General features: G+C 38.3%; 2 protein-coding genes across 9 annotated transcripts; one reads left to right on the forward strand and one right to left on the reverse strand.

The window, feature by feature from the left end:
* The first annotated feature begins 10,004 nt into the window (after positions 1 to 10,004).
* TENM3 (teneurin transmembrane protein 3) lies at positions 10,005 to 423,825 on the forward strand. 8 transcript variants are annotated; one of them, XM_082282288.1, is made up of 33 exons: positions 10,005 to 10,087; positions 47,272 to 47,345; positions 56,707 to 56,756; positions 105,267 to 105,569; positions 120,298 to 120,576; positions 249,886 to 250,095; positions 285,929 to 286,166; positions 306,151 to 306,389; positions 328,188 to 328,310; positions 332,052 to 332,266; positions 338,749 to 338,959; positions 339,486 to 339,587; positions 339,733 to 339,927; positions 341,272 to 341,472; positions 344,416 to 344,601; positions 357,816 to 357,842; positions 360,348 to 360,494; positions 368,013 to 368,229; positions 369,296 to 369,415; positions 369,817 to 370,078; positions 376,797 to 377,064; positions 377,609 to 377,752; positions 381,393 to 381,642; positions 382,070 to 382,090; positions 387,301 to 387,533; positions 388,095 to 388,249; positions 389,097 to 389,971; positions 406,782 to 406,957; positions 407,639 to 407,874; positions 413,374 to 413,670; positions 414,867 to 416,478; positions 418,356 to 418,486; positions 422,237 to 423,825. In XM_082282288.1, exons 4-33 carry the CDS (start codon positions 105,338 to 105,340, stop codon positions 422,990 to 422,992), a joined length of 8,358 nt encoding a protein of 2,785 aa, XP_082138414.1. In that variant the 5' UTR covers positions 10,005 to 10,087; positions 47,272 to 47,345; positions 56,707 to 56,756; positions 105,267 to 105,337; the 3' UTR covers positions 422,993 to 423,825. The 8 variants fall into 8 exon arrangements, with proteins under 8 accessions (XP_082138414.1, XP_082138416.1, XP_082138417.1 ...); XM_082282290.1 differs by lacking the exon at positions 382,070 to 382,090; XM_082282291.1 differs by lacking the exon at positions 357,816 to 357,842.
* A 37,956-nt stretch (positions 423,826 to 461,781) lies between these two features.
* DCTD (dCMP deaminase) lies at positions 461,782 to 481,078 on the reverse strand. Its single transcript, XM_082281779.1, has 6 exons — positions 480,918 to 481,078; positions 476,825 to 476,936; positions 475,335 to 475,470; positions 466,330 to 466,446; positions 465,037 to 465,133; positions 461,782 to 463,097 (listed from the first exon to the last, which is right to left on the reverse strand). The coding sequence occupies exons 1-6, from the start codon at positions 480,950 to 480,952 to the stop codon at positions 463,019 to 463,021; spliced, it is 576 nt and encodes a 191-aa protein (XP_082137905.1). The 5' UTR covers positions 480,953 to 481,078; the 3' UTR covers positions 461,782 to 463,018.
* Between the last annotated feature and the right edge of the window lie 28,540 nt (positions 481,079 to 509,618).

Raw genomic sequence — 509,618 nt, forward strand, 5'->3', positions numbered from 1 at the left:
TAGGACTATCTCTGGGAGCATCTCTAGGGACTGAGGTTTTCTCCTTTCCCGTTTGGAGCAAAAGTCCTCATCTGGTCCATCTCTCCCTGTCCAAACTTCTCATGAAATTACAGCTGCGTCAGCATCTGCCTATCTCGGCGCAGGTGCTTTTGCTCACGAGTTGAACACTCCACCCCCCATATCTTCATGAAATTACAACAGGATACTCGGATATATCATAGCTTCACAACAGACTTTCAGCTTTAAGCATCTCCTCTCTCTCTTCCCTCAGGTTTTCAGCTCTTCACAGCACTAAAAGGGTTAATCTCACCCCAGCCTTGCAGCTGTGTGGTTTATTGCTGTTGGTCATCCGACCTCTGCCGGACAGCGGTGCCGCTTTGTTGAAATCTTGGCCGCAGTGGGGGGGGGAATGGGGAGGGTCCGAGCCTCTCTGGCTGCCCACAGCCCTGCTGGGGGGGTCATCCTGGAGCCGTGGCCTGGCCCGGCCTGGCCCGAGCAGGGGCCGGCCCCACTGGGCTCCGCACGGGGCCCGCAGCCACCTGTGCCAGCAGCGGAAACGAGAGAGAGCTTGGGGGGCAGTTTGTCTATTCGTAAGTGTGGATCACAGAGGCGGTCACAACTTTAAGTGGCTTAAAGAATTGTCCATATTCAAACTGGCCAGCTGATAGGTTCTGTCAGGTCATGGAGAAGCAGTAAGCAGAACATCACTTCCGAGACTCAGCTTGCTAACCTATGACAGAGGGACTACAAAAGTCCAAATTTATATCAGTCTCAAAACTGTAGCCACTGTTGGTGGTTCTCTAATGCTGAGGTGAAATATGTAAAAGAGTGCAGAGTCCCACTCAAACTGTGATGTTTCTGCATGTGCATATGGAAGTCACATTCTGAATATGAGATGAATATCATAGAATCCAAGTTTATGTCACTTTAAGTGGCTAAAGTCAGTTCTGTTCTGAACTGCTGTTTGAGGTCAGAAATTATATTGTAGCCAGTTTGTGTGTGTGCGTGTGTAATTATCACTGAAGACCTTTGGAGTTTCCATATTTGGTTTCTAGTTCTTTAAGAATTCTCTATATTCAATTCCATTTATTTCAGTTTTTAAAACAAACAAACAAAACAAAACTGTATTTTTAATGTATCATGAACTTCTCTCAAGCCATAAAAATAAACACACTTGAACAAAAAAAAATTTGGAAATCCAGAATAAGGATAATGTGTACATCCTGAAATCGCGTGAATGTAAAAAATTGAGTTCTGGTCTAGCAGAGTTGGTACAAGGATATCAATATTAGCATCTGTGGTAAAGTTTCTGATTGCTCTGTCTATATTTATCAATGCTTTTCTGTGTCACTTCCTTCGTTTTCCTAAATGGAGCTCTCTCTTGAGAGGATTGGCTTTCTGCATTATATTTCTTGTAACTTTTTAAAAGGTAAGGCTGATAGGCTGTGATGCCGTTAACATGCCATATTAACAGCACTCCTGGTTATAGCTGCCATAATATCACTGGTCTGGCAACAGAGGGAAGGATTAAAACAAGATCTCTACCTAGTAAACTAGGAGTTACCATACTCTTCCATCTTCATACCTGGTACCTAGACAGGACTGTGGTTCTAGATCTGACCTGCCCTTATCCGTGCCCTCGCTCCACAAAATTGTAGGTAAGAAGGAACCATGAAACCTGGAGGAAGGGGAGCTTACAATTTGCTTTCTGACTAATACTTCTCCTCTTCCTAAGTTCCTCCATCAGCTTGCCCTGCTTTTCATGAACAGAAAGGAGACCCCGTAGTTGTTAACAGCCTGTGGGGCTCCACAGGTGGTTATACCAACATATGTAGCATAATACCATATCAATAGAGGAAATCAGCATTTTCAGCCCATGCTCTTTTCTTTCCCACAAGAATCTTGGTTTGAATGCCTAGGGGAAGAACCCATTTCAGAAACAACAAATAATTTTTAAAAGAAAAAATCTTTCAATAAGAAGTTACATTCCATTGGCATGGAAACATATAATAAACCCTACAAACAGGGTTCAAATAGGATGTAATGCTGATGAACACAGATCCAAACCCAAGTGTACTTGCATAAATTAATCCTTAATAATAATACACCATTTATATTGCCATAAATGAGATGTTCTGAGAATATATGCGAAGTAACTATGTAAGAAAAGAAAACCACATTTATTTTCTGTGATTAGCTGATATGGTTGGAAAAAGGACACAAGCTTTCAGCTACAGAGTTCCTTGATCAGAATCCTCTATATGTTAGGAAAGTGTTTCCATTAAAAAGATAACACTTGGCAGGGAAAATGAATATATATATTTATATTTTTTAATTTTGTAATTAAGCACTGAAACATCCAAAGCTTCTGTGACATCAAGGGGAAAAAAAGAGCTCTATCTTTAAGCTGAAAAGACCCAGAAAGTTGTGAACTGGACTGGTTTTTTTAATAGTATAAAGTTCCATAGGGTCTGTGTGTACACAGAGAGGTTGTAGCCCCATGGTAAATGTGTGATGTGCCTGTGTAAGGCTCAATAATCCAGCTCTTCTGAGGCAGCCCCTGTGATTCCAAACCTCTGAGCCACTTCAAAGAACTTCTGTTTTAAAAAGTATCAAAGACATGCTGGGGGAAAAAAAATGATCCTGTGAATAGAGGACAGTACCTGTCCAGTGGTCCTAAAGAAAAGTAACTGGCATTGTATAGAGCAGGCAATATTTAGGCCACAACAAGTACTCCGTTTAGCATTTGCAGTCCCATGACATACCAAGGCCTTTGTACTATTAGAAAAAGAAAGGGAGAATTCCCTCTGCCAGATAAAAGCAGTGCTTGTTTCTGGTGCTGAACATCCACACTGCTATTCAGGAAACAAGAAGACCTCTTCCCAATAACCTAGAAAACACAACACGAAAGTATGTTTACTCTTTTGAACAAGTATTAGCAAAAAAACCCCAAAATTTTTAAAAAAAGACATTATTTTTAGTTTTGAGGGGTTTTGTGTTGTGGAAGAGGTATGCATGAGCCCTTTACAAGCAGAAGAATACCAAGCATAGTTTAACAAGTAGAGTAACATGTAATAGTCCAAATACAATAGATGTTGTAACAGCACTCACTTGAAGCGATCTGCCCACCTTCATCATGACTTTAATGTTTTGTGTATATCAATAAAACTAATGAGCCAGAATATTGTGTGCTTTCCTTTCTGGAAGACAAGGCACCAGCGTGAGTTTTTAATATACGTACATGTTTTTTATAAACAACACATACATTAGTGAAGATATTTCAGGACCTTGTGGTGCAGCCTTTCTGAGATAGGGCAAAATTATTAGACTTCAAATTTCCATTTGTAGGAAAGTCCTGTAAACACCTTCAGCTACTATTTATTTTTAGGCTGCTACAATTATGCCATATATGATTTGATTATTAGGGTTAGCAGGACCATGGCTAATGGAATCAGTACCATGGCTACAGCAAGCTTTGTGAATTCTCCCTGCCAGTTTTCTGCATAACTACACTTGTGTCACTCACACAGCACAGGGGTACTCTAACAATTAATTGTAAACCAGAGGGAAACTTTTAATGGACCTCTTCTTGAGATCTCCTGTTAAAAAAAAGAAAAGTTCCCATGAGTGAAGTATAAGTTAGCTTTTCCAGGGGGGAAAAAAGGAATGAATTATATTTCTCTTCTTGTCCTTTAAATGAATAGCATAGTTTGGGTGAAATTATCAGGCAATTGCATGCCTTTTATGCAGATAATGCTATTTGATGAAAGCGGTGTTTTGATCTGCTGAGGATAATACAGATCCAGGGTTGGATTCATTGGTAAGAGTAAAGCTGTCTTCTGTGATAACTTCATCTCAGCATGAGGTCAGACGGGGAAAACTGGGATGGGGGATTAAAAAATGACACAGTCGGAGCAGTATTCAGTTCCCTGCTGTGCTCCTGGCTGCACACTATAGCTTATGTTTCTGATCTGTTATGGTATTGTCTGCTTTTCTCTCCCAGAGCAGAAAGAGATTGCTTAAAACTTTTCTTTTTTCAGCTAGAGGGATTAGTTCAGTGCAGCTTTTTTAATTAAAGAAACTGTATCTTTTTCAATGTAATTTAAGGCTGTACAAGAAGGCCATCAGCATTCATAACTTAGCACTATTACCTGTAACAAAGCCTAGCCATTTATTTCCCATTCAGAAGAAGAAATCACTAGTAAGATTTTTGAGGGTTAAAATTTGATAATTTGCCCTATGGTTGAAAGAATCATAGTTAACCATTGTCTCCTAAGAGTTTTCTGTGAAGGAACTTCAGACAGTTTTGCTGTTAGTTTATATGGGCTTTCTTAATTAAATCTCTGTGACATCAGATTGGTGGTTAAAAAATATTCTGATGTGTGGAAATAGATCTGAGCGTATTTTTTTCACGAAAAAAATGAATACAAAAATACTCTCAAATATTAAAATGGCATCTACAGAAAATGATGCTGTAACATCAGCTACATCTCTTTCAGAACAATATTTCCAGTCTACAGGCTTTCTAAATATGTAATTAGTACCTTCATTAATTAGTAATAATATGCAAATAACGGACACATGTTCATGATATCTAAAATGCTCAGTGTGTATGTGTGGCTGTAGATGTAGATGTGTGTTTATGCATATGTGTGCATGTATGTCTGTATTCATATAGGCACATATAGATTTAAATATAGAAAGATAGACATACATGCAGTTACATACATTTTTCAGCTCAGAGAGTTGAATTTACAGCACAATTTAAACAAGGTTATTAGCTAAAACCTTCAAATGTTTCAAATAAGGCCCATATGGTGATCACTTTACAAAGCATACAGGGACTGTGCTTAGGTTGCAACATACACATTTCCAACTAAATTCCATGCCAGATCAATTAGAAACAGTTCTCCTGAGCAGACAGGAACAAACACAGATTGTTACCACTCCACTGCCTGAACTCTTGTCTTCTAGGAATGAAAGCAGTCATCTTGAATACAACATATTTTACTACTAACAGCCTAAGATTTTTTTTAAACTAGTAGTATTTTAATAAAATCTCTGTTTAGGCACATCAGAGCAGTTAACATCCAAATTATCACAATAAAATAGCAGATTGCTATTAGAGCTTTTGGTTAGAGAGGTGTTTTTCCCAGACCGCATTTGTTAGTGATGTCTTCTGCTAGGAGGAGTACATGGCACAGGAGAAGAAAAAAAAGGAAAGAACCAGACTACAGAAGAACACTTTTGGTTGCTTTTTTTCTCACGCAGTGTGCTTATCTTTTCTTTAAATCATCTTTTCTTCCTAAATTTGAACAATTTTCTGGTGGAATTTCTTATTATTTTTTAAAATATGTCTTTCAGCTAGAAAGCTATAAAAGAAAACAAAAATGTTAATTATGACTATGAAGCTTAGTTAAAACAAGGCCTCTTTCTTCTTGTAAAAATCATAAATTCTGAATAAATGTGACTTAATTATATAAACTTCTGTATGTATATATAAGATCTGTATATTGACTTCTGAATTGCTATAAATATTCTGAATTCCTCCTGTTAAAGGAAAATACAGATAGTTATCCCCAGCTACAGTTGCTGGGAAAGTGTTATACCAGCAAACACAAATCTTATCTTTTTCATGGTCTTGGGTACTACCTCACACAATGATGGTGGTAGCAGCGCTTTGTGATGGCTCCTGCTTATGAGTACAAGGTGATTACAATGATTATGTGCCTGGATTTAAGGCCATAAGTTTAGCTCAGGCAATAGTTCCTAATGCGGTGTTAACACAATATGAAAGGCATTTTTGTATTCCAAATCGTATGCAAACTCCTTCAGGTTCTTTCCTAGGGACCCAATGAAGAGGGTCAGCAGTTTTGTGCAGCTGAAGTGCATCATTTTCACCAGAGGTCAGCTTCCCATATAGCTTTGTTTTATGCAGTGGAACACAAACTAATGTAGTGGAAAAGCATGACCCCCATTTAAAGGTTGATTTGTATGATAATCAGTACATTTAGTGACTTCAAAATGAACGTGTGTAAGGCCCTATCTTGCTTTAATTAAGGTAATTAAGACATATTTCCCTCTGCAGACAGCTATTTAATTTTATGGCTTTGTCAGTGATCAGATTAGAATATTTGTTTTACAATTTTACCACAACTCGGTACTCGGGGAAAAAGTGCCTCTCGATCCCGCTGCTGGCGGTGAGACGGGCGAGACGGCGCAGCCCTTCCCGCGGAGAGAGCGAGCCCAGCGCAGCGCAGCGTGTCCGCAGCCGCTCCACTCCGTCACTCTGCGCCCCCGCGCACTGGGGCTCCCCGCTGCCGCCGGGGCGGCGCGGGCGGCCCCTTCTTCCCAAAGTTTCCCCGTTCCCACAGAGGAGCGGTGCGGTTCTCTCCGGCGCTTAGGGAAGAGCGTGGTCACGGCCGGCTCGTCACCTTCTGACCCGGCCCCGCCGCGGTCCGCGCTCGGCGCAGCGCGGGGGCTGCGCGGGCTCCGCCGTCCCGCCCGGGCAGCCGGGGAGAGAAGCGAGGCGGCTCCGCCGACAGCTCGAAAGCGGCCGCTCGAGCGGCTGCGAGCTCGGTCCCTTCGCGGGGCTTGCACAGGAGCAGGAGCCGCGGAGCTGGCCGCGCGGACAACTAATGGGAATAGTTGTTGCCACGTTATGACCAACCACCTAGACTGAGTCAAAAGGAGGTTTTTGGGGTTGTTTTTTTTTGTTTGTTTTGGTTTTTTGTTTTTTTTTTTTAAATTAGGGTTGTGATTATGAAGTGTCCTGACGCAGGGCAATGCTGCTAGTTGTTTCCATTACGTAGAGGCAATCCCTACCTAGCTGCATTAAAGCGCATCTTGACTCTTACCCCGAAGGAAAATGGATGGTTAGAAACAATTTCTTCCTTCATGAGCTGTAGATCCAGGACCGCTGACAATGCAGAGATTTTGAGATCCGTATTTTTCAGACGTGCGAGTATCCTGAAGAGCGTGGATTCCTGGAACCAGAAAGTGCCGCTAAGTCTGGCAGAGACCGAGTTACCGTTCAAGTACGGAAGGACACGTTAAGAACAATTTAAGAAGTTTGCAAAGAACGTGACAATGTCTTGAATGTATGTTGTCTTTTGGAGTCACTGGTAGATTAGTGCAGGAGCCGGAATGTCTCACATCAGCGGACGTCCTGCTCTTTTCTCTCAGTAACACCTACTGTCCAAAAAGATTTACAGATAGTCTCATCTGAAAAGAAAAAAAAAAAAAAAAGTATCTCTAAGTCGATAAGGAATGCATACCCTTTTGTTCTTTCTCTACTAAAATAGTGAGCTTACTGGAAATCCAAGAGAGTAAGGAATGGCTACAGTGTGATTTTAGAGAGTTTAGTCACATTTAATAGTTGACATTGGGAAGATAGTTTCCTATAAAGCTCTAACTCAAATGTGCCTGCACACTTTTCAAATCAACTTAAACTCTGAAGACTGAAATTTAATTAAAGTTTGGTAAGCCGGGTAGTGCTGCTTCAGTGATGTCCAAGTTAAGAGCACCAAAATAACTTACTCTGAACTTCAAATGTTTATCAATAAGTAGTTGACATTTGTTGTCTATCCAGTGGGCTTTGCACAAGGAAGGCACGTTATCGTTCTACTTATAATAAAGCAGCATCTTAACTCAGTGTATTTGAGGGCAGTAAAAAGTTGAAGTTAATACTAGATGAATGGATTTAGTAAAGGTATTGCAAATGGATGAAGCAGCAGTGCAAAAATATAGGGCTTTGAATTTGCATTTGCAAAACATAACTTTAAATATTGTGTTGGAGGACTGTAAGCCAAAAGAAAAAAAAAATGTAACTAGAATCCTGAGTCTACAAGATTTGCTTTTAGTTTAGTAGAGATGCTATATGCAACAACAATTACAGCATTTGGTGTAAGTTCAGGGTTAAGATTATTCCTGTGTCCCTAGCTATATGCGTTTTGTAACAATGAATTTTGTGCAATTCACATTTTCACACTTCGAGTGCTTTCTTATAAGGACTAAACCCTTTGTAGGATATTTTGTTTGAAAGATAAGGTCATGAAGATTCCAGTTCTTCTTGTATTGTCTGTGCACTTACCTGCACAGAACTGTCTCTAGAGAGGTCTCTATGACTCCTACTTTCTCAAATGAAATGCCACCACTTCAGAACCACCCACAAAGTCAGTACGGAGTATTCATTTCAGTTCCATTGGTTTAGTTGTTGTATCTTTAAAATACTTTTGCAAACTTGTATTTAAAAGTAGTTCCTTTTATTACAACTTTTCTGGGGATGAAGGCACGTCATTGCCATTATAAAATATCTTATTTCTTTCTTTTTGTATGCCCAGTATTATGAATTACACATTTACTGTACACTTAAAAGGGCTTGAAACATTTGTGGTTTTCTATTGCACTTGCTGCACGGTGCTGTGTGATGTTGGCTCTGTGTGTGTGGTACCTGCTGTAATTCCCACATGCTGACCTCAGCACTGCGGAATCAGTTTTCATACCCAGGAACCTTGTCTCTCGGGTCGAGCCCAGCAAACTACAAATGCAAAGAAAAACACAGGGGTAAAACACAGGCATGAGAGAAAACTGCCTGACTGATCATAGACAGCCCCTTCGCAATGCCCGTTGGTTACATCTGCAGTAACGTTTCCATGATTAGGAGGCATTTCCAGTTATTTCAGGACAGAGGAATATAGGGATTTTCCTTAGGAGCGTTCAAGATAACACAGTAGTGTATCTTTCATTACAGAGTCAGAGATGTGGTGGATAAAGTTTGGAAAATCAAAGTACTGCAGCGGGTAGCCAGCTAAACGTTCAAAGCTGCTCATCTGTCTAACTTCTCCGAGTGTTTCGCATCTCCTGTGTGAAACGCCTTTGAGTTTAAAAGGGAAGGATAAAGGCGTAAAAACAGAGCGATCCTATAGGTAGGTAGGTAACATCTCAGTGTGTAAAAAGTTACAGCTACTACTTTAAGCCGAGAGGTTGATGAGGAGTCAGGGAGAAAAATAAGCAGAAGCGCCTTTGTACGCGACGGAGAAATGGCTTTAAAAGCAGATGTTTAAGCTGTAATCAGGTCACTCGGCACCCGGCTCCCGCCCAACTCCGAAAATTGCCGGGGTGCGGCGGAAAGACTGGGCGGGGGGGCTGCGGGCTCCCGTGCGAGGGGCGGGCTGCCGGGCCCGGGAGCCCCGCCGGCACCCTCCGGCCTTGCCGGGCGGCCCCGCCGCGCCGCGCCGCGCCCGGGCTGTCGGCAGTGCCGAGGAGCCTCGGGCTGCCCGCGGCGCCGGCTCTGCTTGGCCAGGCGCGGTGCGGTACTGCGGGGAGCCGCGGATTATTTCCCAAAATTCTTTCCCTCCCCTGATAAAAATAAATAGGTCCCCGCAGAAAACAAAATGCAGCGGAGGGATGCTTCATGCCCTGCCGGGTGGAGGGAACGCGCAGCGGAGCCGTGTAAGTTCATTAGTGTTTGCAATCAGGAGCACGCAGACACCCTCATCAGGGCAGACAGCGGCCAAGAGCCATTCATCAGCCTGAAGTGCCGCTCGCGGATGACCCCTAAATCACCGCCGGAGTCGTGGATGCGCTGATTAGGCTCAGCGTGGGAGTCGCGCCACGGCACTCTACGCGAGCGGCGGGGACGGGGGGGGGGCAGCAGGCTGAGGGTCCGCAGCCCAGGGGGTCGGGTCCCAGCCCGGGGAAGCACCGGGGCCCTCGGTCGGCTCCCCCACGCTACGGCGAAAGTAGGTGCTGGCGGCGTCGGCTCCTCCCCGCGCTCCTCCCCCGCCCGGCACGTCGCTGTGCGCGCACCTTCGCCCTCCCCTCCTGCAAGAAGAGGGGCCAAACTCCCTGCCCGCCCGGCGGGGGAGGAGGCGGGGAAAGTGAGCTCCGCGGGGCGCGTAAGCTCCCGCTGCGCGGGGCGCGGGCAGCAACTCGTGGCCCTTCCCCCGCCCGGCCCCCGGCCCTCCCCTCGCTCCCGCCCGCCCTCCGCTCCCGCCCGCCCGGCCTGACAAAGTGCCGGCGTGCGCCGCTCTCCCCCGCGCTGCTGCCAGGGCGCGGAGGCGGCGAGGCTCGCGGCGTGCCCGCGGTAAGTGGCGCGCTGCGCTCCGCGCCCGCGGCTGTCTGGCTGGCAGTGGGGAGCCGGGGCCGCTGCTCTCCGCCCGGACGAGGGTGGGGGAGCGGGCAAGCGGCCGGTGCGGGGGTTGGCGGAGGTTTCTGCGGCCCTCCGTCCCTCCCTTCCCCAGCACCCCCACGGGGGCACCGTTGGCGGCGGGACCTTCGTCGGGCGGTGGGCGGGAGTCGCGGGGCGCCCCGGGGCGCGTGGCTGCGGTCGGAGCGCGGCCCCAGGTAGGGCTATGCGGGCGCGGGGGAGCTAGAGGAAGGGGCCGGGGAGGCAACTTAATGTGGAAACTCCGCCGTGCCGGGCGGAAAACTGAGCGTGGGGGGGAGGGGGACTGGGTCTGCCAGCAGCGCCGCACGTCCTCGGCGGGCCCACGGCTGCGCCCCACGCTGCGGAGGGGAGCGGGGTCTGGGGCTGCTGGTGTGCGCGCTCCCGGGAGGGCTGAGCGCGCTCCCGGCGGCGCGGGGCGGCGGTGGGACTGGGCACCACAGCAGTTTCGGTGCTTTCCCAAGTCGGCATCCTCACTTTCGGAAGATAAACGGAAGTGTCCGTACTCCTGTCCGGTGAGCTTAGTGGCGCGGGCGGAGGCGCGAAAGGTCGTCCGAGCAAGTTTATGGTGGGTTTGGAACTCGGTGTTTGTTACCTCGGTTGTGCGGGCGCGGGGCGCTCCTGCGGGGTCCGGTATCCTCGAGCAGCGCGTTTGTCAAGCGGCGGCGGGCAGTGACAGGTTGCCGGGTGGTCTGTGCTCCGGAGCTGCTACCGGGGCTGTACCTGCCCCCTGCTAAAGGAGGGGGTTTCTGAGGCTCGCATCTGTAATGGTCTAGTCAGTAAACTGTAGTGAAAATCGTGTTAGTGTGCAGCGAAAACACATGGCGACCAAAGAAATTGTATGTCACCATGGTTTGGGGAGTGAAAGGGGTGGTCTCCCTCGTGAAATTGCAAACATTTCTGGTGTGTTTGCAATTTCTGGTGTCTGGTGCGGCTTTTCTTCACGTGTATGTAGGTAACAGATCTGCTGTTCTATGGGCTTTAAAGTTTTATGTTATGAAGTTGCTTTTAAGCAAAGTAACATAAAAAGAGAACATACCCAAACTCCCATCTTAATGTGCTCACAGACTGTTAGAAGTTTTTTAATAGGAGCAGTTTCTGTAAGGTATCATGTAGATGTAGGCTCCTTTAAATATTTAGATTTAAAATGTTTTTATAAGAAAACCTTAGCAGTCTTATTTCTCTACTTTCTAAATATCATGCGTCTCTTGCGCTAAGCCTTAGTTCAATGCTTGTTTGACTGTTACCCCTGCATTTTATATATACTTCCTCAGGCAGAGTATTTTGCTTCATACCACTGAAGAGTTATAATAATATTCTGTGGATGCTCATGTCCTAAAATTCAGTTTAGTAAAGAGTATAATGAAATATAAATATTGCTCATCTATGGTCTTACAGAAAAGTTATTGGTAAAACACTTGAAGACACTCTCTGAAAAATACCACTGCTCTTCCCTTCTAAAATAATCCAAGTGCTAGTCAGAATTATTATTGCGCTCACATCTAGGAGATTAATTTAATATTGTATGCAGGGAAAAATTTTCATTCGTTGTACTTTTTTGTAATATAAGAATAGTTAGGAAGAAGGGGCCCTATGTAAGTATGAATATACATGAAAAATATATCACTTAAATTTTGGAAAAATATAACTGGTTGAGAAAAAGAATATTACTTTACAATTCTGAAGCTTTGCTGTTATGAACTTGCTGGGTTATTTTCAATGGTGTAGTAAATCAGCGGAGGGGAAAGAAAAGCCAACAGTACAGAAGTATTAGATGCATACATCTGATTAAAAATGGAAAGGGGTTCATATGAGTGAACACTGAGATAAAAGATGCTGTTTGAGATAAGAAATACTTGACCCCATTGTGATTCTTTTGTTGAATATTTTTTGAGGAAAAACAACCCAAAATAACACTCACAATCCAGTTAGCAGGTTAAGACTGGTACTTCAGTCAAAACTCTTAGAGCTGGGAATAATTATTCTCTGTTCAAATGAAAAAAAGAGAAAAAAAAGGATTTATTAATAGAAACTAGATTTAAAGTTACAAATGAGCACACAGTGGCTTTTAGTAAGTATCTATTCTATAGAAGCCCCATAAAATATTAGAAAATGAAATAATAATCAACCTGAAAGTATTTTTTGTAATCTCCTAGCCTCAACAATTAACAGATTATAGGCTCGGCTCAGTAAGATACCCAGTACCTTTATCTTCAGTTAAAATCAGTGAGTGTTATGCCGACTGATGCCCCTGTAGATTGATGCAAAAACTCCCACTAACTTCCATCAGTTTTAGGTTAGGCCCAATAAAAGCAAAGAGTGCGCAGCAGCTTGGAGGATCAGGTGCTGTTTGTGAAGGGGCATTGTGCTATATGGACTTAAAAGACCAGAGATGCTAAGGCTTCAGGTCAGAACTGCTCTTATTTTAATAGTGATACTGCACTTAATGCTGCATATCTATTATAGAAAACTCATCTCTCAGTCAGTGTACAAGAGAACCTATAAAATTCTTATAGAGCAAATTTATTATAGAGAAATCTTAAAAAATTCTTTCAAAATGTTGTGCAAGTAAGTTGCGCTTGTGTAAGATTTTAGAGGCTGATTTGAACTATATTGATACTACACATTAGAGATTGTTAATAAGATTATTATCTCTATATAATATTATTTTCTTTTAAGAATAGCTTTACTGTAGAATCTGTTCAGTTAAATGAATATATGTAAACTCATTAGGTTTACTGTTTTAGTAAATGTAGCAATTATGTGACTCTCTCACCTGCAAGTTTGTGCAGCATCAAGTGCACAAAATATTACCAGAAATAGTTCTAGTGTGTTTACTAGAAAATCTTTGGTTTGATGAAATAAATTTTTTACCCTGGGCTAACTAGTTAAATAAGTTCTTTCAGGATACCTGCATGCGATTCTTCTTCGACTGAAGAGTGTCTTAAAATAAATGCTTTATCTTTCTAATAGAGTAGTAGTATTTGCAAAGAGTTTTAGCCTGTAGTAAAACATTTCAGGGTCCCGCAGTTAGGGTTGAGGCACGCTGTCAAGTGAGCAATTAAAAGAAAGCCCTAAACATTTAATTTTTTGGAGGGAACAGAGGCTTGAAAGAAGTTACCATTGTAAAAATGTGCCACTTTAACAGCCTTTCCTTAGTTCTAAAACTGATTAATTGCTGTGTCTTATAAAACCTGATTTATTTCATACTTTTTTCATACCAAGCATTACCATTATGAAGCTCTCCTTATAAGTGAGATTAATGTTTCTGAGCAAAGAAGTGGTTTGGAGGGCTGCATTCATTTTGAGTGCTATTCTAATCAATTTTAGATACAGCATTTCACAATGTATCAGTCTGCATCTGAACCTGCCTTATTATGTAGAATTAACTTGTTAGTGATTGATAGGAAGCCTGCTCCATCTCCAGGGGTGATTTGTTTGAAAACAAGTGTTACAGGTTCCAGGAGTTTGAGTGCAGGGTCAGGCAACTCAGGTGCCCATTCCGTGGCCTGACTGAAGTTTGACAGAGAAGTTAGAAAAAATGCTGTGCTGGGGTGTTTTTTTTGTTTGTTTGTTTTTTGTTTTTTTTTTAAAGCTAAAACCCTCACAAACTCCAAAAATCCTAAAACCAAAACACTACACTTTTATTAAATGGTGTTCCTTACTGTGGTATTGGCCTTCACAGACAGTGTGAAGTGACAAGTATGAGGCACAGACACTGTCTTTGTGCATCACTACGTATTGTTACAATGCTTGTCTCCTGGATTATTTCGAGGAATAGCTTTAGTGTTTGAAATTAAAACTCAGAAGGCTAGTTTCAGATGACAAGGTGCACACCTACTGGATATTGCCTGCATAGTTATTGAAAGATGTGCCAATGCTATTTTTACCCTTTTAAAAGAAGGAAGGATAGTACTTGTTTCAATAGCTACTGAAATATTTGCACATTCTGTCTGTACACCTTTTGGTCTCAGCTTCACCACTGTTTTGATTCTTAACCAATAGGCTATGATCACACACTATTGCTGAGTGTGATGCATGAACATTTAAAGTCCAGAAAAAAAGGATTTCTCAATAGTGAGAGGAAAAATAAGTTAAAAAAGGCCAAATATAAAAAATGTATGTGAGAAACCTCTGAAAATAATAAACAGTTCTAAGAAGATGTAGGTATGTGCATCTATTATGAGGATAGTAATTTAAATCTAAATTATAGTTTCTTGCAAGATGTGCTAATTGCATTCACTACATTTTTAAAGTTTGTATATTGGACTAATTACATCAGTCTTTTAGTTCAAGTGTGCATGTAAACAATAAGAGAATATTGCAACTGGAGCATTGCATAAAAATATTTCTCATCTAATGCAGATCAGAAGTAATAAAATTACAAAATGTTTGTGAATACCAGGCTCTGAGTGCTCCTCACCTCTTCCTTCAGTCTGGCTTTATGGAACAAACATTATTTGTACAGGTTCATTTTAATATTGCAACTGAAATATCTGCTAGTGAACAAATAGGAAGGGAATAATATCTTAAACGTATAATAAAATGGAGAGTACAACACAAACTCTATCTCTGCCTTCTTAGATGGAAGTCTCTCCACGTGTTCTATATTTCCACCTTATGGACTATTTACTGTTGTTTTAAAATGCATTTTGTGCAAAGCTGATGCTTGGATGACACAAGGTTGTAAAGTAGTTTAAGTCTGGAACTGTTTTGTGCTGATATATGCTGTGAGTCTTGTGAAGAAGTGGGCGTGCTTTTTTAATTTAGACTGAAATCCAATGTATAAGTTCAAGCCTAGGTGACCTAATTATTTTAAATTTTGCAACTTCAGTCTGTAACAGATTGAGGTTGTTGATACTTGATGTGTATGTTTGTGTCTACAAAAAACGTTAATTGCAAACATTACTGCCTAGAAATATGGAAAGCAAAACAGTAAACTAGAAACTGCAAAGTGCTGTACTAAATTCAGCACTGATTAATGTATTCTGCAAATCCACTGAAATCAGGAAATTACCTGGATTGTAAACTGAATGGGAGGCTGTAGTAAAACTTTGTGTTTAAATCTCTTAATATCTGAAACGTGTGTTAAAAGTTATGGTAACAACTTTGGTTCACTTTTACAGTAGGATTTCATAAATGCAAATGCAATTTTCACATATAAAAGAAAACAACTTTTCAACTTGAGAAAAGACATGTTAAATTATTTTTGTTTACTTTCCTGGCTTTTATATTTTTAACACACTGGTTGTAAATCTTTAAAATGAGAATCTTAACATGCGCTAGCTATGGACTATAATTACATGATAATAGTGTGGTAATAGTCTCTGTGTCTCTTTACTGTCCCCCAACACACCCCCATTCCATCTCTGGCAAAATGCTGGAATGATTGCAGAAATTTTTACTGCAAAACAGGTTTGCCAACTTGGTTTACTCTCTCAAGTGATTTATTTTAAAAGAAAGAAGAATATATTTTATAATGATGGCCTAAAATCTGTAGTCTATAAACCTTTAAATTTCATAAATTAAGATTTACATCTGCATTTTTGCATCTGAATTACAGAAGTGTGAAATTGCAGTTTGCAAAAATCTTGAGATATTATGACTTCAATTTTTCCTGTAACAGCATAGAAAAACAATCAGAAAAGCAGCAGTTATTATCATAAAAGCTGTGTTGGTGTGGAACTTGCAATGTGTTGTGTTGAAGTCAGTTGTGCTGGTGGTGTTATTTTGCAACATTGTATTCAATTTCTAATAGTATTGACAGCAGTTAAGCCAACATACAAAGGAACTAATGTGTCTTATTTCCTTACTTGAGTCTTGACAATTTTTAGTGTCTTAAGAAAACTCCTATCAGCGGTAAAATTGGTAAAATACAGATTTAAAACATTTTTCTTGGCAGGAATTGAATAGAAAGTTGCATGTGAGAATTTTTAGAGGAGGGGGAAAGAAATTAATCAGCACATGATTTACTATAATACAGCAATAGATTCCTAAATCATAGAAGTCCTTGATACACTTTGACTGGATCATGGAGGAGGGTGACTATGTAGTGGTTGAAGAAATCATCATTGCTAATAAGTGTTACTTTAGATTAGCAAATGAAAGACTGCACAGTCCTTCAAAGGCCTCATCCATTCTCATTATAATCCTTTGAACATTTGTCTGACCTTTCTAAAGAAATTCTACAGAAACTTTATGCTTAGGGTTCTACATAAATAAACTGACCAGCACTTGTCTCAAGAAGTTTGTAATCTAATGACAGGAGCAATAATACATCTTTTTAACACAAATATATCAAATGTTACTTGCCACAGCAAATTGTTAATTTATTTTAAAATTTTGTGATGTAATACTTGGGACTAATGAGTGTAGAGCAGCTTTATAAAAGCAAATAGTACCACAATTCTCTAACAAAAATCTAAAACCAAATTGTATTGCTAATATTTTTCCTCTCAGCTTTGTTATGGTTTATTGCTATAGAAAGCTGGGGTAGGTGGAGTAGTTTTTGTTTCTAAGGCTGAGGGTGTGAATGCTTGTGTAGCTAGGACATGCCCAGAGTAGTTCTAGTCACCTCAGTGAAGACATTGTCACTTACCTTCTGGATGACGATATGTAGGGCTATGCTCATGAAACACTTTCAATTTAGATTTCACTTACCTCTTCTTCTTTTTTTTTCTTTTTTTACCAGCAGTTTACTTCTTTCCTTTTATAAAATACATGGCCTATTTGAATAGGCTTTGGTGCCTCTTAAAAGTATCATGGCTCAGATGGGCTTTTTCCATTAAAAGAAAAAACTTCTCATTCTGTTAATAAACTTGGTAAAGCAGAAAATAATTCATTTTATTAAATCAGTTTTTCTAAGAAAGACATTCTTTATTCATGCTACTGAATATGTACAAGTATTTGATGTCTCCCTACTCCTCTTAAGAGAGACTCTTGATTTCAGTGTCAAAAGGTTGAGTGGCAGCATCCAAGCCTATGCAACTGGAACTGAGGAAAGATAGGATATTCCAACAAATCAGCTGGTTGAAATCTTGGTTGCAAGTTGTGATCGTTTGTGTATTGCTTTAGCAACAAAGGCAGAGTCACTGGAAATATTAACATTTAGGCAGCAGTTACTAAACTACCACTTGTTCACCATTGTTCCCATGCTGGAAGGCAGAAATGTTGCATTTTTAAAGTAATGAAGGAACTGGAGAAATGCTGGGCCTTTGCAAATGATTGAGCTTAATCCAGACAATGAATAGGTATTTGAGAGTGCTGAGGAGTTCTAGGTTGCACTTGGTATATCAGACTGCTAACATTAAATATTAAGTCTTCAAATTTGCTTTCCCTTCATCTATAACTAGTTAGAAATTTAAATTTTAGGCAGAAAAGGGCCCTTTAGTATTGTATAGGTGGTAAGAAGTATTCTTTTTCATATCTTGCTTTGCTGGTAAAATGCACACACGCTCACACATTTTGAATTGTCTAATCTTCAATATTATTAATTTGGTTTTGATGTAAATTGATGGCAGATGAATGAAAATCTTTCCTGGCAGATTTTTAAAAATACAGATGTGTATCTGTGTGTGCATGTATCTTGACCATTCAATACTGATTCAGTAAACCTACAGTATAAAATTACAGGAGGATTTGTCCATTTCCCTCACTTGTCTGAGTATTGCAGAAGTTTGTGATTTCAGCGGAGGCCAGTATGTTGGGAGGTGTCAAAAAAACTTAGGATCTGAAGTCCACACTCTCAGTGAGTGCTGGGAGCGAAAGTGCTCATCACCTATCAAGTTTTTCAGTCATTTGTGTATTAATAGAATATGAAAAAAGACCCACCTAGTAATCCAATCTATCTTAAACGTATGGTAAGTCAGAAATACAACTATGAATGACTGCTCTACAGGAAACCTGGAAGTAATAAGTGATTAGAAAAGCTGGGGTTTTATTTTCTTTCTTGAGTGAAGAGTATCTTCACTCAAGAAAATGAAATATCAACTTTTACTTGGCATGAAATAGTTATAATTACATGTAGAAATGTTTTAAGTGGCTTAAAAATGCATAGCTGCTTTTATTATTCTTTTGATAATTTTATGTTAATTGTGGACTGATACAGGGTTAATGATATAAAATGTTAGCACTTTTAATGATATGTTTAAGAACAGTGCAGACATTAAATTCAGTAAACTGAATATGTGGGCCTCATAAATAAATGCTGAATTATAATACAAAGCACTCCATGACCAAATTAATTAGTATGTTTAATCTAGTGAATTCCAGCTAGGCTGCATACAATATGGACATGTATTTAATTTCTAAATTTAATATTAGCTGCATAAGTCAACTCTCACTTAATCAGTGCAGATCAGTAATAGAAATGTAATATAGCTGGTCTTTTACATAAGCTTTTCTTTTAAAAAAAGATGTTTTAACATTGTTTGAGATTTTAAACCTTGTAATTAAAGAAAGTATGTGAGTGGGAATGTTCCCTGTGTTCTCCCCCTAATTTGTCGTCATCAGGAGGTAGAATTCCTGAGGTCCAAAATAAAATATTCATTCAGTCAAAATGGCGATGCTCATTAAAATTCATTCAAGGATCTAGGGCAGAATATTTTGTATTTGCTTATTTGATACAAAATTTTCTTTTGGTTGCTTTGCTGTGATCATTATTATATCAGATTTTATTTATTTGGGAAGAGTTAAAATGCCAGTAGCATAATCTTGATTTTTCATTTGAAAGCTTTACTTTTCAAAGAAAGTGGAAAATAAAACACTATTTAATTTTTTTAATAACCTGTGCGTACTTCAGGTTTTTGTTCTTTAAATTGCAAGTATTAGACTTCTGTCACGTGAGCTATAGGGCATACAGATTTTCTTGAACTCATCTTCTGAATTCTTAAATGTGAGTTTAGGATAGAAATAAGAAATTGGGTAGTACGGAGTCCAGTTCTGAAAATCTCTAAATGATCTGTTCAGTTGGTAGTTTGAGGGACTTCAATGAGATTGTGTAGTGAATAGGCATTGTCCCTGTGATCAGTGGTCTATAGGCTTAGGCGCATTGCTTTCAGAGGAGAGTCTGAGAATAATCAGCATGTGTTTTCTTCTTTTTTTTTTTTCTTGATATGGGATTACACACTCTGCCTGTAACCTTTGATACAAATCTACCTTTGCTTTGTGTTCTTTTTTTAATTATTACTTGACTAGAAATGAGTTGATGAGCTGCTCAGTTTTTATGGAGAGCCCATAAAGCACAGAGTGGCTGACTGCACTCTGGTGCTCAGTCAAACCTTATTGTTAAATGTATTTAGGATGGTTTCCACCCCCATTCCCAGCATTTTGAACAAGCAAATCCAATAACTGTTTATTTGCTGCACCACACAAAGGAGTGCACTTGTCCAAAACGGGGCACAGTGAGGTTACCCCTGTGCTGCCATGTTAAACACAGCGCTGTCACTTTCCCACGTGCTGGGGCACCATCCTCTATGTGGCTTAATTCTTAAAGACCATCCTTATGGCATTTTGATCTGTACTGATTCGTGGGACTCCCAAACAATTCCTGGGCATGGTTTAGTAGTTAAGACTGGAGATGTGTTTGTTCTGGGGACCGTTCCTATTTAAGCACTTTTCTTCCAGCTTCCTGACTTAGAGGTTAAGACTTGTTACTAGCAGAGACCTGATTTAATTAGACCTGCTTTAAGCACGATTTTGGACAAGATGACCTCCAGAAGTCCTTTCCAACCGTAATTATTCTGCAATTCCAACCCTTTTGGTTGCACTCCTTGCTGTCCTTCTTGAGGGTGTTGAATTTACTAGTTGGGTGTCACACCTGAATTCAGTGTTGCCAACAGTTATTCTATTGGCTACACTTCCAAAAATAATTGTTTGATAGGCTCAGAATTAAAATCATTGTACTTGTGTTTTAATCAATTTTAATGAACAAATGTTAGTATTTTATAACCTGTTATAGGAGTAAGTTTTTTTCCACCCTTCTTCTGTAAGATTGTTCCTATTAACTTATCAGGAGGATTTGTGGGAGTGGACAAGCATAAAGAGGACTCTCCGTGTTAGAATCATCGTTAGGTGCACTAGACGCTTGATACAATTAATTTAAATATTATGTAAAAACTAGCTTCGTTTTAGTGTACACACCTGCTAATTATTACATACTGCCAACCTGACAAAATTTAAGTTTACTGCTTTATAATAAGTGCACAATAGCTAGCTGTTTATGGGCAACATCCTACATGGAAACCAGATTAACAGCTGTTTTGTTAAGGTTTTTATTGTGAGACTGGATTAAAAATATTAATCAATTTATGATGAGAATCACACATCTGTAGGGATTTTTTTAAACTTTTCTTTTCATGTGGTTTGTTAAAAAATGGACAAGAGTAACAAGCTACGATGCTAGTTTTTCTAACATTAATGAAAAAATAATAAAAAGAAGTCCACTAATTCATCACTTTTTGTCTGTGAAGAGGCTTTGCTTACATCTAGCCTGAGTGAAAGCTACATCACCAGATATCACATTGAACTGTCGTAAACCTCCTCACAATCTCTAGATTAGACGTTGAAGCATTTACTGACTGTGGGATTGAACAACAGTTATGTACCTGAACTGGCAGCCATGTGAGCTGTAGTTCCGTGAGCCCAAGTGGTTGAATGAAACCAAAAGGAGGTGCCTTATGAAGCCCTTCTTTGCAGTGCTTCAGTTTCATACCCACTCCATGGAGGAAAATAAAAAACAACCTTTAAGTGATCTTGCCTGCCTGAGATTTGGCACCCAAATGAACTATCTTTGCGAAGGTCTTTAAGGCATGTCATGACCTTCTCTCCATTGCTTTGAAAGCCGGACACTTTCTGCAGTAGCTCTGCTTTGAGATGCCTGAAGCGTAGTCTCAGTTTAGTGATTTAAGCTAAACAGACGGGATTTCATACATGCTGCCTCAACCAAAACTGCATCAGCAACTATGAAAGCATGTAAAAAGAGTGTGAAAACGAAGGGTTTCTTTGACTGGAACTGAAGTAATTATTTTCCAGTTTGCTTTATTTTTTAATATTATAACTGAAATCACATTAGAGATATTTCGAAACTGTTGTTTCATCGATAATTTGTAGGTTGAATATTGTCCCTAGGTTAAGATAGGACCTTGACTTCTACATTAACATACAGGAACTGCACATTAGAAACAAATGTTGCTTCAAATATGTAGACGGTTTAATGTTTTTAATATGAATTGCATTGATATGGTTTCAGGGGAAAAAACTTTTTAAATTATTTGCTTATAAACAGATAAGCACTGTATCTACTGGTATTTTGAATATTTTTGTTAAATGCAATTCAAACAATTTAAAATTAGACAATATGCAAAACTTGGGTTAACTGCATTTAACTATTAAAACAGCTCTAGCTCACTGATATTTTCAAAAATGTAAGTAGACAGTGGATGTGGACTTTCTTGCCCTTCATAATGTTACCAATAGATTTCATTTTATTTCATATCCTATGAATCAAAAGTGTTAGGGTTTCTAAAAGCTTGGTCTTATTAGTTCATCCTGCTCTCCTGTGCCATTCACATGACTGCTTCGCTCAGCCCTGTTACATTTCTCCCTGATGGCTGAAAATGACTGTTAAATACCAATTTCGACTTGCAGAAGATGGGTTATACGATTTTTGTGTGACAAGCACAGGAGCTGCTTGTTCTTTTGTCTCCTCTGTGGTGGTTCATAACTGCCTTAAAAAACAGTACGGTGGGGTTTGATTAACGTTTTAAGTTTTTATAAGCTGTCAGTGCATCCTTTAGAAATAAAAAATTGCCATCTTTCATCCTGTCCTCTTTTGCCCTCTCCCTTGTTGTAAGCTCAGCTGTTTGCTTGTCTGTATACTGAACTCAGAGCAGCAGTACAGTTAAAAGATTTTGAATGGTTACTTTTCAATTTTTATCATTTTCTTTTATTTTTTGCCAGGTTGGTAGTAGCACTGGCACAGTTTAACAGACAACCACAGCATAGTGGTAGGTGTAGGGCAGGAATATAAGGAGGATAGCATTTTCAGTTTGTTATTTTAAAAAAGGGAGTAGCACACCAGCTACATTTTCCTTACTTATTAAATTAGAAACACCTACAGGAGAAAAGTAGGTCCTAGAAATGTGTCTGCAACATATGTTTTTCCCTTTCTGCGAATTGCTCTGTTTCGTGCTCAGCATGACAGCAGAAAACTTTTGGGACTAAGCTAACCAAGAGAAACCATAAATAAAAGAGGAAATTGAAATACAAGACTGCCTCTTTTCTACCCCCCTGCCAATAACTGTACGTGCATTGAAATAGTAGTACCACATGGTTGCTTGGTGGGGTTATTTTTCCCCATATATACCATTTTATAAGAGGAAAAGCAATGATACTGAGTCCAGAGGAGGGCCACCAGAATGATTAGAGGGATGGGCCACCTTTCCTATGAGGAAAGGCTGAGAGAATTGGGAATGTTCCCTGAGCCAGGGAAAGAGAAGGCTTTGGGGTGACCTAATTGCCACCTTCCAGTGCCTGAAGGGATCTTGCAAGACAGTTGAGGAGAGGGACTTTTTACAAGAGTATGTAGTGACAGGACTAGTGGGAATGGCTTCAAACTGAAAGAGAGTAGGTTTAGACTGGACGATAGGAAGAAATTTTTTACTGTGGTGGCGAGGCACTGGAACAGGTTGCCTAGGGAAGTTGTGGATGCCCCATCCCTGGAAGTGTTTAGGGCTAGTCTGGATGATGCAGCTCTGAACAACCAGGTCTAGCGGAAGGTGTCCCTGTCAAAGACAAGTGGGTTGGAACTAGAAGTTCTGTAAGCTTCCTTCCCACCCAAGCCATTCTATGATTCTATGCTTCCCTTGCTCTGTATTCCAATTGCATTAATTCTCCAGCAGCAGAAGAGATGTCACAACAATTGCCACTTGTTTACAGAAGTTATAACGGGGCTGTTTTCTTTAGCCCATGTACTTTTGTATTTGAATTTTTTGAAATACCAGATATTGTCAGTAATGTCAGTGCTATCAATGCCTGTGTTGGTGGTTTGTGCCTTTTTCAAGGGAAGACTAACCTGGAATTGATTGCTTTGTCTGAGAAACAAACCTGCAAGAGAGGAGATGCAGCTATTTATATGGTTTTTCCCTTTGCCCACCTATTCCTCTTTCCAGACATGGATATATAAGGGATCATAGGGGTTTTCACACTTTAACCCTTCCCTTTAGTACCAGCTGATGTGACAGCAGGTAATTCTGCATTCTGTGATGGAGTTATGGTTGTGCCTTGCGCAGCCTTGCTGCGTTTTGAGGCAGCACAATTCAGTTCCTGTTTTTTCCTGGAGAAGGTCATCATCACTTAGCTATAGGTTATGATGCTGATGCTTTTATTTTTCCTGTTGGGGCTGTTCTGTTACCCATGAACAACTTAAAGATTCATTGGATCAGAAGAGGGCAAAGAAGGGGGGATATGTCATTGCAGCCTGATGCTTAGGGCATGCATCTGAGAATAGGAAAACTTACAGCTTCTTTTAATCTGCCAGAAGTGTCCTTTTCCTTCATTCCTGGTGCTGACACGAGTGTTGGTATGCCTTTGGGCTGAGCCAGAATTTTTCTGTCTTAAAGAGACACATAGATACATATATGTATATTTATACACATAAATATTTTTTTCCCCTGAAGTTAATATTCCTTTTCCTTTTTTCGAGTTACTCTTTGCTAGCTCCATTTGCCAAGTGTCTCTTGGTGCCACAGTACAGTTGCTAGTGCTGGCACACAAGAGGAAGGAATCAGTAGCTGAAGCTGGGAATAAGAAATTGCTAAGAGGGCTGGAAATGCACTTTTAAAAGAGATAAGTTGGTATTAAAGCATGTATCTACAACATGAATGCATAGATACTAAAAAAACTAGGATGGAAAAACATGACCACTTTCTGCTTATAACAGTTGTTACCACTTTCCTATCCCCAGTCTGAAGCCAAAGGCATGTGTGCCTTTTTGGGTTAGACTTTTGTTTTTCTCTGGAGATACAATTGCCAATTTGGCCTTTGGGTCAGTTCGTGGTCTGCACAGGACTAGTTTTGTACATGCAAAAGGGAGAAATATAAAATGTAAATAATGCAGCAAACAGTTCTGAAATTATATATAATAGATTAAAAAATTCTTTATTTCTCATGCTGTAAGTGGCACTGTGTTTTTGATGTAATTCAGCAGATTATTCCTGTTTGCATGAGTACCTGAGCCTGCCCTCTAATCACTTGCATGCTTGTCCCCCCAGTAAGAACAGAACAACTGCTGTCAGTACAGGTTGAAACACAACTGACACTCCAAATCTTTTTCAGTTTTCATGAGTAAAAGTTACCAGTGGAGTTTATTATGTGTCATAAAACCTGTGGAGTTTACCCTTATTTTACAGACCTGAGCACTGAGGCAATGAAAGACAATTTGCTTGTAGGACCACAAGAACTTAAGAACAGGGCCCTCATATAACCTAACTACTCCTTAGGTGGTATGGATGATGGTTCATGTTCTTTATAGGCTTATTTTTGGCTTGCCCTTAATTTTGACTAGGTGCATTAATTTGTCTTAGAGTTTTCTGGAAGCATATTCTTCTGTATAAAATGAAGGTAGCGTGTCAAGCTGTGGTTTTGAGTTACCCATCCTCAAATATGGCCATGCTTCAAAGGGGAAGACATTCTCACTCCATTCCTTTTGTTTGAAAATCGTCACTATTGTTGCTTCCTAGTTGCAGTGTGATTAAATTTTTTTGCAAAACTTTGCTGGCTATATACGAAGAAACAAGGTGCTGACTAACCATGTTTTTAATATTTTTAGGTGACAGTCTCAGCAGCTCACGTTTTAATACTATCAATTTCTTACTGCTGCCATCAGTGAAAACAGTGATTGTTCTAAAGTGTCCATGGTAGCACAGGCATGGCCTTAAATTAGTCTGAAAAATATTCCCATGATGGTGTACAGTGTGCCTTGTGAATGCAGATTTGCCACTTTTTTTCCTTAGCTGCATCTTACCCTTTAAAGCTATGAATCAAAGACGAAGAAGTCATTGAGGAGAAATGTTTTATATCTAGACACTCATGCTCATGTCCTTTAACTTGGGTAATAGAAGTGTGTTGTTTTGGTGTTACAGAACTGTTATTAGGTAATTGACTTCACAGATTTGTATAGATCACAGTTAAAATGAGTAGAAAATTATCTTACTCCATTCTCTCAAGAGTATAAAAATATGCATTAACAGCAATATGACGATGTTTTACCAAATCCTATAGTCTGGTAAAGACCTTATATGACTTGGGTTACCTTTCTGGATCACAAGCTTCCTTCTATATGTATAGTTGCTAATTAAGAGAATTTTGACATTTTCTCAGAGGTGAGAAAGAAGTAATCAAAAGGTAAAGATACTGACAATATTTGGAGCTTGACCATGCTTCTCTGTAAGGGAGCATTGAAAGAAAATATGGTGACATAGAACAGTGTGTTCTACCCATGAACCAGTCCAAGTTACTTTTTCAAAAGAAGACTAAACAATAATAAATCTGGCATTTTTCTGTTTCTTCTCATGAACCCAGGATAAGAGGTGTTCTAGTCTGGTGCATATTGTTGAGACCTAATGTGTTTTTACCCTTACCAGTTTGCACACCGGAGTAGTTAATGTTAACTTGGTTTCAAACAGTGTGAGCACAGCTGTGCTGGATTGAAGGAGGCTGGATGGAGGTGGCTGAACTCCTGGTTGAATGAGTGGTTCTCCCCTGGAGCAGGAGGAAGATTGTCTGCAGTGCTCAGCCTCTTCAAGTCTGTATTCTGCATCTGTTGAAAAGTCTGGGGGTGGAGGATGCAGCTCACCAGACAGGATTATTATTCCAAAAGGGGGTAAACATCTTTAGAGAATTCCCAATCAGGTGATGTTTTCATTGTATGTTTAGAAAGTCCTCAGATGACAACGGAGATGAAAAGGGCATACTCATTCAGTATGTAAAACACTTAGACTCCAAAGTCTCCTGTGCTTTGTGAGATAAAGGACAGTTTACTTGAAAAGAGAGAATGTTTCATCCATCACCCTTCCTCTGATTCAGTTATGCAATGTCCTTGGATCAACTTGGAAAGTAAGGTTAGGGAAGTAGGATTCTTTTTAAGCTGTCTTTAAAAAGAGAATCATTTGCCCATAGTGAACTGTGAATCATGAACTGCATCTTTGCCTGTTGCTTGGTCCGCGGGTTGTTGTTCAGAAGGCACTGGAATGAATGCATTGTCCTCCAGAAAAGAAAACATCGAATTTCTGTTCTAAGAGATGTCCTTTCCTTTACTGTCAGCTCATCATTAGCAATTTGTGGACTGAGATGGCTGGCTTTGATTTGACCGTAAGGATGGCGAGATTATTTTCTGGCTCTTCCAGTTTAACTTTTGTAGGCTACTCTGACTCAGTGTCAGTTTGATTTAAATCTTTATTATTTTCTCCACTTTTTAGTGTCAATTTTAGCAGCTTTCTCATCTCCACATGCCCCTCTTATTTTGAAGTGGTGTACAAAACATCTGTCTGACTAGAGGGTTTTTTAGTGTTTAGCATTACCGAAATACTTAATGTAATACTTTTTTCCCTTGAAAACACATGATACCTAGTGATCCCGTTTAGCTGTTGTTGTTATTTCTTGTTGTAGCCTTTGCCTAGAAAGACTTTGCCTAGAGGGGCTTTGTGCTCTGCACAATGAACTTCCAAGGGCCGGAGTTCCTCACTGCTATTGAACAAGGAGTGGGTGTGTTCAGGAGAGAGATTAAAGCTTGCTCAGTTGCTGTGGGGTTAACAAATGCAGTGGGCAGGAGGAGAAGTCATACAATTCTGGTACTGATGCCAAGCAATTATATTGGATGGCTTTACAGACTTACTTTACCAGATTTGCGATTTGAGATAATTGAATCTGCTAACATCCATGTGAATCATAATGATGCAGCTCAGTCCCCATGATGTTAGTGAAACCATAAGATTTCCTCCTGAGGTGAGGACTCGGTGTTTGGCTAGATGACCCGGTAAAGCAAAAGTCTGAATGTGAGACTCTGTGCCAACTGAAATTGACGTTGCATAGGTATGTAAGTACTGGGGTGTCAGTGTAGGATACTGTGTCCTTCCTAAGCAGTGCAGACATTTTAGTTAAGCTGTCTCGTGTGAAGGTAAGCTCGTGCCTGTGAGGTCTGTGTCATGGCAGCAAGTGTGCTTGGAGTAATATGTCTTCAAAAGCTGACCTAGTCTGAATAGCGATCCGAGAGTGACCTTGCAATTGTGCATCTGCTCTAACTTTGATACAAGGGTCATTTTATTTGTTGTTTTCTTTGTAAATCAGGTTGCCTGTGCCTTCTGCAGAGTCTACATTTTTTTGTTTCAAAATACTTTGTGCAAACGTCGTTTTTTACCTTAGATTGCAGAAATACATGAGATATAGGGTTATACTGGATTTGAAAAGAAACAAAGCTTGTCTTTGTAATTCATCAGCCTATTATTTTTAGAGTATTATGTCACTAAAAAAATGTTTTACTTATTCATGTAGCATGCAACTAAGTATGTAAACATTTACAAGGAAAAGGAATAATTTTACAGATACCTGTTCCACCATTTTGCTCTTGTTTCTTCCTCCAAACTGTTACTGTGCATCACAGTTGGGGTGTGATGTGTCAGATGTGCAAAAACCCCTAAAATTTCAAGTAAGATCAGGGGTTTTTTTATCATGGTGATTATACTGTATATAGTGTTTTGCCATAGGACAACTTTCTCCCAATGGCAGGGCACTGAACAGCTTGCGTCTGTGGGAAAGTGGTAGCAAAATTGATGGAACAGTCTGTTCCTGCCGATGTTCATTTCAATGCCCCAGAACACGGCTTTCAGTGTCTCTGCTGCCAAAGCATACCCTAAATTGATGGGACAAAAGGAACAACCTGGATCTTCCATGTGTTAAAGTGAGGAAGTGAAATCTTAAATCTCATTTAGGTTTGGAATTAAGTGGATTGGCAATGCCTGTGGAGTTCAAATGGGGAAAAAGATGAGTCTCTTACTCCTCCCTATCATGCAGCTCTCTGAAAGGGGTTGGAAGTACTTAGTGGAGGATAGAAGCAGACAAACAGGAGAGCTTTTCTTGCAGTAGCCAAAACTGAGTTGAAAATGAAGGGAAAAGGGGAAGACATGAAAGTCTAATGAAAAAATATTTTGAATTTAAAATGTACCTCAGCAAATATTTAAGAGAAAAAAATGCTATGTTGTCTGCAAGGGGGAAATATCTCTGGTATTACTTCAAGCTCTCCATGCGATCTGCTGAAATGCTGAACTCTCTGGGACAGCCCTAATTTATCATCTCATTCTTTTGCAAGAGTTCACAAAATTTCCAATAAGGTACCAGAAATCATGTTGCTCGTATGCAGTTTTTTCTTCTGCTTTCCATTTTTTTCTACAGAAATAGGACCTCCCTCTGCTCCCATTGAAGCTGGAGAGAAGCTTCCCATTGGTGTGGACAATTCAGGATCCAGCACTTTTTATAAAGGAGGTTCTCTTAAACTAGTGTAGGCAAGGAAATTGCAACATTACTTACAAATGTACTCTCCTTCTCACCTTAGCGTGAAAATGCCATGAAATGCGAGGGTCAGGAATGTGTATAGAACAGGGCTTTGAGACTGTTATATGTGCTCAGTGAGCATGAAGTGTGTACAGTGTGTGTAGTTTCCTTCCTGGCTTTATCAGAATGCTTAGAGCTTTTCCTGTTGGTCATAAGCTGTTGCTCCATTCATCAGTCCTGTAACAAGAAAACTGAAGTCTGCAGCTTTGCAGTTGATTGCTGGCCTTTGACCTATCTGACTTACGTGAAGACATCAGCACAGTTTTGATTTCAGTCTTGTACGTGGAGCATTCAGTCATATCAAGGACCCTTCCCAAGGAAGACTGTTCAGAAGTAGACACTTGGATTTACTCAGGTGATACATCATTTGTATAATTTGGTTTTACATAAACACACACAAAACTGGAACATAAAAGTTTCTTTTATTTTTTCTGATTGTAGAATTGCATGACATTATTTAAAAATATTTTAAGAAATTAATAAAAACTAAATTATCTAAAAAAATTTTTTGTAGCTAGAGAGTAAGCTTAATATGTCCCACAAACCATGCGGTATTTAAAAATACCAGTATACTTAAATTCCAGCCTTCCCCCCAGCATTTCTCCAGAGAAAGGCCAAATACATTATCTTTGACTTCTTTTGTTTATCAGTGAACTAATAAGATATTCCTATTGTAGCCCTGGTCTCAGATGTACCTTACACTGTGTCTTGCTAATAGAGCAGTTTGTTCCATCGGGGGTTAAGAATATTTAATCCTTTAACGCTGACATGTACAACACACAGCCATGTCAGCTACAGCTGTTTCCAAACATCAGTAACAAAATTATAGGTGGTTTTGAAGCTTCTGTGTTGGAAATGAATACATTTGAGGATTCAACTTGCTGACAGTGTTTATGTAATTTAATCTTGCCATCTGGAAGAAAGTAAACATTTTTTAGGAAATTGAAGTTAAGGTAGCAAGCCCCTTGTGGTTTCTGACTGTTGCAAATAAGTTAAGTTGTACCAAGTTGATGAAAATCTTCAATAGGGAGGGGATCATGGTTATATTTAAAAGATTGTTATGCAACTGCATTGATGCATAAAATTGTTTCAGAATATCTGCTTTATTAACTTCGCTGCTTATTCAATAGTAAGCTGCCTTTCTCCTGCTCAGACAAAACCAGCATGTTTTTCAGTGAAATGTGATAAAACATGAGAAGCATATGCATATGCAGAATGCATAGGTGTAACTGAAGCACTTACGTGATTGCTTTTCTTCTCATATTTTTATGTTGTGTTTTTTTTCCCTATTCCTTGTTGTTTGTTTTTTTTTTATTCTATATTATGTTTTGCTTTTCAAATATTTACTCTCTTTTCTTTATTTGTGTGCTTTATTATTACTTTTAATTATTTGAATAGTTTTTCAAGGTTTTTGCTTGGTTTTCTAAAGAAACAGTTTATACACAGTCATGCCATATGTGTACCAGTGCCACTGTGATAATTCTGAACAGGTTAGTCACTTTCAAATAAACTGAGAGTCAGAAGAAGATTCCAAAGAGTTTCAATAATGTGCGAGTCCAGGTGGCTTGGTGGAGAGGAGGAACAGTGTCCTACAGCATGAGCTGTGTGGAGAGAGAAGGAAAGACTAGAGCTATCTTTGCAAACCAGTGTTAATTATGTTGTTCATAAAATTGCTTAAATGCTAGCCCATTCCCTTCACTATCCCCTTCTGTTTTCTGTTTGAGCAGTCTGATGAGATGTTTTACATGATGGGGGGACGGCAAGATACTTTTATAAAAGATATTTATGGTGGGAAGCTGATTTAAGATATGCATGATTTGAAGGGGTGGACAGTTTCAGCCATTTTACACATGGAACACATGACGGTTTAGTTTGCCTTTAGGTTTTGAACCTTTAAGATCATCTTTATCTTTTTGAAGGATATTTGCTGCTTTGTAAGTATTATTCTTTAATGAAATCTTTATGTTAAGAACATCTCTGAATTGTGCAGCATTTGTTGAAAATTACAGGGTTTTGTGAGAAGACCAACAAGCACCTGAGCCAATGGTATGGTGTTAGTACCCTTGGCTCCTAAGGGGAGAAGGGCAGGAAAAAATTAGCAGAGGTGTGGACTCAGCAGAAACAGCTTGGTAGTAGTAACAAGAGAACAACAGTTTTCAACATTCTGGAAAGGGTCAGTAAAACCAAAGGAAAGCTGTAGTCTGTTCCTGCTTAACTTTGCTGTCTGGTGGTTTCAGCTGGTTCTTTCAACCTCTGTTTTCTCTGCTCTTTGAGATTATATTCACCCTTCCTTCTTGATGTCTACATCCTCTTTCTTTGCTCTGTTCTGGTAAAGCACTGATTATTTACTTAGGCTTGTACAAGCATGGTAATGTTCTGCTGAAGTTTAAAATACTGTTGCCAAATAGTAGCTGGTCAAATAATGGGATTTTAAACTGAAATATTTAGCTTCATATTCAGTGGAAGCTGCCTGTCAGCATTTTTATAGGTCTGAATAGGCTTTTTAAAAAGATCTAGCTCTAAGCCTTGATAATTGAACTTAAGCTCATAAGTTACTTATCTACCCCTGAAATTTAAACCTGATCCATGTTGTAAAACTGCAATGAAGAACTACATGAAAATGAAATAGGATGTTAATGGAGAATTTCTCATTTAGAATTGCTTCTTAGCAATATAAACAACAATTTTAGGAATGTTGATCTGATTTTTATTGTCTTGTATATGAATGTCTTTATTAAGTGAGCTATTTGGTGTCCAAATCATGCCACATTCCAACTTTGTCAGTGTGATCTAGGAGTTCTACTGGAAATAAATACACAGACTGGTGAGTTCGTAAACATTTATAGCTGTGCCCTGTGTTAAGTAAGGACTATGCTTTATTTTCATGCAATAAAATTTAATTAGTTGTAAGTCAGGTTTTGCTTTAGTTGTAATTAGTTTAGCATATAATTATTTTGTCTAATAGCAATCTGAAATCTGCAAGCATTTTGGTCTTATTCCAAGTTAAAAAAAAGAAACCCTCTTAGAAGTATTCAATCAGTAACTGTAATAGAATCTTATCAGTCAACCATATTACAGACTGTGTAAATCTTTAGGAAACTGAAGCAGTGTTTTCACTGATGCTTGTTATATATTGCATTGAGAAGATACATTAAAATGTTTTATGTTGGACTTGGGACTTCTATATGATTTGGAAAAAATCAGTGATCTCTGTTTTCTTGGTGAGCTTAGTATTTGCTGGTTTGATTTTTAGCTTTTTAGAATTTTTATTTTAAAGTTAATTTGAAAGGTCTAGCTTTTGTAAGATATAAATGGGAACTGTTTGTGTGAAAATAGTAGTACTTCAGTTTTAACAAATGCTTATATAGTAAATCTTGTAATTTAAACACAAATGTTACTGCCTATTAAAGAGTATTATAATGATTCATGAGTATTTTTGAGTAATATCTTGTGCCTTCTATCTTTTGGATGTGGCTGGCTGCCATTTCTAAAGAAGTTGCCATGCCAAGGAATCTTCTGTCAGTTCTTCCTATGGATTTCCTTATGGGAACAGCATTAAAGCAAGAGATAAATGCAGAGTTTGGCATGTTATTAGCTGCAGTGGAGTGATGGGGAGCAGAGCTTCTGTTCTCACTGCCAGTCTAACCAGCTTATTTTTTGCTAGCAGTGGTTTACAATCTTGCTTGCTAGTAATGTTGTTCTAAATGAAATTTCACCTATATTATTAATTTTAAGGTTCTTCTATGTTTCCTCCATGAAAGGGCTCATCTTGTTTTCTGCTCATCATTTCATCAGCATATAGGTCAGGAAATTATGACTAATCAGAGCATAGAGAATGGCACTTTTTAAGGAATTGAACAGTCAACAGCCTTTTACTTGATGGATATTTGTCTTTTTGAAATTCTGTGGTCTGATTGGGAGGGATAAATGACTTCACAACTAGAAAAGAGGTACTCAAACATTTACATCTAAAAAGGAATATGTACTTTAGCCAAGGAAGAAATTGCCCCATCTTTAAGGAATAGGATTTTCAGTTACTTCTCTGCTTTTCCAATTACCTGCCCTATAAAACTCAAAAAATGCAGATATTTCTGTTAAATTTAGCAGGCATATCATGTGAGTTAACTTGTCACTTTCCCTTCCAGGGTTTCTATTTTACAGCAATGATTAGGGTACAGTGCTTAATTCTGTTTCAGGGGGGGTTTTCAGAACAATTGTACTCATATTATGTGACATATTTCTAAAGTATCTTACAAGAACAAGGAGGTATTTGTTGTAGTATTATTACATGCATAATGGCGTGTGTATAAATACTTATGTGTGCAGGTATCATGTAATTATAGAGCTCAGTACTAAATGTGTAAGTGTGAATATGTGCCTAATACAGAATTAAAAGCTTAAAACATAGAACACAGTTGTGTAGCAACTTGAAAATATTTTATTTGCACATGCCCACTTGTTAAATAGCACTATACTGGGGCCTCAGTGAAAGGCTGTTGTAAGCTCTAATAACAGTAAGTTAATCTCTAGGCTAAGAGTATGGAAAATACAACTTTTCTTGGTGGTTTCCCTTTTTTTCCCTTCACATATGAAACTAATCTAAAAATATTTGAGTTATCAAAACAAAAGGGAAAATAATCTTCCTGATAATAAAGTGGCGTATATAAGTATTTACTTTTTGCTTCTAGTCTACTTTAAACCTTGTTTTAAAACAGCACTCTTTAGGCATCAATGGGTTGAAGTTAATTTGCAACCCAAATGTAATAATAAAAACAAGTCAAATATATTCCCATTATCACTCAAGATGTTGCAGTTAGAAGATGGATACAGAAACGGCAAAAAATATCCAGCTGCTCTACATCAAAAACTAGTCCAAGTGCAAATAAATACTTGGAAGTGTTTTGTCTTTAAATTGAAAGGACTCCTAAAATAAAAAGCGATTCAATTCAGTGTGACAAATGAAGTATGAATTCCATTTTGCAATAAGTAATAGGGAGGGTTTTATTTTTGTTCCTTTAACTGTGTTTCACCCAGACATATGAATATTGTATTTAGTACTAAACAGTTTCAGAAGATGAAAGTTGCCAATTGTTGGAGCCTGTGTGCATTTTCTAGGCCGCAGCCACTGAGCTGACAAGGAAAGCAGAAATGTGAAAATCTAGAATAATAGAAGGCATTCACATCTCATAAAGCTGAATTTCAGCTGGGTGCTTTAAATAAGAAAAGGGCAAATATGAGGGGAAGTATCTCTTTCCCAACTCAGAGACAGTCTCAGAGGGTCTTTCAGCCACTTAGGGCACTCCCTTTAGGGTTTTTATTCACTGCAGATATGCACACACACATAGGGAAAAAAAAAAGAAAAGAAAAAAATTGTGACTTTTTCATTTGCTAAACAGTGACAAACTGTACTTTAGACTCAGTATGATCCTTATATTTTATGTAGTTTAAGCATCCTGTACAGACAAGAAATTATTAAATATCTACCTTAAAGAATCAGAATATACCTATCTTTACTTTCATTTGTGTTGGGGTAGCTGTGAGCAGCACCATGGCAAATAAAATGGCTGTTTAGCTGGGTGTAGTGTAGTAGAGATCAAGAGCAAAATAATGGGAAAAATCCTTAATTTTTTAAGTAGGTTTTCTAGAGCAAAGATCTAGTGATTTTATTTCCTTTTGTCCTATCCTTTGAGGATCCTGGCCTACTGTGTAATTAATTACAGAGCAAGAAGTATTAGGTTGATTTATATGGGATCCCTGTTGGGTAAGGAAAATAGACATTTTCTACTTGGTGACTTGCTCATATGTATGGGTTGGGTTTGGGACATGCATTTTTGTTGTTCCTTTCAGTTTATAATAAATTGGAAAATGTTTCAAGGTCTGTTAAAACTTGCATGAGATTAGGAGATTATAGGAATATGTTAAGTCTCATGGACTCATAGTAGAAAATTAGGTGCACTTCTGGAGGACAATGGACAGAAAAAGCAGAAGAGCAGGTTAAGTAACTTGCTAGAGGAAGAAGGAATGGGCACCAGGTGGCACCCTTTTCCCATAGCAAACTAGGAGTTGATGGATGGCGATGCATCAGACCGTCCTGATAGGTTTCCAAAAGCTCTGTTTCAATGACATCTCCTCACAGTAGCTTCTCACTTATCCTTCCTTTGGTTTTAGAGTCATTGGCTTTGGGTCAGCAGTTTGGGAGGCAGCAGATGCTGTGATGGATGCGGAGCTGCCAGGGTGCTGGATGGCTTGTTGGTCACGAGCTGACACGTATGGCCACTGGCTGCTTCCCCAGAGCTGCCAGGGGGCAGAACCCAGCAGGCAAGCAAATGTCTGCATCAGATGGAGATTGTGTAGGAAGCTAAGTGAGAGGATAACAGCACAAGGATTGGGATAAAAGGGGAGTTAGGAATTTATCAAAAAGGGGTAGATAACTGAAAACCAATTCCATGGAAGGGAAGTAACATGGAGAAGCATATAGGTAGGGAGACTATATAATAAATTTGAGACAAAGAAAATCGTGGAAAGAAGAAAAGGCGAATGTTCTGTCTGCTCCTACTTATTGAGTTTCAAGAAAAGCACCTAAAAACTCCATTACAAAGAAAACAAATAGTCAAAAGGGAAGAAAAAAAAAAAATGGAACTGATTTTCTCTTGAATTCTTTTTTTATGGACAGTTTCTGGAGAACCTACTTTAGGCTGTAGTGTGGGAAGACAGAAGAGACAGTTGATGAAACAGAGTATTGGATAGCTGATTATATTGATGGTTTTTCATTTGCCCAGTCTAGCTTAAACCCCTGGTTGTTCATGATTATAGAGCAGTAGCTTTTCCATCTGATAGCCAAGTTTGTGCTCCTCAGATTTGCATCTCCCCAATTTGAATGGCACAGTTGCTTTTGACACTTTTCCAGAGAGACTGTAAATGTTGAAGCTGCCAAGGCAAAATGCATTCTGAACCTATAGTTAAAAACATCTTGTTTCCGGGTAGTACTTCTTGCTGAATCCTGAAGCATGTAATGTGAATTGCTTTGGAAAGCATTTTGTATCCTTAAGATAGAAAAGCATATTTCAGCATCTGATAACTATAAAGAAACTTTCAAGGCTGCTGACCCAGATGCTTTAAAATAGGCTTGAATTTAGTTAAATTTTATTTCAGGCTGCTTTTACTGACCTTCGCTCCCCCACTCCCCTTGCATATTCCCTCGGTGGTCTTTCAAAAGCCAGGTGTCTGGGATTGTCTCCAGCCTACTCTGAAAGCACCCCAGGCCTTGGATTAATACATGAGGGCTGCCTTTTATTTAAGTCCATCCATTTACATAATGCCTGCTCAGTCAAACCCACTTGCAATGTACAGCCAAGTTGAACCAAAACCTCAGCAGGTCAGTAGTGCACGGTCCTGGATTTTACTGAATCCAAGTGTTGCGCCTTCTTGCAATGAAAACTGAAGAATATTTCAAAGGTGTTTTGGATTTCTGATTCACAGAAGGATGTTGTAGACATCTTTGATCTTTGTGTAAAAGAACTAAAGAAAGAACAGTATTTTAAAAATGTGTTCATGCTTAAAGGGTGTGAGTATAGATCTAATATCAGGGTGAAAATTTCATTGTGTATGCATGGCATGACAGTGCATTGTTAGAATTAAAAATACTTCCTTTAACACATAGAACCGACTTCCCTGGACTGCATCAATGTCATTCTGTTATACCAAGTTCTCACTCTGAAAGCATTGTCAATAAATGAAAACACTTTGAGTCTCATTTTCTAAATGTAGTTCAGAACTGCTGATATCAAAATCCAAACAAATAAATTTCTTGTTATCTTTTTCAAGCATATAAAACTATGGATTTTGTGTGTGTGTGGTTGGTTGGTTTGGCCTTTTCTGATGATTCCAACTGTCAACTTTTACAACTTGACATTGTTTTTTACTAGAGTCCTCAATACTGTTGAAAGTGGGTCACAGGACCTGGCTCAATTAGGAGTGAAAGGAACAGCACAAAAATAGTGAGACCTGCTTAGACTGTGTGTTCAAAATAGTCACATTGCTGAATTTGTCAACAGAAGGTAGTATTAGTGATTGTTTCAGCAAGAGGTGAAAGTTCTCCTCCCTGATTAGCACTTGAGCAGTGAGTAAACAAAGTACTGACTTTTATGAAAATAAGAATGATCAGGTAAAAGAGACACATTTTAGAATACCTTTTTTATCACAAGTTTCTTTGAATAGTATAACTTAGTATGAATATATTAGAACAGCATTATTTTTCCGATATTCCTCTCTGCTACTTTTTGGGGTTTTTTGCATGAAAACACAGTGTTTGCATCATCAATTGACTCCAGCACTTAGATGTATATTATTTTTGGTACTTACAAAATACATCACTGCTTGATTCCCCTAATGAGCAAATAGTTGTTCCCTGTACTTTGTGTAAGTAATTCACATATTTATATATTTCTTTAGACTGGAGTACTGTATTAATAAACTGTTGATATGAGATTATTCTTGGTCTTTGTGTACCGTGCTATTGTGGGTAGTCCTTCAGTGACTTAAAAAATCATAGTGACTGCTTTTATTACCATTTCTAAATTTTCCTGTTGATAAAGGGTCTCTGACATGCAGTTCTTAATTTTATAGATATTTCAATCATGTGCACGCAAAAATCACAGTTTTCTGTTGCTGTCTTTTGACCTTGTGTTATCTTTTTCACCTTGTAAGTTATGGGGTCTTTCCATGAAATTCAGAAACTTTTGCCATATTTTCTTTAGAATTCCAAGATTTTGTTTGTGCCTGGCACATATGAATTAAGCAGATACTCATTAGGAATATCTCAAGAACACTATAGTATTTATTCTACAGATTTTTTTATCTAAATTTTATTGTAAAGTGTGAAATGCATAAGCAGTGGAATTATACTGAAAATTTTCAGAAAGAAGGGAACATAGAAATTATTAGAATTACCAGCTAATTGGGTCCAATATGGGGAAGATAATTGTGTGAAATTCAGTGCCAGATTGGGTCTTGTTTCTCTATTACAGTAAATAGTTAGGCTAAGAAGAAAAACTTCAAATCTTAAGATAGATTATGAAAAGAGATGAATGTTTCTAAATACACAAGTGTGAAGTTTGTAAACATTAAAAGTGATACTTAAAAGGTTGCATAATAGTGACAAGGAAATAACAGAAATAAAAATAAGTTGTGGATTGGAATAAAAATTCAGTGTATATTGTGAAATAGAAATATTTATTAGGGGAATTGCTATGACAGGACATCATGCTGCTCAGTGATTTATGGTTCAGCATGGTGTAGAGTGGAAAGCATAGAGGATATTGGAGTCCTTGATGGTGTTCTGTAGATTTGTTTTTTTTCTTGTTTAAGCGCACCAAATATATCTCAAAGTATTATCTCAAAGATAAATACTAAAGAAATTTCTGTGTGCTTTGCTAGATTTTAAAGTTAATGAAAGGGAAGAGCCCTTCAAGAAGGAACTGCCTTCTCTCTAAAATGTCTGTCAATACCAAAAATGTCTGAATGACAGAATAAAGGTTTGACATCTTAATATTTTCATTATAGTTAGCAAGCAAGGAGCAAGCAACAACCTTTTTAAGAGCAAGTGTCGAATTTATCATGTAGGTCTAGACTTGATGGTGATGCACCTCGTGTGTCCAAGGCAGGAGGGATGTGTTGCCTTTCAAAGCACACCAATTGGCTCACACTTCAGTGCTGGTTATATCACAGTACTTTTGGTAGTCAGGGGCCCAGTGTGTCCAAATAATTCCCCTTTGCCAGTGGCTTCTGAAAAGAGGTGTCTAGAGCTATTGGCATGGACTGTGGTGGAAGTTTTCCAGTGCATGATGGTGATGGCTTTTACACCAGCTTTGGCCAGCATCTTCAGCCGAAATGGTCTATGACGTTTCCATTATCTTCTGTAAACATGGAGGTGCCTTTTCACTGCCACCTGCCAATCACAGTGTCACCATCTGTCATGACAATTAGTATAAGAGGTGCAGTGTTTTATGTACTACGGTGACACTTTACTCTTCCTATCATTTCTGCTGTTTTCCTTCCCTGAATACGCTGGTTGAAGCTTATCTGACACATTTTGGTTTGCAAACCTCTGAAAAATCCCCAATTACAAGTAGCTGATAGTGTGTTAATGGAAGGTGAGTACTGAGAACATGGTCAGTGCGATATCAGAAAACTTAGAGAGTAACTGACAAAAAAAAAAGTTTTAATACTCTTGGAAATTTAGTTGTGCAACCATATTTTGCTGGTACTGAAACACATCAGGCCTAGTTTCAAAATGAACTTTAAAGAGATACGCTTTTTCATTTTATTTCACAACTGTGTATTTTAGTTAAAAGTAAAAATTTATGAGTTCAATTAGTTGAAAATAACTATCATAGAGTGTTGGGAGAAAGCTTGAGCTTGTGAAGATGAGCCTGAGGTAAAAGGACTTGGACAAAAGTTTGGTCATTTTAAACATATTGATCAGAGAGAAAATGATAAGCCATTTTGACTACAGGTGAAAAGGAGGGAAATGTAGTAATAAATGGGTCATATGTGTTTGAGGAGAAGGGGAGGCTTTCATTGCTCATCTGGCACAGATTCCTAGATACCTTTAGCCTGATTTCATGAAGTGGGAAAGTCTTCAGTCAGAACCTCAGGAGAAAGACAGTTGTGACTCAAAAAAAAAAAAAAAGTGTTTGACCAAGTGTTTTGTGATTTGAGTTTAGCTGAAAGAAACATATTTAACAGAAATCAGGCTTTCTCTGTAAATATTTGGGATTTGACAGAAATATCTTACAGCTCAGAAAGTAATTTCTTTTGTTTATTGTTGCTTGATTATCTGGCATGTGAAGTTTAAGAGACTATTTTGTTGTTGTTGTTTTTATAAATAATGCAATATAAATAATAAAGGCAGGGGGCGTTAAAATATTCGATTTTCTGGAGTTTCTTTTCTTCTGTGGAGGGAGGTTTCACGGTTTGGTTTTTTGGTTGTTTTCTTTCTTTCTTTCTTTCTTTTTTTTTTCCCTAGAGGTTATCATTAATATTGGGAATTGCTAAACAGTTTTAAGTGTGAGTCCTGTAAAGCTGGATCCCCAATTTAACCACTTGAAAGGACATAAATGCATTATAAGCAGGAAGCTTATATATAAAACTGACAACAGCCAATTAGGACTGCAGTACAAAAATGGTCCAATTTAAAGGGCTGAAATGTGCACAAATGAAGTGTACAACTTTACACATTTTAAGTGGTTGTGTTTCAATCTGTAAAACAAATTTTATTTCCATAGTAGGAATTCTTGATAAAAGGTGGGGTTTGTGATGTATTGGATTTAAATTTGTAACATTTAAAATGTTCAGTATTGACTTCTTATCTGTCAAAAAAAAAAGTGTTTAAATAAAATTTATTGTAGCATGTTGCAGTTTTGGTGATATAAAAATTGCTTAGCAGACTGTGTAACAATATTTAATTCTTCTTTTGTGCTGCACAGAACTCAGTAATTACAAGAGGGGCTTTTTTCATATATATTAATAAGGCATGAAAACTTCCTTCCCCCACCCTTTTTTTAATCTTTGAGTCATACTGTCAGTTTTGACATTTTCTTAAGCCGGCCTATGGAGGAGATTTGTGTCGTGTTTTGAATAAAACAGGAAGGTCTTAGAGATGATTGGGAACTGAAAGAGTGCCAGTCTGTATCAAGAGCAGACTCAACAATGTGACCGTGGAAAAAAATTGAATTTATATTATCCTGAGAATAGGTATTTTGAGATGAAGGAAACATATGTAACTTTCTAATTGAGAAATCCTAGAAGTAGCCAAGCTCAAGGAGGTTGGGTTGTTATTGTTTTTCTTGGCTGGTGTTGACACTCTGTAGCAAGTACCGTGGAATGGGTGAAGCTGAAAGCCATGGGTCCCAAGTAGAAACTTGAGTACCATCTGTTTCTTGGAGGAGAAAATAAAAGAAATGGATATTTCAAGGCAGAATGTATGAGCCTGACACTGAAAAAAAATCATCACACTGACAACAGACTGCAAATTTTAAATACCAATGAAACAGTGATACAATATTGTAAGAGAGTGGAAAACTGCCTTCAAGAAGTAGACTTTTAAAATTCAAAATTGGGTAGCTATGTTCAATGTTCTGTTGAAACAACTGGGTTATTTTCTGTTCTTGTTTTGCATGGGCTAAGTTGAGGGATAGTGATGATCTCAGATTAAAAACTGAATCTAATGCATGACACACAAAGGAAAAAATAGCTGGATTTTTCTCTCTGCTGCGCAGGTCTGGGTCTTATTTTACTTTAAAATATATTTTCAGTTGTAGTGAAAGTACGTGTTGGATATCAACCCCTTACAGTTGAAAAGATTTTAATAGCTAGTAGGAGGAATGTACTTAATATCCCCTGTTTCAGCCTTTGGTCCTTTAAAATTGCAGCCATGCCTTGACAACAAAGATCAGCTATTAAACAAGATTTGTGCAGGAGGAGGTGGGAGGATGCAAGAAGTGACAAGATAAAGTATCTAGTGAGTGAAAAAGTAATGTGAGGTCTTTGGTTTGGAAAAGAGAGTGTTGAGTGATACGGGCATAGTGCTTAGCTTTACCTTTTTACTGTTTACCTTTGCTAGGCAAGTCTTTTAAAGAACTTTTTGAAGAGACTAAAATTCTTTGTGATAGGTTTTTTGGTGTGTGGGTGTGTTGGTTTGTTTTTGGTATTTTTTTAGGGGGACCGGGGGTGAAATTGTTTCTGTGTGTACGGGTATATTTTTCTGGGGGTCAAAGAGGTGCCTTTATCATATTCCTTCAAAGCTGTTTTAGAAAAAACTGCCTTATTTTCATTATCTGGAGAATTCCTTACTTTATACAAATAATACCATTATTCATAGTATTTTTTTATGCTATGAAAGAGCCCTCTTACACCATCTCAGGATTTTCTGTCAGTGCTTAATTTTGGTGTATTTAGCACTGCTGTACATTAAGACACTTCTGCTCTGGTTTCTATATCCAGAATTTCACAATGCTAATGATCACGTGTGGTTACAGGTAACTGAGGTGGGTGTGCGGCTTAGACTGTGGAATAGCTGGCTATAAGAGCTTTTTATCAGTTTCCAGTTCTTAAACTCTTCTGTTCACTACTCTTTTTGATTTTTTTTTTTTTTCTTTCTTATTGGAAAGCTGTGTATCTGAATTGACTAACATCTCAACAGCGCTTTTGTACCGAAGATTAGCCAATTGTGTGGAATAAAGCAGACTGCTGTGTGCCCTTTCTTTTTGTTATCCTTTATGTATTCTGTAAAAGCCTACTTTCATTTCTTTCATGAAAATGAATACTAAAAGGTTTAAAAATGAAACCAGAGTGCATGCCACAATGATTTGTTTAATTCAGTGGCATTGTTTAAATGGTTACTTGAGCCAAGTGGTTACTTGAGCCACATACCGTGTTCATATTTATGTATGTGCGTATGTATACATGTGTGTAGTCATTTTCAGCTGTTAATTGGAGGTAATAAAGTTTAAATTGATGGTACAGCAGAATAAACAGCACAGTTCACCAGCACTTTCGTTTTTGACCAGAAAGTGTTTTACATCCCTGCAGTGATTCACTGTAGAGGCCATATCATGAACCTGACCAGAGCTACTGAGTCACGCAGATGGTTCTGACCTTCAGAACACAAGGTCAGAGCTTGAGTGAAGTCTCAGATAGCAAAAATACCTTCATTTTTACTGAGACAACAAAGACCTCTTAGCCATTGCTGGGTAGTTAATGTTTACTGAGTGGTCTCCCAAAGACAAAGTACTTCTTGGTTACAAATCCATTATTGCTCTTCCCCATGGTCTGACAGCCCTATACCCTTCAAAAGGAGAAGAGCAGTGAAATATGTCACCTGCTGTAAGTGTCCAGTTGTCTTCTCTGACCAAGTAAGTGAAAAAAATGATGATGTGGAAGATCTTAGAGCAAAATCCTTCCCTTTCAGAAAATTTCTTGTTTCTGTTTACTGAATCGATCTGTGAGGGAAACATGTGCTGTGTGTACAATTTACAGTGCAATATCAAATTGTCCAGAAGAAAATACTATTGGCCTATGGCAAATGCACAAAAATATTCTGTATGGCTTATTTTTTAAGAGCAGCAATGTTTCCAGTATGTACTGCTGCAAGAAAACAGATTTCATCAGGAGTTAAGAATCTGTCTGAGCTGTAAACCCTAAGATAATTAGAATAATTAGTCTCTAGCCTAACATGTTGCTACTATGTAGTTAATGTGAGGTAGTCATGTTTCTTTGGTAAGGAGATGATTTAAAAATAAAATGGGTCAGTTAAATGGGGACACTATAGAAAAACTCAGGGTATGGAATTCCAAATATAAAGATATCAAAGAGCCAAGAGAATGAACCAGCTGTTCAAAAACATTCTAAAATGCTTTAAAAGAAAAAATTACTCATAAGAAAAAAGTCAAGAATAGAATCTTGATGATGCAAATAAGTATTGTTTCCAATTTTAAATTGTTTTCATGATGATATAAGCATGCCCCAAGATGTACTGGGCAGCTTGTTTATTCTGTACTTTTACTGAGCTGGTAACAGATGTTAGGCCTTTCAGGTAGAGATGGGTGATGTTAGATTGATGTAAAACCAATTCTATTTAAGTCTTCTGTGCTTTGAAAAGCAGAGTACACAACTTTAGGATACTGTATTTCTTGCATCTTGTACATTCTTGGTTTTGACGTGTGTGGAAAGGAATATTAAATATCAGCTTGTTCAGTGTTTACTGGTTATTTGGGTAAAGTTACGCATGTTTCACCTGGAGTCAATATTAATATTACAAATCAAACAGTTAATTAGCATTTAAAGATATTACATTTTCTCTGTAGAATACAGTAAAGGTATTGTAATTATGGACTTTGATTCTTTTCATGCCTGCTGCTGAGTTTATGAAAATATCCTTTCATGTGGATTTTTCCAATTATGAAATAGGAATCGTCCCAGTCCTGGTCAAGTGCTCTGATGCTTGTGGAAGATAAATCTGTTTTTTGTGTGTGTTCAGAATTCCTTCAGGAGAATGTATTTACAATGACAATTTTTAAAAATTTTTGCTTAGATGCTCTTTATTTTGCTCCTTTGTATACAAATTTAAGGCTAAAATGGGGCTCATGTCAGCATAATATCTGATCAGCAGAATGGCCTCTGCTGAATAATAGTATGAGGTATACAGCACAATTCCATAAATTGAATAGGAATTAGTAGTTTGCTATTTTGAATGTAGTTTATGTAGCTTCATACTTAACATCTCAGTCCTTGAAATTAGGAATTTGTCTTTTGGTTGCTTCTTATTGATGCTTTATTTTAGTAAAAGGAAATACAAATAACATTTGTATTTGATCCCAGTCAGTATTAACCTTCTAAAACAACACACTAAGCTTAAACCAGCTTCCAATAAGTATGTCCATGTTAGGTAACTACTTTTAGACTTCTCCTTTTGATGCACTGTGAGAACAGGTGTATTGAAGGAAAAGAAATTACATGCCCTAGAGATGAAAAAGAAGCACTTATAGGAAAAAATGAGATTACAAATTACAAATAGTAGTGTAAGAAATTAAAAAATGTTGATATGGGACGGAAAAACTATAGCCATGCTTAAACCATTATTTTTATCTGTAAGGGAAAAGGTTTAATTGATAAACAAAACGCTCAAAAAAACCAAACTGAAAAACCCCCACACCTGTCTCTCCCCCTACAAAAAACCCTGCAAAAACCAAAACACCCAAGCAAACAAAAAAAACCCCAAACCCCAAGCTTTACATGCTCTCACATGGCCTCCCAGAAATCAGTTGCTGAAAACATAGATCAGGAGAACTAAGAAATATCCTTGTTTTTATTGCTTAGTAATGTAGAGTAACCAGTATCCAAGTTGAGGAGTAGGTTTTGGAATTCTTAGGTAGAAAAATCTAGTAGTTTCTATCATAGTAATTGATTTGGGCTACTGCTCTTGTATACATTGAGTCTTTAAGCTGTATAGAGCTGTCTGATAAGGAGCTGTAGCTCTAAGCTAGAGATGTGAGTAGATCAACTATGTGGTTTTATGTTTGTGGCAGTAAATGATACAGTAAGACTAATAGAGAAGACCCAAGGTTTGGGTGTTTTCTGGTAGAAGAAGAATAAACAGTGATAAGTTGCAAATCAGAGAATATGATATCCACTAAAAAAAGTCATTTTCAGGCTCCTGACAGAACTATTTTATCTGAAGGGTTCTTGGGATGTGAGGATCATTCTGGGTTGCAAGCAAATCTTTTTGCTCATTTAGTAACTGTTTTTAGATTTTGAAAAACAATAAAATAAGAACAATCTGTTTGATTCCTTAAAATGCTGATAAAGTTGTAAAATGGAAAGAGAAATGGGAAAAGTTAATATCTCTGTTAGCTGAAATATCTTCTAATATAATTGAATTTTTGCTAAATGTCCTAGTGCGTTGTATTTTGTGCCAAGTGTTGAAATGTGTTCCTTAGGACAGCTACCATCATAGGGTCTCTTGACTGGTTTAACTATATAGTTAGGAGAAAAATAATTAAAGAAAAGCTGGCATTTGCATATGTAGTTTATACAGCATGGAAACTACCTGAACTTTCTAAAGGTAGTGATAAGATTACTTTTTTCCCTGCTAGTTTGTCTTAATTTGCTTCCTTCTTTTTAATATGTGTAGCTGACAAAAACAGAACGTGCCATTTTGCTCAAGAAAATGCACTAAAATTTTAGTTAGGCCTTTATGAAGCATGGTACTTGTCTTATGTAAATGATGTCAATTCAGATGAGGATGGCACTAATCAATGCTATGTGGGCTGCATGGCATTTAACAAACAGAAGAGCTTCGTTAATGCATCATTAGCAAAAATGGTTTTTTTCATCCTTTGTAACTGAGTGTGCACATGCAAGCCATGTGTTTGCTGTTGTGGACTGTAGGTTTCCTTTTTCAGTCTTGCCAAGTTACAAATACTACCAGTACCCTGTGTTCTATGATAAATGGCTTGGGCACCAGCATTCAAAAGTCTCTCAGATAGGCTAAACTATATTAATGTCCTAGCAGCAGTATGTTCTTATGGATCTCTGTGTACAAAGTATCCCACACAGGTACTTGCAGCAAGTGTTTAATCCAAAGCAGTGTCAGGTGTGCTTCTGAAGGGGTCTGCAGGTGAATGTGCTGTACTACTTGTCTATCCAAACAGCATAAACATGGAAAAATCGACTGCAAGTGCAGAATGGGAGAAAGTAATTGCCCACTGTAATGCTCATGAATCAAGAGATAGTTTATGTTAATGATTCCTGTACTGGAGATGAGTAGACTTTTGTTTTGAAAGGTTGCTGGAATGGAAGTTGCTGGAATACTGAGTTGTTTCCTTCTTCATGAACAGGTGTGGACTGACAGGTTCAATTTTGTGGAAAGAAAAATTTGTCATGTTAGTGCTAAATTTAAGGTATTGTCTCCTAGATGTTTCTTTTGCTCTGCCTTTGTAGTCTAGATTAACAGTGGAAATATATCGATAGAAAATCTACCAGGGAATAAAGCTTTGCAGCAGAACTACCTGCTACATAGAGATTCATACAGGAGGAAAAAAAAAATTAAATTTTTCACGGGGGTACCTAAAATATGGAAACGTTCTCTGGGGTGGTATTTAATAACACCTTAAAATTTGAGAAAGCAATCAATCTGTTTTTTTACTAGCTTGGAAATGTCCTGTAGAATGGGACAGAACAAAAATTGTTTCTTTTCTAATACGTAAAAATTAAATGATAAATAATTGTTATATCACCAAAAAAATAGCATATCTCAGGTGTCCTGGAGCCTGTTACCTCTCTGTGTTAGTATCAGAAAATTCCAAAATTTCTTATTTCTGCTATGTGCCACTTATTAATTTTCATTCATATCATGAAGGCTGCCATATTCTTCAGGCTACTTGCTCTGGCACGAGTACAGTGAGCCTAAATGCAGAGCTTGTATGACTAGAAAAAGAATTAGTAATAAATTATTCTCTGATTGTATATGAATAATTATTTAGGTGTGGAGGGACCTCCAGAGGTTTCCTCATCCATCTCCTTGATCAGCTCCAAGCAGGCCTGGTTAGATCGGGTTGCTCAGTGCTGTGTCCAGCTGAGTCTTGAATCCCTGCAGGATGAAGACCCCATGACCTCTCCCTATGAGCGTCCTGTGTGGGTGTTTGCCCATGCCTGTGGTAAATATTTACTGGTTTTGGATGAACAAGCAAGTAGGAACAGACTTTTTCATCTTTCTGTCCAGTGGCCCCTTTTCCTGTTTTCCTGAACTAGAGTATAAACCAAAGAAGCTGCTTCCATACTGCAGCTCTGGCTGGACTGCTTGCCTCTCCTCATAGAGAAGAACATATCTTACACTTACATACTTTAAAAAAATATGTAGTCTGATTGTAATTTTTTGTTAGTGAGAAAGAGCACGCTTCTGATTGATTCTGCTTCAATAATTGGCTTTCCATTTTTCATAGGAGTCTATTGCAAGGTGAAAGAGAGTCTGTGAGACATTGGCAACAATCAGGCAACTATTTCTTTGACTTTAGAGGTAAGCTGTCATTAAGTGTGTTGTTTGGTATAGTATTGGAAGGGGAGTGAAAGGAAACTAGAAAAATAAGAATAGTGTTTATACATTACCATGTATAAAACAGTTTGCCCGTTTCTGCGGATGTCTGTAACCAATAATATTTGTGCTTATCCTTTACCAGTGTTACCTTTTACCCTTCATCCATTGGAGTGCAGAACTTCCTACTTCCCCACATCTAATTGGCAAATATTTTAAATAGGTGTGTTTCTTCCCTCTCACACTGGCAGCAGAAAAAGTACTTTAACTATTTGTTCAGTTATTTAACCACAATGATAGTGGATTCTATAGGAGTGTATATCTAGGAATCTAGTTTTTGGTAGAGGCAAGGTCAATCACGCTTTTCACCAGGGCAGTATTTCCCTGAAGTTCTCACAGTGAAAAAACTTTATCAACTGAAGATGGGGTTTGTCTGCTTTCAAAATACTGGAGTGCCAGCCCCTATACCCCAGTTTTAAAAACTGGGCACTCATCAGTTGTATAAGGGTGGTAGTAACTCTCCCCTTATTGGGGAAGGTAGGGGCTTACCAAGAGAATGAACTATTGATTTTATTTTTTAAAATCTAAATTACCTAAATTTATATTATTATAGAAATTAAGAAATATGCTGACATATAAATTTTGGTAAGACTTCTTTTCAGAGAAAGAACTGCATAATATGTTACTGCACTGTGGAATGCTGCAATTTACTGGGCTAAGGATATATCAAAAGGTTAATCGTGTGTTCTCTTTTTCTGAGGCAGCTTTTCCTAGGCATAGTTGTTTTTAAGCTTTTCAGTCCGATTTCTGTCAACTAGATTTCTACAATGGACAGCCCAAAGGAGCATAAACAAGAGCTTCTGTTGTGGAACACAGTTCCTTTTTATTTTAAAGTGACTATTAACCCTTTTTAAAACTTTCTTTTGATGTGACCAGACAAAGAGAGACTCATATAGCCCTTTGGGATTTGCCTGCAGTGAACCTTCTTCAAAAATCATGACCTTGGTTGTCCAAGTGACAAGGCTCTCAAGTTGTTTAAAGTAGATTTAAATGAGCAGAAAGCACGGTGTCAAATATGTGTTGCTGTAGATGTAGTGTGACAGTACTTTGTACTAGTTGAAGCACATATGAGTGCATCAACCACACAGGTTGCTGACAGGATGGAAACCAAAACTACCAGCATACAGCGAGACAGATACACCAACTTCTCTTATCTGAACATGCAAGCATTTAATACATAAAAATGAATACAGGTTATGCTTTCTTTTGTCTGGGGTTAGGAATAATGACAGTCTTTCTTGGTAACAAGGACATTCTTTGTAATGCAGATGTATGTGTACCTTTGCCTTTACAGTCATAACAACTTCTTGTCAAATGAACCAAAAAGTCCCAAGCGAAACTTTCCCATCATGATAGAACAAGAACTCAGTAACTTGTTATTCAAAACCCTGAGATAGAATGCATTTCTGTCTTCAGAAATTGGGTTCTATATGCATTTCCCTGGGAAAAAATGTACTCCAGTGATTGTTTCAATGTATGCACTGGGTTATAAAGGGAATTTCAGTGATACTGTACGTATCAGCTGCACATGAGCAGTTTGTGGTTTGAAGAGGGAACCTGGGATGGAGAGATCCAACCTTCTGTATCCAATTTTACCCTGCGGAATATGGCATTAAACAATCCTATTGTGTGTTTAAAATTCCAAGTTTTCTGTTGGAACACTAGACCATATGGTTTATTTGGAGAAGTTTATGGGTAGTTCATCTTTGTTTACTCATTTTCTTCTTTATACATCAGATAATGTGAGGAAATGTAATGTATCAAAGGTAAACCTTGAAGTTCAGCATGGTGTTAAACTATCCCTTATGTCTTAATTATTTTATTAGAATATAAAAGTTGTGTCTCTTTGATTTAGCTGCACATTTGAACTAAAGTTAGATTGAGCTGATGTATAAATATCAGGTAATTGTGAAATATTTAATTAGAAAAGGGTATGGATCTTGTTTCACAAGAACTAGTTGAAGAATTGAACACCGCAGGAGAGATATTATTCCTTTTAATGTGTGAACTAGACTTGGGGTATATTTTCTGACATCAGCCAGTCTTTTTGATTTTTATAGAAAATCCTGGTGGCAGTGTGGTTTTTGTTTTTTTGGGTTTTTTTTGTTTTTTTTTCTTTCCTCTGTAGCCTACAGTTATTTACTTGTCTTATCTTATACATTTATTTTATACAATGGTTTACAAATGGAAAATTTTCTTAGGATATATATTTAGGATATAGTATAGCTAACCTGTAGAAGTGCTTAAGTTATTCAAATATACAAATGTATGTGCTGTGTGAAATAGACTAGAAGGCTGTGTATCACTAGTTATTTATACAGCTTTTAGCATTCCTGTGTGTTGCAATTTATTTAGATCCATGTTTTGAGCATGTTGCATTGTTTCCTGTTTCTGAGACTTAGTGGAACAGCCTCACAAAGAAATGCTATTTGATGATAAGATTGCAAAGTAGGAATGAATGAGCAGAAGAGGAGTATGCCAGGGCTGTAATAATGTTTGTAACATTCATTAAACTGTTTGTTAAGTAATATATTCGGTCAGACGAGTGTTTCCCAGCTTCTACATAGCCTATTATGTGTTCTAGTAAATTAAAACTAGGAAACCTTTGTTGGAGTTATAGTGCTCAAACTGACATCTAATTCCCCCAGACAATAGGTACAAGCCTGCAAGCCTCTCTAATTCTTTCCAGTCTTTACATTTATTGATTCTTTTGTAAACGTGTTTCATCCAATCTATTACAAACAGCACTGGTTAGAAGTGTGAAGTTTACCACGTCTGACCTAAGGCACATTAAAAACAGCAGCCATCTGCCATACAGTCAGGCATCCCAGATTTACTTCCAGTCAGAAGAAAATTTGGACCTTTAGCGGCTCAGCTGGTTTGGTTCCTGCTTTGCTTAGAGGGACTGACATGTTAATTCTTTGATCTGTCTGGTTTGGAACTGAATTTAGTTCAGCTATCATTTGTATTCTAGGTTATGTTTTATTACTTGAGCTGGCTTATATAAGTAGTTTATTTTGATTCAAGACTTCATTTTCCCTAGTCTTGAGTAATGTTTTGCATATACAGATGTAAGTTTCTTACTGCAAAGTATGGATTTACTTCATTTTTTTTCTTAACATGTCAGGTTTTCTGCATCTCTTATTATTAAAAGTTACCAAATAGTCCATTCATAATCTCTGAATGAATAGAAAGAATAGTAAATTTTAGTGAAATGAGCACAATACATTTTTATCTTCATCTTATATTGTAAAACATATGTAATAAATAATTGATAGTAAACAAACACATCTTATTTTTCCTACCATATTCATCACCAGTTTCAAAGCTTTGAAGTTCAGTAAATAATTTATGATAGTTGTTAGTGTAAGGAAATCTGACTGTAGTCCTGATCCTGCTTGGTTTTTGTCCTTGTTTTCAAGCATATCTTTGGTAGCCATACTGAATGATAAAGAATGTATGAATAACTGATGGGATTCATTAAACAGATGAAAATTAAATCAGCTATTTTTAATTAAAAAAAAAATCCTCTTAGACATACATAATAAAAATTTTGTGTATCTTAAAAATTTTTGGTTTTTTAAAATTTGGTATGAATTGCTTAAGACAATGAAGAAGTGAATGTTTTTAAGACAGAGTGGAACATGTTTTCAGCCTGCTTTTGTTCTCAGAACTTCAATCAGGGTGTCTTTTAGCCTGGTTAAATATCTTGCTGAGATCTGCTATATTTGCTGAGAATGTAACAAAAGGTGTCAGAGTACAAAAACAAAGAAGTGCAAGTTTTTGGCCTTTACTGAAATGTTCCATAGAATACATGTTTTAATTCCTTTGTTTTCCCTTGTTTGCATGGGAAACCCAAAGATTTTGGAGAGGTTTTTAAGCAATGAAGAGATTTTTTTTCCCAGGTCATTCAGGGTCATCAGGATGGCTTTTATTTGTGTCCTTATACTAGTTCTTAAATACTCCAGTAATGTATTGTGAGTCTTCACATATATTCTGACTTATATAAAACTTTAAATAAAGCAGGAAAAAAAAAAACATGACTTCAGGCAGAGATGTAAAAATTCTGTGTAATTCTGTAGCTTTCTGGTGTACTCATTTATGGCATCTCCAGTTTAACCCTCAAAATAGAGTGAGATCAGAACATAGCAAAGTGGTTTGAATGCATCCTCATTTTGGCTGCAAAAAGTAATGGAGTGTAAAACCTCTCGTGTAGTTTTCCCAAACCGGGCGGGAAACTGTAGTACCTGAGAATTTCTGGTTTGATTTTTTTGTTTATTTTTGGGGGTTTTTTGTTTGGTTTGTTTTTGGGTTTTTTAAAACATTGTCTGCATATAAATGCAGATGCGTGATAGTACTTATGCCCAAGGCGACAGGACTGCGTAAGAATCTCTGGCCATTCTAGCTCCTCTGGGCAGGCTGCAACCTGCAGTGCTTGTCTTGCTGTGTAGTTGTGTGTATGTGAAGCCCCAGGTCTTTGTTTCTGACACGGGTGGTCTAGGCAGCACGGGATATTAATGGGTTCTGTGTTGTACAGCTGTAATTACAATGAGGCATCTCAGCAAAGCCTTCAAGAATATTTTCAATGCAGGGCTGAACATATAAGGCACTAACATGGGGAGGCTGTTATTCCATGGTATAGGGTCTTCTGGGTCTGAGGTTTAGGCTGGTTTGTGAGGCTTTCTACTTACAGGTGATTTATAGGTATCATGAGCCAGATGTTGTGAAAGTTACCAAGAATAGCAAGGACTTGTTATTGCCTTTCAGAAATTTATTGTCTCTCAAGATTTCCTGTACACCACTGTTATTTCCCTTGAAATCAGTATGGGACCTGCAAGACCACATTAAGCTATTATTGTCATTAGTTCACTAATTTTTCTGGTGTGGCAGATGACAGAAGAGGAATGTTTTGGGAAGTTTCTGACTTTGACCGATATGGTGATAATTTCACTTGGCAAAGGCACATTACTACTTTGTCCCTATTGAGTAATAAAAGCCTTCTCCAGAAAACGAATTTGTTAGATGATTTCAGGGGGAAAAAAAAGGCCACCGTCTTTTATAATTAAAAGAGTTAGCCTAAATATAGATGTTACCATTGACTGCTTAGTGTTGTTTGACAGTGGCAAATTGTTTCCTTTAGGGATCTGTAAATGATGTGATGAGCAAATATTCAGTCTTCACTTGGTAGCTTTAGCTGTTTCTTGAAAAGTACTTTTGTTTGGTTTTGTTCTAAAAGCTCTTCTTTTTCTTCCCTCTCCATGGCTTTTGTCATGCTTTTTTTTGTCTATTTTTAAGTGCTACCCTGCAAAACCAGTGACAAACAGTTGATAAAGCTAGTGATGAACACCCATATTCTTTTGGAAGCTTTAAAATTGTTAAAAGATTATCAGCAAATAACATTACAAGAAACGTGACTACAGTGTGATCTCACGCACATTAATTTTTCAGTGCAAGAAGAACCTGTATACTCGCCTAAAGCATTTCTGGCTTCATAGATCACCTTGAAGGATTGGGGCTTGCTCTTTGTAAGGAACATGGTTTGCAACAATACATCACCTTTGTTTCTTTGCTCCTAGAGAGAATGTGCTGACAGCAGGGCTATGATAGAACAGGCCACATCCACCACTGACTTTTTGCTTTCAGTGTCACCTTGGGACATCATGTCTGGTTTACGAGTACTGATAATTTCGTAACGGTGTTTTAGTACTTAGCTTTTTTTGTTGTCTTGTGCAGCCTACTGGCTCTTCAGAGGCTAAGTTCGTGTGTTGCACAAAGTGGGTGCAAAAATACTGTAGAAGAGGGAAAATCTCAGTTATTTTCAAGCTGCCTTTTTTTTTTTTTGTAGTCAGGCTTTGTGTACACTTAAAAATTGTGCAAGTTTTTATTAAATTGTAATCTGGTTTTGAAAACATCTGGATTTCTTGGCAAGGAAGATGAAGCAGAAAAGGTGGAGAAAAGGCTGACTTCAAGGGTAAAATGAACCTCAGCTAAGGGAAGCAGGTTAGCAGTTCTGTGTGCACTGCCAATGTTCAAGATAGGATACTGTTCACACACAGCTCAGTTAGCTGCAGAACAAAGGAACAGCTTACATAACTCTCAGTACAGAGGGATCCAGTAGTAATTTTCATGACCCCACATGAATTCACAAATTCAATGCTTGGTTCTCCTTATTGAAAATCTTCGAGGTTAAATTAATAAAACAAAGTTGTGTAGCTGTCAGTGAATGCCTTCGTGAACTAAATGTTCCTTTTTAGGTCACTAGAATCGCCAGTTAAACTATCAAAAGCAGTGTGCTTTAATTAAAATAATTCTTTTCTGTGCAAATCTATTTGAAGAAATAAGTAATTCATGGTAGAAGATATAAAAATTGGAATCTGACAAATGTGTACTTGTACATAACCTTCCTATAAGTCCTGAACTCTGTCTTGAATGTGTATTAGTTGCTAAATCAAGTCAGATATCTGAGGTGCGAACTGGAGAGCTGATAGCAAATATTCATAGTGGAAGCTGATAACAGCCTTAATTAAGCTGATGCTATCTTTCCATGATAAATTTAGAACTTCTCCATAAGACATCTGACTTAATGCTCCATTTGCATCCAGGAGTGTTTGTTTTAGATCAAACACTGTCTCTGTTAAGAAATCTGCAGATGTCTCTTTGACAGGCCTAGCTAGAGAGACCTATCTGTCTTTCACAGAAGAGCCTGGGAGTTTTGTTTCTCCTGTGTTGCAAGGTAGTGAAGGAGATGTACATTGACCTAAAGCTGACCTTCCAACATTTAGGTTTTTCAAGGTTGACATACCCTGAGAAATACTTATTTTTTTAATGACTAATGCGTTCTCATAGCAATTCTTGAACCCAGAATTCCTTAATCTTTTAGTTACTGTACTTGCTTAATTCCAAGGAACTTTCTTGAAAACTTTGGCTAAAATGATAATTTTAGAATAATTCTAGAAGCTTTGGTGGGCACAGTCCAAGGCAGCTCTATTCATGTATTGTTAACTGCAATTAAACTGAAAGGTTCTAAGATAACAATCATGTGGTGAATTTTTTGAGTAGCAAGTTAGTATTATGTCACCAGATTGTTGACATTGATTCAATCACCAATGGATTCCAATCACCAGATGGATTTATTGTCTCTGCCTATTTTGCTTTCAGGAGTTGTACACATTGTAAATGTGTCCCTTAATCATCAATGGGGAGAGACTGCCTGAGACACTTTTTATTTTAAGTATTTTCAGGGAATAATAACTTGATTTGAAAGTTAAGTCATGTACTAGAATTTTTTGATCAAAAAATAAAATGCGACATTTTTTCCTGCCTGGAAATTCTGTCATTGTTTCTGAACCAGACATTTTAACAGGATTCTTCTTTATAGTTAGAAGACTTAATGGGAGAGTCCAGTGCTATTCCCTCACAGAGAGTGAATAAGCACTATTCATAAATGGTAATTCTTATAGTTGTCTAAACTTAAAATAAAATGGATCATTAAGTTGACGTAAATTATGAAAGTCATCTGCATGTTTGGCTAAAAGTCCAGTATCCATGTATTTTGTGTGAAAACAAACACAAAACAGAGAAACAGTTGTTTCACCAGAACCTGAGAAGTGGTGTGAGAAAAAGGAGCGCTGTGTGAGAGGTGTAGAGGCTCTGATGCATATGAGCACTTAGAACAGGCAAAAGAAGTCAAGTGTGTTCTGCTGTATTCCTGCTGCCTGTACTTGTATGTGCTAACATTTTTTTCCTAGCTCTTTCCTGCTTTTCACTTTTTTTTTTTTTTCTTTTAACATTGTATGCCTCTGGATGAATTTTTAGGATTTTTTTTTTAAGAGGACCTTGAAATTTAATTTCAACTTAATTATTTTTCTGTGTGTGTGCACATGTGCATGTTTGCTGCACTGTGACACTGCTAATTCAGCAGTGTTTTGTAACTTCTGAGGTGTTAGGATTTCTTGGTGTGTCATACCTTGGGGGCAGGAAGCAGAAACTGGTAAGAAATAGGAGCCAATGTACATAACTGTGATGTGCTTAAAATTACAAAAGTTGCTCCTTGGGCAATTGGCAGTTGTGAGAAACTGATGGGTAAATATAATACTGGTAGTTTTCTTATCTATCAGTTATGAAGACAGTGGCCAGTTGAGTGGAGTTTGTACCTGGAATGATAAATTTTTGCAATTACATCTCTGGATAGTTAGTATGGTTAGATCTATCTATATGTATTTATAGTTTTATATATACATATAGCTATACTGATAGTTAGGTAGCATGTGTAGTAAATTAACTAATAATCTGTCACAAAAGTAGCTGAAAAATACTTTTCCAAAAAACTAAGAAGCTAGTGTTTACTCTTCTCCAGTCTATAATTGTTCTGTTGTATTTGTCTGCTTGTAATCAGATTAGTTGTATTTTATGGAAATTGAAACTAAAATTGTAGATGTTTGTGGAGGGATATGTTACTCTGCTGAGGTACTAGGAATGTTTCTGGACAAAATAAATATTCTGTGTGAGTAGTTCTGCATATCAGCAGGTGTAGGAGCATCAAACAGGAAGGTGCAGATCCAGAACTCGAGGGGTTACATTATCTGTAGAGATTCTCTGCTTTGTGATTAGAAAGGTGACATATGTAAGAAACTCCTACAGATGAGTGGATATCAGTTTTGCTTTGTTGCCTCACTCCCTTCAGTTTACATACTGCCCTCTTTGCTGCAGTGTTTGCAAAACACTTCACTGTAGTAGCTGTGTTTCCAAAGTGCTGCTGAGTACAGAAGCAGATGGCAGCTCAGTCGTTTATTCATCTTGCACTATTTATTTCTATTATTTTTCTGGAAGCAAGTTAATTGATGTTAAGCTGTGGCTTCCTATCTCCTGCTTTTCCTGCTTGCTCACTTTCTCTTTTATTTTTAAAGGGGAGAAGATAGAAATCATGTCTGGTTTCTGCTGGTGCTTTTTCTTTTGTCTTTCTAGTCATGAATATTTCAGTGTTGTAATGAGGCATCTTTGAAAAGTTGTGGAAGATGACATACCAAAAGACTAAAAATTAACTAAGACAAATTAATTTCTTCTGTTTCTAGGAGCACACATGTCAAGATGATGATAAGAGTATGTCTGAAATACAAATTAGGATTGAAGTTTTGTGTGGGTTTTTTGGGGGTGTAGGAAGACAACACCAGTCTAACTTCCTTCCATTTTGTGTGGAAGTAGGCAGTACAGGTTTGGACAGTGTGGGTTTTTAAAGACTTCTGGTTACTTCTCCTGTGAAATAAACAGCTACTTTCCTCTCCAGCAGAAACGGTACCAGGTGGATTTGGCACTGCTTGGAGAACTCTGCTTACAAAGGTAACTACCAAAAATTTATTGCCTACACAGGAGGTTGTATCAAGTTAGGTCTTGTATGGTGACATCCAACTCCACTCCATCCAACCTCCACCAGGAGGTTTTGGGATTTTTTTATTTGTTTGTTTTTTCATGAGATCATGGAAAAAAAGGTAAGGTTTTTTTGTACTTAGTTGTCAGTCCTTTAAAATATGGTTAGAATGAAATAATTTTAACAAAATCAGATGGCATTCAGTCTGTTAAAAGAGAAGATTTTGCTCTTCAGAAAACACTTACTTATTTGAAGTACATCATTCTATATGGACACATTTAATTGGATATATTTAAATTACTGCTGATGGGCCAGAGGAATAAACAAAAATAAATAAATCCAGGGGGGTGAGCATGCACTGACCACGAATGTCATTTCAGTAAAGAAAAATACGTAAGGTTAGAGTAGATCCAATTGCCTTAGAGCTGAGGGAGGGGAGTTAAAAAAATGTAAGCAACCCGAAGGCTGAGCTGAAGTTTTAGTTGCAAGATCTATAAGCTAATCAGTACTGCTAAGATTTCAGCTAGAATCGTGTGTCCTCTGTTGGAGGACTCTACTTTCTTTAAGGAATAGTATGATCACACAAGAGCTGTGTGGATAGACTTAATTTATAGGGGTTGTTAAGTGTGGAGAAGATGGTGGGGTAGAGAGGTCATTAAAATGGCTTCCTGTCCTCACCTCTCAGTTTGCATGATGGTCCTTCCCCTCATACAAGTCTGTGGAAAAGGTAGAGTGAGTGGGAGAGCCAGGAAACAGTGTTGATTCATCAGTTTAAATCCCTGCAATCTTCTGGTTATATCTGATTTCAGCTAGCACACTGCCTTACATTTGTGCTTCCTGCTGTTTGGAATGCCTAGCTGGTGGTGTTACAGAGGAAGGCAAAGATGACAATTAGCTGAGCTGTTACTCATAAGTCTGCATGGTGCTCCAGTTCCCAGATAGACACAGTAATCTGGGGTAAGGAGTACACATTTTGTGGAAGGTGACTGCGTATTTCATTTGGATATTTCAAACAGTGTGAATTTCACCATGGGTTTATGTGAATGAGACTTCATTTTATTACTTTTTTCACTGTCTTCAAACCCAAATGCTGGTCTGGAAGAATGAAAGGTCACAATCCTGGACCAATTGCCCACAGCACAGTAAACGGTGAGGAAGAGAGTGGTACTACGCGACTTGTGTGTGCCTCTGGGAAACCGAGATTCTTTCTCGGATCTGGTACGCAAAGAACTGCAAATGCCAGAATAATATTACTCATAAATTGCCCTACATTAATTTCTATTCCAATTCTGTGTCACTCATGTAAGTGAAAAATCTTGGAAATACGTTTGCTAAATCATGTGGTAAATGGTCTTGTTGATGACTGCAGAGTTGCTCTGGGGTTGGAGCTATTAAGCACTTATTATGGGAATCCAACAGGGCAAATTAAGAGAAACCTCTGTGTGTGCTTGTTATTTTAGGACTTTTATGCTTTCTTCTGAGAGACCTCATGTAGGACCCCATGACCTAAAAAGATTTGATGTCTTTTAGTCAGAGGTTAAGTTCTGAAATCTCAGTTACTGACCTATCAACAATGGAAATAATCACCTCCAAGGGAGGGTTTAGTGTTGTTATTCTTTAATGCTAAATAGCTGAATATTGCTGTTAATAATACATGTAAAGTAGCTTTTTAGCCTTCTGCTTAGTTGTATGTGGTATTTTCACTTATAGCTGAGTCTTTTTATATTTGTAAATTGGGAGGGATATTTTATGTTTCATTGTAAGTAACTGCCAAGTGGGTTTCTTATTTGTTTGTAGCACCATTGTAAGCATTTCCTTAAATTGGGATTGCTCAGATGCGATGGCTGTAACTTAAATCTATACGAGTGTTCCTTAGAAATACTATTCCAAGTGCACAAAATCAGTGTGCCTGGCAGAATTTGCCATTATATTAAGTTCTATCATAGAAGAACGAATGCATGGTAATTTTTTGCAGTTTTTAACTGTTACCTTTCAAGGTTTTGAATGTGCAATCAATTTAAAACAAGTATTGCTGCTGTTTATAATGCTGGCTGGATACCTCCCCAGATGCAGGTTTTTAGAGATTTAACAATTTTTAATGCCAGTATATAAATGTATGCTTTTACATAAACTTCAAATTTCACTTTGGAACAGGTGAATCATCTTTCTCACTATTTCTTTTTCTAACTTCACTCAGCTTTCTCTGGAATATTAGCTATCTGAAAAACTGTCATAGTCTTCTAATGCCATTTTTGCCAGGATCGTAAGCATTTTCAGTAATGTTTGTGAGCAGCGTTACTGACAGATCTTGAGTTCCAGCTGAATCAGTTAAGTCTTTTGATGGTATAGTTATTTTGCCAGCCATCACTCTTGTAACAGTGGAACTCCCCTTTGAGGAAAAAAAGAGGTCATTCATCTTTTGTAAGATTCATACATGAGTTTTATCACTATAGTAATAAAATTCACTGCTTGGTTGGTAACCACTGGAAAATGTAACCACACTTAGACACGTTGCCATATGCACAGTTCGGTAGCTATTAGAATAAGCATACGATAATACATATAAAAATAAAGAGGGAATGTGTGTTTTGGATTAATTGAGGGGTGTTGGACAGTTTGAACAAAACCATAAAAATACCTGAAAAAATATTCTGTCCTTCCTGCTTTATCTCAGGTTTCTTTGGTAAGATTGATAAGCTTTTTCTTTTTACTTATTATATGCATTTACAGCTAATATTCTAGGACCCTACGTTGTCTTTAAATAGCATTTTCCCACCATCCTTGTCAGTTTGTTTATAAGGCTCTGTTATCTGCAACTTGCATAGACAGTGCTTAGATGGCTTCTCTGTAAACTATATTCTAACCGTGTATATTCACCAGTATTCACTTCCTCTTTCATTTTCATCTCTATGTTTTTGTTGAAATATTATTGAAAGTATCCAAAATTATTTTTATCTATGGTTACTGAATGATTTAATAATTACAGCATGTGGTATAGGGACTGACTGAATGCATTGCCATTAAGGAATGATTTTCATTCAGTGGTATTTTGGGAAGTTTCTAACACTGTGAATTAATATGTTGGGCTGGGACCTCTGGTAACTTTGCTTTGGAGCATCTGCTTCCATTGCTACTGTGAATAATTTGTCATCAAGCACAGGGGAGAGGTGTAGGGGTCAGGCAGCGGTACTGCCTTACCTGCAGCTGCTAACCTGCCCAGATCTGTCTGCTACGCAAGCCACAAAATCCTCATGGCTTGCAAATCACACTGCCTGTAAAGCCTGACAGTGCAGACAGATTAAGAGAATAACTGAAGTCTAAAAAAGGTGGGTTCAGGACATGTCAGGTTTTTTTCCATGGTGCCAAGTACTTTCAGTTTACATTTAAGGAAAAAGGTGCATAGCATTTTGGAGGAGGCATGCAGCAGCATGCAAGGATGCCTGGTAATAGCAGTATAGAACTTTCCACTCCAGAGGACTCCTGAAAGGAATTTTGGACTTGTGCTTGCAAAGGCAGCAATAGAAAGGGTGAGGGAATGGGCTGGAGCAGAAACAATTCCCTTTGTTGTGTGAGTACATAAAAAGTACTTTTTTAATGAAGATTGTTAACAAATCCATTGTTGTTGATGTATCACATTGAGCTTCTGTTAGACTCATCTTTAAAAAAAAAATAAAGGTAGTTGAACACATGCATTCAGTGTGCATTGAATGCTAAAGCAAATACAAGTCATTGACTGCTTTTCTTAATGAAGAAAGTGGTGGTGGTGGGAAGTGTAACAGACATTGCTTTTAATGAAATTAAGGTTGCACATAGTCCCAAGAATGCTAATATCTCTAGGTGATACCCATCTCCTTAGTTCCAAGATTTCTATTATTTTAAGAGCTATAGATATCTAAAGAGAAACAGTCAAATTAATTTTGTACACGTTCATTTTTAACAGTTTGTTTTCCATCTGTTTCCCTCTTGGATAGAAGCTGATTTATCGGGAACCTGTTATCCTTATAAGTGGATTTTCTACTAAGGTTTTTAAAGCATCCCTGAGATCCTACTAAGTAATGAAAAAAGGAAAAAGCTTTTAGTCCTGCAGACTACAGCTGTAGAGTATTTCAGAGTATTGTGTAACAAACCACTGCAAGCTACTCTATACAAATGAGGAAACTGGATAAAATACCATATGGTGCTGCACAGTACTTCAAAGAATTATTTCAATATTTTGAATGGGCTGAAATATCACTTGCAGATTTATTCAGTCTAATTGGGACTTCACAGTTGTACTGTTGTAAAGGAGAATATCTGTGCAAGCGAAGTTGTGGGCAGGGGAGGTGGAATCAGACTATAGTACAATATAAACTAGATGAGAATTAACTTTTCCTAAAATGCATAACAAACATGATCATCTAGCATGCTGTTAGCAGCAGCACAGTAGGTTTTATGGTGCTTTTGTAATTTGGATACTCTGATTTGGAGTCTAATTGGATTCCTGGGCAACACTGAATGTCTTACATTCTTAAGTTGTGTAAAGACCATTCAAAATAATGGGATTGACATTAACCTTTTAAAGTTTCCTTTTAAAAAATCGATTTGAAAAGATTTAAAAAATAAGCTGCAGTAGAATTAGAGATTTCAGGAAAAACTCTACTCTTGTGTCTTAGACTATAGGCATTCATTCTGATTGGCTCTGTAATGGATAAAATAAATTTGTCGGGTTTTTTTTCCCTGACTTCCAATTACAAGTGCAAACCAAGGGGTTAAAAACCTTCCAATTCAAATTGGAAGGAACAGCTGCCTTGATATTCAGCCAAAAAATTGTCATTTAGGAAGTCAATAAATACTTACAGAAAAACTTAAAATCAGGGGGGCACAGTATATTAAATGGTTTAGTGTTTCAGGGAGAAGATGCTGATATAGATGCACTGAGTACTTCTACTTTGCAAAAAAAAAAAAAAAGGTGTATTTGGCTTTTATTTAAACTATAACTCACATTTATGAGGTTGGTGTTCTGTTGTTGTTGAAGCAGAAGGCAGAGGTGCACTGTTTTCATGTGTCCTTGCTGGTGGTTATATAAAGCAAATCCAGGCTGTTTCAGAAATCTGCGCAGAGCAAATATTAACCTTAAGCTGCTCTTATTTCCTCCAGTATTGTTACTTCTTTCTGAAACAGTGCACCTTGCAGTCATTAAAATATCAGTGCAAAGGAGAAATTCTGTGGACATGGCAAAGGGGATGGACAGAAGAAGTAGTGACTTTGATTTAAATTGCTACAAAATTTCATTAACTTCATTAGACTCTGGTGTAGTTGTAATTCTCATCAGTGTGTGGCTGAAAGGATGCTGTGATGTGTCAGGTAATCTGATGTCTTTTGCATATTGATTCTGTTTGATGCCAGGCTGTGGAAAATGTACAAATGTTGGGCTGAAAACACCACAGGAAATAAAACCCACAAGTGATGGGGTGCAAAACTCACCTGGCATAGGCCTAATAATGATGTTAATGTTTGTCTTTTTAAAAATGATTATTAAAAGGAGCATCATTTGCAAAAGAATAGCTGCTGGCTAGACTGATTTTTCACATTTGAACTCAGAAGCAGTTAATAATCTTTTAAGAGGTTTAGAGGACATTTGTGATTCTGATCTAAAGGTCATCATACCAAGTGAACTAAGAATGGAAGCAGTATTTCCCAAATCACTGGGGAATACCTGGAGAAAGGAGAAATATGTTCAATGTGGTCTCAAGGGAGATGAGAAATTCCCTTAGGACAAGAAAAAAATATGTTAAGAGAAGCTTGGATATGCAGAGGAGCTTAGGCTTGAGCATTTTGTTTTTGCTAGTGAGGAAACTGAGGCAGGGAAATGAGTGTACCTTTACAGTTTTGTTTGCACGTGCATATGTTTTTTTTAACGTTATCTGAAGTTAAAACCCAGACTGGAATCAGTATGTTTTGGTGCTATCCTTTTCACTCATTTTCCTCATGGGATAACTGATTAATCTATAATGCCTTCAAGTTTTTGAGCCCTGTGAAGCATTGCACACACAGTGAAAAGGATTTTGTGAGGTTAGGCTCTTACTGGGAGGCTTAATCATCTTTACTGCAATGCCTAATTTAAGGGAAGAACGGGGACGTTTGCCGGTGCTGCCAAGGCGGGGGACTGTGCCAAAGTCTCTTCAGAGCCTTAAGCTCCTGGGACCTGCAGCCCTTTCTTGTTAACACTGTCAAAACAGTGCATTTCTATTACTTCACTGGAAGATATTCCATCTGACTTTTGACCAGTAATCACCTTTTCAGGATAATATATAACTTTTTTTGTGTGTGTTTGTTTGTTTTGTTTGGGAAACTCATAATTCAAGTCATAAATGTATATTTTGTAATTCTATCAGCTCTTGTTAGTGCCTCGTCAAGGGGTTCTCCACTGTGTGGTAAGGTATATTGGGGAATAATTGCAGTTGTTTTAACAATCTGGTCCAGCCCCTTGCTCAAAGCAGGGCTTCCTTCAAAGTGGAGTCAGGTGGTTGAGGGTGTTGTTAAGTCAAGCTCAGAAAATCCCCAAGGATGAAGATTTCACAGCATCTCTTGGAAGGCAGCTCCAGCCTTTAACCATTCTCATTATGAAGCTGTGGGAAAGGGTTTGCAGTGTATTTTGCAGATATTGGATTCTGATACTGACTTGGGTGTCTCATTTTTTTCTTCTGGGTAAGATGCAGATTAATTGAACATACCAAGCCTGTTTGTTTTTGATCTAGAGCTTTTAACTGATGCCATCTAAGATTGCTGAATTGCTTTTAAATCAGTGTTGAGATTTTACTTGTTGGCATCGGTTTTGATATATTGGAGCTTCCAGGGAGTGTTTTGTAACTCATGAGATGTTTAGTTCTGTTACCTTGTAACACAGTTTACATACATTTACTTTTTGTTTCTTCAATGTGTAATGGGAGTCCTCATTCTCGGCTAATGCTGAGACATGGAGTTTGCGTCTATCTGTCTTTTCCACCTATCTCTGTAAAGTGCAATTATTTTTAGCTGGCTTCAGAAAAAAATGTGTTGTAATGTGTGCCTCAAGCTGCATAGCTTGAGAATTGTAATATTCCCAAGAGAATATAGACTCTGTAGAATATAGGGTCTGAAAGTAGCTGATAATCTAGTTAAAACATGAAATTGCTGTTATGTGTGTTCTTGAAGGGAAAATAAAAGTGGGAAGGTGTAGGGTTTTTCTCATGTAACCCTCTAGCTAATCAGGGGCTTCTAAAATTATGTAGGTGATTGAAGATAAAGTTATCCAAAAGGTTTTATCACTTTTTATGTCTCTGAAAATTATTTTTCTTTCTGTATGAATGCTACTATCTTTTGAAGAAAGGGACTCAACTGCAGTGCTAATGAAGTGTAAAGAGCTAAAGCTGTCACTGCTGCAAATGGTATTTGCAGGAACGAGAAGTTAGTTTACTTGATACCTCATAGCAAATGTCTTCGAAAGTCTAAGGCACTGTCAGTGTGAATTACAATGAAAGCGTTGAGAGAGGAGGTGTTTATGTAGTCTGTCTGGTATGTCTTTTCCAAAATATATCTAGGTATGTACTTTGGGAACATATTTTTAAAGCAAAACCTGTGGGTTTGGTATGCTTCTCTTCCCTGACTTAGGGGAACTTGCAACTGGTGAATGATGCTGGTCATTCCAAACATGTGTCAGAAAAACCCATCCATGTATTGTGCTCTGGAAGTTTTGACCACTTGACTGAGAAACTGTTATAAAAATATTGTAAGAACTATTCTAACATTACTGTTACTAATTTTATATCTTTTTAGAGAAAATTTTGTAGTGTATTTTTCTAAGACTTTTTTTTAAGATCCCTTCATACCTGAAGTAGAAATTAAGTCTTCTCTGTAATATAAACCTAGAGGTTGGAATGGATAGTGATGTAATGAAATATTACAGCACTTCTCTTCACCTAAGGTTAACTTGGTAGGTCACTGGATCACCATTGCAAGGGACAGAGCAAATAACATCTACGTACCTGGTACACTTATATTTTTATGTTGCTCTCTGATCCTGTTAAAAGCCACTTGAACTCAAAGGGCTTGAACTGAATTGCAAAGCATGGACCTTGCCTTAGAAAATGGGAGCACAGCCCCTATTCTGAGTTTCAGTAACAATCTCTTGCCAAGAGACAAGGGTTAAGGCCCTATTTCTATTAGGTAGGAATCAGGCATTTGGACTCTTGAGAATCCCTGGATACACCCTTCTGATATTTGCAGGACTCTATGTGTTTGTAATAATCCCACTGCCAGTCTTCTATTGATTTTTATTTTTTTTGTCAAGTACATAAGTGTATATCTGTTCATACATAGTGTTAAAGGTAGATCTAGTACATGAGCGACTCCAACCAGCTAGATGAGTCCAGGCTGAGAAAGGTGCGGTATGTGTTGTTAACAAAAACAGTTGAGATTTTTAAGATCTAGCTGTATGAAAAAATTTTCCTTTAGATAGTCATAGTAAGTACACTATTATCTAAACTTTTACTAAATACTTAATTGAATCTGAAATGCTGAATAGCAATACTTTTTCTTGATAATATAGTATTATTTGCATCTTAAAATATATGCATTAGAAATGCAAGTAAATCCTCAATTTATGTATAATTTTGGTTTTATAATGATGCTTCCTAAAAATATGAAAGGTGAGCTGATCTTTGGACACAAGGCTTTTCAATAGTCATCTTCCTTATTTAGTCATCTAAAGCTAGGGAAGATACTTTATTGCTGTGTTGCGCAGTCATTTTTTTTATCTGTTCTTAAAATGCTGCCTAGTCATTTGTTGTAGAGGTAAAATATTGTTTGGCCGTTTATTATGGAGAGTCAAAATGTTGGCTGCAATGGAAGAAATTGAACTCTACTTGGATTATTAACTTCCTCCCCAACTGATGTCTCAAGTGAGAGAATTGTCACTTAAAAATAGTGGGCTGCTTTAGCAATATCTGCTTGTCATGAACTCATAGCCATAATAGAATTGCATATAATGGATAACATCGTAAATTTGGGTGGGGAATTAATAGCGATAATTTACTTTCTGGTTATGCTGCCTTTTCCTTCTTAGAAAATACGCGTACTTTGATATTTATTGCAGATACACATTCTCAAGTGGCAATTAAGTTATGTTTTCTTTTTGCGTGTAAAAGTAATACATTTACTGAAGATTCACTTGGCAGTGTGGGAGGGAGAAAGCAGAGTTCTAGCTACATTTCCTTCATATTACCCCATCTTCTTGCTCTTCAGCCATGGCATTGAAGACTTGCCCTACAGTTTGTTGCTGTGACTTCGCAGCTCCAGCCCTGCGTGGTGGCTGAGCTCTGTTCAAGTTCCATCTCTTTCCATCTCTTTAGTCAAGTACCTGTCTCCTTGTCTTCAAAATATGTTATGGTTTAACAGTACAGTAAATCAATTGCTGGAGTACTCCATACCCCAGTACAAGACCCAAATACAATTCTGAGTCAATAGTAATTCGCTCCTCTGGGTTTGTTTTTTTACTTCCCATAAGCAGTTTTGTGTTGATTTGCATGTCACCTATCCATGCCATTCTATCCATACCATTCTGACTTAGTGCAGGACTGGGTTGTCTTGCCTGCACTTGCCTAAGCTCAGTCTGGCTAGTTTGGCTGGTGTAGCAATCATTTTTGTTGAGGTAAAGTTTGTACCATTAGATGATAGAGTAGTGCTCCTCTCTGCTGCTGCTGCTGTTTAGAGAATTGCTGCCTTGTTGGCCTAGTAAACATGTTTAGTTTGAGTGCTGACAGTTTATCGTGTCAACCATTGATGGGGTAAATTTCCCTCTGTATTAATGCAGAAGGAAAATGGCCAAGCAAGCATTTTTCTGCATTATTTTTACAGCCACCAGCAAAGGCTACAAACTGAGCCTTTTGGGTTTGATTCTGTGGAGTTGCTGTTGGAAATTCTGAAGTGATGAGAAGTTATGAATTCTAAAACCAGATACCCAGATAGACTAAGTAAGAAGTATTGTAAAGAATTTTTTAAAAAATCGTTTTCTTAAAAAGCATAGAATTGGTGATGGCAAACTGTTTTATGACTTTACTGTACACCATGTGGTTAATGTAAGTCAGTCAACATCCCTGGTTGAATGTATTCATTGTATGTCCTTCTCTTGGGACATTCCCCCTTCCTCATGTATTATAAGGGTGACAGAGGCATGTGGCTTTAGTGTTTAGGGAAAGAGCCTGTTTTAAATTTTTGCAGAGGAAATTTGAATTGAGATAGTCCAGAAGGTTTGGTTTGTTGTTGGGGTGTTAGGTTTTTTGGTTTGTTTGTGGTTTTTTGTTTCATTTTTGTTTTGTCATTTTCCCCCTGTTGCCCTTCCCCCCCACTTTATCTCTTTGTGCCTGTGTCTAACTGAAAAATATTGTGCAATCATTTACTGAAGTCTTCAGTTTCTGAGAATCACTAAATTCCCTTCTTTGTGTCATATACTATATGGTGTAATTACAGAATTGACCCAGAAAAAAATGAAAATGCCTTTGCTTTTGGAGACTTTCTCTCAATTTTCAGTCACTGATGTAAATATAGTGGCATTAGTGGGCAAGTTGAATAGAGTTATAGGATCCCTCCTAAGAAATGAAACCTCTCTCAGACTAAAACCCACCTTAATATCACTATCTCATTTCTGTTATTCGTGTATACTTTTTTATGAGAGCACTAATTTTCAAATTTTATTAGTACTATATATAATAAATTTAGGTAATAAAATCAAATACAATAGATGCAAAAAGTTTAGGAAGTGAACAAATAAGAGAGTGATGCTTGCAGATACAATCTTGCTACTGTTTACCTGTGGTATCAGTCATGGACTCCGTAGCAAACATGTAATTAAAGATTGCATCAAAATGCGTGAAACTAAAAAACCATTTCTCAGTTTATGTATTAATACTTAGCTGTAAATGGGAAATCTCACTTGCCATCATACACATTTCATTCCATAATTTTTTAACGGTCACCTTGCAGCATGGATAGTGTAGTTTCTAAGTGTGGGTTTTGAACTCTTAATTCCTCTCCATTGCAACAGAGTCTGCCCTACAAACTGCAGGAATATTTAACAAACGCCTGGAAGAGGATGACAAGTTTAGATTTAGGAGACAGATGTGTTTGAGAGATCTGGTTCAGTCTGCTCCTTATTTTAGTAGTTTGGGTGACCTTTGTTACTTAAAGGGCTCCAAAACTGGATTGGCAGCACCATACACCAGACTGAGTGGTGGTTGCCTCAAAGAAAATCCTGACTGCTGCAGGGATTCAGGTGTTTACCCAAGAAGCAAAGAACGTTGTTGTTTCCAGTAGTGTGGACTTCATATTTGTGTTTTAAAGAGCATAATCTCTCTCCTGTCCCTGTGGCTGTGTTATTACACTGTTAATTGATTTGGGATGCTGGACCATATCTTTAAGGTGTACTGATAATGTTTGTGGAATATGGCAGAATTTTACTGACCAAGACATAAAAGAAAATCAAGATTTCTGACAGGTTATAAGGAACTTGGTCCTGAAGCAGCTGATCTGAAGAAAAGAAATACTTCTGTAGCTTTAGAGACATATTAATTCAGAATTTCAAAGTCAATCATAGGACAATCGTAGGACCTATCTTTAAAAAGTTACCATTTTAATTTTAATTTACTATGACACCTGGTAGGCCACCAACACCCCAGGTATTCCCCTGGTACACTGTTCAACTTTGTTCTGTCACTGCAGGAGCCGATTCTAACCCTCAAGTTGGCAGAGGATCACCTTTGGGAACAAATGGGAGTCATGTACAGCTGAAATAATGGCTTCTGTGTCACTTACACTATTACCTTTGGTTTTGACATTTAGCTGGCGGGAAGAAGAATCTGCTTAAGTACAGTCTTCCCTGCCATAAGATATTTGGTTTTCTGCCATAAATTAAAAGTAGTTAATAAGGAATAGGTATCCTAGCTGTAGACAACTGGACCTCCTGTTGTTATTGGTCTGATGGGGTAATAATTCTGGCAAGTTCTGTGAGCTAGTAAAAATAGTGAACGTCCCTTTATGTGAAGGCTTTTCAGTTTATTGAGAAATTTCTAGGAATACCATCAAGTTCCATTGTTTAAACATATTTTAGTAGTACATATCATTGAAAAATTTTTCAGTAGGATGTTTTAGTTTCCCTGAACAATTTCTTATTAATTTGTTTGCTTTCTAATGGAGAGTTTTGGTTGGAAATCTGTGAAAAAAACCACTGTTCCTCTGACTTAAATGTTTTAGATTAAAACTGTTTCCACTATACCTTTTAAAAGATGTAATTTGAGAAAACTGTACCTTTTCGAGGGCTCTTCCTCATGGAAATATTTGTAGAGATAAGTATCAAGGGTAAATAGAATATGGTGCAGAAAAAAATAATCTTAGAACTGAGAATTCCATTCTTTTTTGGCAGCATCTAAGCCAGCCTGACCAAGAGCAGTGACTCTCACAGCCATTGCTGTTAAACTGTTCGGGTCCTTGACAGCTGGATCGTTTACTGACCCTTCTCTTCATGTGATTTCTTCTGGGATCAGATACAGCACTGCCATGCTGAGTATTTCCCAAATGCAGGAGGACCGAACCAGAGACAGACTTATCTTAGACTGACGACTAGATTGATGGTAAGCAGTGCAGAAGGTTCAAGCCTCATGCTAGCATAAAATCATTTGACAGATAGAAATATTTGCTTATAAATTGAAAGAGTAGGTAATAATAGTGTTTTTTATGATTACATTACATGATATTTTGTGATTACACAGACTAATAGCTAGCAGATGGCAGAGTATACATTTTACTTGTTTACCAAGTTGATGGATGGCAGTGATTGAAAAACATTTTTTTCCTTGTTGCATTACTCTAAAAGCTTGTAGTGGAAAGGCAATTTACAATATGAGTCAACAATAATTTGTATCTGCTCTGGATTTTGGGGGGCATCAGTTATTCTATTTGTTTTATTTGACTTCTCTCAATGATATTTTCTTCTTAGGGGAATGGGAAAAAAATGAAATCTACTTTGAAAACCATCTTTAAAGGATGCATGTACGCTTAGTCTACATATACAAATAGTATCTATTTGTATGAAGAAAAAATGGTGGGAGGTTTTCTCCACTGTTCTATTTCAATGTTTATCGTATTACTTGGACATTTTGATGAAGAGAGATATGCTCTGTCTTTTGTTTAGGCACCTCAGCACAAATCTACGTTGCTATATTGCATGCTACCAAGAGAGTTAAAACTATCCAGTCACAATAATAATGGCAGTGGTTTTCATCCCATTTGTTTAATTGGTATTGACTTACTCAGATTATCTATGTGTATGTTTTGGATGTATCTGCTCTTCAAGGGTTGTTTGGTTGGTTTTCTTTCTTAGGTGCAATGACTTGGGAATACTCCATAGCCATGAAGTTGTTTCATGAGTAGTAGACCTAAAACCTGAATTTCTTTCTTGGTTCATTTCCTATGTATTTTAGTCCCCACTGTTGGGTGCCCTAGCTCCCTGCCATGTTCCTCAAGTGTGCCATTCATTTTAGTCTCTCTCAATGGTTTTTGGGTGTATTAGGAATGTCATGCTTGTGGTTTCAACAAATAGAATCTGAATTTTGATTATTAGTAGTTTACCTTTTCTTTGAGGGAAAAGGGGCAAAGCTGCGATTGCTCTTCCCCCAAGAGTCAGTGTTTGGTCCTATTTTTCTGTAAGGTTTCTAACTTCTGTAAAATTCATATCTGAGACATCTAGTATCTTGCAAAATTTGATAGAACTTGGACAACATGGTTCAAATTTTATGATTTGTGTTTAGTCATCTCATAATAACATTATTTTTCTGGAAAAATTGAGCTAAAACACTCAGATGGAGCCAGAATGTCATTTCTGCTTAAAGAATCCAATAAGACCATGGATTTTTTTCCCCTTAGTAAAAGAGGAAGGGAAATCATTGCAAGAATTACTGTGACTGGACACGATAAAACATAACTTGAGATATTCTTTTCAGATAAGAAAACTTTTGCCTTTCAGCCAGAGGACACTTCATAATGTATATGCCTATTTGTAATAGAAATATTGAGTCTATTTAAAACTGTCCCTTGAATTCCCTTTATGAATTACACACATGATAAGACCTGAAAATACATTTTTAGTAGTATCTTCAGTTTTATATCAATTGTGGATATATCCACCAGGCCTCTGTAATTCTACCTTACAACTACTGTCTCTCAAAGGGTTTTCATTACTCCAAACTGCTAGTGGCCTTTCAATAGGGAGAAAGCCTATGATATTGCCTTATTTTTTGTAATGTGGGGGAAAAAAAAATACATATTCAGATAGTTGCTGGCAGGTTTAGTAAGCTTGTTTTTCATAGTCTCTATTCCCAAGGTAAACTTTTTCCTGGGCAGTAATTGATCCATTTTTCATTTCCTTCATCTTCTGCTTTTCACCACTGCATTCAGATTTGTGTGGCAAATATATATGTACATATGTGTCAACAATTACTGTCTTGTTCAGCTTCCCTACCCTTGACTGAATTTTTATTTTGCATTTTCCACAAGATCCAAGTTTCAGACCGGTATGATAATATGACATTTTCCAGCTTGTATCAGCAGAGATGAAATGCCTTTGGTAATGATGCCTCTGGTTGCAAGGAGGAGAATGAGAAATAAACGGTAGAAATGTAGCTACCAAGACTCCAAATTGATTTTTATATGGAAACCTGAATTATGTACCTGAAAGTCACTGGTAAATGCTTGAGGTTCACCAGTACAGGAGAAGAGCAGTAGAAAAGAAAGAGCAATGCTTAAATTTGTATGGTGCTCTTGCTGGGAGAAGATGAGTACTTCAGCAAAATTGACTGTTGCATCAGAAACAGTTTCTGAGTCTGGATTCACTGTGTAATGCTTGCTGGATTCAGATGATGAAGCCAGGTTGTGAGGTGAGGATCATGGTTTCATGAACCCTGTTGGAGTCCCTGCCTGTGCCCACACCTGCCTTGCCTGAGCGCTAGACAGGCTGAATGCAGATGCAGGCAGGGGAGTGGATCCACCTTAAAACTGACTTGGTGAAAGTGAGTCTTTAACTCAGATGAGCCTTGGTAACAAGGACACCTCAGACTTTGGGATGGGACAAGGGGCAGGGGGACACAGACCTGGCCAGAAGCAGGAGAGCACAGGGTTGCTGCTCCTGTGTAGTTTCATGAAAACTAGTCTTAATCCGATTAGAGAGATACAGATGCACCTTTCTGGTTTAGAAGATGACAGTGATTAGCATGCAGGTGCTGTTAATGTGCAAATCCCAGAGTTTTGCCAGGGTTATAGATGATAAAGTAAGGGATAGGTCCTAATTAAGGAATATATAAAATGGACAATTGACTTCAGTTGTCTTTGCTCAGATTTTTGTTGGCAACATTGATTCTTATTCATGCATGTAGTCTGTGTAAGGACAACCACAGCAGTTTTGGGCAGGTCATTGAATTGGTGGGGTTTATTTTGTTTTGCGTAAAAAAAACCTAAAACCTGTTGTAGCTCTTTAGCAATTAAAAAAATATATATTTACTGCCTGGCATATGACAGTGTTTGGGTGCCTGATTAAATTTAAAAGAAATAATTTACAAATAGCTTAATGTTACAAATTTTGGAATAGAAATTATTCATTGTATTCTGTTTCTTAGTCAAAAAGCCCTAGGCTCAATACCTGCTGAGGTTGAGACAAGGCTTTGAGATCTTATGTACAAAAGTTTGAGGGAAAACAAAAACAAAACAAGAGGAAAAGTAGTTCATATCTCCAGGAGAGATATTTTTAGTAATGAAAAGACTTCGTTCTTTTGAACGTTGTGCTTTTTTAGTCACTTTTCAAAATTAGGCACTGCTGTTTGCAATAGATTTTAGTGGAATTTTCATATTGCATGCAGAAGAGACAGAATATAGGAAGCAGTGTAGGTATATTAATTTATTACATCAAATCACTTTAAAGTATTCAAATTGTACAAATAAGATTCAGCCCTGTACTTTTAAAAAAAAAAGTGATTAGAAGATTCTACTGCTGTAGATGCACAAGAGTATCTAGAAATAATGAAGGGAGGAAAAAATTGTTTCCCTTCTGTATGTGCTGTTTGTTGTGCCCAGTCCCCTCTCCCCTTGCCAAATGACACTGATTTGCTTATATGTTTTGGTTAGGATCCCAGGCTTGATATGGTTCATCTTCTAGATGCTCTTGTTTGTTAGACAGGAGCAGACATCTTGCTCAAAGTCACAAGAGGCAAATTCTGTTTCAGGAGGCTAAATATAATATTTTTTGTCTCCACTTAGTTCCCTCTTTACCCTGTGAAAACCTTGTTTGGAAAATTGAGTAGTATCCATTTGTGCTTTTAGTTTTTGCGAGAAAAAATTTCTTATACTGAAAAGTAGGGTATTGTTCTGGATGCCATCCCTATACATAAAGCATTCACTGACATATCTTCTGTATTTCCAGTCTATCCTTTACAGGCAAGATCACACTTCTTCCATTTACTTAAGAATAAATATTAATTTAAGAAAAGCACTCTTTCTCCACATACATGCACTCACAAATGATTGACTGTATTTGTTTAGATCAGTTGCACTGTCTTGGGGAAGCTAGAGGGAGAATTGGAAATGCATCTACTGTATCTCTTGTGTAAATTAGTTTTTTGATCGTTTTGATAGAAGATAATTGCTTAAACATGACAGTTAATTTGTGTTGTGTTCCAGTGTCGAAGCTTCAGAGAAAGTGTTACAGCATGTACAGCTGACTTTACTTTAAATTTTCTTTACTTTATACCAGAGGCATTTTTATCTCAGCTAGAAGTACAGTACTTATTTTTTGCAGTATGCTAGTACAGCAGTCTGTGCAAGGAATAGAATCTTGGTTTTAATCTTACTTTAGCATGACCGTGTCTTTGCTATAAAATACTACAGAATTGGAAAATTGTAGTATTTAATGCCTGACCTTCAGTATGTAGGGTCTCAAAATCCTAGCAGAAGTCAGTTTTTCCAAGCAATGAAAAGTACACTTAAATCTGTTTGTTATCAATAGCCTATAGGAAGGTTAGGTTAAAAGGCTTACTTTTAACACCTCTTTATCGTATATATTTTTGTTATAGTACATGGATAATTAGAAACAAATAAATTTTTGCTTCATAATAAAGCCCCTAGTATTCTATCCTCAGACAATAAACAGGCATTGGCTTTTGATGAAATAGTAAATGAGTGAATAATCATATTTACAATTCTGGCTATGAAAGAAGAAATCCAGGTGTTCACTATTAGTCTGTCCAAGTGAGTTCACAAATTCTGGTGTCTGACATAAATTGAAGTGAAGCAATTGAATTGTAACATAATGCTGTGTCATTACACCTCAGTCTTAAATTGTGCTTGTACTCAGAGTCATTTGAATAAACTTGGAAATGTCCATGGAATTGATGCTGTGTTATTAATGAGGAAGTAACAAATCACTGTATGTTTGATCACACTACGGTGTTGCAGAAGAAACAAAACAGAAAAGAAAGTATCTGAAAGGAACAAAACAAGCAAGGAGCTTCTGAGTGCTGGTTTGTTATAGAGGCTCTGTCTCCCTGCCTTGGCATGTCCTGCTAGACCAGGAATGCTTGTGGCATTTCATAAGAGCAAAAATCTGAGAGATGATAATGTGGCCGTTTCACAGAAATGCTGATGACCAGACACTGACTTACAAGGAACACTTTCACTGCTGCTGTTAGGAGAAACATAGCCAGCCTTAATGGCTCTTAAGGCCTGAAGCAATTGCATGGAGAGCAAGTGTAAGGAGAAGTGCTAGGCTTGAGAAAGCACTGATACATTATGCCCCTTGTTTAATGTTCATCAGTTTGGATTTCTGATTTATGCCATCATCTATAACGCAGTCAGCGTCTGTGACGGGGCAGGCTGTGCTGCTTAACCTGGCTTGGGTTCCTGGCAGTTCAGGGTTCTTGGTAGTTCATCGTCCTGGGGGAAGGCTGGTGGCTCTTCCTCCTCTCCCGTCCACAGTGAGCATGCAGTCAGCAGGACACACTGAGGAGGAGCAGAGCACTTCAGCATTTGGAGAACAAGCATTACTTAACTTGCTGTGCATATCTTCAAATTGTTGCACTTGTGAACGAAAGCCTCAGCATTGCGTATAATGGTATTTTATAGTATCATAAAAAGAAAGTTTAATCTTGATTTGTTTGCTACTGTGGCAGAGTTACTGAAGCACCACCTCTGCTTCTTTTCGTGAAGAAATTTATTCTATTGTAGGTTTTGATTCCTGGCCTGAATGTTCCTTGCAAATGTCCGAGAGGCGCTGTATATTAAAATATACCCTTATTCCTCTTGGTACCATACCATGATAAATATGAGTAAAAGATCTTTAAAGGTACGCATACATCTTCCCAAGAGACAGATTTTTGCAAATCTGTCTCCATTTACTCTCATTAGTATTAAATCAGTACAATTGATAACAAATGTCAGACTGTAATGTTTCTGGTGAAGCAGGCCATCTGCCTGTTTCGTAATATGAACATTTATGCTCACAATCAGTATACTTCAACAACTGGCCTGGAAATGCCAGGTAGTAATGTCTGTTACTTGAGGTCTCTGAATGCATTATGTATATTGGAACCATAATTAGTTTCATGCTTCTGGCAAATGTAGTTATTAAAGCAGATATCTTTCTGTGGATTGCTTGCCTCCATTGACAGTACCATCCTCCTCTTGGTCTCTGTTTTATTTCTCTGTGATTGATTGTTTGTTTCTTATTAATGTATTTATTTTTCAAGCTGGTTTCCTCTCTTTGAATAACTGGAATTTTTGAAGGCTGACTACCAACTAAAGTAATGCGATATTCAAATAGAATTGTCTTGCCATCAATTTACCACTTTGTTTTGACGGAAAGTTTTTGATTAAAAACAAACACTAAACAAACTAAAATTACAAATATCTGTGAAATTCCTCAATTAAAGCTTTCAGGACTGAAGAATAACTTGCTTTTATTCTGCAGGGTGCAATGGAAAGTGAAAGAGGACTTGTATTTCAGATGACTGTTTAGTTGTCCTTCCTATGTTGATGCACGTGCTTTTACTGGGAAGGGTGGATGATAATGGGCTTTGGTCTCTTTGGCTTTCCATAAATCTGGATTCTTTATGTCAGCAGTTGAAATCCATGTTTGCAGTCAGATATTGCCAGTTCTTGGTTCACGTTGCCACTCCATACGTTGCATGTTGTGAGTGGAGTGAAGCCCCCATGTAAGGGAGGGCTGGGCTGAGAATGTTCCTGTGCACTTTGGGTCCTGCAGCATAGATGGCATGCTGCAACCACAGAAGCTGCTGTGGAGGAAGCAGGAAGGGGTTTAGCACCAGGTCATTATGCTGTTATGCAAGTCAGCTGCCCAGAAAACAGGGAATGCCCATCTGGACAGTCCATTTAATTAGTAGCATGGCTTTATGAAAATCACTGGCAGATATCTCTGCTGTTCCTAGTTTTTCTCAAGCCTTTTTCATGGAAGAAGAGACTCTTTGATGTCTTTGACTATGGAAACTATTGAGATTCAATACAAAATAGGAAGATTGGTTTTTTTGTTTGTTTTTTTTTTTTTAAGATCCACATTACTTTGTCTGAAAGGAAACTGGAAAATTGTGGTATATTGATAGCAAAGCTCTGTATGCTATGCAGACATTTTTTCAGCAAGAAACACTGTAATTAAAATCAGTGAAAAGATGTTAGATGCATACTTTATTCTGTTTTACAGTAACCTTTTCAATTTGAGTATGAAACAGTTGTTAACATTATGCACTTATAAGGGATAGAGAAGATTTGCTGAGTTATTGCTTCTGATACATAAACTGATCCCTGTATTTACTAAATTTCTTTCTCCATTGTGATTTGAGAATGAAAGATAAGATAATTGAAATATTCTTTTGTTTCTCAAGATCAGCTGACTTGAAATAATATTTGATAAAAAGGAACTTTTGGATTTTGTCATTGTGCTGCTGGTTTTCAAACACTGGCAAAGCTACTTTCCTACTTGTGGCATATGACACAATCTGTGTTTTTAACAAACTTCCCCCTTTTGCTGGTTTATTCAGTGTTTTCAGAGCAATATGTTACATTCCCAGCTTTCATGTTTGGCTTGGAAACCTGCACTGTTGAAAACCTGAAAATAAGCAACATGCATTCATTCATCTTTTTTTTAATCTAGTACAGCAAGATTGTTCTTAGAGTATTGTCTCTTAGCAGCTACATATCTAACTTGTAGGTACATATATAGTGTATATTCTTGAACGTTTATTTATGTGTTGGGTTTTTGCCTGCTAAGTACTTAGCACGTGTTTGTTGTTACCAGCTGAGGCAGGATTAGAAATCTGTCCTGTAAAATATTTGTATTTCTGATCTATCCACTGAGTCTTGGTCTGACAATGCAGCAGAGATGTCTTGTGTACTGAACATAAGCAACTTTTAGATGCTTCAAAGCATCGAGATTTTTAAGCAGGGGAGTTTAGACAGTGAGAAAAATCAATTGAAAAAAAACTTTGCTTGAGATTACTGTAGCGTTTGATGCCATGATTCTAAGCAGAAGGTCTGGTAACGCGTATATAGAGTTACAATCCTACAATAAAATCAGAGCTTGCAAGTTCTGCCAAGGCTCTTAGTAAGTAAATACTCAGCAGAATCTGTCACTTCATGTTGAAGAATGTAAGAGGCAGCAGTCATGCAAAATTGCAGAGGTTTTAAAGCTATAGAACTTCTTCAATTGAATTAAAATGCTTTAAATCACAATATATCATATGCATATCCTTATAGAATACTTAAATGTAGTAATATTGGGATGTTATGTGCTCTGTATCGGTGTGCATGTGATGCATTGTTGTGATTTAAAACATTTAGATCTTCATTTATTTTTTTATCTTCTTAGGTTTTTAAATTATTATTTCAGTTCTCCTGATCTCAGTAATAAAAGGCAGCTTCTGATATCTTATTTTGTTGGCAGTTTTTTGGAAGGCAAAGTTTTGGCCAAAGGATGCAGGAGTTTTCAGGTTTACAGGACTGCTTCTTAAGATGGCCTCTGCTTAATTCATGTTAAGAACCGCAAGACTGGCAAGGACTCTCCCATTTTCATCTCTGACCTGTGTATAGGACATACCAAACACACATAGGCCATAAGTGGACGTCACATGAGTCTGTTTTCCAGGCAGTAAAGCACCCCCTAATATTCAATTAATATCCACATTAAAAGAAAAATCTACAGTAAACAAACAAACAAGCAAAACAAACCCACCAAAAATTTTTTTACCAACATTTGCTGTTAGTTAAGTCTTCTTTCTTAACAAAACAGGTAGTATTTTCTTGCTGTTTTAAGTAGGTTTGAACAAGTTGGTAGTCATTCTGTTTTCTCATAAAATATTTTTTGCTTTATGTGATTTTATTATATATACTTCTTAACCATTAAGTATTTCCTGTGATTAAAACTTAGTTTCTTCAGATATTATGCATATTCTTTCAAATCTTTAGTTTGAGAGAAGCAGGGAGATGATCTAGAAACTGTCCAGGTTCTGAAAAGAACCCTAGGCATAGACTGAGTTGCTAGTTAGTCAGATGCTTACAGAGTCTTCAGTTTTAGTTTATTCATGAAATATGCAGCACCAGATGTAGCTGATACCGGCTGAAAAGTGATGTTCTTGCCTAACAATTTTTATCTAGTTAGGTAATTTAAATAAATGGGTAAATGTACCCAATACCTGGAGTGAGCTAGTCTGCCTGCTGCTTTGCTTTGTAAGAGTTGGCTTAGATTGTTCAGTTAATAAAAGTTTAAATGTCATATCTCTAGAAGGCCCAATATAAAATTCCTTCAGCTAAGGAACATTTTTGTCATGAATTGTTTGGTAGTAAAAAGAGAAGATAGTCAGTGTTAGACTTTGCTCATAGTGTTTTCCATAATACTTGTTAAGAAATTACATTTGAGATTGACCTAACTCAGGATAATGATGACTGCTCTGAGAAATTATGTACAGTCACTGTGCAGGTATTATTTCTTTCATTTTCTTCTCCTTATATAACTGCTGTATTTCTACAAATCTCTCATCCAACTACCTGCCCTATCCTTTTATTGTTGACATTTTTCTACATGTCTCTTAAAAGAAGGTGTGTATTTGTTCATTTCTTATGTGACAAGACCCTTGCTCTCTCGAGTCCCTCTCACAAGGGTCACTTCTTGGCCATTTGCTCTTACTTATACACAGGGTCTAAATTATGCTGCTGACTGACAGTTCTGTGCTTGTGATTTTCAGCTGTGCATATTCCTTGACACCTTTAATGACTCTTCTCTGTTCTTTTTGCCTGCTGGTGCTGTCTTTCCCTCTAAATGCTTCACATGAATGTGTTTCTCCTGGGGACAAATCAACTGTTCTTCTTGTAGAGTTGCTATTTAGACTTTCCATGAATAACCTTGGTAGCATGTTTGATCCTGAACTTCTCAACTGATACTTTTCCTCTACCTGCAAATGTCATTTACTATATATAACATTGGCATTTTTTTTAGTACCCTGTGGTCTGAACTTCCCGTCTTGACAGTTTTGTTTCTCTCCATCCCTTCTTTGTCTGTATTTGCAGTGTATGAAAGAAGCATTCATTCTTTTTCTGACTGTTCTATATCTTGGCTGGATTCCAGTTAATTTCAGGGATCAATATGTAACCATTCTCTCTTACTCATAATCTGAATATGCTGTTGCATATATTTTGCTTTCAGTGTTTTCATTTTAGCACAGATCTTGGTTATGTCAAGTGCATTTTAATAGGAGCTCTTGTGTCATACATACTGCTTAAAAATAATTTTTAGGCTGTTTTCTTGCAGCTTCCTATATCATCTTATTTTGGTGAATAATTTTCTTAAAACTTAATTTTGAAGTTGTTTGTGGTTGTTTCATTTGTTAAAGTGTAAGTACAGTTTCTGTGACTCATACGTGACATTTTTTATAGTCCTTCAGCATTTGGATCTTGCAGTAGAGTGGGAGCTGCCAGCTAGCACCACAAGCAGGGTGCAAGAGACAAGGGAGCAACTCCCGAGCTGTGGTGTCATGTGAAACCCATAGAGCTGAGCAGCAACAACAGCTCTAGCTCTGAACTTGAGTCTCACCTATATTGACACTGTATCAGCTGTCACATCTGTGAGCTTTTATAATGTTCCTACCGTCAAATTCCAGCCAAAGAAGGTGTGGGGTTTTTTCTAAGTGTCAAGGGTTGAGGCATTTTGGATACAGGCAAATTGTTCATTAGTGTGTTGTTGCTGGCTACAGCTGCAGAACTTGAAAAGAGGTGATCAGTTATGCAAAGGTCAGACCCTGTTTGGAGGCTTGTGTTTGTTTCAGTCAAAATGTTTAAGCTTCAAATGTGAACTAAGGCAAACCAGTTCCTTCCAAAATGGTGTTTACGTGTCGTGACAAATTCACTTAGACGTCACTGACTGACCAGAGAGCAGCTCTGAAAGCTATTATGTTTTGAAGTTAATTCTGTCTAAACCTTTATGAAGTGTTAGCAAGTTTTCAAGTACTAGTGACAAATTTTATCCAGAAGCCTTTGAGAGATATTAAAGTCTCTTACTTTGTTTGAAAGTTTGAAATTTTCAGTTTTGTTGGAACATCTTTCCGCTTTAATGTTTTGTCTGTCATATACAGTATTTCAATATTTTATGAATGTGTAGAGATCTGGATGGGTTTTTTCTCCTTAGTAGCCACAGTGGAGGCAGACAGTTATTAGAAGTTATTTTTGGGATTAGTCTTCTAACTTGCAGAATGAATGTTCTCCTTTTAAACAGAAAAGTAGTTTAAGCATCCTTAACCCTGCAAGGCTCTGACAATAATTTCTTTATCATTTAGATATAAAGGCAAGAGTGATAAGTTATCCTTAAGAGCTGTCCTGGAATAGAAGTTGGGGATCAAAAGTTTCTGTTATAATAAGAGTATGAAATTGTGATATGTCTGTCAGCGTAGGCATACAGTTATTATTTTCATTATGCTTACCTTAATAGTAACTTCTTTTGAAATAAAATTTTAGGTTTGATGTATGACTAAGATTAAGTTAGTTTGTATTGTAATCTGGAATACTGGTTTATGTTGACTTTACATTTTGGGGTAAGGGGAAAAAAATTGATTTTATTCTGTTCTTACTGTTGGTCTAGAATGGGATATTGTACATGTGAATACTGGCCTAGAGGAAGTGGATGGTGGTTAGCTGAACCTCCCTTATTCTTTTCTGGAAATTCATTTCTGTTGCTCAGTAATGGCCCTTTTTTGTTTCTGAATTAGGGGGTTTTTTTCTCCCCTTTGCTGAGTTTCTGGCTTGTTCTTGTTCTTTTCTCTCCTTATTCTTCCTTCTTGCTGTTTCCCTAAGACAGTTGTTTTGACAGTCAAGGTAGGCCATCATACACATCAAGGTAGCCCCCTCTCACTGTGGGGCTTCCATACAGTGATAGATGCTCAGCTTCCCTGGCTACTTGCATTGCTCTTACTCAGTGTCTGCTCTGTCCTTGGGAGCACATTCTCCCTCCTCCTGGTTTGTAAGTGGCATTTTGTAGGTGGCAGGCTTGCAGCTACCAGGCTTTGCTCCTTGCCATCACTTTGTCATCAATAGTGTAAGCATCTTCTCAGCTCGAGAGAAGCTGCTGTTGTCCTTCATTTTCTACTCCACGGCTGAGAGCTTTTCCTCCAGCCAGCAGCTGTGTGTGCTGCATGTATTTCCATCTGCTGGAAGATGCTGTCACAGACAGGATCACTGGAGAAGTGTTCAGCAGCTGTGCTCAGAAAAATGCTCTGGCTTTGGCAGGTGTTACTTGGAGCGCTCCTGGCTAAAGACACCTCAATATTTTTCGCATCCACAAAGTTAGAGGTGCTAAATGACTGTGACATGTTGGTGGTGGCTGATGTGGCTGGCATCCACACCTGGGCATCTGGGATCTGCAAGTAAGCAAGAGGAATAAACCTTCTCCAGTTTGGACAAGAGGATGTTGGTAATCTTAGCGTTCTTGTGCCTTCCTGTGACCAGGATCAATGACTATCAAACACTTTGTGTTGATATTGAGAAGATAACTAGATTTAAAGAAATATATATATTTTCGTGGAAAGTGTAAAACTTTTAGTAAAGGGAAAGGATCTTAGATGATATTTTTATTTCCTGGTTATGCTATTAGACATCCATAAGCAGTTTTTGTTTTTCTTTGTTCTCACTTGCCACCGCACTGGGTTTAAGTCTTCATGCAAGAGACACACAGACTCCTCAGTGAGCTGCATGCAGAATATATATACATAGCAGTATTTCTAGTATGTAACATTTCTAGTGTATTTATTAACAAACACCAGCAAAATACTTTTATTAAAGTAATGGAGCAATCTTTAAGCTTGGGGAAATTAAAAAAATAAATATGCAGTGTTTCTCACCTAGTCCCTTGTGGCACCCTTTGCCTGAAAGCCATGGTAATGCAAGTGTGTTGCTAGATTGTTCATACAAAATAGACATCTCTGAGTAAGTGTTGCTTCAGATGTGTGTTCTTCTGAATATTCATGAAGTGAAGAAACTAGAACTGACACTTTTAATGCTGGGAAAATTCTACTTGCCCCCCCCCCCCAAATCAAAGAAATACTCATTTCAAAGGGACAGAACATATATATTTCTCTTAAACCATAGTCTTTTGTTTGTCCATTTCAATGACATTTCTCTTTGAAACATATTTAGGCAGGTGAAATGAGATAGGCTAGTCCTCTACCATTTGTTTATCTTGTACTGAATTTTTCTTTTAAGCTTCAAGATTTGTTCTTTAAACTCTTTAACCTCAAGATGCACTATGCAGAATATTGTTAAATAGATTAAATCCAAATGCAAATAGATTTTTGCAATTGTTTAATTTTTGATTTAATTTTCTTTTAATGTATGCAGTCTTTCTATTAGTAGTAAAAATAATACAATGCTGGAAAAAATACTGGAACTAGGATAGATGTGGAGACAATATATCTGAGTAGAAAGATAACATTGCTGCAAACAGTTCACAACACAGTTTTCTATCTTAGAAGTAGGCATTAATACAGTGAATTCATCAAAATATCTTAATTAGAGCTACAGTTATGATTGGCTCTTTTAAGCTAGGTATTAATAAGAACCCAGCACTTAGAAATTGAATTTTTTTTTTTTAATCTTACACCATTTTCAAAATTAGGATTGATTTGGTCTGCCAACACATGACCTTTACAAATCACAAAACTACTTTATCACTTGATTGTATTTCTGAGGAAAATCTACGTAGATAACACAGCTTCCATTTGTTATTATCTCAGAATCAATACATGTCTTGTAAAATTCTCTGCTTTACAGAAGTTGCTGTAAATAAAAATGTTTAATATGAAAGTGATTTCTTTAGAACAATATTTGTGAACATAAGATTTGATAAATATACAATATTTGAAACAAAAAATTAGATTTGAAGAGTCAGCTATTATAAAGAAGTTAAAAGCAGTAGATTTTAGTTTGTAAGTGTGGAGATAGAAATATTTTTTCAGTGGATATGATGCCTATTTTTATTTTGTATGTCTCAAATAATGAGCAGTACACAATTGTAAACCGGCAACAATTGTTAGATAAATATGAGTGTTAGATAAATATGCTTTCAAAGCTAAACAAAATACTTTCTGCAGGTGAATAATCTTCGTTTACCTACAGGTTTTCAAATTTTCTTCAGTTATATCCTAGTCTTCATTAATTTTCCTGACTTTATATAGAAACATTAGTGGTTTGTAACTATTATGAATAATTTTAATAGAATATTTAACCATGTTCTTTCTTTTATATTTACTGGTGTGTAAGAGAACAGAACCAAACTAAATAACTTGTCACCACCAAAAGAGACCCTTCCCTGAGCTGTGCCATTTCTCTTACTCCTAACACCATGTCTGGTATTCAGCATGGAGAAATGCTTCAGCTCAGTGACCCACTGTGAAACCTATGTGAGTTGAGGAGCTTGCAAAAAATATGTTTATAATCTCCTTACAATAAGGTCAAGTTAATGAAATTTTCCATTTTTCAACTGTTTTTTTTCCCAACCACCAGCTCGCTGCTTGCATATCTTGGAACTCTCCATAGGACAGAATCTTATTCTAAGTGGACATGTGAAACTGGTTTTTTTTCCCCCCAACATATATTGCTTCTGTGGACTCATGAAAGACAAACCCAGCAAAATCAGTTGGCTGATTCTCTCTCTCATACCAATGTACAGCTGCTGGGTAAAGCACTACAAATGTGTGGGTTGGGTAGAGGGGAAATGGGGACCACATTTGGCAGTGGCCTCTTGGTAGTTTGAGTTCAGAACTGCTGTAGCTTGTGCTACTATAAAAGCATAAGAACAAAGGTACTGCTTAGGCCAAGCATTCAGCTAATTTACTATCCTGCTTCCTTCTGTACTCAAATGTGAAAAGGTATGAAGAAATCGCTATTTCTTGAGTTGTAGCATACAGTGAATAGTTACATCTTCAGTCTCAGGTTGGTGTTTTCCAGCACAACTCTGTGGGACCTTTCTCCATAGAGAAAACATTGATTTGTACCCTATTTGGCTATCATCTGTCTGTTGGTTTCTCTCTGAGAATATTTCTTAGATTTTTAGAGCCTATCTTTGAAGAAACTTTATCAAATGTCTCCTTTGTCATGTTCCTTTTACTTCTGTAAAAAAAAGTTCTAGAAATTTGAAAGATCTAGAAGAGAGAGAACGTGTAAAACCGGAAGTTTGACTGTTCTCCACTGCATCAGTGGAGTATTATATGTATTTCTTGCATGTGTGTGGATAAAAAAAGCATACTTTTACCATTTCTTGACTACTACTGCTAATTTTTAAAAATCTGAATTTGATCATTGTAATTCAAGGAGCTACAGAGCTACTTTGGAGTCTTAGATCTGAACATCTTGTCTCTAAGGACTTCTGTCTGATAGAAGTCTCCAGAACATTAGTCTCAAATGTTATCATGTTTTTGGGTCAATGGAAAAAAAATATCCTTCCATGGGATGAATTCAGATTTTCCCATTAGTTGGTCTCTATGCTTGTGCTTTATTGTATTTACATTCTTATGGCTTCCTAATATTTGCAAATAGTTTTCAGTTTGGAGGGGTTAGAAGATAATTAGGCATGAAAAAATTCCTGCACCTCCTTTCAATTATGTTATTGTTCCTGTTTGGGGTTTTTTTTTTTTTTTTTTAAGGAATCTTGCTCTGTGTAAGGAGGAAGTAGATTTTTCTAAGGGTAATATTATTATCTGAGAAGATCTTTGTAAAATATTTGTGAGATAAACATTGTAAAATATTTGTAGTTTTGCTGATCACAGCATTCTGAATGAAGGAATAAAGTTTTACATTTTTTAAGTTACTCAGAATACTCAGGGCCGGGTAACTGGTCTGGTCTTCAACTTTATTTTCAACAAGCCGGTAGAAAACCTTAAAAGTCACCTCTTTCCCCCAAGATGAGACACGGTAGCTGTACCCTCTTCTCAGATTCTGATCAAAATGGGATCATTCAGATCATTTGCCTTGCAGGGAAAGGGAAGGTTTGGAGGTCAGTAATGAGAAGGCATGCATTTCTGTAAACTGAGCAAGCTTTATACAGGAAGTAGTGAGGGATATTGAATTCAGCAACCCTTACACAGAAGACAGCTTCTCAACAAATCCATTCTGTTCTGTGTCTGCAATGTATGCCTGAAACCTTTATGCTTTTTACCTGAATTAAATTCAGTAGTTAGTAGTGAAACCTGGAGAGTTCATGGAGTAGGAAGAGCTGTAGAAAGAGAGAGTGCTTGCAGCCCCTTTGCTGTGAGCTTGGCTTTGGGGCTTCTGGGTTGTAGCAAACCTTGACCTATGCTTTCCTTGACCTTGCTATGGAGGAAGGGAGGGAAACTCTCTGCTTCCTCCAGCAGCTGCTGCTGGCTCCTGCTGGGAGAAAAATCAGTGAAGATGGTATATAAATTGGTAAAGATTCCAAGAGAAAGGCTTCTTTTGGCACATAAAGGTAAATTTTTATGTATTTAAATAGTTTATGTTGCCCAAGAGAGTGCTTCAAGTCATACTTTACATGTTGCATCTTTTAGTGAAGGTTGTGATTTGTGATTGTTCTCTCTGTTTGAAACATGGGTTTCAAAGCACTGTGCACCAGTGGAGCTTCACTGACAAGTATTTTTTATGCGAAATAAGCTTGCTATTATGTGTTCTTTATGCAGTTTGTAATAGAACTTCTTAAAAAAAAAATTGCCATAAATCCTAATCTGTGTTGTCTACTAGGTTTGCTTTGTTGTCATGAATAAGTGTATTTGGAAAACTCTGGAGAAACACTTTATGAACCTGAGCACCTAGATATGAAATTACTAAGGGGGTTGGGCATATTCCTACAATCCTCTTCAAGACTTTTTTTTGCAGAGAACGCACAGTTGCGTGTGGATTGTAAATTATTATAGGAGACAATTAAAATGAAAGAAACAGCTATGGTAATTATAGATAGTTTCCATACAGTATGTTACAAACAGTGGGTTTTTTTAATACTCATCACAAATTCTGAGATTCTGACTAATCACTCTAAGGTTAGTTGTCAAAGCTTATTTAAAATTGGAATACTGGAATGTAAATCATTCAACAAGAAAAACAAATTTTTCATAGTGATAGGCTAACTCACGTGTGTGACCTTGAAAAATGTATGTGTAATTTTGTTCCAGACATTAGACCCTTCAAAGTAGTAAGATTAAGCATATATGTAAGTGTTAGCAGGTTTAGTGGCATATGGCTGTGTACACACTCCAAAAAATCCATTTGTTATCATTTTTTATTTAATGCTTGTTTTCCTCTGAGTCTGGACCATAGTGCCCTCTTCCTCCCTCCTCCACCCTCCAATAAAAATTAATGAACAGTGTTTTTTACTGCTATCAGTAATGTTTAATGATCTTAGGAGAAAGAGGCAAGCAATTAATTTGTGGAAATTCTTCTGGTTTTCAACACACAATTCACAGTAGGAACATATTAGGAGGGGACAATGGGAATCTCATAAATAACAAATACTAATATATTTTTAAGACTTTATGTTGATAATGCATTCACAGAACTTACAAACTTTAAAGCAAGTAAAAATGCAAATCTTTCATGTAGGTATTCTCCATCATTCATCAGTGTTTTCATGTTACTTTCAAACTAAGGAGTGAACCTTAAACTGAGATGCTTTAATTGGTTTGATTTGTTACAGACCATTGTGTATATTTCCTAGATGCTTCTTGCAATCAGGCAATAATTTAAATACAAAAAACTAAAAAATATATTGCAATTTTTAGTGTCTTACATGAATGTTTCTGTTGTACGCCCTGGCTGTGTTTTAACAACAATTTAGATATATTTAATTGATTTTTGTTCTTAGTATAATTTGCATTGGTACTTGCTGTGAAGCATATAACACAATAAATGAAATGTACATGGCCATCATTATACCAGATGGTATTTCTTGTTTACAGCTGATGATAAATTATTAGCTCTCCATTTTTGTTTGCTTTCCCTTTCAGTATGGTAGGCCTCGAATATTACTGCTGGTAAGCAATTCCAGCAAAAAAATCCATGTTCATGAGCACTGGTCATCTGTGTTCATCACAGCAGCTCAGAGGACAGGGTTCTGAACTGGACAGTAAAACCTAATGGTATAAATTAATTTGCATTAATTGCCTTGAATGAAATGTCTCTTTTGTTCCGCTGCTCAATTTTCTTTTACTCTTTACCAGCAGAAGTGTAAGAAACCCAAACTTTTGACTCCCTTTCCAACATCGAAAATCATCAGCAATTTTACAGAGCACAGTGATATTATTGGTTGTTATTGCCTTGAGACAAAACATTGGAATAAGAGAGTTATTTCAATTTCTTAGTGAAAATTCTTGGTCTAAATGGGAGTTGCTGTGCCTATTGATCAGTTGAATATAGTCTGTATTGAGCTCTATATCACGCTTTTTATTGTCTCTAGTTTATAAAAGCTAAATAGCTGCAGTAATTTGCTGAACTTGTGGTATAAATTTCTAGATATGTCTCCCGTATGCTGGTTGTCTGTCTTTGTCACGGCCTTTGGGGAGGTATTTTGTCCTGAAGAGTCAGGCTGGCTTCTGAGGCTGAAGTATTTGTTGAAGATGAGAAGCAACAGCCTCAAGTCTCAAGCTGTGCTGGGGGGAGGGAGTGTTTAGATTGGTTATTAGGACAAATTTCTTTACCAAAAGGGTTGTCAAGAACTGGAAGAGGCTGCTCAGGGGAGAGGTTGTCACCATCCCTGGACATATTTAAGAGTGTAGATACGGCACTTGGGGACACGTTTTTATTGTGGACTTGACAGTAGTTTAGCTATTGGACTCAATGATCTTAGAGGTTTTCTCCAACCTAAATGATTCTATGATTCTATGGATCGTGTGGCTAAGGAGAGCCTGTGGCTGCCTTTCATGAACAGCAGCTCATCTTATTCGCATTTGCAACTGAAGTAGCTGCTCTGTTAATTGGTAGGAGAGCAGCCCAGCAGTCCCCAGTATTCCCTCTGTATGTGGAATGTACAGGCAGCATAACCTGTCTGAAGGGGAAAAAAAAGTCCTTTTCTTAAAATTGCTATATCATTTAGAATAAATGGTATGTAAATTCTACCAAAAGAACAGAACAGGTACTTGAATTGCTCTCTTTAGCAGACAAAAAAGAATATCTTGTTTTCCTGGAGTTGTGCAAAGGAGCTTGCATGTTTATTAGAACCTTTTAGTACCTGACATAATCCAAAACTACACATGGTAGTAAAGTAATCTTTTTTTGAGAGATGCTGAGATGATCATGCAAAAATGATCAAGAACTTCACTATGAGTGTGGATTACCCAGTTTTGCACAAGATGTGCAATGGGGGATAGCAGACATGCAGCATTTGAAAGGTGGGAAGTTTATAACCACTTTTGACTCTTTGGCATGCTTCTGATAGTCTGTATAGGCTTGGGATATATAGGGAGATTTTAAATTAGAAACAGACGCTTTGTCCTGCTGTCAAAATGACAAATATCTATTTGTGGTATTTTCTCTCAAGAAAGTACTAAAGCAAAAATTTATAAGTGCAAACACAGGGGTTTCTTTGTTGGTTTTTAATTTTTGTGAAATTGATAATTTTTAGCCATGTTTAGGGAGGTGGTTCTGAGAGAAGGACACTTGGGACAAAGGTTACTGTCATCAGGATAGAGTGCTGTTCTTCGTTCTGCTGAAGCCTGAGAGAGGAGTTCATTGATCTCAATAATGAAGACATTGCAAAGTCCTTCAGCAAAACCGGGAGACTAACTCTGACATTGTGATGTATCTGAAGTTGTTTGGTGAGGAAGAAGCAAATGGGCGAAAGAGGTCAGGTAACAAACCACAACCTGCTAGACCTTATTTGAACACTAAGGATTGGGGAGAGGTTTAGTTTTTTCCCTGCAGAGAGGGTTCGGGGTTTTTATAGGTTTTACTTTTTATTTAAGAGGGAGAGGGTCATAATCTTTCATTTGCCTTTAGGTGGTCATCTTCCTTGACAATTGAGTTGATTTCAGCCAGAGGAAGAAAAGAATTAAATAGATGGGTAAAAATGCTTACCGTCAAAGAATACTCTAGCTTTTCTCATGGTTAAACACAAACTTGTGGGTCAGTGCATGTGGATGCTTTCAATACAATATCAGAGTTTTAACTCATCTTCTTTGAAAGATGAAGTATTCAGTATAATACAAATCCTTTACATCTGTATTTAAGATAAGCTTGTTCGAAAAAAAAAAAAAGTTATTTTAGTGAAGGGAGGAGAAGTTTCAAGTAAACAGTAATTAATCCCTTAAATACTATGTTGCATGAGTCTGTCTTGCTCTGACAGATATAATTTTCAAATATTGTATGTGTGTATATTGACAGCCTTCCATGTCCTTGTTAATCACAAGATTAAAGAGGAAATAGCACTGAATTTACAGCCGTTTCAAAAAAGGCTTGGAGCAGTGTGTTCTTAAGTGTTAGTCTTCAGGAAACAGGTGATTACACTGTTCATATTTATGTTTAAGGAACGTTTATCAAGTACCACTGCTTCTGTGCATCAGTACCTGATTGCCCAGTTACAATACGTATGCTGGCATCTGTCTATTTTATAATTAAGCATTGGGCCCACTGTACATTGAGTGTCTGAAATAGCTCCTGCAAATGTGAGTGCTGGTACTGTGTGCATAACTGCTGAAACTTGTCAGTCCTTTGTGCTCCTATTATTTCTGGAGTCTAACCTAAACAGACTAACTGCTGCAAGAAGCTGTCAGGATGCATGTCAAACACTAGGTGTGTCATGTGATCACACCAGTGCTGGGATAGATAAGTCAGTGGTTGGAAGAGGAAAAATAGTGACCTTTTTCTCTCAACATTGTCTTTACACTGAAAGGAACAGATGAGTTTCTGAATTATTCACAGTACTGGAAGCTTAAAATCATTAGCAATGGTGGCAGCAGCAGACTATCGAGACAGGGGCTGAGCATTTTGTTAAAATGCCTGATTCTGAAGCTCATCAAAGGATTCATTTCACAAAACAGTCTCTGGGAATTTGGGTATTTTAGATCTGTGGGAGCAAGGGCAGCTTCTTCCAAAGAATCGAGAAAGAGAATCTTTATTTCAACACAGATCCTTATAAAATTAAGAAGAAAAGGTTAATATTAATCACAGGTCTTAAGCAGTAATGGAAAAAAGAATGTCTGTGAAAAGAGTTTGCTGTTTCAGTGGGTAATCCCAATGAGTTGATTAGTGTTAGTAATAAAGCAGACCTTTTAACCCCTAATGTAAGTACTAGATAAATTACCTATTTATAATACACCTATTTATAAATTACCTATTTATCTAAACAAATAAATTAATGTCTATAATAGCAAAATGAACTTGAAACGAAGATAGTAAGACCATCTTGGTTATAACTGATACATGGTGGAAGGTAAGGCTTTTCTTGCTGTCATGAATAGTTTTGCCTACTTAAAATACAGACTGCTTATAGTTTCCTCGAAATTGTTGGCTTCCAATGGTAGTCTTTAAAATTCTTTTGTTTCAGCAGGTCACATTTAATACCATATTCTCTAAAGTTTCTTTTCCTTTTAAAATTCTGAAATCTGTTGATGTTTGTTATTATAAATCTGGAAAGTAGGAACTTGGATACAGTGTGTAATCATTCTGCCATGGTTTAGCATGTCATTAGTGTCCTATGACAAACACTCATCAGTTGGATACTATTGTCCAAATGAGAGCTTGTGTGGCTGCATCCATTAGCATTGTTACTCTCTGCTGTGTGTTACCAAAGACAAAGGTTTTGCATTTAGAAAAAGCAGGGGAAAAGCAGTGCAAAGCGACTGGAGAGTTAATGTCTACAGCTTTCAGGAAACCCAGTTTTTTAAAATATTCCAAAGCTTTTACAGTTCTCTCTTTGCTTTTAAAAACTGTTCCTTGCAGATGGGAAGGTGCGCTTTGTAGACACATTCTGAATCTTCTTCACTTAAAAGGACACATGCCATAGATAATGAACTAAGATTTTCCTAGTGGTCCAGTTAATGTTTTAAGTGTTACACTCCATAGAATGCCAAAAAGCATATAAGCATCTCTAATAATACACTTAATATTGTTAAATGGAACTTCCAAGTGCCTGCCATTTTTGGTGTTAATTGTTCCTCTGGGTTGTGAGGGTGGAAATAAAATGGCAGGTGGGGAGGTGTTTCTATGAAGTCACCAGCATTCTGTGCCTTCCAGTGTGGAGAGCACAGTGTTCACAGTGGGTCTGGCATCTTACTTGATCTTGGTCTACATAGGGCTGTTTTTATATGCTATGTTGAAGCCTGCTTTATTTGCATCAGTCCAATTTAAGGGGTGCTTCAAAGCCTTCCCCAGCCTCAGGTGACACAAAGGGTTCTCCCTGTCACCCAGTGACTACCACAGGGTGTCAGACATTCCCTCTGTGTTTTTGGGGTCAGGCCAGGCAATAATTGCTCAGCCACCTGGCAACTGTTAAAACCAGACAGGTGAAGACAAGCCCAGACAGCTCTTGAGACCCTGTGCTGTCCAGTCAGTGTGAAGCCTCTGGCCTTTCACCAGCATTGACAAGAATCCTATTTACTATCCTACTTCATATATAGAAATAAAATTAGATTACAGCTTTCTGAAATCATGAGCATCTGTCTTGTATTTTCTGTCTGAGGGAACTGTGTCAGTCAACAATACCAAATGCACTCTAAACAGACTGACTGAAATCATAGCTGTAGGTCAGAAACTTATTAAAATCTGGCTAAAAAGGTCTCTTTTTTTTTTTTTTTTTTTGTTTTTTTTTTTTGTTTGTTTGTTTGTTTTGTTTTTTTAGCGCTAAAGCAGAGAAGATACAAGTAATAAGCTAATGCTGTACTGCCTGTTTTCTCAAAACCTTATCAGACCCTTCCGTTGTGAGGCTCTCCCAACCTCACAACCATCCTGTGCACTGCACCAAGGCCCAGATTCAGCAGGAGAGGGGTGGGATTATCCTGGGGATGCTCAGGCCCATTAGGCTGCAGAGCGCCCAAACACAGGGTTGGTCATCTTGAATGAGTGTTTGAAGGAGAGCATCTAGAAGGGGGAGAGAAGGGATGGCTCTTACAGTTGCTATTGTTCTTCATTTTGCTTTTTAAAAAGAACAGCTTTTCTTGCTTATTTGATTTATTTTAAGTAAGTTTTAAACTGAATTTCTTATGAACATCTGCCAAATCCTGTTTGCCTCTTCATCAGCCCGTAGGGAGAACATAGACTCCCTCAAAAGATTCCCAAGTCTTTTTTTTTCTGTGGTTGCATGAAGACCCAGATTCTAGAATTTTATCACCAGGATTCTGGCAAATGGTACTTTGTGACTCTGAACTATGTTTCGTTTGATGAAGCCAACCTGCTTCATGATTTATGTATAAGGCATTCAGAAATTCAATTGAATTCAGAAATTGAGACTGACAGACTACTTTCTAAGGAAACTATTATTGTGTCCTGTCTCAAGCATGGAACAGACTGAAGTGGTCTGTGCAAGCATTCAGGACTGATCTCCTGGTGAGGTAAGGTACTACTTCATTAGTTTCTTATACTGTAGCTATTTACTGAATCACTGTGGCACGATCTCTAGTTTAACAATTCTGCAGGACAGTGAGTGCTCTTAAATGTCATATACCAGCCCATAGTGGTTTTGCTGTTCATGCCATGTTTTTGTGAAAGTAAATTCATGCTTTAAATAGGAGATGGAAGATGCAGACTCACACCAATGTTTTTGACTTGCTGATAATATTTCTCAGGCTGCAGCCCCTGATAAATCTGGCACCTGTGCCAAAAGCTACTAATTTCTCCCTTAGGTATAGAGAAACATAGCCCTGAGAGAATAACAGGTAAGGAATACAGAACAATAAATAGTTATTAACATTTCACTATTTTTAGTGATGCTGGTTTTGTTTCCATAATAAATTTCATTTAAGTTTACAAAATAGATAAAAGGAATTTGGAGGCAATTAATTTTATGCTTTTCTAGCTTCAAAGTCCAAAACCAGCATAGAATTTGTCTCCTCAATGGTATTTTGCACATTTTACTAGTGGCTTTGTAAACTAAATTTAAAAACTTCTACCTATGATTTTCTTGATGGGGAACATCTCTTGTTATTCTTCAGGGGAGGCAGAAGAGAGACTACTGAAAAACTTACATAGGTATAAGAATATTCCTGCCTTGTCCCTTCCTCCAATACTCCCTGGTGGTCTTGGTTTGGTCACTTTTACCATAAGTTTGTGAAGAGACAAGTCATCAGCATCTAGGTGCTTTGGAATATACAGTTGCTGAAGGCAAATGGGAGTTAGTTAAGTTACATACATTTCCCAAGCTGTCTTGACTTAGGTTAGCTAAATAGTGGGTTTTGTTACTTTAGATTTAGGAGAAGAATACTACTACTACTATTCTCCCCATAGCATGTCTTTCATTGGTGGTTTTTAGTCATATATATATAACATCTATTTTTATATATACATATATGTGCACCTATACATTTCACTAGCTTTGTAATGTTCAGTAAAGCTTTTTAAGTGTTAAGAAAGTAAGAGCTGCAAATGGTTAAAGATCTGATGGGTATTTGTCTAATCATTCCACAGAGCTATAAAATGTCCCTTTACCTTTCCAATCTCTCTTTTACCATCTTTGCTCTAGTCTCCGTCAGTATACTTCAAACTCTGTACAAGTCTTTCTTTCTCTGTTACACCTGTGGTCTTTTTTCTGGGTTTTGTTTGCACTGCTTGTTGAATGTGTGTAAGAATTCTTAGATTTCATATACTTCTATTCAGTTATTTGGAGACCCAAACTGACAAAAAGGAATATTAAGATTTCCTTTATCTCTCCTGTTCCCCCATATGAAAGATAAACTCTCCCAATACCAGCAAATAACCTATGTTAAATCTTTTTCTTTCTGAAGCCTGCTTTTTGGAAGCCTCAATTAACTTACACACAAAAATCGTATTATTAATCCTACCCAGCAGCTCTGTGCAGCACTACCAGGCAGTCTGGGTATGAATCGAAGGTGTGGAGTAGCACATTCATTGTTACCAGCTGAATGAGCCCTCCCCAGAAGATGAGTATGTCCAGAAATGATAGCTGAGCAGTCTGAACCCCTTCAGTCACCCTGCTGGGTGTGCTCATTCACCTGGGTGCGTTAAGAGCCTGTGATATTAATCAGAATGGCTCCAGTCTCAGAGCTTATCTTTATCAGTGGTTTTGAGAGTGCACTCTTCTGTCAGTGTCGCTGCATCTGCACAATAGATTTTGCTAGCTTAAGCTATGACTTCTAGTAAATTCAACTGTGCTCCCAGAACTTTTCAGTACAGACCAGATCTCTTAGTACTGAGCATTTTTAAGTGTGTTCTTGAGCTGTGCAAATACACAGACAAGATTTTGATGCCATCAAGTTCAGGTACAGGTATAAGGGGTTTCCTTCTTTTTCTAATGCCTGCATTTCTTCAGTCCTGGCCCACCCCTCAGGATCAATTTTTTTCTAAAGGTTTTCTAAATGCTTCTGGACATAGCTAATGTAGTTAAAGAACTTTACCTTAGATTTCCTACTATTCTAGACTTCTTTACTTTAGGAGGGACATGAGCCCCTCTACTTGATTGTGTAGGTCAAGAAATTTCTAGACCCTACTTTGTTATGCATCTCATGCCCTCTTTCTGTTCCCACAAAACTATCTCAAGTATCTAGACAATTCAACAAAAAGTTAATGCTTGGAAGTGCCTATACTGGAACTGATGGTTTTGCCCTTAAATATAGAGTAAGAAAATCCCAAATAGTTTTGTATTAGGTATAAGGCCATGCAAAAACCGAATGTTTCACTCTCTGTATCATATTAAAAAGGAATTAGAAATATTCGAAACAGGATAGAAATTAAACTACCTGCTCATCCACCCATGTAATCCATATGGACTTGTCTGCACATCTTGACTGTTACCGTGGGAAAGATTCTCTTCTTCTTCTTCTGCTTGTGCCTTCTGTGTCCTGTAAATGAGGGGAAGCCTCCAGTATTCCCGGCTTTGTCTTGCACCTCTGCTTGCTAAACTTACTTGATAAGAAAAACATATTGTTTAGTTCTGGTGTGACTGAGCTGTGGATCTGCTCTACAAACTCATATTGGATCTAAAAGGATTTCGTTGATAATTGGGAAATATTTTCATTATTTGGTTACAGTTAATTGTCCATGTGTTTGGAGACCAGATTTTCATTTATGTTCTTAACAATAGAAATAGCCCATCCTTTGAAGGTCACCTTCAGATCTGTTGCTGAAGTAAATTGTTACTTTAATTAGAAGGATTTTTAGTCAATGAGTGTACTGAGAAATTGAGTATTATATGAAGTGGTAATTTAAAGGATTTAAAGAAGCAACTTCCTACAAAAGCATAATATGAAGCTGCTCAATACTTCCTGTAGAAGCTTGTGCTTATTTTGCAAAACTGGAATCATTTGGCAATGAACCGTATTTTAAAGTTGAGACTTGGTTCTCTGCTGTGTGAGTGCCAGGTGCTGTCACTGGGCTCTCCAGCAGCAAGTCAGCTGCATCCCCACAGTTGAAATTTGGCAGCATGTGGAAGCATAGCCAGGTGCCTTACCTACAGGTAACACACACCAGGGGAAGAGGAGGGGCAGCAGGACATAGTTCTTTGTCCTACTTCCCCAGCTTCCTGAGGGAGGCTTTGAATTATTAAGGGTTAATTGTTCTTTAAGTAGTTACAAGAGAGGATCTTGGTTGGTAGTCAGGTAGGGTCATGCCAGAACAGGCTGTGTGGACACTTTCAGAGAGCAGTGTGCTCCTTTGAACACAATTGCTAATTACTGTGGGAAATTTTGTGTCTCACATAGTTAGCCAAAGAACTTATTTTAAAAATGCATTATTCTTTTGTTTGCCCTAATCAAAGTCTTAGTTCTGTTGAAACTGGAGACAAAACCTGGGAGGTAAGAGTGGAATGGGGTGATTACAGGACAAAAAGTTTTTGTATGACCTTTAAGGTAAGGCTAAAAATCTGATGCAATGAAAGGGATGCTTTGAAAGAGAGTTAGAACAGGGATTACAAAAAGGAAGTGATCCAGCAGGGCAAACAACCTCCAGCCTTTACTGTCTGCTGATGTTGGATTGTGCTGAAGAAGAGACAATTAGAGGTTGTGACAAGAGGACACAGCTTGTGCAGAGAGGGAAGCAGGAACCTGGGGAGTATAGAGGAACACATGACAGCTGATACCATCTGAATAGATGGGATAGTTAAATACAGTAGTAGGGATTGCTAATGAAACATAAGTTAAACAGTGCTTTGCAACATCTTACGGTGGCATTTGTAAATAATTTTTCACACTACTGTGTTAGGAATAGTAAGTGAATGTTGTGACAGTATGAATATAGAGTACTCATTTCTTTGGGGATTTTTCATCATGTTTGGTACTTTTCTTGTTTGTATCTTTGTGGTTTTGATTCGTTGCTATTTGAGAAAGTGGGGGGGGCAAGGGGATAACTTTGAACAAAACAGAGTTCTTGAGCATTAAAACAGTTGTGAATATGCCTTAAAAATCTTACTAGTCATTCTTTACAGGGATGAGTCACTAAATAATTCTCCAGGTTACCAGGCTGCAGCAGTATCCTAATTATAATGTGGCTGGGACTGAAAAATCTGGTTACCTGTCAGATCAAGGAAAAGAAAAATCTTGTGAATATCTCGTGTTTATGTGGAATTTCAGTTTTCACTATGAGAAGCTGTACTTGGGAACCAAAGCTGATGTTGCATGTGTATCCTATGTCATACAACTACAGCAATAGCTTCAGCACCTACACTTAGCTATTTTTTTTCTTCCCTCTCCCGTGTGTCCTTGATGACATCCTTGTTACAGTTTCCTCAGGTCCTCCTTTCATTTCCAGACACCTTCACAGTAAAATTTTCAGCTCAGCCTTGTGACTGTATGCCCAGCTCTTGCATGTCACATATAATATACTTCATTTCCCTTATAGTGGCTTGAGAGATGTATTGTTTTTGAAACCTCACTACTGTCAAATTGTTTGAAATTAACTCTGAGTTGTTGAAGGGGGAGTTGTGTGATCGACAGCCCTTTCAGATGGTGAAGCTGACATACTGATAGCTTTGTTCTCCAAACAGAAATGCAGAAATGACTGTGCTGTGCTCACTGCTTGGGGACTAAGGGACAGTAGCACCTTAGCTGATGTCCATGGTTTGTTACATGTTGTTCTTGTGTCAGATTCTCCATCCCACTTGTTTTAGTTTTAAAAATCCCTACATTTCTGTAGCTTTGTTCCACAACAAAAGAGGACTATGTGGAAGAGCTCTGAGCAGGTGCAAAAGTAGATTTGGGATATTCAAGAAGGAATTATACTTGCATAGGTTAGGATACCATTAAGATAGGTTGAGTAAGAACACAGTGACGGAAAAAGAGTGTAAAAGATGAGAAGGGAAGGAGATGATGGCATAAAGGATGAATTTCAAGTTTAAAGGAGTAGAGGGAAGTACTTAGGCCTTTTTAGTTGCTGCTGAGTAATGAATTGCCCGGTGCTGACTCTGAGTTTATTACTTTGTGCTGAAGTAAATGAGTCACAAAGGTCTTACCTTCTGAAGTTTTCTTTGTTCTCTTCCTCCACTTATTTTTTCTCTTAAACTCTTTTCTCTTGCTAGGTTTGCTGTGTCGCTTGTCTTCCCCGGTGTTGCCGTAATGAGTGCTACTGATTGCTTCTCTCTCTACTTTGTATTCTGAGCTCGTTTTGGTATTCATTTTTTCTTCATACTGCAGCATTTCTGCTCTCTTAACTTCTTTCCCTCTGTCTTTTCATCACATATTCTCACCCTCCTTTTTACTAAAGGAGCACACCATATTATTATACTCTTGGTCTTCATGTTCCCTTTCTCACTTAGCTCTTCCAGCCCTTTGAAGTAAAACACATTTTATACGAATTCCCTGAATTAGAGGTAGTTGCTTCTGCTCAAGATCAGAGTTCATGACAGTTCCTGCAAACCATTCCTCCAAAGGAGGAGCAGAAACTGTCAGTGTAACCCTTTACCGAGCTCCTCTGAAGGGTCCGTTCCAGTGGGTGTGGGATCTCAGCAAGTTACAGGTTTTCTGCAGGACCTGCTTGGTGACTTAAAAACCAGCACAGCCCCAGGCTGCATGTGTGTGTGGCCAGCTTGGGGTTATTTTCAGTTTTGCCTTCAGCAGGTTTGTAGCCTTGCTGTGGAAGGGCTTCCAGCACACAGGAATAGCTGCAGCTCCATCTCAAATGCTGCAGTATGGTTCTCGTACCCTCCCAGGAAAATGCAATCCAGAGAAGTGCTCCCTTGACTCCCATCATTACAGAAGGTGCATTATCTCTTTCTGCCCATATGAGGGAAAGCATGAGGTGTTCTTTCCCTCAGCTCCCAAGGATTTCAATTGTAAGTAATGGCACCAATATTGTTATACAAACATCAGCCTCTCTGATTGACCAGGATGCTGCAGAACTCTTTATCTTGCTGATTTTCCTGACTCTTATTGCACGAAAACTTCTGTAATGAACATAGAGGACATTTATTTGTTGTTTATTCTGTCTCTAATGTAGTTAAGATTTTTAGATAGACTATGTAAAGTAACTTTTATATTAACATTACATCCTGTAGTGATGGTAGATATGAGTGTTCTGTTCCCCTGACTGATGCAGAAAAATACAAAATATTTTTTACTTGTCTTCTTGTTACTCTTTTTTTGTGTGTGTTTTTGTTAGGATTTTTTTGCTGGGATATCTTGTTCATTTGCTTTTAATTTGATTTTAAAATGTCGGGTTGGTGACTTTAGGAGGCTTCTTTTAAATTTTAGTTTGTGAACTCTGTCTGACAGGCCATCTGTTTCTCACTCCCCCTTAAGAAGGCTGACTTGGGATGCATTCTCCCTAGTCTCTATGCGGGAATACAGACTTTTTATATTAAGAAGTGAGTTTCTAGATATGATGACCTGAAATGTCCATGTATTAAGAGTCATCAGTTTGACTAATGGCACACCATGGCTACAGATCATCCTAAGCACCTCTTCAAAGTGTCATTTTTCCAGCTCAGTTGATTTCTGACATATCTCACTTTATCAGCCACTGAAGTGGAAATTTCATCACTCTTTTATGCTTTTTGAGTTTTTCTTAGTATTTGTTTGTAATAGGTTTTATGGGTGATTAGTTGTGAGAATTGTGAAGGGTTTTTTTGTGGACAGAGGATTTTCTTAATTTTTGCATATTGTACAATATTGTACAATATTGCATATAAGCTTTTCAATCTAGTTGTTAACATGTGTAAGTTGAATTTTGCTTTGTTCTTGCTATTATTCTTGCTTTGTTCTTCTGCTATTAAGAGGCTATTAAATACTATACCTAGTACAATTTGTAACTAATGCAATATTTACATTCATTTAATCTGGTCAACAATTACAGAGACAAAGGAAATTATTATTAAATTAAGGTAATGGCACTTGCAGACATGTATCTATTGAACAGCACTACTTAGATGCTATTTGCAGCAGCTGTTGTCAATGCTGAGAGTAGGCAGTGTCTCAGCTCACAGCCTGTAAAATCCTCTGCTCTTATTCCAGACAGAAGTTCAAGCCTGCTTCTTCTCCCAAAAATCTTAGGGTTCTTGTACTGCTTGTGTTTATGTGGAATCATGAAAGGAGGTTTGGTCCCCATCTCAGCAAGTGTTCAGACTGTGCTTTTACCTAGGAGTCAATGTGGAAGGATCAGTGACTCTTAATTTGCAATAATGGTAATTAATAACAAAAATAACAGTAATCCAATAATAATGTAGGTCTCTGCAGCTGGGAATCCTATGATTCTTTGGAATGCCTAAGTTTTTAGATTTAGATGTGTGGAGGGAAGTTTGTGATACGTAATGTAAGTTCCTTGCCTGTCTCAGTTCTGCTGGCCTCGGGGAGGGGAGAAGGGCTCTGCTCCAACAGCATGTTGCCTTCCTTGCTGCTGCTCCTTGAGACTGAGGAGAGATCTTGTTTGTGCTTCCTTATAACAGTATTTCAAACTCTCTTACTGTTCCTCTGTAACAAGGAAATGTACAAATTTTATCCTTCCATTTTTGGATTTTTTCCATTCCAGCTTTGTATATATTAATGACTCTCGTTATTCTTAGAACTACTTCCAGTTTTGCTTTGTATGTTTGGAGATGTCTAAAATAGACATAGATGTTTAAAGGGACTATAATACACACTATAGTAGATCCATAAATCAATCCAAGCAGTGATGTCATCTTTTCTATACAATTATCTTGTCATTTTGGCAACAAACATATTTTATTTCTTACCTGTTTACTATTTCATGCCTCTATAGATTTTTAGGTATCAAAGAACATAAAATACTGAAGTATATTTAGACTTCTTAGGCACCTTGGTGTTCCTTGAATCAGGTTTAATGCTGGGAGAAGTTTCTCTGAGTGAGAGATGGGGATGTAGTGCTGTGTTCCTTAGGCACGATTGCCATCCTGCTGCCAAACTGTAACAACCCTTTGAGGAACTCAGAACTCGAGGTGCTGAATGAAATACAGTAATTTTCCATAACACTAAATGCCTGCAGGCATGCTGAAGTTGTACTTGAGTGTTTTGGATAACACTGTAGCATGACCTTAATGCCTTCTTTATGTCTTGCCAATTAAAATATGCCTGTAGTATTTTTCTACATTGCAGTGTAGAACTTAAGTATCAAGGTATTTTTTATTGTAGAAAAGTGAAGTAACTGTGATTTTTTTGGTTTTTTTTTTTTTTTTTTTTTCATTTTCACTATACTGCCTTTATTTCATGTTGCAATGGATAATTAAGAGGAACTGATAAAAGGCTGTCCTGGGAAATTTCAAATGCAATGTAAAACTTCTAACAGACACCAGTCAGCTTTGTCTGTGTCTGGGACATCAGTCACTGAAGCTCCTGTGGTAGCTTTGACACTTGTGTGTGAATGTGCCTTGTGCTCAGTTTTAGTGTTTACACTTGGGGTCTCTACAACACTTAGAGTAAAAGAAAGAATTTTGATCATTTATTTGTTTTAATTATTAATTGTACATAACTTATCAGACTTGGTAATTAAATATAGTGCTAAAATGTGTTAATGATGTCAGAGGTATACAATGTAGCCTGACATATAAGGGAATGAGCTCTTTGATCCCAATGACCTGGTCAGAACAAGAATTGTTTCTCTGGTTCTCCTTCTTTCCTTCTAAATTAAGTTGAAATATTTAAGTATTAATTTTAAAATGGACATCTTCTCTTTCTGGTTTCAAGCTGTTTTTAAAATTTGGAGTGACACTAGGAAAGTAGGGTCTGAGTCTGCAATCAGCTAAGGCATGTACAGAAATGGGCTGAGCATGACTGTATAAGAGCTGTCATGTCAGCCTGGTGATTAGCGAACACCCTCCTGTGTAATTCAGCCAGGAGCCCCTGACATTGGAGCGATCCCTGAAAAGGTCATGGAAGATCCCAATGCTCAGTGACACAGATGAGCATCCTCAGGTTTTATACTTTTAAAAGTATTAGACAGAAACTTGAAGTAGTGGCATGCACCAGTGAAATCTTTTTTTATTTTCTGCAGTCCATGCAGGCCATTTTACGTCAGCATTGCAATCCAACATGTAGCAGTATTCAGAACGGATGAACTGACATCCTTTTGTGAGTCTGTTAGTAGTTCAATAGCTTTGTAAATATTGCTCTATAAAAATTACTTCATTTGGCTGGAGTGAAGCAACCTGATAGACCATAAATATGGACATATGGGCAATAATTCCTTGCAGATGAAGGCAAGTGTTTTTATAATACATCAAAAAATAAACTTAATTTTCTTTGGTTTACAAATTTAATCTGATTTTGAAAATTTGTTGCTGTGCATTCGGCTATCCCGCCAAAACCCTGAGATGCAGTTTTAATGTTAGAGGAAACAGAAGAAAAGAAGGAAATATGTTCAAATTTGTGCAGCAGTGATTCATTTAAATCTGTGAAGATTTGAGCGGGAAATCTTGTTAATATTTTAGCTACAGTGATCTTTAAAAGAAAGGGGATGAGCAGTTGTGGTAAATGACAGTTTGGATTTTTTATTTAAATAATTTTCTCAATAACTGAAAATATTTCAGTTGGGGGGGTGAGGGCTGTTTTCTAGGGAAAAAGAAGGGGTGATTCATAATGGGACAATCTAAGATCTAGTAAAGCCATCTGCAAGTCTTCTTTTGTTTGACTTGTCACTGCTGACTTACCCTACTTAAACATTAATACTGGTATTTATTTCTGTGTTCTGCAAATATGTTTGTGTTCTCCCTTTCTGCTTGTTGTCTGATCACGGTAAAGAAAATTTATTTGTAGACAGATCTTTAAGATAGCTTTTATTCTGTCTTCTTTTAGATATGTGTATTACTGATGAAATAATTTCAAAGACACAAGCCTGAGGATGTTAAGTGTTTCCTAAGACTTGCTGAGAGATACTATTAATTTTTAAAGTTAAAGGCTACTGAAAGTAAGCAGGTGTTTTGTATAATGCCAGATTCAAACAGATCATGTTCTTAAAACCTAAAAGATTTGTTTTGTTGTTCATTTTGTTTTGTTTCTTTCAAAAATGCCCACAAATAATCCAGTAGCCCTCATTATTCTGGAGGGTAATCACTGCTGGAGTATCTCCATAATGCAGTGCCGTTAAACAGCTTGTATTTTTTTAACCTTTTCATTCTTTGCCTGGAGAGGCAATAGATAACCCAGAGAACTGCTTTTTGAAGTTTTATTGAATTCATTGACTTCCGTGGGAAGCAGATCAGTACTTCTTCGTGCTACAACATAGATTAAATCTTTGAGGATTTTAGCTTGGTATAGTAACAAAGTGTTGTGCAAATAAGAGTTTGGTTTGTTGGTTTGCCTTCTGTTGTGCTTTTTTTTAGTTTTTATTTTTGTTTTTTTTTTCTTAACATTACAAGGGATTTTGGAAACTTGGATAAAAATAAAAATTATTTCTTCTTTTATGGTGAATAGTGTATGTCAGTTTTCCCATGGTGCAATTTAGAGACACTAGGAATCAGTGGTCCTTTAATGTCTTGACGTGCTTAGATGAAAGGGGAGATAGACTTTACACTGCAAAATAATTCCCATGTGTATTTGTAAATAATTATTTTTAAAATAACAATCCAGTTTAGTGTTAATAAAACACAGAGTTTATAATATGTCTAGAAAATTGATTTTGCCTGGAAAGTACTTGCATTCATTAGTCAGTCAAATGTTTTAAAATCTGAGTGTTTCATGTAAGTTAAAAAGATGTGCTACCTGTGCATGCAAACATCTAAACAGTCATTAATTTAATAAACTGTTCTGTTATAAAACTTTTTTTTTGATCATGTAAAAATTTCAGTTAACCACTCTAAAATTTGAAAATATAAAAGTAGAAGAGTATTTGCTTAAATGGAAGGCTTTGGAGCTTTATCTTCAAGTCTAAACCGGGCTTCATATAGGCCGGGAAATGTAAAAGCCTTTCTGGAAAATTTCAAAACAGAATGATAAAGGACTGGCCCTCATTCACAAACTTGAATAATGGTTCTGTAGTAAATTAAATACTCTCTAAAATCTTTTAAGGAGTGACAACTAATTAGTTTGATATTAAGTGTTTAAATAAGTGAAGATTTATAAAGCAACCTTGTTTTTGCTGAAAAGAGTGCAAGTGAAGTTTGCTGTTGCATTGTGATATGTGTTGTAAACTGTCATTTTACATCACAAAGGGCTTGACTGATAGTATTCAGCAAAATAATCCGTTGTTTAGTTTTTCTTGGTTTTGTTTTTTTACAGTTAAGTGCTCCAAATTGAGGGGAGCACTGAGGAGAAGGTTCTCACTGGGACAAAGGAGGGAACCAAGTATATGCAGTGTTAACCGAGAAATATAAAGGCCTCAGTTAACAGTTGCTGTTGCAAAATACTGAAACCATCTGAACTGTTCTTCATTTAGATGCATTGTCAGCTGTTTAAAGATACAAATTATATTCTTTATTTCATTTTAGTGCTTCTCTTTAAAAAACAAAACCAAAACATACAGACTTTCTTTCTGTCAGAAATACAGATATTTTGGTTAAGGGTGCAGGACCCAAGAAATGAAATTGAGATGTCTTGTTTTGAAAACAGAGAAGTCTTGTTCTGAAATTGGAATGAAATGTTAAAGAGAAATAAAGAGTAATAGAAATACAATTCTTACTGTAATATTCCTTAAAAACTTGAGGGGAAAAAAAAGCTATTTCTGATTGACATTTACAAATCAAATATTTTCTTGCTTTCTAGCACAGCCTACATAGAATATACTGGCTTTGATAAACCTTCCTGCACATCACCTGTGTCGTTTTTGTAGCTTGCTTTGAAATTGTGTGTACATGTTCTCTGATGAGAATAATTTTCTTAGAATAGAAATTACAATAAAAGTTTATATAAGTCTAAAACTATTAAAAAAATATAAAACCCTAAACCTTAAAACCACAAGTTTTCAACAAGCAGAAGGAAGCCAGATTTGTCATTAAATCATGCAGGCTTCTCAGAAAAAGAAAAAAGCAGCTTACCTACAGACAGACCTTAGACAACTAACATATTCCTAAAGCTGAAAAACTACTATTTCTCCGATCTGTTCTCTGCTTCAATCACACACTGCTTTTGATCTTCTAATCTGTTGTATAAAAATGGGTAGTATTGTGTTGATGTTTTTCACAAGTATTTTTTTGCTAATGTTTTAGATCAGGGTAGCCTGTGCATGGAACTCTGGGAGGTCTTGTAGATGTGCACAGATGTGCTTCTCACCCATTGCTGAGCAGATCTTTCTTTCTTTCTTTTTGTTCCAGACAGGGAGCAATTACAGCAATTAGAGATCATTGTAACACATCAGTGGTTGTCTTTCTAATTTTGTTATAGGTGAATGTAAGCTGAATGTAGAGAAGACTTCCAAATAAGCTGGACTGATGTGCACAGAGAAGGAATGAAGTATGGATGTGAAGGAACGTAGGCCTTATTGCTCCCTGACAAAGAGCAGACGGGACAAGGAACGTCGCTATACAAATTCTTCTGCAGAAAATGAGGAGTGCAGAGTGCCTACTCAGAAGTCTTACAGCTCCAGTGAAACCTTGAAAGCTTTTGATCATGATTCCTCTAGGTTGCTGTATGGAAACCGGGTAAAAGATTTGGTCCACAGAGAAGCAGATGAGTATACCAGACAAGGTAGGCAAGATGTTTGAACTCAGAGTGTATAATTCATTAGTTCTAAGGCATCCTTGCTGCAGGAAGAATATGTTATTAAACTAGTTTCATCGGTTTTGGTAATACTCTACACACTTAGTACACTTCCCTTGTATCTCCCTAAATGTTTTACAAAGATGGGGAAGCATTGTGTACCATCTTTGGAATAGATAATATATGGTGCACAGGAAGTAAATGGCCTGTATTGGGCAATGGGTCAGTGACAATATTGCAGAGTTGAGTGTGAAGCATTCAGGCCTTACAATTTAAAAACTAGACCCCCAGTTATTCAGCTCATTAATAGGTCGCCCAATTCCAGTTTGCCATTCCAGTATATCTAAAATGTAAATAGTTTAAAAATTAAAAATAAATACAGGTGTTCCAAGAAGGCCAAGCCCTAGGAATAGGTTTGTGGAAACATAGTATATGGACGAGCATACAAATAATGCACTAGCTCAGTGCTTTTATATTTTAGCTTACAAAGGCAGTAACAGAGCACTGTGGAGTGCTCTGTAGAGGTAAATTAGTTCACAGTTTGTGCATTTGGGTGTGTTGGATGGTTTTTTTAGTGGTTATCCCTGATATTTAACCAGATGGTAACAGGCTGCCAAAAGTCACTGTTGAATTTTTGAGTTCAGGACTGGAGTGACATGAGAAGTCTAAATATCCATCAAGATGCTCAGAACTTGACTGAATATGGTCCTCTTGCACCTTGATGTAGCTGACTGTGCTTGAGAGAGGGCTTGGACTAGATGATCTCAAGAGGTTCCCTTGGATCTCAAAGATTCTGAGAGATTGGACTCAGCTCCAATTAGGGTTCAGCACTTATGCATCAATTTTGGATTCAAAACTGTAGTGTCTGGAATTGATACTTCTATGTTTCCACAACTAAGCTATTTAAGGTAAGGAGGAAAAAAATGTTATGAAATGTGTAGAATACTTCAGCCCAGCTACCTAAAAGGATAAAGCTAGGCCAAGAGCTGTGTGAACCTATGACTCAGTCTTCTGTTTTTATCTCCTCTTTTATGCGGAAACAAAAGTAGATTTAGAAAGCTTCCTCTTGGTGAAAAAGTCCCTAGTTTTAATTTTAGAATATCTTAATTATTTTCTCCATTGATGTTTTTCTCTGTTCCATTTAGAATAACTTTACATTAAAATTAGAGCTGGGCAGATGGTGTTGACTTCTTTGCCTACTAATGTTTGCAAGGGAAATAAAAATATTTCTCTTATGCTCGTGTAACTGAGGCTTGCTGCTACTCTATTCTGCTGTTTATTTTTGGTTTCTGTGATGTGTTGAAACTTCAGGTTATCGCTATTTTCTAGTTTTTAAGCCATTAGTCACCTTGACATTACTTTAATGAGGTAAAATCAAGAGGAAGTTTTCTAAGACCTGTCCTGTAGGCACTTTCTTAGTACTAGTGATGAAACTATGTCAGAACAGGCACCATTTCTTTAATGAATTCATAAACTACTGCCTGACTAGAATATTATTCTTTTTTAAATAGCAATAACAAACTGAAGAAGTTATGTGGTCTGGCATGTCACATATGATGGTGCACTGTGGCTTCATTTTTATTCCTTTTCACTTTCTTCAGAAAAGCACACAGTATTTAGCTAATACATATTGCCCAATATGCAATAAATTACGTGTCTTCAGGCCTAAAAGTCTAGAATGGATAATGCCCTCTTCACCTTTCAGTGGTCTCAGCACTGTCTTCTGTGCCCATTTAATTTTCCTCATTGTCCTTTCAATTCTTTTTGTATGGCTTATTGCCTTCCTGTAGTGCATACTGGTTTGGCCCCTTTAGGGACTACCTGCAGGTTTGATAGGGTCAGGTAATAAAGGGCTTGTTTTAGGTAGTGTATTCCTTTGATTCATCCTTGACTGAGAATTTACAGCTTCTGACATTGGAGGTATTTTGTGGAAAAGGTCCTCAAGGTCATATCAAAGGTTTTTAAATAATATATAAAAGACGCTTCCCTGTGGGTTATTTTTTTCCCCATCTGCCTAGAAATAGTGTGAGATATGTGGCTTTGACAGTATAATTGACAGCCTCCTAATTCAACAGGAAATTATTCTGTAAATAAAAAAGGCAACCTTTAATAAATACCTTTAATTGGGGAGGAATTTTAAAAATTAATCATGACCAGTGTTTCAGTTTCTGCCCTGACTGTAAAATAATGATGGGAAATTTCCACTGCCAGCTGGAAAGGTACTGGGGCAGTTATGCAAGATTCTCAAGTCTCTCAAATGTGGAGGAATTAAAATCATAAAATCATAGGCTCTTCTGAGTTGGAAGACACCCATCAAGATCACTGAGTTCAACTTATGTCCTTGTGGAGGACACCCCAGGTGTCACACTGTGTGCCTGAGATCATTCTCTTAATGCTTTTTGAGCTCTGTCAGGCTTGGTGCTGCGACCACTTCCCTGGGGAGCCTGTTCCAGTGTCCAACCACCCTCTGGGTGAAAAACCTTTTCCTGATACCCAACCTAAACCTCCCCTGGCACAGCATCAGGCTGTTCCTTTGGGTCCTGTCACTGGTCACCACAGAAGAGATCAGCCTGGCCTTCCTCTTGCCTCACGAGGAAGTTGTAACTGCAATGAGGTCTCCCCTCAGTCTCCTCTTTTCCAGGCTGAACAGACCAAATGGCTTGAGCTGCTCCTTATAAGGCTTCCCCTCAAGGCCCTTCACCATCCCTGTTGCCCTCCTCGGACACTCTCCAACAGTTTAATGTCTTTCTTACACTGTGGTGCCCAAAACTGCCCCCAGCACTCGAGGTGAGGGCAGAGCAGAGCGGGACAATCCCCTCCATTGCCCAGCTGGCGATGCTGTGCCTGATGCAGGACACAGTTGGCCCTCCTGGCTCCAGGGCACTGCTGACTCACATTTAAAATGTCAATATATTTTTTATGCTTGATATTTTAAGGTAAATCCCTGGGAAGCTTTCCACTAGTGAATCAGGACTTTCCCATCTCTTCTTCCTGAGTTGTTTCAGTACACGTTTTTGTGCTTCCTTTTTCCCAAAATCCAGTGGTAGGAATTCAGAAAGGAATACTGCTGTTGGAGATAGGTGTGCTTTATTTAGTGGTAACTTAATTCCATGAAATCTTTTCTTGTGGAGAGGGGATTCTCCAATTGTCTGTTCCAGTCTCATGATATTTTTCCTCATGAGTTGAATTTCCGTTGCTTGAGATTAATTACATAAATAGAAATATGAGCCCAAAAATATATATGTTTGTCATTATAATTCTCAAAACAGCATTTAAAACATATTGTAAAGTATTTGAACATGAAATTATTATGTAACTGGGGACTATCTTGTTACTTTTGAAACCAAACTGGCAAGAGTAGAAGAGCAAGTAAGCTTTTTTAGGAAATTGGAACTACATCTAGGCAACATGCTTTCAGTTAGCATCCATCTGAGAGAAGACCTAGTGCAGTCTCCTCTTTTTCTCAAGCTCCTTCACCTGTTGCAAAACTGGTTTTGTTTTAAAAATTTTAGATGATGATTATTTAGCCACTTTTTTTTACAACTTTTAAATTAGTTATTTATTTTCTCTTTGTTTATAAACCTCCCAGGAGAGTAATGTAAGTGGAGGCCATGAGCTTTTTTTTTCTTAAAAGTAGTTTTAAGAGAGATACTCAATTTTGTATTACATCTTTGAGAAGATACCTAATCTCATGTTTGACAATGGCTGAAGCTCCATGAAAGACTATTTATTTTAAAGGTGTGATGATATGACAGTCACTTGTTTATGTGTTAGGGAAGAAGATGGCACCTGTTTTCTTACACTTTGAAGTATCCAGCTATATAGAGCAGCCTGATTTAAATGTGCTTCTCTAATTGAATTCAGCAACCTAAGTTCTTGAAAATTCGACAGGGGCCATTGGTGAGGGGTTGTAACCAGATGATTTTTAAGGTCCTTTCCAACCCAAACCATCCTGTGACTGATTCTATGACTGTGTATTGCATTATGCCCAACTCTCTTGCTCAATTCAGGATTAAAGCCAACAGTACGAAGCTGAATTTCTCTGTTGTCCAGAGAAATGTTCCTGTGCTTAGAAAATTTATATCACTTCCTGTGTGAAGTGATATTAAGTGTACAGGAGACTGCTATGCAAAAATATCTGAAAGTGTGGCATGACTATGGTGTGGAAGGATGGTAGTGTGGATACAAAAATGCTGCTAGCAAGGATTTTTCTTGCTATTTTCTAAGTCCGTGAGAGACTTTTCTCTCTCACAGAAGCAGTAGCAGAGTTATGTAAGCAATGAAACACCTGCAGCCTTGAGAAGTCTTGTTTATAGTATAGTAGAAAAATATTTTGACAATGGATGTTTTAGGATTTTAGCCAATCACCCCCAAGGGGTGGCTGATCTTTGTCCAATTAGACTATGAAGAAAAAAGTCTATAAAAGAGTTTGTAAAAGAATTAAATAAATCAATCTTGCTGCACAATTCCTGCCTGCTGGGTCTTCTCTCCTCCTCCCTATGGCTGCGGGACACGGTAATATACCCTAGGGCATATTTTTTTTAATATGGTAGAAATACAGAAAGTAAGCAGTATTTTTAAAATTGCATTTGGAAAAAAAATTGAAGTAATATTTTAACAATATTGATATAATTTAAAAGAGATAATGAATCAAACCTGGACTCAAAAGAATTGAAAAACTTCGTAGTAGTTTAGTAAAAAAAATGCAGATATGCAAAAACTCTGTTTTATTTACTATCGGATACATCTTAAAGGGAAGAGAGGAATATTAAATACCTCTCAAGTAGTCATTGTTCCATTTCAAAGAATTTTGTAATTGCAGAACAGCGTAGTGGTCCTACAGAGAGATCCATGTATCATGTCAGTGAGATTTTGCACAGGAACAAAGGCTGACCACGAGCACGGGTGGCAGAATGCAGTGCAGGTTTGTGCGTGTTCATCTTTTCTTACAAAATAGTCACAGCACTGTTTGCAAATTGTGTAAATTGAAAAATAGTAGGACACCTTTTTATATTAGAAGACCCAAGGAGGTAGTGCAGGTTTTGTTAGATTTTTACTTTTTTGAAGTGTGAGTCAAATATAATTTAGACTGAAGGTAAAGATATTTGGTCTTTTTAGATGGCAGTGAGAACAACTTCATTGTGTTTATCAATCAGAACAGTTCACTGTCAGCCAAGTCTCAAGATCAATTTATTTTCATTCTATTCCTTTCAGTTTTGCAGGAGAAATTATTCCTATGCACAATTTTGTACCTTTACTCTTCTGGAATACTTAAGTACCTAAATTAGATTAAATGTCTAACTCCTTGAGGTGCTAGAAGAGAAGTTGGATGTACCAAATAAATAAAGAAAAAGAATCCTTTTCCTTCACAGTATGCTGGATGGCTCATACCAGGGTGCTAAAAAATAATGCCATGTGCAGTATGTTAGTGTGTGAATATATCGCAGCTATTGTTCAGGTGCTATTCCCATGAAAATTAGATTTAGGTGCTAGAAAAATATCACCATTCAGCGAAAAAGGGACCTGAAACAGTGATATATATGCTTTGACAATTTTATTTTATTATATAAGATATTAAACACTGTCAAGGATACATTTTTAAGACCTTAGAAACCAGTACCTTAATTGCAACTACTGCCCTAATGTAATATGACTCCAAAGTCTATTGCTTTAAATACTAGCTGCCCAAAATGAGTTACTTGGATAGCAAAATGTTTAATCTTTTTAGTCACTATAAATGTCAGCTGTAGAATGAAAGGATTTAAGTGGTCATGTTTTTAAACCTAAAGCTTAGGTACTTTTACCTGTCCGAAGCAGTGGAAGGATAGATACCTAAGAACGTTTTTGACTTTCCTCTATCTGGGCTTTATTGATGAGCTCTATTTTACCTATTGAGTAGGCAAGTGCTTCTCAATAGAACTGAATCAGCTTGCTTTGCAGGGTTTTTATATGAAGATATGAAATAATTAATTAATGACTTTGTGATCTCCCAATGAGCAAATTAATTACCATTCAGTGACATGGCAAGCGCTGTCTCTCAAAATACAAGGCAGATATTAGAATCAGTGTTTTATGTTTCCTGGCTGTAGTGCAAGATGTGTCCTGATTGTCATCATGACAGATCCTTTTTTGTTATGCTAAAACATGGCCACCTGCAGTGTCTGCCTGATTTCAGTGGGTAACTTCTGTAAGCAGCGTACAGTGCCAGTGTGTTCCGGATGATTTTGTGGCCTTGAGCTATGCACATAACCTTCTGCCAGAGGTGTTCTTTTCTTTTTTACCTTGTGTAATACAGGAATAATAACACCTACCTACCTCACAGGCATTTTGGGAAGATTAATTAGTTTATGTTTGCAAAATGCTTTGAAGATGAAAAGTACTGTAAGTGCTAAGTAGTATTATAATCTCTCATTGCTATACTAGTAACTTCTTAAAGCAACAATAAGAAGTTAATTGGTTTTCAGGTTCCAGGTGATAAGGATCTGTTGACTTAAAGTTATTCTATTAGCTGCAAAGTGGCACGAAGAAAAACATTTCACTTTTATTTGATTAGGAGTATATTTAGCTCACACTCAGTGATATGCACACATGCTCTAAGGTATTCATCTAGGTGAAATTGGCCCCTTGTGGGTCGTGGCCTGTAGATGAGCTACAGATCTAGAGACAAAGGGTAATTGTGATTCTCCAGGGAGAAATCAGCCTTGGTTATATTGGCAGTAGACTGCTTGTTCAGGCAGTTCTACACAGCCACTACAAGTCCATAGAGTAGAAACCTTGTCTTCAACAAGTCCAGTTGCAAAACAGGAGAGTTAAGTTCTTGATCATAATGATTAAGCATTTATAAGATGACCAAGAGGCCTTCACAAGGATTTTCAACCTTATGGAAAGGAAGATACTTTAGAGGGTCTGTAACTGCTCTTATATATCTTTCCATAGCTCATATACTGAGATCTATGTGCTGCTTCTGTCTGTAATAAAAACTAAACAGTGGACTGGGGAGATGAATGGATCCCATGGATGGCTATGAAAGATGACTTCAGTATGTTAACATCTACGGAGAGGATAAAGCTAGAAAAGTGTGCAGTCAGAGATGGGGTGAGGGGAGGAATGAAAGAGGCTGAAGAGTCCTGTCTGTCCTGTCTGTTGATTTAGTGTTTAGGGCTGAGAGCCAGGGCTGGAGGCCAAGCTGTGAGTGATTGCTTATTCCATCACTGGCAAATAAATGCATAAAGTGAAGCAGAGATGTAAAATGGGAGTAATTTCTCAGAAAGTTCCTTGATGCTTTCTGAAATTAGTTTGCAAAGTGTGAACTTACGGGCTTGAGAGCCAGTACTCAGTGTTACTGAGCTTATTAAAGCCAAAAGAGGAAATGGTAGAGCCAAGGGAACACATTTGCTTCAGGCTTTGTTTTTCTGCCTTTTTTTTTTTGTAGTGCCATAAATACTTGTGAGTGGTAAATCTTTTCATGTCTTCCGTATAATGGACGTTTTGCTAGAACTTCTAAATTAAAGCATTGCTACACTACATTTATTATGGGGTTTACAGAGTGGAAAGCCTTTTGGGGGATCGTGATGGGCAGTGTGAGTGATAGAGGGAATAAGAGGTTTTCATTTCTGCAGAATTTTTTGGGTCCATATTCTGTGTTGATGCTTGCGTGTAGCTACAGCGATGGTCTGAGCACCTCATTCTGTCCATGCATTGAGGAGTCAATTCCCATACACATGGAATACTTCCGTACGAAGTTCCACAACCTGAAATGTATAAACAGCTTGGAATAGGCACGTTGGGTTTTTATTTTGTACCAGTTCATAGCCTGTAGAACTAATCAAATTTTCTACTATGCTGAGAGACATATCCCTCTGGGTCCATCTGCTCACTTTCCCTCATGGGAAGGCATAAATAATAATAGAGTTTTCTCACCTCCTTGTGTGGAGGAATAGCTGTAAAGCTGAGCTCCAATTTGCGTGCATGTCTTCATTCTGCCTCCTTCCTCCTCACCTTCCTTCCCCATTTCAAGCTGTATGTCATGTCTTTAGCACTGTACTGACTTTAATGTGGCAGTTCAGATCTGTCTTCGTAGGCTTTTTGCAGACTGGATATCAATCATCTCAACATTGCTTACCCTTGGGTCATATTTTCTTCACATCTATCAACTTTAGGCTTTTTGTAATTCTTATTTTGTAATAAATGGGTGCTCGAACGTTGATGTTTTGGTCCCAGGATCCAATGATTAAGACAGAGGCCTAAAATGTCTATACTGTCATTCTGCTCATGATCAAGACATTGTGTTCTTTGCTGTTCACAGAGATGTATGTCTTTTCTAAATCCACAAATCCTTTTTTTTACCTGTCTTGAAGCCCATGATTGGGACAGCTGTGCTGGTTTCTCTTAATTTAGTTTATATTTTATATAATCATAATCATAAAATGATTTTAATATAAAATCCCCCAAATTGGAACCATAATGTTTAAATTATTAATTCATTTACTGGAGCACGTTTGCTTCACAGCTTTGAATTGTGCAATTGTGAAATTATCTTCAGCTGGCTTTAATCTTTCTCTGTGGTAACTTCAGAAGGGCTTGATAAACAGCCCTTTATCCTTATAATGGTTTAAGAAGTGCTGCTTATATTCTAGTCTCAGGATTAGGACTGTAGATCCCCTGCCATCTCAAGCCTAACAGGGAATAAAATTATGAGTTTCTCATAAAGTACAGGAGAGACTGCATGTTTGAACCATAATGTGGAAGACCAGTGACAAGAAGATGACTGTTTCATTCACATAAATTCTTCCCTATATCTGAAAACAAAAACTTTCCTAAGCTATCTTTTCCATCAGTCTCCTTGTGATTTTATAGTAATAAAAATACATATCAAGTTTGAAATACTTTATTTCTCACAAATATGCAAATATATATGTGTGATTCTTTTACTTTTTGTTCCAAAGAATTAACTTGGGTTTTGAGTCTTGCATAAAGATCTTCTATCAAGAGTAGCACAGTAAGTAGAGCTCAGAGAACTCGCAGTATTTGGCACTAACCTTTGTCAGAAGTCATGAAGCCCATGACTTACGTCCCCACATGCTTTTAAAAGTCCATAAGGAATGTGAGAACTGTTTGATTAATGTTTGCTGAGAATAACGAGCATTTGAAAATTATATGCACACTTGATGAAATTTAATATATTTCGATGCTCTTTGTTATTATGTAGTTTACTGGATATATTAGAGAAGCAGCTGTCTTTCATATGAACCTTACAACTCCTCTCTAAATCAGATAATGACAAGAAAAGGAGGTTAAGATGGAAAAGTGAATAGAGCGGAAAGGTCAAGAAAAAGAGATTAAAAGGTGACAAGGAAGATGGTTGTGATGAGTGAAAAGAAAAACACAGGAATTAAAAACAGGAGGAAAATGTGATACAGTGGATTAGGATGGTTTAAATTTCACATAATTTTCACATAAGCAAAAGAGAAAATCAGGCTGAAGTAATAACAACAAAACACTACACCAAATCAGAAAGAAAATGTTAACATAGATAAAGCTCATTACTTGTCAGTTTTCACTGTAATTTCTCGCATCCTAGTGAACAGAAATCTGCACGTACAGCTTGAAAATTCCATTTTACTAAATATATTGTGAAGTTTGTGTGACAGAATGGATGTATCACATCTATTAGTCATTCTCTCTTTTGTGTAATTGCATTCTATCCACCTAGCATTCTGATTTCTGGAGACAGTGTTTGTACACTTCTTGTCAGAGTTTTCTAGAGCATCCAAGGTATCTGTTTTGCTGTTTTTAAAAAAATCTTTACCCTTTCATTTTCAGCAAATTTGTTGTACATTAATTTCCATGTTCTTCCTCTCAAGATCTTTCTTTACAAAGGACCTGATTGTAAGTTTGAGCTCTGCATAAAAAGCTTCCATAGGAAAAATGTATCCTCTATATAGCATCTAAGTATGAAATAAAAAGGAAGTAAGTACTTGCTATCAGAGTAGCAGAAAACAGTATGGTCCTTGCAGGAACACTTTGATACCAGTGCTGCTTATACAATAAGCCAGTATAATAAATGTTCTGTTATTGAGGACGTATCTGTATGCAGTAATCTGCAGACAGAAAATAAAAACTAGGGAAAATGTGCTTGCTCTTTGAACTTCACAAATGTGTTCTAGGCAGCTAGAAGAAGGTAAAATACCAAGGAGGAATAGGTTAGAAAGGGGACTGACAAGTAATGAAGGATGCAGAGACAGCAGATATGACATGAAACATTATCAAGAGCCAAACTGAACAGAATTTTTAGTATGAACTTGGATATGTTTAGGACCTCTGTCTTTTTGGTACCGTGTCCGTCCTGTTAGGACAAAACCAAAGTCAGCAAAGGCACTCACACTATAATTCATCTGGTTTAAAAGCTAGGGGAGATGGGTGTATTTTTATGCTAACTAGGCAGGTGCTTTGGAGGCTTTTCAGATTTTTTTTTTCTATAGTCTATTGTTGCTGAAACCTGACTTGTCAATTTATCAGTGGTTAATGAATAGTAAGGACAGTGCTGATGACTGGAGATGCTGACAAATTTTCTTTTTGGAAACTTTTGTTCGTTCCTTCTGTTTGATTCTTTCACCTTTTCATGGTTTTTAAGATAATATCTTTGTGTTTATATTTAGTATAGATCCAACTTAAAGCAGACACTGACAACTGAAGAACCATGGGACCTTTTCTTTTGTTTAGTAGTCCTCTTCAGAAACCCATTTCCACAGATAACAGTTCCAACTTGAAGCTTAACTTATTATGGAGGTCATTGAAGGACTTCCCCAAATTAAGCCAGGGAAACAAACATAGCACAAGTGCAGTAAGTCTCCATTTAATTCCAGCTTTTAACTTACAGCTTTATAAATAACTACACCAATTTCTGTGTACATCAAACTTTCTTATAGCAGTATTTGATTAAACTTTAAAAAAAGCACATTTCTAAACAATGTAACCTGCATGATTCTGGCAGAGAAATATATATATAGGCACATTATCTTTTAAGAATAATAATTCTGCTATAGACATATATGTATTGAAAGTATGTTGGTGTCCTTTTTTGTATAACTGATGTAGTTAAGGAGCTGCACCAATCCTGCATGGATTGTTGCTTACAGAGAAAGTTGCAACATAACACGTAGGCATGTATGGTCACTGTTGGCAAATGCTGTGTTTTTAGCAGTGATTGCTGCATGAGCTTTTGAAAGTTATTTTAGAGTTATTCATTAATTAGTTTTGCTCTTGTCTCCACAAACAGAGGGTGTTAGCAGTCCTTACAATACCTATAAATTGATATTCCTAGCCAGCAGAAATACAGCATGTAATAATTGAGAGGTAGTAAACAGCATTATTGACAGTTTTTAAAACTTCACTTCATGACATATCATCCCAAATAGTCCAAAACACCCAAAGGTATTTCCAGAACAAGTGTCCTTGAAATGTTGTGTCTCATTTTTTTCTACTTTTCACTTCATACGTTTTTGAAAGGAAAGGGAAAAAACCCATGAAGCATTATGCTGCCTATCTGTTTATTCTGTATCTCCATTTTCTTCTCAGGAATTGGTTCATTACAGTGGCCAAGCTGCTTTTAAATCTTCATGAACTCTTGAGACACTTAGTGTCACTGGGAGAAATTCCAAATGGTAAAGTGCAAGAAACCAATGAGTAAATCACTCACATGCAAGTCATTCTGGAAAGATTAATTAGAAACTCTGTGAACACAAGAAGAACATCCTCAGTTCATGCTCTTTTTTCTCACTGATCTACAACCTCCTTTTCAGCTTTTAATTTGATTTCATAATGTTGTTCACTATCAGGTAAAAGCTCCCATCTAGTCTGCTACCCTCTAGGTCTGCATCCCAGCTGTATTCAGCTTCCCCTGGATCCTGGAAGATTTCCTGGTTTTATTGTTCAGAAACCTTAAGATGATGTAACATTTTTCTATCACATATGTATGATTTCCTTTGGGATTTGGATTTTTAAATTTCTACACAAATAAACATTTTATTTTTCCATGTCAACATTTCAGTTTGGGTTTTGTGGGTTGTTTGGGGTTTGTTTTGTTTTGTTTTTTCATTTGTGTAGGCAACTTACATGGACTACAATCCTCTTAGTCAAGCTCTTAGGAAGGCTTTGGGTCGGAAGATTATGTAGCCTGATGATTCTAAAGCTGTTACAACATTTCTGGGCTATGATGTAAAACTTCTCAGTACAGTGAAAAGCTCTAATATATTGAATGGAATAAGGGAGCAATATTCAAACCTGCCCCCCATTCCTGTTTTGGTTGCACAATGCCATTTTGTGGGGGTTTTTACCATTCACAAGAGGGGGGAAAAAGAAGACGATATTTTACATGAAGGTAGGCTGTTGTAAACTTCAACTAAAAAAATCAATTTATTGATGGTAGGTGGTATGTTAGGCCTGAGACCAAGTCCCCTGGGAAGCTCATGGAAGATGTTCTGGAATGCCTCAGGTAGTTTCTCTCAAGTGCTTATGACGAAGAAAGAAGCGTGTATGTAACAGTCTTTTCAAATTGCCGTGCCTGCACAGATGGGTCTGAGTGCAAAGGGTGTTTTTGCAGTGGGGGGAGCACAGGGTTGTGTGGAGCAGGGTTGCTGGAGGAGCTGCAGGGTGTGATGCTCTCCCACTGCTGAGCTGGTCTGATTGTGGCTCAGGAGGCAGCAGCTGTGTCTGTCTGCATCCTTCCTCACCTTCACATCTCAGCAGCATGAGGTTGTGGGGACCATAGGTATAACACCTTGTAGCATTGAAGTCAACAGCAGTTTTGTTACTGACTCAAATAACCTTGTATTTGGTCATAATACCTCTTTCCTTTCCATTTTGCTTCTCAAAACTCTCTTTTTAGAATAAATAAGATGCTGCATGTGCAACTGTGTATACACCTTAACTACTCCATGTGTGTGTAGAGACACCTGTACACATACACATGTGCACAGAGACTTCGTCTGTGTTTGTATCTGGCTTTAGGCAACTGTTTGACAATGTAGATTCACATACTAATGTACCAGGGGCATAAACCAGTGTTCTAAACTGTCACCCTTAGCATATATCTACAAAAATGTAAAATAATTTAAGTATTGTAGACACTTCACCGCTTTCAGCTCTGACCCTATTACCACTGGGCGGTTTGTTTGGCCTGTTTCCTTCGCTGATTACTTTCAGCTCTCATAAAACCTGGATATTCATGTGGCATGACAGCTTTAAAACATGACAAGATACTATCAGTGTGTGCATGGTAATCCCCTTTCTTATACCCTTGACACTGTTCAGACATAGGCATAGATATGCTTACTCCTTTGTATTTACCTCCCCAGCTATATTTTCATTCAAATGTCTATTCACAGCCGCATAATAAGTAGTTTGATTTGTACCTAATTGTAGTAACTGATTTTCATTATTTATGAAAGTCATTGTCAGAATTCATTTATGGTTCTGACTGTGAAGAAACTTGTAGGAACAGCTTCAGGTGACTGCAGCAATAAAATAATTAACCAGATACTTTAAAAAAGTTGATGACCAGTGCATTAACTCTTAATATTTCAGGAATTATTTGCACTTCTGTGTTCATACTTCTGCAATTCTATTACTTTTTTGTGCATAGAATTCTGTTCTTGACGTATTATAAGCTTTAATTATCCTGCTAGTGTGTTTTTATGTTAAATGACTAATTATGGAGAAATTAGGATGCCTGTCAGATTCAAAAATTGAGTGTGTGTCCTAATTTGTTCTCAGAGCTATGAAATAATTGTGGGCTAGGGTGGAAAAGTATTATGGATATAGGTATGCAAAGGAGCTTGCCAAGTGTCTGTATATCATAAAATGTCTTAAATCTACAGACATAAAAGTAGGATGAAGACACAGCCATTAAAAAGGCAGTCATTTTTGAGTATCGCATAATTTAGACACTCTAAGTTATTGAAGTGTCACAAGTTTATTGCACCTAATTTATTAATACAATCATTTGGGATTCACTTATGTCTCTTGCTCTGCCCCAAAACAGGCTAAAAGTCTGTTAAAATGCACAGACTCTGCTTCAGCAGTGAAAGTGTAAAATGCTCCTCAAAATGCAGTGACATGAAAAATAACAATTTTACTGTAGTACTTGCAGGTAACAGGTGGCCATGTTTCTGATTATTTGTATTTATGTATTAAAATAAGGCAGAGAAAGGAAATAAAAACCAGGTGAGCTTTGTTCCTGTTTAGCTTTCCCATTGCCACATTAGGTGACATTTTTATGGGGAAAAATAGCCTCTTGCTTTGACCTCTAATGAGGACAAACAAAAAACCCTCCCCAAAACCAACCAACCAACCAAAAATCCTGACAAATACATTGTGTTTTTATGCTTTGAAAAATATTTTTTTTTTTAATGAAAAGTTTAAAATTTATTTTTAATCCTTTCATGTACTGAATTGGCTTTTGTTTGTTAACAGGTTCTGTTTTGTTTATTTGCTACCCAGGTTCTCTTTTGATGTGTTAAAGCAGTTGACAAAATACTGCTGAGGAGAGCTGGAGACAAAAGAATCCACTTGATTGTAATACAGGTGGAATTTTGACAAAACACCTTATGTGGTATCTGAGACAATTATACACATGAAGAGTTTTTACTTTTAACTTCTTTAAAATAAAATAATTAAAAATTTCTCACCTTTTGTTATCTTTTTTTCCCCTAATCAGGACAGAATTTTACCCTAAGGCAGTTAGGAGTTTGTGAACCAGCAGCTCGTCGAGGACTGGCATTTTGTGCGGAAATGGGGCTCCCCCACAGAGGTTACTCTATCAGTGCAGGGTCAGATGCTGATACTGAAAATGAAGGAGTGATGTCTCCAGAGCATGCCATGAGACTTTGGGGCAGGGGGGTCAAATCAGGGCGCAGTTCCTGTCTGTCGAGCCGTTCCAACTCAGCCCTCACTCTGACTGATACCGAACATGAAAACAAGTCCGACAGTGAAAATGGTAAGTTCTTATGCATATGCCCATATATAAATTAATGTTTATTTGCTGTTTTGGCTGACACTCAGTAATTTTAAATCATTAAAGGAATGGCCTTGAATTATTTACCTTCTTTCTTTTTTTTTTTTCCCTCTCCCCAGAAAAGTCAATATTCAGTATCAGTCCTAACTAATGCAGCCTTTGGATGTGGTGCTTTAGTTGTAATTTTGTAACAGTTTAATCACAAAAAAAAAATTAGTTCTGTATTATCGCTAGCCATATCACCTGTTACCCTCTGGGGAACAGCTAAGTAGTGATAAAGTTGTTCCCCAGACTAGCTAGAATTCAGAAGTTTCATTGTAAACTGTTCTTCAACACATCTTAGAGAAGTTGCAGAGTCTTAGAATGGATGAATGAACTCAAAGAATAGCTTATTAAGAGGGCTCATGTGATTGAAAAAGAAATTTGATTGTGCTTATACTTCTTAGCTGATGAGAGCAATTGGAATTGAGGTGAAGAGGGACATGTGGCCTTTGATGTGCCTGGGGGACTGGATTACTGTGCAATTAAAATCTGCAACAAAAATCTTAACAGCAGCTTTGTAGGATGTGGGGTATGACCATTGTATATTAAGTCTTAGAGTTTAAATGAAAATAGGTTAATACAATTGAATGATTAATTTTTAAAGCTTTTCAAAATTTTTTACCTCCTCTTGAGGTTATGAACAGAATCTAATGTGGTGTTAAATGCTAACTGTACCAGTCTTAACTTTTTATTTGCAGAAGATTTTCAGCTTTGCTAGAATTAATACAATTGTTCTATTAACTTCATGACTTTCTATGTGAAAAATTCAAAAGAGGAATAAAGAAAAATGAGTAACAATGAAAATTAGTGATGGCTATTGCCTGCATGTCTACATGTCATTTTATTAATTTATTAAACCTGTCCGCTCGGCTGTACAAAAATTAGAGCAATTTTATTGCTGTCCTCCGGCAATGACTGTAACACGTGGTGGGAAACAGCTATGTAGGTATGTATGCATGGTAATCCTTAAAAAATGAGTGCACTTTCATTTTAAACTACAAGCAATAAAGCTTAGTCCTTCCTATTTATTATTTTAACTTCAGTTTGAGAAAACAAACCCAAAGCTATAATTTATTGTTATTTGTACTTGTTTTTCTTCTGGTGGCTGTTTCTACCAGAAGATACCTGTGCAAAACCACTGTCTCAAATGGGACCGTCCTTTTGTGTTGGACTTAATGCTACATGGTACCTGAGCAGACAGCTCTCAGTGTTTACAGGTGTCTTGTGTCATGCTTGGAAAATTTGTTTTGAGTCAGAGGCACGTTCTGAAAGAAGACAGAAGTACTTGCCTACCACCTTTTGGCAGTGGAGTTTCTGTGAGATAATGCTTGATATTTCAGCTGCAGAGCAATCTAGAATAAGTTGTTGAGCAGTCCCGTGATTTTGCAAGGTCTATGGTGAAACAAATTCTCTTGACCCTTTTGTAAAACCTTTGGTTATTGATCTTGAAAATACATATTTATATATACATGCATGCACACACACGCCCACGATCTGTAGAAAGTCATATCTTTACATTACTGAAGAGGTGACTGCTTCAGAGGTACCATAGGTTTGGTGTACTTTTCAATGGGTTTTACATTTACAATTTTTTTAAAAAGAAATTATCTGATTAAAATATGCCAAAACTTCCTCCAATCATCTGAAAGTTAGAATGTTTTGTTTTTATGTGTGTGAGAAGACTGAATATGTTAAAAAATACATTATTCTGCAGTGGTTAAAATTATGCAAGGAATGTCTGGTGTTTGATACAACTTCGATGAAGAGTTTAGCCATTAAAAAGGATTACAGTTGATTTATTTGTTAATAGGGAGGCCAGCAGTCCAGCTTAAGAATGTACTGGGACTGCTGTGAAGCTAATGAAATTTTGATGGCTTGAGAGTTCCCTAGGGTTATGAAACATCTATAACTTGGACCATGTCATGGGTCACCGTTTCAGTGGAGATGTTAAAATGGTGAAAAGCTTAATCTTCTTTGGTATTTTTTCTCTGAATTTTTGTTTCCACTGAACGTGTAAGACTTGGCTGAGAAATTATTTTATACATATCGTTGGAACTCAGAAGATTTAATGCTCATAGTAGAATAGAAAATATAATTTAAAGCCAGGGAAACCGTATTGCCCTGGCAGGCGCAGGTGCTCTAATCAAAGGACTAAACTGCAGGTGAAAGTTTTGTTAATTTATGGCCTAAACTTAGCAGCTGTGCCAGTCTGCTGTTAAAATCTGACAAATCTGTTAAGGCTTTGAAACCAAAGTGAGAGTTACAGCAAGTCTGCTGTATTGGATCCCCCTCTGCTGTGTGTGAAAAATTCCTGACTGAATTTTGATGGCATTGCTTTACAGGTAAATGCATTTCAATGCAGTGTGTTTACCTTTAAGGTAAAAAAGCTGCAACTGGTTATGATGAGCAAAACTCAACACCACCAGATCGTACTTTCCTCACGTAAAGGCCTCAGTGTTTCAGTGATCCCAGCATTCACCCAGTAAAACTACTCACTGTTTAAATAGTCCTTTGCCATAATCAGACCTTGGACTTGTCAAGATGATGAGAACTTTGACTTATCCTACAGGTTTATGATCTCAGGATTAACAATTTGGTGAATGTACTTGGGGTTTTCTTTCTTGCTGATTAGACAGGAAGAGAAGCTCAGCATCAAAATAGCATTTCCTTTCCTTCCTTGTAATTGTTAGGTATTTGCTCTTCTGAAATAGTTGTGGATTGCATATCCCTCAGGAAGGCAAAACTTGCAATTCTGCTGCATAATTACAGTGAGCAAGAAGAAATACTTTGTTGAAAATTCTTATCTTTTATTTGTCAAGGTCTTAATAGTACGTTTCTAAGATCCTAAAAAAGTGACTTAAATTTTTAAATAATCTTGGAAGATGTAGAAGTTTCTTTAAACAAATAACATTGCAAATTATCAAGTTGCAAAATTTTAAAAATGAGAACATACTGTGCCAGCAGATAATTTTTTTTTTAAAGCAACAGAACATATATCAAACATAAGGTTAATAGATGTATTCTCACATCAAAGGTTATTTTAGGATATTGCTCAGTAAATAATTCTGAAGAGAAATTATTTACTTTGATTTCATTCAAGTTCCATGTATGACTCTTGGCATCATATTCTGAGAGATTTGTCATGTCAGCCTCCCTGAAGGAGGACCTGCATCTGTTATTCTGGGCAACCAACCAGTGTCACATACAGTATAATGTATCAGTTGGAGCACACTGAGCATGCACATGCTTTTTCAGGCTTTCTTCTCCATTCTCATTGCAAGTTATTTCATAAATGCTGCATCGAGAAATTTATGTTGGTAATTGTTCTAGGAGCTGTTGCTTTGAAATACAAGCAGCGGGTCTCTTACACGCTTGCCAGTAACTTTATGTTGCTAAGCTTTTCTAAGATTACTAAAGCTTGTCTTTTAAACTGGATAAATATTGCAGCAGAGTATGATCTACAAGTTGTAGTTAGACTTCAAATGGCCCATTTGCTTAAAGGGTCAATATATTTTTAAGGTATCTTAGAATACACTTATATATTTAAATTATTTTTTAAACCCATGAAACTGCAATCCCTGACTTAATGAGACATCAGAAGGTTAATAAGCAAAACATGAAAGGTAATTGAGCAAGTTATTCCAGAAGTGCAGCACCTTATTATTTATTTATTTGTCCATGTAAAATTATATAGCTGGTTTTGTGTGCGTTTTTTGTGTGCTGGCCTGAAAGGCTCTGGCAATGATTCTGATTGAAAAGTCACTCATTTAAGACTTGGGTCAAGTTCATGTCACCTTCTACCTGGGCACGCAGAAAGTAGTTCTATTGGCACTAGAATGTGGGGATTTCTTTTTTTGTTTAGTGAAAGTTTTGCACTGATGGGTTTTTGTTAGAAAGCCAGAGATCAGGATGTAGCAAAATAAAAAGAATAAAGGGAGAGAGAGAGTCAAGTTCGTGGCCTCAGGCAGTCATTCTGAATTGGTTAGATAAATGGTTTGAAACTTGGACCAATTTTTCATGGATACAGAAAAGTAGATATTGCTGGTAGAGCGTTTATTGCTGAGGGTTTGCTGTAAGGAGAAAATATCACTTTATCAGCTGTGTGGCTACCTACTTGCTTCCTCTCCAACTTCAGACAGTTTCTGAAGATAGCATTCTTGTGAACCTAATACTCTCTTGTCCTTCCAGAATGATGAATTTACTGGCATTCAGATCTCTGAAACCCAAGAAATACTTTGGTAAGATACTTGTCAAGACATTTTAATCTGTTGTGTCTAACCCAGTTCATCTATAACATATAATTGAACTCTGCATTAATAAATAATGCACATAATTCAGGAAGTAGTGTTACATGTTTTCACCTATTTAACATCTTTCTTTATGCTAAGGCACAAAACTTGATTTAAATGAACCCTATTGAATAGTAGCTGCACCTGCTAGCCAAATGCTGAGCCTGCTGATCAAAACCAGCCACATAGCTGGTGAATTAATCCTCATCTTACTGCTACACCACCAATTACAATTTCCTCACTCTTTCCCACAGATTTCCATCTAGCAATTGTCTTCTTCTCATTAAGTATGCCAAAATGTCCTAAATCTTGTTTTGCTGCCAAAAAAAATCATGACCAGGAAATCAATCTGTTTTATTTTTGACAGAAGTCAGCTCTGAAATAATATTTAATATTTTACAGGCATACAAATTTTTCTTTGGTTACGGAGACATGGAACAGAAATCCATAAACAAAAGTAATTATCTGGTGTTCTGAAATATTATCAGTTTTCTATAGTTACACCAGTTTTCAGATTCTATTGCGATAGTAGTCCTGTGGATATATTTCAATTAATAATCTAATTGTTAATGCAACTGAAAATCATGTTCATAATTCCTTTGGCTAGTGGTAGCCAAAGAGGCAACAGTTGGGATGACCTTTTTCCAGTAACTTTGTGGGATCTACTGGGTTTCATGGATTTGAGTGTCACTGAACTTGCTGTTGAAGAAGGGCATGAGATTCCAAAGGACCATCTTAATTACGCTTTCATGATGGGAATCTGGTATAGACCATCAGGCCAGAGGATGAGGCTCTTTGTTAACACTTGGACAAATTTTCTGATGTGCAGGAACTATAGGTTTAGCAACAGCTGACAGCAATAAAATTAGAATTGGTTTTTCCTTGCAGATCCCAATCAAAGCAGAAAATTTCAGAGAATTCATTCTTGGCTCTTAAGCTTATAAATCTTTCTAATGTTAAGGAATGGTGAAAGAGGTGTTTAAAGACCAACTGTCATATTTCAGGGTTTCTCAAAATATCTGAATTTTAAGGAAAAAAGCCAAAACATGCAGAAAAAGGAAGGAAGGTCAAATTTCTGAGGAAGAGCTTACAAAGATGCTTCAGGAGGACCCTGGGGAGGCGCAGGCGTACGAATAAAATTGAGACACAATCAGTAAAAAAGTAGAGTTGTACGGAAACATGAATACTAAGAAAAAGGAGAAGACGGAGTTGATTTATTACTTAGCAGTGAAAGAAGACTATATTGCTGATATGTTTTCTTCTTGTTGGTTTTCAGCATTTGCTACCTGAGTAACTGATCACAGAGTTAATATTTATACTTTTAAATAAAGAATTAGAGGTTGCTTAGATAAGTAAATTTTGTCCTGCATGTATAGAGTGTCTACAGCCCCTGGGCTTTTTATGATTCATGAGTGAGAAATCATTGATGATGGATATGGTTTTGGAAGGTAAAAACAAACAGGACAACTTCAGAAGGGAAAAAGAGAAAGGAGGAGGAACCTTTCTAATAAGTTATGCAGGAAACACCGTAGGAAAAAAACTGTTTATGCTTTATAACAAGTGAGACATTCTACATCATCTTGTGCAACTGTTCTGGTGCCTAGCCAACTTCATTGTGAATTTTTTCCCCTAAACAGAGTTTCCCTTGCTGGAGTTGGGACCATTGCATTGGGTAGTGGAAGACCAAAGTTAGATTTCCACCTTTTGCCTTTCTGGCTCACTGAGCTTCTCCTCAATTTGTATGCTTCAGCACTCCAATCATCATGGGCAGTCTTCACTGAATTCATTCCAATTTGTCAGTGTTGTACTGGCAAGATGCAAACAGAATACTGTCATCGAGATGTGGCCTTCAAATGCTGAATAAAAGGGACTAATCACTTCCCAGGGTATGCTGGCTCCATTCTTCTGAATGCAGCCCAGTATGTGGTTAGGCTTATTGTTGAAAGGGCACACTGCTGAACTTGTCCACATTGGCTCCCCAGGTCCTTTACTACAAAGCTGCTTTCCAGTGGGCTCCCAGCTAGTACTGTTAGATGTGGTTACTCTGCCTTTGGAATTCATGAGGCTTTTTCGGCCAATTCTTAGAGCCTGTTGAGATCGCTTCAAAAGGCAATCCTGCCCTGCAGTATGCTGATCAGTCTTTCCAGCTTGGTGTCATCCACAAACTTGCTAAGGGCACATTCCATCTTATTCATTCTCAAGATGTTAAATGTAGTACAGACATGAAACAACATCATCCCAACATCATCTCCTGACGAATGCCATTACTGTTGAGCAACAGTTGCTCTTTGCACTAAAAAACACTAATCTTACAGCCCCTTCATACAACCAGTTTTCTACAAAATGTTCCTTGCATTTTGTAGAAAATGCAGCTCAACCATTCAGTCCATCTCTCTCCAGCTTGGCTAGCAGGATACTATGGGAAACTGCATTGGAAACCTTGCTGAAGTCAAGGAAAGCACTCTCTGCTGCTTTCCCTTTGTCTGCTGTGACAATTAGCAGTCAGGTTGTTTAGTTATGATTTGCCTTTGGTAAATACATGTTAGCTGTTCTCATTCACTTTCTTTTCCTGGAGACCTATCCCGGCATATGAAGGATACTTCCAGCAATATTTGTTCCATCATCTTCCCTGGGAGCCTGGGATGAGGCTGACTGTCTCTGCTTCCTCATATATTCCTTGCCCACCTTGAAGATGACATGACCTTTTGTATTCTAGTCATCAGGAGCTTCCCCCCATTACCATTACATTCCAAGGAGTCAGACAGTGGCCTTCCAAAGACTTTGGATGGCTCTGCCAGCACTAGTGGATGCTGCAAGTCTGGGCCCCTGAACTTGTGTATGTCCAGCTTGCAAAACGATGCTCAGCAGCCCATGTCTCCTCTGCAGTGCAAGGGCTTCTCAACCAGCACTGAGCTTTGGCTTCCCCATCCCTGATCCTGCATGTCTGGGAAACATTTCTGTTTCCTCCTGGGTAGGCATCACCTCAAGGTCACACTGGTTATTGGGCAGTGGTGTTTGCTGTAGTATGTGGGGGTTTCTTCCACGAATGTATAATGTGTCTTTGTATACATATATACTGCTGCTGAAATAATCCTGCTGCTGCATTCAGTGCAGTGCTAAGACAGGAGTGGTGTGTCTCCATGACTGCTTTGGGACTACACTCTGAGACAAATGCCAGCCATTTGGAGGCCTAGAGAAAGGTTAACAAGCATGATCAGAAGTTTGAATTACATGACACTAGAAGAGACTGGGAGAGCTCAGCCTGCTGCACCCAGTGTGTTCTCTCTAGATACTGCTGCTGTTACAAAGGCCACAAATGGCAAATAGGACCAGAGGCAAGCGGTGCGAATAGCAAAAAGTACACGTTAGCTCAGCCAATGGCATTCCAAGAGTAACTCAGTGAAAGATTCCTGGGGACCGTGCGGATATTTAATCATCTGACGTGATTTCCAAAACAAGTTTTAAGTGCTGGTGTAGTTGCTGTCGGTCCTTGAGGAACAGGGTGCACAACAGAAATTCTTCGCTTCCTTTCCGGTTTTGTTTTTTGAGAGTCAAGTGTCTTATTCAACCCAAAAATTAGTCAGCAAGGAAGCATGTTGAGAAAATTAAGGCTATAAAAATGTTGCTCTGCAATTTAATATTGAATTTTTATATTGGTTTTCTCTTCTAATTGGAAATGGTTAACTTTTCATAGACTTTTTTCTCCTCATTTTAGGTTTGGTATAAAAATATTGCTCTTCAGTTGCCCTAAGCAATTGGGGTTCTTCTGGATGTACTTGTGCAAGGATTTAAATGTGAGGTTGCTGTAAGAGTGCAGTATGCTTTGCACATCTGTGAACTGATGATCTTTGCTGTTTTGATTTGGAATGGTTTTGATGTCCTTGAAAAATTATGGTGGTAGCAGTAAATTGTTTTAATTAATGAATTAGAGAGTAACGAATTTGCTGAATCAGGCTTATCGACGTAATTATTACTGGAATAAAAAGGAGGAAAAAAAATCTGTCAAAGCTGTAAGATTATTTGGTTATCATTAGAAAGCAAGTTTCTCAGCTACTACTTTCCTAGTGTCCTGCATAGGTATGTCGATACTGGGGTAGGGGGTGTATATACATGCATATATTTATATATTGGTCAGCTAAAACCAAATGAATGGCAGAGATATAGTCTAAATAGTAGTTACTCAATATAAAAAGTAGGATTATTAATATTCAGTGGTTTTAAAGGTGTTTTTTAAGCTTAATCTAATTTAGATTTGTAATAAGATTTTAATTGCATTTCCTTGTCTAATTATGTCATATTGAGAAATAATCTAATAATTATTTCAACTTTAAAGTAAATATAAGCTGTGCAATTGCAAGAGTATCAATAACAATTACAGGTGACAGTCTTTGTATGCTGGTCAAATAACAGCTGGAGAAAATTTGTCAAGATGATTTTTTTTTTTACAAAGTGCTGCAAAGGCTTTTGGAATAGACAGTTCTTTAATTCTTATTAAAGCCATGTAAAACTTACTTTGATGTTTTTTGGATAAAGCTTTTTTTTCTCTGATTCAGATGAGAATTCAATGTAAAATTAAGTTTCAAGCCAGATTTGAAAATTAATTCCTTTTACAATTATTAATATGTGGATTGAACTGATCAGAACTTTTTTGGGTCTTTATAATATACTGCCTGATATGTTGGTAAAATTTAAGGGGTTTTTTCTTGATTTAAGGTAAGAAGAGGATGAAGTCTCAAATCTCAGGAAAAGAAATGTTTGTTAAGAAGCTGTGGGTTTCATTTTTATTCCACACTCTTCCCCTCATTCAGTATACCATTTTCTTCCTAAATTCTATCAGGTTTGTGTTCAGCTATCTATTGTTTTCATCTGTATGTTGTACAGAAGAAGAAATGTGGTTTTAGCTCACTGAAACCAGGAATAATAATTGTTGGGGGGATTTTTATTCCACCTTAAAAACCTTTCAGTGGAAAGGTCTTTGATACCTGCTGTGACCATTGTAGTTTAGTCCAGGTTTCTGTATAGTACATGGAAATCTGCGAAATTCTTCTCAATATCTTCCTTCAGTTTTTGTTTCTTTTTTCTTTTTTTAGATTTTACAGTTATGAACTCACAGCATCAAGTTAGGAAAAGTGAACAATGTAAATTAATTATAGATTAAATTACAAATATGCAAATATTTAGTAGGTGTGTATATCTCATATCCGCTGTAATAACATACATAATAGATAATAGTTTTCTTGGTTTGAAGATTCTGTGCAGCCGCTATGCCAGATCTGTACTGCTGCTGGCGAATCTCTCCCTGGGCTGCTGTGGCTGCTGACTTGGTACATCTGAGACAAAATGTGAGCAATTCCATCAGTAGTGCAGCAAATATTTCTATTCACAATAGAAAAAGAAGCTACTGACCTGGGAAGCCCTGGTTCTGGATTGTCAGGCCACAACAGAGTAAAGACCAACCACAGGCTGTTTTTCTAGTTGGCTATTTAATGGTTGCTTTTTGTCCTCATGGTGAAATAGTTTCATAAGTGTGTGTATATAGCCACATATATGCATACATAATCATCCTCACAATGCCTTTTCATTCAGGTTCTTGTCATACACATTGTCTTCTTATAGAGTAAACATACAGGGCTGAGGACCAGTTGTTTCTTCTTCAAACAACCTAGAAACTTTGAAGCATTTTCACAATGAATACATGTGCAATTGTGAGCATGGGCAAGGGAAACTTATTCTGGTGTTACATATCTGCTGCTGAATTACTGTATGCTGGAGAGATTGATTTTCCTCCCTCCCCCCCGTCGCTGGGGTTTTATTAATGTAATATTTCTGTAAACTACTTTAAAGTTACAAATAAATTGCTTTGGGTAAGTGCTGATGACTAATGCTATGGAGTCTCAGCCTGCACCTGTGGCAGACAGTCTAAAGAATTTGGGTTGTTTTGTTTGTCTACAAAACTTGACTTTCTTTTCACAGTGGTTTCACTGAACTGTATTGGTCACCTGTGCAGGTTGAAGAAAAATAGCAAAAGTGAGAAGTCTAAGATACTTTGAGGCAAAATTTAGTTCTTTGAGAAGGTTTCATAATTGTCTTTTCTTCCTGCTGTTGAAGATGAATATTGAATTTATCAAGATAGTTTATAATCTTTGAAGTTCTTTTGAATATTCAAAGTTCACAAGATAACTGGGTCAAAATGACTTTGAAAGAAAATGGCCTTGGTTAAATAGATAGTATCCAGTCTCCTTCCATGTAGATTTAACTAGAATTGTTCAAGCTGCTAAGTTCTTCATTGCATGATTGCTGTATGCTCTAAAAGGAGATTTATTTAAAATTGCTTAAAAGCTGCACTCAGTGGGGAATTCTGCTGCTCGTTCCCTTAACTACTTTAGCTGCAGAGAACATATGACGTCTTTTTCATTAACTGTCTTTGCTGCTTGTTTGCTTTCAGTAGAGTTCTTGGAGATTGTTATATTGTTTTGTAAATTCAATATTGCTGGATCCTGGCTGCTTATGGCAATTGAGATGAGATTAGATGCTTTTGTTAACAGGCCCCAGACTTTAAATTTATAGGGACTAGGCACCATCTGTTCTCAATTAAAGGTCCTGAGCTCTGAAATTAATTCCTTCCATTGGTCCATTAGACTCAGTCTTTTGACCTGAAGTCATGATAAGGTTATATTAGCCTCTTGGGTCTTGGAAAAGTGAGGAGTTCACACAGGGGCAGTGCTGAATATTCCTTTTAGTCCTTGTATCAGTGTAGTTAGAGGACAGAAAGCAATAATTGTTTTTCCGTTTTACAGGTAGAGTGAGATTTTTCTAAAAGCGCCCTGGAGATTTAGAGCTCACATCCTCATGAGTTGTAATAGGACTTGTGCTTCTAAATCACAGAAGTGCTATTGAAAATCTTTCCCAGAAAAATCAAATTAATATAGAGAATGTTGACTAAATTCACAGGAAGACTTGATATAGAAGTGGGCCGAGTGTAAAAGTCCATTGTTCCAGGCTTACATTTGCTTATTAGATTAGCTGTGTTGTGCTTCAGCTGTCTTTCATTGATTCCTTCTGCAGCTGCAAAAGGATGCGGGATCTTACCAGAAGTCCCTGCCCTAGAATTATTCAGCAAGTGCATTTGCTGAATTTATATCTGTCCTGTGGTGTGTAGAAGTTGCAGAGAAGAAATAGATGGATGGACAAATGGGTTCACATTTTTGTGGTTCTAACTCTCCCCTCTTTCGCATTTGCTTTCTATATTCTACTGAAAATTTAGGTTTTCTCTGTCAAAATACGGCAGGAGAATACTGTGGAGTGGAAAGAACCTGTAGCTATGAGATTCTTAGTTTCAAAGGAAAAGCTCCAAGGTATCAAATAGCTGTGCTGGTTGTTTAAATTTACTGGCAGTTCCTATACACATGAAAATGTATTTTAAAGGTTTCAGGATCTGGTAGTTCCTGAACAGACTTTGGTTTTATTTATACAGTGCTAGTAATACTCTAGAATGCAATTTGTAAGAGTTTTTGAGACTGAAGGCTCTTTAGTGTCCTGTAAGTATTTCTGTCTTACCCCAAAATGCAAGTTATTAGAATGTTTTGGGATCTGCTGGCCAGCAGGCCATGAGTAGAAATCAGCAGAGAGAGTTCATGTGCCTGTTTTTATTCCTATGCAACAATCCCCATGACATAAAAAATGCAGCAGTGTTTGACTTCATACAGGGAGCAAACAAAGTCAAAGTGGTTGCCTTCTCGGTGGGAAAGGAATGACTTGTGGCTAACCCACCTAAGTGTTGCTTGCTGGCAACCTGTCAGCCAGAGGTTAAACCCAGGAATTCAGGTTGTTTATTACTTCTCAGTATTTTCCTTGAGTTCACCTAACTCCTTGTCCATAAATTTCTTATTCACTGGGCGGTGAGGATACTCCCAGTGCTGCAGAGGTTTATACTTTCAAGGCTGACTGCAGTGCCATTTCCTTGTGCCATCTTCATGCTGCCAAGGCAGCTTTATGTAGTTGTGTCATGCCTCTGTTGTTTTTTAGGTTGCCAGAAGATGGGTTGCTGAGCCCTGTAACTACTGGCAGAACAATACTGAAACACTTTTTCATGTCCACAGGGAAAAGCACTCTTCTTACTGTTCTAGCAGTTGCAATGCTTATTTCCAGCAAGGCCATATCTCAAGCAGACCACAACCTGTTGCCTTTAAAAGGTGGGTTTTACCACAATCTAGGTGTAGGCATGTAACAGCTTTTTAATTGGGTTCATAAACAGCTAGGTAAAAATAATTCTTTTGTCTGCTGCTGCAGTTAGGAGTTCATAAAGATTGGTCGCTTGAAAGTTAGGTATTTTTCAACATTACTTAAACTGGAATAATGTTGGAGTCCCCATGATACAAGACATTATTTGTCAAGTGTGGCTTAGATGGCTCTGTGACATGTATATAGATTTCAAAATTCATTTTCAGTTGTTAGAAATGCCCAGATCCATATTTGAAAATATAAGTGAGTTCTTACCTTTTTCCCACATGTAACATATCATATAAAACTATAATGGAACTTACCCAGAAAACACTGGTGTCCACTTTGCAAACATTAATAACATTCTCCTTATTCAGAGACTCATCTTTGCACTTCTGGGATTTAGGGAACACATTTAAACTACTATAACAATATTGAAAATATGGCAACAGAGTCTGAGTACTTTTAGTTAGCAATTTGCTTTAAAAAAAAGTTCATTTCTTATTTTCTTACAAATTCTTTGTTCTTTGCAGCATCAAATGCATTGATTTTTATAAAAAAAGTTAATCAGCTTACCTTCATTCAGAATGGATTTCTGTTCCTCTGATCAGCTTTACACAATTGAATTTTTCATCCTCTTTTCTGAGGTATTTCAATGTTATGAAAAAAGCATTAAAGAGAATTCTGATAAATTATTCCTTTAAAAAAGATCCTACTGCAATGTACTTTCGTTGAAGCTGGAGAGTTAATTGAACTGAGAGATATCTCTTTTGTTTTCAATGATAAAGGTATCTATGCTTGGTAAATACAAGAGACAATGTCTCATGGGGAGCTGGTTCCCTACTGACTCTGGTTACCCCAGGATTTACAATATGAATTTGAAGTAACCATTTAGGTGATGTGGTAGTTTTGATTATTTGAAAATCCAGTTATCTTTGTGATTTTGAAGTAGAGTAAGTACACTACAAAGTATGGGAAGAAATATTTTCCGGTCATATAAACAAATAACAAAAGGGCTTTTATTTTTTAATGTTTTTTATCATGCTGTCTGATTTTGCTTTTATGGAGCAATGGTGGTTCTTCCCAGAACCTGTAAAAAAGCCAGACAGTGTAATATGTTTTTATGCAAAATGTTTGATTATGCTGTTTTGTCTTAAGAAACAAACAAAAAATAAAAAAAAACACAAAACAACAAAAAAAGCCCAATCCCTCCCTTCCCAAAAACCCACAACCTTTTTTCCAGTATGTTTCTACTTTATTTTTCCTTGTTAAATCAAGCTGACCTAATCTTTTATGAGTTGTTTTTGCATCTGTATTACCTCAGGCTGTGCTCTCATCAGACTTTACAAGCTAAGTAGACTTGAGTTTCAGATAGTCTGTGGAAATAATCAAAGAAAATGTACCATACTCCTGGATGTGATGATAATGGCTCATTATGTCCATTAAATTTTGTCCTGAATCGGTGCCGAGTATTCTGCTGCGAGTTCAAGTTAGACCCGTTAGACTCTGTGTGCTGATCACTTGTAATTACTAAAGCACAACTGTTAGCTCAGCTAAACTCTAGTTCTAGTGTCTTTCATTCTGCTTATCAATTTCTTCTGAACTTTACATGTGGGAAGCCTTCAAAGCATTTGCTTTGAAGTAAGAGACACTTCAATGAAATCTTGATTTGGTCACTAATTTGCTGTATCTGCATTTGCACTCTGCTTAATTTTTCTGGTTTTGTTTTCCTATTTATAAATGAGCATCATACTGTTTATTTTGTATCAAATTTACTAACTCTGCCTTTTTTAACTTCTTGAACTTAATAAGTTGAAACAGTTGGGAATATCTTTTGTATATGTGTGTGTGTGTGTGCCTAAATAAATATATATAAAATCAAGATACATTTCCAGTAACTTTACAAAGGGCCTAACGTGCATAAATTTAGAAGTGTTTCTGAAATCTGCAGTTAATCTCTCTAAATTTGATGATTAAAGATACCAAGGTGGATGCAAAAACCTAGCCAATTTCTGGTAATTTCAGATGAGATGCACAAATTGTAAGCATTTTAAGATGCTTGTGTGTACACATTCTGAATAAATGCAAATGTTTTCCTGTGTTCCTAAAGTGTTATGTCTATTGCTACTGCTAATTGCTGTTACTGGAAATGTGGTTTTTATCTGCTTGTACTGGAGTAAAAAAGCAGAGATTGTGTTTCTGCCCTTTCTCCTGTTACATGCCACCTCCCATTATAGCAAAGTACAGCTGAGCTGGTATTCTTGTACAGGCTTTGGCTAAATTGCTGTGAACTTCCTGAATTGATTCTTTTGATTTTTGATTATATCAGTACTCTTAGATCAAGTACTGACATTTTTCATACTCCCCTACAATACCATTTTTACGTTTTCTCTTATCTCTTGTTCAGGGCTCTTCAACCTGAGGCTTCAAATTTTATCGATTCAGTAACAGATTAATTTTCTTTTTTTTTGGAAAATGGGCACAAGTGTCTCCATCTCCTGTTTTGGAGAGCTGCACATACTGCCATGCTCAGTCTGCTTGATGTGTTCTTATAGGATGCACAAAGCATGAGGGAGAGGAGGCAAAATCAACTTTCTGGAACTATCTGAACTGGTCTCATCACATCTAAATGAAGCAGTGGCCTTTCCTCCACTCTTCTCCCGTTCCACCAAAAGCATGGGAACAGTTTGTTATCACGTAGACAAGCCAGATTCCATTCTTGCCCAAAACGGAAGTGCCACATTATAGTCAACCACTGATTCTTGGAAATGCAGGCAGATGCTTGCACTTTCAGAATCACAGGTGGGTATCAGGAAGAAGCACACTCAGCCTTGCAGGGATGCTGGATGGAGATTTACTCCTTTCCTGCAGTGGAATAAGGTAGAGGAAAAGCCTCCGCATTCCGCTGGTGACCGAAGGTCCAACATGGCTTGCTTCCTACCAGCCATGTAGTACTGGGACAGCTGAAGCAGCTGCTGGCACTGGAACACTTGCCATTACGTGTGCTGGTCAGGTGTATCATTGCATCTTATTCATGTTTGCTCTCTCTCCCCAGATGAGTTGGTCTGTCGTAGAGTAAGGAAATGTCTGCCCTAAATTTGATAGTTGAAACTGAGGAGAGCAAAGCCAGGGTTAACAGTACAGGTAGCAGCCCTGTCTGGTCAGAGCATTGCCTTTCTCTGCTCTGCTCTCTGCTCTGACACCACACTAAACATGTCTGCTGTGCTGTATTTTCTCTCCAGTACCTTCCCAGGACCTCCTCAGAGTCGGCTGTAGCCAGAAGTGGCCTCGTTTGTTTTGCAGCTGTAGATGATGACACAGCAGAATTCAAGAGAAAATGCATGTGTTCATAGTATTTCCTCATTCTGAAATGTAGGATGACTTTAGCCTGTCACGTGTCTACATTTGAAGAGAGTCAATAAATTCATACATTTCTTATCAGCCCTTCTCATTTTGGTGCTTCCATTCTTCACACTCCTCTGGTGCACAGCTTTTTAACTTGCAAGGCTCACTTCTGCAAGAAGTATTCCATTTGCAATTTCACTGCATGGCCTGTAACACAGGACACAGGAATAAAAGGATTTTCCAGACAGCTAAGCATTACAATATATCAGTTGTGGAAGTGTGCTCGAGGAGGGACCAAATCCTTATGCAGATTGACATTGCCAGAATTCATGTAAAGCATGCAGCATCAACCAGGATCTCATGAAAGCTGTAACAGCTCATACTGTTCTAGATTATAGACTTGGCTGGAGCCATCACCAATCAGGACTGGGAGAGGAAAAAAAAATGCAGTCCTGTGAATATGGATAGCGGAAGATGTGAAATCATGCATGCATAGGTATTGCAGCTTTCAAGACTTCACTCCTAACATCTGCAGGTTTGGCTGGAGTTTGTATACTGCCTTTCCAGGTACCACCTGAACAGACAGATATTATGGATCAGACTGATTTAATGGAGCAAGATGCAGCTTGGTGGCTTGATGCCATGAACATGTGGAGATTGTGGTTTTTTCCTGGCTGTGACTATTCACATCAAATGCACTAGGCAGGCTGAGTAACTTGCAGATACAAAGGGAGTGATATTGGGGTGAAAGCAAATTACCTAGTCTTTCTTCTAGGTTTTGAACTTTTTCAGACTGTCCCACGAAGAGTTCTGCATCTCATTTTTACGCCTTACTTCAGAGAAAAACAACACACTATCAAGCTGAAAGGATGTGACATTGATTCATTTCGTCTTTGCTAGGAAGGAGTCTGCCTCAAAGGAGATCTTACCATATAAACTCTATTTCCATGGGTTCCGTATTTTCACAGTAGTTAAATGATGACAGGTGTGGCTGTTGAAGGGATTTTTGTGGGCAGTGTGAAGGATTCATTTACCACTGAACACCAAATTCATAATTTCTTCTTTCTGCGTTATTTCCTAATTGTCATAGGAGTGTCCAAGCTTAGCTGGACAAGGCTGCAGGGTTCTTGTTCCAGAAAATTTCAAATACCAGAGGTGTCATCAGTTACCTCCTGTGCAATTGTCTGTTGTATTTGGGGCATATTCTTCAGAACCAAGGTTCTGTCCGGTCCAGTCATTTGCGCTTACCTTGAATGTCAGTGGCTTGAGCACCACCATGAGTTACTGTGCCTTGCGGATTCAGGGAATCCCTTTTCAGAAATCATGAGACCTCTTCCCTAAAGTGGATGGATTTTCCATGTGAGATTTGAAATGTTTGGATCCAAACAGAGTTTCTGCAACACAGAACCTAGCCAGGCAGGAGCTAGTTTCACATCTTCAGTATCTGATAATGAAACTCTGACACTAGGATTCCTTACAAATCTCTCTCAAACAAAATTGGAGACAGCTAACCGTGGAATACTGTGCATGTGCTTAGTACTTTTTTCCTAGAGTTTGCATTTTCTAAGTAACATATACAACTAAATTAAATGTGAGGACAATGGACTTTTTTATTCCACTTCAGGTCTTACTGCTTTCCCTGGCAAAATGCAATTAAAATCAGTAAGCATATAGATAGATTTGAAATACATCAGTTTAAAGCCTTTGTGCTGAAGAACTTGCAGCTAGAAGTCTTTAAAGTAGGCAATAGACTATTAAAAGTCTAAACAAACTGCTGACTAAATTCATTCAGAAACTAAATTATTCAACAGTATCCAATACACATTGTCATAGCATGAATTTATAACTACCTACTCTTCTTGGGAGCATTTTGTGTAATTGCTATAGCTTGAATAGTAGGAACTAGATTATTCAATCACTTCAAACTGATCTGCAGTATCTGCAGAAATTGGATATGCATGCCTTCATGTTCCTGGCTTTTCTCAGGCGGAAAGTGAGTATTCTTATATGTAAATGTGAATATATGCAGAAAACTATTCAATTCTTTAGCCTATGTGACTTTCATGATGTTTGCATGATAGCATACTTCATAGAAACACAAACACGAATTCTAAAATCTGGAGAATTCCTGAAGGGTATTTAAAAATTAGTATCTATACCTTGTTCTATTCAAAGACCTGTGATAGGGTTATTTTGTCTTTTTGAACATTATTCACGTATCATACTACCGTATTTAAGGAATTTTAGTTGAAAAGCTTTATAGAAAGCATTTTGATATGTCTGGATATATTAAAAACTCAATATTGAAGAATGCATGTAGCAGTAAAAAAGTTAGCAAAGCACTCCCCCGTGCTGTGATTAATTTATATATTATCAAGGTCTTTATTATGAATGCAGTTCCTAATGTAGGCCTGTAATAAACAGAGTGTAATTGAATTTTCAATATTTTGCCACCAGGGAGTGATTTTCTTACAAGACCTCTGCTCCATCTTCTGGCTAATTGTCAGCAGTTACTCAGTATTACTGCATTAATGTCACCAAACAGTGAAAACAGAAGTTACCTGCTTCCATTACATGAAAGGAAGTGTGATTCCAACCCTTGCCTATTTACTGATTTTAATTGGTGTTCCATTATCAATTGCACCTTTATTAACATCACAAACTTTTTTGAAATTACAGCCTTGGAGGCAAACCAACCTTCTCATAAATTTGTCTTCATATAACATTTAAATCAATTTAAGTATTCCACGTAGTAAAAGCAGAAGCAGCCACAGCATCACGATTGGACTCTTACGATCTTAAAGGTCTTTTCCAACCTAAATGATTCAATGATGAGGATTTTCAGACACACTAGTCAGAACAGCCTTTTATGTAACACGAGTGAATGTTTTGTTTTGTGTCTTAGCAAATGGAGTGATAAATTTGGGAATTTTCAAATGCACATTGCCTTTCACTTCCATTACACGTTGTGTTACACTGCAAATATAGGAACAGCAAAATTACAGACTGTTGCATATGCAGAGGAAGGGTGATCAACTTAAGAGCCAAGGGCTAAGGTTTTTTGGAGATGTGGGTTCCACTCCTCGTCAGTATTTTCGTGAACGTCTTTGAATGTTTGGAGTAGTTTTATTAACTTTTGCTAGCAGTGCCAGGCTAGGAGGAGCCACAAACACTTGGCTGGAAGGGAATAGCATTACAATCTTCACATACTGGGCTTGTGAGCATAAAACTGTAGTTAATAAACTCCAATAAGAGAAAGTACAGGTGCAATTTTAAAGTAGCAATAATTAATTCATACCTTCAGGATGGGAGAACCATTTGACTGGCAAATGTTCTTTAGGAAAGGAACCAAGTACTGCAAGGGACTGTTCATAGGCTGTGAATCCACACAGTAATCATTTTGTGAAGGAAAAGAAAAAAAATCTGTTGGGATGCAAGCCTGAGTGTCATATGAAATAATCATAAAGCAATTCCCTCTGCATCTCTCAGCACTTGTAAGGCCTAACCTAGAGTGCCACTGGGATTCACAAGCCAATAAAGTTTTGGACCCAAGACATTAGAAAAGAAATAGAATAAGCTTAAATCAAAAGTGCAGAGTATTTCCTCTGAAGAAACAATGGCCTAAATGCTGGACTTTTTCTAAAGAAAGGAAATTGGTGGAAAGATCTTGTGCTTTTCCTGGAACCTACAAGGCTAATGGTAAGGGGCAGGGAACAACATTGTGGGTCATTTTGTCAGCAGGTCAAGAAATAATGTGCTAATTGTTGCAAGAGAGATGTTGCTTGGGCATTAGGGTAGCTAAGCACTGTTTGAGATGTCTTGGGAAGACTGTGAAATCTATCTCCCAGAGGTTTTCAGACCAGGTTAGTGTTTTATTAAGAATGGATAATCCTTCTCACTGTCTTGTTCATTCCTGTCAATCTTACCCCTACAGATTTCTATAAACAATGTGTAAAAAAAAAAAGTCACATTTTGAAAGCTGACAAAAGTAAAATGTCTAGCATATTTCACCTGTCTTGGTAAGCTGCTCTTAAAATAGTGTTTAATAACAATGTATATCTGTTATTTTTAATACTTTTGCAAGCTGGACTGTTGAGACTTGTTGTGATAATTTTTTTATTTTCTCAAACACCTGCTGGTTTGAGAATTTGCCAGGTTGCTTGGCATCCAAGTGCTGTATTTCAGATTCCAGCCCAAACTTCTATATTAACATGAGAAAAAAATAATCCCAGACCAGCAAATCTTTTTTTTTTTTACAGGATTCTACTGTCAAATATACAAATGCTGCTACGTGTATTTGCACTGTAGCAAATGAGCATCAGTGTACAGTTAGGTAAAATCAGTAACTTTCCTCCCACTTCCTTCCTTGCAGGGAGAAACACAAACAAAAGTGAAGGCAGAGAACGTGCTAGAGCAGGAATTGCTACCTATACTACAATCATGCTGTCTTCACCCCAATACAATCTCTTTCCAGTGCTTTTTCAAGCCAACCACTACTCAGAAATACTGTACTGAGGCAGGAGCAATGAGATGAGTGCTGAGAAAACAGGGCATGAACAAAGGAAGAGAGAGAATTAATTGGAAATGCTGCTGAGTGGTTTGGACCATTGACAAAATGGGGGCTGATATTTGTGCTTGAAGATGTGAATGGATTCAAAACTGGGGCAGGAGTAGTTTTAAGCACGCACAGTCCTTGAGAAAAGGAAGAAACTCAGGCATGTTTGTAAGATGAGAAAGCTGACAATTCTCTTTCTGATTAAGAATTGGAATACTAACTTTGCATGCAATTAATCAACAATATTATATGATGCTATAGTTGTTAGTCATGTATAAAAAATTAACTTACATAAGACATGAACTCAGACTCAGTAGCTGGATCATAGCTGTAATATCCTTAAAAATGTGTCCAAGGTAATTTTGAAGATCGGAATTAAGGTGCAGAGGCCACAATCTATCTCCTTGTCACCCATTAAGAATTACGTGCACTTTGTTATTCAATATAATCAACATAATTGTAGAACATGCACCTTATATTCTACGTACCATATTGTAATTGTACCTGAGCTCTTCTTCCAGCATAAAGAATCTGCATGGTTTTGATTCTTTCATGTTACTATGCAATAGTATAGAATATATGCCCTGAAAAGACATTATAATAACTCTATAGCATTCATATGCCTCCTGGAAACCTTACAAAAACTTCAAAGTGAGGAAATGCCTTCATTTCCCCGTGGTCTCTTTTGGCATGAGCACTAGGACTCTGCTTTTATCAGACCTGTCAGGTCTCATGATTTCAGGGGGAGACTGATTCCCTCAGAAAGGTTTCTCTGCCATTGCTTTTGTATCCCATGTACAGGAAAATAGTGCTGGAACATCTTGTGGCTCTGTAGTGCCTTGGCTGATGCCTACCTTTGATGGATAGGATCCTTTAACAATCTTACAGCAAGTGGAAAGCCCTTGAAATGGTGTGATCCTCTACTTTGGCCTTGCATTGCCATTCCTCTCCCCTTCTTATGTTACTGTAAGAGTAACATGTAAGAGCTGGCATGTTTCATGAGTTTCATCTTTTAGATTGCTGTAGCTTTATAAATCGTCTTCCCAAATTTCCATAGTGACAAACAGAGCTTTTCTGTTTCATACCTTTTATCTGTGAGTTTTGAAGCGTTTCTAATTTTTTTTTTTTAATGTGTCACAATTCATCAGCATTTCTACAAAGCAGGTGATGTATGGCCCTTCTTCAGATGCATAGCAGAAATGTAAATTCTGGTTTACTAATTGGGCCAGGTGTTTGTCATAGGAAAAGCAAGTATATATGAAGTTAAAAGTATTGTATTTTTCAGCTACGGAGGTAAGGATTTCTTGTCAAGTGGTACAGAGACAGGTGGAAAGCACATGTGAAAATAAATGTGAAGATTTTAGTATGTGGTTCCGAGATGAAATGTGCTGGCTGTAGAAGAATGGGGAGTGATCTATTTCAGTTGAGATCTATCCACTTAACACCCCCCCAAAAAAAAAAATCAGTAAAAATCACTTCAATGTTTTGAGGTACATTGCTACAGCTCCTCAGCAGCAGGATGGTTTTGGTACCTAGGAGGTAGACAATAATTGGACTGAAAATTGGACAGTGAGGTCATTTATGATGACAACACATAAAGTGAGAATTACTGCTTTGGTTGTAAGTGTACAGTATAGTTTTTGAGGCAGATGTAAATTGCAAGAAAAATTTGCAAGTGGTCAGAGGCTTAAAGTGGCTCTTGTTTTGCCAGCCTGGTTCAGTTCCATGAATGGGGGAAATGCAATGTCAAATCTGCTGGGAGTTTCTGGAAATTCTCAAACTGTAATTATATCCTTGAAACGAATTTGCATAGCTCCAGTTGAAATAATAAGGACATGCAAATACCAGTTTGAGATTTAGATATGTGCTGTGTTTTTTGCTTTTCAGGTGGATAATGAGTCTCTTTTGGCCCATAGGGTGAGAATACCATGATATATAACACAGAGCAGACAAGATCAAACTAGGAGTGAGGTACAGGCAGGGGGGATAGCTGAGCTCCTCAGGGCCAGTGCTTTATAATTTAGGTCTAGCGTGCATAAGGGACTTGAAGAAACCCCAGCTAAGAACTCAAAATGTAAAGTTCAGCAGTTAAATGAATACATTTTTTTTCCCAATATCACTTAAAGCTGCTACAAATTTAGCCCACAATGTGTACTTGGTTTCAGCTTCTGAAACAGAAAGTGTATCTCAAAAACTGTCAGTAAAATGTGTAAAAAACAATTCTGTAACAAATAATCTTGCCTGTTAAAAGGATAAACTGCTCTTTACTTGTCATTTTGAGGCTGGAAGAGGTATATTGAGAAAATACAGTATATTGAGAAATTACATCTATCTGTTTCCATATATTGTTCCAAATAAATATACAAATAGATCTTGTGCATTTCTTGATTGCTTTAAGAAATAGTGCTATTAAAGCAGTAGTGAAGCTGCCTTGAAAATAAAAGCAGCACTGACTGTTTTCTCTGTCTCCTTTATTCTTTCTCTTGAGGAATACGTTAGTGTAAGTGTAGTCTGTGTTTTCTTTGGTTTTAAGGTTTAAGATGTTGTCAGTAAAGATAATGTGTGTTTGATACCACTTGCAGTTTTTTCCATTGCTTTTTCCCACTCTTTTTAAATACTATCTCATTCTCTCACAGCATCCCTGAGTTGTACTGCTTTTCTAGGTCCCTGAGATCTTGTCTATATTAGCACAGTACCTCTGATAGGTGTTTTTGTTTAATATACTTAACTAATGCTTTCCAAATGCATTGAAGCAGATGGATGTATTCTGTTTGACATAAAGGTTCAGTATAGGTGGGATTTGTGTCCCTGCTGTTCTCTGTCAAGTCTGTGTTCTTCAGCAGGTCTTGTTAGAAGATGCCACCCCTCCCCCGACCCTTTTTTTTTTAAATTAATTTTTATCTTTTCTGTAAGTATGCAATGAACTGGAGTCTTAATGTGCTCCATCTCTACCACAAAAAATAGACTAACGATTTTTTGGTCCTTAGATTTATGTGAACTGGTGTGGGGGTTTATTCCTTGTAGCTATTGCTATATTGTTTTGTGTTACTTCATAAAAGAAAATCAGTGATTTCTTTGATGACACATCCAGAAGTATTTCACAAGCATAAATTCTCCATGTGTTAATGTCAATCTTATTTGGCAAAATTAGCTCAGGAAGGATTTGTCTGAATGGAGTCTACGCATTCATAATCAATGGAGAGGAACTTTAGAATGTGGATCAAGTACTTTGGGGCAGATGTAGATGCCAAGGCTGATTTTAGGTGAAATGTTTCTAACTCTGTGTGTGTCGTTGACTGTAGAGGAAGCATTAAAAAGCATTATACCTGATTTTGGTTATGTGCCTGGACTACCAGGATCTTAAGTCAGTTTAGAAGAAACACGCTTTTTTTGTTTTATTTTCCTAGTGTAAACTGTCCTCTTTTCCTTATATGGACAAAAAGTTCCTCCACAGTTTGGTTGGGAAAATGTGATGTTCAGAAATTACACTAGAGGAGTTGAATAAATCTGTTGTTAAGATAGTGTAGCAAAACCAAAGAAATCAACCACAACCCTTCTCCCTTACAGCAACCACCACTGACAACAAAACAGAGAAAGCTGTGGAGCAAAGAAAAAGTTAAAGGTACTGATACTGAAGGGAGCATGTATATTTTGCAGCAAAAATATTATTGAGGTGTAGTTGTTCCAAAGACTGAAAATAGCAAAAAATGAACAAAAATCATAGTGTCCAATATAACTCTTCTTATACTTGGTTATTTCCTAAATAATGAGAATAGTGTGTGTATTTGCCTTTTTTTCCTAGTTCACAGTACATATTGTAGGGGCCACAGATACTGTGCATGGCACAGAACATGGTAATAATACAGACACTGTGCTGTAGTCAAATGTGTGTGGGTTTTCTCCCCTCCATGAACAGTCTAGATTATAGTATTGTGTGCTATTTTAAAGCTTAGAAATTTGGTGATTTCTTCAGCATTCAGGGATGTAGAGCTAAAACATATTTATGTGACTTTGCTATCATTTTTAGTGTACTGGTAGTATTTTTTTTTCCTGACAAAATTTCATATTGTGTTCACATGTACTGTAATTCGGGCAGGGATTACTTCAAAGAAAGCCTTTAGCTTGAACTCTTAAAACTTGTAGTGGTTTGAAGGTGTGGTCTACTGTCTTTCATATGCTATTTGTAATGTAGACAGCCCTCCAAATAGAATTAAATGTAGTTTTATGAGTGATAGAATTGTTGTAGTGTTCTGTAAAAAATGGGAGACCAATATAGAACTTTAACATCTGTGTAGAAAAGTTATTAAATAAATATAAATTGACTTGGTTTCTACCACCTGTGATATGTAAGGTACTAAACATTGTTGGAAATGTTATTGCAGCCATTTCCTTATAAGCGGGTGATTTGGGGCTGGACATGGATCTTCACCTACACAAGTACATGTGCTGGTGCTGCTGCACCTTCAGCATGTGACATGCTTCTTTCTGCTCTGGTAGTAATTGCTAAGCAATAGAAATTTGGAACCCTGTGCATCATGTCCGAGCTAAGAAAGAACAGTTTGGGGGAAGTGCTAGACTTGCTTTAGTTTGGTGGGGTTTTTGTGGCTGTGGTGTGGCCAATGACTTTTCAGGTCTTTAGTTTTGAGTGAGTTCTCTCTGAAATGCCAGTATTATAATCAATAATTTTTTTCCCATCACGTAACGTTAGGCATCCAATAGGCAAGAGTCAGGTCTGTTGCAAATACAATGTTATTTGATTTTCACTCATTCTGCTTTAAAGTATGTTTCTAGCTTATTTACCTTTTTTTGCCATTTCTTCCCATGTCTTTTCACAAATATATCCTTCTTTCCATGTCATACACATAGCTTTTATTTTGGTCTGTTCCTAATAAAAAAATTTTCTGTATCAAGATAATAAAAAGAATCATGGTTTTTTATCATGTTCCTCATGATAGTAGCCATCAAACCCAGGCTATTGTTCCTTTAATAAAATAGGAGAATGGGTTTGGTTGCTCTACTAATAAAAGAGTTAAGAAAATGCTTCCACAGGCAATGCAAATTTGATTTTTAAAACAAGCCAACAACCCAAATAAGTTTCTAGGTTTTCACTTGTCACTGAAAAATCACTGACTGCTATAATTTTAAATTAGTCACTTTAGCAACTAATACCTGATGTGCTGAAGTGTGAAAATATGAAATTCAAAGAAAAAACAAATATGTATGCATATGTTAGTTCAGCAGAAAGAGTACCAGCATAGTGCATGTGTATCATTAGGAACAAATCACAAACATCAAGGTATTTCTGCAGATGCAGGGAGCTGTAGTTAATTTTCTATCAGAAGGTGACTGTTTAAAGGTCATTTCCCAAAGCATAAGTCAGATTCTTTGGGGATGTATCCTTTAGCTTCATCTAATGTTTCATTGACTGCATAAGCATTAAACTCGGTGAGAATGACAGGCTGTAGTAAGTGGATCCCAGGTGGGCCTTGGGATCTGCAGAGGCAGCTGTTCCCCAGCTCCGATAACTCTTTCAGATTTGCAGATCTTTTTGCATCTGACGTGGCATTCCAGGCCTTTGTACTGCCCAGTGCTGATGTTTTAAAGGAGACTGGCTTAATAATTTATTAACTGCTACATTTCCTGTGGGCTTTATCTGTGTGATGCTGTTGAGTCACTGATACGTGTAAATAATAGAAATTAACAGAAGCATGTTTTTTAAGAAAGCCAAAGCTTTTAAGCTTCTTTTTTTTCTCTTTTTTTTCCTTCTTTTTTTCTCCAAGGAATCCTCTGAGTATTTATTGTTGGTTTTTCTTTCGTAACCAGGTAAAAAGTTCCACATTTTAGTTCTGAGCTGAAACATGTTTTGAGCATGTTAACATCATGCCCTCCTCAAAATAATGATAATTAATAGTATAATGACATGATATTTTCCTGTTTATACACATTTTAAGCTACTGATATTGTTTCAACTTACTACCAGTATCAGTCTTTTTTAATGTCTATCTCAGCTTGTAGTGTGTGCATGTGTCAGTTCTTTCCCTTCAAATTCATGAAAGATATTATTGTGCCTTTGTAATATGTTAGTATAGGTTTTTGAAAGTTTTTAAATTTCCCAAAGGCCAACTGCTCCACAAATCTAGAAAAATATGATGAAGAAACTGTAGTACTTCTTCAGCATTTCTTGGCTAAGAGAAATAAAACTTTGTCTTCTGGTTCCCTGAATAAATACAGTAAAAAGTGCATAGAAATGCTGCATTTTGATACTTGCTTCTTTATTCCCTCCATGTCCACTTCTGGAAAATCAAAGCATAATGCAGTCTTATACATGCATACAGATTTATATCTATTTAAATATCAGTCCATATCTTCTGTTCCATATTTAAGACTTATGACACAGAATTACAGAATATTTACTATTACTATTTTCAGTAGTACTACTTTCACAAGCTGGAGTAGTGCAGTAGTGAATTTGGATCTTTGCGATATTTACTGGTCAGATACAAAACCAGTATAGTGCTGTATTTTAAAAAAACCTAATATATTTGTTTAGATATGTAACATAAAGACACCCCAAAACTAGAGGCATGAGGGCCTGCCTTTAAATAGAGTTTCATGTCATTCTTTATCCATATGTTTAAAAAAAAATTACAACCTGGAAAGTTTTATTATGCTCAGCGCCTCCTCTCTTCTCTTCTGTCAGGACTCCACTTAAACTTTGTGGAGGCACCAACAGGTATTGGGAAGCAATGTGACAATCCTTCTACAGAAGAAGTGAAATAAATGGGCTTTTTAGGTTTGTGAAAATCAGTCGAGCAATATCTGTACAGCTGAAAATATGTGGTAGTGTGGTAGAATAAATGTGGTAGAAGTTAATCCTGATATGACTGAGTTTTCCAACTCCAGCTGGTGCAGTCACTCTCTTGCTCTGTGTCCCTAAGTTAGGCAACAATGCTGTGCAGATTTTCACATGTTTTGATACTGCTTTTATTTCTGTGAAATCACCAATGCTCCATTATTAAAAAAAGCTGAGGTAATGATTTTGGGGCACTCGCAGACTTTATGCTGGTTTGAGAATCAGGATATGATAGTATGAATTATTTTTCATCTGTTCAGCAGCAGTCAGGCTCCATGGAGGCTGAGAGCACTGTGAAAGCTTTTCATATCTGAAAAATGGTAGACCAAACCTGATAAGTATCACCATTGAGCAGAACTGGTTCCTCACATAAAAAATGATATATCCTTTTCTGTAGGTAAGGCAAGCAAACAAGTCCTGCTGGTGAGACGTGTTCAAGATTCCCCTGAATAGGCTTAGGCTTTCTGGTGGAGGTTTGATGTGTAGCTCCAGTGTGAAAAGGGGCTCTGTGGAAATGACTGTTTCTGACTCAACTGCAGGGAGCTTTATATGAGCTTACAGTTCAGATTAGTAATGGAAGTGCTGATTTATAAATCCTTTTGTCTTGCGAAGTTAACACAGCTTTGGATTACTGAATTGTGTATTGGTCTGCCCTGGTCTTGCTTATAAATTAACAAAATTAGGTAGCTTTAAGTAAATATTTAAACTCCTCTCTTCATTGCTTTCCCAAAGGTGTTCTCAGTGGTGTTGCACTGATGCAGCTGAGACTGAATTCACCAGAAAGAACAGATCTGATTTACATCCAGGAGGAATTTATAGCACTGGCAGATATAAGAGAGAGATTTTATTCTTTGTAAAGGCAACAAATCCAGCATTAAAAATAATGAAGAACAATTAATAAAAAGTTTAAATACGCATCTTCAAAATAAAATAATTTAATCTATTTTTTTTAAACTCACATTAAATCTCTTTGGGTTTCCACAGTTTCTAAAATTATAATTGGCTTTACAAACATCCAAATGAAAAAACAAAACTGTAAAAGAGATCATTACTCATTAATGTATTTTTTCTTTGTGTTCAAAACTTAACAAACTTTTTTTCTTTGTGACTGAAATTTACGAGCCAGCATTTTTAAAATAGATTTTTAGCACTGTTGGAACAAACATCACTTTAGAGGAGATTCCCCCTACAGGCATGTGTCTCATACTACCTATCCCCAAAGCCAAATAGAAACGTGGTAGCACAGTTAAGGAACTCAATCTTTTGTGAACTTGAAGTAATTTTTAACTTGAGGTAAATATTTGGTTTGAGCCTCATAAAGAAAGCAACAGTTAATAATTTTTTTGTATTTGAATTAAATGAATAATTTTAATGCATATTAAAATGGAAAACTGGACATGTACAGTAGAGAGTGAACTATAAGAGAAACTGCTGGCTGATCACAGATTAGCTTGCCCAGGTAATTCTTGGACAGACAAAAATAAAAGGATGGAAATAGCGAATGACTGCTCCTGAACGTAGATACATTCAGCAGGGTGGGGGGGGGGGAACAACATAAAAAAGGACAGTACTTTACTTTGACTGAAGTTATTCTTTGCTTCAGTAGCTTTGCTACTTTAAAAGTACTGTCCTAATAAACAGAAAGTATATATGATATGTATTTTGTGAGCGTTGTAAATTAATCTCACCTTATTCAGTAGACTTTCACTAATTTAGTTGACTTTAGATCATGTTCCTATCTTGATGTTGCTTAACTGTGCCCCTTAGAGAGCTGATATTATGGAAAAATTTTATAGAAATAGAATATACATTTCTTTAAGAAACTAATTTTTTCTCCAGTTTGTTGTATCACTTACAGATTAGTAGTACAAATAACAAAGCACTTGTGCATTCATTAAGAGTTAGCTTTAACAAGCTAGGATGTTACACCTGGATACATCTACATATACCACTCTCATTGTCTCTTGTGGGAGTGATCAATATACACTGAATAACATAATTTGGTCCCTTCTTATTTATGTTGCAGTAACACAATACTGTAAACCAAATAAGTTGTTTTGTCATTTTTAATAACATTCTGTTTTTATTTAGGCATGCTTAATTCTGTTCATTTCTGACTCACTGATCTGTAACTGGGCAGAAATGAAATACATTCATGAAAAAGAAATAAAGTTTTCATCTTAATCAGTCAAGTGCAGCCACCACTGGACCACTCAGCTTACCTATTCTACTACCACATCAGTTTTAGATAAAAAATTTAATTAGTTCAATGCACAGGAATTAGTATGAGAGAAAAAATAGTATTGTAAGATCACAAATTTAGAAGCACTGATTAAGATATATTTTTTGCAGGTATTTAGAAATTATTTCAGTTAATCTACAAAGACAGAGAGGATGGGATACCTGCAGTAAAGTCCAAACACCAGACTTTTTATGACTAGTTTAATGTTAAGAGATCTTAGAATATTTCCTTGATGAGACTGGTTGGAATTTGTATCTTACACATGCTGATAAATACTACTGACACCTTATAAATAAAGAGCAATAGTCTCAGTCAAGAAAAGCATTGTCCCTAAGTAGGGATGCTAATTTACAAAGTCCAATTAGATACCATGTAATAAATGGACAGAAAATTGTCCTTGAAGTCAAGCCATGGCTCTGTTTTCCCTTGAGATTTGGGAGATTTGCTCTAGCAGGTAAATTGGTGATATTCATTGTCAACTGTACTCTGTGTGTCTCCCACCACGCTGCCATGCACTGTTTGCTAGTTTATGAGTTTAGCTGGCACTACCACATCAACCTTAGCACATACCTTCGAAAATTCTTTAGTTGTGACAGAGGGCATGAGCAAAAGATTGGGGTGGTCTCTGAGGTCTTAAAGGCCCTCAGCTCCATCAGTCTTGGTATCACTATGTGCTTACTATATTGATTTTTTTTCTTTTGCAAGGAAAAAAATACATTTATTTTGAAAAATAAATTGTAAAATAATCTCTTAGCAAGTCTTAAAAGTGCATCAATCTGATGAGTTTTTTGGGCTGACCAGCTTTTCAGAGTATTTTATTTGAGTTTTGTTGATTAGCAAAAGCTTTATTTCTAGTCACCTTGCCACTGTTGTTTAGAAATGTTGTTTTAAAAATGGAATTGATTTTTTATTAAGAAGCCTTTACTTTCAGCTACAGATAAGCCAAATTGACACAGAATATTCTTAAAGCATATGCAGCGGATTGTCTGAATTGCTAAGCTGTCTTCTCAGGTACTTTGCTAATGTGGCATTGATCAATCTAGAGATCCCAAACTGTAGAGAAGTGATAGGAGTATTGGCCACAGGATGCACTACAAGCCAGAAAGATAAATTGTTTGGGTTGTCTTTTTGCAAGTTTAAGGTCACAATTCATTCATCTTGTTACTTTTCTGTATCCCTTTAGTGGCTTCAATTGCAGGATTAAATATTGAATGGTGGCAGATCATTCAATATATGGCTCTTCTACTTTGGCATTAGAAGGCTTTTCATGCTTAAAATGGAACATTGTGCACACAGAATGCCAAAGGTAGTCGTGCTGATGATCTGTTCTGTAAGATTAATCCCACAACAACGTTATCAGGCAATTCTTAACACATTGATTTATTCCTGATATGACACTTCTGAAACAAATGGATAAATGCTTGGCATATACTCAGCATCCTAGGAGGGAGAATGTGGAATTGAACCCTCTACAGAAAAGATCCATGTTTAAAATTAACCCCTTAAAAGCTTGGTCAGGAAGGTGTTTAGGCTGAAATTCATGGCAACTCATGCAAAGCGGGTATGTAGGAAACAGGAACAAGGTAACAGAGAGGATTCTTCCCCAGAGACCAGATCATAGTCTGCAGATTTGTCACACACCTTATGTACAGTAATAGTTGTGCCTTTCTACGTTTCAAGTAGAGAAATGCTTCATGTTTCATGTTTTAGTGCCTCTGGCTTCCCTCAGAAAGGCTCTTCTCTGCCCCCCTGCAGGGCTCTGCTCCGAATCCCCCCGGAAGGTGCAAGATCCCTTGCAGACCTTTGCCACACAGCTCTCCTCTTACAGTTGGTGAACAAGGGCAGGCTTTGCAAGGCTTTTCTTTAGTTTTTTGCACTGGTGAAAGGAGTGAGAGAATTTTGCCTCCAATATTTGTCACCTGTACAAACTGCATAAACACCTTGTGTGCTTTCAAAGAATAATACATATGGAATGTGAAAAGCAGCACAGCTGTTGAAGGTAGGTGCATTTGCAGGTTTTCCACCTAGTATTATGACTGTAGTAAAAACCAGCTAAAGAGAGTTCTATTGATTCAAGCTTTAAAGCTGTTTTTTGTAAGGTTTCAAAATTGGCATTGTATATTGTATGTTATGGGTTTTTTTGTTAAATGTCTGCAAGTTGAGAGAGCCCCTGGATTTCAAAAGCACATGGTAACTTCAGCAGGTGAGAAGTATCTTCAGAGGTGAAAATGTAGTTTTGCTTTTTCAAATTATATCTAATAATTAAATATGTATTACGTATGAGTTTGGACAAAAGTGAGATCCAGTTTCAGTCCTGCATCTGACTTGTGGACACTGTCATTGGGTGGAATCAAAAGCCTCTGGTTAGGTGCCTGCACTTCCTAACAGTGTATCAATATACTGCCTGTACAGATGTCTTACACTGATATTCACAAAAGGCTGAGCCATCAGCATCACTCATGTAGCCGAGAAGGTGCTGCAGCAGTAATATCCAGGAAGGAACTTGTACCCAGGGCTGTAAGGTGACACCTGAACATTTACATTCATAATAAAGGGCTTTTTCCTTTGGATCTGAGTGCTCCAAGCATATCTACGCTTCCTTGCAAAATTAGAGGGAAGTGCCCTCTCTGATTATGTCTTTTATCATCCCTCAAAAATTACCACAGGTGATTGACACATAGATACATATATCTAATACATGTATGTATTAAACCCCTCTATTTCCAAAATTATTTGAACCCAGGTATCTCATTTCACAAAGAACTTTTGAGACTCCTGGAGTCCCAGTACTTCTGGAAGTCATCCAGGTATGATATGGATATGGAGAAGTCTGCTACAAGTGCCACATGTGACTAAAACTTTGTTAGGCAAGAAAGAGCAGTTTTAATAAAGAAGGCTGACAGAGACCCGCCCAAAGATGTCCAGTGTGGTAGTCAGCCAGAGCACATTTCTTGGAAGTCAGAGATATATTTTTTAAACACTTTCATAATCAAATTCTCACAAAGCACCATTTTAGTGCCACGTAAGCGGTATAAGAAGGATCCTGTCGTTCACTTCTTTATGATTCAGTCTGTGTGTGTCCAAAAGTGAAGCACACCCCTGGTGCACTTTTCAAAACATAAGTTTGCCGTGTTAAATGGATGAGCTTAGTGATACTGACTAGAGATGTTAGGACAAAATTGTTCCTGAGGTTTATTCAGCCATCAATGTGGGTTGTGGTTTTAAGTATGAAAAACATACACTAGGCCAGTTTGGGTTCTTAGATGAGTGTTTTTTACCATGCTGAATTTATATAAATATTAAGATGCATGAATTCTGCTTGTCTGTCTGCCAAAACTTCATCTGGATATGGTTAATAGAATCTATAGCTACTGTTCATGTGCTAATGTCTGCCAGTATTCAGGCTAGCTAACAAGACTATTGCTTTCTTTGCAGTTTCTTCATGTAAGTGATCCTTTAAACTGACCATCTTAATACATTTGGATTTTAAATATCTGTTGAAATGAATTACTTGAATCAGAAGTTGAAGCTTTTCAATATTCAACTTTTTTTTAATGCCATTAAATGTTTCTGTTGTATGTAGCACTTTTTACAGTTTGTTTTAATCTGGCAACTTGTTTATTCCTAGTGCCAGTATAATAAGAAGCTTACTTAGCAATGGTTTTTACTGGAAAATAGTGTGTAGGAAATGCTCTACAGCTGGCCATATGTATGTTTGAAAATGTAACATCTGTGTGAATAGTGGTCTTAGTTACAAAAAACTGGCATCCTGATTCCTTGAATTTGGTGACAAGTAAGTGTTTATATTCAAAGATTTGTTACAAGAATCACAAATGATATTGACCATACAATTAAAAATATACATATATTATTTGGATGGTTTTTTTCTTTAGCCAAAATCCTTGCTTGTACTGAAAGGACATTTTAATGAATTTGGCTGCTGTTCACATTGTAATACCATCAAAGTCAAAATGCAATATGACCAAAAGGTCCTTTTTGTGCATCAAGCATCTGTTCCAGTATTTGTGCTGTAGATTCATTTTTCATACTATCCACCTATGATAATGCAAGATTCTTTTTGATCTCACAGAGAATTAGACATAAGAATTATCTGCAGTAATGTAGTAATGTGGTAATTCAGATTCTAAAGCAAAATTTCTCCTTGGTGTTTGAAATACTTTTTTTGGAATATCTTCTGTTACAATTACATTCCATACGAGGACATTCTTAGATAGCTACATGTGCTCCCTAGGGGCTTGCTTACCTCTAACATAGATTGCAGATAAATTGCTGCATAGGTGTCATGGTGTAGACACCACAAATTTTAATGAAATTCTCTTTTTTTAAATTGGTATAAATGTTTCTCCTGGGCTCGAAGATGAAATAGTAAAGATGAGAAAAACAGCATGTTACATTCTTAAATCTACAGGATGATAAACTCACCAATTACTTGAAAAGTTGGCTGGAATGGTTTTCCTTATTTTAAAAAAAATAAATGTTGATTTTTCTGCTTATAAAGAGATTCAATATGCTCATTTCTTTTTTCTCAATTTTTTTTGGCACTGTAAAATTAATAACTTCATTATCACATACTCACTGGCCTTATATTTTGTTGTTTCATTTTTGCCTGTTAGATTGGCATAAAACTCAAGGTGCAATTTTGGAGGTGAAAAGCATCACTGGCCTGGAGATTTTGACTTCTGATATATGTGAATATGTGAACCAGCATTCCTCTCTTGATAAGCAATATATGTGACCCATGACGGGCAGCTTGCTGTTTAGGTGGAGGAAAATATTACAGCTAGAGCATGCAGGCTTCTGCTCCACTGGACTTGGAATAGATTAGTAAAATACTCTCTGAGCTTGAAGGGCTTTACTTTTGGTTTTCTTTCCCCATGATGGATAATAGATAAACTCATATGCAAGTTTATTGCAAGATTCCTTTGAGACCCCTAGCTTTTTATGAATGGAAAGGTCATTTATAAATGTTCAACTTCATTGTATTTTATTATTTTTCCCATAGGACAAGATCAGTGTGTTTTCTGTAAGAGACTGCAATCAGATTTTACAACCACACAGATTTAATGTTGTACATATTACTTGTGTTCAATGACTGAAGACTCTGTAATGAAAAATACTTTTGATTTCAGCCCATGGAGGTCTCCTTTATTCATACCTTACAGTCTTCAAACCAGAACACAGACTTATACAAGGCCAGGAGCCTTCAATTCCAAGTTGTTGATGCAGGGTCAATCTTTGCCTTGACTATGGTTTTCTGTAAACTTTCTAAAAAACTTCGGTACAGTTTTCTCTGAAACATCTGATATTTCTTTGTCACAGTGGCCTTGAGGTCCACTATTGGTAGATCTCTGTTTGAACCATGGGGTGGTCATATTGATGCTTGGTTTGGTCACTTAATTATACTTCATATTTGTATTTGCTGAATCTTACTCCTTTGGGCATAACACATCTTTTACTCACTATAATGTCTAGTTTGTTGTCATCTATTTTGAAAACATTAATGTTAAGTAGAAAAATCTTTACCCAGGAAAAGTCAAGGAGTTGAATGTGTAGGGCAACAGGCTGAATTCATTATTGCAACATAAAATGTCAGTCAGTAAATTTGAGAGTTAAAGCCATAAAAACAGCTCTGTGATCTGATAGATTCAGCATCAGGCTGAAATCCTTCATGCATTTTTTCTCTGGTTTAAAGCTCTCAAGGCAACTTGGATTTTTTTTTTTTAGTAAGGCTTGATAGCAAACTCCATCCCTGTATTTGCATTATCACTATTTCCAGAACCCCCACTCTCCATCTCTCACCAGAAGAAACACCATTTCCAACTGCAAAGTTCTTGATAGGCATTTAAAGGAGCATCGTTAAAGTTTAGAAGCAGTTTCCCAAAATCTTGGGAAAAGCATGGGAGTAGGATGAGTTCCTCATCGTGGAGTATTTTGCATATGGGAGGGGAAGAAATTTTTCCATATTCCAAACCAGACAATTGATGAGAACCTCAGCTATATCTGAGAAAGCTTCTAAAAGGTTTGTGTGGAACATGTTCTCCAGCATGCAGATGTGTCAATGACAAGTTCCATGTTTTGCATTTTTTTACATAAAAGAGAACAGCTAGAATACTTTCAAGGTCCAAGGTGCAGGACTGTATTCTTACCTCAAGGGAACATTAAACTCAGAGTAGGAAGGAGAATATGAAGTGTCTCACTTCGCACACATCAATGTGGGAGTAATGTGCAGTTCAAACTCATGGTATTTCCTCTTAAAAGGCTTAGGACAGATAGTTTCTCTTAAACTAATAGATGTTTTTGTCAGTAGTAGTAGTAGTGTACAGCTGTGTGAAGTACCAACTTCTCTGTGAAGCATTCAGGGGCCTATGTGGCTTTGGATTTGTAGATTCAGCTCAGTGTGTAGTGTTGGACACAGATGTTGGATAGCTCTATCATATTAGTATTTAAGTGGCGCATAGGTAGGACTCGTAGGTAGGACCATAAGCATCGAATTGGTGTTTTGACTATATATGAATTGCACCATACTAGTGCGTTCAGCCTGCACAAGACCACATTTTTGGAAACTGTTTAACACAATCTATTGGCCAAAGAGAAGTGAGCCTGCTCACTTCACTGTTTTCACAGTGGGGTCTGTTATTTCACACGGTAGTACAGTGGTTCCGAGTTCATTTGTTAGTGTTCTGAGACAAGTTGATTTATTACCCTGAAGGGAGAGCATTATGGGCCTGTAGCATATTTAATAGGTTCAGAAACATCACCTTATCATGTACAAAATCTAGTAGTTCTTTTCTCTGAGAGGTGTCTCCAATTTTTGTGTCAAAGTTTTGTAAATGGTGGGGGTAGATGAGGTTCTTGTAAGTACTCATGAAAGATTATTTTGATAAGACATTCTGAAGCTAAATGATTTTGAGGCATAGCTTTTGGGTAGTATTGGCAATGAGAGTACAATGAAATCAAGGCAATTGTCAGTTGGCAAGAAAATTGTGGTGTTCAAGAAACTGTCACAAGTGACAATACTTGATAGGGACAAAATGAACTGTTTTCCTTCCTCCTATGCACTTTCCATAGTTTGTGGTCATCTAGAAATAGACTAGTTTATATTTCCCTTCAAATGCCTGAACTCCACCTCGCTCATAGACACATGCCAGTACTGTTTTTTCCTACTGAGTATCTTCAGTAGGCAGGATATGTAACAGTTTTTTTGGAGAGTCCAGAGAATAACTGTCCATATTCCCCTGAAAATAACATGGTGCACTTTCTGAATAAGGACAGCTGGCATTCATGAGAAGGTGCAGAATAAGATATATGTATATACATGCATGTATTGTGTGCCTGTTTGAAGAAATCCATGGTTCTTCTAGTTTGCAGTTCATGTCTCCTGTCTTGTTAGAATCCTCAATTGTCAATATGGGCAGTGGGTTATTATATTGCAAATGTGTAAGTTTGTTGTTCTCTCTGGTATTTGTTCATGTTGTTGCACAGAGATGAATATGGGAGCAAAAGAGAAACGACATTGTGTGTCACAGCTTAGTTTGCACATTAGTTACTATCAGATTTCTTCCCCTCTTTTACTCTCTCTTTCCCTTCCTACATACAAGTGAAATTTAAGTTTGTTGTCTGGGGAGTTTGGTGGGGAAGTGAAGTTTACCATGGAGCAACTTTACATATGAACCAGCCTGGATGTTCGTGAAAGTTCAGCCATGTAGTGACCATGTAAACTCTGTCCGAAGCTGGTTCACTGCCTTCTGTGTGTTGTTCATCAGTGTGCTGTAATAAGACAATGTTACGCAGGGCTCCCCCTTAACACTCCCTCACACTAGATAAGGTCTGGTTTAGCTCTGGTTTTACAATTCTCTTTTCTGAAAGTCAAGTTGTAATAAAACCAGCCAAGGCTTTCTCATGTGGTTCAGCTGCTTCTACAATGTACCCCTCAGGACTGCTGATTCCACTCGGCAGTCTGCAGTTTTCAATTACTGGCCACAGATGACTTTTAAGAGACCTGGCAAAGCTAACCAAGAAAATTGAGCCTGGCAAGATTAAATTTGCTCTATAGGAATCTTCATCTTCACAGGAAAATTCTTAAAGGCTCTGAAGAAAAAAAAAGGAAAAAAATTATTTAAAAGGCTGAAAACTACACATACCTCCTCTAAAAGTGATTTTTATATCATGATAGTTAAAAATAATCATCTGGTCTCTAGCCACCAGAATACACCAACCTTTGGAAGGTGGAAGAAGAGATTCTTTAGTATGTTATTAGAGTTACACTTATCACAGTTACATAGGTTTCTTCATTCTATATGAATTCATGTCAGCTGAATTCATATTCACTAGATGTTAGCTTGTTCTAAAATTGAATAGCACATTGGTGCATCTGGTGTCTTAAGGTGAGACATTGTGTATCTGAAACATGCTTTGTATCCCTTTTCCTTTCCCAGTTACGGGTTTCTCATTTTTAAAATGATGAATATAAGAACTGCTTCTTTTATCTCCAAACAGTTGTATAGCTATTGTGCATGTGGTATCAAGTTTGTGGAGTGTATCCTTTGGATGCTTCTGAACTAATGACGTAGACAAATTTTACATTTTTCCATTAGTTGTTTCCACAATTTGTCTCTGAGCTATTATTGCAAAATACAATAATGTATTTTGACAGCAAGGCTGCAGGAAGTGCAGCTTGCAGCTTGTAGCTGAGTTGTAGTATTTTGCGCTAGCAGTCTAGAAAATTACATTCCCAGAAATCAGCAAGTGTAGTGAGAATGCAATTTGCCTACCTATAGAAAGCTCTGCAGTTGTTTTTTTCAACAGCTGGCAGCCTGCAGGCCTGAATCATTATGTCCTCTTCCCTTCCTTTGTCCCCCAGGCTGACCTGCCTTGCTTGGAAAGCCTCACTCGGTAACACCCAGTGTTCCTACCTGCTTGTTCACTGGTTCCACCAGCATTAGCCACCAAAGACTCTGCTCTACCATACTGCTGATTATACCATTTATATTTATGGCTGAATTTAACTGAGGGAACTATAACTTGAACTTGAGATACCTCAGACACACCTGCTTATAACTCCTGAAATATCTGAAGTGGTCATTGCAAGACTGTATAATACAAAGTACCAAGAGAGACCTCTGTGAAGTCCTGAATCATGATCCAAATAGCAGACCCCTTCACAGCAGTTTAAATACAGGTTGTTGTAAATATAAAATCAGGTCATATAGAATTACATTAAAAATGTTTTTCCTAGGCTGTGTGAATACAGTCTTTATTAAGTTAAACGAAATATTATTTGATATAAAAGAACTATAGGTTTTCTTTTAAATAATGTGTTCAACTATCAGGAACAGTAGATGCTTATATATCATATAGAGTAATATCTTTATTGACCCTCCAGTTAGTGTCCTAACTAATTGGCTTTTTGTACATTCATATTCCTGTACTTGAAGTTTAATATTTAAACTGTTTAACATGCTAATAAATTACTAGAGGACCAGACCCTGCTACAGGTTTTTATCATGTAATTTCATAGACCTATCTGCACCTAGATAATCTTTTTCTCTTGTGAATGCTATCAAATTGTCTATATTTGAAGTGCTTGTAGGTCGTTAAAGGCACAGATTTCCAGTGAAGGTCTATATTGGTTAGATCTCTTTACTGGTTGATAATTCTGGCAATTTTATTTTTACGTGGCATAGTCCTCTAGTCCATCAGGGCAGATGATGCATGAACTAGGGCATAAGGTGAAGATTTTTTGTTGCTCTTCTAGAAATTAAGGTCTCCAAACTCCAGGTTTTGTGTATTTCTTAGCTCTGACATAGCTCATGATTTGCTAAGTTACCCATTAATGAACCTCAGGAGAGTTGGACACTGTACTGCTGTGTTAGAAACCCTCCATCATCTACTCCATGGTGAACTCAGCCTGCTGGAAAAGTTAGGGACCCGAGGCAGGAATAAGTCTGAATATCATCAAGTATTTAAGGCAGTGTAATTCCCTCATTAGCACCAGCACTCCAAAGGTTGTTTTAGATGGATATAAGCTCTGCGATATCTGGTGATCCTTGCTCAGAGAAGCTTCTTCCTATTGGCAGCACAGAGATCCTGATTCAAAGAGAGAGTGGAGATATATAAGGGATTGGGCCAAGAAATTATATTTTGGGTGGATTGGTTTTCCCTGGTGCTCCTCCTCCATGTTGTGCCAACACAAGGGACATGATGTGGGTGGATGCTGGTGTGGGGACTTGGAGGAAGCTGCAGGAGTGGTGTGGGCTTGGGAAGCAAGAGGTCAGATAATGCGACATGGGGGAAGGAAACAAGGGTCATACATGAAGTAGGAACAATAGGTACAGTGGAATGGCAGAAGCAGGGCTTTCTTCCCCTTTAAAATGGTTTGTGCTTTTGAAAAACCTGGACATTAGACTTGAGCTAACATGATATTCCTTTCTCCTTTTCTAATTCAACTTTCTGACCCCCAGGAACAGCAGAAAAAAACATCTTGACATCTTGAGTTGTTTTATGTTTTTGAAGGATGACACAAGAAGTCAGGAAAAATGTGCTTTAATGTTTTGATTTCAAATTTAGTGATTTAGTTAGCCAGACTTACTTTTGAAACTGAAAAGGATTGCTGTTTCACAACTTGGTACCATTATTCCTTTCCAAATATTATAAGGCTTGAATTCCAGGCCTAAACTTAGCAAAGTGTTCTTCTTTACAAGAGCTCATCATATTTTTCAGGCAGCAAGTTGATGTGGAAGCATTTATGTGACTTCCTCCTCAATGAGCCCATTATATCTGTCTTTGACCGTGGATTTGCTCTGTTAATATGTCATAGACAGAGCAAGCGGGTTAGTAATCAGAAGGTCAAAGGTGACTTGGTGAAATGGAACTACATAAGCCAGACTTAATGCAAAAAGACAAAGAAAAGCAGGGAAGAGACAAAGGAGAGAAAACAGTAACAGCTTTTTTCTGTGATCTGTGAAGTGCGGGTGAGGATAAGCCTGCACATTCCCTGCCTTTTTTGGTCCAATTTGCCCTATTTCGGCATACCTGAAACATACCTATTCCAGCATGGATTATTTTTCTAGCTTTCTATCTAAGATAAAATATTTCCTTAAGTCTGATTTTTGTGTTCTTCACTATGTTATTTGTAAAAGTAAAGGTAGCAGTGTTTCAGAGAAAGCTGTGCAGAGACAGAGCGTGTTTTACAAGGCTCAGGCAGCTTGTGCAGAGCCTGGCTGATGGATCTGTGTGTTCCACGGGAACACTGCAGTCATGCCACTTTGAGTGCAGAAGTCTGCCTGCATTAGCCAGGAGCTTCACCCAGACTAATAGACCTTGTCAAGAGGTACAGCACAGTGCTAACATGCTTTGATGTTTTGCAGCTCAGAGGTACTTGCATACTTGCCAGGTCAGGTATTTCAGCATCTGTATGAAGACACCCATCCTTAGATGTGCACAGTTTGAAAGATGTTTATATAATAAATGGAAGGAAGGCATGTTCCCATTTTACAACAGTAGCACATTCTCCAAAGTAAGTAAGTTTTTTGTTAAGCACATTTGTTGTTAAATCTGGTCTCGTTTTGAAAACAAAGAGTAATCAAGAAATTCAAGAATAAAGATGCGAGTTTCAGATTCTTATTATATTTTAATTACCATAGTTACTTGCGTATTGGTTATATAGTAATTACTGTTAATTTCCCACTGATTTTACCGAGAAATGAGATTTGTTTTCCATATAGGAACTTAATAAAACCCAGCCTATTAATAGTCAGATAGAATGAAAAACATCCTTACCCTTTTTATCATGTAATAAAACATTATTAAATTAGCACCCATGTAACAAGTGTCTATAATATTTTTTCAGTCATTAAAATCATTACTAGTGAATAATGCATTGTGAAAAAGCATTGTAAAACAATCTGGAGCCTTTCAACTAATTTCTTTCATGTCATTTCATTCAATTTAAACCAGTTTGACATTGTCCAAGTTAACAAGTTACTCTTTTCTGTTCAGCACCTGCTGGTGGCAACCCGTAAATCAGCATCTCATCCAGAAGCATGAAAGACCTCATTAAATCTATTTTTGTGTGAGTTAACAGATCTCCAAATTAACCCTTCTTTAAAAATAAAATATAATAAGATAGTAAAGGTCAGCCTTTTTGTACAACAAAGTTTGCTGACCACAGAGATTTTCAAGCCTGATAGCACATTTGACTGCATGGTTGTCTCATCATTTTGGCAGTGATCTGTTTGATGCCAGTGAGGAATGCTAAGACTATCTGCTGAAATGTGTTAACATGTACATTTTGTATTTTTTTAAAGTAGGGAGAGGTGAAAGAGAAAATGTCTTTTTTTTCTCAACAGAAGTAAATCATTGATGTCAAATGACTATTGCTAACAATTTGTGGGGAGAATTGCTCATCTCTCTATTCTCTTGCCAACTCTTCGAAATGCAATACAATCTTGCATTCTACATTTGATTTATTGTGTTATTCTCTTTATTTCACTAATAGATAAATACAAATAAATATATTTTGACACAATAGTTGTAGAAGGACTACATAAGAAAGCCATGCCTTACTTGAACATGGACTGTTAACAGTTTAAGGAAGCAAAAAATAAGCCCATATATGCTGAGAGGTGTAATAATATTCAGGTATGTCTGAAGATGAAGGGAAAATTTATTTTAAGCACATTACCTTTTGAGTATAGGGTATAGAAGCTAATGTACTTACAACAAATATAATTCACCTACATTATACATAGACGACAAATGACAAACATTTCCAAAATTGCAAAAAGGAATGTCTATAAATAAAAACACTTCAGTAACATCAAATAAAGGTAGAAGAAAAAAAGACAATAAACCATTAAGAAGAAAAATGAGTATGCTAAGAATACAAATAGCATTTTAGTAGCAACATTATTTCAACAGTATATTCTATACTTCTTAGTTTGTGTGTGTCTTATAGAGAACTACAATCTGATTATAAAATATGTCAAGTAACAGTGCAGACTGCCAGTTTTTGTAGTAAGGTGCATGACAATTTATGACATTGGTTAAAATTGGTTAAAATTACTGTTTCACTGAACAAACTTCATTTTTTCCTGTCATTTTTATTTCAGTTTACACAATTTAAATAACAAATAATATGTTTCCATTGAAAGAGTGTGTTGTATGGCCAAGCTGAGTTTTTCCACCTTTTTATCACTACCTAACAGAACATGTTAGCATCAGTTTAAGTGTTTGGGGTTGGTTCTGAAATCATGTTCAATGTTGAACTTGATCCAGTATCTATGACATAAAATCACTCCAGGGGACAATATGACTCCCGAAGAACCTACCTATAATACCCAATAGGAAGAAAAAATTATATATTGTCATGGGGACTAACTGTTCTGTATGGCTTATGCTGACAGTACTAAAATGACTCACACATTCAGAAAAAATCATAGATATCTAAAATATTGATGCAATAAATTCTTTATTAAACATATATTGAGGGCTAAAAAATAAGAAAGAAATCACAGATTAGTGTTGGCTTAGATGAGTGAACAGATTAATTTATTACTCGTACATAGAGGAAAATGAAAACCAGGAAATATTCTCTGTGTGAAAAACTGTAATGTAAAATCTCTCTTGGTAAATTAAAAATGCACTTTACAAGCTCAAAATAATATCAAATCTAAAACTGAAATGATTCTTTCACATTTGTGTTGAAAACTGCCTTAGATAGGAAACAAAAAGCCCTGTTAAATAAATCAGTTTGAGAGGATGTGTATTGAAAAACAGCTGAAGGAAAGCATAATTTGATGATAATTAGTATGTATCAGCTAAGAAATTCAGAACACTGAAAAAGCAGAAGGAAAAATTAGGGAGAAAGCCATGACCACGAAGTTTGGTGGGTTTTTTTCTTTCTGTTTTTTTCTTTCCTTTAATGGGGCAGATGTTTGGCGTTTTGTTGAGGCTGTTAAAATGAAATTGAATGAATCCCAACAGTGTTAACCAAACCTAGACAAAATCAGAATTCCTCAGAGTAAGGCAGAAAATGCTGGGGTATTCAGCATTTAGATGGAGGAAAAGGTGGCGAATGTTAGATCATATGATAAAATATTTACTTTTTCCATGGAAATATTAAATTGCAGCTATTAGTACTGGATGTTTTCAAGTGCTCTAGACAGATAACTTCATTCAGGAGTGCAGAACTATGTAGGGAAACAAAAGGTAGACATAAAGCAGAGCAGTTAAGCCTGCAAACATCGATGCCAATCTATAGTAAAGTTCCATTAAGAATATTAAAAGAACTCTCTCAAAGGCTCTTGCGTTTGTTAATGTTGACTTCTATGCAGTTCTCTAACACTGGCAAACTTTTAAAGAAATTAAACTAAGATAGTGTTGTTCCCTATGCTTTATAAATACTGACTATTTATAATATTACAAGGCTGACTTTCTTTCTGGCAAGATAAGTGACTAAGTGATGTAGAAATCATTCATGTAAATTTTAATGTCAACATTTTACATTCAGTGGCATTTTAGCATCAAGACTATTAACCACTGAAACCGTCCTGTGGTTTTATGAAAGATTTCCAAGTGCCAGAAATTTTAATCATTGTCTTTTCTCCTAAAATGAAATTAAACCAGAAGTGTAACTAGTGGTAGCTCTGTGGCCAGTGTTATTCGTGCTTGCAGTGGGATCTTTGAGTCTGACTTCCATTTGTAGCATGCAAGACCATGAACCTGCCAAGGTTTATGCCATGTTACAATTGAATGCTTTATTTAAAAATCATTATGAAGAAAGATACTAGGAAACTTCTTCTATAATGTCTATTTTATTTCCAGCAGCTGTCTGTAGGCTGTTCTTTTAGAGCCACAGTTAGGAATAATTGATAAAGAACCTTTTAAGGTAGTAAGGAATGTGATACTTCAGACCATCTGCAAAATGGTGGCCTTACAGGAAAAATGAAATTAATAAAAGGAGCTCTAGGTACTCACTATATTAATCTTTTTTTCTCTCTCTATGATCTTCTTTCTTTAACCTGTAATAGAGCTCTAACCTTTAAATGTTCTCTGAGTTGAACAATTTTTCATGATACAGCTGTCTCAGGATTGTTTTAGTTCAGTTTAATATATCTTTTGATTCACTGTTGGGTTTTGGTTTTTTGGAGTTATTTATGGGTTAACTCCTTTGCCAGACAAGGGTTAATTAATCATAATTTCAATAATTACCTAATTATTCCAGGTGAGTAAATGAATAAGACCCCATTAGAAACAACTCTTAACACTACTGGTTTTTTTCCAACAAATAGCTGTTTGATGTTACTTTTCCGTACCCCTTCTCTCAATAAAGTATAAACATACCAAATCTCTGATTGAAAAGATTTTTACAAAAAGCTGAATTGCATATTGATGTTTTCTTGATCTATTGATGCAACAATTTTCCCTCCACAATATCCAATCCAATATCCATATGCATTGAAAGGGGATGATCCCATCCCACTTGACTCCAGACAAAGGCAGGGGCCATTTCTTCAGCAGACTTAGCACTTAATTGCACAGGCACAGAGGTTGTCAGTTCCGTGGATGATCCAGGAGTGATGGTCGATGGCAGTGGAGGCTGTGCTGGTGCTGCCTTGATCCTGAGTCTTGCTATGTGGTGGCTGTTACTTCTTTGTACTGGGACAGGCTTTCATCCACACTCTTAATGATCTAGCTGAGGCCATTGAGCCTGCAGAGTATTATTCCCTGATCCTCTCCCCACCCCCTCTACCCCCAGATTCTTTGGATAGTTTCCCAAAGATTTAGTGGCTTGAACTTGCTCCCTGCAGAGTCAGACAAACAGCACGGCTGACAAAACACAGGAGGCAGGTTTTGGAGGTGGACAAATCTGCAGCAGCACTAAATATTTAAATGTCAACTTTAATGGAACTGTATCCTAACTCTGAAAGACATTACTTTACATCACCAGCCAGCTGAACCAACTCATCCTGCAGCTGCACAGGCTGGTCTAACAAAAGGGATGGGAGGGAGACAGGAAGGCCTGGGACCTCCCCTTTTGGCATCTTTAGACTGCCATAACTGTAATACAAAAATGATTAAGGTTTACTGAAGACTTGGAAGTGTCTGATTTAGTTTTACATAATCTAATTTGTGCTTGCATGTACTTTCTCATTGCACTTTGTATTTGCATGACAAAATTAGTTGTGAAGCAGAGAAAGAAGGAAATTAATTCAAAACCAAAATTTAAAAGTGCAAATAGGATGTTCCATAAATAATTAACCAGTCAAAATATAAATATAAATGTAAATTTATTTTGGATCCTGATAGTGTCCCCAAGACCCCTGTACTCCCTTTTCTAGCACACCAAGCTCATTGTACATTGGTACCTTCTTATTTGACATCCCTTTTCTAGGGAAATGGACAAGGCATAACAGGAATTCTCTCTCTGTTCACTCATTTGTTCCACCTTTATTTTCCCAGGCTCCAAAAACTGGGTCTCAAGTTAGAGAGAACTATTTTGGCCTGGTGCTTGGATCAAGCAGGAAAGGGTCATTAAACAGGAGGGAGCAGGGCTATTATGTCAATATTTGTTCTATTTGTTCTGAGTGTCTTTGCCTCTTTCCTTTATTAATTCTCATTTGTGTCTGTTTAACTGTGGTTCAGCTATCTCAGGACGACACCTTTCTTCCCACAAGCTTTCTTAGCACTGCTGATGTCCAGGTAGGCTCCCAGCTGAGTGGCTTGCTGCCAAACAATCCAGATATTTTCACATGTGTGAGCAACGCATGGGACTTCACCAGCTTTGTTCATTGAAATGTGCAGGAGTTGATCTACTTTGGGTAAATCTGATGGTGTCAGGACAGATCCAAGGAAAAGCAGCTCATTCTGTTACCTTGTTTATTCTGGGTGTGGTTATAATTTTCAAGCCATGGAAAGAGTGACTGCAGTCTAGCTTACAAGCCATGTCTGGTTTGAAGTATCTTTTTGACCAGATTTTCTGGTTTTTCTTTTTTTAATTAAAGAAAGGAACCTTTTATTAGGGAAGGTGAAGAAAATAAAATCATTGTAAATTATGGTTTTAACTTCCTATCAAGCCTTTAATACTTAGCTTTTAATACTTAAATGTGTAGCTTTCCAGATTACTACTTCCCTGTTCTGGCAGATACGGGAACACCCATTTTGGAAGTGAGATAGCTGTATGTTAGTCATCCCATCTACACTGATGAATTATGAGTCAATGCTGCGTCATCTAAAAGCAGCCGCAGGATTTGTGAGATTAATAAAAGTTGCTTTGTTTTCTTCATTGTTCATCACAAGTTTGAGTAAGGAGGGAGCACATGGTGGTAATTGTACTTTCAGCCTCAGGTTTAGAAATTAATGGTCAATATTATGTTAAAATGAGAAGGTTACTTTACGACTGAGAACAAATAGAGTATCAAAAATAAACTTGTTCTCCTGTAAGCTCTGTTCAAACAATTTTACTGGTGACTTTGTGAAACTTGCTGGGATGTGCACTGAGTCCTGTACCTAGAAGATAATAGTCACTTACCCTCTGGAGTCCTAGTGAAGAAATAATGCTAAAATTATTTCTTCTCTGCTAGTTTTGTCAAGCCACAATAATTACCTATATTTCACCTGACAGCATTCTTGCCTTTTCTTTAAGTTTTGACACCATGACAGGTTTTATAGTTAGAAAACTCAATGCTCTAGCTCTGTTTCTGAGAATTAAATGTTTTCATTTATCTTAAGTCTAAAATTCAAAATTAATAGAAACAAAATCAGTAACTTCAAAATTAGTAACATAAAATATGATTCAGCAAGTGAAGAATTTTTGTCTCCAGTCCATAACAAAGTAACAAATTCATTAATAAAAATACTGCTGCAATATAACCTCTCCTCTTATGTTTTCAAACTTAAATATTTTTGCTTTACACATTTCGTTTTCTGTGAAAGTGTTGAAGTGATGTACAGTCATTATTTATACAACTGTTAATATCACTGGTGTAAGGGTTTCACACTGGTAAGACCCTGCCAGTTGGTTCAGGCACCATACAAAGGCTTTGGGGGAACTTGGATTCTCCTTATCTTCTCATAGAGCATTTAGGAAGGAATAGCGAAATCTGAGCTCATCCTCTGGGTTAGGCAGTCAGCTCCTGTGGCATATCCAGCATAACTGCATCCTCTTGCATTTTCCTCTGGATCCCATATTCACCTACCTCTGCCTGAGCCACTATACCACAAAAGTGTTTCTGCCCTTGCTGTGAGCTCATATCAGGAGGCCCTATCATGCACATTTTTTCATGTGAAAGGACTTTCTTGCTGGTACTGAATTGCATCAAGAGGTTTCCCATGATAGAAAGGGATGATGTAATTCACTGAGGAAAGGAATTGCAACAGTCTCAAAGCAAGCAGAGTTCCATTTTTACTTGGTTATGTAAGGGTACTCCTGGGCTCTGGAAATAAATATATATTTTTCTGTGTGTATGTATATATATACATTTAGGTGTCTATTTGTAGCTAAATGAAACTTTGAAGGAGCAGTAGTCTTTGCAGCTACACACTGTATTTGTATAGTTATATTTGGCTGTGAGCTTTCTCAGTACTGTGAAGTAAGAATTTTTCTCAAATGATGTGCACCTGTATGTGCTTGTAAACTAGTAGAGCTGAGATAATTTATGCTGCCTGTCACTTTGCTGGTTTTATCAGTTAATCACTCTTTGTCATTAGTTCTCTACATATGCCACTCTATATGGTCTTTTTTCCCCCGTTTCCCATATTATTCACAGGAAATGTAGATTTAACCCATTAAAGAAGAGTACTTTTACTCCTTTATAGAGAGAAATAAAATGAACATTCACATTATTACAGTCCATACGCTCCATTAAAATTAAACTTTTCACTGGCAATTTGGCAAAACACAAGGAAAGAGGTGTAGATGAATCCTGTCAGTTTATCTGCATGTAGGCTGCTGGTTCACAACTAGATTTATTTTGCTTTATTTTGCAGTTCTAGCCACAAACACAGTAGCTTTGTTAATGCACCATATCTTTTAAAAAAACCCAAAGCCTGCCAAATCAGTTTTTGTTTCTCAGATCACTTGAGCAACCCATGAATGTGTAAAAGAAAGTATGTAGGTAAACAAATAAAGAATATTGGTATCAGTATGACTGACCTCTTTATCTTCTTTTCCTTTCTTTTGCATGTACAGTATTTTGTTTGAAAAGATACTTAAAGAAGAAATGGTAATTTGAGGATGAGAAGCAATGATTCAGGATGCAGGGCTGTGTCTCAAGCAGAGACTATTTGAAATAATTTCCATCAAGGGAGATCCCACCTCTTAGCTTTTTTTTTTTTTTTTTAACATCCACACAGAAGCAGCTTGGACCCACTGACTCTTGTCCTTTCACCATGCACCCTTATGAAGAGAGTACCTCCATCCTCCCTCTAAACTCTTTTTAGGTACCAGGAGACTATTAATAGGTCCCTATGAGTCTTCTCTATATTGCCCAAATCTCTTCTTCAAACTTCTCTTCATGTGGCAAGTTCTCCAATATTTAAATCATCCTGGTGGCTCTTCACCAGACTTTCTCCAGTTTGAACTGGAGGGACCAAATTGTTGATATTTGTCTACAATCATGACCTTGAAAATATTTGAAGAGAGCAATGTACATGAATTTGTGAAAGCTGTCATTTTAGTGCTGTACTCTGTGTGTTATCATATATATGGTCTAAACTTGTTTGATGTAGTCTTAAGAGAGTGTATTAATTATGTCTAAAGACATCTATGTTTTGTTGCAATGTTTACTAGCATTAAAGCATTTCAGTTATATATGTCCATACAGGTACTTTATATGGTATGAATATTAGGGTCTGGAGGAGTGGAAGACATAGATGATTTTTTTTTTTTAACAAAATTAAAGGGAAAAAATATTCATTTGCTTTTTTATGTTTCCCACAATGCAAAACTGCTATTGCACCAACAAGTGCTGAACAGTGAGTGGTGGCTTTAAATAATCAACACAAAATTGAATGTATTTTGAGGCACGAACACAGCATCAGTAGGGCTGTGTACTGGAGTTGAACTAAAATCCTAGAAGGAATAGAAAAGATGTTTTTCAAGAAAATGCAACGATCAAAATTGTGCTATTGTCTTAAGACAACAACTGACAGGATTTGTATTTTTTTATATATCCTAAACTCTGATGTTCTCTGACTCACATTAACCTCTTTCACAAGGATCACAAATCTTCAGAGAATCTCCTATATCTATGTAATTTACTCTCTGTCAAACATATAAAACAAATCTCAGTAATACTTTCTGTAAGGAGAGGAAAGGAAATCTCTGTCATAGCTGGCCCTGGCAGTTTGATTGTCCAGATGAGACAGATGTGAAAATCCATGTTTCAACACTCATAACCATAGTTAGACTGACTCTTGGTTAAATGCATTAGCTCACAGAGTCTGTTTTTTGTGGGGTTAGTTTCAGCTTTTTTTTTTTTGAGGGGGGGTGGACTTACCCTGTCACAAGATTATTAATAGTATGTGTCTAGATTAGATTAAATAATCCAGGGTAAAATTAAACATTAATTAATCAGAGTAAGATTAATTGTTTCATTTTAGCTCCCTTTTAAAAATAAAATCAGCAGAAATCCTGGGCAGCCAAATATTGTTGCTCTTACTTCTTTTTTGCTATTGTGCCAGGCTTCACTTTGTGGCATATCCTACTTCAGTTATAGTTCTAGCTCTCCCCTGTATCTTCGTATTTCTTGGTTTGTAATTCAGATCTTTGCTTCTGAGTACTTCATTTTTAACTTCTGTGTTCTTACATGATGTTAGAAATATTTCTGGTTGATGATCAATGGTGCAGGTAGACATTTTATCTGTCTTCTTGCCTATGAGCTTATTTTTGTCCTTTTTGCTATACAAGAACATGTCTATCTTTTCCTTAAAATGTAATTATTTTAACAATATGTTCATGCATGGTTTTGAATCTCACTCTGTTGGTATTACAGAGTAGAATTTGACAGCTGGGTAAGTCCTATTTAAGAGCATATTTTGCTAAGAACTATTTCCTGCAAAGAAAAACAGAAAATATATAAAGTTCAATTTAAACCAAAAAACTGGAAAAGAACAACACCGGCTTTCTTAACCTTCCTTTCCAATACACAATAAAAACCTAGGAAAAGTAATTTGGTATTACATCCTTACCTTCATTCCAGATGGCTGCATTTTTCTTTGCATTTTCTCTGTATTAGGAGGAAACCTGTGTTTAGATTGTGACTGGTTTTGGTAGTGGAGTAAGATGTAGAGTCTCTCAGCACCATGAGGAGCCAGGTTAACTGCCTCCATCAGCGAGTCTGACCTGTGTAGAATCCAGCCTTTAATCTCAGCCCTACTTACACCACTTGGTTACAGTATCACCAGACCAATTATAGCAACATCCAGGCTTATCAGAAGTCTTGGCAGAACAGCAGCCACAGCTATTCACTTACCCTTGATGTTTCAGTAGCTTAAATTTGAAAATTCTGAAGTCAACCTCATTACTGCTGCTGCTGTTACTGTAGCTGGGCTGTGAACAAATGTAATTTTAGTGTCTGACTGATGCTGTCACTCTGGCATCTTACACACGAGCAGGAATTTTATTATATAGAAATTTAATGTCTGCCGTATCTTACAGGGTGATTGTGTAGAACACAATGCTTCCTAAAGAAGAAAAATAAGAGACTTAGGGCAAAGACTTCTAAAAAGTTGTTAACTCTGAGAGGACAGACTTTTAAAAGCCAGTGCAGAGTGCCAAACGCTTGTAATGAAAAGTTTTGGCTGAAATACTGGGATATATAGATAATATAGTCTCAGAAATTTTGCCAAGGAAACTGCAGTCAGAAATGTAGGAAACTGTCCAAGATTAGGCCTCAGACATGCTGCATTCATTACCAGCAGCTGTGCATGTATGAAGTGTTTCTTTATACCACAGAACCCAAGCCACTGTGGCCTGTCACTGTCATTTTTATAGCAATTTGCTGACTTTTTTAGAAACAGGAAAACATTTAGCTAAAACAGAAGTTGAAATGACTGACAGAAGAAAATTTAAGGGAATTTTAATAGCTACTGAGTGTGTACCTTAGAACTCTGCTGAAAGGCACATATATTTAAGACTTTATGTAATAAAACTCACTAAGAAAACAAAATTATGCTAGTAATAGTTTAATGTTTATTGTAAGTCACAGATGGATACCTTAAGATATCCCTTAAAAAGCAGAAAGGTGAATGTGATATAGCAGTGGTATTTATTATTTTTAGCATTAGGATTTACAGTTATTGACATTTTCTTTTAAGATAAATTCAAATATGCCTCCATTAGGGGGAGTTACACCTTCATCACTAAGTGCTTCAGATTTTCAGACACTATTTTGTATGATAGATTTTCTGTTGGATAGTTTTGTTAGCTTTTAAAATACTCTGTTGCTACCACTACCCCATCTTCCTCTGTAGTGGGACACGTTTTTAACTTGTTTAATCAGCATGCAAAAATTTGCAGCAAAGCAGAAGGTCCAACTTTATCAACTTCTGAATGCTTCAGGGGGGGAAAAAAGCTATTACAATAGTAAGAATATCTCTATTAATTGGAGGATTTTCCAGAATGAAATATAGATGATAGGATTTAGAAAACCTGAAGCAAAATTCTCTCTCTCAAGCAGTTTTTCCTCTGCCCATCTTTTTTTTTTTTTTCCATCTGTGAAACAGCTTCTGCCTCAGGGTAGTTCAGGAAATCTATCAGTGTCGGGTGTGTTTACTTTAGTACAGGAGGGTTTTTAAACAGCAATGTGACCCTTGTGCTGGATGTTAGTATGAGTGTTCGCAAAAAAGGCAAAGAATACTGATGGACTTCAGTTGATAAATTCTTGTGCCAGGCTTTAGAGTATAATAGTTTTAGATGAGGTATTGAAATCATGGAGTTACATGCCTAAGCACTCTCCATCTAGCTGTCCTGTGCAACGTGGATAGCAACAAATCCCTTTCTTTATACTGAGAACTAAAAACCACAACCAGTTGGATTCTTTCTGGAGTAAGTCCACTGTGCATTTCCCCTGCAATCACAGCAAGTGCCACTGTGCCTCTGCATAGCCCTTGGAGTATTTTTTCCAGTGTCTGTGGTCCAGCTGCAGGAAGCACTGGCTCCTGGAAATTTCAGAAGAATTTCTGGGAGGCCTCATAAGTAGAAAAAGGGATTTCCGACACCAGGATTCTGGTATACCACATTTGAGGGCCTGTCTCAAAATGACTTCCAGTATCAGTGCTCTGCTCTTCAGCACAGAGCTCTACTGGAGACTTTATCACCCCTGCAAAGTTATCGCCAAGGCAGGTGGACAAGATGAGAAAGGGCAATTCAAAGGAGGAATGAACTCATGGCAGCCGTTCCTGAAGTGCATTTTTCAACAATCACTGTCTTTGCCTAGATAAATGACTGAGTAGTGTAGGTATATATCGCCCCTGTTGTAGAAAAATGTATTTGGGTCTCTGGGTGGTGGACACAAAGATGTGAGAACAACATATCTACAGAAAGTGAATTGAGACATTAAATGTGGACTAGAGGTCTTTCTTGTAATAAAATTAACATTTTTTGCTAGATTTTCCATCCAATTTTAAGAATAAGCTCTTTTCTGTAGTTTCTACACTTTTGACCTCACCAGCCAAATACTGAGCAAATGCAGTGAGATCAGTATTTGAACTCTCAGGAAGCACAAGTATCCCCAGCAAACTGGAAGGAGGGAAGAGTAATCCCAAAGTAAGGGAACATCCAGATTCCTGAGAAAGGGCTGACGATGCTTCCTGCAGTATAATAGATAGCAGGGAGAAGCAAAGGCGAGTGTATGTGGGGAAATACTTCAGGAAACACTGCTGTAGAAAGAAACATGAACACTGAGGCACTGGTTATGCTCTATCTGCCCAGTCACCAATAGTAAGGATAGGTTTTATAAATTCAATTATCTTCAGGACTTTTGCAATAAAAGTTGCATTTTTTACTGAATATTGCCCTTATCTTTGAATCCTTCTCCAGCAGGTTTGGCTCTGACCTTCTCAGATTTTTGGCCTCAAAATTGATTCAGTTACGTTGGCATTATCAGTGCTAAATGCAGCTCCAGTCTTCCATGTAGTTTTTCATTTAGGGTTACACTTTGCATGCTTTGCTCTTAAGGGTCAGCATCTGGTGGGTGGGAAAAGTGGGGATGGGAGGGGGAGGGGGTCTCTTTCCTGTGATTTGCACTGATTCATCAGGAGTCCAAAAACCTGTGTCATCCCATTATCTTTTGTAGGCCCTCTGTATATACATACTATATTTAGTTTCTTGATTTTCTTTGAGAAATACCTTTTAGGCTGAATATTCTACCACTTGCTCATGTTTTAATGGCTCTTGTATGTGAGAGAATTTAGCTGGACTTTGAGTTTCTTCTCTTGGCAAATTACACTAAAGCTTGCAAATCTGGCAGTGCTTGTGGGAAGGTCTTTAGTGAAATGCAGTTAGCGAAATCATTTAGATGATGGAATTAGGAAATGATAGTGATAAAGTTGGCTGCTGTGAAAATAGTAACTGACTGATAGAGCCAAACTATGATTTCTGAAGCTGTTTAACACACATGGATCCATGGCGGTCTGACATCTATGCAGAGGCGTGCCAAGCAAATCAATAGAGTATGAGGAAGAAAGTGGGGAGAAAGACTTTTGAGACTATTGCATGTGAAAATTTGTATGTAATATACTGTGTTCTGGAAACTTGTGCAATGGTTAGCCTTGCTTGAAGAAAGTCAAGCCCAAGTGAAGCTTGTAAGACCTGTGGTACAGCCTCATGCTCCATGTGTCAGCACAAAATATAAAGTAAAAAATATTTTCTTCTCCTTTCCTCTCTGTAAGTAAATGATAACTTTAAATTCTTGGAAGTGTCTACACCCTGTTTCTGAATATGCAACACCTGCTGGTATAGAGTAAAGTTATTTCACTAGCAGTTTGGCATGTTGGCAAATATGAGATGTGTTGGGTCGAATGTAGAAAATGATCACCTTCTCTCTAGGACAACCAATATCCAACAAATCACTTCAAGGTGTTCCATAAATGCAATTCTAGACGCCCTGCAGCACTTAGTCTTGTGCCTAACAACCCACCTATCACCAGGCATGCATCCTCTGCCTGAACGTGTACCGTGGGAAGGTTTGTTTATGTACACAGTTCTGAGTGGACTCAAAGTGTATATAAACCCTATTTTTTTTTTCTTTCAAGGAAATGTAATAAAGTGTCTACTTAACAGCAGCCCAAAGTGGGGTTTTTTATATATATAAAACCAATTTAATATTTTGGAAAGTATTAATTTTATTTTACATGTATGATTTATGTAACTATTTTGTATATAGACCACTTGCAGGGATATGGCTCACACCAGGTGTCAGAGGAGTGTGAAATAATTTTTATGCCACATTTCCAAGGCAATAAATGTCATATAAGCATACAGAAGTGCAGATAGAGTACTTTTAGATGAACATTCTCAAACTGTATGTAAGAAATCTGTTTGACAGACTTACCCAAAGGATGACACTTTTTTCTGATCTTGCCAAACCAGCAACTGTGTAAAAAGAAAATTTGCTCTGGTGGTTGGGTTTTTTCCCCAAAGAGTTATGATGTAAAGGGAGCGAGGAGAAACTGTAACTAGGAGAAAATAAATGGTTACTTTCTACTGAGCAAAAAAGAATTTTCCAAATGTCATAATTTTAGCAATTGCTAAATGACATAGCAAGTTTTCAGTCATCCTTCCCATAATAAAAAGACAAAATAGAAGATGGATGGCAGCAGCTGAACCCACAGTCCCAGCCACATAGCTTGTGTCATGAACAGTATAATGCTTATTCCAAGAAATATGTGAAATATTTTTTTGTGAGAATCACACGGATATTGATTTTTTTGTGTGTGTGCTGCTGTTTTTAAAATATCTTTTTAAAGATATAATTTCAGAGAAGTACCTTGAACCTCTTTTTTTCTTTTTCTTTTTTTCCTTTTTCTTCATATGATCAGAATACAAGTTAAAATTTTCTAGAGGTATGAAATTCCAGATTTATCATTAAGAATAGAGTGTTTTTTCTTAAAACTTATTATCTTATACTGATAGGATTGCTCTACTGGTGGTCTTTACCAATTCTAAGAGATTCACAATGGGGTAGTTTGTTCACAAAAGCCAATTCTTTTTGACAGACCTCTATACAAAATTATTTTACTCTAAATGGATTGTTTCCAACAGCCTATACATACCTTGTTTGTTATGAGATGTCTTGTATTTCATGAGTTTACATACCAAACTGACCTCTTTTTTCTTAGTTACATTGTTATGTTATTTTCATTTGCAGTAAATATCTTCCTCTTTTTCTTTCTGAAAAAAAAGTGTAAATTTTTAATTAAAAAAATAATCCAGTAATCCAGAGGGATTTAGAGCTGTGGACCTAAGTATTAAATGTAAATCAAAACTTAGTCAGTTGGAAGCTGCTTGTTATGAAGATTAGACACTCAGTCTCCCGTTCAGTGCATTAGCTGTGGAAGCAACTGCTTCTTTGCCTTCCTCTACAGATGAGAGCAGTGAGTAGCAGCTGCTGATAGAGGTTTCTGAGAAAAATGGGAAAATGGTGTGATAAATTGAGGGAGGAAGGGATGCAACTCTGTATTAAGATCTTTCCTTTCAGGGTTCTGATGATGTGTTGAAGTGAGTCTCGCAAATACAAACATCTTTCAGATTCATAGTTCAGTTTAAAGAGAGATGCAAGGTTCAGATTACCGCTGGATTTTTCTTTCGTGAAGGGTTTAAACTTTTTCCAAAACTACTACTGCCTTTACCTCAAGAATTAGGTTAAATGACCTGAAAACATTAGAGCATTTTTTTAATCACTTCATCACATTACTGTTATTCATAGAGCAGTTCTTCTGAAACAAAGAAGAACCTTTTTTTTTTTTTTGAGGGGGGCATATTTCTTTCAAAGGGCTCCTTGATACATCATCTAATCCCCCAGAACTTTCATGAAAATTTCTTTCTGCTCTTCCTCACTTAGCTGTACTATAAGATAAGGAAAGCATGTATGCTTTGTCTTTCCAAGAACTGTGTTAATCATGTCTTTGATATTTCAGATTTTGGAGATTGAGGTGTTCCATCTGTAAATCTGTATTTTCCCATACCTTTATATATGACCAATTAGTGTAGAGTAGGATGATTCTAATCAGGGCAGTGTACTGTTAGGGAGCAAAAATGTAGGTACTGATAAAAATATTTTGCATTTTTTACTTGACCTTGCACTGCATTGAGCTTGCTGGGAAATTTGTCAAGGAACAGAGGAACATTATTCACTTCAATATAGGAATCTACAGCGCTCAAAAATCACAGTACAGATGTACACTGGGTAGTTTTGGGTTGCTTCTTAGGAAAAAAACCCCACACGTTACCCACTTAAATTCAAGAAATGTGTCATAATTTAATTCTTTTTTTGAAAGGACTATATTTTTGCTATAACTCTTGCCCTACCCCACTTACATCTACTTGCTTACAATTTCCACTTCTATTTTTAGGAAAATACTTTTCTGAAACTGCAAAATTCTCAATACAGTCTTGGAAGGGGTTATAAAAGCTAGAGTTACACTTTATCTATGTAAATGAAAATGGAAAAAAGTTCATTGTTTTCAGATTTGAATCTAAAATGGAAAAAAAAGTTTATTATTTTCAGATTTGAACACTGAATCTGTGAGCTCATTATGGTCTTAGTCTGTTCTCATTTAAATCAGCATCATTACTGCATGAAAAATGGCTCATCTTAATCCTCACTTGTGAGAAAAAACTAGTCAATGTAGCATATTATTTAAATGCTTAAGAACTACAAGATGTTCTCCATTAAATACATTTGGCACATGTGCTTTCTCATGGGAACACATTAGACTGCTAATCCTGTTGATATCAGATAGTATTCCTAAGACTTTAATTTCTGGACATGAATTTGCCCTTTTTTTAAAAAATACATTTCTAGCAGGAACTGGAAAGCTACATTATAACTATTTTGCTTGATCAAGCCTGTTTTGTAAAATAGACATGAGAATATATGTTGCTGTTGTAAATGACACCCTATCTGACAAAAATCTATCTCTTAGGCAATGTTTAAATTTCATAACTGATTTTTGTAGGGTTGTAAGAAAAACAGGTTTCCAAAGTGATACACTGATGCTGTGCAATTTTGGCTTCTAGGTGGATACTCCGTTTTTACTTCTTTGTACCACAGACAACCCTATCTCTTTAAAGTATACCTAACAGCTCAGTAGAAGTGGTTGTACTAATTAACTATTTATGATAGGATGTCTTAACAGGGTACTTAGGCTACTACTATTCAAATAGGTGAATGAGTATTTGGCTAAAAAGGTGTTTGTTCCCTATTAATAAAAGTCACCAATCATCATGAATGTTGATAAATAGCTAAAATGATTAATTTGATGAGGAGAAGAAAGGCTCAGTGATTAGGGTAAGCCCCAGAGGACTATCTGAGGCATCACATTTTCCCTCTCCTATGATACTACTTTTACGGTGTTGACACGTCAGCTTTGTGCCTTCATTTTCCATGTGAAAAACAGGCATAAAAAAGTTTTCTGCTTTGACATGAAGGCACTCAGAGAAGGTAACAGTAAGGACTGAAGAGTTATGGGCTGCAAGGAGCACAGCTACTCCTACCTGGGCCACTCTGGTCTAATGACTACCCAGAGTCACCTCCAATAGAACCCCTTAAGTCCTTTCCAGCCAGCAGCTATGAGTGATGGAATTATTAATATGTCAGTTCTCTGTGTTAATACCTGTCTTTATTAGAGAGTGAATATGTTTGTTACTACCTTTAAATTCCTGAATATCTGATGAAATTCAAATGCAAATATCAAAATTAATCATTGCGGCTAAGCTGCAACAGGCCTCCCTCCTCAGACAAATGCAAACCAGCCAGTTTAAAAGCTGAAATACAGCCCTGCCTCCAGAAACTAACCACATCCACAATTCTCCTGTTTTCGTGCACTCTGGAAAAATATGAACTATGCAACATGCTATGAAGGCCATAAAATTTGAGCTCTTCTGGATCAGGGAAGAGGAATCAGTCCAAAAGCTTTGAGTTCCCTCAAAGAACATCCTGTTGGCAGTTCCTCACCCTTTTATACCAGCAAGGCCCCTAGTTCACTTGTTTTCACTGATCTAAATTGTGGCAATATGACAGAGAGAGTGTGAGAGTGAAAGAGAAATTCTTTCACATATGTCAAGGCCAGCTGTGTGGTACCTTTCAGTTCTTCAAAAGAAAGGTAAGTTTTTAGGTGACCCTGGCAGTGACCTGAAAAGGCCACCATGACTTGAGTTTGGCAGGGGATGAGTGTTTGTTGCCCATGAAATGCAGCTTCCAGAAAGGAGAGTAGAAGTGGCTACAGTAGTGATAAATGTACCTGCAGATAGCTGCATGGATTAACATGGCTCTAAATTATTCCACATTAAGAAAAAGGACTATAATGAGTTATTAATAAAGAAAGACTGAAGATGGGTTCAAATTCAATGGTTAATGCTCTGCATAATTTACTGCAATAATCCTTCTGACCAAATAATTTTTTTTAAAGTACATCTCCCTTTTCCTGTGAGTGAAACACATATGTTATTCTTCCCCCCAGCCCCTGCACCTACCCCCAAGGTTTTGTTTGATCTTTCTGTGTACTGTTTGGCCACAAGCTATGTTGGCATAAAGTGTGATATCTGTGCTGGAGTTTGGTTCAACCCCCATTTGTCTACTCCATAGGAACATTTTCCTAAGCAAACATTTATGTTTGAGATGTCTTTAGTGTTGCACCTAATAGATTTCATAAATCATTTGTGCTGGCATTAATGGGACAGTGGAATCTCAGCACAGGGGGCATCATGGCAAAGGAAAATTCCATTGCAGCTGGCTGAAAATGGAGAGAAGTGGATGCACTGCAGTGACATCCAGGTCCTATTTTTTGATAGGGTGCAGTCTTCATTCACTGAATGTACACTGATACACATTTGTAGAAAAATGGCACATAATGTATAGGTGTGGATTGTTTTCTTTTGAAAATAGGGATTATCTAAATATGTCTTTCCTTCCACAGCATCTGGCTCTTGGAGGACCCAATATCCTGCTTCCTTCACAGGTCCATGGCAGTCTTCTGTAAAGGGGGTGCAATTACAGGCGTTATCTAAGGGCAGAAATTCAAATGTGCTCTAAAGCTTTGCACAAGCTGACTCCAAGCATCCAGTTCTCCTTCCTCCTCCTTCTAAGATCTGTAAGGATATATTCCTGAATTAACTAATTACTTAGTAGATTTTTCAATGGCAGAAAGTGCTTATCTATAGGTACTCCATTCAAGCAGTTTGGAAAATCGTATTTCTGTGATCTAATACCCCATTTATTGCAACTAGACCTTGTGAATGCTGAGATGCTGAGAATATGAATGTTGCTGTGGAATTGCTAGAAATTTACTTCCTTAAACCAACTATATTAGTTCATGACTTCATCTCCCAGCTCTTTCTTGGCTGGTCTTGTAGCTTTCACTGATAGGAGTCTGTCCAGAATCTGAAGTGCAAAAAGCTTCCGAATTTTATGAAATTGCCCCTAAACCCGAGCAGTTTGTCAGTGGTGACTATATTAAAGTTTCTCCTTTGTGCTAAGTCAAAGCACACGTAGTCTGTTGCATATCTGACTTGAAGAGCTTCAGGTCAAGATGTAGTAATTAGTGCTATTACTTTGGAATTTTTTCAGGATTTTTCCCCACTGCCAGCCATGACTGCCCTCATCAGGACCTGGCTACTCAGACCATTGTTGTCCCCCATTTCACAGAATTCTACTATTTCAATCTGTATAGTCTTTGTTTCTCTAGGAAGTTGCAAATGAGCACTAATTGTGTGAGCTTTTTTATTATTTCTTATGAATAATACATCTGAAATATGTGTTTTTATTGCAACCTTCTACATAACAGTGTCGAAAACATATTCTGGAATGGGATTATTTTCCCTGGAAGTATTGTATAATCATTAACAATATCTTGATCTGATTTTTTGGCAAAATGTGGCTTCTGGGCAGCTGCTGTGATGACTTGGCCTGTGTCAGCAATAGATCTTGTAATAGGGTGAGAGAGAGTTAAATTAGTTGTTTTTAGCAAAGGTCCAAGGTGAAAAGAAAACCATAATAAAAGTTTTGTAAAAATTCCTACATATCACTGTATTTTCTAAGCCAGCTCAGAAGGGTCTTTGTGCAGCGGTGTTAAGAATGAAGTTGGAGATATCATTCCCACAGACATTTTAAGAGTTCCATGTCCCAAAAGGGAGTAATTGAAAAAAAAAAAAAAAAAATTAAAAATCTGGTTCTTTATTACTAAAGACAGAGGCACTAACTTCAGTTTGATTGCCAGCCAAAAATAGGCTTTTCTGTTTCAAATGAGTACATCAGTATCTGCGTATTTTGTAGGTATCTAGTTCTTCCTGCTCTCTCTACAGTATTTCAGAAATTAATGGTGAGTCATGTGAATGCTGTATTTTGTATCTATTATTTGATAGCTTTATCTGACAGCTATGATGCATCCAGTCGGATCAAGCTGCAACTCCAAAGGCTTCACGAGCAGAGAACTTGATCACAGATTTCCAAATGTTTTGAATTAAGCAGAGTGTATTATATTCCTGCCTCTATAGACACGAAGCAGAACCGTCTCCTACGGTGGTGAATGGAGGGGGAGGTGTTTCTGTTTCAATTAAAGCCCAGGTGGTGCGTGATGAGGGGGCCGGTGTCACATCTGCGCGCTCACAGCTGCGCTCTGGTCCCGGCCCGGCCCGTCTGCTCAGCGGCGCTCCTCCTCGGGCACCGGCCGCGGCCAGACGCGAGCCCGCCTTCCGCAAAGCCCGACCGGAGCTGCTTTCCGTCACTGCCTCCCGGCTGCGGCGGCTTGCGCGGGAGGGAGCAGGCAGGTACTCTACGCTGATATACCAACTACCTTGCGCGGCAGGGAGTTATTCTGTGTCTCGGGAAATCCCCGCTTTGCGGTGGATGCCCGCGGGCCGTACGAAGAGCGCGGCGGCAGCGGCTCCGTGCTCTCCGGGAAGGCTCCTTCTGCCCTTCCCCGGAGCTCCGGGCCGTACGCGCTTGCGGCCGCTCCGCGAAGCCGCCGCCGCGGCCCCGAGAGGGTTAGGTGGAGCCGGGCTCGGCCCCCGCCGCTCGCCGGGACGGCGCGGAGCTGCCGCCGCGGGCTGCGGCGCGGCCGGGCCGGGGCGAGCGGCGCTGGGCGCAGACGGGGCTGGCGGCGGAGCGGTGGGCGCGGGGCGGGGCGCGGGCGGGGCGCGGGCCGGGGGCGGCGCCGCCGCCGCCTCATTCCGCGGCTCGGGCAGCGCTGCGAGAAGCCGCGGGCGGCCCGTACTGCCCGCCGTGCCAGCCGAGTGTGCCTAAGCCGGGAGGTAACCCTCGCGTCCTGTGTCTGGCCGTGCTGCTGAAAGAGCCCGACCCGGTGTCTGGCTGGGATGCGGTAGGAGAGATTCGCGAAATCGGCGATGTAAGAAATGAGAAGTTTTTGCATAATTTGCATTTGAGGTATCGCATCTCGCTGCGGAGCGAAGCCTTCGAGCTCCATCGCCCGACTCTGTTACGCTCGGGTAATGGGAGAAGTATAAAGTGCTTCTGATTATCGTGCTTCCTGGGGGCTGCGATTCCTGCTGCACTGGGTGGGCTGTGGTGGAAGAGATTGTGCTCGTTCAAAAGTCTAGAAAGAAAAACGTAACTTTACAATAGTGAAAATTATGCAAATAAAAGTATTGGGTGGGAAATCAGCCCAGATTCATTTCTAAAGAAGTGTAAAATCCTTCATTTAAGCTTAGTGTAATCTTTGACATTTATGTGGGCACCTGAAAAAAAACAGCCCTAAAGCAGAGCTTTGGTATGGAAGTACAGTGCTGCTGCGAGCAGACACATTTCTGTCTGCTTCTCATTTAAAGTGCCAGCTCCTTCTTTTTTGTATACCTAATACATGATACGCATGGAATATACAGCTGTGTCACAAAGTCATTCTGATTCTTAAAGCTTAATGTAACCAAATTCATTGCCTAAAGATGGTGTAGTTGAAAATTTGATCCTTTTTCACTGAAGTGGAAATACTTTCAGTAATTGAAAGCAGATTCATGTCTGGAGTTGTAGAAGCCAAGGTTTTCATTTTTAAAATAAACCTTTTGTTCTTCAGCTTTAAATATTTCAGTGAGCCATCCGGAGACCTCTGTTAATTGCTAGAGTAGACTTTAAGGAAGGATTGGGGAAAAAAAAAAACTGAGAAAGGTATGTCAGCAATTAAATTTACTTATAATGTCTGTATTCCGGTGCATGAACATACCATTGCAGCTTTTGTGCACACTACATTTTAGTTTTCTTGTTCATCCATGTGAATCTGAATTTGAACTACCCATCTGTCTGTGGAGTGTTTTATTTTAAACTATCGTCACTTATTTTCACCTTACTTAGCCCATTTGGCGTTGTTTTGGGGGTTTTTTTTAACAGTTTATTAAACAAAACAATCTGAACTTTGAAGATTTGAGGAAATACTGATCTGCTCCAGTAAACAAACCTGACACTTTGTAGTGATAGCTGCCCTTTGTTAACTTTGTGTCTATTTTCTGGCTGATCCTGTGGAAAGCTTTCAAAACCCTTGCCTTCTAGTATTTTAGCAATGGGGAAAGAAACTTAGGATGTGAACTACCAAACTTCCAGACAAAGACTGAGCTGCTCTGGAGCTGTTTGTTAGCAGCTTTAAAGGTAGAGAACAATGGAGGGAGAGGAAGGGAAGTACCTTCTCTCCCCTAAGATCTCTGATCCACAGAGTAAATTCACTGAAAATGTGTAGAAAAGTTACTGAAGATGGCAAGAGTCCCCTATCCATTGGAAAGCGTGTTAATTTCTTAATAAGACACAAGGATCTAATTGCCTGATGTTAAGTATAGCCTATCATTAAGATAAGAATGTGTAATTTGCATAATGGCACTAAATAGGCCGGGTTTACTCCCATGAACTTCTAGCACACAGCTGGTGTAGTGCACTTTTCCTTCTTTCAAAAGGTAAATCTTCTAATGTATCCTCAGTAAGTTCAGGTGGAAGTATTTGTGTAAAACCCAGGAAGGGGAAAGTGCTCAAACAAGAACAGAAAGAAATCTAGTTTACCGTTTTTTTCATCCATCAGATTGGGGTTCAAAACTGTCACAGTCCAGTAACTACAAATGAGATGTTACAAAGTTTTTTGATTAATCACTCTGCAATCCTGTGTGGAGAGTGGCCTCATATTTCACAGTGTAAGAATTTTTTTCTTTCAAGGAGTTATAAAAGGGTGTGTTACAATTTAGCAAGAAACCTACAGCACTAGTACCTTTAAAAAACATTTAATGTTTAGATGGCTTTGGCTTGTCGTTTTTACTTTCTGACCTTTCTGTAGCAGAATTGAGAACACAAGAAGTTATAAGTTCCATGCAGTATGGGGTATATTTTTTTCCATTTGAAGAAAAGCAGTTGGTGCGGTACCTGTCTAGAAAAATTGATAATTGATGCAATAAAAAAAATATAAAATGCCATTTCAGATGTGTGTACATTCTAAAGGTCCACAATAAGAATGCTGCCATACACCCCTCAGCTTTGAACTCTGATTTTTTAAGCTACAGATAGCAAGTTAGAGGCTGAACATTGAAATTATCTTTTCTAATAATGGCAAATTTTAGTACTGAAGAGTTTATCCTTTGGCTGGGAAGATACAGAAATATCTGTACATATCAGTGTTTGATGCAAAGGGACCCAGCTTAAGGAATTTGTCTTGCGCTGTAGTCTTTCATTTCTAATGTGCATCTGTGAAGATTTAACATGACTTTTCAAATTACCAAAACGGTCTGATAAGCAATTGTGAGATCAGACACTATAACTTTTCTTCCTATAACTTGTATTGCTTCCCAATTCACTTGTTGAACTAAATAAGGAAAAATATAAGGTCGTAATATATGCACTTTGTACAACATAGACATTTGAGCGATGGTATCAGAAAATAGGACTACACTGTGTTGTTGTCCAAAACAAGAAAAGACATTAGCTTTCCTATCCTTTCTGCATGTGTTCAAAGATCTTATTGCTGGTTACATTCATTCTGAATACTTCTATAGGCATCGTTCTGTGTGGGTTTGAAGGACTTTCTCCAGAGGTAGTTAGAGATTTATGCTTTTCAGAACAGCAAGAGGGCTTTTGTATATTCAGTGATGTATGGAGGATGATGCTGTGAGCTGGTGACCTCACTAATGGTTTGAAGATGTATATATCTTTTCAGGTTTGAAGACTTTTATACAAAACAAGAAATCAGGATGAAATAAAGCAACTGTACTAAAAAAAATGTTTCTGTAGTTTTCCAGCTAAGTTAACCTTTTTAAATGGTAGGAACAAGTGGAAAAAATGGCACTTGTGTTCCTTTAAAAAACGTCACCCATGTTAGAAACTCTGAACAGAATAGGTAGGTGGCTGAAATACTCTGAATGAGTAGAAAATAGTCATGCATCTTCTTTGTCTAAGATTGAGGAATTCAAAGTGCAATTATACACGAAAACTTCAGGACTCACTCACGGTAACAACAAGGTGTGTAGTCATCTTTTGAGATTGACTAAGGCCACCATTTATCCAAACTTGAAATGAAATAACTGTTTTTTGTAAACTGCTATAAAGTAGACTGTTTTTGAAGCAAGTCCTTTAGATGTAAGAAAAATGTAGAGTTCTAGTATCTGGAAACAGTATATCATTCTAGCTCAGAACGGAAGACTTATTTATGGCTTGTTATATACAGCAGAAAGGACTTTGCATAGCTTTGGTATATGAATCATTGCAAACTTCTTGGTTTTGATACTGTAATCACTTATTTTTGTATTTAATACATGAAGGTACCTTTACAGGAGGTTTAACTTCTGGTGTATTCAGAATTCAGGAGTTGACTCTGCATTAAGAAGTGTTACAGCAAAAGATTAAGCCAAATACCTGAACATGTTGAAATTTGCAACAGAAAAATGTTTTCTAGATGTAGTTTTTTCTGAAAAAACTACATCTACAACTCAAAGTAATGGTGGCCTGACAAAATGGCAGAGGTGGACTTGCTGTAATTTCTGAAGGACTGCATTATGATAAAACTGATTAAATACATGTGACAGGGTTTCTGTGTACTTTATTTTCTGTGGCAAAGGAAGAGCAACTTTTGCAGTAGCAATGAGCTAACATATCTAGGATCACATCAACAGTGAGTTATGAGTTTTTATCTTTCTGATAAAACTTGCTGTTTTGCTGCTTTTTCACTTTTGAAGGGGATTCAGACCTATACAGCAATATTTCTGAGGTGATTAAAAGAAAAACAGATTTAGAAGAAAAAAAATTAATCTAAAATAAGATCTCTTGCATCTCTGCATAACTAACATCCAACTGCTTTACCAGGTATTTTATTCTTCTTTTTCTGTTTCAGTTGTTATTAGTCCAAGAGCTATTGACATGGGGCTTTTTTTTCTTGGTATCAAGAAGAATTAGTGTCCTGGAGAGCTATTTGAAATGCAAGAGTAAATTTTAATCAAAACTTAAAAAAAAAAAGGGCAACTGCTATTTATATAAAGATATTATTTGGTTGGTTTTCATAATGGTATAAATCATAAAAAAGCATTACCTTAAGCTTCCAAATTGTCAGAACTGCCAAACTAATTTTTAAACTGCTTTAATTTTCACCTCCAGTATAGTTGCTGACCACACACAAAGGAAAAAAAAGGAATGAAAATGGTTTTTTATAGCAGCTTTTGGTTTAGTCATATAGACCTGCTTTTTCATAAAACATTATTATACCTTTGTATGAAATATAACCAATTTCAAATCTGCAGAAATTTCAGAGTTGTTAACTTTTTGCAGGACATTTTTTCTCCTAAGTCAGAAACTGCATTAAAGAAAGGACTGTTGTCCAGGGAGTTGTAAAGAGTAGCCTGGAAAGCCTCTCATGTTCTTTCTTTTAAATAGAACAGAATTGCCTTATGTAGCAAAGTTAACTTTGTTAACCTTTTATAATTATTTAACCATTATTTCATTTTACCCCCTGCTTAAACATTGTACATTAATGCAATAGACACCTGGCTGTGCTCTTAAAAGTTTATTTGTCTTTCAATTCCTGTGATAGTAGGGGGCAGTATATCTCCTTAATTATCTTTGTTCAGGGAAATGTTGAAAGGCCAGGGTAGTTAAACAAGGCCATTTGGATTTGCAGTAAGGTCGAAGTCAGATGCAAGGAAAGTGGTTAAATGCATTATCATCTTATTGAGCACATCATCAGTAAAGTGACCTTGATGGAGGTGGAAAAAGCCATTTGGCTATTTTATGACAGCCACCTCTCTGCTGGCATTATCCCTGCCAGAGTGTGCTTCAAATAGCTGTGTCACAGTCTTCTCTTGTTGCTTTGAAATCTGATTTTTCTTAATTACAGATAACGAGTTAGAGGCTGAACAATGAAATGAACTGTTCTAATAATGGCAAATTCTAGTACTGAAGAGTTTATCCTTTGGCTTGGGAGATCTAGAAATATCTCTAAATTGACTATTAAGGTGACCTTTATGTTAATTATTATATACCTGTCTTTAAGGATTTCATTGATAATCATTTGTTTTAATTCATTACTGCTTTTAAAACTGGTTTTTAAGTTACTATGAGGACAGACAAGCCAACTTCCAGCCTTAGCAGCATGGATGTCATTTGTTTAAATGTGTGTGTTTTTTATGTTTTTTTAAAGATACTCGAACCCTGGGAGGCCTGTGACTAAGCTGGAAACAAATCATTTAGAAAATAGATAATTAATGGTTAAATTTCTATCTTACTTGTGTTTTGTAATGGTAGTCAGTATTTATGTCTTAAAAGCTTTAAAGTATAATTCTAGCTATTGCATACTAATATAAGTATTTAATCAAATACTCTCAACTGTCCATCTTCCCCCTTCCTTTTTACCTATTTTTTCTCATTCAAGAAAGATTTCTTTAATTTGTGTAAAACTACATTGATTTCAAATAAACAGGGTAATTTTCAATTTTTGGCTTTTGAAATAGCTTAGTGCTATTTTTTTTCCTTTTATAGTGCTCCCTGTCTAGGCACTGGCATAATTGTTAAGTGAATTTCAAAACAAATGTACAAAATACAAGGAAAGACAATAACAGGAAAACTGGATCCAAATTTGACCACCTGAAGGTATAGGTTAATTGACTGAGACTCACAGCCGAGTATTAAAAATTATTGGAGACTAGAGGGAATGATTTATAAGAAAGATGGAAAGAAAGAAGAAAACTATGTAGCACACAGTCACATGGAAGGACCACCTGTAACATTTTTAAAGACCTTGTGGACTCAGATGATGTATCTAAATGCAGTAACGTGAGTTAAGGACCAAAAAAATGAGCTGCATATCAAGAGGCATTTTGTAACACTAACATCCTGGAGGTGATGAAAAATAGCACAGTTCACAGATGTTCCATTTTTTGAAGAACAAGTATTACTTGTTTTGTAGTGTGTTGAGTGGCTGTTACACATTTTGTTCCTAAGCTTTGATTATATGTTGCCATTTTGAAGGGAGATGATTTTAACTTCCACTTTGCAACCTATGAGCTCCTTTTCTTCAACACATAGGTGATCTCCTAAGAAGAGAGCAAGGTTCTTCTTCCCATCATCACCTTGGTCTTTGAAGCTGGAAAGCGTTTCATAGTTGTCTCCTCACCAGTTCCACAGCAGTAAGAAAGCACGTTGCCCTCGCATTTGTGGTATTTTTCTGGGACATGTTACTTCAAACAGTTAAGATTTTAAAGTTGCCAGTTGCCAGCAGTGTTTTGGTGTGGTCTTTAGCGCAGGGTTGTAGAGTCAGAGTGTGTACTCAATGTGAAGCATCATTGTCCAGATGGAGAGAGAATCTCCCCTTTCACTCATGCCAAGTTCCTCATGTTCCTGACAGACTTGGCTATTGACCTGCTTGCCTATATGATAGAAGTGCCTTTTGCCTAAAGAATTTTCTTACATTTTTCTTTCTGTTTAATTATTCTTGCTTCCTCCTCAGCTCTCTGTTTTACTTGTCAATCATGTTCTGCCATGAAGCAGGAGGATTTATCTGTATGTGTATGTTTCCATATGCCCAACCAGAAGACAAACTTTTTGAAGGCAGACACATAGAGTTTGAAAATGTAATTCTGTCAAACTGTCTTTTTCATCAGATGACTTCAGGAAGGCTGCCACACAGATAGGCCTATCCATTGTCTTGTAATGATACTGAATCTTAGGATCTCTCCTACCAAGCAAGAGACAAGCAGTAAGCTGATGGATCTTGAGCTGAAGAGGATCTCACTGTCCCTTGACAAGTGTGCTGAAAGCACTGACAATATTGAAGTCTTTTTTGTAGACTGGAAGTACCTCAAAGAACTTTTCTTTTCCAACCCTGTCTTCCTTTTCTTTTGCCCCTCCATTGACAACTTTGGTTTATGGAGCTGAGCATGTATTTTCTTTCCAGGAGAGTTTCTTTTCAGCAGCTGTCCTTTCTCCAAAGGGTAGAGTAAGGTTCATAACATTAAATGGGTATCTTCAGAGAATTTCAGACAGTCTTACTCTGCAAACCCTGCTACTTCTCATTTGTGTGAGAACGCGGTGTTTACCATCCTCTTTCCCCTGAGGTCAAGGAATCTTAAACAGACTTTTCTGTCAGTGGGTTCCTCTCTGGATGCAAACCCTTCTCCCCTGGTGATTTTTCTATCAGTGGCATTTGGATAGTATTTTGAGTTACTCCTCAGCAGTTCTGCAAGCTTTTCACAAAAGAGACCTGTGTGTTATTTATCAATTCTCTTTTCTTGTTTCTGCCCTCCAGCTTTTACATTACCCCCTCATCCTAGTCTTTTCTACCTAATCCTAATTTACTGCTGATTAGAGCCATGGCAGCAGAACCAGTTACTTGAGGTGAAAAAAGAGGAATAAAAATAAAAGCCTACATCAGACAAAGTTATGTTTTTGCCTTTGAGGCAATTGGTTTTGCTTGCAGTGATTTTGGTGACACCAGGCACAGCTGAACATTCTTCATTCCACTTGTATATTGTCTGCTTTTGTTTCCTGTAGTGCAACTGTGCCTCATAAAATAATGGGTAACAAATTGTTCACTCTGTTTGGTTTCGCTTTGCAGTATACAGCAGAGCTTGTGCTAGAATCTGTTCTTTGTTTTATTTTTTCCCCTGTCTTTTTGTGTGTATTTTTTATGTGTGTGGAGTTTCCATGTGTATTCTTGAGCCAAATGTGGTCAGTATGCAATAGAGTATATGGGGATCTTTACTAAGAAATACAAAAATGTACTGAGTCCTATAACAAACTGAATTACCATCGTTCCATGCAACTAGGTTTATTTTGTATAGTCTCTATAGAAATTAAAACCTTTATTAACATAATTTGTAGACTGAGCTGTGTTAGTCTGAAACAGCATATGCATGCATGTGTATAGTTTGAATTTTAGCCAAGGGAAGGAGTCCCCTACACTCAGCTGGCTGATGTTCTACTTGTGTTTGTGGCTGTAATGCAGCACCTCTTTAATATTCTACCTGAGCGTTGAAATGGAACAGGCCATGGATGTTGATAAATCCAGAAGCCTGGCAATGCAGTAATACTTGAGAAGTATTGGAAAGCATCAGCTCTGCTTGCCTGCTGAGAGCTGCCTGCAGCTCTGGGTGGTATGCTGCAGCCTAGCACCTTATAGCCATGAGGTGTTCCTTCCTTTCTTGGGTTTCCCAAATTCTGTGACATGGTGGAAGAGGGCAATGAAAGGGAAAGAAGAAACCAGCCACGTGCCTTTTTTTTTTAACTGTAGAGAGCAAAATTAGATTGTAGAGAAGGAGAGACACATGCATAGTCTTTGTATCACTAGCAAAGGGAGCAAGCCAAGGTCATTTTCTGTTAACAGTGCAAGTATCACTGATGTACACACATGCCTCACCAACAGCCTGAGGACCTCATTCATTCAACCTCCTGTGAGCAGTCCGTGGTTCATACCCTTCTTTGAACTGTGTGGCTGTTATCTGGGAGAGCACTGGTTGTTAGAGCCAAAAATTAATGCAGGAAGAATGCTATCAATTACAAGTTATTGATGATTTTGTGCCAGTGTTTGCCCTCAAGCTTGCACTAAACTGCTCCTGTTGAGTTAGTGCAGATATAAGCATTGAGCCTGAGGCTCATGGTAAGGGTAAGAGGGAAAGAGTAAAACAAAGGACACACCTGTGGCTCTAAACAAATTTGTGTTTGACAGAAGCCATTAACACTTACAGCATAACATGGCAAACTTAACAGGAAATTCACCCAGTATGTCTGTCTCAGAATATTTTTTGCACTACCATTCTAGTTAGGTCTGTATTTCTTCTTTTTTCTTCTCTGGTGGTTTCTGTATGGGCCTGTCGGGCCAGGGCAGATGGGAACCCTTTAAAAAGGGATCTTGACAGACCTGAAGGCTCTCTTCTTAAAAGATGGTAGTTACCTCCACTTCACTAATTCTTGATTCCACAGATTCACTTCCTGTGCTAGGAACATTCAAATTATGCTTTTGCTTCCAAGGTTTTCTTGTCATATAGCTCTTAATTTAAGATAATGAGATTTTTTTTTAATTGCTTTAAAAAAAAAGTAAGAGAAAACCACGCAAGAATATGAAATGTCAGCTCCCATTCAGCACTCAGCCTAGTCGAGAGGCTGCATGCATAACTACCTTGCATGTACCTGTTCTTGCCAGATTTGTCGCTCCTTTATGAGTGAAATCTGCTTGAAAAATGTTGAGCTTTGCCTCATTTTCATATACATTTGCACATTTTTTTGAGACAAGTAACAATACTGTAACTCATGTTAGTGGTCACACTTCATTCAAGTGGGATGACTAAGTAACAAGCCATGTTTTGATGTGTTTTCTGTGGGATGTAAATGTATGCAATACAGCTTTTTAGTTCATAGAAGTAAGTTCTTCCCTTATGCACTCAACATCCTAAAAGTCATAAACCTTTGTACCATGATACTCGTATTGCTGCAATCGGATTCTAAGTTGTTTGAAAAGCGTGTAAGTAGTCCCTTCTGGCTACCCATATGAAGAGCCTAAAGAAATGCGCTCAACTCTGTTGTAAGTCAATTATAACTCACACTAAATGTCTCTCTCTGGCGTAGGAATGACCTAGCTAGCTTATGTTTTTGGATGGAAGTACATCTCCTTTTATAAAGTCACTGCTGCTTGTTTAAAGAAAATGATTAGCACTGAAGCATGGAAGCCAGATTTTTGTAAAGTAGTGGACTCTGCCAGCTGATCTGTTAATCAGTAGGCTGTGGCTCTCCCTTTCATTCAAATGCTGACTGGTATTCTAGAGAAAGACCTTCTGCCTTTGCCTTTCATAGTTCTGGATAGCTCTTTTCCACCTCAGTAGGATTAAAATGAAGCAGAAAGAAAGTATTTGTTTATGTTTCACAGACCAACAGGTAATAGGCAATTCACTGTTTCTGTGACAGTGTCATGCTATGAGGTGGCACCATGTCTTTTCATTGAGGCAGATGTGTGTGCACTTGCATTTGTGTTAATGTGCCTTCTGTCCAGACAGGCTGGTGTTTTCAAAAGAAACTTTTGTGGTAAAAGTTTCATGTACTTAGCAGAAGAGGGGTTATCTTATTGGTCTGATCATCTGTGAAAATGTAACAGTAGGGTTTTTTATATAGATACACAAATTAACAATAATAATGTACGCTTTTCTCTGAAATACCCGAGTTTTGCAAGTATCTGTGATGCAGTTAGTAAAGCAGATTTTATTAAGTTGCTTTGCTCTTCCACATGATCAAACTTCTTTCCTTTATATGCAGTGTAAGTTGATGTGCCAATGCAGGGAAACAGTATAACCTTGTCAAAGAAGAACATAAGATTAATCTGTAATAAAATGTAAAGAAAATTTTAGAATTTTTAGTGTTGATGGTATATACACATGGTACAGTGTTCATGGTATCAGTGTAATTACACATCTGTCATATAACCAAACCAGGATCAAATCCATTTATATATATGATATGTATGACAATTGCATATCTTTATTTTTCTGATATTTTATTATTGTACTTTCCTGAGTCATGCCAGAAAGATGACAATGATAAGGTGTTACTGTTAGCTACTTGTAACTTCAGACACCCATACTTAAATATCTGCTATTGGGTATCTACTAACAGCAAACCTGAACATAATCTACATACAGCCTCATAAAATAGGAGTTCTTGGGTCATTCAGACTACACCTAGAGTTCCAGTGAGCTTAATGAACTCACTTTTGGATACAAAAAGTAATAGACATTATTAGAACATGTTATGTGTGTTCATAATTCGGGGGGGGTGTTACGAATTATTTGATCTATGTAATAAGACTTGTCATAATACTCGTGTATTAAGTGGCAGCTAAAGCTCCCTGTGCACCCTGAATTAAATTAAAAAGCCTGTTGGGGGTCACAGATGGGATCTGAAGTCTGAATCTTTGGAGTTTCTAGATCCTATTGCAAAATAGGGATTATTGCCTCCCAGAATTGTTTCAAGATTATTTCAAGATAATTTCAAGGTATGCTGTCTCCTTGAGAGCCATCCCTGTTGCATTCGCGTGTCTGCAAAGATACACCTCGGTGTTCCTAGTTTCACATAGCAGCACAGAGCTACCTAAGAAGGCACAGGGCCAACATAATTCTGGTACAGTTTGTATTGGAAACCACTAATCCAGGCTGTTAGACCAAGGCATGGCTTATTGAAATAAAATATTATTAATAAATTGAAATATTATCAACATTTATCAAAATATCTTGGACTTCCAAGGAAGAAATCCAAAGCTTTTAATTTCCCCCACCTCTTCAGAGGAAATTTGTATGCAAGCTGACTAATGCACTGAATTTCAGACAGATATGAATTAAAACCACTAGGTTATGAATGCCTGAGAAACGGAGTGCATAGTGGAAATGACAGATCCAGCACAGGAATGCTATAATAACTTAATATTATAAATGCAGTTTAATCAGAAATAAGCACCTTCATGTTTCAGAAGGAGATTATGACTAGACACATTGCTTCTGTAGACGAATTCCCTGCTATGTGGCAGCTGCAGCAGTAGCGGGTCTTTACATGCCCACAAGAGCAAATCAGTTCCTGAAGAGGTAGTGCATTTGAAACTAGCAATCAGGTTTTTTTATTTTTTATATCTTTATTACAAGCATCTGTAAAGTTTGAAGTGCTGTTTGCTTGAGTAGAGTTCTCTGGAACAGGTGTCTAGTGTGTGTCAAATGTGTCTGATACCGTGCTTGGCCCTTCTCGGTTGGGAACACTTAAAATCATATGGTAACAAAATGTTTATTTATTTATTTTAGGGGTTATGGTGATGTCAAATGCAGGTACCTTTCAGATGGTCAGTATTTGAGAACTGTTATCCTTTTCATTCTATGAAAGCCTTGAGAAAGAGGGAAAAAAACATTTACTGAGAGGCTTGTTAGTGCATTTCAGAGGTATCCTCTTCTGTCTTCCACACTTTGTAACTGATCACAAGCACACAATATGGGGTGGGGTTTTTTTTTTGCTGTCATGAAACACTCTTGAAGAAAGGATTTAGAAAGCAGGTTTTCAGGAAGCAAGGTAATGGGAGTATTTTAAACTCCTTCATTCACATGAAGGAAAAGGGTGTTTCAAGTTGTTACTTGCATTGTATTGTGTGAATAATAAAATACTATGAACACTATTAGGCAACTGACTACAAGATAGTTTTATTGGATAGCAATAGATCACAAGTCTGGTTGCATTTCAAATCACAAATAGGTACAATGTTTATGACAATAAATACATCGAAAACAGTAGTCTGGCTATCCTTTAGACAGTACTGAACAGTTTAATCCCAAGAGATTTAGAAATACAAATATGATGGGATATGCCTCATAGGGAACATACCTCCTGTATTTCCTACTAAAATTTAAATGTAATTTGAGTAGTAGCTTTCCTACTTGTCTCTGACTGATGTTAAAACTTGTATCTTACATGTTAAGATGTTAAAACTCATCTCTAGCCAATAAAATAAATAATCTCTGATAATACGAATGGAAAATGGGTAATACATTTATGTTCATTAGTAATGAACAGAATTTAAATGTGTAGATCTCTAAGGACCAGAAATATGTTTTTCTTTCAGCATTTCTAAAAGGCTTTGCGTAATGCCAAAATTCCTGCAAGAATCGGTATAAAAAATCAGCTAATCAGAAAGTCAGACTAGTCAACTGAAATATTTTGACTAGACAATATTTTTCTTCATGCTGTAGAGCTCTTTGTGGAATTATAGGCACTGGATCCTTGAATATATCATAAAACAATCTTAAAATTGTTGAAGAATCTGTGGTTTAGTAGCCTGTGTACATTTACATCAATACTGCAAAATTAAGTGTTTGCTACTATGTGGAATAACAGAGTTTTGATTACAAACTTAGAGATGATAAATACCAAGAACATGTGAAAACTCTGACACCTTTTCAACCTGTAAAACCTCCTCACTGGCTACTGCAGATAGATTTTCATAATGAAACAGTGGATCATTTCTTCTAACAAGTTACGAGGTTAGAACTATTCCACAAAACATGTTAAGAATACAATGGAAAAAACCCACAAGCTTCTCTCACTTGTGGTAGACCAAGGCTGTGACAGGAACACAAGTTATGGGCTTACTTTTTCCAAAATATTTGCAGGAGAGATGTAGGTGTAGTGGCAAGCCCTGCGCCCTGTTCACAGTGCTAGAAGCGTCTGTTATTTCAGGGAAATAATTTTGGCTGCTGTTGTTTTAACTGAGTTCTGCTGCTGATACACTTATATCTGTGGTAGAACATTTACTGGCATAAATGTTTGTTTAGAAATGTCATTAGGGTTTTTTTTTCCATTTCTATTATGAAAACTGGTCTACCAGCATATGCATGTTCATCAATCTCTTACGGTTTTTATAACAAATAGTAATCTCTTAGGCGTAAATATGTTGTCAGCTGTTTCACATTATTCTTTTCCCTGGGAACTCCATATTGGCATTTTTAACCAAGGAAAAACCTAATCAGCTACACTAAGAAAATACTGACAGTAGCCACATGCAGAGACATTGTCAAACCAAAGAGGTATTACCCCGTCTTCCTTACATGTATTGAGCTTGATATAGGGGTGCTCCACTGGCTTAAAACAGGTGCTTGCAGAGAGCACCTGAGCTTTTGCATGTTACATTTTCTCCTGCATGCACTATCCCAGTTATGTCCAGCCCTGAAAGTCTTATCTCCACTATATTGGCAGTTCAAACTAAGCTTTGTCCCTAAGGCTTTTTAGTCCAAAAAACCCTCCTCCGAGCTAAATCCTGGTTTAACTCTGATTCAGCTGGCTTCCTGAGGTAAGGTGGAGGGTTGTAGCACATGGAGGGTGAGGAAGAGGAAGGTTGAAGTTTGTGTTGCTGTGCTGTAATAAGGGTACAGTATCTGGATTTACAAGTTTATCTAATGGTGATCCATGGACACTGTGTTGCTGCTTTGTGTTGTGCATGCTGTTTCTCAGGGTGGCTGGTGTTGCTGACAGACTCGTGTTTTAGATGTATTTGGTGTAGGCATTACTTGCCTCTATTATGAAAACATTTTCTGGCAGGATTTGTCTGTGTTTGATTTCTTTAAATCATTGTTTAAGAAAAAAAAAAACCCAAACAAATCAAAACCAAGACAAATCGAAGTAGCTGGAACAAGGTGCTGTTTTAGAGATTGTATAATTATTTATAGCACAGGGAGCTGGCCTGTATTTGTGTGAAAATTGTTAAAACATGTTTAAAATGAGAAGAAAATAGCAATATATTTTGAAGTTAAAACCTCTTCCATGCATGTGGTTTACACTGAGTATGTTAATGTGCTATGCATTCATTAATTTAATACAAAAACACCATCTGTATAACAAAGATCAAAATAACTTCTGTATTTTCTTCATATTGAACCAAGTAGTTTCCAGATACCACACAGCAGGAAGAGCAAACACTTGACACCACTTTCCCCCACCTCTGGGGTACCATTTTCTTTTGTATTTTCTCCTTAATGGTGTCTTACTGGGCAGGGTGACTTTTCACTAAGGGGAAGCTGATTGTGTCTTTCTGAGCTGTGCTGAACTCCCTGATTGCATTTCATTAACTGTGTTATCCATTCTTACCAGTGTGGACGGGGATAAACCCTCAAGAGAAGAGGTGCAGCCCAGCATACTTCGTGCTGGAAGCTCACTTGAAATGCCCTCATAGCGGGGTGCTATTTTCCACATAACTTGTTCTGAAGTCTTCCTAATTTTCCTATCCCTTCTTGTTCATATCTGCTCTGATTTGTTAATTCCTTATTTTTTTTTCCCATGGACTTGGTTGGTTGGTGTGTTGTGTTCTTTCGTTCCTCACTGCAGACCTGGGCTCCTTTTTGGTGCTGCTTTACCATTTCACTGGAGCCAGCAGTGCTTTTGGATTTGGCTCATCTGTGACTGCACTGAACCACTTAGTTCTGATTTAGACTAGAAATATACACTAAAAAAAAAATCTAGAAATGTATTTTTGAGCTAGCCATATTTTTGAAGTAATCTATGCTGGTTTAAAGGGAGAAAGATGTGGGGCACCTCGAGTTTTAGGGAGATGTGAGCAGCAATGTCTCCTCTCCTCTAGCCTGCCTCTTCATTTCTTTCTTTCTTAGTTGATATTCGCTTTTTTGTTAATTTGGTTGAACCTTCGTGAAAACTTGACGGACAGGCTCAATTCATTTTCAGAAAACTCCCTCAAACTGCATTTCAGTTCAATGCCCTGCTAGAAAACAGACTATGGGACTGCAGAACTCCATGGTCAACCCTGTCTTGGGTGCATTGCATGTGAGCAGACAGCCTAAACATGGCTTCTTCTCTCTGTCATATGAGAATTCTACATACTGGCTTCAGCAAGAGCAGGACTGGTTGCAGGATTAACTTTAAAGAAGTTTCTCACTACTTAATCCACAGTAGCTGCTGATAGGATGTTTGGTGCATCTCCTTTCACCATTACTGCACTTCTGCTCAGACCTGGCTTTTCCTAATCCAGAGTCAATATTGGTGTGGACAGCAAGGTTGGAAAACATCAATTTAGAAAATGAAAGGTAGCTTACTTGCTATCTTGAGGAACCAGGACCTTGGCACTTCTCACTGGAACTTACATATTTATTCTTTGCATTTTCAAGTTGATGTGAGAGGAAGGATCAAATCCTTTTCGAATTTCAGATAATTACTAAGTAACTTATTCTAAGATTAAATTTGCATTCTTACAGGAAAGCTATGAACCTTGCAATATTTCAATTAGTAATACTTTTTGACTTCAAAATGCTTTTGGATTGCCTGTGACCACATCTAAAGAGATACTGTGGACGTTGTGACTAATGAGAACTGCATGTTAGCATTGTAACCAGCTAGCTTTGCATTTCTTAAACAAAAGAAAGGAGTTCTTGCAGAAAGTCTGTATCTATTAAAAGCAATAATCATAAATGATTGGCATATATCTGAGCAGTTACAATTTTGGTATCTCAGTTCTAGAACTACTCTGTTATTACTTCCTTTTTTGCTTCAAAACCTGACTTAGAGCATAGACTGACTGGCATAAAATAAAATAATGGGGCTTGTTTCCAAATGAAGGTGGGTGATGTGCTATAAGATGAAGATAACTAACTGAATTTTGCTTGCTCCCCAAATAACTGCAGTGCTGCATAGATCTGAACAAAAACCTCATAATTCCAGTATATTTGCGGTTATTTTTTTTAAGGTGGCTTTCGTTTAGTTTCTAGACTGCTAGTTACTCATTTGTAACTGCTTTTCTAGCTTGTTATCCTCTGCTTCTAGCTGCTCTGCAGACATGCAAGGCTACCCAAGGCTTTACACTTCCTGGGCACTGCCCTGTTACTCTGTCCTGATAGTTGGTAACATTAGGTAGGAATTAAGGTCCCTGCTTATGTCAAATTTTAACAAAGACCCTTCTTACACTGGCAGTGTAAGAAAAGCAAACCATAGGGTGTGGTACTAGTACAGGTAAGTTCATCACTAACCCAAATTTGCAGGGGCACAATTTTTGCAAGTGGAATGAGATTTTGTCATGGATTCAAATCCTTTCCGTTACACAGAAGTTCCCAATATGACTGTAATAAACAGGATTTTCAGTGATTGTACTCAGGGACAGAAGAGGATAAAAAAGGGAAGTTGTTCCTGCCACTGGAACCCTAAATCATGGGGGAGAGTCATCCTCTAAGACTGCAGCCAATCTTGAGCTAACAGTTCACTGCTGCAAAAAAACATAATACTGAAGGAAACTGAATTGGGGGGGGGGGGCCGCTGGGGTGGGCAGTGGTGAGGAAAGGGCATCATTTTCTGTTGGGTTAGGAAGTCAAATCAGTTCCCCATGCAGATAGATGGGTAATAAAGGGCAGAGAGGGGGAGGTGGGAACAGCTTGCTAGAGCAGGTGGAAGGTAGGGTGGGGTGACCCCTTTTTGTTGGGAGGCATTCTGAATAGCTCAGCCTTAAACTATAACTTCAGCCTTTGTAGCATTGATGTCAAATACCTGTGATCTTTTAAAAACCTGCATCCTGTTTTGCATCTTTTTTAGCATTCAGCTGAAGGCATTGGTGGTGGCAGACTGGCTTGAGATTCTGCAGAGAGGTCTCCTGTTCTTAAAGGCGTTTTCCTCGCACTTGGAATATATGTAGGGCACAGATGTATTAGTTAAGCTGTTGATTGGTGATTGCAGTATCAGTGAAAGTGAAGGTTTCAGTGCTGACTTGTAGTTTGTTTGCCATTTATTTACCTTTTTGGGATACCCAGTGGGATATGAGAGTGAACTTGTCCTGCTCTCATTTGAGCCCCAGTATGCTTATTTTGCACATTTGTGCTATTGCTGTGAAGAAAAAAATCACTACAATAGTCTGTAAATGTGAGCAGCTGTAGTGGCTTTCTCCACAGAAGAATGGAGGATTCTATCCCAGACATCCTGTGAGTTTGCTCTGTATCTTGCTGCAACTGTGCCCTGGCAGCACAGGAGCACCGTCTTGCCTGAAAACCATGCTGCAGTACAGTCTGGGCTTCAGCTGGTCCTCTCCCCAAAGCCCTGCTGCTCAATCTCATTGCCCTCTTGCTCTCAGAGACTATTTACTCCTTAAAAATACCTCTCAAACAGCTGCACAAGGTGCATGCAGGCAAGCACTTTTTAGTGATACGGCTCCTTTAATAGCTAGTCTTTAGAGCAGAGTGAGATGAGCTGAGCTCCTTGATTTTCAGAGCTGAATGTTTGCTCAGTTCTCTGTAGCATACACCCCTAAGGAAAATGACAGTCTGCAATCACTTTGGCAGAGCTAGATGCCATGTAGGTGTCATGCAGTATCCACTGTTGGTTACTCACAGGTTAGAGATGATGAGGAAGTATTTTGAAAGAATGAGAATTTAAAGGCCTGAACTTCATTCTGGAAAAAAAACCGACAAACCAAACACAAAATGCTTTGCTCTCAATGTATGAGTCTCTTTGCTGTTGGGCTCTCAACTTAAGTGCTATGGTGATTTTATAATCTCTTGAACAAAACTAGGGAATGATGGGCAAAACTGGACAGTGAAGCAACAAAGAAATCATTGCTCAATTTGAAAAAAAAAAAAAAAAATTAACAAGCAGAAAGGTTCATGTTGAGTCATCCCAGCTCTCTCCTAGTGCTTCATTTTGTGTGAGTTTGCAAAGAAGATGGAGAAATGCCAAAATTCAGGGAGGAGATCCCATGTAATCCTGTAGTGTGCCAGAGAGGAAAGGCTGGCAGAAGGATTACACGTGTTCCTGATGTGTTCATTTATGGTAACGCAGCTTTGTTATTTGCCAACCAAATGGATACTTAAAAGAGGAGATTAATAGTGGAGAACATCAGATCAAACTTGCCATGGCTGTTTGAAATGTGGTTTATCTGACAAATGGTATTTCTGTAAGGTCATTCTGCATTTTAGTTGTTTTCCTGCAGGCTCCTGCTAGTTGATTGGAAGCTTTTCTTGAGAGGTCAGGTTTGTTCTGTGGTTTTGTTAAGAGTGAGAGCTGTTAGATGTGGCATGAGGCTGTACAGCCTTTTTGGGCAACAAATCCGTGCAAAAAGGCCTCGTGTTATCAGTGTCACAGAGATATGCTTTTGATGTGTGCACCTGCATCCCTGGGGGCAGGGACAGCACATGGCCTGTGGGCACTGAGCCTGTGCTGGTGCTGGGTCTGCAACTTGCTTGAGTTTTGAATGAGTGCATGAATGTCCCCATCTTCAAGTCCAGTCTGTTTCAAAACAGACAATGCCCAAAGAAGCAAATTTATTCAGGTATCATTTAGCTTCAACTATTTAATTGATTTTACTGACAGTAAAGGAGGAGTAGTGTGATATGTCAGCAAACAAACTAATTTTTGTTTTGAGAATGTATTATTAATAATATTAAGGCATTGAAATACCTGATGTGGATTCTTCTTCTGCAAACAGAAAGAGTATCTTTGGTGCAATATTTGCATTTCATAAGCTTTGCTGAGATTCATATCAAGTGTAGAGAATATGATAAACTGTTTTGCAGAATTTAATAGGAGATAAACACCAATTTTAGTGCATGAAGAGGTGCCTGTTTAGTGATAAAGCTAAGATTACTATCAGCAGATAAAATTTTCCACAATACTCTTTGTTTCCCAATATTACTATAAAGTGCTGTCAAAAAATGAACTTAAAATGTAACTTGATTCAATTGGGGTAGGGAAATTAAGAAACAAGAAAAAAACGTATTTTTTAAATCATTTTATTCTTTGTTTAATTTGTTTTTACTGTTTGTTTGTAGTGAATCATCCACTCTGTTTCTCAGTAGAACAGTGCAACTTCATGTGTAAAAGTTAATTCTTAGTAAAACAGGACATATTTGTAAAGAGAGTAGATAATCCAGATAAACTGCAGGTTCACAGTAGCCTGCTTTTTACTTAATCTTTTCTTAGAGCAGATTAGGAAACCAGGCTAAATCAAACAAGCCTTCATTTCTGAGGCTTCATTCCACGCCAACACCGAGCATGACAAATGCTGGTTGCCTTTTCATGGGGTGAAGGTTGCCAGATCCACCAACTCTTCTCAGACCCTTTTGCTGGTGTACAGGGAGTTTTTGGCAAGGCAGTATTTCAGAAATGCTCCCACATCCACAACACGAAGCATTTAGAAAGTGCCAATGCCCCTTTGGATTTCTACATGATAATTTTTGGTGCCTTTTGTGTTGTAACCAAATCTAACATTTATCTGAGGAGAAATCTCACAAATTTCCTGTCATATTTTACTGTGCTGTAGGTGGTTTCACTGCTGGTTCTTAGCAGCTTTGCAGAAGCAGATGTTGCCCTCCATTTTGAGAGGAATGCACCATCTCCCCAAAATGGCAGCTCTGGAATGGATCACTGGCCATGTTGTCAAGCCACATTAAAAAGAAAAAAAAAAAAAAAAAAAAAAAAGGCGCGGGGGGGGCAGAGGCCATATTGTACAGAAGGTGGAAGACCTCACCAGACAAACATTTCTTTAAGGCCTTTCCCTGTCAGAAAAATCTTAAATTTTCTTGCCAGCACTTGGGATCGCCCAGGCAGTGTCCATAACCACCTCAAGTCTGAGTGCTCTCAAAAGGCTTTGAATATTTCCTGTTGTCAGTAGGAAATGTCTGTGTACAGCACTAGTGCCTCCATGGGCCATGTTTTTGTTGTATGCCAAGTGCTGCTGCTGCGGCCCCAAATGGTGGTGAAGAGTGCAAATCTCGGGCCCCACAGGTGCTCAGCAGTGCAGGCTCATGAGGATCGTTTTGACACATAACCTTCACTATTTCACACATTCTGAAATTATTTTAGCTTTTAACCATGTTAAAATGTTCATCTGGTTGAGTTCAGCACTTTATGAAGTTAAATCTCCTAAAGCCCTCTGTCGTGACATAAATCCGCGGAGGGAAAATGTGTGTCAGCAGGTGTCGTCCTGCAGTGTTTGGTGAAGGCCCTTTTGCACGACTAGAGTGTTTAATACCCAGGTAAAGTAAACTGAGTAATATAGGGAACTCTAGTCTTGTTGCTATTAAGTGCCCTAATTGTAGCATGGTTAACAGTCAAAAAATTTAGTAGTCCTTTATGAAGGACTTGTAGGTGCAGTGGCAGAAGGGGATGACTGAAAGATGGACTTATTTTGGGAAACCTAATTATAACTGCATCATTTTACTTTTCTGTTATTGTTGCCCAATTTTGTCGTGCTCCTAGTGTTGCTATTAATGTCTTCCCAAATGTCAAATTCAGACTGCTGATGGTGATCATCTCATGTCATATTGCTAAATATATACACGCTGTTGAGAATGACTGATGTAAATGTTATGCCAGACCTTCTACATATGCATATTAGAAGACTTTTTATGCTAAATACCTGCTATCAAATACATACTTAACTATTTCTTTAAGTAGTATATGAAACAAATTGAAACTTTTTTTTTAGGAGTCGTCATGCTATTGTATTATTTTAAATGATCTGTGATAGGAAAGATCTCACTTCTGAATGGTTGTGACACTAAATGATGCTAAGTAAGAAATTCCAAATGTATCTTTACTTTGAACTGAAAGCTAATTTCCTTAGAAATGTTTCTCTGAGAGATCTGGATGCATGTGACTACCACCTAGCAGTCAAATGAAGAAAACCAAAAAACGCCTCAGGGACATTCTTAGTAAAACTTTCTAATATATTAAAAAAAAAAAAAAGCCTTGTTCCTTCTAGTCTGGTAAATTCAATACAGCTTCAATTATTAATGTTAAATAACTCTTGATTTCTTTTTTCTGAGTCATTTTGGAAATGAAAAGTCACGTTAATTGACTGTATGTGAATGAACACTTACTGTGTGCAGCATAAGTTGTGTTGTTCAGTTTACTAGTTCTTGGAAGCACCTTGTGCCAAGTTTTCCTCTGATATATATTGAATTTCATGTGTTCAAGCTATTTGAAGTGTACAATATTTGTAATTTGGATTGAAACATCAATTACATGCTGTTGGAGCTGCTCTTTAAATGCTTTTCTTTGTAAGAACCTGTAGCTTCACTTGTAAATAAGATTGCAAACATAACTGAAAAAAGAGTTAGTATCTTGTTGCTACTGAAAATGGTTGCAAATGACTGTGGAGATTACGTACCAAGGGAATAAGATTTCACCTTTATGATGGTTTTGTGATGTTTCCAGTGTTCTTTGATATCTGCCATTATGCTATTTTCATGGTTCAAAAGCAAGGTCTTGAAATTTTAGAATTATAAATGTATTTATTATATTCCCCACACCTGCAAAAAAAAGGTCTGAATTCTAACACATGCATACATAATTGTGGGATTTCAAAGTGCCTGTATCCTGTTAGAACAGCAAACCTTTGGATATCAATTTTGAAGAAATGAGGGATGCCATTTGTTTTTATTAAGCTGGGATTTGAATGCTTGGAGAAAGTATTGGGGGAGGCATTTCTTGTGGAAATGGAAGTAATATTCCTCATTTGTGATGTTGAAAATGTTATTTTTGCCATAGTTACATTCTTTATTTATAAACTTAGGAATATGTGCCTAAACCAAATATGCTTCTTTTCTATTTCTACTTATAACTTTGGCTTTTTATTATTAATTTAATTTTCAGGGTGTTTTCTGTGTAAGACCAAAACCAGAATTGAATATATGGCTCTCTAAATGTGCCATTGTTTCTTTGTGATGGAAAGGGCAGTGTATTGATTACAGAATACTGAGGCATTGAAAACTCTTTGTTCTATTGTCGAGTCATAAGGGAAATTAGTGAGTGATGTTTTTCAGTCAAGGAACTTCGTAATAAAGTTAAAATTAACTATTTTATCTGACCACAAACAAATAAGAAGACAAGAATAAAAGAATAAGCTTGCAATTCAGCCATCTCCTCCCTTTTTCTTAATTCAATGAACATCTTTCCATCTTTTGTGCAGCTTTCCACTCTTTCTGTTTGGTTAGTCGCATATTCCAAATACCAAATCTTGTAAAAGTGTCCTAGAAGAGGCTTGCAATTTCTATGAAAGGTTAAGGTTTTAGCTGGTCGATCTAAATTTGCCAGTATACGTATATGATTTTAGATGTAATGTAGAATAAGTGAGATGATGCAACAGAAGTTTCTGGGTGTAGACCTGTCTTATATCCTGGCCAACGCTCTTCACCACAGGAAATTTTAGTTATTTTTGTATTTTTCAGCATCGAACCTTGAGGCATTTTGTACTATTTCTCTAATTATGCTTATGAAATGACATTTGGGGAACCCTTAGGGACTATTGGGAAGTCATTTTCCTAAAGGTTGCTGTTCAGAATAGGATGTGGGAATAATTAGTTCTTTCATGGTGGGTTGTGTTTGTTTACAAGGAAATTGTATCCTACATTTAGTAAGATAAAGCCAGTGCACTCTTTTTCATGCAGTAATTGTTGTCTTCTGCTATAAAATTACTTCAAGACAAAAAAAAAAAATTTAAAATTAATTCAGTACAGTCTATTTCAACTTAGGCTTAAAATTTTAGTGCATTTTCTGTTCATGGTGAACATGATCATTCTTAAGTGTGTTTGAGATTAAGGACGGCTTTATGAACTCAGCATTAAAATTGTTGATCCTCATTTCAATGTCCTGTGTTTCAGCATAAGCATGAGGATGTTTTTGTTATGAGGAGTTCTTGCAAGAAGTCCATATGCTGAAGAAGGACAAGCTAGCGTGGAGAAACTGGCAAATAAAGAGAGATGCAATTAGCAGAAAAAGAAAGAAAATTTTCTGAAGTGATATATATCCAGCAATACTAGAAAAAAGGGAGGAAATTACAGTATATATAGGAAAAATGTGTAGACTGGAGAACAAAGTAAGCATAGCATTTCTCTGGAGAAAGTTGTCTAAGTCCTAAATTTTTTTAATAGTAGACTGCACACAGCACTGAGAAATAACATGTATAAAAGTGAGGAGAAGAAGGGGGTAATTTAGTGTCTTTCTACCTCTAACTTAGAGCCGTAGCCTCTATGTGAGATTCAGTTCCACATGGAAGCTGTGCCAGAGATTCAAGTGCAGTATGTGCTTCACCATGTCCTGAACTGTGAATCAGAAGCAGCTAAGCACATGATGACCCTCTCTTACTTTGAGTAGATCAATTTAGGACATTCAATAACTTCCTTACAGTGATTCAATATAAAAATTTTAGTTACAAGTGGGGAGGATTGGACCTAATGGTAAGAAAGACAGTGCACGCATGAAACTTATGAGAACCCTTTCACTGGAGCATGTGGTGCAGTTGAGTATAAACATAATTTTCCTTTTTAATTTTTTTCAGTTGTCTAGTGCCAATGCAGACCTTGTCAAGCCTGCATTTTTTTGAAGTGTGAAATACAGTCAGTGGCAGCTGCCACATACAACAGGTCAGGTGCCAAGAGGCCCCTCTCCATGCAGGTTGGCTCTACAGGCATGAGTGTCTGAAAATCCAGTCTTTCATCTTTCTGAGCATTCTCTCCCTTGCCAAGATTACACCTATGATAGCCCCACTGAGATATTTGTTGCTGTTCTTGATATTGTTAATATTAAATATTAAAATTAGGTATAAAATTAATATTTTAGTAGTCACACAAGTCTCCACACATCTTTAGAGCATCTTTGTACTAAGCACTTTTCAACCATGTAGAGGCACAGCCCTGTCCTGAAGAGCTTGTAATATAAAACAAAGGATATATGAAAAATGGGGAAGGCTGACTCAATCACATACCTCTAAAATATATTTTGATTTTACATTATGAGTAAAACACCAAATGTTCATATTTTCTCTTCAGCCAAGTTGTTGGTTGGCTGATTTGGAAGGAGAAACTGCTAGTAGGTATGGATTTGGGTTTGATTGCCCTTCCCATATAACTTAAGCATATTTCTGTAATTTATAAAAGCTTATCATTTCTCTTCTAAATTTAAAAAAATAATAATTTCAGATGCAATACTCAAAAATATTAAAGAGAATGAAATTTATAAGTCATGTTCCTGGCTGTCCATCTCTTGTGTTTTACCATCTAAAGAGTATCCCAGTGCTACAAATACACCTTTTGTAGCTAAAGTTTACTGACTTTAGTCAAATTGGCAACAGTGCAAATTGATTCCAGATTGAGGATCCAAATTTATTGTAATTGTTTGAAAACAGATGCTGATTCAAATTACTCCATTTAACAGCTAGAATTAAAATGCCACTGTCTGGTGGTAAAGCACTGATTTGGATGACTTTGAGTGTGGAGTAAACTGCTTCAAGGGGAGACTCTGCTGTGCCATTTGTGGCTGTGCTGCACAGGAGAGGCAGTGGGGCAAAGGCACAAGGAAGAGGCCATTGCAACAGGATGGCCCTGCAACCTGGCTTGTTTTGGTCAGTGGGGCCTTGGGGAGCCCCATCCAAGGGGAGGCTCTGTCTGTCAGGGTAGATAGACAGAAGCTGGGCCATGTTTGTTAGAAGTTGCACTGATCAGGAATAAAATTTATTTAGATAAGATATCTGAGGCTAGCCTGTTTTTTATAGTATTGTCTGTGCAGAAGCAGTTCTGGGAAGAGAAATTCTTTATTTGTAATGACTTGTGAAGATTATTATGGTCCCTAATACGCAAATCCTCACAATGCACTCTGATGATCAAGGATCTCTGTCATGAAAGAACTGCTGAATTCAGTCATACAAAATATACACCCAGCAGAAATACACACCAACACCAGTAAGTATCATAGACTGGTGGGACATGGGCCTTGGAAGGAAAGCAGAGACTGGCTTTCATTAGGATTTCTCCTACTTCTGAAGGAGTACCTCAATGTACAAAGATGGGGAGAACTTCCTGCGTGGGCATCTGGCAAAGCTGCTGCATAGAGGTGGGTATATGATTCACTTCCGCATTTTAGCTCTAGTTGACTTTGTTATCTAGCCCACATACTCTGGTGTCTGCTTCTGTGCGTGTGTGGCTTTGAAGGTTTTGTGTTTCTGTGTCTCCTTGCTTGGGATTCCTTAAAGAACTTCCCCCACTCCATTAGAAAGTGAGTCAATCTGCTCCATAAAATTAAGAAGAATACAGCTTGTTTCCTTTTGCATTTTTATGACAGTATCAAAAGTTCCTGACCAGTTTCCCTGGCTTGCTGGCAGGTATGTCTGGTTTGTATTGCACTTCAGCTTCTGTTCTTCATCAGAAAGGGACCCAGTCCATCCATGCTTCTGGCATTTCTGTGTGCTCCCTTTAGTGTCACGTGCATTTTCTCCCACTAACCTTAACCTCTCATATCAGTGCTGTAAAAGTTGATAATTTCTTTAAGTGTTTCTACTTTTTGGGAAACCTAAGTATGCAAAGCAGTATTTTAAGTAATGTGTCTTATTCTAGCTACTACGTATTTTCCACATATTAGTATTTCAGATGTTGTCTGGTTTTGAATGGTTTTAGTTTTTCTAATGTTTGGTTTTTTTAAATTAAAATAGACGTCTCCTTCTAAATATAGCAACTGCATAGAGACATCATTTTTTGCATGAAAATATTGTCAACATTTTGTATTCTGTGCTTGGGGATAGTCTCTTACTTCATGAGAACACTATTTAATGTTTAACTACTTTGTTTATTTGGGGCTTCAAAGCATTACATGTTTTATAATCTAGTTGTTTATGGTAACATGAGACTGTGACATTTTTATGATGTTTTACATCGACTTATATACATACCTTATTGCAAAACTTAGTTTTGTGGTCTCGGTTTTTACTGCCCCAGTCCTTCAAATAAATCACTAAGGAAATAAGGTTTAAATAGGACTGCCATGTTTTCAAATTGATGTCTTCTCAAAACAGAAGAGTCATGGCCACTCTGTCCAGTGAAGCAGCATGCTTAGCCACACTAGCTCATCATGGTGTCACTCTTCTTCCACGCTTCTTTGCTTTAGTTTCCATGACTGGCCATCATCACTTTATTCATTCTTAAGAATGTACATGGTCCAACCTCTCTGTCTCTTTTCATGACTCCTGTTACTGTAGTGTTACAGAATTCCGTGTGTAACACTATAGTAACAGGAGTGTTTCCATGTATTCTGCTCATCTCCAGGTCAACTAGTGTTACTGAACTCTGTAGAGTATAGCAGAGCTCATTGGAAGCCCATCACACCATTGTAGCTATTGAGACACGTGTTGATTTGCCCCAAAAGTATTTGCATCTCTTGTTGGCACTCCTTTCATTTCCTCCATGGTGGAGTCTTCCTCCAGCCCCTTTCACGCTCCTGTCAGTCGGTGAACTTTGTATTTTTTATTATCTTGAACAGAGAGCTATAAAACAATTCAAGAGAACTTTTTGCTCTTGACAATCACTCAGTCACTAGTGCCCTAAGGGTTATCTTCTTGGAGCTTTTGTTTCCCTTTTCAGAGTTAATCAGAGACATAAAGACTATTTTGCCTTGAGACCTACAACCACTGAAAAGCAACAAAGGATCAGCACAAATCACTAAACTTTGTATTGCATACAAGACTTGGTCATCTCATTAAGTGTTTATCTATGCTCTCTTTTTTTTCTGCACCTTTCATGTTTCTCTGAAGGGACAGGGTACCTTATCACCACATCCGCCTGTCCTTATGCCTCTTTGTGAAGTACCAGTACGAAGCTCAATCTTTTTTTAGTGAGCCAGACATAGAAAAATGCCTTTTAGTTTATGCATTTTTCAGTTTTGCAGGAAAATCTTATGGCTGTGGGCTCTTAAGTTCTGTTTGTCTAAGTTTGGCAAACCTTTGTGGTACCTGAATCCTTTGAGTTTTGTTTCTGGTGTTTCAGTTTGGGATTTTTTTGTTTAACTCTTTGGTTTGATTAAGGGGTTTTGTTTGGGGGGATTTTTTGTTGTTAACCTTCTAGTTTGCATCATTAATATGGTTTAAACATGTACATAATGAGGTATTTCCCTTTTGCAGTCTTATTTCTTTTCTGAATAAAGTATTTCAATCTTGAGAAATTGATACCTGGTTTTGTATTGGTCTGTGCATCTACTGCATGCAGGTTCCTGTACTCTTCACATTTTGTTCTTGGTGTTGAGCACCATGGCAGCCTTGACCGTTGCCAGTGAGTGCATTGCTCTTCTGCCATCTGGGTCACTGGGTGTTTTAAAAGTACTAAACTTCAGTGTATCCCAAAGAGTACTTTCTGACCCAAATGGAGAAATGAAAGTACAAGTCTTGGAACTTTCCTGCAAAAAGGAGCTAAATTTGTCTACCAGCAAGATCTATATGAACTGAAGATTTTTTTTTTTAACTTGTCCCCATAGGGTGAAATATTTGGATTATGTTTTCTGTATTATTTAGCTTTTAAGGGTCAGTGTAAAGCTCTGCTCTGTTTTTCTGTGTTACTGTGCATTGGAACTTCTGGCTTTTCACAAGCTATTCTTATATGTATTTGTGGACTTTTCTAGTTTTGTTTTAGAAAGCTTATAAAAATTTTTAGAGGATGTGTATGCAGAGCTCAGTATACAACCACAGCATTTTATGATGCCGACTCCAAAACAACGAAGCCTTTTCATGCTTCGGTTTCTTTGGTTTTGTTGAGAGGATTGCTGGCTGCTCACTTCTGTACGTTGATGTGAACATTTGTATTTCGATAATATTCTGTCCCAGGTCTGGTATTCATTCCCTGCTACAAGTCTTGCCCAGCATTCCTTTTATCCTGTATGATTGAAAGTGTATTTCACTTTGTGGTTTACTCAGTATGGCTGTTGAACCTCTCTGCTAAGCTACAAATACAAAATTTTGATCATATTTTTATCAAACATCTCTGTGTTTCAAGCTACTATTTTGATGCATAGTAACTATTAAGTAATTTGCTGCCCTTAAAATCTCCATAACATTGCTACTAGCATTAACTTTTCATTCTGTTTTCTTAAGTTTGGCCAAAATTTGATTATTTCTGTACTCAGAAGAAGACATTTTCTTGTGTATGACTGATCATTTGACCTCTTTTTTAAAAAATTATTTTCTATTTGAATGAATTTAATTTATTTTGATGACTGATACTCTGCTTTGTGTAAATTCAGTGAGTGGCTTATCTCAGAAATTCACAGTAAAATGCAAGTAGGTGAGATGATTTCTCTGAGTAAGCTAAAATAAGTTGAATAGAGGAATATCCTTGTCAAAGAAACCTGAGAGAAAATTTTTTATCTGAAATTGTGAAAGACAGTTTCAGATGTCAGCTATTTTGAAGAAAATAAAAAGTTGAGGCCAGAAAATAATGAAAACAAACATCAGCAGTTGTTATCATAAAACCTTGTATGTGATTCTGCTTTTTGCCTTTCCTCTCGTGTGCTGGAATGTTGACACTGGACATAATACAAAAACTTTACAGGAGTTTTACCAGAACCTTTACCAATGCTGAAAATTTGTTTCCAGAGTTGTTGTCTAGATCTGCAGTAGTGCTCAAGTCATTAAATTCCCTAATCTGGTGGCAGGTGGGTGAAATTAAATTAACAGGACTTCAAAATATGCTTAAACTTAAGGCTATGAGTGAATTAGGTCCTGTGTTCTGGGCACAGCAGACTTGAATGGCTCTTTTGAAGGAATCCTACCCTAGACGGCTCAGCAACTTCATGCTCATTAAAAGTAAGAATCATAACTTGACCTTTGGCAATAGAGTCTGTATGTGTTTGACTGTGTTTGGATGAGGCAAATAAATGCAGTGCTTTAGATGCTGGTGCAATTCATATGGAGTAATGAAAGAAAAACTTGTTTCCTTCTACGTAAAGACATTTTCCCTCCCACTGTTGCTACTACACATTCAAGGGCACTGACGTAGAAAAGAGTGGCATTACCAGAGTCAGCAGGACCTTAGGGACCATTGTTACTTAAACTAGTGCAACAGAAACATGCTCTGAACAAAGTAAGAGGGCAGCAGTCTGGAAACTTCTTGTAGCTGCCCCTTTCTCAGCCGCACAGTCACTAGTGGCAAGTGTCACCGACACGACTTGGTGGCAGCCTTTACAGTGCTGGATGGCTGCAGGCAGCTCTAATTATGTGTCGAAGTCTGCTGGTAGCACAGCAGGTAGTGTCCCATAACAGTGCCGCTCAACTTCACAATTTGCTTCCTGCTCAGAGGTGAGAAGGGCTATTGAACAAGAGCTGTAGGATTATTGGAGGTGTTAAGAGGAGCTGCTGCCTAGAGGGATGACTGTTTTATAAAGGTGTTTTCTTTTGAAAGCACATTTTAGCAACCATTTCCGTATTAGCTTCACAAAATATTTGAAGCTGTATCTGCTTTTCAGGTAGAAAATGTCTATAAAGTAATTTCAAGATATTTACCAAACCTTTGTGGGTTTTCCCTATTCTTTCTTTGTCTTCTTTTCATCTTCCAAATTGCATTTTCTGGGAATTAAATAATAATGGGCCTGTTTTGTCAAAACTCCTTAGCCACTGCAGTATTACAGCCCAAAGAGAGTGTGGGAGTCTTCTAGCAGTACATTGAACTTCTGGTCTGATAATTCTCAGGAACGAAAATATTATTTCAGTTGCTAAAATCCCAGCTGCCATATTTTCAGGTAATTACTGAGAAGAAATTATCTTACTATATGGGAAATGGTGACTGAATGTACCCTAATTTTCAAGTATGAGTAAGTTTAGAGAATGCCTCATATAATATGGATATCTGCTGCTCTTATATAATCCTTAGGTTTGTGTAACAGTCTTTGTGATGTTATTTCATCTCCCTCATCAATTTGTGAGAAAATTTGGGAGCTTTTCTTCTGTTTGAATGTAAAATTGAGTTTTCACAGTTATTTTCTTCCCCTTTTTTTCTGCCTTTTTCTATTCTGTTGTATGTATACAGTCATTACAGAAACAGAATTTATGGTCTTTTGTAGTGTCTCTACACCATGTTGTGCATAATGCCATGAACAAAGTAACAAAAAGATGGTGGTTTTAGGAAAGAGTCACACTAAAAATTACTGCAGACATTAAATAGTAACATTGCATGTGCCTCTAATCTTGACAGATACTTGGTCATAATTGTAGCCTGTCTGCAAAGATTTTGTATCTCATATTTAAGAAATAAAACATGGAATAATAGTGCATGTGAAATTCTTTTGTTTGTTTTAACACTGGTAATACTTGTTAACATGAACTCTGGTGCTTACCAGTTTCTAAATATTTTTTAATTCTGATGAAGATTACCCATATATTAATTTTTATATTCTTGCAAAAATGAAAAAATAAAATACATTAGTTCTGATTTTGGCATGGGGCATTACTCAGATCTAGGTTACTTTGCTGACTCGTTTGCAGATGGCTTCTGACTTTAGGTGTCCTGTTTGGTTTTCCATCTTCCCAAAGGCTTAGGCAAGCAGCCCCAACCTTTAGTTTCTCTCCTGTCACTGACAGTGCTCTCTGTAGCATGGCAGGGGCATGCTCTGTCTTACTGTCATTTTAAGGTCCTACAGATTTTGCATCTAGCGCTGTCTTAAGTGTCACAGCTTTTACTAGGAGGAAAAGGATTTCCCTTAATAATTTAAAAGGGTCGTGTTTCCTCTCCTGGTGTTGATTTGAATGAACAGGGAATTGTGCTGAACTGTGTCATTGACAGTGAAGGCTGCAGTCAGACAAGCCCTGCTGGCAGCGGCACAGCCACGTAAGAGGTTTCTGCTGCCAGCTGCTTGTCCAAGGCTTCCTCTGTGCGTGCCAGCTAAGTGCCCAGGTAGCTGCTCCCTAACCTGGGCTGTCCAAACAGTCCCTCATGCATTTCCGATAACAAAGCCTTTTTAGCCTGTGATTTTGACATTGGGGGTTAGGAAATGAGTGTGTTCTTGTGATGTTTAGGGGTGTTGTCCCCCACCTCTGCCGACTCCCTGGGTATTGAGCAGCTGGAAGCAGTAACCTCTTCACCCCACTCAGATGCATCCAGGGCAATGCATCTGCCAATGGCCTCAGGCAGTTAGAGCTTTCTTATGACTTGAGAGCCTCAAGAGATTTTGGTCAGTCTCATTTGTGGGTAGCAAATGGCCTGGAGATGCAATATATTCAGTAAGAGTAAGATAAAGATAACGCTAAGGTATTCAGTAGCAGAATTCAGGAAGCTCTTGCAGTTTTGCTGGTGAAAACTTGGACCTCTGTGAATTCTCATGCACGTAAGGTAGGGGGTTTTTGCACTGAGGTGCAGAAATTCCCATTGTAAGCATATGCAAGTTTTTATAGCTCTCACCTGAATCGCAGTCCTACCTGGTGTATAAGCAGGTGACTTAAGTGATGTAACTGTGTGCCTGAAGTACTTCTTGGCAGGCTATGCTACGGCTCATTTTCCCCTTCTTCATTACAATTTGAAGTGTGTTACATGCTTATCAGGCAACAGAAATAATCTGCGTAACTATTCTGAATAGCACTAAAGAAAAAACAGCTTTAATGTTTCAGGAAGAATACTTCCATTCCAAATCAGGACAAAAAAAAAAATCCTCAAAATTTTCATTATTGGCAATAAAAAAAACCCTCAAAAAACTAGTTTCACTGTAGTTCCTTAGAAACATTTCCCAAAGATAATTTTGAAATTTAAACTCTATGAAATAACTTCTAATGCTGATTAGATTACATTTGGATTTGATATATTTTAAGCAAAAAGGAGCATTTCTGAGATATTTCAAACTGATGACAGGAATGCTTTGGAGTTCACAGCTTTGCAGCACCTCCAGAAAGCTTTGTAAGTGAAGTGATTCCTCCAAAGATAAGGAGCTCTTCAGGATAGCATTCAAGACTTTTAAATCCCTTCTGGAAACAGGGTTTTGATGCAAAACCCAAGACAGGAGTATTGCAATGCCATTCGTTTAATATAGGGGCATTTCAAAATACACACTGCCTAAAGCTGCAGATTTACAAAACACTGTTTCAGAATATGTGATGTTGAGTTGATTGGCACAGAAATGGATCTGTACTCAGAAACCAAAAAGGCATATTTACTGTTGTTGCATAACTGAGACTTGATAATTGGGTTTTTTCCCTTCACTTTGCGCCCCCATTTTTTTTATTACTGTGATTTATAAGTGCTCTAAGTACAGTAATATAAAATTATAGTAAATACAGCTAAAGTAAAATGTCTGTTCTTAAAGTAGGCAACATAGTTTTAGCATCACTTCTCTCATCTTTATTTTGGGCTGTAACAAAGCAAAAAGCAGTCCCTTCTTACCTGGCTGTTGCAGATCACCTTTAACAAGGTGATTTTACGTGAGAGGTGCACACTTGCTTCTTACCTTCAGAAACTAGGACTGAATGCTGAGGTGAAAAGGAAGATTCTTATCCATTCATTTCATATATTTGTCAGAGTGTCTCCCTTCGTAATGCTTAGATGAGTGTTTAGAGAGGTCACACTACACTGAGTTTCAAAGGTTGAAACAAAATTTATGTTGGTGTGTGTTTGCATCCATGTAGAGAATCATTTTTGATGTTTTGGGGGAGAATTACAAGTAGGAGCATAACACTGCATGATTTCTTTTTGTGTACCAGAATGCACATGTTTTTAAAAAAACAGCTTTTTTCATACATTTCTATATAACACATCAGAATATTTATCTGAATTCTGTTTTACTGAAAGAAGAAGAGGAAAAGGGAAAAGAGAAAAAGGCATTTCTGCTAAAGCTGCTCTCTGAAGGGAGGGTATTGCTGCAATTTCATATTCAAGCATTAAGCAGTGCCTATCAGTGTTTGTTTAGTTCTACTGAGCCTACAGTAACAGTCACCTTATTTTAGCCAGTATTGCCTTATGGTATGGCAGCAGGCCACTAGCTTCTTGTGGCTTCAGGGAACAGTCTTAGTGTAGCAGCATCCACCAGGATTGCTGTGCACCTGAGCTGCAGGAGCCAGTGTCAGACTGAGCCGTGGCTGAAACTTTTTTTTCCCCACTTGCAGAATATTGGTCAATATTAAAAATAATGATTTACAGGTAAGTAAATGTAAAGTATGTTATTTTTTTCTAAAGTTATAGGCTTCATGCTTTATTTTAATACCCAGGTTTTTTTGTTGACGATGTAAAAGAGGAATTTGTTCTTCAGTTTAACAAGACACATCTGTCTCTTTTCCATTTAAGGCTGTAGGCAGAGCTGATCAAGCTAACCTGAACCTTTGTTTTCAGTTTTAACAACTTGGCCACACCCATCTTCACATTTGTGTTGTTGGAGTTGGTGTGGTAACTACATGGTATTAAAAAGGTGAAAAGGAAGCAGGTCTATCTAGACCTGTCTCTGCTTTTCTAATTGAACAGAGCCCCTGTCTATATGCCTTATTGCTTCTGGGATTTTAATAACAATGAAATAGTTCGGTTTAACAGCATTTTTCTCATGCATACAATTTCTGTGAATTAAAATTATTCTTCAGTCTTTAGGCTGTACTTATTCACCAGAGAAAGTAAAGCAAGCAGTGAACTTGACAGCAAAGCCTATCCTGTCAGAATGAAGGGTTACAGACCGAGGGAACAGATTTAAATCCTCAATAATTACCACTGCTTTCAAAATAAAAAAATCCTTTAAATTCACTATACCTACTCACAAGAGCAGTGTTCAGAAATTTTCCCTGGTGCTGCAAATGGTTTGCTAGTCCTTGCAAATCCAGATCTTCAGCAAATGGCTTGAGGAAGTAAGTGGAGAATTCATAATGCTGAGCTTTAAAACAGGCAGGGATGGTGGGTTTGGGGGAGGGACAGGAGGATTTTTCTTTTGAGTTGAAATTTTCATTTTATTTTTTCAAAATACACTGACAAAGAGAAAGAAAAGAAATACAGATAATACATTTGCAAATGGCTACAGCCTTGTGTAACCCACTGAATTAAATGGAGTTCCCTACAGGCACAGAGATCTGGCCACATGGAAAGAGGTGGGATTGACTCATAGTTAAAAGATTTAGAACAATTTTTTTTTTTCCTTTTACATTTTTGTTCACTGTTTTTTTTTTTCATTTTCTTTGTGCTCACACCCACATCTCCCAGGGTTCCTTTTTCCTCTTTCTAAAGTAGCATGCACTGTTACCCAGTCTTGTGACCAAAGCTACAGTTACCTTGTTAGAAGGAGATAATCTTTGTGAGCACAAACCATATCTTTGAGCCTGTAAGCAAAGGTGAAGCAGGTAGGCTCACATATGAAAACAGAAATTATACTAATGATTTCTGAGAGCAATATAGTTTTCCTCTGATTATCCAGTATTTTGTATTCTGATTGTTGTGTTAAGAAATTTTATTAGAAGTTGAACAGCTGACTGGAATATGGGATGTACTTATATATAAAACAGGATCTCAGATCTGTCTGCAGAACAGAAGAAGAATTGCTCTGCTTATGACTGAGGCAGTATTGCTTTTGAGGTTCTTTATTTCCATTCTTTTTTCTAGATTTATGCCTGGCTTTTATAGTTTGGAAAGCTATTTTTTCTTTCCAGCTGCATTTTTTAAAAGAATAATTTGTTAAAGCCTTGAAGAACTTGTGTTCTAGACATTTACAGTCCATTCAACACAAACCAACATAAAATATTTTCTGACTACACTCTACCTAAGATGGTAAATCCAAACTAATGAGACCTTGAAAGTAAACTGCTCTGTTCTGGCTTGCTGGACTAAAGGAGATGAATGAGCAGAACCAGGCAGGCTTTGTAGCCTGCTGAAGAAAAAGAAAGTAATCCACTTTTTTCAAGCCTTATCGTCTTGTCTGGTTGTATGGTAAACCAGGCTTGCTGAAGGGCTCATGCTTCCTTTGCTTTCTCAAGTGGATAGGTATCTGGCAAATAAATGTGTGGCTTAAAAGAACTAATGCTCCATTGATGATATTAATGAAGCAAAAAAAAAAAAAAAAATTATAGCTAATCTTATCAAATATACCAACTTCCAGAAGCATAATTAAAATTTAGAAATTAGCTACAAGCATAGTGCTTAAGTACTATACTGTTTCAGTTTGGTTTCTTTTGGTATTTTAATGGATATCTGTTTCTCCCTCAACATTTTGCCAATTTGACAGTATGATCAAGTAGTGTAGGAATATGCAGGGCCAGACTCAGATTTTTTTCTGAGCATAGTCCTAGTATAATAGTTTGTAAACTATAAATAGTACAGTAAACTGTAAATAGTTTGTATACTATACTAGTCTTTTCTTCCCAGCACATCACAGACATGTTTTTTTCAAACAAGAGGTTTGTGTTTCAAATTTGTATTTTAATTTAAATGCAGTAAGATGGAATGTCTTGGAGAGAGCAGAAACATTTTATCTTTCTCTGATTGTGAAGGGGGAAAAGGAAAGCTTATTATTTAGTCAGACGTATTTTTAGCAGGCTTCCATAATTGGCATGAGACCCTCAATCTAAGTACTTGTTTTATAATGGAGATGAGCTGATCCTTTCATGTTCACTTGTTAGCTGGAACACAATTTCAGCTCACACAAAGCTTTGATACCCTCTCCTTTAGGGGCTAGTGCCTTAAACAAGGTCTAAGTCTCTAATATTATCAATTCTTTTAAGAAATTACATGCTTATTTATTGTAATAATTGCACTACACTACATAATTCCACTATTCTGGCTTGAATTCTAAAATTAATTTTATTTCTCTGTTTTAGTGTAGAATCACTAATTCAGATAGTTTAACTTGTAAATCTTGATACATGTCTACCTTGCTGCTGCTTCTCCACACATTGCTGCTTTGAGTAGATCCAATTAATCCACTAAGAATTTGGTGTAGAGGTACCCAAGCTACTGCCCAAATCCAAAGTAATTCATCCGTATGAGCCCACTCCAGTGCCTTAGCAGCCTGTGCTCAGTACTGCAGTGAGGTAGCTAAACTGATTCCAAGATGCAAAGCATTGCTTGCACATTTGGCATTGTGACAAATTGTAGAAATACACTGGCTCCCTCAAACAGCCTTTTTTTTTTTTTTTTCTTTTTACTCTTGGTGCCACAGCCCTGTGTAACATAGAAACGATCAAAGAGAGTTCAGACAACTGTTGCCTATTGAGAACATTCAACTCCATTTTAATATTTAATTCAAGAGCATGTAAATATGAAAAGCTTCACAGTTGTGGTCCAAAATAACTGGTTTTTATTGAGAATCTGGGCTGTACTCTGCCAAAATAAACTTAATATGTATTTATATTCTAAAAGATTAATCTTGTAAACGAGAAGTTGCACGGGAGAGTGTCGTTTTTTGATGCCTGGGTGAAATAAGTGAAGCCCATAGCTGTGTATTCATTGTGCATTCCTAGTAAGAAGCTCCATATTCACTGTCAGACTTAATTAATACGGTTTGAGAAGTGTCTTACAGGTTAGTTTTGAATCAGTGTTCACCTGTCAGCTACTACAGTTCTCTCCTGCTTGCTTCTCAACCTTTTAATCAAAACCAGCTCAGGCAGAGTAATCAGATACTATTGTGAGTGGTAGTGACTCAGGAAACCCTCCCAAACTTTAAGCCTTCTCAGCTGCTTCAGCAAAGAGAAAGTGAAACATCTGCACCTCCCTTGGGTCTCTCTGGGACCTTGGAGAAAGAGGCTATTGGCCTTCAAAACAACAATGAATAAAACATAAGCACTGGGAGTTACTAGTGCATAGGGCTTTCTGGTTTTGTGGGGGCTTTTTGCTTGTTTGGGGCAGGTTTTTTTGGAATAAAATGTCACCAAATTTCACTGCAGTTCTCTGTGCAGAGTGGCACCTTGTTTCTTGCTGAACTGCCCCTATTGCTTTGCGCCACTGCTTCTACCTAGGTATGTGGTTGATAACTGGACAGTTGTGTGTCCAACTTTAGTAAATACTGTCAGTAGCATTTTTCCAGGCTTTATGTTTCTTAATGTCCTCCACAAGGCTTTTTTTCTCAGCTTCTCTGCCCAGTGGGAGACTGACCAAAATAACTGTTCTGAACCAGATGATGTTTGCTGCCTTTTCTGATAGCTAAGAATTCTTAAGTGGCAAACCTCCCTCTTTGCTTTGAGATTTGATATTGTAGTCATCTCATTTTGGTTTTTTTTAATTTAGGTTTTCAATTAGAGGAAAAAAGTTATAGTACAGATCATAGGATAAAAATACTTTTAGCCAGATTTGTGGGCTTTAATCTAAAGCAATGCAGCAGAAATAATAAAAGATTAAATAGGCGTAAACTTTAATGTCAGATTTAGTAGTCATTAAGATCTTTCAGGTATTCTGTAATCATTTATTCAGTTCTTGGTTCGTTAAAAAAATGTAGTTGTTTAATTTGCAATTGCAATGGAACTTAAGCATTATTTTGTTAGTTGCAAAACTTCAATGTCCTGTGTGTCAGAAGTGCCATTAAGCATTTTCAAATACAACCTTTTTTACAAAGCACAGTCATTCTTGTATTTAAAAGTTCTTTTTCACAAATGAAAAGTGCTACTAAAACACCTGCATCAAAAACACAGTACAAGCTATGGATTTCTGTCTGCTTGAGAGCAGACTCCCACTTTCCCTCACTCCCGCAAACCCTGGCATGACACAGTGATATGTCAATTATGATTTTTTTTTTTTCTGAGGATTTTGCAAATGACCTTTTTGTGAAAATATCAAGGTGAACTTACTGAGGAGTGATGTAACTATTCATATTACTCTAGTTTTGATTAATGTCTTGACAAAACATCTTTACCAGGAGTTCCTCTGGGTTTCTCTTGTGTTGTATTCTCTAGCTGTTGAAGGGTAAATAAGTTAACTGAATATTCAACGTAATCAGCTGGGTGTTCTATTCAGGTAATCATTCGATCAGTACAGTTGCATAGGTATTTTGGAAGATGTTGTCTTTGCCATGACAGAATGTACAGTAAAGAAATGATCATACAATGGTTTTTTGAGCTGATGCACAGAAGGAGTTTTTATCAAGTACAGACATTTCCTAGTACATCATTTAGAAATCCAGGGTACGTCTTGAGTGCTCTGATCTGAAATATGAGACCTGAATTCAGAGCTAAAATAGCTGGGCTTTCAAGGCTTAAATAACTAATTCAGTTTTAGTGCCGTGATTTAATAGGTTTTCATAATGTATTGATCTGAACATTAAGTTGTACCCACACACACACAAATCCTTTTCTTCCATGTTTAAAGTAAATTTTAATGAGGAAGAGCTAGGAAAGGGGCAGCAGAGTTGTGTAGATTCTAGCACTTTGCGTTTAAAAGCAACTTCTCAGACAGGTAATCCACAGAAGGTAGAACATGCCCATACATTTGGTACTAAAAAAGCCCAGTGTGTTTTCAGGGTCTGATGCAGCCACAGTGTCTTGGAGATGGATATAGTCACACAACTGCCAAAAAACCCCAACTTTGAGTGAAACATTGTGTTTGATTTCAGTATGTCTCTTGGAATTTTTGTAAACTTTAGGAATCCTAATTTTTGAGTGCCATAATTTCAAATTTCTGTATGGTTTTCAGTTTGTTCTTCAAAGGAACATATACATGGAATGATCCATGTATATACATATATGAGTATTCTTATTGATTTATGTGGTTACAAATATAAAATATTCATACCTTAATAGAAACCAAAAACAGTCTTTATTGAGTTAAGTTGTGAATGTGGACACCAGGCTGCAGAAATGATTGATGGTTTTCTTACCACATGTAATAGCCTAACAGGGTTTCACAAAACCTTTGTTCACACACTTAAAAATTCCCAGAGCATTTCCTTCAAGTAAAGAGCAGATAGTATAATCTTAAACTGCTGCTTCAGAGACATTGTCCTAAATGTTGCTTCAAAAAATAGGTATGGGACTTAAGGACTTTTTAAAAAATTTTATTTTTATAAATAAGCACTGTAGATTACAGTTGTATATAGACTGATACATGTTGTGTTCAATTTTGTTGGGGCTTTTTTAACAAACTTTCCAACACAGACATTGGAAGTAAGGTTAATTATAAAATACAATTCTATTATATTTTTTTGTTCCTGTCTGGCCATTACCTGCAAGTATATTGAGAAGCAGTCAGTCAGATTTCACCATTTATTTTTATAACCTCCTAAGCCTGCACTGCTGCCTTTTCCTGTTAAGGTCCCTGCTAGTTGCCACTATTGCTTCCTTGCCCTCTAGTTTACTGGAGTGAACTCTGCACCTCGGCCATGATATTGTGCATCCCCTCTGATGTGCCCCCTTTAGCTGCATTGTAGTGTTGTTCAGGAGGGAAACCCTTAGAACACAAATCCCATGGCCACTGGGTTCTTGGCAGCAGCTGCTCCACCCAGCAGATCTGCTGCTTTTGGCAAGCTTTGCTTTACAGTGTGTCATGTAGCCATGGCCTCTGAGCCCTGTGTCCCTGGTGGGGGACCTGCTTTCCTACTACACCAAGGTGCTTCTCTGCTCCTCCACACATTTGTGATCCTGGGAAGAAGAGTTTGAGAGGGGACAGTTTAAACTGGGTACCAGTAATTCATGTCCTTCGTTGGAGAGGTGTATTCATGTTGTATGCTGTGATCACTGTAATTGAGGAATATACTGCTATTTTGTTGTGGATAGCACCCTCCTGGTATTTCTTCCCTACCCCTCCTTTTTCTCTGGCTTGCTTATCCTCAGGAGTGGAATAATTCATGGTCAATGTACTTACTCCTGTATCACCCCAGCAATTTACTACAACTTGTCTGTTCCTTGTTCCCCTTTGATTGGCCTCTCCATGTAGTCATATAGCACATAACACAAAGATGGATTGTATGGCATTCTCTGCTGGGGAAAATCAACACATAGAGCAGGCTCACTGCCAAGATGCTCATAATTAAACTGTTGCTATGGACAGGATTACATCAATGTTTCTATCAATCATTTGCTACTTGGATTTTTTTTTTTAGGGTTTTTATCTTCCTTTTACTTAGTTTTCAGTTGAAGTGTTGCAGCAGATAAAGGGAGATATAAATAAAAATAATTATTGAAGACATGGGGAAAGAAAAAACCAATTATATCATTCAGAGTTTGTGTTTGAAGCCAATACCTTTGTGAGGTATTTGCAGTATTTATGCTATTAGAAACGGCCAGATGCAGCCACTTCCATTCAGTGGTCATCATACTGTTGTGACCTAAGAGTCATGGAAAACTGCCATGATGTCACAACAGTCTGTAGGGCCAGAGTGTTACAAGTTTACCTTAAAATGTTGCAAATTCACTAAAACAGCAGCTGTAATAGAAAAACAGCAGCAAAGCAGTTAAACCTTGCATTTTTCTTCTGTCCCCCATTCCTTCTGATTCATGTGCAGTAAGTTGTGAGATGGACTAATGACAGAATAGTGTGAAGTACACTGATGGATGGGAACAGAGTTTGCTTGCTTGTGCTTCATCTGCTACTGTATCATTGCTGCTGTTATCCCCTATGACAATGATCTTCAGCAATAATTCCCTTTGGTAGCACTCAAAGTGTTTGGTGTTAGAGCTAACTAGTGTGCAGTGCATTAAATGTGGAGAGGTGCAGGATTGCAGCCAAAATAAGGTAGTCTGAGTGGTAACAAACGATATCGAGTGCAGCTGAGATCACTGTAAAGAGATAAACAGTGTGGTGTGACAAAATTGTCTCCCAGTTGACAAAATGATCTATATTTTATAGATTGCCTTAAAAATTGAAGGATGGAGTCAATTATAGCCAATTATGATGCTACATTTACTGGAGTAGTTTTTTTATCCTTTGGGGAGAAATAAGGAAACGTTCAAGTCGGTCAGAAAAAGCTTTTGCATTTGCTTCCCTGTTTTATCTGAGCAGAGTTTTTTCCCATTTCTTCAGGTGAAAACTGTATGAAAGCTGGGACTAAATTATCTTTAGGAAAAAGGTTTGTTTTTGTTTTTTTTTTTTTTTTTTTAGTTATTTTCATTTCTTCATGTTGCACAAAAAATTATTATAGATAATATGGCAAATAGAACAAGAAAATCAAACATCAGCTCCCCCCAGTTATGTTTGGGTTTACTCTAAATGAATTGTAAAGGCAGCCTGGTCATGGCAAAGCCTGCTTAGTGCATGGTGACATGTTGAATTTGACTTGTTTCTTTCCCAAAAAGGAGCTTTAATGTCATTGAAGAGATACCAAGTAAATACTGCATATTTTCGTCTTCAGTCTGTTAAAGTGAAAATAAAGGAGTGAGACCGTGAAATGGTTTGCTGTGACCCACAGTTACTTTTTAGTGAATAGATGTAAAATGGGATACAAAAGCAGTGTATTGAAGATGGACAGACAGACATGCACGTCCTTAAGAGATCTGAGAGATCGCCTGAGTGGCTGAGAGGCAAGCATTTATTTAATGGCATTTATTCTGTCATTTAGATTATCTCCCACCACTGTTTGGATTCCCAAGAAGCGTATCTGGGAGCTGTGCAACCCATCTATCTTGTGCTGTAGTACTGACCGTGAGGAGTAGTTTCCCTTCCCTAGCGAAGCATGTTCATGGTAATTAGTAGAAGATTCGGGTATATAGGTAAAGGTGTACTGAGAGATGAAAGCCAGCAATAAGCAAGTGTTTGAGTAATGTTTCAAAATATTACCCTCCTCCTGTGTTGAGGATTTTATTCACCCGCCAACTTCAGAGGGTGACCTAGGACGTGTGCCAATGACAAAAGCTACTTGTAACAATTCAGATCATGCTTTCTGCTTTATGAAATGGGATTGTAAAAATCCTCTCAAAAATGACATCTGAAATAGCATTAAAATACAATTTCCCTTTGATAAGGTTTTAAGGCACTCATATGAAAAGTGACACTACTTTGAGTAGCTCTATGTCAGCATTATGCAATGTGTTGCACATAAGTGACATTATCCATTAGGGGTGTGAGGGTCACTTATTTTTCTCATGAAATCATTAAATACCTTTATTGATTTCTGTTCAATCAGCTGCATTCTGCTCAAATACAGCGATCTCTAGACATGCTAATAGAGCCGTTCCTAATAATGTTTATAAGCCATAGTTTTAATGACAGACATTGCACTCAAAATAAATTATCATGCCTAAGTAAAACACAAAGGAGATTAGGGAAGCAATAATATTGTGCTGTTTGCAAATTACCTGAGCCTACTTTATTGCAAAAAAAGATGATTTTGTGACACAGATATTCTAAAATCATTAATTAACCATTGTCAGTACATTCTTTGCTTTTTCTAATTGTACAAAATTATTTTTTATATGTTTGGACTGCTTCTGTTGCATGATGATAAAGCATTTTTTAAAAATCAAATTCAACCCCAGAAACCCTGTCATAGTTAATATAAAATTTGTAGTACTAGTTTTTATGCTGAAGGCTGTTTAAAATTTGGGTCATAATAAATGCTGTACTCCAGGATGGCATGTACTTACTGTATTACTAGATTATTTTGTCATGTGAAGCAATGTGAGAGTATGAAAAGCTAGTAGATCAAATACAAGTAAGAGTACCTTTCTTCATTTTTTTCATGATGGCACTGATCTCTGAGGGAGGAAGTACGTAAGACTCAATTAAATTTAACAGGTGCGTTTTAGTGCTGTATGAATGGATGCATACTAGACAAAGGAAAAAAGAGAGTAATTTTCTGTCCTCTCTACTTGGATTCCATCCTAATGACTTTATCTTGACAGTTAGCTTAAGCTTGTTTCCTTTCCTTGCAGAAAACTTCCCCCGTATTTTCTATATGATGAAAAACTTGTGATAGTACTGTTAATTTTTGCAGTTATCTGCTACTGTAGTTGTTGCTTTTTACCACACCTCTTCTACCTTTTTTTTCCTTTGGGTGCAAACAGTTCCTCAGAGTAAATTGCCAGCTTTACCCTGAGCATAGCAAAAGCAGACTGGTACATTTGTCTCTGCAGCTAAAACGTGAAGTTTTTGCTTCCAAGCAGTGAATCACATCCTGCTGCGGAATTACTGTTTGGATTTTTGAGTTTCTTCACTAGGAGCCTTAAGGGACTCTGACAGGTCTTGTCGAATAGTGTTGGTCATCCTTGTCTCAGACAGTAAATGGTGCCAAGTACTGGCAAGTTTATTGCATTGTGTCTGGAGAAGCTGTTGTTCACTCAGCGTTTTCTTCGTAGGACGCCTGCTTGATTTCATTGAAGGAAACCTGAGCAAGGCTGTGTTATTAATGAATTATGACAAGCCTTTTGCCTGTCAGGCAGAGAGGTTCCTGCTATCTCCTTTTAAGACAAAAACATAATGGAAGATGCTCAGCTGGGCAAGCTCTCTGATGATACTCCTTAAGTGCTCATCCCAGGCTGATGCGAATACGCAGAGAGCCGTAAAGCTGCAAGTGGCAGCGTTTAATACCATCTCCCTCATAATGCCTGAATAATTTTCCGGAGAGCGATCGTCGCAGCTGCTGTGAACGTGGTTGTTTATTTTTCACCTTGTCCTGGCGGATTGCTGACCGAGCTAATCTGCTGCACGCGCGGGGCTGGCGGCGGGGGTGACACGGCGACGTTTCCTTGCTCACAGCTCCAGCGCTCTCCCGAGCGTGGCAGGATCGGCAGCCGGAGCCCGAGACAGGCTCCCGGAGCCCAGCACAGTTCCGTGGGCTGGCTCCCGAGGCCGCTCTGCGAGGGGAGCTGAGCAATGCTGGCGAAGGATGGGAAGGAGGCAGTGAGGGAGCCGGCTCATGTTTTTCTTAATGGATGTTTGTGAGCAGGAAGGAGATGGCGCGGGCTGTCGGGGTGAGTTATGGAGCGCGTTCTGCGATCTCCCTCCGGTCGGGCGGCTCATTATGTTAAACAGTGCAGCTTTTAAAGCGCCGTAGCTCTCCTTTATGTGCCTTGGCCTTCATTTGCTGAAATGCTTCAAGTTCACAGTGCTCAAGTAATTTTGGAAGCGGGATGTAATTACAAAGGTTTCTTATGCTTACCAACAGCTTTTTTGAACCAGTGTAATTATCATTACTTGTGGATACTGTAAATTGAATATCCCCTCCCTAATTACATTAAACTCAAGGGTTGGCTGCTTAAGCAGCCAAATAAGAAAAGTTCACCTGTTACTATAAATAGCAAAATTGTTCTCTTAGTTCTGCTGACCTTTAAAGCAAAGTGCTTTTCACAATGTTGTCAGGTGTACATTATAAAGATAGCTTGTAATTAGACCTGTAATGAGGAAATCTGTTAGAATGGCTTTCTGAAAACTTAATTTATTCTGTGTTTTCTAAGTGCATGACAGAATTAAAGTTTCAGGGTGCTTTAGGACTTTTAAAGGGCTGGCTGCTGTTTTGCAGCTCACCTGTTCTGATGGTGATTTGCAGCTGCCCAGTGCTACTGCCACTGCTCACAGGCAACAGCTGTAGCTGCAGCAACTTAGCCTTGCCCTTTGAAAACAACATGGGGTCAACAGAATGATTTATCTAGTGATCCAGGGATTTCTGTGATTAATTAACGTCTCTTCTCTCACTTCAAGAGACAGATAATGACTTAATTTGTAGTGGGCAGTGGAATAGAGAGAGAAAAAAGTGTTGGTTGCTAGATTTTGGTTTTCTTCAGTTAACTAAAGTAACTGTAGTCTTACTGAAATGTTGTCTCATCTGCTAGATGGACACAGAGCTTGAGTTAGTGAGTTCATGTGCCTGCCTTGTGTTCAGTTGACATCCTGTCACAGCTTCACCAATTCTATGTCTTGTCTTAAGAATACTGAGGGCATTTCTGTAACAAGTTTGATTGACTCTCATTTACTTTTAGTGACTGAAATTTTTACTGCATTGCTACCAGCTAATATTTATTGCTTTCTTCATTCTACTTTAATTAAAATCATACTTTTTATTCCTTTAGAAGATTTTTTGTTAGTTGACATAACTTATATTTCCAGAGCACATCCTGCTGAGTGTCCTTCATGATGTGTCTTTAAAACATGCTTGGACAGCATAAATTGAAAAGTGTCTTTGAAAAAGAAACTTCAATTGCTTCAACAGTAGAAAATTACAGCTGTAGGAAAAGAATAAAAAAAAAATCTTTATTTCATAGTGTAACACTGTAGCGTTTGAATGGAAATAATTACTAAGGGATTTTTAATGAAATGTAGGGCTAAAACAAAGGCAAAAAATAATTTGCAGCTTAGTCTGTTTTAAATGTGTTATTAGTTCATCTGCAGCAACTCTAAGCTAACAGTTTAAACTAATCAAATACCCTGCATAGTTGTATTTCTTGTTGAAAAATACTCATGTTCATATTTGATACATTTATGAGTTTAAAATTAAGGAATAATTAACTCTCACAATTCTGGTTTTTCTTCCAATGTATTCTCTCTCTTTCTGTATTTATTCTATTACATGATAGGCAAAGCTACTGTTAAGGTTGGTTATAAATTGTGGTGATAGTATAATTTCTCTTATACGCAAGAGTGGGAACATGTGAAGTACATAGTATTTTATGCAAGTAAATAGAGGGTACACTACAGGTAGCCACTACTGATAGACAGAATTTGTATCTGATGTGTAGCAATCCAAATGAAAACCAGAACATTCTCATGGCTTGTGAAAATACAAAGATACAAGTAATATCAGTCTATTAGCATACAGACAAACCCTTTCTCATAAAAGCAAGAAGTAGATGTTGTAGTAGACCTGTGTAGAGATTAGCCAGAAATTTGAAGGCCTAGACTTAATTTAGTTGTTCCCTGTTACAGAACCTCAGTAGGTAAAAGTGTTTTTCTGCTGTCAAGTACCAAAAGACTGGTTCCAGTAGCATCTTGAGCAGGCTATCTGATTGGGTAGAAAATGAGGAAAAGAGAGCAGAGGGTAACACAAGACTTTGAAGATTTTTGCTTTAAATTGTTTTTACTTACCCGTTTGTGGGCGCTTGTACTTACCCTTAAGGCTTAAAACCTTGTCGCTTCAAGATGACATGGGAAAATGATTTTTAGCTGGCTGTATACTGCTGTATTAAAGGCAAATCTTCAAACTTGGCCTTTCCCAGGGATTTCAAGTACTGGGTAAAGCTTGCAATAGCTAAGCTTTTGAGGTATAGTAATGCCTTATGATAGAGCTCATTGGTTGTATGTGTGTAATTTGTCAACGTCTGTGTTTGAATGGTTTATCAGCAAGTATGTTAGAAGACCCTGTCTCCTTGAATTTTGGATACAGTCTCAGAGAACTCTTGTGCCTCTGAGATGCAGATGGTGTTAAAACTGCTGTCTTTGTCCCCCTAATTACAGGTCACTCTTCTGTTCTAAGCTGCTTTTTGTTTTGCTCCAATCTTTGTAAAAGTAAACACAAAATACTCAGTGATTAAGCATGTCCCCAGAACATATCACTGGAAGAAGAGACAGTGTATGAACTGAGTGACATTACAAAGTGGCATAATTGTGTTCTCTGCTTTGCTTCCTGTTCAGCTCCGAACAATACCTAATATTTGGGCTGCTTTCTTTTGGCAGCTGAGCACTGAGCTGACATTTTGATGGCACTATTTATTGTAACCTCAAGGTCTCACTCCTGAGCGATAATGTTCAGCTCAGAGCCCATCACTGTACATGTGAAGTTAAGGTTATATTTTCCCATGTGCATCACTCTACACTTATCCACACTGAATTTAATTTACCATTCCATTGTCTAGTCACTCAATTTCATAAGGTCCTGAGATTCTTCACCACTTGCCCTCATCCTTGCTGCCATGAATAAATTGGTATCATCTGCAAACTTGGTTGCTTCAGTGCTCAGCTACCTTTCCAGGTCAATTACAGGTATGGGAAAAGGAGCAGATCCCTGTGGTATTCCACTGGTAGGCTTCCTCCACTATGCAGGTTTGACCATTTACCCCTAATTTCTTGTTATGTCTTTTAACCAGTCATGTTGCTGTGCAGAGACCTCTGTTTTGCCATGGGTGCTTAGTTTCTTTAAAAGCCTTTGGTGAAGTACTTGTTAAAAGCTTTTTTGAAATTGATTGACTGGATCACTGGTTTCACATGTTTGTTTGAGGTATTCAAAGAATTGGGTTAATTTTGTAAGACTTCACTTAATGAAAACTGAAATTTGATTCTTCTTAGACCCCACTTAGGGCCCACTTATATCTTTTTGCTATTATAGTTTCTATTAACTTCACTGGCACATAGATGTCACATTTGCAGGTTGCCATTCCCCTGGAGCATCTTTGGAACCTGTATTAGAATTTGGCAGCACATTAGCCACATTGGAGACCTCAAGTAGCAAGGCACTGTGGAGAGGGATGATCATTAGTAATTCAGCTCTTCTCCCTTTTCAGTTTGCACTCTCAGGTGAATGCTGTGCCAGCCATTTGTTACTTCATTCATAGAAAAAATTGGGGTTTTTTTCCCCCATACTTCTGTAACACCCACCATAACAGAGTTCCTTGTTCCTAATAACATAATAATAATAATTTTAATAATAAATTAAAACCAGATCAGTTGTTAAAATCTGGATTTAAAAAATGCAAGTCTTCTGCTACTATTTGCAAGTAACGTACTATTATGTTTTACTTTGCTTTTGTATATTTTCATTTTCCTTACTGGTGTTTGAGAGAATAATGCAAACAGTTGAAGAAAGGGCAAGATTTCATTTACAGAGAATAAGATTTTTTAAATCCTGAAAATTTATAGAGTTGTTACTTCAGTTATATAAATCTGAGATGTTATTTGAAAACCATGGTCCTCTAGAAAGGAAGCAGCATTTTTAATTTGGCAATTTCTTTTTATTAGAAACACATGTGGCCTCTATCAGTAATTATCAATATTAAATTACATTAGACAAATTTTAGCTCATGGATAATAAATGTGTGACAGCACCATGTGTTGTTTCTGAGTGAAGCTTTTGTCATATTTCATTTTGGGGGAATATTCACTTGACATTCCTCATTACACAGCTCCCATTCAAAGCTGAATAAAAAAAAGATGACTGAAGCATACTTTTGGGGTCACAACCTACCATTTCTTTGGACAAAGCTGTGTCAGTGTTTGTCTTATATATTCAGATTTTAGGGATTTGGAAATGGGTTTTAGTCACAGTAGGCTTAAATTTCAAATCCATCAAGTTTCTGAGCTCTTTTAACTCTCTTAAGTGGGGTTCTCACTCTGCAAGGCAGAAGAATACTGCAGGTGAAATCCTTGACAGCAGGTTCTTTTGCTTCTTGAAGCAAAGAGCAGTAAAGCTTCTCGTGTATCTGTGGAAGCATAGCCATAATTTTACTGCAAAGCTCTGCTGAGGAAAGCTGCACTTAGTCCGTGGAGGCAGAGCAAGAGATTGTTCCTGTGTTTTTATCTTATGGAAATGGGCTTTGTGGTCCTTTGTAGAGTCCCATGTGATAGGAAAACTGGCAGCTGTGATCCTCCAACTTCACTCTGCTCTGTGTTTCACATCCTGCGTGTCCTCAGTGGGAGAAATGACTGATTCCCTTTTTCTTCTGCCATGGCTGTTCAGGGGCATGAGGTCTGATTTATCACAGACACACCACTCAAGCTGATACTCCCATTATGCTTGTGTTGGAGGAATGAGAAAAGAGTACCATTGTAACTGGGATTACAGCATTTTTCCAGTTATGCTTAAAGACTCTGACAATTATAGGAAGAAACAGTTTTTGTATTGGCATGTTCTCTTTTTGTCAAGGTGAAAGTAGGTGAGGTGAAGAGAGAAAAAAATGGGACAAAAATCACTAGGTAATGAGGTAAAATGAATTACAAATAATACATGGAACTAATATGATGGGCATTTAATTTAAACAGTTTGGCATGCGAAGATTAAATGAAAATTTACCTGTAGAACTGAGAACTGTGTATATAGGACTTACATAGAACTGCTTGATAGTGATTTTGTTACCCTTCTTTCACTTTTGTAAATTACTGTGGACAGACCAGAAAACTGAAGTACCATCATAATTCCTCACTAGCACAAGGAAATACAGTGTAAAAGAATTGCCAAGTTCTAGTCCAACCCTACTTTTTTTTTAATGATAAGTACATGCACTTTACAGAATTGCAGGCTTCAGGAAGACTTCCCCACATCTCTCCCCACTGTATTCACAATGTCTAGAGAAATCCTCCATTTTTGCCTTCTGAAAGATCTCTTTGGCAAGGTATCTTGGGAGTATCAGAAACAGGGCAAGGAACAAGTTGGATATCAGCACTCCGATTTGCTTGGATGTTGGCCAGATCCTGCTGTCAGATTTTGTATTGAGGGAAAAAAAAAACCCTCACAGGTCTGAATGGAAAAAAAACTTTGAGGCCTTTCATCTTAGGTTGTGCTTTCAGGCCAAATCACCTGCCAGGATTACAGAGACATATTACACCCATGTTAAATTTAGTTCATTACAGGGATCTTGAGCATTGGTCTCCTAAGGACTAACATCTATATAAAAATAATGTGAAAAAGTGTAGGAGAGAAACAAGAGTTTAACAAGGATTTTTAAAGTTTGCTTCAAACAAAATAGATACGGAAAAAGACACAAAGTACTTTATAAAAAAAAAAAATCAACAGAAAAGTGGAAGTTTAAGTATGGATGATGAGGCATTATGTACAAGATGGTCTGGTCTTTGGGAGATTTCTGAGGATGTGCCAGGGACAGGCATGAGCTGTAGATTTGTGCATCCCAGCTACTCATGACAGCTGATTTAGTACTAACATTGCCTTCTTTGTACATAGCATGTCCAGCATAAGACTGTATATACCCATACATACTTTTTCACACCTGCATGGAGTTCTCTATGATAACAATGTTGATCTTCAGATCTGGTACCCAGCTTGATATTTTCTGGCCACAAACTGGCCATTTGTACTTCCTTTCTAAGTATGTAATACCAATGACTATAGCAGTAATAATGACTCATTGTGTGTGGAAGTGCTGTTGTAGTTTCTGTAGGGAATAAGAGACCTCAAGATAAACAACAAAGCTTGGTCTATTTTCAGACCTCCTATGGAGAGAGCAGCTACAGAATGCACAGATAAGCTGGGAATGACCATAAAATGATTTCAGCAGGTAACTTAAAATCCAGATAATTTATGAAGGGAATTTGTTCTGAGTGTTCTTTCAGGGCTTTAGGGAGGCACAGTCATAGCCTGTGATAGGAAGATTTGCAGCCCAGTGGCTAATTCAGTCAGTTGTCTGCTGCCCTTCAAGGCCTGGCTGAAGTTTTTTGATGATTGGTCTCCTTTCCTCAAGCTCCCACTTCTTCAGTGCACAGCAACAGGCCAGCCTAGCTCACAGCCAGCACGCTTTCTGCTCCAGAAAGGCTTTTGGTGAGGAGGGTAATCAAGGCCAAGTTGTGTGAATTGTTCTTCAGTCGTAGTCTGCTTCCAGCTGTCCTCTTTCTTGGCAGCAAGGGAGCAGGCAGGGATTGTGTTGGGCACAAACCCAGAGGTAATGCACATGCAGAACAGTCATTGTGTGTGGGTTTTGTATATCCAGCTTTTCTGGATCCACCCTACTTGGCTGGATCTTTACAGCCTGCAGACAGTGCTGTTCCTGCTGTGGTGTGGAGCTGAACCCTACTGTGGTAGCTGACGTGGCTTGATGGGTTTGTTGCCAAATGTACCATCATTTCACTGGTGACACTGAGAATAATTTCTGAATTTCACTGGTGTAGGCACTGTCTCATTAAAATGTAGGCTGGAGGAACAACTAGCAGATTCCTCCTTTTTGCATGTTTATTTTAGGTCTTAATAGACTTAAGTATTTCAGGACTCTGTAGTAAAATAAATGCCTGAGGGAGTCTGAAATGTTCACACATAACTAGGGCTGGCAGGAGAACAAGAATTCAGTGTCATGAAAAATTTAGCAGGCTTGGCATTTGTCTTGATGAGGAACTAAACACAGTTCTTCAGAGATTTTAATGAAAAAAAAGAGGGAGAACAAGTTGCTCTGCTATTAGCTGCAGGCTCATTAGCTGGGGCACTCGCCTGGAAGGTAGGAGACCCAGACTTAATCCTCTGGCCTGAATCAAGCAAAACATTCAAGTGTCTTTTCTCTGGTTAGCTGCTGTCTCTGCCGGTTTGTCTCCCTTACATGGCCCAAAAGTTGGAGATACCATCTGAGATGCCCCTTCAGTAGTAGGTGGGAATAAAGGTAGTTCTGGGTGCCTTCTTGTGTTGAAGAGTCTGCAGTTTGTGTTGGTGAGTGTTTGTGGGACAGTCCATAAGAACTGCGCAACTGTCTCTACTTAGACCGTTGTTTTTAAAATATGTCTTGAGTTTGCTTTCATGAAAAGTAAGCAATGACATTACCAGTATTACCTGTGTCTTCATGTTACTCCATGTCCCAAAGTGCTGTAATTAATTTCTAAGTTTATTTTAGTATACTAGTGGTTTACATTAAATGGCATAACTCATTAACTAGTGCTACAATCAACACACCAACGTGTTCTTGTCTTGATGATTTTTTAGTGGAATTTTAGTGGACTAAATTAATGAATATTTAACAGAAAAGGTGTCTGAAGCTTTTTAATTGTGATGTGAGCTAAAATAAAAAGAGTGTACATTAACTAAATAAAAGACTAAGGAAAGGTAAGAGGGAAGAAGGTAGAGGCAGAGATTTCCTTGGTTGTAAAAGGGAAGGCCAAGACACTGGGAAGCCTTGTCTCTAGGAGGTCACAGATGTAGGTGGCACTGCCTTGACTTCATATATATTGTGCAGTTCTCAGGGGTTCGTTGCCTGCCGGCTTCGCAGCTTTCAGTTCATAACCTTTGCAGGGGATAGGAGGCATGCAAGATAAAAATAAAGTATTTTGCAAAGCAAACGGGAGAGAGAACATGCATTTCTGCCCTCGGACTGGGAACGTGGTAGGAGATGCCTGCAGTAAGAAGATAATTTGGTGCACTCTGTCCAGTAACTTTACATTCAACTCGCATGACAGCCCCTCCTTCAAAGGCTGGTTTTTTGTTTTGTTTTTATGGATAACATCAATGAAGACTATTTTGAGCTGGGGGTGGGAGGGGAAGAGCTGAATGCATTTTAATCCAATAGAGTCCATGAAAAGAGACTGTAACCATAAAAACGTCAAATAAAGCACTTGTGTATTATTGTTTATAATGAATTGTTTTCTGCTTTTTCTGCTAATCAGGCATTTTCATAAATGCATCTTCCTTCCAAATGGATATGTTGTTATTCCCATGGAGCAGCTGCAGTAACATATCGTATTGCATGTTAGGATTTTTTCTTTCAAATGGAATGATGTATGAGTAATTTATGCCTAAAACACAGTAAAACTTATTATGCTGTCGTTCATACCACATCTTCTGAAATAAATAGATCCAAAAAGACACTTGCAGTGAAAGTTGGATTCCTGAGAGTTTATATAGGCTGATGAATGTTATGGGCTGATGCATCATTTTTATTCAGAAGAAATTTGTGTATGGTTCTTAATATCACTGCCTGCTCACCTCAGCACACATAATCTTAACATCAGTGTGGCAGAGGGCTTTATATGAAACTGCATTGATTAACAGCCTCCTTTAGTCACAGGATCTGACTTTGAAGTATCCTGTTATTTGTTTTCTGCTTGTGCATGTAAAGATTCTGACCAAGAATTGACTTTGCAGACTGTGACTGCTTCAGAAACATGTAATGAATGGTAACTGCCTCAGAAAACATATAATGAATGAGTATTTGGACCACTACTATACCTCAAAGATAAATAACAAATACAAAGAAAACACCAAAAAAAGGCATCTCAGATAACTGAGCAAGAGAGCTATGACTATTCCTTTGTCTTTATCTCTTCATGTAGAAACCATGACATTTTAAGTGTAGGAGGCTAATTCAAGTTCTGTGTAGTAAAAACAACTGCATCAGAACACTGCATGTGTGTTAGGCATTAACATGCCAAAGGACAAAATTAATGAAATGTGGGTAAACCTGATTTCAATTCTGGGTTTCTTTTTTCTCCATGCTTATCAATTGCATTTTATAAGGTCTGATCCTTTCAGAATGAGCATCTTTTAAGTGTTCCTGCTTAATCTCTTCCTTATGTAGTGCTGCATTATTAAGCATCATATAAAATAAGTTATTTTGTGTTGATATGAATGCAGACCAAGTCAAGCCATTAGCTGGCTTTTGCAGGGGCATTACATCTTTTTATAACAGAGGCACTGTGTGAATACAAATGTAATCTTGGCCAAGAACCTGTTAAAAAGTGTCTTTTTCAGAGGGAAAAAAAGCTTAGTCAAGTAAGAAATTTGTTAATGTCTTTTCTTATCAGTAAGTACTTTGGTAGATGTTTTGGCAGTAGAGATTCATGAAGGTTGATGGGAGGGAGTGGATAGTCTTAAAAAGCACATGTCATAAAGTATATGGGGAATTTTAGTTTTACAGGACAGGGCTTCCAGACCAATTCCTCTAAATGCTTTCTGTGTAGTAACTGGTTTTTATCTGGCAGCTTTTACTGGTACTGAGCGAGGCATCTTGAAAATAGACTACTTCAACATTAATAATTTTTCAGGAACTCAGAGACTTGTACAGCTTCTACTGGCAATCCAACTGTTTAGCTGACGAGCAGTTGTTTCAGAGTTTGCAAAGCACTCAGACAACAATTTCTTTTCATCCCTTTTCAAAGAGATGGATAACCTCTGCCTGCTGGCAGATATGGATGGCCCAGCTGGTGTGTCCCCTGTCCCTGGACCACGGCCCAAGGATTCTGGAAGCAGCTTGGTAAAGAGGGTTTGTTACCCTTGGCTCCAGTCAGGCGTAAACAAGTATTTTGTCTATGTTGGAATTTCTCTTATATGTATTTTGGCCCAATCTTTTGGGCTTTTCTATTTTCTTTGAGATAAAACCTCTTCATAGTAACTAGAGTGGTTTACTTTACTTCAGTTTTTACTATTCTGAAGTGGTCAAGTTGGCAAAGAAATAAAGATTATGGTATTACTGCTGGATTTTATAGCTAGTATTTCATGAAACTTTATTAGAACCCCCTTTTGTTCATTAGCTCCTAACTTTATGAAAAGCACTTTTGGACTGAAATTTTCTGTGTTTAGTCTGAGGCCAAAGGTATTTTTTTTACCTCCATTCAGCATTTTCTGACCTACCTAAGCTAATGTGAGTGGCTTGTATATTTTTTTAAGAACTGTTAAGTCTGTATTCTTTTGAACTTGAATGGATAACCCTATTTAAAATTTATGGGTTTGAATTGTACATATTACTAGAGCACTTGTCCAGTCCTGCTAAGTGTAAACACAGATAAAATGTTAAAAAATTTAAAGCTTTCAAATAAAGGGTTTATATAACTAGTCAAAATATATTCTATTTCAGATAGCAATAATTTCTTACAGTGGAAGAGTGATGAAAAATATGCAACTTTGCAGCACTCCGAAAAAATTTTCTCATCAGCTAATACATTATTGCTTGTATATTCGGGCAAAAATAAGGGACTTTGTGGGTTTTTTTATTTCATGCTGAATTTCCAGAGACACCTAAATAAAGAGTCCAGCTTTCTCTCAGTTCTCAGTACGCTATAATTTTTATTGTTCTTGGTTTTGGAAATAAATCCTCAATGAGATTAGGCTTTGTCAAAAATCTGGCCCCAAAATGCTACTTCTGGCCCATTTCAACACTGCTGCTGTAGCGGCTTTGGTAGCAAGCTGACTTCAGTGATCATGCAGTGGGTTTTCATTTAAGCTTTCCAGCTTCTTGCCTGTGGTAGTCTATTTGTTTCTAAAGTAGAAACATTTTCTCCACATGGGCAAAACTGATAAGTTCTCTTCCAGCAGAGAAATAAATTACATGCTAGATGTAATGAGACATCAATGTCCAGTAAATGTCCTGTTGCTTGTGCAAGTGGTACTGTGTGAGATAACAGTCCATAATTTTCTGGTAATTCTCTAATTCCTCCCCTCCCCAAAATTCCTTTGTTAAGGAGTTACATTTAATGTAGCAGGAAAAAGCCCTAACAAGAAACAAAACTTGAAAGTGCTGCAGGAAGGGAAGGGCTTTTGAAAATGAAGCAACAAGGAACTAACAAAAATATCCATTTCAGTGGTGTTACCTTCAGGCCCTTCAAGACTTCACTGCTGGTTATGTAAGTTTGATGTTTCATTGGCAGGACTGCTTTCTGCTTTCTCATTGCTAAATCTGCGCTTCTGTAGGCATGGCGTGATTCTTTAGTGTTATGGGAAATTTTATTGGTTTGCTTCAGTTTACTGGGAGAGGGCAGGGAGCAGCAGCGTGATGTTTTAGTGCACATGGAAGGCTCTGGCAGTAGTGCTGCTCATTCTGATGGCTGCTCAACATCGTGCTGGTCCCGGCAGAGCCGTGCTGGGAGGCACACGGAGCTTGTGGGGCAGCATGTGCCGGTGTCTGGGGCAGCTTGCAATCAGAAGCTGGTGAAGATGGAAACAGTCATTGTATCCTTCCTTCATCTCCTTCTCTTCCTCTTCTTTTGCAGTGCTGCAGCCCTGGTCTTTTGAAATAGCTATGATCCAAAAAATGCAGCTCACAGGGATATAAATAACCACACTAAAAGAACTAATTGGTTAGAGCATGGTGCTAACAACACCAAGGTCACGGGTTTGATCCCCATATGGGCCATTTACTTGAGACAGACTTGGTGATCCTTGTCAGTTCCTTCCAACCCAGAATAGTCTGTGATTCTTGTGGATTATAAGAAATAAGATTTTTTTGTAAGCAAGGTTTATAGAACACTTTTTCAGCAGTTTGTTGCTCTTTGTTCACATCTATCAAAATCTCTTTAAATTGCTATGTTTCCTTCTGAGAAAACAAGTCATATTCTGTGGTCTGCAAGCATAAGCAACTCGATGTCATTAAGCGCTTTTCTGGATGCTTGTTTTCAAAGATGTTGTTCCCTTTATGGCAGACTGCAAGGCAGTGGCCACACTGGTAGCAAAAGTAGGCAAAACTGGTATCCCTGTCATTGCTTAGACTGCTTTTCCCATATAGGACCCAGGAGAATTACGAAAACCAAATTTAGTTAATTAGTATTTGGTTTCATTCCTCTTTAGACTGCTTCTTACAGGGGTGGGAGGAATGAGGGTGGGAAATTACCTGATTCTAAAAACCGAGTGATTTGTGAATCATTCTCAGAAGGTTTATTTCCTCTTTAAGAAGCCTCTCTCCCACTCCCTTCCAAAAAAACTTTCAAGTTCTCTTGTGCTCCTCAAGATGTATTTCCTGTCCTATTCCAAAGAAGACATTTTCTGCCCACCCTAATTTAGCCAAAAGCAACTGTGGAAATACAAAGTGCATCGACTACCACTGAGTCATGTTGGAAGAATGATAAACCAGAGTGACATGGCTCAATCCATTTCACCTCTAATAATAAAAAGTCATGGATAGCAAGAACAAAGAAGCATTTCTTCAAAGGTTACTTTTATAGGTGATTACTCTTTATGAATTGCCATCTGAAAGAGTATCAGCATCCAGAAAAATTACAGTCTTTTACAAAGGTCAGGATTGAGAGTGGAAACTTGGTAAACACTTCAGCGTCATTGCTGAGTGAATATAAGACAGACTGAGAGCGGTTATCCTTCCTACATTGATTGTAGTATATGCCAGCTGCTCCATTTTTGATGCTTGATTCCATTTCTGGAAATGCAGGGGGGAAAAAAAAAAACCTGGTGGGTTTTTTCCCTGTTTTTAGCTTGTGTCTGTGGTGTGTTTATAGTTTGGGTTTTCTGAACATGAAAATCCTGGCAGGTTTTTCTGAAGGGCTGGTTTCTTTCTTACAGCACTGTGTGATGCTTAGTTTGTTTTGCGTGCGAATTGATGAATAGGGAGTAGAGGGAATGACTGGCTGTACATTCCCGCTACCCAAGAGATCTCTCCTGCCCTTTCCCCTCCCCCATGGTAGTGGTCAGTGAAGCAGCAGGCCCAGGGAGATGTGCACAGCCATGTAGGGCTCTGACTGAGGCAGCAGTGATTGGCCATGCACGGGTGCCTTTTTGCATTGCACAGGTGCACAGCTGTGCATGTGTGCCTGCACGTAGAGCAGCCATGCGCCTCTGCAACTTGGCTGCGCTTGAGCAGGCACCAACTGCTGTGGGAGGAAAGGGCCAGGTCTGTGGCCAAGTTACAGAGGACCCACGTGGGGGACCCCAGGAGCTCCCCTCCATGCACAGTCAAGTGCTACGCACCCTTGGAGACCTTCTGGCTGTGATGCTCAAGCTACTGTGTGCTGGCTGCCAGGGCTTGCAAGTTGGTTGCAGGTGGTACTTGGCTGGGCCAAAACTGCGAGTGTGCAACTTGTACAGCTGGGTCGGTGGTTGGGTTGGTGTCTCCTTGTCCTGGCTGTGCTGTATGAGACTCCCATCACAAGGCAGAGGAGTCTGAATCCCAGCAGATGCTCTAAATGGAGAGGTGACATTTTCATGTGAGAACTTCTACATCTCAAGTGAAGATAGGAGTTAATCAGAATATTTTGCAATCTGGCGTTGATTTCAGCTTGCTTCTGTCCAAAACTGCACCCCCACCCCCCAAAAAAAGAGGAATGTTTTTCTAAAAATACAGAGACCTATCACTTAAAATGCTTTTCTGAGTAGAATGGAGATTTTTCACTCTTCTGGAAATAGCTCTCTGTTCCCTTCCAGTATTTTGCATGCCCAGTTTTAATTAATATTGAGGGAAATAAACGGGAAGATTCAGTTGAGTTGAGCAGAATAGCTCCTAAAAAATAAAACGTGGATGGTAGAGATGCTTGATGTTTTAGTTCAGCTTATGGACTTTCTGCCTAGGTGAGTGGACCTTTGCCCTGCACCTGGCTCTGAATTTATAAGGTGATTCCTTTTGAAAATAAGGATAGTAAAAGAATTTTTAAAAAAAGAAGTAAGAGCTATGCACTTCGGTTAGGATGCTCTGTCAGTTAAGGCTCAGAGTCTGCAATTTCACTACAGACAAAACTCCCATTTAAAGCAAAGATGAGCACTGCCTGAACTCAGGATTGAAGAAGGAGCTATTGTGGTCATGCAGTCTGACCCCTGTAAGAACGGGGGACCCCTTTTCATTTAACAATCTGCTTAGCAGCAGCTGTTAACTTTTTGAAACAACCAAAATGCTTCAAAACATAAAGTGTTTGCTTCAGAAATGTGTGTCAGTCCTAAGGCATAACCATTTTTCTTAAGAAATATTTCTCTTTTTTAGAAGATAATTACCAGTTTTATATTACAGACTCTGGTTATTATACTACACTTACAAGAGGGAAAAAAAACAAATTACAATATTTCAGGCCAGTATTTCTCTTGCTTTCTAATGGATTACTTTTGTTTTTCAAAGCAATGTCCTTTGATTATAGTCTTGCAAAGTTTTACCTTTCACAGTCTGCAGAAGTAGTTGCAACCTCGTGAGTTAGAATACATGTCAACATAATACAGGTTTTGTTTAGAAGTACTAACTTTTTGAGAAAATCTAGGAAAAGTAGATGTCATTTGTGTTTAAAGTTTGCATCTGACATGAAGGCACAGTTCATCAGAAGGATTTGAAACTTCAAAAGTACACCTCCCAATTTATGGATAAAAGGGTCATTATCCATTATACTTACAAAAGCAAAACACAGACAAATGGAGAATCCACAGTAGATCACAAGCATAATTTCTATTCATTTAAAAGCATTTATTTTTAAAAGAGTCCTTGGCATGTAGTTTCTTTTCACTGCAGTGTTTTCCACTATAGATGAATTTATACAGTCTTATTTTTATATATGTATATATTTGGAAGACTGTCTATGCATGTATTTCCTTGGGGAGATCTTCACAGTAGCTACAGTGGTCGACTGTGGTATAAGTAGATAAAGAGAACTGTGTTGGCTATAAATAATTGTTCTTTGTGTGCTATGCAACAGCACTTTTTGGTACTTCCATTTGCATGTAGAGTATTAATTAAGAGATAACTGTCACTGCAGGTTGGCTGCAGAAGGCTGCAGGATCCAGCAGAGAGATAAATGCCAATGCCAAGTCATACAGGTTGGAGAGCATACTGGAAGACCATAATGAAAAATTAGTTTAAAATTAAAACTCACTTATTACTAACTTATTGTGTTATATGCAGAGATGAAGAGGTCCAAAATACAGTCATTAAGGGTTGTACATACCAGGTGGGGGGGTTGGGTTTTTTTAGGGGCTTTTTTGGGTCAATCTACATGTGATACACTGGAAATTGAAATTTTGGGATGCAATCAGTAAACTTGTTAGGAGGGTATAGGTGCCCTTTTTAACAAGAGTGTGTACAGCTTTCAGCGCACTGGGAAGTCCTAGAACAGATTGCAAAAAGTCATCTCATCTTGATTCAGAAGGCTTCTAAGTGTCCTTCATGTTTGAAAGTGTTCTGGTTTCTAATTAATTTAGCCAGTAGACGTGTTATTTCTGACCTTCAAAAATCACTGCCTGTCTCATCCAAGTTTTAAAAGATCCTTAAACTGTTTTATTAAAAAAAAACCCAAACAAAAATGAAAACAAAAACCCAGCAACCTGCCTTGTTGTAACCAGCAAAGTACAAAGTAGAGAGATATATAGCTATTCTTAGTCATCCATTATATGTATAACATGTTTTTCCACAGTATGGGGTATGGGTTTTGGTTTATATGCCTTAATAGTGCCATTTAATCTAACATCGAATCTTCATTTCTGTGAACTCACCAGCAAAAATCCCATTAATTTCAGTAAAGAGGTATCTCTTTGCAGTTTGTAATATAATACCATCTTCTTACTGACATTGAAGTCAGTAAGAATCTCTTTACCACTTCAAAATAAGACTCTTTCTGGGTGTTTGAGATGCAGATAGAGGAATTTTTTGCTTCAGTCTCAGTGACAAGGGCTGCCAACACTGTGAAAAGAAAAACACACTACTCTGCCATAGCTAAACAGCCTAAACAGAGCTGTCTACTGTTGTATTGCTTTAAGCAGCCATCAGAAGTTGTATGTAAGTTAGATATAGGATTTATGCAACCTGATTGAGATTAAAATAATGGCCCTTCAAATTTTTACAGTGAAATTACTTTTTCAAAGTACGTAACTTGCAAATGCAATTTACAATGGAAGTAAATTGATAATGCCAGGATTTTAGGGACAATCTAGATATATGAACAAGATTTCTGCATTAAAGAAATTCGTTTAAACACTGAAAACTACACATTTTTAAGGTCATGTTTCAGCTCAGGGAAGTTTTCGTTGCTTCATGAATTATAGTCAGAAAAATCTGATTTATAATCAGAATAGAAAATAAACAAGGTTTTTTCTTCTTAGAGTCATTGCCAGAAAAATCTTTCTGCTTTAAGAGTTTGAATCTGGTGGGAAGATTTTATAAGTGCATGTGTTTTAGGACTCCTCAGAAACTCTGGGTTATCTATTTCAGCCTGCCCACCCTGAAAGAGCAGGAGATCATCACTACTGCTTCTCTCTCATCCCACTTTTCTCCTAAATACCATGTTCCAATGATGCCTTTTCCTGGTCTTAAAATCAAGAATCAAACATGGTTAGAAGGGAAAATGGGGTTTTACCTCAGTATTTATTTTAAGGATCCTTAGGTGCACATGTCCAGGTCAAATGCACTGAAACGCACAGCGCAATGCCCACCCCCAAAAGATCTGGTACATCATTGTAGGTCTTACTAATTAGCATATCTATCAAAGATTCCCCAATGAGAGGCTTGAGTTAGCCCCTCTCCCCAGGGAACCTTCCCCCTGGATGGTTCTATCTTAGTTTACAAAATGTGTGCTGGAGAGGGCCTTGGTGTCTGGGGCTTTCTGATCCCTAACTGCGAGGCTTCTAAGATGTTTAGTCTCCTAGCTTAACAGAATAAGTCTAAGAATGTGAGCTAAAAAACACTAATACAAAAAGCTGTAAAAAGGTATATAAAAGGGGTATAAAAGAAAAGGCAAAAAATCACCAAAAGTGTCTAATACTGTTTTCTCTAAAATACATCTAGTGGAGATGCAGTTGATCCAGGCACCCATTGTTGTTGTTGAAGCAAAGTGCTTCTCCAGCATGTGATAACCTATAAAGGATGAAAGCTGAGCAGTTGTTGGCTTTATTCTTCGTAATACCATGTAAATAAGCTTAGATGCTGCAAATTGCTATGTTTGTTTGTTTGTTTGTTTTGGGGTTTTTTGAGGTTTTTTTAGGGGAAGGCAACTTGTACATAACTGTAAACTGTGAGTTGTGTCCAGGTAGAAGTGCCTGAGGCTCTGGGGTTGAAGGCACAGCTCTGCCCTGCTGTGCCCTACTCTGCCCTCAGTCCTTCCCACACTCTGCAGCAGCCCCACTCTGCTTCCCTGCTCTCATACCAGTGGTGTAAGCCATCATCAATTGACAGAGGCACAGCCTTAGACTTACTTAAGCCTTAATATACTGAAATACAGAAATTCTTATGCATTACTACCAGTCCATTGTTGCAGTCTTCCCCACTGTTTATTTGCTATCTTTTTATGGGTTGCACTTACCATACTTGTCCCTTTGAGCTTTTCCATATGTGACATCAGTTCTGCTTCCAGCTTTTAATTTGTGCCATCTTTTAGATGAGTGCTGATCATAGTGGAGAACACTGCATTTTTTTTTTTAACATAATTACCTTGTACATATCTATTTAATGTGTCCATTATTAGCTCAGGTGTATTTCTTTCTTTAATGTTCTCCTTAAAACCAATTTTCTTTGTGTTTTGCTTTCTTTGGGGACTCATATCCTTAGCAAATGTATTCACCTCTTCACATATTGCAATATTGAATCTGTTCTTACTGGAGTTTGCCTATATTTTGCATTTTCATGTAAGATAATTTTTTTTGAAGTACATAAAGATCATTTGGAGTCATATCTTTTCAGTTATGAAAATAACAACAAATTAAAGTGTGTTTTTCCTCATAATTGACCTAAAACATGAGATTTAAATACTCTTAAGTCCAGTATATCTCCTTTGAAAAACAGCTTCCTGTTGAATCAAGTGCACATATAAAAACAAGGACTTTTGCTTTTTTAAAATACAGGCAAGAAAGTCAAAGCAGAACAACAGAATGTTTTGCTAGGTGGATATCAAAAGAAGCAGAATGGGGAGAAAATCAAAGGTTGTATTTTTGTGGGTTTTCTTAGTATGAAATATTCTTAGTGCTGTATGCCTCTAAGCTGTATGGAAAAAGTGTTGTAATCAATCTAATTGGCTTTTGTCATACTTAATGATTTTTATGATTTATAAATGCATTCATTAAGACTTCAGTAAGAGATATTGCAAAATATATTTAAATTCCTTTCATTCTATGTAAAAAAAAGTATTGGAAAGGAATATGCACATTATTTACAATTCCTCTAGAAAGTGTGTTAAGTATTTTTTTTTTATGTGTAGCTTATTCTATAAATGGCAGTATAGATAGCTCTCTCTCTTTTCACTTGGAATCAAAGGGGAGCTCACTGCAAAAATTTGCCAGTGCTGGATGAAGTTGTACAGAAATACGTGTCCCAGCTGGTTGGCCTAGGGTTCTTCTGAAAAATTGGCTTATAATGTAGCTGGCTCCATTTTCTCTGCAGACCTTGTAACTTTGTGATGAGAAAGCAACAAAAGGAGGGCTGAGAAGAATAGCCATCCTTTATTGGATGAAGGGGGAAAATACAGTGACGAAGGATGAGGAAGACTCTGAGCTAACTTAATGCCTTCTTTGCCTCAGTCTTTAATAGTAAGACCACTTGTCCTCAAGGTCCCCAGCCCCCCTGAGCTGGAAGACAGGGATAGGGAGCAGAACGAAGCCCCTGTAATCCAAGAAGAAATAGCCAGTGACCTGCTGTGCAACTTGAACACCCACAAGTCTTTGAGGATCAACCCAAGGGTACTGAGGGAGCTGGCAGAAGAGCTCACCAAGTCACTTTCAATCATTTACCAGCAGCCATGGTTAAGCATGGATGTCCCAGGGAACTGGAAGTTGGCAAATGTGATGCTCATCTACAGGAAGGGCCAGAAGGAGGATCCAGGGAACTGCACACCTGTCAGCCTGACCTCAGTGCTGGGGAAGGTCATGGAGCAGATCATCTTGAGTGCCATCATGCAACATGTATGGGACAAACACAGGATCAGGCCCAGCCAGCACAGGTTTACAAAAGGCAGGTCCTGCTTGACCAACCTGGTCTTCCTTCTGTGACAAAGTGACTCACTTAGTGGATGAAGGAAAGGCAGTGGATGTTGTCTACCAAGACTTTAGTAAAGTTTTTGATACTTTCTCCCACAACATTCTCCTGGAGAAACTGGTTTCCCATGGTGTGGACAGTTGTATTCTTTGTTGGTATAAAACCTGTCTGGGTGGCCAGGACCAGAGAGTGGTGGTGAATGGAATTGTGTCCAGCTGGTGGCTGTTCAGTAGTTGAGTTTCCCAGGGCTCAGTACTGGGGCTAGTCCTGTTTGAATTTTTTATCAATGATGTGGAGGAGATTGAGTGTGCCCTCAGTCAGGTCACAGACAACACCAAGCTGGGGAGGAATGTTGGTCTGCTGGGGGGTAGAAGGTTCCACAGAGGCATCTGCACAAGCTGGATCAATGGTCTGAGGCAAATTGTCTGAGGCTTAACAAGGCCAAGTACTGGGTCCTGTACTTGGATCACAGTTCCATGCAATGCTACCGGCTGGGAGAAGAGTGGGTGGAAAGCTGTCTGGCAGAAAAGGACCTGGAGGTGCTGGTCAACAGCTGGCTGAACATGAGCTAGCAGTGTGTCAGGAAGGTCTAGCTTGAATATTAGGAAAAATTTCTTCGCTGAGAGAATGATCAAAACTTGGAACGGGCTGTACAGGGAAGTGGTTGAGACTGTGTTCCTGGAGGTGTTTAACAGATATGTGGATGTGGCACTTAGGGACATGGTTTAGTGGTGGACTTGGCAATGCTGAGTTAAAGGTTGGACTCAATGATCTTAAAGTTCTTTTCCAACGTAAATGATTCTATGATTGTAAGACCTGCCTGCCAGAATTAGGTTTATTTATAAAAAGTTGCATAATTTCCTGGTGGTGTTACAGCCCTAATCAAGTGATTTTTGCAGTAGCAGAGATCTATCCCTGCTGAGTGTAGTAGTGGGAGCTTTGCTAATATCCTCGCACTTCCACCTCACACCTGACACATGGTGTTTTCTGAGCTGAGAAATTCAGTAGGCCAGGGCACCCAAGTGATGCATGTTCTGGATGGCTACTCATCAGTGCAGTGCAGTGTCAACTAGCCATGTAGCACTGAGACAATTAATAGATTTGAATAAATGAGGGAATTTACAAAACAATTAAGGAACTTTGGCCATGACACACTTTCAGGCAACATGGTATTTTGTGTGATTATGATTTGTGCAATCAAGGCTCTGTTATGCCTGAAAGTTATCGAGTGTAAATTGAGAAGAAGCATTTTGAAGAATGTTGCGTATAAAGTTTAAAGATACTACTAAGATGCTGATTTGCTTCAGACAGTACATATGCATATGTATGTATATATATATATATATATGCATATACATCTGGAACGCATTACTGTAGCTCTCCTCTCTAGTAAGAGAGGTCCAAAGTAAGTAAAGCAAATTGTTCCAAGATTAAAAAATATATTACAAAAAACCCTGCTTTTTTTTTTTTATTGGAACTATTCAAAAAATGAAATATAATGGCTACCTAAATCAATTTGAGTATATAATAAACAATCTATTAAATATTCCATCAAGAAATAACCAAAAATTCAGGTTACTGAAGCAAGCAATGTGAAAAATCAAGGTGTAGCAAGAAAATTTGTTGGCATTTTATCTTGAACTAGAAAATGTGCCCACTCCCTACTTCTAAATTCACAAGTTGAGCCCTGTAAAATGTTGGTCCCCCATCCTTGTTATTTCCCTGATAATAAACCTTGGGTTTTACACAGAAGTTACCTGACTAATAGTAAGTGCTCACTTTCCTTCCAGGACCAAGCCTGCATCTTAAATTATAATAATATGTGTTGTGCTGTTCACTACAAGAAGAGGTAAATGATATGTGAAAGTATTAAGTAAATAGGTTGTGGTGAGGCTGTCATAGGTTTCTTCCCAGGGAAGCCAATTGGTTAGGCTTAGCAACATGTTTTAGAGATATTTAAAATACTATTATGGGATAAACTGAATATGAAAGAAAAATAATAATAATTAGCATGAGTCTAGCAGTGTACAAGGGAGGGATGGTAATTCAAGCTACTGGTGCCAGTATGATTTATTGTGTTAAACTTAACATTGAGAAGTGCAGCACTTCTCCAACATAACTATACAACTAAGTGCCATAAAACCAAGTCATTACATTAACGCTGTCTGCATCATTAATTGTTGTCTTCCCTGATGGGGGAGACATTGAGATTTTTGCCAGGAGAAAAAAGGAGGCGAATGGGACTTCATGGTTCTCAGTCTCCAGATAGGTGTTTATTAATTCTTATCTAAGGAGTACAAGCCACTGGCATGGCTTAGACATAGCACAGAGCAGAGAATGCAGCAAGAGGACAACTTACCAAGATCTCACAGCCTTTTTAAAGGTAAATTACCCAATGAAGGCTTAAAATGCAAGATATTTTCACTTTTTTGCCAATGTCCAACAAGTTCCTAAATCACGTAGACAGGAACTACGGAATTCTTTATCCAATCATCCCAAACTACTATTGCTGCAAAATATGGAGTTAGTGAAGAAGGAGAAAGAAGCTTTTAACTATAACTTATCCTCCATTTTGAGGTTTTCTACTTCTATCTATTTACTATGCAAATAGACCTAAAAAACTCTAGATTTTTCACCCTGTGATAATCTCACATAGTATTCTATCACCTAATTCACACCATTGCAGATTCAAATTCTTCCCAGAGGCTAGGCAAACTTTCCCATGGACAAAGGTCAAAAACAGTACTGTCCAGGGGGGTAAAACCTTTCAAAACAGGCAGAGAAATATTCTCTGCATTCTGGGTTCCCACATTACGTGATGAAAAAAAGCCCCTTTTCCTCTAAGTTAAATTCAGATTTATAGTTTTGAATGATAACCATGCAGGTTAATCTAATTTTGTTTTTAACATTAATTATGTAATAAAGCTTCTTCATATTCTGGTACATTCCCCACCTACAGGCCACGTAACGCTTTATTCAAAAGTAATCCAACAGTCTTACTCTGAGTAAGATCTGTGCTCACTAAAGACTATGAAGAACCCATATATTCACAGGGTGGATTAGGTAACTCTCTCTGCTGCATTCTGGCCTAATTATTGTTCCATTGAAAGACTAAATGCATTGTTGTGGTCTGTTGTAAGGCTTTATTTAAATCTGTCTTCCTCCATGATGACTTTAAGATACTTTCAAGATGCAGAAATGGGATGTGGTCATTGTGTATGCATGTTTTAAAACAACTTGTGCAGATGAACACAAGTTTGACAGGTGAAACATTTTGATAGGTTTTAAATAGCATATGTGTCTGAGAAACACTGCTGAAAACTAAAAGTTCTGTCAGAGTAACTCCTGTGGTAGAAATTTACAACGGTGAGTTTCCCTGTATGTGTGAGCTTGGAAAACTGGTCCTGTTTGTCTGTGTGCCTGCATATCTGTATTATTTTCTTTCATTAGTAGATTTTAGACAGGAGTGTCCCACTGAAAGAAGCAATCTTGAAAGAAGCACTGTTCATTGATATATCAAGTCATGGCATTGTGTTATGGATTCTAAAGCACTTAAATCAGTTTATTTCAGGCAATTGTCATATTTTCTTTGTCCATCTTCTTTGCTTGTTTGAAGTAGATTATTTGCCTTTTGGTGGTACAAGAAATAAATTATTTGGTTTTCATATGATATCTTGACCCATATTTTAAATTCTTTTTATTTTTTTTATAGGTCCTCCCATGCCATCCTCCTCATCTAGTCCATCAGTTACTGAACATTTACACTCCCCTCCTCCATCACCCAATCTCCATGACAACCAGAGGTGGTTATTAAGTAATAATGCCAGCCAGCCAGTTCAGGACTCTGATACAGATGAGGACTATACTGCCGGCTCATTTCTAGTACAAACCGGTGCTAATCCAGTATCTGTCCCAGGTCATGGTAAGAAGAGGACACTTTGTCCATAGTTTAAATACCCTTTTATTTTCCATCCTCTTAAGAAATTGTCTAATAAAACTTAAATATATCAAAATGACTCTGTATTTTAAACTGGTTTTTCCTTAAATGCTGTAAGTTGGTTTGGGTTTTTTTTTTTACTGTAAGATAAGCAACAGTAGAAAATAACTGCTAATATATAAAAGCTCATTGTAGTAATTTAACAGGCAATGCTTATGTGAAGCAATAGATATTAATGGTTTATTATGAAATGTAATTTTTAGCAAGTGACTAACCTTTAGTTGTACTTTTTAAAGGGTAGGCTGAAGTTGGTTAAACTGTCATGATATTTAGCTTCAGAATAATGTAAAAGTTGTCTTTTACAACCTCATCAAGTTCAGCAGGTTCCAGCCATTCCTTTCATTTCCTGAGGGAAGGAGAGCAGGATTTTTGTTACTGGATAGGGCACTTGAGACTGAGGAAAAAGCTCTAAAGGAGGAGAGCTGTGTGATGACAGGAGGCAGTGGTTGGCTTCTGAGATGTACGTTTCCATGTTTCTCTTCCTTCCAACCAGTATCAGTAAGCAAAAGGAGTGACATACTTGAAACACCAGTGTCTGCTTAAACATCATGCCCAAAGAAACCCCTTTTTTTTCCTTTTTTCTTTTCGGTTTTTTTTTGAGATGAGAAAATATATTAGCCATGGGTTTACATTTTTGTTGTATGAGATGACTGAACAGATGTTCTTGGTGTAGGCAGACTGGAAGAATAATTTTTTTAATTCACAGCCCTGCTCAGGTAGATCAGCAAATCTTGAAACAAGCCACTTCACATTCTAAGAATGATTTCTGTCTTTTGATTGTTAAAATTTCACCTACAGATGAACCACTAGAGGGAGTTTGGAGAAGTATTTTTCTTCAGATTGCACATCAGCTGGTTGGACAGAATTATTTTGCCAAGCAAAACACTAACTTTGAGCTTCTCTTCCTAACTTTGAGTGTAATTTTGGTTTTTTGTCTAAAAGGCCAGTCTACTAAGAGCAGTCGTGTATGTGAATTTGACACATTTGGATTAAGATCTTTAAAATTAATAACGATAACTTTATTACTGCATGTTTAACTTGCTCAATATTTAATCTGTAAGGAACTCAAAAAAGTGGTCATGCACTGTCATAATCAGGGCATGTTACATTTCTTTTATGTCTAGGAATATGAAATCTGTTAGAAAATATATGCATTATCCAAAAGGTAGCCTGATTTAGTTCAATAAGTCGATATATTTAGATTACTATATCCTCCAACCCTTCATCTATAAATGAAAAATGCAAAAGCAAGACAAAACTGATAAAAATTTTGAATAGTTGGGATGATCTGCTTGCATCTCTTAGCCTCTTAGGAAGCGAGGAGGTCTTCATCATTCCTCTAGGTTTTAGTATTTTTGCTGCGACTGAAATTTTGAACAGTTGCTTTGCAGTGAGTTTACCAACCTTCAGGAATGTTCATTAATCTGTTTCATCTCAGACTAGCTAAATTAATTTCTCTGAACCCATGTCAAGTCTTGGTCTTTTAGCAGAACAACGTAAGAGGTGCTTTGATTGCAAGTAGGACAGGACTTAGCACCATGGTATATGTTGAGACGGTTGTTCTTTGTAAGACTTTTGCTAAGCAGGAGGAAAACCCAGCATATTCTGCAAGTATGTGTTCATTTTCCTTTTCCTTCTCTCTGCCCACTGTTCTCCCCTGTCTCCTTTATCTGTAGATGTCTGATATTCACCCTTCAGTGTACATATGTAGTAGAAGTGTTTGCCGTTCCTGCTGTCAAATGATCTTTCTCTCCGCAAGATTAGACTTGTTTTTAGAAATGCTTCAATTTGCTAACCATGTATACTGTATATATAGTGATCACCATAATTTAAGTCAGGCTTGTTGGTTTTCTGCTGGATAAGGAGAAGATCAGAGGTGTTCGGGTAGTGGACTTCCATTTCCACAATCAGCTGCAGGATCAGCGTTTGTGTTACTGCAGGAAAGATTTCTTTCACTCAGCACATACATGACTATTGCTTGGATTATCTGTCTGATTTGCTTATGGTTGGCTTCTTATATCATATGCTGATGGCTTGTTGATGGGGAAAAAGTATGTTCTTTGTAAAACACAGGAAAGCAGAATTTCGTAAGTTAGCTACAACTTTCTTCTACTTGATGATATACACTGCTGTGTAGCATTGCATTCTAGTACGTGGATCTCTCCAAATCTACCCTATCAAGTAAATATCATTTAATTGGGGCCTTTAGTATGCTATTATTTGATTATTGCATTTTCTTTAGCTAAAATGGTAGTAATGCAGCATGTGTAGCCCTTTCACAGAGAGAAGGGGTTTTTTTCACCAGTTTTTTTTTTTCTCTTGCATCTTCACATAAACTTTCAATGCTATCTAATCTTAATGGGTTCAAAGTAAATCCAGTGCCATATTCCAGATGACTTTGTCCAGTGTTTATGTTGGCAGAGGGTGAGGGATCACTGTTGAAGCATTCAGGGATAAAAAAGGTGCTGACTGAAAACAATTATATTATTGAACTGCTTTCAGTTATATTGACTTTATTTGAATAGCAAGTTGAATTAACATCTCCTTAGTCTATTCAAACATCAGATTGTTTTCCTTTAGAATGAGTTCATTTGATCAATGTAGTTTATTTAATCAGCTCACTCAAAATTTAAAGGATCTAAATATGTGTGTAGAATTATATTTATTTAAGATGTTGGGTTTGATTAGCTTGTTTTGTTAACCAATGGGAGTTAGCTTCCTTTTTTGGAATTACCTAAAAGAGAAAAGAGAACTAGTGAAATGACTTATCAAATCCTTACCACATGAGAAGCTAAGGTCTTCATGGAGGTATTACTAGTAGCTTTAAAAATTCAGCTCAAGTGAGGACTATTGTGAACAGTTTAATAGGAATCATTTAATTTATCTTAAGAGCAGTGTGTTACTAAGTCATGAAATTCAGGAGGAGATAAATTTTAGGACCATCAGTCATAACTCTTCTTTTACATAGCATCTCTGATTAATTCTACTTCTTCTTCAGGGTACAGCTCAGTATATGGACTGTTCCAGCAGTCAGCCTGTTTACCTACTGATATTAAAACCATTTATTTGCTATGGTTTTTGTTTTTAGAAAGAGCAGCAAAATGGTTTCTAAGAAATGGGGACATCTGAATACATATGCAGGAATTAAACACTTGCTTAAGTGAGAGGGAGAGTAGTGTGAAGTAGGAGCTGAGAGGAAAGGATTCTTGAATGTGATTGAGGTGGAGGGTTTCCTTATGTCATTAAGTCTGCTTATAAACAATAGAAGTAATATAATATCTGTATTCAAGCATCTTAATAAGTTTCTTAATCCTCTTCCATGAAAAGTTATAGATTAATCAGAATTTAGAGGGGAATTTATCGAAATTAGTAGCAGATTTTCTTTTAACACAGAATTTAATATAATGAGAAATACAGTGCTAAATTTTTAGTTTAAGCAGAGAGTATGAAGACAAGATATAGTTAATATTTAATGCTTACTACTGACAATGAAATTGAAGTGTCTGAGTTAGAAACTCAGGTTTGAGGATTTTTGACACCTAAATTGGAAATATTCTGGGACAACCATAAAATGAAAAATAGAGAAGGATGTATTTCACAGCAGCATTCATATAGTGCATTTGAACATCAAGGTTCTCATGTTTCTTAATAACAGTTTGTGATGATAGTTTATCTAATGGGAAGATCTGAAAAAATTCAATATAATATAAACTGGTTTTCAGTTGTCCTTGATCAAGGATCTGCCAGGTAATGCACAATAAACAAGATTTTGCTCCAGCCACGTGGGAATTGCAGATTGATGGGCTTTTCAGTTCAAAATGGCTAAGCCTTCCTACAAATTTGGAAATCTAGAGCACAACTCTGAATTTAAACTTGTGAAAGAGAAAAAATAATGTAATAAAGCTGGTTGAATGAAAACATATTCGAACTCTCTGCATTAGGAGGTCTCATTGTAGAACATGTCACTCTACAGACACCAAATGTGCTGTGGCATAATTCTCCTATAAATTAAAGACTTTAGTTCATGATGACTCATTAGAATTTGATGGGAGAGCTTATACAAATGTATCTGCCATACAGAAAGTATTGTTTTTATTATCCCACAATGTCAAGCTGAGGTCAGAACCTTCTGCTTTTGTACAAGTACCTGAGAGAATAGGTACCCAGTGCTCAAGCCTGGCACCAGTAAAGACTGTATATAACACATGTACAGAGCATAGGTGTGAATTTTATTAGGTGTTTGTTAGGGGTTTTTTACTCTTCAGATTTTCCCTCCATCTCTCATGTTTTATTTTTCTGCACAGATACCACAATTCATGTATAACCAGCATAACTAAACAATCTGCCTTACTTCCGCCTTTTTCTTTTCACCAAAAGCAAAATGAAATGGAAATGTGATTGGAAGTACACACAGGGATTTGTGTTATAAGTTAGTGGAAGATGCAAGTGACTTTTAAGGCGTCTTTTCTTCCCTTGCAGCTCCTGTGAGGGTGGGAAGAGGAAACTGGGATTTCCCCCTTCATACCCAACTGGCTTGTGAGAAGGTTGGAAATAACCTATGAATATTGAAAAGGCCCCTGGCAAATTAAGTCTTAGTTGATGTGGAAGTACCTTGTGTGGCTTTCTGGTAGTCCTGCTTTAGTGCCTACTAAACACTTCCCAGTCCTTATTCCATCTCTGCTTTGCCACAGTTATTCCACAAAGGAAACTGCGTGTGCTGGTGAACTAGAACTTGGCGGCCAGGCTGTCACCCTCCGTGTAATTTCACAGGAGTTATTTTGATTTCATAGGATATCTTTAGTTGGAAGGGACCCACAAGGATCATCGAACCCAACTCTTGAGTGAATGGCCCACACAGGGATTGAACCCACAATGTTGGCATTATTAGCACCATGCTCTAACAAACTGCATTTTAATAGTTTGGATTATTGGGGAACAAAAGGAGGGGAAGGGGGCATGGGGGAGTGTTCTAGGACACAAGGAAACAAACATGAGGTCATGAGATTGAATGCTTAAAAGCTGTTTGGGCTGTTTTCAGTGAAATTTACTTTTTCTTTTCATCATTCTCAGAACTGGCAGTTATCTGGAATCTCTGAGGGTATCCACATGCCTTATTTTCATTGTTGTCTTACACATTGTTTAATGAGATTTTTATCTCAAATCTCATAATTCATGATAAATTAAGTTTTGTCATTGTTGTATCAGTACACACAATTTGTCCTGAGGTCTGGCACTGGCCCTCAGACATGTTACTTGAAAAATTAACTCAGACCTGTTTGTTTTGAAATAGTCTGTGATAATAAATTAGGACTAATAGTACAAACTAGAAGGAGTTGTATTGAAGAGCATCGTGGGGATATGCTATAATCTTGGTTTTATTTAACATCCTCATTAGTTATATGGATGAAGGAGTAAAAATGGCACTGAAAATTTACCAATGATGCTAAATAGGAAGTGTTCTGAGTGCCAAATAGAGACAAAATGTTAATAGAAGAGGGCAAGGAAAGACCATTAATTGTACAGCCAAAAACTAATAAAATGAAATTAGAACTGAAAAATATAAGCTGGTCTGAGATGCGGAGTATTCAGGAAAAATCTAAGGAGAAATGGTGATAGAGAGTTTTAATTAGGCATAAATCTGCAACATGGTCTGACTCACGAGTTACAGTTTGAGCTGGTTATGCAAATATCTCAGCAAAGAGGAATTCCTAGACATACCATCAATGGAATATAAATTTGGAATTCAGGCATCTTACTGCTCTTTATTTTACTGTTCAGATATATTTGTATGAAAACAATTACGAGGTTAGAGGTATTACTATATGGGAATAGGTAAGAGATGAAACTTTGACTCAATATGTGGGTTAAGCAATAATTAATTGCTGGCAAAGGGAAGCTAATAACCAAAGATAGAATGGAACATGTTGCATGCAGTGTAGAGATACAATTAAAAGTAATAGGATGAAAATAAGGAAAGGGAAGATTAGGCACATTATCAGGAAAAACTGTTTAACAGTGAACTACATTAAGATATCCAAGTCTGTCCCAAGAAAGTGACAGAAGCTCTGTCACTTTGTAACATGAAATTAAAATAAATAGAAATGTAAGTCTTACTGGTGAGAACAAACCTACATTCAATTAGGAGAAGGTGGACTGAGATAACCTCCTGGAGCTTTTCTAGTAATACTTGTGTGCATTTCGAATCAGAGATATGTGAGTATGTAGTTTATGACAGAGATTTTTGTACTAAGCTATGGCTAAGTGTGTTATGCTGGCAGCCTGCATGTTGAAATGCATTGCCTGTTTAAATGTAACAGAAAATGACTTGTCCTGTAGCCCAGACTTCACACTGAAGTTGTCCAGACCTTCCACAATACATCATTTGCAAAACAGCCGCTTTCCCTTCCCACATGCTGGACCATTTTATATCCTGTAAAATTACAAAATAAGATTCCCAGCTCTCAGTGAAAACTGCCAATGTCTTCTGGGCATGTACATACTCATGTAAATATTTTGTAAGCAAAAATGTTGGATACCCACAAATTCACAAAGCCCATGATGCTGAATAGAGGTATTTGACAAGCTTTCTGTAAATACAGAATAAGTTCGTGTTATAAAAATACATGCTGACTTTTTTTCTCAGGCCAGAGACAGTTCTGTTTCAGCCAGTGTGTAGCAGTGCTTGCAGCCTTCCTCAGTAGCTACAGAAGCACGTAAATCTCTTATGGTCCAAAGTCAGACATTGCAGGAAGGCAAATATCTTTCAGGTACTACAGATCAACAGATTTATCTGTTCCACTTCCTTGGGGCAAATGTAGTTGCTTTAAAAACTTGAAAATTGTGTCTTGAATGCTAGCCAGTTTATTTTTTATCTCTTTTTGATATTTGATTTCAATTTCATGAATCCATCTTTTTACCGTCTTTCATTGGTTTTTAAGCCAAACTTCTGTCAACATTGTTCTCTTAATGTACAAAAATGTACATTTGTTCAGTTTAATTAAGCATTCAGTCTGTTTGCCAAGAGCAAATTACAGTTCCCCAATCTCACCCTCACCCCTCCAAAATCAAATTTTGCTAAGTGGTGGGCAATTACTTCTCATATCTGATTGTTGTAAGTCATGTTTTGCTCCTAAGGGATTTTTGTAGTTTTCAATCTCTGTTACTTAATAGAAGAGCCAAGACCCAATTATTTCTCCTCAGACTGTGGCCTTTGTAGCCTCCAAAGAACAGTCTCCCCCACACCTCCTGTATCATTAGCTGCAAAATATCTTTCCAGAGATGATTTTGGCCTTTTCACAAATCAAAGGATTCAGAGTGACAAATTATCCATCTTATACTCGAATGCATGCCAGATGGGACAACCTGCCAACTGTGTATCATAGTGTGGATATGATCTGATGTAGAGACATTTTCTCCACTCCTCCTTCCCCATCAAAAATCATATTCAAAAAAATCATGCCGTTTAAGAAAATCTGTGAAGATAAATTCATTCTGAAATACAGTGAAACATAAAAGTAGAATATCATTTTATTGAAGGAAGAATGCTGTACCCAAATGTCAGCTCACTTGAAGTGAACTAATGTGTACTTGGCATGATAGATGAACCTAAGAGTCAAAAATACATCCCTCCCTCTTGCCAGTGCTTGCACACACATAGTTTCCTTTGACTGCTTGATTACAGAACAGACATTCCTAATTGCAAGATAAGGAGCTTGAATTTAAATTGTCACAGTTTAATGGAAGAATACTGAAGTAGCAGTCAGGAACGAGGATGTACTGCTCTTGTGTAGAGAGTAGGCTGTAGGAAATTTATTGTAGAAATTAATCTGTAATACAGAAGGTAAGAGGAGAAGGAAACAGTCACATAGAGAGTTTATTTTCATCATAAATTACAAAGCTGAGGACTTTGCCCAGGTACTGCTTATGCTGACTTCCAGAGGAGCAAATGTTATGCAAGCACTAAGCAAATAACTTGTATGAGATCAGGAGCAGATGCAAGTGTGTCACATCATCACATCAAGCTCTTTTATTTTGATTTTTCATTCTTTTATTTTGGGGAAAGGTCTAATATTTTTAACTCTGTACTGCAATGCAAAATCTTTTTTTAAAAGCCTTTTTTTAGAAAGGGAGGGCTCAAGATCCTACACATGTTCCTATGTGCTCATCACTTGGTAGCAACAGTCTGAATTTACAGTTTTACAAGCCTTTTGTATCAGCTCTAATTCTCACTGAGCCTTGATGGATTTGTGAATACAAAAGTTCTTCCAGAAACATAAAATGAGTTGGAGGTTGTGAGGTTTTAATAAAATCTTGATATTTAAAATATTTTTAATTTTTTAATACATAGTTTATTCTATAGTTCCAATGATTTCTACAGATACTGTGCTTCTGAGGAATTGCTATTGGATTAAATGGAAGTTGCCAGTGGGGGGTTAATACAGAAATCAGGTCATTGTAATGCAACTGCAACATATGTTTTATTCTATAGTGTTGAAAAGTTCCTGTAGTGAAAAAAAATAGATCATTTGATGAAAATAAATTAAAATTTAAATTTTTCTTCTCATTGCCTTTTGGTTTCCATTTGCACTCTGTTGTGAGTGGCTGTACGTTGGAGGATCATCTTTCAGTGCTTTGAACATGTTGCTTGCTGAAAGTAAACAGGACTCTTGCAAATTCTGCTGGCAGATGCTTGTTGCAGTCTTTCATAGGGGAAATGCTAAGGATTTTGTGCTTGAGTCACTAAGCAAAAAAGAATAATGTGCATTGGAGAACTGTGAGAACAGCTTATTTCAAAGTTGCGTACAAAAGGCTAAACATTTGTCACCTTTAACATCCTTTATCTTTTTAAATATTATCAATAGTTTTGATAGCTTAAGGACTGTGCTTAAACCATGTTTTTTCTGCTCTTCTCTCTCATACACAAAAGAATTCTCCATTTAGTATCTTTGTGTGTCTGACGAAGCATTGACATGAATGTATTTGTCACTAACCCATTTGGAGTACACAGGAGTAGTAACCCTGCTTTTTAAGGATGCAGAGATCTGACTAGAAGGCACATCAGCCTTCCTTTCTCATGCAAGGCCAAGGATTCCTATTGTCAGATGCAGTGGGCATGAAAGCAGCAATTTTACAGCACAAAAACTCCAATAACATTTACTGCGGTTGGCTGAGATTGCAATGCACACAGGCACTGCTCAGTCTTGGTTGCTTAAGCACCAGCTTCCCTTGGCTTTTTGCCAGCCTGCACGCTCCAAAGAGACAAGTCCTTTAAGGCGAAAGAGTTTTCCTTGTAACTTGCTGTGGGGTAAACAGACCATTCAGGCATAGTTTATTGCATTACATACTTGACTATGCATACTGGAATGCAGCAAAGTAATTGGTAGAATTATTTTAATTGTTAGAATTCATAGGTACGAGATATGGTCTCTGAGCCGGGGGTGGGGGGGGGGGGGGAAGAAAAAAGTAAAGATGTTTCTGTCTACTAAGTTGCTGATCATTTATTACAAAAGACTAAAAATACTCTCTCCATGGGAATTCTGTGTGTTTACACTAGTATGCCTGCTACAGTTACAGAAAACAGAATTAATTTGCCTCTTTATTGGTATTCTTCTCTTGAAGATAAATCCCATAACAGTTAGCAGCAAGATGCAGTGTCAAAGAACAGTTCTGTTTATGTAACGGGATACTTTGTTGTCATTAAAAAAAACCCAAACAAAACAAAGTCCTCAATTTGAAAATACTGTAATTGCAGGATACTTGCAAATTAAAAGGAATTCAGTTACTGTAGATTTTGCCATCAGTCCACCTCATCTTTGTGTTGAAAGGTACTCTGTTTTGCAGTGATCAGCAGTAAGCTTATCCCATTGTTGCCATAACCTGGAGACTCCACATGAAATAGTCTCTTAAATATTACTTTGTATGCATTTCTTGAAGCTTCAATTTAACACTGCAGTAGCTATTCAAACAACATACAATGGAATTTATTTGTAATAAAGCATGTATATCTGAATATACAGGAGGCTGACTTGGCTGTCAGCTGCTGCTGGCTGAGTCTTTTGGTTCATTCAGAAAGGTTCAAAGCAGAGTAAAGCTTCCCCTTGATTTTGTTGCTTGTAGCTGGTGTAAGGGGGCTTGTTTTTCTGCTCATTCTGAAATGCAAAGACCACAAGGGGTTTTTGTTGAATGCTCCCTTCTCAGTAGCATCCTACAGTGTGTTCAGGAAAGCTTTAAAATACTGTCTGTGGCATTTCTTGAGTCTCTGGGTTACTTTCTGGTAGCTTGTCCTCTGGTGAGTGGTGAGAAGGCGAGGATAGAGGTGACCTTGCACCCCTATCTCTGTGTACACCAGCTTCGAAATTGCTTCAGAAAGTAAGTGAAGCACTTCTAATGAATTGCGCTTTTGGTTCTTTGAATCTGCACAGCGTCTCCATCAGGTTTTTACAGCTGGACTCTTCCTGTAATTGCTACTGGGGTGAGATGCACAACATGGGGTTTTGAAGCTAAGTACTTACATTGTTTTACTGGCCAAAAATACATAACATAGAGGGAGCGACAGACTTCATGAAATTCACACTTATATATCTTCATGTTCTTCACCCCTTTCTGACATGCTGCTGATTTGCCAGCAGGCACTCTAGATGGGGATTAAAGAAATGGAAAAGCTGAAAGATACAGTTTCTTAAAGCAGCCGTATATTAGTAAAGAATTTGTTTGTTATGAATGTGTGATACTTGTCCAAAGATCTGTTTCTTTTTATTGGTACTGAAAAATTGGAAAGAAGCACTTCATCGTTTTAATCTTGATGACATCAGAATATAGAGTAATGCTCAGAAAAAAAGTATCCACCATTAGAAACAATAATTGATGCCTCATAATTTTCAATTTCCAAGTGCTTTAGATCTTAATGTGCCTTCAGGTATGCAGGATTTTTAGCATATTTACCCATCTAATTAAAAAATAATAGGTCTTTTTCAAGTCTTCTTTGTGCATTTTTCAAGCGATACAGTATGAAGTGTTACTTACTCCTTGTAATGTACGGTTCTCAAAATTTCAAAATTCCCTGCAGTATTTTTCTCAGATGTCCTTCCTGATCTATTTCCTCAAGGCCTTTAATCGGTGGTGTGTAATGTGGAATGTTTTTCTCTTTGTTTATAGTTTTGTATGAATAACTCAAAATAATTGGCATCAGAATGCACCACAGCATCATGTATGGATCTCTTCCTCGCTCAAGTTGAATTATTTCTTATTTTAGTCTACTCTCCTATTTAAAAGTCTTTGTTGTCTCTCCTAATTGTAGTGAATTCTGGCTGTTGTATACCTAAGCCAGTAAATAGGAAGGCAGAGGTGGAGGATGGATTAGATATTTTTTTAAACTCCTTTCTAGCTTCCAGAAAGCCCTCCAGAATAAACTGCTTTGCAAGCCTTCTGGACTGGAGGCCCTGAGGGACATTCCTAGGCAGGGTGGAGGAATCAGCCAGTGTACTTGCATTGTTTTGAGCCTGAAAGGGAAATTCATCCTTCCCCTATTAGAGATTTATACTGTTAGCTAGATATTTAAAATTCCTAGTTTTCTAGAGAAAGACCAGCAGAATAGCAACCAAGTAAAACAGTACAGCCTGCCCACAATCATCTAGTTGCTTCATCATTAGTAATACTCAGATCAACATTTCTGTTAAATAAATTTTTCTGGAAGTTCTTTCAAAACAGTCTTGAGCTTTGGGTGCAGCTTTGCTTCATTATATTATAATAACTTTCTATGATCATGGCCACAACAGACCAGGTTTTTTTCCCCTTTGCGTATATAAAATTGCTTGAGAGACAGTTAAAATTCAAACTAGTAAAGAATGAAATACACTTAGGCATTTAAACCACGTATCTCTAAAAGCAAGTACCCTGTAGTACCAGTTTTGTGTTAGGGAAGTTGGGGAAGCATCTATATCCTTCATGCATGCTTTAGCAATGTTGATGTTCTTGTATGGTGTGCTGGCCCAGATTTAATCTGTTCTGTCATATCTTAGGAGCAGACAGTGACTATAAATTTTGCACCTGGAATCTTAAGCTACCACATATTTATGTATTTTTGAGTGATGGATAGGATTCTGCTTCTACAAAAAGTTCAAGAAATTTGAAGGCAGAAAGAAAATCAAGAGAATGATTGTTCGGGGCGGTTCTGTGTATTGTTAGTAGTATATAATTTTTCTGTGACACTAATCCTGAAATAATCAAATGTGAATACTAAATAAGCTATAAACAATGCACTAACCTTTCATCTTAGTGATGATGATTAGTGACTCTCAGCTTGCACAAGTGTAAATAATGTCGTATATCCTGGCAGAATTAAGTTGTCGTTAATATTTGCATATGTTTCTGTTTCCTGTTACTGCACTCCCATGATTACAACAGAACTGAAAATGTATTTAAAGAAATGTGAAAAGCATATTCCTGTGGTTACAAAGACTTGAACAATTCAGTAGCATTTGCAGACAGCCTTTGGGAAAACCTCCTAAGAGATATTGAAGTACAGGAACCTCGAGATGCAGTGCTCTTTCACTGCTGCATCAGTGCTGCTGTTTGATTCTTTTGGAGATGTTGAGTAGCAAAGGAAAAAAATAATAGCAGATGCAGTATTTCCACCACTCAAAAACATGCTCTGTAACATAAGTACCAGACAGCTCCTTTGCCATGATTTCTGCCTCCAAGTGCAAAGCTCTGTTGCTTTGTGGGTTAACAGCCCTAAAATGGTGTGCTGTTTCCATTACACTGGCTGACTCTCAGAAGGGAAGGAGGTTACCCCTTGCCGTAACTGTCTGTTAATAGTGACCATGAGATACGAGCGAAGCCAAGTGGTGATGCAGCAAAGCCTCTGATTTGAGCACATTAGAAAACTAGATCCCTTTTTCTTGATGTATTTGCTGTTTGCCCTGGTAGGAATAAAGGTTTCCATTGCTGCTGTGGAATATCAGTAGGAAACTGAGTAAGGGAGACTGCTCATCTGCACCCCGTATCAATTTCTGATGTTGTTCAGAGGTCTTACTGAGGAGCAGGCATGAATCCCCCATTCCACTAGAAGCATATGCAGCTGATTAGGGGACAATTTTTTCTAACATCACACATCATTTTGGGGAAAAAAGGCAGGGAGATGTTCTTTTCAGGCTCTTTCTGAGCCAAACTGCTGGTAGCCACCTTGAGGCAAAGCAGGAAAGAAATGAGTGTAGATGAGAAAGTAGAGATCGTCATGGACTCCTCTGCCCTTAACTTCATCCTTCATGACTCATCTGTTTAATGCTCCTTAAGCAGTCAAAAGTGCTGAGGAATGCCATATAGTCAAATCTACAATACAACAGATGCAAACAGGCACGAGCCTTTTACTCCCTGAAGTGACCTGTATGCATGGATGTGATTTTTTTTTTTTTTTTTTGCCTTTTCCTTTTCATTCTTTGGAGAGGTTGGGTATTGGATTTTTTTCCTCTTGTTCCATCTTAGTTTTAATCCTTCTTATTCTTTAAGTGTGCTCTTTTAATTTCCTCCTTTCCCTCTTTTTGCCCTTCTTCTTTGAAAGCATCTTTTTCTTATTGATTGTCATTTAACCTTTATTAGACCATACCATGCCACTCCATCCTAGTTACTACTTTCTCTTTTATCCTTTTTTTTCCTCTTTTTTAATGGACTCTTTTCATATCATTCTCGCCTTGTTCAGGCTTCCTACATCCCCTTCCTCATTCCCTTTGTTGTTCTCTCCATGGGACAGGTATATCTCATGAAAAGGTGCTTTGTTCAGAATGTATCTGCCTTGGGGCAGCTGTTTAATGAAAAAATCAGCTTTCCATCCCATGCTTCTATCCCTCTGAAGCCCGACGCAATAAATGCCAATTACAGTTCTACATAATTAAAATAACCATGTCATATTTCTTTTTTAATATTAGTGTCTTCACATTAAAGGAATGGAATGCTATGCAACGTGTATGTTTTTTGAAACAAAAAAATAACAATTTTGCTTCTAATCCATATTTACAACACTTGTTATCTAAAATTTTCTTTAACCCTTCTTTTCTGTTCTGAGAATAGTCCAGCCATCTGTAGAAGGGTCAGCAAAAACACAAACATGAATACTTAGAAGTGTAGTTCCTTTATAATTGGGGATGAAAACTAACATCCTGCCTGCTTCTGATCCTTCTTATCCTGTTGTGGCAGGAAAGCTATTAGAAGAGATGAAAATTGATCAAAAAAAACCACGTGGTCTTTTCTCTTGATGACTGCTTTGGCTGTTGGGAGAATTTGCAGCTGCAGAGAGGCCGGAAGATAGAGGAAAAGTGTCAATCTCATGTGGTTTTAAGAGGGCAGGATAATCTTAACCTTTTGGGTGCTAGGCTACTTGTCTGCCCCAGGGAACTGAGATGTTCCTGAATACCTTAATAGCCTTACAAGAGGATTAAAAACAGAAATGAAGGAGACATTGGTACTGGTAATGGTACTAATTTGCCCAAATGTGACCATTTCTGCTATAGAGCAGCTGTTTTCAGACTTCTTGGTTAGATGTTCCCACTTGACCTGAAATGTCAGAGTCTTTAATGTGTGAATTTGAGATGAAGTGGCTCTTTACAGTCACTATGTGAAAGTTAACATCTGGATTTGTGCTTTTCTCTGACCATTTTCTCCATCTTTTTTATTTCTACTTTATAGTTTTGTATGCCTGCTGTTAACACACAATATTGTGCAAATGGCTATGTTTTACTAGCTGAAGCTAACAATTGGTGCAGAAGCAAATCTGTTCTAGAAATAAAGATCTTACTCCCCCCAAATGTTGATAATATTATTAGATTATATTTTAAAATCCATATATTTAACAGACAAATGTCAAGTTTGGAATTCCAAATTTCTCTGAAGACATTAATAAATGCATTACTGAAAGCAGTATTAGAACTGTGTTCTCTATAGTGTTTCATGCTCACTTCATCCCATTAGAGAAAGTATTTTTGTTCAAGAGGCGAGAGGCAGTCAGCAAGCAGGACTTAAGCAGCAGTGCTGTGTATAAGAATGCTTTTTGCATAAGTGGAAGGATCATAATACTAGAGTGGCATCAGGATATGACTTCAGTGACAGTGACATGGTTGTGTCTGCATGTGAGATGAATGATTAACTGTTGGACAAAGGATAAAAGAGTTTAAAAGTGCTGGAAAAAAACCACGCAGCATTTTACCTACAGTATGGAAGCTTTTACCAAAAAAAAAAAAAAAAAAAAAACCAAACCTGTCTGGACACGCGCCACTGCCTTGGTGACTCTCACATCACACACGAGCGAGATCACACCTGAGGGTGCTTTCCACCCTGAAGGAATGTGTGTCCTCAGAGAAAGCTCGGTAGTTAGTTTCGTCCAGCAATTAATTCAGAAGTTACCCCCCAGCACCCCAGCTGGCTGTCCAGCAGCGTCCGAGGGGCCTGGCGTGCCTGGCCGCCCCGGGCGCGCGGTGCCCTCGGCCGCACACCCTGCAGAGCAGCCCTCCGCCGGTGCTGCTGCTTTCCAGAGGGCTCCGCGGTCACGGGGGATGAGCTGCTGTTGTCATGCCGAGTGGATGAACGTCTGCGGCATGGATAAGCAATCCAGGGTCTCTTCCAATGCTCTAGTTGTGTGGTTGGGACCAGTGTAGTTTAAAGGAAAGAAAATACGGGTAGTAAAGTTCTGAGGCACCCTGCATGAATGATGGTCAATGGGGAAAAACACTCCAAACAACAACAAAAAAATCCAGAATTGCTCTTTGAAGAAAATTTCACCAACAAGATAGCTACTGCTTTTATGTCCTAGGACAGAAGTTCCTCTTGGGTGCCACTGTCTTTCCCTTGTCAGTCTTTTTTCTCAATGTTGTTTTAAACATCTTTCACCATCCTTTCTTCAGTTATTTTATCCTTCTTTTGTATGCTAGTAGAAACATCTTTGACATGTCTGGGCGCTTGTGTCTGCATATTTGCCATTGTGCTTTGTTTTTTTCCTTTCCCAGATGTTTGCATTTTTAAGGGATTTCTTTGCATAGAGGTATTATTTCTCTTTTTTTTTTTTTTTTAAAGGAAGGAGGGGGATACCAAAATTGTTTTTCTTAAGGCACAAGGAAATTAGCTTATAATTTTTTTAATCTGCTGTCATATTTTAGAAACTTACAAGAATTTTACCTGTGATTATATTATCTGTTTATCAGTCCAGTAATTTCTCCATCATATTTCTCAACCACATGTTCGTACATTCAGCATGTCATTATTACATGAATGGTGCAATAAAATACTGTGCAACAGAACAAAGTGAATTACCCAGGGTATATTAAAATTTACAATGAATCACATAAAAAACTGTGGGGAAAAAAAAAGAAAAAAACCCAGAATGGGTTTCACATTATTATAATCCCTCAAATCTGCATGGCCCTTTAATTTTTTTTTAGTTACATATATTTTATTCTGTAGTTTTCTTATTCACTATATGGAAAGCAGACACTGACTCTACAGAAGTAACTACCTTGTAAAGGAAAGACTTTACAAGAATGTAATTTCTGTTCGTTAATACAACATTTTGAACTGATTAATGAGACCAATATAATTTTGTATCTCAGAACTAATAGCTTGAGTTATTTTTTCCAAAATTGTTCATATTTTATTGGCTGTTTATTTTCTATTACATTGCTTTTGAGATTTATGGAAAGTACTTGTAATTATCATGTCCTTCATTTGATGCAATGAATATATTTTACTGGACAGCTTTATGCATTCAGTGTTACATTTTTTGTTTTGCAGCTGAAGACAAATTTCCTAATTGCTCTTGTGCGTGTAGTTGTTTTGAGGTCTTTTTCTAAGCTGCTGTGATTTTTGCATTTACATGTTAGTCTATGATTTTACAAGTTAAAAGTCTCAAGCAAACTCTCATTAGCTACTCTTGTAGCTTTGAAACTTGACATTGCACCATATAGTTTAAATTGAATTTTAAATAAAATTCCAGTCAAAATCCAGTAGTTGTTAGTACAGAAACAAAATGTTTGTGGAAACTTTTCCAAACTGTTAATTGAAATTTCCGTACTGCTAAGAGCAAAAGCAAGAAATGAATACTTTTCTGCCTGGGGCTTTTGTGGTCATATACCATAGAGATAGGAGCTGTATACAAATTTAACTTTGTCTTTTATAGACAGCACTTTGTGTTTAGTCTGAACCCAATGATTTTAAAACTTCATTGGAGAAATCATTTTTCTCTTGCAAGTAATAAACATGCCACATCCTTAAAAGACAAAGTGTGAGACATAGCTGTAATTGCTCAGTTTTGGTGCCAAGAATAAGTGGTTTGAAGAAAGCTTAGCACCCTTATCCCTAGGGAGATGTAAATTATCACAGGCAACACCATACACAGTAACTTCTCACTTTTGTGCTAGTAGACAAGTAAGAACATGTCACAAGTATAAAAGATATTCCTAAAGTAATAAAATGTATTTCTGACATGTATTTATATTTTTCTTAACAGTAAGTTTGTATTATATGCACAAATACCTAGAATATGGTGTAAAATATTCATATTCCAAGAGCTGTAACAGTGCTGCCAGTACCAAACACAATATGATTTATTCTTTATTCTCTAAGAGCAGATGTGTTTCCTAGAGCTGTGCTCCTCACAGTGTTCCTATGTGAATACAAAAAGAATTGGGGGTGAAGAGGAATCTTATTACTGTAGTAGTAGTGGTGAGACTGAACCTAGTAAGTACTTTTCTTGAATGTTCTTTCTTGATGTTTATTTTTCAAATAAGATTTTATTTGCTCAGTAATGATTCTTGTGTGTGAGTTTCCACCAAAAAAAAGGTAAGTAAATACAGTAGAGGAATGGTGGATATGGTTAAGCCCAGGCCTTAATGAAATGACCTAATTGATAGACACTGAGGATACTTTAAACAGGGACAAACCCATCTGCATAGAAACTAGTCTGCTTTTCTCTCTTGTTCTGTGTGCACAAACTGGAAAACTCAAAGTGCATCTCTGTTTAGTGAAAGTTGTTCGATGTAGAAGGGACACGTACCAACTAGTGTTGACTTCTGTGGCTTAAGTACCAGTAGCCAGAATTACTCTGGTTTTATCAGGAGGAAGAAACTGTTACAAAGCATTTTAAAACTACTGGTATTAGAAAAAGCCTCCACCATTAAACAAACTACTGAGCACTAGCTCTAGGGGGAGTAAATCTTTGCCTATGTTCAGCAAAGATTTGTACCAAGTACAATGCAGTTTGGAGTATCTGGAGAGTTTATCATGTCGGAAGAGTTCACACATCCTGTTGTACACAAACCTGATGAATTGACCAGCTGGGACTATGAAAACTGACATGAGATTAGCTGTACATGTAACTGTTATAGAAAATGGCCTGGCATGAGCAGCAGCACATCAGCCATCAAATTTCTTTCTTGGGATTTACTAAAGAAAAGGTAGTATAATCTCTCACTTCAGTATATGAGTCATTTATTTTGATGGCCCAAACAATTTTCATCTGTATTCTCATAGTGTGAGGAATATTCAGTAGTGCCTCCATGGCCTACATTTGGGTGAGGATTGAATATAAACAGTCAGAAAGCAGGAGTCATGCCTCTGGCAGATGTGATGTTTTTCTGCAATTTAATGTTTTGGAGACATGATAAATAATAATCAAATGGCATTTACTTAAAGAAGCCACAAAGCTCCTACTAGAAAGAAACAATGAACAAGATTTATGTCAGGTCTCCGAACTTGAATGAGGCATGGGCCCAGGGGCGCTGCAAGTACCTTCATTTTATGTACTTTCCTGCTAGTCTGACTCACCCCCCAGGTTATTGTCAGACCTAGTCAAAACCAGGATGTGTTCATCCATGTGGTTGTCTGCTGGCCAAGGGTAGACCTTTGCATGCCAGCAACCTCAGCCAGCTGCCTTCTAGAAAAAATATATCCATTTTGATTCATGGGATGAGGATGTAAGTTTCTTGTATCTAGACTTCTAAGATATTAAGGTCTGGCTGGTAGCTGCATGTCATGGTTTAACCCCAACCAGCAATTAAACATCACATGGCCACTTGTTTTCTCCCCTGCCCTAACAGGAAAAGGGAGAAAACTTGTGGATTGAGACAAGAGCAGTTTAAGAGTTGAATTAAAATATAGTAAGAAAAAATAAATTGTAATGGAAAGGAAAACAACAAAGATAAAGAAAGATAAAGATAAGTAAAGCCCATGAAAGACAAGTGATGCAAATGAAAAGAATTTTTGCTCATCACCAACCAACTGTCCCTGAGCAGTGGCTTCCCAGCCAACCTTGCCTCTAGTTTATATGCTGAGCATGACACCCTATTTATAGAACATCCTTTTGACCAGTTTGGATCAGCTGTCCTGGCTGTGTGCCCTCCCAGCTTCTTGTGCATCCCCAGCCTCCTCACTGGCAGGATTGAGCGAGGAGCAGAAAAGGCCTTGCCTCTGTAAGCACTGCTTAGTAATAATTAAAACGTCACTGAGTTATCAACACTGTTTCTGGCACAAATCCAAAGCATAGTCCCATACCAGCTACTGTGAAGAAAACTATCTCTACCCCAGCCAAAACCAACAGACTCTCAACTTCTTACTCCATTTAAGTCATGTTCAGGTCTCACAAATTTCAATACATCCTCATTAACCATGATCCCCATTAATCATCATATAATCATATAACCAGTGTTAAGGGGTTGGAGTGGACCTTAAAGGTCATCTAGTCCCAATTCCCCTGCTATGGGCAGGAATACCTGCCACTAGACCAGGTTGCTCAAGGCCTTATCCAACTTGGCTTCAAACACTGCTAGGGTTGGGGCATCCACAAACTCCCACAGCAATCTGTTCTGGTGTTTCACCCTCACAATAATATTCTTCCTAAATTTCTTCCTAATATCTAACCTAAATTTCTCCTCTTTTAATTTGTACCCATTACTCCTTGTTCTGTCACTACAGTTCCCGATGAAGAGGCCTTCTCTGGCTTCCCTTTAGGCCTCCTTCAGATACTGGTAGGCTGCTATGAGGTCTCCACACAACCTTCTCTTCTCCAGGCTGAACAGCCCCAACTTTCTCAGCCTGCCTTCAGTGCTCCAGTCCTCTTATCAACCTCATGGCCCTCCTCTGGACTTGCTCCAACAGTTCCACATCCTTCTTATGTTGGGGACACCATAACTGTACACAGCACTCCAAGTGCGATCTCACCAGAGCAGAGGGAGAGAATCACCTCCTTCAACCTGCTGGCCACACTGCTTTTGATGCAGCCCAGGGATTGCTTGGCTTTCTGGGCTGCAAGTGTACATTTGCTGGGTCTTGTTGAGTTTTTCATCAACTGCCAAGTCCTTCTCCACAGGGCTGTTCTCAACCCAACCTGTAGCTGTGCCTGAGATTGCCGCAGCCGAGGTGTAGGACCTTTGATACAATATAGAGATATCATTCCTTTAGTCTATCAACCACCCCTGTGAAGTGTCTGTAAAAAGTCCATAAATATCCACGAATGTCCACTGAGTTCATTTAGTCCATGACTTGGTGCTCCATCTGTTCTAGTGGTCACTCAGGACAGGAGAGGCCATGTGCTGCATGGAGCTGTTGGGCACCAAAGGCAACTCAGGTCTAGTCACTGCTGCATTGCAACTGCTTCTTTTAAGGCTTCTCCTCCATTGGCTTAGATAGTTAATACTATATTAATGCCTAAAAATACAACTCATCATGGGTTACAACAGTTTAGAGGTATATACATTTCCATCTTCACCCCTGGACCCTTTGGGCCAGTTTATAGGGTTTAACATTGCAGTGAACTCCTTCCCCTGCTCCTAGCCCAGCCAGCAACCAGGGATTCCAGATATAGCAATTCCCATAACATGCAACTTAAATCATCATTCAGTTTTCCCAGAGTGGTACATGATAGGGGATGTGATATACCCCCTCAATGCCATGTGTCTATGAAATGTTTTGGAAATGAGTCCTGTTTTCTGGTTCAGTTCTTTCAGGGGTGCTGTGTGACCATAAAACCTGCTTTTCAAGGCCCAGGATAGTATTCCAACTAGTGGCGTGGGTCACACAGTATGTTTACAACCATCCAGGGTCACTTCCACCATTATAAGCACATGGTGAAACAGGTTCATGGTAGTGTGATATCATCAATCTGCCAGGCTTCCCCATATTATTTCAGCCTTCACCCTCTATTCCAAAAAGGCTTTAGCTGCTTTACTAGTTTGATTATGGTACATGTTTGACATTCTTGGATAACCTGTGCAATGGCATCTGTACTTAAGTTCAACCCCTCGGCCACAAGCCCATTTATCTGTTGCATCCCTTCCTAAATGTCCTGTTGGATCATCAGCCCATCAAACTATAAAAACAGCCCACCCTTGTGTTTCCAGTCCATCTCCATCTGAGCCACTTCAATTCTAGCAGCTTGGTCACCTGTTCATTCTTTCAGTGTTCTTCCCTGCCCCGACTCAGGTTTGTGAGCATCTTGTGAGGTACTTTTACAATCACATTCTATACCCGAGCAACCAATATCTTGCCATAATTCAGCAGCCCAGAGGGGTGTATCTCTCCACTTGGCCTGTTTCCATTGCTGTAGCCACCTCCACAGAGAGTTTGCCATCATCCCTGAGTCAGTACAGAGATAAAGGACTGGCCACTTTTCTTGTTCAGCAATGCCTAAAGCCAGCTTCACTTCAAGTCACTTCTGCAAACTGATTTGGTTCACTTTTGTGTTTTGTCGTGTAGGACTCCACACAGTCAAAACCAGCATACTGTGGGTATTTTGAAGATAAATTATTCTTTGTCTGTTTCAGAAGTTCTGTACAGCTAGAAAAGGTTCTGAATATAAACCACTGACCATGAAAACTCTTGAGATTTTCCATTTGTCTCTAAAGAAGTGTGTATGATACATGTAATGTGCCATGAAAAGGTCTGTACTTACCAAAATTCAATAGATCTTCACCCAGATTTTACTGAGAGCTATAAAATATTTTGGAATCCATGCTTGAAGTTTGTGATGTTATGGAAGAATATTGCAATGCAAGCATCTTATTTTGTAACTGTTGTAGCAACTCAAAAATAGCTCTTAGTTTCTGTTCAGTATTTCAGTGGTATTCAAGAGATTTGAAAAGTCTTGAGGAGGCTATCTACAAAGTCAGGTTTTTACTTCTAAACATTTTCAAAAATTAAAAGAGCAATTTGATTCAATGATTATTATTAAATGGTAACAACTAAAAGAGGAAAACTTGGAACTGAAACATACCTATTTAAAAATAAATATTCACACATACAGGGCTCTACTCTGTTTTCATTGCCAGTTTAGGCTACACAATTAATCAGTGCTTCTGTTATCTTGATAATCTGTCTGCTTGCTGTTGTAAATGACTTGCACTTGCTGGTGAAGTTGCTGACAGCTATTTAGGCTTTCAGCTTTCAGGAATGCTTCTAATTGTACATGTTTGTGGCTTCTAAAAGCATTTGCTTCTGTGAAAATTTTTGCAGCTAATGTACCTCGAAGTCTTCCTGTTTGTTTGTATTTCATTTCTTTGGAGTTGTATTTCCAAAGTGTGAATCCTTAATAGATTTAATTCACCTGAGATTATAAAGCAACCCAGTATTTTCCTGAAAAATGTTACCTTGTCTGTGAGATTGGTTTATCTTTGTGGAAGACAAGACATTCTCCTGTGATGCCACTTGTAAGCTGTGAAACCTTGCACCTTGGGTAAGGATGTGCACATGAAATTTTCACACTTAAACCTGTATGGAGCTAGGAAGTTGGGCTGCACACAGTTCTGTAGGGAGCAGGTGGGATGGGTTACATGTGCTTCTTTACCCACAGGTGGTGGAAACCTGACCTGTATCAGAAAGAAATCTGGTATTCTGAGTATCCCCTCCTATTCCACAATCTGGCAGCAGTGTGGAGTCACCCCTCAGCAGAACACACAGCCTACCCTTCCTCCACTTCTCTGCAAACACGTTTGTCTGAGCACTTCTCATTGTAAATTTGGTCTGAGAGCAGAAGACCTTTACTCATAGAACCTCTTCCATTCCAAGAGCAGAAGAGAGCTGTTGGGCACATAATTGATCCCTGCAGCCCTCTGTGCCTTGGCAGGTATTGTTAACCAGTTTCAGCAGCAAGACAACTGGACAAAGGTTCTCTCTTGCTTGTGATCGTGCCGCTGGCTGTGCCAGGAATAAAAACAGAGATTTCCTGACATGCTCTGCTGCGATCTTACCATGAAACAATTCTTCGTCCTGAAATGCTTGGTTTTAGCCCCCAGTGGTAGTTACAAAAGCATGTTAAATACCAGACTTCTCAGCTTGAGACCATCTGTTTCCCTTGCAATCATGTACCACCCCCACACACGGGTTCCTTGTCACCAGTGCTGCAGTTTCAGTGGAAGACAAAAAGAAAGATATTTTCCTTTATGATAGTTTAGCCAGAAGATGGACCCAGGAAACATGTTCAGGTGGAGGGGGTGTGATTATGCTAGAAATAGAGAGGTGTTTCCCCACAAGTGGAAGGCAGCAGGCTTTCAGGGAGTGAAGTCATTCAGATCTCTGCTGGCTCTGTGCCTGTGTAAAATCTTGTCCCCCTTGACTGGGGCATAGCTTGCTTCATAAATCAGCAGTGTTACATGGTGAGCAAGCTGTCTTCGCAAGTGCTCTCCTAGCATACCTAGAAATGCTTTTGCCGAATTTGTTACTGGTGAAATGACAGCTGTTAGGTATAAAGGGAGTTTACACACTTCCTGTACATCAAGTAATTTGAAATGCAAATTCTGCATATGTGGAAATTAGGTTACTATTAGGAGGTTTCAGATCAATCTTTTTTTAAGAACTAAATAATATGTGGAATCTATAATTCTGCCAGAAGGATGTAAAACTGTAATTAATCATTTTTTTAGCCTTTGCTTATCCCAGAAGAAACAGCAACGTCTCTTTTGCTGCTGCAGTTGCTTGGAAGTCAGGAGCGTCATGGAATGAATTCAGCTTGCATTTGCTAATGGTAGATGAGAGATTTCATCACATTTCACTGCACCGTGGAGATGATATTTTTTGTGCTTATTTGTGAATTTTTGCCATTGTTTCAAAAACTTTATTTTCAAAAAAATACTTCAGCTCTGCTCTTTTGGGATCTTTTTTGTGTATACTATCTAGTTGGCTATTTAAATCGAAGCGGGTAGCAGTGAGCTGTGATTTCTCTACTTCTTATTCGTTCTGTGAATGTCTGTCTGAGAACTACAGCAGTGTTATTAAAAGGAACAGCTTAATATGACATGAATCAGCCATGTTTTTTTAAGGAGCTTGGTTCAGGCAAGAAGCCGTAAAGTTTAGCTGGAAACTGATGTGGAAGATCATCTGCTAGAAACAGCTTTGTAGCAGCAACACAACTAGGACACTGAAAATACATACAGGAAAGACAAAACCTACAGTCATTTATGAAAATATATAGAGAATTTAAGTGTAAGAAAAACTAATTTTCTCATTTTTCTATGTTTTATAAATTCTTTTAAAATTATGAACTTTCACCCTTAACTTTTTGTTTCATATTGAACAGAATTGTTTATTATCATTAATTACAACAGTCTGTTTAAACTGTTCAGCGTAGTACTGTCCTTCACAGCATTTGCAAAATAAATAGTGAACACATACAAATGTCTAATAAAATCACTCTCCATGTCCACTTGCACCTCTGGATTTATAGATTTTCTTAAAATGCTGTGCTAGGTAGGGGAGAGTTTTATTGATAAGTTACATGAACTGAGGCAGTCAGGTTGAAAGGTAGTTTTTGTTTCAACTCTTAGCAATTCAAAATTGAGGTTTGATTTGAGGGTTAATGATTCAATCTTCCTTCTGAAAAGGGAAGCAGCTGTACTGGAAACCCAGAATACCTTTTAAGAAATCTTTTGCAATGGATTTGTTCTTTTGATTGATACCTAACTAGATTTGATTGTCATTAGAATAGAATAATATCTTACTAAAATCAAGAGTGGTTTTGTTGGTTTTTTTTTCATAGAGAGGAAGAGCAAAATTCTAATTCACATGTAAGCCTAAAAAGCTTATTTAAAGTCATTAGAGAACAATAGTTCTTCAGTTTGCTCTTGTGGAGGCCTCCCCCTATTATGCATTTCTCTTCCTTGACACAGCTGAGAGAAAAAGTATTTAAAAGCTATTTTGGAAGCTTGGTTCCCTATTCTTTTCCTGTCTTTCATAATCTGCATATTTCTTATACTTGATAAGAGATCAATTAATTGATTTGGAGACAAAAATTCATATGGTGACCTACTGCTTTTCTTCTCTCTTGCTGTACGGCCCAAGCTGCAGTCTGTAAGAATTTTTGCCTTAACTCTAGAGGCCAGGATTAAATTGCTTTTTTAAAAGTCAAGCCAGAGTGAGCCTCTCACTTCTGTGTTTTCCATAAAACTTTGATTATTATGATTTTCCAATGAAATTGTATATGATTTCTCATTTTTCTCAGAACTTTTCTCTCATCTCTTCACTTTCGTGAGGTCTCCTCTGTGTATTATTCACTCAACCTCTTTTCTGTGCAATTCTACCATTTTTTCCCACATGGTTTTCTTTTCATGTCACTGCCCCTGTTCCATTTTCATTTCCTCCAAAGTAAAACATGAATCCCTCTTATCTGAGTTCTTTCAAATCTGATGAAACAAACTCACCTGGTTTTGCTTAGAAGTTTTATATTGTGTTTTCCCATTCCTAGCTTATCTTTCAAAGATTTTATTAGTGTGGCCTTGTGTGTACAGACAAGGTTGAGTTTGCAGAAATTGGTAAAGAATTTAATTGCTTATTATAAACTAATTTTAGGGGCCTTTCAAACTGCTTTTGGATTTGTAAATTTGCAAAATGTTGAAGGGGTGGCATTAACTATTGCAAGTCCATGACAAAAACTTCAGTTGACTTATTTATTGCAGAATTTTTCCTCTGGCTCTTGAAGTTGAGGAAAACTAGGGGTTTGCTCCTTCTTCATGAATGTCAGCCATATGTCAGTAAAAGTCAGGTTTAGTAGTACAAGGGCCTTTAGATGCTCTTTTATTTATTGGGCAGAAAGTTTTTGCAGCACTGGTTGTGTCATCTGTAAGCACTACATAATCATGACTTGTGAGTGTAATTTTTCAGGTTAAAGGTTTTAAGAGTTTAGGTTTTCTTAACCTGTACAGTAGTGACTATGCCTCTAAAATAAATAGCATTGGTAAATTGTTTTTCTTGGAAGTGGTAAGAAATAAAATCAGAAGATAAACTTACACATAGCTCACTCTGGATTAATGGTTTTGGATAAGAACCAGAATTATCTAACACTTGAAAATGCTAAGAAATCTATTAAGTCATACATCAGACTTTGCAATGCAAACTGCATTGAACTCCAGTTAAGCATGCGGTACGGGACGACTACACATATTAGCACACAGTCTTTGTGACTGAATCGTAGAACTTATTCTGCTTACAGCTGAAGCATGGCTCTTCTTTTTGACATTACTTATAAATCACAATTTTTGCAGTCAAAATTAAGTGTCTGTCTGTATTCAGAATAAGCATAAGGTGCAGGGTGAGCAAAGCGGGAAATGGCATACTCTGCATCATTTTACCTGTGTTTTACAGGCAGGTTTTGGCTATGTACTCAAAGGTTTTTCAAATTGATTCCAGTCCCCTGTCACCATTTTGGAAAGCTGAATTTTTTCTCCCCGTACAAAGTCTTTCAGCTGGACTTCATGTCTTGTTTTATTTCATTTCAAAACCTGAATTCTCTGATTAAAGAGGTAGCCTTCAATTTGTTAACTGAAAACATGTTTCTCCACTGATTGCCATCAGTTAGCAGCAAAGAAGATTGTGTGAAGCTAAGAACAATTGCATAACTTTCTCACTTCTGACTCTAAATAAGGATGAAAGATGATTTAATTTATGAAGATGCAGGAAAGGTGTATTCTGAATGGAAAAAACTATGGCTAAGTGAAGCCTGTGGTCTTGGTGATCCCCCTCCTCACAGGCTATTGCTCTAGGAGACTGCTATGCCCCAGTGGGGAAAAAAACCCTGAGCCCACAGTCATGCAAAACATCTGAACTCCACTGTGGAGAAGCCAGGCCAGGAGCACACCACTGAAGGCTGCATTATTATATTTTGAATCTCTGGATAATATAAGCTGAGTGTCATTTTTGTATCTCAAGTGAGCAAGCTTTTCTCATTTTTCACAGTGTGATACCAACTTTTCCCAGTTTGATCTCCAGGTAAATTGTTGGAAATAAGTCAATGACATTTTACCAGTGGAGGATTTTGTTTGGTTTTACAAACCTCAGGTCCTAAAAAGAGAATATAAGTAATGTCTATTCGTATTGCTGCTAACTACTGTGTGGGTTAGGCTGGGGTGGAAGGAGATGGCATTCCTGTAATACAACAGCAGGATTGGAAGTACACTATTGCTTCTCGTTTATCCTGTGTGCATAGTTGCCATCATGGGTTTTATATTCTCCGTTTTATTTCATTTTCTTGTGGAGCAAAATCCTAAGCATGTTACCCCAGCAGGTTAAATTTCAATTTACTTTAGCAGTGTTTCTGTGTTTTTCTTTTTTCATCTTTCTTCTTAAATCCTTCTGGGGATAAAGAGGCCACTATTAGGAAGGTTGTTTGCTGAACTAGTTCCACTACAGCTTTTTTCACTGAAGCTGAAATATTTATCTCGGGTTCGGCTTTCATAAGGTGATTAAGCTTCCACAATTCAGTTGAAAACTGGCAAAGTCCAGTTTACTTTGTTACTTTAAATGTCTGCCTTACGGATGGTAACATCAGTGGTTTTCCTTGAGCCGGGTGTATTTGTTCTCCAGATCTGAGTTCTTTCGCCCCACATGTTTTTGTAACTACCTTTTGTTAGCCCCTATACAAGTACCAGATAAGAAGACATTATCACTGTATGGTATTTAACTTAAACAGGTTTTGCCTGCCATAATGTTGACTGTGTGTTACATATGAATTGAAGGGGTTAATGGAGTGGTTGCAGGCTGGAGGTGTTTATGTTGGAATGCCTTGAGAATCGATTCCAGCTAATGGAAAAAATGCTTTAAAAGTGAGCTGGTTCCGTTCCCACAGTGAGCAACAGAGAGTGGAAACAACATTTAATAAACCTTTAAGAAGTAAATCCTGTGATTTTTCCTTTCACCACCATCTGTGGAAGAAATGCCCACTTTCTTCTCAATGGGCAGTATTTCTTCCTGCAGTGTATTTGCCTAACTTTGTTAGGCATCAAGAGAAAGTTCTTTATGTCTTTCAACAAAAAAATACTTGAAAAATATGTTCTGCTCATGTGTCATCTAAGGCCTAAGTTTTATTGTCTTTGCAGATTTCTGCTTAAATGGCAAGTTGACCAAAAATAGCCAACCCTAAGATTCCTTCTCAGCTGCCCCTAACTATTTGGTTTCCAGTAAATTGAAGAAATTTTGACTATGTGTATCTTGTTTTACAAATATGGATGCTGCAAATTGAGATCTTTGTTGTACTTGGATTAGAGGGGAATGTTGCAGCTTCTGTTTTACCTGTGTGCCATCTTTATTTTAAATATTAGAGCACTTAGAAGATTTGGCAAATGTAACATTTTACTTGTGAAACTTATGAATACATTATTACATTTTTTGTTGTTGGGAGGGTTTTTATACTATAGAGTTCTCGTGCAAAGTGGAGGGGCTTACAGTAATATTTTTGCTTTGCTAATTAAGATGATTATATACAGATTTAAATTAAGGAAGAGTTTTGTTCTATTCGTAAACCTTGCTGAAAAATCCAAGGTTTATTTTCCATTGAGAATTGGCATGATTTTAAATGCAAGGCATATTTGTTGTGAACCATGAACAGTCTTTATGAAACCTGAAGAAGATTTGTGAAAACAGCCTGTAATAAAAATCACACATGCTTCATAAAACACTACTTGATAGATATCACTTGCACCATTAAGAACTAAACGACAAAGGATGTAATTTCAGTTCTGGCATACAATATTAATCGAAAGACTTTAAAGCATCTTGCTGATGGGAACTGTGACAACATGACATTGAAGAATTACAAACTGGTGACATCTATCTTAATCAGATTTTCAAAGTAAATGCCATAAAATAGAAAGTTATGTTATCTATCTTCAGAGGGTCACATATCATACAGGGTATAGCTTTTCAGCTTGTTTATACTAAAAATATCAGGGACAAAAAGATGTGCCTTTCAAGCAAGTTTAAAGTTCAGTTCACATACTTTACAAAGTTTTTGTGAATAGACTAGTAACTGGTGCTTTCTATTTCTGCAGTAAGGTTCTAAAACATTAGGGAGAGCTGAATTACAAAACATCTGAGAATGCACAGATATTATCACTATGAAGCTGTTCAGGGGAAATACTATGCTCAGTGGATGTGAAACAGCCAAAGTTACAAGTGTAGCTTTAACTGGAAGTATAAAGCTCCTGTGGATAACACAACTGAAAGACATTGGTAAAAGTATTTTTTCTTCAGTTCCTAAAGCTTGCAGTTATTTTGCATGACTTGTTTCTTTGTCTTCCTGTGTATATTAAAGAACAGTGTCCTTATAGGGTGTAGGAAATTATCAGCACGTACTTTGTAGTACACAAAATTTTAAATTTTAAACACCAATGTTGCATGTTAGGGACTACCCTACTGCCCTCCAGGTAGCTCCAGCTATTTCTCTCCTCTCGTCATCTGGTCTTAGACAGACACCACATGTGAACCATGGGATCATTTTGCATTTCTCCACAATCAAATAAGTCATTCTTCCCATTCAGAGCAGAAGTGTTTATTTCTCTTTAAAAAGTAAAGTCATGCTGAGATCTAAAGGAAAATGTGTAATATAAATAACAAAATTAAGGTTTTCTTTATTATTTCTGCCAAACTTAGGATCATAAACAAGGCAATCATAAGCAAGGCAGTGCAATCTTTCAGAGCTTATCCTGCATTAAATTCACTGGGAGTTTCTCACTCCCAGGTAGCTTGACAGATTGTCAGACCCTACAGGCATTGCACTGATGAGGAGACAAGCATTGTCCCACTTTGATCAAGCTACTTGTTTGCCTTTTGCCCATTTTATATTATAATAGTATACACACACACACAAGGTGCATGTCTGGATCAAAGTGTCCTTGTCACTTCTCCTTATGCTTGTCACCGTGTATATAGCACTGGAGCACAGAGTGCTTCAAGGGGAAGTCAGCAGCAGTGGCTTCAGGTTAATTCTGTTTCCATCTCTATGTCCATTAATTGTAAACCACACAGAAAAGGATGGGCAAGCTGACAACAAAGCAGAGTGAAAGGACTCTCCTCTGGTGGTAGGCAGTGTGTCACTGCATTCCCTGGGCTGAGCATGTGGTTTGGATCCTTAAAGCAGTTGGCAGAGCAGAGCCAATTTGGATGTGAATAAGACTAAGCAAATAGTTGGGATTAGCCACAAAAAAAGTACATACAGCAACTTGTCTTGAATTACCCCTATGGCTTGTAGTAAACGATCAGAAAGGAAGCTTTGAGCCTTGCACACCCTGGCAGAAAAAACTGAACTGAAGCAGTGGTTCATTCAAAGGACAGATGTGCCTAATTACAAATGAACGCTTAAATACTCCCTTTTTTTCTGAACACATAACCTTTTTACATTTTCATTAATTAAATGTGGCTTCTCATGGAAGGTGCTCCCAGCTGGAGTGATCAGTTTTACTGCCCACAGAATCCCTGAAGCCATGGCCGTAGCAGTACAGGTAGCCTGTCTTACCCTCTGTAAGCAGGTAGTTTAAAAAAGAGTTCCTCTGGGAGCTCTAGGACTAATTAAGTCATAATACCCACTCTCTTCAATTTGCAGGGACTTCTGATGTAAATCCCACTTCTGCTTACAGTTCTTTTGGAGATATGGCCATGTGTCAGTTAGGTAAAATTTCAAGTCCATTGAAGGGTTTTGTTGAGGAAATCAAACCAGTTCTTAGAGAAATTACTTTTTACTGCTAGCAGTCAGGGGCTAGCAGACCAGGGACCAGTGACCTGCAAACAAAAGGTTGTATTTTTTACCAATTTTCTAAAACATTCAGTCTACTCCAGATCCTTACTTCTAGTATGTATTATGGATATTTTCTTTACCATGGCAGAGACTCTTCTAAGAGAATAGAAAGGGAGCAGCCTGACCAGAAAGAGTTAAGAGTCTCTCAGACATAGATATTGAATAACTCTTTTTTTCACATTTGAAATGTTTATGTCATAATGGAAGACTTTGCTTTTGTGTTTGTCATGGAAACTCCAAGTTCACGTTAATTATACACTGTTTAAAAGCCTAATCCTTATCAAATGGAAATCACCTCTTTTTCTTAGATGAGTAGCTAGCTGACAGGTCTCAATGATCTATCTGTTATAGAAAATATGAAACAAATTACTTTTTTTCATGGATACTTGGTCTGCTTTTCTGCCTCTGTATTAACCCCTCTCCCCCACATGGCTGTAGGTATCATAAATGTCTCTCCTTCATATGCTGTTCAAATTCTGTAACAATTAAATGATAAAATTAATTAAATGTAAATTACTTTTTGAAAAATAAAAGAGGAAAAGGTTTTGTGAAAAGCTACAGAGCTGCATATAATTTACCTCTGCAATTGAAATGGCTGCTTTGCTTCACTGTGGTTCCCTAGGGTAAATAACAATTTAAATATGTTTTGCAAAAATCATGTAACTGTAGTAAGACAGCTTTCTACAAAATTTCTTGTGACTTTTCCGAGTTCAGTACATATGTTCACACACACAATTATTGATGCTGACTTACTCAACAACTGCCTCAAAAATATGGAGTTTATTTGTTGCACCTGAAGAACTTTGACAGGCTGGTTGATGGGCCAGGTTACATTTGCTTCTTGCTGCAGAAATCTTCTCTTTAAGATGAATGGGATTGCTCTACAGTCATTAAGGTCTAGACTGAACAAGAACATTATAATTTAAACTTAACACTTTTAGACATAAGCCTACCTGTACCCATATCTGCTTATTTTTGGTGTAAATTAGACATTCCCATTTTGATTAAATCAATTAAGATAGCATTTAAAATCCAGTTTAAAGCAAAGCAACTGTACCTTTCTGGAATAATTTTTATGTATTTCAACCCAATTGCACTTTATCAGATTTGAATGCTTTTTCTTCTAATAAGTGGTTTGCTGTGAGAGATCTGGCCAAGTCCCAGGGCTGCTGTCTTTTCAATAACCAAGGGAAGAAGTATTTCCCTCCAGGACTCCCATTTTCCAACACACTGGTTGATAGGGAGGAAAGAGGAGTTACAGAGTCTCGACACCAGACATTGTGGCACATGCAGGGCTATTATTACAGGGAGTAGTGTCCAGTGCTGCAGAGTTTATGAAGTACGTATCGTGTCATGAAACTCCCAATGTCCTTATAAACTCCTTAAGTAGGAAAAGCAAAAAAAAACTGGAACTATTCTGGCAGTAATGCTGATTTCTCAGGACAGCTGTGTGAATCACCTAACATATATGCCTCAGTTTCCCTGCTTCTGCAGTGAGAATATTTTCAGTGTCACAGGGATGTTGAGAGGCTTTTACTCCCTAAGACTGATATCTTTGTGAACACCACAGTAATACTGAAAGCTGTTCTGTAGCTCTTCACTCCTTAAAAGAGTGAGAAGGGGAATCTGGCTCCAGCTTAAGAGCAGTATTCAAAACATGACTATTGTGATGATTATCTCTTCCTCACAAATCAGTGGTGCAACATTAAGGGTTTTGTTAGAAATTGTGCAGCAATCAGAAGAACTGTGTATTGGGGAAATCTGGCCAGTTGAAGAAAAGATCCAAAGAGCAGTCCTGAGTGATCTCTCGTTCAGAATGACAGTGTAAGACTGAGGAAATTTAGAGGAATATAGATTTTACCTCTGTTGATTTATAGAAAATCTAACCTTGTTAAATGCAATTCTACCTGTAGCTTTTGCACAATTAGAAAATAAATAAATCATTCCACATTTTTCAGGCATTTTTGATTTTGAGGAAGCTGTAGATCCCCTGCCAATTGAAGCCCCCCTCAGACACTAGAAATTGTCACTTGACAGCATCCTATGGAGAGAGAAAGTGGGATTGGAAGACAAGTGATCTTTGCTAAATTGCACTTGCTGTGGCCTTCTAGCTCCCTTCTAGCCTCTCTTAATTTCTTTGATATGTTCCTCTGTATCTTCAGTGTCAGTAATGTTTATATGTTATATAGCAGAAGGGCCTTTTGGTTCATAGTAAATTTATAGGGGAATAATCTAAATTCTCAATAGCTGGCCTATGGTCTGAGTAACACAACTTCACTCTTCCAGCACATTATCTGGGTAATTATTGGATCTGTGCATTTATTTGGGGAGTACATAAATATCCTTTATAGAACCTTCGCTATCCGTATTCCTCACTGGTAGTAGAGTGTGTGGGAAGGTCTGACACCTACCTGAGACAAGCCTGGCACTCACACCCATCTTTGTGCAAGAGAACAACGATGATTAATCCTTTACTTTGTCTTTAGCAGAGAATGGTGCAAGACCTTTAGTACTAAAATGATAGACTAAAAGATTGATTTTCAGCAGAGATTGTAAGTGAGAAGAGAAATTAATGAACAAGAGGGATGTCAGGATAATATTTTAGCTGGTAGGAGCTTCAGTGGAGGAGGGTTTTGCACTGATCATGGCAAAACTGTCCCAAAAGGCTAGGCGGGTAGGAGAGTCAAAAAGGGGAATAAAAAAGAAAATTCAGATCCTAAGAACGATTTTAATTAATCTATCTGATTAAAAATAAATTAATGTGAATTTCTTCATCCCACCTGCCATTTTCCTGTAATTTTTGTAATTAATTAGTGTAATTAATAATTTATACAGATATATTTGCATATACACATGTGTAAATACTTACACAGACACATGTGCACATATATAATTTTTTATACACACATGCACCTATATATTACAAAATATAAGGCCACAATTAATTTTGCACCAGCTGATAAATAGCTTGTAATCTAAATCAGATAAAATTTTAAGTAGATATGGGGAAAATTCTTTGCTCTAGCGTTGGTCTGTTAACTTTTCCTTTAGCTGGCTTGTTGAAATGTGGCTTAAAGCCCTTGATAGTGATTGTAATCATATGCAGTGACAGCCTTTGTGTCAGTGTTGGTGAAGATAAAGCTGATCAGTTCCTACCTGGATGGGAATTTTTCATTAATATATTAGGGATTTGGTGTTGAAAATCTTACTGGCAGTATAAATGCTGTCATTCTTTTAATGAGAGATTCAGCATTGCTGTTGTTTGTGACAAAAGTCATGTTGACCACACAAAAATCACTGGAAAGGAGAATGTGGTTCTCAGAAAGGAAATTATTCCAAAGACTTGTTTTTCCTATTTAAGTCTACTTCTTAACATTTTTGTATTGTCTTATGTTCACGACCTGGGAAATTGCTCACAGTTAAGTTAATTTTATAGTAGTCACCTGTAAGTTATTGGAAACGTCTGTTTCAACATAAATACTTTTCCTGTGTTCTCTGTACCGGTGTTTTATTATTGAGTTTGAAACAATTTGCAGTTATAACCAGTTCCAAAAGGGAATTGCTTATGGAAATCAAACAACTAATTTAAAAACTACCTGAAAGCTTTTGCACTGCAAGAAAAGTGCATGCCCTGTATCTTCTGCTCTGCTTAACACTTGCATTTATATTATGAAGTATGTTCTGCTACATTAGTTTAGGAAACATATTGCAATGTGAATTACATAATTGTTAAGTGTTACATGTTTAAGTGTCATCATTCACTGCTAAATTGTGGTAAATTAAGTGTCAAGGTTTCTTTAATTTTGTGTGCATTGTGTTGTAAAAGGTTTGTCTTCAATTTATGACTTATTTGCCCTAATTTTACAGAAGAGATTGTTAAAACCTAACATTGATGGAGGTATTTGTTTGCAGGTTTTGCTGTTTTGAGGTTTTGGGTTTAAGCTTCATGGGCGTTGTGTGCTTTGGTTAAGTCAGAAAATATTTCCTTTTGTTTTGATGGCCTGACTCTCTTATCACCTGTGACTTCCTCCAAGCTGTAGTTATATTGCATGGTGTGAAATTGGAAAATCTGTTCTGTGTGTGTTCTAATGGATGTGACGGTCATTAAGTATATGAGTCTTCTGACGTTGTAATCAGATGTGAATCAGTCTGTTAAATATCCATGAAGCAACATCTGCTTCACAGAGTGACCTTCTGCTAAAGAATACTTAGCATCTATTAGGAGATCATAGTGCAGATCTGCCTTATTTGAAATGCACTAAACTAGAGTAGTCTACTGCTGTTTAGCAACTAGCTTGTAATAATTTATTGCAGTTAAATAAAGCTTAAAAAACTCCATTAAATAATTACAGGGATTATATGCATTTTGAAAACCTTTGTGTTCTACTGAAATTACCCATTTAATTTCAGGGTTGGTTTGTTAAAAAAAGCTGAAGTCTAAAGGCACATTAGGGGATCTGTCAGATGCTATTTTCTGTAGGTGTTAATAAAACCAGATTAAAAAAAAAACCTGAAATTAAAACCAAAAGCAATTTTACCATCTGTTGTATATTAATTAGAACTTGGTGTATCAAGGGTAAACTTGCTCTTACAGAATGTCACTGAATGTCTGCTAATAGAATAATATGCAAATATATTAGATGATAGGATTAAATTGAGTTTCTCGTTCTGCTTTGGTTGTAGTAAATGCCAAGATGTTGTATAACGAACTTTAATTTTCTTTCTTCTTAGAACAACCTCCAAATAACCAAGGCCAGTCGACCCTGCAGCCTTTGCCACCTTCTCACAAGCAACATTCAGCACAGCATCACCCATCCATCACCTCACTTAACAGAAACTCACTGACAAATAGGAGGAATCAGAGTCCGGCCCCGCCGGCTGCTTTGCCCGCCGAGCTGCAAACCACACCTGAGTCAGTCCAGCTGCAGGACAGCTGGGTGCTTGGCAGTAATGCGCCACTGGAAAGCAGGTAATTACTTAGGTACTACTACAGACTCTGGCAATTCTAAAGAAAACATTTAGCTTAATGAAAGTTGACCCGCAGCTAATACTTCCCCTCATTCAGCAAGCAAAACTGAAAAGTTTTCAGTCCTAAAAAATATGTCCTCACTCTAAAATCTGCAATGACAATCTTCTCCCTTACAGTCCTATTCCAAAGTAATGAGTATATTAATTTTTCCAGACAAGCATTTTCCTTCCTGTTCATAATCTGTGAATTTTGCCTGTTTGAAGAAATTTCTTGCCTTGCTTGCTAGATATGTTATGTGTCAAATATATACTGTCATACAGATCAAATGTTAAATAACTTTCAGTAATAGTTTCAACTCTTATACTTGGTACCTTTAAAGAAATACTTATGTGAAACTAGGTGTTTTTAAAGGTGCCTAGGATTTGGTGAGACAAAAGAACTCAGTTCTGGTGATAAATGATAAATTTGTCCTTGATAACTGGTTCTAGGAAAGAAGCAGCTAATATGAAGGGTGACACTAGCTTTTTTAGATGCAGAATGATCTATAAAAAGAATTGATAGGACTTACTGGCACAGAGCTGAATTTACCTACAGTGATTAATTAGTACTCATGTAACATTCAATCAGCACTATTTTTTTATTAAAGAAAGCCATAATATTCCAATTTAGTTATTAAACTGAGCATTTATTACTATAGTGAAGTTGGCAGTAATTCTCAAAAATGTTTATGAAATCCCTTTGGTTTAGTCTTTGAATCCCTTTAAATTATGTTTTATAGATAGCGAAGATGATTTTGACTAATTTAAAAGATACATGACCTTAAGATTCTCTTTTAAGTAGTTTTTATCACCACAGATGTTTCAGGCAGCTCCTCTGTAAGACAGTTGGAATGGCTGTTCCTTTTCTTAGTTTTCTTGGACTCTCCTGTGTTGTTTATGAGACATAAGCACTGTGGAACAGCATTCCACTGAAGAGATTTCATCATCATATTCAAACAATCTAGTACATTAAGAAAGAATTTTCGTATAGAACAAAAAAATTTGTAGTGGGAAAAAGGTGTTTAATGTTTTCCTGATGCTAGTTAATCTCAGGTAGATGGGTAAGGTCTTTGATGTTTGCTTCTATTGACATATATATTTTTATTGTGTTTAAAAGGTGTAGGACTACTTGAATGAGAATGCCACTTCCAACCTTAAGTATTTTTTGTAAAGTCTTTTCATCTTTTAAATATTCCTGATGGAAACCTAAGAGTGTTTTGAGTGTTCAAGTTTTGAACACTTGCGAATGAGTTTAAATGTAAAAATTTCATGTAAAAACTGACACAGCCCTACTACTGTGGTTTTTCTAATAGTCTTACTTGGTTGGAACTCTGAAGGTGAAGTACCCATCTTATTTGTCATTGATTTTTCCCTTTTGGTTAAGGTTCCCTACTGAGTGTGATTTTCAGGCTCAGTTTCAACTATATTAACAACTTTGTGATAGGTCTCTTTCTTCATCCTTTTCTTGGACTAAAAGAAAGTTTATTTCCTCTTTAGCAATATTCTAGCTTATGCTTATTGTTGGGGGTTTTTTCCTTCTCTTTTTTTTTTATCTGACTTAGATGACAGCCATTTAGAGGTAGAGAATGTGAATGTCAGCATATATACACAATTATCTTTCTAGCTCTATAGGCTCATACTGATGATGGGTGACATAAAAATGACATACAGTTTGCTGTCATGTATAGGTGAGCAGTGAATTGGCTGGGTATGTGTATGTGCATGTAGGAGACAGGGATGTATTTGCAAAGCCTGGAGGAGGTTTTAGTCCCTATCACTGCAGTAGTAGTGAAAGTGACTTCAAAATATGTATTTCATAATATTGGATTCAGTTGTGTATTTACTAGAACATACTGCAGTTTGGCTCTGTGCAAAGTACTATTAATGAGAATTAATGCATTTGTGTGAAGCATTGCTGTTAGTGGCTAAGTAGATGAACTGTGAGGTAACAGATCAGTGATGTCCAACAGAAAGGCCAATTTACATTTTTTTTAAATATAAAAAGACTCTTTGCTTAAATGTTTATGAGCACCTAAAACTGTAACTTGAATGAATTGAATTATGTGAGTGCTTCTTGCATCTTTGATGCCATCTTTAAATGACAATAAGGTTACCAAGCAGAGGCAGAAATTGTCTTCCCTCTATTTGGGCTCAGTAAAATCTACATTAACAAAAAAAGCAAGACAGTAAGAGAATATTTCCTGCAGGTTTCCTGCAGACTGCAGGACCCGTCATTGCACATTTAATGATCTTTACTATTTGACTGGTCCCTAGCCTGCTGTAAGTTAGGTTTATTTGTAGAGCCAATAGATCTGCTGGAGGAACCGGCACTAGAGAATAGTATGAACTTTGGAAGAAATCAAAAGCTTTCCATTTTGTTCCTTGAGTTACTGGTTGGACAGCCAAAGTCATGCAAATAAATGACTATGAGTCAGGTCATATTCAGTCAATATGATAAAAGGTGATTTAGTAATTAAATATTAGTAGGTTTTTTATTATCATTGAACTTTAAGTTTTTATTCACCTACTAGTTTTAGTAATGATTTCTTGAGCACCAGTATCAGTAGTTACATTCTCATGACTTAGTTTTAGTAGAATCTAAATTACTGATATTTAAAAATACATAGTAAATTACTTCTTTAAATGCTCTCTCTGTTAAATATTTGAATGTGCAGAATTTTTCTAATGCACAATCAATTATGAATGTTAGAGATGGACAGAGGAAAAGTATGTTAGAACTCATAAATGTGTAGATAAAAATAAGCTGGTAGCATCTCTTAGTGCATTTCCTGGGAAGTATTTCATTAATTTTAAGTATTGAATGTAAAAGATCAATTTGTTGGGAAGGGGAAATTTACATATTCCAGTCAAGGAATAAATCTCTGAGAATATTATATAATCTTATCCAGAATCTGTGCTAATGTGCCAGTGAATCAAAGAAGAGCTTTGCTTTTTCTTACTAGATTTGGTGCATAAAATACCTCATTTCAAAGATGGCTGCATTTTGTATGATGGACTGTGAATTTTTTATAGAAACTAGCCAAGAAACTAACATGCTTTTCATAGTTTATACAGATACTACTTAGTCTTCTTTTACCACTTAGTCTTAAAAGTAGAGTGGTAGGTACATTACTGTATTCAGATACTTACCTACTTATTTGGCCAAGAAAAAAGAAGGAATTGGCTGAAGAAATACTTGATGGCTGGAAAATATTTTAGCATTTTGAAGGATTTAATTAAAATACTGGAATATCTCAGAAATAGTATAGACAGTTCCTGGAATGTGTTACTTCAAACCTGTTTTGTAAACTTGATTCAAAATTCATTTTAGAATGTGAAGATTTTAGAAACTCCTAAAGTGTGATGAACATACCCATATTTCTTTATTGGGGTAGATTGCCAATGATCCAATTGCCTTCAGTATTGATTAAGGTGTGGAAAGGGTGTTGATAGTTTCCAGGGAAGTTTTAAATAAATTTGTGTAGAGGCTGATTGATTGTCTGCAAAAGCACAGTGTTGCTAGAGGTTAAAGTCTGCTCAAACCAGCTATTTTACACATTCTACCCACTAAAACAGTGCCTGGTTTAATCAAATTCAAAATTGTTCTGTTCTGTAAGTCTTCCAGGTTTTCACACATGGACTTGATTAGACATGTTACTTCTGTTGAGAAGGTGCATGGTACATAATAAAGGCACAAACTGGGGATGGAGTTCAAGTCCTGCTCTTCTGAAGACCCTGTTTATCACTGTAGGTGTGTCACGTTGCTGATCTGCAAATTCAAGAAACAGGACTCTGTTTAGATTGCTGACAGCATGAATGCATTTGAAAAATTGACATGCCATAATTATGGGATCATTATATAAACACATTAGGAATTAAGTATTGTTTTCAAAGACTAAAGTCAAAAAGTTCTGTTTTCTTCTGACATTCTCTTACTGTCGGGTTCTCACTGAGCATCTGTTTGAATCCTAAAACACCAAGCCCATATGCTTTTATAAGCTTCCTTTGATGTCTGTAGTGTCTTGCTTTAGATTTTTGCTTGATCCCTCCGGCATCTTTCCTGGTCAAATATCCCTTGCTGTCACCATAAGTACTTGGAATTTGATCATGCTGTGTATTTTGTCCCTTGGCTCTTAGGCAAGCACCAGTAGTCCAGAATTCAGTAGCATTTGCACAGTATTCCTTGAGTTTATCATTCCTGTTTTTAGAGGTACACAGTCACTGAAATAAGAATGGACCCAAGTATTTTATGTTATCATTCCCTGCAAATATGCAGTTCTAAATAAAATAATAGTGGCTTACTTCGTTTGGCCTCGTCATTTCCTCACTATTCCCTGAGAGAACCAGAGTCTGTGATGCTTCCTTTGCCTCTCCTGCTGCTGCACATTGTCATTTGCAGAACATGAGATCCCCATTCGCTCTGGTAGCCAGCCCTCTGTGTATTTTGCTGGCTGGCTGGCTGTGCCAGATAGCCAGCAAGAGGCTGTCTTTTAATAGTCTCAGTTCACTTTTATTACTTCATCTCTGATCCAGTCTCATCAAGTAAACAACATCCCCCACTATGCACTGTTCAGTCCTTAAGCCTGTCTTGCCACAGGCAGCAGTGAGGAATTTTATTCAAGGACTTGCACATAAATAAGGGGTCACCAGAGGGTAACGGTCACCTCATGGTAGCCTTATAACACTGTGTCTTCAGGCTGCAATCCAGCATGTTGTTCAGAAGACTTCATGGAAGGCAGATAAATCCCACATTCAGTTTTGCACAGAGTTACACAACAGAATTAGTATAATTCTTTTTTGTGGGATCATCCCATTCTTTAATTTGAAATTGCACCTCTAATTTCATCTTTTTGTATCTTTATGTATAGAGAATTAGAAAGTCAAGCAGTCCTTGCAAATGGTCATGACAACCTTATAGAGATGGATGTGTTTTCTCCAACATATCACGATAGCAGTTATGGGTATGTGACTCTTAAGTGTTTGCATGATGCTAACTGTTGACACAGAAGACAAAGTGTGATTTGAAAAAAAATTATTGTGATAGGAAAACATCTGGAACAAACTTACTCAGCCTTACATCTGATTTTTTAAAAATTAGTCTAAATAATGTCATACTGACTCATAGTAGATACAAAATGGAAACTCTGACTGCCAAATCTTGCTTGCTTTAAGACATTAAGAATGCAATGGACATCGTATTAATTCTCTATGGCCCAAGTCTGCAGGCCATTGCAAACTATTTGCATGATTACACATTTGCGAGATCTGATTCTTAGTTTGTGACTTATTTACTACTTAGCCAATATTTTTTACAAATATTATGACATTATTAATATAGCATAAAGGAAGACCAATCAAAGAAGTTAAGAAGAGTTACATACCTAGTCCATAATATTTTTACCAGCTAGTTGGAGATCGCAACTGCTGGTAAGTAACTGTAAATAGAGATTTCCATATAAATTACTATTTCAATTTACAATGTAGAACTGTTCCATATCTACTTAACTTTGTCAATAATCTGTGTCTAATTTTGGAGCTATGTTTTGGCATTCTTATGCCAAATCAATATAATTAGTTTCTGGTGCATAGACACACAAAAAAAGAAAAAAAAACCCTGACAAAGCAGTACCATTTCTGAACTGTTGATCATAAATTTACCCTTTTTTGTTTGCTTGTTTATACTCCACTAAAAGTCAAATTTTTATGTCCAAATTCTGTTTTGCTAATGGTAACTCCTAACTTTATAAAAGGGACAATGTGCTATTTGATTAAATGAGATCTGCAGTTGCCCAGTAATTAATCTGTAATATATATTGACACAGTACATTGATTTGCTTCTCCCAAAAACTCCTAAGCTTTCACTTAGCCACAAATTAAAATCAACAGCAGGAAGAGAATGGTATGTTAAATTCAATTAGTCAGCCATTATCAGCAAACTCAAAGATATTGCAGATATTTGCCAGAAGATCCCAATATATTTTCTTCAAAGTAAAAATGTAAGCATATAGTATTAAAACAGAACAAAGCCAAATACTATTGTTCCATGTAGAACAATTACGATACAATACTGGTTCAGATGCATAAATGCTGAGGTAGTGTTAATAGAACCATGCCTGGTTTATGCTTTGTATGTTTGTAATGGAATCACCAAATGTAAGTATTTTAGCAAATGGACTATGAAATTCCTGTTTGCTGATACTAATTCAGGTAACAATACAATGAAATTTATCTTGTCTGTAATCCCTTCATTTTATCCCAAAATTATGCTAGCAGGGATCATCTCCTAGTGTGAAAGTTGTCCAGAGATAATAATACATCAGTTCTGAAGCATAATAGATTTGGGACTACAACATGCTATCAGCATGAAGATTCAGTTTATCAATGTCACTAACATACTGTGTCACAGCTAGAATCATTATATATTTGTTTCTTTGTTTTCATGTCATGCATGTATTACATTATGATATACTATTTCTTCATTTGTATGGCTTACAGAGAGAATATTAATCCAATGAATTTGACAATTTTAGTGTTAAGAATGATTATAGAAATAGACATTTTACATAGAAATTCTAATGATTCATAGGCCTAGACCTAAAGAATAGTTGTTTATAGCTTCAAGAGATGTATTCACAGTGCATTCATTATCATAAAACAGCTGGAAATCTGTATTTTAGTGATATGTATTGTTGGCTTTATTCTCTTCTCTAATGTATAAACATATATTAGTGTACCTGTTGACAAATCAGCTTAGTTTGAAGTAAGAAGTCTTTTTTCCTTTTACCTAACGTGATAGTCCTATTCCACAAGTTACTTAGGTGTCAAAATCTGAAAATATGTAAGATTCACGATCAGTGAATGACTGTATTTGTATTACTTATTGATAAAGCTTGCTAGTATTTTCTATTTCTATATTTTTCTATATTCTGTATTTTCTGTTTTCTATTGTCCCCTCATTTTCTGAAAATTTCGTATTTTTTCCAGGGTTGGGGTTTGAAAACTTCCTGTTGTATTTAAGTACGAATTCTTTGCAAGGAAGTTGATTGGGGATTTTTGTCATCTGTTGGGGACAAAGTTCAGGAGAGCTAAGTTTAGGGCATGCTGTATTAAACTTAGTAGTGGTAGAGGAGAAAACTGAAAAAGGCTGAGTACAAAAGGAGTAGGAGTGGGTAGATGGATTAGTCCACAAGAAGGAACGAAGACTTGTTGGTTAAGCAAGGTGGGACATAGATAAAATGCTAGAGAACTAGAGGCTGAATATCTAGGATGAAAACCGAGATAATTTATTGTCCTTTACTGCTTGTGATTATTTGTGAAATCCTTTTGAATTGCATGCACCTCATCACCTATAGGACTGACTCAACATGGTGAGAAACCTTGGCTGCTGGCATATGCTCTACTAATGACAGAAGCCAGAAATAATCAATTATTTTCTATCTGTGATGGCCTATGCAGATAAGAAAGCTTTCAATATGATTTCTAAAGTTTCTCCAAACTTTCTTAAATAAAATCACAAGTTAACACTTTAGGAAAAAAATTATCATCAACATCATAAATCTAGCACAGAAAACTTGCAAAATTAAAAGCTAACTTCTTTCTACAGTTCCTTGGCTGCAGCTGAGCTTACCATCCCAATAAGTGCAGGTCAAGTTGAACCAGAAGGGAATTTTAACAGATTCTGGAGATTCTTTCTGTCGCATTCAAACAGGTGAGGAAACAATACCAAATGTCATGGCAAAACAAAGACCTGGATAACTGTATAATGCCTGCATTCAGCATCTGTGATAATGCTGATTGATCAAAGAGAAGTTCAGCTGCAAAAAGTTATGTGTAGAAATGAGAACCATGAAAGATAAAGCATCACCCTCCTCTGAGCATAAGATGTAATCCTCTGCCTTGAATCCATGAATGGTGGTCTCTCAGTTCTATGAAACTTGGCATGTTGCATATGAGAGACAATGCAAGCATAGTATTCAAGTTTTCAGCAAGGAACAAGGGCTGGAAAATAGGAATGACTGTTGCATCACGTGTGTGCACAGTCGCCAAGTTGGCCACAGTCGCTGTAGCTCAGAGGTTGTGACAGTGCTGTTGCTGTAGTGACAGACTGTGGCTGTGTGAGTGACTGCTTATACTGTAGAAGTGGCAGCACAGAGTTCATCACGACTTACCATAGACTCCAAATTGTGAGAGAAACACTGCTATGGACATCAGTAAGTGAGCTAAGGTTCACACATCCATTATGATGGAATCTTCAGCCTGCTTGCAGCTTCAGGCAGAATCAGATGCTATCAGTCACTGGCAGAATAATACTTCCCTTCTTTAAATTCCTTCTGGTTTTATTTTCTTTTAAAATGTCCAGTAGCTCAGTCAGTCCAGACAAAATTTCAGCCTTTGTTCCAAATTCTGAGTTAATCCTTGGGTACATAATGCAGCTCTGGGTCTCTCTTAAAGTGTATTTCTTTTTGAAATACTCTCCATGTGTCTTTTGAGACATTTAAAGCAATTGTTCTCTTTCAACTTTATGAAGAAGCAAGGGTAGTAAAAAGATTGGAGGAGTAGTTGTGCTCTACATTTCTTTGATTTTCTCCCTGGAAACTGTAACTTACTAAATATTTAAGATAGGAACTGGCTACGGTTAGAATGTCTTATCTCAGAGACAACTTTTCCTGTCTCTGTCTTGTTAGGGGTATGATTCCAGAAGAGCAGAGAAGATAAGGAATTGTAATATAAATCCTTACTGCTCACATAAGCATTTCAGGTCCTCACTGCAAAATTCAGATGCTTTCCTCTGGTCTCCCTTCCTCTGGAGAGATGAGAACTGCAATAGCAGGAATATTGTATCAGAAATACTGAATTCAGTATCAGAAAGTGCAATAAAGGGCTGCCAAGTTCACTCCCAACTGCTGCCTCCTTCAGAAGTGAACATCACCAACAATATCAAGAGCCAAGTCACTTACTGTAACCTAGGTGGAAGTCTGTGTAAGTACTAGTCCTCTGAGAGACCCAGAGGAAGCCTGTAAGGCAACAGAGCTACTTGATATTTTTTCAGTGATACATTGATCTAGTTTCACTCTCATCTGGAAAGTGAGTAATGGTACTGTTCTGCAATGAACAGTATGAGTAACTGCAGTTGAGCCAGGTTTCCTTCCTTGTTCACCCAGCACAAGGCATTATTTGCATTGGACTCCCTTGTTCATTTCTGCAAAGTGTGGCTTAGCATTGTTTGTTCTCCTTGTTCATCTTCACAGAGTGCAGCATAGCAGAGAGGAGCACGAAGGAGCAGGCTTGGGAGAGCCATCTGATAATTCTGGTCATTTTGATCATAGATATGCAGAAATGAACTCCTCCTTCTCTGGGATCTAGAACTAGCAGCCTGAATCTGAATTTGGAGAAACAAATACTAGGATAACAGGTGCCCTCTGCATCCTGTAGCACTGTCTTCTTTCTTGTACTGCCAGGAAGGTGGAGGTGATGCAGAGGAAGATTAAAACACCAAAGGAGAGGAAGTTCGGGGCTTTTGTCAGCATTCAGTCCTTCAAGTCATCATGTCCTGGTGACTTTCACAGCAGACTGGGGCACTGTCTTGTCTGAATTGCTCTTTGAAGCTTCAGCTGCAAGTTGCTATGCCTGACTTCTCCATTCCTTTCTCTAGCAGCCAGCAGATCTGTAGCCTGCAAGGGCCAGATGTGAAAAAACACACAAGCAGTAAAGAAGACACTTTAGCCCTAGAAGAACTTTTGTTCTTTCTTGAATTTCAGTGTTCAATTTTCAAAGAAGGCGGGTCCTTGGTGTAAACCCAGCAAATTCAAGCAAGTGTTACCATATGTAAAGTGCTTTTCTGAAACATTTCAATAATCTGGTAGAAGAGGCTTGTCTCCATTTCCCACAGATGTTTCCTCTGTTTTTGCATATGGATAATAGCTGCCTTCTCCTTCTTTCTTTCCTCCAAACTTTGATCATCATTTCATCTGATGTGATCTTGGAGCTTTTTCCAGGATTGTGATAGCATTAATACTGACCCCAAGGAAGGGGAAATTCACTTTTATCTCTTCCTAAGCAATTTTTTAATTGCAATTCTGCCCAGAAAATAAACTAAGACAAATTCACAGCATAACACAATTTCTGTGCTGGCTTGGAGTTATGTTAAGTGCAGCCATATGGTTCTGTGGAAGTCAGTCATAAGCTTGTGCTAAGGGCAAACACCACCAGCTACGTGGTTTCATCTCAGAAGAATATTAAAAGAAGTTGAAGACAGGCATAAAGTGTTCACAGAGAAACAAAAATTCAATTCCTGCTAGAGCCTGCTGGGAAAGCTTATCTCATGCATCAGTGAACCAGAGTTCAAATGAAACCTAGCCAGTAATTTCTGTTATCTTTTACATCTTTCGTATAATGTCAGTCGGCAGAGATTAATCTTTTCTTTCTATTTGTTTCCTCAGCTCAGTGCAAGGAATTGTATTTATTGATGTGGTCTATCCATTAGTGAATCGGGCAGAGCTCGCTAATGTCAAGTGGCAGGTGAGGGTCATGGTCTCTCTCAGAGACCCCAGTTCAATCCAGCATGAATAGGGTCTGTCAGCAGAGAGAGGGCACACCAGTCAGTAGGTGCAGTACTATGATTGATCGTGATCTTGGACCACTGTCTTTTACACGTTTAATGGTTTTCTCCTCGTTCTGACAGTTAATGTATCTTGTAGGGGTTTTTGAACAAACAAAAAAGCATGATAACCCATTCCCAGGAGGGAAAAATTCAGCTAGTTTTCATTAAGGAAAGTCAGGGAGAGACAAATACAAAATCTTAAATGAGAGAAGTTGGAGCAAACTAAAATAGCTGCAGCTGGATGTATCCCTTATCTCCTTAACTTTCTTAAGATTAATTGATCTCTTTGAATGGAAATGGCAAGTAAAATGCTATGTCTTTACACAGAGATAGACACGCACTATCCCTGCATGTGTCTGTGATGATGTATTTGAGGTTGAGCTCCCAAACCTTCGAAGTCTGTTCTGTCTGAAAGTCTATTCTGCCCATTTGAAACATCAGAAAAATAAAAATATAAAGTTGCAGTTACCCTTATGTCTCATTTGCTTACACTGGCCTCATGATGCAGCCAAACTTTTGTAGAAGGTTTTTGAAAAGCCAAATTATTGATTGCTTCTGTCGCCAAATAGGTGCATTATGAATTGGGACCATTTGAGGGGCAAAATCCAGTGGTTTATTTTTGGTTCAGGCGAGCAATCATCACAGTTGTGTTCATGACAAAACAGAATAGTTAACAGTTTTTATGCCTAGGAATTCAGCAATACCATTATATTAAACATCAAACCCATCAATAGGAGTACTATTGAATTCCAAGCAGAGGAGTTGAGTCTCCTGAAGTATTTATGCCACCAAAACACAAATTCACTAAAATTTACATTTCTCTCAACTTGCATTCACTCAAAGTGGATTTGATAGTTTTTCTCCACCTCTGGAGCCTTAGGAGAAAGCAATTGATGTGTTTCTAATTCTAAGTGTCTAAGGTGTAGATTACATCTTGTGCCTTGCAGTGAATCCAGGCTGAAAGACTGAGGACCTTAGCAGAATGCATAAGACATTTTACCCGGGCTTGCTTAAAAATGTGTTAATTCATGTAATAATGTCCACAGATTCAACACCTTCAAGGCAAGTAGATAATTTTTAATAGAGTTAGACACTGGCAGATTTGAGTTGGTTTGGGGAGGAAGATTAACCTATGCTCCACTATGTAAAAATTGGTGTGCTCATTTCATAAAATATTTAATTTTTGATTACAGAAAACAGAATGGCATTGCCTTAGCTGGAAGAGTCCAGTAAAGTACAGTGATCTTTTGAGTCTACAGTGGTCTCCTGTGCTGGTGATTGCTATTGTGTCCAGGGTTTTTCTCAAATTGCCAGGGCAAGAGATGAGTCAAATAAAACAAATTCGTGGACTTTTTGCTTACATGAAAGAAATTTTTAGAGCATCCCAGATATATCTAAATATATGGGGATATTTTGATACCTAGAGGTAAAAGAAACAAATGCAAAAAATGTTAGGGATAGTTTTTCTTTCCTCTTTCACCTCTCCTCAGGTCACTTTCTATTCTGTCAACTTCCAAATGTCAGTTTTGATTTATTCTGCACTGAAACAACAGGTATCTGAAAATAGCTTTCCTCATCTCCACAGTTGCCTTTGCCTGACCCATAAAAAGCCTAAGTTTTGCTTTTTTGCTTGAGGCAATTAGTTCTTAATGCTTTTGTGTGTTTTACCCTAAAAATATAGTGATTCAAACAGTAGTATTATAAAAATTTGTCTTTGTGTTCTGCGGGGCAAACAGTACATACTCATTATACAACAACAAGGGAATAATCAGTTGAATTTAAATTTAAATTGGTAGAAGAAAATATATTTTGATATATTGCATGTTTAGCCTACAGAACAAAATGCCACAAGACATCAGTGAGAGCATGAGTTTTGGACTGGTTAGAGAATGTGCAAGCTGTTAGTGAGTAAGTAGACTGGAAGGCATTCATTCCTTCCCTTTGTACTGGCCACTTTCAGACAGGGTGTTGTTGCTGATGGTCTGCTCTACTGCAGTAATTCCTGTTTCTGCTTATTTGGTTACAGTTTTACACAGCTTTTGTAAATGTTCTCTATCAAATAAGTTATCTCTTTCTCCACCATTTTTGGAATAAACTAACTTTCTCACTCTTCTGCATATGCTTTCAGGAATCCTACCCCGTACACTGGTTTTTAGACAGACACCTCCATCAGAAGTACAGGCCAGAGATCATTTCTGACATTGGATGCCTTTTGTAGTGCAGTCTTCTGAGTGTTAGAGCTGTTCTTCCCCAGTTGTCTTCCAGTGTAATGATCTGAAGAGCCATGTATCACTGACTGGATCATCATGGAACAGGCCAAACATTGCATTTAGGACAGTATAGGAGACCGTGCTGGAAGAAAACCTATTCTGCAGTAGCACTAGGACATTTTTTACTGATCACAGTGGAATCTCTCTTTTCAGGAACATGACCAAATGAATAGATTTATTCTGTATCATATTTTTCAGGTGCCGTTAGTGTACAATGATACACAAAAGGATTCAGGGCTTTTAAACACATATTTTCTGAATACAGTTTTATTCTGGATCAGTGGTATTTTAGCTCTTAAGATGAGGAGTGTTTATTTGCTGTATATGCATAAGGCCTAGCAATATTGACCTTTATTCTATGATAGCAGTTGTCAACTAAATAGTAATGCACAAAATATCAATAGCTGCCATTTAATCTCACTGGCAGGGTGATAAAATATGATGCATATTCTGATGTATTTTGAGATGTTCAGTAGAATTTTGCTGGGCCTTATTCACAATTCCGTATTTAGTACAAATTTTGTAAAAGTCCTGTGTGACTTTTAATACAGTGTGACATACTTGCCATGTGATTCAGCACTCTGTTGGCAGGGTGCTGAAAAAAAGCAGGGTGCTGCCAAAAAAGTTATTTGAAATTATAAGGTAGGCTTTTTTACATCTTCCAAGTATTGCAAAGTATTCTATATATATCTGATACCCAAAATTAGTGAAATTATTCTTTAGCAAGGTGAAGCAATTTCAGAATAAGCTAAAAAAAAGTCATGTATCTAATGTAAAAATTGCATTAGGAATGTTGAAATTACGCAATTACTCTATTTGGATTGAGACCAGTCTATTTATAAATTAATGTGTAACATTCCTTTTTGCTTGGTGATAGTTTATATAGTACTTCTGGCTGTCTGGAGTCTAGGGCCTTCCAGACGTGTTTATGTAATATTGCATTCATTGATGCATAGTATCCATTTTCTTCTAAACTGTGGTCAAAAGTTCTTGTCATAGATCCTTGCATAAAGAAAGTTATTCTAAATCACTTTTCTGTTGCTGGACACCTGGCTGTCTAATATCAAAAGTATTTGGGCTTCTGGGCTGAGTCTCACTGTCCTTGAATATTTTGATAGTCTATCTCCATTTCTATGAAGACACAGTTTTCAGTTAACTTAATCTTTCTGCCAAACTCATGGATGGCTTTTATCACTTCTTTTCCCTCTTCTGTTTTCCTGTTTACTGGATTTGGTAGAGAATGCTTCGATTTTCCACAGAGGAAGTGGCAGCACAAAGAAAATGTGATTTGCTGTGAATTCTCTCCCCCCGCCAGTGTGAGAAGGAAGAAACCATCTGCATGTCAGCCAGTACACACCACCACTTGGTGCTCAAAGAGTACTGAGTTAAATTAAAAGCATGATTATTTTACTTTTATTCACATGCCTCTGTTTTCTGAGTGGACGTCTTTGAGGTTTTTGATGCTGTATTTCTGTCTTTTCTTGTAAGGGCAAAAGCTTAATTAAAATGCCTTCCATTTGTGAAATAAGGGTATTTCCCAGCTGTCTTTGCATCCAAGGATTAGTTTATGGCATAACTTTGTATTTTGCTCCCAGTCTGTAGTTTAGATTTGTTAGGTACTAAATACTTCCCACCTAAAATGTTACAATTAGCTGCACTTTTTAATATCAACATCTATTGAATAGGTTGGCAGAAGTGTATATTGAATAAATGTAAAAGTAGAATATTATTTGCTTAAAAAGTTGAACTGAATTATTTAATAATACAGAACTGGCTTGTCTTGTAAAATATTAGCATGATTCACTGGATTTTTGTACGCCATAGCTTAATAAAATATTTAAAGTGCTGCTTACGTGAAGATCTAGCAAGTGCATGTTATGTGATCAATTTTGAAGGGAAGATACACTATTGCAGATGGAATAAGCATGAAACATAGTGTAATTTCCCGTAAGTCAGTGCCCGGTCAAGTAGTGCAAACGGTATAGGCTTTGGAAATCAGCTATTTGAGTTCCATAGTTTGAAAATACAAGGTAGATAGATATATAGATAATTAAGATCATTTGTGGATGGATTATATTTCAAGAGCATAAGAATTTCAGCATTATCTGGAAGCAGCCTGGATTTGTTGTCAGATACCATATCCTTCTAAGAGTCTCATAGGAACAGTTTGGCATGGCTCAGTGAGGCAGACAAGATGTGCAAGTCTGATAGCATTACACTTTAAATACTTATCACTCGGAGTTAATGTAGCAGGAGAGTCTCTGACAACTTTGTTAGTAACTCCACTCATTAGAAATAGAGAGATCCAAACAAATTTTCTTAACCCACATGAAGATGCCAGACTGACTTTTCTGTCATTATTTTTCCCTCAGCATTCAGCCAGACAGTGCAACCACTCTGGTGTTGTATTCATGGGATTCAAAGCAAAGGAGAATAGCTTAAAGTGAGGAGCTGTGCCATGTGCTGCCTAAGACAACACATTCCTGAATTCCTACTGTTGAATTCCCACAGCATTCTTCTGGAGAAACTGGCTGATCAAGGCACAGACAGGTGCACTCTTCCCTGGGTAGAAAACTGGCTAAATGGCTGGCCCCAGAGGGTGGTGAATGGAGTTACATCCAGCTGGTGGCCAGTCATGAGTGGTGTTCCCAATGGCTCAGTATTGGGACCAGTCCTGCTTAATTTCACAGAATCACGGAATAAGCTGAGTTGGAAGGGACCCACAAAGATCATCGAGTTCAATTCCCGGCCCTGCACAGGACCATCCCCAAGAGTCACACCACGTGCCCAAAAGTGTTGTCCAAACACTTGCTGGACTCTGTCAGGTTTGGTGCTGTGACCACTTCCCTGGGGAGCCTGCTCCAGTGCCCAACCACCCTCTGGGTGAAGAATCTTTTCCTAATATGCAACCTAAGCCTCCCCTGACACCTCAGGCCATTCCCTCAGGTCCTGTCACTGGTCACCACAGAGAGAGCAGTGCCTGCCCCTCCTCTTTCCCTCATGAGGAAATTGTAACTGCAATGAGGTCTCCCCTCAGTTTCCTCTTCTCCAGACTGAACAGACCAGGTGACCTCAGTCACTCCTCATACGGCTTCCCCTCAAGGCCCTTCACCATCCTCATGGCCCTCCCTTGGAAGCTCTGTAATAGCTTTATATCCTTATATTGTTGTGCCCAAAACTGCACACAATATTCAAGGTGAGGCCACAGCAGTGCAGAGCAGAATAATCACCTCCCTTGCCCAGATGGTGATGCTTTGTCTGTTACCAACAATCTTTACCAGTGATTTATTAATGAGGAGATTGAGTGCACCCTCAGCAAGTTCACAGAGACAGCAAGCTGGATGGGAGTGTTGATCTGCTGGAGGGTAGAAGGTTCCACAGAAGGAACACAGGCTGGATCAATGGGCCAAGGCCAATTGTATAAGGCTAAATAAGGCCAAGTGCTGAGTCCTGCACTTGGGTCACAAAAACCTCCTGTAGCACTACAGGCTGGGGGCAGAGTGGCTGGAAAGCTGTCTTGCAGAAAAGTCCTAGAAGTGCTGGTTCACAGCAGCTGAACATGATTCAGCAGTGTTCCCAGGTGGCCAAGAAGGCTTCCTGGCCTGTATGAGTAATAGTGTAGCAACAGGACCAGGGAAGGATCTTCCCTCTGTACTTGGCACTGGTGAGGCCACACCTCGAGTGCTGTGTCCAGTTCTGGGCCCCTCACTACAAGAAAGACATTGAGGGGCTGGAGCAGGTCCAGAGAAGGGCAACGAATCCGGTGAAGGGTCTGGAGCACAAGTCCTGTGAGGAGTGGCTGAGGGAGCTGAGGTTGTTTAGCCTGGAGAAAAGGAGGCTCAGGGGGGTGTTACCATTCTCTGCAACCACCTGAAAGGAGGTTGTAGCCAGGTGGGGGTTGGTCTCTTCTCACACATCACAAGCCATAGGACAAAAAGAAATGTCTTCAAGTTGCATTGGGGGAAGTTTAGGTTTGATGTTGCTGCCTGTTCTGAGCTTCCCTTCCCCCTCCCCAAGACACTTGCCTCTGCCATGTGCTCTGAACCCCTTTGTTCCAAGCGCAGGCAAAACCAAATGTAACTCAAACTCTTTAGCAGTGTCTGATTGGCCGGTCACCCCGGGTCCGCCCCCCAGTCCTCCCCTTTCCCCTTCTCCAGATAAAAGAAAGGACCAAGGGGGGATCTGCCCTTTTTGGCTTTGCAACCCTTTCTGCGAACATCTTGTCGTCTGTTTCTATTTGAAAGCTTCTAATTGCGGAAATTAGGCAAACCAAAAGCTATATTTCTCCCTCTTTGCTTCTGCTGGTAGTATCAGATTTGCAGCTAATCCATTTGCCACTTTCAGAGCTCCTGAAATGCTGGATTGCCCGTGCTATCTTTCTAGGCTGCCCGAGGCTAAGGCATTGAACTACGAGCCTAGCCGGTAAAAAGCTGTAAGTATATCTCCTCAGTTGGCTATTAGGAAAAACTTCCTTGAAAGGGTTGTCAAGCATCAGAACAGTCTGCCCAGTGAAGTGGTTGAGTCATAATCCCTCCAGGTATTTAAAAAATGTGTAGATGTGGCATTTAGGGACATGGTGTAGTGGTGAACTTGGCAGTGCTGAGTTAACAGTTGAACTCAATGATCTTAGGGGTCATTTCCGACCTACATTTTTCGAAGATTCACTTATAAAAGTTACAATTTTCTTTCATTACCTTGATAGCTGAGGTGGACTGTCACAGTTATGACAGTTCACACCATTGCTGTCATCTCTTGAGATTATCTATGGGATTAACTCCTGAAAGGCTTTGAGAATATGGAATACAGTCTCTAGTAGTCTGTGGTCTACCAAAGCCAAGATCAGTTCTCACTTTCTCAGAGAAAAAAAAGGAAAATATCAGTGGCAGAGTGTTCTATTGCACTGTTTTGTTAAAGCTTGAGTTCTATTCAAGTGCTCGTATAATGCCAATTTCCACTTTTAGTCTGTTGAGTCTAACAGCAAGAGAAGGAGGATATGAAAATTGCAGGTTGGTCAGGCAGCTTCTTATTTTTAACATGGAAGCTGGTGTATAGGAGGAGTGTTATTGTATCTACTGTATGGCTTTCCTTCTGTCCCCTAAAACAGTACACATTGCACATGGAATGGGGAACAGCTACCTTTGTATTTGGCATTTTCTTGGGATCTGTGTAGACACTGTTTGTGAAATACACCTGGACAGAGCTTTTACCGTATGTAGGCAGGAATAAAAGAGAATAAAGGTCAAGTGAATAAGACACTTTATCAGGACTTAATGAATTTACATGATCCTGTGAATGTGTACAAAGTAATGCTGTTGTAAAGTGTAAACATTTTTACATATGGCTAGTTATTATTTTAGTGTTTGCTACATTGAAAATGTCAGAACTTTTAATGAAGTACCTTCTTAGACAGGATTTAAGCCACTGGGACTTTGTCTTTTGAGATTGTTTGGTTATACTCTGAGCTCAGAAGCCAGAAAAATTTGGGATGTGCTGTTGTGCATCAGTAGATCTAGTGCATATCCTTCTGTTGTTGCTGCCAAGTTTAATTTGTTCAGAATGAAGTAACCTAGGTAAAATATTTCATGGAATCATGTTTGTAATGCAAGTATTTTCAAGTAGAAGGCCTGTGCCAAGATGTTCTAATTCATCTGTTAACCTCCCATAGCAAAGTCACCTGTAAACAACAAACCTTGTTTATCAACTGCTGGTATTTTTCTCAGGCAGCAGTGGGGCAAATTAATTTCTAGTGTCTCTACAGTGTAAATTGGTCCATTACTATGCAAGAATCCAAGCATGTGTCCCAGAGAATCAAAGCCCCATCAGCTAAGAAGCAGCTCACAGTGCCACATGGTGTAACTAGAAGGGCTTTTCCCATGCACAGCCAGCTCAGCTGGTGCTAGATCCTCTGAGCCGTGCTGTATAAGTGACAGGCAGTAGGCAAATACAGCGTAGGCGTGCACTTACCTTCAGGAGGAGCTGGGTATCCGCAATTCATGAGTGTCTCATAGCTATGGCAAAACCCAAACACCTTTCTGGTTCTATTTAGCTGAGCGGTTGGTAACTTCGAAGTCTCCACAGTAAGCTTCACCATTTTTAGATGTAATGTATTCATTTTGCACAGCTTAATTAAGTAAGGGCAAGCCATATGCTACAAAGTTGCCAACTTAACAAATCGGTGGGAAACCCCTGGTGCAAAGACCTTCCTTTGAATGAGGTTTTGTTGTTCATAGAGTTGGGTACGTGCATCTGGAGAAAAACTCCGGGTAGAATATGCCATGCTTAGAGGCTCTTTCAAAGTAATTATGATTGCATGAACTGAAATTAAAGGATTCTACCATAGAGAAGCTCAGGGAGTAATATTTCCTTCAGAAATTTTAATTGAAAAAGTAAACTGGTAACTGCTAACTCAGTGTGTCTTAACTGTGACTTTGCTTTTCTTATCTGTTGCTGGTTTTTGGTCTTCTTAGTAAATATATTTCTTTAGAGTACTTCTCCTATGCTGTAACTAGCTGCTGTATCCATAATCAGATCTTTTTATGGGAAGATTTTGTGCAAGTAGATGTGAATTAGTGAACTCTGAGTACTTAAGACACACCCAAAAAAAAATTTTAACTGACTGTTTTTGGAAAAGTTGCCAAAAGATTATAACTGAGAGATTGCTGTTTTCCTTGTACTTAACCTAGGAAAGCTGTGATAAGTAGTGTGGGCTGCAGTCACATTATTGACTTTCTAATGGAGTTCTCTGCAGTCTGTTGCAGAAGCCAACACAAATAAACAGCAGCAGAAAGCCTGTCCCTACTTGTTGGATAAACTATGAGAGACTTCCTCCCTGCTACACTGTATTTTGAGTAGTTCTGTTTCCTGATACCAGTGTATTAATGTTTGGGGGGCTTTGGTCTTTAGTTAGTGTCTTTTTATGTGTGAGCGTCATGACAAGTTATTGCTTCTATGACCCTTTGTAGATTGGATGTCGTTAGCTATTTGAAAAATAGGCAACATCAAACAAAAGAGTTATGATTGCCTGTGCTCCAGCTTTATTTACTTTTATACTTTACCGTATGCTCTTTCTTTCACAGGCATTTCCTATTCAAAACAGGAACAGGGACCACACCGCTGTTCAGTACTGCAACACCAGGGTACACAATGGCATCCGGCTCTGTTTATTCCCCTCCTACTCGGCCACTACCTAGGAACACTCTATCCAGAAGTGCTTTTAAATTCAAGAAGTCTTCGAAGTACTGTAGCTGGAAATGTACTGCACTCTGTGCTGTAGGGGTCTCAGTGCTGCTGGCAATACTGCTGTCCTACTTTATAGGTGAGTTCCATTTTTTATAACTGTCACTATGAACAGTGGTGTCTGGTGGATTGCACGTGGACTGTGACATACTAACCTTTAAATAGCGAAGTCTTTGGTAACAGTAAAAGCCACAAGGATTTAATGGAAAATCACAATTGTTTAGAGAAATCAGAAAATTTGAATATTTTGCAAGCATTCTGTAGCTCATGCAGTGAATTAACTTCAAAGAAGTATTTGAACTACAATTAAATTATGTGGGGTCAAGTTCTTATGAAAGTATGTGTAAAATATAGGCTGTAAAAACTCCATTATGTGAATATAACTTGCAGCGTATCTTTGGAGCTATCATTTTGCAGAAATACAATCTTTAGGAATGCTAACTATCACATATTTCATCATTACATACATGTATGTTTGTGTGTAAAGCTGGAGTAAAAGTCTAATACAGATGTTTGATTGTGAAATAGGGAAAATAATTGTCCAAAAGGACAACATGCAGTGAAGATGTAGACTTCTTCCTCTCTTGTGGGTTGCTTATTTTTAATTATTGTCACTTTTCTCTATTTGTTTGTTAAATTCCATTTCCCAAATTTTATTTTAGAAGATTTCCTTCGTTTCTTAATCTTTTTAATAATTTTCATAAATGTTCACTATAAATATTATATAATTTGAGTTTTAGGCAGTTAATAGGAGCAGTTCTTGGCTATGACAAAATGTGTCCTTGACTTTAATAAAGGAACAGAACAGGATCATTTTGCACTCCTAACTTCCTCTGCATCTTTGTCCAGATTACAGGTTTTTTTCCTCTCTGAGTCCGTAAATGGTCTTCAAAGACTTTCTTTTAACTGATTTATTAATTAGAAGTTTAGGTCACTACAGTTATGGAAATAAAAGTGTAATGGTCTGGTTACTGGCTGCACACAAGTTTATAGTCTTAAGGAGTCGAGGAAAGAAAATAGAAAGAAGAGAGTCAATCTCTCTTTCCTGCCCTCTTTTTAAAATCAGTGTTAATTTATAATAGAGCCTTGAAGGCCTTATGATCCTTAAATCCTCATTGTCGTCATTCAAACAAGCTTGTTGCATTTCAATGCAAGATGCAGCATAAGCTGTATAGAGCCTTTGAAGTAGTTCTTACTGAGCTGAAACTCCTGTGAACAATGCAAGAAACTGGGTTGCTGAGTAGCTGGAGAAATTCCCCTCTGACCCAGCAAAGCTGAGCCCCCTGAGCACCCTTTCCACCTCAGCTGCCAGACCCAAAGAGCAAAAGACATCTATGCAAATGTAGGCCTGGCTGCTGCTTCAGCCTCCTTCAATCATTGGATTTGTGGTTATTTTGTGTCAATGTGCAAGGAATTTAAAGGTGTGGTTTAAAGTTAAATTTTGACACTGGATTTTTTTTTTTAAATGGGATTGAAATAATCCCACTTACAAAACACATTAATTGTGCTCAGTCTCTGTGGTATTGCCTCATAAATCATCAGAAGTAAACATCTGCTACTAAATAAATGCATAAATACAAAAGAAAGAATTCAGGATGAAGTATCACTGTCAGGAGCTGGGAAAAACAGCCATACATATAGTAAAACACTGGAGACCTGATTGTGAGCTGAGCTCTACACTTTGCTAGCCCCAAAGAGCCAGATTACTTATGAATCTGAGGGGCACAGGAAGATAGCTGTACCAGATTATTTCTCCCATAGGCACATTAAGAAATATAAGCATGTCTAATGCACCTCTATTCCTGTATTCAGGAAAAAGAACCAAGCTTTCCAGTGAGCAAGAGCTGAAAGCTCCACACATCATTTATTCACATACCCTGTATATAAAAAAAAATTAACTGTACAACATTTCATTTCATGGGTGCACGCCAGCTCACATCCTTGCTGAAATAAACAATGCACAATGGCCTTCCTCTGCCCACAGTCAATAGGGAGCTCAATGCCTACTGGTGATATTACACATCTTTCAGCTAACTCAGCAATCTAAATGTAAAATTCAGCACTCAGAGATGCTCTCTAGGGAACTTTGTGTCCATAAAATCACGAATGGATTGCACTCATTCATATATGTGGTTTTCCCATCTCTGCAGATGTAATATCAAAAATATTCTCCATTTAATAGGCCATCCAAGTATAAATCAGTACAAATCGTTAATGTAAGATGGAAACACTCCTTCATCTTAGTTAACCATTTCATAGAATGGTTTGGGTTGAAACAGACCTTTAAGATCATCTAGTTCCAAACCCCCTGCCATGGACAGGGACACCTTGTGCTGTACCAGATTGCTCAAAGCACCATCCAACCTGACCTTGAATACATCCAGGGATGGGGCATCCACAACTTCTCTGGGCAACCTGTTCCGTTGTCTAACCACCTCACAGCAAAGAGTTTCTTCCTAATATCTAATCTAAACCTGTCCTATTGCAGTTAAAGCCATTCTCCTTTCTCCTGTCTTTGTGAGAAGTCCCTTTCCACATCTCTTTCAGGTCCCCTTTAGATAATAGAAAGCTGCTCTAAGGTCTCCCCAGAGCCTTCTGTTCTTCAGGCTGAACAACCCCAACTCACTTTTAGTCTGTCATCAGAGGAGACATGTTTCATAACATAGGTGTGAATGGGAAATGACTGAGTGGGAAACTGGTTGTAACATAAAAAGGGAAGGCTTGCAGTATTGTGTGACCTCTAGCACCCTGTGACATGCTTCCAGTACAGTGGTCTGGCATCTGCTGAAGTTTACAGCAGCTGAGGTGGCATGTCACGTTTGTGTAGCCAGTTAGAGACATATTTTGAACAGAGATATGTTGCCACAAGTGTGAAAATGCTACCACCTTGTAGCATGAAAGAAGGAATTCAGTATGAAGTATCACTGTCAAGAGCTGGGAAATCACCTGTTATACAGCATGATTGCTGCAAAATATGCCAGTACACGTTGATAAGGAGCATAGGGAGGCTGATGTCCATTGTGTGACTGTGGCAGCTGCAGACTGAAGGGCCAATTGACCGTTCCTCCAGTGAGTGGTGGTGTAACCAGGCCCGTCTCAGAACTGCAGAGATGAACATGTCATGCCCAGGCTTATTTTAGTTACAGTGAGTATGGGGTAGAGAAAGTGACTTGAGATCCTGCTGCCTCTGCTCAGGCGACATAAGGCAGAAGAGACAGTTTGCTAGACTTCATGTCTGCCTTTGCAGAGCTGCTCAGTCAATTACTGCTCCGTCAATTAGCCCAGCCAGAGGAAGAAGCTGCATCAAGAGTCTGGTGTGTCTTGCACTTCTTCCATCACTCTGACAGGAAAGACTCCTACATTTACAAAGTCTGCAAAGATGAGGTGAGAGCAGGGAGTGTCAGCATGGGTAGAGACCAGAGCAAACACTACACTCTAAAGCCACTTAATGCAGTCTTGGGGATCACAAGGAGTTGGAAATGTTATTTCAGTATAAAGGAAAGTCTTCCCATGCCAAACTTGCATTTCTAGCCCTCGTGGTCTCTCTCAACCATTCTGCAATGTACAAAATATTTAAGCTTACTATTGCTGTCAATTAGACCTGCTAATTGTAAGAGAAAATAGAAGCAAGTTGTGGAAAATGTTGGTCCTTTGTTTAGACGCTTCATCCACTGTTAAATGGTTGAGAAAGAATTAAAGCAACAGAAACATGGAAGTGGTGAACCAAAAGATAGTGCAGCAACATATAGAAGACAGGAATTAAAAACAGCTCTAGTTTAATGTAAAGGATTCAATGAAAAACTCCCTGAAATAATGGATTATAAAATGGGGAGTAAAGAATTTAAACTGCTTCATTTTGGGATCAAGTTTACACTGGAATTTCTTTAAGCTTCTCATTTGCTTAACTTCTGTCTGTAATCAGATTTGCAACCAAGGAAAGAAGCAACGTTTTTTCCAACATGAAGATTTTAGGATCTTTTTCCCTGTTTGGAAGACTCGGAAGAACATTATTAAATATAAGCCATTAAAGAGTAAGAAGTGTGAAGTTCCCTTTGTTTGACCTCTTTCTATATACAAATTAACAGCTTTAACCAACTTGGTACAGAGAGATCACGTGTGAGCCAGAAAGAGAGTCCCGTTTTACAATGTGGAGGCAACATAGAACTTTTTCCTTTGTTTCCCCATGGCTTACGGCCTCCTTTGGCATCCATCTCTTGCAGTGAATGAATGAATAAAAGGAAAGTTCTGTAGAGCACCTCCTAGGTCAAAAATGAGCACTAAGTCAAAGTTTCATATGTAACCACCATCCTTCAATTCCACGTTTTGGGATCTTTCTTGTCCACTTGGGTTTTCCTAAGGGAAGGAGCTTGTTGTTCTTGGATGTGATTTTTTCCTGACAGAAAAATCCACTGTGTAATTATAGAGAACTAACCAGTCAGAAGGAGTTGTTTCCAATATGTTGTTACATATCACAGACTCTGACCAGCTGTATTAACAAACTGATTTGTACTGTACTAATTATTTCTGCTGTAATGTGGATTCAGCAATTAATGGATGAAATTAATGAGAATTTGGGGACCTCAGAGCCCCTCTTCCTTCCCCAGGAGTTGCTCTGGCAATTGATTCTCCATTGCCGATGGCACTGTCTTGACATTGTCTAAATCAATACAAGAATTTACTGCCATTTTCACTGTACATGGTACTGAAGAGGGGAGCAGCTTTCCTCAGTATTGCTGGAATTGCACGATACCAGATTCAGTCAGCTAAGCATGAAGAGTTGTACACTGAAAAATTGCATGCGTCTCTCATGAACTTTGCCTTATGTCTGCTAAATAAGTTTCTATGAACATAAAACATCATTTGAATGCACAGTAGGACCTGAGCTATTCAGTCAGGCCTTTCCTGTCCTGACTGCTTCACAACAACCTGTCATACTTTCAAGTCATTGAGCACTTTACTCCTTGCGTAACATGGGATTGATCATTTTGTTAGCCTTATCTCGGCAGTCAGTGGTCAGAACAAGAATATACACCAGCCAGCTATTCTTGGTGATAAAACAAGTATTTACATGTCAGTGATAACAGAAGGGCATCTCTTCTGTAGGAGGAATAGAAAAACAAAAACAAAAAAAGGAAAAAAGGAATTTTATTTCACTAAAAAGGCCACATGACTATTTTTGTCACTATTGCCTTTATCATTTTTTTATCACCGCTTTCTTTATCTATCAGTACTTTTTTGCTACTTAAGTAAATCCATTTTGGATAGAAAAGAAAGCTAACATTTAGACTTTACTGATGAAATGTCTTTTGGGAAAACATGTATTTTAGTTGATATTTTGTTCTATGGGAAACAGTAGAAAAACTTGGGTTCTGCTATGACACAGATGACCATACGATTGTAATGCAAATTTCAAAGGAAATGTGAATGGAAAAGATACCAGGCTAGAAAACCATGTTTGATAATTACAGATTTTTAATAATTCCTACACTGTATAAAAACAGCTACATTGTGCTTATTCTGCAATTATTATAATATACGCTCATGCTTTTTGTCATTTGAAAAATGTTACTGTTTTATCATCATCCCAAGATATTAAAAAGAAGTTGAACATTATATGCTGGTATATTTCTAATAATGCACAACCATCTTCAGAGTTATCTCAGAAACTTCTCGAGAATAAGAACAGAGCAACTTAAGGGGTTTTAAGGTAGAAAGAGAAGAAGGAAGTGTCCGGGGAAAATAGCAAACAAGTTTCATTATTAGAGGAGACTGACACATCAGAAGTATGCAAAGTGTGAAAGATAGTGTGTAACTATCTGCAGGTGAGTTTTAAGTAATTGTTAAAAATTATTGTCTGTTTCTGTAGACTGAGGTTAGCTTTCTATGTCTTCTGTGCTATTTCTGAGTTTGTTATCTGTGATTCTCCCATATGACCGCTGCTGGCATGCACATCTCTTCCCAGATTGCAGAGGATGAGATGCCCTTCCTTTTGAGTTCAGGCACGGAAGTCATAGTAGGGCAGAACCACTCTCCCCAAAAGTAATGGATTTAGAGCCATGACAATTACAGAACTGAATTTTGTGACTAAAACAATGACTAAATACACCTGTAACCAAAATAATCTATTTTACTTTATCAATAAAGAACATTTTAATATTTCTTTTTGATTGCAATGCCAAGTTAACATTATTCTGCTGTTTGTAAAGCACAGTTACTGCCAGGAATAAGGAAAACAACTTAGTTAATAATGCCATTTAAATGAAATTTTTATTACAATACCCAGCATAGGTATTGTAATTAACAGGCATGAGGGAGAATATGGTTTAATTGCCATTAATCACCTTTACTTTCCTTATGTGTTTATGGATACTGTTTTTCTCTTTGACATGCATTTAATTTTGAGTATTGTAATGCTGTTGTCACTGAGAGTTTCATCAAGAACTTTTGGCTTTCTTCATTCTCTTCCCATTTCTGTCTGTTTCACTCAGCTTTGCTGGGACCTTAGCTATGTCTGGAGCTTTACTGAGGTGTGTGGGTTGGAAATATGTTCCCTGTCTACAGATATGTGGCAGATTTTTACAGTTAGCCAGGTTTATGCTCTCAGCCCATTTCTTTTTCCAACAAATTAAAGCCATGAGGTAAACTAATATATTTATATATCTGATTCTTTTTAAAAAAATTCTGATTTTCCTTTTGATCTGTTGTCATCATTTGAAGGAAGTGCTCTGAGATTTTACAGTTTACCAAATCTACATATCACAATGTATTCAAACTACTATGCAAAAATCTACAGCAGGGAAACTTCTTTTATGTAAATCTTTCTGAGAAAGCATGCCAGCTATCTGAGCATGGCTCCTTAGCGTTGTCTGATTGCACCACGCACTTTGCAGAACCACATTGCTGTTCTCATATTCTTGCTCATATTCTCACATATTCTTGTGAGCAAGATCCAGCCTATATCTGGATTTGTGAAGACAGCCAGTGTCTCCAGCACTGCAGAAAGTACATCACTTCTTGCAAAGTGCAGACTGACTAGTCATTTTAACAATCCCTGGGGTTTTTAGGGAAGGTTTTGTTTGTCTCTAGTGCATTTGGAGGCAGCAGCAATGCTCCTTGTCGTCCTTTTTTTTCAAAATTAAAGCTTGGTGGGATTTGGAAGTGGCTACCTCTCAAATCAAGAAGCTGTGGATTAGGTACATAGTGATGTCTCTCTTCTGTCTGGAATGGACGTTTCCAGATCTCTCTTAGCTCCGAGTGTCAGGGGCAGCCAGAACCTGCCTCTAATGGCACTGCCATGTGTAGGGCTCTGCCTTCCCAGTACATGTGGCTCTGCTCTGTGCCTGACAAAATCTGCCTGCCTGTTGTTTTAGACAGCAGTGCCACATGTGCTCTCTCCTGCCAGAAGAGCAGGTATGTAGTTTAACTAGAAGGCAGGCCAGAGGATGTGTAGTCGCTGGGCAACTGGGCCTTCAGTGTATATAGTCAGGTACCCGATGAATGTAGTACAGCACAATTGTTTAGCAGCTAGAAAACCACCTCTTGATATTTCTGAAGGATTTTAACTCCTGAATGGACCTTAGAATAGCCCTTGAAGTCTGAAGTACCAAGATCCTACTTCCATTTCAGCACTTAAAAATCTTTAAAAACAGAATCATAAAAGCCAGTTAATTGATAAATGTAGCCCGTGCCTTGCTAATATTGGTTCAGGCAACTCCTTTCACTCATTCCTGGCATGTGCTTGGTAAATGGCAGTATTCATATACAAATGTGACTTTCCACATTGTTTTTTTGCTTTAACATGAGGCTTAATATTACAGCTAGTACTTCCATGACTTCATGCGTTACAGAGGTTTTCAGCTCTGTCTAACATGAGATCAAATTATTTTCCTTGGTATCCCAAAGCTATGAGTTTTAGATATCTGTATGAGTTTCATATAATGTTTGTAGCATTGGTGATGAGCTCATTTGGCTTCCTTAGAGTGGAAATATTTTGTAAATAATAATGTGATTTCTTATGTTCACCACATTCTTTCTTTCCAGACTGGGAGACAGAGATAGAATGACTAGTCCAAAAATGAAGTTGTTGTGCTTCACCACCTTATTGGGCTGAAAATGTTTTTAACATCTTTTTTGAAATAGTACAAAATCTAAACATATTGAACATCTATGTCTTGAAGCATAAACATGAAATACACTTGTTTGTCTTTTGCAAGAATACCATTGTGGGTAATGCCTTTGGCTGATGTTTTTAAAGCAAAGATCTTGTTGCTGTGTTCCAGATTAAGTGCAAAGCATAATATTACTGTTTCAAGAGTGCAGGGTGTTAATACTTGATTGGTGTTGTGGATGTCACTTGCTATTATTGTTAGTGGCACGAGAATAAAACGTTCATTGAGAAAGATAATCCTCACACAAAAGGATGTAGGAACATGTAATTGACAATCAGGAGGTTAAAAGAGACTTGACAAGATTTCAAGGGATTAAAGAAGTTAATCTGTCAAGGCACATACCCACCTCTGCTCCAAAGGCTTGTATTCTAATTAAGATTTATCACAAGGGTTTTGGCAATAGTCCTGTCACCCTTCCACTTTTGCCCAGTGGAGAAAATTGAAACGCAGTAATTCTGGCAATAGAAGAGGTGTAGTAATAATCTGCAAGATGACATGATGATGTCATTGCCCATAAATCCCACACATCATATCGTGATGCAGTATGATGTTTTTTTAAAATCTGGATGCTGCTTTCAGAAAAACTGAAATCTCTTGCAAGCATGTTTTGTGGAGATGTGTGTCCTGCAGTCCTCCTATAGTCTTCTGATAGACTCCTAAATATTAGCAATTTTTCAGACTAATGAGATACTCAGTTAAAATGCACCATTTTTTGATAAATAGCAAGCTTAGAGTAGTTTAAGAGATGTTCTTTGTCTTTTATCAGTCCAGGTAAACATGTAGTCTATTTTAGTAGTCGGTAAACGTGTGTAATACTTCAAATGACTGCTTATGTTTAAGAGATTTTGCAAAGCAGATATTAAATTGCTTGGGTGATTACTCAAGTTGTAGTGGACATAGGATTAGTCTTCTCTTCTTTGCTGGTAGTTTAAATTAATTTCTGACTCATGCCTGTGATGAAAGAAGCCAGCTCTTAGAGATCTGCTGTTTGCTCTGATATTTGAATTACAGTACAGGTATTAAAGCTGGTAGTTTTGTGTATAAAATGCATCTTTTCTGTAAACTGCAATCTTTTCTTCGTTCTTTTCTGTGAAGAGAACTGCTTGTTCTCTTTTAGAATGCTTTAAAAAAATTCATGCTGTTAAAAATGTCTGACTTAGATGAGATTTTGGTAAACCTCTCCATACACATGCACTATAGAATGAAAAGGTCAAGTACATGTGTCCAACCTTACTTTAAGCAATACTATTTGATATTACATTTATGACTAAGATCACAAGAACACATGGGTTTTATATGGGTATAATTACCCCACTGCAGTGATTAATTATGGATGAAAGTTAGATGTCCTCTGAAGTAGACAGGAAATTGATGACATTTCAGACAACTCCATTCACAAAAAAAAAACCCCAGGCCCACTGTCTGTTAGGAATTGTCACCTATAACAGCATTTGTAGTTTTATAGTCCAGGAAAAAGAAACATGCTGCAACTGTTTAGATGACGTTGACATTTGCATTTCAAAAGCTTCCTTTTCCTCAATAATAAAACCAATCAAACAAAACCAGAGTGGTTTTGACAAAATTTGATAAAATTGGACGACACAAATGCATCTCTTTTACTAGTTCTGTAGAAGCAGTAATATAATAGATATATAAATGAATATCAGCCATTTGGAAAATGAGCTAGTTCCAGAAACCTTTACATATAGAAAATAGGTATGTTTCCCGTGAGATTTTTAATTTAAAAATACTTCTAAGTTACCCTTATTATGGTACAGGAAGAGTAGTATTTTTATTTCAATAATACTCATTGAAAACTAAAACAATATCCAGCTGTGCAGAGTTAACGTACTGCTAACCACTGATTTCATGAGGTGTTAACACAATAACTGGGTACAGTAAGTTTTACCTTCACTTGCGAAAGCTCCAGGCTTATCTGTTGTTTTGCCTTCTCTTTTATCTTTGAGATGTCAAGTCTCACACCACTTTTTATTGAGGCATTTTTGCTGGACAGTGGGTCCTCATTTGACTCACTCCAAATCTTTTCACACTGCTAAGGAAAAGTTATTTATGTTTTCAAGTTATTTCCCAGGTTTTTGTTATTTCCCCAGCTACTTTTTTCCTGTCTCCTGTTAGTACTCTCAAGTAGAGGTAGTGAAATTGAGGTATCCACATTTGAAAAGAAGAGATGCAATCCCCACTGTTATTTCAATTCAGCTGTAGCCAAAAGTAGAGGATAATTTTAAAATACATTCTTATTACTGATCCAATGTCTTTTCACACAGTAAAAGGAGTGGTTGGTTTTCTTTATCAATTTTATCAGTGACCGTTGCTTTAGAACTGAGACTGGCTATTCGTAATAATCACCTGTAAGATTTTACCGTTCCATGTTGCAGCTGATTTAGCTTTAAAGGGGGAAAACAAATCAATGTGAAACTGTAATCCTAACTTGTTTTTTCCAAGGCTTAAATAACTGATACAAAATACAAAGTGGTTTACAAACTGACTTGCAAGCAATTCACTAGCTTCACAAACAATTAACAATAAGTTTGTCTTTATGTCATGGTTTCCTTTCATAAATCATATATGGTAAATTATTTTTTCTGTTGATAGTATTTTTCCTGTACCTTTCGTATAACTTTGCTTACAGGAATAGTTCCATAAAAAACACATTTCACTTCAGTGGAGGAACATGGTATGTTATTCCAATGCACATAAAACATATTAATGACTAAATAATAAAGGATGCCCTATCTAATATCCAGTCCCTAGAGTGGTGGTGATGCTTCAGTAAGAGGTGACTGTGATCACTGAGCTGTTGTAAACCTTGGGATTTTGAACCAAGGGTTTGCACAAGATTATTTGCTTATGCAGATAGCTAATGACTTAGAAGTTTACACTGGAGACTTTTAGGTAAGGAAGAGTTGTGTAGAAAGGCTCCCTTGAAGGTGAACTCAGCATGTCCATTCTGTTTTTAAACATGGATTCAAATGGAAATTCTGTGGGCTTGCAAGTTGATCTGCATGTAGTGGTTGGTTTATGCATCTACATAATTGCACGGTTCAGGTAGGTGAATGGTAATTATCATGGATAGGTCTAAATCACCATGAAGAAGTTTTGTGAAGAGGTTATAGGTTATTTTCTTTCAGCCTCAATCATGTACCTTTGATCTACAAGTGGACTGCTGTAATTGTGATATCATGAAGCCTAAAAACAGCAAAGGATTAGAAAACCTATATATTGACTTGCACATTCAATCAACTTGCATATGATCTCAGCAGGAAATTCAAAACAAAAGCTAATTTATGGAAAAATATGGAGTTCTAATCACAGTTTAGCTCCATGGGGTTCCAAATAACACACTACAATCTCTACATGCAGATGCTTTCATCTTACATTTCAGATTTGGTGACATTCCAAAAGTTCTTATCAAGCCTTATTATCATCTTTTATTAAAGCTTATTACATTTATCCTTATTGCATGTTTGCTGTAATATTCTGTTATTCTTAATATGGAATAAAAACGCTTTGATCTTTTTTAGCCAGTCATGAGATGGAAATATGCAACACAAGTGTTTCACTACATAGTATAAACTCCCAGCTCAGTGTGTCCTTTGAACATTGCATTAATTGGCCCCTGTTTCTTTTTCCTTTGGTTCATAAGTCTTTTCATCAGACTGCACTTTTCTGTGCCATCAACATGCAAATGGGCTATGCATGATCATATAGTGCCACTTAATTATATCTCTCAAGAGATTTGTGGTGGTTTTGTTGGGTTTGGGCTTGGGGTGGTTGATTTCTTTGTAATAAATAAGGCTTTTGAACTATAAAAATGGTTGGATCATTTCATCACTGCTCTTACCTAAGAAAGTTGTTTCCGATTAATTTTGAGACATTACGTTGTCATTGCTTTTCTTAACACTTCTGTTTTATGAGGGCTGTGATTTAAAGGACAAAGCAAGACTTCTGTTGGACTTGTGGAAAAAAAAACCCTAAAATTGTTTTAAAAAACTTGAGCCTCAGCTTTTTTACAGAAAGCAAGTTTCAGGAAGAAAAAGAAAGAGTTCTAGAACGAGAAGCAATAATATAAATCCCTGAAGGAATACAGAAAAGTTATTAGCCTATAGTCTTAACCTGGTCTTGAAACGTGTAAATCAGGGAAATTTTCTTCTCCCCCACAATATTTAAAATCATTGATTATGACTTTATTAGATAGAAACCCAAAATTTACAGAATGTTTTTCCTGCCCTTGTATGAACAAAACAACCCTTGCCTCAAAAGAGTCAGCAATCCAGTATGCACTTCCCCATCATTTCTGTAGCTGTAATTTTTTACCATATTTTTGGACTGAACAACATTAGCTGGGGGAAAAAAAAAAAAAAAAAAAAAAAAAAAAAAAAAAAAAAAAAGCTATGTTGAGGAGAAAGCCCAGGATAATACTAAAGACTACTTAGGTATAGTGGAGACTTACAAAATGGGGTAGGTTTGCTGTTCATCACAATAAATGGGCAAATCTGAAACAAGACATAACAGATACATCTTATTTAAATAAGAGGCTACTGAATTATTATCTTTGTTTCTGTTTTAAGAAATCTGAATTCTCCCTTAAGCTTTGAATGTGCCTCGTGTAATGCAGTTGACAGAATCAGACCACTGTTGCATTAAAGTCCCTGGCTTGACAACTGAAATGAGACATCTAGCCATGCAAGTTTTCAGAGGAATAAATGTTCCATCTTGGGGTGAATATAAGTAAAAAATATTTACACCAAGACTACCACACATCTTTCTTAACAGTTCAAATGCAACAGTACTTTAAAGTGTCATGTAATCAGCTTTGATTAGCAGTCAAGGAGAGTAAGTTTATCCATAGTAGGTAGCTGATATACCTTTGTTGCTGTATTTTTTCTAGGCAAATATTTTTGATGTTTTGCAAATGCTTTGTTAAAAGATTCCAAGAGAAAAAAAGGAATAGACTAGAAAGGTTGGAATTTTTTTGCAGATGAAACAGTAAAATCAATGGACCTATTCAACTCTTTAGGATAAAAGGGAAAATATCACAGTTTTTCTGTTACTATATTGATCTTGATAGATATTACTAGGTTTTTCATATAGCACTATACTAAAATGTTTTACATTCAGTGCATATGTTCCGCAACTTTATATGATGCTGCTGGTGACTAATCTTTTGAAGGTGCTCAAAAACATGCACTTTAAAGTCATTATAAATTTGAAAATAACAGGATTTGTATTGATTTGAGAAAAACAGTAATAAATAAAGAACTTGTCTTTGTAACTTTTAATTCACTTTATTTAACATTTTAATTAACTATTTTTAATTCACTATTTGATCTGCAGCAACATCCAAGGTATCCTATTATCTTAGAAAAAAGCAAATGAATGCAAATCACTGACAGTTCATTTGCACATCTTCTGGTCCACTTCAGGTCCTTCAGAATAAAATAGGTTTAGATTCTAATTATGGCTGCATGAAAAATATATGGAAGATAATTTTAAAAACCACTTCAATGTTCAAATACTTCATTTTAAAATGTATTGCCAACAGGGAGATGAACTAGAAGATAATCCTTCAACAAGGTTGAGCAATAATTGCAATTTGCTTAGTTTAAATTATAATCTTTTTGCATTTCTTTAAATATAGATTATGTTCACTTTTCCTTATGTGCAAGTGTGCATAAAGGTTTTTCTATTAATTCTAAGGAAGCAATTTTTAAAATCATGGTTTGAAAATACCAGCACCCAGAAACATGTAGCAGTGGCAGTCCTGGAGCATGAGTTCAATAACTTAGCAAGAAGCTCATCTTCAAGCACAGCTTCATGAATAATAAGCCTTGATTACCATTCCTTGTAAAACACATGGAAGAAGGGAAGGAGTGTCGCCAACATTCAGTTCCTCTTGCCAACTTCCCCTACAGTGTTGAGTTCTTTATGTTTAAAACATACGCCATAGGCCTTATCTCCAGAGGTTTTGGGGAGATGCTTGCTCTTTAGAGATAGCCAGTGTTTTTTCTATCTGCTGTCTAGTGTTAATTTTTCTGTCGTTATTCTAAGAAAAGCTGGAGGAATACTGAAAGTCCATTTGCCAATTCAGGCAACTCTGTTTCTTTTTCTTTCTACTTAAAAGAATCCTCTTACCTGTGAATTCTTGTTCTCCTGTAATGCCCTGTGTCACCTTTAGAATTCTTTCCTGCAAGAAACAAGTTGGCAGATTCAGAATGGAAGGTCTTGAATTGCTGGCACTTCTGACTGGTACTTCAGGGGATTACCTCTTCAATTACTGTAGGACTGCTTCTGTGAATAAAGCCTCTGCTTGTATGTGTATGGTTTTGTCTATGTGTCCTTATGATCTGCATCTGTGATTCTTTCACCTGCACAGCTCACAGGGTGTTTGCTATGCCCTTTGTGTTTCATATGAGCATATTTGTCACTTACAGAACTTTGGAAGAAGTTGTGGTTGATCCTGGTGAGTTAAGATAGAGACAATCTTGAATTTTGACCAGAACAATAAATAAGTTTCTATGGCTTTTACTGTATATTGCTACCCTTTCCTATGAAGGAAAAAAAAAATTCTGATAGTCATAAACCCCCACATTGTGTATATATTCACATCTGATCTGATCTTTGTTTTCTGTTCAGAGCTACCCTGGACACTGGATCATGCTAACACCTGTCTATTTCCTTTATGAACTAGCTGTCCTATCCTCATAGCATTCAAGTGTATGAGAAGGGGGGAAAAATTCAGACAAGTCCAGTTCTTGCTAAATAGAACAACAGCTACATGAATTGGTTATCTGTTACAACTCCTTTTTGTGCCTCTCATAATTTTGGCAGAAGAGAACTTTGAGATATTGAGCAAGGTGGCAAATGCAGCAGGTATGCAGTTGAATGCAGCAGGTAGTTGTCAGCCCTGTCAGTTCTAGTTCTGTCCCTTAGTTAAATAAATTATCCATCTTTGACCACCTACTAATAAAGGACTGATTTTTTTATGGATGCAAGAAAATTTTGGAGAGGGTTTTGAAGTGATAATATAGTGTATTTGCTAAAGAGCAAGTTCCTTGTAAAGGTAATGCATAAAGCACCGAATTACTAGCTTGAGAAAGGAGCATGCACAAGAAATGGGCAACTTCTTCCTGAACATTATTGCAAAATGTTTGACACAGTGTAAACTAGTGGTGGTTTTTTTTCAAGTGTTTGCTGTGAATTGTACTCTTAGTTGCTATTTTAATTATTGAGTGGACATGGAAGGCTTTTTAGACTGATTAAAACCAAAATAACTAGACTTCAGTTACACAGTGGAAGGCAAGATCAACCAAGCTTGAAAAAGCAGTTTAAGATGGTTCAGAAACCCTTCAGTGAGCTATGCAGTGATAGACAGCAAGATTACCCAATAGCCTGCAACAAATGATAGCATTTTTCTGTTAGCATTAAAGCTACTGTTGGTACAAATGCACTCCTTTAATTTGAGCTCTGAATTTTTTAATATCCCAGTCCATTTGGCGGGGGAAGGGGGGAGGTGGGGGGAAAAAGGGAGGGCAAGAGCCCAACTGTTAATTGGTTACTGCTTTTATGTTTGGGATTTTTTCTGGTGAATTTAGCCATATTCACCAGCACCAAACACACACAGAGACCCTGGTACTCTGTTCATGCCAAGAGCAGCCCATATCCAAGAGAGCTTTCTCATCTCTGATGCCTCTTCTTTCCACTCTGTTAGAGGGAATGCACTCCTCACTATTTGGACTATCACCACACTCTGAAGGCTGGCCATGTGGATAATTTTTCCAGTAGCAGTACAAATGCCTCCTTGAACAACTCAGTCCAAAGGTAAATGCTAGCATAGCTTCAGCAAATGAGGAGCTTTTGGTAGCTAGAGATGCTAAAGAATTTGCAGAATAGATATAGGGACTGGAACAGTCGAATAGGTAGACGATCCTAGAATCATAGGTTAAAGATGGTAGGTCTTCCCATAAATTAAATTTACATTGAAATTAATTAAAATTAGGTTAATTTTTTAATTTGAGTTTTTAAAAATATTAACTATTTAATCATAGGTTAAATTGTTAAAGATGGAAAAGAGCTTAAAAATCATCAAGTCAAACTGTCAACCTAGCACCACCACCATGTTCATCATTAAACCATGTCCTGAAGAGCCCTATCCACAGGGCTTTTTAAACACTTCCAGGAATGGTGACTTCACTACTTTCCTGGGCAATCTGTTCCAATGTTTTACAACCCTTGCCATGGAAACATTTTTTCCTAATACCTAACCTAAACCTCCCCTGGCATAATTTGAGGCCATTTCCTCTTGGCCTGTTACTTGTTACATGGGAGAAGAGATTGACACTCACTTTACTACAACCTGCTTTCAGGTAGTTGTAGAGAGCATGAAGGTCTCCCTGAACCTCATTTTCTCTGGACTAAGCAACCCCAGCTTCATCAGTTGCTCCTCAAAAAACCTGTGCTCCAGACCCTTTACCAGCTTCATTGCCCTTCCCTAAACATGCTTCAGTACCTCAGTGTCTTTCTTGTAGCGAAAAGAGCTGGACACAGCTTTTGATGTGTGGCCTCACCAGTGCCAAGTATGCAGGGCAATCCCTGCCCTGCTTCTGCTGGCCACACTATTTCTAATACAGGCCAGGATGCCATTGGCTTACTTGGCCACCTGGGCACACTGCTGGATCATGTTCAGCTACTGTCAGACAGCACTTCCAGGTCCTTTTCAGCTGGACATTTTTCCAGCTACTTCTCCCCCAACCTGTAGTGCTGCATGGGGTTGTTGTGACAAAAGTGCAGAACTCAGCACTTAGCCTTGTTGAACCTCATACAATTGGTTTTGTCCCACTGATCCCGCTTATCCAGATCCCTCTGCAGAGCTGTCCTACTCTCCAACAAATCAACATTCCTGCCCAGCTTGGTGTCATCTGTGAACTTGCTGAGGGTGCATCTCATGCCTTTGTCTAGGTTGTCAGTAGAGATTTTAAACAGCGTTGGCTCCAATACTGAGCTGTGGGAAACACCACTCATGACTAACCACCAGCTGGATGCAGTTCTGTTCACTGCCATTCTCTGGGCCTGCCTATCCTGTCAATTTTTATACCAGCAAAGAACACAACTGTCCACACCATGAGAAACCAGTTTCTCCAGGAGAATGTTGTGGGAGAAGGTATCAAGAACTTTACTAAGTCTCGGTAGACAACATCCACTGCCTTTCCTTCATCCACTAAGTGAGTCACTTTGTCATAGAAGGAAGACCAGGTTGGTCAAGCAGGACCTGCCTTTTGTAAACCCGTGCTGGCTGGGCCTGATCCTGTGTTTGTCCCATACATGTTGCATGATGGCACTCAAGATGATCTGTTCCATGACCTTCCCCAGCACTGAGGTCAGGCTGACAGGTGTGCAGTTCCCTGGATCCTCCTTCTGGCCCTTCCTGTAGATGAGCATCACATTTGCCAACTTCCAGTTCCCTGGGACATCCATGCTTAACCATGGCTGCTGGTAAATGATTGAAAGTGACTTGGTGAGCTCTTCTGCCAGCTCCCTCAATACTTGGGTGAACAGGTATGTGCCTAAATTGCACAGCAGGTCACTGAAAATTCCCTTCCAGATTATGTGGGCTTCATTCTGCTCCCTGTCTCTGTCTTCCAGCTCTAGGGGCTGGATACCTCCATGACAACTGGTCTTGTTATTAACAACTGAGGCAACGAAGGCATTAAGTACCTCAGGCTTTTCCTCATCTTTTGTCACTGTTTAGCCAAGGAAGGATGGAGGGTTTTGGCCCTCCTTTTCTTTCTGACATGTTTGTAAAATCATTGGTGGTCTTTTATAGCAATGGCCAGATTAAGCTCTATATGGGCTTTGGTCCTTCTAATTTTCTCCCCTCATGACTTCACAACACCTTGTAGTCCTGAGCTGTGAATGCCCTTTTCCAGGGGCAATAAACTCTCCCTTTCTCCCTGAGTTCCATTCAAAGCTCTCTGTTCATCCAGGATCATCTTCTTCCTCACCAGCTCACCTTTCAGCACATGGGGATGGTCTGCTCCTGTGCTTTTAAGATTTCCTTCTTTAATCCACATCCAGACTTCCTAAACTCCTTTTTCCCAGATATCATCATCTGTTTTCCTGCTTAAAAAGCCATCTTGTTCCACAATGGAAGCAATCATCCCAGTCTTGATACAAGTAAAAGGAGGCTTTTGTTAGGGTTTGTGGGCAAATTTGGAATTGTGACAACCCATCTTTTCTCCCAGCCCCTGAGAATTCATCTCTGCTTGCAGCTGTGGATTATTTGGATGGAGTTGTTGTGATCCGTGACCACAGCCATCACAATCTGCCTGCCTTCTGGTTAGAGGCATCTGGCATTCTCACACAAGTCCTTGCTGCTGTCAAAGTTATGCCAGTATTGAAAGAAAGTCATTCCCGTGTTGGTATCCCCGTAGACTTGGCAGAGTCAGAACTAGTGACTCTGGGATGGGTCTCTTGGCTTCATTGGCATTGTCTAACACCAAATAAATTCCAAATTGATTGGGAATAAACCAGACCTGACAGGCAATATCTAACCCAAAAATCAAGAAACTTTTATGTTAGATTTAAGACAAAAATAGCAGCAGGAAATAATGAAGTGCATTTTTCTTCAAATGTTGTTGCTTTAATTTTTGTTTTATATATCAAATTCTTTATAAAAAGAAGTAAACCTACTATTTCTCTGAATACAGTAGAAACAGAGAAGGGGATTGGTCTCTTACATCCCCATCCCAAAGCCGGAAGAAGGCCTTCATCTTTTTCTAGATCAAAGGAAATCAGACAAACATATACACCTCTGCAGTCTCTTTGCCTCATTCTCCCTTTGGAAATTCAGAACTAGTTCATACCATTTGACTTGAAGGTCTCAGACATCCCACTGAGGTACCAGTACCAGGTGCTGCTAAACAGATTCATAATAGCATCAAGAATTTTTATCAGGTGCCTCAATTTCCTTATAAAACTGATAAGGACATAAAGTTAGCTTTTATTCTGATGGCCAGCTGAGAGAAGACAAATTTTGACTGACAGAATAGTGCCTAAGTTTGTCTTAATCAGTCAATTTACATATGTTCCTAAAGTTTGTCATCTCTAAAGAAATTCTGCCTTGTAATTTGATACTTTAGCAACAAGCCTGTTTCTTTTATGTTGTTTTCATGTTTGTTGTGAAAGGAGAATTCTCTAAATTCCGTAGCACTAGCTCAGAGAGATTATGTAGTTGAATTGTTTAGTGTATTAGTACACACTGTAAGTTTTGTCATTGGAATTGTCTAGCAACAGTTTTTGTCTGCTTAAAAAATATTCCTACATTCACAATCTGTGGAACAGCTGCATTTATCCATCTGTTCATTTTCATTAAACATTATGTATTGAACTTGTTTCTAGTTCATTGTCAAAGCTGAGAGAGGAGTAGTGTATTTGAGGGATACAGCTAAGCTCCCTGTCTTTGACAGTAAACTACAGTGGGACTCCCATCAGTATAAACACAAAGAAAAGGTAGTTGTCACTTACATTGTAGTAATTGTGGTTATATTGATGTAATCAGTATAGATCCCACAGTCCTTGCCTTTGAAGACTTCAAATTCCAGCTGTTTTGAATTACCAGGGAATGGCTAGAAGGTTGTGTTGGAGCTTCCCCTTCTGATCTCCCAGTGCATGAAGAGGCACAGGGCATGTACACAGCACCAGCAGATGTTAGTGGTGTTCTAAGCTCCTGTGTTTCTAGAGTTACAAAATGAATGTCACTTTCTCTTTTTTTTTTTCTCCAGAAGAGCTAATAAAAGGGATAAGAAGACAGCAAAGTTAAGAGAGGTGATTGAGATCTCCAGACTTGAAAACAAGAAATGTACTGGGTTTAAATCATAAAATATTTAGCTATTTGCAGTCTTTCATTGCTGCCAGTGAAGTGAACAAGTATAACAAATAGTAGAGTTTGACCCTAGGGATTTTACTGAAATATATTAAAACAGGTACACTTGTTGGGTGATTAATACATAAATAAGGATTTCAACTGAGGGAGGGTCAAAATAATAATGGCTAATTCTAATCGTGTGCCCAAGATGGTGGTGGTCAGATTTATGGTTTAACAAGAGTTGAGAGGAGAAAAAAGAAAGATGTTTCTAGGGTCAAGAAACATTCTACATTATCAGGCTTTGACAGGCAATTTAAGGTCTTGGAAAGAAGAGTAATAGTAGAGTCAGAGACTTGGAACAAAGAGAATTTGTCATCTGTAGTGAGGATTTCAGTCTTTGAAGTATTCAGTAACAGGTCTTTAGTTGCATTCTGGTTTTTTGTTTTGTTCAGGGTAAGGGGGAGGCTTTAAGGCAAAGACCTGGCAGACAATGACTTAATTTGGCAGTTTTTGTTGCCTGGCTAACTAAACTTCCATTGATGCCTGTTCATCTTAAGTAAGGGTTGCCATGGTCAATACAGAGAGATTTAAAGATCAGAGATGAAACCAAATGGGATGAAGAATTTTTTGTCATTTGCATAGAGGGAATGAATAAATTAGTAACGTTGACTCTAGCAGTAATCTGCTTCAGAGAGAGAGAAGGAGCAGAAGCAACAAAGTACAGTGAATTATCTTCCTTTTATTTTGCACTAATAGTTAAAATACATGATTACAGGTATTTTTTCCCAGTGTATTTTTATTCCCTAGTAGCACTGAAAGACTATTTTAGCTGCTTTGCAGATAAGCGTTGTCATGGAATGAGCAAATCCATGTTACACCAAGCACAAAGTTGAGTAATTAAAATGAATTTTGGTGGCATTATAGAGACATTGGAACAGAAGAAAATAATCCACAGACAGCATGAAATTGCATATGTTTTGAGTATCACAGTACAGCACTAAGGTGGGGGGCTTTTTCCATATTTTTGCTCTAAAGGTTTAGACACAGGGTTCATTCCTTAATCCCTGGTGATCAAGGTTCCCTAAATTCCCCTTAATACCATGGAAGGTTGACTCTGCCTCATAATTAACTTAGCTAAACTCTTTAGCATGGTATCACCTTTCAAATGAATGTGGTTGTGGGGAATTAAGTAATTCAGAAACCTAGCTTATGTATTACCATTATCAGAGCAAAGTGTCCCAGTGTCTCTGGCTCTGTTCATGGCCTTGGCCTCGTTTTGTAGACTAGCATGGGGAGTGGGCACGTAACAGGAGGCTGTGCAGGGTGTTGTTGACAGCATGAAGTGCTCATGTCTTAGGTTAGCCCTGCAACACCCACAGCACCCTCCTTCCTCTCCTGTATTTTTTCTTTTCCCTTTCTGGCTAATCCGGATGGATCCATCTGCTGGGAAAATCATTTATTTTAGTAGGTCATTTAGGAGTTCACTTAAATGATTTGTCTCTTCAAAAGCATCAAAAATGAAATAAAGAGGAAAGAACATAAATACTGCCCATCCTTTTGAACATTGATTTGGGACTGGTAAAAGACTCAAAATGAGACTGGTGAGCTTTCTGTCAATTGTGTTCACTGAAAGCACTGTATCATTAAAGGACAGTGGTAGTAATTGCTTAGTGCCATGCTGAACTATTAGTCTGCCAATGCTTGCTTATGTAATTTAATTTTTTTAATGTATGAGTTGCTATTCCACTGCAAAGCATGGGAAGTCATTATTTGTGCAATTTGTCATTGTGGTTAAAAGCATCAAATAACCTCTATCCTCTACCACCAGCAATGCATCTGTTTGGCCTCAACTGGCAGTTGCAGCAAACTGAAAATGATACATTTGAGAATGGAAAAGTGAATTCTGATACTGTGCCAACACATCCTGTAACAGTTCCTGCTGGAGACAATGGTAGGTGAAATGGGCACCATTTTTTTTCCTTCCTTTGGAACATTTCCTTCCTTTGTGTCTTACATACACCAACCTTTAAGTTTTCCTGCAAAACTCTCTGCATAATGCAAGTACAGAGCATTTGTAAGCAGTAGTAATTTTAAATAGGTAAACAGGAACCCAGGGTTTCTCCTGCCTAGCATGCGAAGGGGCCTATGGATCCTGAGCAATGATGCTGATCTTACTAGGAAAGCTTGCTGTCAACCAAAATTGCTCACAGGAATTTACATGTGCTATTTGATGAGCATAGGAAAGCTCTCATCATATCCAGAGAAGAAGAACCTCTGCTTACTCTGAAATATGTGATAATATATTTTGTTGTTGTTGTGGGCCTCCCAGAGGTAGCAGGATGGTGCTGGGGCTGGCTCGGACCACCCTGCCTTAGGGGCCTCGTGTTGAAGAAATGTCCACAACAAAGCCAGGGGCCCAAGGAGTCAGGACATACTGTTTCTTAAGGGGGACCTGATACCAAGGTTCAATCTTTGGGACTTTAAGCAAGCTCTCAGTAGTTTTTGGATGGAAGATTACATCTGTGTGTCCTGTCATAATTGCTTTTTCTGAAGTTTTTGCTCTGGAAGAGGCACTTCAGGAATATTTTGCATATTTTTGAAGCTTCTCTCTTAGCTGTGCTTAGAAGGCAGCTCATGATCAAGGAGCTTCATGTGGCATGAGGACCTCACTATGGAATACCTTGGGTTTTTCTGTACAGAGATTGATGTTTTCTTCTATTTTTTTTTTTCTTTTTTTATTTCTCTCTGAAATTTAATAGGTCAGGTCTAATATGTACATTTGTTTTATCGAAGCCTCTAGCATATAATGTTGAGTCTGAATCATCCAACCAATATATAAAGTAAGAAAAAAAAATTTCTTAATTTCATTATAAGAGCTTTTAAAATACAAACCACATAAAGGGATTATTTTTTATCGACCTTTTTCGATGTTGCCCTTTAAGATTCTCAAAACATTTAAGAGCTTGTGCACTTTTGGCTAACAGAGGCTTCAAAATCAATAGGTTTTGAATGGAAAACTTGATTTAAATGGTTGATGAGTGCAGTGTTTGCTTCATTACACAAAAATCCATTTTCCCATTCACAAGGTACATCTGACCTCCTTACCACTGAGAAGGAGGAAGCCTCTGCCAGCAATTGACATCTTGAAAATTTTTTCAAGTTATCACAGCTCCAAGTCATAGAAAAGTTGTAGCTCAGTTCACTCCTTATGTCATCTTTGTAAGCCTATGAAACTTCTCCAGTAGGACATTTTCTTCTTCCATTTCCTTTACCCTCCTGCCTTTTTCTTGTACTTAGATAGTCATTATTGCTTCCTGTGCTCTTCTTACTTTTTTTGAATGAAGAGGAAAAAGCTACTCTATGGTTAATGAATATTGATGCTGCAGTGATAGCTCATCATCCCATTGTCTTCTGCGTTCAATAGCCAATATACTTTCTTGTATAAAATATATTGGTATTTTTCTAAATATTTTATAAATACTTACTGGGGTTTTTCCCTTGATAATTTTTTTATTTTTTTAACAAACTGAAACCTGTTATACACTGCCTCAAAAATAACAGGAAATAACAAGGATATCAAATCCATTTTTCCTTCCTTATGTCCCTAAATACTGTTTGAGAGAACAGGGTTAATTCCACCCACTGTTAAAATGCTGTCCTCTGCAGAATATGGTAAGTGGTCATTTATCAGCATACATCAATATTAAACAACAGACAGACCAGAGAGTACACATTTTAAACCACAAGAGAAGGACCAGTTAGGCAGAAGGGAAAGTGTGACGAGTAGATGTGAAATGTGAGGAGCAGGGGCCCTGTGCTTTCACACTAGTTACTGAAAACTCTAAGGGAGAATCGATGAAGCCTTGATTTGGATACTTTGACAGCTGAACAACTTTCAGTACCACCCCTCTCATGTCCCTTGGTAATATCATGATACTCTGATTTGGATTTGAGAAATTTCAACCACCCTCACAGTAAATGTGAATGAACATGACATTTCACATTTTGATTTAAAGCTGTGTGTAAGAACTGTTACTGTTTAGAAAGTGGAAAGGAAATGATGACACTATGAAGATTTTTTTAATGCTCATTGAGAAACAACAGGGAACAGAGAATAATTAACGCCCTAGCCTTAGCATGGCAAACAGCTACTGACAGTTTTGGGAGAGGTGTTGGGGTGCTAAAGGGGCATGTGGCTACAAAGTAAAACTATCTTTTCTTCGGTGAACAACATGGGAGTCCATAAGAGTATTATCTGCTAAGTGTTGAACCCCAGAAACAAGCATTCCTGGCAAGGTGGTTAATGTGTTTGATAAATGCCACTTTCCCAAGCTGTCTCGCTCATCTTTTCAGTAGTACAAGGCAGTTATTTTTCATTTGAAATGTAGAAATAGGGGAAGCTGCAGATCAATACAGCAAACAAGTGTTTATTGTTTAGTGATTACCAGTCATCAGTGTGTGAATTTATTCAACACAATATGCTTAAATTTGAAGAAAGAGGTAAAAAACAAATGCTTAAATAAACTGAAATAGTGACTACAGATCCATCTTCTAGAATAACACACTAATATTATGAAAGGTTAAGTCCAAATTTAGAAAAGCATTAGACTCATCCTGAAAAGTGTTTAAAAAATGGTTTCTTCAAGATCAGATATTTCACTGTCTCTTCTCAACAGCACTCTGATCAATGTGATAATCCTGTGAGACATTTTCAGTGACCACAATGCCATTGTGACACAGCTCTGATGATGGCACAAGTTCCCACTCAAGGCCTCTCAGCGACGCTTCTGTACCTGTTTAATTCAGCAGCAGTCTCGGTTCATCTTGGATGCGCAAAAAGTGGCGAGGATCAATCTGTGACCTCACTTGGCATTTCAGATTTTAATCTATTTTTTTTACAGTCTAAATGTTTGCAAAAAGGTTGTGTCAGTTTGTTCCATCAAATGATGAATAATGTAGAATTTGAACATAAAAGACAAGGCAGAATTGTCAGTTCTCCAGAAAACTTGTATGCAAACAAGTGAGCATCACATGAACATACTTACCACATTCAGATGGATTTAGTTCCATTTATATAATAGACTAGCTGATGAAAAAAATGTAAATTGGTAAAAACACAGCAAATTCCAAGACTGTAATGACAGTTCCATTTTTCTTCATATTGCTTCACTCAAGCCTCACCCTCATGTACCAGCTGCTTAAATACAGCATTGCTTGCTTACACAAAACCAGAATCAGGTAACCAGAGCTGTAGCTTTTGTTAGTCTTGAATAAATGCTCTGATATTTAATGTAGAAAAGATTATATTAGTTCTCTTGACTATTTGTGTTTATGTATCTATTACTGCATGCTGCATTTTGCTTCTTTTTTTTTTTTCTTGATGTGAGACTTTATTCTGAGAAACACCTATTAAAATGCTAGCAAAAAAATAATAGTAGTTTAATGTAGATTCTAAACTGTTTCCATAATGCTCCTCCTTAGGGATGCTACAGCATTTTTAGTTTTTAAGTATTTGTGGTATCTTTCCCTTTTTATTTCCAAATCATTGAATTCCTGGGATCTTCTATTCAAAAAGATTGGCAGGTAACATTTTTCTGAGGTGATTCTAAATATTTGAAGATACATATGAAGGATGTTTGAAAGCCAGAAAGGAACACTAATTTTTGATCTCATTATTATTCTAACCCACCAGGAAAATTAGGAGGATTTGCACAAGAAAACAACACTATAGATTCTGGAGAACTTGATATAGGCCGAAGAGCGATACAAGAAGTGCCCCCTGGGATTTTTTGGAGATCACAACTCTTCATTGATCAGCCACAATTTCTAAAATTCAATATATCCCTTCAGAAAGATGCATTGATTGGAGTATATGGTCGAAAAGGCTTACCACCTTCACACACTCAGGTGAGAACTGCTTGCATTAAAAGTAGGACACATTATTGAAAACCATGATCTTGTATCTTTTGTATCTTTTTCTCTCTCAGGATTACATTCTTTTCCATTTTGCTGATTTTTATTTTTTTCTATTTATACTTTATTGGTCTCATGTGATGACCAGAACATTTGTAATACTCGGTTTGTTGGGATCTAGAATGGGGGTAGAGGGTATTCTTATTTATGATCTGTTCTAATCAATGATGATGCTTCAGACATGGAGTTGTTTCATGCAGAATTTATAGGTACTTTTATTCCTCTGTGGTATATGAACATATCTTTAAGAACCTAAGCCAACTAATGGAGCATCTTATGGCCACACATAAGGTATAGTTGAGAGTTCCTGCAAACAGCACATTAACCAAATTTCCAAACAAGACAGGCAAATGCTGCCATATTTGCAGCTTGGTGTCTCACTAAATAAATACATAAAAGTAAAAATATATAATATGTGTCTACAAAGATCCAGTGAACTGGGGTTGTAAAAGTGACAGTCTTCACTAGGCATCTGGTGTCTCAAGACTTTGTTCTTAAGTGTCTCAGAGGATTTATTCTGTTCCACCCCTCAGAAGGTTTCTAATGACACCTTTTATTGCATATAGTCACACTGCCTAGTAACAAAAATACCACTTTTTATCCATAGTTAGAGAATAGTTAAAGTATAAAAGAATGAACAGTCTTCTGGATTGGCAGGAGCAACAGAGAATCAGTGCCTGAGATGGTATTTTAGCATCAATTGTATTCATGTTTTATTTAAAGATATAAGACCCTCCAACACTGGATTTCTTTCAGTACAATATTTGTCCAAGTGCTGGTTCAGATCCATTTTTCCACCTGAATAGGTATTTTAGTTCATTTTCTTCTACCCCATTTGGAGAAACATCTTAGTGATTTTTGAGTGTATGGATTTACCATGAACACAAATCTAAGTATAGCAACCTAATGTTATAATTGTATCAAAGCTTGATTGATTACATCTGATACACAGTTATAACAGCAAATCCATAGCTGCAAAATTCATATTTTTTAATTCAGTCCTTTTTTTAAAAAAAATTTGATTTTAATGCTACTGCACTATTTAAATTATTTTGGTTTTGGTTTTTTTAATTTTTTAAAAGGCATAACTTTTGAAATATGTACAATATAGAAATAGATCTAATTATTACACCTATTCAACAGTCACAAACCACAGAGGAAGGGTCAGCAAAGCAGCTGAAGTCATGGAATGTTACATTAACTTTATTTTGTAGTTTAGTTTCCATTAAAGTAGAAACACTTTACTGAATGCAGAAAGTGCACTCATGTTTACTTAAAAATTTGATCTTCATAATAATGATTAAATGGATTTTCTTCAGACCTTCACGTATGAACACCCACCCTCAGGCTGACAACAACCACAAGAAATTCTAGCATAAAGAAAATTGATTCAGAAAGTTATCAGCCATTGGAAATAGGGGCTTGGAATACAAATGCCATCTCAATGATAACAATAATAACAGGAGTTAGGGGAATACATGTGTGGCAAGAATGAATAAAAGTGAAGAAGCTGATCCGGACTATGCATTTATATGAGAAGTTATGCAAGTAAGTACATCTATTAAAAAAATGATCTTTACTTGATTCCTTATCCTGTTGAAAGGTTGAAATAGGAGTGCCCTTTACCCAAAAACACAGAGACTACTAAATCTGTTTCCTGTCATCTGTGTTACACAGACTCTGAGTTCTTATTGATGTTTAAGTATGATACAAGAGAAAGAATCATATGTGAGTCCTGCTACTGTATCTTCTATAGTTTCTGTGACATTTTGGACATACTGTTTCCAGGATATAGGTCAAGTTCTCTTGTCCTATTTTTGCCTGGTATATAATTAGAGTATTGTTTACAAACCATTGACTGACACTTGATACATTGAAAAATTAGGCATGCTTACTTATCAGTGCCCTAGTGAACTTATAAGGCTGTTAAAGCTTCCCAAGGGTACAGGTTTATCAGAATGCTTATATGGCCTTGAACCCAATGATGTCCAGTTTAAGTGCCTGACATAAAGCATGTATGTAATCTCCCAAAAATGCAGTTTCAGCAAGTGGTTGGGGTTTTATTTGCGACCATGCTCCTTCATGTGGGGAGAAAAAAATGGAGTAAGATACACCTCAGTGGTTTAGGCCTTTCTCCAACGAAGTCCTAACACAGGACTTCGATGCAGACACAACTCGTCCTGGTAAAATACATATTTAACTGAAATAGCTTATGTAAACAAAATAAGGTATTTTGGCAAAAAGACATCTAATGAAATAGAACACTGAGGGGATTACAAGCTTAAGTCCATTTATTGCTTTCTTATTTCCCCTAACTCTTATGGCTTATACTGACAAAAGTACCTAACTGGAAGCTGGGCATAGGTAACAGGGACAGACTAACAGCTGATGTTGGGCTTCACTGCATCCTTCCATTAGACAAGGCAGCTCACTCATGTAGCTCCAAGTGTCACAGGAACATAGCAGACAAACAAATGAATATCCACGCTGAATTTGATCAAAGGCCTGTCTAGCGTTCTGTCTGTGATAGGGGCCATGAGCAGATATGGAGAGATTATTTAATAAAGCAGCATGATAGTACCATCACTGTTCTTCCCACAATATGCTTTTGGCCTCCAGAGTTTTAAGGCTGAAGGACTTTGCTGAGTCAAAGATGCTGTCTTTGTATTTTACAACCTTTGATAGATTTTTTTTCCAGTGAATTTGCATAGTCACCTTTGAACCTATGGAAGCTTTTAGCATCTGTGGCATTTGCAGCAAGGCTTAACTACACATCTCACACTGTACTCTTCAGTGTGTTTTGAGACAGCCTCCCAGTAGCCTTTGTTTCACACACTGCTGGTAGCGTTTTAGAAGAGGCAGGGCAGAATTTCTCATGAATTTCTACTCCATGCCACCCTTGATTCACGGATATCTAGTGTTATCAGTGAGTTGTATATTTTCCAGTCTGTTTTGTCATTCTTTTTATGATAGCTTTTTCAGTCCTTTGATCATCCTTTTCTGAATGTTCTCCAGTGTTAATGCAGCCTTTTCAAGGTGTGGAGACCAGAACAGCACAGAACATAAGAGGTGTTTAACTATGAGGGTTTCATTCAATGCATTAATGATGTCTGCATGTCTGCTTCTTTTTTTTTTTTTTTTTTTTTGAGCTCATATTTCCATAATCTGTCTACCATAGCTCAAAGATCTCATCCCATAATGACAAAAATTGGCTCAGAGCCCATCTCTGGATGTGTCAAGCTAGGGTTGCTTCATGAGGGCTTTTAAAGTAGGCTTTCACTCATACATATCACTTCATGTCTGTGTCTCTTGAATGCTATCTGCCCTTATCTTCTAGTCACAGAGTGACAAGTGCTAATAACAAAATTTATGCAAATGAGCAACTGCTTCTTGTTTCTCAAACGTCAGTATTTGAATTTTCAGATCTCACGTTAAATAATAGAGAACTCATTACTTCCTGCACTCTGCCAGCATTTGTAAAGTTGCCTTGTCACCTGTCCTCCTCCAATATTTTTGCTCATATGCCTGTGGTACCCTACATGTGTAACCACACACCACATTCTTTAGCTCCCTCCTTATAGCTTCGGTATTCCCATCAATGTCTGCCTTCTCTCCTCTCTCACCTTTTACTGTAATGGAAAACATGCCTTTCACATTTGCCACCTTTTTCTCCACTTCTCTCCTGTACCCTTTGCCTGTTTATCCACCTCTTTTTTGCATCCAGTTAAAACCTGACAGCAAGTAAGAGGAACCTGTAGTCAATATCTGTTCCTAACTGTACAGCCTCTGGTGCCAATTATCCTATCATTGCAGGGGACATAATAAAAGTATGATAGAAATAATTTCGGGAGAGTTCTCAAGAAGTCTTAGTTTACACCCTTGTAACAGGATGAATTGTATATAAACTAATCCTATCAATTGCTTAGATTTCTATCATTAAGCAGTAACAGAATGCAGAAAATATAAGTCTTGTTTTGTCCCATAATCCAAAATAATAGGGATATAACATGTAGGAAATGGTTTGATGTATCATATTCAGGACAGAATTTTTGGTTGCCTTGGTGTATTCTCTTTAGGTGCCAAAATTAGTCTCAAGCACAGCTACTATTTGTGTGTCACAGACTGATCTGAGATACATAGTTCTCTCTTTCCGGGGAATCATAAATAAATCAACCAGAAATAATTGACGGTGGCTGTCCATTCAAAACCCAATCAATGCAAGCCTGAAAGTCTTTGTGACACTTTCTAAAAATGTCAGTTCCATTGCAGCCAGAGAATCAATATGTTTATTTAAAGAGACTTTTAAGCATAAAATGAGACTTTGGTTTAAAGCAAAACTGTATGGAATGGTAGGGCAAATCATCACATTTAGACTCAATGTAAAGGAAATTAATTTATCCTCATAGGAGGAAAATAAAATTGGTATGGTTTTGCTTATGAAGATAATTGTTTTTCCAGTCTGTTTTTGTTACCATGTCCTAAATATAAAAAAGCAGCCTTTAAAAGGGTTAAGATCAATTATTGTTTTTTGCTGGGGGACAGAACGAACAGTAAATTCCCTTCTGTATGGCTTTTTAAAAGTAGTCTAGAATGGTGTTCTGATAACAGCATATGTCCTTATTACATTACAAATACAAAATTGTGAATTGTACCGTGCTTGTCAGCCATTAGTGGCCAATCAAGTGGTGTAGCCACTTGTTCCTGTATCAAAAATACAGTTTTAATCTGAAATTGTCCTTCTACAAAAGTGGTCTCTTGCCATATACAAATTACAAAGTCACTATTAATGTCTGTAAATGACCTGTTAAAACTGAGAGCTCCCTGAGCCTTCCCTTTTTTAAAGTATTAGTGAAAACCACCAGAGAGGCAGGAGTAAAAAAAAGCTAGAATTGTTTTTCTCTCTCTCACAAAATAAGATAAATATTTAATTCTCTGACAAATGGGAGTGTTGAGTAGTTTTGAATAATTGCTCTCCCAAAATGATCACATTCGTTTTCATGTGGTGCAGCACATACAAAGCTGCCGAGGCACCGGCGTCTGTGCAGCCCCATCACATTATGTTCTATTCTGCTCGTTCAGACGTAGCTGGAAAAGTGTCTCGGGTGTTGATAGAGTCATATTAACAGTGCATTTCCTTCACATCCTGGCTGGTGGCGAGATGATTCTGATTACCAGGGAGGAGCAGCCTTACAATATCAGTGAATTTTTGGCCTGCAATTTCAAGAAGAGAACATAAGTACTTAAACCATTGCTCCAGGACAAAGGCTATCATGTTTTCTTTTGTCCCAGGAGCAGTTTCTGAAGGTCACAAGTCAGGGTGTAAAACCACTGATTCTCTGGTCCTGGGAACTGTTCTTATCCCAGCTCAGGTGAATCAGTGGTTTCACATGCTGGCCTTTACTTTAGTAGGCCCTGGATGTAATTTCATTTGAGAGAAGTCTTCAGCATGTGGGAATATTGAAGGTTTATGTATTACAGTTCATACGATAAACGTGTCACAGTAAAAGTGAAGCTCTGAACAGTCTTAGCAGGAAAAGCAGAGACTCTCTACAACAAGCAAGAATGCTCTTCAATTTTCCTACCTGTTTAATTTTGCTCTATACATGTTGATCTATACATGTTCAACATGCAGAGGACAGTTTTCAAGCCATGAGAACAGACTCCAGATAATGTGAAATCAGTGCAGGGCCTGGAGCAGTTTTAGCCCTCCAGATGCCATTAACCCTAGTTAAGGTGCATAAACATGCATAGCATGCATAAAATCTCATGTTGTGAGTTTGGTTGTTTTATCAGCTGAGATGATGCTACATTTTCCCAAGCCCTATGATAGTTGTTAAAAATACAATATGTGCTGTCCATTGACCTGAGGTACCATGGGGTTTGGTCAGTTTGTCATTTTTGATAGTTGCAATGTTTTCTACTTTCCATCTCCTGTTTTGAGCTTCTGTGATGGGAAGTAAAGCTCTTGCTCTCCTTCCTCCAGAATTCCAGACTACAAAAGGGGGATTGAGCAGTTAATCCTTCATTTGAAACTAAATGAAGAAAAGTAGATTATTGGTATTGGATATTATTTTTATTAGCCCATATGTATATAACACAGTTTGAAAGCTAGCTCCCACCTGTAATTCAGGTGCCAGTCATGACTGCAGACTCATTTCAACCTGCTGTTTTCTTCCCCCAGTGTATGCAATGAGTTCATTGGCCACTTTCCACTGGAAAAGTCATTCTAAGCATGAGAACTAGCTGGTAGTTTTGTTTGAATGCTTAGCAAGGAGCAAAGAAGCAAGCAAGGATTGGTTTCAGCTCCTGCTTCCCTGCTCCAAAAGGAAACTCTTGGTCTAAATATAAGCATACTGTCAGGGTGGTGCCATGGTCACCCCATGACTCATCAAGCTCCCATCTGTTCTTCGTTGCAGTATGACTTTGTGGAGCTCCTGGATGGCAGCCGGCTGATTGCAAGGGAGCAACGCAACCTGCTGGAGTCAGAGCGAGCAGGACGGCAGGCGAGGTCTGTCAGTCTCCACGAGGCAGGTTTTATCCAGTATTTGGATTCTGGCATCTGGCACCTGGCCTTTTATAATGATGGGAAAAATGCAGAGCAGGTGTCTTTTAATACCATAATTATAGGTAAGCATAATCTTTAAAGCTCTTACCAAACACTAGCTTCGGGTCAGGTTTTTTAGGAATACATGGATAGGTTTCCATAGTTAAATGACCTGACTTTATTTTTTTCCAGGCTTTCAATTTATAGTGTTTCTCTTGCTGCTCAGAATAAAACACAGAGTATATATTTTAATTTCTTCATCTAAGGCATAAGGGTTTTAATTTCTTAGTCTAAGGCATAAGGGATGTACCTTCTAGTGAAACAGTGCTTGAAAGGACACTGTTTTGAAGTATTTATTAAATGGCACAGGGCTAAAGTATGGAGCTCATATAGTTTTACCCTTATAATTTTAGCCTTTTTTGTTGGAATATAATGTCCTAAGATACTGGGGACATCAGCAGTAGAAAATCACAGCTATTCATGCTCTTCAAACAAAACAAATGTAAACACTTCTCAGAGCGAGAACACGCTATCAGTTAGTAGTGGTTCAAATGATAGGTACTTCATGCAGTGGGCACCTGTGAATTATCCTTCTCTTTTTCCTTTTAGAGTCTGTGGTGGAATGCCCCCGAAATTGCCATGGTAATGGTGAATGTGTTTCTGGATCCTGCCACTGTTTTCCTGGGTTTCTGGGCCCCGATTGTTCAAGAGGTAAATCATCCCAATGCTTTTCTCAAGTCAGTTTAAGCAAACTTGAAGACAAATACATCAGAAAAGCAACATCTTGGATGTTCTTCTTTATAAAGCTTTGGTGAAGATCTTTATTTTGATTGTTGTGCTGTGTTCTGTCTCACAGCAGCCTGCCCGGTGCTGTGCAGTGGCAATGGGCAGTACTCCAAAGGACGCTGCCTGTGTTACAGTGGCTGGAAGGGCACCGAGTGTGACGTGCCTACGAGTCAGTGCATCGATCCCCAGTGTGGGGGACGGGGCATTTGCATCATGGGCTCTTGTGCCTGCAACTCTGGGTACAAAGGAGAAAACTGTGAAGAAGGTAAATGCATAAATACTTACTCCAGCACCAGCTGTTGTTGGTCGGGTTAACAGCTGGCACATCCAGCTCTGTGAATTTTTCTAGATCTTATGCACTAACCCTGTCTCTTCAAAAATCATTTTAGAATACTACAAATCAAGTTTTGGAATCACTAGTATCACTGAATTCTATAGAATTATTGTACTCTATGTATTCTCAAGTAAGCAGTTGGAAAATTCAAAGTAATGTGCATGTAATGTTTTTGGTTGCCAGCATACTTGGGTTTTGTCTGGCTGAAGTCAGCTAAAAAGAAAGCACATAAAACACATATGTAGGAATTCTTACTGAATTTCCCCAGTACAGAGCAAATCATTAATTTACTACATTTGTTAGTCGTCTTTTCCACAGACCAGATTGTGGAAAATGCTGATTCCAATGCATCAGAGGGAAAAATGATGCATCATTCTTTTATTCCAGAGATGTGCATAATAATATTCATTCTGGTGTACTGCAAAATGTGGTTCATTTTCCATTCTATTTTTTTAGGGAGTAAAAACTGCTATTTTCTTCCTCAATCAAATTGATTTTATTGATCTCCACATACAAAGTAATGCAATTAAGTCTCTGGAATTAAATTTTCAGACCATTGACCCTACAAGTGTAACATTTTATTGAGTCAAATTGCTAAATTAAATCTCATCATCTAAAGCACAAGTGAATTAAGACAGATAGACAGTATGTCACTCGTTCATTTCTAGAACAAGCTGAGGGTCCTGTATAGCTGTCAAAACTATACAGCAGTGGATTGGATCAGTTACACCAGGGAATAGTGATGCAGAGAATGCAGCACTTGTTACACTATGATTAGGCAGAGTCAAGATTGGTTGCCCAAGACCCAAAGCCAATCTTGCTGTAATTCAGAAAAATAACCAAACTTTGAAAGATTCTCCATTAACTCAGTGGTAATCTGTGGTTGTCTAGGTGTCAGTTATGTGCATGCACAAATTTCACAGTATCAGAAAGTGATGTGAAAGGGAGGTGTTTTTAAAAGGAAAATTGCAGCTATGCAAGAAGTGATGACAAAGAGTGATTTACATTGTAGCCAGAGAAGGGAGGCACAAAATATCTTAGTCCACTCTGTCTTTTCCTCATTCATTGCAATGAAAGGAACGTGGACTTCTCAGCTTCATCTTACTAATGTTTACTTTCAAGATGAGTGCAGTGCTGCCTATTTCATAAGGTCTTGAAATGTGAATTAAGCCCAAATATGCTGTTAGCACTTTTGGGTTGATGACTCATCACTATAGGTTGATGACTGTTGTTAGGATTGACAGGTTTAAGCTGATCTTTCTCGTCTCCCTGCAGCGGATTGCTTGGATCCAGCCTGCTCCAGCCACGGTGTGTGCATCCACGGCGAGTGCCACTGCAACCCGGGCTGGGGTGGCAACAACTGTGAAATCCTGAAGACAATGTGCTCTGACCAGTGCTCTGGTCATGGCACCTACCTTCAAGAGAGTGGTAGCTGCACCTGCGACCCCAACTGGACAGGCCCAGATTGCTCCAATGGTAAGAGTTAAAACCACTGGCATTTTATAAAATGTTGATGTCTTGAATAGCAGCATTTTAATGGCATTATTGTGTTAGGACGTGACCTGCTGAGCTGATTGATGTCTTTGAGTTGACTTCAGCATGAACTGTAAATTGATTCAAAGGTTCAAAACAATTGATGAGTTTGAAGGATTTGAAAATCAATACATTTGTTTGTGTCTTTTAGCTGCCTTCATCGGGTAACTTCAGGTATTTCACATGCAAGTTCTGAATGTTCTTTGCGTGATATGTGGATGTTTTTCTAATACATCTATTTAGAAACTTAAAACTACACTAGTGAAACCAGGGATGATCACATTTTAAGAATCTCTCCAGCTAATCTGAGGTATTTTTCTTGAAAAACAGATAGCATTCAAGTTTGAAGGCAAAGGGAATGCAAGAATGAATCTTAAACAGCTTTTGAGGCAGGGTGCAGGCTGCCAGGGTAGAAGGAGTTGATAGGAGTGAAGAAGCAGAGGAATTTCATGAAATATGGAACTGAACTTATTAAAACCATAGTCTGAGCTTAGAAACAAAAGAAGAAAACTAGAGGTACTATCAGAAAGACCAGAATCTAAATATTTATAAAGTATGACAGCAGCTTTTTGACAAATATGAGTTTTTAGAATATTGTTTGGTAGCCACATATCAAAAAAGAAATCCTGTTTAACTGTGAGACGTGTATTTGTCTAAAGCAGTTCATCTAAGAACTCAGACGTTTTGTTAATGAAAACTGAACACATGGGCTAGCTGGGTTTATGCCAGCTTATGAATAAATATAACATTTTCATGAGGAACCGTCTTTTTAAAACAAATGTACTTCCTGACCAGGATCTGTGATTCTCCATAATGGCTTATGCATACGAGAGTGATAGAGTTCCAAACATGCAAGAAAAAGTGACAAAGAGAAGAAAATGTTGTCTCCTGTGAAATTTGTTTAGAAGAAAAAATCTTTTCTGACCATTTCTAACACTAAAAATGCCTATTTATGTTAGACCCTGTCTAGTTCTCAGGCAAAACATGGATCCCCTGTTTACTGACACATTGTCCTCTACGCTTTTTTTGATGACCGGTTATGCTCCACCTTTTACTTATGTTTCATGGAATGATTTGTCATTAAAATAACATAAAATGTTTCTGATCTCAAATATCTCAAGTGTGTCAGACTCACAAAGGAGCTTTGTAAAAATGTGCACAGATTATTTGCTGAAGCTGTGCAACATGACCTTCAGAAGAGTGCACTAAAAAAGTAAATCTTACCCATAAACATGTTGTTAAGCTGCTGGATGAAGAAAAGAATGAGTTATTTCCATCAGAGAGTTTTATAGGTTTGAAATCAGCAGAGCTTTCCTCTATCTTCATCAGCAGTTTGTCCGTTAATTAGCCCTTCAATTCCACTTCAATTAAATTAACTCTAATTAATAAATTCATTACAAAGATTGACGCACCTTGCTCAAAGCTAGTGTGCTAAAAGCTGATAAACACCTTCACCCTAATGAAAAATTGATTAGATTGAAGAGAAATAAACCTTTCTTTCTCGGAGCTGCAGTGACGTTTTGTGACTCTGAAGTTAATCAAACCATCTTGCATCTTTTAATCAAAAATCTAATTCAAAGTAGATATAAAATGCTATATAGTTGGTGGGGGGGAAGGGAGGGGAAATTACAGCTGTCTTTCTCCATAAAGGTTTTGGGTTGTTTCTTACGGGAAATGTCACAGCTCCTTGACGCTGTGTTTAATGTTCCACAGCACTTTGAGACAGCAGGGAAGAAAAACACTGTTGATCGGGAAACTGGAAACCTTTCTTGCACTGAATGCAAGTTTCTTTTGCTGTTAAAAATAATTTTGATCTTTTATTACTAAACTACTTGCTGTTTTTCACACAAAAACAGAAACTAAATATAGCACTTCTATGAACCAATACATGGCCACAGCCAGCTGTATGCTAAGGAACTAAACAAGTCCCTCAGGCTGTATTGTATCTCTTTGTTTTTCTGTTTTCTGCTTAGCAGAAGTAAAGTTTGCTGGAGTCTGACTAAATGAACCAAAACTGTAAATGCAAAATCTGGCAGTGTAAATTATCATCTTGTATTAGCTGGGACTTAATATGCGTTGTTTGGCCTCTGACTACCTTTGGCTGTTAACATATTTTTCAATTATTCTATCAGATACAAGATCCTGTTACTATATGTAAATGACAAGTTAAATTGCTGTATGTTGTTTTATTTTTTTAACAAAGTATTATTGAAACCAGACTGTTTCAATATTGAAATCAGCTGTCACTGATACAAATTTACTGAAAGTAAAAGAGAATGATCTTTTACACTTTACAGATGTGTCAGTGTGTCAGCATAGTGCTAATTTGTCTCACTAAGGCTGATTCTTTATAATGAAAAAATGTGTCAGAAATGGCACATTTTAACTTTGAAAGAAAACAGTGAGAAGAGTATGGAAGGGAAACCTTGCTAAAAGGAACGTCGTCATATTAGATTTTGACTCAAAACAGACAATGATCTAGGTATGTGTTACACTTAGTCACTATGAGTACCGTGTAAGTTCTGGTAGGTCTAAGTGCCATATAATCTAAGATACAAAGAGTTACTCTTAAGAAATATGCGAGCACAAAAAACCTGCTTGAAAATTACTGCGAGCTAGCGAAAGAGCTGTGGACACTTAAACATCACCAAAGTCTGCCGACTAAAAGAGCATTAGCAAAGAGATAAAGCTCGGTGCTTTCTGCTCTTTTGAATCTTACATGGAAATGTCTTTCACAGTAAATTCCTTTGATTTAACTTTCAAAGATTTTGCCTTTCTTATTCTTCACATGTCGAATTAAAATGTAGTGCTTCTAATTAAAGCATTCCCTCTCTCTCCCCTGTGCTTCCTGCCTCCTTCTCTGCCCCCGTCTCGTCTGAAATGCAGAAATCTGTTCGGTGGACTGTGGCACGCACGGCGTGTGCATGGGCGGCACGTGTCGCTGCGAGGAAGGCTGGACGGGCGCAGCCTGCAACCAGCGGGCCTGCCACCCCCGCTGCGCCGAGCACGGCACCTGTAAGGACGGCAAGTGTGAATGTAGCCAGGGATGGAACGGAGAGCACTGTACCATTGGTAGGCTGCCTATGCTTTACCCTGTCTTGGCTGCAAAATTCAAACAGCCAGCGCTGCTGGCCACAGCTGAATAAGAAGTGTATTGCTTTGAAGGATGTTTCTTCAAACAGAATATTTGCATGTGTCAGTCTGTGGAAAAGCGTTGATGTTTTAAGAAAGGAAATGGTTATATAATGGCTCATCAGTTCCTCATACCTAGTTTGCCATGAAAAGAAGGTAGAAGAATTTCCTTTTCAGTCTTTTCCCTTTAACTGCCTTTCACTCAGGAGGAGGTTACTTTGGTTTGAACTGTAAATATACTATTTGATTTGTGCTTTTCTATTTTTATGTGATAGCTTTATGTCTTTTGCAAATGAAGCTTCCTATTGTTTTTCTTTCTTTTTTTCTCTTTTAAGGAGAAGAAGCTCTAAAAAGTGACTTGCCTACATAAAAATGTCACTTCCACCATGTAATAAATGTGATCTAACTGCCCAAAATTATCTTCTTGTCAACATAATGTTCTATTGTAGAATGCTGTCAAATTTCTTACATGTTAATAATGTAACAGTAGTTTAATGCAACTGATTGAGAAGAAGCCATCCTTATTACAGCTTCTGTGTTTCTGTAACCAAGCTAGTTCTAGTGCCTGAAAACCTTTGGAAGTTACTATACCTTTCTCAGTGGAGCTTTTCTTACCCAGTCCATATGTCCCATATACAGCAGGATATCCTTCTCCACTGCACAGGCTTTGACAGTGAGCTAGCATGAGAAATTATGCGTGTAAATAGGAGGGCTAAGAAAAAGTGGAGCTGTAGTGCTAAGAAATTCCCTTCCACACTAATTTCCCTTTGTGCAAGGTGCTGCATGTCTGTAACAGTGGAGTAGAGTCCTATCCAAACAATTTTTATCTCAGCATAACCACACAGAGAAACTTCTGCATGACAACAGGTAGGAAGCACAGGCAAAGGAACTGGCAATGGTCTGCATGTAAGAGATGACTAGTTTGCACTTTGGTGAGTGGAGAGCATTGCATGAAGCTCTTTAAAGGCTGTGAAAGGAGTGACAACATGACTGAAGTATTTATGGGGCACATCTCCCAAGTACAAGAAGCATCATGTCTAAACACTTTGAGGTGGATCGAATTAGCAATGAAAGAGGTAGCCACAGGTCAGACAAAGGCAAGCATAACACTGAGTGCTGAGGAAATCATGAGTAATCCAAAAAATAAAAAAAAAGTCCAATAAGCAAAAAAACCCCACATAGTTCTGTTTGGATAGATGGAAGAGAGATGGTTAAAAGAGGTGATGTAGCTGAAGCAACAATATAGGACAGTAAGTCTAACTGCAGTGGAGCTGATGGATGTGAATGTAGCATGATTTGCTTTTGCCACAAGCTAAAAAGAGGCTGGAGAATTTTAACTTTCATGGAAGTTTTGGAAGGGCTCTAACTCTGAATGTGTTGGCATAACTGAGACATGAGTATCTAGAAAACAGAAAACCCAGGCTGTGTTCCCGGATAGTTTACAGCCCTGACTGGGGGGCAGGTGGTGATGCTGTACTTGGTGGTTGCAAGAAGCAGTGCTAAGAGCTTTGAAGGCAAGGAAAATAAGAGCCTGTTGCAGCTGTATTAATTAATACCCACATCATTGCACCGGGAAGATGAGGCAAGGTTTTCTTTTTTAGAAGGAAGTCAGGTGTGAAAGTAGTAAGATTGACTCAAGAATTAGTTTTTATAGCAATCACAATTGATTTTTTAAATTTGGTTGGTTGGTTGGTTTTGGGTTTTTGTTATTTACTAATGAAATTGTTCAAACATACAAGGGAAAGGTAATCAAGGTGCATCTACAGAATCCTAGGGAGAATCTATAGGGTTAACGTTTTTGAGGAGCTTCCAGAAAACATGCTGACAAAGAGAGTAGAGGGGTGGGGAGAGAACTGCTTTCTGAACAATAAAAGAAAGTAAATATTTAGAAGTAGGATAAAGCCTTTCCCTTGACTGCTTTAACTTGACAACGAGCAATTACTCAGCAGATCACTCTGCTGTTGGTCTCACTGACCTTGGCAGCATTTCAAGGGTTGTAGTTATATACGGATGAACTGCTCTTGAACAATTTTTCCAACATATTAGGCACAAACAAGTTTTTCCTTAGCACTGGGCAGGCAGGGCTGTCTTCCCACCTGTTTATTCTTTAAATGGGTGTTTACTTTGTGGCTGCTGCTGTAAAGATAGTTCGATTTGTTTATATTGCCCTTACAGCCTCCAAGGCAAGTAACGAGGCACAGGCTTTAGGCTGCTGTTAAATTTAGTTTTTTAGAGCTGTTTTCTTCAGGAGTCCCACGTTACAGAGAAGTCATGTCGTTTTACTGCTCATTTTCAACAGTATTTCAATTTAGTGGGGGGAAAATTGCTGCCTCCTTAGCTTGGCAGATGAAGAGTCAATTTCTTTTCTCTCATCTACCCTACAGTAGGTAGTAGCTCTTTCTGAGCAATAAATTTCAAAACACAAGGGACTTCAGAATATATCTCTATTCAAACCAGTTTTTTATTGTCACCTTCCATTTGTAACCCAGGCATTTTATGCTACTTACAACTCTCTACTTAGTAGCAGAATATTTGCATAATTCGTGTTATGTGTATGAACGACTCCTACTCACTCTCCCTTTATATGTCTGAAAATAAACAATTGCACCCTTCTTATTTCTAAAAGTCCTTAACCATTTAGCTGCGGTACTGTGAAGTATTTTAGAAATGCAGATGTGTTTCTTTGTTGCAGCTATTAGCTGGAAGCTATATGAAGTGCAACAGCCAAAATTAACATCTTCTTTGGGAAAGGAATGCTCCAAAGAAATTGTAAACCTTAAGGGCAATTCACTTTACTCACTTTTTGGGAAAGGAATAGCCTTCCAGACCTTTGGCTGGATGTACAAAATGGGGCAGATGTGTCTACACTACTCACAGAGGCCCTAACTGGAATATATACTGAATCATCTGAATCCATAGCTCATTTGATCAAAGAGTTTTTGGTATTTTTGTGAAGCATGAATACCATTCAAAATGGTAAAAAATGTTTTGCACCCCAGCTAACAATTTTGATGTATTTTTAAATGCTAACTATCTGTCCAGTCTCATTTTCAGTTAGCCCACTGTTTGTATTGTAAGTTGACATGTGTTAAAACATAGAATGAAGGAACAAACCAAACCTGTCTCCTTAATTAAAGCAAGGTAGTCCTTAGTTTTATTTCTCTCTAATATCATCAAGATTGCTTCTTGAGTTATGCTGATTTTTACATATACTTCAAAATATTTGAATGGAATTTAGTCAGAGGAAATTCTAATTATTCTAAACTGCCGGATACCTATTTCATTGTCGGTGGTTTTTTTACTTCAATACTTCAGGTTGTTGGGAAGAAAAATTGTAGGTGATTGCAAAGGTTTGCTTTTTTTTGTTCAGAAAAAATTTAGACATCTGCTTATCTGGGTTAAACATCGGGGTTTCCCTAAGGCTGAAGATGACAAGACTGGATTGGAGAAATTATATACATATATGTTTTATATACCTTGATATTTGATAGAGAGTAGACTAAATAAAGTGGGGAGGGGGGAAGTCTATTTTTTTGAAGCAATGTGTATAGTAAGGTGGACAGGATTGTTTTGACTAATGCAGTAAACCTGATGTGTATTGCTGATATCCACTGTTCTGTTATGGGTCTTTGGCACAGGGTAGTGCCACTTCAATAGCACACCTGATGTCAGCACACTTGTGAGCCACTGCCTTTGCTGTGAATGCATACTTCCACATATTTATATCAAAGATATTCAGCAGATAAGTACATGCTCAGCATTTTGATGAATGAATCTAATAGGAATTAGCAAAACTCAAAACTTGGTGCTAGCGTTCAGGATCTTAGAGGTTTGAACTAAACATAGGCAGTGTATGTTTCAAATACTAAACAACTTAAGGCACCTAAGTTGCTTACTGTCTCTTCCCTCTGGTGAACTGTAGTCGTAAAATCATAGGATCATGGAATAGTTTGGGTTGGAAGGGACCTTTAGAGGTCAACCCCCACTGCAGTAAGCAGCAACATCTTCAGCTAGATTTGGTTGCTCAGAGCCTCATCCAGCCTGGCCTTGAATATTTCCAGGGCATTCACCACCTCTCTGGGCAACTTGTTCCGGTGTTTCACTACCCTCACTGAACAAAACTTCTTCCGTAAGTCTTGAATCTACCCTCTTTTAGTTTATTACCCCTTGTTCTGTCACAACAGGCTCTGCTAAAATGTTTTAATGTAATGTTATACAATTTCCTTTAACCCCATGAGAACAAGTTAAATCAACAGTTCACTGCAGAGCTGTGGAAAATCACCTGTCAATTGTTTATTTGGTCTGGAAGTGACATTCACGAGTCTGAGGTGAACATCCATATATTATTTTTTGAAGCTCAACCTGCATCTCGATGGGATACAAGACCACAGATGCACAGCTGGTGCCCAGGTGATAGCCTGGATGAAAATTTGCTCTGTAATTAAGTTTTCATAACACAGTTGTGCTAAAGTATGGGGTTTTTTTCCTTTCTGTCCTGGCTTGCAATGAGTTCAGTGACCCTCTCCTGTCTGAGTAGTTGTTTTGTGAGATTGGAACAGATACTATTTCAGAAAGTCTATCATTTTTTGTGATATTACTGTCATATACCATGAGTATATTAGGTAACTGTCATAGGAAGCCCATAAATATGAATACTTTTCCAGCTGCTTTTCCATTAAACTCTGTTAGCTGAATGAAATTAGTAAATAATTATGTTGGTGGGGAAGCTGCTGTATCGATGTGCTGTGTAACAACTCACTTTTACAATGCAGCTTAATTTTTTCTATAGACTAAATTTGTTTTAGCATAATCTAAATTGCAAATTTGCCAATTTGCATTAAAACTATGCCTTCTTGTTCAGAATTGTCAACACCTCTTTTTAAAAAGTCTTTAACATTAAGCATGGGTGGGTAAGACCATCTGTTTATAAAGCTTGCCTGCAGCTCCATTACTTAACACAAGACAGGTTACAGCTGTTTAATTGTTATCATGTTGAACGATTATCTTTCAATCCAAAATTAATATTTGTATATGTATGCATGGAAAGCACATCATTAAACATAAATGAGCTAAATGTGGATTAATGTGATTAAGCATTCACATTAATCCCTCAGGAGGGCTAAAGTTAGCATCATGGTACTTCCATGCTACTTTTGAGTGCTGCATGAGGCTGCTTTACCTGGTATGCAGAACTGAAAATCAAAGCCAGTGGTGGTTTACTGGGAAGTGTGCAGCTTATGTTTATATTCCAGTGAAGACCAGAATCTGATTTATTTTCTAAGAATTTCCCCTAAAATTTAGTTGGGAAAAAAAATAACAAGGAACAGCAAATTATTTATTTTAACCTTTTTCTTCACATGAAAAGACAGTAGCATGACATTCAAATCAGTCAAACCAAAAAAATAAATTTTCCTCAGCAAGAGATTTCTAGTTTCATCTATTTTAGCCAGAAAAATGGGAATGTCATCTGGTTTAGATATTTAGAATGATGAAGAAAATGAGTCTAGAGCACTTTCCCATAAGTGGGTTTCTGTTAGCACAGGCTATTCTGGTGACTGATTAAAATGGTTTTCTGGCTAGGGACAAACATGGAGGCATCAGTGTGCTGGTTTTCCATGTGACCACAGTCAGATCAGCATAAGCACAGAAGTACAGCAAGTGTAGAGGGATGCTAAGACAGAATCTCCTCCAATACGTTCTATGGCCTGCACCTGTTCCCTTCAGCACGTGTTTAGCTTAGGGCTCCTTCTCTTACAGATTTCAAATATGACTGCAGGGAAATGACACCTTATCTCTCTATAAGATCAGAGAGCAAGTAAAGACAAATGTGTTCCTTCAGTTAATTAAACGAAGTGCTGATAGAAAACTTGATATGGCTATATATCATTCCACTGTACATTTTTGACACAGAGTAAGTCATGGACTCGTTTGATCGGTCTTCTCTACATTTGCACGTTAGTGGGAGAGCAGCACAGATGACCAGTATTATGATGCCCACTGTCATTTCAGTGCTGATGCTAATTGCCAAGCATGGCTTACTTTTCTCAGAAGTTTAAATTACTGACAATATTCACATTTCAGAGTAGTTTAATGTGTCACATATTTGATGTACCTTAGTACATGCACAGGAATTTTCCATAAATTTTAAGGGGTTTTTTTTAAATTTAGAATTTAGATTCTTTTTAAATTCTTGTCCCTCAAATTGTAATAATTACTCCTGTATGAATATATTCTGTAATTATCAAAATTCCTAAATTTATGTTTTTCTTTAGTTATGGGTTCATGGAATTATACCTGAATGCAAGTTTCATCTTAAAAATAAGATTCTATCTGAATGAAGGTATGACCTTTGACATTCAAATAGTTTTTATCAGATAAAATCAAATATTCAAAAATAATTATATCCAATATCGATTAGTTTACCACAGTATTGTGAGTGAAACTCTAGTTTCAAAACACCTGACTGCTTTGCAGTTGGGATTTCACAACAATATTTATACCTATACCCTCAATACAAAAAGCCAACAAAGAAGAGGTGATGACATTTTGGCACCCAGAAGACTGATAACCACAGTTTAACTAGATTTCATGAAATTTAGAACAAATTTGGCTTTTATCTTCCCTATGCCTAAAGGGCACGTTATTAGTTTGCCAGGCCAAGCTTTGAATATGCAAAATATCTGTACATGTGGTAACCATAAAAATACTCAATTGCCAGGTGAATTTAAGATAAAGCATGCATTTTTGGAACTGTGAAAAAAAGGGAGTTATTGGTCAGGCCTTAACACATTTCAAGACCAAGTATCTCAAATACAAATTAACTGCTAGCATACTTTAAATTGCTAATTGGTTAATTTGCATTTAAATGAGGACCACATGTGAAGTTCAAGTTAGGCACATTTTCAGAAAGCAGCAGAATCCTCTGAGATGTGAAGAATTTTAAAGTGTGTTGCAAAGCTTCTTTGAGCTGAAGTGGCCAGAGAGTAAGTGCTTTTGTACGTCATATACTTGTATGCTGGTCAGACCACATTCCATAAATACTGTCAGTCAGGGAGAAAGATGGAAACCATAATGCTTCCCACCCTGATCCATGCCCTGATGTGTTTTCAAGTCAAATTTATCTTTCCGTTCTTAATGTAAGTGTCAGGTTTTTATCTGTATCTGAGGCAGGTCTTCACAAGTTTGTTGCTTCAAATGGGCATTTGAACATCTTCAGCCTGTACATGTGAGATAGTTTTAACTCTTTAATGGTGTATACCCTTCCTTCAAAATCCTCTTCCAGTTAAATAGATGTTAAGTGGGGAACAACACTGCTCATGATCTTACCAGCAGTCCCAAATTTCCTATGTCTATTACATCCTTAATAGTAACCGAACCTTTTATTCTAATATATATGTGGCTTTCCAGTAATAATGATTAGAAATCTTACTTTACAGTAAAATTGGGATGGTCTCCAGAACAAAAAATCTAAAGGATAATGGGCTTGTGTGCCTTTGTATATAAATCCCATAAATTATTGCTGCAAAGAACGGTTGCAATTTTGGCAAGGGATAAATTGCAGTGAAGTCAGGTCTCTCTGCAGATATTTAAAATGCATAAATTATTAAGAAGGTATGAGTTCAGGGTGATGACTGTGTTTTGGCCTGTGTAAGGAGGAAAAGAAATAAAATTGTGTGAAACTATAATTCCATCCATGTGCTCTCCTTTACAAGAAGGGCAAAATGGGAATTTAGGAGTAAAAAAGTATCAAAAGGGAAGAGCGTTTGTAATCCTCCTCTATTGGCAGCAATGCTCTGAACATATGGTATGTCTAAGACAAGGTTCTTACAAACTCAGAGAATGGATGACGACCATGAGCTGCTTACAGTGGAAGAACATGTGCTTTCAGTACTGTTCAGTGATGAATAGAAAGAATTGCATTTGCAAATGATACCAAAGCCTGCTGCCCCCAAGCACTTTGGAAGATAGGACAAGAATTTAAAATTACTTTGACAAATAGCACATTCTATGCAGAAAAATAGGGTACAATTCAACAAATGCTGGATTCTGTGCTTAAGAATAATCGGCTGCAGAAATCCAAGATAGGAGCAGTTTGCCAGGCAGAAAAAACTGTAGGAGATGCTGAATTTGACATGAGTGAACCTTTCTCAAGACAGGCTAAAGAGTAGCTTTAAAATTTTATGAATTTTGGACTTCTGCAAGTTTTTTTGGTAGCTCCTCAGAATTTGCATATGGATGCATGATTTTCTTAGTCATTCTTTGGGTGGGAAAGCAGTTGCCTAAAGGAATCAATATGCTATTCCCTAAGTCTGCTGTAGGTAGGATAAGAAATGCTGGATTTAAATATTACAAGGGTTATTTGGGGTTTTATGTTCAAAAGGTAGTTTAATTGTCGAAACAGTTAAGCTGTGACTGGATGGAAATGAGAGGAAATAAGGATGATCTTCTAGCCACATCAGGAGGAGTAAGCCACTGTGAACTGAGTCTTGAATAGATTAGAGAAGTCAGACCAGAACTGTCAACTCTGAGTTTTGTACCAGTTCCCCCAAAACAAGCACCAAAACTTGTTTACAAACTGCATTCTCCCTAAAGCTTGCAATAAGTTTTCTCTTCTGCTGGCAAGTGCCTGTGAAACCACTGATAAAGTGTATGCCTCATCCCCTGCTACTACTTGGCTGCACAGGGAGTACAAAGTAATGTTCGTAAAAAGAGACTGGTGCACAGGGTGATCTGGTTAAGGATGATTTTGAAGAACTGGATTCCACCCTTGATTCTACCATGTATTTTCTGTTAGTTGTTCACAAATGCAGACTTTAAAGAAGTGCTCTCTGACTGTTCTTAACTTTCTGGGAACAAGACTTGCACATTTGTGAGTTGCTAAAATGTTGGTTCGTGTATGAAATACTATGTAATTCTAAGTATTCCAGAAAATCACGTCATAGATGCTTGTAGCCAAGTGAATGGAGACTCCTCACTCTGATCTTTCTTTGCTTTAGTTACTGGTAAAATGAGGTAAGAATGTATTCTCTTCATACCAGTGGTATGAAGATACTGTGCTAAATAATTGTGACTTAGGGAGGCAGGTGATAGGAAAGTTTGCAAGAGAGCTGTTGCTTCTTTGTTTAGGTTAGCATAGTGTACCTGCTACTAGGGTATCAGCTGTTTGTTGTTTGTGAGAGAATGCGTGCTGAATGAGGACCGTGAACTCTGCACATTCACAAGGGAAGAAAACTTCCATAGGTAGCCATAAACCCATCACTGCCTAAATTTTGGATGCTTGACATGGCCACTGTCATGGTATTCTTCTAATGTGTTAAGGGGTTTTTTGTCATGTGGATTGTAAACAAAATTTTATACAAATACTAAAAATTAATGCAAAAAAGTGAAGATATTAAAACTTTCTACCTCTAAACAAACAGATAAATGTGTGGGAAGCTGAAGGGAGACAGTGTGGTAACAACATAGCATAGTTTGCTTCCGGTCAGCTTTTATTCCAAGAAAAACATGCCATCTCCCTGTATGACACTTGGTGCAAGGTTATGTGAGAATGCAGATGTGACTGATGCAAGTTATGTCATTCACATGTTCCTGTAGAAGATGGGTATCTGAGAGCATGAAGTTTGTGTGAGCAGCAGAGGTACTTAGGCAGTCATTCACCAGGAAATGGGAACTGCGATAAGGAGTTCGGGGAGACAAGGAGATGAAGCAAAGCAGAGCTTGCTCCGAGAGGAGTAGAACAGTGTTCTTCCTTGTTGCTGCTACTGAAGGAATCTTCATCATCTCTTTTTTCTTTTCTTCCCCCCTTTGGTTCTTTTCTTCCCCTATTTTGGTTCTCTTTTCTGTTTCTAATTTCTCCTGTTTTCTTTTAGAGGGAGAGGCTGTAATCCAGTAAGGAAGGGAGAAAGCTAATTGTGTTGGTGGAGAGGAGGGTTTCAAGGTGTCAAAAGTAAAAAACCTTAAAAAAACCCTAGTTTTTTGTTCAGGCTGACCTAGATCAATGTGGCTTTGGTCACATTCATTTGTGGTTTTGCCTCATGTCTGGTGGTGCTATGAGGTTAAATCTGCTCTTACAGCAAAGTAATTCATGACTTGTGGAGCTGTTGAGTTGACACTGTAACAGGACAATATATACATTACAGAACCATGGGGCATGTTACACTCTAGTGTACAGATTACAAAGATTATGACGGGTGAAGATGTCTGATGGAGGATAATGATTTAAACTAATAGAGATATAAATTCGCTATACAGCATTTAGAAGCATGTCACCATTGTAATCCCATATGACAGAATAATCAGAATAAAGCAGTGTTACAAGTACCAATTAGGGAACATTAAATCAATGGGTATGTGACTCATGCCGATTTAAACGGGAGCTGATTGGAATAAATGGATTTAATATGTACTTTTATTCTTAGGGTATTCTGTCATACCTGGAGGAAGCAGGAAAGACACTGACTTACATCTCTGATAGGAAACTAATGGGAGGCATTAAATCCAAAAAAAAAAAAAAAAGTCAGGGTTCCGAGTGGTTAAGAACTATGCTGTGTTAAATGTGAATTTGCCTGACTGTTACCGGTTCTTTGTAAAATCAGTTATCTGCCACATATTTATATAAATACCCACACAGATTGATCATTTGTATTTTATGCTGTATGAATTTTGAATGCCACTTAGAGCTCCTTGGACTTCTGAGTAGCCTAGAAAATGTACAAATCTTATATCTTCAGTTTTGTTTTTCTTTTTTTCATTTGGACTTATATGACGTCCCTCTACTCCTGGAAATAATAGTAAGATTTTAAATGGCACAGTGTTAAACTCTGCACAAATACCCTTGTACATATATTGCCTGGTCTGTAATTAGACTTTTTAAGGGCGTAAAATAACATATATGTGCCAGATGTGTAAATATCTTGCCAAGATGCTCCATCCTACTGAAGTGCTCCAAATCCCGCCTGGAATTCTCTATACAGAGGGGAAAAGGGCTTGTGTTTCGCATTTCCACACAGGTTCATTCCTCTTTCAGTTCCAGTGCCATGAAGATAAGGAAGACAGCATGGCTAGTTAAACTTCACTGCAAAGTTATACAGTTTTTGGTCATTCATTTTCTGCTTTATGATTTTTCCACAATGCTGCGTATTAGCCACAATAGTTTCTAACATTGTCCTTAATGTCAACTGACCGTGAGTAAAAGGATGCTGGAAGGTAGAACTTGTTTTCTGAGCATTATGGTTTTGTCGTTTGGAATTGACTTCTTATGGGACTGCTGGATACAAAAAAAATCTTAAAGAGCATTTTCTTAATCTATCTTGTATTTCAGGGTGGTTGTTTTGGTTGTTGTTGTTTTGTTGTTGGTTGGTTTCGGATTTTTTTTAATGAAGATTGGATCTGCAAATAAATAATATCTGGGGGCCTGGGATTGCAGGGACTGTTTTCAGTTGCCTAGGAGGTTTTTTTAATATTCCCTTACCTATCCTTACACTTGTAGAGGCATTTAATGTTTTATTGGTGGACAGATGCATTCCCCAGACAGACCTGATTGCTTTCATTTTATGAAATAAAGCTTGATTTTTCCGCCACACATACTACAGCATGGTTTAAGCTGTGTAGGGACAAGGGGAATTACACTGGATGAGTAAGAGAAGAATTTGATCCACTCTGAAATGTAGCTGTATCACTTTTCTTTTTGTTTGTGGTTAATGTGAAAAGCTACCTAGTTTGTTGCTGCTGCTCTAAATGTTCTGTATTGATGTTTTCATCTTACTTTGTCTTGCATCAACGTTACCATTATAGGGAAAAAAAAAAAAAAAAAGGCTGTGTAGTGGACACCAGACACTTTCTTCAAGAAAAAGGGACTAGAAAGTTTCCCCCTCTTAGTTGTAGCAGTGACACTGCCTCCTAATATGTACCTTACCACCTCCCTCCTTGGACTCAAGAGCAGCTTTTTTTGGTTCATCCAAACTGGAGGAAAGGCTATAGCTGGAAATGCCTGTTACTCATCCAACGGGATCCTAGCAAGTGACAGAGAACTTGCCAGACAGGGGCCATCATCCCTCAGGGATTTAGGAAGGTCAAATTTCAAAAGAAAGAGAGCCTGTGAAGGCTGTGTTGAGAGACCTTGTCCACAGCAAAACCAGGGGATTGTATCCAACGTTCCTGGCTCAGCTTGTCCTGTCCCACTGCTATGGTCTGTAGAATCCCATCACCTTGGGCGTGGGTGGCTGGCTTTGGTAGCCTGTGATGGACCTGGTGGCTTTGCTATATGGCATTAACCCCTTTCACACAACTGCAGTTGATGTCTGTTTCCTGGAAGGAAGGAGGGAATATGTTACCCATCTGTGCTGTGTCTCATGTATTAAAAGTAGGCCCTGCTGCTTGAAATCCATCTTATGCTCTGTATGTCATTCATCCATCTGCCTCCTCAAATCTTTTGTGAAATGTTAAGTGTCATAACTTACGAAAAAAAAGTCTGCTATCCTTGTATATACCGTGTTATTTATTTTTATACATCTAAAGCCTAAGTTTAATTTTCACCTGCTTTTCAAAATGAAATGGATCATCACGCTACTCACCTCACTACACCCTCTTCCACCCCATATTTACAATACAGCTTATTTTGCATACTTGGTTTGTGTGCTCAGAAGAGTAACTGCGACTGAATTGAGGCAGAAGAAAAAAATCCTCCTAAAAATCCTGTTAATCCAAGATAGTGTGCTGTTTATGATGTCAGAGTCATGAGTGACATGTAAACCAAAAATCTTCCTGCATGGTTAGTGTTTTAAAGCTCATAAGCTAAGGAATTGCTCTTACGTTGTGTTGAAAATTGAATTTTTTAACTAGCTTTGATTGTATTTTTGTTATATATAAAAATCAAAGCATGTGAAGAGAAGTCAGAATAAAATGTAGTTTCAGAAAGGTAGCATCTCTTTTGCTTGTGCAGACCTACTTTCTAAAACAGTTTCATTGATTCATGATGATGTTTGCTGGAAAGAGAAATTCTTGCATTTTAAAAGCTCTGAAATACATTTTCATTTTGTAATGTAAGACCTCTCAGGTGCACCTGCTTGATTTGCATGTGAATTCTGAACAGTTCTTGTTTCATGTGACACTTCTGAAATGTCTGTCTGTTTTTTTTTTTCTTTTTAATTCTCAAGCTCACTATTTGGATAAGATAGTGAAAGGTACTGTATATTTGCTCTTTGACATGCCTATATCTACATGTTTGGGTTTTTTTAATATTAATATATAGTTAAGAACATCCTAGTCTGGGCAAAAGAATCTTCTCTTACATACATTCCATGGATTATATAAATAACTCATACGGCTTTCAACTCATCTCAAAATTTTGCTTCTGTTACATGGTAACACTTTATCAGTAATTATACATTTATATACAAACTGTATACATGTATTAGATTTAATCTGAACCAATAACTGAAGATAGTATTCATTTGCTGTTTGGAACGGGGGTTTTTTGTTAGTTTTGTCATTGGACCTCTATGTACAAAACCCTAAATATTAAGACAACAAAGCAAAGTGGTACTCTTGTCATAGAACAAGTGTCATTAGTTCTAAAGAACAGATTAATTATAGAGATGTGTGTGTTTATCAGTCAGATCAATAGAATTCCCGAGGCTTTTAAGCTTTTGATTATCTGAATGTAGAAAATCTATAGGAAATTATGACTTGTATCCTGTATGAGTCTAGAAAAATCTTTTATGGTCTTTGCAACATTTTCAATTAAGAGGTTCAAGGATGCAAAACCCTACCATGAAACAGCAAAGATTCTTGTATCTTCAGTTATGGTGAAAAATTGATTTAGAAAAATGTTTAAAATATTCCTACCCCTCTTTCCCCAAATATCTTTCTCTATTCCTTGTGGTTTTTTCATTGGAATATGGCAATATTGATGGCAATATCCAGGCTTTCACACAATAAGTCTTGAGTGTACCCAGTCGACTCCTAAATTGCTCTGTCAGTATTGCAATTATATATGTAAGTCTTCCGTAAGTCAAATAGAAGCAATATTAAGGAAAAAATCTACCTCAGTACATTAACAAATACTATTAGCAGCTGCAGTCTGAAAGTATAAAAGTAGCAAGACTAATTTCAGCCTGACATGATGGCACTATATCCATAACTGTAGCATCCCCATCCTTCCTCACAAGAGGTTTTCCAGGTTTTCCTGATTCTCTTCTAAGAGTGATTTGACAAGAGTTAAGCACCCTTTATAACTTTTTTTTCTGGGAATGTTTGTAATTTGGAGCTGCAGGGTTAAAAGAACTCAGTAAATTAAAAACTCTTTAGAAGGACAAAAACAACTTACTTCTGAAAACCTGCTCTAAGCTTAACCAAAATGGATCAGTAGGTCAGTTCACAAAGATAGGTGTTCTAAAAAGTGAAAAACTGTTCACCCAGTTACTTAGGGGTTTGGATGAATGTTTACAGAAAATTGGTGTGTCCAGAAATATCTGATTTGTAGCCACCTTCTCATAAGATATTTAGTGCCATATCTGTACTTGCTTCTGTCAGTGTCTTATCATAATCATAGATAAGGAACACCGAAATCTACTTATTTATAGCGTTGTCATCCTCATACAGATCATGTTGGCTGCATGCCAGATTTCATCACTAGGAAGTGACAGATACTGTTTTTTTTAATGCAATGTTAGACTGAAAACAATTATCGATTTTGGATATATTAAATTATGTTAATTGTTTCCCAAATTTTCCCTCCTTGGCCATAAAAGCAGACAAGATAGGATATAAAGGTAACAGCACAAAAGCCTTAGGGAGATTGTCACAAAAAATCACTCTCTGCTATCTGTCTTGAAGCACGTCACTACCGTGTTTTTGTTCAGTCTATCAATGTTTATTGTGGTCCTTATGGTATTTCATTTTGTCCGTCCTAAGTAATCAAATACGCACAGCTATTACATTAAGTTGGAAATCCTGTTGGTCCTGTCCCATCCGTATGCAGCCTGAATCCTAATGTTTGTTAGAATAGATGCTAAGCTGCTTCACTATTTCCTGGGCTTTGCTTATTCTGTGAAAAGGAATGTATTTTTGGCATAAAGTATAGTCATTAAAACTGACCTATACTTTGTGCAATTATTTAACACACTGTAATTTCACATGAATACACGGCAACTCTGAGACCAGATAAAGTTAACCTTCTCTTTTATTACTTGCCTAAAATCATACCCATTTTCCTACTTAAGAATTTGGAGGGATTTATTCATAATAACAGGGAGTTTAAACATTTGTTCCAGTAAGTAATCAGTACTGCATAGAGCAAATAATGATCTATTCTATGAGCACAGAAAAATGTATCATTTTACACAGCTGTGTTTGCACTATGCACTCATCTCTTGTTACTTTGAAAAAAAAAATTAAAAAAAACAAACTTAATTTTGTCTGGCCTGCAGGTATTTAGAGGATTGGTGCATTTATTTCCTGCCTGTACAGGTAAGTGGTGTCTCAAGTGTCAGGCCAATCAAAGATGCCACTTTGTTAAGAATTACGTTCCCCAGGTAATGTTGCTGTTCCACTCCATGTGCAATTACAGTCTTTGTGCTGTTCTTAAGGCCTGTTCCCAATAAGTGTCCCTTGTTTGTATATTTTTTTCTTTTTATATTATTACAATATTTAAATCACTTGTGATTTCTCTTTGTCTGTTTCAACAGAGGGCTGCCCTGGATTGTGCAACAGCAATGGGAGATGCACACTGGACCAAAATGGCTGGCACTGTGTCTGCCAGCCAGGATGGAGGGGAGCAGGTTGTGACGTAGCCATGGAAACCCTCTGCACTGACAGTAAGGACAATGAAGGAGGTAAGAGACACCAACTGGATCTTTACCTCTGGGGAGAACATGTTGAGGAATGGAGATTTTTCAGTCAGGTGATTAAATACTGCCATGAGAACCATACACACGTTTTACTCGCTCTTACGCCTGTAAGAATATGCCATGGTCTTCAGTGCTTCTTAATGGCGTGTCAGCAAAGCCTTACAAGCTGCATATGACAGACAGGTGGGATGTGTACTTAGATAAAGATGGGTGTCACCTTAGTTTCTCAGCAGTGTTCTTTTATACTGGAAAAAAACATAGTTTCAACCCAGTGAACTGTTGTAGAGGGGAAAAAAAGGAAGGAGTTCAAAACTTTCAGTGACCTCACAAGGAAGTCGTCCCAAGAAAACAGGCCGAACTAGGAGTTTACAGTTTGAACTATGATGCAATTGCTGGAAACAATTGGTTGCCCAGCCTACAGAGATCTTATCTCTCCATAGCCCATGAATGCTCAGGTAACTGACAGGATGCTCTCAGAAGTCTTTTTTTTTTTTCCAGCTTACTTTTCCACAGTCTGTCATTCAGGTGACAGGTGACAGTCTGCAGCGAGATGCAGGCAGGACTGCTAACTTAAGGAATCAATCTACAATTATTGTTGTAGTCTAGGGAAGCTAGAGGGGCTGTAACTCAGCATGACTCCAGAATCACATAAAAAAAACCCCACAAAAACAAGATTAAATGTGAATGCAGTCAAATATTGGATCAGCATAATGCTTTTATTGTCTGTCTTTCTTCCCCTTCTCTCATCAATTCTTTTTGCTTAACACCTTCAGATTCAGAGAAGAGATAAAAACTCCATTAGGGCCTCTGGATGATGATAAAGTCATCTGGGACTTTGTCTTTCCATTTTAGACTGCATGTGCCTCTGCAACTGCTGATTTCCTCTCATATCCCTACTGCAGCTGGGATCTTAGACATCACAAACTATAAATAACAGCGGCATTTACTTCCTGAGGAAAATAAATAACACGTGTAAAACTGTGCTCCTGTACACATCATTTGGCTTGTCATCCTTCTACATTACATATTATATATTTTGAGGCAGTTTTCCATACTTAGGGGCCTAAACAGTCTGACCCAGATTCCACACAGAGATGTGCTTGTTTGAGGAATTAAGTTCAGGTGGGACAAGGAATTACAAGATAAGGAAAAAAGAGAAACCTGCAAACATGAAGAGAGACAAAGCAAGATGGAGGAGAAACTAGGTGGAAGCATAAAGAACTTGGAGAAAAACACAGACTGTGTAGGGAACAGAACAGGAGAAGACATTGAAAGCCCAATAATAGACTAAAACAGGTTCAGTAAATGTTAGAGATCATATAAGGATGTGACATATGAGAGCAAGAGTCAGGAGCAGGTAATGGATTGGTAGGAGGAAGAAGAACAAGGTGAACAGGGATGCATGTAAATGGAACAAGAGAAAAGAAGTTGCTCCTTCAGACCAAAAACAATAATAGCTTTTTGTGGGGAAAAGGAACAAGGAATTGGAGCAGAACAGTCTAACAGGATGACTTAAAGAAGAAAGAACTATTTGGGGGAAAAATAGCTAATGCTGGTGTTTTGTTGCATTTTTCTCTCTCTCATTTTCTTTTTTCATTATTGCCTTTATGGACATCATTGTGCAGCTGTGCATGAGGAAGGGGTTGGCCAAGCCCTTGTTTTGCCATGATTGACCTGTGTTGTGCAATTTGTCAATGGCATTTCTCTTAATTCATATGCTTCAGTACAGAGCATATTCACTTCCGGTTTTGACTGTGGCTGAGGAGAAGGGTTAAAATTTAACAATTAAATCAAATTAAAAATGGAAGTATACCTAACAAAACTGGGGAAAGAAAGTCTCCTTTGTAAGCTACCTGGAAAGATAAGAAGTATTTCTTCCCTTTCCTGCAATCAACCCACTTACCTCCAAGCAAGGCATTAAAATTTCAGACAGCTACAGGGACTGACATAAGTATTCTTCTGCTGTATTTGTTTATTGTGGGAGATTAGGTTATCTGAGCACTTGTGCTGAATTCATTGTATGACTGTGGGTAGTGTGATCTACATCTCATTAGGCTCAGTGGTTATATAATTTATCTCAGTTATTGTCTATTTGATATGCTGTGGTTAGTGTTTATGCTTTATCCTACACTGGGTAGAATATATTTCATATATTAATATGAGCAGAGTTCATTAATAAAAGTGTCTGCTGTTCCTTTGATTCTTAGCTCTTTCTGGGACTGATTATTCAAATTCTGTGAACATGAGCATCCAAAGGATCTCAATGGGAATATTCTCCATAGGAAATTCTAATGGCATCAAGGCATACCTGAGTATTTTCCCTTCTAGATACTATTGGTATATGATGGGATGATTATTACTTATCTTCCTTTTAATACAGATTTTTTTCAGAGTCTTGGAAATAATTTCCATTCTTGTTAAGGCTCGCTCTTTATTTTCCCCTGTATTTGACTGGATTTTTCCTTACATTTTAGCAGCCCACAAGGAAAGTGTGTGCAACAAGCAGATCTTAGCCTGAATTAAACTCCTAATGACTTTGTGAGGAGAGGGAAGTCAGAGCTGTGTGTGGGTGGAATAAGCCTAACTTCTTGGGGAAAAAATGTGTCACTATTATACTTTACCAAAGTGGGCCATGCTTTGTTATCAGTGTAGGAATAATAAGAAACAGGAAAAGTCACTGTTTACTCTTTAGTTTAGACAATTGAACAAATTCCTTAGTTAAGTTTGCTTTTTATTAGCTCCTATCCAGTTATTTAGAGTAGTTAAAAATTTCCACGAGCAAGATTTAAGGGATCATTAATATTCTTTTTTTGCTGAAACAAAAATAAACACTGTGATAAAGCAAAGCATACTTAGCACTACTGTATTTTTTAGTTACTTGCATAGTCTAGGACAGCCTGTTCCTGGCAAACATTGTCACAGGATAGCACAAATTCAGCCTAAAGATTGCCTAAACTGGGGCCTCTTCTCTGATAGTGGCTAATAGCAATTGCTTAGCAAAACATTATAATAGGGTAGATGTGAATTTATATTTTCTTTTGTGTGTTAACAGACTGCTAATTAAAGTAAGAAATTACTGCCACTGAATGTTTTGAATGCCAGAAGAGTTGCTAAGTGCAAAGATAATCCAAGCTAAGGAAGTCTCAGGAAGTATCTACTTGAACTAGGAGTGATACAGTGGCATACTCATGTTCTCTGGTTTGTGCTCCAACACTTCCCATTATTCTTCAGCTTTTTGTTTGCATCTATGGCTGCTGGTGAATGCTGGGTTCATATATCCATGGGACTTATCCACAGTGGCTCCAAGATTTCTTTCTGGAGTGAGAACTCATTTGGAGCCCCACATTCTATATTTTAGGCTTCTTCACTCAACAGTAGTGCAGAATTTCAGTACACTATAGGTATGCTTGTAAAGATACTGCAATAGTAACATTGAGCGAGGTCCTTGCACACTGTTTAGGAATAAATAAAGGGCTGTTTGTGCTTTTGTGGCTTTTCTGACCAGCTGTTCCTACAAGCAGTCATTTTGATGTCTGTGATTGAGTCCACTCATTGTAGTCTGTTGCAAAATTGCGGTATGTGAGGATAACTGAGGTTTGTTTTTACAGTTTTCTTTCCTTTCCTGTCTCCTGCCTTAGTCTGCCTGTCACCAAAATTGTCCTGGTGGGATGGCCAGATCAAGAATGTGATTTATGTAGGTCCTTGGCCACCACATCCCCTTGACACTGGCAGATCTTTTGCCTAGGACTTACTTTGTACCTCTCTTTTTCTTCCTACAGCAAACAGTGCCGCTGATACATCCTACTTTTTAGACATGCATTGTGGGGATCCTCTGTCTTGACTGCTCTCATTTAATCACAGAATCATAGAATGGGTTGGGTTGAAAGTGACCTTAAAGATCATCTAGTTCCAACCCCCCTGCCATGAACAGAGACACTTCCCACTACACCAGGTTGCTCAAAACACCATCCAACCTGGTGTTAAATACATCCAGGGATGGGCAATCCACAACTTCTTTGGGCAGCCTGTTCCAGTGCCTCACCTGCCTCACAGTAAACAATTTCTTCCTTATATCTAATCTAAACCTGCCCTCTTTCAGTTTAAAGCCATTTGTTCTTGTTCCATCACCATCTGCCCTTGTCAGCAGTCCCTCTCCAGGTCTTGCAGGCCCTCTTCTGGTACTTGTAGGATGCTACAAGGTCTCTTTGGAGCCTTCTCTTCCTCAGGCTGAACAACCCCAACTTGCTCAGCCTATCATCATAGGAGAGGTGTTCCAGCCCCCAATCATCTTTCGTGGCCTCCTCTGCACTCACTTTAGCAGGTCCATGTCCTTACACTGGGGGCCCCAGAACTGGATGCAGAACTCCAGCTGGGGTCTCACAAGAGCACAGTTTTGATGGTTTTATGAATCTCTCCAAATAAGCAATTTTATCAACAGTCCATGCCCCATTGCAATTCAGTGCATTTTGCAACAAAGGTAAAAATAACATTTGTCAAGATTTTTACAGGTAGACTTTAGCTTTTGAGGAAGAAAACAGTAAAGTATTCATGACGTCTTTTGTATATAGAACCACTTACATCTAGAACAAGAAAACATAAATAGCCTTCTGAGACTGATAGTGACTGTCCAGCTGCCTGTAGGAGTTTCTATTTCCTTTATAATTTCACTGTCATATTTGAGTGATATAACTGACAAGGCACTGTTGAGCTAAGTCTCATATTTTTCAGGCTAAACAAAATTCATCAATAAATTTGCACAGCCATTTCAGAGAAGAAATTTTACTCTGCTTCACACAGTGCAATAGAGTACTTGACTTAGTGGTACTAGATAGCTCTAGCCACATAAGTACAGAGAAAGAATGAAAAATGTTTTCTCAAGTTATAAAGAGCCAGATTCATAACCATCCGTCACTCGGCTGGGCAAGTTACTGATAAACTCCACAGGAAAATAACAAACAGCATATCCCTGTATCTTGGCTGGTGAAAATGAGATTCTTTCTCTGATTGATGTTGGTGGAGAGGCTTGTAAAAATGCATTTCCAGCTGATTAGTTCAGAAGGTGTCAATCTCATGCAGTTTTATGACCTGCAGTCTATACTCCAGATGTACATTTGCTTTTTATAAGCTAACAAAGATGAATGGAGAAATCTGAGCATTTCTTTGGCAACTGCACCAGATATTGCATGGGAGACCATACAGATATATAAAACCCCAAAACTGTTCTTTTAACCATAAGTACCCCTAGCTTTGACACTGATCCGGGCTTCTGGAGTTAAAAGCAACAAGGGAGGTCAGTACTTCAGCTAGGAAAAGGTTTCATATTTTACAAGAATGAGACTAGAAAGTTGCAAGAGTCACAGCCTCTCTGAGGTTGGAAAGGCCTCTGGAAATCATCTAGTCCCATCCCCTGCTCAGAGCCAGATTAGCTAGAGCAGGTTGCTCAGGTATGTGCCCAGTTGGGTTTTGAATATCTCCAAGGATGAAGACTCCACAAATTTCCTGGGCAACTTACTGCAATATCCAACCACTTTTACAGTAAAAAATGTTTTTTTGCTGTTCAGACCAAATTTCCTGTGTTTCAGTCTGTGCCCATTGCCTCTTTCCTCTTGCTGGGCACCACTGGAAGGTGGACTTTTTTACACCCTCCCATCAGGTATCTGTACACATTGATGAGATCCCCCCCGAGCTTTCTCCAGGCTCAGCAGTATCAATGCTTTCAGCCTTTCCATGCAGGAGAGCTGTGTCAAGCCCTTAACAGTCTCCACAGCCCTTCACTGAGCTTTCTCTAGTTCAGTGTTCCATGTCTAGACAATGTTCCACGTCTCATGCACCAGCAAGCCCAGCCTGCACACAGAGCTATGTGTGCAGGTGTGGCCTCACCAGTGCTGAGCAGAGGGGAATGATCACCCTGCCTGACCTGCTGGCACCACTCCTAACGCAGCCCAGGATGGCATTGGCACCTTCTTTCCTGCAAGGGCATGTTGCTGGCTCATGTTAATTTTGTGTCCACCAGGACTCCCAAGGTCTTCTCCACAAAGCTATGTTATGGTGCAGGAGGTTGTTCCTCCCCAGGTGCAGGACTTTCTTATTGTGGAACTGCATGTGGTTCCTGTCAGCCCATTTTTCCAGCCTGTCGGTGTCTACCTGAATGCCAATCTGACATATCCGCATCCCAGGAAAAATCAATGTTCTTTCTTGTCTCTTTAAAAAGTTTAAACTTTTATATGCTTAATGATGCCTTTTTCATCCCTTCTATTTTCCCTGAACTGATTTCAAAGTCAGCCAAGTTAAATAAGAATTTTAGATGTGGGAAAGAACAGAAATCCCACTCCTTTACTATTTTGCCAGTCCTCTAACTGATCCACATAGCACAGCAATACTTAGAAGAATACCTTTAGAAGACCTCTGTTTACTTACACTCTTTCAACATATGATTGAACAAAAATGGATGATATTTTTCCCTTCAGAAAGAAGTTTTACTCTAAAGACAGATTCTTTTGTGAGACAAGCAGTCATGGGTTTCCTCCGAGTGCTGCATTGGTATATTTTTCAGTTCAGTGCTCCAAGCAAGCTCCCTCTGCAATCTAAATGGAATAATAAAATGTTTTAGCTATTTCAGTCTTGCTGTTCTTTTGGGGAAACAATTATCAGCTCTGTGATACCAGATTACATTCATCTAGAAATTTTCTGTAGCTGACATTTCCAGGCTCATTTTCCTTATGACTTTACTTACAGCAAATTAGTAGTTATCAATTTGATCTTGATTTTAATCTTTCATCAAATTAGATTTCCAGTGATGTGACAGATCTAATGTTCCACATATGGGAATATTTCAGCACACAAGCATAAAAGCACCCATGTGTTTAAATCTTGTTTATGCTGGCCAGCATTTCCCATCAGCTTATTCAGAATAAAATCTAAATGTTAAATACAGTTTTTGTTCTCTCATACATTTTCATGTAGAAAACTTGTGGAAATTGCCTTTGCCACTAGCAACAAAACCTTTCTGTCAAGGTGTAAAGGATTCCACCTTGATACATGTTGTGAAATATTTAAAGCTACTTGCAGCATAGATATGCTAAAAAAACTTGAGGAAAACAGCAGAGTAGGAGTTACTTGTTTCTTTCCTCTAGCAAGCCAAATAACCTCCCATAAAAGCTAATTAGGCCCACCTAAAATGTTTAATATTTATAAGTTAACAGTGTATGCAGAGCCTGAGCGCCTTCATTTTCTGGTTTGTTCAACATGTTTTTAGAAAAGTGTGGAATAAATGGGTTCATTTTTACATGATACTGAGTATATTCAGCTTGCATGGATTTACATGGGAGTTTAAGAACTCAGTGGAAACAAACTTTCTTTAATTGAAAGTGAATTCATTAAAATCTTAATTATGAGTATTCTTTCATACTACATAATTTTTTTAATCTCCCTGCTGGCTGGCTCGTTCCAATGCACAGGGGCAGGAGGAAGAGTTTGTTCATTTGTGTGACTTTCTGTCAACAGATGGGCTAGTTGACTGTATGGATCCTGACTGCTGTTTGCAGAGTTCTTGCCAAAACCAGCCTTACTGTCGTGGACTGCCTGATCCCCAAGATATCATCAGCCAAAGCCAACAGTCGCCGTCTCAGCAAGCTGCCAAAGCGTTTTATGAGCGGATCAGTTTCCTCATCGGAGCAGACAGCACCCACGTCATACCTGGGGAAAGCCCTTTTAATAAGAGGTGAGCGTGACTCATCTGTACTCATGAGCACAAGAGAAACTGGAGAGTGTGAGATTCGTATGAGGAGAAGATCCTCTATGACTGCAAATTTTGTGGTGTAGATTTTGAGCAACAACCTTTTCTCTTAATATATCAAATTGCTTGTTTTGTCTCATTTCCTGCAAAATTCAATTTACCAGTGCCACTAGGTTACAGAAGGTCCTTGCCATGCTTAGTGTCTGTATTCCAACAGGGCACTTCATTAATGATTAAATAAATCTTTATTTAACCAGTTGATTTGGGCTAGCACAGTTGGAAATATATCAAAGCAATGAAAACACTTCAGAAGGAAAAGCAAAGCTGCACTTTTTAAACTGAGCTCACTAAATAATATAAATTATGAATTAATGTAATAGAACTGTTAAGTGCACGACAGTATAATTGCATAAACTATTTGACTGGTGCTCTATGAAGCAGTAATGGCCTGAAAATAAGCCAGTAACAGGAAGCAGGTGTCTGGGATCTCACTGAGTGAAAGAAGATGATTTACACTATAACTACTGCGTTTGCAGTAATTTAACAGCATTAATGTGTTTGGGCACAGCAGTTGATTAAAAGTTGTTGCACCAATGTTCCTTATTGCTCTTTTAAATTTTGTACTTCACAGTCCCTGCAGTTTTACAGATTGCTTTGATACTAATTGAAAAGTACATTTTTCTTTAAGAGTCTGCCAGAAGTATGACTTATAGTGAGAACATCTAGAGTTTATAAGTTCTTAAAATTCTTCAGTTAATTTCTGGTCTTAGTAACTCAGTACAGACAAAATAAACCAAAGTAAAATCAACAATACTGAAACAAAATTATTATCTGCAGATTTTGAGGCATTTGTTTATATAGTGTAAATTATGTGAACTTGTAAAAGGGTTAGAGGCTGAGGAATGTTTGTTAAATGATAGTTGATAGCATGTGGAGAGGGGTGGGTGGGTGAGGGTGGATGTGTGTGTCTGTGTTCACTCACTAGCTTTTATTCATGCAAAAAGAACAAAAAACCCCAAACTTGTAACTTGATCCTGCATCTTTTTTGTAGTCTTGCATCTGTCATAAGAGGCCAAGTATTAACTGCTGATGGAACACCACTCATTGGAGTCAATGTTTCCTTTCTACACTATCCAGAGTATGGATATACAATCACTCGCCAGGACGGAATGTAAGTTCCTTTTGAAGCGCTTGTAAGTCATAAAGACGCAAAGGTGTTACTGAAGAGCTGCTTGTAAAACTGAGATAATAATAAAATAATGGGGAAAAAAGACATTAGCAAAGTGATTGACTAAGGTTGTACTTCGTGCATTCTTAAAATGTAAAACGTGCTGATTATTATATACTTCAGAAGCAGAAAGGCTTGCTTAATTTAAACGCAGCATCCCAAACTCTCTGTTCTCTCTGTGCAGTATAATGTAATATAATTTAATTGATTTCTCCGTTTTTCCCAGTAGAGCCATTCTGCATTCAGAGCAGTTCAATGGAATGAAGAATCAATCAGTAAAATAGAGGCTGTGGATGGCTTTGGGAATTTGCTGACTAGCTAGCCCTCTTGGGGTTTTTTCCTAGGTTTGACTTGGTAGCGAATGGTGGTGCCTCTCTGACACTGGTGTTTGAGCGATCACCATTCCTGACACAGTACCACACAGTATGGATTCCCTGGAATGTCTTTTATGTCATGGATACCCTTGTCATGAAGAAGGAAGAGAATGACATTCCTAGTTGTGATCTAAGCGGATTTGTAAGGCCAAACCCTGTTATCGTGTCATCGCCTTTATCCACCTTCTTTAGAATTTCTCCTGAAGATAGTCCTATCATCCCAGAGACACAGGTAAGGTGTGCTTCAAATAAACACAATTTTATCCCAGGCTAGTGTTCAGCAACCAGAATGAAAACAGTGCACTGCGGTTCAAAAATTTGCAACGTGATTATCTTCAGACCAATTTATTTATTTTATGGGATGATTTTTAAAATTTCACCTGAAAAAGAAAAGTAGTAAAGCTGCATGTACACCAGTGTCTGGCTTTACAATTGTTTGCATCACTTAATTTACAGAATGTCTTTAGCATTCAAGCACTATAAAAAGGCCCATAAAAAGGACACACTATAGTACATCAGCCTTTTAGGATTGCCCTCTTGTTAGAAGTGACCTCAGAGACTGAAAACGAAAGGTGTTTTTCCACTGTGTCCTAAAGACACACACAGTTTGAAGTATCTGTTTAGTCCTGATAAATAGCATAACACACAGATTTTCATAAACTGAAAGAACTCTCTACAACACTGAGGACAGTGCTCGTGGTCTAAGCAACTTCTTCAGAACTTGTAATACTGAAGTAAGACTTAACATCCAAACCTTGATTTAAATGGAAAAAACTATGGATGAAGTGGGTTTTTTTTTTAATTTTTCTGGATGAAGTGGGGTTTTTTTTAAATTTTTCCAAGATAGGTGTATTAGATTCCTCCATCTCAAATAATAATCACTAATACAATGATTAGTCTCTCCGTTCTTGAAGCATTTCAGTTGCATTTTAAGAAGCAATACGTCTCGGTGTTAATTTTTGAATTTTTCCTAGTGAAACAGTTCTCCTTCTGCCTCCCTCTTTCTCTTTCTCTTTCTCTTTCTCTTTCTCTTTCTCTTTCTCTTTCTCTTTCTCTTTCTCTTTCTCTTTCTCTTTCTCTTTCTCTTTCCCCTACCTTCACAATGTCATAATTACATAGAGCACTCTTTTTCACATTCACCAAGAAATGTCCTCGCCTCTTCAAGGGAAACCCGGAAAATGTATTCAAATGTTTTCATGCAGAGCTCTTAAGAAAAGAGCTAAATCATTAAGCAATTCATGGAAGGAGCAGGTTTAAAGGAAAGATGTAAGAAAATTACAACTGAAAACTCATACAAATCTAGACTGTGCTAGGAAATTGTTGCTTTTATCCTCACTATCACTTCTGTGCCTTTGATAGCTGCAAGTCAATTAAAAGAAAGTATTTGCAAAACAGAGTCCACTGAAAAACAGCTTTGATTTACTTGTTTTGGCAACAGATGATAGATTCAGTTCCTGAAATGACGGAAAATGGCTTAGATAGATATAAATCAAGAAAAAAGTTACAATAGAAGAATGTCAGAAAATACAAATTTTAAAAAAACACTTGTAGTGTCGAGGTAAACAAGTTATTTCATGAGCAATGGGACTAAGACTGGATTCCTACTAATTCCCACCCACTGCTGTAATTCCATCTGTCTGTTGCATCAAGTCCTTCCCCATAGACTACATTCAGCCTTTTCTTCTTTCTTACAGGAGTCCCAAATTGACTACTTCTTCCCTACCAGAACCCTTTTTTTAACAAACCTAAAAGAACTGAATTATCTTTGGAGATTTCTACTGTTACTTAAAATGTGGTTGAAATTGTCTACCAGGTTCAGAATTTGTGAGGTGGGAGGTCTGATAGGCAGGACTGTTGGGTCAAGTTGTTTCTCCCTAGGAAACCAGCTGGAAGGAGAGATACTCTCAGTGGGTCTTAGGGAGTTGGTGCTGATGGGTGATTTATGATGAGGGAAAATGTTACTCTCATTGTATGTGCAAAAATCCAGTTCAGTACTGTGTAAAAAAACATGAAGCAGTATTTTCTTCTATATTCCTTGCTTATCCCACACATAAATTTCCCACACGTAATTTTCTGCTTCAGCAAGTGGGAGCTGCACAGCTGTGACTGGCACGTACCCCTTCGGGTCAGGTTCCCCTCAGAAATGCATAATGCTCAGCAATCTGTCACCCAAGAAAATCGCTCCTCTCTATAAAAGATGGGCAGAACCAGGTCCTATTCAAAACTGTAAGTTCAGCTCCAGAGGAACTGCTGTTGTTCTTTTCATATAAAAAGGGGCAATGCCAGTTTAAAGGCTGTGAGACTGGAGGAAGGCACAGAGAAAGAAGTCATTCCCTGTGTTCTTGCAGTCAGTGTTAGCCACCCTGTTTGTGTGCTGTGACAGCACTCACTACCACGTACTGCAGGAGAAAATGGTGTGCTGCTGTAATCATCATCCCTTGAAGTGCTTCATCATCCCTTGGAGATAATGTTTCCAAGAGTGTACTTAGTGGCTTATGAATCCCAAATTGATCAGAGGGGGAATTAAAGTCTGCGCCAAAGGAGCAGCATGAAAGAAAACTGAGAAAAAAAAGGCAAGCAAGGGGAAAGAACAAACACAGTGGGTAAAGAGGTGATCACAGACCCAATAGATCATTACTCAAGAGGGTTGATAATAACATGTTAACTAAATTTGGACTGCTTAGGCATGATTTTATCTACTATTAATTGCAAGTTACCATGCTTTGCCTAGACTTAACTAGCTGAAATTAATCAGTGTGGAAGGAGACAATAAACTGCATGTGGATGAGGGAGATCAGGTTAAGCTGTAGCTGCTTTTATGTATTAGGTAATATTGTTGCTCTCTTTTTCCTAATTATTTCCTAAAATGTCTGTTTGCCATGTGGCCTGGCAGAAACCCACATAAGTCACAGTGAGCACTTCTGAAACTTGAGTATTTGAGGGTTTCCCTCTTCTAAACTTCTATTAGCCACTCTTACATGTGCTTGCAGGATGCCTTCTGCAGATTCTGAGCAGCTTGTTTCCATCACCTCAAGTGTATGAGAGAATGAAAACTGGATGTTTTCCTTCAAATTATATATTCAAGGTTCCTCTCCTCAGACTCACTCTCACTACTGGCAGTAGTGTGGCAGAAGTTGGCAAAATTTATTTACCCAGAGGAATTCAGGACAAAATATGAGCCTCAATGACTTAATAATTATTGGTAATTTCAGGGTGGATAGATTTTCAGCAAAGAAATTAACCTATTTTAACATTTAAACTAACAATATAATAGGATATCTAGATATCCCAGTATTCAATGCATGCTGCATCCTAGTTTCACCGCGCTAAAATCTTCAGAATTTCACATTCATACTGAGAAAAAAATGGAGATTATTTTTAGAACCAAATATCTCCATTTATGCATCCTTCTTTTCCAGCACAATTTTATGGTTTTCTTCTCTTGTGCATTCTGTTTGAGACATTGTACATACCTTTATCTTTATTCTGTTACAGACACGTTATTGTATTTCTACATGTGTCTGGCTTTCTCCTACCCCTCTTCTCTGTGGCACCTCAACCATGTTTTAAGTCTAGAAAAACCAAGTATTTTTCCCTTTTTAATTCTCCTTGATTTAAATACTAATTTACAAGCCTCAAAAGAGCCTCAATTGTAGAGGAAAGCTTTTTTTTTTTTTTAGTTTTTTTTTTAGGTTTTTTTTTTAGCTTGGGTTGGTGGTTTGGTTTTTTGGTTTTTTTTTGGAAAGAAAAACATTTTTTCTCTCTTGAAATGAGCAATCTCAGCTTCTACTTAAAGTATAATTTTGGTTTTCCTTAATCTCAGCCTTTATGTAATAGCAGCAGTTGCCAGTATCTAAAAATGCCATCTTTACCCCTCTCAAACCTAGATCCTGTTACATTTTAATGCATCAGCTCAGCTGTTACTTCTCAGCAAACACCCTTTTTCTGACACTAGGACTAAAGTTTGCACTCATTTGTGAAATTTGTCCTCAAATCCTCTACTGAATTTGCTCAATTTGCCAAAAAAAAAAAAAATCACAGCAATGCAGCAGGCATTTCTCCCCCTAACTGAATTACTTTTTCAGTGTTCTGAATACCATCAGAGCATGTCAGTTGAATGATACCATATTTTGGAGCAGGAAAGCATCCTAGAGCCTGGACAGCTTTAGTTCTGCTGACCATGAGAGATGAGGTGCCTTGCACAATTTATGTGACTCAGACACCAGCTTGAACTTTCAGGACAACAAGGTCTGTGAAGACTGAGGTGACCCTTATCTCAGTCCCCTAGGTTAAATACTTCATAGCTGTCCTTAAGAGAAGCTTGATCATCCATAAGTAAAATATCAGCCATTAGAATTTGGTGGTTGAGCTCAGTCCCCTTAGGGTATCAGCCTTTCTGAAGGTAGTTTGATACTCAGTCTGGAAAAGGTAAAGTGCAGACAGTTTGGTTGTGTTGGTGATTCCTGATGTGACTTTTATACCCAGTGACTTTCCCAATTGCTTTACAATTGATGTGTTGTCATGGCTCCCATAGGAGCTCTCTGCTGTGCGTGATGATTTACCTTTTTGGATGAACATTAAACTGTTTAATTCTCTTTGTAATGCTTGATTCTGGGAGAGAGATTGAGTTGCATAACCTTACCTATACATTTCTGAATTTCTCAAGAAAATAAATTACTACAGAGCATATTTTATGGAAAAAAAGGAAGTTTTAAGTCAGATTTCCAGGAGGCATTTGAGGCTTCTGCAGAAACTAATAATAGGGGTTTAACTTTTGTTTTAAACCTTGCTGAGAACTGCATGAGTGTCCTAGTTTCTAATTTGATAGTAATCCAAATACACAGTGGAATTTCTTGAAAATTGAAACTTCAAGGTGTCCTCTTTATTGCCTGTTATCTTAGCCAAGAGTCCTGGAAGACCACCTATGTGTTTAACACTGCTCTTCCACAGTTGCAGTTGTAAAAGAAGCAATGGTCATAACAGGAGACCACTGAAGTCCATTAAATTGTGTCCTATTACAAGCACATTACTTCTTTTTCTCCTCTTGCTTACAGAGACCTCCATCTGTTAGACTAGTTTTAATGTGCAGTATATGAGAATCCTGCTGATGTCTTGAGAAGGAATTTGTCTTTTGTTCCTGGGTGGTTTGTGCTTTTCCTTCAAAGTCTCAGAAAAGGAATGTGTTCACAACCACTTACCTCTCTAGAGAGAGGTGGTTTTGTTCATGTAGAAAAGATTTGCCTGTTCTCTGGATTAGATACTGTCTGTATATTGAGCTGAGGGAAAGCAGACTAGATTTACAAAGAGAAATGAGGCCACTCTCACCTCCTTCAAGGTGACTACTTGTCATTTCTTCTCGGTGATGCCAGGTTCTTGGTGAGGAACAAAGAAATATTCAAAGAATAAGAATTAAGAATTTAAAAATTGTAATTTCATTTGTCTTGTATCTTCCAATTCCTACTTTATTTCCTATAGTTCTGTTATAGTCTTACTGGAGAACAACAGTTTTATGTCTCCATCTATCAGATGTAAATAACTATAATGCCAGACAATGAGTCAAAATAGTATTTCTGATTTTTTGTTACTGTTATTGGGAAGGAGGCAGATATAATTAATACTGTATAAATCTTTCTTTAGAGCCAACAAAATGCTAATATAGAGGATGTAGCACTTGTTGCCCTCCTTGAGTATCAACCACATTATTTGACCCTATTCAACACAGTCAATTTTTTAGAAGCAGTGTCCAAGGATTTCTCTTGCATAGAGAGCTAGCAGCACTTCTTTAGTAGCCAGGTTTTGATCCCACTAAAGTCTTAAGCCTAATATTTGTGACAATGCTTTTCCTGAAGTGTGCTTTCCATTAATACTAAATAGTGTTTGGTCTTCAGACTTCGGGATCAGGAGACAGAAAAGTAAAATAAACCTTTCTAAGTTTACTTCGCAAGAGTGTTCCTGTAACACCGCTAAGGTTCTGGGCTTGTGCTTCAGCATCCTTTGCAACCTTTGCACTCTCCACCAAAGAAACACTGTCTTTACATATGTGTCTAGGTACATTTTTCTTCTTCTTTTGTTTGTTTCAATAAACCAGGATACTTGGTAGCTGTTCACTCAAAGTGCTGGCTGCAGTGTTTATGTTCTGACTGAGGCATAGAACAATATATGCTCTCTTTATCCACATTACACAGAAACATTTTGCATCCATCCATCACCCACAAAAGCTCCGCAGCTCAGAGGAAATGACAAGGTAGAGGAGGGGAGGAACCTTTTAAAAATAAAATTGACTCATTCCACCTCTCTGAAATGTGAAAGTGATAAGCTGATATCTGAGTAGTGAATATTGATCAGAAAATATGGAAAAACTTTCCCTGAGGCATCCTACTTATCTGTCTTCAAAATAAATGGAAGAATGCTCTAGTTTAGAGTATTTATAATCCACTGGTAATGCAAATAATAAAATACCTGAAAGTTCTTCCTGCTCCTACAGGAGCAATTAGGCATCCCAACCCAAATGTCAAGCTTTGCTCTCCTTAGAGGCTCTACTGCCTTTATCATACATGCCTTTATTAATTGGGACATGGGTGGCAGCATAATAAGGGGTAATTTTCACTTAGATGAAAGATGCTTTTTTGCCTTTTCAGGAAAAATCAGTTGGGAATGTTTTCTCATGCTTCCTTTCCGTCCCATAAAAATAAAGGAGATAATTTTGAAACGCTTGAGCAGAAAGTACCAACTAAGCAGCTTCAGTATAATGAAGAATTTAGACTTGACTTTTTAGAAAAAGTGTGAAATGTTGTTATTTATGGGGTTTTTTAACCATGAAGGCCAAATATAGATGATATTTCCTAATGGATTGTCATGTAATATGTCAGGCAGCCTTTTATGATAGCTGCACTGTTTTGTTTAATTTCCAAATCATTTAAATACTGTATTTTTCTCTTAACAATGCATAGGTACTTCATGAAGAAACAACAATACCAGGAACTGATTTGAAGTTATCATACTTGAGCTCCAGGGCTGCAGGATATAAGTCTGTACTGAAGATTACTATGACCCAATCTGTTATACCATTTAATTTAATGAAGGTTCATCTTATGGTGGCAGTGGTGGGAAGACTTTTCCAAAAATGGTTCCCTGCATCCCCAAATCTAGCATACACCTTCATATGGGATAAAACTGATGCATACAATCAGAGGGTCTACGGATTATCTGAAGCTGTTGGTATGTGTTACGGAGGATTTTTGCACTCTAGTGTTGTCTTGAACATACAGAAGCACATCTCAAATGCTTGTATCCATTGAGTTGAAAATGGTTTGCAGAATAAAATAATATCAGTGGATATTAAAACATACTAAAAAATACTAATCTAAGCTTTGAATTATGAGAAAAAATTTCTTCAAAAGGAAAAAGAAAGCACTTTTCATTCACATGAAAAGTGATGGTTTCGACTTCTATTCCTTCCCATGAAGTAGCTCTCAGCCTAATAATACATTTAGTCTGCACCTCTGTGTACTTTAAGTAAAGCACAATAGCAGTCTGACTTACATCACAAAATGGCTGTCTTAATTCACTTACTCTAATTAACTAAAAATATTTTAATAACCCAAGATTCTGGTCAGTATTTTCAACATGCCTAAGAAGCCATAGGAATTTTCATGTGTCCTAGGAGAGCAAAAGATTGTATGTATCTCAAGGAAATCACATTCTTTAAACTCTTCTTCAGAACAAGATCCTGCACTTAACAGGACATGTGCTGTTTTTTCAGTGTCTGTAGGTTACGAGTATGAGTCCTGCCTGGATCTAACTCTTTGGGAAAAGCGGACTGCCATTTTGCAGGGTTATGAACTGGATGCCTCCAACATGGGTGGTTGGACATTGGATAAGCATCATGTATTGGATGTTCAGAATGGTAAGGAGTTCATTTCCTTCTTGATAGTTCTACTGCTCCACTGGCCTGCACTTCAGGTCTTTCATTCAAACATTTTGACTGTTTGCTCTGTTATTTTTGAAAGAGGAAATTATAGAACATTTTGCATATAGTCAATGCGTTGAGCTTCCCTGGGTCTCCAGGAAAGTGGTCATATCACCAAGCCAGTCTGAGTTGGCAGGAAGTGTTAGGACAATGCTCTCTTGGGGTTGTCCTGTGCAGGGCCAAGAGTTGGACTCAATAACCCTGTGGGTGCCTTCCACCTCAGGATATTCTGTGTTTCTATGATTTACATCGAACGTCATGCTTCTTCATCCTATAAATTCATAGCATGAATAAATTCATCAGACAGTCTGTGTTGGATATGCTGTGGTGCATTGACTCTGACTGGACACCAAAGCCACCCACTCACTCCACAGCTGGACAGGGGAGAGAAAACAGACCAAAAGGCTCATGGGTTGAGATCAGGAAAGAGACAGCTCACTCAGCAGTCACTGTCATAGGCAAAACAGAATTGACTTAGGAAAATTAGTTTAATTTATTACCAGTCAAATCACAGTAGTGTGAAAACCAGATCTTAAAAGCAACTTCCCCCCACCCCTCCCTTCTTTCCAGGCTTTTTTATTGTCAAGTCTCCACCTTCTTCCTGCCAGTGGTGCAGGGACACAGGGAGTGGGGGCTGTGGTCAGTTCATCACACGCTGCCTCTGCCGCTCCTTCCTCCTCAGGGGAAGGACTCCTCACACTCTTCCCTGCTCCAGCATGGGCTCCCTCCCCACAGAACACAGTCTGTCTCCATGAACTTCTCCAATGTGAGTCCTTCCCGTGGGCTGCAGTTCTTCACAACTGCTCCAGTGTGGGTCTGCTCTGTGGAGTGCAGTATTTCAGAACAGATGGCTCCAGTGTGAATCCCCTGTGGGGTCACGAGTCCTGGCAGCAAACCTGCTTCAGCATGGATTCCTCTCTCCACGTGTCCAGAGGCTCTGCCAAGAGCCTGCTCCAAAGTGAGCTTCCCACAGGATCACAGCCTCCTCTGAGCATCCCCTTGCTCTGGTTTGGGTCCTCCAGGTGGATATGTGCTCCACCATGGACCCCCATGGGCTGCAGGGACACAGTTGCCTCACCATGGTCTTCTCCCATGGGCTGCAGGGGAATCTCACCTCTGGTACCTGCAGCACCTCTTCCCTCTCCTTCTGCAGACCTTGCTGTCTGCAGAGCTGTTGGTGGCTCATATTCTCACTCCTCTCTGGCTGCAATTTGCTGTTGCACAGTAACTTTGGCATCAAAGTATATTTGTCCAGCATGCTACTCAGCAACTGTTTGCAGAGTGCCATGCTAAGGAAACCTCAGCTCAACACTGAACAGGAAGGAATTTGGAAAAACTTGGCTGGAAGCATGTAGGAAAGATGAAATAAATAGTCACATGGGTTAAAGTAGCAGCCGGTAGCACTGGATTTTCATGCAACAGAGGAATCCTGAGTAATTATCGGGAAGATTGTCACTTCTGCAGTACCTGATGTCCCATGAAGGTCTCCCCTAGTACACAAGCTTATTATCTGTGACACGGTAGTCGACACCTAAAGCATTGATTCTGACTGGTAAGGAAACAAGGTAACCAAATCAAGGGAAAAGGTGTTATTGTACCTAGTTTAAAATTAAAAAAAAAAAAACAACCTGTGCAAATTATTGTAAAGTAATCCATCTAAAAATGTAAAGAGCTACAATTATAAATATATATGTAAGATTGATTCTGTTCGCTAGGTAAATTGTTGGTGGCTTTGAATTATGTTTAAGAGTACATTTGACAAGTAATGACTTTTCAAAGTGTCATGTGTCTAATTGAATAAACCAAGTGGAGAGTTGTAATGACAAGGTGGATGAGATGCATAAATCTATTCAGAAGAGAGTGCAGACAGTGTTTGTACAGAAATCCAAACTACTGCAGTAAATAGTCTAATGTACATCTTTTAGTCTGTGATAACAGGAGAAATGTGAAGGACCAATTTTTCAAGGTAATGACAGAATCAGGTGCAATAGTGCACTGTGCTGACTTCTAGAATTCCTCTGATGAAAATTGTAGAACTCAGCTATTTCTGGCAAAATTATAGTGCCATGATTGTCATAAATGATGTAATCATAGGAGAGGGGATTTCGTATACTGTTAATGCATTCTGGCTTTAACTATTCATGAAAAATACATTCTTCCTCTTTTGATTTAGATTACTTATTTAGATTACTTGCCATTAGGTTTCCATAAACCATTTTCATATTTTCCAATTTTATTCTGTGTATTGGTTTTACATTTATAATCTTCTGCAGTTTATAACATTAAAAGCAGTGAAGACACCTCAAACATTTAAAGAGGAAAGAAAAGTATTTTTTCTCATACCTTTCAGTACAAATCATGCACTTTGGGAGTGAGGAGGGAAAGAGAAATACATCTTAAATTTCTTCTAAACTTCTCAAAAGATTACTGTATCCCTCAGCTCCAAACTGCATGAAGCTCTGGGCATCCAATCAATAAAACCCAGATCTCTGCATAGGACAAAGAGACTTTTGGTTTACATGGATTATACCACGGAAAGACACATTGTGACTTATAAGTAGAACTGTAATAGCTGACCACGTGTAGAGGACACCTTAATGGATTCATCATGAGATTGAACAATGAGGGTCCTGGCAACACTTTAGCATACTTGGGTTTTTTTCCCCCCGCAAGACTGAAGATTTAACATAAAGCATCCATTTTTCCTCTCAGATTTCCTACATAGGCTATAAAGAAGAAAAATACTGCTGGCACATTGCTTTGTCTTCACAAAATTATTGTTTCTTTCATGCCTCAAAGCAGAATTAAGTTTTAGAGGCAGGTTGGCCTGGCACCACATTTTTTTTGTTGTTTTGACATTTTTAATAACTGCCTATAACTGCAGACATGGTATGGAGGCAGACTTTGTTGCCAGTGGAACACTTTTGTTGTGAGCTGAGTAAAGAATCTTTTATAATGTAAAACTGAGGCAATCTACAACTTTTTGAAGTGGCTCTTTAATTAATATTTACAATTTGCAACAGTAATCCACTTCAGATTACATTTGACATAATACTTATAATTATTTATACTAGGACTTTAGGAATACAATTTTCAAATATATTCTTTTACTTTTTTTATAAAGCACATTAGAATTTCAGTCCTTTCTGGGCTATTTCAGAACTGTAAAGATGTAGGAATACAGACCTTCCTTTCATCCACATGCTTTACATTTCCTTCAACATGACAATTTTTATTCTGGATTATAACTATAAAAATCATTAGCATTTAAAAATAACAACTGAAAATATTTTGGGGTTTTAAGAGCTACAATATTTAGTGTTTCTATTAAATTTTGTGGACAAGATAATCTAATGTTTGCATGTTTATGACCTAAATATAACTATAGATGTTTTAATAAAATTGTTATTTTTAATGAGAAAAATAAGGTGGTGAAACAATTAAAATTCATTAAACTTACACTAACCAGCTAAAAAAATATTTAGAATACTTTTGCATCATTTTATGTATGTACATTCAGAGTTCTTACAAACATTATTGGGTTTGTGGTTTATTTTTTTTGTGTATTATCTACCAGGAATCCTCTACAAGGGGAATGGTGAAAATCAATTTATATCCCAGCAACCCCCAGTTGTTAGCAGCATTATGGGCAACGGGAGACGACGCAGCATCTCCTGTCCAAGTTGTAATGGTCAAGCTGATGGTAATAAATTACTGGCTCCAGTTGCCTTAGCTTGTGGGATAGATGGCAGTCTGTACGTGGGGGATTTCAACTACGTTCGGCGGATATTCCCATCTGGAAATGTAACTAGTGTTCTGGAGCTAAGGTATGTTTTTTTCTCATGCTGGAATTTTGGAGTTATGAATTACTGTGGCAAATTAAAGTATTGAATAGATTTAGATTTCTTACATCGTGTAAGTTTGAGTTTGCGAATGCTTTTGGGAACAAAAAAAAAAGTTGTCAAAAGATTTTAAAACATTTGAAGAAGTATTTCAAACTAAAGAGAAAACATTTTACCTTCATAAAATATTTTAACTATGCTTATCTAAATGTGAGATTTTAATCTACCCAAAGTAATAATTCTGCACATTTTAAGAGTTAATGTTCTTGGTCAGCGTAAATGGACAAGGGACAATCATTCACCACTTCACTAATGATAGATGTAAATGTTGCCTTCTTCTCATCTTTTAACATCCTTTCTGAATGTTTGTCTAATAATGTTTTTCTGTTCTTTTTTACTTGCTCCCATCAAGAAATAAAGATTTTAGACATAGGTAAGCATTCCTTAAAGAAGATTTATATTTTTCTAACTGTTCTTCTTTCTTTTTTAACAAATGAATGCTTATAATGGAGAAGTCATTTCTGAGATGTATTACTAGAAAAGAGGAGTATTTTTCAAAAATAATGAGTTCATATGTTTTAGTTATGTCAGCTGTCAGGCTGTATCGTCCTTTCCGATGAGTTCCTCTTTTCTCATCACTCTCTGTCCACAGTCAGGCTTCTTGTTATGCTTGTGTGTGCCCTCCTTTGCTGTTCCCTCATCTCTGCTCACTCCTTGCTGGCAGCACTTTTGCTGATCCTATCAAAACTCACTCATTAATCACATACACCAAATACTATGAGAATGGCATATGAAAATATCAAGGGAGTTCATTTCACTAGCCTTTTGATGTTGAATATTTTCAGGCTCTCATTTAACAGATTTGTCCCTTTAAAGGTGAACTTCTTTTAATAATGGAATTTGAAATAACAATAACACAACTCCAGGAGGTAAGATTTTAAAATACACCAAGACTCACAAGATTGGTCATATAAACAAGAGTAATCAGAGGATTGTAGCACAACATTCATCCATCCTGGCATCGCTATAATAATGACAAGAACAGAAGAGAAGGTGGATGCTTAGAATTTCTTTGCCACAGCAGCTGGTGCTGATAAGGAGAAAAAAACAGCCATGCTAAAATCTCGTTGGAGACATGAAACCCTGCAAACCTTAGTGGAAGAACTGCTAAGTATACAGTTTAGCAGGTCCACTGGTCCCTTTCTCTCCTTTTTGCTGCCCATCATTTTCCTTCCTTGTTTTTAAACAAATCCCAGAGTCACATCTCTGTTGTCCTTGTTTTTTAAATTCACTTTTCTTTGGACATACTTTTGTGTGAGGAAGGGTTTTATGTTTTCAAAAGTATGTTTCAGATATGTTAGGCAAAAAATTCCATGAAGAAATAAGGTGCTTGCATCAGTGCTAATGATTAGAATTGGTTTTATGGGTTTCTTTCCAGGGATGACTCAGAGGCAGTCTCTTCTGTTTGGTGGGTTTAGGGTTTCACTATTGCAATTAGTTTGTATTCGCTCCACCACTCGTAAAAGAATTATATCCCTTGTGGTATCACAAACTTGTGATTGCAACCAGATAGGACATTGTCTTGGCAAATATATAGAATGTGGAATAATACTTAAAATGGGGATGTGGAATGTACAAATGGGATTGAAGAGTGGATGCATACTGAGGTCTGTTTTGCTGTGATTTAATAGCACCACCCTCTCCTGCCTCTGGCAGAACTGTGGTCACAGCCTCAACTGCAGCGTTTCAGAAACTGGATCCCTGTGTGTAAGAAAAGTTGGTGAGGGAGAATACTGAAGCTTTTCTGCTTTATTCATGCCTAAACATGCAGAAGCTCCAGGTAGCAAAATTGCAATCATACCACACAAATTAGTGTAACAGCATGGGCCCATACAGCAGCTGTGAAGTGGGGGTTCCTCCTGAGGCAGGAGGAGACATAGAGGACTGTGGAGAACTGGCTCTGCAGGAGCAGTTGAGGAGGCAGTAGGCAGGAGGTGTGGAGCCCACTGTGCAGCCCGACACGATTTATTACAAGTCTGAGTTTTCCCTCGCATCATACAACATTTTCCTGGTGTCCACTCTCAGCCTTGGAGGTTTGCTGATGAGAGACTTCCTAAGCCAAGAGTGGGATCTTTATGGTTAATATCCCCTGGCAGCTTTTTGTTCTATTAATTTAGCTGCCTTTTATTTAAGATGTGTAAACTTTTAGGATCCACCAAATCCTCTTGCCATGGGCTCTCCAGCTAAGGACACACTGTGAGACCAAATATCTTCTTTTGTCTGCGTAAATTCGTGCAGGGTCCTGTGAAATGCTGCAGAGGGAAGCACATCTGTCTGGCCTGTAAGAGGAGAAGGGAGCAAATGTCCAGTTTCACTGGCAAGCCTTTCAGACTGCTGAGGATATTTCTACTTAAACTGCAGTTTGGCAAACAGCCCTCAACAGACCACTTTGCATTACATAATTGCTATGTATTAGAAGAAAATGCACTAAAATATGCATTCCCCAAGTAAAGCTACTGAATGAGGCTAAATACTAGTTCAGATCTGTTACCTATTCAAGAATTCACCTTTCCTGGCCTATAAACACAGTGCTTCAGCACAGAGTGTGATGTGTCTCCTACCTCAAGAAGCCTGTACTCTAATTTGAGAGAGAATGCAGATTAAATTTCTCCTCTCATGTACCAGTGACCTCACATTTCTTCAATCTCAAAGCTGAAATGATGTCTTTATACACTGCTGCCTGTGGGTGATTAATGCTGATAGGCATTCATGGAAGAAGTCATTTTTAGAAGGACTTTGAAGACAGGGAGGTAATTTGTAGGCTGTGGCACTGTCCCAAGTCTGTAGAGAGCCAGAAAAAAAAGTTTAGCAAAACATAAAAACAGCTTTGAGGAGATATATGGTTTAGAGGGCACATAGTGAAGGCAAGAGAGACAGGGACTGAAACAGGAGGAGTATTTTCAAAAAAACCTGTACATGGAGAGCAGTGCAGGTGATCTGACAGCTGAAGAATTAAAAGATCGGCCTAAGCAAGATAAAAGCAAAGGGAAATAGATTGTTACAGCTCTGTGCACATGTGTACACGCTTTAAATTCAAAGGACTTATTATTATTTGGCATAGACAGAACAAGTTAATTTTTAGTCATTTGTCTTTACAGGAGCCAGTGTTGGTACGTAACTCCGTGTTTTGCAGGCTACTGACAGTGATTAGGCAATACTGAATGAGTCAATAAGTCACAGGCTGGGGATTTCATTTCTTTGCATTTGTTGTTTTGGTAGAAGCTTAATTCCATTTCAGGCTACAATGAAATAGCATAAACTCTGGAGCTTTCCAGCTGCTGGCTGCTTATCCCTGTACAATTTTTGAGATCTGCATAGTGCTCATGGATGTTTTCTGGCTAGAAAACAAATGTAGTTTTCACTTGACAGTTATTCAGTTCCTCAAATTGTGCCTTTCTCCCATAAATTATTGGGGGTTTCTATTGGCTAAAGCCGCCTCAGCTATTTAACCTTCACCTGAAAAGAAATGCTGAGGTTAAGCCTGTAGTATCAGCTCAGAAAGGAGCCATTAGATATCAAAATAAGGCAAGTTGGAGAGTTTCTATTGATTCAATAGCAAAATTCTATGCACTCCCAAACTTGGGGGGATTTTTTAATAAAAGGAGAAAATACATTTAAATTATCATGTGTATTTTTTTGGTTTGATAAGGATCCATAGCTTACCATGAGAATTCATCCCAATTTCTTTTTTGTGGGAATTAATTAGAACATACATTTTCATATTTATGAAGAAAAGAGCTTTAAAACTTTTTAGAAATAAATAATTGTGTTAGGCATAAATTACTTACTTTTTGATTTGATGACTTCTTATTCCAATGGCTGAAAAATATGATTGAGGCAGTGTTAGATGGGTTGAAGAGAGGTACTTTAATTTAGATTTCAGTAGTATAAGAAAGAACGTTATTTTAAATTACAATGAAATAAAATTTAATTGCACATTTCACATCTTGCAATGTGTTTATATTTGAAGTGTCTGCAAAGTTTCTTAAAGACCAAAGTAATCATGTAAATGGGTATAATTTAATTTGCAGTCTGTGGAGGTATAAATAATTCGTACACTACATAGTGATCATATTAAATGATCGCTGCATAAATTAAGGATTTGAAAATACCTTCCAACTACTTAGCACATTGGCAATAATAGATTTGTAACAGACAGAAATTTAAAGTAAGCCTACATTTGATTGTTTTCAGACATGCTGTACAACAGTGCAATAGCAGAGCTTTTTAAGAGGTGCTAATCACTGCGTATTTGATTTCACTAGTCTGTTTCACTTGGTTTCATTCGTTCTGGACCAACATGTTAAAAGTCTTAAAACCAAATAAAATCCTATTTATGCAACACATTTTTTTTCTGTGTTTTTGTAACTGGATAGCTATAAAAATCTGTTCCTGCTAAAAGACATAATTTGTTCACAAGTTGTTCCTGTTGGTCTCTTGTTGCATTTTCCAAGTGGCAGTACATAAAAATGTGTTACATTAGCACAGTTATGTATTTACAAAACGTGAAGTATAGCATTCTGTGAACAGATGTTTGGCTACCACCAGACTGGTAGATCTGTTTAAGCAGTGCTTTTGCAAACATCAGAAGTGACTGTTCTGACACTCTGCTTCAGTCCATGAGGGGAGCATCTGAAATTACCTCATGTATTTACATGACCTTATTTCAGCTCTTCATGCCATAAATTAGGTCAGGAATCCCAACTGCAGTGGGTTAAGTTTCTACATCATAATATATCAACACAAAAGGTAATCTCCAGGGCTGTTTTTTTTACCAGCAGGGAAGAAAAGACAGTAATTCTCAATTATGTGGCACCAGTGGAGAGGCAAAATGTATGTTTCTGGGAAAATGGTTAGCAATATATATTTTCACTGTAATAAAGACTGTGCTGGCATAGTTAGCGGTTTTGTGCCAATGTGTACAGTTATTTGAATTATGACTCTGACTTATGAAGAATGAAAAAGCTTTTCTTGGTCTCTGGTGGAAGAGATGACATTTCCTAATGTGTTAAATCATGCGTATCACACATTTGAAAGCAGTGGATTAAACAAATACTTATGAATTATGTCTTATCTCTTGCCTGTGAACTCATCATTCAAGCTCTGCCTTATCTGTTTATGAATTAACCCCAGCAGCCTTATATAAATTATAATAAAACAGATAGGATAATAGCAACAAAGTGTAAGTGAGGGCTGGGCTCCTGATGCAAAATTTGGGACTAGATCAAGGTTCCCAGAACTCTTGGAAGATTTTAAACTCCAGTATTTTGATTTGGCCTATCAGAGAGACATTTGCAGTCTCTAATGACACAGCATTCAACTGGCCTGAGAGCATCAAAGGCAAAATGGACCTTCTTTCCCCAAAGGATTAATCTAGATTAGGCTGGCTGTGACACAGATGAGAAATGTGGACCAAAACCATCTTGGGGCCATGACCTATCCTACCTATGCATGGAGCATCACCATTGACTTTAACTCTTTCTGCATTACTGCACACTGCATAGGAACTAAACCATTCTCTCCTTGATCCAATGTTAGGTGCAATTAACTAGAGCATATGCAATGTGTAATTCCATTTTACAGCAACAACCCAGCTCACAGATACTACCTCGCAACTGACCCCGTGACGGGAGATTTGTATGTTTCTGACACGAACACACGCAGGATTTATCGGCCCAAGTCGCTCACTGGTGCAAAAGACCTGACCAAAAATGCTGAGGTAATAGGAGGAACAGGGGAGCAGTGCCTGCCGTTCGATGAGGCAAGGTGTGGTGATGGAGGCAAGGCTGTGGAGGCAACTCTCATGAGCCCTAAAGGTAAAAAGAGTTCTCCCTCTGTAACTTTCAAAATAATACAAAAGTTCAGAGCTGGGGGCATGATCGTGTTTAATTACTGAATTCAATAGTTGGCTCAAAAATTGGGGATTTGAGTGATTTTTTCCAAGTAGAAAATCTATCGAGGAAGAGAACTACAGGGGACTGATTTTTTTGAAATCAATTAGGGTTGATTTTTTAGGAAGTATTTGGCTTGAGTGGTTATTGAGCGTTTTTAAACGCTCATTTAGATTATGTGTTTGGCAGGCAGCAGTGAAGATCTAAAATGAGCATTGCTTTTGGTTCCACTTATCCCATGTTTAAGGTTAACTTAAAAGCTAGTCCCTTCCCAACACACAAAAGCAAATGAACAGTAAATGCAATCAACAGTAGTAGATTTCATGATGAATACTGGTTTGTTATACAAGATACATTAACAAGCTGTATTACTACCTACTGCCTGCAATTTCCACTAGATACATGCTACCTATACCCTTAGTTATGGATAATATATTCACTGCTAGTACAGCAAAAAACCCTTAATTTTTATTTGCTTCACTGAAGGAATAGCAATAGACAAGAATGGGTTAATCTACTTTGTTGATGGGACCATGATCAGAAAAGTGGATCAGAATGGAATAATATCAACTTTGCTTGGCTCCAACGACCTCACCTCAGCACGACCTCTAACCTGTGATACCAGCATGCACATCAGCCAGGTACTTTTCAGTTGCTGCTAATTTGGAAAGCTGAGCTGGGGATAGAAATTGAAATGCAGCTTTCGTGCCCCTTAAAATAAAACTGGGTGGAGTGTGTGATGGACATTTAACAGCAGGTTTGGGGGAGAAAGCAACCTGTTCCAAGGGTGTGAATTGCACTGTATTCTCTTAGCTATAAATGCTGCTGTTTTCAATTCTTCTGCCCATAAAGTTCAGTTTGGTTTAGGACAGCAAAACTATCAGCAGGATACATTAAGCCTGGTAGTAAATACTGGGAGAATGGCATATCTGTTAGAACTATCTTGGCACGTTGATGTTTTCTGAATTGCTGACATCCTTAGCCTACTAGAGTGAATGAAAGGATTTACACAGAACCCTTGTATTTTTCTATTTGTCTTAAAAAGCTTGTGTAGGTAAGAAGGGACATGTCAGTAGTGGAGTGTTCAAAAAATGGAGTACTGTGTTTCATGATCTGGGAGGTAGTATGTTATTTTTGCTGCTACAAGAATAAAAGATTAATACTGTTGACAAGGATTTAGACATTGTCTCTGTAGTTATTTATGCATTTGTGATACAGAAAAGTATTGCATTTATTGGAGGGGAAACTCAGCCTGTATTACAGTTTCAATGCAACTGGTTTTCTTTTCAATAAAATGGATGCCAAATATTGCTCCCCCTTCCTCCCTGAAAAGCTTTAGTTTGCTGCTTGTATTAAAGCAAGTTCTTCAGTCATGATTGCTTACAGCAGATGGAACATATCCTTACAGCATTGTCCAAAACTGAAGGTTAATTAATACATTTAATCTTCACTGGTTAACTGTTTAACAAAACACTTCTCTTTGTTTAGGTTCGCCTGGAATGGCCTACAGACTTAGCTATCAACCCAATGGATAACTCCATTTATGTTTTGGATAACAATGTGGTTCTGCAGATCACTGAAAACCGTCAGGTTCGCATTGCTGCAGGGAGGCCGATGCACTGCCAGGTTCCAGGGGTGGAGTACACGGTGGGCAAACACGCTGTCCAGACCACGCTGGAGTCAGCCACTGCCATCGCCGTGTCCTACAGTGGGGTACTTTACATTACAGAAACTGATGAAAAGAAGATTAATAGGATAAGACAAGTCACAACTGATGGAGAGATCTCTTTAGTTGCTGGAATACCCTCAGAGTGTGATTGCAAAAATGATGTTAACTGTGACTGTTACCAAAATGGAGATGGCTATGCTAAAGATGCCAAACTTAATGCTCCTTCCTCCTTAGCTGTGTCTCCAGATGGCACCCTGTATATTGCTGATCTGGGAAACATTAGGATACGGGCTGTGTCAAAGAACAAACCCTTAATGAATTCAATGAACTTCTATGAAGTTGCTTCTCCAACTGACCAAGAGCTTTATATCTTTGATGTCAACGGTACTCACCAGTACACTGTGAGTTTAGTCACCGGAGACTACCTGTACAATTTTAGCTACAGTAATGACAATGATATTACTGCGGTAACGGACAGCAATGGGAATACTCTTCGGATCAGGCGGGATCCCAACCGGATGCCAGTAAGAGTGGTCTCTCCTGATAACCAAGTCATCTGGCTGACCATAGGCACTAATGGATGTTTGAAAAGCATGACTGCACAAGGGCAGGAGCTGGTCTTATTTACCTACCACGGCAACAGTGGACTTCTGGCAACTAAAAGCGATGAGACTGGATGGACCACTTTTTTTGAGTAAGTACATAAAATAAAGTCAGATGCCTTATAGTTTTATTGAGTTCTACAGGACCATTTGAAATATTTCTGGATGAAGTAACTGTAAAGTTGACCCTTGATAACAAAAAGCACAGAAAGATACTTTTAATTTCCCATGCTGTCTTCCTCTGTCTGACTTGTCTGACTTCTTCTGAACACTAGGTCTGAATAATTTTGAATTCATTATTTTGAACTTCAGTTTTATATATTGAAATAATAGTGAGACAACATTTCACTCTTGTCAAGAAATTTGTAACTCAGACAAGCGTGGTTTTGTAGATTTGCATCAAAAACTAGATTTTCATCCCACTTGCTCATTAGATTGACATTGTTCTGCTGCAAATACTGACAAGAAATCTGTCTTTGCTGCTCAATTTTTTCTTTTTTTTTCTTTTTTTCTTTTTTTAAGTAAAAGCATTTCTGCATGGTCTTTTACCCAAAAATAACATCTGGGTGGGTAGTAAAAGGTTGTGTTTCACTGAGTGGCAAGTATGCAGGAAGGATCTCCTGGACAGCACAGCAGGATTTCACACAGGTGGACCCAGGTGGAGGAAGCTGAGAAAAGAAATGTGGGCCATGGGGGGAAGTGTCGTTCCTGTAGGAATAAACTGAAAACACAGAAACCACCAGCACCATGTCATTTACAGGTGCAAGCACAACAGCAAGAAGTATTACTGAAACAGTAGGACTTGTAATTTTACTAACCTCAGAAAAAATCTTTTCAGTGAATTGCTTTAGCCTGTGTTACACTTATTAAGTCATCAATGCCTGTTCATAACAGACAGATCAGCAAAGCGATTTACAGAATCCTCAAGTATATTGACTAAAGGAAGATCATGACAATTTATAGATAAACTAGTAGAACGAGAGAATTGGCATACAGGTTTTATAGGCCACATCATCTCCAAATCATCTGAAATGCCAACTGATATGCTACGCAAAACATACCAAAAATGCAGCTTAAAACAGAAACCATTATTTCAAAAAAGATCAATGTAGAATGAACACAGGGTTTTTTTCAGTTGTCTCTGCCAGCCGGAAAAATATGTGTATTTTTAACTCACATTTTAACTTTCATCACATGAAAGACATGATGAGGTTGGGTAAACAGGTGTCTATGAAGGAGTGGAAGATACAGTGTTAGTATGATAAGTAAAACTGTTAAGAGGGCCTCTAGCTGAGCTATTCGAGTTTACAAAGGGCATCATGAAAATCCAGTAAGTCCCTCTTCTTTTCTTTCCCCCTCTTCTTTTCTCGTATCTTTATGATGAAATGCAGTAGCAACTGCTGCCAAGGTCAGGGCCTAAAAAAAAACTTTCCCTTTAACACACATGATAAAGAAAATAAAGTGCCAGTGTCAGGCAGTGGCAGCAAAGCCAAACATCTGTGTTCTGAGATAACTTCATATTTCTGTCAGTGTACATTTGGCTGAGGCAGTGTGCAGGAGGACTCTGAGCACCTGTATGTACTCTCCAGCCTTTACAGATGCCCATCAGAGACACAAGAGCAGCAGGTGCTGCTTCACTGCATATTGTGTCCTGAAGTGGAGACAGGGCTAGAAATGCTGATCCCTAACAAAGACAGCAGGTGGGATGGTACTGCTGCCAGTTTTAAGGTATTCTTACAATAATCTGTAAATTGGCAGGGCTTTGGTAGCGGGCACCTTCCCAAAGTATTAGCACACATCTGTAATATTTAATTGTGCTTTGGTGCATCCGCTGTGTATCTTTTTAGGTCCTGCCAAGAGGACACAGAAGCACAGCAAGGGTACACAGAGAAATGAAAAAGTGTTCAGTTGGGAGGGCAAATGTTCTCTTTCTCATGAGTTAGCCCTGTCCTGTATGCTGAGAGACCAGAGCACAGCTGCAGGTGGGCTGGGAATAGCCATCCCTTTCCACAGAGAGTAAATTCAGTGTTTAACTGTGACAAACAGAGCCACTTGTTTCCAATAGGCAAGTTGGGCAAGACAGTCAGTTTGGGGGACAGTGAAGGCCCGTACAGAAATTAAGGCATCTGCTGGGTACAGCAGGCACTCTAAACCATGCTGGCATCCATACTGGCTAATTGAGGACCTGGAGTTTTAATCAGGGCAGTCATTTCCCACCATGTTGTCTGTAGTTTTTGTGTAGCCTACTGTGGTGTACCACAGTAGCTGGTGGCTCCTGAATGTATCTTAATGGCGTGTGCATGATCGCAAAGAAGTGGATATTATATTCACTGTTCAGTGGGTGATAGGTCTATATTTTTCATCATAGGGAGAATTTAGGGAACTGTGTGTCATGAAGTACATAGCTATTTCCTGAGACTGTAAATAGCCATCTTTCACACCTGATCTGCTCTCATGCAGACTTTCTGGTCTGAGTTAGGGTATGTCCAGCTGGCTTACAGAAAACCCAAAGGGCAGGCTATTCCCCTCAGTAAGTATTAGTATTATTTCCAAGCTGCTGTTTATGCACTTCTTAAACAATTACCTCCGACCAATGTCTCATTAGAATTCCCAAGCTGAAGTAATTATGGAAAAAAGCTAGGCAATTTCACTCTCCCCAAATTTGCAAGTGTATGAGGCTTTTGCAGAAGCAAAGATATTTATCTCCTCCCTGTAGCCATGGTGAAGCAGTAATCTGTTTAATTGCAACAAGGAAGATTCAGATTAGACTAAATTTAGAGGAACTTCACGGTGAAGATTTTGGAGCCCTGGAGCAGACAACAATGATAGTGACCCCTTGCCGTTCATAGACTGTCTTTAAAAACAGATCAGACATCTTTCAGGGCCAATGCAGGAAGAACAGATCCTGCCCTGGGGTAGAGGTTGGACTGTGTGACCTCTCAAGGTCCCTTACAGTAATGTTTTCTATGATGCTTTGTACAAGTTAATACCAAAAATAAAACATTGTACTGGTTATGTAAAGCTACATGGAATAAGGGGGGGAGGGGAGAAGGCACTGTGTTTTTCTTGCCAAAACAGCGCTCTTAAAAACATCCATCAGTCATCATAGCTGCTTGCTTCTTTTGAACATAAAATCCCTATGCACCAAATCTATATCTGTATATTTCCCTTTTGAAGAAAAAAATAGTTGTGAACACAACTCTTTTGCCATTTTTTATTCAAAGATCAAGTATTATTGTGACTTTTTGGTGCTGATGATTTGTAACATTAAATCTGATGATGCTGGGTTTTGAGAGGTTTCTGCTACTATTGCCAAATAGATGGAAACCATGAATTATCACAGAAGAGTTTGTGTGGGGGTGACATGATGTACAAGTGTGTATCTCTGTCAGCTTCTGCATATCCATGTTTGTAGGTGGTATGGGCTAAAACCTTTTCAGGTGAAGTGTTTTCCGTTGAAAAAAATGAAGCCTTGTTAAAATGGAAAGGTTTCCCTCAAACATCAAGTGAGGAATAAGAAATTATGAAAAGAAATCATTCTGACTTCCTTGTTCTATTTTAGCTATAGCAAAATATTTCAACTTCATTTCTGGATGCTTTTTTTTTTTAATATCACAGTTTATTTATGTATTTTATTATACTCTATTATTCAAATTCACAAAATATTTTGAGAAAAGGATAGAACTTATATTCTGTGGTAAATTTAGACTTTTTTCCCCACTCACAGTTAAAACTGTTCAACTGTTTGAATGTCCAATGGACTAGAAGTGCCTTTTTGCCAACTAGCTTTGAGTATCACCGGGTTGTTTCACCTTTTGGTTGTCACACATCTGTTTAAATGGCTGAAGATACATGGAGGAAAAATACTGTGGGTTTAGTAATAAAAAGTTCAGCCTTTGGAGCAACTCAGGAATAGCTTTTTTTAACTATTCTCCTGTGCCAATCTGGTTGTATAAGTGGAGCATGGATCCAAAGAACTTATATAATTTCAGCTGAGTTCTCAGTGGTTTGAGAGCAGGTTTATGAAAATGATTCAATCTTTCTTTCTTTCTTCCTTTTTCAGAACTTTTCAGTGCAAATGGGAAATATTTGCAAAAACACTGCATCCCAAAAATTGGCAATCACTGCTCTGGCACATACTAAACCATTTGGTCTTGTTTCTTTTCATGGCTTTTTTCCACAGTTTAAATCACACTAATATCAGATCCAAAAGAAATTTACTTTTTTATTTATTTTACCCTGGACACTAATTAATCTATAATTTATTTTATTTAGTCTCCTCTTTCCCTGAAGAAGGAAAGGACTAATACACAAGAAATATTTTTTTACATTCTTTTTGGTTTTTACAGTGAAATTGTATGTACTAGTTTGAATTACTTAGGATATCATATAATCTGTTTTCTTTGTTTACAGACTTCATGGATTTTTAGTATTTTTATGACAAAATGGATTTATAAATTTATATTTTTTCAAGGGTTATAGTGTGCTGATCAAAACTGACACCTTATATTTAAAGAATGTATACTTTTGTAAAGCACTGTTACTCAAATTCATAGTAACTGTTACCTGTTTACAGAAGTCCAAAAACTTACTGAATAAAAGTGGTATTAACAGAGCATTTACAAAAATGATTGAAAATGCATGCATACTAAAAAACCAATGGAGCCATATGAAGCTAAAAGTTGCCCAGATTAGGTTTTATAATGAAATTATAATATTAAACAAGGTATAAAAGTAATCAGCCTAATCAAATTCTCTTACAAAATTGCGAGATATCTGAGCTGGAAAATATTAAATATAACTGCATATTATGTATGCATAATATGAACATTTAAATCGATAAATCTTAAAAGTTAAACTAATTATCTGCATATTAGCATTTTGGAAGTGACACTTCCTAGCTAGCCTATATGACATTATTTCTGTGCAGCAGTTTCCATTCTGAGTTTACATACAGATAGCTATGCCAAGTGCACAAAAAGAGCATTTTCTCTGGACCTAAGTTTTTGAAGTATCAGAAGCAAAAACCTAAAAAGCCTTGCAGGTGTCCCTGTGTAATCGGCCAGCCCCCAGGCTGCAATCCCGGGTCTCCATGAAAGCCCTGGAATTCCAGCAGTTGCCAGCGAGGCAGCTGTGCCAGCCTGTGGCTGCTCTGTGCTCCTTAGGTAGCTTGAGGAACTGGCAGAGGCTGCGGTGCGAGGGACAATCCCTCCAGGACCAGCAGCCAGCAGCCTTGGCTGCCCGGGCAGAGCGAGCTGCTGGGGCAGAGCTGCAGTCCGTGTGCGCTGGGAGCACTCGGCACCGTGCCCATCCCTCACGGGCACGGAGTCCTGCCCGACAGCTGCTTTGGAACAAATCGTGCTCAGCCCGGTGTTGGGCATCTGGGCTCTGTCCCTCTGCTCTCACAGCCCAGGTGCTTCTGCAGGCTCCTCTGTAAAAAGACAGCTGTTCCTTCACCACACAAGCTCTCCTGGAAGGTTCAGGCTGCATGTGCTCTCCTTAGACATTAAGTAATCCCAGTGGCCACTGTTCCTTATCTCTTTTCAGCTTTCTCTCATTTTTCTTCCTCTTCTCTTAGAAGCAGTATCAGCAGCCAGAGGTCTGATCCAGACTAAGACGGCTCCTCCTCTCTGGAAATCCACTGCCTTTCTTCCATGACTCTATTTTGCTCTCCAGACCGCCTGTTATGTTTCCTTACTTTATTACCTTGTATCTTGCTACTTCCCACATCTCCCATTATTTCCCTAAGGTGTGTTTGAGTTCCCTGCTTTTTCCTTTCCCAGCGGTGAATTTCTTCACAATCCCCTCTCGTATCTCTTGACAGTCCATCCAATGTTTCCTCTGATACTTCATGCCCTGAACTCATCCGTCTTCTCCTTCCCCTCCTCTCTCCCACTCAAGTCCTTGTCTTCAAGGCAGTGCAACAGGAAGCACAGAGAGTGACATTAGCAGGCACAGCTCTTACAAGTTTACTTTGCTCCCACAGTTAAATTAACGAGTTTTCCAGCTATTCTGGAAAGGTGGTGAAATCATGCAGAATGTGAAATCCTTACAGTAATTTATGGACTCTGGAGAATTGCTAGCAAAAAATCTATTTTCACTGTGTGCTGCAGAGTTTGCATATTATGCTTTTATTTGCAATGCATTCAGTGCTGTGGTTTCCCTAAAACTCTGTGATACAGAGTCAGCTATTGCCTCTGGCTTGGACTTGTTTAGTTTCCCCAAGTACCAGGCACATCATCTGTAACTGTCAACAGCTGGCAACAGAGAATAGATTATGTTTTGCAGTTTTTCTTCTGCTTCATCTTAATACATTGCTTGTGGAGTCTGACTTGGAAATACTGAGATTTGGCTATGGAAAATTTTATGGAACTTATGCTGAAAAGCAAGTATTTAATTTGATCAGAGGAAAATTATAGCCTAATAGTAGTGTCAATTCACTTGCACTTTTACTGTATATTAAGAGGTTCAAAATCCAGTTTTCATAATATATATTTCTGTACCGTTTCCTGTAACATTTGTTGGGGGTTTTTTTCCTGTAACATTTGTGTTTCTATTTGTGCTGATTTTTCTATCCCATTTTATGTTTCATAGTATGAATATCTAAAAATGCCTAGTCTTCTTTTTTTTTGCAGTTTTTTTTCATTCTAATTTGATTCTAGTTTCTTACTAATACCGTAACTTTATACAAAATTGTAATCTGGATTTTTTTATCACTACTAAACAACATTATCTGAGTGTTCTTGGTATCATAGTGCTTTTTAGGTATTTTTATCCTTTTACTATCAACAACCTTTGGTGCCTTCTGCTTTTACTGCCACTGCTTCTTGCTGCATCGGTATAAAATGTAGTGGCTATAAAATAATTACCCATATTCATTCAAGCACTTTTGTTTAGCCAGTTGTCATATTCTTGCATTGACTTTTGTGGAATCATATGAGCCCTTGATTGCAAACTGTGATTTACAAGTGCAGTGTCTTTAACCTTCCCATGCTATATATACTCAAGCAACAAAAGACATATTCTCTTCATTCTTAATTGTTTCTGAACTATCTTTTTGGGAATATTTTTGAGATATCCAGTCCTTGCATAAGTGCTTCTGTATCCACTTTGCCTGGCACAACACAGCATGCTACACATACATTTCTCTCTTAAAGCGTATTTGCTTCTCCTCCTCTCAACATGACACAAATTGAAGATCTAGTAGCCATAACCCTCTCTCACATCTTCGTGTAGACCCATGGAAGCAAGGCTGGCCAAAAGGCAGTTAAAACTCTTCCTCTCTATTCAAACAACCTAAGTAGACCCTCTACCCAAAGAGGACTTGTAGGGAAAAATATCAAGCTGACATATTTAATTTGGGGTTTTTTTAACTTTGCACTGAGTACATCAACACTACACAAGTATGTAACCCTGTTTCATGCAACATGCAGTTTCTGAGAGGAACTTCGTGAAGGCTGTGCTTGGTGACAGGACTTACCATGTTTCTTCTTAAGATAAATCATTCAATACATTTTTTAAATGTCTATCTTCAACTTTAAAGAATAGAGGTTATGTCTCACACTTTTCTAAACTGGAACTGTAACTCAGCTTTACAGTAGATATCATACTACATGTTATCTTATTTAGTCTTGTAAGACTTGTGCTAACATTGGAGCACAAATTTGCTGTTTCAAACTCACCCTGCTTAATAAAAAAACAGCCATGTTAAAAATAATCCATTAATATATAACATTAGATACCAATGTGAAATTTTTTAGAGAACTGCAGTGTGTCCTGTAATTGCCCTGATAGCAGTAGTATGTCTCATCTAGTAGACATTTACCCATTTCTTCATTATTCAATGTTACTGTTTCTTCTCCTAAGTAATAAAAGCACACCTGAGAAGCCATTGAATAGGTAAGCTCATCCTCCTTCACACTCACTTCACAGGGAACCTGGTGTGGTGAGGGTGGAAAGACAACTCAGGATCCCATGTGAAAAGGCTATTCTCTGTTTTCAGTCATGCTGTATTCAAACATATTTTCAAGCCCCATCAAGAGATTTGGTCTTTCTTGATGTCCCCAGTGAGACCAGACTGATCAGCTCTCTAGGAAGCCTACAAGGCACATGCAGTTTAAAGTCTTACCTTTGGAGTCCCCTCCAAAGAAGAGCAAGTTACTTCTGAAGCCTGCAAGTGTGACTTGTGCTCCGAAGGAAAAAGGTTGTTACTCTAAATTAACCACAGAACCTGAATCTAGCAATTATTGCTTACTGCCTTAGTATTCTGCTGTCCTAAAAGAAAAAAAAATACATGCATATAATTTTGTTTTCCTGTTACTAAATTTGCTTTTCAAACATAATGTAATTTAGTAAGTTGATTTGTCCACTTTTTGTGACCCTGTAAAAACAGCTTCATGGAGTTTTTACCTTTCAAGATAAAAATAAAATTAAATTAAATTAAATCCCCACACTACCACCAAATAGGAATTAAGGGGGAAAAAGTAACATTACAGCTTATTCTGTGAGCAAAATCTCTGCCCAAACAGACCAGCCTTACGTCCTTTTTTCACTAAAGGCCTGTACACTCAGCTCTGACAGTGTAAGCAGACCTTACAGCAAGGAACAATCTGTCACACAAAGTATATATACACCAACATTTCTTTTATTTAAAAGGCCATACTCTGGTATTTATATCAACAAGACACACGGTTTATTTGTGCAATAATAGATGAGCTAAGAAGTTGGGGAAGGTGACACACAGACAAGGCAGCAGCCCTGAGGAGCCCTGAGGTTAAAGACGCTGTGCGCAGGAAGCTGCCCACTGGCACACCCTGGCAATCCAGAATCCCTCCTGTGTGCACCCCACAGGGCTCATGGGCAGTGAATTCCCATTACAGGGAAGTTGAAAAGTGAGGGATGAGTGTTGAGGTCTTGTAGATAACAGCCTAGCTACTGTAATTTTGTCTCATCTTCATAAGAACAAGCCCCCTTGAATTGCTCCTGAATTGGCTGCACTCAGTTCAGGAGAGTGTGAGCTGTTGAGGCACACCCCCAGCACTGCAAAGCTGCTCCATCCCCAAAAATGCCTCTCATGTAAGCCACACTGCCTCCGTCCCGCTGCTCCCAGTGCACCCCTTCCCCAGGCACAGACACTGGAGTTGTTCTTCCTGCTCTTCAGAAAGCACTGTCATCATTAACACTGTTCATTTGTGCAAGTTCATGTGCACGTAGGGAGCATGTCAGATATGTGAGGTGTGGGAGAGTCCTTGGTTTTGTGGCTCCACATGGCAGGTGTTTGCTGCAGCAATCAGCACAGCATGGAGGACTGCAGTACCATACAGCAGTGAGTGAGAAGTTTGGCAGTATTCTGGCAAAAAGTAAAGCATCCCCAGCATGCTAAATTCATGTGTTGCTTCTTTCTCTGCAAAGCACTGCGCCCCCAAAATACCTGGCTCCAAATACCTGGAAGTCATTTTGGATTGGGCTGTGAAGGTGGTCAATTCTTACATAGCATAAGCACTGAACTCAAGCTTATTTATCTGGTTGTGCAATGAAGTGGAAAATGAGCATCAAAACCTTCTCCGTATGGAAGTGAATGAGCTGTCATGGGAAGAGGTGTTGATTCATTTCTTTGAGCTCCCTTTCCAACAGACACATTTCCTGCAGTGATTCTCGTTTAGAGTGTGCCTGTTGTTTTGCAGATGAGTTATGGCTGTCAAGAGAGGCCTATTTAAGTGAATTGTTCATGTCTAGCATGCTGAATGCCAGTTTACAAAAAAAAAGACTGAAAACTGTCCTTTTAACATTTTGACAAAATAGACACACCAAAAAAAAAGCCGCAAGAGCTGCAGTTATAACAGGGTAAGGTGAAAGGAGAAATTGTCAATCACTTTCCAGCTGAGGAAATCTCTTCATTAAACCTGGATGGAAAAATTCATCCTGACCATGTTGCTAAGATAAAAGACCATTACCTGAATTATTTAACCAGCTGTGCAAACAGTTGCATAAGACTTCCCCAGATGAAAACAAGGTAAAGACCCTTTCCCCATGGAAAAGCCACCAGATAAAGGAACAGGAAAAGCTTGAGTTGTCTGACGGTTGGACAGGACAGAGAAATGTGGCTGATACTAATACTTTTAATGACCTTCTAACTTCTGTGGTTTTGTGAGTTTGCATTTTCTGCCCAAATTCCATTAAAAAACAAGTAGGCATATAAATTTCTTTCCAGAATTGGGATTCTGGCTGTAGTTTAATTTAGCTCTTCTCTAGAATCACTCCTGGATCTATTTTCCTGTTTATCCACTTTTTTCTCAGAGCTAGGCTCAACAGAAGGGAAAAGAAAAATAAAAAAAGGGAAAGGCGAAAGGAAAAAGGAAAAAGGAGAGGGAGAGAGGAAAGGAATAAAGTGGAAAAGAAAGGGAAAAGAAAGGAAGTGGCGGGTTTTTTTCATATATTTAGAATTCTGTAAGACTGGAAAAAAATATTTGGAGGCGTTTTTAGCCACTGGGAGCTGGCAGAAGGGGGTTCTACCCCTCACGTGCTGACACAAAGAAGCCCGGAGCTGAACAATAAAACTCCTCTGGAAGGCGACACTCAGTGCCCAACACACAATGAAAAAGGGGCAGAGCTCCTCACCCAAAAGGGGCTGTATCTTCCTGTCGCTGTTAAGCAGGAACGCAGGCGAAGGCAAAGAAGTAAAGAGAGGGGACTCTCCATATATGTTCCACGCAGGTTTATTCCCATGAAAAGACAGGGACGAAGAGGACAATTGGTCGGAGGGTCCAGGGATCTTATACTGGGTACAGAATAGGTGGGGAAAGGGATCTCAGCCAATGGGATAGGGACAAGCAGGTGGGATTGACAGGAAGGGAACCAATGGGAACAACACATAGGAGGGACTCAGGGAAGGGTCCAATGGGGCGTCGAGGAACAAAGAACTTTGTAGAAGTAATACATATTAAAGAAGGGAAATGAATATACATAACTTCATACATAAAACAAGAAGACAAAATATTAACCAATCAGGGGAAAACATGCAAAAGACAGAACAAGGGAATCAGGGGTTCTCACCATGACTGAAAGTTACATGCTAAACTTGGGTTGCTGACCACCACAGCTGGGTGTCTGAGTTCTTCTCAGGACAAAGAGTAGCTGCAGCCACCTGCACCGCTACAAATACTGATTTTTTTTTCCATAAAATCATAGAATATGAGTTGGAAGGGACTCACAAGGATCATCAATATCCAGCTCGTGGCCTTGGCCTGGGCCCTGCAACAGAACAGCTCCAAGAGTCCCACCATGTGCCCAAGAGCATTGTCAGAACACTTCTTGAATTCTGTCAGGCTGGTGCTGTGACCATTTCCCCAGGGAGCCTGTTCCAGTGCCTGACCACCCTCTGGGTGAAGAACCTTCTCCAACATAAACCATATCCAACATAAACCTCCTCTGACAGAGTTTCATGCCATTCCCTCAGGTCCTGTCACTGGGCACCACAGAGAAGAGATCAGTGCCCTACCCTGCACTTTCCCTCACGAGGATGTTGAAGACTACAGTGAGGTCTCCCCTCAGTCTCCTCTTTTCCAGGCTGAACAGACCAAGTGACCTTGGATGCTCTGCTTTACATCCTTCTTACACTGTGGTGCCCAAAACTGCCCCCAGCACTTGAGGTGAGGCTGCCCCAGTGCAGAGCAGAGTGGGACAATCCCCTCCCTTGCCCAGCTGGCAATGCTGTGTCTGATGCACCCCAAGGATAGAGTTGACCTTCCTGGCTGCATTTTTCTTCATGCTTAACAATATTCCAGTTAAGAAAAAAAGATAAATGCTATCACTTTTTAGAAAATAAAATTTTAAAAATCCACTTGTCATAATTTACAAGCTACTAATATATACCAAATTGTTATTTGCCTTCTTCTTGTTGAGCAAAACAAAATATTAGGAATACATACTGCCATATTCTTTATTGATTGGTGTTTTTCTAAAAAAAAAATTGTTATATCTCCAGAAGGGTCATAGTTTAATATTTCAGGTTTCCCTGAAATATAATTGTACTGTGAATTCACAAGCAAGATGCTAAACCTTTTAAGATACAAATACAAGTATACTGTGTGGAAATGAAGGAATAAATGCAGGTTATAAATGAGTAGTTATGGATCCACTGAAGTGTCTATTTCAGACTAAATAAGAAGTGAAAAAAAAAAAAAAGAAATCATTTCTGCCCATGCATCTGTAGATTATTTTCACCTTTTTCATTCTTAGCAGGCTCATTCAGTCCCTCTTCAGACATATAAAAAGCGAAAATGCGTATCAAAATGAAAGTAATGTAGAAATGGAGTAAAGGAAAAAAATAGCACATTTCATTATGTTCAAGTTGAAAGTTTTCTTTCTTTCAACAACCCACATAATGGTTAAAGGTGGCCAGAACTAGAGCTTCCATTAAGTTGCCATGCCCAATTTTAAACCAGTGGGGGACAGAAGAGCTCCCTATGGGTGATGAAATGATAATAAAAGTGATGGTATATAAACTGTGGGCTTCTTTCCTTTTGATCGGCAAGATAACCATTTTGATACTGGTTGAGCATGCAATGAAAGTGCTACTGGAGTGGCTTTTCTTTACTGTAGTTTTCCAAATCTGAATTCACTATTTGGGAGGGACTAAACCTGCAGTGTGCTACGGAGGCTGAATACAAGTGAAAGAATGTATCTGGAAACCAAAATACTTTCATGTTAAAGACCACAGTCCTCTATGTAAATGTAGCTTAAATGGCCTCAACAAGCCAAGAGAGACACTTCATTGCCAGGTTAGGACAGATTTTTCAGCATGTTGTCAACGTGGTATGCACCTAAAACAACAACGTGTTGCACTCCTGAATGTCAACCTTGAACCTTCTGTTCTCACCTGCCAAGAAGCAGCGCTCTGGTATAAAATGCTTCCCATTAATAGTTTGAAACAAGTAGGGTAATGTTCCATAAATTTTTTAGCCACTCTTGGTAATTTGAGATGCATAGAGGAAATACCTGATGTGAGTTGACTGAAAGTGTAACAGTACTTTTCTTTCTACTGTCAAAATTTTACATGTCTATATTATGAAATGCATTCATGCTTCATTTCTCTATTACAGTATCCCAACTAATAGTATAATCTGTAACCAGTCTTAAATAGTTAATATGCATTTGGGACCGTATGTCTTGTTATCTGAAATGTGCTGGAACTGGTGTGCCTTGCTCTTCAACCTGATGTTTACAACAGCAAAAAAGAAAAAAAAAAAAAATCACAGAATTTATTTTGTTAAGGGATTGTGCTGCAGAGGTCTGTGGAAAAACAGTTATCAGTCATAACTTAGCAATTGGCTTTAGGTGCAGCCTTTACTATACACTTTATTTCTACAGCTCCCTATTCTACATTGAAATAGCTTCTGATATAAAACATTAATAATGCTCTGCAAGTTGGGGTCGAGCTAAATGTGCTACGGACTAAGATAAAATGCACTTGAGAAACAAGTCAAAAATAAAGAAAGTAGGACATTTCCATCTGTGGCAAGGCTTACCAGGAAGTTATTACTGCAAAGTGAAGTGTCCTACATAGCCTAGAACAGAAAATGGTCTGGGAAGGCATGTAATTAAAACTGAAGGAGATGAACAATGGAAGAGAGACTTCCAGCAGGTGAAGAGCAAAAGGTCAAGAATCTGGGAAGCTGATAATCATTATCTCTGAGAAATTCTCACTGCAGAAGTGGAAAACTATCTGGCAGTGGCAGCTCATCCTAAAGAAGAAAAAGAATTTGATCTAAGGGGAACTTCAGCTACCAGTGGTGGCAGCTGTCCCCACTGCTGCCTTCATAGTTATTGACCAAATATGAAGATTGTTACGTTAATGCGAACAGAAATGAGCTGAGGGGATTAATGCACACAAGGTCACATCCAGGGAGCAAGTTTCTGGTTTAGAGTTTTGAAAAGTTTATGTGAAACTCACTCTTGAGGAATTGAAGAGGTTGGTTGAACGGCTTTGCTGTGGAGCCTGGAAAAGGAGAAAGATCAGAGGGCTCCATGGTAACACGTGTGCCTGAGCTTGTGTTTGGATGAAAAGATCAAAGAGGCTGTGAAATGCCAAATATAGGCGCTCGCCCTCTAGACTTCAGATCTTGTTCCTTTTAGGGCAATTTCAATATTAGAACACTAGGCAGATAAAAAGAAATCTCTCAGTCTAAAACTGACAATCTTGGATGAATAAATTCACCTTGGCAGCAGAATGCAAGGATATTTGAATGTAATAAGAAAAATGGCTGCAGAATGCCCAAAGGTATGAGTGATGTTGCTATGCTGTGCATTGATAAGGCTTTGATTGTGGGCAAGAAGATAGCAAGTATAAAGTAAGTTTAGTATTTGATGTACAGTGAACAAAATGAAGGACACACATTGCAATCTGTGATAAAATGGAGTATGTAGTGAATTGTAGAAAGGCCTATTTCCCCTTTTTCTTTTTGTTCCTGGCTATAAAAGTATGAGAAATCCTATTCTTACCTTTCACATCTCAGTCACATTTTCTTCTTGCACTAGGATGCCTGAACCAAGCAATCATGGCTTTTAAGATTCTTTCAGCTTTACAGTCATGTTTTTAAGAACATGAATGTGTAGCATGATTTCTTGCTGGTCTTTGAACTCTCCCCCACTGTAATAATATTAACTGCTTATCTCAGGCTCATGATGTGCTTTCCCATATTTGTGAAAGACGGGACCAGTTCAAGAACTGTAGGCACAGTTGAAAAGTAATAATGTGGAAGCAAGAATGCATAAAAGAAGGATAGCACAGTTCAGTGCTGCATACTGCACTGAAGCCACACACTGCACTGAATACTACTAAATGCGTAGCATTTTCCGACTCAGGTGGTATACTGAGAAATAATTAGTTTCTCACAGATACTGTGATTTAAAGGGAAAAAAGTTCTTAAAGGGAAATCTTATCTTTTGTGCCTTTAGTAAGCATTGTTTGGAATAAAGACCAGTACTTGGCTACTGGAATCAAAGGACAGAAGTAATTCCCAACAAAGTAATTTGATACCATTTTCAAACATAAAGCAGAAAATAGAAAAGGACACTAATTGGACAATATATGCTCCCCAGGGAATTGCAAAGGGAAGCTGTGCATGAAAATAAAATAAGGTCTTGGAACTGAGGAATGAGACTGAGGTCATGAATAGGCTAGCAGTCACATTCATGCACAAGGAACTTCAGTATGTTTTGGTCTCCCGCATAAATGGAGTATCTCAGCTTGCCGAGTCCAGTATGTGAAAAAGAACCCCAATTAGGGACAGAAACACACTGGAAGAAACCCCATTATCTTGAAATGTACTTAATTCAAAAAATAAGTTTCCCCACTTGACTTCCCTGGCTTGCAGTATGGTTTCTGATTTTTAAACATTCTTTTCTCTTGCCTGTTGCTAAGTGAAAGTCTTACACAAACAAGGGAAATCAACTGTGCTAAAAGGAGGGAAATAACCGTATGCAAAAAGCTGTCAAATCTACAGAGTAAGATTTGTAACTGGAAGAAAAGTTTTCTTAACTTAATCTTTTCAGTTACAGCAATGCTGTGCAGTACTCATGCTGTTCAGAGAAAGTTAGTGTGTTGTGGGTTACAGCTGTTAGGATTAACTCACTCAATTTAAGAAAGTTTCTGTAGCCTGAGTGATACACTTGGGGCTTTGTAGGGGCTTTTTTTGGTTTTGCTTTTCTTTTCCAGTAGGAGCAATTTTGATGATAATTATCAGCATGAAATGTCCAGCACATTGTGAGGACCTGCAGGGTCATGTTCTAGTTACTTTAAGAGACTAAGGCAGGCGTTCTTCAGCTTCTAACTACATGGTCACAGGAGAGGAATGGCAAACTCCTGAGAGCAAACAGGTCATACATGGGCATGGAATCATCCTTCGAGTGCTTTTTTCTCTGTTGCAGCTACAGACAGGCTATACTTCAAAACAAGGAGCTTCAGCAGAACACCTAGGCTGACAAATCAAGACTGTAGTACTGGAAGAGCTAATCTTAAAGACAAGTTTTATGACCACAAGCTCACACTGTGCTTTACCTCTCTCTATATACTGTGACCAAAATCCGTTTGGATGTGAGCATGGTCTCTGGTCATGTACCAACAGGGTATACCTAACAGCATAAGAGAAGACACGGTTTAGATGTCATAGATCTACTTCAATTACAGAAATTCTATCTACCTATTCATATTAAGTGGATATATAGCTGTTGGTTTAAATAAATGTCAGTTGACACAGAAGAAAAAATCTCATGGTTTGTGTCACAATTCTCAAACTATGATCCGCAGGCAGTTAACAAGTTAGAGATGCTAGCTGTTCTGGTTTCCAGCTACAAGCAGCTTAAGTAGATTAAATATTACCCCAGATTCTGTCTCATAGTACTCATAGTAATACGAGGGACAATAAGCACTCAGGAGGACAGGTGTTCTGCATAATCATTGAATAGGAAAGGCCCAAAAGACACTCTTATTAAGATACCCTTTTTTCAAAAATTTTGAGGATTCCTACTCAATAAAAGTAAAATCTAGTCCAGTAATAGGGAGTGAGTACAGAATGCTACAGAATTTAGCACCAAAAAATATGCTTCCTTTGAAATGGTGAATTAGATGTGCAGCAGGATCTGGTCACACTTCAAAGAATAATATGCAGAGCTGAAGATCCATCTGTTTGCTCTTGCTATCACCATTGAGGCTGCTGTAGTTAAGCAGCTTTTGAGTACTTCAAAGCATGTTTGAAGTCTTTGCTATGCCTATCCCATGCACACATAAAAAAGAAAAAATGCCTTAACAATATGAGTAGCTGGTATTTTTGTTCATTTTACTTGTAAGTGAAAACAATTTGTTTCTGCTATGTATCATTTCTGGACGGTCTGGTTTTTTTTTAGCTACGATAGCGAGGGCCGTCTAACAAACGTTACATTCCCAACTGGAGTCGTCACTAACCTTCATGGGGAAATGGAAAGGGCCATTACAGTGGACATTGAGTCATCCAGCAGAGAGGAAGATGTCAGCATCACTTCCAACTTATCATCCATTGATTCTTTCTATACCATGGTTCAAGGTACTGTAAACAAAAGATTTCTCAGCAGATACCAGCCTGAAAATTGTTTTCTTGTGGTACAAGCAGCAAATAGAAGTGAAACTTTAGGGGCACAGTGTTTGGAGGAACGGGTGATACATTCACATTTTTGTACCTATATAGAAACAACTGTTCAAGGAAAGCAGTACTTGTGACAAACGTGGAATTAAGTAAGTTTTCTAACCAAATAGCTTTTGTGAGCAGCTGTGGGAAGTAAAATACTTACTTTGTATTAGAAAGGAATCTTGGCAAGAAGAGATGGATTGAAAAGGAAATAGGTACAAAAATAGTATGAAGTGATATTTTAGCTTAAAAATAGCATGTAATACCCCAGCAACCACATCCTTGCAAAAGTGAGTAGTCATATGCTTAGGATTAGGCCAAAAATGCCTAATGAAACAGCAGGTGTTTTGTGGCAGTCCAAAAGATCTACTGTGAGGATGAGACTTTCTTAAGTGTTTAAGTAACTTTGATGATGGGTCCTAAAGGCATTTTTGGTCCTATGGGATACATTTATTCTTAACAATCTCACCCTGGCTCTTTATTACCATTGAGTCAGTTATGTGAAGTCAAGATGCACATATTGCATAAATATGTGTCCAGTACAAAGGCAGAGTCTTAACCCGTGTAGGTAACCTGTAATTCTCTTCTTGGCCTTTTCAGATCAGTTAAGAAATAGCTACCAGATTGGTTATGACGGCTCACTGAGAATCCTATACGCCAGCGGCCTGGACTCACACTACCAGACAGAACCGCACGTCTTGGCTGGCACTGCCAACCCAACCATGGCAAAGAGAAACATGACCCTCCCAGGGGAGAACGGGCAGAACCTGGTGGAGTGGCGATTCCGGAAAGAGCAAGCCCAAGGAAAAGTCAATGTCTTTGGCCGAAAGCTTAGGGTAAGCACAAGCATATCTACTGCGTTCTCATAAAGGAATGAGGAAATGTAAAGATATTCCTGTAGGTATTGCCATCCAACAACCACAGCATATTTATTGCAGACAAGTTGACTGTAGATCTGGAAGTACTTGTTTTTATTACTTCATTTATTGGCTGTTTTATTTATTAATTACTCTTTTCTGTGTCTCGTGGTTTAACCCCAGGCGGCAGCAGCCCCACACAGCTGCTCACTCACTCCCCCACCAGCAGGATTGGGGATAATTGGAAAAGTAAAGTCCAGAGAACTCATGGGTTGAGATAAAGGCAGTTTAACAGGGAAAGCAAAAGCCACTCACACAAAAAGAAGTGGAACAAGGAATTAATTCACTGCTTCCCATGGGCAGGCAGGTGTTCAGCCATCTCCAGGAGAGCAGTGCCCCATCACACATAACAGTGACTTGGGCAGATCCCCCAGTTTACACACTGAGCATGATCCCATATGGTCTGGAATATCCCTTTGGTCAGCTGGGGTCACCTGTCCTGGCTGTGTCTCCTCCGAGCCTCCCATGCAGCCCCAGTCTCCTCACCAGTGTGGCAGTACAAAAAGCAGAAATGGCCTTGGCTCTGTGTAAGCCCTGCCCAGCAGTAACAAAAACATCTCTGTGTTATCAACCCTGTGTTCAGCACAAATCCAAAACATAGCCCTGTACTAGCTTCTGTGAAGAAAGTTAACTTTATCCCAGCTGAAATCAGCACACTGTGGAATTTAAGCTGTTGGGTTTAGCCTGGAATGGTTTAAAAGAATAATTTTCTGCTTTCCTTCACTGTTTTTCTTTCTGGTACTGAATTCATGCAACCGATTCAGGATCCTGGTTTTTTTCTACCATAAGTTAGCACGATCCCTGGATTTTATTTCTTTTTTTTTTAATTTTAAATTAAAATTGTACTATGACTTACTTCTGTGGTAGAAAGAGTTTAACTGTGTGTGCATGTGTATGGCATATTCCTCCAACATATGTCTTTACCATTTTGTTGGCATTTCTTCTTCCTATATAGTGAGTGAAATACAAGTAGGAAGCAAACTATGATTTATGACAGCCATTTGGTAAAGACAACACAGATTAAGCATTTAAAATTGTGTTGCCAGGAGACCATTTTAAGACCACATCACAGATCTGACTTACTATTAGAACTGAACTCAGTTCTTTAAAATAAGGCCTAGGCCACTTGACTTCTTGCCATTTGAAATCTTAAAATATTTTGTACCTTCCATTGGGACAAGAAAGGAGGGCGTGCTGTTATGCAGGTTATATTGCTCTCTACCACCTTCTCCACAAGAGGAATGTATTTTTTTCCAAGAAGGAAGAACAATTATGTACAGTAGCTGCTGCTCAAGAACAATATACTAGTACCTACCTGTGGCAGCTATCTTACATGGATAAGGAAGAGGAAAAGGAAGCCATGATTCTGAAGCTCATCCTTGTGGTTCTGGTTCATAGGCATGTCATTACATACCACAGTGGTATAATACACCTGCCATTATGAATACACCTGTTCATTTATTAAAGAAGCCCAAGAGAGGTTTGGCAGTGAAACAAATCACCATGAGTGTGCAGTTCTCAGAAGTAATGCTAAGTTTTGGCATTCAAGTGCCAGAGGAGGTAAAAGTTAAAAAGAGGAGGTAAAGTTGTCAGGGGCAACTTTAACTTAGACGAATTAACACCAACAAAAAACCAAACCAAAAGAGAAGAGCAAACAAAATGGAACGATTTAACAAGATTGCAGGGAAAATGAAAGATTACTGATTAGGATAAAATAATACTGATTAAAAGTGTATATAGAAATGGGAGAAGTAGGGCAGGTGGAGAATGAGCTAATAAGAGAAAAATGCCTCAAAAAAAAAAAAAAAAAAAGGAAAGAAACTTGTCAGCAATGACAATGAACAAAAAAGGAATGTTTTGTGAAATTGATTTATATGGAAAGGTATTACCAAAATGTCAGTCAGGGGTGGATGGGGGATGTAGGAAAGTAGAAAAAGAAAACAAGAGAAAGAAGAGGAATAACTTATGGAGCTCATAATTTCCATGTACAGACAGATATGTCATCAGCATTTTGCTGCAAAGAAGACAAATGTAGACAAAAAACCATGACAAAATGTATTGCCAGTAAATGTACTCATCTCTGTGACACTTTCATTGTGTTATACATATGCAGTATCTAATGTTATAAAGTACACTGTCAGGTACTCTCTTGGTTTTCTCTCTTGTATTAGTTCTACCCAATACTAGTAATCTTTCTAAAGAAATTAATTAGGAATTATGTTGCCCTTCCTTAACAATCTTCTGTCAATCTTGCTTTTGTTCCAACTTGGTGTTTAATTGTTCAATAAGCTAGTTCTGTCTCTGGAGCTGTATGTTTGATCTATAGGCTGGTCATAGACAAAGGTCCTGCCAGTCCTCTGCACGGAAGAGCCCTTTTAGGGCCTTTGTACTGAGGGTCTCACAAAGGTCTCAAATAAAGGAGCTGGTATGAATTCTGTCTCAAGGGATGCACCCAGACTAGACCGGTAACACAGACAAGGGAGCTCACAAGAGGCATTTGCTCTGCCTCCTCTTGAGACCTGACATACTCCCAGCTATGCAGAGGTCCCCAGTTTTCACATTAGCTCTTGAATCTCTCTGTAAGACACAACAATATGTTCCTACTCCCAACAGAGGAATCACAAACAGATTTCATGCTTCTCACTGGAAAGAAAAACAGGAATTAAAGCAGAGGTGGATAGACGGAGATGTGAATTACTGAAACATATCAGGACAGTAGGTAGGGACTGTCAGAAGATTCAGTTTTGTGTCATTAAGTGTCTCTTCAGTGGAAATGTCCTGAAGTACAGTTTTAATCATAATGAAACCCAGAGGTTTCAGATATATTTGGAGTTTGTTTGTCTTGGACACAATAAAAATATTCAACTTTTCCTGTAGAAGCATTTTGGTAGCAGAGATGTTATCAAGAAGCACTTCATAGAAGGCACTGCTGTAGCTGAGATGAGCTATTCCAGCCCTACCCTGCCCAATGAAAGAAGCTGTATCACCAAAACTCATTGTTACTCTAATTGCCCATCTGTATTGAGAGATTAGGCAAGTACAGCCAAAATTTCACCAAAAGCTCACATGCCTGAATGCAAGAGCTCTGTCAGCAAAGTCTGAAAGCATGAAACTGGCTGGAACAAGAGGTATTTCCTTTCCTTCCCCTATCCTGCCCTTACACAGACCAGACTGATGGGAAGTGAGAAGGCAAGGGATGACGTTATCCCAGTTAGCAGCTAGGGCAGTGAGATAGCGGATTAAGTACTTTGTTGCAATTTATACCGGAAGGATGTGCTAAGCCAAGAAATTAACCACAATTGCTTGGATGTCTGCCTTAGCCATAAAACTAGCCTTCTTTCTTTGCCAGTTCAGAAATCAGAAGTGTCCATTTTAACTTCAGTGTCTAATCCTGAGAGGTGGACGAGAAAATTTATAAAAATCATAATTAAATGTAAAGAAAGGGGAGGTGGAGAGAAAGGGAAGGAAAAAAATCAGAGAAGCAAAACAGGCAAGGACATGCAGAGATGAGTGCACTCATATGTGGGAGACACTGGGGGAAAAAAAGCCAGAGATAAAGAAAATTTAAGGATGAATTTAGATAAATGAGCTAATATTAGATGTTGGAAAAATTTTAAAAACCTACCTGAAAACAAGTAAAAAAGATATTACAAAAAAGGAGTTGAATGGGAATACTTCACAGCTAAGTTTAACCTATGTCTAGAATCAGTAGCATTAATTTTTCAGATTATATTTAAATAACAATTGATGGTTCATTAAAGAGGTAAAACAGCTATTCTGCATCTGCTAGACTTTGTGTTCTTTACTTAGGAGATCTACATGAAAATGTGATTTTTTTCTTAAATTGATAATGCAGATTCCTCTCATGCCAGTGATTTCATATTAAAAAAGAGAAAGGTATTGTATATAAATAGACAGACTGAGCAAAACAGCATTTGGAGGAATTTTATATGCCTATGGCCTATCACCAGCACTTTAATACTTTTTATAACAATAATAAAGGATCTAATTTATATTGATCTTTTAGAAGCTTATCAGCCTCAGGGTAAAAGTATTACCATCCATGATATATGGAGTTTTGAACATTCAGCCTGAAAAAATGAAAAAATCTTCCGGTCATTTCTTTGGTGTATCCTTATCTATTATCGTTTTTTTTCTGAATGTTATGTAGCCATCTTTGTTCACCCTTTGTAATGTATGTATAAAGTACTTGAAAAGGAATTTTTAAAAAATTCTTAATTCACACAGCTCTCTGTCCATTTTTACCCTAATTCCCACATGTTTGCAAAATACAGTGTTGAAAAAAATCTCAGTTATCACTTTTTCACCCCACCTGGAAAAACTTTCAAAAGACACAGCAGATACAGAAATGATTTACAGATGAACAAAGAAACCCTCGAGGCCTGTTGGAGAACACTAAAACACAATTCAGTGCTGAGGGGAATGGAGAAGTGCAAAGATACTGGTATAGGAAAAGAAAACCAGACATTTTGCTTTTATAAATTCAAAAATGAGAGCTAATTCAATGAAACTGAAGGTTGGCATATTTGGAACACTAAAGGGAGGTGGGGGGTGGGTTTCAATGTAAAAGTATTACCTAGAAACCACTATCCATCACTGTAGTTTAAACATATCAATAACAATGTTTTCAACATAAATGTGTCTATGCTAAGGCTTTATTTTCAAATCAAAATACTTACAAACTTCAAAGTATTTTTAACTGTTTTTCAATGGTTCAGTAGTCTCCTAGTCATTTATGGCTTTAAGTGGTCAGTTAACTAGGAGAAAGATACAATCCTCTGCTAAGGATTTCAGCCTTATAAATATATTGCAGCAGTGGATGGCATACTGAATTAAATTTCCATTTGATCCAGAAGGGGGATGCCTATGTTCTAAAAACTGTTTAACCTTAATTTGAAGATCTAACATGCTTTTGAAGATCTTAATTCTGTATTTACTCTTTTGAAAAATACTTGCTGTGAAGGATTGGGATTCAGTTCTTTCTTAGCATGGTTGTTACGAACTGGAAAAGCAGTTGCTGGGAATATATTTTGACAATAATTTGCTAGATATACTTCAGACTGCCTACAAAAGAAGTAGTTTGTTCACTGAAATGACCCCATTTATTACAGAAGTTTTCAGTACACATCTTTCAGTATTTTCTTAGCAGTTGACTAAGCATCAAGAAAGAACACATTGCAACAAATTCTGAGCCATCTCTTCATATAATCAGACCTTCTAAGGTAGATACTAATATAGTGCCTTACAATTATATCAAGAAATTGCTAAAATAATTCACACATATAGCAAATCAATCACTGTAAATGGTATTTAAAGAATAGCTAGCTTTGTGGAAATAACAGGTGGCTGGGGTTTGAACAGCATGATTTATTGTGTCATTTTGTTTGCTTTAAAAAGGTTAATGGCAGAAACCTCCTTTCAGTTGACTTTGATCGAACCACAAAGACAGAAAAGATCTACGATGACCACCGTAAATTCCTGCTGAGGATTGCCTACGACACGTCAGGGCACCCCACCCTGTGGCTCCCAAGCAGCAAGCTGATGGCTGTCAATGTTACCTATTCATCCACAGGTCAAATAGGCAGCATACAGCGAGGCACGACTAGTGAAAAAATAGAGTATGATGGACAGGGAAGGATAGTGTCTAGAGTGTTTGCTGATGGGAAAACTTGGAGTTACACATATTTGGAAAAGGTAAAGAACACTTGGGTTTTTAAAAATGCTTGGAATGTGCTCAAAATCTGCAGCACCTCACTGCTGCATACAAAGCAAAAAATAGGTAGCAGAAACACATCGCAATTATTCTAAGTATCAACATGTGATTCCAAGGGGAATGTTTCATTCCTCAGATATGTAATCATGCTGTAGCTAATTGCTAGGAATTGATGTGTTTTTCAATTATTTAGGCCACTGACTAACAAGAAGCATCTGTATTTACCTTTTATCTTAACACTTAAAATAAGGTACAGGGACTATCTGCAGTTCAATTCAGCTGAAAATAATTTGTTTGCAAATGCTTCACTGTTGTGAGCTTTTTTCACTACCAAGAAAAGCTCTTTTTTTCTAAATAGTTACAGCTGTCAATTTGTACTTGCTATATGTTGTAGCATCAAAATAAGGGATAGGCAAAATATTAGGAATCAATATATATGTATATATAGCTCTCCTTCTAGAAATACCTGTGAAAATGACCCTTGTGAAATCTCATGTCTGCTATGCAGAATGAGAATCCATTTCTTTCAGGGGTTTAAATATATTTCTGTTGAAGCTGTTGCTCAGAAAATACTGTTTATTAGTCACTGCAGACATAATTTAATCAAGACCCATGATACATAATAGCCACGCATTAGAAAAATGTCAGAATAATTCAAGTAGCTCCTTTTGATATGAATAATCAAACAATTGTTTTGCCTATGTCTCAAAAGCTCACAGAACAAGAACATGGTATTCAGAGATCTCAGGCTATTCAAATTCTTCAAAATCATCTCTAATTGTAGGGAAGAAATTCTATCTCCCATATGTTGTTCTCCTCATGAGTTAATGGCTCTAAGACAGTTTTACTTCTTCCCATATTAAACATGACTTATCTGAATCCATTGACAATCTGCTGTTTAGCTGTGAATGCTTGATAAAAGAGTGATACAGTCATAACAAGTAGCAAATTATGAATGTGGAACTACTAATTACAGAACCTCTTACAATTAAGCATACAAGTAAATTAGGCAGGGAGATGTTAACAACATGTAAGGTCAAGGATAACTCAATTAAAGAGGAGATAATTTTCTCAAGTGGGAATGTCACATTTTTGTGAAGAAATAGTATCAGTATATGGCGGGAGGGGAGAAACTGCACCGTTTGTCACATGATAAAAATCTGTTCTTAATTTTCAGTCAATGGTTCTTCTGCTCCATAGCCAACGGCAGTATATCTTCGAGTATGATTTGTTGGATCGGCTTTCTGCTGTCACCATGCCCAGCGTTGCTCGTCATACCATGCAGACTATCCGCTCCATTGGCTATTACCGGAATATATACAACCCCCCGGAAAGCAATGCTTCTGTTATAATGGACTACAATGAAGAAGGGCAGCTCCTTCAAACTGCTTTCCTGGGGACAAGCCGAAGAGTATTATTCAAGTACAGACGGCAGACCAAGCTCTCAGAAATTTTATATGATAGTACTAGAGTTAGTTTTACGTATGATGAGACAGCAGGAGTCCTGAAAACAGTAAACCTCCAAAGCGATGGTTTTATCTGCACCATTAGATACAGACAAATTGGCCCACTGATTGACAGACAGATATTTCGCTTTAGTGAAGACGGAATGGTAAATGCCCGATTTGACTACAGCTATGACAATAGCTTCAGAGTGACTAGCATGCAAGGTGTCATCAATGAAACCCCATTGCCTATTGATCTCTACCAGTTTGATGATATCTCTGGCAAAGTTGAACAATTTGGAAAATTTGGAGTCATATATTATGATATTAACCAGATCATTTCAACAGCTGTAATGACGTACACAAAACACTTTGATGCACATGGGCGCATCAAGGAAATTCAGTATGAAATATTTCGGTCACTAATGTATTGGATTACAATTCAGTATGATAACATGGGACGAGTGACGAAAAGAGAAATTAAGATTGGGCCATTTGCCAACACCACAAAATATGCTTATGAATATGATGTAGATGGTCAGCTCCAGACAGTTTATCTAAATGAAAAAATAATGTGGCGATACAACTATGACCTGAATGGCAACCTCCACTTGCTCAACCCCAGCAGCAGCGCCCGTTTGACGCCACTTCGGTACGACCTGAGAGACAGAATAACTCGACTAGGAGATGTACAGTACAGGTTAGATGAAGATGGATTTCTGCGTCAGAGGGGTACCGAAATCTTTGAATACAGTTCAAAGGGCCTTCTTACTCGAGTTTATAGCAAAGGCAGTGGATGGACAGTGATTTACCGTTATGATGGACTTGGACGACGAGTTTCCAGTAAAACTAGCCTTGGACAGCATCTCCAGTTCTTTTATGCAGACCTTACTTACCCAACCAGGATAACTCATGTATATAACCACTCAAGTTCTGAAATCACATCTCTTTACTATGATCTGCAAGGACACCTTTTTGCCATGGAAATTAGCAGTGGGGATGAGTTTTACATTGCATCAGACAATACAGGGACACCACTGGCTGTTTTCAGTAGCAATGGTCTCATGCTTAAACAAATTCAATACACTGCCTATGGAGAGATCTATTTTGACTCTAACCTTGATTTCCAGCTGGTAATTGGATTCCACGGAGGCTTGTATGACCCACTGACCAAACTAGTCCACTTTGGAGAAAGAGATTATGATATACTGGCAGGCCGGTGGACAACACCCGATATTGAAATCTGGAAGAGAATTGGGAAGGATCCAGCTCCTTTTAATTTGTACATGTTCAGAAATAACAACCCGGCCAGTAAAATACACGATGTGAAGGATTATATCACAGGTAAGAGAAAGTTACTTCATTGTAGCTTGGGGATGTTGGATCTATAGGCATCCAGTTTAGAGGGAATGAGACTGTAGGTAGCAAGGACAGGAAGGGTTCTTCTGTGATCAGTTTAACTCACCAACATCACAGAAAATATTCACTGGAAGTTGGTTGATATTTTCCAGGGTAGGCTTTTGCAAGGCTGCTAATATAAATTGCCCAATAAGCTCCAGGGCTAGCACAAAGTAATGAGTACACAGCCAGGTGCAGGGAAGGAGGAGTACGATAGTATAGAAAAAGGAGTGAACTTCTCTTTTGGCAAAGAAAGGTGCTAACGTGCTTTCATATCTCAATTCCTAGAGAACCTATATGCTTTCTGTGGTTCTAAAGTTAGTCATGTGTAGTGTTTTCCATTATTCTACACACCAAAAATCTGACTGCATGACACCAGAATTTTTGGCTCAGATACATTTGATTTTTTTGTATTTGAATAGATGTAAATAATCCAAAATACACAGACATTGCCAGTCTACAGCAAGGGCTCAGCCCTGCTTACATAGGAGCTGTGAGACTACCACTTAGAAGAGCATCCTGGGAATCAAGTGGGTTTGCATTCATTTAACAAACAGCAGCTATTAAGTGGGTTGCTAACAGGCTGCCTGGGAGTAAGGATAATAACAGACCTCTGAATCTGTCCTCTTTTAGCAGCATGTGCTGTAGGGCATGCAGTTAGAATCAGATTCTTTGTGGCATTGAAAATCATGCACTTAGTTCAGAAATTGCCCTCAAAATACAGTTTTGGTTCTTTTCTTAACATCTTTAATGTCTGAAATGCACAGACACACACTACTTATATAAGGTTATTATTACAATTAGCAATTTGGCTGACTGGCAGTTTTAAATGCAGCATCTCATGAGGCATATCATTTATTTGAAAATGCTAGAAATTATTTTAAGATAAATATTTTTTATTCTTTAATTTTTAGAAAAATTTGCTTCCTTGTTCCACTTATAGTGAGCTTTCTTAAATAAAAATTACTAGACTTGGTAAGGAGCACTCTGCCAACCTCTAAGCATAGTATTTGTGGAAGACAGTGTAAAAAAACAGAAACAAGGCAGAGCACTCATTCTTGCCAAACAATTGTTAACTAATTGTTGGCACCCCTAATTTATTTTTAACAGAATATAAAATGTATCATAAATAATGTTACCTAATGATAATTTAGTATCCTGTCTGCTTACTGATGCATTTCATTAGCTTTTAATTTCATCAATCCAACGTCATCTTGAAGAGGACCAGATTTCTCTTGAATCAACAAAAAATATCTGCCAAATAATTTAAAAGGTAATTTTCCATATAGGTGCTATTTCAGGAGTAGTTTGAAGACATTACAATAACACATACACACCAAAAGGAGAGGATGTGCTCCGCAGTGTTTGGGTTTTTTTTGCTTTGTTTTAAAGTATTGATGATGAAGATGTGACATAAAGCATGTTTAGCCTGACCATGAAATTCCAGTTAGTTTAGGCTGTATGACAAGGAAATCTCCCTTCAATTGCAATTGCACTGCCATAATTGTTCTGGAAGTCACAGAGGCCTTCAGACTTGCTGAACCCTGCAATACCTTTCAACTGAGCCTAGTGCAACTCTAATATAGAGCAGACATTTTCTTTTAAGTTTAGAGCTGTAAGTTTCCCATATAAGTTTGCTATTGTCGCTGTAGCACAAATCTAAATCCATACATATCAAAATGAAAACTGTTGAATAATGTTCATGATACAAAAGGAAATCAACTATGCCAAAAGCTATTATATGTAAAAATGGTATACTTGCAAAATATAGAACAATTCTAATATTTTTCTCAATTTTTTTTCTTATAATTATTCTCTTTCAGATGTTAACAGCTGGCTGGTGACATTCGGCTTCCATCTGCACAATGCCATCCCTGGCTTCCCAGTTCCAAAATTTGATTTAACAGAACCTTCTTATGAACTTGTGAAGAGCCAGCAATGGGAAGACATACCAGTAAGAAACAAAACTAAACATAAAAATTGAACAAGATAGAATGTTCCCTTCTATTCAGCTCTTACTAGGCATGGATAATTCTGACAGCCAGAGTTATTTGCTAAATTAAATCCAAACAATACCTTTATCTAGTTTCAAAAGAATTTAAGAAATTACAGATGGAGGGGGTTTTTTACAGCTTTGCTCAGTTAGGTACTATTTTATACAAGCTTTTGTTTGCTTTCAGCAATAATAAAAATTTAAAAGACAATAATCAATGAAAACAAGTTTAAGATGCTTTAAAGATGTCTAATTTCATAGCAGAAACTACATAGATTATATTTGTACTAACATTCTGCCTGAAGACAGTAACTGAACACTGTAGTTAAAAAATGGACTGTGAAATAAACAGAACAGGTGATAAAACATATACATAACAAGCACCACTATAATTTTACTTCTTTTTAATTTTAGCCATGCATTATGGACACCATGTGTTACATGTAGAGATAAAATACTGAAACTGAAATTACCTGAGGTAAAACCTATTATATTACATAAAAGTAAAACTCAGGTGCTTATGAAATTCTTTGAAAGCAAAAAAATGAACTTTCATCCTGAAAACCTGCTACAGTTTTAAATAATGAAAAATAAATGTGGAAGTAAAATCTAAGTCTGCTATTTAAGAAAACTGTATTTACAAATTAGGCTTACTCAAAGATCAAAGACCTATGTCCTCAAAAATCCTATTGTTTTTGGTTTAGAAGGAAGAGTTAAGAGACATTAAAATGAGTGATCCCATTGTAAGCAGTCAAAAAGTATCTCTTTCTACAAGAATCATGATAGAGAATGTTACAAGAATTAAAGATGATATAATCTTTAAAAATCCTACAACCTAATGTAGACAAAAGTCCTTAGAAGGGTGGCCCAGCAGAAGGGAACATATGGAAGCTAACTTTGTATTTAGGAAGTAAGTTAGTCAGTTAGTTAGTTAGTCAGTTAGTTAGTTAATTTTTAATAGCAAGTAACTGAGTAACAGGGAAAGACCTTAGAGCACAACATGGGATTGATTAATGTTTCCCATGAGCAACAAAAGCAGTGAAGGAGGAGCATGGCAAGCACCCCGGTTGTATTGGGAGATAAGAAACCTGTCATCAGGCATGGCTGTGAAGAACTATCAGAAGTTGTTTATTTAGGTCTCAAAGGCTACAGAATGAAATCATCCACTAACACCAGCAAATGCATACCAGGAACAGAACCAGTGTGGTCAAAGAGATGAGAACAGACAGCTAGTTGTCAAAAATCTTCAGGGGAGAGCTCAATAACATGAGGAATGCCAGGGGCATGTGACATGACAGAGCAAGAAGCATGTGATAGGAAAACAAAGATGCAAAATTCTCAGGTAGGAAGAAGCTGCAACTCTGATATTCACTGGTGAACAAGCACATGCAACCAGGAGGCAGAAGTAAACACACAAACCACTTAGCATTTTGAAACATTCTGGAGTGAGTGAGCTTTACTGAGCTCTGAGGATACATGTTAAAAATAAACAAACTTTGTCATTATGAAGTTGCTATAGCATCTTGCTGCTCTCACTGATGATTGCTGTCTACAGTATATTTTGTGCTCAATAGCTTTTACATAGGATTTACAACAGCTGAAATCCACACTTGTTAGCAAGTGCAGACAGAAATCTGCCACATTCAAGAAGAATGGAGAGTCCAAGTTAATTCATAATTCCGTCAGGAGTTGTCCCCTCCAGAAAGCTACCCTTGTGGCAAAACAGAGAAGCCTTTGCAAACTTTTTGCCAGGCTTTGATCAGCAGCAAGGCTGAATTAAATGTTGTTTGAATCTTAATGACTCCTGCTTAGTCTCCCATCCAGAAATTTAGGAAAACAAAACATGCTTTTGACTCATTTGTCAGCAGTGAATCAAACGGTTCAAGCAGTATTTTACTGAAAGGAGAAGGGGTCAATTGGAAGATAAACTGGATCATCATCAAAAACGAAGTACTCCTTTTCAAAAGTGCAGCCAAAGCTATTTAAATCTTTGTTTCCTGCTGAGGCAACTGCCAGGGCAGCTGTCTGCTCCCCACCTCTATCAGTACAGCTCATTCACAGCTTGTCGCTGTTACGACCCAGGGTTAGACCGATGTGTCTATTCTGCACAGTTGTAAGGTCTCATCCCAGCCACAGCTGACCCTGTAATTTGAGCTGTTTTGCTATCTAGCTGCACTAGCTAACCATTCCTGCTAGCTGCTTCTGCTCCTTTCAGCTCTTCTGGCTAACGACTGCAGTTATGTTGACAGTCCCACTCCCCAGCCATCCTCTTTACTGAGAGTGCATCTGGCATAGTGGGCTCTTCCATGACATTCCTAGATTTTCCATTAGACTGGCTTGTTGGTTCTTTTCATTCATTGCCCCTTGTCTTTGCTAGCTATGAACAAAACAGTGCTGTATTCACGGTTGCACCCAGCTGAAGTTCTTGGGGAAAAGCTCTTTGAGGCAGGAAGCTGATACTTGGAGTGAAATGGAAGGTCACACAGCCGGATTGGCCACAGTCTTTTCACACATGCCCTTTTATCAGTTTCTGCAAGTATTTGTAAGAAAGGGTATCAGTCCCCAGTCCCCACCTCACTAGTCCATTACCATTTGCTTCCTTGTCTTTAACTGTAAAGACTGCCATTACAGTTTATTTCCCTCATTCCTTTAGCAGCTTGAGGGATTATGAGAGCCTCCCTGCAGTTTGGTCTCAGGCTGCTGCTACTTGAGAGACTCTTATCTCCTGATTCAGCATAAAGAAAGGCTTGTTCCAATTCTAAAGCACAGCTTCATGACCTACAAAAATCTCCTCAGTTTGACTGGATGCATGGTAGACAGGAATCATATCTGAGCAAGCTCAGAGGAAGAGATGACACCATAGTAAGATGACACTGTAGAGTAAGACAGTTCTTACCTGTTTTAACATGACATGACCTGGCAATGTGCACTGGCAGCCCATAAAGCCAATCATGTCCTGGGCTGCATCAAAATCAGTGCGGCCAGCAGGGCAAGGGAGGGGATTTTGCCCCTCTACTCTGCCCTGGTGAGACTTCAGCTGGAATACTCCATCCAGCTCTGGGGTCCCCAGCACAGGAAGGACATAAACCTGTTGAAGCAAGCCCAGAGGATGGCCACCCAGTTGATGGGACAAGACTATACAAGAGCAGGTGGTGACCAGGGGGAATGGGTTCAAATTCAAAGAGAGTAGGTTTAGATTACATATTAAGAAAAAATTCTTTACTGTGAGGGTGGTGAGGCCCTGGAACCAGCTCCCCAGGGAAGTTGTGGATGTCCCATCACTGAAGGTGTTCAAGGCCAGGTTGGATGGGGCTTTGAGCAACCGGGTCTAGCTGAAGATGTCCCACAGCAGGGGGGTTGGAACTAGATGATTTTCAAGGTCCCCTTCGAACCCAAACCATTCTGTGATTCTTGTGGTTATGTACTGGCTTTGCAAGTCTGTCCTGCGCAGCCCAGTAAGTAGCCCCTGAAGTTAAATATTATTTTTCTGCAGGTTCTCAGGAAGACAAAGAGTAAAAAGCACTGAACATTAGCAAAATAGTTTTGTAACTCAGCAGAACAAGCAGTATGCAGATCTAATTAACTCCTTGGCACTGTCAGTTGTGGCATATCCTGTTGTTGTCCACGGGCAGCACACCAAGAAATCCTGGCTGTTTGGCATTTAGGGGGCTACAGATGGCTGGTAAAACTTCTGTCTGTTCTTGTTTACAGCCAATTTCTGGAGTGCAACAACAAGTGATGAGACAAGCAAAGGCTTTCCTTTCCCTTGGAAGGATGGCAGAAGTGCAGGTCAGCAGACGGAAATCCAGTGGAGAAAAGTCATGGCTGTGGTTTGCCACGGTAAAGTCTCTGATTGGGAAAGGGGTGATGCTCGCTGTCAATCAAGGCAAAGTGCAAACAAATGTGCTCAACATTGCAAATGAGGACTGCATAAAAGTGGCAGCTGTTTTGAACAACGCTTACTACCTAGAAAACTTGCATTTCACTGTGGAGGGAAAGGACACGCACTATTTTATCAAGACCACCTCCCCTGAGAGTGACCTTGGGACACTGAGGCTGACAAGTGGGCGTAAGGCCCTAGAGAATGGCATCAATGTCACTGTTTCCCAGTCCACCACTGTGGTGAATGGCAGGACTCGTAGGTTTGCTGATGTTGAAATGCAATACGGTGCTCTAGCGCTTCACGTCCGCTATGGCATGACACTTGATGAGGAAAAGGCCCGAATACTGGAGCAAGCCAGGCAAAGAGCTCTTTCCAGTGCCTGGGCCAGAGAACAACAGAGAGTAAGAGATGGAGAGGAAGGCGCCAGGCTGTGGACAGAAGGAGAAAAGAGGCAGTTGCTAAGTGCTGGAAAGGTACAAGGATACGATGGGTACTATGTACTCTCTGTGGAGCAATATCCAGAATTAGCAGACAGCGCTAACAATATACAGTTCCTCAGACAAAGTGAGATAGGAAAGAGGTAACACACTGGCTTAGCTCAGGCTGCCAAAGAGACTGTGTACCAGTGTCTTCTAAAAAGGAGACCAAACTGTTTTGCTGCATTACTACTTGAGCCTAAGCTTACATCTTTGCTCAGATTTTTTTCTGTAGCACAATCCAGACTCTGTAACAAAAAGAGCGCCTTCCAGAAGAATGATACTGCTAATGACAAAACTTTTTTTTCTCAATGACCTTAAAGGTGATCTGCTTTAAAGAATATGTTTACATATGCATATCGCTGCACTCAAGTTGGACTGAAAAGTATTAAAAAAAAAAAAGAAGAAAAAAAGAAAATAAAAAGGCCTACAGATTTTGCAACAGGCTGTCTGTTTCTTTGAGGCACTGTATTTAATTAAGATACAGACCCATACAGTGTTTCCAAATAGTACTGAATTGTTGACCTTTGCTTACGAGAAGTAGTCTCTCCTTTTCTCTCTCTCTTTTTCTCTCTCTTTCTCACTGCATAGGATGTGGTATATATCTGTTAATTTTAAAACGTGGGGCAAAAATTACTGTTTATAGACAACCCAACTGCATTAAACTGTGCTGCTTTCTAAAAGGACATTGGCACAAGTGACTTATGCTACCATGGGAATTTAATAATGGATTTTACAATGCTAACATGGTTTGCCTTGGGAGGAAAATGGCAAGTAGAATCCTTGTTGCATATAAGCAAAGGAAACCCTGATTTTTTTGTAAATTATGTGAGACAAGTTGTTTATGGATTTTTATATGAATTACAATTTACTGTACATCAAATATTAGAGGAGTTAATTTATGTAAAGTGTTTAAAAAAGTTTATACTTAAAAATAAAATGATAAAAACATGTGCTGTGTGTGATTTTTTTTAAAGAAAAAGGAATTGCACCTTTTATGTTATAGCTGTACAGTATAAAGGATTATATTGTAGAGATATAACAGTGATGACTAATGTCCAAAAGTGTTAATATTTTTGTATTAGGTTTAAAGCTGTGCATCTATCACTCTGCTGATAGGATGGGACACTCCACGAAGTGGCTGGCTGAATCAGACCACAGCTCCCTCCCCTCCCTCTCCTGTCACCCAGGCCAGTGCCACTTCATCAGTCATTGTTAGAAGGCACAGTAACCAAATAAGTCTCATTTAGTATGATGGAAGACTTTAATAGGTTGGGGTTTCCTTGTCTTTTTCCACCCCTAATGTAATAAATGGACATTTATTCATACCAGGTGGGGTTTCTGTTGGTTTTTTAGAAGCTTTGTTTCACAATGGAGGAATAGTGTCTCAGGTGCTTGGCAAATTGTATGTAGAAGAAGAAGAAGAAATTATGTAGTTTCATCCAGTTATGTCAACTTTGTCTTCTGTATAATACAGCTCTTTTAGATGTTAATAACTCCAGATAGAAGAAACGTACCTCTGACCTGATGCTACAGAATTGCTCTTTAGGCAGGCAGGCTGTTCACTAGGCTCATCTCCTGGCCTTCAGCTGGCAGATCAAATCTCATTACTGTGAACACTAAACCTGGGGATGGAGAGGAAGGTCCAGTTCTAGTGCCTAGTCTGCATCTCCACATCACTGCATAGATTTGGCATGCTCTGCTCCAAGGCCCAGTATATTTGCTGCAGGAAGAACTGAAGTGTGCAGCTGGTTCCTTATAGGAAGCCTGTGGTGGCATCTATGGCATCTGTTCTACATCTTGGCTGAAACCATTCTCAGAGCTTTAGTCTCAAGAGCACTAAATTCAGCCACAAAAATAAATATTTTTAAGATGAGACAAAATTGGGGGGTTTGATGTTCATTGAAATATACACAGTATTTCTATCCATGTATTATAATGACAGAACATAGTAAGTGAACGTGTCTTAACTATGAATGGTTCAAGTGGATGTAATAAAAATAGTTTTCTAACTGCTTTGTATTCTGAGAGTCTATGGTATTACATACTCTAAATTGCACATTAGGATTGTTTGATAAACAGATTTGAATTTCTCCCAGCCAAGTCGCTACCGAATCTACAGTATCAGTGCTATTACTGTATGTGTGTATTTGGTAGAGCATACAGAACTAATTACACATATAATGAATGCTAATCATCTATTAGAATTAAAGCACAGATTAGTTGTTAGTACTTTTACCCTTGAAGCTTGAGGGCCCTAAATTTAGAGAGGATGGTATGTCAGACCCCAGAGGCGTGTCATTGATCTACGTATTCTTTTAAAAAGATGTAAAATGCTAGGTGTTTGCAGTTCTGTTGGGTGGCTCTTCCACAGCACTGTATTTAGCATGCTGTAAGTGCTCTCTGTTGAAATAGGCTCATATTCTAAATTATGTCCAATGTTTCTGTTCTGTTTGAATATGAAAAGCTTGTATAACATGTCAACATTGAAATATATCTTCTACTTGGCGCGTACCAGTCCCTTCTCCTTTGTTCTGGCACCAATAAACAACAAATTATAGTATCTGTTGGTGATCATTTTAGATGCAGTCAAATCAAGCCAATTAGTGGCCTTGTTAGTAGGTATAATGAGCCTATTTCTTGCTAAAAAAAGACTTGTGATCTGGACATGCTCCTGCAGGAAATAGTGACCTTGGGGAATATAGGAACAAAAGATCTTTTTAAAGAAAAAATATGCATAATTAAAGAAGCATATTACAAAAATAAGAAAAAAAGAAAGGAGATTCTAAGTATTTTAGACAATGCCAGTCAAAATGCTATCCTGATATTTTGAGATGTATATTTCGTCTGATTTGTATTGTTCTTTTAATTTGCCTTCTTAACTTTATATGTGTCCTGAATTTTCCACAAATTGATAACTATAGATTGCATCTAGGCTTTCCAATAAAAGCCAACCCAATGTGTGTGTGTGTGTGTGTTTATATTTGGGTTTTTTTAATCTGTATGTCAGATATTGCATCTGTGCTGCCGCTTTTCTCGTATCGAAGAAGCAAAGTGATCCCCTTGCACTGGTATTGATTCATTTGCTTCACAGTTGGCAGTATCTTTTTTTTTACTCTATCCAATGGCTTCATCTGCTAACTCAGCAAGGTGAATTACTCCATGGGATCTCTCAGGGGGCCTACTTTAGAGAAAACATTAAATATACCTCACAAAGCCAAATCTTTTATGGATAAGGAAAGCCAAAGAACAAAAGAATCACTTAGAACTGTTTTCTCTCATATTCTCTTGAGTAAAAATATGACAAAAAGTACTTGATTATAAAGAATTAGATTGGCACTAGTAGTTACCTATATACACAGAAGAGATCCTTCAACCTGCATTTAGGCCCGCTTCGCAGAAACTGCTGACTTCAGCATTGCTCTGCGTCAAGAGACTGCTTTCATTTTATTTGGAACAAGCAGACTTCACCACACTTACTTTGTAGTGACAACCTTGAATTGGTAGCATGTTGATCCAGCACTAATCAGGTCACTGCTTAGCTAACTATGGCCTAATTTTGTTATTAAAAAAAAAAAGGCAGTAAGAGATCTTTGTATGTTCACACTTGGGAGGTGAGAGATTTGCATTTGACACAGGGGAAAAAAAATGCCAGTTACCACTGCCACTCTTCTGAGCCATTTCTAAAGTGATGGCTGAAAGGCTGTCAAAGAAAAAACACTGCATAAAATAACAGTTAGAATTGTCTGTGAGAGAATAGGCTGCATTTGCAAAGAATCAGATGACAAAATGTTTGAATTCTGCTTTCAGAAAAAAGGAAAAAAAAGCTTCTGAAAGTGTTGATACCTTGGTATACTGCTATCTCTAGAAGGGCAAGCTATGGCTATACATATGGCTAGCTTGAGAACCTTTAAGAAAAAGAGGAAGAAACTCATGCATAATTCTTTGGGGATGGCAAAGCAGAGGCACTTATTAGAAACAGCTTCTAAGCAGCTTATTAGAAGCTGCTTATTTGACACTTACTAGAAGCTGCCAGGGTTAAAAATAAGCCAAAGCAGAGAGCAGCATCCCACAGCATAAACTGAACAGCACAGACACAGTGATATACCCCTAACTGCAAAACCACATCCAAACCCACCAAACTAATCAGCTTCTCATCTACAGCCAATCAGTCCTAAGGACTAAATATATAAGGCTTATAAAATTAAATTGATCTTTACACACACAAGTTTCTGGGACTCTGTCATACAAAACAAAAAAAAAAGCCAAACAAAAAGTGATAAAAAACAAAGTGAAAACCAGTTTATTGATGAGTATGTGCCAATTCTCCCCCTGGGAAAAAAAGGAACACGTGATCTACAGCTGTCATGCTGACAGAGCTTAAGACTTCATGTTTTACCTCTAAAGTTTTTAGCTTTGTGGAAGACTGACCACATAAGGCAAATTTAACTGTGTGAGTACCTAGGCTACAGCTATTCAAAAAGTCAAAAATAGGTAATAATAATAGGTAAATTAATAAATAAAATAATAAATAGGTAAACTAATAATAGGTAAATCCTTGCTCATCCCTCCCAGCTCATTTTTCAACAGAAGTAACATAAATAAGGATGCCAGAGCTTAATTAAGTGCACCAAAAAGCTGAAAAAATGCAGCTTTTCTGTTCACCCATCCCAGAAACCTGAGTATTTGTTATGGACCACTGAAAGTGTTTTAGGCCTTTCAGGGTGAGAGATGGTGGAAAGGTTTGTTTGTCATGCCATCTCCTAATCACAAGATATAATACTGGCAATTACAGGCGGCACTGTGAGGGACAAGAACATGCTGTCTGGTGCTCTGGCACAATCTGCCCTGCTTTAATAACCAGATGTGCTGGTGACGACAGGGTAGGGAGAGCAAAAGGGAGGTGAGCTGCCATTAGGTGGCCTGGAATGCAACAGTGAGAATGAAGTCACGCAGTACCACACAAATAGTGGCATGAGGATTATTAACTGCAATATTCTTTGTACGCATTTTTTAAAAAAAATTCACAGCCTGATTTCTAGCATCACAAATGCCAAATGTATGCAATTCTGAGCAGTGCAAGCATGACATAAAATGCATCACTAAGATGCATTAAAGATAAATACGCTAAATATGGGTCCCCACTTCTAAACAAAGCAAGCTAAACAGTAACACCATCCCTTTCTTTAAGTACAGGAGAGCCTTATATGCAATTTAGAAGGTAAGTGTAATATGATGGCAGCTCATTAAAGTGTCATGTTTTCACAGAACCTGCTTTATTGCAGGTAGACTCTCTTGCTGTTAATTACCATAACTTCGTAGGTAAATTGAGTAAACCTTTTAATTTACTAAGTTAAAATTCCATCATTGAGGAATATAAATTTCTAGACATGCATACCATTTTTTTCCTACTATTAAATAAGTCAATGCTATAGTAACGTAATTATGCAGCTTAGAGTTAATGGTTCCCACAAAGCTGTCTTAATAAAGCCTTTTGGGATTCAGGAGAAAAAGGAGGAAATTCAGAAACTAAGAACAAGGCTGGAAGGCAACAACGTGTTTCAACTGGCTCTAGTTACTCAATCACACTTAAGCTGTCTGAGACAGCAGGGTGAGTGCCATGCATTATAGAGGCACCAGGGAAAATTCTTATCCCAATGCAATAAAATGTTTCCAAATTTCAAGCCCAGGAATCATTTTAAAACTGAAATTACAGGAATGGCTATCTAATGAACTAATTAAAGTTACAGCAATAATAAATTAAATTAAATAGTATAAAGAAAGATAATAGAGGAATCAGTGAGTAATGCAAATCTGAGAGTAACTATAGGCATGATAGAAATGCCATAAAAAAAATATGAAAAATATATGAAGAAGTTCATCCATTGTTTGCAGATAAGAACTACTATGGAAAAATGAGGTGAGGAGGGTGTGGGTGTACAAGACCATAATACTAGAACCAGATATTAGTCACCAACTTACACAATGATGGGGAAGCACATATTAAAAAAAAAAAAAAAAAATCAGTCACACCAATATCTGCAGATGACAAAAATTAATAGAGTGGCAAATAATGGCTAGGACAGAGCAGTCATACAAAACAATACGGATCACTTGCTGAAGTGAGCCCATTCAAACAAAATGCATTTTAATACAGGCAACTCCAAAAGTAAAATATCTCAGAATAAGAAATGCAAATCTTGCTATGAAAGGTACATAGCTGCCTTCAAGAAAGCACTGACTGGAAAGAATGAGGAGTGCATAATGGATAAATAACTCATTGTGAGATTCCGGTACAATAGTGGTGGCAATGAAGAGCTTTTAGGGGTAGAGAAGCTTAATGAGATTACTGGCCTTGTTAAACAAGGGAAATAGGAAGGCAATGTTATCTCTGCATATGGTGCCAGCAATACCACTCTTGCATACAGTCCTGATGCATGCATCATGAAAACCCTGGAGAGTGCACAAGGAGACATCACACGTAAATTTGAGTCTTGGCAAAATAAAATTGGAAAAAAAAAAAAAAAGGAAAGACACAAAAGGGCACCATGACAATAGTGTCTAAATGCCCTCACAGGAAAAAAAAACCCCCCACATTGTAAAGTGCTTCCAAACAGGAAAGAAGAGAAAGTGGGTGGGAATGCAATTCTGGTAACTGACTATAGGAGTAGTTTCCAAAAGCTTTTGGCAAAATAGCAGCTATTGGAAGTACATGTAATGGATGCAGGTGATGAGAGTTTAAACTAGATTATGGCACCATTAATTTAGTTGCATAGGAGACGTCAAAGTAAAACCTTCATAACTCTGATAAATGCCAGGCCAAAGGGTTTGGGTTTCTCTTCTCCTTATCACCCCGTTTTTAACAACTCTGAAATATCCAAATTAAGCTGACACAGACTGAAGCCAACAAAGATTACTCTAAAAGTTTCAGGTTTTTAAACAGAGACTGCAAGGCTCTTTCTTTGCAAGGCATTTTAAAAACATCCCTTGGTTTCCTCAGCAGAGATACGTTGTTCTACTACCTTCTATAGCAGCGGATTATTAAAACTAACTAAAACAAACCTCCTCACTCTCTATTAACATAGCCGGAGCCAACATGCCTACGTTTATGTTTTCAAGGCATCCAGAGGCCAAGTGTTTAGGTTAAATGAAAAATCAAACAAACAAAAATTTTAAAATAGTAAAGCCTTGTTTGAGCCAGCGCTGAAGCACTGCCCTGAGCGCACCTCACCCTCAATGACCGACACTGCCTTCCCAGGTGTTTCACGCCCCGCCAGCTCCGGTGCGCTGGGAGGCACCTGGTCCTCAGCCGGTGCACAACCGGGAGCTGCAGCCGGGCTACCGCCCTGCATCACCGGGACACCAAACTGCTCCCTCCTTCCCTTCACAGCGAAGCTCGGACCGCAAAGAAGGGTCTGAAGTGCGCGCCCAGCCGCAAGCGAGCTGCTCCCTGCCCAGGCACGGCAGCCGCCACGGTGTCCGCGCCGGGACCAACAGCGGCTCCCGCAGGCACCGGAGCCGGCCGCCATCAGCGCACGGCCCCTCACGCCCAGAGCGGCCGCACGGGCCGGGGCCGCTCCCCGCGCCTTCGGCACCGCCCGCCGGCCGTGGCTCGCGCGCCCCCTGGCGGGCAGGGGAGGGGCGGCCGCGGCCGGCGCGTGGCCGTTGGTGGGGGGGCCTTGGTCGCCATTTTATCGGCTCGGTGGGGCCCGCGGCGCGCCGAGGGTGCCGCTCCCTGAGGAGGGGTTCCAGTAATGTAAATAAATCAATAAATTGATATATACATATGTACGTACGTACATACATACTGCCTTAAGATGCCGTGTCCCCTAGCAGCAGCCATGCCAACCTGCAGCATGGCACCCGACTGACCCGGGCTGGGCGGGCAGCCTGGCATGTCCTGTTGGGCCAGTGCTACCTCGTGCCCCTCTCCGGTCTCCCTGAATGTGCCATCCCCGCGGGCGCTGGACCGTGGCAGGGGCTCCACAAGGGCAGCACCACGGTGGATGCTGCTCGTGGTGCTGCCCAGCCCCTGCTCCTTCACACACCCCGATGGTGAGTCCCGACTTGCCACCCCAAAGCAGAGATCTCTCCTTGCAGGACACCCCATGACGAGTAGTAGGCTCATACCACCTTGTTACTTCTCAAAGGCAATCAGAGAGTGCCAGCTTGACTGCTCATATATGCATTTGATAATATACATGAGGTTGGTTGTTTTCAACTGCACAAAAGGTATTTTCAGATGGCTTTCATCTGCAGCCAGTGAAATGTACCAGTGTAGGTAGGGAACAATTGCTTCAAACAAAGCCGAGCCTGTTTCTCAGCCCACGGTCACTGGTGGCTGGCAGTGGCCATGGACACTGCCACAGCCTCACACCAAAGCTGGGCTGGTAGCTTGGCCAGCTGTTGCCAGGCAAGAGCCACCTGGGCAGGAGGACAGAGGGGAAGGGCTCAGTCTGGCATTGTGCAGCAAAGCATGTGTGTGCGCATGCCTGGAAAGTTAATTTGTAATTTTTGGTCCTCAATAAATCAAGGCAGATGCCCCTATAAATCCTGCTCCTCAGGAAGAAAGCAGAAGGGCAGGAACTCCATGGAGTAGAGAACAGGGCAATTTTTCTTTTCACTGCCAGGAGCATATCACTGACACTCAGTGCTGTACTGGGTCAGGCCTTCACCCTCTGCTAAATTAATACCAAAAACTCCTTAATCTAAAGGGCAGATAGTAACAGTGGGGCCCCCCTTGCACTCTTCTGCCTTTCTTTCCTTCCTCTCATTGCAATTGCAGTAGCCTCTGAAGGAGCTGCCCTAATTAGTTGCTATTACACTTCTTGGGTGGCTGGAAGAACATACTGCCTCTGACCTCATGCTTTGCAATGTACCTTAACAGCTTATTATTGCTGTTGCGTGGCAGCACTGGTTCATTTTATAGTTACTTTGAAAGAGCCATTCCTCCAGTGCTGAAAAATAATCTAAGACTAATGCACAGTCTCTCCAGAAGACTGCTGTTAAACTGTCTATAACCAAGTGTCCAAACGCTGCACAAAGCTGTTTCATTTGCTTAACATCGACTCACTAGCAATTAATATGCTTGACATAACAGCACACTACAAGGCCCATAAAATCTGTAGCAGTAGGGGAGTGAAATGATTATAACTTTTTTTTTCTTTTTTCAATAATACCAGACTACAGTTTGGGCACTGTAATCTTTTCAAAGCAAGAAGCTGAGCTGCATTTGAACAGCTGTTGTTTACTGAAGCAATAATTAACAAGGAACAACTCAAAATACCTGCTACCTTCTGCAGCAGCTCAGCAGACACTTGCACTCTGTGCTTGGAATCAGAGAGGCTATCAGCTTCATATGTAGACTATATCTAATAAAAAACTCACCTAACTAACTTTAAAAAAGGAAATATTTATAATGGCAGCATCGGCCAGCCTTATGCATACAAGTAATCCCACTGAATTCATTGCGAGCTAGGAGGCACAGACCGCAGCATATACCAGATGTCCCTAGCAGTGGTTTGCAGCTGGTCAGGGACAGCACATGCTGCACGTGGGGAGTAGGACATTCTGCAAATAAGGTGTTAGGCACAGTCCTTCTCAATGTGCTCTGCTGGCTCCAGGCAAGGTCAAGCTGCATGCCTGCTCCTGGGACTGAAACCTTTGGGGAAGCACGTCTGCAAAGCCATTTGTCATGTCTGCAAGTCTCCTGGTCTTACAAGATTTTTTAGCTTAGTGTGACAGAGCAGTGGACCAGCAGTAAAAGAGAGGAAGAGGGCTGCAGAACACAAAGGAGCAAAGCAGTAGCCACATTGAAAATGGTCCTCCTGATTCCACACCTGCATGAAACCTAGAGATTTCTATGTTTGTGAGCCATCCAAAAGTAGCCCTTTGTTTCTTGATTAGGGCTTGCTGCTGGTACATATAAGTTAGCATCCAGGAATCCGAGCAGGAGTGTTATATGTTTCCAGCTCACATGCTAATGACCTGGCTACTGGCAACAGTGGTATATGTCTACATTCCCCTAAGACTGAATGAAAACACTGGTATACCTCCCAGGTAAGGCTGTAAAGAGGCTTTAGCTGAACTATTCTTAATGGCCTACTCCTGTCTGAAAGGACAGTCATATCCCTTTCTCCCACCTCCTCCCAGCCAAAGTCTTCCATCACTTGTGCCAGCATTTATGTACATCTGAACCTGTTGGGAGCCGCTCTGAGGACCTAAATGCCCTACTTTCTAGATATTCATTCTCCATGGGTCTTATCTCTCTGGTATGCCTTCAAGCATGACTCTGGGCCCAAGAAGAGGATAGGAACATGCAGTCAGGCTTGGTGTGAAGAGGAGACAGGAGCAGGATCTCACCGACCAGAACCAGTTTAAGCAGCTGTTCCATAACAGTTTCAGTCACCTGCTTCCTCTGTGGACCAAAAAATATTTAATTACTTAGTTAAACACAAAATAGAACTAACTCAAATTTGAGCTAGCAGCAGCATTCTGGAGTTCTCCCATCTGAGCATTAGAGATAAAAGTTTAAGTCTCCAGGTTTCAAGTCTCCAGGTTTCAAGTCTCCAGGCTGTCAGAGCACTGGAAGCAATCTCCAAGGACCCAGGGAGGGCTGCCAGCTGCACTAGAGGAAGCAGGATGCTCCACAGACAGGCGTCTGCCCTGCTCCAGAGATTCATTCTCCTGTGTGAGAAAACTCACCTGCCAAAACTGATAGGTACATTTCCACTAACAGTTGTCAAATCAGTGACTCCTGACTGGAGAAAATAAAAACATTTTGGCAGAAAATGCCTGACCAGCACTACACAATAAGCCAGAAGCTGACTTATCTCATTACACCTGTAGTGCCTTAGAACTCCCTTTTCTGGCTAGTCAAGGTGTCCTTTTGAGATGGAGTGCTGATGTTAGAGACACGGGTAACTGGGACAGTCAGCCAAGAGCTTGAAGAGTTTCAGTTAAATGAAAGAAAATATACTTCAAAATTAAATATTTTGTCAGAATTACATTTTTTCATATTATTAATAAATGATAGCTATCACTTCTGTCACTGGAAATCCAAATAGAGTCACAGAGCTAGTAAAAAGCAAAAAAGAAGAAAGCAGGAAGCCGGTACAGACCAGATAAAAAAAGACCAGTACAGTTTCGCTGTTTCGGTTTTACTTTGCTCAGCAAAGTAAGAATAAGAAATGGCAAACAGTGGCCATGATTTTAAATAAGGTCTTCCAGATTTAGATGATAAGAACCTAACTGTCCTTTCAGCGAACTTTACCACCCTGGAGCTGCAACTGCAGAAGTTCAGTCATTTTAAAATAAACATGGTGATATGTACGTAAATGTAAATAAAATCAAGTCACAGCATGCCGTACCTTTCAGGCCTATTAAGACATACCTCATGTGGTGCTGTGAGGCACAAGGCCAAATGAGTTCAACAATCCAAGAAATAAAATAGTGCCCTCAAAGTGGCTGGCGTGCAAATCTGGAAGCAGGAGGAATTTGCATTTCCTCATTCCTGTTGGCATGTGCATAAATCACTGCAATTCAGTAAAGAAGCACCGCTTTTTTCCAGAGTCCTATTTCATTTCTCAGTCAGAACACACAAGAAACATTGAGCCAAAACACTATGGATGTGATGTGAGGTGACAAACAAAGGGGGATGTGGAGCTGGCAAGGCATAGTTTAGAAAGGCTGCTGAGCCTGGATCTTGCAACCCACACATTGCATCAGATTATATCATGCCTTAGCCCACCAGAACATGCAGCCAGCGGAGCTCAAATAAAAGCATATCTGTACACAGGAGGTACAAGCTGTAACGGTGCTGTAGGAATTCAGGTGGTACAAGCCCCATCAAAGGGTTCATACAGGTTCAGCTGCTGTGACTAATGGGATTTATACAACCTTTGATCAAAACAGTTCCATTGCCAAAACATTTGTACTGTACAAAATTTGTAAGACCAATTAGGATATGAAAAGCTGTGAGAAATGAAACAACTCTTAAAAAGATTAATTTATTGAAAAGAGAAAAATTGAAAAATTACAGAAATTAGAAAAATATAAAAATTTGGGATCCTATGGCTCAGTAGATGGTATGCCCCAGGAGCGCAGGGATGTGAGATCTTCTGGCTGAGACAGCACTAGACCTCAGGTAGAGAAAAAGAACTTGCAGTGCTGGGCTGACTTTTAGCTGGTCCAAAGTCAGAAAAAATTACTAATGGCTCCTTAATAGGAGTAGGCTTTTAACACCCAGCACCGACATCTCCCACAGCTAGTCTGGAGAGAGCAAGAGGGGAAAAAAGAGACGCCGCCTCTCAGCTTCATCTTTTTATATAGTTTTTGCGCCGCCCACAGCCCGCCCACAGCCCACCCCTTCAGTCCAAAGCGATTGGTGCTTTCCTTTTGATGGATCATCTCCGTCCACCAATGGCTCATCGTTGTCGGGGGGGGGGGAGGGGGGGGTGGTAGTAGTTGAGATAAGGGAGATACAATGCCTTCATTAAAATTCAGGTATTCAGGTTGCCATGGAGCTTGCCTGCAGAGTAATGGTGCTGTAGCTAAAAATAGCTGCTGGCTATTAGACTGGGTGGGGGTTTTTTTGGCCTTGGAATCAGAATGCCAGTGAAAACACCTACAAAAAAGTATTAAAATACATCCAACACATCTCAAAACACTTGTAAAAGTATACAGTAAACACAGGAAAGGTAACTCTTATGGTGTATAGGTGGTTTGAAGTTTGAGAAGGGGCAAGTTTGTGATTTTTAACTGGGAAAATTTTAACTGGGAAGGGTGCAACTCTCTTAATAAACTACTTTAAACAAATGAAAACACTGATAATGGAACTGGATTTTTGTACCTGGTCTGATGGGTTAATTGTAACATTCAATTTAAAAATAATTAACTCAAAATTAATTAATTAAAGCACTTAATATGCAAAGACCAAGCACAAATAGGGATTTCATGTATGACAAAAGCTTTCCACTGAAATTCATGGATAGAGTTGCAAGGTTAGAAGTTAAAAAAAAAAACCCAAAGCCAACTGCATATTACAGTCAAAACCTTCCATTATTTATCAGTTAATACGAACAGTACAGTGCTTAATGGTCAGATATATCCCAACTCAATATCCCCACCATGAAACTGCTTGCGTAGTGGATCTTTTTAGTAGGTGGGAGAGGCTGAGGCTGTAGAGAGGATGGCTTGAGCTGTATAACCTTGGCTTTGCACTGTCTTCCAGACCGGAAGCCTCTTGCACATAAGGGGAAACAGCCATCCAGCTTGGCTCCCTGACTAGAGTGACTCTTAACACTGGTGCCTGGGGGAGCAGTTTCTCTGCACCACATTGCAGGCTTGGGACTTCAAAAGACCTTGGCATGTGAATTTGCTTCAGGGCTTGTCTGGAAAAAGCTAAAATCATTACTCGAGCTCATGCTGTGGCATATGTACCGAGCCACAGGTCAGGTGGAAAAGCAGAGGATGTCCTAGATCTGGTGACACACACAGCCTAAATAGGAGAGGGGAAGCAAAGTAGAAAATAAAAAGAAAAGGAAGAGGTCATTGATTAAACAGAACACCAGTGGCAAATAAAGGAGCAGGAAGAAATCCTCTGTACCTCAGTGTAGAACAGAGGAGGCAATGGCACAAGGGTTTGAGCAGAGGAGAAGGCTGGAGGCCCTGATCTTGCAAGCAGTCATGTACCATACAGGACCTCTTCTCCATCTGCCCCCCAGGCCTTCTCTCCCTAATATGTCTCCAGAAATTAAAAGAATAGGCACAGGTTGAAGACCAGGGATCAGTGATCTCTGTAACTCTGGCTATAACCAAAGTTTGTCATTTCCTAGTGACCCCAAGCCTCCATGGGAATAGCAGAGGGACAGGGTCCTTTTTTCCTATCTCCAGACCACCAAGCTTTTCCTTTAAGTGCTTTGCAAATTCCTGAGAAGACCTACATGCATTACATGCTCACAGGAGCAGCAAATAAATCTTGTTAATGGTATCTTGATAATCTGCATGCCCAGAAAGAGCACTTATTACTTCCTTGGGCTAAGAAGCAACATCTAAGAGCTTTCTTCCCATTTATTTTAGGACATACTCTCTTGCTACTCTTTTGGGGAAAACCAAGGTGAAACTGTTCACTCTTCCCTTTCACAAACTTCTGATTCAGGCTATAATAATTCTGGAGCAGTATCTGTTTGGGGTATTACCCTAGGCCAAAGCGGAAAGTTTCCTGGGGTGAAATTGCACAATTACCAGCCCACTGCTCCGTGCTCCCACTAAGCAAGCTGGCCCCAGAAACAGCAGTGAGAGGCTCCTGAGACTGCCTAGGCACCTTCCAAGGCCACAGCTCTTGTAGTATTTCATATCACAGGGGCAAGGAGGAGGTGAGAACAGAGGTTCCTAATAAAACCTAGTTCTTTTGAAACATTGCTCTTTGAAATGCTCATAACATTGTACAAAAGAAGCCAAGCTTTATCCCTCTTTTTTTATGCCTTTTTTTTACAGAGAGATGATAAGAGTTACAGGCACAGCAGGCCAAGGGCAGAGTCAAGAAACAGACCTCAGGTCTCCCAGTTTCTATAGACCTAATGGTGGGAACAGGCTGTAGTCATGGAAATCATCTTGTAAAGACAGTGTCTCCACAAAGGCACTGATATTTTAGCACTAATTCCAAAAACATTTCCACCAACAGCAGTGGGAGGCTTGAGTGCTGATATAATTCTCATGGAAATGAGGCTTTAAACGGGATCCACAGTTCCCTGCAAGAGCCTCAAATGTTAGCTTATATTACAGCTGCCCTTCAATGAGCATTCAAACCAGTTTCCAAACTTCAGTTTAGAAGCTTTTCATAGTGAGACGTGTCTTCAGCCAGTCAGCAGATGCTCTTAGGAAGTTTTGCATGTATGTGAGATACTCTGGACAAAAAGATCTTCAAAGGGATAACAGTGTCTTCTTCTGATTAAAAGCCTAGCATAGTATGATGATTGAACACCACTGGGTTCATCTTGTATAACATTCTGATCAGCAGTGCATTGAACAGTCAGAAAAAATACTTTTCTTGTCCTGTTAGTTTTTATGACATTCAGTATTTTCAGTGGTTCTTGACTGAAACACAAGCACCTTGCAGTCAGCAGACAGCCCTGGACTGACTGTTCAGAAACAGCCATTCCTGCTCTATGCCCCTATCCCAAACGTAAAAGGAGTCATGACAAAGATCCTCTAGTTTTCCAGTGGCACTGGCTGTTAGAGTGCCTTGGCAGTGGTTAGCTGTCAGCAGCTTCCAGAACTTAGAGCAAGTATTTGGGGAAGCCCAAGTCAAATTGTATTGTCAGTGTTGAATGCACTGCTGCATTTATACATCTCCCATTCAGTGCTGCACCAAAAGCTGTGTCTCCGTAGCAGGAGCCCAGGCTCCTCACATTTCTGAACAGAGATTTGAAAGTCAACTCAAACCACAGTGCAAAAGAAGTGACCTATGCTTCTATATTTTAAGCATCAGATGTGATTTCCTTATGAGCTGCTACCAAAGTCTTCCTGGTCTCTAAGTAACCTACTTATCTCATTCTTCCATAGCAGAAGCTTCACTGCAATACACCTTGCAGAGGATGCCTTGTGCCATGTCTCTGTCTGCCCGAAGGTTATCAAGAGTCCAGCCAGATCCCCACATCCCGCAGCAGTGCTGGCTTCCTGAGTGATTTAGGGGCCTCTTAGCAGCCTGCCTGCATGCTCATGTAATGGACTGTTAGGAGAGCAAATCTCAGCTGAAGCATAGATGTTTGTTTTATTAGCACAAGTTTTTGTGCCACTTCTCTGGGGAGCAGAGGCAGCTTTCTTCCCTGCAAATGTGTCTACTATACAGACTAAGTTGTAAGTGCTCATAAAGCTGCTGCCACTGCTTAGGCAAGAATAACAATGGTATGGACATGAGAAGCCAGAAGAGGTATTTGGTACACAGTGAAGATTCTGTAAGCTACAGAGCCTGACACCTAATGGAGAAAGGGCCAATGAAGGCCAAAAAAATTTCATTGGGAATCTCTGCACTGCTTTTAAAGTAGAAATGTTGCCTGTTGCCAGTGGCCTTTGGTGTAGTTTTCGCTGTGTTCATATGGTAGCTATTCATTGTTGGGTAATTATCTTGTTTTATTTTTCTACTTATTTATTGAATAAATCAAACTAATACAATTCCAACCCACGATTGCCATGGGAACACTCCAACAAGGACAGATGCAGTCTATAGCTGCAAGGAAAGAAAGCAGACTTCCACATTATTAAATTATACACAAGACAATCAATACAACTTAACACAAACAGCCCCTTGCAGGCTCTGCACTATCCAGAAGGCTCAGCCAGTTACTTTAAAGCCTCTTGCAACACCAAACCTTAACAACCACCATCTCAAGTTTCTACAATAGTAAGTGCTCCAGAATACAGTCTTTCTTGCCTTTCCCTCATGTCCTGCTAAAAGGAATCACAAAAATAGTGTAGTCTACTTTTCCACCCCATAGACATGATAGGTATTTTTCCCTCCCTAAATCCAGTAGATGTGTTGAATTCTTGTTCTAGCATTCCCATAATTTGCATTGAAATTTTAGTCCTAGTGAAAATAACACATTTAGAAAATTTTAAACAGTTTCTGAAAGCAGAAATCAAATCAATCGCAAACAAATCTAAAAGGCTGTTTAGCTTGGTCACTGTCTCTGCAAAGATGGATGACAAGAGACAGGAAAATAGAAGGCAGAGAGGAGAGGAGATTAAAGCGATAAAGGGCCTACAAAGCTCATAGCAATTTTTCTCCTTAATTTCCTCATATTCGAGGTAATGCCACAGAGAGGAAGCCAACAAAAAGAATTACATGCACTGCTCAGACTGTGTTTGTAAAAGGCAGTCTCATCAGTCCTGATTCTTTCTGTCAGTGGCAGTGAGGGCTGTCTTTCTGGACACTGCAGGGAGAGAAGGTGCCAGGCATTTGATTAAGCCAGATCACAGTCTCCTTAAGTCCCCCAGCTGGGAGCCATCTGGCAGTAACTCACTCTGTGCAGGTCATCCTTTCTATTGCAATGCCCTCCCACTTGCCGGAGTGCTGTGATTATCCTCCCTGCTTACATCCCCTTAAACTTGTCCCAGCAGTGCTGACAAGACCCCCCTCACCCCTCATTGCAAAGTTAGGAACCAGGCTAATCTCCTTTCTGCACTGGGCATCCTGTAGCGGCCCTAAGCTCTCTTTCTTTATTTCTAGTCTTCTTTTTATGACACTTTATCAGGAATCAGCTGTGATTAAACAATTCCTATACTAAAAATTTTGCAGAGTGAAAGATAACATTCATTTGCTTTTCTCCCTCTACCCATACTCTGTCTGGTCCTGGGATTCACTATTTCATTTCCAATACCTGCAAATATCATCTTCAGTCCCTAGTGAGATAGATACACTGTTTCTGCATGGCAGAACTGCAACACCGAGTGTGCAACTTCAAAACAGGCAGACACTGATCTTCCCTACTGTATTGGTTTGGCATGGCCTGGTTTTAGGTAGCAGGGGGGCCACAGGGGTGGCTCCTCTGAGAACCTCCTGGAAACTTCCACCATGTCCTGCAGAGCCAATCTCTGATGGCTCTGAAAGATGGACATGCTGCTGGCCAAAACTGGGCCAATGAGAGACGTTGGTAGCGCCTTTGTGATGACATATTTAAGAAGAAAATCAAAACAAAGTCATAAGATTTTGGATTCTAGTTAGAGAAGAGGAGGAGATGAGAAAATGTAAGGGAAACGACATGGCGACACCAAGGTCAGTGAAGAAGGAGGGGCAGGAGGTGCTCCAGGCGCCAGAGCCGAGGTTCCTCTGCAGGCCGTGGTGAGGACCATGGTGAAGCAGTTGTCCCCCTGCAGCCCCTGGGTCCACGGGGGATGCAGAGATCCACCTGCAGCCCGTGGGGGAGGTGCCCCTGCTGGAGCAGGTGGATGCCTGGAGGAGGCTGTGATCCAGTGGGAGACCCAGTGGAGAGAGAGGGCCCTTGCTCCCAGGCTGGAGGAACCTGTCCTTGGAGGACTGCACCCTATGGAAAGGGAGAGCCCCGGCGCAGCAGTTTTGGGAGGGCTGTGTGCCCGTGGGAGGGGCTCACGCTGCAGCAGGGGCGGTGGGGCTGCTGCTCCTGAGAGTGGACCCACGTCGGGGAAGTTCATGGAGAACTGCCTCCCGTGGGAGGGACCCCACGGCCTCACAGGGGAAGGACTCCTCTCCCAGAGCAGTGGAAGAGAATCTCGGTGATGGACTGACCAAACTCCCATGCCCTGTCTGCCTGTGCTTTTGGTGGGAAGGAGGGAGGAGCTGGGGGAAAAGGTGTTGAAGGGCTTACTTTACTTCTCATTATCCTCCTCTGATTCTGTTAGCAATAAATTCACTTTGTAACTTTTAAGTTAAGCCTGTTTTGTCCTTGAAGTGTTTCTCCCGGTTCTTATCTCAACTAATGAAGCCTTCGTTAATTTTTTTTTCCCCCTCTCTCCCCTGCCCAGCTGTGGCAGGGGAGGGTGAGCGAGTGGCTCTCGTGGGTGCCTGGTGTTGGGCCAGTGTCAAACCATGACACCTATTTAAGTCACCAGTGGGTGATACCCCCTCTGATATTAGTTGTCCAGGACAGTTATCCAGCTTCCATCCATGCTCTCCAGGACAGTGCTCGGCTCTCCCTGATATCTTTGCCTTATCTATTCTGTCACAAGAAATCCTTGACGGTACCGTTCCTTTGCCTATGTTCTGTAGCAGCAACTTGATGATTATGTGGCAAGACATATATTTTTATACCAATTTAGCTAAAAACAGTGACTGTCTTGAGGAAGGCAGCCTGCCCTGGGAACCTTAGGAAGGTGCTAACTTTCTTCATTGCAGTACTTAGTTCAAATGAGGTCTGTCAAGTGGATCAGGATGCTTGCAAAGAGCAGAACAGAGCCAATAACAGAAAGTACTATTAAAGTGCTGTCAAATCTGAGGAAGCATTGATCTGGAACCTAACTTTACAAGGACTCCTAGCCTCAGCCTGGAACCAAAATCCAAGCCCTGGAAAGCCTTGAACTCTAGAAGTTCACATCTGGGTCCAATCAGACCACTCAAGCCCATTTCCATGCAGAAGCAAACTGAAAGGCATGTGGTGTGCTGGGGAGACAAACCACAGCTGTTTATTGTGCTCTCGTGCCCTTAGCAATTGTTTTAATGGGCTGGAGCTCCTGGGAGGCCATTTGACTTCTGTTCCTGTCTATACTGTTCTCTTGTAATGCTGACTGTGCAGAAGCCTGGAGCTGTCAACAATCTGCTTCCAGTGTTATTTCAAGAAAAGGAAAGTGAAGTGACATCTGATCTGCTGAGAGAGGATGGCAAGGGGGGTATTTTTAAAATATAAAGCAGCAAAAATCTGTATGGAATCCATATTAGAGACAATGCCTTCTATCTCTCTGGAAAGCACAGCTTAGTATGAAACATGGATTTCCTTTTTCTCTGATGCAACAGCTATACATTAAAGACTTATACTTCCTTTGCCAAGACCGCATTGTCAGTAAGTGTTTTGAAGCTCTGCAACAATGATTATTGTGCAGTATTGCATTTTAATAATTCAAATAAACCATGGAACATTATGATCTCTACAGCTAAGTAAATACTTTGTTACAGCTCCAGCCTTGGAAAGCATCCTCCATTTCAGTGGAATGGTCTCTTTGCAGAAAGGAGCATTTTGAAACACTCTTTGCCTTCCCAGTGAGCAGCTCTGGCTGCTGCTGGTCTCCTCTAGTCTGTGGAGAGGGGAGAATCTATGTGTGTGAAAATCATCATCATTTGAGAACTTTAGTTTTCTTTTGCTGTCTGTTGTATGGGAACACCTGTTTAAGCAAGAGGATCCATCCATACCTGTTAGGCATTTAGTACCTTTACTTTGTTCTTCAATCACCAAAATAAAATTTGGAACTAGAACCTAGACAATGCCAACAAGAAGTACCTGCCTGTTCAGGCAGGAGTGACACCACAGCATTTCATTTTTTAAATAACACTACAGGACCCTGGTTTAACATAGAGAGCGTGAACTGCAGAAGTTACTGGGGTGAGGTATTAGTGCTAACCATGAGTTTCCATAGTTCTTACATCCAAGGGTCAAACTGGGAAGAGAAGGAAAGGACCTTCCTTCCTCTCTGAGACAAAGCACAAATGGTGAGAGACACTTTGTAAAGGGGACTAGTGAAGAATGAGTGGATCAGGAAGAGAAGAAAGACTCAAGGACAGTGGAGGTGAAGAAACGCTACAATTTCACAAAAATAAGTAGAACCCTCCAGGAAAGAAAATAACTAAACTAAACTAAAAAAGAAAATAGAGGTCAGGACTGAAAAAAGAAGTGTGATTACTCAAAGGAATTGGTTTCAGGGGGAGTGGAGTTAGAGAACGTACTGCTTAGGCCAGAAAGTACACTAGGGAAGGCTGTCAAACATGAATGTTAGCCTTGTAAAAATATACTGTTGGTATTGTTCATCTGGACTAACATATGGCACACAAATTCCTGGATCTCCCAAGTCACTGTGAATTTGACAGACTACTTGAAAAGCATGAGGATTTCATTTACTGTTCACCTTAAACACAACCCTTTGTGGCCACTGAGATTTAGATAGTAATAAAAGTGCAAACTCTTAAAAACTGAATGAAAAGGTTTTCTCTTGCTGAGGATAGAAAGCTTTTTTTTTTTCAATTCTTACACAAATAAGACAACAGAGAGACTCATTTCTCTCTCTGTGCTCTTAAAAGTGTGTTGCATAATTATATGACTAAAATTTCATGAGGATGTCTGATTTATTTAGGGTGGAACAGTAAAGATAAAGGACATTTTCTAATCTGCTAAATCTTGTAGCCCAAGGATCTCTCCACTGTTCTGCATGTAGTTTTCTACAACCAACTCTCAAAAGATAAAGTTAGATTAGATGAAATATTATCAAAACCACAATCACTAATGTTTCACTAGAAAATGAAAGAAGTTGCTGTCTATTAAAGTGTAACAAAACTACACTGGCTAAAATAAATCAAAGATCAATAAGACTTTCAATCTATGTAGGTTTTTATTTATAGCATAGAAGTGAAGAGGCTAATATTTCTCATTCAAATTTACATTAAAATGTTCTTTACTGTCTGCTAGGACTAGGAGAGCCCTGGTAGGTGCAGACTCAATTCTTCTGGCTTCAGGGAAGTCAAAATGGCCATGCTTTTGAGGAATGTGTTGCTATGACAAACAGCAGACTCAAAAGTACTCTATGACAGGTAGAAAATTTGCATTTCCGTTAGCGAGGCCTTTGTCAAATGAAATCCCTAAAGGCAGTGAAGAATGTGTGTGGAAGGAAAATGCAATGTATTAATTTACCATCCCCTTATGCAAAAAAAAAATAATAAACTCCCCCCCACACTGGATCGTTCAATGAAACATAAGATAAAAGGTAGGAAGAAAGGATTTACATTCCTGGTGGTCATACAATAAAGGGATTGTAATTTATGCTTGCTTTTGCCACCAGATAGCCCAGAAAAGAAATGCTGTTGGATAGCTTGGTTGAGCCACTTCTGTGTTCTGAAAAATCTGGCCTACATACTCAAATACTTGGAAAAATGAGCCAATTTTTTGCCTTTTTTATATTTTATCAAAATAAGGATACACTTTAAAGGATAGCACTTAATCTTTTTGGCTGATGTCTTTTAGAAATGAATGAAAATATTATTGATTTTAATAAGATTCTTAGTGTTTTATGCTCTGTGAACGCTGGTTTTCATGGATGAAATTCTTACTAGAAATTAACAAATCATCGATGGAATTACAGCTAAAACAAAATACTATTTAATGTGAATAAAAATGTAATAAATTGGTTCTAAGTTTAATTTGGCCAGCCTTTAAAACCCATCAATACTATCGCAACTAACCCTCATCGTTTTAGGATGTCTATATCATCCTGCATTAGTTCTTCATTTATATCCAGATATTTATCATCAAAAGTCACTTTATCTTGAGAACAATGGAATTAAATTCATGGATTTGTCATGAGGAATGCCCAAAGAAAAACAATATTTTATTTGTTGATATTGTTTTTCCCAGATATGTTTGAACATTTTAGGATAATATATGCATTGTATAAACTCTAAGAGCATACAGAATGCATGTTTTCAAATCCTACTATTTTATCAGTGTGTTCTTGCCTGCCACAGCCCATCCCACCAAGAACTGGCCCCTTCCTCAGCCTTACTTTCCTTTCTGACACCCCTGCCTTTATTCTGGTGCACATGGCTGTACAGCATATTAGCCCAGCTTGTTGCAGTCCTTGCCAAAATTTGCTTCAGCTTATCTACATTATTGTTATCATGCAATGCCAGCGGTTTGCCTGGACTTCTGCATTCAGATGTGGAAACAGGATCCCAGCTCTGAGTCATTCAGGGAGAATTCTTTTGCATCTGTGTGCACTGTCACTAGCTTTAGGAGAACCTGCAAGCTCTTTACCATTTCAGCTAATGAAAGTACATTTCTTTCACCAGGAAGTCTTTTCAGAAGCAGTTCAGATATTTACATGCTCCTTTTCATGCAAAACTCCCATAGGTTGACTCTATTGATCACAGCTCAGAGAAAACAACTGCCAAGTAAAATTATAGTAATTCTTGATCAGGTATACTTCTAGTTTATTCCTCCTCCTGTATACCATTGTATTGTGCTGGCACATGTCCCCCTGTGTGGTGCTTGTAAACTATTCCTTCAAAAGAAAATCCCAAAACTTTATCCCAGCCAATATAGTCGTACTGGACACAAAGATTATGAGTTAATGGGCTTCAGAAGCATAAGTCTTAATAATATCTTCTCCTGCAATTGGATTTCTGCTCTGAAGTCATCTATGAGCTTCCAAAAAGATTTTCCAGGAATAAATGGATATGTTATGTGACCATCACATGCCCCTCAAAAAACCATACCCTACCAAAGTGACAGTGCATGTTATGAGCTGTGATCAGCACGTCTGTGATGAAGCTGCACTTTCTTCACGCTGTATCTGCCTAGATGAATTAAAGAACTGAGAGACCACGCACACTGGGTAGGGTAGCCTCCTATTATCTGCTTATTCAGAAACAGGTGCAAATTGCTTTCATTATGCTTTTGTAAAACACTAGGGTTTCTACGGGCTCTACAAGTATTACTTTCTGGTTTGGGTCCTTTTTGCCTCTGTACTTATTTATTCCTGCCTCACTAACTTTATTGATAGCAAAGTTTTTCAGCATTTCTTTCTTTTTCACTCCCTTTTTCATACAGCAATAAATATTATTCAATTCAACAAATGCATACAAATGGTTTCCATTAGAATTTTAATCTACTCTGAAAATGAAAGAAAAGCTTAGTATAAATCTTTTTAAATTACCAGAACATAAATTCAGACAGGGACATCTCCACCTAGGCTGAGTTGGGGAGTTCACAGCCTGCTGTCCTTGTTCATAAATTAATTGAGGTCTCTAGATGCTGTAAATGAACAGTGCATCCTGCAAAAGATCATATCTGTCAAGATTGCAGATTGGTTTCTATCAGAGTTTGCAAAAGTCAGAGCTCACAATGCTTTCATTATGTCTATGAGTATGGCTTCCCAACTGGAAAGAAATGTGTTTTGTTCTGTTGGGCCAAGGTTTACAGAAAGCAATTTTCCTCCATGCTCCAGTTATGACAAACCTACTGAAAAATGTCATTTCATGATTTCTTTCATTCAGTCAACTTTTTACTGACAAATATGTATTCTTTCTGCTCCATGTGTATGCACCAACTGTGACATTTAATGGCCAAGGAAGGTTAATCACAAGTGAGTACATATCCCCCTTGGATATTGCAAGCTATCCTGCATTCACTGCCACTTATCCATTATAAAGTAAGCATGGCTTTAGCTGACTCACACAACTACCTGTTTTATATTACAGATTCATACATTTTTTAAAAGGCTCCCTAAGATTCAGAGCACCAGACAGCACATCCATGAATACCTCTTAGGTATCTTAAATTGCATTAAGGTTGTGACAGAGTTTGAAGAGAGTCAAAGACAAGGTGGATAATATTGAGTCCTTGGTTTCTTTCCCTTTGACTTCACATGGTTAATCTGCAAGCACGTGAGGGGTGGAGTAAAGAAAAGAGAACATCAGTTCCTAGAGTTTGGGAAGCAGAGGTGGTTTTGCTTTTGGGTCTTTTTTAATCAGTGCCATATTTGAGAATGATGGCAGGGACCCTTTACACGTAAATACCAGTTTGTAAAAGATTGAAAATTAAAAGGAAGGTAAGACTGACCAAAACAGCTCTTAACACAAGTGAGTAGAATTGGTCTATTTCAATTTACAGGTAAGGGACTAAACCCCAAGCACAGCACATGCTCATATGTCCTTCCTTGCTTATTTTGGCTGTGCTGGACCTTTTCTCTTCACAGCTGAAGCTGTAGAGGAGGAACCCCCAAGTCACCTTAACATCAACCTTTCACTTCTACCTCTCTAAGAGAAGAAAAATTTCCTTGTTGGGGCATGCTGAATATTGCCCAACAACCGAGCATGACTATTCTCTGGAAGCAATAGAAAGCCATCATACCAACTCTTAAAAACTATGGGGAGATTTGCTACAACTACAAACACTGCTCACAGAGAGGTCCTGGTGATCCTGGTACACAAAAGAGTACGGGGGAAGGCCTAGAAGGGCATGCTATGGTATTTAGTTCTTTAAATACACACACAACCTTTTAAAGAAGGCAGATTATTTATGTGCTAAAAGTTAACCTGCTCGTTAATCTCTGTTTAAAGGCTTCTGCCGTAGCTTTATAGTGCCAACCAGTTACAAAGGTGGCTGCCAGCCACAAGAGCTAAATACATACTCGAAATTATTAATTTACTTGGCAGGCTCAGCAATCACTATATTATCAAATGGGGCAATTTAGCTGTTTTATTAAATACTCGGTATTTCTGACCTGTATCACACAAGTGACATTTGGCATCCTAATGTCATGATGTTGTCCCTTCCTACCATGAGACCACCATGCTGTCAAATTCTTCTCCAGGAAAAATACTTGCAGGTGGAAACATCAGCAGTTACCCTGGTAGTCTAGTTTAGAAAGCATTTAAAATAAGTGGTTTAAATGTACAAGTGCTGTGCACTGGGACCAAACAGCAGGAGGGAAATTTCAGGCTGGAAGTTTTGTTGCAACAAATTGCAGATGCTTGAAGATGTGGATTGTGGTGGAAACGATGGTAGCATGTTCACCATAGCAGGGACAAGTCAACATGGTGTGAAAATAAATCCCTCCTAAGCAAACACTCATGCCAACATTTTCTGTTGTATCAGACCATGTCTGATATATAGTAGTATATAGGTATGTACAACACTCCACTGAACAGCAGTAGGAAAAGGAATAAAGAAAGAAAAAAACCCGAAACCTTCAAGTATCTGTTGGTTTGGAATACAAATCAAGCTAGAGATTTTTGTGCAACAGTGGTTTGGTCCCCAAAGCTGCATTTCTGTTACAGGTTTGCAGTGATGCTCTCAGAATAAAATTCCTCCAAATATTTAGTTTTTCTCCTTTTTTTATTTTACCATACTTAGTCCCTTAGTCCCGTAACAGTTCCTTGTTACAGGCTTCTGAGCCAAGTAGTCCCTCCCTATAACTTCAAATATTTGGAAACACCTCAGTGCTATTCAGGCATCATTTTAAAGGGTTACCCATCTTGAGTTTTCCCCTCATCTGTGGGTTCCTAATCATCTTTACACCCTCTGTGTATCACCTAAAGCAGAAACTGCCCTAGACAGGACCTTAGCACCTACCAGTGTGCAGGACACCTTGCAGAACAGTCCTGTGAGGAAGGATAACTTCTTTCTTCTCCATGACACAGTCCAAAATTCACACTTGTTTTTTGATCTACTGAATCGCATTGCAAACTCATCGATTGTGTTCTGTTGGCTAACTCTTACACCACTTAATAACCTTTTCCTGTATTTCTCCCTCACAAAGACTTTTGGTGTTTTAGATGCTTTTCTTCCCAGATGCAGAAATTTTCTTTTCTCCCTTATCAGGGTGGAGCATGGCAGAAGAGTGGTTATGGAGACTTGCAGTGAGCACACACTTGAGGGCAATTACCTGTGTAATTGCCTGGAGCAAGACCCAATCAGCCCAACTAACTCCTCATTCATGCTGGAAGTCTAACACAGTTGAATGTGATACTTTCCTCAGATGAAACTGATGAAACTGATGAAAGAAACTATCACACTTTAGACACATTAGTCTCATGTACTGCTTTGGTTAGAAGTGTTTGACCTTTATTTGTCCACAACTCAAGAAAAAAGGGGGAAAAGTCAGTGAGAATTAATGACCCTCTTTCCCTCCCTGTCCCCTTTTCCTATAAGGATTGGCTGTGAATATCTTTACACTGGTATTTACCTTCAGGTGACTAAATTACATCTTGAATAGACCACAACAAAACAAAATCTTGAGACAATCAATGGTGATGCAGGATAGAAACCAAACAGTAACTGCCTGAGTTTACAGGAACATAATCCCAGTAATTACCTGTTATATATAAAAATATAAATACCGGTTCACCAAAGTGGGGGTGGGGTGTTAATTGATACAATGCTTATCCCCATTAAAGTGTCCACCTAAATGTACCATAAACTTATTTGATTAGATTGCTGACAGTTTTGATGGTCCAGACAACTCCCCTAATGAAGGCTATGCCTACCAAATGGATCAAGACTCCATCAGCTCTAGTGCCTGGCACCAATTCCTTCCTACCTTTGTTTTCAGCAACAGTCTTATGGTGATTCCCATCTTAGTAACGCAGAAGTTCTAATGACCACAGTACAGAGGTAAGTACGGAGTTATGTATAAGGCAAGAAATTAGCTCTATATATTTTTTTTAAATTCTGAGGTGGTTGATGTATGTGACTACCACAACATTTTTATAAAGTTCTTGCTTGAAAAGCCTTAGAGGAGACCTGTAAGAGGAGAGCTACCTCACACAAGTGGTGCGCATGTTTTTGTGCTGTAAGCATTCTTTGAAAGGGGCAGCGAAAGGAATTTGAGGAGCTTGATTACTAAAACAAACAAAATATTAAGGAAGGGTGCTTTATGCATGTGTCCATACTGGGTTTGTCTGGCAAGGTTTTGGTAGTGGGAGGGGGGCTACAGAGATGGCTTCTGTGAGAAACTGCCAGAAGCTTCCCCTGTGTCCAGTGGAACCAATGCCAGGTGACTCCAAGATGGATCTACCACTGGCCAAGGCTGAGCCCATCAACAGCAGTAGAAGTGCCTCTGGGATAACAGAACAAACTAGAGCAGGAAATAAAACCTAAATGGCAAATTGCAGCCAGAGATAGGAGGGAGATACGAGCAAGCAACAGCTCTGCAGACAGCAAGGTCAATGCAGAAGGAGGGGGAGGAGGTGGTGCAGGTGCCAGAGCTGAGATTCCTCTGTAATCCATGGTAAAGACCACAGTGAGTCAACTGTGCCCCTGCAGCCAATGGATATCCATGGTGTAGCAGGTATCCACCTGCGGCCTGTAGATGACTCCATGCTGGAGCAGGGGAATAGCCAAAGGAAGCTGTAACCCTATGAGAAGGCCATGCTGGAGCAGGCTCCTGGCAGGACCAGCACGCACTCATGGAGAGAGGAGCCCATGCTGGAGCAGGTTTGCTGCCAGGACTCGTGACCCCACTGGAGCCATCTGTTCTGAAATACTGCACCCCACAGAGCAGACCCACACTGGAGCAGTTGTGAAGAACTGCAGCCCACGGGAAGGACTCACGTTGGAGAAGTTCATGGAGACAGACTGTGTTCTGTGGGGAGGGAGCCCATGCTGGAGCAGGGAAGAGTGTGAGGAGTCCTTCCCCTGAGGAGGAAGGAGCGGCAGAGGCAGCGTGTGATGAACTGACCACAGCCCCCACTCCCTGTGTCCCTGCACCACTGGCAGGAAGAAGGTGGAGACTTGACAATAAAAAAGCCTGGAAAGGAGGGAGGGGTGGGGGAAGTTAGTTTTAAGATTTGGTTTTCTTTCTCTTTATCCTGATTTCCCCAAGTCGAGTCTGTTTTGCTCATGATGGTGATTGCTTGGATGACTGATCTCTCTCTTTCCTTATCTCACCCCACAAGCCTTTCATTCTGTTTTCTCTTCCCTGTCCAGCTGGGAAGGGGAGCGACAGAGTGGCTTTGGTGGGCACCTAGTGTCCAGCCAGGTCAACCCACCATGGTACCCAAGGAGTATTAGAGAGATTCTTTGTCAGTAAGTTGTATTTCTTTATGGGATGTTTCCTGCTATTGCTATGTCTCTAAGGTGTTATAATAACCTCTACTTCATTGAAGCTCCCATCCATAGTTTTCAACAGAAATAGGATTCAGGAAGCCAAATTTAAGAAATTAATCTACACCCCTGGCTGTGTGCATACACAGACTGGAACACCATCCCACTTCAGGAGCCTGCATTAAAATGTGCTGGCAGTAGGACAGAAAGCAAATGTTAACATCCGTGCAGGTAAATTCTACAAGTTGGAATGAAATTACAACAGAAAGAGCAGTCTTTTGAATACTATACTGCTCTCATTTAAAAGCAGAGAGAAAGGTCGGATTTTAGTGCATTATTGAGGGAGCATGTAGACCCAGCTTTCCTGTGGCACAGAGTACACTAATCACCAACAGTCAGCTCCTGGCAAGCAATTCATCTCTCTCACAGTCTAGCTTTTAAATGGAAGGTGCCTGCTCCTTCTAAAGTTATTGGATTGTGTTCTGACAATAAAGTTAAATTACATAAGGAGTATCTAGAATACTTCAACACAAAATCAATGTGCATTATTTCATATTTTGCTTTCTCCTTCATAACTTGCATAGTCACACACTGGTCTATGAAAGTTTGTGTTCAGTAAGAACACAATTTCAAAAATCTACTGCTGCCTCAAGGAAAATACTGAAATATATTCTAAGACAGAAATAATTCTGTTTATCAATCATTTTTCTTCCTCACCTCTTTGCTATTTAGAATATTTGCATGAAAATGGGATCTTTATTTCCCAAGAGTTCATCAGCTGCTCCTGATATAATTTCCATGGATACCAATTGTATGTGATGTTGCAAGCATACGACAAAAGGATAGGAACTAAGGAAGAGAAAAAATCAACTGCTTTATTCTTTGACGATGCTTTTGAGTAACTCCATAAGCAAAACCTAAAGCTTTATCTAATCAATTCATCACCCACACAAATAACCCACTCAGTCCCTCTTCCTTCCAAACCCTCTTGGTAAAAATATCCCCACATATTTAAATGTGTTCAGTCTTTCAAATATTATCTGCTACTCAATGAGAACAAAATTCAGGAATTTAGAAGATGGCAGAGGGAAAAAAGTTTTTAATTTGCGTTTTTTAAGCTAAATTTTAAAACTTGCTAATTCAGAAATTTAAATGTTAGATTTCTCCATTAAAAAGTCTTGGTAAGGTATTACTTTCAGTAAAATGACTAGTAACAAAGAATTATTGTTACAATAAAAATCTATCATAAATAAAAGGAAACAGCAAGTTTCAAAATGTATTTGTTTCATCAGTAGGTACAGCTATTTAATGCAACATGCCCAAACAACTACAGAAAACTGAGTTTCTTCACTGTCTGATGTGGATTTTGATACCTGGGTCTTCTAAAAAACCATTTGAAGACTATGTTATCTTTAAAGTGTTTTCTTATAACAGGTTTTGGATGAACAAGTTTTCTCATTTTGTAACTATACAAAAAATATTTTTCAGTTAAGCTTGATCAGACTATGACCCTGGGATTTCAATTTAGCTCAGAAGAGTAATGTCCAGAAGCAAATGGCAGAGTAGGCAGAGAGAACTGTAGTCTCCATTTATCCAAGGAACCCTGATGTTACTCACAGGCAAGACCTTGCAATATTTTGATGTAGCGGTATTGTGCGTGACCCATACAGATGCAGGAAGAGAGTCATAACTATAAAGGCTTCACCATTTTCTCTGATCCCTCTTTCCAGTAACTCAAAGGAAAGGAGACATTTCACAGGGAAGGAAACACACACACAGTGAGATCAAGAAACTTGGCCAGAGTGAAAGGCAGGGTTGGGAGCAGAGAGGGGTGTCACCAGAGAACACTAACCACAGAGGCACAGTCCTGGTCCAAGGGTGGTCAGAGCAAGGCAGCCAGGAGCACCAGAAATGTCTCAATGTGTTTTTCCAAGCCCTAATAACATCTCACCCAGCATCTCTCAAGTCACTCCTTAGTTACACTTTGCAAACAGAATCAAACTTTTCTGCCAGCAGCTAAAAGTCACTGACCCCTCAGAGTCCCCACTAATTTGGGTTTTGTTTATCCCAGGCTCAGGCAGCATGCTGAGCACACCCCAGCAATCCTTCTTGTAGCTTGTAGGCTCCTGCCCAGCCAACGCTTGCACTAGCTGAGAACACATGGATGTTAACCCTCAGCACTCGCACTCTCTCCCTTCTGCCACAGAAGGTTCACTGCAAATACCAGGCTGGGGCAGTACAGGTTGGCTGCTGCTCAGCCCGTGGGGCAGGCGTTCCTGCCATTTGTAGTCTCCTCCCAGAAACTGACATTCAAGGTAAGCATGCCCTGCAACACGTAGGGGCAAGGCTCCAAGTATGCAATTTGTGTTCATTCTCTACTTCTCAGTGGTCGTAACATTATCTCTGGGTTAGAGATAAACTTTTTTTTTTTAACCTTTGCTCATCTGTCAAGTCTCATTGCCTGACATCAAGGAGATCAATCTGCCTTCCTTAAATGCAACTCCTGGCTCTTTTCAGAGGCTTCTCTTTTTAGATGTTGGCCTCCTAAGTTCCTCTCCACAGCCTGTCTCCCCTGCTGCATCCTTCAACAGATTTTTTCAAATCAGAACAGACAACCCACGTAGGCTGACATGCTTTTTGCAGTGCTCGCTGCTCACATCTGAATGTTACTACCCAATCTGCAGGCATTCCTGGGCAGCACAGCAGAGGAGAGCAGGGACCAGAGGTGTCTGCTACACACGTATAGGCATGCACCCTGGAAAGGACTCTTTTTCTGTACTCAATAAAAATGACAAAATTCCTAAGTATTACTGCCAGAGAGTTTTAAGCACCAGGACCAGAAGCTGTCTGTGGGATAAAAAAAAAAAAAAGGAAACCAAGAAGAGACAGAAAAAAAACCCCGCAGATGTTATCAGAATCTGCCCTCTCTCTCTCTTTTGGAGATTTTTCTTTAGAAAGAAAACACATTTGGGTGTGTGAACGCATGACCTGCTCTCCCTTGAATGCCAAATTCTCAGAAACATCATTCATCTTACTCGATATTCCTCCTCTGCCTGAGGTGAAGTCAGTCAGCTCTGCATGCCTGATAATGGTAGTTCTGCCTTAACCTTAAAAAGCAGTTGAAATAAAACAAAAGTGAAGCTGCAATTCCACACAGTTATTTTGACTTTTATAGGGAGTTACCCATTAGAGAAAGCTGTGACCTGAAACAGCTCTCCTTTGCTCTTGCCCAGTCCATTCCCAGCCCCACTGGGGGTATGGGAAAGAATACCTTAGTTACTTCAGTCTAAGCTAAAAGTGCATTTAAAATCAATCCAGGTAATGTGTAGCCCCACTTGAGGGCAGAATCTCAAATCAGAATATTTATTACTGAACTGTACAGCTCTGTTTTCTCAGACTTTGTCAGAAAGGAGATATTTGAATGCCAATAGGGACATCAGGCTCCATCTCATTATAGACCTTGGTTCAGGAGGGGATGTAAGTACATCATCAGCTTTAGCCCCGCTGACTTAAAGGATAGTTAAGCACATATTTTTTCTGTCATGAACAGGGAATATGTAGTACTATATTCATCTTGGCCGTAAGGGGAATATGCACACTCACTTATACAGGCTACCTAGCTCACAGCAAAGGATAGGTGCAGCTTTTCTTGCACTCTAAGCTATGATCAACAGAAAAGAAACTGGCCAGAAGTGAACAGTGGGATCAGCCTATTAAGATTTTTGTTCAACCCAAATGTATGAAAGCACTGTTTTATTATGCCACACAGCAAGAACCATCCCAGATATTTTTCTTGGTGGAAAAGGACCTGGAGGTACTGGATCACAGCTGGTTGAACATGAGCCAGCAGTGTGCACAGGTGCCAAGAAGGCCAATGGCATCCTGGCTTGTGTCAGGTATGGCATGACCAGCAGGACCAGGGCAGTGATTGTCCCTCTGTACTTGGCACTGGTGAGGCCACACCTTGAGTGCTGTCTTCAGTTCTGGGCCCCTCACTACAAGAAAGACATTGAGGCGCTGGAGTGAGTTCAGAGAAGAGCAGCAAAGCTGGTGAAGGGTCTGGAGTTAAATTTTATGAGAAGCAGCTGAGGGATCTGGGGGTGTTTTGTGTGGAGAAAAGGAGGCTCAGGGGAGACTGTCTCTTCACAACTACCTAAAAGGAGGTTGTAGCCAGGGAGGGTTCTGTCTCTTCTCCCAGGTCGTAAGTGACAGGACAAGAGGAAATGGCCTCAAGCTGTGCCAGGAGAAGTTTAGACTACATATTAGGGGGGAAAAAAATTACAGAAAGAGATGTAAAGCATTGGAACAGGCTGCCCAGGAAAGTGGTGGAGTCACCATCCGTAGAAGTGTTCAAACAATGTATGGATATGGCACTTGAGGACATGGTTCAACGGTGAACATGGTAGTGGTAGTTCTAGGTTGGTGGCTGGAGTTCATCAATTTAAAGGTCTTTTCCAACCTTGATGATTCTGTGGTTCTGTGATCAGTGATCTCTCTCTAGGCTTGTCAGTCCTAGGGTACCTAGGATCCCAAAGGCCCAGCCTCAGGCAGATGTATCCTGCTGGGCAGTGACCTGGCTCACCTATGCTCATACAGGAGTGTTTCCAACAGGAAGATGAACCAGCATGAGCAAGGAGGGGAAGAGCAGTAGGGACATCCTATTTCTAGAGCCATCCTACCTGAACCATGGTGTTGCCCCAGGAGAGAAGTGTCCCTCAGATGGAGGTGCCCACCATGGCTCCCACTCATCCCTGTACAACATGACCCTGCAGAAGCGGCTGTAATGCTGCAAGACCCCATATTTCTGGGAAGGGCAATGGGAGGAGCAGAGACCTACAGCCCTGCTGGGTGAACAATGACCCATGACCGTCTCCATGCCACTTCTGCCATACAGCCCTCTTGCTCACATCTCTGTAGAAGTCCCTGAAGAGAAAGAGGCTTCAGAAGAGATGATGGGGTCTGCAGGAAGAGACAATGAGAGGATACAAGAGAGCAGGGAGGGGAGGAGGAGGCAGTAGTCAAAGCATACACCTGGATATCACCAGGGGCCACTGCACTGTGAAAACTACTGGTCAGTATTATTTTCAGAGTAGGGATGCGACTCTCGGTGGGATACAGTTGTCAAAAATAGGTTAGAAACTGTTATACTGTTAATAGTAATATTGTTAAATAGTTAATAATTGTTATGTTAATAATGCATGTACTGTTAAAAGGTTTGGTTATTATATTATAAAAGGGGTACTATGTTACGCCTAAATAAAGTGCACCCCCCCAAGCAGCGAGCCAGCCTGGACAAAATCCCTAAGGACCAATCCGTGCCTTAACCTTCATGCAAATTAAGGATCCAAACAGAGACCAATCCAAAGGAACGAAAACAGTGTAAAAAGGGGGCATCCAGGTCAGTGAGGTGTGCCGCTCGACCTTGGACATCGGGAACATCCCTGCTCCGAAGAAGAAGATCCAGCGCCAGCTCTGCAGCACCCACACTCGTCGCTGACCGGGAGCCCTCCTTCTCTGCTTCCCCGGACCATCGGTGTGCGCTCTACCCACGGACCCCTATGCTTTAGGCCACATAATGAAAGCTGAAATCACTTTAGAACCGGGAGTTTGTTCTCGTTTTTAATACAGTCACCCTTCCTTTGCAGTCCCCAAAGTCACTGTCTGTGGGACTCCCTAGCTCAGAGGCTGTAGTCCAGCTGCATCAAGCCTACACAGGAATTTCAGTGTACGTACCACACACGTGCTCTGCAGTGATCTCTGGGTGACCAGGCACACCAGAAGCACTTATGAAGCCTGTCCTATTCATAAGAAAATTACTCCAGTTAGCACGAAAGAAGCAGGGATTTTCAGCATACATACTCCCTAGACACTTTGAAAAACTTCAGTTTAGAACATGGTTGTCTGACATGCTCAGTCTCCCCACCCTCCTTCTTACTCCAGTTGTTTTTCACCAAATCACAGGGAGGTTCTTTCCCCCTACCATGTTTCCAGACAAGCTTCCTCTGGCCTTGCAGAGCCTGACAGCTAACAGACCTCTTACGCAACCACACACTTCCTTTCATCCCCAGACTTCAACATCCCATCACAAATTTGTTTTGCTGTCTAGGACTTCCTAGTCTCCCTGTCCTTCCCCTCAGGGCAAGTCTCCAAGAACCGACCAACACTCTTAGTGTTTCCACACCTAATTAGCTCCTGGTTTTTCTCCTCTGGAAGCTAGATAAGCAATGTTACAGTAACAAGTAGATTCACATAGACTAAGGCACTCATGATATGGCTGTTTGTTACAGTGTGATGTCTCCAGTTGTCAAAGAAACATTTCTTCTCCATCAGATTTTTAAAAAACAAACAAACAAAAAAATCCATATCCAATATAATTAAGTACAGTCAGTCACCCTTGAAAAAAGAGAATACACAGAAAACAAAATCCTGGCATCTGAATGTGAAGCTCTTAAGCAAAACTTGTCAGTGCTTCAAGAAATAAATATGAAAACTGTACCACAAAACACTAGATGCATTATTAGTAGTATCTTTAATAACAGGAAAAAATATTAAAGTGCCATATTGTTTACAACACAAAATTAAAATTTTAATTTTAATCAGCCCTGTTTACCCAGCAACATTCTGATTAGCAGTCAGAGTTGATTGAACAGTGGAGGAAAGGAAATGCTCTCACAACAAGATACGCCACATAAAAGACTTATGCACGAGTCAACAAGCAGCAACAGCAGTTACACAGCCAGCTAAAGAATGTACCCAGGTCTCTGGCAAATCAAGACACAACTAAAGCACGGATTTGAATATATTTCGTTTCCTCTCCTTTGGTGCAGGGAGCCTTCCTGAATATTTGCATGGCAGAATTGAAGTACACATTAGTTTGAAACAATGGAGGAATAGGGAGGTACAGAACTGAGTAAGAAATCCCGGGAAACCGTAGGCAATTGCTTCTTTATTATGCATATTTTGCTGCTGGAGCACATTATTCTCACTCTCCTCAGGGCAGGTTTTTTTTAAGAGCACAGTAAATAATGTCAACAACTAAAAATCCGGCAAATCGAGCTTGATTTTCTTTCTTTTGCCTCATATTTAGCAGGGGGAGTGCCCTAGCAGAGGCAAGAATTTCCAGCACAAATCTTGAAGCATACAACACAGAAGTAGCAGTTTCCCATTCCAACCCCTACTCCTTAATTCCTTCTAAAAAGGAAAAAAAAAAAAAAAAATCAGGTAGATACGCAAAACAAATGACTGTAATTCATGTACCCTGTCACATATATCTCCGTTTTAAGTGCTGCCCTTCTGCTGCACAGTTCAGAGAAAGATGGTGCCCTTCTCGTTCGTCATTCGGAGTGACAGGCAGCAGCCCTCCCGCCACAATTATCTGGTGGTGCCTTCCAGGCATGGAGCTGCCCAAGGCACTTTCCTCCTGGGATACTTCCTCAGTAGGGAAGGGGTTCAAAGCTCAGCCGCATCAGTGTCTTTGAAGCACTCAGACGACATAAACCCACTGCTCCTGAAGATGAACAATGTTAGGAAGCAAGCTGCTGCGCTTAAGCTCTCACACAAGGAGAGAGAAAAAAAAAAAAAAAAAAAAAAAAAAAGCTGCACTCTTCCATAGCTTGATTAACCACATGCTTCATTAAAGCTTTCACTGCTGTTTAACTGAGCTGTAAATGCCAGGAAGGCAGCGGTGTTTCTGAAGGAGACAGAGACAGTTCATGATTTTTAAATTTTTTTCCCTTCTTTCCTCCCCCCAATTTTCTTAAAACCAGAGAAAGTAAACAGGTGCATTAAATGTAAAAGGAAGGGAATGTGGATTTAAAGGTTTCACATAGGGTTTCTTAGACTGTCAGCTCTGTTCAGCGCTTTTGCACTGTGCCTTTCAGTAGTTCCCAAGGCTAAGAACACGAAGTAGATACAGACTAAGCACTTGAAACAAGTTTTACCCTTCTGTTCTCAAATCAGAGAGAGTTTTACATTAGATAAATCTGGATTTTAAAGGGAAGGGAGATATATCTGCTAAAAGAAGCTATAGTAGTACAAACCCTTTGAGCCATCACCACTGAAGAGAGAAAGAGTTGGTACCTCACACTTTTAGCCCTCTATTATATAAATCTTTTTCTTACCCACAACCGAGAAGAAACAGCTACAAATAAATGGCCTTTCTGCTGTGGTCACTTCTGTACTTCATTCTTAAGTGCTCCCAGTACAGCAGCAATCCAAACCAACCCTGTTGGATTACTAGAGCACTGCTGGCTGCTTCTTTATGAGTCTCATGCTGCTCCACAGCCGTTTCCTGGCTCCCTAAAGCCCACCTGCTCCCCACAGCCCCAGCTGCAGCTCATAAACTTATCCCAGGCACCAGGTGAGAATTAGTCCCAGCCCCCTGCAATTGTTGCTTCAGGGCATCAGGTGAGGCCTCTGTGCGTGTCCCACCTCACTCACAAAAAGACTCCTATATTCCAGCTTCAGAGAGAAAAGCCAAGGATGACAAGCCAGAATTTTCATTCATTTTGCTCCTTGTCAACAGCTTAAAATCCCTGCAAGATTAATTTTGTTAGCTGATGAACTACTGCAGCCTCTGCATTTATGTACAAGGAGCTCTCAGGCTCAGCAATGCAGAGCTATTGCCAGTGTTATCATAGGCTATTTGAGAAATCAGAACAACTGTACTGGTCGTAGCACAGTTTTTGTTATCTTTGTGAAAATATTCCTAATAGACAAAGCAATAAAATGCAGTCAGTGATCAAAGCTTCAAAGATGCAATTATGCTTTTACTCAGTATGCCAGCCTGGGAAACCACCCTTTCTTAAATGAAATTTATGTAAATAAGACTGCCAGTTCCTTGGGTTTTCTGACAAGGGAATGGACTAATACTTGTAAGGAAAATCTAGATTCTGGCAGGATTTAGATTTAAGACAGTTAAATTGAACTGGATAGGAATTCAGCATTTTATTGAACATGACTTCTTCCTCCAGTTAATGGTTCCAAAGTAACTACCAAAGTGCTCCCCAGAGTCTCCTTTCAGGTTGCTGTACCAGGTTTTTCAAGCAATCCCTACTGAAGCCTGAGCCTGCAGTCACCTCCCCTTCCCTGGCAGTCTGGGGGGCGGTTTGCCATGGGAGTGGTGCTGGCAGCCACAGAAGGACCTGTGCAGTTTCACGTGGGTGAACCATCAGGGATGAAGAGCCAACGGTTCAAAGTCCAGCTGAGTAGTGGCTGCAGGAATGAGTTGATGGAAACTTGATGAAGTCCTGCACGCAGAACAGAACAACTCCCAGCTGGCTGAGTGGCCAGTGGATGGAAGGCAGCTTGGAAGAACAGGATCCACCTGGATCCTTGCATCCACGGGGTGGATCCTGTTGCAGTGTCTGTGTCACAGAGGATGAACATTGGAATGGCTGGCCAAAAAGGCTGCAGGATCTCTGTTCTTGGAGACACTCACCTGGACAAGGCCTGAGCAACTGGATGTAAATTGTAAGTCCACGGTGCTTTCAGCAAGCGGTAAGACTAAATACCGTCTAGAATACCTTCCAGTCCAAATGATTCTATTCATCTCAAACTTGAACTTCAGCAGCAGAAATATAGTTTATTATATTTAGCTGTTTTCTTGGTTACCTCTATTAACTGCTCTTTATTTGGATGTCAAAGCACTATCTCCTGAAGCATTAAAACAAAACCAAAAAACACCTGAAAAGTGTAGAGAGTTCTACACATGCACAGGGTAAGGATCAAAACTTCTTTAAGATTCGCTCTAAAACATCACCCTCAAACTAAGCACACGCTGCCTCAAGAGTTGTGCACATGCTTTTTCCCTGTCCATAAATTTGCCCTGGAAATTAGAATCCATTAACTGGCCTGAGTCAACTGACCATTGCTCTGGTATCTTGTACGTGTGCCTCTGTCAGATCAAAACCTGATCAGGAGAACTCTAAAATCCTATCCATTTTTTGTTACACAACCAGGAAAGTCCGGTGGGCGGGGGTGGGGGGGGGTGGAATGTTTATAAAAGAAAAATTACTTTCCTAAAAACATCTGTACATTGTTCAAAAAACTTTTCACGTTTTTATGCACATTATATATTCACAGTATCCAAGGCCTAACACAAAACACATAAAGTAACTTGAATAACAATGCATGTACATTTTAAATCTGAACTTAGATTAGCAATTATATACAAAGAAAATAGCAGTTTTCTGCAGTTTTCTGCAAAACCCCAAAATTCGGCTTCTTCTCTCCCCTCTGTCCTATTGTCAGACACATACAAGTCAAAATGCTTCCAATTACTAATTCAGACCAAAGAAAAAGATGTGCATAAACTGGCTTAGTGACATTTTATAAAAGTAATTTTTCAGGTTTCATGCTCCCCCCACACACATATGTGCAAATTTCTTCTTCTGGCACTAATCCACATACCAATTTTGACATGGAAAACAGTTGTAGGAAAAAGAAACTCTGAAATTATCTTACAGTGATCCCTTTAGTGGTCAAATGGTTCATGAAAATTATACTTTATGTAATATCACAAATGCACAAAGTATGCTTTCCATATGATTGCAAAAACAGCAGCGCTCTGGAGCCAAGTGCATGACTTAATATTATAATAATGAGTCTACTTCAGTGTAGTGGATTTTAATAAGACTTTAATAATACTGGTATGAAGCCAAATTACATAATGTCCCAAAATATGAAACAAAGCTTTTGTAGAGAAAATAAAAGCTCATTGAAGTATAACCACATTAAAAAAAAAAAAAAACAACAGCAAAAACAACAAAACAAACAACCACCAATGTTATCTAAACAAAGCCATTAGGCATATTTAATTTTTAAAAATCAAATTAGAGAAAAGGAACTCAAATCTATTCCCAGATCTCAAGATAAAATTTAAAAGGATATTATTTTAGGCAACATTTATGAAGATGGAGGTACTATGTCAGCACTGGGAAACAAGCTAACACCGTAATTACATCTTTTGGCACAGATATGGATATGGGTTGAGTATCTCCAATTTCTCTCAAAGGACAAAAAATGATTCAGATACCTTACAGGTGGAGTTTAAAACTGAGCTATGTTGATTATCTAGAAACAGCTTAGACCAATGAAATTATTTTCTTCTACTCGTGGAAGCAAACTCAGTGCAAGAGTCACAGAGGTAAAGAGCCAAATTATTTACTCCCTTAACCCCCTTCAGTTCTAGAGTCTTGGGGAAAACAGGGATTTGAAAGCACCTGTAAAGCATGGACAATTCTCAGAACAGCCTCCTCTCTCAACCCTCCCCAAGTATGGCAATGTCAGATAGCAATTAAAAGAAAAATCAGAATTTCATTTGTTGGGTAACAAGCAGAATGCCACACATTCTTAAGGCTGTAAACCCTTTTAAATATTAGTGTTATGCTAGTTGGAAGATTAGCATTTGCATGGATAACATTTTTTGTTCTTTATTAGGATCAACTTTAAAGATTCACATATCCAACAGAGAGATCAACATATATTAGCATATTCCAATGTACTACTGGTTACAAGTACCACTGTTAAACTGAGTCTAAACCTCTGCTGACAGCCCATCAGAGCATGTGGGGATGAATACAGGAAGAATCAGAACAGTTTTCTTTACATATATTGTTTCATCTACGTGTCTCCACTTTTTAAGCAGTTTTGATAAAGGCATAAAAAATTTTTAAGTAGATTTAGATTCCACATGACAAGATGAACTAAGGGGGACATTTTATGCCTTGGATTTCTTACAAGTCTACTTTAGCTACAGGAACCTTTAAAAAGTTGCAAGTAACTTCAAGATGAAAGGCATTAGCAGCTTTTTAGAAAAGGATAATCACACTCTTCTAAAGACATAATGAGACATAATTCACAGAAGCTTTTGACTTGGTCTGCTGTTAATTGAATCAAAGTCGATGATGATCTTGTTACACTTTGGCTTGAATTCCCTAAAAAAAAAAGAAAAATACAGATACTAGTTAGTGAGTAGTTAAAACATTTTGCTTGCTTTAGTTCCAGCTAAATTTTTGAAGGAATAAAAAAATCCCAAAAAACACATCCTTGGATTCTCATAGTTTTCTTCTCTATGGGAGCCAATTATAGTGCACCACACTGAGAGAAACCCAGACAAGAAAAGACTAAGACAAAAAGACACATGGGGTGGGTTACCCTGTACATTCTTCAGCTATTGGAGTTTATAAATCACCCAGGAGTCATAGGACTTTTAACAACTTAGCTGCAGGTGGTGGCATCCTGCTACCAGGTCTGGGAGTTTTGTTCATATATATTAATATTTCAAATATTTAAAATATATATTTAAATATATAGACACAGATATAGGAATCCAGAAAAATATTTAAATATACTGTATATGTATGCATATAAAAAAGATATTTGGAATACATTTTGATAATATTGATATTTTGATCAATTTTTTCCTGCCAAGTTTTTCTAAAACATTTCCAAGCTTTGTGTCAGCATATTAAAATATTTTTTGTGCAAGGGGAATAGATCACATTATGCCATACTGGGTAAAACCCAAACTAGTTAAGAGGGAATAATTTAAAAATTGTAACTTTAGAACTCAAAAATTAATACTACCACAAAATGTTTCCTTTTATTATCATTAGAGCATCTGCTACAGCAATTAGCATGGAAGGTATATGGGGACTGAGCATATATTTTCCAGTCTTCCAGTAAACAAAAGATTATGCAAATAGTGTGGATTTAGTGCCTAATTAAGTTCTGCAGTTCAGTTCAAGAGATTCATTAAGTACCACCTACATCCTTAGCAATCGATACAAGGATAAGTAACAGTCAACACAGGAAAGTACATGCTGCTGACCACAGAAACTCTGAATGCTTTATTCAGAATAGCAATCTGAAAGGCAAGAAACATTTCTCACCCTGGAAAAGTTACAAGATCTGACTTGCAAGAGAATGATTTATGCTTCTTAGTCAAATAGTCTTAGTAGGCAGGAAATACACTGAAGGACTAAAACTGAATTTCAAGTACTGCTTTGTTTTTCCATGGATGTTTCTTAGCCCAGTAGGTATCTTTCATCCTAAAATTTTATCTGTCAGAATTGTTATGTTTGCAAATTTTTCAAAGTCTTTATATTAATATTGTAAAACTTTTTAGAGTTGCAAAGCCTCCCTGACTACATAATTAGCCTCACCCACAGCATGTTACTCCTAGCTGTTAAACAGATTGTCTTTAGGTATCTCTGTCAGTGTCTTTAAAAACCCCACCCTTGAAACATTTTTCAGATTATCATTACTTTAAGGCAAATATTCCAAGTTTTACCCTTTTCTCACAAAAAAAGCTGACCAAAGAAGATGAACAGCTATATGTACCTAGAATTAATTACAGGTGGCTTGTTGGACACCTTCCCAAATTGACTGCAACAAAAAGATACTGAAGTTTCAATAAGGATGGAGTATTCCACAAAAACAATAACAACAAAAAGATCAGTTGGTTGTTTCAGTCCAACTCGTGATCACAGGATAATTCAGGTTGCAAGGGACTTAAAGGTCATCTAGCCCAACCTCCTGCTCAAGGCAGGGTCAATGAGGATTATCCCGGGTAGGATGTAACAAATACCACCCCTTTTGCAATTTCACTTGCATTCCAGGTACAAAAGGAGTCAAGCACCATTTTCTCATACAAACGTTGCGAAATTGAACTTTAACCATACACTAGACAAAAGAATGGTTCAACAGTCTGTCAGCCCAGTTCTACAGAGCAATCCATCTACAAACGCTACAGAGGAATGAAATGCTACATGACTCAAAGAAGAAAAACATTTGCCCTAAAGTTGGTCTCTCTCACACCCCCCTTTTCTTCCATTCCACAGTAAAAATAAAGTTAATTCAAAGCTCTCTCACCTATATATAATACCTGCCAAATCAAACATCCGCCGTGCAGCTGTCATTTCTGTAGTGTCATGATACTTGTCGGACATGAAAATAACTTCCTTTATGCCTAAAGAAGTCACATGAAAAAATGTTGGAATTGCACTGAAAAAAAATAGCAATGTCTGGTGCACAAAATCAGAAGAGGCAGCATTCATCCACATGCTCTACAACTCCTTGGTACACCTCTACTCATAAATGTATGCTGTGTAAAATTGCTGAGTGATCTTTGCCTAAATCACTTAGGCAGGGGAGAAATACAAAGGCTTCAAAAGAGAATTCACAAGTGTTTCACAGCTGATCAACATCTTCCTGTGTTTGCCAGACAGCATGAATAGCAATACATTGCAATTTAGAGCTGATCTAAGCGCATAAGGAAAAGGATGAGTGACTACATTGAGAACAAGCAGCCAATCTACCTTGAAGACCATTTGATTTTGATTCTGTAAGTAAGAGAATTGTATGAAGCACAAATGCAGAATACCATTATCTTTCCCTCTTCATCCCTCTTGATTTCAAACCATACTGAACCAAAATAAAGAAGCATTCTGTTTGCTGCTTTCTTCCTAGATTCCTGTGGCCATTAGTAGTGAGAGACACTTCCCAGAACAGCAATCCATGCTGGGACTGCATGACTTCACTCAATGAGCAAAATATATGCTACTTTAAGCAGAGATTTTTACAGAACTGAAGCCTGCTGTAGATACTGCCTAATCTCAAAAAAGGAGACACATTTAGGCCAGCACACTTGCTGCAGTGGCACAGATTTATAATAATTGTAATGAAAGACATAATTAAAGGAGGATCATAGAAATCTTATGGCATTTATGAGCAAAGATATTTTAAAATCTTCAAATATCTGCCATGCATCACATTCAAATTAAACTTTCATGTATATACTCCCAACAGGACCTTTTTTCATGCAGAAGTTTATTTCTTTCTGCCCTACTCTATTCAATGTGCCAGAGCACAGTAAAATTGACAGTAATTATATGCAAAGCCTGTGTTGTTCTTTGGCAGCTCCTGGTCGAAGAAGTTACAAACCTAAATTAGAAGCACGTTTAGAATCATAGATGCAATTAGCACTGGAAAAATTTGGCACCATTCAAATGCAAACCCCCCCCCCCAAGTAGCATCTTATGAAGTTGACAGTGCAATTAATTTAGATCTAACATCAGCAATTTAACATCAAATACATCTATTAGAAGATACCAATGAGCAGGCAGCACTGCAACCCTGAAAAAGCAAGCTGGCACTACTGCTTACCTGCCTGGATGATGAGCTTCGCACATTCATTACATGGAAATAAGGCAACATACATGCTGCAGCCTTTCACGTCAGCTGAGTTTTTGTTCATGATGGCATTCAATTCGGCATGGCACACTGTTTAAACAAGGGAAGAAACTATTCATAATACTGATCATTAAAATAAATCGGTCAAACTAAAATTAAAGTGTTACAATATAACTGCTTACATCTTTTCAAAGGCAAATAGCTAGCACAGCTTATCATAAAGGGCAGAGAAGGAAATAAAAGCAGAAATACCAAGATCGATGAAGGTCAATTGTTCTGACCAGGCTGCCGATTAGTAATGATATCATTAAGTGCATTAGCACTGCCATTTGCTAACACCTATTGCAGGCAACAAAGCTGTAGGCTGTGGGCCAAGCCATTGCAACCACCCTTAGTGAAGCAATATCTCACAGCTTCACAACTCTCTGGAGTATCTAATTGCCAGTATAAAACAGCTCATTTATGTGTTTACATGCACAGATAGGAACAGTCTGATGGTTGTAAGAGCGCACTGTGTGCTCTGAAAGGCAGCAGAATCGCCAAGTAAAACCGAGCAGCTCTGTCCTCTGGGCCTCAGAACAGCTCAGCACTGCTGCAGGATTCTCCCACCCCCAGAATACACAAGACACACTTGGCCATAAAAACGTCCAGCTCTAATATTAAAGTGACTTTACTGCTCATTAAAAGGTGCCAGACTTCCCAAGCAGAAAAACAAAGTCCTGTATTTCTCCATGGATTTGAGATAGGCCAGGTAGCAACAGACCATCCTGCCTTATTCCACCATAACACAGTAGCTCTTTCTGGACAGACAGCACCTTAGGGTTTCAGTGCTTATAAGGTACACATCAGCAGATTATCTAGAGTGTTACCAACACAGCTGAGAAGAGTGCAGTTTCTGTGTCATCCACAATGGAGCTCTGAAAAAAACATTAGCATCTCCACGAGAACTTCCTGTTTACTCCTAGGAATAACAGCAAGTTGCATAATTTATGTACCTACCTACTAAGAAACTGCCTGCTGCCCTGACTTCTTAAACAGATGCTGAAGTGTGGTGTGGGTTTGAGATCATTTAGAGACCTGCATGTGCAGACAGCATTAAGAGTTTTTCCACTGCTTGTTTTGAAGAACAGATTTTTTTTAAAAGTCCTTTTCTTCTCCCTTGTGCCCATGTGAAAATTAAAACAGACCAAGTTTCACAGCACAACTTCATAGTAAACTTGGTGCTATATGCTGACCTCTGTGTGAATGATCTCACCACAGAAATAACTGAGTGCAGTACCTTCAACACGCAGGAATCATTGCTGAATGGAAATGTTTTCCGTATGCACTAAACGTCTACATGGAATTTTCTATATAACAGCTAATGCACTACAAATTTACAGCCTACCTTTCAGCACACAAACTTTCCCATGCAGACAAGTCACAAGGGACCAAACACTTACAAAAAAAAGCTCAGTATTGGCTTCTACCATGCCCATGTTACACTGTCCACATACGTTCTCATAACCAGTAAAGCCAGAAACCAACACAAAAAATAGGAAATTGAAAAAGAAAAAAACAACCAAGAGCCAAGAACCATCACATTAAGGCTTCTTTTACTATTATTACTGTTTCTGTTGCAACTGTTATTGGGTCCCACTGTATTTTAAACATATGCCATTAAGTGTGTGAGAGATGCAATTATATGAATGTATTCATTTAGAAAATCCAGAAAATATGTTGAACTCCAAGTATATTCCTAAGTTGCATCAATCTTATAAAGCCTTTACAGTAAATAGTCAGAGAATTATTTTTCCGGGGTTACAGAGGATTGAGTGAAAGAGTGACATTATTTCCACAACTGGAACTAGGGGTTATGTCAACAGGACAGAAACATCACTCTTAAGTTTCTTTGAACAATATATTTATGTTCTAGGCAGCAGTTTAAAATACGGAAGGCCTCCAGAAAGAAGGATGTTTTCAAAGGCTCCCAAAACTAAAAAAGAAACAAAATTAATTCCTTTAGTAAATATTTTTCCTTCACTAAAACTCAGAAATCTTCAGCCATAAAATCAGACAAGTTTCATTACTAGTATTGCAACAAGTTTCCTTCCTGCACTAATGAGAGAAAAAGGTTCTTTTGGCAGACTTCTACAAACTTTCAACAAAAAACCTCTTCCCAAGCAAAAACAAGATCAGGCCAAAAATAACTTAAAGAAGATAATCAGCTGGAGCAAGGGAAAAACCTAACTTTTGCCTCCTGACCATTTTCACACAATCTGAAGTTGAGAAAAATTACAACTCTCTCATGTGGACAGAAGACACAGCGACAGCAGTAAGAAACAGAGACTAATCATTCGAAGACAAAAAGTACTTAAGTCTCCAACAAACCCAGCAGATTTCCACTTTAAATAGAAAAGGAGGTAGGTTTTTCATGTGTGCAGTAGCCTAACCAAGTATTTCTTACTCAGCTTACTGCAGAAAGTAGTACAGGACCAGAACCATGCCCTGATTCCAGAAGTCATTATTTTCCATCCAATATTACTTTTTTTAGTCTATTGGGCTATTAAATACCAAACCATTTTGTCTCAGTTGCTGTGATTTGGGAGTATATTCTGGGGAACAATCATTACATGTGCCTTTGTTTTCATATGTCTCCCTTGACATCTGCTACTTATCAAGGGATATTATGCCAGATGGTCCTTAAGAAGGTACTGGCATCAGACAAGTATTTTTAGGCTTTGCCCCATCACTCTTAATTCCCTCTTACTCTCTCTCACAAACAGGCATTGACTAGGTAAGATAGGTCTATTGTCCCCAGATTTTTCTTATAGACCTCCCCAGCTTTTCTGAGAGACAGAAAACAAATCCAGAAGCCCAAAATTCCTCTTGTTCTGACTCTAGTTTACATTTGGCGTGTAATGAAGTTTTCTAATCTGTTAAGAGCTCCTGCTAATAGTTACAAATTGTTCTCTCTGAGATAGTAGGAAGCTAACTTAAAATAACCTTTCACAGGTGCACAGTATTCAGAACTCTGAAAACTGTATCTTTAGGTAGACTAGTAAAACTAAGAATTTTTACAATACCCTATGAGGGGCTCCAGAGATCTGGGTTTTTAAAAAAAAATATTCACATATAGCCAACATAATATCAAGTCCACAACACTGCTTTCCATTCTGGAAAAGCAGCTTGAAAAGCATTCTCAAAAGGTTTCATTAACTGAAGAAATAACCATGCAACGAGAAGTTAAGTGTGTGCTCTGACATTCCCACCAGCTGCTACTATGTTCATGGGGAGGAGGGGGGGGGGAAGAAAAAAAGCCAATGAATGACTGCTTCATTACTGGTAGTATTAATTGCTAGTGTTTCTATCTGTTCTCATTGCAGGCTAGGTTGTGTTGCATAGCTGAGGTAGTATTCATCCTTAAGCTCACCTGTAAATAAGAGGCCCCTGCTTACCCTATAAATGGTAAATTTTCAGGATTGAACACTTAACATGAGCATGTTCCCAGTGGATTGCAGAGTAAGAAGTACTCTTCCCACATACTAAATGTGTTCTGACTAGCAATTTTATAAGAACCACAAGACTAGTCAAAGTGTTTAATACTGTTTAAAGGCTTACATGCTTGATGAAGAGCATGCTAGGGACCACCATAACGCTGAAGACCCTTTAAAGAAGCAACCAGAGGAAGGGTTAAGGAGAATGACTTTTTAATGTTATTAATTACTAATTGAGCCAGACTAGGAATTTTGTTATCCTTTACTTGCTGGAACTCTGACACTGAACACAGCAAGAATCATAGAAGGTATCAAAACATTAATTTAAAGAATAGAGTCTGGAGTGACAACCACTGGGGACAGTGGTTGATGGATCTGGAATTTGTAGAATGACGTCTATTTTTTGTCAACCTTTTTGAAAGCATAAGGATGGTTGCTGGTTGCTGCATTAAGGGCAGGCAGGACACTGATGCTGGGCTGGCAGTGCCCTCAGCCCTTCCTGCTGTTGTCTCTCTCGCTCTGTGTGCTAGAGAGGAGCAGCTGCTGTGGTCAGGGCACAGAGGCCAGGATACCAGCACCAGATTTGTTGGGAGCCCAAGCTTCTTCAGACTGCAGTAAGAAAAATGGAACCCCAGCCTCACTGCTTTCCTCCATGAATAACAAGAAATGGGAAGTGAAGATGGGAACCACTCAGCCCATTTATGAACATCACAAAACGTGCTGTGGTCAGACCAGAGAAGCCCCTCTCAAAACCTGAGCAGCATTAGCTAACCCACCCTATTTCACAGTTTCTCCCATCCTGCTCCAAGTTGGTTCTACTCCTATGTCATAGGTTAACAGAACACAGAGGTGTTACTTAGTGGGCAAGTAGAACAAGAGGAATCGTTTCTAAATCTCCAAACTTTCTACAGATTTGATGTATGACACCAGAATTGGACAAAAATCCATGCAGGACAAGAGTGAGTGGCTGTAAGTGGAGACCATCTCCTAGATACCCCTCCCAGCTAAAGCATCATCTTTGCCAGTTGGAGAGAGAGCATCACACTTCTTCAGAGTGCCTTATCAAATTTTGTGCTGTCAAAATAACAGCTTCTATAAAACTAACGTTTGCCTGAATATTGTTGAGTGTTCATTTCTCTGAAAAATTGACAAAAAAGCTCATAATCCTAACACAAGGAAACACTGATAACAGTTTGTTTCATTTTACACAGCAGGTACTGTTCAATTAGAGCATACTTTTTGCCACAGCACATATTTTATCATATCTGAACCTGTATAAATATTTGTAAGCATATTTACTCAATATTTTCTGTATTGCTCAGAGGTTTCTAAATTTGCCAGTCATTTTAATTTAAAACTCTTAATTAGAGACTGGTTGTCAAATGGATGTTCTTAGATTACAGTGGAGACAGAGGGCATAACAGGAGCACAGCAACTAGAATTAGTTGTTAGATTTGTGTTAAGAGGAGAAAAATGTAGTATTTTAAATGATTGGTGAGAGGAAACTGAGCATCAACAAATACTTGGATTCATCTAACAGAAACAGAGGGCACACTTTTGACTCTGAAAGACAGAATTTTGCCTAATTATTAAGAAGCTTCTGCACATAGTACTGAACACAATGCTTCAGGAAGAGCTTTTAGTAACATCTTAGTAAATGTTTAATAACATCTCAGTAAAACTGGCCTTCCATTTCTCTCATGTGCACAGACACATCCCTGCTGCTGTCACTGACTGGCAGCCTGGAGCCAGTTCCAACATAATGACAAAATCCTGATTTTGTGCTGCGAAAAATGGCATTCTGCAAAACACCCTGAGCTTTCTGACATAACTAGGCTATACTGTTCAAATATACACTAAAACTAGAAGGAAGAGCCTTTATCCACTTCAAGAGTCTCATAAGGAATGCTCTGTATCAATACAGGTGATGCATGTCACTATTCCTGTAATATCCAAATGCCTTGAGAATGTTTGCATCCTCTAAGGTAAGGTGAACATTACCTACCACATTTTGATGCCTTCTCCCAGTAGCAGCTCAGCTCTGGATTTCTTAATCAAGCACAACCCTGCCCCTAACAGTGAGCTGAGCAGAACTCACTCTTGAGGGTGTGAGATAGATATATACAGTATATTGCAGCAGATGTAGATAACCGAGACAGTGGTGAATTTCAAACCAACAAGTTTCAGGATACAGCAAAATTCAAGAGTGACAGGACTTGTTTAACCTTACAACAGAAGTTCAAAAGGTAACTGCTATCAGTAAGTGCACAGAGAAGGAGGAAGGGTTAACCACAGTGAATAAGAAAAGCTAAAAGAACAATGCTGGCACACACAAGAACCTATAAACTAACCACAGATAAATTTAGGGTGGAAATTGGAAGATTTTTAGCCATGAAACAGTGAATCTGGTCAGAGCTGTGGGGTCAACACATCCATCAGTTCTGCTGGAGCTCAATAAATTCGTTACAGGATCACCTAACATCCTTCTGCAAAGATTGCCTCTGGGTCCAATCCCCTACTATGTCTATGCTGCTAAACACAGACAGGGCCAGGGACTGGCCCCTGGCCCTGAGGCCAACTGGCACAGACTGGCTCATGTCCTTCTTAGGAGTCCCATCAGCAATACACTGCCCTTGGCCCTGGGTTTCCTCAAGATCCACGTCTCAAGAGTCCCATGAGACTACAGTTATTTTGTATGTCTCAGTTCAAAGGGCATAAAGAAGTGAGAATGCTTTTATGCAGCCCACCAGAGAGAGATTTTCAGAGCATGAAACAGAGTATGTATTGCACATCTGCCAGTGTGGCCTGAGGGAAGGAAGAGGGTTAAGCATACCATCTCAGCAGGCTTTGCATTATAAGCCTATACCTGATGACTGTTTTCTTGCAGTCTTTTTTCCACCCTGCCCTCCAGAGCATCATTGGAAGAGCAATATTGAAGCTTTCATCTGAAGGAAGCTAGCCAGAATGGTGCAAAACAGATGGGAAGTCAGCTAAGTGTTTATGCCTAACCCACAACAATACCCAAGACCAGGTGGTCAGCACTCAGGTCTAACCCCAGCCCTTTTCTATAGCGCTGCAGATGCATGAAGTAGCTCCAGAAGACATCTCCCAGCTTAGTGTGGTGGTACATGCACAATTACCATCAGCTTTATCTAATTCTTCAAGCTACATTGCAGTGATGAAAGTGCCATCATTCCCATAATTAGCTAATGGAGTATATAGTAAGATTGTACCCTCTCTGAACAAGCCAGTTAGGAAAATGCAAGGATAAAAAGTTCAATTTACACAAATGTCGTGATGATTAGCAAAAGGAGAAAGGAAAAATGACAGTTTAATGAGATTTTAGCAGCAATTCTATGTGTCTCTGCATCTACCAGAATTTTTTTAAGCAGAAGATTTTTTTTATATATATACTTGTCTGGTCTGTCAACTGTGCTATCAAGATTAATAAGAAATTGCTAGAGTTTAAATGATCTGTGAATTACAAAATAGGTTGTTTATTCATCACAGCAGACACTTTGTGTTACAAAGTTGTGATTTTTTTAATGAGGTGAAGACTAAGATAATGGGGGAAAGGGCAGTTGTTAGACCAACTCCTGGAAATCAACTCAGTACTCCAAGCTGTTACTAGTTAGCTCATTTTTTAAACATCACACGCTCCACATCTTCTGCAGTCAGAGTTAACAAAAAGAAAAAATTTCTCACATCATCTTGTACAAAGATTCCTCACAGCACTTTTAGTTTAAATTGGTCAGCTTAGATTTGAGTGCCTGGAACATGCTCAGATGCCAGACACCACCCATACCGATTTTAGTTCAGAACTGAGACCTTACAGCAGCATAAAAATTCAACCAAAATCAATATTCTGTTTTCAGTGCTTTATATTTAATCAATGGGCTAACACTTGTTTCCTCACCTATAAATAAAGAGCAGTCATAACTACGTTGTACCATTATGGTCACAGCACTATATGTAAAACCAGTGGTTTAGAGCAGACTTCAAATTCAGCAGGGGCAGACTTCAAATTTGGCCCTATATTACAAAAAATAATATGAAATGGTCTCGAGCTTAAGAGTTACCATTAGAGGTTTTATAATAAATTGGTGAAGTGAACAAGGACAAAGTACTGGGGTTTTAAGAAGTCAAAAATATCAAACTGATGAATTATGTGCTGAGCCACTGCATATAATCTTTCACTTCAATGCTATAGAAAACCAGAAAATGGTTTTTAGAGAGAGCTCTGAGTGAACTCAGGCCATGTCAAAACTCATGCAAGTTTAATTTCTCTATCACACCAACTGTTAAAGTTACAAGTAAGAAACAGAATTAGTAGGCAGGGCTAAATACTGGTCACTGGAAAAGAGTCAATGCAGTATTTCTCTGCAAAAGGTGAACTCTGGTGCTGACTTTCCCCCACCCAAGCAGGGGGAAGGGAAAATTTCTCAAGGCTCTTGTTCTCCCTTTTGTGCTTCTCCTCCTTGTCATTCCTCAGCTCAGGACAGGCTGAGATGCAGCACAGGATGAAGAAGTTCCTAATACCTGTTTTTCCTGTGCCCATGGCTTCTGCTGCACTGGTCTCACACACACAGGTGCAGCAGGAGCTGGAGTGGGGACAGAAAGACGAAGGGGAACTTAAGGCAGCACGGGGACTGGATGGTCTCTTACCCATCCTACCCAAGGTTTCTTCTCCACATCAGCCACTGCAGGCCACACGGCAGCTCTCAACCCCATTCCCACGCATGGCAGACAGCACTCGTGGCACGCAGCCTGAGGCAGCCCAGTGTCCTTGGTTCCTGGAAATCACACCTGATCCAGAGGAGCAAGTGCACAGCCCTGCTGATAGGTCCACAAAATTTCACGGAAGGCCCTTCAAAGCACATTTACAGAAGGCCAAACTATGCCTACTGCAAAGACAAAAGCAAGATCCAAAGCATCACTCAACCACATTTACCATGAAACCATCCTTGCTCTTCATTTCTTTTGTTCATTTACTAAATGTGAATCAAATCAAACGCTGAAATAAACAGTGAAAGTCACCTCACTGCACACAGACACCCAAGACAAATATTCAGCTTCCTCATAGCATGTATAACCTATGCCATCAACACCTGAAATGGAAATTTCCCACAACCACTGGAGTTTACAATTTTAATACCTGTATTTTAGACCCAATTACTTGTTTTGCATATACACACTCTGTAATTTCTGTGGAGACGAACACACAGAAGCAGCAATCATTTGCACACACTGCAACGGTGTGCTAATGAGCTGCTTTATATTTACAAGCTTTCCCTACCCAATCCAAAATGGCTAATATGTATGAACCCATTTCACCAGGAAGTCAGTCCTTCAAAAAGACTGTGATTTTTATCCTGTTGTACCACATATGGGCACACTAACAATATCAAGTGAGTGGAAGAAAAACTGATCAATACTTTACCAGCTGAACTTTCACATATACAGACATGACAAGTCTAACCTGTCAACCTCAAGAAGCCTTACCATAAGGATATTTTGTGTCTAGTCTATTTGCTCCTGTTCTTGTCCAGGGTAGTACATCATCACTGCAACCATTAGGCATCCCATTGTAGCCAATTCCAACAATCTTGTTTTCTGAATTTACAATGCAGGCACCAACCTAAATAAAATCAGATTTATATAGCACCAACAGAATGCAAAACAATGTGTTAACAATAAAGATGAGACATGAATAGTCAGTCCTACAGTTTTCATTTAAGAGATACAAGCTTCACTTAATATATTAAATCACACCATCTAGTGAGCAAGGCTACAATTGTACCTAACTGGTGGGGCTTTGAAATAAATCAGGGCACTCTGCTACTCCTTTGGTCATGCTGTTCCCATCCCAGCCTGCCAGCACTGTTTCTTGCCTGCTTAGGAAATGAACCTAGTTCAGGGAGCAGAAACAGCACTGAACGAACCCTAGTAAACACGTCAGTTCAACTGCCCAAACCAGCTTTTCCAGCAACAGTATGAGCAACAGGAGCAAAAGAAAAGTTATGAAAGATGTAACAGAAATACAAGTGTTGGCTTGCTTATGCAGGCCTCACAGGCCTTTGTGGCTTGTTTACACAAACACGCACTAAAATTCCAAACCTTTTAACTCCCACCCTTTTTTGCTTCAACCCAAGTCTACAAAGGGACTCCTCCTAAAGAATGATGAAGTATCCCTTTTTTTATGTTTTCTGCCCATATTATTTATTGAAATGGCAATAGTACTAATTTTAATTCACACAATGTGTTTAATCAACCTGCCCTTGGGTAACAAAAATTTAGCCCCAAGTGAATAACCTTCAGAGAGCTAAGGGCTGTAATGTACCGAAGGCAGCAAGTAAGTGAAAAGATTGTTTTTCTGGGATTTGCTTCCTGATTTTTTTCACACAAAGGAAATCTAACAGGATGACTGGATCCTGCAGAATAGCATTTCAGGAGCTGTATCAATCACCTGAAATCAATATTGAACAATACTGAACAGAGGCACATGGAAGACGTGAAAAACGGGAACTGACAGTGAAGCATAGGGAAAAGGGGATCCTGAGGGAGGAAACAAACTAGAAGAAAACTCCAGTCAACCCAATAACAAACAAACAAATACTCTTACAGGTGAGGAAAAGAAACTTGTAAAATGCTGTGTCTTAAAAAATTACAACCTAAAACTTCCAGCAGTTTTATCCTCCTCTAAAAGTGACTACATTTACTGAAAAAAGGAGACAAAATGCATGTGTTATTTTAACTTCCAGATGAAAAGATGATTTATAAAACTCCAAGCTACAAATGTACACAGAATTATACACATGAGGTCAGGCCCAATAAGAGAATTTCTGTAACAAAAGATGCTGACTACGTTAAAAACTGAATAGCTATACACTGAAATAACTTTTATTAAGAAATCCCTGGAAGTGCTAGGCGTACATCTGATGTGATATGCAATATAGATTAGGTTATCTTTTTATTATATGTTGCCTTCTTACCTGAGAGCTTGGATCCTTGCTTCTTTGTGCTGACAGAAAAGCTACTGCCATAAAATATTCAGGCCATTCCAAATAATCCTCTCTTTTTTTGCAGGATGCTTCACTGCTGAAACTATAGTTTATAGACAAAAACAGCCATCAGCAAACATCACAGACCTAGAGTTACTACAAACTGTATTATTTTAATGTGCACAGTTTAAAGTAACAGTAATGTACACAGTTTAAAGTAACCAGGATCAGAATGTGGCTAAGACCACACATTCACTAATATTTTGACAGTAAAACCATCAGTATTATGTGCTTTCTAGGAACTTATACATGCAACATTTCCTTTCAAGGAAAAGGCATCCAAGTGAGGTTGCAAATTTCATTTTTAGATAAGAAGGCTGAGATATTCAGAGCAGTGAGCAATTCAAAGACAGAGCAATTTGTCCTTTATAGATAACACCTTGTATATTTCTAAGGTTGAGGTATATCATGTACTGGCATTCTTCTCACCCAAACAACATAATCTTTTTTATGATGACTGTGATAACTGCCAGCTTCTAATCTAAGTTATTTTGTAGTTCTGCCTATGACAAGTGCTCAGTAGCTTCCTATTTGGTAACTTCCTCTGCAGGCATTAATTTCTGACTATACGGTTATCACTACAAGTTTACCTCTTGTTACAACATTTACCACCAAAGATCTGAGGCCATTCCAACAGTTCCCTGCCAATTTTCTCTTGACATCAGGTCTTATGAAAGCCTTCTGAAAACTGACAGGAGATGGGTTCAAGAACTTTTCCTTTAGATAGAATGGATAAAAGTGCCACAAAAGGTTGCTTCTTTCCCTGCCCTGAAGGGTATATTTGAGGGAAGGAGAAAGGAAAAAAAGGTGATATATCATTTTCTCTTGCCTGCTTATGGGTGAAAGCCTGCTCAGACCAGGTAAGACACAACAGGGAAATTTCTGTGCTTTTCAGCTCAAAGCAAAGGAAGGCAGACATCTCTCTCTCCACACATATATTTAAGCCTTGAAAATTTCAAACAAAAGATCAAATTGAAAGAAATTTCCCCAAATTCTCTCACCTATCATTGCTACAACTTGAAAACCAAACCAATGGAACATCTCAAATACATTGACTAGCCTATCAAAATACAAGGGGCACAGTACTTTTCTTCTTGGGCTCCTCTTACCAAAGGCTACAGCTTAAGACCAAGATACCCTTCTAGTGATGTACAGCCATGCAGAAAAATACATCACAGGTAACTGCGAGCAGCAAGACATCTCCTAGCAACACGAGTACCAGCACTTTCAGAAGACAAACATTAGAAGGCAAGTGCTTAGTTAATCATTATTTTTAAAACTAAACCCATGTATTAGAGGCTTGCAGTTAGCTTGTCATAAAGAGGTTACACTGTTTGAGTGAAGACAATGCCAGCACATGATAAAACTGTACTTAAGAAACCTACAAGGTGCTATTTACCAAAGATAAATTGCTGGTTTTGAATAGTCTGTATGTGGCACATTACAAGTTAGCAATTTTGGCTTGTTCGTGGAACAAATGAGGATCATCTTTAGGGCTACCATCTCAAAGTAAGGAGGAAGAAACACAGAGCCTTGATGTAACTCACACACCTCTCACACACTTTGACAACACTGCAAATAGTGCCCAGAACTGTCAATTGTCAAAGCCAACACACAAATCAAGTGTGTGATTCTAAGAACACCCAAACTGGCTTGAATCACTGTAACTAAAGGGTTGGGGCTATATCCTACCAAGGAGGAAAAGTGCTCAGAGAAAGAAGAGATTAAAGACATGCCCTCACACCACTCTGTGCCAAACTGAACTTTGACAGGTTAACTGAAATATCAAGAAAGTGTTTCAGTTATATCATTATTTTAAATATTTTTTAAAAATGGATTTACAAAAGCTAAAACACAACTGGACTTTAAATGATCACTCTTGGCTAAGGGACATTCACAGTGATGTCTTTGGAGAGGGATGAAACACAATGCAGAACTACACTGAATAAAACATTCTGGGAAAAGGGCTCCAGAAAGATAGTAGTACTCTGAACTAAGAGGTCATGAGATCTCCTTTTGTTAAATTATTCCCTAGCAACTCTACTTATTCAAAACATAACAAAAGCTAGTGTTTACTTTTGTAATAAATACAGAGCTGTATGTAAGTGGAGGTCCCTCAGAGTACCAACTTCACAGGGAGAGGAGCGTATCTAAAAAATAAGCAGAAGGCTTACATCAAAGAGAACATAAAAACCCCCCAAAGCCCTTACTCAATTACTTCTACTTAGCATCACCGTGTTTGGCAAGATAATTCCCTCAGCTCAGTGCACAAGAACTCAAGAGTGTGAAATGCGTATAAACCACTTAATTTCTGATTGAGCAGAAGCCAAGGTCTTGGCTAGCAGTCAAGCACACACATGAAAATTAGTTTATGGATTTGGGGCAGCTGATAATCTTCTTTATGCTCATTTGCAAGTTCTAGAGTTGCATGAATGAAAGCTACTCTAGAAAATACTCTAGCTAGCTGTAAAACAGGCAATCAAGGCTTACCCATAAGAACTTATGAACAAAAATAGCAGAAACTGAAAGCCATGAAGAATACTGCGAAGAACAATGGGGAAAAAAAAACCCCTGAATTTTAGAACAGTTAGTAGTCCATAGAAAATTCTGTAAAGGTTATTTCAAGGGAAAAGAGAGAAAAAGATTCTGTAACTAGAGAACACTGCCTCCCTTTTCACTTCTTTTTCATCCATCTAGGCTTCAAGTAAGCTGTAACACCATCTGAAAAAGGAACAAATGTCATTCAGCTACTTAAAAAAATGGTCTACTGTAATGAAAAATTTTTTTGAAAATCCTAAAACAGAATTTATTACCTCAAATTTTTTTCATACAACAGTTATGACAGTCAGCTATACAACAATATAGTACAGCTGGAGAACTGGTGGGTATGAGATCAACCTCCATATTTTTTTAAGTTTTTCCTCTGCTTCCTTATCTTTGATGTCATGTGCATTATGTTACAGCTGTATTCTAGCAGTATTTTCCCCCAGTATCAAGTATACTACTGAAGACCAACTGTCAATACCTTGGCATTAAAATCACAGAAATGAAGGTAAAAAAATGAAATGTGTATTAAAAATAAGAAATTAACGTCTTCAGCTAAGCTCTTGTTCCCCAAAAGCCAAACAGGACATGGGCTTTTGATGATCATAAATACAAGCTTCTTCTTTAAATCTTATCTTTTATGATCACTATTAGATTGAATGAATGTGGGATTTCCTTTACTTGAGGCTTCTCACCTTTCCCCTATTACAGGGATTGAGATATGGTCATTACACATTGTATACTGAGAGGAAAGGTTTTGAAAGAGAAAACTCAATCTTTCTTACAGAAAAACAATACTCAGTGCATTGAAAACTAATTATATTCACAATTTTCTTGGGAGATAACCCACCAAACCTGTAAAGACAAACACCGTGTATGAATACTGAGCCTCAATTAAGCAGTACAAGAACACTTCTCTTCAATGAATGTACTTCACTTTTACAGTCACTTCTGACTTTAATTAATTGCATATTACTCACTCCGGTACTTATTTCCGGAAATAATGAACATACGACACCCGGCCTGCTCTTTCTCCTATCCCAGCGATTACGAAACCCAAGTAAAACAGGCCATGCCCTCACCACAGGGCCTTCGGGGGCTTCAGGAGACGCCTCCCCACCGGGACGGCTTTCCCCCAGCACGGCGACAGCCGGTGCTGCGCGAGGGAGCCCCCGGCTGCGCGGACCTTTATTTCCCTGCCTCCCCGTCCTGCCCCGGAGGATTCCAGCTTCCCTCCCTCCCATCCCGGAGGATTCCAGCTTCCCTCCCTCCCGCCCCGGAGGATTCCAGCTCCCCGCTCTCCCACCCCCAGAGGCCGCCGGGCCCCGCCACCAGGGCTTCACTCGCGGGCGGCAGCGGCCTGTCCCGCCCCGAAAAAGTTTATCGAGCCGGCGTGCGAGGGGAGTGCGGTGGCGGTGAGAGCGGGAGCCGCGGGGTGACGGGAGGGAAGAGCCTGGGAAGGGGGCCTGCACTCGCGTACCCGTTCCGGTGGTGGCCGGGCTCGGAGCCGCTCATCCCGCCGGGCCACGCTGCTTTCGCCGCTCGGTGCCGCAGCGCAGGCGGGCGGGCGGGGCCGGGGGCGGGCCGGGGGTCCCGAGCCGCGCCCCGAGCAGCCCGGGGCAGCGCGACTTCGGCTGCGCCCGCCGCGCCCCGGAGCTCATCCCCCTGGCCCGGACTGCTGCGAGCCTCCGCGACACTATAAACCAGTTACTTGAATGTCTGTTCAATTTTCTGACAGATGTTGCTTCTAATGTTATGCTTTGACACAAGCCTGCGGGTTTTTGCCCAGCTCGCGCTCGTAAGGTAAATGCTATTTATTAAAGCTTGACATTAACATATTAAAACGTCTAAAAATCGGAGTTTTTATTTGTTCTCTGGATGTAAAATTGATGTGGAAATTGAGTTATGGTTTATTAATACCTCCAGCTGCTGCCAGGTCTTAGAAGTCTCCCAGGATGCACAGGTAGCTGAACATATACATATATAACCCATTACAGTGCAAAATAAGAGGTATGATAATAAATATTAAATGTTGGTATGGTGTGTTTGTGTTCCTTCTGTGAGAAGCTGCCTACCCTGGCTAGCTGGCTGCCACTAAGGGCATGCCTTTACGGAAGCACTCAAATGGGAGCAAGGTACACATGTTCGCTCCACGGGGCTGCGAGGCATCAAGCGAAGACTGCCCAAACCCAGCCGAACGTGACCAATTCGGTTCCCACTGGAGGCAGTGACAGGGGCAGCAAATTCAGTGATGGACAAAAAGAAAACACTTGCCTTTGAGAGCATCCCCAAGAGGGGGTTGTGTGCGCAAGCCGTGGGTTCACACTGCATGTGAACTGCACCACTGATCAGAATGTGGTCAACAGACATGGCTGAGAGAATGGTTTCCTGCAGCCTGGTCAAAAATCTTCCTCTTCATCCAGGAGGATGCTTCAGGTTGGAAAAACAGGACATTTTTGGAAAACCAGGTTCACAGCAGTCCTATCTCAGAAGCTGTCTTTATAGTTCCCCCTCACTGACTATATGCACAGCAAATTGCACAAGTGGGTACCTTACTACACCAATGTGTGCAAGAAGATGGCTAAGCCAAGGAACCTGCCATGCTCATAGTTATTCTTGAAGCTATGCCAAAACAGAGAGGTCCTTCAGTGATCAACACAGAGGAACACATTGCTAATATGTTTTCATACTAAGATTGCTGTATCAGTTAGCTTTTTTTAAAACAACTGACAAACCATCAAATATGAAAATGTTACTTAATTTCACAGATATTCCTATTCAGCTGTAACCAGAAAACTTGGCAAAAGCAACCTGTTATACTTCAACTGACAAATTTTCCAGCCCTCAGAGTAGGAAAACATATAGCTATTTCAGTTTGCAAGACTTCTATTGACATAATTTCATATGGACAACAAATGTTCATGTATGGTTTGTTAATGAACAAAAAGGAACTATTTAAATGCAAGAAAAAGAAAACAAATTTAATGAAAGTAGCATCACTCAGGAAAGCATAAGCCTGAAGGTGAAATGAAAGGCCTGACTATGGTTGATCACAAAGAGAGTTAAAGAGCACTCAGTTATCTGGATAAAATAGCATAATTCAGTTCAAAAAGTTTTCTACTATCTGTATATCTGTTTCTGCACTCTTAAAGTATGAATTAAAATTGTAATACTACAATTACCCATGCCAAATTTGCTATTTTTCATAATTAGGATTCTGAGGATAAACCATAACATCTACTACTACTACTTATAATACAGCAGTGATATATGGCCTGAGGAGGAAAACTTTTGGTGGAATTTTAGTTAGTAGACTCCTATAATGTTGCTAAATGACACTTCTTCTGCAAACCTTGCTACATTTTTATTTCCCCTAGGTTTTCAAAGAACTATACTGGAAAATTCTCTCGTAGCCAAGTTGTGACTGTTCTTCTGACAGTGTACTACTGTACTGACATAACAGCCTCTTTCTTCAAGCACACATGGGAAGAAAGGTACACCTGGACTAGGTAAGATTTGGGCCAGGATCCTGTGTTTTAAACACAGGGTTGTGCTGAGGGTAGGTAACTTGACTTACTGCAGGTGTGGGGCAAAGTCATGCTGCCTGGCAGGTTCCATAAGATTTCTTTGGCACCTGCCTGCTTTGCAAAAGCAGCAGCTACCCTGGATCAGCTGTCTGCATCCTCCTCTCCATTAACTCTGAGATCTAGAAGCTTATTTGAACCTTTCATCTGCCTCAGAACCATTCTCTGTGACAGAACTAGAGGGCTCTAACTCAAAACCCCTGTTAAGACAGTCGTGCATTCAAATAGGCCAAATTTCTTTTAAATTCACATCTGACACTCTAGTCCTGTCCTTGCACATTCCTCTCTTGTTCCATAGAAGGAGGATGTATGTCAAAAAGCCTCGAGTATCTCAGGTAATCTTTCATAAGTTATTTTTGTTTGTGTCTCATTTCCTAACAAGGTCCTGAGCGTGGACTATCATGACTTTGCTGGATAGATGTCAATAAACAATCTGAGCTGATTACAAATACTTTAGATGCTCTTATTAACGAAAAGTGATACAAGTTTGAAAGACAAGCTAAATATATAACCATCTGTCAAGTTGCTTATATTTTTAGCTTACTTCTTATGAAACATTCACATCTACCTTTTGTCAATTTTGATAAAAGGAAATTAAGTTGAGTTTGGGGAACCCCCAGGTTACAGACCCCACTCCCCACTTTCTTGCTTCTTGCCAACAGACTCTTTTAACTTTGCTGGCAAGCAAGATCTCTCCCCAAATGTACCATATGTATAAGTTGTTGCTCAGAGAATAATGTTTGCTATTTGCCAGAATATGGAGCATGCAATTTGGTAGTCCACCCTGAAATCACTCTCAAAACTTAAGGGAAAAGTAAAAAGAAATTGCTAATGAGCTGTTGTCTTTTTCTCTAAGAGAATTAATTTTTCAGGAAGTAGGTTTGAAGAGAAAGACAAACAAATAAATATGACAGTATGCCTTTATATCTTCTCTGTCTTACAGAGAAGTAATTGCTCATGGACAGAATAATTTTCATATCTAGAGAACATTATTTTTTAGGCAAGACTCATCTTCTAAATATTTTTTACAAATAGGAATTTCTACCTGTGTTAAACATTTCCATCTATACTTGCTTACAGTCTGAGGAACATATTAAATACAAATGCACTTTCTGGTATATGCTGCAGTTCTGAATTTCTATTTATAATCCAATAAAGAATTTGAAGTTATGGCTTCCTCACTGCTCAAATAATATTTGTTGCAATGTCAGGTTTGCACTGTGAACAAAGTCCTATTTTGGAACCCCTTTGCGGAAGACCTAAACAGGGTTAGCTGCAGAAGCTTGTTAGCAAACCAGCCCATTAAGAGGCTGCAATAAACTGTTAGATTTTTACATTGTAGCATTTTATATAGGAAGCATATTTTAGATATGTGTCAGAATTATTATACGATTTTTAACTTTAGCATGTAACTCTTCATATTATAGAATTTTGGAACTACTTATTAATAAAGATGGTAAGAAATGCAACTTGTTACCAGCCTTTGATTAAAAACAAATAGGGTGATATCATGGTAATTATGGTGCAGATGGAAGCCTGTTGCAAGTTCAGTATTTTCAAATTCAGGTGCCAAAATTCAGGACACTGAAATCTGTGTTTAGATGCCTACCTTTTTACAGATTTGTAAACACTGAATGCAAGAGATTCTTGTGTATGGTGAGTATCGGTCAGGATCAATAAAGCCTATATTAAGGTATTTCTCTGCTTTTCATGGCCCAATAGGAAATCATTCCTCTTCTCTATTCTTAGGTTTTGACGGCTTGTTTATTATGTTACCTTTCTATAACATCTGTTTCTTGAAAACTAGAGTCTAGTGCTAGACTTAAGTTTTCTTCCTTCCTGTCTAAGTGAGATACTATTTTGAGTATCACATTCTCAATCTTCCAGACAAAATTCTGCAAAATTCCCTAAATCCAGAATTTTTCCACATTATTCTGACCAGGGTCAGAAATGATATATAAATAATATATAAATATATATTTATATATATTTATATAAATATATATAAATATATAAATAATACTTTTTAAACAGTCTTCTGATCAATTTTTAGAAGTACACTATTTTTCATCTCACATAAAAGTTTTATGGACATATGGTGACTTCCTAATTTTGACTGTTTTCTTGTTTTATTCATACTGATGATTCTAGTTTAGGTAGATATTGTCTTTGCAGTACCTTGAACACCTCGTTCTTTCTTTGGCATCAGTATATTCTCCAGCTAGATTTGCTCTATCTGTATGCTGTGTGTTATTTGCTGATGTTTTCTCTGTTTTTTCCTAATGTTTGTATCTGTCTCTGACCAGCCTTCTACTTTTGAAACTCCTTTTCCATTCATACCTGTCCTTGCATCCAGATTCCCCTTTTTATGCAATCTCGTACAATTTCATACCGAGTCCAAAACACAGCACTGTACCAGCTACTAGGAAAAAAATGTAACTTTATCTCAGCTAAAACCAGGACAACAGGATGGGTGCTAGAAAAATGGAAGATATTGGATGTGATCTTTTTTCCTATCTCCATCCAGAAACAGAAATGACAGATATTCTTGCTAAGTTGTCTTTTGGAAAGTAAACTGAGACACAAAGTCTCAGACTTCAAGTCTTCTGGCAATCCTAGCGATTCCTTCCAAAACATGAATTTCCTTCTTTGTCCACCCATAATAGTGATGATCACAGATATTCCCTAGTTAGAAGTGAGAAATTTATTTTCTGCTTTCAGTATAAAATTTCACTTTCTTGGCATGCTGCTTCTGGACTCAGCAGCTGCCTACATACTTCACAGCTTTCTATTTCTTCTGTTACCTTCCTCTTATATTTCAAGGCTATTTTTAATATCTAAGAAGATTATCTTCTATTTCCACCCCTTCTGATTTGGCAAAATTTTCCTGTGATGATGTAGTAGCTTTTCATACTGCATCCATGAATTTTCCCTAAGTCCCAAAATCTCTTGCAGTGCATCAACTTGCAAAAACTCCAACTGGAAAATAACGTTATCTGTAATCATTACATAAGACACATTCTGAAGACAGAAATCTTTACTTTTCCATACAAGTTATATCAAATACACATATCCTTTCGTATCTGGGCAAACTAGTTTGCTGTTAGTAGTCTTTCCTTTTCTTCTCCTGGTACAAATTCCACTTATGCTTGTCTTTTTTAACCTCAGTGGAATTTCTGTTCAAGGTTCTTGTTCCTCTCAATTTTTTTTTGTTTATGATAAGCTTTAGATTTCCTCTATAGAGAATTTTCCTATTTTTATGTATAATTTCCTGTCATTTATCTTAACTGTATCTTTAGATTTCATTATGACAGTGTGTTAATCTTCATACAAGAGCTTCTATACAGAATCATTTTCTTACATCTTTATATGGGATTTAGCATGGAAGGTTTTAAGTAAATGTGCTAAATCCATTCTGTGATAAGAGATGAATGACCCTTTCAGGTAACCTGTGGATTGGGGGGAGGGGGGGGTGGGGAAAGAAGACAATATCTCAGGATTCTCAGATACACTAGCAAAATTAAACTAAGTTAAAAAAAAAAAAACAAAATGAACTGCTCTACTCACTCTGGGTTTGTCCTGTATCTCACGTCAGCATGATGAAATCCCTTCAACCTACTTGCCTTTCAAATTGCCAATATGCCCAATTCCCCAAATTAGCATCAAAGGCATTTTCCTTCATCAGTAGGAGGATAACTGCTCTGTCTCTAGGACTTAACACCAAGAGAACTGTGAGACACAAGGCACGATGCCTTCATTTTGTAACATCCTGAGTGTTAGATTGGCATCAGGGCAGAGGGAGCTCAGGTGCCACTATCATTCTATATGTGACTTCTTTTCATCTCTTCTACATTCTGGCTGTTTCCTAAACTCATTGAACTAATTACACGAGAGCAGCTAACAGCCACACTGCTCTAACTTATCAATAATGAAAAGCGAGCTGGAGCTGTCAGGAAATACATTTGACATCCTAACTTGGAAGAACAGGAACTCTGTTCTCCCTCTGTAGATATGAGGGGAAATATAACCATTAGTAAACCTAATTTATTTCGTAAGCAGAGTTGACAGCATGATTCCTTTTCAACATTTCCTGGCACTTTCCTATTATGAGATTCTGCTTTTAGTTGTCTACATCAGACAAACATGATTTGTTCAGACTGAAATAGCCCAAGCTGAGCACTTGCTACTACTAAGATTATTTTTTTATCTTTCAGTTTGTATCCATATTTTTTATGCCATTGTAATTTTAAAACTTTAAAACTTTTTATTATAAATGAAAACATATCCACATTAGGAAGACATTGACTTAGAAGGCAAAGACAGCATATGGTAAATGAGGAGCTCTAGCATGGAGCCACAGCAGCTTTGTGCTATACAAAAGAGACGATTAGGTAAAGAAGGCAAAGAGCAGGATGTGATTTTTGAAGCAGGGATCATTAAGGAATTCGAAAGTGGATGGGCTATAGACTGTGGAAAGGGAAGACAGACATTAGTTAGATTTATCCAATTCTTATTTCTCAGAATACAACAGAATGTTTTTAGGGTTCAAAGTACTGAAGAAAAACTGTCTTTTGAAGTCAGCCTTCACAGCAGCCTAGGGAGATAAAAAAATTAAATAACAGATGTGCCTTATTTTTTTCAAAACTGAGGAAGCAAAAGGGAACAGATATGTGATATTCCTCCTTTACAGGAAAGTAAACTAAAAAACTCCCTATTACTTCTACAAAAACTTCAATAGGTTCTATAGGGATATTAAGAAGAACTCCAAATCACTCTGCTGGTATATATGTCCTCTGGGGTGAGCATTTTTCCACAGAAGACGAATGTCCTACACAGGGAAAAATAAGAAACAGGTCAAAAATCCCAAGAATTTTATGAACTTTGTGAAAACTGGCTACTCTTGTTAGGACAACTTTTTAGAATAAAAATGTTTTTATGCAAAGTCTGCTAAATTGACTTTAATGGTCTTTTAAAGGATTAGACAACAGAGGATTCTTGTTGGGAGATATTATATGGGTCAATTTATTTGTGCATTTTGTGTTAGAAAATTCTTCAATATTTTGAACAGCACTTCAGCTGATCTACAGTACAAGAACCTGAAATTACCTAGCACACTGGGATCAATATTGAGCAATATTTTGTCTCTGAAAGAAATTCATTCTGACAGAAAGGAGTAAGAGCAGTGTAAGGAAACAGAGACTCCGGCTAAAAAGCTGGATACAGAAATTTCCTACAAAGCACTACAAATTAGGTGATGTCACCAGAGCAAAAAACCCATAGTGACAGAATAAAATGTTATCCAGGTTCCAGAATACTTTATTATCACCACCCTAGGTCACTAAGCTTCACAAGCTATATCCATCAAATTTGATAGCAGTATATATACTCAGAGCTGAAGCTGGAAGGTGCAGTGCTTTAATGTACTAACGATGTACATTAAGGCACCTGGGTTCAAAGTCAGTTTATGACAGGAACAAAATGAGTTTGTTGGTCTCAGCCTGCACTCTAGTGGACAATTGCACATAAATCCAGTCCTGAGAAGAATACCAAGAATTAGATTTGTTGGCCAAAACATATGGTGAAATTCATATTCTCTGAACATTATTAAAAACAAAATATCTTTGCTTTTTGTTCTATTCTGAAACACTGCAATATGAGACATTTCCATCAGCATCTCTTTAATACTGCGTTACCAGGATTTGAAAGAATACAACAGAAGGTGAAACAATACACAGAAGCAGCAAAGGCAATAAGATGCTTCCATGTTAGAGGAAAAATGGAGATATGAGGACATACTACCGTAGCAGACATATATAATGTTTTTTGACTGGGTAAAATATTTATCTTTATTTACCTCTTTTTATTATGTAAGACACAGAGAAACAAAAAAATTATACATATAATAATGGTAAAAAAAAAATTTGATACATAATTAGCCTGTAAACTCATGTCTGAAAGATGTCTTAAGAGGCAAGACCTATACAGAACTTAAAAAAAAATTATGCTGTTACATGAATAATAAGAATAGCAAGGTTAGATATTATTAAAGGAACTCAATACTAGTATGAGGGACTCAAACTCTCACAATACAAGATATAAAACAAACATAAATTGCCTTAAGCATGAGCAGAAACTACACCCACAGATGTTTTACTTCATTAGTGTATTCCATACAGTGTTTACACATATTTCAGTGGGCAGGCAGTAGATTGCTGGAGTCTCAGATTTGTGTAGTCTGTGGTATTTCCTATTTGCAGAAATCAGCTGAAAAAAATTGTCTGGAACTCTAACCCCATTTCAGGTTATTGCCCTTTATAGTGTTCAACCTCTTATCCGTCAAGCAAACAATATTGATACCCAACCATTTACAATTACAGTCATATGTCACCTACAGAGGCGAAGCAAAAAATTTATTAAGTTATCCTGTCTTTTCAAAACTTTATTTAAATATAAAGAAAAGTTTGTTATCACTAGGTTAAAATTGACCATTACATATTATATATATTATATTAACATAAATACATACTATATTAACACAGTTTTTTGCAGTCTTATGATCTGTCCTAGTCCAAGCTGACCTTTCCCTTATTTTTCATCATGTCATCTACCTCACTCATTTTCTGGACTGTTTGAACACTTCTACAGTTTACAAGCCTACATTTCAAGATAAATATAGAATTAAAATTCTTTTTTTATCCAAATAAAGTTCACCTTATGGTGTGGCTACTGTTTAACATGTTTAGAATGCTATCTTTCTAGATTTTTCATAATTAAAAAGCAGTCTTTTTCAGTCTTTTAATGACAGAGCAGCCTCTCTGGCCATATTCTTCCGAATTGATTCCAAATTTAGAAAATCATCAATTTTTGTAAAAAAAGTAATAGTGCCCTCAATTTTGTGAAGAAACGCAACTCCAGATAAACTTCAAAGTGCAATTTATCAAACATGAATTTCCTCTGTCCCCTCAGTTACTATTATACTATTTGTTTATCAAAGCTCTTCCTCCATGGTGCTTTCATAATTACTACTTCTGATTATTTTGTTCCAAAGCTTCTGATAGCTCATGGTTTTCCAAAAGGTGGAGCCAATAAATCTTAGTCTGAAAATATGAGTTTTCATTTACAAAGCCCCCACATTTTTTCTAGGTTTTGTAGATAAAAAGTGAATTTTAACTACTTTTTGAAAGTGAACTAAGTGAATCTGAAAGCCTCTAAAATCACAACGCAAACAAAGTCAAATTTTAATCTATTGGGGAAAGGAGCTGAACTCATAAATTTTGCTTATGCAAAGACAACAATATGTTTCCATGAGTAAATTCTAGCTCCAAAACTATGTTTTAATGGAATGACTTGACAAGAATAATTTCCTTGAAGATAAAAAAAAATAATTAGAAATGTTAAATAAGACCCAAATTTGTCAAGCATGACACAGAGGAATGAAACAGCTAACACTCATATAACTTCAAAAGAATTTGAATTATGCACTTAAATTCAGACTTGTGGCATGAACTAAGATAATTACCAGGAAAATAGCAGCTTTTGCAGTCAATAACAGACATTGGATTGAGTTTGTCAATTTTTCTGAGCTGACAAATGAAAGGTGATAGCTGCTGAAATGAGCTGCGGATTGTATGAGAACTACTACGGTCTGTAAGAGATAATGCTTTTATTCTCAAAGCCTGAAGCTGAAAAAATATTAATAAACCATTTATATCTAGCTAGTTTTAGTGCATCAGGTACCCAGGAAAGAAAGGTTTCTTGATAGAGGTAGTCTTTGTTTTCACTTGGCATCAAACATAGCTTTCTAAAAATGTTTTTCTGCTCTATTCTCCTGATAATTCAACAGCAGCAGGACCAAGAAAACCTTGTCAGAAGTACCAGATGCTTGCACAGAATTTCTGTTGTACTCATGACCACCCGCTGGCAAATACTAATGCACAGAACAAAAATAAGTAAGATAGCTATAGCTCAAAATGGATAGTGCAGGAAGTGGGATACAGCCAGTGAACCAATAGAGAAGAAATCCTGCCCGTAACAGTGGTGCCTCCCTGCTAGAGAATAAATAAATAAAACCCACTATCTATGCTATGCAAGATCTTAATCTTGATCTTACAAAAGAGCTTAAAATACTTTACTTTCTGCAAAGCAGAGATCTGTGCATACTAAAGGAGGAACCTACTGTAACCATGACTATATATTCCAGCGATATAAACCACTGAATGACAGCTCAGGATGAGCCAAAGCTGATCAAAGCCTCAGGAATTTTATCTCCCCAACTTCTGTGGGAGCCCACTGTGACGAGCTTATCTCTTTGATCCCAAATTTAGAATATGTCAGAATGGGTTAATCCTACAAGTTTATTTTAACATCTGACAATATTTTTTTAATTAAAATGGTAGTCAGGACCCCAGCTTTCAATTTTCTCACTGGTTTCCATCACTTGGAAAGTGCCAGGGCACAGAGAAAAGTTCTAACTTTTGGATTTCACCTTTTGGCTGAAGTATTTTCATCTTTTCCTAAGGTCTTCCAAAGGTTTCTGAATTGGTTTGCAGAGAAATATGAGTGTTTAAAAAACTTAGAACAAAGTCTTAAGAAGTGCCATGGAAAGGAAGTGAGAAGAACCCCTGCCTGTTACTATTTTTACAGCTCATTATTTGAAAAGTTGTTGATTTTTTCATGCTGTAATTGCAGTGTCTTAGCCATGGTACAGATATGGTACAGATTTCCCAGACCAGGCAGTCAGTTCCCTGTACCCAAAGGTATGGTGCATCTGGACAAGCAGGTCATCACCCTGAGCAATGGATCTTCCTATGAGCCTGACTGGCAGCTGAGTTACCCAAGGCTGATGAGAGGAGAACCCTACACTTTCCTTCTGCTCAGTCTCACTGCAATCACGTGATTACTTCTGCACAGGGGCCTCGACACTGAGCTGTTCCCTTTGGTTCCGCCAGCCCTGTGTGTGCCACACTCGTGACACATTTGGCTCACTGAACACGTAGCATGAAGAGTTGTCCCTGGTGCTTTAGCGGGGAAGCTCAAGGCATACCTATTACCTGACAGCGCATAGCATCACTTTCATTACAATTGTCATTCCAGATGCGATGCCAGTAAGAGTGCCACAAAAAGTACAAATAGGGACAATTGTTCACTGAAACCAATAGTGCTACAAGGGAGGGAAGCACAGGGCAGCTGCATGAATTAAATATCCGTAAGACAGGGAAAAAAGCAAGGGCAAGTAAGCACACAAAAAGTCCTAGAACAGCACATATTGCCCCATATCTTCCCACATTTTAATTTCTTTGTTCTCTACAGACCCAGCTCTGAGGAAGGGAACCCTTCCAGGAATCTCCTTCAAAAACATCTAGACTAGATCATGGTCAAGGAACAGCTAAGGGCTTACATCCAGGCACTTCTTCCCTACAGCTCTGTTTTAATTCAGAAGGAGTAACAAAGTAAGAAAGAGGAAGTTTGTTAAAACGAAGAGAAGAGCAGCTCAGAGTCTCAACTCTGTACAGGCACCAAGGAACCTATTTAATGATACCATTGTCAAAGTACATACTTTCTCTTAAGAAAGACTTCAGAAAGGGCAGAGGAAGCTGGTGTAACTAACCAGCAGGGTAAGTAAGGCTGTTAGAAGCAAAAATCTATCTTAGAAAATGCTGAAGTCATGTTCAAATGGCACAAGAAGAAAGAGTTACAAACTCTGCAAGGTTAAATGTGAAAACATAATAAGACAGACCAAAAAGCACCTGAAGAATATCTAACAAAGGAATCAAAACTAATAATCCTTTTCACTACAAAACACATCAGGAGCAGGAAATTTGCCGGAAACTGTAAGGCTAGTTTGTTTTCAGGGCATAAAAGAGTACTCAGAGAAGTCAAGGTCACTGCAGACAAGCTAAGTGAACCCTTTGCATTGGTGTTTGTTGTGGAAGGAACTGGGAAGATTCCAAAACCAGAACCCTTCTTGGCAGGGAACTCATCTGAAGAGCAGTCTGAAATTGAAGAGATTACGGAATAAACAGATAAAGTGAAAATCACCAGGAGTATATAGTATACACTCCAAATTTCTGAAGGAACTCAAGGACAAAAGAGCTGAATTACTCACTGCAGGGTTTAACCTATTGCTTAAAATTGCTTTGCTTCTGGAAGGCAGCAGATGCGAAATCGATTTTTTAAAAAGGTTCCAGGGAAAATCTGGAAATAGTAGGACTCTAAGTCTGATGTGTACAGGGCAAATTACTAGAAGCTTTGATAAGAAACAGAATCAGGACATACCTGGCTAGATCTGATTTATTTGAAAAGAGTTAGCATTCTGTTGAGGAAGATACTGCTTTACAATTCTAATAAAAGTTTTTCAAAGGAGCCAAAAAGGATGTGGATTATATGGGTGTGATGATATTAATTTCCAAAAGACATGAGTTCAGGTTAGAATTAGGGTTTTCTAAACCCAAATGTCTACAAGGGTGGTAAGACTGAAGGTAGAAAAGAAAAAGACCACCAAGACAGGACTTGGGGGTGCTGGTTTACAGGGAGCACATTATGTGAGGGCATCCTAAGCAAGTTCAGCCTGGTCTGACATAGGCCTTGGGGCAAGACTAAGGAAAAATTATTCCAAAGAGTGTGACTCTTGTTCTCTAATAAAGAAAAAGGCCCAGAAAAGCAAAGGCCTCTTACTGGTAAAATGAGACACTATTCACTGTGTTGTTATTTTCAGTGCTTTCAGATGTAGCTTAGTAAATAGGATTTTGTCAATACAAGTAAAAGGCCAGACACTCCATAGTGACGTGATAGTGCAGGGTTTCAGGAGCTGTCTGTGCTTGTCTTAACATGAGCTGATTTTAATTCGGGGTTTTCTTTTGTGTGTATGTGACAATCACCTAGTGGCCAAGAGGATATTACCTATATGGGTTGACCACAGTCTGTGTATACTTTATATGGTAAAAGCATAACTATCCCATTGTAACTGTGGCTTTTTACATTGAAAGGGGCTGTGGGGAAAATTTCGGACTTTACCAATGAGAAGGATGCAAAGTGCTGTAAGAAAATCCAAGCAGATCGCAAATCAGAGGGGAAAGAGACTCCTACTGTGAACATCAACATCTTTCCATCAAAGGACACAGGAGGCCAATGACATGTCCATTTCTGAAGCAATCTTTTTAAGGAAGATGGAGGCTGTCAACCTTAGGACCCATTGGGACATGCAGAAGGTGAGCACTGCACCACAGAAACTGAGTAGGAAAAATAAAGTTTATAGGAACAAGTTTAGCTGTATTGTTAACGTTTTTTTTTCTGCATTAATGGAGTGAATTGTACCATTAGATTATTAAAACATTAACAGGATTAGCACTACATTTGTACCTCTTCTTTTAAGGCATGATCCCTTTAGCGCATAGGATTTGAAAGTAGCATGAATCCAGCCTCAGGCTAAGGCTAGTCATAAGGTCTAGGGTTAAGGTTTGAAAAACTAGAAAACTTACAGAGGGTGATGAGGCTGAGGGTAGAAAAGGGACTCCAAGGAAATGCAGGACAGGTGTCCAGGCGATTCCCAGGGAGAGCATTATTCAAGGGGCCTTAAGCATGCTAGGAGGCTTCAGCCTAAGCTCAGTGTTAGCCTTTGACAAAGTTCAGAAAAGGTGGTTGAAAAGAGTGTGCGTCTTGATTCAATGTGGAAGAAAATGTCTGGAAAAAAAAAGACCTATCATAAGTTATTATATATATGTATATATCTCAGAAGCAATATCTGCTATATTGCTCTTTGTGGATTCATAGAATCGTAGAAATATTTAGGTAAGAAGAGACCTTTAAGATCATCAAGCCTAACCATAAACCACTTCCAGGTCCACTCTTTGAACCTGAGCTCTGGCTAGGCTATGATTAAAGTTTGTTTCATACAATCCTGACAGGGGTGGGGGGACTGAGAGTAAGAACTGGAACCCCCTGGGAGTAAAGGGCAGGCCTTAAGATGTTCCTTAGTAACAACATTAGGCTAAAGGACCCTGCATCTCTCTAAACAATAACAACTTAAAAAGGGAGCCTTACTGCATGGATGGTTAAAAGATAAAAGGGAGAGCATCAGAGTAAATGGTCAGTATTTGTAGTGAAAGAGGTCAGAAGTGGAGATTTGCAGTGGTCTGTCTGAGATATGTTTTCCAGTACATTTATAAATCAATTTAAAATGAGAGCCAATAATGAGATGACAGTTTGTGCTGGTGATACCATATAATTAATGGTTAGTGGGACAAAGGTTTGTTGCGAAGAACTGCTGCAGTCCCAGAGACCAGTGAAGTCCCTAAACATACAATACAAACTATGTTTCCTCTTTGAAGGGAGTGAAAGAGAATGTGCCAGAAGGGATATCTGCTGGTCCAAGATTATGTAGAGGGAGATGCCAGCTCTGTCACCTCACTATTTGGCCCCCAGTTACAACTCCATCTGGTAATGGTTCAAGGGGCTTTGGGCTTGCATGCTCCAAGAGATCAACTGTCATGATGGACAATGTCCAGGGGCCAGAAACCCTCCAGAAGTAATGTTAGGACCCATCAGTCAGTGTTGTAAAATCATTAAGTCACATGAATGGCTGGAGAACCAGTCTTCTAAGGCTCTACCAACTTGTGCAGCTGGCTGTAGTGGTCAAGTTTATGGGACTATGCTTTGCATATAGAACACAACTTTCTCTTCATGGAGAGTCACAAACTGAGGCTTTGTTTTTTGGATTTCAGGAAGCCAACAGTGAAGATGCTTACATTTTCCTCTAATTTTTGTCATTATTTAAAATCTGTATCCACTAAAAAAATCACAAAGAACAGAAATACAAGGTATGCGAAGAAAAAATTCTGTTGCTAACCAAGTTCTATATTACCTTTAACATCCCCACAAAATTTTCAGTGAAGTAAAAAACAGCATATGGCAAAAGTCTCAAATCAGACTTCTTTTCACCATGAATCACTGTGGAATTCATTGGGGTTTCAGTGACAAGACTTTTTAAAGGAATTCCGGTTTTAAATATATAACAGCCTAATAAGTTGGAACAGTAATTCTTCTTCCATAAAATTTAATGGGTACTTTTTAGATTTCATGTGTTTGTGACATTTTTGCAGACTCCTATTTCTTTTGTTGTTTTCACATTGCAACAGAGTCGCACCTCAGGGTACTCTTTGAAACTGTAACTGATGTAAAAGCTTTACTGGCAGATTTTTGTGCACAAAATATATGTTTCAGGACATGTTAAAGTATTTCTTGATGGAATCTACTTTGTTCTCTATTAGGCTGTAGTTCATTTCTGTTATGTGAAAACATATTTTTACATTGGGTACAGTACCAAACACATTGCTTTTTGTACCGTCTGTAAAATGTTAAATATTGCTTATGGCACTATGACAGGTATCTAAAAATACAAGAGGAACACTTCTATTTTGGTAAACTGCCCAGATCTTCCACACAAATAGAATATTTAATATTTTGGTGTGAAGATTACCAAAATGGAAATCATGCATAACAAACTAGCTTTGTTTCTTTGGGAAAATGACAACAAAAGCAGAGAAAAGTATAGAAGCATATATTGTTAACTTGGATTCCAAGGAAGTTTTTAATCCACTACCAAATAGATTATTAATGAATAGGGTAAGAAGGTAAGAAAGTAATTGTCAACTGGACAACAAACTGGCTTGCTTTCAAAGTCAAAGAATGGCCAAAAACATGAAAGGAAGATGACAAATGCAGAAAGCTTAGCATTAGATCCACATCTTCATCACACTAAAACACTGGACAACTGACAGAGCTTCAAGGTGCGCAAATTGCTGTATGAGGAATACAGGTAACAGCTGATCATGAACAGAAATGAGGATAATATAGTTCAAATTCAGTGGAGAAAAAAACGTGGGTATGCATATGCTATAAAAGTGAAAATTTACAATGTATAAAAGTAAGTATGTTTAAAGTAAGAATGTTAAAAAAATAACAGATTCTACCCTAAATTATGGGTTGTACTGGGCATGTCAAAGACCTAGCTGTGTTCAATAAAAAGTTTACAACATCAGGTAATTAGATATATGGTTATATTAAATTATGTTCAAACTATTTGGTAAGAATGTAAAATACCATTAATCATTCAATATCTGGCAGCAGCTAGAAAGGACAAAAACAATGTACAGAAGATGGAGAATGCTAAATCCAGACTCATAGTACAAAGGAGCGTGGCAAGAATTGAAAACTACAATATTAGTTTGTTTCAGGAACACAAAGATTAACACTTCTTTCCATCAGTTTACTTGTTTGTCTATGCAGTGAACTGGTAATTATTCCAGCAGACACATCAGACTGATGGAATTGCAAAATGAATTTTACTCTGAGAATTTTCCAGTTATTGTCAAAAAATCAGAAAGAGGAACAGAGGTAGAGGACAGCCCTTGTTGGAAGACTGCTGTGGTATTTCTGGGAATAAAGAGGGATTTCATGCACTGTATTTCAAAAGTGTATGTATTAAGCATCAAGTGATGTTCCTTGTTGCTATAGTCTCTAACCAGTGCACTATATGCTAAACTCATCATTGGTGTGTATACTGCTGCACTTTGTGTACTGCAGTGTGAATTCTCCCCTCACCCTCAAGGTGTGTACTCAAGAACAGTGACTGGAAGCAGTGCTATTGCTACCAAATCCTTGATTTACATAAATCACATGGAGGTTTTGTCTCCCACCTGCCTTTTCAATTTCCAAATGCAGAAGAAAGAGTTAGACAAGATGGTCATAAACTAAAACACACAAAGTTCCACCTCAACAGGAGGAAGAACTTAATTACATTGACGGTAGCAGAGCACTGAAACAGACTGCCCAGGGAGGTTGTGGAGTCTCCTTCTCTGGAGACATTCAACCCACCTGGACATTTTCCTGTATAACCTGCTCCAGAGGTCACCCTGCCTTGGCAGGGGGATCAGACCAGATGATCTCTAGAGGTCCCTTCCAACCCAAACGATTCCATGATTCTGTGAAGATAAGGCAACACCAAGTGTAAAGTACACTTCACATATAACCATACTCATTAGAATCAAGATAGTTTATTCTTTTGACAACAGCTCCCAAATAAACATTTGGCTGAAGCTGAAGCAAAGAAATAAGTGATGCTACATGAAGAGCTCACAGAGGCACTACTCTGAACATAATAAGCAGTAAGTGACCAGCTCAGTCCATAGCTATGGATGGTTTGTGGATTCTTATATCTTTGCATCTGGGACTAATGCTTGCTCTCAGGCAGTTCTCTTTGTTGTAGATAATGGTCTTGCTTTGTTATTCTTACTTCAGTTACCTAGATTACAGCAAAGCACAGCGAGACCTGCACCTTTCCAGATGCTCTAGCCTGTTTCTCATCTTCTGAAAATCAGAGTAAATTCTGGTCACATAAAACTCATTCTGCACTTCTCATACTGCTTTTTCATTGATTTGAAATCTGAAGATCTGAGATCCCAGTATTCTGCAGCCTCAGGTTAAGCTAACTGAAATCTAGAGGATGAATAATGTGAGGTTATGACTTGAAAGAGTTGCTTTATTGCCAGCCTCTATCAGAATAAAATCTACCTGTATGACAGACAAAATTCTAGAGGGACAGAGGAAGGGAAAAGAAATAAAAATAGAATTAATTCTTGCAGAAAGGAAAGACAATCACACATGGTCACTGCCTTCTGCTTCACCTGCAAGACCAGCTACACCATAAAACAGACCCTTCCTCAATGACACAAACCAAAATGATGCATACGTGTTTCCCCAGTATTTTTAGGACAGAGGTTAAATGATACATCACTATTGAAAGAATTCAAATACCAAGATACTAAGTGTGACATAAGAAAATTAATAGAATAGAATAGGAATAGAATAGAATAGAATAGAATAGGTCTTTTTTTCACAGTGAGTTCTAACCTTCACTACATAGAGCAGTGTCTTGCTACTGATGTCAGATGCCTATGGAGAAAATTGGATTGAAAGCAGTGATTGTGGGGGATCCTTCCCGACAGGTTTTTTTGCTGGAGATCAAGGTACTGAGAAGAAAATAAACATTCTCCTTGTCCCATCCGAATCATTCTCACAGCAAGGGGATGAACTAATCTCTGCCATGCTCACCCATTCTGTGTTGGACTTTTTTAGCTCCTCTATGTTATTAAACCTATCTAAGTGAGCATAGACAGTGCTTGTAGTTTTATTTTATGATTCTCTTGAAATAGCTTGTGGCTGTTTGTGCTTAATTCTTAACACATCTTAGATACTTTCAGCATCTTACTGGGTGATGCTAATATAAAGATGCTGTCAAATGCTCTGATGAATCTTAGCTCTATACTTCATATCTAATATTTTCATAAAGAATTTTTCCTCAAAGACTTTCAGGTATCCACCTTCAGTAGATTTCCAGATTTTGTATCCACACATTAAGATGCAAATTATCCCTACTATTCCTCCTTAAAGCAATCTCCTAACACTTCTTTTCATAATATTGTCAGCTTCTAACTTTTGAATGCTCATTTTGTAATACTAATAACCATTTTTGGTAGAATATGCAAAATAGAGCAATCTGCAGTTAGCACAACTGGCATCAGTGGTATTATTCCTACTCTTGGTGAGTACAATGATGAATACAAATAGGCCCAATGCATTTGAGAATAGTTTATTGGGATCCTGTTCTTGACAATTTTCCATTTGATTGTTTCTTTTATGGAGCTTTCAAAATGTCCAGAAATTTTCTATGTCTTTCTAGTAAGTTGGAAGAAATATAATAATAAATTTAATAGGCATGTAGTGAATGAAGCTGTGAAAATGAAATGAGGGTAGAAGCAGAAATGGAAGCAATCTCACCACTGTACTATTAAAAAAAAAGGACTTACTGTGAGTTCTTTGCTATCTGTTATTATATTGAAAAGCATTAATATATTAAATGTACTTACTGGTAGCTCATTTATAAGTAAATGGTCATCAGCTATGGTCTATATGGTGGTCTTGCATTATTTATTAGCTCCTGTACCACATCATCCAAACATAAGCCTTAATCAATAAATCATCGATACTTCAATTCTTTATTCTATGTGATCTAAATTATGTAGCTTTAAAAAAATATATATATATGTATATACATATATATATATAATGCCCAGTCTTTCCAAACCCACCAGAAATAAACTTACTTCTAATCAATAAAGACACACATATCTCCTGGGAACTGTGACTAGTTCTACATACAGAGTAAGGAATTTAAATAGCATAAGATAAAATGGCAGAAGCTGTTTATGCATTCCAAATTTGCAGCCTTAGAGCTTCAAAGATGAATGGAACTAGGTTCAATGTTTAGGCAATGGCTTTATTTTATTAGGAATTGTGCTCATGTCATGAGAATAGAGAATGCTCAAGATCTCAAATGTGAGAAGAGAAGAGAAGAGAAGAGAAGAGAAGAGAAGAGAAGAGAAGAGAAGAGAAGAGGTGTAAGTAAAGTCTCTCTGAGGCGAAAGTTAATTCTCTCTGAATTCCTGCAGTAATTTTAAAAGGATAGAATTATGGAATGCATTACTACCACAAAGTATCTTCTTCTTGATTTTGTAAGATTTGAAGTGATTGAAAGGAATGGTAAAACTTAATAAAAAACAGTCTTTGTTTTTCAATAAACTGCTTCCTTCAGGAAAGTGAGATGGTTAATGACACAACAGTAAATGCTGAAGATACAGCTTGACATACTTTCTGTAGTGGAAGTCATGTTGGGATTGTAGCAGGCCTTAGGCTGAATGTTTAAGTACAGCCATACTTCACCCACAGGCTTGAATGCAATTTCAGTTTACTTAGGAATTTAACTAACTTTATTTCAAACCACAGGGAAAAAAAACCCCCAACCTTTAAAACTTCTTAGTATTACCCCTAAACTTATTTTAAAGGTGTCTTTTGATTAGAAAAACTAACCCATTAATCTGAATGACAATTATTACTGTTCTCAAAATGAAACCACTTAAAGAATCTGGGTGTTCTTATGGAAAAGTTTAAAACTATTATACTTCAAACTAAATTTGAAGGTATTGCATATTGAGTTGCCTTTTTCTTTTCTCCCATCGATTTTAATTACTAGTACATTTGCATGAAAATAGGATCTTTACTTCTTGAAAGCTCATCAGCTCCTGCTGCTTATTCTTCATTGAAGATGTCAGATGCAAAGGGTTAGATCTTCAGGTGAGGAAGAAGCAAGAGCAGATGTGCTTAGAAGAAAGGAAGTTTTTATGCAAATACTATTTTTAATAAAACAGAACAGGATAAAAAATGAAAATACATGCTCTGAAAGCAAAATTCCAACACCTCTTCTAGGATATATAGATGTCACTCCAAACAAAAGTAATTTTAAATTTTAAAACTGAATATAATGAAAATACAATATGAAACCCTAAAGATTCACTAGATCATTGCTTACTTGAATTTCCCTACTTGATACTCATGCTCTTATTGTGCAGAAAGAAAACATGAGACCCAGGCAGTTGGATTCATTTAAACCCTCAAAATAAGGTATTTCCTATAAAAAGTTTCTACTTTTGATTGTCCTTTCTAAAACAAATGGCTGATTTCTACTTTTATATTGTAAAAACCAATGGTCAAACGCTTATGTGAAGAAACCATGAGCAGCCAATACTGAATGAACACAAATTATTAAGTAATTATTGGCTTCTCCATGTGCAGATCCAGTTGTAATGCAGTGGTGCAACTCTTTGAGGGAGTTTGCACCACCACGTCTGTGCTTTCAAAGAGAACTGAAGGTATTTAACGCCATATTTAATATAAGACCCCTGCTTTTACATCTTGACAATGTAGCTTGATTCCAGCTAACAACAAAACTGAGTATGTGAAAAGAGGAATGAGAGTCTGAGCTGTATTTGAAGTACAGGAAAAGCCATCAAAGTCTCACGCACTGCTCTGCTTTAAAAGTGCTATTGTGCTCTACTAAATGTTATTGAACATTAACTGGTCTTTAGATAGCTCAGGCTATTGAGATAATAAATGTGGCAGTTATGTTTGACAATCATTGCAACTGCCTGCAGCCTATCTGGGCAGCTCCCTGAAGTTCATCACACTCTGGGCACCAGACTGGTGATGACAGTAAATGAGCTGTTATTCATCAGGTATTCCAAATCTGTGCACAAAAATTTGGCCCTGTAAATGTTTTGGAATGACAAAAGGGCACTAATGATTGTCATGGTCAGATCCCCAGTCTGTGTAGCACAAACTATGGGCAGTACGGCCTCTCTGATAAAAGGGGGCACCACTGGTGAAGGGAAAGGGGAAAGGGAAGGGAAGAGGAAAGCAAAGGGAAAGGAGAAGGGGAAAGGAAACATGGTTGGGTTTATAACATGAGTCCTGCTAAGAAAAATACATCTCTGTCAAAGCTCTGGAAGTGGTACTTAGCCTCATTTCTTCTGGTACAGAAAATGGCACAGAGGCAGAGGTAAGGCCCAGAGAGCATTTTACCTGCAGCCAGGAAATATTGACAGTGCACTCAAATACTTGGATTCAAATCTGCAAAACAAATGAATTGCTACTAATAAAAACAAAGCACAGAGTCCCTTTTACATTGTTTCATCCTGTTTAAAACACAAACATTTGCACACTGCAAGCCTCAAATGGATAAATGCTACCATGAGAACTTATAAGCCATCTGCTGGCTTCCTAATGAAGCCAGTAACTATTATTGTTTACAGTTGAACACCGGGGGTCATGTGTATTTGCTGTAATGAAAGAATCAATGCATCACTGCAGATGCTAAAAGAGAACTTTTTTTCCAGACGGCTAATTATAAATACAATAAAATAGCAAATTAAAAAAAATCTGTTCATTTCCATAGAGAAATAGGCTTGGCACATCAATTACAAAACACAGCACTGCTCTGTTTCCTAGTAGTCTCCACTTGACAGGCTCAGCTTACAGAAACAGAATCACAAAAAGTTACTCTTCAATACTTAACAAACGGCCGATCACCAAGGGGTTCTTAGCCCCTAATTCTCTAACCTTTACAAACCTCCTACATTATTTAATTGTACTGTTTATCTGAATGTAATGATAAAGTGTGCCTTAGCAGATATCTCTCTGTTGCTGTTTCGCTCTGTTTTTCTTGCTCAAAGACACAGGATATATGAAAACTTGGTTGAGCTATGTCATAGGTTAGCAAGCATAGTCCCAGAAGGGACGTCCTTGCTAAGGGGTGCTTACAGTTTCCTCTGGGAACTGATAGAACCTATCAGCTGGCCAGTTTGAATATGGACAATTCTCTAAGCCACTTAAAGTTGTGAACACCTCTGTGATTCACATTTAAGAATAGGCAAACTCCCCCTCCAAGCTCTCTCTCGTTTCTGGCGCTGGCACAGGTGGCTGCGGGCCCCGTGTGGGGGCCAGCGGGCCCGGCCAGGCCCTGCTTGGGCCAGGCCAGGCCAGGCCACGGCCATCCTGGAGCCATGGACCTGTTCCAGCCGTGGAACCCCCCCCACTGCCTTGCTGTGGGCAGCCGGAGCAGCTCGGCTCTCCCCCCTCTCCACTGCGATAAGAAAAATTCAACATTCCAGCTGCAAAGCTGCAAGGCCAAGGTGAGATTAACCCTTTTACTGCTGTGAAGAGCTGAAAACCTGAGGGAAGAGAGAGAGGAAATGCTTAAAGCTGAAATTCTGTTGTGAAGCTATGATATATCAGAGTATCCTGTTGTAATTTCATGAAGATCTGGGGGGTGGAGTGTTCAACTCGTGAGCAAAAGCACCTGCGCTGAGATAGGCAGATGCTGACGCAGCTGTAATTTCATGAGAAGTTTGGACAGGGAGAGATGGACCAGATGAGGACTTTTGCTCCAAATGGGAAAGGAGAAACCTCAGTTCCTAGAGATGCTCCCAGAGATAGTCTTAACGATGAAGATGATGAAGACCCTTTGCTCCCAGGGAAGGAGAAGGGCCTCTGTTTTTGTTTCTGAACGGCTCAACCTTAAAATTGTACCTCAAAAAACTTCAAGAGTGGACCCTTGAAAGCAGTTGCGGGAAAAGCTGCAAGTCGGGGGAAAGGACTCACACGCAGGCAGACTCCTCTTCCTAAATGGACTGAACAATATTTGGAAGTGGGCGGCTGTCTCGTTGTGATAATGTTTTCATAGCATGAGCAAGAAGAAACTTCTTTCTAAATGGACTAAACAAGGTTATTATGGAAGTGGTAAACAGACTGAACATCTTAAGGGTTGTTTTTTCACATTGTCAGTGGGAGAAGGGAGGAGGAGAGTTCTGAAGGTGGTATAATTTTTTTTTTCTTCCCTCTTTTAGAGTTGTTAATAAACTTCTTTATATTCTTTCAAGTTTGGTGCCTGCTTTGCATTTCTCCTAATTCTTATCTCACAGCAGATAAACAGTAATGAGTATTTTGGACCAAACCACTACACTAAATTGGTGTTTCCGCCCGGTTACAAACCAAACCCGCGACAAGCTATTAAAAGCATCCTGAAGCTTCTTGGATTTTTTAAATGTTGATGAGAAATTGATACACAGCAGTAATACAATCAGTTTCTGGCTCATAGTTTCATCACCCAAAAAATAATATACTTACAAAATCTGACAAACTAATACTAATTCCAAACATTTAGCAAAACTAAAAAATTATAAACAACTGGACATTTGTACATGATGGAATTCTAAATTTCACTGAATGCAAGCCATTAATTTTGAAATTTTATTAATGGCCTTTATTTTCTGTAAAAAGAGTATCTTAATTTCAGGAAATTTCCTAAAGCCTGTGAATCAAGAGAGCTTACTTGCCTTGCTGAGTCAAAAACCTGCAAGTGACTCCTCATTACCCTCTGATACCATCAGGGCCATGTCACAGCTGCCTTGCAGCTTCTACTCTCCTCATACCACTTGTAACATACACAGAGCTACAGATCTATCATATGGGTAAAATGCAGTATAACATAGTGGCTACATGGGATGCAATAAACAGGAAACCTGCATTATTGTAGGCCACAAATCAATAAATCCATAGGAAAGAAAGGGAACAAACAATATTCCGCTTTTACAATAATACTTGTAGCAGGTGGTATTCAAGGCAGAAATAAAGCAAGCTGTCAGCAGGAGAATACTGCTTCTTTTCAGATTTTGTCTTCATATTGTGGTGATGGCCTGGGAGAGCTAACACCAGGTAAACCAGAGTGGGAAGAGTTCATTAGTGAGGTCAGAGAGTCCAGAGGAACACCACTATATAGGAAGATCTACTAAGTCTGACACTCAGGTACAGTGCTGCACCCTGACAATGCTGCATATCACCCACTCCCTGCTCCCGGCCTCACATGCCTGCTTGGTTGGATGTCACTGATTGTGTGAGGCGCAGGGACTGGGAACCTGAGGGAGAGGCCCCACTGCAACCCCTTGCTGAGGCCTCTTCCTTGTCTGATGGTCTCACCCTGTGCCCAACACCTGTGGGCAAACCTGTTGTGTGAACTGCCACGTTTTCCTGAAGTATGCACGTACCACCAGCAAGTGGCCTGTGATGCTGGGTTGAGAGAAGATGGAGGGGCCTCCTCAGTATCCAAAGCTTTGCTTTGCTTTGCATTGCCTCACTTTGCTTTGCTTTGCTCGGCTTCGGCAGACCTCGCTGAACCCTCCCAGACAAAATCACTAAAAAGAGCTGAGTGATTGGAGTAGAGAAGAGGATGAAGAGAATAATTGTTTCAGCTGGAAGACAGTTAATTTTCTTCCTACTAGCTGGTACAGTGCTGTGTTTTGGTTTAGGATGAGAATAATGTTGGTAACACACAGATGTTTTAGTTGTTGCTAAGCAGTGTTTACACTAAGCCACGGAATCTTCAGCTTCTCACCCCACCCCAGCAGTGAGCAGGCTGGGGACAAGAAGCCAGCAGGGCACACAGCTGGTACAGCTGACCCAAACTGGCCAAAGGGATATGGCATCATGCTCAGTATACAAACTAGGGGAAAGCTGGACAGTGGCCACTGCTCAAGAACTGTCTGCACATTGATCAGGGTGAGGTGAGCAATTGTACTGTTCATCACTTGTTTTGTATACTATTATTACTATTATCATAATCATTATTACTATTTCTCCTCCTTTTTCTGTCCTATTGAACTGTCTTCATCTCAACCTATGAATTTTATTCCCCTCCCCTGCCCCCAGTTCTCTCTCCCATCTCTGTGGCAGGAGGTTGATGAGCGTCTGTGCGGTGTTCAGTTGCCTGCTTGGTTAAACCATGACGCCCCATCCAACACACAAAGGGTTGATGTAATGGCAGATCTGACAAAAGTGTGTTAAAACAAATTTGTTATAAGCATTTCTGAAATTGTTTAACACTTGCTGGTCACAATATTGACTTATTTCCTGTCAGAGCTGTTGTGCTAGTTCTCAGGGCTGTATTATGTAACACTTTATTTGCTGTGTATGATCCCTGTTGTGCTGTTTATCACCTCCAGGGCCTGGATTAAGGGTATAATTTTGTTGTACTTTGTAACACTGGCTTATGATAGGATAAAATTACTGGCCGTGAAACTAATCTGGTATTTGTACTCAGCATTACCGTCATCTCAGTACTCTGGGAGCCATCTCAGAACTATTAATTATTAATAATGACACTCTTTACCTTTTCAACTCAGAGATTCAATCTATGGGGAACACAAAGGAGGACACTTTCCCCTGCTTCTCCACCTTCCCTTTCTCCTTCACCTTCCCCTTCTCCTCCAGGCTAGTTCAAACAGCTCTTGAAAATTTTTTATATCCTCAGGATGTTCAAACCAGCGTGTTCCTGCTGATATATCTCTTACTCCTGAAAATGTTTCAGGTCGTGTTTAAACAGCTATTTAAGAATATCACCGAGAGAACTCCCCCATGGCTGGACAGTAATGAGCGGCAGGGTATGGCGGAGAGTATGAGCAAGTACCTCAGACAGTGCAAACATCCAGTGTTTCAGAACTTCGCTTCTGAACAAGTGGAGAAAACTGAATAATTAGTAAAATGTTTGGAAAAATCATGCCATCACCCTGACCATTCCAGAGAGACACAAATCACTGCAACATGCTGGGGACTGGCCCAGGACAACCAAACCCTGCTCAACACTACTCAGCACACACGAGGGGAAGAGAAAGTGTCTGGATCTGATAAGAAAACAACAGGAATTGCAGCTACTCCAAACCCTGCAGCATGCACAAGAGCTACTCCAACACCTGCAGCATGCACAAGAGCTACTCCAAGCCCCCTGACAGGCACATGGCTACTCCAACCCCAGTGACTGGCACAGCAGCTACTCCAGCCTCCATGACAAGCACTGCAGCTGAACCAGAGCACCAACCCTTGCCAGTATCAGTTGCCCAGTACACAAGAAGAAATGTTGGAAGCAAAAGTCAACTCATCTAGTAAAGGAAGAAACTCTTCTCTTACTAAGGGCAGAAGTGATAAGGCAGACTACTCCAGAGCAGGACCATCAGGAGAACATGAGAAAGAAGATGCAGGACTCATAAAGGAGAGGGTAACCTACCCCTTAGTGAGATGTGAGATATGTGAAAAGATGTCAGCCATCATCCAGGTGAGCACATTGTCACCTCACAGCTTTGTTGCTTTGTTCAAGGATAACCCTGAAATTAGAGGGTAAGAAAGCCAAATAGCTGGGATTCTTTTCTAGGGAAGATGGCATTGACGGTGTAGTAGGAAAAGGGGCATAAGTACTGAGCCTCTGGAGCTGACACCTGTCAGGCCCTAGGGAAAGTTATCCCTTTAAGAAAGATGTTGTATATCACCCAGCCAAATGGAGAAAGGTATGCATGGAAGTTTATACAGAGCTCAACACCACTGTATGCCAACTCACTGTCAGTAATGACCTAGAAACACAGAGAGGAACAAATAGTGGGTGAATTGGCAATTGTCTATGAATGTACTTGTTTGCCCAAATTACAGGAGAGTTAGTTGCAAGAATTAATTAGTTAATGTTTGCAAAGTGCTCTGAAGGCAGAAAGCACTCTATAAATGCTAATTATTAAATCAAAGGTTTATCTGACTCTATTACCAAACCACTAATAAAATAAGTTACATAGCTGTTGCAGGTTGGAAAAAGCACTTTTACTGTCTAAAAGATATAAAGGTTTTAATTAGCAAATGTTTTGAAAGCACTTTGCTGAGGAAAAAAATGCTAACTGTTAAGACAGGTTTTCCCTAATGTAAATAGCTACAAAATATGAACTCCTGGATGCTACTGTAACTTCTGCATATATTATCTAAAGTTTTGTCCCATGGCAACAATATTTTTATTTGAGGCACAATTTTTGTAATATTTATGAAAAAAATTGTGCTTATGTTTGTCAAATAAATGTTTGGATGCAGCAAGAGATTAAAGGTATCATTCTTAGCAGACAATAGCAAAATCTAATGTATTGTCAAATTATACATATATACACTTACCATTATTTTTGCTATTTAACTTAAAATTGTATTTTGCTAGGTTTCCAAGCTTCTGCTGATTTACAAGGCCCAGTTCTTGCAAACGCTGTACTGTACCTGCATGTATGCAACTGTTATCTACACACGATCTTAAAATCTAAGCATGCAAACAGATTTGAAACTTTTCTGCATAGGCAGTTAGGAAGACTGAATTCTGAAAGTGCCTCAAGCCTTCTGAAACACTGTAGATCTCTAGCTCTGCACAGTTTGATCTTGCCGTGAGAAACATTTTACTCACCTGCTTGTGACACTTGTTTCCCCTCTGGATGTAATAATATAAATTGGGTATAATAACAGTATGTTGATTTATTGAGTATAATAATTAATGTATTAACATAATTGGTTCTGGCTCATCCCCTTCCTACATACATTTTAAACATATACTTTCTTGTAGAGCCTTCCAAGCTACTACTACTACTACTACTACTACTATTATTTCAAAATTATCAGATAGTGATCAGTATTTCTCAAGTACCTGGGCTAGTGGTTTGAAAAGAAATTTGAAAGTAGATCACAACATGCTTAATCCCTGTTGTAATGTCTGCCTGTGGCTGTAGAAAATCAGAAACCTTGAGCCATAAGAAAAGTCCTATCAGTCTGCTTTGCTGAGAGAGGAGAAGCATGACAGAATCCTCCATACCTAAAGTTCTGCTGATTGTGGGAGGATAAGGATGCAGTCAGCCAGGCCCCTTCAGTGAAGCAGTGCAGCCTGGCTGCTGGGGCCCGTTTCTACAGTCCAGGAGACAAAAAACCTCCTGCTGCTCCAGTGCTCTCAGCAGGAAGGAGCGGTCCAGGTGTTGCTCCTACAGAAACCAAGGGTCTGCTGGCTTCCAATGCCACAGACCGGTGGCTCCAAAACACCCAAACACCCCTGGGGAAGGTGGTAGTGTGTTCATTAATTTGAGCCATAAATCACAGCTTCATATGCCAGAAAAATATCCAGAAAATTATATGCTACAGTAAAGGGTTATGTCCATTTCTGTGCTCTTACTATAGCTTTTCCAGGCAGATGGGGAGTCAGAGCAGGAATGCTAAACCTTTATCCTGCATTGATGTGTCAAGCTGTCTCTGAAGGAAAGATGACTGAGATTTTCTGGAAAGGAAGCAGGGTTCAGGGCTGGGGACAGAAAGGGCCATCT

This window comes from Coloeus monedula, assembly GCF_965178545.1.
Source record: "Coloeus monedula genome assembly, chromosome: 5".
Taxonomy (NCBI): domain Eukaryota; kingdom Metazoa; phylum Chordata; class Aves; order Passeriformes; family Corvidae; genus Coloeus; species Coloeus monedula.

Coding starts and splice junctions, on each gene's coding strand:
- TENM3 (XM_082282288.1), top strand. CDS start 105,338: ATGGATGTGAAGGAACGTAGGCCTTATTGCTCCCTGACAAAGAGCAGA. Junction 286,167..306,150: donor AATGCGCCACTGGAAAGCAG/GTAATTACTTAG, acceptor TTTCTTTCACAG/GCATTTCCTATTCAAAACAG. Junction 332,267..338,748: donor TACCACCTTCACACACTCAG/GTGAGAACTGCT, acceptor TCTTCGTTGCAG/TATGACTTTGTGGAGCTCCT.
- DCTD (XM_082281779.1), bottom strand. CDS start 480,952: ATGAGCGGCTCCGAGCCCGGCCACCACCGGAACGG. Junction 476,937..480,917: donor CCCGGCCACCACCGGAACGG/GTACGCGAGTGC, acceptor TATAAACTATAG/TTTCAGCAGTGAAGCATCCT. Junction 463,098..465,036: donor TTGGCAGGTATTATATATAG/GTGAGAGAGCTT, acceptor TTTTTTTTTTAG/GGAATTCAAGCCAAAGTGTA.